Below are 576716 nucleotides of genomic sequence, written 5' to 3'. Positions count from 1 at the left end.
AGGTAAACTGGGATTTCCTCCTCCCCCTCCCAATTCTTAAAGAGATGCTTACAGGATCATGGGTGAAACATCAGGCATAATTAAACAAATTGGCATTGCAAATCTCAGCGGAAATAATGTGCCTTTTGTGAAAAAACTCCCACCAGAAAGGATGTAACTCCTGCCCAAGTTCTTTCTCCATAGGTCTAAAAATATGCCAAACCAGTTAGTTACTCATATGCTTCTCATAATAATGTCATAATTGAACTATCTATAAATGGCATTATGCAAAGGAACATTGAACAAATGCAGCTGAACGCTCTTATATTGGGATCTTTTCTTTCTCACAATTAAATGTCATTATGAGAGATTTTACTCTATTTTATATTTAATCAGGACTTGTAAAGTCTCAATATAAACAACATTTTTATTTGATCAGAGTTCATTATGAGAAACAGCTATGGTATAGAAAATGCCTGAAATTACACCCTGGACTGGAAGTCTGAATACACTGAATGGGAGAGGGGGAAAAATGGCTGCCTTTTCAACCAAGCATACCTTTGCAATCTGGTGCATTTCCTTATGTGGCCTTGCTCAGGCTTATAAACCATTGGAATCAATTTCTTTTAAAAACACGTTTTTCAGAAACTTATTACGCACTTTAGAGATATATTATATACCTTCAGCAGCAAAAGAAGAAAAATTACAGGTGCAAAAGCAGCCCATTTTTCTAGCAGCTGAAAATGATGCTGTGTACTAGTCACAGGGGAACAGTAAAAATTACACTCCGACAGCAACAGGGCAGAAGCCCACAAAGCCACAGCAGCGCGAGTGGCACGGCCAGGCAGTGCTCTAATAAATCAAGATAATTCTCTGCCTGCCTTGAACTTAGACCTGACTACAATTCACTGGTACAGCAGGGGGAAAAAAAGTCTGTTAGTGGAATTCAGCTTTGCTGGGGGGACGTGATTAGTCACTGGCCAGATTGAGCCTCGATTGCATCTAAATGGTCCACTTTATGAACCATTTATCTTCTGCTCAGACCATTTTCATTACACCAAAAACTGATGCTGAGCTACCAGCTGTAAGATACAGCCTGGTGAAAATTAATAACCTTTTTTTTTCTGCAGGACTCCTGCATATGTGAGCAGGAGCATTTATCCCTGTTTTGTTGCTATTTGCATCCCAGCATCCCTGGCAGTCTTTCAATTTTCTCAAGTCTCTTAGCCTTTGCCCCCTGTTTCGCTTTTGCAACACAAACAATCCATCCTGTGCATTTAAAATTCTCTTAGCGCCCTGACACCAGGATATAGCCTTAGAGCAGGGAGCAGTTTACACAGAAAAGGCTCTTATTAATTCCTCTGTCCTGCCTTCCTGCTAAAATATAGGGATCTTGAGATTACTGCTGGGTCCCTTAAAGACCATTTTGAGCAGTGCAATTTTAAAAAGGAGATCTTTATTAATACCTGCTCAGGCTAGTGACTGCGGGGAGGGCAAAGAAGGTCTGGCTGTGATGGAAGATAGTCTCTTAGTGAAACAGAGTCACATGACTGATAATTCATGAACAGCCTATTGAGTTTTCTGTAGCTGCTGAGATATATGCTGATATGATTACAATAACATACAATGAAATTATGGAGTATTAATGGCGCTTAACCACTGTCAGGAATTAAGCAGAATTAACACGAGTCTTTCTCTGAGCAGACAGAGTTTTGATAGGGCTGATTAAGGATTTGGCTATCTGAGGAAACTCATTATAGTATTAATTAGGATACAATGAGCACCAAACTGTGTTGTTTTGGCAGATTTCTGCATGGTGCCACACAATTGGTGAGAGGCTTAAAGCTCATCACATCAGCCCTGAAGTTTTTGGAATCAATACAACTTTTTTCCCCCTCATATGATTGGTTTTTAAGCTTATCTTTTCTTTGTATAATTAAAATTACCCGTATAATCGTTAAGGAAGTAAATATTTTTGATTAGATAGTCTAAGTAGGCAGAATCAGGATTATTAAGTTATGCTGGTAAGATTTGCTTTAAGAATTAAAGTTTTTTTTAAAGAATTATGAGTGGTTTTTATTTCAAGAGAATATCATTATGACATACGAAGACACATCTATTTAAAATATTTTATTTTACTGTGACCATACTGAATATCTTTTTCTTACATATAGGTGGTTCACCTGATATAAGTTTAAAATGTTTTAGATAAAATGAAGAAACAGATTTTTTTTTTTAAATCACACAATAGAAAATGTTTCTATCCTTACTTTCTTTTATATATGGTATAAAAGTATACACTGCATATATTAAGGGGAAACCCTTCTAAATAAAAGAATAAATGGTTAAAAGGCATTAGAGCAAAAGATCCCATTCAGACATTTTCCTTTTTAAAATGTCTTTCTCAAAAGATTGGAGCCTAGCACAGAAAGCAGAGAACATACAGGGGCTGTTTTGTAAAACCAAGCATCCATACGCTGTTAGTGGATGCCTATGTGTTGATCATATTGCTAAAAAGAGAAGTGTATGCACTTAGGTGCCAAAGTCTGAAAGTTGGGCTTCCCAACATTGAGTTACTCTTCAATGTTTACTGTACTGCAGTCTGTGTCTGAAACAGAATCCACAGAGCAGTAAATCTAGATGCCTTTGGAAAGAACTCTCATATAATGATTAACAAGTAAATGAGAAAGACCTCTTGGCTAGGTTCAGTCCTGAGGGCACACACAGGTACATATTACTACCCACTCACACTCAGAAAGGAATTTGTGCCCATTTAGAAGGGGGAGGGGAGATTCACCTAATGGGGGAGGGAAGACAGCAGAGCCACTGCTGCCCTCTTCTGGGGGTTTCCTAGGGGAGAGCAGCCTGAAGTCCCAGCCTGGAGGCTGAGGTTGATTCAAACATGTCTGGGTTCCCCTAGTGTTTTTTCCCCAGCATTAGCCAACATGCTAGCCAATTCCACAACAGAACAGGGGTGCAAGAGGCTTACACTTTGAAGCTCCTCTGACCAGGCCCGTTATCTGTGTCCCACTGACTAGTGCTTTTTACAGCAGCAAGACCAGTGGAAAGATCTTTGCTCCGGGCCTTTTATGCCCTAACAGAACCAGTTTTTATGTCTAAAGCATAGGGACTGGAGTCAGGAGTTTTCAATTCTGTTCTTCATGTCACTTGTCCTGATCATGCAAGGTGCTAAGTGACTTCAAATTTCAAGTTAGTGGGAGGTTGATCAAGCTTTTTAATCTATGATTTAATTTATACATCCATAAAATGTGAACAGCAATCCTTACTTGCCTCCCAGGTACGTTTTGGATCTAATTCATATGTATAGAATACTTTGAAATACTTTGAAATACTTTGGGCTTGTCTACACCAATGATCCCAACCTGTGGTCCGCGAACCTCTGGGGATCCGTGAGGGAACTGCGGCGGGGGGGAGTCTGCGGAAATGTAGAAGTAAGGATCATGCTCACCATGGGGGGCCCAATCCTTACTTTTCTTTTCCTTTTCTTCTCCCCCCTGCAGTCATGCACGCTGGATGCGGCTTACTTTTGATCTCATTCCCCAAATGCTAAGGGAGCGTGGTTAAAGTGCTTGCATGCCGTGCATGCCTCTCACACCTGGCTGATGTGTGAGAGGCATGCACAGCCTGCAAGCACTTTCCCCACGCTCCCTTAGTCTCAGGAGACCAGGATCAAAAGAAAGCTGTGACCCACAGCGCACAGCTGCTGCCCCCCTATGTTTCAGTTCATGGCTTGTTTTTTATCTCATTCCCTGGACTCTATGGGAGCAAGAGGAAAGTGCTTGCAGGCCATGCATGCTGCTTGCACATCACCCAGGCGTGAGAGGCATGCACGGCATGCAAGCACATGCCCCATGCTCCCTAAGCATCTGGAGAACGGGATCAAAAGTAAGCTGTAAGCCTTGTCCCGGCATGCATGGCAGCCACCCTCCTCCCCACTATGCTCCCGAAGTTCTGCCCTTGCCCCTCCCGAAGTTCTGCTCCTGAACATCATGAACTATTATACATTTCAAATGCTTATCAAGTAATGGAATGTTTGAAAACAGCTATATTGTTTGGGGGAGGGGGGGCGGAGGATGTCTGTGAAATTTTAATAGATTTAAAAGGGGTCCATATGCTCAAAAAAGTGGGGAACCCCTTGTCTACATAATGCTTAAGTCTGCATCAATAAAGTGCAAATTCTAGCCTGCAGCCCTCTGGAACCTGCTGTCATGCATGGAAAACTCTCTGACTTATGATAACATAATACTGAGGCTTTGCTAATGTGCACTAAAAAACTTTTACTGCACGCCAGCAGGGTCCACACAGGCATGTTAGTGCATGACAAACTGGTGCGGACTTGAGTTTACATGTCACTAGTGCCCACTAAGGCACCAGGCAGAGAAGCTCTCTGATGAAAAGAGCTATATAAGTGTAAGTTATTATTGGTGATCCTGATCCCATAGGAATGAGGCCAGAATCATTACTGTATTATAGTTACTCAATTATTTTTGGATACCACAATGGTTCACAATTTTTCCAACAGGACGTTTTTTCTGCCAGAAAATGGTGTGCCCTGAAATAGAAACTTTCTGCAGGAATGTGTTGGCTTTGACAATGTTTCATTTTGAAAACCTCCCAACATGAAGCATTTCAACGATGATTTTTATAACACAATATTTTGTTTTTTTTAATTCAAAATGACTTTTGATTTCTAAAAATATTTTTATTATAAATATTAAATGTCATCTTTAAAAAAGTTGCAAACTCAAAAAACCCCAATGGGTTGGGTTTTTTTTTAAAGTGTTGATTTTGCTGGAAATTCTGAAATTCAGAATTTCTTTTGAATTTGCAATGAAAAACAAAGATTGTGGAATTTCTGGAAAAATGGAAGTTCCACATCTTGCACAGATTTACTGAGCATACTTTCTTGCATTGTGGATAGGAGAAAGGTTCTAGCCAAGGCAAGATATTCAGTCATTCACTTCAACATCCAGCCAATACAGGACTTCATAATCTGTTGACACCAAGAAAAAGAAGTAGCATCCTCAGATCAGTGGGAGACAGATGTTGTGTGTGAGTTGAAACAACAGGCTGGACAAAGGCAGCAACCTGGACAAAGGGAGCTGGTGGCAGAAGGAAGGCTGGGCAACAGGCAACCTGATCTCTAGGACTGAAAACTGAGGGCATGTCTTCACTACAGGCTGGATCGATGGGCAGTGATCAATCTAGCCTGGGGTGGAGAGAGGGTCAGATTTGTTGCATCAAGTTTAGACATGATAAATTGACTGCCAAGCGCTCTCCCATTAACTCCTGCTCTTCACCAAAACGAGAAGAGTAAATGGAATCAATGGGAGAGCGCCATCTGTTGATTTACTGCAGTGAAGATACTGCAGTGTGCAGACCTAAGTACATCAACTTTAGCTACATTATTCACATAGCTGAAGTTGCATAACTTAGGTTGACGGTCCATGGTAGTATAGACAAGGTCTGAGTGCTAAACAGCAGGGGGATACTCACAGCAGGAAGAGACAGCAGAGTGGCCTGCAAGCAGAAAGTGTGGCAGAAACTGCAGGTGTGATGGAAGGGCTCCCAGGAGGGTTTTCTTACCTTTATTCCCCTGTACTGGATTGCCCAAAGAAACTGTCTTTTCTTGAAGCTGTTAAAAGGGAGCGAATTTGGTAGGGTATTTTCATCTTTTCTTTCTAGACGCTCCAGTGAAATAATCATCTGCTACGTTCTCAGGATCTGTGAATGTTACTAGTGCCAACGGATGGGGTAGAGACTGTAGAGCTTATTTCTTGGAGGACCTGTGGCACTTGCTTCTGAGGCTAGCGTACATAGAAGATATTGCCCAAATTTGGCCAGGCAGTGGTGTTCAACATTCACAGCATCAACCAATATCAGAGGACCTTGATTTACATTATTTATTTTGAGAAGACTCTGACTTCCCCTCAGTGCTGAGCAGGAAAGATCTGGAATATCCACTATGAAATCCTCCCTCTTTAATTTTCTGTGCCTTTCCTGGGTGCCCCCACTTGTATTCTGAAACCTAACCACTGTGTTGTTTAAAATGATCACTTCAGAACTTTACTGCTAATCTTAACCAGCTCAAAATATGGCTCCTTGTAGCAATGCCTCACATAGGGTATGTCTACACTACCCCGCTAGTTCGAACTAGCGGGGTAATGTATGCATACCGCACTTGCTAATGAAGCCCGGGATTTGAATTTCCCGGGCTTCATTAGCATAAGCGGGGAGCCGCCATTTTTAAATCCCCGCTGCTTCGAACCCCGTGTAGCGCGGCTACACGGGGTTCGAAGCAGCGGGGATTTAAAAATGGCGGCTCCCCGCTTATGCTAATGAAGCCCGGGAAATTCAAATCCCGGGCTTCATTAGCAAGTGCGGTATGCATACATTACCCTCCTAGTTCGAACTAGGAGGGTAGTGTAGACATACCCATACTTAGCAACTTCTCACCATTCCCAAGTTCTGAATGACCCAGAAATGAGCCTCAAACCCAGATTGCTGATGCAAAGCCCACTTTGGGGTTGATTCTGATTAAGATCTGTGAACTTTACCATTCACACTGCAGAAGTAGAGGTGGGAGTGCATAAGTGGGATGACCAGGATTATCCCGCTACAGGAATAGTTAATTCGTGGATATGCAGAATGTTTAAAATAGGATTTCTAAAAGAGAGCTAATTGATTCTATCAATTGTAGGTATTTCTAAGCCACTAGCTGTTGTGATGCCTAAGTGACAGAGTATAAATTGGCTGAGCCTGCGGCACCAGTTAATCTGCTATGCAACAGAAGGCGAAGTGAGTGCACTATTTGAGTACTCTGGAGAGTGTACAGGTTCCCCATCAAATATCCCATGAAATTCAAAAATCTGATCTTGATTTTCAAAGTCTTCAGTGAGATGTGCTTCAGCTCTCTCATGTATTGCTTCTCTCTTCATGATCATGGCCTGCAAACAGCTAGCAAGGGCAAGACTTGCAGAAGCAAGGTACAAACCTTTGACTGGATACCCACGTCCCAGACTACATCTAATCTCTAACTGGATGAACATATTTCTTAGAATCAGGTTGCCAGAGCAAATTCAAATTTGAAATGTGCTCGCTATGAATAGTCACTTCAAATTTGCTTTTTCATCCAATATTCCTGCCAGTAAACTTGCTTACAATGGTATTTGTGGAAAACAACTCCAAAAGGAAGGATTTTCCCCAAGTCATAGACTCATAGGATTAGAAGAGACCTCAGGAGGTCACCAAGTCCAACTCCCTGTCCAAAGCAGGACCAACCCCAACTAAATTATCTCAGCCAGGGCTTTGTCGAGCTGGGACTTAAAAACCTCTAGGGATGGAGAGTCTACCAACTCCCTAGGTAACCCATTTCAGTGCTTCACCACCCTCCTAGTGAAATAGTTTTTCTTAATATACAGCCTAGACCTCCCCCACTGTTAATAATAAATAATAATTAATAATAATTAATAATAAGTGTTAATAATTATTTGCTCTATTCACCCAGCTTCAAGTAAAAGACCAAATAAATTATTCAGAAAAGTGACTTTACAGCCCTCTACCATCTAGTTAAAATGGAGAGGACTGCAATGCAAGTGGAAGGCAGACAAATGGCTCCATGGAATTGAAAGGGTAGATTATGCATCTGGGGGTTTGGGATAAGCCAGGATAAGGGGTTCCATGAGTTTGGTTCAGGTTTGAACAAGCATGTGAACATTTAGATGACTACCCAGAACAACCCTCCAATACCCATTACAAGCTTTCATAAATATCAGTATAAATAAAACCTGTCTCATGCAAAATCTTAAATGTGATGCCATAGTACAATTTTCAGAAATGTAAATACAGCCATATATATAAAGGAAAAAAGCTGATTAAAGAAATATACCTGATAGGTTTTGTCTGAGAGTCAAGTTAAAAGGTATAAATAATTCCCATAGCATGATTGCACAATAAAGTAAAAAAACTCCTCAAGGAGATTGTTATATATTTCATTTATTATACATCACTCCCTCAATGTTTACAACTGAAATACGTCTTTCCTTGGGGATTGTACCATCTTTTATTTCAAATCAATGTTTAAAATTAAATGGGAATCCTCAAGAGAGAGGAAACTCTTCAGTTACCAGTCCTTCCCAATTGGAAATCTTTCTTTCAAGTTTCTATTTAATACTCAATCCAAGGTTTGAAATTAATTAAAAGATATCCTTTCTCTAATCTTTTGATTATTAGCTTCAAAGTTTTTTTTATTCAGAATATTATACTAACTTCATTTTTAAGGAATAAATCCAAATGGTTATTAAATATACAAAATGTATAATCTACTACTGGCCAACAACCAACGGGAAAGCTCTGTTAGGGGGAACTACAACAAATTGTGGGTTCTTGGTGCGTAAGGGTGACTTAAGGGAACATAATTCATGTGTATATATTATTTAATTGTGGTGTATTATTAGTAGTATCATATTTAAATGAATATTGTTAATGGAGCTGGTAATGTAATGTCAATTGATTCATTATTTTGTAGAGTTTTGGGATAATTTTTGTCACCTAAACCCTTTAGTTGGCTCATAAAACACACTTTTGTTGAAGCCTCAGCAAAGAGGCCAAGAATTACATAGGGAAATGGAGACTGAACTACACTCTTAGACCTACAGGTGGTACTTGCAGAATAAATTTGGCCTACACATTGGGCCACTGCTAATATCCATCATCCAACCCTCATGCTGTCTGTCTGTCACAGTATACCATGGTAATTACTATAGGTGTGTCTACACTCCTCTGTTATTTTGAGATAACTAGCATTTTTTCAAAATAACAATGTGAGTGTCTACACAGCCATTCTGTTATTTTGAACTAATTTCGAAATAACGGACATCTTATTCTGAAATCTGTAAACCTTATTCTACGAGGAATGACGCCTATTCCAAAATAGCTATTTTGAAATAAGGAGTGGGTAGACGTCCTCACCGGGGCCATTCTAAGTTATTCCTCCCCAGTGCATCCTGGGGCTCTAAATCGAGATAGTACATCTACATTAGTTTAGCCCGCCTCAGACTAATGTTGAGGCTTCCCTGCAGTGTAGACATGCTATTTCAAAATAAACTATTTTGGAATAACTATTCCAGAACAGTTAATTTCGAAATAAGCGTGCAGTGTAGATGTATTCCATGATATCTTTGCCTGATCCAAGTGCCTATATTGCACCTGTACTATGGAGAAATATAGGACTTCAGAATCCAGTATTGTCTTCTTTTCTATCAGGGCCAGCCAGAACAGCCCCACAGATGGCCAAATCCAATCAGTTTCTCTCAGCTTTGTTTTGATTAATGTATGTTCCAAATTCTGCAATTGGAGGTGTTTTTATGGACCCCTCCACCTCTGTTGATCCTCATTACATTTAATGGAATCCCACGTGAGACTAAAAATGGGTCTGCATAGAACAGAGACTTTCTAAAAAAGTGGTAAGGAAAAAAAAAACCTTTTCAGAAAGGCACTGAAAAACACATTAAAAATAATACACTTGTAAAATCTAAAGCTAGCTGTGTTAGATTTCTCAGTCATTCTGCCTCAGAGTCTCACCTCAGTGTCCACTAGCAGCCATTTCTGATTGGTGATTGGGCAGCCTGGAGGTCTGAAACAGTCCTTAAGCACTCATCCTAGCGATCTATACAGGTCCATTTTTAGGCTCACATGGGTTCTGCTGAAGTGGGTGGGGCTCTACAGTGGTCCACATATCCCCAGTTGCACAGTTAAGAACTTAGTATGTATCTTAATCAAAGCAAAGCTAGGCTATAAGGAGGAGGACCTATTTCTTCTTTTACAAAGGAAAAGGAAGAAGAAGCCACTGCTGTTACAAGATCTGCTAATGAGGTCACCCTTCATTCAGTACGACCAGAAACAGAGTTTTCTGATACTTCATGAAAATTGATAGTATAATTAGACTTTTATCACAGATTAGTTTCAAATGGAATTTGTTAAAAAAGATAAGCTAGAAAGTAACTAGAACAGCAAGACTAACATATTGGATCAGGAATGTGATTACTTTTGTTCTTTCATGTCACATTAGCAACTTTCATATACATTTTTGCAATTTTCATATTGTATTAGTGACATTTGCAACTTATGAGCAACTTTGCATATAAGGAAAGATTTTTGTGCTGTGTTGGAAGCTTTCATATTTTATTTAGGGTTTTAACTTACTGTCAAATATTCTGTTCCCTGAAGATGAAAAGAAAGTCAATGGTACTACACTTTTAAAATTTCTTAATGCAAGTAATGATGGCAACAGCTGCTGTTATTAGAGGAGCAATGTCTGAGCTCTGAAACTTTTAGCTATGCAGATGTAAAAGTTTATTTTATGGTTAACTAACACTTGCCCCAGCACCACCTTGTTAACCAGCTAAAGAAAGTGAATTGAAAAGAACTCAGAAAGTTGGTTGTTGCTTTCCTCTCAGCAAACTATGCTGTACACTAAAAGACTCCAGTGTGAATGAGTGATGGAATATTTGACTGATGTAATTTATGGCACTCCATATGACAGCCTATTTCAGAGTGCTTGAGGTTTTTTACAGTCTATGGTTGTATAGTACCTGCTGCTGAAACAAGAGATTACTCTCTTTGGCCCGACAGTAATTTAATAGTACAACGATGTAGCTAGCCACCTCCTACTGTATTTCACCACCTACTCCAGTCAGCTTTTGACAGATAGACCTCAGTTCTTGGGAAGTGAAGCAGTATGTAGGCAACTCACAGTCTTAAAAATACATACAGGGTGGAAAAAAACCCTGGAAGCTAAATAAATAAATAAATAAATCCATGTGCTCATAAAGTCAAGGAAGCAGCAGCTCTCAGTTTTGTTATTTTTACAGACTAGATAGAATGAAAGGGGCAAATGGACATACTCTGTTTCTGCATGGTGTTAGCCTGGAGGAGCACTGGCAAAGCTGGAAGGCTGTCAGTTGATTTTCATTTTCTCGTGTTTCCTCTACCAATTCGCACAACCCATTCAGTTCTTACTACAGACATATTTAAACAAATAACACAACATTTTCCACTGGAACTTTTTGTAAAATAAATTTAAAAAAGCCAATAGTCTAGTTTATGGGCAGCTCTATATTAAAGTGACTCCCTGATTTTGAACAGGAAACTTTTTTGTTGCTTCCAAGGAACATGTCCTAATTAGAACATCTGAATGTAACAGGAATGACATTTAACTTTCAGAAGTGATTGGATTGGATAAATGGACTATAAAATGGATAGAAAGCTGGCTAGACTGTCGGGCCCAACAAGCAGTGATCAACTGCTTGATGTTAGGTTGGCAGTCGGTTTCTAGTGGAATGCCCCAAGGATCGGTTCTACGACCGGTTTTGTTCAACATTTTTATTAATGACCTAAATGAGGGGATGGATTGCACCCTCAGCAAGTTTGCAGATGACACTAAGTTAGGGGGAGAGGTAGATATGCTGGAAGGCAGGGATAGGGTACAGAATGACCTAGACAGATTAGAGGATTGGGCCAAAAGAAATGTGATGAGGTTCAACAAGAACAAGTATAGAGCCCTGCACTTGGGATGGAAGAATCCCAAGCATTGTTACAGGGTGGGGACCGAATGGCTAAGTAGCAGTTCTGCAGAAAAGGACCTGAGAATTACAGTGGATGAGAAGCTGGATATGAGTCAACAGTGTGCCCTTGTAGCCAGGAAGGCTAATGTCATATTAGGATGCATTAAGAGGAGCATTGCCAGCAGATCTAGAGAAGTGATTATTCCCCTTTATTCAGCTCTGGTGAGGCCACATATGGAGTATTGTGTCCAGTTCTGGGCCTCTCACTACAGAAAGGATGTGGACGCATTGGAGAGGGTCCAGCGGTTGGTGACCAAAATGATTAGGGGGCTGGACCACATGACCTACAAGGAGAGACTGAGGGATTTGGGTTTGTTTAGTCTGCAGAAGAGAAGAGTGAGGGGGGATTTGATAGCAGCCTTCAACTTCCTGAAGTGAGGTTCCAAAGAGGATAGAGGGAGGCTGTTCACAGTAGTGACAGATGGCAGAACAAGGAGCAATAGTCTCAAGTTACAGTGGGAGAGGTCTAGGTCAGATATTAGGAAAAACTATTTCATTAGGAGGGTGGTGAAGCACTGGAATGGGTTACCTAGGGAAGTGGTGGAATCTCCATTCCTGGAGGTTTTTAAGTCTCGGCTTGACAGGACCTTGGCTGGGTTGATTTAGTAGGGATTGGTCCTGCTTTGGGCAGGGGGCTGGACTTGATGACCTCCTGAGGTCTCTTCCAGCTCTATGATTCTATGACTCTAAGTGGACAAGTGACTAAGACACTTTTGAAAATGTTACCCAGGGTGTTGCATCTAATCTACTCTAATCTTCCCATCACAGTAACATGCACACTTTGTGACAGCTGCTTCAGGCCTATGAGGCTTTGTGTGATCACCGTCCCAACCAAGCAAGCTGGTACGTAAAGGTCTACCTGTCCTAACTGGGATGGCAGACTAGAGGCTAATTTAGGCAACCTCCTCTTCTTTTTGTCATGGCAGAGGAAAAGAGACATCATAGCTCTTAAAGGCTATGTCTGCACTACAGGGTTTTTGCACAAAACCGGCCATTTTTTTGTGCAAAAACCCGAGGAACGTCTACACCTCAAGAGCATTTTCGTGCAAGAAAATTTACAGTAGAATGGCAGAACAGAGGGCTTTTTGCAGTGTAGGTATACCTCTTCCTATGAGGAATAACTCCTTTTTGCGCAAAAAGGTGTGTGGAGGCTCAACAGGGCTTTCTTGTGCAAAAAGAGCCTATCAGAAAAAGCACAGGTGCTCTGACAGCCATTCTGTGAATGGCAATCAGAACTTTCTCGTGCAAGAGTGTCCAGGCAGTGTGGATGCTCTCTTGCACAAAAGCACATCGCTTTTGCGATGCACTTTTGAGGTGTGAATGCGCTTTTGCGCAAGAAGTTTTTGCAGAAGATCTCTTCCACCAAAAGCTTCTTGAACAAAAACCCTGCAATGTAGACAAAGCCAAATAGTGTAGGCAGGAAGAGAAACTAAATGGCACCGAGATCTGTCTTTGTCCGTTGAATAGCCTTCTCTGCCATAAGAACAGAGTTAGCTGCCTATCACGATGTAACACCAACTTTTAAATAAAACAAGGAATCCTGTGGCTCTTTAAAGACTAGCAGATTTATTTGGGCATAAGCTTTCATGGATAAATCCTACCTCATCAGATGCATCTGAAAAAGTGTTTTTTAGCCACGAAAGTGTATGTTCAAATCCAGGGGCGGCCCATGGCTATGGGCTGACTTGGCCGTTGCCTAGGGAGCTGCCTTCAATGGCGCCTGATGCTGATGTCACGGGGCGCCCGGGGTGCCTGACGATGACATCACTCCATTGACAGTCCATTGCCGGTCGTGCAGGCGGGGGTGCCGATCGCAAATTCCGCCTGGGGTGCCAGCTGCTGCAGCCCACCTCAGGCCGCTCCTATTCAAATCTGGTAAGTATTTAAGGTGCTACAGGGTTCCGCATTATTTTTGCAGATACAAACTTACATGGCTACCCCCTCCCTCCCCGAGACTTTAAAATGTCATCTTTAGAAGTGGGTTCTGAAGCTGCAGTGGCTATCTCCTTACCAGCTAACTTCAATGCATGCAGCCATTCAGATGTTACATTTCCGCCAGACTACAAAACCATCTGATACCTCTCTTAGTGGTGGTGATGGTAGATACACTCTATCTTCTTGACTGCCGTCGCTCTCTTGAAACACCTTTTCCTCTCTTGCTCTACTGCAACAATAGGGGGGACAAAAGGGGCAACTGTCCTGGGGTCTGCTGATTCAAAAGGGCCTGTGGCTCCCTGCCAGCAGCAGCAGTGGTGGCCAGAACCCAGGGCCCTTTAAATTACCACTGAAGTGCCGTGTGGTGCATTCTGGGCGGCTCTGAGCACTAGCTGGTGGGTGGAAGGTGGCTCTGAGCACTAGCTGCCCCAGCCCTGCCCCTTTTCCCAAAGTCTGTTGGCCCCTCTGATTGCAACAAATCAACACCTTCCCGTACTATGGAAAACATTCAGAATGGCCAGGGAGCACTCCTAGTGAAAATACACAAGTATTTATTTATGCTAGTATTTGCTGTGCTTTGGCTTCCCTGTGTACATTCCTGTGAATAAAATCTAACCCCTATGGATGGCTGTGAGTAAGCACAACCAAAATGAATCAATGGATTTTTATTCACAGGGATTATTTGTTAATGCTTATGTTGCTCTTTTTAACCCAACATTAGAGAGGAAGTGCTGGTGGTCTGATGGATGAATGAGCTTTTTCGCTACCCATGGCAAATAGGTGATTGGTAACAAAAGGGAGAGAAAAGAATCAGACAAGACTCTGACACATGTACAAATGTTGCAAGGAGACAAAGGAACATGCAGAAGAATTTATTCCATACGGACTCCTGCTAGACACTCCTATGAGGTCTTGAAAGCACAACTCCTCTTGAAGTCTGTGATATTTCAGGGTGCTCTCTGCTGCCCAGGAGAACTCAGCACTTTCTAGACTCAGTTACTAATGATGTGTTCACAACTGATTTCTCAACATTAGCTACCTGTGGAGCTGGATGTTTCTTCCTGGGCTACATTTGATTCAATACTTTCATCCTTCAGCAGGTGCCATGCTGGAATGTTCTTTGATGAACTCTTATTTTAGGCAAAACAAGCGTGCACCTCAGTTAGGGACAAATTAGAAGGCTCTGGGCTTATTTCCAGTCTATAGCTTCTCACTAGGAGAAGACTCATTGTCCTGCTGTCAGGTCTCAGGGAGGAGATAAGGCATTAGAAGCATTCTGCCCTAAACTGCAGGTAATAAAGCAACACCTATAAAACCTTGAAGTCAAGTTTCCTGTTACAATAACCTCCCTAAAAATCTTCTGATCCTCCCAGTGGTCTGCTACTATAACTTGACTCTTCCTTTCTAAATTTTCCTATGCTCTTTGCCTTTTCCAGCCAGTTTGTGCTTTTAATGACATTCATTCCATTCTGTGTAAGTCTTTAGATATTCTCTTTGTTTCTATAATCTAGAGATCTTTCCACCTGTCTCTCAGTCTGGCCTCATCCATCTCCCCAAATACCCATTGCTCTGAATTCCAGATTTCTGGTCTGCACATGCCTGTTTAAGCTTATCTTATAACTCTTAAAGGCACATTCCCTCCCCCCAACAGAGCAACTAATCCTGCTAGGAAATTGAAAAAAAAAATGATGAAAAATATATTGACATTGCCTTTTAATAGCAGATTCACTGTCCCTTCAGATGAATAATAAAACTATAGTCTCTATAAATGGTTAGACTTGATCTGTTTAATCACTGTGTGCTGCAAAGCCTTTTAGATTTAGACTGTACCTCCAGAGATATATTCTCTAGGTAGGAGGGATCAAACATGCTTTTCTAGAAGGGTAGTGTCCTTGACAAACTGTTTTTACTTCATGTTTTAGGCAAAACTTTTTCTTTTAAGAAAATGTAGCTACTAATATCCATGATAAAAAGGTGCCAACTTGATAGGCCTTAAAAACGGAAATCCTGTGTTTAATCATGAAGTGCCAGCACAGGCACAGGCAGGGAAAGCATTCCCATGCCCCCCTGCCAATGACTTTGACATCCTGTGACTAGCACTGTGGGAGAGAAGATAGGCTTAAGCATCAGAGATTTGAATTATCTCGGGCCACACAGACGCCATTTGTGAGGGTGGCCAGGGTGGGTGTTTTTGGGTCTGGTTTTTTTTTGTTTCTTTTGTTTTGGGTGACCGTTACTTTTCATTAGGAATTGTGCTGAGACCATGCACCGGTTTCACATCACACAAAATACCTGAGAGAGACTAATGGCATTCAGCCATCACTATACTGGCTCAAATTCAGGACAATGGCCTGCAGGTGAGTATCTAACACATAATTCTAGCCCATAGACGCAGTATCCAAACAGCCCCTGGCTTTTTCATGGTCTTAAACTGACTCAGAAGGCTACAGCTACATGCTACTCTCTGGACTCATCTAAACACCTATAATTACTATGCAAACTCGAGAGGGCCAGTCCTAACTTCAGATTGTGTGTTTGAATTGTGATTCACTGTTGGCTAGTGGAAGGGATATCAGATAGCAGTGAGAAATATATGAATCTGAATGTTTGTGGCATGTCATATTTTGCATGCAGGGAACAGCTATATGAAGTTATGTTGCCGCCAGTTGAGTTCGGAAATGTTGTAATGGACTGTGATGTCATTGGCAATGCATTGGTCATACCAGAAAAATAAACACCCCCACTCAGCCACTTTTGTAAAACATATAACCAAGAGAATCATTTTTCTGCCTATCCCCATATTAGTGCATGAATTGTATTGCCTAACATTTAAAAGTAATGGTAAGGAATCGTGAAGTGATAATGCCAGGTACTCAAATAAGTACACACAGGCAGCAAAGATCACCATTCAGTTTCTCTAAAGGGCTAGGAGGAAGCCAAGATATTTGCTGGCACCTCCTACAGGGGTGGGGAGATAGTAAGGTCCCAGCAATAGATTTATTGGAGGGACATTGAGTGGAAAAGAAAGGTAGCTGGTGGAAGCTGCCCACCACAGGTATGGTAAGGTCCCAGTAATGTATTTTCTGGAGGGACCGGGATAGAAAAAGAGGGGAAGCGGGTAAAAGTTCCCAAATAATTGTGGATTAAATATGGATTTAGCTGTACTTGACACTGTTATTTGCCAGGTAGTCCCAGACAACTAATAATAAAGTTGTGCTCTGATTAACCTATATCAAACGTCTCCTGCTTTTCTTTCAGCATGGCTAGACAATGCCCAATTTTCAAATGAGTACACATGGGCAGTAGAGACCACCATTTAATTTTTCTAAGGGACAAGTTTATATAAACATTAAAAAGAAAATATAAAGCTCTGATAAATAATCTCTATAACTATCTATTACAATTCTGAATCAGACAGCCAATGTTTGTAAAAGCTATGTATTTTGTAAAATCTAACCCCATCCCCCAGTTATCTGTCCATTATCCCTTTTTTTTTCAAATCTGTCCCTGGAGCTCTCCTGCATTTCCTCTGTGCTACCAGTTCAGGGGAGAAAGTCCAATAAAATGCTTTTATGTTATTTGAAGTGATGCACCATTAAACGATTCATGGTACCTGCATACCTTCAGTTCCCAGAGATTTTCTAAATCTTTGCTAGAAAGTCCTAGCCCTCATCCCTGCAAATTTTAAAAATCATTCAAGTATAAAGAGAGAGATATTTTTTCTTTATTATTACAAACACAAAGAAAATGGTACAAGATCCTCAAGGGAGCATCTGCTCTGTAAGGAAGCTCTGAGCATCCATGGTACTGCTGTAGCATGCACATCTGTCTCTCAAGAAAATATCACTCTGGCCAAGCAAATCCTCCATGCAGTCAGAATGGAGAAAGCACTTGTTTAGAAAGGTTTATGGACTCATGTCTGCTTGAATGGGCAACATCTGGACTACCATGAGTAGGGTGTACTCTTGATCAAGCAAATCAGGGCCGTTTTTAACGCTAAAGGGGTGTCTAAACTGGAAAAAATGTATGAAATGAAAATAATTATTCTCACTTTCAGAATCACATTATTTTTATATCCTCAGCCTTAAAGAATTCCACCTTTATGAAAATATGTCAGCAATATATTTAATAATTTAAAATTGATATAATCAATAAATATTCTTTAGTGATCATGATTTAGTACTACTGACACAGCTACATTTGATATTTTAAACAAATGCTAAATTCTTTTTTCTTGGGTTCATAAAGCAAGTAATCTCTTCTGAAAACAAGTGCACAGCCAAACATCATGTACTGTTCACATCTGTTAATACAACCAAGCTCTCCCAGGTATATAGGGATAAAAATTACAAGTGCAAAATTATAAGTTAATATAGGTGTATCATTTTAAAGATGTAAATACTGCTACTCTGATGTAAATACTTCTACTTACATGATATACTACGCAGTATTCCCTTCTTAAAGTGTGAATACTACAGGAGGAAGCTTATTTACTATTAGTCTATAAGTGACTGATGCTACTTTTATTTACCCCAGATCTAAGGGTGCAATTCCATTGACTTTTTGTGTTTACACTGGGACCACCATCAAATTCTAACTCCTTTATGACTAGGAATAAGAGGCTTTAATTACAAAAGTTTACTATTTTACTTCCACTTTTTAAATAATATCTTTTCAACCCTTATTATACCAACTGTAGTTGCTTCATTAACATGCATTACTCTAGGTTAAAAAGTACTCAGCAGAATGATTTGTCTGTTTCATATTTTTGTCTTTGTTGTTGAAAATTCTTCATTCCCTTTGCTTTGAAGTGCGGAGCAGCACATTTTCACTCACCCACCATTTTTTGAAGGCAAAATGTAAATGATGAGAATTTATTTTCTTTGCTAACAAACACTTCCTCTTGGGGATTTCTATCACCTTTGGAGATAACAGTTTTGTTTTGTTTTTTAAAGAAATAAATTAAATCAGACTATTATGAATTTTCCTGGAGGGATAATCCTTCATTTATAAATCACTGCCATGGAAATTCTGAAAATCTTACACTTTTCTCCATTCTTTTACAGAAAAGAAAACAACAAAATAAGAATCACTATCTTACTATCACTAGAAAATAATCTAATAGATCTATAGGTATTTTCTTATCTGAAGATGTCTCAGTGCACATAAATGAGAGTCCTCCTTTCTTTTTTGCCACAAGAAAGCTTTTACGCTAAAATAAGACCCACATTTTTCCCCCCAAAGTTTTTGCAATTGCATGCTAAAGATTATGAGGTACTTTCCCACAGAGCTCTGATCAGCAGATTTGATATATGAATTTAGATCAATTTTTTCTTATGGCAAATCTATATGTTATTCTACTTCTTCATTTGGTACTATTTGCTGAGTGGCTGTTACTTGGGAGCAAAGGTCACCATCTTGCTGTTTGAGCAGCCGAGTAATCTTTTACTCCTCATAAGGGTAGGGAGAGATATTAAATCACACTTGACGTACCTGAAGCACAGCAACTTCATCCATATTTTATCTGCTGTAAATTTAATACCACAGCACTTTTTAGGGTGATGTATTTATTAACTGGCTGGGGAAGAACAGTACAGAAATTCAGTTTGTTCAGGAAAATAAAATGAAGACACTCTGACAAGTTTATGAAGTCAGCTCAATAGCTATTTATTACTTTTTAAACACACAGAGCACCTAAATGTTTTTAACAGTGCTTGCCCAAATAAATGAATAAAGCTTCCCAAATCATCTGGTTTCTTTTCTTTGGGGCTTTAATACAATCTTTCCCCTTTATTTTAAAACCATATCATAGCTTCTTTCAGCATAAAATGTTCTCTTTTTGGTAATAAGTCTTCATATAGGCTACAGAGAGGGATTCTGGGAAGTAAAACAAAATATTTCACTGCCCTGCTGTCTATTCATCCCATCTTTTCCATTTTTGGTTTATTCTTGAGATTTTACCTTCCCCCAAAGAAAGCCAGGAATACAATAACCTTCCAAATACAAGTACACATCCTATTAAATTCTACTGTACTTGAGCAGTCTTTCTCTTAGCATTCCTGACAGTAAATTATTTACACTGTCACCCATTTCTCCTAAGCTACATATAATTACATTTTTATGCAATTTAAAAGAAAAGTCACTAAAGGCCTGCTCATCCACGATACATGTGAGAAGTACCTCTAATATTATGGCATAAAAAATATTTAGATATCATGAATGGATTCCATATCTAAAAAAAGGACCACAACCTCATTTTCTCTTTTGTCTAACTTTTTATGATGGTGTGGGTCATTGTTCAAAAGCTGGTTGCCAACACAGCCTGTGAAAAAAACAACAACACTAAAACATTACCTGTGAAGGCAATCCTGTATATGGATTCAAGAAGCAAAACAGGATGGCATGTTAATGTACATGTCATTTTCCAGAATGTTTTACAGCCACAGATACTTGATAGAAATGACAGTGGCAGAGTTATGAGAGCAAACCTGAAGAGTTTGGGTTTCCTTAACTGTTAGGAAAATATATGTTTTCCCAGTGGCTCCTTAAAGGACACTCCCATGAATAAAATCTCAGTGATCAGCATTCTCTATAAAAACATTTTAAATGCTATTGTTTCAGCACTGAGTAACATTCTGTTTTTCTATGATACAGGTTGGACCTCCTTGGTCCAGTATTCTTGGGACCTGACAGGTCCCAGACAAGGGAGTTTGCCAGACCATGGGAGGTCAGGGCTCTTTCAGGGGCACCAGCCTCCTGGCCTGCTCCCCTTCTGGCTTCTAGCCCCACTCCTGGCCCCCTGTGGCTGCCAGCTGGCCTGTGCTCCTGTCCTATGGCAACCAGGCTGACTGAGCTGTGCTCCTGGCTCCTGGCCCCTAGTGGCTGCTGGGATAGCTGGGCTCTAATCCTGGTTCTGGGGGTGCTGGGCTGGCCGGGTAATGCTCCGCTGCCAGCCCTCCAGCTGGTGCCAGCTGGGTTACACTGCTGGTCCCCGGGCGGCCAGACTCCCAGCTGACAGCTGCTGGGGCTCTCTGGTCCAAGAGCTCAATGGTCTAGCAACATCTGTTGTCTTGCTGGACCACAGATGTTGATGGACCAGAGAGTCCAAACCAGAGAGGTCCAACCTATACTTATTTTTAAAAAAATGGCAAATAGAATGCCTAAACAAGGATACTACAACTGTGTTTTGTCATTCTTTTAACTACATTAGTTACTTGTTTCCTCAAGACATTATACTACATTATATTTTAATATTTTCTTTGTCCACTTTTTCATTAGAATATTCAAATCTATAGGTACCTTAAGAATAATGTATCAAATTGAATAATCAGAATATCAGCTCTGGTTCTAATTATATGCTATTATTTAATATTTAAATTATATATTTATTTCATATTTAATTAGAGGATGCTAATTATATAACAGCTGTTTGTGTCATGGAAGCAAGGTGACAAAAGCAATGGAAATCTACTTCAAGAGAACTCTGAGGTTGAAGCTTGAATTTCCTTTAGAAATCCTAAAAGTCTTTTCAGATACCTGACTCTAGCTGTGTGTGCACAATTAATCTAATGCATATAGTTTCACGGAGATGACACACTTTTCTTATGTCCCTTGCAGGCTAAGCACCTCACCTCAAGGTCCCCTCCCCTCTCTCACCACTCACAATTCTCTACACCTTCCTCTCAAAGAATTTTCCTGTCAACCTTAATATAAAACTCCTTCCTCAGAAGTCTATAAATCTAGCTCTACTACTCTTCTCTTCTTTCCTTCTAAGCTCCCCTATCCTTCCATCCTCCCTAAACTTCTCAAGGTCGTCCCCACTCCCTTGCTTTCTTTCCTTCTTTTTTTTTTTAAAGAGATAATTAGCTGCACATTTCCTTGTTCATGGCTTGATCCCAATTTCATAGAAGTCAATCCATTCATGTCAGGAGGCTTAGGCTCAGCATCTCAGCTCATATGCCCATTTGTCTCTTCTGCTATGATGCCCTACATGGGTACTTAGGTATTCCACTGTATAAAACAGCAGAGGAGCTACAGGACTCCATGAGCTAAAAGAGGAATTGAGTAGCCACCAATCCATCTATTAGCTAAAGAAGAACAACTCCACTGCAGAACATGTAGAAAATAATGCACATTATGTATTTTGTGCAGAGAAGAAGAAAAGCAGGAGAACTTTGGGCTTTGATGTGCTGTGATCTGACATTCCACCAAAGAGTTCTGACATGGACTAATACTAATACTAATAATAAATGATAATTAATTGTACATTATTTATCATTATATAGTACAAACTCAGTTCAGACTTTAGTATTAGGTTACATATTTCTTGCTCTATATCCTCTTCTTGCTATACTCTTTTTATTGGCTTATATTTCCTATGGAAATGAGTTTTATTCTAATTTAGAGCCTATGAGAGAAGACTGAAAAAGCATGTACTACTCCACAGTCATTAAAAACCTCAAATGACAGTATTTCATCCTGCTTTTGAGGCTAAAAAAATTAGACTTTGAAACATGAATCACACAGCTTAGTTGAAGCTGTGAAGAAGCCTAGGATCATAACTTTAGTTAAAAATAATCTCTAATACATAAAGCTGAGGAAGGGGGAACAGAGAGAATACCTCAGAATTACAGTATTAGTACAGCTTCTGAATGACTCTCAGTTGCATGTATTTCTCTGATAGTGACCCAAGAAGTTTCAGTTGCCACAAAGGCTAGGACAGACAAGCAGGGATGAATTTATGGGTGAACAGTGGAGGAAAATAGAAATGAATAGAAATAATGGGTAGGTGCAGAGGAAATCATATTTTTTATCTTCGGAATAGCAAAACATCTTGCACGTGTCTCTCAGAATGTGGAAGAACACAGGAAGTATTGTTTTGTCCCCCAAATTATCTTTCCTTCTGAGAAAAATAGGAAAGGCCTGGTACATCTTAGGGTATGTCTACATAGCACAGTTATTTCAGAATAACGGCCATTATTCCGAAATAACTATGCGAGCATCTACACAGCAATTCCATTATTTTGAAATAATTTCAAAATAACGGATGGCTTATTCTGACTTCTGTAAACCTCATTCTATGAAGAATAACACCTATTCCGAAATAGCTATTTCAAAATGAGGTGTTTGTAGATGCTCCACTTCTGCTATTTCGAACTAGCCCCTCACCAGGGCCTAAGTTATTCCTCCTGGAGCTCGAAATCGAGATAGCACATCTACTTTAGGGAAGCCTGCCTCGGGTTAATTTTGAGGCTTCCCTGCAGTGTAGATGTGCTATTTCAAAATAAGCTATTTCAGAATAACTATTCTGGAATAGCTTATTCCGAAATAACTGTGTGGTGTATATGTAGCCTTAGAGACCACTTATTGCCAGGCGAGAATAAAATACTTTAAAATATCTTTTGAGAGACTTATACTCCAGTAGGCTTTAAATGGTTAGTTAAATACTGATTTCCATTAAGCCAATCTGCTCTAAATACTATCTGAAAATTAGCTCTACAGTGGCTTGTAAGCAGAGTCGGTATTAGAGGCAGTCAAGCTGAGCGGTCACCTGGGGCTGCCATTTTCAAGGGGCCGCCGACAGAGCTGATCTTAGAGGTGGGCCATGACCACATTTCGGCCTGACCTCCCGAATCCTCCCCCCAGGTTTCCCTGGTTACTTCCCCGACTCTTGGCAAATTTTTGTCTGATATTTCTTTTGAAATCCTCTGGCAACCCTACGGGCAAGCCGGGTGGTTGCAGGGGGCTGCCAATTGGTTAGGACCAGCCCTGCTTGTAAGTCTAGACCACAGGAAGAAAGGGGAGATCCCTTCAAAAACCTACATAGGCAGAATTCCATACCACCCAGACTCTGCCTCCTTCTCCTCTGTCTCTGGTGGAGCAGTCTGACGCTCCTGGCATCTTGCATTCTGTTTTTTTGAGCAGGCACATTCAGTGTAACTTTATCTAATTTCTTCAGGCTCATGCTCTGAAAAACTATGGGCTAGAATTTTCCTGGCCCTTGCATGGGTGCACATGGAGGAAACAGATGAGACTGCAAGAAGCCTCCGTGCTCAATTCTCATGTAAGGGCTAAGGGCAGTCTCATTTTCTGTGCACTAGGAAGTGGAAAAATCAAGAGTGCGATTAACCCCCTGGGTGGAGGTAGGGATGTAGCCATGGTCTCATTTCTCTTCCCTGCTTCCCTCCCACCTCTGCCTTTTTCTTTAATCATTGATCTGGCTGATCACTGATCTTGAAAGATCTGACCAGCCATAGAGAAAGGTACTGGAGCAGCTTGCTCATTGCCCCTGCAGCTGGAGCAGATGAGAGTTTGAAGCCCATTGCTTCCTAAATCTCCCTTTGCTTTAATGATGTTCTACCGCACCCCTCAAACCATATGGCCATAATGTTTTATGGTTTCAGTTACAAATGGCAAAATATATATCTTGGTCAAATTTTCTACCTTTTTATGAGTACATGTCATTTATAAATCAATATTTTTGCATAGTTCAAGTGAACCTAATATAATTTAGACAGAAAATCCAAGTCATAAAGCTTGTCACTTCTGTCATACAAGAAACGAAGACAAAACAAACAAGTTTTTAAAACAACTTTGAAGTCCCGGAAAAAAAAAAGAAGAAAAGCTACAAAAGGTCTCTCAAAACTGGGTGCCCGGACAACAAAATGGCAGATAAAATTTAATGTTAATAAATGCAAATGAATGCAAATTAGAAAGCATAATCCCAATGAAACACATAAAATGATGGGGATCTAAATTAGCTATAGCCACTCATGAAGGAGATCTTGGAGTTATTGTGGCTAGTTCTCTGAAAACAGCCACTCAACATGCAGCGGCAGTTAAAAAAAAGTGAAGAGAATCTTGGGGCTCATTTAAAAAAGTGATACATAGTAAGGCAGAAAATATCATATTGCCTCTATATCACCTGTAATACTCCCACATCTTGAATACTGAATTCAAATGTGATTGCCCCATCTCAAAAAAGGTACATTGGAGTTGAAAAAGATTATGGTCACCAAATTCAGTTAATAAGTAGCAGGTTTAAAATAAATAAAAGTAAGTATTTCTTCACACAACACACAGTCAATCTGTGGAAGTCTTTGCCAGAGGATGGTGTGAAGGCTAAGACTACAGCACGGTTCAAAACAGAACTAGGTAAATTCATAGAGGATTTGTCTGTCAATAGCTATTAGCCAGGATGGGCAGGAATGGTGCCCCTCGCCTCAGTTTGTCAGAAGCTGGGAATGAATAACGGAATGAATCACTTTATGAGATGACCTGTTCTGTTCATTGCCTCTGGGGCACCTAGCACTGGCCACTGTCAGAAGACAGGCTACTGGTCTAGATGGATCTTTGCTCTGACCTGGTATGGCCATTTTTATGTTTTTAAAGTTTGCAGAAGGTGCATTTCCTACTTATGTTGCGACATGAATTGCAACTTAGGTTGCAGTACCATACTGAGAGTGCAGCTCTAAAGACATTTTCTGACAAGAGGAGGGGAAAAGCCTTAAAGACATCCTACTCAGACAAGGGTTCTCAGAATGTTTAATTACAGGACAACTCCCCAAAAAACTTAAATAGATTTTGCCCACGATTTTACAGAAGGTATAAACTATTCTCTACCATTTGCCTGACCAAACGCGCATTGCAGTGAAATAGCTTGAGTTTTTGAGCTTTGCAAAACCAGGTTACACATTAATTTAATGATTGTTTTCGATATGTGAAGGCATGACACAAAGATCTCTTAATTTTTTGTGAACATTTTCTTGGATGCTATGGCTTACACTTTTAAATGCCCACATGGAACCCGCCCCCCCCCCCAAAAAATCTCTCCCTATGTCCTCCCCAAAGGAGACAGGAAAAAAAGGCGAATAAAATGGGAGGGGAAATTACAATCTTGATTAACCTACTGAAGATGGTGACTCTGGCCATTTAGGAGATTTGGGTTTATGGCCTTTCATTCAAAGGGGTGATTATAGAGAAGACTACAGGCAGAAATGCTATTCACACCTAGTTTTTTCTTGTTAGAGGTAAATGAGGGACTGTGAAAATTAAGTTTCTGAATATGAAGGCTGAAAGATTTATAATGGAAAAGACCAGGGAGGAAAAAAGAGGACTAGAAAGCTAATAGGTAGAGACATAGTTTATGGAGAGTCAGGACATTTTTAGGAAGGCCAGTGTTACTGAATAAACTATATAGCCTTCATTAAAGAACTGTTAAAGCTATTAAAGAGTTAGAGTGCTGGGATCCAAATGACCATAATCCCTGTTCCAAGTAAAGTAGCAGAGGGATGGATGGTGAAAGTGTGGTGAAGACACTAACATTTTTAAGCTGCAGATACAAGTTTGTGCTTACTTTTTACTTGGTGACTAGCTCCATTAAAGTCATTGAAGTCAATGGACCTACTCACAATGTATAAAATTAAACATGTGCATAAATCTTTGCAGGGGATCTGAAGCAATAGTTTGGATGGGTCCAACAGGGAATGCTGAAGTTCAGTCATTAGCTGTATAATTCAGATACTTAGAATACAGAGATAAGACACTGTTACTTTTTTGTAGTTGTCTAAGGAATTTCATTCTAGATATGCTTTTCTTTAGCACACCAAGTACACAAAAGTGATATATGTAAATAGAACAATTATTTTGGTTAAACAGAGCTTAACTATTTCTGATACAGTCATTTATTTGTCAAGTCTATTTTATGTTAATTTAATTATAAGAAAATTGAAAAGTGTGATACATAGCTAAGCCCTTAAGGCCAGTTAATCTATTTGGATTGTAACAAATATAATTTTTATTAGCTCAGCTATTTGGATGGTAACGAGTCTAACCTTTCAGCAGACATTACAGACTCTGAATTATGGTCTATTTTATGTAAAACCAGCATTTAGTTCAATAAAAGGAAAGTTCTTTTATCTGTCATTGTGTTAGGGAATTGCTGTATTAATGAGCATGCAGTATGCACTATGACCATTATCTAAGAATGAGGGTGCCCTTTTCTCTGGCTATGTTTGGAAAAATGCCCAGGTAAGTCTTTGAGAAAATAGTAAACCGCATCACATGAAGAATTTTCCTGAAAAATGCCTCTGGAGGAAAAAAGTCACAATATGCAGCCTAACATATTGCACATCCCACAATCAATTAAAAATTAAAATAAACACACAACCAAAAACAGGTTGCAGGGGGGTATTTTTTGTTTGTTTTGGATACAAAAAAAAGCACAAACTTTGTGGCATGCTCATGAACAGTTTCCAGGCATTTTTACTTGAAAATAGGCCATTCTCCCTTGAAAATATGTTCATATTCTTAACCAAATGGAAAACACCAGAGATATTTGTTTTTTGTTATTGAAAGTATTGGTGGGGCTGGGGTATTGTAATCAACCCTCTTCAGTGTGACTAGAAAAATTTTCATCCTTGTTGAAGACATTAATCCCTCATCAATAAAGTGCCTGATATTTCTCCACTGGCTTTAATGAGTCACAGTGTCACAGGTCCATCCATTAGCTAACAATTCTGCACAAGTTCAGAAAGCAATATCTGTGCCTCCAAACATACTTTCCTAACAATGCAGCTTCTTCATTTCAGATTATTGGCAGAAACCTACATAAAAGCATCCTCTCATCAGTGGAGCTGGGTCGAGAAAAGTAATTCAATTTTGCAGAGAATTTAAATATTTCAAATTTTGGTTTTTGTTCTAATTAGGAACAAACTCTCCAAATTTCAAAATTCTCTGTGAAAGGGAATGGAGCCATGGCCCTTGGAAGACCCAGATTCCTCCTCTCCAGGGCAATCTGCACGAGGATATGTTGCAGGAACATTGGGGCTGGAATCCCTGGAGTCCGTGATTCTGAACCAGCTGGATGGTTGTTCCAGAGTTCGACCTAGAAACCTGGGCTTTCCAGAAATCCACCAAGCAGGCTATTGAGGAGCCAGGTATTTGAACTGGCAGAAAACAATGGAATGGAACAATGGTTCATCATCAGTTTGACAACCAGTTTTACTCATCAGCTGTCTTCGGTTCAAAATATATACTCCCTGGGATCGCTTCCCAGAAACAATATTCTAAAGAGATCAAGACAGGCACAGATTACAATCCACTATGGAGTTTCATTTGCAGATTTATTTATATAGTGAATAAATGTCAAGATGCATTTAAGTATTTATACATGTAGCAGTTGTATTATCCTTATTGTATGATGACAAGATGCTGACTACAATGAGCAATACATGGTAAATGCAACACTGACCTTTGTACTCATTCCACAAATTGCAAGTCAATCATCACCAGTTAGAAAGAGTCACTGAAAAACCCCAGTGGCTAAACACACAAAACATTCCAAGTCCTTGTTTCTTAACATTAGCTTTAACATCAGCATTGATAATACCTCAGCGCCTTCTTAATGACCTTCATGTGCTATTTACAGTGTACATGTTAATCACTAATAACTGAATATTACACATGGACTTGCAGACCCTTTCATCCACGTCAGTTTCTCTGACTGCCCCATTACCCAAGCAACAATAATTCTCTTTTGGTGAAATACTCTTATAGAATGATTACTGTCTAAACATTCTCCCAGGCAATATAAATAGTCACTCTAAATGTAGAAAAACAGTAATCCTGTAGGTGTTACTTCATATACTTCCTCTATTCTTTCACTCAGTTTAATATCCAGCTTTCCACTCTATTTAGGTAGAGTCCTCCTAAGTAGAATCCCCTTAATTCTATCACTTAAGGTTGGGTACGACTATCACAGCAACTTATAGCTAAAGCTTGGCAATTAAATCTTCCATCTTGTGTAATGAATGGCCTAATCTTCCTTCCTTCAGTCTTAAATGAACAAGGATAGGTCGCGAGCTGCAGTCAGCAAGAATAGCCCAAAGCAGTTTGCAGTAGTTAAAAAAACAAACAACCCTAAGAATATTCTTTTGTATTATAGAATTGAAACATAAAATACAGATGATTGGCATCAAACATCTGACTCCCTTAACCATAAGAGCAAGGACAAATGAGGGGTTATAATCTAAGAATATACATCTGGTGAAAATTTTTCTCAGAAAAGTAATTCTTTTTCTAAATGAACTCTAGCTAGCAGCATAGTTGACCACAAAATGAGAAATTCACTGTTGAATTACTTATTACCAGTAGTTGAGTAATAAAATGTAATATCAGGCAATGGAGCAAAATATTTGCAGGGAAAGGTTTTGTATGACAGAGCTAAGTAGAAGTCATAACATGGAGAGGTCGCAGAGTTTCAACTTAGTTCCTCTGTGAGCACAATTTCAGCCAATGGGATGAAATGGTGACTGCAGTCTCTCTGCACATTAGATGTGCATTTTCTAGCCCTTTCCTCCTTCTATTCCAGCCAATTCAGAGATGGCATAGATGCCTCCATGATGAAGAAAGATTGTAGTCAGTTGTTTCCTAAGAGATCCATTCATAGCTACTGTTGGCTCTAAAAGATGCAGAGTGTCTACCACAGGCTCACTGTCTCAGGGCTGATTTTAATTTAAGAGTCTATATACACCATCACATTTTTTAAATGTCCTTATAGTTACAAAAGAATATAATTCTGTCTAGATATCCAGGAATTTACAAATAAAGACCGAGTAGCACGCATCAAGATGTGAAGAAGCTTGCTTTGCTTAAGGCCAGGCTAGCAGTTCCTCAATTTATGAATACTTAATTCCGGATTATTCTATAAATGACTTTAAATCTGAAAACATTTATCAATATTTGTGTGAAAAATACTGTAACTGTAAAATTTGTTAAATTAAATTCCATCACATACTATTTTGTGCACTGAAAATGCAAACCAGTATAGATGAAATATAATCATCCTGAACCTTTGCCAAAAATCAAACGGAATCTGAATAGAACATTTAGCAGTTCAATAAAGTTTGCTGAATGTTCTTTAAAATTATTTCATTTTCTGCTTCTTGGATCCAGCTGGGATTAGAAGTACAAGTGTCTAACTAGCATGGAAGCCTTTCAAACTGTATTTCCAACTAGATTTGAAGCACTGGAAGTCTCACGAGAAAACCTATTTTTTCAGCATTTCCAGACCAATTGTGCAGACTCAAGAGATTCAGATAGTTTGGAAACAGTTCAGATAAGCATACAAAAGTTAAGGTACTTATCCAAAGTGAACTGAAACTTTTGAGGTTTGCCCATCGGAAATGCAAACCAGACATTTCCTCCATCTCCATTTATAAAATCAGTAATCACTCTCAGATTACTTGCGAATACGATGACCACTATTTATTATCTTTGTAGTGGGAGAGATCACTATCAGTAAGTACATATAAAATGTTAGTATTACAAAATCCTGTTTTTAGTGACTTACAATGTTCCAAAACTTTTATATTTTTGTGTTTTATATTCAATATACAGCAATGGTCCAAAAACAAAAAAACAAACAAACAAACAAAAAAACCAAGCAAAAAGGTTGGAAGCGTATGGAATGAGATGGAAAATATGGAAAAAAGTCCATCATACTTTTATATATAATGATGTTTAGTTCTTTCTATTGTCTTATAAGATACAGGAAGGGAGGAGAAATTGACAGAAATAATCAGAGGCATGAAAAATGCATGTGAAGAGACCCATAAGATTGGGTCTGCTTACTTCAGATGGGAGAGGAAAAGAGAGGACTTGATAGAAGGGCAAAGAACAATGGGCTAGGGAATGCAGACTGGAAACTTCTGTTCACTGTGGGTATGTCTAGACTGCATCCCTCTGTACATAAATGGGAAGGGATACTTCTCGGTCATCCTGCAGGCTGTGTCTGACCACCGGGGCCACTTCCTGGACATTAATATGGGCTGGTTTGGCAAAGCACATGACGCGGAGGTGTACCGTAACTCCTCTGTGTGCCAGAGGCTGAACGTCGGGACTTTCTTCCCCAACCACCACATCAGGGTTGGGGACGTAGACATGCCTGTGTGCCTGGTGGGGGATGCGGCCTACCTACTACAGCCCTGGCTCATAAAGCCTTTCATGGGACACCTCAACCCCTCCCAGCAGGCCTTTCATGCCAGGCTCAGCAAGGCCTGCATCATAGTGGAGGGGGCATTTGGCTGGTTGAAGGCCTGTTTTAGATGCCTCCTCACCTGCCTGGACCTCTCCGAGCAGAATATTCTGCTTGTGGTGGTGGTGGCAGTGTGCTGTATGCTGCACAATTTGTGCAAATGGAAGGGGGAGGCTTTCCTGCCAGCCTGGATGGCAGAGGCCGACCACTTGGCTGGCCTATACATGCAGCCCTGCATGGCTGCCAGCCGGGAGGCCCAATGGGGGGCTGTCGGTAGCTGGGAGGCCCTGCGGGAAAGCTTCCAGATGGAGGAGGAGTGAAGTCTCCCTGGTCTCCACTGGGACCTTGTGCCTTATTCCACCCTCACGTCCCTCCACTTTCTCCTCCCTAACCCCGCTTCCTGATGTAAAATAAACGCACGTGTGTTGCCAAAAAACAAGTTCTGTTTATTGAATATAACTGGGGTGGGGGGAATGAGGGAGAGGGGCAGTGAGAGGGTGGGAAAGGGGAGGGGTAAACCTGGGAGGAGGGAGCTTGAAGAGGGAGGCAAGGGGAGGAAGGGCGAGGAGAAGCTCAGGTTGGGGGTCTTGTTGGTCCACCTGTCTCCCAGCACTGAGGATACAGGGGCCTTGGCATCCCAGGGGGAAGCAGGTGTGGTAGGTGGGGCTGGTGGGGGGGGGGGAGGAGAGGAAGAGGCGGGAGGGGCAGCAGGAGTGCGAGGTGGAGCGATAGGAAGGGCGGCTGCAGGGGCTAAAGCAGCAGGAGGCACCAATCTCTGCACCAGGGTTTGCAGGTGGTCGCAGATGGCATGGCCCTGGGCAAGCAGCTCCTGCCAGCTCTCCCACCACAGCTGCAGGTCTTCATGCACCCAGTGCTCCAGGATGAAGACCTGCCTTCACAGGAGCCCCAGATGCTGCTGCTGGTATCCCTCCTGGTTCCGGGTCAGCCTGCTGAATGCTTGGGTGTGGGAGGATATTCCGGGCGTGGTGGTGCGCCATGCACTTGCAGCTGCTGCGGCTGTAAAGAAACAAGAGAAGTGGTCAGTTCTACCTGGGGGGACAGTGCTTGAAGCCCATCCCCCCTCTGCAAGGAGAAGGTGGCAGGTCTCCACACCATCAGAGCCGATGTGCTTGCACACAGGCCATGTTTGGCATGTCCTGCTATTCCCGGGAGTGTGAGTTGGCCTGGGACTGCACCCATGCCCCTGTGCATTATATAGTGTAGGGGGAGGGGAGATGTGCCCTGCCTCTGCATAGAGGGGGCTTGTGGAGGGGGGCATCGTGCAGTGTCCCTCCCCGGGGCCAGAAGCATGTCATGTACCTTCATACATACACACATGTGGGTAACAGGCCTCTGTGTGACACCCAGCTGGGGACACGTGCCCAGGGTGGCATGGCACATGCACAGGTTGCTGTGGGCTCCATGGTCAGCAAGGCCCACATGCACGGTCCCTGGTCTCCCTCTCCCTCCTCCCTGTGCCCCTTATAAGGGGACAGTGATGGCACTCACATGTTGAGTCATCCCTGGCTCAGATGACACTGGGTGCTGTGACACTTTGGGGGTCCTGGGTGAGGCCCACGCTCCCTCCGGGCTCCTGCAACTCCTGGCTGTTGTCGCCCTCCTCCACCTCCTCTGTGCCCTGCTCAGGGCCCTCTGCCCCAGGGTCGATGACCACCTGGGGTCTGACCCCCCAGGATGCGGTTCAGGGCATCATAAAAGGGGCAAGGATCTGGGTCAACCCCTGCTGCAGCTCTTTGATTTCCATGTGCACCTGCTCCTGGGTGCATATGTGGCCTTTGGTGGCCAGGCTGTCAGCCATCCAGCTGTAGATGGCCACATTCCTGCGTCTAGTGTGGCGATCGTGGACATTGGAGGCCTCCCCCCAAACCTCAATGAGGTCCACGATCTCTGCACTATACCAGGAAGGTGCTCACCTTTTGCAGCCCCTGGCAGGCTCCTGGGAGCTGTCAGCCTGCTCCTGGGGAGTGGTGGAGGGCTGGGAGCCAGTGGGTTGCTGGCTCATGGTGGGCAGGGGCAGCGACTGCAGGCTTTGTGCTGGCAGGCTTGCAGTTGGCACAGGCACTGTGGCCAGAGTCTACCCCTTTAAGGGCTCCGGGGTTGGGGGGGAGCAGAAGAGTTTTCCTGGTTTGGCCCAGAGTGGCCACCAGGGCACCCCGGGAAGGGCTGAAGGCCCCCTATTTCTAAATAAGCATCTACACAGCACTTATTTCGAATTAGCTATTTCGAATTTGGCATTATTTCTCGTGGAATTAGGATTACCAAATTTGAAATAAGCGCTCCCCTATTTCAAATTAATTTTGAAATAGTGGTTTGGCTGTGTAGATGCTAGTAAAGTTATTTTGAAATAATGGCTGTTATTTTGAAATAACTTTGCTGTGTAGACATACCCTAACCCAATTCATAATTAGATCATGGGGCTCATGGTCACAAGGTATCACTGGGGATGAGAGCTTAGTCAGACTCAAACAAGGGTGACTAAGATATCCAGAGTTAGAACAGTAAATATTTAGAACGCCACAAGAGATTTAAGGGGTTTAGATCTCTTAAATTCAGGGAATAAGATCACAGGTAAGAAATGGGGGATAAGAGTTTTTTTTCCTGAAGACAGATTATCCCATAGCGACCTACTGCCGGATATCTTATACCATCTCAGAAGCATCTGGTAATGCCCGCTATTTAACACAAGATGTTGGAATGTATGGACCATTTAGGATCCAGTTTGGTAATTTTGATGATTTTGTGTTTACCCACTGTCTAACTCCAGTCTTGAATTCCACAAAAAAATTTCAAAAAAAGTCTAAGCAAAACTCTATCAGCCATTTTTGAATGGGCTGACAGTAAAACAAACAAAAAAACTCTTACAATATTTTTAGCAGCTCTCTAGCTGAAGTAGAAAGATGGAATTTAGCATGGACAAGGTGCCTTTGAGTATTCTGGTAAAAAAAACTGTTTTGATTTAACTGAGTTATGACTGCTTAAAAATAACATGATACTTGAGCAATACATTGAGCAATACATACTGAATGGCCTTTTTTCACCAAGCGCAAGAAGGCAGATGGGAGTACTAAAGTTTGTATACATACAAATTGGACTTCATTGTACATAGAAAGTGCACGAGTCCATGAACATCTTCTATTGAGGGAAGAGTTTTGCAGATAACCTAATATGCACAGAAATCATGAAAGGGGAAACGTATTAAGGATTACACTGACTTCTGTATTAGTCACAAACATAATTTAAGATAAGATCTATATCATTTCCTGACTTTTGTGTTACTATTCAGCTTTATTGTTTTCCTTTTGTAGATGATTTTATGGAATTTTCTCTGTCTATAAGATATCTTTTATTAGACCAACTTTTGCTTGTTGAACTACATAGTTCTTTAGGTCTTGCTAAAGAAATATTCAAGCTAAATACAGTTTGGAAAAATAGGCAAGCATAAGGGTTTACACACTGTGGGTACGTCTACACTACAGCGCTAGATCGAACTAACTTAGTTCGAATTAGTTAATTCGAACTAAGCTAATTCGAACTAACGCGTCTAGAACTAAAAACTAGTTCGAATTAGCGTTTTGCTAATTCGAACTAGCAAGTCCACATTGAGTGGACTCTGAACAGGGCTTAAGGATGGCCGGAAGCAGTGCCGGCAGGGCATAAGAGGAGGACTTAGAGCATGGAGATGCTGTCTCAGGCTAGCCGAGGGCTGCGCTTAAAGGGTCCCGACCCCCACCTCGGACACACAGTTCTAAGGGGTGCCCCGCTTTCAAAGAAGTTCTGGCTTGGAGTGCCCGGAGTACCCACACTGGGCACATCACACCACTCAGCCATCAGCCCGGCTGCACTTGCCGCAGGCTGCCATCTGGGGAGAGGGGGTAATTGGGGGGCTGCAGGAGAACTTCCACCCCCAGAAGCCCGCAGAGCCAGCCCAGTCCTCCCCATCGGGGGCTCGTACCCCATTCCTCCCTCACCTCCTTCCACTTACCCTTCCCTAGCCCCCCTTCTTATTGATGTACAAAATAAAGATAACGTTTCTTCCAACATTGACTCTGTCTTTATTGAACAAAACTGGGGGAGACTGGGAAAAGGAGGTGGGAGAGGGGAAGAGAAAGGCTGGGAGAGGGGAGGGCAACTAACATGATCAGGGGTTGGGAACAGGTCCCAGATGAAGAAAGGCTACAGAGACTGGGACTGTTCAGTTTAGAAAAGAGGAGATGGAGGGGGGACAGGATAGCGGTCTCTAAAAACAGGGGTTGGGTGGAGAGGGTGCATTCAGAAAAGTTCTTCCTGAGTTCCCATAAAGAAGGACTAGAGGACACCAAAGGAAAGGAATGGGTATCAGGCTTGAAACTAGTAAGAGAAAGTTGTTCTTCTTCACAAAGCAAATAGTTAACCTGTGGAACTCCTTGCTGCAGGAGGCTGTGAAGGCTACAACTAGAACAGAGTTTAAAGGGAAGTGAGATCAAGTCATGGAGGTTGGGTCCATGGAGTGGTCTTAGCCAGGGGGTAGGAGTGGTGTCCCTGCCCAAAGTTTGTGGAAGGCTGGAGAGGGATGGCACGAGACAAATGGCTTGGTCACTGTCTTCGGTCCATCCCCTCCAGGGTTCCTAGGGTTGGCCGCTGTCGGCAGACAGGCTACTGGGCTAGATGGACCTTTGGTCTGACCCAGTACGGCCATTCTAAGCTCAGGGCTCAGGGTCGGGGGTCTCAGTGGACCCCCTTGATTTTCATGCACACCTGCTCCTGGGTGGCCAGGCTGGCAGCTCTCCTGCCCTAGCCGGCCACTTTCCTGTGCCTAGTGCGGAGATCGTGGACAAGGTCCACGATGTCCGCACTAGCCCAGGAAGGTGCCCGCCTCTTGCGGTCCAGGGCAAGCTCCCGGGAGCCGCCAGCCTGGTCCTGGGAAGAGGGGGTGGGCTGGGGGACATCGGGTGGGTGGCTCTGTGCTGTGCCAGGTGCAGGGTCTGCTGGCTGGGTGCTGGCAGGCTTGCACCTGGCACGGGTACCATAGCCAGCCCGTGCCCCTTTAAGGGGTCCGGGGCCGGGAGGGGGGCATAGAGTTTCCCTGGTGTTGGCCACGAGGAGTAACGGTAGTTCGAACTAGGAAGCCTAGTTCGAACTACCTAGTTCGTGCCGGGTGTAGCCACGCGGCACGGGGTTCGAACGAGCGGGGATTTAAAAATGGCGGCGCCCCGCTTATGCAAATGAAGCCCGGGAAATTCAAATCCCGGGCTTCATTTGCAATTGCGGTATGCCTACATTACCCCGCTAGTTCGAACTAGCGGGGTAGTGTAGACATACCCTATGTAAGTCAGAACTGGCGTCCAGATTCAGCCGCTGCTGAAACTGATCAGTTTCAACAGCAGCTGAATCTGGATGCCAGTTCTGACTTACATACAGATTCAACTTAAGAACCCCAGGCATCCCCAAGTCAGCTGCTGCTGAAACTCATTACCGGCTGATTCCAGGAAGCCCAGGGCAGGGGCTTCCTGTAGTCAGCCACTGGTCAGTTTCAGCAGCGGCTGACTTGGGGACGCCTGGGGCAGAGCAGCTGGGGTGTTGCTAGGTTGGTCCAGTAGCGCCGCCGCTCCTCCGCGCTACTGGACCAACCCAGCAGCACCCCAGCTGCTCTGCCCCAGGCATCCTGATTCAGCCGCTGCTGAAACTGACCAGCAGTGGCTGAATCAGGACGCCTGGGGCAGAGCAGCTGGGGTGCTGCCAGGTTGGTCTAGTAGCGCCCAGAGCGGCGCTACGGGACCAACCGGCAGCGCCTCAGCTGCTGTACCACAGGCGTCTGGAGCAAAGCCGTGGAGCACGGGGGCAGCGGGACAGCCCAGACGCGCCATGGCTGTCCTGCTGCCCTCGGGCTCCGCTGCTTTGCTCTGATTTGCTCCCCGTCTCCCTGGTCTGCAGACCAGGGGGACGGGGAGCAAAGCCGCGGAACACGCGGGCAACGGACAGCCCAGACGCGTCTGGGCTGTCCGCTGCCCGCGCTTTGCTTCCTCTCCCTGGTCTGCTGGAGACCAGGGAGACGGGCCCCGTTCGTAACTGCGGATCCGACGTAGGTCAGATCCGCATAACTCGGGGACTGCCTGTATATCTGGGATATATTTTCACCTTTTAGACCGGGGGCTCCAACCTTTTTAAGCACAAGATCACTTTTTTAATTAAAGTCAGTCCAGGATCTACCTCAAACCCAAGTATCCCCACCCCACCCCTTCTCTGAGTCTCTGCCCCTGCCTCACCTCTTTGCTGAGGCCCAGCCCTCCTTACTCTGTGAAGATGGGGTACAGGGAGGGGAGCAGAGTGACATCAGCGCCCCCTGCCTCTGTTTCACTAACCACGCACAACAAGCAGGAGGCAGCTCTGGGCAGGAGCAGCAGAGCAGTGGTGGGGGGAGAGGCAGCTGAAGTACCGGCACTTGATAGCCTCCCAGCCAAACTAGTCAGGATTACCTGTCAGAGGCTCCAAGATCTACTGGTAGATCCCGGTCTACTGGTTGGAGACCATTGCTTTAGACTGAAGACCTAAGCTGATTTCTACCACTATTTCAATTACCGCCATCCATTAGCATACTCTTTCTAAAACATTTCCACATCAGCATCAACTTCCTGAACACCACAATTAGCTTCAACAATGGAACACATCAAGTGATCCATTGAACACTACACTTACCTTCAGAGATCCAACAACCATCCCAGACACACACAAAAATCTGTTTTCTATAGTAAGGCAGAATTTGTTTTCAGAATTTGCTCTGTGTGTTTATGATACACACCTTAACACACAGAAAACTATCTTCACCAAATAAGGACATGCCACTAGATAAGCAAATGACATCCTGGAAAGGACCACCCAAGTACCCTGGGAGAATCTGCTTCTACACAAACATAAAAAATCCTCACTGATGGTACACTGCTTGTTATCTCCTGCCACCCCACACAAGAACACACAAGGGGTATCATCCAACTGTTACAATCATATATTTGAGTGGGACCACATTCTGAAACAAAGCTTTTCTGAATCTCCATTTCTGGCCTTCAAACCACCCCTAACTAGGGATGTTAAAATATGCATATTTGTGAAAGTGTGTAACCACTGAATTTTTTAGCAGTGACACATTTACATGCAAAGAGGCAAGCGGGAGCTGGTGCTCACGGGGAGCCAAATTAAAAGAAGCAGAGGGAGCAGAGTGGGTGGCAGGTGGCTCCGTGGGAGCCATTACACACTGGGAGCTATCCTGAAAGCCAACTCTCCACACGTACTACCTCCCGCTTCTCCCTGCTGCCTCTGATACAGAGGCAGGTGGGGAGGGTGTGTGTACATGTAACTTTGCTGGTTAATCAATAAACTGAGCTTCTCACAGGAACTCTGTAATAGAGGCAGGGAAAGAATTCAGTTCTCCAGGGCAGTATTCAACTGTCTTAACTGTCTCTTTCTGCAGTCCCCTGCCTCACTGTCTACACCAGGGGTGTCCAAACTTTTTTCAACGAGGGCCAGATTTGATGAAGTGAACATGCGTGAGGGCCGACCATTTTGCCTGACATTCTTTGAACCATTAAAATTAAATGCAAATTAACTATTTTATGCAGTTTATTGCAAACGGCATACTTTTCATTTCGTCACATGGATGACAAATCTAAACAGGTGTTAAATCACTCTGCCTTTCATATCTGAAGGCCAGATGAAAAAAAAAATCCAGGAAGCTGAAATATATGTCAGGAACATTGTAAAGTACATTACATATTATTGGTAATAAAGGTTGTCTGTCAACTTTTAAGTTCAAAAAATATGAACAGGAACATAACACCAAGTATACATGTTGTGTCCAAATATATTTATAACTGATTTAGACCAACTGACATTAACTGAGATTTTACAATGTATTCATCTCAATACATATGGATTCGTTGGGGGCCATAAAAGATAGATATTGCCAAATTACCTGGGGGGGCCGTATTAAACCGGAACACGGGCCGCAATTGGCCCGCGGGCCGGACTTTGGACATGCCTGGTCTACACACTTCCTAGCTTCTGCAACAAATAGGGAGATTCATCCCCAGAGCAGATCTATCTTGTCCATGGTATGAGGCAGTAATCCTGTGAAAAAAATTGTATATGATTAAATAATTAAAATCTATATCATAATGCAACAAATTAAGGCTGCACAGGCAACCTTAATTCAGCTATTCCCTAAGGGTATGTCTACACTACAAAGTTAATTCAAACTAACAGATGTTAGTTCTAATTAACTTTGATAGGCGCTACACAGGCAAACCGCTAGTTCGAACTTAATTCGAACTAGCAGAGCGCTTAATTCGAACTAGGTAAACCTCATTCTACGAGGACTAACACCTAGTTCGAATGAAGTAGTTCGAATTAAGGGCTGTGTAGCCACTTAATTCGAACTAGTGGGAGGCTAGCTCTCCCCAGCTTTCCCTGGTGACCACTCTGGGCACCACCAGGGAAACTCTTCTGCCCTCCTCCTGGCCCCCGAGCCCTTAAAGGGGCAAGGGCTGGCTACGGTGCCCGTGCCAGGTGCAAGCCTGCCAGCACCCAGCCAGCAGACCCTGCACCTGGCACGGCACGAACCAGCCACCCGCTACCACCCAGCCCTCCGCCTCTTCCTGGAACCAGGCTGGCGGCTCCCGGGAGCCTGCCCAGGTCCGCAAGAGGTGGGCGCCCACCTGGTCTAGTGCGGAGATCGTGGACCTCATCCACGACCTCCACACTAAGCACAGGAAAGTGGCCATCTAGGGCAGGAGAGCTGCCAGCCTGGCCTCCCAGGAGCAGGTTGGCATGAAAATCAGGGTGGTTTAGTAAGACCCCCCCGACCCTGAGCCCTGAGCTTAGAATGGCCGTACTGGGTCAGACCAAAGGTCCATCTAGCCCAGTAGCCTGTCTGCCGACAGCGGCCAACCCTAGGGACCCTGGAGGGGATGGACCGAAGACAATGACCAAGCCATTTGTCTCGTGCCATCCATCTCCAGCCTTCCACAAACAGAGGCCAGGGACACCATTTCTACCCCCTGGCTAATAGCACTCCATGGACCCAACCTCCATGAATTTATCTAACTTCTCTTTAAACTCTGTTATAGTTCTACCCTTCACAGCCTCCTGCAGCAAGGAGTCCCACAGGTTGACTATTTGCTTTGTGAAGAACAACTTTCTGTTATTAGTTTGAAGCCTGCTACCCATTCATTTCATTTGGTGTCCTCTAGTCCTTCTATTATGGGAACTAATGAAGAACTTTTCTTTATGCACCCTCTCCACACCACTCATGTTTTTATAGACCTCTATCCTATCCCCCCTCAGTCTCCTCTTTTCTAAGCTGAAAAGTCCCAGTCTCTTTAGCCTCTCTTCATATGGGACCTGTTCCAAACCCCTGATCATTTTAGTTGCCCTCCCCTCTCCCACCCGCTCTCCTCCCCTCTTCCACCTCCTTTTCCCAATCTCCCCAGAGGTTAACCCCCCCCACCCCGAGTATTGTTAAATAAAGAGAGTTTCTATTTTTGAACACACGTGTCCTTTATTTTGTACATCAGGAAGGGGGGCTAGGGAGGGGTAAGTGGAAGGAGGTGAGGGAGGAATGGGGTACGAGCCCCCGATGGGGAGGACTGGGGTGGCTCTGCGGGCTCCTCGGGGTGGAAGCTCTCCTGCAGCCCCCCGATTGACCCTCCCCCGGATGGCAGCCTGCGGCAAGTGCAGCCAGGCTGATGGCCGAGTGATGTGATGTGCCGAGTGTGGGCATTCAGGGCAATCCAAGCCAGGACTGCTTTGCTGTCCCTCATTGAGGTAGACAAGCGAGCGGGGAACCCCTGAGAACTGTCTGTCCGGGGTGGGGACAGCCCTCGGCTAGCCTGAGACAGCAGCTCCATGCTCTAAGTTCTAATCTGATGCCCTGCCTCCACTGCTTCCGGCCAGCCTTAACCTCGGTTCAGGGTCCACTCAATGTGGACATGCTAGTTCGAATTAGCAAAATGCTAATTCGAACTAGTTTTTAGGTCTAGATGCACTAGTTCGAATTAGCTTAGTTCGAATTAACTAATTCAAATAAGTTAGTTCGAATTAGTGCTGTAGTGTGGACATACCCTAACTTTTGAGTACTTGATCTTGCAATCTTGGTAATGCTCTTTGAATATCATTTTAGTGTATGTAATTTCCAAGGGTTTATAAAAACAACGTGAAAAAGCAAAACACAGCCCCTATACAAAGGCCACTCTCTTGCCAAATTTCAAGCCTCTGCTCCAGTGCTAGAATTTTTCAAAGTAAAACCTGCCAGTATTTTTTAACATGGGCTAAATAATTTATTTCCCCACAGCCTCAGTACCAGAAACCTATTTTAACTGATTTTTTTAAAAAAATAAAGAGGCAGATGTCTGACAAAGAACATTTCAGACCAACCATCTTCAGTTTGGCAAATTTCTAAGCAACTGAAAACAGAGTCCTGGGCCTATCGGGAAATCTTATTAATAAATGGTGCTACCAGCTCCATTTCTAATATAACTGTACTGGATCAGGTCAAAGTCTTTACTACATCCAGGGTGGGAGTGAGGTCAAGCTGCTAGTTAGTATGTTAGTAGTCTGGCCCAGACTGTAGCTCAGGGTAGGCCAACAGTAAGTCCAGGTGCTCAGGCTTATGCTCAGGCTGAGCAAGACGTCAATATGCCCTAGCCCTGGCTCAGGGGTAACAAACACTTCAAGTGCTCAGGCCTGTGCCCAAACTGAGCAATAGTCAATATGACTAGGCCTTTGTTCAGGGAGGGGCAGCAAACAGTTCGGGGTGCTCAGGCTTAGGGTTAGGCTAAGCAACTGTCAGGTCTCCTAGCTTTGGCGGAGAACAGAGAAGTGCAGGTGGTTTGCCCCAAAACAGTAAAACAGTGATTGATTAGGATGTCGGGGGAATACAGAACCACCCGCTTCAAGCCCAGGGCCCTATCAGTGGCAGAGCTGGCAATCACTGGATCCACGAAGATCCTGACCACAACATGCTGCCCTGATCACACTGCCTCTTTCTGGAGGCGTGTGCCAACCTCCCACCTTGGGAGCTCAGGTAAGGTGTCTGGCTCCTTCAGTAATAGAGAGGTAGCCCTGTTAGTCTGATCTTGCCAAAACAAAAGGAAAAACTATGTAGCACTTTAAAGACTAGCAAGATGGTTTAATAGACGATGAGCTTTCATGGGCCAGAATCACTTCCAGATCATATTCTGGAAGAGAATTGTCATGAGAATTTGGTACATATAGTTGTGCCAATTCTCTTCCAGAATATGATCTGAGGAAGTGGGTCTTTAAAATGCTACACAGTTTTTCCTTTTGTTTTGGCTCATTCAGTGTCTGGGGCTCAAATGAGCTCTTAGCTCCAGCCTCTATACTTCTGGTCCCACCCTTCTGCTTTCTGGGGGCAGGAATAGATTGCTCTGGCTCTGCCCACCAGGGTGTCTTGGGGAGTTCTTCCCCTTCAATGTTAGAGGGAAGCCAAGCTGTCTCACTATAATATAATATAATATAATATAATATAATATAATATAATATAATATAATATAATATAATATAATATAATATAATATAATATAATATAATAGTCCTGTCAGTGTGAGAGAGAATCAAAATTCATATAGTAAAACATGAAGTGACACTTGTCCTCATATTTCAGGAATGGAATTATTATAAACCCTCATATTCTACTCTTTTTTCATGCAAAAAAATTATTAACATTAGTTAATGCTAAAGAATGGGGGAGGGGCCGCCAGTGACACATCCAGGGGATTAAGTACATAGTTCCAAATCTCACTAGCAATATGATTTTGATTACATTTACTTTTTCTATAATGTTTTATATGAGATATGATTGTAAATTAAGCAGTGCAGGAACAATTTCTCTATTTTTTTTTCAAACTCTGAATTTAAATTAGTATAACTGACTCCCAAATCATAGGAGAATCAATCCTGAAAGTCATATGTAGGTAAAATTCCTTTGATGTTTAATGGATGTTTTGCTTTAGCAAGGACTAAGGGTCCAAACCCTAAGTATATAATAGAAAATAGTGAAAAGGGTGCAGAAATATTGTCAATGTCCTACTAAATTTTGCATGCAAGTTGCTAACAATTATTTCCATTCTTTTCAGATAAAAATAGGAACTTTTTTTTAAATTCCCATAGGTGATCTGAAAAACTTCCACCAACAAATTATATAGGGGTCTATTTATGCAATAAAACATAGGTTCATTTTTCAAAAAAGGGAAATATGTATCCCATATAGTGAAGACAATATGAGCTGAATGGAAAGCCATACAATGTTGTCTTCCTAAGTGTAGTGGTCAATTGCAGAAGAACTTTGTACGTGTTAGTTTAGGGGTGGTGAGGCCTGCATTCTCTCCCCTCACCCTTCCCTTTCCCCTATATCTGATGAGCCAGAAGCAAGACTTTGGGAACATACGCCACTTAAGATAAGCATTGTTGCCAGTATAGCAAGAACAAGTATGAGATAAGGGTAAAGGATAAGAATGCATAAACAATTCTGTTTACCCTAACGTACTGATCACGTAAACAGGGCCAAAGAACAAGAAGATCCAGATCAGAACCAGATCGATAACGAACAGCTAAGCCCTACATTAGTATTAATGAGTAAGCCCTGGACATTTCCAAACTGCCAAACAAGGCAGGAAAACTGTATTTAAGGCTGCCTCAGAGCATAGCAAATCGGACTTCACAGATGGGCTTTGAGTATCGGCGCCTCGGAAGCTGAGACAACCTCCCACTTCGTCTGCAGCCTAGCCGGAGTCCCAGGCTTGCAGGAAGGGATGTAAGATATGCCGCTTCTTTATTATATTGTTCTTCCATTTATGGAGCACAGCTGTTAGCTTTCAGGAAATAAACTTACTTGTGTTTGACAGATACCTGTGTGGTGGGTGTCCTTTGTACTTTGAGAGCCCAGTGTCGGACCTGAGACTTATTCTGGCTGTCTACACTAAGTTTGCAGACAGTCTGAACCAATAACTCTGAGACGTATGAGTTGTCCTATTCATCTCAATTATGTGTTTATTCTGCAACCCAGCAAATGACAATACAAATATTCAACACTATTATCTAATTCTTTATTGATCATTTTATCAGCAGCAACTATCTAAGGGTACGTCTACACTACAGCGCTAGTTCGAACTAACTTAGTTCGAATTAGTTAATTCGAACTAAGCTAGTTCGAACTAACGCATCTAGAACTAAAAACTAGTTCGAATTAGCGTTTTGCTAGTTCGAACTAGTAAGTCCACATTAAGTGGACTCTGAACAGGGCTTAAGGATGGCCGGAAGCAGTGCCGGCAGGGCATAAAAGGAGGACTTAGAGCATGGAGATACTGTCTCAGGCTAGCCGAGGGCTGCGCTTAAAGGGTCCCGACCCCCACCCCGGACACACAGTTCTAAGGGGTGCCCCGCTTGCAAAGAAGTTCTGGCTTGGAGTGCCCGGAGTGCCCACACTGGGCACATCACACCACTCGGCCATCAGCCCGGCTGCACTTGCCGCAGGCTGCCATCTGGGGAGAGGGAGTAATTGGGGGGCTGCAGGAGAGCTTCCACCCCCAGAAGCCCGCAGAGCCAGCCCAGTCCTCCCCATCGGGGGCTCGTACCCCATTCCTCCCTCACCTCCTTCCACTTGCCCTTCCCTAGCCCCCCTTCTTCTTGATGTACAAAATAAAGATAACGTTTCTTCCAACATTGACTCTGTCTTTATTGAAAAAAACTGGGGGAGACTGGGAAAAGGAGGTGGGAGAGGGGAAGAGAAAGGCTGGGAGAGGGGAGGGCAACTAACATGATCAGGGGTTGGGAACAGGTCCCAGATGAAGAGAGGCTACAGAGACTGGGACTGTTCAGCTTAGAAAAGAGGAGACGGAGGGGGGACAGGATAGAGGTCTCTAAAAGCAGGGGTTGGGTGGAGAGGGTGCATTCAGAAAAGTTCTTCATGAGTTCCCATAAAGAAGGACTAGAGGACACCAAAGGAAAGGAATGGGTAGCAGGCTTGAAACTAGTAAGAGAAAGTTGTTGTTGTTGACAAAGCAAATAGTTAACCTGTGGAACTCCTTGCTGCAGGAGGCTGTGAAGGCTACAACTAGAACAGAGTTTAAAGGGAAGTGAGATCAAGTCATGGAGGTTGGGTCCATGGAGTCCTATTAGCCAGAGGGTAGGAGTGGTGTCCCTGCCCAAAGTTTGTGGAAGGCTGGAGAGGGATGGCACGAGACAAATGGCTTGGTCATTGTCTTCGGTCCATCCCCTCCAGGGTCCCTAGGGTTGGCCGCTGTGGGCAGACAGGCTACTGGGCTAGATGGACCTTTGGTCTGACCCAGGACGGCCATTGTAAGCTCAGGGCTCAGTGTCGGGGGTCTCAGTGGACCCCCTTGATTTTCATGCACACCTGGTCCTGGGTGGCCAGGCTGGCAGCTCTCCTGCCCTAGACGGCCACTTTCCTGTGCCTAGTGCGGAGATCGTGGACGAGGTCCACGATGTCCGCACTAGCCCAGGAAGGTGCCCGCCTCTTGCGGTCCAGGGCAAGCTCCCGGGAGCCGCCAGCCTGGTCCCGGCAAGAGGGGGTGGGCTGGGGGGCATCGGGTGGGTGGCTCTGTGCCGTGCCAGGTGCAGGGTCTGCTAGCTGGGTGCTGGCAGGCTTGCACCTGGCACGGGCACCGTAGCCAGCCCGTGCCCCTTTAAGGGGTCCGGGGCCGGGAGGGGGGCATAGAGTTTCCCTGGTGTTGGCCAGAGTGGCCACCAGGGAAACCTGGGGAGGGCTAGCCTCCCACTAGTTCGAACTAAAGGGCTACACAGCCCTTAGTTCGAACTAGCTAGTTCGAACTAGGCGTTAGTCCTCGTAAAATGAGGTTTACCTAGTTCGAACTAAGCGCTCCGCTAGTTCGATTCAAATTCGAACTAGCGGAGCGCTAGTGTAGCGCATAGGAAAGTTAGTTCGAACTAACGTCCGTTAGTTCGAACTAACTTTCTAGTGTAGACATACCCTAAAGTATTTACCTCATAATCACAAACTGTCTCCCACTCCTCCACATGAGCCAAAAGTCTCCTCAACTCCTATTCTGCTGCTGAAGCTGCAAGTTTTCTGCAGACATCTTTTAAACTCCTGCGCTCCATGGTCAACACAAAACTTTTGAGACTGTTCAAAACGTAAAATTCAAAAATAGCATAAAATGTCCAACTTCCCTACTCAAAGCAGTGTTCTATTTCAAAAAACGGAGACATGCCAGTGATGCTATTATATTACCATGATTTTATTAGGAAGGTACTTGGGTATTACAGCAATGGGTGGCAGTACAAAATCCTAAAAGAACATAAAGCATACTGAATTTAATATCAAAATAAAGAATGCTCTGCACTGGCTATTCTATTTGTTTGCTTTTTTAATATAACTTCAGAATTTCTGGTCTGTTACCTCAGGGTGTCACAGAATTTACAGAGTTGAAATCCATCTTCCCCACAGTACATGATACCTTAGTAATATAATATAATATAATATAATATAATATAATATAATATAATATAATATAATATAATATAATATAATATATCCATTGTTTATGTTCAAATATGGTACATACATTATGCAAGTTTATTGAATTATGGGTTTGTACATCTGAGCTGAATGTGGGGTAGGGTGATGGAATTCATTTGTGATTATGGGAAAAGATGAGTAAATGAGAGGATCCCTCAGAAAAGTACACATATCTGTCAAGTTAATCTAACATCTTTAGCTTTGGAACCAAAATATAAGGAGAGGCTAGGAGTATCACTTGTTCCCTCTCTTACTCTTCTTGATATACTTCATATACAATCTCACACAACAATCATAGTAGCATAGTTAAAAAGTTTTTCAAATGGAATAAAATATTATCTATAGTATTCTTTCTCTGATATAAAGTAATCCCTAAGTCAGTCAAAAAGCTATGCCCACTATGTATGTGGGCCAGGATTGGCCTTGTTATGACTCAGATCACTTAATTTCTGGATTTCAGAGGTACAAAAATATCTGTCACAGGTATTAATCAGCCCCAATGATGTTTACTATCACATTCAAGATAGTCCACTGTATGCGGAAGATGAGAAGTAGGCATCCTGAATTATTTACAATGCAATTTCTCAACTTCAGCAAGAGCCAGTCCAATAAAATCAGTGCAGTGCAATCCCACATAGCACTAAGACAACCATTCCTTAAATAATAACCACATGATGTCAGCACACAAAATAGGTTCTGGCCTATTTGTATATGGGTCCATTATCCAGGATCACATGGCTTCCTTGAAATACATATGTCTCCCTATTCTTCTGCTTTGTCTGGCAGCATCACCAGGCTCCTGTGAGGCTAGGTGGCATCACTCAGGCTGGCAGCCTATCTGGTGTTGATAGCACAGCAGGCTGTCTGAGGTGGCAGCCCTGCTGGGACACATCTGTCCCTCTCAGTATTCACACTGCTAATGTCTCACTTTCGTGACAAATGCAAATTGGGTTGCTTCGTCCAAACATGTCAGCCTCATTAGCAGGTACACACTGATTGGCACGTGACATTTAGCAGCTCTGTTTTCTATGTTCCCACATCCAGCCACTTTTGATTTTGTCATTGTCCCTGACTGCAACTGGGTAGAAAATATGCAGTGAGGTGAATGTAATCTAATTCTGAAAATGGTGAAAAGCAATATTACCCCCAAGTATTAAATGTGTATTTGTATAAACTACGCTCTGCCTGATTTCCAAAAGCAGGTTCATGTCTGCATTGATCCACCTCAGTCCCTGAGATTTGAAAGATCAACAAGGACACATGGCCTACCTTGAATCATGATACTCTAAAGTACTCAGGAAGTGATTGAAACATAAGTTAGGTAGCGATGATAGGCCTTGATAAAAATCACACTCAAGTATCTAGGAGTCTTTCCATTAACTTTAATGGGCTTTAGATCCATAGACTATATCACACCAATCACAACTTTTCAAAGGAAAACCAGACCACTTACTATACGTTTGTTCCATAAATGGCTGTTTTTTTTTTGGTCTAATAAATACATAGACCTAAACAACTTAGTTTTCTCTCTTTCAAAACAACAAAAACCACAACAAATACAGAAAACTATAATATCCTCCAGTACTCAAATCTGATATAATCCAAGAAAGTATAGGAATGGAAATAAAGAGTTAAAACTATTAAGATAGCTGCTCTATCATTAACTCATGGCCCAGTCTTGTTTGTCACCCAAGGCCACGAATCCCATGACTCTTGTCATTCTATACTATGATCTTAGCGCTATTTAATTTGGTTTGTGTGTGTGTATATCTACATCCACTATACCTATCAATATACATACACACTGAAAACAATTTAAATTGAATATGTGTATATCTATAGATCTAGGTACACACACACAATGCTGACAACAAATATTAAGATCATGGCATAGAAATTAATCCAATTTTTAGCTGACAATTGCCTAACACTTTGAGCTAATTCTGTGCTGATTATTGTACTGATTTATGATCACAAAATATTATCTTATAGGATTATAGCCTGATGAGATGGAGAAAAAAAACAACCTATCCTCTCCTTTAATTCAGAAAAGAATAGAATTCAACAATTAAGGGTTAAATATGAATACTTATTTAATATTCCTTTTCTTCCCTCTTGGGAAATATTTTTACTTTTGTCTGGACTTTTTCAGTCACTATACTTCCCAAAGTTATTTTGGTTACTAAAATAGACATGAAAGAGAGAGAGAGAGAGATGGGAAGACATTAAAAATATAATCCTTATGTTACATGAATAATAATAAAAAAGATCATGCAGCATGGTCTTTTTGATGGACACAATTAAGTAGAGGAGGAAGAAGAAGAGAGCGAGCTGCCAGGGGAGATGGAAAGCATGAGTGCATACATGAGACACACTGCAGGCCCTGCTTGAGTACCTCATCAGTGGCACTGACTAGACAGAAAGGCCATCTTCACTGTTTAATCTTTAGGCCACCTAGAGAGTTCCATTAGAAGCACACTTACCACTCCCTTGATAATATAAGTGACCAATGCTTTATCTTTATTTAGCAGTTATTTTCACAGAGCGATAACTGATGTGACTGGCACCAATTCAGCTATTTCGCCTGATTCTCTGGCTTTACCTTTCAACAACTAATTCCTTCTCTTCACCAGATATATGTTTGTTACGTTATACAGCTGCTTATTTCAATAAAACAAAAACCAAAAAGTCAAGCAAGAAATACATTAATGTATGGATTTATGTGATAATCTAATTAATGTTTGTAGTGCTACTTTAGCCATGTTGGTCCTAAGGTATTAGAGAGACTAGGTGGTGAAGTTATCCTTTTTTATTGAAACATTTTGAAGAACGTTATGAAGAAAAGCTCTGTGAAAGCTTGAAAACTCATGTCTTTCACCAATAGAAAAATTGGACCGATAAAAGATATGATCTTGTTCACCTTTGCCTCTCTAATATAATTAATAAAAGAATTGATTCAATGCATTTTGTCAGCAATTGACAGTGAACAAAACTTTCAGCTAGTGAATTGAATTCAACACTGGTTCTTCAAATATGACTTCTAGTAATAATTAAAAAAAATGAAGTAGGTGTTTTCTTTAAAAATGCTTTAGATTAATGAAAAGCTACAATAAAACATTAACATAATACATCATACATTACTTAGTACTTATTCAGGATCTTATTTTAAAAAATGAGGAGTCCTGTGACTCATAAGTTACCAGAAGTCTCCTCATTGTTTTTGCAGATACTAACACTGCTATCCCTCTGAGACCCTTATTTTAAAATATCATTTACCCTTAAAGACATAAAGAAGGTAGTAAACAAGTAGCTAACATTAGAGCTGAGGGAAATTTAAATTCCAAAGTTGTTTGAATCCCAAATAAGGAGAAAAAGTCTTATGTTCTTATGAATGGAAATTGTGAAAAATTTTAACCCAGAAATGTCAAAACACTTCATTTGGAAGTTTTAATTTAAATGAAACATTTTGACATTCTGAAAATCAAAATCCTTCATAGTGGTTTATTGAAATGACCAGAAAAGCTTTGTTCTAAGTAATTTCAATATTATGCCTCAGTTTTGCATTGCCTTAAGGGATTTATAATTCAGAAACCCGCTGCCCCCATTCTTTTCAATGGATCAGGCTTCCTTGCTGGATTACACCTGCAATAATGCACCCAGACTACCATGAAGACCTAAACACATCAGTCACATAAGCACATGGCTTTTTGGGAGGTGTAGTCATCCAATCAGCCTAGACCATAAGAAAGAGTGGAAGCTGGAATTACAGCTCCCCTAAGGCCTACATGCCACTGAGAAATGATGTTGAATATTTTTCTGAACTGATTCAAAGTGGAATGGTTTGGATCAGTTCAAAAAACAAAATATTCTACTTCAGGTTCAGTACACCCAAAAATGAAATATTTCATTTCAATTTTCCTCGTGGAAAAATCAGATTTTTATGTAAATGCAAAAAATTTTTACAAAATCATTCTGATGGAAAAGTCCTGACCAGTTGTTGCTAACATGTTTGCTAATTGTTCAAATGCTGCATGTATTGAAAAAGAGATTTTAGGGCTAGAGGTTTGTGTGTCACTAAAATTTGCACCATAAAGTTACTGGCCAGAGACATATGTGACCAAGAAGATGGTTTTAAGTGGCAGAGTGCAACTTTATTAAACTAGCTTAATTATGAGGAAAAGAATAACTATGAAAAGAAACAGCCCATTGTGGGGCAACATGGTTTTACCCAGACTCAACAAAACATGGACTCTGAAGGTATGTCTAGACTACAGGGTTTTTTCAAAAAAAGTGGCCTTTTTTTGAACAAACTTCCCCTGCATCTCGACTGCTGCCGCGTTCTTTGAAAAGTAAATCGAAAGAACCCGGCAGTTTTTTCAACCATGGAAAATCTCGTTTTACGAGGAAGAACGCCTTTTTCGAAAGTGCTCTTTCGAATAAAGGGGCTATGTAATACAAACTGTACTTTTTCGAAAGAGAGCATCCAGACTACCTGGGTGGTCTCTTTTGAAAAAGCGGCTTGCTTTTCAAAAGTACTGGTTGTAGTCTAGATGCTATTTTTCGAAAGTCTTTTTTGAAAAAGCCTCTTTTGAAAGAGGCTTGCATTCTAGGCATAGCCTGATAGTTTACCCCAGCTGAGGATCTGGCTCATGGGATCATGCATCTTCTGTCTTGCTTCCCCAAATCACCAGATAGCTACTAAGATCCCTCCCTCCATTCTTCTGAAAAGAAATGTGGGAAGAGAGTGGGTGGCTTCATTTGTGGTAGATCTACAAGTGCTCCTTTTATCCCAGCAATGCCAAACTAATGCTAGGGCTCAGGTTTACCCCAAAAGCTTGCCCGTTAATAAGCATCTTGCCCCACATGGTATACCAGCCAAAAAATGAAACCATACTAACCTACTTCTTACCAAATTAGGCCTCCCAAGTGTTGTAAAGAATCTGAAAATCAACTCTGCATTATCTAGTTACTATAAAGGAAAATTCTTCCTGACACCTATGACAGGTCATTTGACTAGGCTCACAGTATATCAGGAAACTTAATTCTGACATCCACCAAGCCCAGTACTTCACAGGGAAGGTGTCTGGGTGCTTCTTAGGTGCCTACAAAAATGGCCAGCCCAGAGGGAACTGGCTGCTTCCCCTGAACCAGCCAATCATGCACAGAAGAGAATTTTGTATGGTTACCTTCCATGTTGAAAGAGTGAGAGGGATATTTAATATAATAGATTTGTTACTAGAGTTTAGTTTGGACAATTATAAATACACACAAGTATCATGTAATATCTGACACAGAACAAAGAAATACTAGTAATATGTCTTCTATCACAGTTTCTGTGGATATGTACATACATGCAGTGGATAGAACCACACACACACACACACACACACACAAAGATATGACACTATTTTCACAAAAGCAGACGTTAAATACATTTCCTTTCTGAGCATTTTGACAGGTGCCACATGCCACTGCAGTTATTTCTTTTGCTATGATGGCCACCAACATAAAGAAATGCGGAAATATTGTCGGAAGACAGATCTAAAAACACAATGGCCCTGATTACATTATGTTTGTGGGAGAGAAGTTCTCACTTTTGAGACTGAAAGTCTACCTCTTGGGGCATGTCTATGCTAGGAAATTATTTCAAAATAGTAATTCCCTAGCGTAGACCAGGGCATGGAGACAACACTTCCCACCTCACGCATGGTATCATCTCAGCCCTAGGCATCATTTAGATTTCTCAGGCTCTAGCGATGATGAGGCAATACCACATGAATGCAAAATTACTGAGAGCTTCTAAAGAACATCTCCCTAAGGATATGTCTGCACTGCATGTTTATTTCAGAATAAGCAATTTTGGAAAAAATATTCCAAAATGGCTTATTTTGAAATAGCGCATCTACACTACAGGGAAGCCTCAAAATTAGTCTGAGGCAGGCTCCTCTAATGTGGACGTGCTACCTAGATTTAGAGCTCCAGGAAACACTAGGGAGTAATTACTTTCAATGGCCTTTGGGAGGAGCTATTTCAAAATTGCAGAGGTGGAGCATCCACACTCCAGCTAATTCAAAATAGTAGTTTTGGAAGAGACATTATTCCTCGTGGAATTAATTTTACAGAAGTTGGAATAAGCTATCCATTATTTCAAATTCATTTTGAAATAATGGAAATGCTGTGTAGATGCTCACATTGTTATTATTATGGCCATTATTCCGAAATAACACTGCTGTGTACACGCACCTAAGTATATATTAATTATGTCTTTTATTTGTAGTAGGGGGGAGATGCTGGTAGGATAATTTCTCCATTTTCTTTCTGCTTAGAAAGCATCACACATCCAGCAGGATATATTTTTCAAGAGTGTGTGCCTTTCAACTTTAACTTAACTCCTATTTCTTTTTCTAGACTGCCCAATTCAAAAATTGTAACACTTTCCAGCAGACTATGAGAATGCTGAATATGAATTCTCAGTGCACAAAAAGAACTAGTGGAATTCTTTGTCTGCCATCAATAGTGTGCTATAAAAACCAGAACAATTCCCTGGTGGTGGACACTGTAAGAGTATAATGAGAGGAGGATGAAATGGGCGGGGAAGGAAAATCAAGTGGGCAAGAACAAGGGATGATGGCCAAAGCCACAGGAAGCAAATAGATAAGAAGGGTTTCAGATCAAAATATCTTTACTATCTAGGTATTTACTGTTGAAATACTGGACATATGTGTATTTGCTGGAAACAGAATTCATTACAATATAAAAAATTAATACAAAAACTGGATTTAAATAACTAATGCCTGGCCCCAGAATTGATGGGACCCAGGAGGAATGCAGTTTCTCTTCTTAAAATAAATTCATAGTATAATGTGCACAGACTACAAAGAGAAGTCAGGAGGGGGCAAAGAGTTCTATTCACTATTTCATTCTTGAATGACAAAAATGAACAAAAGCTCAGAATGTGAAAGTTCTGGCTGCCACTTTACTCTTGACTCTAGAAAATGATATCCAAAATCTGAGCCTTACCTTTGAATTTCCTGATTTTTTCATCTTGTACCATAAAATTTACATTTCCCCATAGTTATTTCTACAAAGTTTGCTTTCTCATGTAATCAAGAATGGGCCTTATCCTGAATTCCCACTGTTTCCTTACTCGGGTTAAATTTTCCATTCACTTCATTGGCAGTTTAACAGAAGAGAAGACTGCACATTTGGGCTTCTTCTTCATCTGTGCCAGTTGCATATAATAGAATTTGGTCAAGTAATTCTCTATTCATTTTTAAAGGATGAGTGGAGGCTCCTTAATAAGCCTAAGTAACCACAACCTTTATTGTATGTTGGATCTGAAGGTTGAAATGCCTAGCAGTAGACTATTAGACATCTAACAATACTGGGCTTTGGTTCAATAGAGATTTTAAGGGATGTGTGCCAACAACTGAATAACCAATAACCCCCTTCAAGAATACCCGGATATTTTCCACTTGGAAATATCCAATCTAAATACTGATTAGGCTACTCCTTGCCTAGTCTGTGAGAGCTAACAAAAACACCATCAAAAGTGAATGCTGGTTTTACATCACTTGGCGGGAGGGAAAACCATTAGTTACTTAATATACCAATCCCTCAAATGAATATATGATTAAATGATTTGTTAAGATTCAGATTACAATATGAACATCTCATTATTTTGTTTGTTTGTTTTGTGACTAATGTAAAGGGTTCTCCTTAAGGTATTGAGCACAATTCACTCATGTGCAGGGGATGCAAACTGGAGTCCCCTTTCAACCCTAACAGCTCTGCCCATGGGGGAATTTACCTCAGGATGAGGACAGGTAGTGATGCTGCAATTTTAAGCTTTGGCTTGGAGGAGAAGCAGAAGATAGGAGGTTGATGTGTAAAGACCAGCAAGGGCACATACTCAATTCATGCATTTTCCAGCTGCCCTGGTCCCCCTTCATTCATAATTTTGAGCAGCAACAGAAATCTCACAGTCTTCCCCCTAACAAAGGAAGGAGGGATGCAGGTATGTGGTGCCACTATAATCTCACATCCTCCAGGTGGACTATCCATTGCCAGGAGCTGAAGGCTGGTGTATGCTGGCAGAACCTAAAAATGAATGAGACCGTATGCCTTTTAGCAGTGGTGGCCTTTTTAACATTTACTCAATACACTCTTGCAAGACATAAATGAAGCAAGAGGCCTTTCAGCCCTCAGGCTAACTACAGTGAGGGAATTTAATAAAATAAGATTAGCTGAAACAGGATAAAATAGATTTTGAACTGCAAGTGAAGAATAAAAAAACCCCCATGAAAACTGGTCCTATCTGATTAATGACTCATCTTTGTGAGCTTCTACACACATGTTCAGTAAAGGAATAGAGACTGTGGAAGCTTCTAAAATAAACAGAAAACCCTCTTCAGAGCGCAGTTCTAAGCCAGATTTGTCTCCTTTTATGTTGATTCCTTCATAGCTCTGCTGAAGCCCAGCACCTGCCATCTATTTTGGCAGTCTACATCAACATAGCAGTATCCTGGACTGCTGCTTGCAATCCAAAATTTCCCACTATTTGGGAGGTAGTCACCCTTCCAAGGATCAATATAGCTTCCTTTTGAAACTTTGCTACGATTGCTTTTGATTCATAACCTTTTCCAATGAACTCATGTACATTATCTGTGTATGAAATAGTCCACATATAGATGCATGTGTAGCTACTTGCTGTCTGACTCTGTAGCCTCCCAGGGTAGAGCCTGAACTTGTAACCCCATGCTGGTTCCTTAATATAAATTTTTGGGGAATTTCTGAGAGGTTGCTGTTTACAGTGGCAACCAGTTTTGAAACAATCTGAATGATTGGCTCATATAGTCAGTCACTCTACTAAATAAAAATCCCCTTTTTGTTGCTGCCACAAGAAATACCTACATCCTGTTAGAATGAAATTGATGCCATATTAAAGGCACTAAAAATAGCAATCCAGGAGTAGTAATCATTAAAAAGCATTATTCTTAAAAAAACAAAACAAATAACTCTCCAGCCATTCCTACCAAAACTACTTGGTACAAACTATATTATTTATATTAGCAAAAGTGGCGAGGAGTCCTGTGGCACCTTATAGACTAACTGAAGTGTTGGAGCATAAGCTTTCGTGGGCAAAGACCCACTTCATCAGATGCATGTCTGAGTAAATTATTCATAATGTCTGAGTAATTTATTTATATTGGTGATGTCATACATTTGAATATGTCTATAGCACAGAAAGAGATATGGTATCTTTAAATTACTGGGTGAGGTAGATAAAGAATTGGAGTATTGCCAGGGTAAAAGTTGCAAAACTGGATTGATTTTTGCTACGGCTTGCAAAGTGCTCCCTTGAGCTAGGATGCAATGTTCAAATATAATAATTGATAGCCAGAAAATATATTTTGGATAAGTGTGCAAGTGTAACAAAGAGCCCTGCCTGAGCTGAAGCAAGCCTTTGTGTTTCAGCTAACCTGACTACCAAAGTGGCCCAGATCTGCTGTTCACTTTCCTGATTATGGCCATATAGTCTCCCCTCCCCAGCTCCATCTCCACTTCTGCTTCCTCTAGCTGTATAGAATATGGGCCTGGACTTCAAACAGGAACATTTGTTAAATGCTGTTGAAGAAAGTAATTATCCAACAATCAGACCTATACATGCAGGGGGAAATCACATTCATTAATACCACCCTGGCAATCCCAAGAGGTAGAGGGGTTAGTATTAATCTGACCCCTTTTCAGCCTTAACCTTGGTGCGCTGACCACCCCAAGCTGTGCGGGTATATATCTAAATTGTTTAAGAGTCAATTGAACACATTACATTTTTAAAAGGATTTAACTCAAAATTTTCTATAGCTTCTGAAAGGGGATAATTTATTAGCTCTGAGTAAATTAAAATCTCAAGCAGAGGTGAAGACTTTAGAGATTACTTTAATACATTTTATATGCTTTCAACAGAAATGCTCTTTCAAATGCTCTAAAAATCAGCTAATTTTGTCCTATTCATAAATTACCTCCTAGGCTGCAATGTTACAGATGACAATTTATTTAAAAAAATGTTACACCTTATGAAGGAGAGTGGGGGGTTGCATTTTTAAAATATTGCACTCTTGTTTTTCTTAATTCACTAGTCAGAGAAAAAATTGTGTTAAATACTGCCAAGCCACAAACACTTTAGTTTGTTCTGGAAAGGATGGTGTGGAGTATATGGATATTCATATGCTCATACCTTTCTGGATGGCAGTTTTTGTAACTTTAACTGTGTTACTGTGTTACTCTTGCAAATACATAAGATTTTCCTTAGTGTGAATGTTGCAGTTATGCTTATCACAGTTTCCAATAGAACAGGAATTCTAATAATACTTAGCCTGATCTTGGGACAAGACACTTCCAGACCTTAGAGTGTTAACTTGAAATTCTTAAGTAATAGATAATAATTAATACACAGGCAACAGTCCCCATAAGCTTAGAAAGAAAAAATCCTAAAGTTATGTCCAGTTCTGCATAGCAAGGCAAAGCAATAAAATATTAACTAAGGAGATACGTTATTTTAACATAGATATATAGCAATTGTCATAGTGGAACACGACAGTGGCCTGTGACTCTCAGTATCCTATTGTTGACAGTATTTAGTACATGGAATGTCAGAGAATGGTGAAAGAAGCCATGTACTGTAGTGAGTGACTGGGGAATAACTTTCCTGTAGGAAAAGTTTGTCCTGAAGGCTTATAGTCCGTCTTTAAAAATATTTATTCTATCTAATGTAATTGTTATATCGTTTCATCATTTGCATATTGTAAGATTTTCACAGCTATTCTGAAAGCCCCTCTAAACCTGCTATAACTTCAAGATAACCAAAGCGGAACATAGTATTCCAGATGAGGTTCTACTATTGGTTTATATAATGTCAGAATAATATTTTCAATATTATTTTCTACCTTAGTCTTTATACACATTGTTAACACTGTTTGCTTTTTTGAATGCCAATGAACATTCAACAAAGTTTTCATTGAATGGTCCACAATGTATCCAAGGTCTGTTTCCTGAGTTATTACATTTAATTTAATGTAGAACAAAGCAGTACACTGTATTTATAAGTAGTTCAAATTATTCCTCCTACACTGTGTATTAACTTGTATTTGCCACCTATGAAGTTCATCATGTTGCCCATTTACCTGGCTTTAAAAATCCCTATAAAGTTCTTCCCAATCTTCTTTAGCATTGAACTATCTAAATAATTGTGTGTTATCTGTAAGCTTATTTACCTCACTATTAAGCTTTTTCAAATATGACGCTAATATATAAATCACCACTGGTTCATGTATTCATTACGGCATCTCTCTCTCTCTTTTTTTTTTGCTGGCCTTTCATCATACATTTATTGTCTAGATCTATGCATACTTGGATGGGAAAAAAAATCTCTTCTAACTTCTTCTGCCAGTCAGTTTTCCAGATGTTTGGGTAATTTATGACGAATCTAGAATTTAGCTTTATCAGTTTTAGAAAACCATTGGATGACTTAGACTGAAAGATTTGCAAGAGGGTGGCAGTTTATAACCCTACAAGAAAAAAACATTCACATAAGTTAAATACAGATATACTGTGTGTTTTATTCTTCGGTGGATGGGAACCAATTACATTTTTATGGACATTGGCATACTAATTGGAATAATTTGAAGTATTTCTTAGGGAAAGGTTTAATATGGCATAATACTGGTTTACTTAGGTGTGTCAAATCACATTTAATACTAATTGCTTCTAACTTATAGATATGATATCTCACTTCATTAATATTCTAGCTTACCTATTTGATCTGATTTTGAAATTTTGGAACTCGAGTATAAGTACAGGATTTTTCTCAAAGCAAGGCAGAAACAGAAAGAAAATTTAAAAAAGCCCAGTATTTATGTTGAGTTGAAGATAAATACAATATAGTACATATAGAAGTTACTGTACTTGCTGGGTTAGCAAGTTGCAGAGACTGAGATATCCCAACAACAGTATATTCTTTTGCATATATTAGAGGACGAATCTCTCTAATCCAGAAACATCCACTGTCCAGAATGATTTTAGTTAGCCAGATGTCCACTTTTCATGGATGTGGTCAAGTTTCCCATGGTCCCATAAAGTTTGTTTACAGCCACTGGTCCTAACTCTCAGTGTTCTGTGCTGTGATTTAGCTCTAATTTACCCCTAAATGTCCTGTAACAGCCCAGAAATCAGTGTTGGTAATGCTTCTAGACAATATTGACAAATTCTCCGGTTTGGAACTGGTCAGGTCCTGAGAGTTCTAGACTAGAAACGTTCAACCTGCACACCAAGAATACCAAAGATTCCTAGATTTAAAAGTTGTACCAGGCATGGATATCTGGTAGCAGTAAAATTCTCTGATACCTATGCAGACTGGTCCTCAAATCAGTTTCCTGATCCCAAGCAACAAGACTTCTGGTCTCCACATCCTCTTTATGTCACTATAGATCAGGAGTAATTCATTGACTCATTAGCTACATTAAAACAGCAATTCGCACAGGTCAGGAGGAGAGGGTGGTAAAGATGGCTTGACAACAACTTTACGGTCCTGAGTCCTGAGTTCAGCCAGCATCTTGGCGGGTTCATAATATAAGTTAGAGCATCCACTGGGGTGCTCTAACTTATATCCAGCTGCTTTTAGCTTCAAGGGGTCATTCCAGCTGTTAAAAATCACCATATTGTAAAGATATCCTTCTGATAGGACAGCTGTAACCATGGCAAAATAGTAGGGTTCGTCCCACTGAATTCTAAGGAGGTGCATCAGTATAAAACCAGTATAAAGTGATAAGCAAAGCAGGCTTCTTCCTACTAATGAAGAAAAAAACCCTCTCTGTGGTGGATGCATAGAATGGCATTGGTAGTTTCTAAAGGAAGTTGATTTTTTTCCCTCCTCCTGATGACACATTTATTAAAAAAGAATAATCCTTGGATTTGGACAGAAAGATGTAATATGGCAAATGAATAGATTAGGAAGTTGGTCAAATTAGACTTATTCATCATTGCATAGACTAGATTAATTGTGATTATTTTCATATATTAATGAACAGTCCGTCATTTCAAATAAAATGTATTATGGTACCGAGAGACCAATTATTTTCCTTTCCAGAATGTTTCAGATAAAGTAAAGAAAACTATGCTGGGATAGGGGGGGAAAAGTGTCCATATAAGTGTCCATATACAGTAACTGCAATCAGGATATCCTTAGCTTGAAGTGTGCAGAAATAGATTTCTGCAGAAGAGCTGTTTAGCAGTTGTTATTGAAAGAGAACGTCTTGTAGAAGCTGGTTAGATCCTGATTTGATCTCTGCCATGCCCTGGAAGCTTCAGGACTAATTCTAACCATGGAAGTTGCACCAATTTTATATAGATGTAACTATTGATTTCAGTTAGGTTATTCCTGATTTACCCCCATATACACTTGTAGTGAATTGGGTTCCTTGTTTTTGGTTAAAATAAACAACAAGCACTCTTCTATACAAAACAACTAAAGGAAGCATTATTAGCATTCTTCTCTCTAGCAGAATAATGGAAATTCTCTACTTTAAATAGTTCACCTTTGGTGCAGAGAGGCTTAGAAGAAGATTTTTCTGACTGTAAGCATGGTTTTGTTGTTGCCGGTAGGAATGCTTCACATTTTTCTGCTGCCTACTTGCAGCGCTGACAGGTCTGATGTTAATAATGGAGCACCAGTAGGGCTTCAGTGATTTGCAGGAAAAAGCAAGTTATGTAATTTTTCCATGTAATAGCTGCAGTCTGGGAAGAATTGGCCTGAAACTGTCTGAAGCAGAGAGTCTTCCATATTAAATAGTATAATTGCAGGATTATATTTTGTGCCCTGAATTAAAAAAGACCAAAAAAAAAACCCCATCTCATTTCATTTGCTGCATCAACTAGCAATATTTGTTCTCAGATTTTCTTAATTAGATCAATTTGAAATGTTAATGCTTAATTTTACAAGTTCGATTGTAGTGAGAGAAAATTTTAGATTCTATTATGTTTACTTTTTCTTTGGAAAACAAACCAGTCAGATTAAAGTCAAATTTGAAAATTCCATCAAATAAATTAGCCATACATTTAGTTTTGAAATATGAGTCCTATACTTTTTATGGGGAGAACAGTGATGTCAAGTTTTATGCTATTTTAAGTTTTTCTTAAACCCACAGTTTCTGGAGTCATGTTATTAAATGATTTGTAATACTAAATTTTAGTTAATTTATTTTTAAAAGGAAGGATTCTATCCCTCCTGGGTACAGAGAAAAGTTTGAAAATGTGCAACTTAATGGCCCAAAAAACAGAAGGCAAATAGAAGCAAAATAAAAAAGAAAAGATATTATGCTTTTAAGCAAATGTAATGATTTTTGGAGCCATATTAGGCAAGCTATTTAAACCTGTGCCTAATTTTAATTTCCTTCAATGGCATTACTCACATACAATCCTAGGGCACATCTACACTGCAGGGCAAAACTCGAATTAAGCTATGCAACTTCAGTTACGTCAATTGCATAGCTGAAGTTGAAATAGCTCAGTTCAGCTTTTGGCACTGTCTACATAGCAGGAAGTCAAAGGAATAACACTCTTCCTTTGACTTCTCTTACTCCTCATGGGTATGTCTATACTACCCCGCTAGTTCGAACTAGCGGGGTAATGTAGGCATACCGCACTTGCAAATGAAGCCCGGGATTTGAATTTCCCGGGCTTCATTTGCATAAACTGGGCGCCGCCATTTTTGAATCCCTGCTCGTTCGAACCCCGTGCCTCGTGGAATGAGGAGTAACGGTAGTTCGGACTAGGAAGCCTAGTCCGAACTACCTAGTTCGTGCCGCGTGTAGCCACGCGGCACGGGGTTCGAACGAGCAGGGATTTAAAAATGGCGGCGCCATTCAAATCCCGGGCTTCATTTGCAAGTGTGGTATGCCTACATTACCCCGCTAGTTCGAACTAGTGGGGTAGTGTAGACATACCCCATGAAATGAGGGTTACAGAAGTCAGAATAAGAAGTCCTCTAGCTCGAAATTATTTTGAAATAATGGCTTGCTGTGTAGGCGCACACTTTTATTTCGAAATAACCCTGCACTGCAGATGTGCCCATGGGATCATAGAATACTAGAAATGGAAGGGGCCTCAAAAGATCAAGTCCAGTCCTCTGCCCTCACAGCAGGACCAAGCACCATCTAGACCATCCCTGATAGATATCTATCCATGTTTAAACTAAAGCATACATTTAAATATTTTTTCTGAATCAGGGCTTATACCCTTAGATACAGTTAAAATATATATATCCACAATGTGTCTCTAGATCACTAAGGAAGGAGTATGTTAAGTATACCATGGGATAGGTAATTGGGAACCAATATGAAATGAGCTGGCAGTCTCAATCCAGTCCAGCTCTCAGTGGACAAGTTTCCCTCTCTATAAAAAAAAAATTCACCAGCACTATTGATATCCTTTCTGGCAGTCTCAGCAGAGAGTCCAAGAAGTGAATGTGGATTGAGAGTGAGTAGGTCAGGGTTGAGGCATTTTGCAAGACAGTATGGCAAAACCTGCACTGAATGTGCCTGTTGACAGTGAACCTTCCTCGGTGGGGTTGTCAATCTGACACCTTTCAGCAGCATTAAATTCACTTATACGGGGGGGAAGGAGATTGATGTAATCCAGAATAGTATCATGACATTGCTATTTTCTAACACTCAGTTAGACTGAGACTCCCATGCTGGAAAATACCGAAATGAAGCAGCTGTCAAGGGGATGCTGCAAATCTAAATCCTTCCCAGCAGCTGTAATTCTGCATGTGCATTTTTAGGACGTTGGCTGAAGCCTTTCTTTTGTCATAACTCTAAAGCACATGTTGGAGCACATTACTGTACTTTGTTGCTGAGTGGGACAAATATAAATAGTTTATCATCCCAAATCCTTAGTGCTGTAGGCATCATAGGAGCTGTTTTTTCCCCTTGATCAATTATGTTCATTCTTAAACCTATGTGAGCAATTCATGCTAGCATCTCACTCATTATATTCTGCTGTGGTTTCACCACTTAACACTGATCAGCTTGGACTTAAATGGCACTGTAAGAAAAATGGTGTGAAACACAGATTCTTTTGGGTTTCTTAACTGACAGCTGATTTTACACCCGCAGTATTCTTTTGGCTTCAGTGGCATTCATTCCACTTTTCACTGGTAAGTGAAGAATCAGGTGGTTTTACTTCGTGCTGCTTTTATGAAAAGCAGTCCAAAATCCATGTGTATTTTGGAAAAAGAGAATTCAGGATTAATAAAAGGTTTTTACAAATCCATAATCAGTGGGACTTAGTAATGAATAACAGATTATGAAGAATACCATTGTGCGGGGTAGCACAACTGGAGACAGATACACCTAGAAGATGAGACTGGATGGCTGCTAGTAAGGAGAATAGATCTTGCTGTGTGACAAGTATGTGTAAGTTATCCAGGTTTTACACTTTGGAGATTGATCTTCTAGAGTTCGATCTAGTGAGTCTAGCGCAGACTCTCAAATCGAATGTTGAGGGCAGCCGCTGTAAGCGTCCTGAACACTTCATTCAGCAAGGAGTGAGGGAAGGTGATAGGAAGCTGACACAAATGCTGGAGTGGGTCATATTATGATAAGCCAAATTCAGTTACATATTTTGCGTGGCTGGATGGCGTACCTTAAGCCAACCTGCCCAGTCTAGTGTAGGCCTGCAGGCCTGTATGTAAGGAAACTGGATTAAGCTAAAACAGAAAAAGCACTTATTCCACAATAGCTATTTTACTTTAAAGTCACAGGCTACCTTATTTTAGAATAACTTTTATTTGTGGACAAGTCTTTAATGATCAACCTAAATCCCTTGCCAGAAACTGTTTGGTTAACATCCTAATGAATCTTTCCTCAAGATTTTAGTTACTCTCAGTGACAATTTAAAGGAGTGGCCAATAGGCATGCATGAAATGCTTGTGGACAGGAAGGTTACACCTTGTGAAGAAAACTTTGGATGTGTCCATAAGCAAAACTACACTGTTGAACTAAAGGTGTGATTTAAAAGGTTGAATGGAGACTTATCAAAATAAACCTGGTATATATGGCTTTAACTGAAGCTGAATTTAAAGTAAACCCCAAAATAAGCCACTTTTTAACTAAAGTCATGCTTAGTCTAAATTAGAAAATTGGTTTAACTAAATCGAGTGGCATAGTTAAAGTGACCTAAGTCCCATGTAAATAGCACTAGGTTGACAGATGAATTCTTCTGTTGACCTAGCTACAGCCTCTCAGAGAGTTGAAGTATTTACAACAACAGGAGAACCCCTTGTGTCAGCACAAGTAGGGTACATCTAGACTACAGGCTTTTGTCAACAGAGGCTTTGTCGACAGATACTGTCGACAAAGCCTCTGTCGACAAAGACCATCTAGACTACATCAAGATCTGTCGACAAAGCAAGCCGCTTTGTCGACATGAGAGTGTAGACGCAAATGACAGTGTAGATGCAATAACGCCTTCTGTTGACAGAACTCTGTCGACAAAAGGCATTATTCCTCGTAGAAAGAGGTTTACCGGCATCGACAAAACTGCCGAGTTCTGTTGACGTTATGTCAACAGAACTCGGCAGTAGTGTAGACGCAGGCATAGTTTTGCTGACAAAAGTTGACTTTTGTTGACAAAACCCTGGACTCTAGACACATCCGTAGTGTCTACACTGAAGCTCAATAGCAGCATTTCAAACAGACAAACCTTTTTGCACTGCTGAAACTAACCCTATCTAAAAGTTAGTTTAAGCCAAACAGTTGTTAGTTCTGTGTGTAGACAAGACCTTTCCAGAAATGACTGGATCTGGGTGATGTATCAATAGGTGCCAAACTCCAGGGAGAAGGAATGAGGAGTTTGTGGACTGGCAAGGAAATGGTAGCTTTCCGGAAAATTTGTCTAATGTCCACGTATTTATGTAATGGGAGGAACACTTGAATAGCAGGATCTGATATCCAGAATATGATATCTTTTGATGTAATTATTAATAAACAGCAGAGGATACAGAGAAACTTTCTCTTGGGGATGGGAAGTGTCATTCTGACATTGAAATGGGGTCTGTGATGAGAAAGAAACTCAAGTTACCCATTTAACAAAACATTGTGCTAGGCTAGCAAAGCTTTGCAAGAATTCAAATAGATGAGTCTGTTTTTCAGCCATAGCTGAGTATATTATGGCCTCCCTTTTTTAAAAATATGCAAATAGATACTAATTGTGGTGTAACTACATTGAATTTGGTATTTTAACAAGGGCTTAATTGTCTGGTCTATTTGGCAAAAACTGTACTCTGAACTCAGGGGAGGCAGAAACTGGTATCAGAACTCAGGGCAACTACACCAGTATTTCTCCTATTTTCAGGCTTCCAGCTCCTCAGCTGTTATGTTTTGGGGGTACAAACCTAAGCCTTTCTCTCTTCTGACCAGGGTATTCCCAGGCTGCATGGTTCCCGTCCTCACTGTGTTATTCCCAGCAGAGGCAGGCTGCCCAGCACACCTGATTGCTTCCTCTTCAGAGACGATTAACAGGTATAATTGCTACAATTACAGATGCCACAAAATCCTTTCTGTACAAGCCAATTTTATTCTTAAGGTAAAACACCACAGAGAATGCATATTCAAAACAATTATAGAACTTACTCGAATGCTAATTGCAGGATCTAACCTGGGCTCTGGGAGAAGCATCTTTCAACATCCCACCCACAGGATCCACTTTCTGGTCACAAGTCTATCCCAACATCAGTTCAGAGCAAGCACCTGGTCTTCTGGGGCCTCAGTAGACCCAGTCTGTCCAGCCCTAACCTCAGACTGGGACTCTTTATCAACCAGGGATTTTGATATTTTGTTGGATCAGGAATTAGGCCATGGAATTGTTTTAAACTAGGTTATTTATTTAAAAAAAAAAACCTGGTCTGGAGAATCCAGTTTTAATTAGTATAGTTACACCTTTCTGGGAGGAAGCTTCAAAATGCGGATAATGCAGGAAGTAAATTAACACCCCTATTTTAATAACAGAGGTATGTATAATGCTACAATAATACATACATATTGCATTTTTAATACAATCGGCTGTTTATGGCACGAACCCTAATTCAAAAAGGTTTAATTTAATTAAATAAACTTCATTTTAATTCCATATAGTTTATTCAGGGTATTCTAGGCCACAGAAGAGGCTGCAGTCTTCTCCGAAAATGGTGTCATGAATATCTGGTGATGACCATTGGGTTCTCAGAATGGATTCAGACCATAATTCACCAAAGTGCTTAAGAGTCCCTAAATCATGGCCTTGGTGAGTTAAAGAGAATATTTCAGTGTAGAAAGATACCTTTCCTTCTGTGAGGACAAATGCTTAGAGAACAACAACAAATGAAAATACACCACCAAAAATAACCCAAAACAAAACAAAACAACACAACAACAACAACAAAACCAACATATCAGTCCTACTAGTTTTAATGGGGAAAATATGTCAAGATAAATATTATCAGCTCAGGATTTCCACCCCCCCACCTTGATATGTGGTAAGTAGCATTTTAAAAGGGGAAAAAACCAACCAAAATAACCTCCTCTACTATCAAGTCTGAAATTATCTTTTAAAGATGAGCTATTTTACCACCCATCTCCCACAAAAATAAAAGAAAATAAAAAGTTCTAAGCATAATATAAAACGTGTAATGAAAAATATAAATGCTCTTTCAACTGGAGAAGAGAATCACTTCATAATTTACACTATCCATACTTGAAAAGGGAACAACTTCACTACCCATGAGTTATTGGTTTTCCCCTCTTCATTAAACATTCCCTGGCTGTGTTTCTAGCTATTTAGTGCATATTCTTCCCATTCCCTTGTCAGTGCCTCTAGATACAAGGAATATATTTGAGACTCAGTGCATAAAGAATTTTTGTTTCAATACACAGCAAATTAGAGGCACTGCAAATGCCTGTATATGTGGTGTATCAGACTATTAACCTCTAATGTGGATTCGTCTTCCTTGGATAATCTTTTGCCCACATCACATTACTATACTCTAACATTTGCAGACCAATTAATTTATCTCTTCTAGGATGTACTTTGCTGAATTTATCAATGACAATGTATGTAAAATAAAGTATGCAAAAATAAATCAGTTTAAAGTGCTGTAATTGTTGACAGGAAACTGAATGATGTCAACTGTATATAGTGCAAACAGAAATCACTTGCTCTGTAAACTCTTTCATGGATCTAAACAAAGACAAAAATAGGTATAACTTGCCTGATACTGTTTAGTTATGTAACAGATTGAGGGTCTGGGTTTTAGTCACTGAAAATGTGATAAACAACATTGTGCATTAACACAGAAAACAGATTGAGCTTTTTAATGGTACATCAAATAAGACTTTATTAGCATCTATTAGGTTCAACCCAAAGCCGGGGAAATAGCATTAATGAGCATCATATATCAGTCTGTCTGTTATTAGATAACATTATCCCTTAAAACTAGCAAGTCATATAGTACTTTATACTTTTTACCTTTATCTTTAGAATTAGCTGCTGACATTCTATCCTGTTACACTGGCCTTACTATTAGTAATAGTGAACCAATTTATAAACCCATTAGTGACACTTTTTCCCAAAGATAAAAACAGTCAAAATTATCTGGCAGCAATTAATCTTAATGGCTGTATGCAGTAAACAGCAATGGGCTAATTCCAGCTCTGTCAGCCCCATCAAACAATCCCACATTAGGCAGCTTTTCACTGATCCATTAAGCATATTCAGAACAACAACAAATTCAATGCTGAAGGCATATGCACTAAACATTACAACAGTGATCTTCTGAAGCCATCATTATCTCTTAAATAGTACTTCCCCCATGTATTATCATTATGCTGTACATTAGAAATACTTTGATTAAACTCCCTTAATTCATAACAGACAGCTGCAGACCATTTATGCAGTTAATCTCAACACAACAGCTATTGAGGAAATATAACAAATGAAGGCTGTAAACTGGAAGTCATTACTAGGAAAGATACTGGTTTTCTAGCCCTCTTAGAGCAAAGAGCATGGCAAGATTATGCTTTAGGACTTCAGTAAAGCCGACTGAAACCATCATGACCTTCCACTTTTCCTGCGACATCAACACAAAATGCAATTGCTAAGGTGCACAATTGCGATCAAGCAAAGTTTCAATGGAACAAAAGTCACACTGTAGGCAAAATACACAATCTAGTGTCCCCATACTTTGCTGATGATGTCACTCGCAGCTTACAGTAATGTCACTATGGAAGAATTCTTCTTATTTCTCTTTCTTTGTAGCCAGTAACAATGTCACTCTGAAAGACTGCAGATCTTCCAATTTCCTTTCCTCATAGCAACAGCAGTTTTTAGGACTTTATTCTGCTGTTTTCTCTTTCAGGTGTAATGAATGTGAAACAGCAATAAATTTGCATAAAATATTTACATGGTGATGTAAACTGAACAATATCAGGATGAGAAAGAAATCAGTAGCTAAATTAAATTTCCACTCTGACTTTAAATTCACATGAGCTATCCTTATTTAATAACAAGAAAGTGTTAAATAGATAAAAGTTTATGGTGTTTTTTAAGTTTTCATCAACTAGGTTCCACAAAAAAATGTACATATAAAAATCACTCAGAAGCATACTTTCTATACTTCAGGGGAAAAGAGAGCTCAAATTTATGTTGCTAAACTAGATCAGACCTTAACTTAATGTAAAATGTAAGAAATCTGTGGGATTTGAGTACAAAATATACTTTCACAAATTCTTTACTTCGCAAGTGTAAAGAAACCATAAAAGTGTTAGTGAATAGGATCTATGTGTCTAAAAGTTCTTCCCCATTTATAAATAGTTTATTTGATTTTAAAGATATAAACCACAGACACAGCATCTACCTTTGAATGAAATGACCAAATAAATAAAACTTCAATATGGCATCGGCCTACCTGTCAGCGCTGCTCCGAGTTTCAATATGTAAATCTGGTATATAGTAATACAGTATGCAGAACCTCTGCAGCACTTTCAGAGTTGTCAGTGTCGAATATTACATATCAGGAGTAATGCCCTCCTAGGTCAAACAAGGAAACTCATGACACTGAAGGTTAAGTTAATGCGCAGAAGAAAAGATATTTTTATCTCACTTCAGTTGTTTATTTGTCCCAACATTTTCTAAAACTCGTGCTTATAAGGAATTCACTAGAACACAGCTGTATACTAATTTTCACAAATACCATTCAGTATAAAACTGTATATGCTAAGTATTAATACATAATAAAGCAATGCCCCATTTATAGCTAGGGATAGGTCAAACCCACCTTTTTGGTGCTCATTAGGGTGAAATTCAGCCCTCTGCAGAAAATTAGCATAAGATCTATGCAGCACTTTAACTGTATTTTGAGGACTTAAATGGTGCATGGGACTGTACAGAGAGGTGAATTTCACTCTAGAATGTGAAATATTAGCCATTACTATGTAGTGAATTGAAATTACTAGTGAATATCATGATCTTCTACCTTCAGCAGAAAAAGGATTAAACCAGGCACGCCGAGTGCCCTTCTCATCTGTCACTGTTCAGTCATATAATTTTGGTCAAGTCACTTTAATGGTCTGTGCCTCAATGTCCCCTCTTTTAACATGGATAATATGCTTTAAGTACATCACAGGAGTACTGCAATGATTAATGGGTAATGTCCAAAGCACTATGAGATCTTCAGGTGGGAAATGCATTATTCATTTAAACCATGGCATAATGTTTCACTTCAAGGCTCTTTGCCTTCCTCAGCCATAACAAGTTCTGTAATCGTAACAAGCTACAGCTGAGGACATTTAAAAGTCTGCTTACCCAATGGGAAAAGTGACTAACAATGAGGCCCTATAAAACTTTTACACTTCCCTTTCTGAAGACCAAGCAGAGTTCTATGTGCCAAGTACTGACAGGAGACCAGTCTCTTCACCCATAATGTGATGAGGCCATCAATACCCTTGATCAGAAGCGAAGGCACTAACTTCCTGAGTTCCCGGATCTCTGCTTCAGGCCTTCCCCTCACTGCATCCCAATTCCCTACCTTCACTTCATCTCTTTCCACCCTAGTGCATCGCTACCCACTTCTTCCTGCTCCACAGGGCATACTTGTTATTTGCTCTATTACTGTGCAAATCATGAAATGTCTCTAGCAGGTGTTACTCGCATACCTTTCACTTGCTTCTACTTATCCATGCGTCCATCCCCTCCCAAACAATCATTAAGAATTTCCAAACCAATGTTATACCCATACAATTATGGTAGACTATCCCATTAACAATAAACCATCAGAAATTCTTATGGATTTTCAAGGTACCATTCAGTTCAGGTTATTAACCATTGGTGGAGAGCTAGGCAAATTCTTATCTTAAACCATACATTCCCATTTCCTTCAGATTGTTAGTGGATTGAATTTAGCCCGTGGACTTACCTTTAATAACTTCTCGCAGTGGGCTTGATCTTGAGAAGTGCGAAGCAGCTGGAGCATCCCTGGGAACGAGATGCCATTGGAGTACAGGGATGAGTTATTCCTGGCCATTTTTTTTCAATCCTCTGCGAATTTTGCATTTAGTTGGAATCTTGGCAAACCACACTTTTCAGCTCAGTCTTCTAACAACTGATCACAGAGAGCTCAACACAGTCACAAATGGCCACTTGGAAACTTTACCACTTAGAAGATTTAGGACCAGATCTTCTACTGGAGTAAGACAGGTATGCCAATATATACTAATGGAGGATCTATTTTCTCAAAAAATGTAAGTACCCACAAACTGAAACTATGCCATAAACTTTATGCTAGAAAGGTATTATCTTGAGATTATAGAGAATCTTTCACATGTTTTGAGTGTAAAAAGGAGGTTTCATTTTTATATAGCTTGCTACTTCATTTTAAAGTGCTGTTAATAAACCATTTCACAATATTTTTAACATCTGTAGAGTAGCAAACTCCATGAAGGTGGCAACAGACATTTTTCATTTACTAATGTGGTAATGGGTACTTATAGAGCCTAAATTTGTTCATTCAACAATATTATAGCTCTTATTAATAAAAACAAAATGGAAAATGGATTAAGTGTATGATTAAAATGAAATCAAATTATTAGTGTGGCAATATTTTGGTAGTTTGAAAAATGTTAGACATACAAGGATACTCTTTAAGGGGAAAACTACAATTTTACAATCTACAGGAGATCTTATTGTACTTAGATTTCGTTCTAGGGAATTCCTGAACACTGTGACTAAGGAAGTTGGATGCTGAAATCGCAATAAAATTCAGTGGCAGGTAACATTCATAGGACCATTAATATATTCAAAAAACAACAGCCTTTTGTAATTATTTGAACTATCTACTCACTGTCTCTCTTTTTCTTCCTACTCTCCCCTTTTTTCCTTCTCCCTCCTCCTCTCTCCTTCCCTTATTTATTCTTGGATCTGGACTTCCAACACTCCGGTCATCTGAAGAAGTGGGTTTTGCCCACGAAAGCTCATGATACCATCGACATGTTTTGTTAGTCTTTAAGGTGCTACTAGACTATTTGTTGTTTTAAAAGTTTTTTCTGTTACAGACTAACTTGGCTACCCCTCTGAAGCTTTAGTTAACTAAGTTATAGTGAGAATGGAAAATTCTTAAGGATGCCCATAGTATCCTCGTGTTGTTCCAAGCAAAAAACTAATTCTGACACGAAATAAGAATTTTCAAAGAAAGGGAATGTGAGCTACTGAATGGATTTAGGTAAGTTAATAATAATGATGTTGGATAATGATACATTTTATTTTAATTTGTGGACATGTTGCTTCCTAGCTTGATAACATAAACATGTAGCTGTGAAAATAACTGGTTTAGATTTCTTAATCTTTCATAAGGAAACTGCCATACTGCTGAGAACCACCAAATGAGTTAGAATTAACTACACATTTCTTTCCCTTTTAATGTTTTTCATAATTTTTCTTACCATATATCAAAATGGTCAAATATGTTGGTTTCAAAACTAGGACTTTCTCCTGCATTGCTTAGTCTATATTTAGGGCCCTACCAAATTCACAATCCATTTGATCATAGGTTTTAAAAATGGTAAGTCTCATGATTTCAGCTATTTAAATCTGAAATTTCAGTGTTGTAATTATCAAAGTGTGTGTGTGTTGGGGGGTGGGGGGATTATGCTACTGCTACCTTTCCTTCTGTGCTGCTGCAGGTGGGCAGTGCCAGCTTCGGAGCTGGGCAGCTGGAGAGCAGCAGCTGCTGAGCAGGAGTCCAGCTTTGAAAGCAGAGCTGGTATCAACAGCAGCAATAGTGTAGTATGGTGTTGCAACCCTCAATCAGCGGCCCCTCTCCTTTCTGCCTACCTCTGAAGGCAGCAGAAGTAAGGGTGGCAAGATATGGTACTTCTGTGCTGCTGCTGGCGGGGCACTGCTTTCAGAGCTGGACACCTGGACAATAGTTGCTACTCAGGTCTGAAGGCAGCACAGAAGAGAAGGTGGCGAAATGCCCCCCTAAAATAACCTTGTGACTGCCCCCTACCACTCCCTTTTTGGCTCAGGCCCTGTAACTTGAGAAACACTGGTCTCACCATGAAATCAGTTTAGTATAGGATAAAAGCACACAAAAGACCCGATATCACAGAGACACACCATATTTCATAGTCTGTGACGTGTTTTTCATGGCTGTGAATTTGGTAGGGCCCTACCTATAGTCATCCTATAGTGAAGAAAAAATGGGACAATATCAACATTAATTTTACATAAAACTCCCAATGACTTTAAATGGAATTCTGTAAGGAAGGAAAAAAGGCAACATGAGGCCTAAAATATATGGGACTAAACAGTTGCTTTCATGACATACTGCGATGCCATATGCATAGGATTATGATTGCACTACTTTACTAGGTAGCAGAAGAAGCAAAGCTGTGTACTACAGGAACACTTCTGTAGAAAAGGGCATAGAAAAACACTGGCCAATTAGATCTTACCCATGAAAGCTCATTAGTCTAAATATGATTCTATATATTTTTGGTAGTCTCTAAGGTACCACAGGATTACGTGTTGTTTTTACAGATTAACATGGCTATACCTCTGAGACTTTTTAAAATAAAATGAGTTATAATATAATATAATATATTATTATATTGTCATATTATTATTTAATAATTATTATATCAATGTACAATTGGTCAGCAAGTTATAGCCGATTTATCAATGACCATGCAGGTGCAATCATTGTGGATTAACCAAACCAAACCAGATCAAAACAAACAAAAACCCCTCACATAACGTTTACATAGTCTTTGAAAACAGAGCATCTTAGTCAGGGAACAGGAAGCCACTGCAGTAATTAGAAAGGTATATTGTAGTGCATGTAATCATACAAGGATGTTTGTATTATAGTCCAACACATCATTAAGGATACAATTGTTATTTAATGTGGCACAATCATCTTTCTACTCTTCATGAAATCCACTTAAGTAATTACTTTTATTAGCTCATTCGCTCTATGAACTAATAGTTTAGCAAAGTGTTATATCTAAAGAAATATTAAATTTCAGTTTTCATAATGCCCTCACAATTTTTTAAAGTGTGATTGTAACTGTTTATGTAGATTGATCACTTCCTCATCAGGAAAAAAAAAAGAGGCTAGGAGGTTTGGGACTGGAGGAAGAGGCAATTGATTAGAAGCTTAAAAGAAACATTAAAATGTTGTAATATTGATCTGAAAAATTGAAAATGTATTAACAAAGCCCAGCTTCTTTGCATTTCACCATGATTATTTATAAAATATGTTCTAAAATAAGGAATACATGGAACCAGGGATGGGCAAAATATGGTCTGGGGGCCAGATCTGGTCCAGCAAACCACTGGATCCAGCCCACAGACCACCCTGATGGGACCCTCAGGCACGCAGCCGCTTGGTTTAAAGCACAGCCTGCACATCGCTCTGCTCTGCAGAGAGGGGAAGCTTTGTGCGATCTCCCCGCCCCCAGCCCAATCCTCAGCTCCTAGTGGCCAGAAACAACCGGCCAATAAGATCTGAGAAATTGGCCTGGAGGATGGGAGTAGTCTCTTCCCTGTCCTGGAGATGAGAGCCATGTGGAGGGAGCAGCCTGCAGTTTTAAGTGAATTGGGGCTGCAGCAGGCAGGGAGCTCAGCTTGCCTTGGGGGTGCTGCAGGGCTGCTGGCTTAGATAAGGGCTTCCCAGCTGGAGCCTGCCTCTGACACCCCAACACCTCCTACACCCCATCTTCCTCCCCAGGTCATCATCCATACCCTCTGCATCTCCTTACAGGTCACAATTCCCTCCCACATCATGCACCCTTTCCTACACCCCTCCCCCAGGCCAGAATCCTGTCTTGCACCCAAACACCCTCCCAGAGCCTGCACCACACTCTTCTGCCCCTGTAGTGTAGACATAGCCTGAGAGTCTATGGCACCCACTGAGCAGCTGGCAGCAGGGGTACTGTTTGGCCAGAACTCTCCAGGTCACCAAGATTTAGCTGGATGCAGGGGCCATCTTTTGGCTCTATTCCAGCAGCTCCACCCTACCAATGAACAGTAGGAATGAGAATACAGCCAGATGGATGCTGTGGCTCCAGACAAGGAGTGGGCAATAAACAGGAACTGGTTCACCAGAGTTAGCCCCTGGTGTGCAGCTAGCACCTTATTTACCTGTGACTCCACGGGTACGGACACTTGAATCTCCATGTGAATTTGGCCACAGAACACCATTCCTTACCCATGGGAGCTGCAGGAACCAGCGCGGGCCAGGACACCACTTTCCCTTCCAACAAGAACTTCAAGCATCGGTATTTGCGTAGGCGAAGGTAATGAAGGCACAGGTAAATAAACTGGCAGCCCACCCGGGGCTAACTCTAGTCAACTGCATCCAGCCTGTGGGCCTGTTATTGCCCACTGCTGCTTGAGGCGATTGCTCATACGATGTTCTCCCTTGGGCCAGTTGACAGATGATCAGAAAGTTTTTTACTTTCCTCATAGCACCTGCAAGCCACAGTGGGGTAAGTAAGAACAAGCTTTGTAACTAACTGAGGTACTAGGGTTGAGCTATTTAATTCCTCCCAACTTGCAGCTGGTTTCCAGTGAGGTTAAAAAGATAAAATGAACAGTTCCTAGAGGTAAAAGACCTGGGATTTTGGTGAGGGACCCTTGACTCATGGGATAGGTCAAGATCCTATGGTCCTCACGGGCTGAGATTAGACCTTATGGCAGTCCTTTTTCTTTCATTCTCATATATGTAGAAGACAGGTTGAAGAAACAGAGGAGGTCTGGAGCATAGACTAAAGTGAACCTACCCTGCATTGTGATTTATATGGTAAGAAGCCCTATGCATCTCCTGAAACAGAACCAAATACATGTCTGGTATATGCATGTGTGATGGGCGGAAAGTGCCTCTTTTCTGTGTTAAAATTTAATAAAAGTTGCAGTCTGTTGCTTATTTCCATAAATACATCTATCTTCATTTTGCTGCTGAGTCCACATCAAAGAAAATTCTACAAAACAATATTGTTCAAGGTTTATATAGTACAGGCAGTCCCCGGGTTACGTACAAGATAGGGACTGTAGGTTTGTTCTTAAGTTGAATTTGTATGTAAGTTGGAACTGGTACATATTGTAGGGGAAACTCTAGCCAAACATTTCTCCAGAGCTCAGTTTTATTCTCCCACACCTCACTTCCCTCAGTCCTTGATTCTCAAGCTGAGGTGTCTGCTGAGAAAAGCCGCTCCACGTCTCCCTGGTCTGCTGGGGGGGGAGGGGGGGCGCTAGCTTCGCGTCTCCCTGGTCTGCTGGGGGGAAGCAGCTAGTGCGGGGTTGCCTCACCCCATTTGTAAGTAGGGATCCGATGTAAGTCGGATCCATGTAACCCGGGGACTGCCTGTAATAACTTCTGAAGTTACCAAAAACATTAGCTAGCCTATTTTTTCTCATCTCACTGTACTTAGATCAATACATGTTAGAAGAAATACATCTCCTATGGAATCAAAGCTCATTCAGAATAAAGATCCTCACATGCATTTATATTTTAGTATGAAGTACAAACTTTTCTGCAAAGCTTGTCTAGCATGTAACAAAGAAAACAGTGAAAATCAGTGTTTAAATTGCCAGACTTTTTTTTGCATTTTAAACTTTAAGTTTGCTTTCAAAAGATGTTGTGGTTTTCATGTTTACTATCATTACATCAAGGTAAGTCTGAAATACCTTTATCTTATTTGCTGGATTTGTGCTTGATGCTCTTTGTTTGAATAGAAGTGTCAGCTGTATTTTACTTTACTGTATAAAAAAGTTTCAGAATTTAATTAAGGGTCAAGTACCAGCAGTAGATAAATGCAACAGCTAAAGCATATTTCTGATCTCTCTGAAGTCTGCAATCATGAAAATTATTATCATTGAGCAAAACTGGTCTCAATGATGGTGACTAGGAGATGGAATCTGTGCTAGTCAGCCATAATTTACATAATAATGGGTTCCCAGTTTTCATCAGCACCTTTTGTTTGTACAGTGCTTACTGCTACAGTAAATTGTCAAAATGTCATTCCTATCCAATCAGCCAGAAAATATCAACAGTAAACAAGGCACAAGAAGAAATTCTCTGATTAAAAGGATGGTGGAGGTAATAGTAAAACTGAAGACTCAGTAATAGTCTTAGTGACATTTTTCTGGTATTTTCAATAATATAGTTGTACTGCTAATAAAACATTATTTTTAATGAAGAAACAACACAGAGACTGTGATGTCATCCAAAAATCTCAGAATAATGCCAGAACTTATTCACATTTGTATTTGTCATTATCTGTCTGTTTCCCTTTCCAGATTGGCAATCTATTATATCTCACCAAGCACAACAGATTAAAAAAATTACCTTTATACTTATAAAATAATATGGGCTGGTCACCATAGGGCTCTAAGAATAGTAAATAAGATTGCTGCTCCAAATTTCTCTCTGTGTCTCTCTTTCTCTTACACACAGACATGGACACACAGAAAGCTAGATGCTATTTAAGTTAATATGAATTTAGCGCATCTTTGAGCCATTTTCTAAAATCACAGAAGTGCAAGGAGAGGATGAGGATGAATTAGTACAGTATACATTTTATAACCATTATAATTGCAAACTCTATTAAAATTAAAGGCTTCAGATTGTGTTTGAAATAAAAATGAATGAAGTGGCATTCTGCCAAAGAGTACCAGAAACTACTCTTGTGTGGAACTGAAACATTTGGCTCATACAATGCTTAATTTATTTTTATTAAATGACAAGTTACATAAATGTATGTTTAAAACGGAGGAGATTTTTTTTAAAAGTTGCTTTGTATTCTGGTCCATAAAGGTTGACACAGTTACAGCCAGTATATAAACAGAACAAAAAACAATAAACTTCCCTCGAGTGGGTTTTCCAGCAATTCACTCCTAAAATGTTTTTTAAAAATGTGATCATGTAGTTGAGTCACCAAAGAAAAGGCTCACAGTACCTTCTTTAGAAAATAAATAGGAGATTAAAAATCTATTGAAATGAAGTGTTGATATAAGGAAATACTTTGTTGAGCTTTCAGGTTTCTTCACCATTCACTTTATTTTGCTTGGCTACTTTTAATTTTTTTTCTACTTCTTCTCTTTGAAAATCCTACATTGTCCAAACTCTTTCGATTAAGCAGCTTGCCTGAATAAAAGCACTGTGGCGGTGCATCAATAAACAGGATACCTCTCAAAGCTGGGCAGAATACTGAGAAATAGGGTTGATCAGTGGTAATTACTCTGACACTTCATGCAGTACAGGGAATTAACTCCTAGGACTTTGGGCTGAATGAAGAAGTAGTAGTTGATGTTCCACATTGTGAATGCATCAGTGCCTGAACCCATTACGAGTTTAAATGGAGATGGGAATTTACTATACACATTTTTTTTTTTGGTTGGGACTATGGAGCAATGTGCAGAACATGGAAGTAATTGAGAATGCTGAGGGAACTGCATTTGTGTTTTGGCTAAAGATCTTCTATTTGTTTTCTGTAAAACACAAATAATTAAATAAAGGGATGCCCATAGCATCCGTATTTATAGGAAGAAACTCACTGTCATGAAGAAGGCACCCATGTGCCAAGTAAGTAAGTGGAAATACCCTGTGGCAAACCTAAAGTACATGAAAACACATCAGGAGGGGAAATACAGCTAAAAAGGCAACTAGTTAGCAGCTGCCACTATGACCTTTAACTGCATCCATGGTAACTGGGCTAAAGATGGAGTTCCATTTTATTATTCTCACACCCACAATGTTAAGCCTGTGAATCCCATTGCAATTTAATGGCTGAAATCAGAAGGCAGATCTGTGTTCATTGGACCAGTGCCGACATCCTCTTAGCTAATGAGCGCAATAAACATTTTCATGCCAGGAAACCAATGCAAGTGGAAATATTATGCCATACAGAAATATATCCCCCAAACACAAAGAAATGGTCAGTAAAGTCAGTGATCATTTGCATATAGTATAATTTTTTTAGGTTTGAAGCCATGCATCTTTGAAGCAGGAAGATATTTAATTCACATGCTGTTTAATACTGTGGCAGGCAACACAGTTCATTTGACATTAAGAATTTTAAGAATTATGTGTTTCAGTGTTAATGAAGTACATCATGAAATGTTCCTCATTATTTTCCTAAAATAATCTTACTTATGAATGTATTTTTCTTTTATGCACACACAGTATATTTCATCCACTTTTCTTGGCTCTCTACAGTACCTCCGACTGAGCAAAAACAGTAAAACAGCAAACTGTTTCAATGAGAATGAGGACTTTGTTCTAACTTTTGCCTCTATTGTAATTTGACTCAAACAGTTTTCTTAAAAATCAGCAACAACAATGTCATATCTTTCTCATGTGGGCAGAAAGCAAGACATATATCACCCTTACCTGCGCTAAAGAACCAGACAACAGCAGTTAAAGGGTGTGTCTAGACTACAGTCTTTTGTTTGTCGACAAAACTATACCTGCGTCTACACTGCTGCCAAGTTCTGTCAACATAACGTTGACAGAACTCGGCAGTTTTGTCGACGGTGGTAAACTTCATTCTACAAGGAATAACATCTTTTGTCGACAGAGATCTGTCAACAGAAGGCGTTATTGCATCTACACTGTCCTTTGTGTCTATACTCTCATGTCGACAAAGCGGCTTGCTTTGTCAACAGAACTGGATGTAGTCCACGCGCTCTTTGTTGACAGAAGCTTTGTCAACAGTATCTGTCGACAAAATCCTGTAGTCTAGATGTACCCAAAGGGTCCACATTAGATATATCTTTGAATTCACATGCATGTCTGTCTGAGTTCTGTGGTTACCTGTAAAATTGAAAATCAAAGGTATGGAATGTGACAAAAAACTGAGTTTTAAGCCTTTACTTGGAAAATCAGATAAATGAGAACTATAAATAATTATTTAAAATATATAGTGTTTACCTCTACTAATACATTTTATCTGTCATCCTTTTTTTCAGATAAAGGCAAACTGATCTTCTAATAACACAACAGATTGTTGTAAAGTATGACATTTTGACTGTTTAAATGTACAGTTGGTAGATAATGGTCAGCAAAATCTCCTGAATTCTTAGGTAAACCTACCTTATTTGTTTCAATACAATGCAAAGACATAAAACTATGTTAGTACATTCATAGCGAGTAATAAATGAAATATTCCTGTCTCTCATAGTCAATGTCCTCCTCCATCTTAACATATATCTAAATTTTATTTTTGTTAAAATGTTAGCTCTGCATAAAAGAGAGAGCTTAATAACTTCTCCTGACAACCAGGGAGTGAGTGTGTGTGTGTGTGTGTGTGTGTGTGTGTGTGTGTATATAAAATGCCAAAAATCCTTTGTAATAAAAAGCTTGAACTTTTTTGCTAACAGAAGCTGCTTGTTCTGGTACCTGTAAAGGTCACACAGAAAATACTTTTGGTGCTTCTTATCTTTTAAAATAATGTCACTTTTTATTATTATTGTAACATTTTTTGGACAACAAAGAAAAAGAGAAAACAGAAAATGTGATACCCCAAGCCACCTGGTATACTATTTATTAAAAGATATTACGTTTAAAAAAACTGTTAGCCAATTATACTAAAGCCTGAAAATGTCACACAAGCCAACAAAATCTCCCTGGTAACGTTCAGAAATAATATGCTTTGGATCATACTGTATATTAAATGACAACTGCCAATTTAAAAAAGAAGTCCTCCAAAATCTTTGAAGTATGACTATTCTGAAGTTGAAATACACTGTTCTTACTGTTTAACATCCTCGAGATAAAAAGCTTCTGTCACATTGACTAAAGTGAAGAAATATTTATCCCCCCAAAGTAGTACTGGACTGTAGTGTTTGGGCTTTTTAAGGAGAAACTTGGAATGGAGCTATCTGATAGTGTTACTGTTTTACTTGGTGAAAAATACCATACATTTATAGATATTATTTTACTCTGGTAACAACAGTGAAAAATGAGATTTGGTTCTTCTGGTGCAGGGGTGTAGGGGTGGACAATAAGCCAGAAGTGGTGCGCCAGTGTTAGCCCCATGGCAGGCTGCCAGCACTTTATTTACCTGCCCATCTGCATGTACAGCTGCTTGCAGCTCCCATTGGCTGCAGTTTTCCATTCCCAGCCAATGGGAGTTGCAGGAAGTGTATCCCGTTCCTTGCTGTTTCCTGCAGATCCCATAGGTTGGGAATGGTGCTCCACAGCCAATGGGAACTGCAAATGACTGTTCCTGTGGACGCTCAGGAAAATAAAAGCACCGGCAACCCACGGGGGCTAACCCTCACAAACTGTGTCTGCCTACCCCTTTTCTAATGCATATATTATTTGCTACTATATACAGTATTTCTTTCAGTTATTACACTCACCCAGGCTACGTCTACACTGGCCCCTTTTCCGGAAGGGGCACGTAAATTTCAGCAGTCGTCGTAGGGAAATCCGCGGGGGATTTAAATATCCCCCACGGCATTTAAATAAAAATGTCCGCCGCTTTTTTCCGGCTTTTAAAAAAGCCGGAAAAGAGCGTCTAGACTGGCCCCGATCCTCCGGAAAAAGTGCCCTTTTCCGGAGGCTCTTATTCCTACTTCGAAGTAGGAATAAGAGCCTCCGGAAAAGGGCACTTTTTCCGGAGGATCGGGGCCAGTCTAGACGCTCTTTTCCGGCTTTTTTAAAAGCCGGAAAAAAGCGGCGGACATTTTTATTTAAATGCCGTGGGGGATATTTAAATCCCCCGCGGATTTCCCTACGACGACTGCTGAAATTTACGTGCCCCTTCCGGAAAAGGGGCCAGTGTAGACGTAGCCCTATTGTAATAAGGATAGCTTGGGCATACTCGAGTTATATAAAACTGATGGCAAAATCTGTCTATAAATCGTAAGGGATACATTCAGAATTAAGTAAAACAGCATAACTATTCCAGCCTATGGTTCTCTTTCCATGCATGCCTTCAAATATACGTGAAAAGGTTATGTATGGTGGATGGTGTCTGCTGGTGGTGTTGCCTAGTGCTTAGGCATTAGGCCCTTGGTCACCACATCTTTGCTTTCCTGTTACCCCGCCTCTGGACCATTTCCTTGCCTGGTGACAGTCTTCCATTGGGATTCACTTGACTCTCTGGTCTGGTTAAGATTCAAGTTCTATCCCTCCCCAATGTGAAAAGGTTCCTAGGAAGATATGGCATTTCATCATTGATCTCCCCCTGCCTCCACGTGTCAAATCCCAGCCAAGATCTCAAAGGTTGTTAGTCCTTTCCTTCCGTCTCTCCAGGGTGGGATGCTACAAGGTAAGGGCATTCGTAGAATCATGGAATCACAGAATATTAGAAGTGGAAGGGACCTTGAGAGTTCATCAAATCTAGTCTCCTGCCCTCATAGTAGGACCAAGCATCATCTAGGTAATCCCTGACAGATGTCTTTCAACCTGCCCTTAAATATCTCCAGTGATGGAGATTCCACAACCCCCATAGGCAATTTATTCCAGTGTTTAACCACCCTGACAGTTAGGAAGTTTTTCCAAATGTCCAAATTAAACCTCCTTTGCTTCAGTTTTTGTCCTGTCATCAGAGGCCAATAAGAACAATTTTTCACTCTCCATCTTATAACACCCTTTTAGATATTTGAAAACTGCTATCATGTCCTCTCTTTTCCAAACTAAACAAGCCCAGTTCTTTCAGTCTTCCCTCATAGATCATGTTTTCTAGACCTTTAATCATTTTTGTTGCTCTTCTCTGGACCTTCTCCAATGTCTGTACATCCTTCTTGAAATTTGGAGCCCAGAACTGGACACAATACTCTAAGGCTACGTCTACACTGCACGCTTCTTGCAGAAGAACTCTTTTGCGCAAGAGTTCTTGCACAAAAGGTCTTCCACAAGAGAGCGTCCACACTGCCATGTGCTTTTTCACTAGATATGTGCTTTTGCGCAACAGCGTCCATGGCGGCATGGATGCTCTCTTGCACAAGAAAGCTCTGATGGCCATTTTAGCTATAGTGGTTTCTTGCGCAAGAAATCCCTGTTGCCAGTCCACATTGTCTTCTTGTGCAAAAGCTGTTGTGCAAGAGGGCTTATTCCTCGTGGGGAGAGGAATAATTCTTGTGCAAGAATCCCTCTGTTCTGATGCCTTACTGTAAATTTACTTGTGCAAGAACCTGCATGCAGTGTAGACGCTCCGCAAGTTTTAGCGCAAGAACTCTCATCGTATTATCCCACCAAGTCTCTGTGAGACCAACTATGTCATAGTTGTGTGTATTTATTAGCACTTCAAGTTCTTCCTGCTTACTACCCATACTTCTTGCATTTGTATACAGGCATCTAAGATACTGATTTGATTTTGCCCCCCCTCCTCCGCCTTCTGCCTTGTCTCTCCTTTATCTCTGCTATTATAGCCCAGGCTTCCTCCCATTTCTGACCCATCTCTCAGGTCTCCATGGTTTTCATTTACCTGTGGGCTTTGGTCATCTGCCTTTGTTGAACCTAGTTTAAAGCCCTTCTCACTAGGTTAGCCAGTCTATATCCAAATACTCTCTTCCCCTTCCTTGAAAGATGAACCTCGTCCCTGCTTAGCAGTCCTTCGTCTTGGACTCATGGTCAAGGAAACCAAAGCCCTCCTGGTGCACCATCTTTGCAGCAAGGCATTCACCTGCAGGATGCACCTGTCTCTGCCTGGGCCAGAGAGATAGGGCCTCATTACCTTCTAAATGAGGTAGAGTTTGGTAGGGGAGCCTCAGCCCTCCCACTCCACAAGCCTCTACCTAGGGCTTTCACTTAAACTCCAGCACTCAAGAATGCATTAGGGCTGCCTCCCTGGGCCACTTCCTACCACCCTTGCAAATTAGTACAAAGGTACCAATTGAAACTTCAGCCCCTCTGAAGAGGGCTCTTCCTCTCTAGTGCTTTTCGTCAGGAGCTGTCAGAGCAATACCTTCTCCCTATCTTGTCAATCCACTGTGAGTTGTCTGGCTCGATTTTAAGTTCTACCCTCAGGCTTGGCAGGCTCCTAAACTAGTTCAGTTCCAGTGTGGGGTTTATATATCCATCACAGTGTATTGCAAAGGTGTCCAAAATGCATACATGTTCTGATATATGAAAGTCAAAGCAGCTGAAGATTTAGAGAGCAGAACTCTTTATGTCAGTTGAAGTTTCTCACAGGTCTTGTCTACACATAAACAATGTATTGCTTTAACTATACCAGTATTTAATGACAGCAATGTAGTTAAAGAGGTACAACCGCCTAGCATGGACACGTTTATACTGGTAAAATGGTGCTTCCACTGGAATAGCTTATTCTCATTCAGGAGGGGGGAAAGCTGCATGGGATAAGGCTATTTTATACTAGTATGATTATGCCCACAGAATGGGATGTACCAGTATAAATATGTCAGGGAAAAAAAGTCACATCTGTAACTGCTTAAGTCGTATCCCTACTGAATTAGTATAGATCAGGTCACAGATGGCCCACTACTGACACTGACAATATGCAAAGAGGTCAGTGTCTCCTTTCTTAAAGGGGAAAACAAGAGAAAAACCAAAAGAATTCCAAGAGTTAAATCTGAGAACAATCTATTTTTTAAAAAAGTACAAGAACATGGGAACCACTGTACTGGATTTAGTTCATTATCCAGTCTCTGACAGTGGCTAGTACCAAATGCTTCAAAGGAAGGTGCAAGAAACTCTGCAGCAGGCACACATGGCACACATCTGCCCCGAGAGTTAAAGCCAATCAAACTATAGGTGCAAGGAAGAGCAATTTACATTCTTCTGTGCCAGCTGATTCCCATCAGACCCCAGAAGAATTCACTTGGGAGGAGGGATACTACTACATGCCTTCCTTCAAGACTCCTCTCAGGTAACCAGTTTAAGTTGGCTCTCTTAAGAAAAACTGTGACAACCACCAATCATGGAGGAAGATTTAACTGCTTCAATAAGTCTCTTGGGGACATAAAATTGCCAAATAAGTATCCTCAGAAACCACCTTAAGTATTGGGGCAGGAGAATGCATAAAAATATGTACCTAGGAATTCATGCCTATTATCATTATTTCTATATGTTCTGTGTTCAGACACATTTTTGTTGCAGTTGCAGAGGAATTCTAGTTTCATAAAAGAAACCCAAGAAAACAAGAAAATGGTTTCATAATTTGTGGCAGTCTTTAAAAGGCTCACTGAACATTGTGAATTTAATGCTATGTTAAATGACACCCTTGTTGACAAGCTGGTCTGTGGTTTATGCAGTGAAACAATACAGATGAACCTTTTGTCTGAGGCTGCTTTCATCTACCAGTTGACAATGGAAATCAAGTTTGGTTATGTACTTTGCAGTAAGGAAATCCTGAGAGCTGAATGTCTTTTCAAAACCCCATAAGCTAGCAGAAGAATTTTAAGTCAGTATAAGGTATAGAGGCATATCATCTTCGTGGCTAGCTAGGTCATTCAGGAGAGAGATATTGGTATAAAAAGCTGGCATGCTGACGTTGTGATAAAAGAAATCACATTGAGCATTCCTGCAGGTAGGGAAAAAAAGGTAGCTGCAAAAAAGACTGAGCCTGGGAAAAGTAATGAAAGAGGGCATAAGAATGAGTCCATCAGTAACAGGACCAAGATGCACAGAGTAACTCAGAAGAAGACATGAGCCTAAATATCCTCACGTTCTACTGACTTTATTTATTCTTCCATACCCTCACTATGAGGGATTTCTGCACAGATCCTCTGTGATTCCATTAGTGGAAGGTTAACCACTACAGATGGAAATAGATACAGAATCATTTCTATAAGATGCAGTGTATTATAGTTAACATTGGAACTTGACAGAAAATGGAGTTTTCTGTGGAAAATGTTTACATTGTGGCAAAATATCACAGAATTAAAGTATTTCGGTCAAAATGAAAACATGAAATGCCAATGCAGTGCATCAGGTTGGATGCTTCATGCACCCATTCTCTATAGGTCAAAGATACTGACTAGGCTATTTCTTCCATGATATACAAAGATCTTTCTTTGTGGTAAGCCAAAAGAACATAAGAACGGTCATACTGGGTCAGACCAAAGGTCCATCTATCTCAGTATCCTGTCTTTCGACAGTGGCCAATGCCAGGTGTGCCAGGGGGAATGAGCAGAACAGGGAATCTTTAAGCAATCCCTCTCCTGTATCCTATTCTCAGCTTCTGACAGAGGCTAGGGGCACCATTCCTACCCATCCTGGCTAATAGCCATTGATGTACCTAACCTCCATAAATTTATCTAGTTCTTTATGGAACCCTATTAAAGTCCTAGTCTTCATAACCTCATCTGGCAAGGAGTTCCACAGGCCAACTGTGTGCTGTGTGAGGAAAAAAACTTCCTTTTGTTTGTTTAAAACCTGCTCCCTATTAATATCATTTGGTGACCCTAGTTCTTATGTAATGGGAACAAGTAAATAATATTTCCTTATTCACTTTTCCACACCAGTCATGATTTTATAGATCTTTATCATATACCGCCTTAGTCTGCTCTTTTCTAGGCTGAAAATCCCAGTCTTTTTACTCTTTCTTCATATGGGACCCATTCCAAACCCCTAATCATTTTTGTTGCCCTTTTATGAACCTTTTCCAATGACAACATATATTTTTTGACATGAGGCAACCACATCTATACACAGTATTCAAGATGTGGGTGTACCATGGTTGTACGTAAAGGCAATGAGATTTTCTCTGACTTATTCTCTATCTCCTTTTTTAATATTCCTAACATTCTGTTTGCTTTTTTGACTACCACTGCACATTGAGTGTTTTCAGAGAACTATCCAGAATGACTCCAAGATCTCTCTCTTGAGTAGTTGTAGCTCAAGTAAAAAGAGTGGCTTTAGCCTGACTCCTAAACAATGCTAACGTTGGTACCATTCCAATATCCCAGGGAAAAGAATTCCACAGCCTGGGAGCAAAAGTTGAGAAGGCCCTGTTCTGCATAGGTTTTAATCTATCTCCATAACTGGGGGAACACTGAGCAGAGCCTCCCCAGCTGACCTCAATCCCCAGACAGGTTTATTTTGGCTTTTCTTATTATATTTTTACACTTAATTTGACAGAGTTTGGGTTCTTTTCTATTATTCTCACTAGGATTTAACTTCCACTTTTTAAATGATGCCTTCTTCTCTTTTTATCTCTCAGTGTTTTACTTTGGTTGTTAATTAAGCCACGATGGCATTTTCTTGGTTCTCTTGCTGTGTTTTTTTAATTTGGAGTATACATTTACGTTGGGCCTCTATTATAGTGTCTTTGAAAAATTTCCATGCAGCTTGCAGGGATTTCACTTTTGTCACTATACTTTTTAATTTCTGTTTAACTAACCTACTTATTTTTGTGTAGTTCCCTTTTCTGAAATTAAATGCCACAGTGTTGGGCTGCTGAGATGTTTTTCCTACCACAGGGATGTTACATTTTATTATATTATGGTCACTATTTCCAAGCTATATTTACCCCTTGGACCAGATCCAGTGCTCCAGTAAAACTAAATCAAGAATTGCCTTTCCTCTTATGGGTTCCAGAACCAGCTGCTCCAAGAAGCAATCATTTAAGATGTCAAGAAGTTTTATCTCTGCATCCCGTCCTGACATGATGTGTACTCAGTCAGTATGGGGATAGTTGAAATTCCCCACTATTATTGAGATTTTAATTTGGTAGCCTCTCTAATCTCTCTTAGCATTTCATAGTCACTATCACTGTCCTGATCAGGTGGTCGATAATATTTTTATTATTAGAGCATAATACTATCCATAGAGATTCTATGGAATATTTTGGTTCATTTAAGATTTTTACTTCATTTGATTCTACATTTTCTTTCACATATAGTGCCACTCCCTCACCAGCATGACCTGTTCTGTCCTTCCAATATATTTTGTACCCTGTTATGACTGTATCCCATTGATTGTTCTTATTCCAACAAGTTTCTGTGGTGCCTGTTATATCAATATCCTCCTTTAATACAAGGCACTCTAGTTCACCCATCTTATTATTTAGAAGTATAGCATTTGTGTATAAGCACTTTAAAAATGTATCTGTCTGCCATTTCCTGATGTGTTAGATTTTTTTTCATTTGATTGTTTCTCATCTGATCTTGCCCATACTTTATCATCTTCCATCTCTCCTCCTTACTAGAACATAGAGAATCTCTATTAATAGACCCCCCCAAAGAGATGTCTCTGTCCAATCCATGTGCTCCTCCACACCCATCGGCTTTCCCCCCTTAGTTTACAAACTGTTCTACAACCTTTTTAATGTTAAGTGCTAGCAATCTAGTTCCATTTTGGTTTAGGTGGAGCCCATCCTTTCTATATAGGCTCTCCCTTTCCCCAAAAGTTTCACCAGTTCCTAATAAATCTAACCACCTTTTCTCTACACCATCATCTCATCCACACATTGAGACTGAAATTCCGCCTGCCTACCTGTCGCTGCATGTGGAACCAGGCGCATTTCAGAGAATGATACTATAGAGGTTCTGGATTTCAATCTCTTTCCTAATCATCATAAACCCAGCTGAGTATATTTCTAATGATTTAATCCCCCATTACTCACACCTGCCTTTTCCTAATGACTGGCATTCCCTCCTCTGGAGAGGTATCCGCAATGTGAGAGGATGCCACATCATCACCTGGAAGGAGGGTCCAGCTATGGGATGGTTTCCTTTGCTCCAGATGAATGTTATCCTTCCCTGAGCCTTTCACTCTTCTTAACAGCACAGGGGCTGTCTGACTGGAGGTGGAACAGTTCTACAGTGCCCCAGAAAGCCTCATCTATGTACCTCTCTGCCTCACTTAGCTCCTCAACTTCAGCCACTCTGGCCTCCAAAGCCCATACACAGTCTCTCAGGGACAGGAGCTCCTTGCACTGAATGCACACATACTCCACCTGTCCATAGGGCAGGTAAATCATACATGCTACATTGGGTACAATAAACAGGATAACCCCCATTCTGGTCCTGGGCTTCTGCCTGCATTGTCTGCTACAGATAATTAGATTATTGATAGGGTTTTTATTTAAATCAGGTAGTTTTGATTTTAGTTTAAAAGTTTTAAAGAATGTCAAATGTATGTTGTCTGCTTCCAAATCTCCCTCTAAACTCCCTCACAAAACTCTGTTTGCTGCTCCTGTTCGCTAAGATCCCTGATCACTTTCTAGTTGGTTTTATACAGCTCTGGCCTTCCCTTTCTGATAGCCCCACCCCCTGGCTAAGGTTTGACCAATGAACAGAGGGTTCTAGATTTCAAATCTCATTAAGAAGCTCACAACTTCCAACTGCTGGCCTCAGCACACGATCCTTCAAACAAACAGACACATACAAGCTCAGCACACAGTATCTTTCGGGCAACCAGCAAGTAACCCCCAAACACAAAAGCAAATGTGGTGCACAATGGGAGTCCCGTGACCAGGATGCATTAAGGGAGATAAAATCCAATTGGGAGGCCTAGTCCAAAAAGGAAAATGAGAATATAAAGCACCCAAATCACAATTCCCATGAGGCTACACATGAACCTGAACAAGGAGCTGATAGAGGAGGTATCTGAGCCTCCTCCTATCATCTTTGGAAAATCATGGGAGACAGGAGAGATTCCAGAGGACCAGAAAAGGGCAAATATAGTGCCCATCTATAAAAAGGGAAATAAGAACAACCCAGGAAACTACAGACCAGTTAGTTTAACTTCTGTGCCAGGGAAGATAATGGAGCAAGTAATTAAGAAAATCATCTGTAAACACATGGAAAGTGGCAAGATGATAGGGAACAGCCAGTATGGATTTGTAAAGAACAAATCATGTCAAATCAATCTGATAGCTTTCTTTAATAGGATAACGAGTCTTGTGGATAAGGGAGAAGCGGTGGATGTGGTATACCTAGACTTTAATAAGGAGTTTGATACGGTCTCGCATGATATTCTTATCAATAAACTAGGTAAATACAACTTAGATGGGGCGACTATAAGGTGAGTGCATAACTGGCTGGATAACCGTACTCTGAGAGTAGTTATTAATGGTTCACAATCCTGCTGGAAAGGCATAACAAGTGGGGTTCCGCAGGGGTCTGTTTTGGGACCGGCTCTGTTCAATATCTTCATCAATGATTTAGATATTGGTATAGAAAGTACGCTTATTAAGTTTGCAGATGATACCAATCTGGGAGGGGTTGCGACTGATCTGGAGGATAGGGTAATAATTCAAAATGACCTGGACAAATTGGAGAAATGGTCTGAGGTAAATAGGATAAAATTTAATAAAGACAAATGCAAAGTACTCCACTTAGGAAGGAACAACTAGTTTCATACATACAGAATGGGAAATGATGGTCTGGGAAGGAGTACGGCCGAAAGGGATTTAGGGGTTATAGTGGACCACAAGTTGAATATAATCAACAGTGTGATGCTGTTGTAAAGAAAGCAAACATGATTCTGGGATGCATTAACAGGTGTGTTGTGAGCAAGACACGAGAAGTAATTCTTCCACTCTACTCTACGCTGGTTAGGCCTCAATTGGAGTATTGTGTCCAGTTCTGGGCACCGCATTTCAAGAAAGATGTGGAGAAATTGGAGAGGGTCCAGAGAAGAGCAACGAGAATGATTAAAGGTCTAGAGAACATGACCTATGAGGAAAGGCTGGAGGAATTGGGTTTTTTTAGTTTAGAAAAGAGAAGACTGAGGAGGGACATGATAGCAGTTTTCAGCTATCTAAAAGGGTGTCATAAGGAGGAGGGAGAAAACTTGTTCATCTTGGCCTCTGAGGATAGAACAAGAATTAATGGGTTTAAACTGCAGCAAGGGAGGTTTAGGTTGGACATTAGGAAAAAGTTCCTAACTGTCAGGGTGGTCAAACACTGGAATAAATTGCCCAGGGAGGTTGTGGAATGTCCATCTGTGAAGATATTTAAGAGTAGGTTAGATAAATCAGGGATGGTCTAGACAGTACTGGGTCCTGCCATGAGGGCAAGGGACTGGACTTGATGACCTCTCGAGGTCCCTTCCAGTCCAGTATTCTATGATTCTATGAAATGTTGCAGGATGAGGCAGAGAGGATCAAGGAAGTGAGCTGAACACCACCAACCTTGGCTCTGTAGAACCTGCTATATCTGGAGTGGAATTTACATTATTTTAATATATAATTGTCAGTACATTCAAATATAGCATCTGCTATATGGATCACCACGACTCCCATCCCACTGCCCACTGCTCCAGAGTCAATCCTTTGACTCTTCATCCAGCCTCAGTCTCTATCTCCACACCCACTCTGTGAAGTCCATTGGCAAAGTGTGTGTCACATTCTCTGCTAGTACTGGACCATATAGCAGATGCTCTATTTGAATATACTGACAAATAATAAAACAATGTAAACTCCATTACAGATGTAGCAAGTACTCTCTTTGACCAGTCAGTCTTGGTTCTTCCCCCACTTCAGCTCATTGTCAGATCAGTCTCTCCTCTCCGCATTTCCTCTTCCTCTGAGTTACAGACCCAGTCTCTTTGTCCAGCCAATTTCAATCTCTCCCCCCACTCCCATTCCAGCCAGACAATTGGCTCTCGGTACCATACAGCCCTGTTTCCCTCACTGAATCCAGGTTCCAGACCCTTTGTTCAGCCAGTCCCAATCTTCCTCTCAAATTCCTAGTTTCCCCAGATCCTACCAGTTCAACTCCCAGTCTCCACTCCAGTCTCACTACCTCTACGCGATGGTGCCAGTATCTAGAATCCTATGGTTAGAAGGGACTACAAAGATCATCTAAACTAACCCCTTGCCAAAATGCAGGATTTTTTTGTGTATAAGCCAACCAAAGACAGACTGCTATCCAGTCTCCTTTTGAAAATCTCCAGTGAAGGAGCTTCCTCGCCTCCATAGGCAGTTTGTTCCATTGTCCTACTGTTCTTACGGTTAGGAAGTCCCCCCGCCCCTAAGATTTAATTGAAATCTGCTATACTGTATTTTGAACCCACTGCCACTTGCCCTGTTCTCTGTGGCAAGAGAGAACAACTTTGCTCCATATTTTTTTATAGAAGCCTTTCAAGTATTTGAAGACTACTATTGTATCCCCCCACCCCCAATCTCCTCTTTTCCAAAATAAACGCATTCAGTTTCTTCAGCCTTTGTTCATATGGTTTGCATTCCATCTATTTCATCATCTTTATCGCTTGTCTCTGGATTCTTTCCTGATTCTCCATATCCTGTCTATACACGAGCACCTCCTATGACTTGCATGCAATGCCTCTGCTAATGTAACCTCAAATTACATTTGCTTTTTTTGGAACGGAATTGCATTGCTGACTCATCTTGAGGTTGTGATCCAATAACCAGATCCTTTTCAGTGGTGCAACTGCCAAGCCAGTTATTCCTGATTTTGTAGTTGTACTTTTGGTTTTTCTTCCCTAAGTGTAGCCTCGTACATTTGTCTTTGCTGAATTAAATTTTGTTGTCTGTGGTTGAGTTCTCCTATTTATCAAGATATCTCTAATTTTTACCTCTATTTCTAACGTGTCAGCACCTTCCTCCCTGCTTTGTGTCAGCTACAATTTTGATCGGTATTCTCTCTATTCCTACACTCATGGCAGTAATAAAGACGAACAACTCTGGACCAAGAACAGATCCCTGTGAAACCGCGCTTGAGATCTCCTTCCAATCTGACATAATTCCCTTAATAGTTACTCTTCATTTGTGGTTGTTTAACCAATTAGCCACCTAATGGTAGTTCCACTGAGTCTGCATTTCCCCAGTTTACTTATCAAATTGTCACATGGGACTCCACCAAAAGCCTCGCTGAAGTCCACAATGTCCACCACATTCCTCCTATCCACCAAACCAATTACCCTGTCAAAGCTGGTTTGACATGTTTGTTCTTGGTGAATCCATGCTGCCTGCTAGTGTTTACCCCTGCATCCTGTAGGAACTCTCACACTGAATGTTGCTTCAGTAATTTCCTAAGTGTCGAAGTCAGGTTGATTTATGTGACATTCTGTGACATAAATTATATGACCTCCCAAACACTTTATTATTACTAGCAGCACAGCACATGATTTGAATCAGAATAATCTACACTTAATCCAGAATTTGAGGTAGTCAAGCCTCATTTTCTTATTAGAAGAACATATGTTCTATTTTTAATATGTTAGATAACGGCATTTTATGTGAATAATCCACTTTCATCATCTATTTTAAAAAATATTGGATAGCGGTTGCCAACTTACATTTGCATACCCACAAAAAGAGAAGCACTAGAGTTTATTTCTGAGCTGCTGTCAGGAATCAGGGGCTGTAGCAGAGCCTTTCTCCAGGCAATCTAACAAGCACAGCTAGCCTGTAGTGTGCTGCCTAAGTTTGTTATGCCATCTGATTGGGTGGAAGAGCCAGGAGAGTGGCTCATAAACCCAGAAGCAGTGGCAGCTCAGTGACCGCTCAAAGCATTCATTTTCAGCTGAGATAAACCTGGGCTTGTCTTGCCTTGCTTCCTGGTTTTGACCCTCGACTTTGACTCCCGGCTACTGACAGCAGCTGCAACCAGTAGGCTCAACAACCCATGTTCCAGTTTCTGACAGCTACAGCCTGAGTATCTTATTTGAGGCTGTGTCTAGACTGTAGAGTTTTTGAAAGCTCTGTCGCATCCAGAGAATGCGTCCACTTTTTCGGAACAGTTTCCAAAAAAGCGGGTGGTTCTTTCGGTATCCCTGTATTCCTCTCAGTGAGAGGAATAAGAGATGTTCTGAAAAAAAGAGTTTTTTATTTCAGAAAAGCTTCTTCCAAAAAAAAAAAAAAAAGCGGAAAAAGATATGCAAATTGTGGTTCTCAATTTGCGTACCTTTTTCCGATAAAACTCTGCACTCTAGATGTAGCCAGAGCATCAATTTCCTTTTCAAAATATAACACTCTGTGTAAGAACTCCTCATCAGGATATGTCCCACAGAGTATGTAAAAGATGCTACATCTAGAAATGCAAAAAGAAACTTGAGTACAAAATAAAATGTCAAAATGATAAAAAACAGAGAAAATGTTGTCATGCTATGGTGAAACCTGGATTTAACGTGAGGTACAAAAATGTTGATACAACCTGGAATGAAAAGTTTTTAGAAAACATTTGTTGTTCTACAAAAGCATGGTATATTGGGAATGCATTTGTACAATGAAAATAACTACATACAACAGTTTTCCATGGATGAAATGAATTAGTGTTGACAGGAAGAAGACTAACCCAACAAGGTACTTGTTAAGTAATTTTTGAGGGTAATCAGAGATGCAGAGTCTTGATTAAATTGGTAAGTGGCACAGAACATTAACTTTATGTAGGGTCTATCCTTTAGCAATTGAAATAAGGTGCATAATGCAAGCCTAATAACTAAAGTCAACTTTCTCCTTGCACAATCTTTGTAGAAATTGAGGATAGGGTACGCAGTTTGTAAAGTGTCTGCAATGGAGAGAAATATAGTAAAGGAATCTGAGTAATCTATAAACATACAGTGCACACATTGTGAAGTGTGGAAAAAGATGGAGATCTTCATTTTAAAAGGAGACAGAAGAAACTTTTGCAGAGTACCGAAGAGAAGAGGGAAATATGCCTTTGGAAATGTAAGCCTTTTCTGCAACTCTAAGACAGTGACACTACTCTTGCAGTGTGAGTGACAGAGCACCCACCTGCAGAGCACAGAGATCCAGATTTGAGATCCATCACTATTTGAGGTCTCTACATTCCTTAGCCCATGCGTTTGTTTACATAAAAAGGTGAGATGCACAATGGCCTCTTGCTGAATTTGTTTGGGTTGAAATATCAGCATGGCAGGGTGCCTGGCTAACCATACCGATATTTCATTCACACATTGCAACTCACCCTGCTCTAAATTGAAATCCTGTTTCAGGGTCCTGTCCTTCGCACTGGTACCTCATTGGATGCTTCTGCAGGGTCCCCAGCCATCTTTACTGAGCAGACCTCTTAGAGGGAGTTGTGCGGCGGAGGTCAGTGATGGCACCAGCTGCCAGTGTGCAAATGGTCTTTAGAAAGTGCTCAGCGCTGCAGCGATCATTAGCCAGACCACCATTTCCTGAGGCCCAGGTAAAAATATTTCCTTTACCACGATGACCCTACAGGGAAAAAAACAAAACAAAACTGAACTTTCCATTCAGACATTTTATTTTAAACATTCAGTACTATATGGCTGCCAAGCTTACAAGGTGTTTTTGATTATGTAGCTTTCAATTACCATAGATTTAATATAGAAAAACTTGTGCTCTTTAAGGAGTCTTATAAGATCTGCAAAATATGATTCTTTTTATGTACCTATCCATTAATACGGACATTCTTTCACCCACTTAGTTGACAACTTTTGAATATAGTTTCCTTTCATGGCGTAATGGTATTATTTTTATACCAAAGCTGAATAAAATATTTTAAAAAAAGAGAGAGAAACCTATCACTTTTAATGGAGATAGAATGGCATAACCCAGGTTCATTCAAAAATAAACAAACAAAATAAAGTGCTCCTTTGTGTTATGCTTATTGAAGCATTTAAATCTGAATGTGAACCTTCCTGCAATGAGTGGAAGCTTTTATGGAAAATCTTGGGTGGTAAATGAACTTTTAAGTTTTGATTTCAGCAGAGAACTTCCAAATTTCGCAGCGCTTGCTTTCAGTGCTTTCAAAGCTTTCCTGCTGGGACTGGAAACTTTCATGTGTTTAGGACCCTGGTAGCAGCTATAAATATCTTTGTGGTCATTACTGTAGGTCTGTTTGCTGTAAAATCTAAAGCATCTATTACATGACCATCAAGGAGAAAGGAACAAGAAGTTAAAAGTGCATTGCTAATGTGAAACTTTATCAGTGAGTTAAAAGTTATAGGGCAGAAAGGGGCAAACTAATGTTTTTCAGTTACTTGCTTTTCTTGAGTAATATTGACAAATACATGAAGATTAAAATTAACCCTTGATTATACAGTCCTAATACAGGATGTTCCTTTTGTATTTGGTAAAAATGAGGAGTAGAGGGGAATTAAATGTGTAGTTCACATCAGATGGAAAATGTTGTAAAGCACTGTTCAAAATCTCTTCTGAACACCACTCTCTCTCTCTTTTTCAATCACAAGGAAATTTATTTTTCATGAGTTGAAAATATACTAGCAGCTTCACTGTTAAATATATCATAGGCAATAACATTATGTGCCATAAAATTGCTTTAAGCTGAATATTTCATGGTTCATCTTCATGACCTAGGTAACATATGTCTAAGGTGGCAGATATCAGATTTGAATAGGATAGTGATGGTTAACCTTCAGCCTGTGAGCTGCATGTGTTTCATCAGGATAAGTCACTGGTGGGCTGCCACTCAGCTTGTTTATCTTGTGTACAGGCCACCTGCAGCTTCTACTGGTGGTGGTCAGGAAGTCCCAGAAGTCCATGCCACTTCTTGCAGCTCCCATTGGTCAGGAACAGCAAACAGTAGCCAATGGGAAGTTTGGGCAGTCCGCATCTTTGGATGCAAGGTAAACCACTTCTTCTGAAGCCACCAGTGGCTCACCCTGACAAGCCACATGTGGCTGCGGGTCACATATTGTGTACCACTTGGTTGGGACTTGCTGTGGGCATTGTGCTAGTTGCTCCTTTTGAAGAGGGGCTGGGAAGGAATTTTGCCTGCACAACCTGAGTGGCTTTGGCGAAGTGAGGTTTTATTGCCTTCCCCATAGCAGCTGTCAGGGATTACCTTTTCCAGAAAGAAGAAACAAGGGTATTTTATAAGCATGGAATTGATGTTCAGTGCAGGTGGGAAGGCAGCCAGTGACGAGATAAATGTTCTGGTTTTAGGGATTTAATAAGGATTTAAAAGGAAGTGCTGGATAAAAGAACAGAATGGGTGGGGAGGGTTGCCGAGTCCTCTGATTGGTACATCAGTGAGCCAATCCTCTCCCATGTTTCAAAGCTCACCAACCCTCTCCTATGTTTTATAGCTCTCCGACTCTTTTAAACCTTCGATTTGTAACTATTTTCTTGTGAGATTGCAGATGACAGTACATTTTTGCAGGAATGTATAGGAAATCTTAGAACACCTTTACCATAAAAATAGATGTATGACATTTCGAAAAGCTGCAGGAGAAGGAGACTTTTCATGAGTGTTTTCAGTTTGTTGTATTCATACAAATATTTAAATATATGTACTGTAATATTTTGGTTAATACTTTAAAATCTATTAAATGGGTCTAATTTCATGGAAATTTTGTAAATAGAAAATCTGACATTTTTCTCTTCCTCCTCATACCTTCTCCTCCCAACAAAACTCCTTGTAAACGGAAGAAATGCAACATGTTTAATATGAAATATTTTAATATTTTGGTCAGATCTACTTTCCAAGAAAGAGGCCATAGTTTTTTCTAGGAGTACGTGCAAAATATGCTAAGAAAGGTAACTTTGAATTGACATAAGCCACATTCGGTGAAGTACAAGAGATATTGCCCTGAAAAATATGAATATGTTTATGCTGTCACAGAAGATCCTGTCTCAGAAATACGGACATCAACAATTGTCTTACAAGATCTTTACAGGAGACATCCTATCCAGATTTAGGGATTCAGTGAAAGATTGAGTCTGGGCAAATAACAAACTCCCTCATAGATTAATGCTACAATTTTAACAACCTTCACCCGTCCATTGAAATCTCTGGAACATTTCCACACTAGCATCAACTTACTGGATACCACAATCAACTTCAACAATAGAACTCTATACACAGCTATATGCCAGAAATGCTCTGACCATCACACCTACCTTCACAGATCCCGTAACCACCCCAAACACATGAAGATATCTGTTATCTACAGCCAGATCCTCAGAATATGCTCTGATGAGAACGTCTGAGGTTTACATCTTAACACACTCAGAACTGCCTTCACTGTGGGTTAGTGGGTGTAAGAACAGGCTTTGGAAGGATAAGCTTCCTCAAATGGAGCAAGAAATACTGCAGGTGTGCCAGGCTTCTGCAACACCATTACAAGAAGACCCTAGGCCACAGCCTCATCTGCTCCCTGCCTGAGGCCCTACTTGCACACCGTATTATCGCACCCACATTGTCACTTTAATTTCCAGGGATCGACAGAGTGACTGCATACAACATGGGAGATTTATGACTTTCTCAGCTTTATTCATTATCCAAAATTGTTCACCGAATGATTTTTGTTAATGATTCTTGGCAAGTGTCTCATTTATGAACAGTTCATTGCAAGTATTTGATACTCAAGATTGCTGTGTTGGTTAGTCATAACTGGACATTTGCTATGGCATGTATCTCTGACTGGAAAAATATAACTCTTAGAATCAGGTTTTCTGGGGTAAATCATTATTTAAAGAATAGAAAATTCATTTTCTATGAATATTTTCTGATACTGGGTTAACATTTTCCCATGAATATTGGAAAAAAGTGAACACATTTTTGTGGAATTATTTTTGCAGTATCTACAGAGCTGTGCTTGGAAGACTGCTAAACATAAAGCTACCATAATTTTTGTTAAACTAATAGAAATAAGCTTGTCAAACAGAGCAGTAGAATCTTGGGAGTCATCCAAGGCTTCGTGCTGTTTTTTTTATCCACGGTAACATAGTAATGCTAAATAGTGTCCCTGATGAAATGAAAGCACAAGTTATGGTCCTCAACTCTGCCAGAGGTATGACTGAAGGATGAAGAGGTTCATTTATATCCTAATGACCTCCTCTGATACATTTCATGAAACAGTTAGCTATCTTTGAAGACAGCAAATCAAGTGTTTAGAAAAGGAGATATGAGTATTCAAATAATCCTACCTACCTTCTCCAAAACAAAATACTGTGTATGATTATCATGATAGTGTTTTGGATTTAACTCCCACTATGGTTCAGAAGACCCTGGTCCAGGGTCCAGTCCCACACACATGCATGTGAATAGTCCCATTACTATTCACACAAGAAAAGTTATTCACATACATAAACACGTGCAATTTTTCTGTTAGCAGCAATTTAAGCCAGTTCCACACTAGAAACTTTTGCTGTTCCAGCAATGAATGTTTAGAAGTGTGACTTTTATTGCTGACAACATTTTAACAAGTATAGGTGCAGTTATACTAGCATGAAAATATTTTTATCAGTATAGCTTTCCTTTCCTTTTCTTTGAAAGAATCTTGCCCTCTCTGAATAAAGTTTGAAAGTAGGAAGTGAGTTTACCCTAAAAAATCAGAGTCAAATTATAATCAAATTATTTGACTAGGAGTCAAATTATAATTTAATTTATTCATCATGATTTTAAGATGGTCTCCTGATTTTCTGGGGACCTGGTATGATTTTGCAACATTTGTATTGGTAATACTGCCAGCGTTGCTCTTCCAACTCTGTTAGGCCTGGTCTATACTAGAACCACTAAACTGAATGTTAGCAGATTGATCACTGGAGCGTCGATCTTCTTGTAAATGTAGACATGCCCTTAGGGACTAATTCAGGCACATTGTTCAAATCCATGTTAAATATATAACTTTATTAGCTCAGAAACCGTAGAGCACTCACTATCCTGCACTGTTAATAATAAACAGTAATAATATGAATCTCTCACCCAAGAAGCACTTTGCATCAGTTTTGGAATCTATTTTATGGGCAGATAAGCTGAGGAGTGTGCGGCTAAGAATTCAATTCTCCAATGTGTAGAGTTCTCTACTCGCTTGCTTAATTTAAAAAATGTGAGTTGTCTCATTAATTTTATTGGGACTATGGACAAACTTAAAAGTTAAGTGCATGCTTAAGTGCTTTGGTAGATCAGGCCAGAGCGGTGAGCACCTTTCAGGATTGAATCCCAAGTGACTTGTCCAAGATTAAAGAGCAATTCACTGGAAGAACTGAAGTTTTGACTTCTTGTTCCCTTGGTTGGATCACTAGCTTAAATATGCACAAGCTACTCCAAAGCTGGTTTTGTCTGGATATAGTTAAAGACTTTTTTAGAACTCTATAATGTTATTGTTAACAAAATTTCTAGATTCAGGTGTTACATATGAATTCACTGTACTGCTAAGAACAATAGGTTTGTCTACTGAAGGAGTAAATAGTATGCGGCTTTTGTGACAGACCTGTGTCTGTGACCAAAGGTTGGTATTGCTAAAGACAGAAATTCAGTTGTATAGAAAAGAAAAACCTGAAAACAAATAAGGGCAAAGACTTAATGCATGTGTAAATGTGTGATGATGGATGCTCCATGCATCTGATGGAACAGCTTGAAGAAACAATAGTCAAAGAATCAAGAATAAAATATAAATCTACATTTATATTGCTACACTGGGTTGCATTTATATAAATATAATCTACATTTATAATGCTACACTGGGTTGGGTTAATTAGAGTACGGTATGTAACACAAGGGAGATTGTTTTTCTGCTCTATTTGATACTGGCTAGGCCTCATTCACAAGTTCGGCATTCAGTTTGGGCTACCACATTTTTTAAAAGTTATAGACAAATTAGAAGGACTTAAGAGAAGAACATCAAAAATAATCAAAAGTATTGAAAATAAGGCCCAGGAGGAATGATTAAGAGAACTGGACATGTTCAGTCTAGGGAAGAGAGGTCAAAAGGGAGACATCATAACTCTATACAGCAGCGTAAAGGGATGATACAAAGAGGACAGGGACCAATTACTCTCATTAGTCAATGGGGACACAACAAGAAGTAATGGGCTTCAGCTACAACATAGATCATATAGGCTAAATAGTAGGAAAAACTTCATAACTGTAAGAACAGTTGGGTCATGGAGCAAGCTGTCAGGGGATTTTCCAGAATCACTTTCACTGAAGATGTTCAAGGATAGATTTAAAGCCAATCTATCAGGAATGGTTTATGGTTAATGAAATAAATCCTGACAGTGTGTGAGGGAAAGAGGAGCAAGACAGAGCTAAATGACCTAGTAGAGGTCTCTTTTTTGGTAAATGAGTCTATAACCCTGTGTAGTACAATCTGAGGTTTATTTGCTATTCATATTTTGCATTCTATAATAGCTGCACTTGTCTCAAAAATAAAATGTACAGATGTGCTTTCTGGTAGAAAATGAGTATTTAAAGTAATTTACAATTTTAGAGATGGTACCACATTTCTAGTGGTCTGGTTGACTAACCACTCATGGATATTTGAGTATGACCTAGAGTAAACAAACAACTCTGCTCCTACTCTGAGACACAGTAAACAACACTCTGATCTATTCCAGTCTCAGGATGGTTCTTGGGCTAAATGTCTGGCTGGTGCTACCCCATTCCATCTTTTGGTACGTTTCTCTGGGTATAGACATGGTTTTGATCTTTATATACACCCCCTCCCAAATGATTATTTCCCACTTCTAAACAACCTATGAACAATACATTTCCATCCTTACATGTAAGAAAAAGCTGTTAATTGTGTTTCTCTACAATTGTGAATCTTCTGCTTATGGTACGACAGAGCTTAAAGCAATCCTTGCATAACACATTGCCCTATCTCCATATCAGGTAAGAGATATGACCTACTATACATGGTTGGAACAGCTGAAATTCATGACAACAACCTCCATCAATATATCTAAAAATAGCCATTAATACTAGTTTCACTATCCAGTGTGCTAGCAACTGGTATTAATAGTTCAGTTATGTCAGTAATGCCAATCAGATTAGTATTTAGCCAAATTGCAGTACCAATATACAATGAAAGGAATTGTTTTGTGTGTTACCTTCCTGAAATATTAAATGTCCCCAGACCGCTGCTCAATGCTATCTTCTGGAATAGACTGAAAACGAAGTAGCTACATGAGCTCCCTGCATTGCCATCTTCTGCCAACAGCCATTCCAATGCCAGCAATAAATTCCCAGACTAAACAGTTTAAAGTTGGCATTCTCATTTGCGATGCTGTACTTATGTTACACTCACAAGATTGATTCCCTGAATTCAAAGTATTCTAGCAAATCAATTATTAGAAATACATAATTTTGGATGACAACCATATGCCTATGGCAGATTAATTTGATATTTGAACAGAGCGTTCTTTTTATCAAGAGACATTTGTGGTACTCTTTGAACTATTAGATCAACACTAAGTGTTAGTCAGGTATCCATTGTAAACTCTCCATTTCAGGAGTTTAAATCCAGTATTGGCTGGGTCCAGGGAAGCATAACTCAGACAAGGATAAATGCTTTTTTAGCAACGGAGGCAAATATTGGGTTTTTATATTTATGTGATAGGAGGATTTAAAAAAAAAAACGTTTACCTGATTTAAAGCAAATTCTTTCCCTTTTGTAACTAGCATGGCTTTAATTTAAATTGGAATTTGTCCAATGACTAGTTTACGCTGTAGTCTAATGGCTTAAGTATTTTGAAAATGGAAGAGAGAGAAGTACAAAGGTTTCAAAATGGACTGCAAAACAAACCAAACAGAAAAAAGCTTCACAAGCATTTTTTAAATGTGGACTTAATATGCATGTGTAGCAGCTGGATTGACACAATGGACCATAACGGCGCCTTCAGGTTTCTTTCATACTGTATTATTCACTCCGCAGTCAGAGTACTAAAAACAATTGGGAGGGTGAAGGGGGTGGAGAGCCTATATTTTTGCAAACAGCTGCATTTAGACAACAATAGCACAGGAGGGTTTTTTTTTCATGTGAGAGTTCCAGTATAAACATCAGCTTGTTTGATTTAAGTATTGAATGACTAGATGCAAGGGGGTCTATGGGGTTTAAGTCGGAGCAGCATTTGGCCCAACTGCTAGAAAACCCTTTAAACATGGATTCTGTATCCAAAGATAACATAGCGTTGCCTTTTATTTCTGTACCACCCAGCTATTAAATAACATCTGAAGTGCTTTAAAAATGTTGCTTATACATCTGAAATTGTGAATGAAAGATGCGTTGGATTTATTGGGCAATTTTATCTGGTTTATGAAATTTACTTTTGTCCACTCTAACCTGGTCTATTACAAGTAGATGTACTGTAAAAGGAATATCCAGGTACTGACATCAGGAAAGACCATGTGACTTTAATTATTTATGAATTAACATGTCACAAATATGAAGCTTTGAGACAAGCACATTTCCCAGCTGCACAGTTTGGGACTTGTGATTTTTCTAAATGGAACAGATGAAATAATGACTCTCTCTCATTCCCTCTGTTGTATATTGGTTAGTTTATTTGCTATGACTTTGTATATGTAAAGACAGGTAGAAATACTTAGAGAGATGTTTATTATACACAGATAAAGTGTAAATTAAACTTATTAGCTGTGATAATAAACACTTGATGCCAGAATATATTTTCCCACAAATGATACTATCATTGTTTTTTAAATATCTCATTTTGGTTTTAGTGATGCAAAAATAATTGCATGTATAGTATAAAATTACAAAATGCCAATGTACTACTGTAGTAAAATCTTACAAGTGAAGGGTACAGGCAGTCCCCAAGTTACGTACAAGATAGGGACTATAGGTTTGTTCTTAAGTTGAATGTGTATGTAAGTCGGAACTGGCTCCAGATTCAGCTGCTGCCACTGAAACTGACCAGGGGCTGACTACAGGAAGCCGGAGGCAGAGTTGCTCTGCCCCCAGCTTCCTGGAATCAGCCTGATCAGTTTCAACAGCTGCTGAATCTGGAGCCTGGGACAGAACAGCTGGGCGCTGCCCGGTAGGTTCCCACAGGACCAACCCGGCAGCACCCCAGCTGCTCTACCCAAGGCGTCCCGCAACAAAATCCTGGTCTGCTGGGGATGGGGGGCGCACTAGCTGCGGCCCCTCCCTCCCCAGCAGACCAGGGAGACCCGAGCAAAGCCGCACAGGCGGAGGGACCCCGCTGCCCGTGCGGCTTTGCTCCTGTCCCCCTGGTCTGCTGGGGGGGGGGGGGGTCCAGCAAAGCTGCTGGACTCCCCCCCCAGCAGACCAGGGGGACAGGAGCAAAGCTGCTGAGGCGGCGGGGGTCCCGCTGCCTGGGCAGCTTTGCTCCTGGGCAAACGAGCAAAGCCGCCCAGGCAGCGGCTTTGCTTGGGTGTCCTTGGTCTGTTGGGGGGGGGGGGGTCCAGCGGCTTTGCTGGACCCCCTCAGCAGACCAGGGAGATCAGGAGAAGCTTTTCTCGCCCCGGAGGACACGGGCGGCGACCCGCTGCCCGTGAGCTCCGGGGCGAGAAAAGCCCCGTTTGTAAGTGCGGATCCGACATAAGTCGGATCCGCGTAAGTTGGGGACTGCCTGTATTACTTCAAATACCAACACAACAAAAAATGCTTAGTTAAAGCATTAACTTTATTTGTTCTTTTAGGGCTAACCAGCAATTTGGTGGATATTATTAAATGCATACTTGTTCGCTTTGTCCTGCAAACTTAAAAGCCAACTTGAAATTAAGCTCAGATGGCTTAATCGATAGCATAAACATAAGGGCAAGAAATATATGCAGAATACATATGGCTGTACCATCTGATGTAGTGCAGCAGATATATATTTGTATATATCTGCTGTACTATCTATCTATCTATCTGCACATAAATTGAGATTGAGGTCCATTTTCAAATTGACTTGCGATAATCAAATGCGTATAAATAAACAATAAACCAAGATAACACAGAAATAACATGAATTAAACAACTTCTAGCCATCATGAGATATTGTTTTAGTTCCATCTTAAAACAGGAAAAGCTCCCAATTGTTCTTAAACCAACTGGTAACTGATTCCACATTTGTGTAGCCTTGAAACAAAAAGCTGTTTGTCCCTACTTTGTATTCGTTCTAGGACATGCTTGTTCCAGAATACAGTATAATGTTTAAACTATTGTATATGTGAATGTAGCACACAATAGTGAGCACTAACTGACACGGGGCTCTAATTGCTATTTTGTATGTTTTTTTTTAAAAAAACAAACTCCCCGGCAGTTTAGATGAGAATCTTTCGAAAATAAAACCCTTTTTTGAAAGATCTTGTACTCCTCAAAAAATGAGGTTTACAGGATCTTTCAAAAAAGGGTTTTCTTTTCAAAAGATCCCTGTCTAAACTGCCGTTTTCTTTCAAAAAAGCCCAGTTTTGAAAAAAAAGCAGTGGCTGCCATTATGCAAATGAAGCATGGGAAATTCAAATCCCGGCTTCATTTGCAATATCGATGTGCCTAATTTACATCCCTTTATCAAAAAAGGGATGTAGTCTAGAAACACCCTAAGAGCCTAGAGGCCCTAGTCAGGTATTGGAGTCCTGTTATGCTAGACAATGAGAAGTTGTGCACATGTCAATTAGAGGAGCACTAAAGTTTGTTTTAGTTTTGCTGGATTTAACACTGCTTCTCAAGAAGAAACCCAAAGAAGACTCAGCAAAGTCCCTACAATATGTGCCTAGGAAATCATAATTGCATCTTGTGAGTTATTATATAGCTGAATGGTATATAAACTGTAACGATTTGGGCTGTGTCTAGACTGGCATGATTTTTCGCAATTACTTTAATGGAAAAGTTTTTCCGTTAAAAGTATTTGCGCAAGAGAGCATATACACTGGCATGTGCCTTTGTGCAAAAGATTTGCTTTTGCGCAAAAGCATCCATGCCAGTGTAGATGCTCTCTTGTGCAAGAAAGTTCCGATGGCCATTTTAGCCATCGGGCTTTCTTGCACAAGAAATTAACGTGGCTGTCTACACTGGCCCTCTTGTGCAAGAATACTTGCACAAGAAGGCTTATCCCTGAGCGGGAGCATCAGAATATTTGCGCAAGAAGCCCTGATTTTGTACATTACAGATGCTTTTGCACAAAATCATGCCAGTCTAGATGCAGCCAAACTGTAAGCACCATAGAGCTGTCTGCTCTAAGTGTTGTTTTAGTGCAGATTTGATTTTGTAGGCATTAAGCAAGAAAATGTGAGAACTAATGAAGCTATAATTAAGAAAAACTTCATACATGTAGAACTTAGTAAGAAAAGTGAAAAGCAAAGGTGTGTACATACTTTGATGGAGAATACCATTTAGCTAAAGAGAAAGGGTATGTCTACATTACAGTGTTAATTTGAATTAAGCTAATTTGAATGAATGCATATACACACAAAATGCAGTTCGAATTAGCATTTTGCTATTTCGAAATAGCGTGTCCACACTGAGTGGACTCCGAATCGGAGTTAAGGCTGGCAGGAACCAGTTCCGGCAGGGCACCAGGTCAGGACTTAATGTGTGGGGCTGCTGCCTGAGGGTATCTGAGGTCTGTGCTTAAAGGGACCCTACCCCCACCCCGGACAGACTGTTCTCAGGTTTCCCTGCTTGCTTGTCTACTTTGATGAGGGACAGCAAAGCATTTGTGTCTCTGTATGCTCTGCTTGCCCTCACTTGGGACACCACAGCACTCTCCCACAGGGAGCCAGACCTACCCCTGGGCACTCTGTTGCGTCCTGTGGACGCATTGCCATCAGCCTGGCTGCACTTGCTGCAGGCTGCCATCGGGAGGTTCTTCGGGAGGCTGTCAGGATCCAGGGGGCCCTGCAGGAGAGCTCTCACCCCAAGGAGCACTAACAGTCTCCCTGGTCTGCCCCACTGGGGGCTTGTGCCCCATTCCTCCCTCACATACCCTCCACATACCCCTTCCTAGCCCCCCCTTCCTGATGTCAAATAAAATACACTCTTTTTCAAAAATAGAAATTCTGTTTATTTAACAAAATGGCGGGAGGGATGAACCTCTGGGGAGACTGGGGAAAGGAGGTAAGAGACAGGAGGAGAGAGGATGGGAGAGGGGAGAGGAAAAACTGGGAGGAGGGAGCTGGAAGGGGGAAGCAAGGGAAGGAAGGGGGAGGTCTCGTCGGGCCACATGTCTCCCAGCACTGCAGGTGCGGGGGCCTCGGCGTCCTATCCCTGGGAGGATAGAAGGAGGGTGTGGAGGTTGAGGTGGGGTGTGTGGAGATTGAGGAGGAGGGTGAGGAGGTTGAGGAGGGAGAGGCGGGAGGGGGAGAAGAAGTGGGAGGAGGAATGGTAGCTGGGGGGGCAGCAGGCGCTGGAGCGGCACGAGGCAGCATGCTCTGCACCAGGGTCTGCAGATGGGCACAGATGGCACGACCATGGGCAAGCAGCTCCCACCGGAATTCCCATTCTTCCTGTGCCCGTTGCTCCATGATGCGGGTCAGGGCTCGCAGGGCCCCCAGGTGCTGCTTTTGGTACGCCTGCCGTGTTGCAGTCATCCTGTGGACTCTCGGGTGCGGGAGGATGTCCCGGGTGGGGTGGTGTGCCCTGCACGTGCAGCTGGTGCGGCTGTGGAGAAAGAAGAGAAGTGGTCAGTTCTCCCTGGGGTCACAGTGGGTGAAGCCCAGCCCTGCTCTGCGAGGTGAGGATGACCGTGCCCTGCACCGTCAGAGCTGCTGTGCTTGCACAGAGGCCATGGTTGGAATGTCTGGCTATCCCCGGGAGTGGGAGCTGCCCCGAGGCCGCACCCATGCCCCTGTGCTGTGTATAGTATGGGTGAGGATGGGGGAGATGTTAGAGGGGACTTGTGAAGGGAGGGCGTCCTGCTGTGTCCAGTCCGGGGGTCAAGAGCATGTCAGGTCTCTTCACACACGTGTGTGGCTAACAGGCCAAGGCCCCTGTGTGGCAGGCGGCTGGAGCCACCTGCTCAGGAGTGGCATGGCACTTGCTCACCCATGCACAGGTTGCTGCGTGATCCGTGGTAAGCAAGACCCGTGCGCGCGATCCCTGGTCTCCCTGCCCCCCCGGGAAGGAGACAATGATGGCACTTACATTGTGTGGCCTCCCTGGATGACCCTGCTGACTCTGCTGCTGGGACAGATTGGTGGTCCTGGTGGTTTGGTGGCTCCTGCTCCGTGCCTTGGTCAGGGCCCTCTGGTCCCGGTTTGCTCCCCCCCCCCCGGGGTGGCACGGACCGTCCCGCCCCCCGGGATGCAGTCCAGTGCCTCAAAGTAGGGGCAGATGTCCGCCCCTGATGAGGAGCTGCCCCGAGTGGCTCTGACATACCCCTGCCGCAGTTCTTTAATTTTCAGGAGTACCTGCGTGCGCTTCTGGCCTTTCTGGGCCATGGGGGCAGCTATGCAGCCGTAGATGGCCACGTTCCTCCATCTAGTGTGGAGATCATGGACATTGGGGGCCTGCCCCGCCTCAATGAGGTCCATGATCTCCTCACTAGTCCAGGAGGGAGCGCGGCGTCTATGACCCATGGCTGGCTCCTAGGTACTGGGGGACTGGGCGGGGGATGGCTGGCTGGCACTGGCTGCCCGGCTCATCGTGGGGCCACTGGGTCAGGGGCAGAGACTGCTGGCAGGCCTGGATCTGGCATGTGCAGTCTGGCCAGAGTCTACTCCTTTAAGGGCTCCGGGGCTGGGGGAGAGGAGAGGAAGTTTTCCTGGTTGTGCCCAAGGTGGCCACCAGGGCTCCCTGGGAAGGGCTGGAGTCCCCCTATTTCAAATTAAGTGTCTACACAGCACTGAATTCGAAATAGCTATTTCAAATTTGGCGTTCCTCCTCGTAGAATGAGGTTTACCAAATTTGAATTAAGCGCTAAGCTATTTCGAATTAATTTCAAAATAGCGGTTTGCATGTATAGATGCTATTAAAATTAATTTGAAATAATGGCTGTTATTTTGAATTAACTTTGCACTGTAGACATACCCAAAGTGATTTAGCACTTGAGCCTTTTGCCATTGAAATCAGGTGCAAAATTCCCTTGGACATCTGTGGAAGAAGGAGGACCCCCTTTAATACCTTATATAACATAATAGCAATGGAAATTCACATCTCTTTTCTATTTGCATTTGAGTTGTGACTTTAACAAAAGAAAATGTAAATAGCAGTGAAATATTATAACTCAGACAAATGAAAGGTTAGATTTATATTTCTGTCTTTCCTGGGGGGGAACAGGTAATCTGCATTTGATAACAAACTCAGTTCCCATTGTGGGTTATTCCTGTGTATGATGCACAATCCTTGAATTTCAAATAAATTACAAATTTTTCCAGTTCTAGAACTGAAGAGATAATTAGAATTGGAGCTAGCTCCTCTCCACTCTATTATGAATTATAGCAGAGGATCCAGTCATGAAAAAATCCACACATTGAAGAGATTTGCACAAGTTTTGGGATCTGCCTGGGACAAGGAATTTTCAGGGAGTTCCACTACTTTGCTAGCAGTCTCTCTGCTGTGTTTCGGTCTTAGAGACTCCTGCAGAATGTATGCTGCCTGAGCCTCCCTTGACAATAGTAACCCACAGGTTTTGGCACTGGTGAGGGAGCAACAACATTTACTATAGACTCTGTCTCCACATTTTTTGCCTCTCCAGCTCATTCCACATGAGGATATCTAGCTGCATATCCCTGCCACCACCTGCCAGTGCTAGCAATAATAGAGGAAATTATAGACATTAATTTGACTAGTTGCTAGATTTTTCAAATCTTTTAAAAATAATTTGTCACCACTTTACCAGACAAACAGCCAAATTGTGGGACAATATTAAACCAATATCCAAATATTATGCCCCTAATAACAAGTGTACAGTGGTGAAAAAAATGTAACACCAACCAACCAACCCTGGCTTCCTTTATCAAGAAGGCAGTGCACTGGTTAAAAATTACTATAAAAGAAAGGCTCATTTTAAATCACAGCACAATAATCTGAGCACAGCTAGGATAGTGACAGAGATAATGTTTAGTTTGTTTGCTCTTCTTTTCCATCTCATTAATGGTTTTGCTATGAGTTCCTTCTGGATCATCTATTAGCAGAGTATATTACCTTTGTTTAATCCCACTACAGACAATTATACATTTCCTTTAACCAATCTCTCACTCTTGCCTACAGAACTATGTCTAATGAAGTATATCGATATTAAGGATTCAAATGATAGCAGCCCCTGTCTCCATGAAATAATTATAACCAGTAAACATCATACATGTAACATCATAGTGACAACATCCAGAGATTGGGAAAGGCATGGCAATGATATATAAACAGGAATCCAGCCCCCCCTCAGTCCTAGAACTATTAATACCTGCAACTGGAACAATTGACAGAGGGGAAGTGAATCATTGCCATTGATGAGAACAAACCAATATTAAAGTGTAATAGTTTATTAAACAACATAATTTAAGAGTTAAATGAGTAAATTGCATCTCCATGGGTTTTAACAAAGTACTGTCTGGTCACAATAATGGATTGCCTGAAAATTTTCATCTTAGGTATCACCTCTGAAGTTATGCTTATGAATTATTTAATTATGGCATTAATGAAACATGCCATCCTGGTAAAGAAACTACTTTTATCACCAGATATGAAGACATAATATGTAGTATGCACATTAGAAATATTGTATCCACCTTCCAAGAACAAGAGAACATCCCCCTTCTTCCCCTTTCCAGCTGCTCAGTCAATCTGCAGAAGTAATTTGATAGCCACTATTGTTGTTGATTCTGACTTGACTTCAGCAAAATCAAAATAATAGAAACCATTTAAAACATCCTTGTGTTGCATTGGGGTCCACTGTGAATGTCAAAGTACAGCACATTATAATGTGTCACTGAAGCACCAGACTGCATCACATGTGAAGGAAATATGCAAGAATTGAAACTGGATATTCATCTATCTATATTTGACTTTGTAACACACACAGAGGGGCTGAATTTGCACAAGCAAATATATTTCTGGCATTTCCTTTAACTTTTGAGTGCTTGACTTTGTAACCTTAATAATCATGTAATTTGTTTATACATATACAAATTATCTAGGTTTTTTTTTTTTAAATTGATCAAACAGAAATTACATTTTATGGAAACAAACTGACATTCACATGGGTCATTAATATGGTAGAGATTTTTTGAGCCACAGCACAGACCTCTCTGCCACTTGAACTGTCTGATAGATTCCTAGGTTGTTATTCTTCATGTGAACCAACCCTAGATTAGAGAGAATTAAGATATTTTGGTTTCACAGATATTTGCTGATAGCAGAGGAATGCTCGGACCTCTTGAATCCAGATCCATTTCTGGAAGGGAGTATTCTCTGGTGAACTGACACCCACCAGCCCACGTTCTTGCTAAGACTTACCCTTTTATTCAGTCCCCTAACTTGCCCTCCCCTTTTTATTCTCTAATCAGACTTTTCATTTGCAAAATGGGAACAATAGTATTTCAGCTCTGTTGTAAGGCCTAACTCACCAAGGACTGGAAAGTTCTTTATGAACCTATGAGGTATTAGAAAAGCAGAAATTGTTATTATATGAAATTCCTGCACAATCAGCCGAAAACATGCATCACCGATAAACCCAGTTAGTTGTTCAATGCGATATACCTGACCTGGAAAAAGAAATCATGGCCAGCTCCAATTTTTACAATATCAAATAGACAAACTGCACAGGAAGTGAAAACAGGCAGTGGTGAAATTAGACAGGCATGGGGGAAAGATCAATGTCACCCATTTGCCCCTTCCCCAGTTTTTATACTTGCTCAAAGTTCCATAGGCCACCATGCCAGAGTGCCTGACCACTTTTAATTAGTAGTTCATGGTAAATCAACATAGCTGCTGCCTGAACAGTCTGAAGTGTCACCCTGCTGCACAATCACAATGTCACTCAAATTACAAACTCCGAATTTCAGAGACTGGTGTTGCAAATTGGTGCACAGGGCCGCACAATGCCACTGAAATCTGGCCCAGCTGCCCCTCCATCCATCCAAATGGGCAGTCAGACAAAATGAAGTTGTGACCTAGTGCATAAGGAGTTTGTTTATTAATGGTGGAGTGCTGAGGAGTCTGCCAATAACTTGACTCCTACCACCGCTAGATCATGTATTGGGTGGTTAAGAGAGTGGGAGACTCCATTCCTGAGGAAGACTCAGGGTCCTGCTGGGAGTTGTGGACAGGCAGGGGGATGAGCAGAGAACTAGAATAGTTTTCCTATTGGGAAGACTGTAATTTGCTCACCCTCTCAAGAAATAATTGAATTGGAACCACTGCTCATTTGTCTGAGGGCACTAAGAACAAGCCATTTTACATGACGATTGCATTATCCAAAGACAAGTTCAAGATGATTTTCCAGCAGTATTCACCCAGACTCTGACTTTAGTAGCCAATAACCTACAGATGAAAGATTCCAGGTGTTCTAAATCAGAAGAAGTTGAGAAATGAGGTCCTCTCTTCCTCAGAAAATGACATCTCTGCAGTAGTCAAGCCTGTAAGATCAGATCCCCAGGATTATCTTCTCTCCAGTTCCCAAATTCTAAAAAAAAAGCCATCTGGAGGGGAGGCCAAGAGATCAAGATGCTTCTGAGCTGAAACTGAGCTACTGTTCAGAGTCAGAGAGGGCAATAATGTGCAGTTTCTTGGACATAGGTATGGTCTCTGCATGAGTAAGCCAAATGTGAGTGCAACTGGGAAGCAGGTTGTCTCTGAGACTGGGGAAGAAGGTAGTTAGCAGACACCCAAGAAGGTTGCCCAAGAAAGGAGGCCACAGAAACTCAGAGGAGAGTGCTGTGACAGCATGGCTATTGAGAGCACAACAGTGAGCTCTCCTCTGTGAGAGAAATTGAGCAGCAGAGAGTGGAAGGAAACATGCTAAGAGAGGAGTGGAGAGGAGAGATGTACTCCAGACTGAAGTGCTGGCTCCTGTGTTCATGGTTTGGAGAGGAGAGGCAAAGGCTGCAAAGCTAGACAGGAGCATAGGAGGGGCATAGGGCATGGGGTTCCCAGCAGGAGGCTAGACTACTGGGTGCTTTATATTATCAGCCAGGTCCTGGGTTTACATCTCACACACAAAAAGATGTAAGGTACCTATCTTGTCTTGCACTGAGCAAGACTAGGCCAGGGAAGTAATTTCAAATGTGAATCACCTGCTTCATTGTTCCTTTGAGTCTTCAGAGGAAAGATGGGTTTTCTTGGGGGAATCACTGAAGCTGGGGGGGGGCATGGTTTCTCTTTGTATAAGCATAGGGACTTTCTGCTGGATTAGGAAAGAGAAGCTTGGGTGAGGAAGAGGAAGAGACAGAAAAACAATGCTAAAAGTGGGGCTTTAAAAAGGTAGACATAGCAGACAGGCATAGATATACCCCTGAAGAGACAGAGTGGCTGCTGAGCTGTCAAGAAGGCAGGTTGGCAGAGGAGATTGAATGCGTAAAGAAACGGGCACCGTGGGGCAGATCCTTGTTGATTCCACATTGGTGGATTCAACACCTGACCAGACAGACAAGCCCACTCCTCCTATATGGGTGAGATATGAATGGACCCTCCAGTATCAAATATCAGAGAGGTAGAAATACATTTGATCTCCTCCTTAATAAGAACACCCTCGTTTTCAGGTCCTCTTCTTGTTTTGTTCCTGAAAGGACTGCAGGGGAACCAGTTCCTATCTAAGCCACTCCCTCTACAGAGGGCAGTAATTGCCAGATCCACACGAGATGGCATCTCGGGCCTCTCCATAGTATGTGTTCCCTTGCTCTTGTTAGGAAACTCTATGGGTGTGTCTAGACTACATGCCTCCTTCGACGGAGGCATGTAGATTAGCCAGATCGGAAGAGGGAAATGAAGCCGCGATTAAAATAATCGCGGCTTCATTTAAATTTAAATGGCTGCCCCGATCTGCCGATCAGCTGTTTGTCGGCAGATCGGGGCAGTCTGGACGCGACGCGCCGACAAAGAAGCCTTTCTTCATCGGCACAGGTAAGCCTTGTGAAACCAGGTTTACCTGTGCCGATGAAGAAAGGCTTCTTTGTCGGCGCGTCGCGTCCAGACTGCCCCGATCTGCCGACAAACAGCTGATCGGCAGATCGGGGCAGCCATTTAAATTTAAATGAAGCCGCGATTATTTTAATCGCGGCTTCATTTCCCTCTTCCGATCTGGCTAATCTACATGCCTCCGTCGAAGGAGGCATGTAGTCTAGACACACCCTATGAGAGAACATGAAGCCACATCTTTCTCATTGCTGAGTGAGGAAGGGTCTGAAATTCTAGACTTCAACTTTTCCCTTATTTTCTTCCTTAGATGACCTAGAACAAACAGGAGAAACAGGATTCAAAAACACAGAAAAGGAAGGCGTATGACTGATGAAAGGACAAATTGCTTCCACATAGGAGGGAAAGTAAAACAGAATGATGTGGAAGTTTGGTGGAGGCATTTGGGGTGTTGTCCCTTTGGCCTTGGAAGTTTGCCAATATTTGGAGCCTCAAAAGATTGCTTCAGTAAGGAGGAGAAATGAATGATAAAGGAAGGTATGTTCTTTGGTGCAATGTATATATGTATATATATTTGGTATGAAAGAATTCACATTCCAGGTTCCCAGAACACAGTGGAAACAAACATCAACAGACAATTTCCATGCTCACAATTTTCAAGTCTGCCCTTGCAGTCATTCCTGTTCCTCAAGGAGCTCTATTCTGCTTCTGCTCACAGTCAGAGCACATCTACACAGCAGAACTGAAGCCAAAATAAGCTATGCAACTTGAGCTGCATCAATTGCATAGCTTAAGTTGAAATAGCTTATTTCAGCTTTTGGTGCTGTCTACGAAGCAGGAAGTCCGAAAGAGAGCACTTTTCTTCTGACTTTCCTTACTCCTCATAAAATGAGGGTTACAGGAGTCAGAATAAGAAGTCCTCAGGCTCAATATTATGTCGACATTATGTCATAATAACTGCTTGCTGTGTGGATGTGGACTATGTTATTTCAGAATAGCATGAGTTATTCCCAAATAACGCTACTGTGTAGACATAGCCTCAGGCTCATGACTGAGGCCATGTTTACACTTAGAAGCATACAGCAACATGGCTATGTTGGTAAGATAGTTTTTGTACCCATGTTATGCCAATGGGAGAGAGATCTCCTGGCGACATGATAAAATGAGTAATGGTAGCGATGTTGGCAGGACAGCATTTCCTGCTGACATAGCACTGTGCACGTAAGTGCTTATGCTGGCAAAACTTATGTTGCTTAGGGGTGTGGTTTTGCACCCTCCTCCACTGAGCTATAAAAGTGTTGCTGACATAAATGCTAGTGTAGTCATTGCCTGAACCTCTAGCAATCTGCTAGCTTTGGGCCTTTCACACAAACACAGCTTGCCATGTAGCTGCCCAGACATGGACCCCCACATTAGAACGTAGCTGGCTGGACACAGCCCCCCTCTGTTTTCCCCTCCCCCCCCATTGCCCTCTTAGCTACAGTTTGAGGAAGAACCTGTTATGTTAAGCAAATGCAGTTTAGACAGTTCCTGTTAGCTGGACAAATGCATTTTAAGTAGCTTCCTGTTATGTTGAAGCAGAGAAAATACCCGATAAGGTCAGGTGCTTGCTTAGAAACTACATTTCTTTAATAGGATTAGTTATATTAAAGCTTCTGAATACGTACATAACCTACGGAATGTGTGAGGAAGTGTGAATGAGAAATACCCAATCATAAGGTGGTTGCCTTTTATGGTTAAGAAAGAATTCCACAAAGTGTTTAAATGGATGAGACAGATGGCCAGGTGTGGTATTTTGCCTTGGAAAGATGTAACAGCAAGCCACGCTTGGGACTGGACTGGAAGCAGTAGAGCCCTCCCATGGATTTGAAGGAACCCCTGGAAACTCTCGTTGCCTTACTGCCAAATCTCCGGGGGCTGTCACCTGGCCAGTTTCACCCACCTGAGAAATTGAAACTAACTCTCACCATCTACATCCTGCCTCCAAACTGGCAGCATGAATGTGATATGTGTGTGAGTACTGCCATACCATTAAGAATCTGTACCAGTAAACTATATTCAGTGCAGCTCCAGTTCACCCTTTGTCTAAGTTTATTAGTTGGCTGGTGTAAGGACAGGTAACAGCCAAACAATCCTCAACTCTGTATTTGAAACCAGAGAACTTCTCAGTCCTCATGGCTTAGCTTCTCATAGACTCATAGACTTTAAGGTCAGAAGGGACCATTATGATCATCTAGTCTGACCCCCTGCACAGTGCAGGCCACAAAATCTCACCCACCCCTCCTAGAATAATCCTCTCACCTATATCTCAGATATTGAAGCCTTCAAATACTTTGAAGACCCCAAGATGCAGAGAATCCTCTAGCTGTGATCTGTACCCCATGCTACAGAGGAAGGCGAAAAACCTCCAGGGCCTCTGCCAATCTACCCTGGAGGAAAATTCCTTCCCGACCCCAAATATGGCGATCAGCTAAACCCTGAGCATGTGGGCAAGACTCATCAGCAAGACACCCAGAAAGTTCTCTGTAGTAACTCCTATCATCCCTCCATAGACCTATTTCCCACTGATAATGAGTTACCAAGATCATGTTATCTCATCAAACCATCCCCTTCATAAACCCATCTAGTTTAATCTTGAAACCAGATAGCTCTTTTGCCCCCACTACTTCCCTTGGAAGGCCGTTCCAGAACTTCACTCCTCTAATGGTTAGAAACCTTCATCTAATCTCAAGTCTAAACTTCCTACTAGCCAGCTTATATCCATTTGTTCTTGTGTCCACATTGGTATTAAACTTAAATAATTCCTCTCCCTCCCTGGTATTTATCCCTCTAATATATTTAAACAGTGCAATCATGTCCCCCCTCAGCCTTCTTTTGGTTAAAGTAAACAAGCCAAGCTCCTTGAGTCTCCTTTCATAAGACAGGTTTTCCATTCCTCGGATCATCCTAGTGGCCCTTCTTTGTACCTGTTCCAGTTTGAATTCATCCTTCTTAAACATGGGAGACCAGAACTGCACACAGTATTCCAAATGGGGTCTCACCAATGCCTTGTATAATGGCACTAACACCTCCTTATCCCTACTGGAAATACCTCGCCTAATACATCCCAAGATTGTATTAGCCTTTTTCATGGCCATGTCACAATGGCGGCTCATAGTCATTCTATAATCAACCAGGACTCCGAGGTCCTTCTCCTCCTCCGTTACTTACAACTGATATGTCCCCAGCTTATAACTAAAATTCTTGTTATTAATCCCTAAATGCATAACCTTACACTTCTCACTATTAAATTTCATCCTATTGCTATCACTCCAATTTACAAGATCATCCAGATCTTCCTGTATGATATCCCGATCCTTTTCTGAATTGGCAATAGCTCCCAACTTTGTGTCATCTGCAAATTTTATTAGGACACTTCCACTTTTGGTGCCAAGATCAGCAATAAAAAGATTAAATAAAATTGGCCCCAAAACTGATCCCTGAGGAACTCCACTAGTAACCTTCCTCCAACCTGACAGTTCACCTTTCAGTATGACCCGCTGTAGTCTCCCCTTTAACCAGTTGCTTATCCACCTCTCAACTTTCATATTAATCCCTATCTTTTCCAATTTAACCAATAATTCCCCATGTGGTACTGTATCAAATACCTTACTAAACTCGAGGTAGATTAGATCCACTGCATTTCCTTTATCTAAAAAATCTGTTACTTTCTCAAAAAAGGAGATCAGGTTGGTTTGGCACGATCTACCTTTTGTAAAACCATGTTGTAATTTGTCCCAATTGCCATTAGCCTCAATGTCTCTAACTACTTTCTCCTTCAAAATTTTTTCCAGGATCTTACATACTACAGATGTCAAACTAACAGGCCTATAGTTCCCCGGGTCGCTTTTTTTCCCTTTCTTAAAAATCGGAACTATATTAGCAATTCTCCAGTCAACTCCTGATTTAGAGATTTATTAAAAAATTTTGCTAATGGACTTGCAAGTTCATGTGCCAGTTCTTTTAATATTCTTGGATGAAGACCATCTGGGCCCCCCGATTTACTCCCATTAATTTGTTCAAGTTTGGCTTTCACCTCGGATATGGAAATATCTACCTCCTTATCCTCAGTCCCATTTGTTAACTTACCATTATCCCTAAGATCTTCATTAGCCTCATTAAAGACTGAAGCAAAGTATTTGTTCAAATATTGGGTCATTCCTAGATTATCCTTAACCTCCACTCCATCCTTAGATCCTTAGTAATTAGCGGTCCTACTTCTTCTTTTTTTGTTTTTTTCCTATTTATATGGCTATAAAACCTTTTACTATTGGTTTTAATTCCCTTTGCAGGGTCCAACTCTACCTGACTTTTAGCCTTTCTCACTTTATCCCTACATGCTCTAACCTCAATAAGGTAGCTTTCTTTACTGATCCCTCCCATTTTCCACTCCTTATATGCTTTCTGCTTTTTCTTAATCACCTCTCTGAGATGCTTGCTCATCCAGCTTGGTCTAACAAACCTGCCTATAAATTTTTTCCCTTTTCTAAGGATACAGGCTTCTAACAGCTTCTGCAACTTTAACTTAAAATAATTCCAGGCCTCCTCCACTTTAAGATCCATAATTTCTTTAGTCCAATCAACTTCCCTAACGAATTTCCTTAATTTACTAAAGTTAGCCCTTTTGAAATCAAAAACCCTAGTCTCAGATTTATTTTTGTTTATCCTTCCATTTAATTTAAACTGAATTGGCTCATGATCACTCGAGCCAAGGTTGTCTCCTACAACCATTTCATCTATGAGGTCCTCGCTACTCACCAAAACCAAATCTAAAATAGCATCCCCCCTTGTTGGTTCAGCAACTACTTGATGAAGGAATTCATCAGCTATGACATCTAGGAAAATCTGAGCCCTATTACTATTACTAGCACTTGTTCTCCAGTCTATATCTGGAAAGTTGAAATCTCCCATGATTACACAGTTTCCATGAGTATTTACTTCATTAAAAACATTAAAGAGGTCTCTATCCATATCCAAATTGGATCCTGGTGGTCTATAACACACCCCAAGCACTATCCCAGGGGAGGATCTGATAGTTTTCTTCCCCAATGTGATTTTTGCCCAAACGGACTCTGTCTTCTCCATTCCATCACTTTTTATTTCTTTACAATCTACATCATCTTTGATATACAATGCGACTCCACCACCTTTACCCTTATTTCTGTCTTTCCTAAACAGCACATACCCTTCAATACCTGTACTCCAGTCATGCCTAATATTCCACCATGTTTCTGTTATTCCTATAATATCTGGTTTCACTTCCTGGACCAATAGCTCTAGTTCCTCCTTTTTGTTACCTAGGCTCCTCGCATTGGTGTACAAACATCTTAATTTTTGCTGTTTGGCCTCATTCACATTCTTTACCCAATTTGGCACAGATGTTATACCTCCAATATGACCTATTAGACTAGTATCCACCCCATCCTTCCTCATGTTCATTCTCCTACCCCCAGCTATATCCTTTCTTACTTTGTTTTCCTCCCTCTCAGTGTTAAAATCTGGCGTAGAGATTACCTTGGCATCTCCCAACCATCTCCCCCAAATTCCTAGTTTAAAGCTCTCTTAATAAGTTGAGCCAGCCTCCATCCTAGAAGTCTATTTCCCTCCCTACTTAGGTGAAGTCCATCTCCAGAGAACAGTCCTCTGTCTATAAATGCCTCCCAGTGACCATACATCCCAAAGCCCTCCTTATAGCTTCTAGTCAGGTCTTGCCAGGTAACCCCTTTCTTGAGGAGTAGTTTTTATTGTTTTCAGCTATCTCATTATTTAAAGAAGTTAATTGCACCTTCTATATGGCTAGAAAGAAGGGTGCTTAGCGCACATACTGGCTTTCACCAGATCTGTGATTGTCTCAAGATCATAGACTTACTTAATGGCAGCCATTAGTACCCATTAACACAATAATATATTCAGGGGACAGAATTTCAGAAGTTCTTATTATCTTAGCTTCCCAATGGCACCTGCTACCAATCCACTGTTTTAGGAGAGGAGGAGAGAGAAGTATGGACCAGAAAGGTCTGGGGGGTCAGATTAATGACAATTGGTGAGAATACCTGCTGTTTTGATTTGATTAGGGTGTTTTTGGTCACTGAGAGGTATCCATTTCTTTAATTTAAGACAGTCCTTGCACATTAATAATGTCAGTTGGAAGAAGAAAAGTGTGATGTTACAGCTCCACTTTCCCTAGCTACATCTTGTTCTTCAATAGTCATAAAATGATGTAGAAAGGTTAAAATAACAAATTACCGAAGAATTGCAGTCACAGCTAATATCTATTGCTCATTCCTCCCTAAAAAGCACTATTAGTTTCTACACAACACAGTTAATATAGTTAGAAATAAAATTTTTCAAGGTTTGACTGTACTAACAAACTTACAGAATCACAAATCAATCTACATCAAGATACCAAGCAGGACAATTATTCATAAAAATAATTTTCTAAGCTACCAACATAGTATATTATGAGAAAATGTATACAACTCTGATGTACTCAGGGATTATATTCTCTTTAAAATCATGCCATACATTTAATGAGCAATATACTTAGGATACTCAACACCTACATGTACAGCAAGGGGGAACACAACTCCCCTTCCACTGACAGAGCTCCTTCTCCTATCAGTCTCTCACCACTCCTCATATTGTTTCCAATAGCTTCAATTGTAATGGTAAAGCCATGTATTCCAGCTCATATTTTCATTACAAAACAATAGGGCAAAGTTAAGACCGAGGGTGGGATTGGTAGTAAGACACTAGGGGTATGTCTAAACTACATCCCTTTTTCGATAAAGTAATGTAAATTAGACATATCGAAATTGCAAATGAAGCCAGGATTTGAATTTTCCGTGCTTCATTTTCATAATGACGGCCGCAGTTTTTTTTCAAAAAGCCGCTTTTCAAAAAAACCCCACAGTCAAAACAGGGATCTTTCAACAAAATTTCCCCATTTTGAAAGATCCTGTAAACCTCATTTTTCAAAAAGTTGCGGCCACCATTTATCGAAAAAGGGATGTAGTTTAGACATACCCTAATGGTTTTATAGCCATTTCCAAGCACTCAGACATGGTGTTAAAAGCGTGTACAACTTTTGCAAAGAAAATACAACATCGGTTTAGGATATCAGGTAGAGTACGTCTACACTGCACAGCTATTTCAGGATTTCAGAAGCATCCCGAAATAGCTATCCTGCATCTACACATGCCGCTCATTATTTTGAAATATTTTTGAAAATAATGTGCGTGCGATTTTGCCATCCAGGTAAACCTTGTTGCATGAGGGATAAGGGATTGCTCAAAATAGTGCATTATTACAAAATTTGGCACTGTGTAGACATGTGTTTCCATGTCTGAGTGCTTGGAAATGGCTATAAAACCATTAGGGTATGTCTAAACTACATCCCTTTTCCGATAAAGGGATGGCAATTAGACATATCTAAACTGCAAATGAAGCCAGGATTTGAATTTCCCATGCTTCATTTGCACAATGGTGGCCGCGGCTTTTTGAAAAATGAGGTTTACAGCCAAAATAAGGTATTTTGAAAAAGATTTGAGATAAGATATGCATATCTTATTTGAGTTTAGGGTGCTGTGTAGATGCACCCTTAATCTCCACTGAAATGTACACTGTTATATTAAGGATAGATTTTGTTGGCGATGATTATAGTTGTAAATATTTATTTCAAGATAAGTTTGAAAAATGCCAGAATTGGGGTGGAGGGAAAGGAGGAAAGCTAAAAGAGAGGGTTGCTCTGTCTCTGTCTGCAAGGTGTACAATGTTCAGGCTACAGAGACATCGTAAATTCCATTCCATTACTGAATAGCTTATGGCCACTAATCATTTCTTTCAAGGAAACTGGAGAGTTCTTTTGAAACAAAGGTGACTGTTATATGACTATCTAGTTTTGGATTACTTGATGGGAAGATTGGCCTGGGGGAACTATTGAGCTAAATGCTGAGTCTGGCTGAGTATGGAGGTACTTGTAGGGGTACTGTCTACCTTATAAAAAGAGGAATTTCCTACTAAATTCCATTTAACAGGTATTTTGTTTTTCACCTATGTAAAATTTATTTAATAAAAACGGTTGTCATGTGTCTTTAAAACAAGAAGCTGAGTTTCTCTATTTATTTCACGGCATTGAAGTAGTAGAACTATTATGGTCTTTCCATGAAGTGCACTTTACAAAACTGACAATGTTTCTATGTCTTTGGCAATCTCAGAATTCCTACACTTCTGAGCAATCCTCTTTTCCCTTGGATTTTGTAAACACTAACTTCTCCACCTCCCCCACAAAAAATCCATCCCCACATCCCCAAATGAAATCTGTGGACAAAAATCTCCATTAAAATAACATGGCAGACCTAACTGACAAAGCCAGGACATTCAGATTTGAATGAACTCCATCCTTAAGACACCCTGTTGTGCTTTACTGTATTTTAATAAGTGTTCATCTGACCTTTCGCTAGTTAATTATAGGGATCTTCAGAATTTTGTTCTAGGACTCTTGCTCTTCAATACTGAGTGCTTCTTTCACATCTATTTTTAGGCACCTTAAGGTGATTTATCATTGCTAGCCTGATAACACCCAGATCTATTTTGCTCTATTAGCTGATCCTACTGGGGTAGCTTTAATCTTTTCATTTTTCCTCACTAAAGTGCTAATTGGGATCTCAGAATCTTTTAAAAATGAGCACTGTTAGAAATGGGAAAGTCTACAAAATTGGACAGATCCCCTATAACCTGCTAAAAAAGAGAAGCTTCATGGTTTTAGTTCCATTAGTTGGAAATGAGACTGTCACTTACAATACTGCCAGCAATTTGGGTCAGTTAATGGATTTGAGTTAGCCGTGTTCTTGCTCTTTTACTACCTACTAATTTCGAGCTTAATCCTGGTCAGAACTGTTCCCATGGTGAGGGTCCGCAGTAACTAACCAGTCCACTTACATACCAAAACTCTGGAGGCTACTTCTAGATCTTGGGAGGGGAGGGAAACTCTTTCCTGCATGACAGACAGGTTATGAGGCTGTCTAGATCTCACTCAGGGGTTAGAGCCTGTGACTCTGTGGCACTTTTGATACACTGAGATCAGAGACACACAGAACATGTTTGCAGATTTTCCAGGAGCATCCCTGTTATTAAATTACCAACAGAAGGGCATGGCCTACATGTCTGAGATCATAGAACATTTTAATTCCGCATCGGAGGAAACAACCTAAAGGATGGGTCAGATGTTGCCTGTTGATACTGCTGCTGCCACCCTCTCCAGGAGGAAGGAGAGTTCATGCCTTACTTTTGAAACAAACAAGGGGAGAAGGCACTGGCATCTCTAAAGTTCAATGTCACTTGGAAAAGAAGTTACCCTGCTCTTGTGTAATTAAATTAAGGGAACCCCAAAAAGGAGGCAGGGAGGGAAAAAGCATCATAAAAAAAATGAGAGAGCTGGAGTTTTCTGGAGGGTTCCAGGAAGAGATGGGTACTCCTCAGCATATCAAGGAAATAGAGAGTTTTCAAAATGTCTACTGGCATTTTAGGTAAATATCTAGATTTTTATTCTCATTGGAACTGCTTTTCTGAGGTTTCTTCATCATTAGTGGAAACCTAGTGAACAGTATTTTACTAATAGCATTTCCCATGGAATGAAAATTAATCAAAAAAGGTATTTTGAGATGTTTTTCCTTTCTTATCTTTGTTAGGTGAAGGGAACTAGGAGAAGCTAGGAGAAGGAAAGGCATCGAAAAATATATATATATCATGGGTAACTAGTTGCAATACATTCTGAGGGGCTAACTGATCACCATACTGGGGACCAGGAAGGAATTTTCTTGGGTCAGATTGAGGGTTTTTTTTAATCTTCCTCTGCAGATGGGGATAAAGGTCACTTGCAGGCTTAAACTAGTGTAAATGGCGGATTCTTTGTAACCTAAAGTCTTTAAACTATGATTTGATGACTTCAGTAACTCAGCAAGAGGTGATGGGTCTGCTTTATGTTTTAGGAGTGACTAGATGAGGTTCTATGGCTTCCAATGTGCTACAGGTCGGACTAGGCTCTGGTCTACACTAGGACTTTATTTCGAAATAACCCCCCCAGGACTGAATTTATAAGCAGAGCATCCACACTACCAAGCCCGTTATTTTGAAATAATGGGCTGTGGAATTCAAAATCTGTACTCCTGCTTTTCATCAGGAGTAACACTAATTCCAAAATAGTTATTTCAAAATAACAGTACTGAGGGTGTTCCAGTGCCATTATTTCAAGATAATTACTCCCCAGTGCTTCCTGGGGCTCAAAGTAGCACATTCACATTAACGGAGCCTGTCTCAGACTAATTTTGAGGCTTCCCCATAGTATGGACACACTAGTTTGAATTTGTTAAATTGGGAGTTATTAAGTTGAATTTAGTAATTTCAAATTACTTTCCTAGTGTTTTTGTGGCCTGCACTGTGCAGGGGGTCAGACTAGATGCTCATGATGGTCCTATGTGACCTTAAAGTCTGTGAGCAAATATCATAGAATCATAGAACAATAGAACTGGAAGGGACCTCGAGTCCCCTGCCCTAATGGCAGGACCAAGTACTGTCTAGACGATCCCTGATAGATGTCTATCTAACCTGCTCTTAAATATCTCTAGTGATATATTCTCACTCTGATGACATAAAGATGTTATAGTCTAATTCCATCTTCCCTACTGCTACTTAGTGAATGGGAAGGAGGTTTTATGCCAGTATATTCTATTTCTGTACTATATAGACTTTCATTAGTATTTCATAGATCAAAATTGATTTTTTAACAAAAAATACAAAAAAGCTATGATAAGTTATCAGATAAACAAATGTATGTGTGCAAAAATCATTAAAGTATTGACATGTTGCTATGCACTATTTCATTAGACAACTTGCTTTATGTTTGAGCAAAGTCTTTCAAAACTGCAAACCTCCTCTGTTCTTCAAACATCTCATCAACTGTACTTAATAGAAACAGAATCCTGGTGTGTAGCTTTGGTCTGATAGAGTCTTCCTAATGGTGAATTTTCCATAGGAGTGTATGTTACAAATAATAGAATTTTCTAGTCACTGTTTTTCTCCTGTTGATTCCAAGCTTCCTCCTCTGTACAGGAAATATTCAATTTCCAAAGTAGCTGCTGGGCTAAGTTTGTTTGGTTCTACCTCTACTCCTAAACAATGTAATTCCTACCAATTAGCTCTGCTTCATTAGCTCTGGTCCAACGCTGGGTTTCTGTTGACATTCAGCCATTTGATCAGGTACATAGGTAAATTTCTTTAAAGACATTATTTTAAAACTAAGGCCATAGTGGAGGGTAACTAATTTATTTTATAGCAAAGAGTCAACTTTGCCATATCCAAATTAAATGATTAAATTCATTCTAATGGTGGTATAGAAAATTCAGATACCTCAGTAAACCTCAGCAGCTGGTCCATGATGAAGCTGATTATCTTTTAAAAAGCGAATTTTAAAAATATTTGCTCTTGTTTTGTTAGAAGGTTGATTAAAAATAACACCAACCAACCAACTTCCACTCCTGAGCACAGTCAGACTACAAACCCACAAGGTTCCCTTGCATGCTTGCTGACAGAACATGTCACTTTCCTCGAATTCTTATTGAACAGCCTTTGGTATGTAATTTTGCAGCATCTGCTACCAATCAATTTGCTGTGAACTCTTTTACACTGATGTTAGTCAGACCAGAGCTGTAAAACAGGAACATGAGGGTGGGGAATCTGAGCAGAGTGCTAACCAGCAGTGAGGCTATGTCTAGGCTACAGGCTTCTTTCGGAAGAAGTTTTTTTTCGGAAGATCTCTTCTGAAAAAGCTTCTTTTGAAAGACAGCATCCACACTGCAAAAGTGCATTGAAAAAGCAATCTGCTTTTTCAGAAAGAGAGCGTCCAGACTGAATTGACGCTTTCTTGCATGTAAGCTGTGATTGCTATGGATGGAATGGCCACCAGGGCACCTAAGCTTTTTCCTCTTTCCTCTTCTTCCGAAAGAACTCTTTCTCAAAAAGGCTTCTTCCTCATAGAATGAGAATTACCAATGCCAGAAAAACCCCTCTGTTCTTTTGATTTTCTTGTGGAAGAATGCAATTGTAGTGTGGATGTTCCTCAAGATTTGTCGGAAAAAACATCCGTTTTTCTGACAAAACTCTGTAGTGTAGACATGCCCTGAGTGTGTTCTGTTAGCATATTCCACATGTAATGTTGGCATGGAAAAACTTGGTTGACGAGTGTGTGCCCTTGTGAGACTGAGGGCCATGTGCTGCAAGGAAATATGTTTTTTCTGCACATTGAGACCCTGATCCGGCAATTGAATTAGCATGAATGGACTTCCGCACCCATCCAGCATCCCACTGCCAACAATAGAGCTCCATGTGGCTGGCTGTAAGCACCTGTCTATGTGAATTCTATGTCATAATCACTTCAAAGATGCTTCAGCTGGCAAGTTACTGGGGGTTTTCAATGGCTCGTAGCTCAGTAAATATGCAAATTCTGTAGAGTAGGGGCCCCTATTGCTTTCCCAACATGCATTGAGCAGAGTTTGGGGTCCCCTCTGGCCAATAGGACAACAATATACATTCCATACCGTACACTATGGTACTGCTACTATGAATATATACTCTCCATATCACATACACTACAACCACGTCTCTTTCAAAGCATCACACAGCAGGAAAGTATACTCACATATGAGCTACAGCACTGTGTAAATGAAAAAGGGTGTGAGATTTAATACCCACTGAAATTCTGTATCTCATTCCCAGGCTTCTGATTTGTAGCAAGTTCTCTGTCAAAGAACCTTCATATTAGCCCCGGCTAATCCTGTGCACTAGTCTTTGCCTCACCTTAATCAAGTTGCTTCCCAGAACATGCAATGGGTTAGTGAGAGAGTTATAAACAGGGAGAGCCCCCACCTCTTACTGGAAATCTAGTGCTGCTAGAAATAGCTGGTGATGTATTTGGGGCCTGATCCCTCTCTGTTACACTAATGTAAATAAGGAGCAACTCCACTGTAGACAGCTACATGCAACCTTATTAAAGTGACATAGTTGGGAGCAGAATCATGGCCTTTGTTTCTGGCTTTGGGCTAGTGCCTTTACTGTTTCTCATCTTGTTACTGTGATTCCCAGAGAAATAAGTATAAAATGAGCCTCCAACATACAGTACCAGTTCTTTTACCGATCCTCATTCTGTAAGCACAGTTCCTAAGGAAATAAGTGCAAGTTCTCCCTCCAGCATGCAATTTTGAAAAACTGTTTCTGATAGCATCATCTCCTAAGGACATAGGGAAAATACATGCATTCATTTCTAGTTAAATACAAATGGAATGTTGTCAATAAAGAATAGTCAGCTATATTGGATAAGCTGTTTTGCTCCAACACAGTACACGCTACTTTTATATATATATATATATATAAATGCCCCATCTCCCTTGATGTCAACATTTCCGTCATAATTTTTAACATATTTTACATATAAAATGTTGCAGATTTCCAGATGAGCCATCTCTACATGCATATCTTCATTTAATCTGAAATACTATAACTGACATAGTGTAAGATATCCTTAATGCAACAAAAAGCCTCACATGACTGTCAATTCTGACATGAAGGAATTAGCATACACTACAACACAACACATGGAGTTTAGCTTCTTTAAAATTTATATTTAACCATGATATTAAACAATGCTTGATGTAAACATGTAGTTCATTTTTATAAATTGTGATTAGATGCAAAGTTAGCAAGCTGGAAAACGGCACAATGATACTGAGGGGGTGTAGCAGGGGGATTAGAAATAGTGAGAAATCACAAAATAATTCCCATTTTATCAAACTGTCATTCTTCTATAAAAATACCATTTCTGTTATTTTTTTAATACGTCACATTCGTAAAAAAGGAAATGTGGCATTATTATAGATAACTTGACTTCTTTAAAGTATTCCCAAACCTCATTTCACTTTGAAAATATCTCTGAATGACATAGTATATAGGGCCAAATCTTGCTCTCTATTACATTTAGGCAATCCATTTGAGTTCAATAGGATTGTATGGATGCAGCTTAAACTAAAGTGTGTTCTACATTGTATGTACAAAAGTGACCAGAGAGCAAAGACATTTTCATTCAACTCTTCCTCCAAACTATTTTTGGATTAAAAAAAACCCAACTGTTTTATTTTGAAAGAAAAAGAACTGAGAATTTTAGTCAGAAAACTCAGTAGTAAGAAGATATAAAGAGTGATGCCAAGAGCCTTTCTTAATAGCCATGCCAAAAAAGTCAGAAACTGAAACATGAAGTAGGCCATAAGATGAAAGCATTGTATATGCAGTAACATGGGAGTGCTAGAAAGGCAACTTGTAACAAAGTATGTTAGAATCTTACCAAGGGGGTTTCATGGAACGCATTAATTAATATTATTAATTTTACCTATCACAAAGAGATGTGAATTTTAGTAAGTTAATGTTTGAGGAGGTAAAACTCTCTATATTGTCACTGTTAGGTATTATATACTGTACCTTTGTGTTTTTTTGTTAAACTTTACAGACAAAATCCTTCTGTCTCTTTGTTTCCTTCAGTGTTATAACTACGTGTATATTGCTGTAAAAACATACATTAATCAGGGTAAAAAATTGCACCTCAACTGAGATAAATGTCATTCTAAAATTTAAACAAGTGACAAACTTCGCCCCATCCCCCTCTCCCCCAGCATAATATTTACATTTAAGGGAGAGCATTGATTTGTCAGGAGAAATAATGTTCTTGAAAACAGAGTTTTAAAGTACCCTGCCATCAGACGGGGAGCTCCTTCAGAGGGTAAAAGAACTGATTGCCAGTACCTATTCCAAAAGATGGGACAGAGGCAGTAATGGGCATTTTGAACAATTTCTTCTGGAATGTGAGCTGGCTGCAGATGCACACTAATGTTTAGTGAGAAAAATATTTACTGATATTTCTTTCAGCCAAACATCGCAATAAAGTATAAAACATAAGAAGACAGCAAAGCAGTTAGGCACATTCTGGAGAGTGTTTTTATTTTTTCCCCTAACTATAATGGGTGATTGCTTTTCTGCCTAAACAGCTCAAAAGGGCTATGAAAACTAAAGCCCTTAAAAGCTGTTAAATGCTTCTTCAGATTTACAATAAAATTCTGTATTACAAATCTTCTAATAAAATCTCTGGAGCGTTATAAGCAGTACTTACATAATTTTCCGTTAAGTCAGTGTTTGTGTATTCAACACCTAGAATATAAGGAAAGTGAATGTGGGTAATGAAAAAAAACAACCCAACTCCCTGAACCAGTTTCAACTCTCCCTCTAACGCCCCCATCACACCTAAGAGGCAGTGTGTGGGGTGGAGGGAACCCTCAAACAGCCATGCAGCTATTAAACATAAGCCAAAGTAAACAATAGTTTTAGGGCCTGCCATAGCTTTGCCCTGCAGGTAGACGGCAGGCAGCACAGAAGGAAAGAAATTGGAAAGGAAAAGAGAAAGACAGTACAGGATGTGGATGAGATGCCGAGCCCTGAGAGCATGAACGGCCTGATTGTGATCCTCAAGTCACACCATCAGCCATGCAAAACAGGACATACCTTTCTGGCTTGCTGGTTCTGTCGGCTGAAACAAAGCAGTCCCATTCTCAGCGGGAGGCCAAATCAAAATGAAATTTTATTTAGTCTGCACTGTCCCCAGATTGGGTTTCAGAATGACTGCTTTAGGAGATAGCATGGATGTGGCTGATGCATGCTTTGCATATGAAACTGCAGTAGAAAAAAAATCTACATAATCAAAAAAATCTGTGCTGTGTGTATGGCAAAAACCCCTGGACGTTAGTAATTCAGTGACAATGGAGGTTTTCAGAAATGACCTTTGTGAATAAAATACACTTTTCTCTCCAAACAATATTTTCAATAAATACATAATAGGTCATTTTACATATAATTTTTCAGAAGCTGATTTGAATGACTGAAACATGATTAACATTTATCTTAATGTTTTTAAAAAATGCATTAGAGTTATGGTTTGAAAGCAAATACACAGAAAACATGTATCTAAAGAGTATTTTTGTGTTTTGCAGTAATGTGTTGTACCTCAAAATACTTTACAAATTTAATGTTTAGTTTCACTCCCTTCTTCCTACAGCATACAAGGAAAGGCCTAGAAAAGAACATCTGCTTTATCTACCACTAATCTAATGCATGCCACTTTGCACTATTAAGGAAGGACTCATTTATTTAATTACACTCTTAATTTTACAGACTATTAATATATATAAAAATCATCAATTGATCTCAAAATGTTTGCATTGGAAGTTAGAAATAACTTATGAAGAAAAGGAATAGTTTGCAGAATATGCAGGATATACACCATGTAATGCCTTTGTTGTCAGTTATGTAGCAAATGAGATTTTCAAATAGGATTTGTAGATGCAGGGCAGTGATCAACATGGTGCAACATCCAGGAAAGGAAAGCTGAACCCAGTAATCTGTGAAAAAAGGGGTAGAATTGGAGCCTGTTTGTAAATATATATTATTATCCTAAAAAAAATTTATCACTGCTTGATTTTTCTACACCAGTTACTTGGAACTAGATGATATCACTAATTGTATATGGTATGTGTATATGTGTGTGTGCATATATGTGTGCACATGTGTACCTGGATGATACTTTCACGTATATGCCAGTATAAAAACAAAACAAACAGTATATGCATTTCCATTTGCAGATATTTCCATGCTAAATCAAGAGTGCTGGTACTGAGGGGTAAAGAAGAGGACAAAAATATTAAAGGTATCAGAATACAATGATGATAAAGATCCCAAATCAACAAAAGATAAAAACTTCCAAGAATAATGAAATGCAGTACAAATCTTTTGTACAACACTGATGGAAATCACTGACAATAATACCACTTTGTTCATACACCCCTTGCAGAAATGGTCTGACAATTTTAGCATTCAATCTTCGTTGCTTTCTAGACTGAGCTTGAGATTTTCAGTAATAATCACTAGAGTATTTATACTTTAAAATTAATACATGGACTTTCTGGACTGTAACTTCAAATACATAGAGTGTGTTCCTATGGCTCTTTAAAGCCAGAAATGCACAAGGAGTACAGTGAAAAAATACACCCCCCCCCCACACACACTCTTTTGTCTTGTAACAACTGTGTTTGTATTTCTTCTTAGTAATAACAATAGTAGTTGGATTAACTATTGTCTTGAGTAAGATGCTCTTAGCTAGTCTCCAGTTTCATACTGTATCATATTTGTTCTGATACACATCTTATAGGGAAGCTTTGTTTGAACTGAATGAATCTTGATTTTTTATAAATGCTACTTCTTGTCACAGGACCTCCTTCCTTTGTGAAAAAAAAGACGCTAGTATTCCCAAAATTCAATGCACCTGGCATTCACTTTATACCTAATAAGCATCCGTGAATATGCAAATGTTCTGTGTCTCCAGTAACCTCATTAATTTATTCCTCAGGCAATCAAAGAATGTGAACCAGTCCTCTGCCACTAATACTGGAAGAGGTACGCCATTCAGCTCTGCTAGAATCAGCTGAAAGCACATTCTGCATATTGAAAACTGTTTCATCTTCCTTCCTTCCTTTGCCACTTTAATTCAAACAAAGACTTCCTACCTCAATCTGCATAGCTGACAGCAAAAGTTGAAAAATGCCAAGGAATAATTAAGGCTCAATATATATAGAGAGAAGGTAAATAGTTTAAACAAAATCTCCACAGAATTCCAGTTTGAAAACTGCCTGAGTTTTGTTATTTATTTATTTGTGGGGGCTTTGACCTGCCTTCTACTCTGTAGAGCAGCTGAATAATCTTTGCTTCACCCATGTTAAAAGCCCTGAATAATGTTTATAAAATGTTAGGGAATCCCGGTAGGTTTCCTATTTAACAAGCCATGTATGACAAATCACAGTGTAATGTACTGCGTTCTTAATCTTTAATTAGAATGTGAATATCTGCTAGAGAATGCAGTTAACTTTGACACATTAAATCTTCTGGTTAAAGTGCCTTACAGGAAGTGCAAAGATGAAACACTGTAACAATCTACTGCCTCTCTCTCCATTCACCCAGACAGTTGGGGAAGGATGATAACATCTTGTAATACCTGCTCTGTAGTAATTAATCGCTGTGGTATTTAGGACCATTCAAGTAGACAAATATGACAGAGACAGGGACAATTAGGAACCTTGTTCAAGCTACATTAACTTTTCCAGCTATTACAACACAGCAGCTCAAGTTTGCTTGTAAAAGCTGCAGAGGGATTGTTATGCATTAGCCGTGCAATTATTAATGAAAGAAAAGGAGAATTGTGTTTATTGTAGTTTGAAAATTGCAAATAAATTTCAATTATCTGCTATGTCATTTTGTTAAACATGCATTGTGGAAATGCCTTTGTAGTCTAAATCATGAGCCACTTATAGCAAACAAATACTAGAAAGCCTTTGGGAGATATAAAGTCAATATTTTTGTTCAACTGGTCTCCTCTCCTGTTGAAACCGGAGATGGACTGAGCTACCTGAAAATATTTCAGAAAGTTAGCGAACCCTGCAGACACTTGGCATTAACTCTGCCTCCATCAAGCAACAGACCTTTGAATCAGACTCTTGCAGGTGCTGGAACATCTCTGATTGAATCTGCACTCCACTCTACTATAATGAGAAGGCTGAACATCCCCCAGTGATTGCATTCATAATGTTGCATACAGATAAATAAATAATAATTGGAAACAAATCTGCCTTACTTTCCATTAGTTCTACAGTCGGCAACAGAAGGGACTACATGAAACACAAGGGAAAGATTGGGGAATGGTATGGATTATGTCTTCTAAAGGTTACATAGTGCACTTTATTTTTCATTGACAAACAGTTGCAAAGGCTCTTCAGACTGTAAAGTTTGTATTTTAAAATTATATTTTAGACAACCTAAGTTACCATTTTGGTTCCATAATGTATGAAAAAACTATTGTTCTCAAAGTTAAATGAGCATGACAAGAAAAGTGCAGAACTTGGATAAATACTGCAAAGACTTTTCCATAAACATTTACCCGATTTTAAAAAAAGGAATTCACCCATGCTCATTTCACTTCTGTGTTCACTTTAATATTTGAACTATTATTTTTCTGCATCATGGACATACACAGAAAGCTAATTTGAAAGTCCTATATGCATGTATCTGTGAAAACGGAGTTCTAAATTTGCACTCTCAGATATTTTCACTGTATATGCTGTCAAAGTCATCCAATCAGGAACCAGAAAGAGAATCACATGACTTGTCTCAGCAGTCATGACAAAGGAACTCAACCTGAATTTCAAATACTGAGCATCAAATTGGCACACACAACTTGGCCAAATCAAAAAATAAAAGAAAGATAAAGTTTTAAATATGCATCATATAGGTTTCTTAACAATAAATACTTGTGGTGATTTCTGAACTTGGGTATTCCATGAGTAGAAACAAATGGTACATAAAGTAATCTGATACTTAGTGGGTGCTGCAAATTATTCACTCAGTTCCACTAACAACCCCTGGCCTCTACCCTCTTTCCACCTTTCCTCAAAAGAAAAAGGTAGACATACACATCCTGACCTGCCCAGTTGTGTAGCCACTATCAGTCAGAAATATCCTTTCAAATATCTTCAGCAATATACATTTAAAAACATTTTCTGGATAGAAGGAAACCATCTTAACATGCATTTCCAGGTGAGATCTACTGCATATTTCAAACATATATTAAATTGATCCTTAAAGTTAGTTTAGCTGCACACCAAATACCAGCCATTTGTTGTGAATGCGGTTGCCTTGAGACTGACAGACCTATATCAATTGTACTCTGTAAGTAAAAAGAAAAGCCAGCTTAGCACGGCACAAATCTGTATCCCCACCCCAGAATCTGTTGTCACAAAATGGGGGGGGGGGGGGGAAGCTGCTCATTGCACAGGAACAATTCCCCCTCTCAGCTGAGCTGCGATGATGTCAGCTTTCTGATTACAAACTGCTTATTTATGCTTCAACAGCTGCCAAGAGCAGCAAATAAGTGGCTAAAAGAGTGTCTAGACCAGGCATTCAGGCCTCTATTGTTCGCTGGTTGTTACCTGGTTGACAGCGATGGGTACAGCTGCCTAGTGTGAAAGAGAGCAGAGATGGGGAGGCGGTGATTGACAGAAAAGCCCTCAGGGTCAGGCACAGCCAGCCCTGATGGCCCCATGTCTTTATATTCACTGCTCTAAAGGGAAAGTGATGGCCCTGCCTTGAGGTTGGAGGTGAAAGGAAATGTTTGAGGGTAATGAAAAAAAATCCCTTGACCAAATTTGTGATGATGAACAGTTGCTCTGGGGAATTCAAGCCAAGTGTTCTGCAGTCTTCCGTATCTGCCGAAGTAAGTATATGCAACCACTGCTGTCATAAAAATATCATATTTCGTACAGTACATTCTGCATATATAAGTATAGATGTATTTGTGCCAGCTCACATATATGGGAATATATCCTATTTATTTTTATTTTAGCTAAAATTTAGAGACCATCACATGACTCGTTGGAAGAGTATTTCCAACTCTTATAACACTTGTGAGCTTTACTCACAATATTCAGATATGTAGGAGAAAATTGTACTCTGGATAGATGAGCATAAATGACTCAAAAAAAAAATCTCCCCAGTATTGAAGTTGACTTCAATTGACTTTCTTTTCTTTAGCTTCTGGCTAGATAGTCTTCTCTAGCATGTTTCAAAAGAAAAAAAGTTAACCAAAAGCAACCTAAAATGCCCTCCTTCAAAATGCATTCTCACAGATGATATGGAAACCGGATTCTGATCTCACATACACCAGCGCAGTTCAGCGGTAATTCCATTGGAGTCAATGGTGTTACCAGGGCAAATGCAATATCAGAATCAGGCTTACGGAATTTAACTTCTTTTTCTGCATTTAGATACCTCGAGGCTGTTCTGAGGAGACCTACAAGCACTCAGAAGTCTTAAGGAACTGAAGCGAATGAATTATTTGCAACGCCATTTAGTTATAAGAAACATGGTACTATACAAGCACTGGCTACATTCTAAAGAGTTAGAGCACTACATCCACAGATCTCATTATTCTTTCACACTCAGAACTCAACCTACAATAAGGAGTTGGGGATATAATGCTTGGGAGAATTAATTTTACAGCCCTATATGCAATTTTTCTGCCCCAAGAACAAAACCCCAAGCAAAAAGAACAAAAAATGAAAGGAAGACAATTTCCAGAACTTGTTACATAAGATTATAAATTAAACATTCTGTGACTCTGTGGTTTAAAAATGTTTCCAACAATGTTTTTAACTGGTAAGGGTAACATAACTAGGATTAATCTTTCTATAGCAAAAAGGAAAAACCCTACTACCATCCAATTAATATTCAACAACAACTAGATAGATAACAAAAGCAACAGAACACCCAAATAGCAGGCACCTAATTTGAGTATACAGTTGGTTTTTATATATCTGATCCTGAGTGTGTAACTAAAATGAAATCATGTTAAATTAAGTGTAAAAAATAAGTTGATTTAATTAAGCAGAGAAAGACTTATTAGACATAATAAAATGTTAAAAAGTCAAATGATGTGCAGTTACATTTCAGTTAGCACTGCTCAACAAATGCACTAAATTTATTCCTTTCAATAATGATGTGTTTTGAGCATTTAATTAGATAAATAATATTTAATCACTTCAGCAAATTTGAACTAGAAGAATTACTTGTCATCAAAGGTGACTCATACTTGCTAATATCTACCTTTAAAGAAAAGGTAAAGCTAGACAACCTCCTCTTCCTGAGCAAAAAAGAAACATGAACTAGTACAAGTCTGTCTCCTGGCCTCATTAAAAATCAAGGTTTGCTAAACAAACTATTATTTACAGTAAGAAGTGTGCATATTTTAATGGGAAAGAGCTCTCACATGTTTGCCTCTTTTCAGTATCAGGCACTATAAGTAGATGATAAGAAAAGGTATTCAATAGATGTCCTATAATTCATCATAATACTGTTTCATTTAATAACTACTTTGCTGAAGTGATTGGCATGATTACAGGAAAATTACTTCAAATTATTCATCTCTTATCTTGCATCTAAGATGTCCTAAACTTGCATGATAGTTAGCATAATGGGACCCTATTAATTACTGATGCTGTAAGTCCTTCACTACTTAAATATCCTTTTTACTGGGTGTAATGTGTAAACCAAATGATGAAAATGCAGCCAAAAATGCAACCATATATCACCTCTTCCTGAAAACGGTGCCACCCATTGTTTACTAAATATAATGTCAAGCACAGAAGTATATGGCTAATAATCTTTTAGGGGATTCTAGGACAAATGTAAATGATATGTGTTAAAAAAAAAGCCAGACCATATAGACATACTGATGATATGGACATGCAGGGTGAACCATTTTTTGATTCAGAACTAGAGGTATGCACCATGCTTTAAAAGACATATAATACATGGTTTTATTATATTATGAACCTACTCTTTCAAACCCTTAGTCATTCAAGTAGTATTTACTCATCTGAGTAAACTCTAATAGTATATTCATATAGCCAACTTTGTACTCCCCATATTCTGCATTCAACCTCCGTTCTCAATTAGAGCTAATCTAACTTACATCCTTTTTGTGGCCCATAGAGATCCATGGAGCAGAACTCCAGTCACAGTTCTCACAGTCCCTGGCTTGCCCCTGACATGCCCTTGCCTGAGGGCTAAGGAAGAGACTGGCTGAAAAGCACCTTCTCAGTTATACAGTTGAGGTATTCCAGCTGAGGTATATCTAGCTGAGATATATCTAGCTGGCAGGTATTTAATACAAGTTATCTCCAGGGACACCATTTCTGATTTCTTTTGTGGAGGGGGACCACGGCATGCCATGATGGGGTAGGGGGAGAAGAGAGTCAGAGCATGGGGGTGGAGGAGCAGACTGGGGACAGAGGCTTCAGCAATGTTAGGCTATGTCTATACAGCAGCGTTATTTCTTAATAACTGACCTTATTCCGAAATAACAACGTCTGTGTCTATACAACAAGCAGTTATTTTGACATAATATCGAAATAAAGTCGAGTTGGACGACATCTTACTCCAACTCCCATAACCCTCATTTTCTGAGGAGTAAGGGAAGTCGGAGGAAGAGTGCTTTCCTTGGACTTCCTGCTGTGTAGACAGCACCAAAAGCCAAAAGAAGCTCTTTCAACTTAAGCTACGCAACTGACGTAGCTCAAGTTGCATAGCTTATTTCAGCTTTAGCCCTGCTGCGTAGATGTGCCCTTTACTGAGCATTCCCAGAAAAGCCAACCACCAAATTGGTGGTGTGTGAAACCAACCCCATCTGCCCTCCTCTCCCCGCACACATCATCTTTATCCAGGGGCTACTAAGGCACTGGATAACTCTACTTTTTTTTGCCAGACAGCTTCGTCGTTAGCTGACAGGAGCACAGTATCAAATTCCTATATAAAAGAAAGAAAATTAAATAAATATTAGATCCACTCAGCTCTAACACTAACACATTCTCATTTTGTGGCAAGTCACTTAAGGGACACTGTTAGCCTTAAAATGTTAATGTATATTCTTATTTCCTTACTATCTCAGCTCTGGAAGGGGAGTGGGATCTAATGGATTACAGCAAGGGGGCAGATACATGTGGGCTTTATACAAGAATATCAAAATGGCCATATTGGGTCAGACCAAAGGCCCTTCTAGCCCAGTAACCTGTTGTCCAACAGTGGCCAATGCCAGGTGTGTCAGGAGGAATAAACAGAAGAGGCAATCATCATGATCCATCCCCTGTTGCCTTCTCCCAGCGTCTGGCAAACAGAAGCTAGGGACACCACCCTGACTATTCTGGCTAGTAGCCCTTGATGGACTTATCCTCCTTGAACTTATTTTATTTTCATTGGAATCCTGTTATGGTTTGGGCTTTTCCACAATCTCCTGGCAAAGAGTTCCACAAGTTGACCATGAAAAAATAATTTAATTTGCGTTTTTTAAATTCTGTTGCCTAGAAGTTTAATTGGATCAGCTTCTTGCGTTATGTTAGTGAAGGAATAAATATGTTAAGACTTGGTGTGACGTAGTGGGGGTACCTGGCTGGTTTCTATGCTGCTGGCTCTGGGGTAACCCCCACTGGCTGCCGTGGGTACCACGACCCAGCAAAACAGGATGAGTCACTATGCAAACCACTATGGCCAGACACCCCCCATGGAGAGGAACAAAGGAAGGTGGAATGCTGCCCTGGCTGGGGGGCAGGGCTGGAAGAGAGTGAGTTTAGTTGCTGGCTGGAAGCATGGAGGAGACAGCCTAGGGAAAGGGGCTGGAGTTTAGGGGCCCAGTCTCCCCCATCTCAAGGGGGCCTGAGGCAGCCTAGCCCAGCTCTGTGACCAGACTACATCTGTGCTGTGCTGTAACCTGGAGAGGCAATAAACTTCCTCTATTCCACCGGCTGGTGCAGTCTGTTTGTGCCATTTCGGGGTGCAGGAGACGGGGGACCCCCAATGCGCCGTCACACTGGTGTCAGAAGTGGGATGCACTGCACCCCGTGGATGGAGCTTCCAGCGGCGAGCGACAAGGCGCTGTAGAAGCAAGAGCCCTGGAGCCAGGCGTGCTGGAGACAGAGCGAAGCGGTTCCTGGGAATCGTGGGGCGCTGCAGCACTAGACTGGTGAGTCTGCACCGAGGGGACCAGCGGGCAGATGGCCTACGCCCGACTCTTGAAGGCAGAGCTGGTGGGGCTGTGCAGAGAGAGGGGCTTGCCTGTGCAGAAAGCAACCAAGGCCCAGCTGATTGCCCAGCTGGAAGAGAATGAACAGCCACAGGGCCAGGATCTTGTCCCCAGGGGAAGCAGCCAGACCCCCCCTGAGAGTGTGTCAGGCTCAGAGAGGGGGAGGAGCGCTGGAACCCACCGGAGAGATGAGACAGCGTCTCCCGGGAGGCCTGCAAGCCGTAGCCCACCTAGGGCAGGGACCAGCCCAGCGGAGCTGCGGCAGCTGGAGATCCAGCTGCAGATCAAGGAATTGGAAGTAGAGGACCGAGAGAGAAACCAGCCAGGTACCCCCACTACGTCACACTTGGGTAATTGACTAATCATGTACTCGATATCATTTGTATCGACCTTATGATTAGTCAATAAGGAAAGATGCTTTGTCCTGGCTTGCGCCAGTCCAGGAGTTACCTCCACTGCAGCTCTGCAATTTAAATGTAGTAGGAGCTGGGTGCACAGGCAGCTGTAGTAGGGGTAGGTCTCGGACTTGTACAAGCTGGGACAAAGTCAGGACTACTGCAGCTCTGCATTTTAAATGTAGTAAGAGCTGGGTGGCTTTTTACTACATTTAAAAAGCAGCGCTACAGCGGTCCCGGACCCTCCATAGACAGGGACTGCTGCTGGAGCAGCCTCTGCCTGCGGCCAGCCTGTGCCACCGTGAACAGGAGCTGCTTCCTAGCAGTCTCTCCTACCTCCACCCCTCTGTGCTGCCTCTGATAGAGGCAGCAGTGTGTCGGGGGGCAGGTGGCACTGCAGAGATGGTAAGGGAAGGACCATCTTTTGAGCCAGCTCCCCCCAGCACAGGCTTCTGTCCCTCCCCCACTCCTTGCTGCCTCAGTTACAGAGGCAGCAACGGGGTTGGGAAGCAAGTAGTCGAGTACTCAACTACTCACTTACGTCCCTATGAAGGAATGAATAACATTTCCTTATTCTGCTTTTCCACACAATTCATGATTTTCTTTACCTCTAACATGTCTCCCTACCATTAGTTATTTCTTTACCAAGCTGAAAAGCCCCAGTCTTGTTAATATCTCCTCATGTGGAAGCTGGTCCTTATCCCTAATCATTTCTGTTGCCCTTTCTGTACCTTTTCCAAATACAATATATCTTTTTTAGATGGGGTGACCAGAGCTGCATACAGTATTCAAGATGTGGGCATACAGTAACCGTATATAGAAGCGATATGATATTTTGTCTGATTGTCTATTCCTCTCCTAATAATTGCCAATATTATGTTAGCTTTTTAGTTTTTAGACTGCATCTCTACATTGAATAGATGTTTTCAGGGAACTATCCATCATGATTCCAAGATCTCTTTCTTGAGATGTAACAGATAATGTAGACCCCATCATGTTTGTATCTATAGTTAGGATTGTATTTTTCCATGTGCATTACTTTGAATTTATCAGCACTGAATTCCATTTGCCCTTGTGTTGCCCAATCACCAGGTTTTGTGAAATCCCTTTGTAACTCTTTACAGTCAGCTTTGGATTAATCCCTGTTTACCTCCTTTTCAAGATGTTCTAACGATCCTTCAATTACTGGAATGCCCAGCCTTTTGTTAGTCTTAATCACCCTTCCTCCCTCTTTTTATAATAAACTCCCTTCCCCAAAGGCAAAGCTGCAAGCAGCTCAAACTCTGTTGCATTTAAGAGCTACCTCTGGAGTAAGGACATGGGCTTTAAGCATACCTCACGTATGAATTCCTGCAGTTCAAACTTGGGAGAGGGGGCTGCTGCCTTTCTAGGCCCCCATAAATGGAACCCTTGGTTATCTTCTTCTTCTTCACAGTCATTTTATGCTGTTGGAACAAGGTAAAGGAGGTTGGGGAAATAGAAAATCAGCCTCAGTGGGTCAACCCACAGGAGCAAACTATGGCCAGACACAGTTCTGTGCACCATATGCAAAGTGGATATATGTATATCTGATTTGGTAGCATTAACACCAGAGAGGTAAATGGTTAAGCAAGACAATGGAGAATCAGGTCTTTTATATGTAAGGTTGGTAGGATCTGGCCCCAACTCCTCCCTTGCTGCTACCTCAACTCTGGGGTTTTAACATTTGTCTCAAAGACTGTAAAATGAATCCACAGTTTCACAGTGATGGTATTACTCCAAGATTATGTTTTTGAAATCTGGAAAATGTAAAAAGAAATTAAAGACCTTAATAACAAATATATTTTTATTTATAGGCCTAAAGGCAACCTGCTCAAATAAATCCCAGAGTGGGAACTAACACAAAAATTCCAACACCTCATCTACCAGAATGAGATCAACAAAGCAAAACAGCATATTGAAAGAGCGTAAAATTAAACACGAAAACAAATTCTCGAGCCTCATCTTGAAGAATGTTGGAGAAGTTCTCTGCATACTTCATATTGTAGACATAAGTAATTACTTCCAAACATATACAAACCTAAGTGGACCAGGCAATGCTCTATTAACATACATATATTGACAAAACACTGCCTCAAAGAAATATAGGGTGTAATTTACCAAATTCAGAACAATAAACACTAACATTCTGTTCTTAAATATATGCCTGTTGTTCTTAGTGATCTGAACTGGTATGCAATGGCTATAACAAGAATTAAAGATGAAGTACACTAATATTAAATTTCCTTGCTTTTTAAAGCTAAAGTTAAAAATTCTCTAATGTTGTGTTCTGTTTACTATTACTATTTTTATTTTAAGCCTACATTTTTTGACTCATACATTTTAAAGGATTATATAAGACAGTCATTATTGACATGGTGTTGGTTTTCTGGGCTCAATATAATTTCATGGATTTGATAGATTGCTCCTGTTTTATAGCCATTGCTGTCTTAATAGTGCATACAGATACTGCTAAGAAATGTATAGATGAGAACAGTGTGTATGTGATTTTATCAAATCTGTAGTACACGTTCATACATCTTTAAAGATTTAGAGTATGGACTAAAAATTACCAAAATCAGCCAATCTTCACTGTTAATAGATCTTTGATATAATTATAAATAAGGATTCTAGTTTCAGCATTAACAAGTTCTGCCTCCCAAATCCAAATTTCAAAATTAGAATTAGCCCCAAATAAAAAAAAAGAAGTTAACGTTTTCTTTATGTAGGTAATGTTACCTGAGTTGTCTGCTGATGAAGTTGTGCCACAAATTTGTCAAAGGCCAGTAGACCTAATTTTCAACAGTAGCTTACAGGCATATTATAAATAAAAGGTCATCAAACATCCAGTGACACCATAACAACAATATAGCTACTTGAGCTTCGCTACCACCAGAAACTCCTCTCTCCATCATGTACATAAATGCTGCTTTTCAAAAACCTACTGTAGATCCTGAAAAAAGCAACATTCCAAATTATGTACTGAAGATGCAACAAATGCTTTATGTCAGCTCACGGAAAATAGAAAACTATTTTATGTGTTTGTTTTTAAATTCCATGAAGATAGTCAACTTCTGTATAAATTATTAACTCTAACATACTATGTTAAGAAAACAAAGAAAAAAACACCTAACTGTAATATATACAGTTTATACACATTGTATACTAAAAATCTAACATAATATTTACACGAGTAGGAAAGGGGCTTTTTTAAATTAAACATTTCCCTCTGAGATATTATAACATATATGTGATGAATAAGATAAGGTGTTGGCTCATGTAACTCTTTTACTGATGTTGCTTTGAAATGCTGACACACACCACCAAATAAAGATTTCAATTCATTGGAAAAAAAACAGCAAAAATTAAACCATTAGCCCACATGGTGCACTAAAAAAGTATGCAAGATTACAAACCATCAGATATGCTGCTCGGACATTCAATTCCCTAACTTTTATATCCATCCATATACTGCAATCTTCCAATCCCCAATCTCCAGATTTCTGGCAACATCCATCATTCCCAATGACTTAACTTCTCATTTTCCTGTGACCCAATCTCATATTTCTTCTCTCTTTAACATTCAGAAGTCATTCTACTGTAGATGATCATAGAGATTGGCTTATCTTTAGCAGTACATTTGAGCACTCCACTGATAATCTCACGTGCTTCTCAGTTTATCCTGTGAACCACAAACCTGAATGATTGTTCACGAGATATTTGAATGCATTGGTCCTGTCTGGGTTTGCACATACTTATACATACATACTGCCAATGACAGTAGTAATCCTGGTGGGATTATCAAAGCTAATAAGGGGAACATTAATGCAAATGCCCATGGGAATCAGGACCAAATTTACTAGCATTTCTGTAAGCTGTAGATGATTCTGCTGAAGGGTCCCAGTCCAAAAAGTCTGCTAGGAGAAAGCTATCATGGTGCAAGTGTGGCAACTGTCATCTTGGCCAAGCCACAGCTGTTCAAAGATAAAAAGCATGAGTCTTTTCACTGCTCGAGGTAAAGATCCAAGATCAGGAATTGGGGGCTTCAACAGACTCTCATCTTCTGCATCCAGGTGTAGAGAAGACACATCATACACACACACACAGCCACAGAGGATTATATGAGGCTTCTGTAATCTCTACTCTACTGAGGGATATGTAGGGTCCCAATTATATCCCACAGGCCTTGCAGAACGTGAATCCCTGTGCTAGCCTGTACCAGCATAAATCCTATGAACATAATGGTAAATTTATGAGGTGACCCTGATGAGTTATATCTTCTGGATACAACACAAACACTGCCTGCCACCCTCCAGAGGCATAAGCTCTTTTGTGGCCAAGTTTTAAGACCTGTAAACCATGATTCACAATGGAAATGGAGAGGTAACCTAAACTCTGGTGGGTGGTGATACTAATGAGGAAGGGCATTACTATAATATTCAAGTGAGACAGCACCAGTGACAACTTAGTGCTGACTGAGTAACATCAACACAAGCCTTCCTTTCTGGTGTAACTGTCTTAAAGTGTCAGCAGATACGGATCTGAAATTGAAAAGACATTTCTGACAGCATAATGGTTTAAACAGTTTTGAAACATTTAAAGCAACAATAAAAAGCAAATGGGAAAAAGGATAATGGGGTGCGATTCCTCAAAGGACATATGGTTTCATCTCCTTTTGCACATTTTTGTGGCTTTTAAGGCTACTCTACCGCCTTCTGAAATCACAAGTCACAGTTTTTAAGAAAAACCTACCATGTTCACATGAATCTATTGGAAGAGCATTTGGTGTCATATCTTTTGACTTTTACATTTAGCTATTAAATTATGCTTGTCCCTCTTGTACAGTCATAATTTATTTTAAAGATTTTCAGGATGATCATAGCTAAGTTGTACTGCTCCACTTGAAAAAATCAGAAGACATTTCAAAACATACAATAAAGTTAAATTTTAAAAAAATGACCTCTTTTGAATGATAGGTTACATCCCACATCTATCTCAGGGAACACTAAAAGAGCTGTAATCTGTGTCCCTTAAACACAATAACCAACAACGTGAAAGCATTAACTAGAAAAGTTGTAAGCCCCCATTCTGCAACGTGCTTCTGCAATGTGCTTTGTAAGACTCTTTCTCAAAACCACAATCCTTCGTATCTTAAACCTATGTCCTTTCTACAACTTCCCTCTGCTCCAGCAATTTAGGAGAACTGAAAAATATAAAAATGTAGCCAATGCTGTAGCAAATAATGATTTTGTCAAGATTATAGCCCAAAAATCTTTATCTTTGCAATCTCAATATTTACCTTGCGACTTTGTAACTGCAGATTTGCAGTTTGGTTTCTTTTAAATTTTCAGAACACACACACAGAGAAAGAGAGAGGGAGAGGGAGAGAGAGAGAGCTCTTTCAAGCAGATTTTTTCATTTTATGATAACAGAACCTGCATAGTTAAAATACAAAAATACATAAATGGGAAAAAAATAAGTAAAAGACTTTAAAATTCACATGTGAAATTTATTCCAGGTTTGTTGTATTCATTACTTTGATGTGGAGTTCAGAGGCTGCATTAACACTGTACTTGCACACTGAATAGTGATTGGACTTTCTGAATACTATTCAACACAAATTAAGGGGCACTTTAAAAAAACATTTTGCTTTCAAATTTATGCCATTCCATAGGGAACAAAGTAATTAAAACAAATTTAAAAATCATTAAGGAAAACAGATCATGTTTTTTTTTTCCAAAACATTTAAGCTATTTCTTCAGTTTAGGACAACAATACATTTTTTCCCTGTTAAAAATCAAAGCTATAGGCCTAGTTCTGTCATGGCGGTGAGCAGGCAGTTGGATACGGTAATGCATGCCTGAAGCCTTCACCAAGGATGATAAGCCTGCATGAATTTTACGAGTCTCAGTATCAAGGTTGCCCTCGCCCAGGGGATTTAAGAATAAGGGGGGAAAAAAGAGAAGGCAGATGTATGAATAACTGGCATTGTAAATCTTCACCGTGGCAACCTACAGCTAGAAAAAGTCTGTGATGGGTTCATGACTTGAGAAGAAAGCGACACAGCAGAATGTGAATGGATTTTCTTCAGCTACTTAATACACTGCTTAGAGCAGCTTAAGGGTATGCATGTGAGAATATGTGTGTATGTGAATGTGTGTGTGTGTGTGCGCATGTGTGCAAGTGTAGGGGAGGGGGTGACTGTGGAAATTTGTTAGAAGGAATTACTAGTGTTATAGAGCTTGCCAGCTTTTGGGAGGCGGGGGTGGGTGAAGAATCCCATTTAGCCTCAGAATATAAATGACTGGATTTTGCTTGGGAGAAAAAAAAGATGGTGGGGGAAGTGCACAGAATTATGCAAGCAAGTAACAATGAGCAAATTGGACCCTTAACAATACAGCACAAGGTCATAGCGAAAGTCACAAGAATAGGGTGGTGGGGGTGGCTGGTAGTAGGAACAGATCATGATAAATAGCTTCCCATTTTGCAAAATCTGGTAGTTAATGAAAATAAGATGCATTTGAGTTGTCTGCGAACACCTGATTTTCCCCCCTCTTTCTCTCTAGCAGGTCTTGCTGATGTATGAAAGCAAAACACTGACTCTAATTGTGCAATTATAAAACGGAAATGATGCAGGTTTGGCAACACAGAGAAAGAAGGCAGCTCAATAACATTGTTTAATAACAAGCAAATAAAGCTCAAAGGGGAAAGAGGTGACTATTTCTGCTTTAGACTCATTAAGGAGCCTGAAACATATTGTAAAAGAGTGATATTTAATTATGGGCTGAACTGATAACATGGAGCAGGGCCTCACTGGGAGAAAGACCTTATGCTCCTAGGAGCTAGCAGCTCCAAACATCAATTACCATGATTATCTACCCAGTGCTTACAAAATGCACCCGTCTCCATGTTCGTCAGCGACCCGTAAACAGGCATTGCATAGGCAAATTTATGGTTACAGTCAGTTGGGGCCAGGTGGGAAAGCAAGCTTCCCATTGGTGACTTCTGAGCAAAGGAGGAAAAAAGCAAAAGAAAGAAAAATCTGTCTTGTACACTACTGAAAGGGCAATTTATTACAGAGCATTTGCAGGAGACAGCATTTGTTGCCCTGCTGCCTTTTTTGCCTCTGTTGGCTGTCTGAATGAGAAATGGGAGTATATTAACCAACTCATGGGTTACAGAGACGGCTTGGCATGGTCCCATCAAACTTAGCTGTGCTAAGGAAGATCAAAGGTCAAGAGAGCGTCAGCAGCTAAGATTTAGAACGTAGTGCATATCTTTAACCTTAACTGCTGGGAATGGATGGAATCATTTTATTTCTTATGTCAGGAATTTGGTTGCACTGAAAGATATCACAAGGAGAAGGGCAGCATCCAGCTTGAAGCAGATGGAGAAGTGAGTAGTGTAATGAGACATAATATTCTTTAGGGGTCACACAGATAAACATAAGCAACCTCTTTGCTTGCTGCAGCTTTACATCTATTATCAGCCCTAAGGCTTCAGTGTTTGTTTGGGTATCTCTGTCTACGATTTAGAAACTAAAGAAATAGAGTTTAACTTTGAGAAGTAAGGGGTAAATCTGAACTAATCCACATAGAGCTCCTTAACGTATTCACTTATTTGCCCCATTGAATTCTGACTCACAGAAGTCCATGGTAAATGCAAAATACTAACTGCATATGAACTAAGGTTTGCTACTGGCAGAGTGATTTCCCTGGCAGGTGGAAGGCCTGGGGCTAAGGCACCCTCGACTACAATTCAATGACCTAAGTTCCATTCTTGGCTCTGTCACCAATTTGCTGTGTGACATTGGGCAAATCTTGTCATGAACAGGTACTTCTGCTTCTCCTATCACACTTTGTCTGCTTGTCTATGTAGACTGTCAACTTTAGGGCAGGAAATATCTCACTGTGTGTTTGTAAAGTGCCTGATCTCATAATAATGGGGAAGAAAGTAAGTGAGCAAATGATTTGGCCGTCTACTCAATGCTGGTATTCATTCTGACTAATTCCCACTACTCCTTTGCTGTACAATTAAAAGATTCATGGAGAAATATATTTAGACCAGTGTTCCCTCTAAGACAGGGCTACTCAACTTTGGAACCCCAGAGGCCACAATGATACTCACAGCACATGCCGAGGGCCGCAACTTAAGTGTGGTTGCATATACAAGCAGTCCCCGGGTTACATGGATCCGACTTACATCGGATCCCTACTTACAAACGGGGTGAGACAACCCCGCACTAGCTGCTTCCCCCCAGCAGACCAGGGAGACATGAAGCTAGTGCCCTCCCCAGCAGACTAGGGAGACGCGGAGCGGCTTTTCTCAGCAGACACCTCAGCTTGAGAATAAAGGACTGAGGGAAGTGAGGTGTGGGAGAATAAAACCGAGCTCTGGAGAAATGTTTGGCTAGAGTTTCCCCTACAATATGTACCAGTTCTGACTTACATACAAATTCAACTTAAGAACAAACCTACAGTCCCTATCTTGTACGTAACCCAGGGACTGCCTGTACATGCAAATCTATATGCAAATATATACAAATAGCTTCTTTCACACTGATGGACATGAATACAAAGATTAAGGCAAGACTACACAACACACAGTTTAATTCAGTTCTGTTGATATTAATAAAATGCAATATTTACCGATTTCCACCCATATGACAGCACTTTTAATGAGCAATGACAGTCCAGGAATTTAACTACTAAAACACATATCAACAGAAGGCCATTATATTAACTACTTTTTTTGTTTTGGCTCCCACCCACAGGCTGCGTATTGAGCCTCGTGTAAACCCAAACTGCACCTTGGGCCATAAACAAATGGATCACGGGCCTCATGCATCCCACAGACTGCATGTTGAGTAGCCCTGCTATAAGATTTTCCATTTTCCATTCATGAGTGGAGTGAGTTTTGTCTTGTGCACCAATCCTGAAGCCATGTGCACTTATTCAGATGTGGGCCACAGTTGCACCCACCAGTTACTAACAAATATCATATTCACTATATATGCATATATTTAAACATTATGGAAGAAAGAATACTATAACAGCCCTTTCCCAGTCACTGCGTGGCTCTGCTGAGGAGGTGGGAGAGAGGCAAATTCTTGGTGTGCACCCGCCCTGGAGCGCACCTTGGAGGGAACAATGCCCCTGACTACTCTGCCTATAAGTCACTGCCAGAGGGTGTGCCCATCGCTTTTGGGAGCCACCCAAGAGAAGCATCAATTACCACACCCTTCCTGCACCCCGACCGCCTGCTCCAGCCCAGAGCCTGCATGCCCTCCCACACCCAAACTCCCTCTCAGAACCTGCATTCTGCTACCCCACTGCCTCTGGCATCCTAACCCCCTCCTAGACCCTGCACCTCACCCCCCCAATTGCCTACCCCAGCCTGGTGAAAGTGAGTGAGGGGGCAGGAGAGCAAGAATGAAGCGGAAGGAGGATGGAGTGAGTGGAGGCTTCAGAGAAGGGGCAGGACAGGTGAATGGCCTCAGGGAAGGGGCAGGGCAAGTGTCTTTGGATTTGCCCAATTAGACAGTTGGCAACTCTATCAGCTGAACATGTGGAAGCCCTGCCTGTGCCGGAAGAGAAGGCCCAACACCACAGCTGGCAGCTTGGTGGGCACCAGCCAGCCCACCCAAATGTCAAGTGGACCACCTCTATGTGTGTGGCTTGTGTGTGTGGTGGCCCATTGACTGCTCTGCCCTGGGTCTGGAATTGCTGTCAGCAGGCCTGCCTGTGATTGGTACATGTAATGGGGATACCGGGGCTCAATTTTCTTACACTCACCTTCCACCACCTCAGCTGGAATCTTCGATGGCTCACAGGGCAGACTTTCTGTACTCTCAGAGGGATTATGCAGCATCAGGCCCAGGGCCTTTGTATTAAAACCCTGAATTCAGGGCTGGGCCACTAGAGCAGCCACCACCTACCACATGGCTCCAGCCCCTACTGGGGCTGTGGCAGATCAGGGCTGCAGATCTAGCCCTGGGGAAGGGCTGAGGCTAGAACCAGGGCTGCGTGGTGGTTGCCCTGAGGCCCCGCCCCAAGCAGCTGAGCAGCCACTGTGTGGCTCTGCTGAGGAGGTGGGCAGGAGGCAAATTGTTGGACCTCGCCCACGCAGGTACACACCTTAGATGGCACATTGATGTAGACCATCAGATGTCCAATTACTGGGAAGAGAACATCACCTCCTATACGAAACCAGAGTTTCAAAAACTTGTTTGGAAACAAATCTCCATATACATGTAAGCCCACACAGGTTATGTATGCCTAGAGATGGTTGAATGCTTGAAGACTACAGGTGAAATCTTGACCACACTGACAAGCTCTCATTAATTGCAGTAGTGTTAGGATGTGACACCATATTGGATGGTTGTGCTTATTTAAATGTGATAGTGGACATTGGCCTGGTGGAAACCAGTTCTGAATATTTTCAAAAATGCCAATGGAGCATTGAATTAGGTGCCCAATTTTGGCAAAGGCAAGGCAAGAAATGAGAGTGGCAATGAATAGCTCTTCATTGGCTATTGTCGCTACATTCAAGTCCAAAGGAACAGCAGCTATGAAGGGACACATAGGACATTGAGACTGAGGGAGTCAGGATGCTTATAAATAGATATACATGAATTAGAATGCCTGGCATTGGAGAAGGATCAGGATATAAACATTTCTAAAACATAGCAATATGGCAAAAGTCAATGAGATTGCATAGTACCCAGCTATAGACTACATAGGAAAGAAAGGATAGGACACAAAAGATGGATAATAGTTCTCTCCTTAAAGCAGGGTCTACAGATCCTAATGAGACAAAGTTTCTAAATGGAAAGAAAATACGGTGACATCTGAATAGGTAAAAATCTAATTTATCAAGAATGTCAATGTATTGGTGAGGTTATAATATTGGCCTCTGGATTAGGAAAAGAATAGAGTGCACAGTATTAAGGAAGAATAAAAGACACCTAAATCCAGCACAACAGTAATAAATAATGGGCAGTTGCAGCTGGCTGTCAAATTAAGTAATGCAGCTGCAGAGACCAGGTTTTCCTCTTCTCCACCACTGTAAGTTATAGAATCATAGAACACTAGAACTGGAAGGGACTTCGAGAGGTTATCAAGTCCAGTTCCCTGCCTGCACAGCAGGACCAAGCACCATCTACATCATCCCTGATAGATGTCTATCTAGCCTGCTCTTAAATATCTCCAGTGATGGAGATTCCACAACCTCCCTAGGCAATTTATTCTAGTGTTTAACCACCCTGTGAGGAAGATTTTCCTAACGTCCAACCTAAACCACCCTTGCTGAAATTTAAGCCCATTGCTTCTTATCCTATCATCAGAGGCCAAGGAGAACACTTTTTCTCCCTCCTTCTTGTAACACCCTTTTAGGTACCGGAACTTGAAAATTGCTATCATGTCCCCTCTCAGTCTTCTCTTTTCCAAACTAAACAAATCCAATTCCTTTAGTCTTCCCTCGTAGGTCATATTTTCTAGACCTTTAATCATTTTTGTTGCTCTCCTCTACCCTCTCCATTTTCTCCTCATCTTTCTTGAAATATGGGGCCCAGAACTGGACACAATACGCCAGCTGAGGCCTAATCAGCACAGAGCAGAACAGAAGAATCAGTTCTTGTGTCTTGCTTACAACATTGCTGTTGATGCATCCCAGAATCATGTTTGATTTTTTTGCAACAATGTCCTACTGTTGACTCATGTTTAACTTTTTGTCCACTATGACTCCTAAATCCCTTTTGGCAGTACTTTTTCCTAGACAATCACTTCCAATTCTGCACTTGAAAGGGAATCCTCTGAACTGGCATTCATGCTAAAATTCGACACTCTCCGCACTGGACTTAACAAAGACCCCAGCTATCTTACCCATTACAAAGATAGCTTCCCCAATTATCACCTCTAATTCTATTAACTCACAGACATTTCCCCTTCCCCACCTCTAATATCATTAACTCACTGGCATTCACCTTCCTTCCCCCCGCCCCCACATCCCCCTTCTGTTCTGTAATGTGATTTGTCCTTTTCATATGTGTTCATTTTTTAAAAATTGTATCCTTTGGTATATATGGTTGTGACTATTTTCTTCCATTATTTGATCTGAGGAAGTGGGTCTGGCCCACGAAAGCTCATCATCTAATAAACCATCTTGTTAGTCTTTAAAGTGCTACATAGTCCTGTATTTTGTTTCAGCGACACTAGACTAACACGGCTACATCTCTATCACTATTCTACTTCCAATTCTGTATGTGTGAAATGGATTGTTCCTTCCTAAGCGGAGTACTTTGCATTTGTCCTTATTAAACTTCATCCTATTTACCTCAGACCATTTCTCTAGTTCATCCAGAACATTTTGAAATATGACCCTATCCTCCAAAGCACTTGCCCAATTTTCCAATTGAAAAATAAACTGGCTGAGAAGTATATAGGTACAGGAAGTGACAAGAAAGTGTTTGGGAATATAGGGGAAAGTAATGGAAATATAGGAATAATAATAGATGCCTTATTTTACTTCCATCTCCACATCCTTTCAGAAAGAAATCTAGCATGTGAAGGGCAGGAAAAACAGTACAGGCAGTCCCCGGGTTACGTACAAGATAGGGACTGTAGGTTTGTTCTTAAGTTGAATCTGTATGTAAGTCGGAACTGGTACATATTGTAGGGGAAACTCTAGCCAAACATTTCTCCAGAGCTCAGTTTTATTCTCCCACACCTCACTTCCCTCAGTCCTTTATTCTCAAGCTGAGGTGTCTGCTGAGAGAAGCCGCTCCGCGTCTCCCTGGTCTGCTGGAGGGGGTGCTAGCTTCGTGTCTCCCTGGTCTGCTGGGGGGAAGCAGCTAGTGCGGGGTTGTCTCACCCCGTTTGTAAGTAGGGATCCGATGTAAGTCGGATCCATGTAACCCGGGGACTGCCTGTATTTGCCCTCTTTGGTGTTTTACTGCTTTCTTGCATTTCCAAGGTTTTCTCCAGTTCAGTGGTCTCATCCTAACATCTCTCATTACTGTTAGACTCAAATTACTCCCTTCCCACTTTACTCTCAACCTTGCCAATGCATCCATTCCATCTCAGCACCTCTTCAACTTCTTCCAGTGCAAACCTATCCCCACCCATAACCCCCCTCCCACCTGAATCCCACTCACTCAGTCTACCCCTCTCTACTTTTCACCAGGCTGTGAGCTTGTTCCGTCCCTTCCTAGTTTAATCTCTCCATAGCCCCTTAGTTCTGAATCCTCTACCCGACCCCCACAACCAGACAGTCCTCCATCCCCTCCAGTCTCAGAATTCTTCCTCATGCCCTTTCCAAGCCTAAATCCACCCCCTTCTCGGGAACCACGTGCTGAATTTATGAGAAGGAAAAGAAGAAGTAGGAAGTGTCTGTTGAAACATTAATAACAGTGATCATAATATAAGTAAGTACAATATCCTCTAGGGAAGGCGTCATTCCAAAATTAGCAGTGGAACTACACTTTAGAAAGGAGGCCTTAAAAATAAATGAAGAAGCCTGTGAAAAAGGCACAAAAGTCAAAAGTGATGAAGCTGAAATCCTTATACTTTCCATGGAGGTATGTAACCATACCATGACTAAGACTGAGAATTTATACATAGTCCTTTATGAAAAAGGGAGCAAGAAGAAAAGAAAACAAAGTGTAGTTTCATGGAAAGATTCTAGTGTTATTCAAGACAAACAGATCTAGCCCAAGAGAAAACTAACAGAAGGGAGTATAATTTATGCTGGATATGCATGATGCTAGTAAAATCTAAGACGGAAACTGGAAAACAGAAGAGTTAAGAGAGTCTACAAAGAGTGAACAAAGACAAAAATAAAAATGAAAATTCTTTATTTATGTTAAAAGTCTTCAAGAGCATTGATGAGTCTGCTGAACCATGAAGGTGTCTACAATGCACCCTTACCTCGAAATAGCTTATTTCAAATAAAGTGCTATTCCGAAATGTCCCTTAACCCTTATGGAATGAAGGTTACAGTGATGCTCACTTGTTATTTCAAAATCTATTTTGAAATAATGGGCGTGCTCAAAAGATACTTCCAGTATCCTGAAATAGCGCCGCAGTGTAGATGTAGCCGGATTGAATAAAGTGAGGAAGGAAGGCGGAAAAGGACATTACAGAGAAACCATAGGAGAAGACTGAGAGGGGACATGAAACGGTGTCACAAGGAGGAGGGAGAAAAAAATTTCTCATTGGCCTCTGAGGATAGGACAAGAAGAAATTAGCTTAAACTGCAGCAAGGGAAGTTTAGGTTGGACATTAGGAAAAACTTCCTAACTGTCAGAGTGGTTAAACACTGGAATAATTTGTCTAGGGAGGTTGTGGAATCTTCATATTTGGAGATATTTAAGAGCAGGTTATATAGACATCTATCAAGGATGGTACTGGGTCCTGCCATGAGGACAGGGGACTGGACTCGATGACCTCTCAAGGTCCCTTCCAGTTCTGCTTTTCTATGATTCTGTGATAATATCTTTATATCAGTGTTCAAACTAGAGGATACTGATACTCACCCCAGACTTACTCTTTTTCAAACAATAAATATGAGACAGTGATAGAGGTCAAAATGTGAAAAGAAAAGATTTTGGAAAAACTGATAAAGAGCAATGCATCACCAGGACCAGGTAACATTCCTAGATTTATAAACAAACAAGTATTAATTGGCTAAAAAAATACTACCTTCCATTAAAAACCAGCCATTCTACCAGAAGGGTGGGAGGGATCTATCTTTGTAAAAGGCACAAGGGAGATTTTAGGAATTACAGAACAATAAACAATACAAAGTAAGTGTGTTGAAACAGTATGTAAAACAGAATGATAAATATATATCATATCATGAAACATTTAGGACTAAGTCAGCATGGCTTCTTTAAAGGCAAATTGTTCTTCTATAATCTATTAGAATTCTTTGAGCATGTCAGCAAAATAATGTGGAGAGTAGAACCAGGTGATCTAATTTACTTGGATGTTCAAAAATCCATTCCCTAAATAGAGATTATGGAAACTAAAGGCTCATCTACCCCGCAGCTAAGAGGTGTGACTCCAAGCTTGGTAAACAGACTCACTAGCTCCACTCAAACTAGTGTCTAGAAATAGGAATGAGGTTACTAAAGCATGAATAGTAATTTGGGAAAGCCACCCAAGTATATACTCAAGGGATTAGGTGGGACTAAGTGGCTAGCACGAATCAATGTCCATACTTCCATGGCTACACCATTATTTTTAGCATGTTAGCTCAAGCAGAGACCATACCTCCCATTAGCTATGCAGCTAATGCCTGAGACACAAAAGGAGGATCATATAAGCCCCTTGCTAACGGTGCTGTTTACTGCATTCTTGAAGGACAATGCCAGTAAGAGTATTTTGTTCTAGGGATTTAAAAAGCAGTAACATTTGTCATTAATTAAAAAAAGTATAATGAATTTTCCTGTTATTGTTTCTCTGGCAGAAAGAAAGAATTTCTGTAAATCTTTGTCTTGTTTTTGTGTTGGTTTTTTCTGTAGTTGCCTGAGTGGGGACACAGTTGTGCTTGAATTAGGTGGAGGATTTAATGGTGGGGGCTACATGTGCAGCCAGCAGTAAAGTAACCTATAATGGTGTTGCCCAGTTTTGAAGTTTTTGCTTACCAAAAATGTGTGGGTGCCCTGACCTTGTACACATGCTTGTTATTTTACCGGCTTATATCTACAGAGCTACTGAAAACAGGCAGGCTCTTGGGAGTGCAGAAGAGGACATTCCTGCAGGCTCTGCTGTGAGCGCACAGCTGATTCTTTGTAAATTTGGCCCTTATTCCTCCTTGTGAGTCACAAGATGATAAACACTCAAAGAGGCTTCTGGCTGCTCACATCCCTGTCAGCCATGTACCAAAGAACAAAGGGAAGTTGGAATACTTTTTAATTCTACCCTCTCAGCTCATCACCACTCAGTTTACATTAAAATGTAAGAACATTGCACTACACACTCTGCTAATAATCAGAAACTATAGCTTTGAAGTTTCCCTATTTCCCAGCTTCCACTATGACAGATGCTTGCCAGAGAAAAACTCAGGGGGCATTTGCTTGCAAGCATTTTGGCTAAGAATAGTGCCCATTGTGCCATTTAATATTTCAGATATCTCTAGTGTAATCAGGAAGCAGCAGTTACTTATTTATCTCACGTCTTGCTCCTTGATAGCTACCCACTACCGCCGGCATGACCTCTGAAGCACACGCATTAATTTTAACTCAGTATTTCTATAGCATCAATTAATAAAAACTGACTACGTTTTCAACAAACGCACATGTACTGATAAATGAGGGTCCTGACTTAATTGCTCTGTAAATTAAGAGCTCACAGTAGTGACAATAGAGAATAGTTTTAATATTTAAAAACTCATTAAATTTGTGTACATTTTGAATAATTAAAGTCTCAAGACCACTTTAAGGAGCTAATTTAAGTTTAATTCTTCAATGTATATCACAGAAGAAGATGATTTGTTAAAGAAAATATTGGTTAATTTTGTGAACTACTAAATACTGCTGCATTCTTTTTCTCATCATCTACTTTTTGTTTACTCCTTTTTGCCCCTAACAAGCTCTTTGTAACAGAAATGACAGCAGGTGTCCTAAAGATGTTCTGGGACTGTGGGGGCCAAAATATAATTACTGCAGTTAGCTCTTCATGGGGGAAAAAGTAAAAATCCAATATTAATAGCATTAAGCCTTTCTCTTTTCTGCAATGGATCAAAACTCCATATTTTAATCCTTTAGATCTTTATCAGCTCAATGTATTAAATTTAAATAGCTGGTGTTTTGGAGAAAACAACTTTCTTAATTTATGACTATCATCTGTATAAAGACACAATTCTAATGGTTGAGTATGTGTTATTTTGACAGAGTTTGAAAGGGTCTGTGCAAACCATGGATGCTTAGAATTATGTAAGAGTGAATCCAGGAGACAAGGAAAACTAAACCTTTGAACTACTGGTAAATGTTGTTTCCTTTACCACTCTCAGATCACTGACTTTAAAAGCTGATGTAGTATTGTAAAGGACAATAGCTGATTTCCTATCTATGGATACCATCCTGCAAAGTCTGAAGAATATGAACCACTTTACACACTTGACAAGTCCTATTGAATTCCAGGGAGCTACCAAAGGAGCTAAGTGGCTCACATGCTCAGGTGTTTGCAGCACTGGGTTCCAAGTAGGTATGCAATTTCTTTGGATAGAAACAAATCCCACTTATAGCAAATTCACCTTTGTGCAGTTAACTTTGCTTTCTCCTGTGGCTTATATGTCAATCTTCATATTGTTACTAGTATTTAATCAGTGATTAAGCTGCCATGCGGTAAATACAGATACATTATGCTACAACATTTCTATGTTCCTTCAATATTTTGAAGTGTAATATTCAGGTAGGTTCTTAAATATCAAGGTGATAGACACTTAATACCTACAATAAATGACATGATTATTGCTGAATGGTTATACAGCAACTTAAGAGTCTAACTACATGAGAGGATGGTTGATTGTTCATTGACTTTTATCAAATATGAGCAAATACTGCAAAAATTATGTGAATAGCTATGCAATTTTTTTATATTCATTCATTTCTGGCAAAGCAAGTTTCTTTAGTAGATATGTTCTCTAAAAAATCACATCTAAATAAATATTGCAGCATAATCACATAATCAATGTCAGCTCCAGTTAAAAACTTCCTGATTTACCATTGGGATGGAAAGTGGTTTCATCATCATTATTGATAAGACTGTATCATATGGCCTTTTCCCTAATACAGAACAGAAATATTTAGCAAATGCTTATATTTAGGAAATACTGCTGCTCTTTCCTATTTTATTATTCACAATTCTGCCATTTCCATCTGGAAATAGACCAATACGATTGTTAGGATTCGTTTTGTTCATCATGTACTGTAAAAAAGCCTTATTGTCATCATCTCTGTAACCATAGATTTCTCCTGGAGTCCTTCTGCTTCCCGTATCAATTTTCTGTGATATGTAACTTCTGATAATCATTATGATCCCCCCTCTCCCAATTTTTCTACATTGTGTGTTTTTAAAAATGTTAATAATTTTTCTTCCTTTCAAACCCAGACTTTTATTAAAACCAGTGTAGCTTTCTTTCTTGGTTCTGGAAATGAGGCTTTCCAGGAATCTTATAAAAAGGTTTTGGTTGTAAAATGTTATTTAATGACCCAACACAGTCCATTCCAACTCTCCCCTCCCCCCAACACACTTAAAAGCAAGCCCAAACTTGGGCCTTATTTTCTGAAGCAATTATGAAAGGGACATGTGATTGGTTGGACATACTGGGATTTGACCTAAGGTGCTGAAGATACCACTGAGTCCACCCGTTCTGCCAGCCTCAGCACTCTATAATCCTCTTTTGCTGAGCCAAGTGCTTAAGCTTCCTCCAGCCTCTAGCGTACACAAAGGCAGGGCCACACTCGACTGAAGAAGACTGATATCAGCTGTGAGTGGGATTATCTTAAAGGACGTGCCTCAGCACCCAGATGCTCACACCCTTTGGAATGCAAACCCAAAATTATTTGAAATTCACCTCATCCCTCAATGTGGATGAAGGCATGCACAACTTCCCGTCCCTCCCAGTTGGAAAGCGTATAGACTAGGTTACTTTACACACCAGAAATAAGTTAATTAACTACAAAAAGTTTATTTTATATGATCAAAGAAAGAGCAAACAGAACAAAGCAGCTTACTTAGAAAGTAATAAAAAACATACAAACTAAACTAGATTACTATAGAAACTGGTTACAAGTAATAATTTTTCACCCTAAACATTGTTTTAGGTAGAGTCAGTTTCAGCGTGTAAGAAAAGCCAAAAAAGGAGTCTGAAGAACAACTAGCCAAAAACTCAGAGGCTATGTCTATACTGAACCCATTTTGTGCAAAAAATACGCAAATGAGGTGAAGTGTGGAATATTGCTGCGCCTCATTTGCAAATTAATGAGGTTCCATTTTTGTGCAAGAGGGATTTTTTCTGCATTTTTTTCAGGAAGAACGGCTCTTGTGAAAGAGGGGGGTTTTGCACAAAAAGGAGCTGTGTAGAGGGCTCCTTTTTATGCAAAAGCCTCTTGCGCAAAAACGGAGACTCATTAATTATGGAAATGAGGCGTGGCAATATTCCATGCTTCACCTCATTTGCATGTTTTTGCAGAAGAGGCTATTGTGTGGACATAGCCCAAAAGTAATAACAAAATGTTTTTTAAGAAATCAGAAGGAAGAAGCCTGCTAAATAATCCATTGGGCCCCTCGACGGTTGTGATGCAAACGGAAAACACAAAGATGGTAAGGTCATTGCAGAGAAACTAAATGAATTCTTTGTTTCAGTCTTCAAGGCAGAGGATGTTAGGAGATTCCCAAACCTGAGTCATTCCTTATAGGTGACAAATCTGAGGGATTGTCCCAGATTGAGATATCATTAGAGGAAGTTTTGGAACAAATTGATAAACTTAACAGTAACAAGTCACCAGGACCAGATGGCATTCACCCAAAAGTTCTAAAAGAACTCAAATGTGAAATTGTGGAACTATTAACTGCGATTTGTAACCGATCCTTTAAATCAGCTTCTGTACCGAATGACTGGAAGATAGCTAATCTGATGCCAATATTTAAAAAGGGCTCTAGAGGTGATCCTGGCAATTACAGACCAGTGAGTCTAATGTCAGTACCAGGCAAATTAGTTGACATTATAGTAAAACATAAAATTGCCAGACACATAGATGAACATAATTTGCTGGGGAAAAGTCAACATGGTTTCTATAAAGGGAAATGCCTTACTAATCTACTAGAGTTCTTTGAGGGGGTAAACAAACACATGGACAAGGGGGATCCAGTGGATATAGTGTATTTAGATTTCCAGAAAGCCTTTGACAAGGTCCCTGACCAAAGGCTGGTAAGTGAAGTAAGTTGTCATGGGATAAGAGAAAGGTCCTCTATTGGCATTGGAAAAGGTTCAAATAAAGGCCACCAAAATGATTTGCACCTACACAGGTTTGGAGTGGGTCCCATATGACGAGAGATTAAAAAGATTGGGACTTTTAGGGTGTGTCTACACTGTAGGTCTTAACTCAAAATAAGCTACATCAATTGCATAGTTTGTTTTAAAATATCTTATTTCAAAATAGGGAGCATCTACACAGAATTTTTTTCAAAATAGAGCACTCTTCCTCCAACTTCCCTTACTCCTGGTACAATGAGGGTTACAGGAGTCGGAGTAAGAAGTCCTCCAGCTTGACGATATTCTAACACTATTTCGAAATAACTGCCTGCTGTGTAGGTGCAAAGTAAGTTATTTCAGAATAGTGCTAGTTATTTTGAAATAATGTTGCAGTATAGACATATCCTTAGTGTAGAAAAGAGAAGACTAAGGGGGGATATGATAGAGGTCCAACTGGTGTGGAAAAAGTGAATAGGGAACATTTATTTACTTGTTCCCAAAAGGTAAAAACTAGGGGGCACCAAATGAAATGATTAGATAGCAGGTTTAAAACAAACAAAAGGAAGCTTTTCTTCTTGCAGTCAACCTGTGGAACTCTTTGCCAGAGGATATTGTGAAGCCCAGTACTTTAACATGGTTAAAAAAAGAGCTAGATAAATTCATGGAGGTTAGGTCCATCAATGGCTATTAGCCAGGATGGATAGGAATGATGTTCCTAGCCTCTGTTTGCCAGTGGCTGGAAATAGATGACAGGTGAGAGATCATTGATGATTACTCATTGTGTTCCCTCTTTCTGGGGCATCTGGCATTGGCCACTGTCAGCAGACAGGATGCTGGGCTAGATGGACCTTTGGTTCTTATGTTTAGCCCAGAGGTGTCTTTCTAGCATTGGTCCAGCAGTTCTCCCTCATATTTAGTTACAGTCCTTTTGTTTACAGGTGTTTTCAAGTGTCTTTTTGGGGTGGGAAAGCAGAGGTGAAGCTGAAGACAATCATTATTTTCCTCCTCTGCCTTATACAGAATTTCCATAAGGTGAGAATCCTTTGTTTGATTCCACACGTCTCAGCTGAAAAGTACAGGAGATGGTTAGTATCAAGTGACCAGGTCACCTGATTCTGTAGTATCCCAACATCCATGAGTTGGTAGCAGTATGGAAAGGCCAAGTCTTTTCACAGTCCACTGTCTTTGCTAATGGGCCATCAGCCCTCTCTGGCTTTTTTATTGTAATACCTGAAGTGTCAGCAGTGGGAGTCATGCAAAATAGCCTATGAAAGACAGATACAAATGTCAATACTCCTAATTTCAGATATAAAAATAATACACACATACAAACTTCATAATTATATTCAGTAAAGCATAGCCTTTCCAATGCTACCTTACTTGAATTATCTTGCATAAAGCATATCCCAGTTATGCCATATTCCTATCATAAGCATATTTTTATAAAGACTATGGGATATAATGTCACAGGACAACTATAACCTTTCTACCTCATGTGCACTGAAAACAGTCAGCCAAACCCTTGTGGCTTCACTGCATGATGGGCACAATGTAGAAAGCAGATCTTGGATCTCTGCAACCTATGCAACTTTTTCCTGTGGAGGATTCCACCTGCCCTAGTATGTAGTGAGGTTGTGAGGACATGTATGTGGTCCAGTGGACCAATGATTTGGTAAATCCACACGCTAACTTCTTCCCTGTGCAGGGCATGATGCAACAGATTCAAAGGCTATTGTCCTCCACTGCTTTTTCTGCGGCCTTGGGGAGTAACTCCTTGTTTCTCACCCTGATAGTTGCAGATCATCTTTCCCATGAAGAGCCTATTCTTGGTTTGTTTGGATTTGAGGTTACTCTTTCACAACTCATGAACTATTTTAGTCCCTTTTATTACCACAGTGTATCCCCAAATCCCTTTAGAATGACTAAACCATACAGTTCTTAAAAACAATGTTTTTAAGTATTATGGAGCATATTTAGGATGGGAGGGTGGGGAGGTTACTATTCCATGTAAGGAGAATGCACTTATTTTTCTTAGCAAAGTTTCTAGAATGTTTATAAAGGTTGTTAGGCCTGGAGTTGAGGGCAAACGAAGAGAAATGATATCATGAAATAAATGATATTTGAGCTCTGGGGTGATACCAATGTGATAAATTGTGAGGCTATGTGATAGTTAATGATTCCCAGAAATGCACAATAATGTAAGAGATTAAGGACATGTTACACAGTTTCAGCTTCGGGGGAAAGTAGGTGGGCAGAATCTAATGAAGTAGCATCCATAATCCTATGAAAATTGCTTATGATTTGTAATGACAAAAATTGGTGTACTAGTTTGAGTACCATTTGAAATATAGCATCACTTATGTACAATGGCTGTTAAAGTCAGTAAAGAGATTTACTTTTGGTATAGAGGTAGGCCTTGATCCTGTAACTGACAGCAGACTGTAGAGTTCACCTGGAATCCCACTCAAGTCAACAGGGGCTCCATGAGAGGACTGCTGTCCATTCACATGATCTCAATGGTAAGTCTGGGGCATAGAAGGAAGAGAATCACCTACAAAATTACTAACAACATTTTCTGCAGTCTCTCACCAAAGCACTGATGAGACTTAACTCTTTATGGAGTTAATGGAATATGCAAGATCCCATGCAAGGTGAGGAAGCTATATAGTATTACCTTATGTCATCTACTTTTTTCTACTGTACCGTACAAATATGTATTCAATTGTTTTGGAAAAAATGTTTGATTGCATAATATATAGTAGAACATGCCAACACAGATAAATTATACCTTATGGAAAAGTCCAGCAGAATTGACTGGGATGAAATCACAAGGGTTTTGTAGAAATTTAGTTGTTTTTATGGGAATTAGTTTAAAACCCATACAATATAGTAGACATGGATATTTTGTGTATATATGATCTATATCTCATTCCATTCCATGGAATGATTCTGGGGAATACTATAAACTATAATTTTCCCTTAAATAGTAGTACTCAAATATTACAGTGATAGTTATCAATAGAAAAGCCTAGACAGATGAAGATTTTTTTTTATTGCATGTATAGGGCTTTCTCTTAAAGTCAGCAAAATAAATTAGGAGCAAGAGATTCATTAATTTACATATGAAAAAAATCATTGAATAGGCCAAACAAATGTCATTATAGTGGGCTTCCATCTGGTTGTACGTAATCCAGTTTTTGTTCTATTCTGCCCGACTTTTTATTTTTCTTCCTCTGCTCCTATAAATACATCTATAAGAAGCCTGTCAGAATTTTCACACTTTATCACCACTGGTTTCCATGTTTATAGATGATATCATGCCCTTGGTAAATATCTTGGATAATATCTTCTTCCCAAATATTAAATCAGGTAAATGAAAATGTATCTTTCATCACTTTAAACAATAGCAAAATAAAAACATGTGTTTTAAATGTTTTTATCACACATTTTCTAAGTAGGAATGGTCCACTTTCATCATGAACTTCACAATTCAGGTAATGGACCTTGCAGTGCATTAAATTTTCCATTGTGGTCCATTATCCGCCCCTGAAGTGACAGGTCTTTTGCTTAATGAGCTATTGTGATATAAGTGACATTGATTAGAGACACTAGATATACATTAGCTGCACGGCAAAATCCATAGTAAACAAGCCCCCACCCAATAACACTCAGTTAAAATGGACAGGGCAAGCGTAGCCAACAAAGGAGTTCTATCACTCATAGCAATGCTCTGCAGTAAATTAAAAAATTTTAAATCCTTTCTCTCCCCATCTCTTGAAGTCCAGTTACTTTAACACAGGAGAACTGAAGAGGAATGGAACACACCACCCTCTTTCACTGACTTCACCCATAGGTGATATTCTGGGCAGCCAACACACCAGGTTTCTCCACCAACACCTCATTCACCTGGGCTACCACACTTTTGTGATTTTATGTAAGAGTTCATATTAGCAGTTGGGAAGGAAAAGCATCAGGGTTAATGTTCAAAAAAGAGAAGCATAAACAGATATTTTAAAACAACAAAAAGGACTAAAATCAGAAAAAGGATAAAACACAAACCAAAAATAAAATTAAATAAAATAAAATATAGGAAGAAGTAAAGTTTGATTTATTTTGAATATGAGCATAACATTTAAAACAAGAAGTCAGTATAAGGCAGCATTTAAATTGATCAAATTTTAAACTGAGCACAGCAAAAATATATAACCAAAAATGACAGATTAGGAACAGTTAGATTTACTCAGTTTATATTTTTATATTACAAAATTTATCCATGGGAACCTCCCCCCCCCACAAACTCCTCCCCCCCATCCCCTCCTCCCAACAAACAGCAACAGGGGAAGGAGAATCTTTGTGGGTGAGACATTGCTTTTGGGAGATGTGGGCTCTTAGTGCAGGCTTGTAGAAGAGATGGAATAAACTTCTAGTTTCTTTTGTACATCCTTTGTAAGAAGGGTTCATCAGACCTTCTGAGCCCAGTTCATAGCAAAGATACTTCTGAAGGGAAGACCAGGAGTGAAGACAAAATGGAGGACCTTCTAGGGACCTTTTTATAATCTTGCCCATGTAGAGGGCATTCCATGGTTCTCACTGTGTGAGAGTACTTCCCAAAATGGAGTTTGTCACATGAGCAGGTCACCTCTCCAAGTCCTTTTTAGGCAAGCTGCCATCTCCTACCTGCTTGACTGCAGGTTTACAGCAAAAGTGCTCAGATGTGTATTGGCAACACTTAAGGTTGATTGTCAGAGAAGCACTGCTATTCACTTGAGTAGCCATCCTTTCACAATAGGTGGGCTACACCTGTTGAAATCTCTCCGAAACAAATACTTGAAATACAAGTATAGAGCCAATATTTACAACTTCACATACAAAAATCATACAGGCATATGAGCCATTAAACAGAATCAGCAAAGCATAAGCTTTCAATAGACACCCTCACTTGGACCATTTTCTACAAAATTTGAGGCAAACACACAATAGTGGATGCAACAATGCTCTGTATGTTCATATTAAAATCCAACAATGTCTATAAAGTAGCTGGTCTCTGGTGGTCTGTACGTGCTCTTTTTAAAAAAATCACAGGTCCCTTACTAAAAGTGTGACACCTATACTTGTGACACTGCACCATTGCTCTCATCAACTGCCCTGGAGCTTTCCCTTCTGGCTGCCCTGGTACCTTCCAGAGTAGGAAGAAGAAAAACCAAAATTCATCATCACATTTGCAGATTCATCACATTGCTCTCAGCTGCAGACACTTCACCATACCATGCCATGGGAGCTCCTCCCCTCCCCATATGTTGTGTATTCCCCTCATAGCAGCTGCGACCTTCTCCTTTGCTATCATCACAGAGAACAAAATGGTTCTTTTACTCATTCAGGCTCTGGACTCAGACTCAGGAGATCCAGCTCTATTACAGATTTCTTGTGTAAACTCCAGAAAATTGCTTAAGCTCTATGGCTCAGTTCCTCATCTGTAAAATGGGAATAACAGTACTTCTTTGTATTTAGTTTTTAAATTCTCTGAGGCTAGGTCTATCTTGTTGTATCGGTATATGCAGTGACTAATACAATGGAGCCTTTAAGTGCTCTACTATAAACTTTATAAAAAAGCAACTCCAAAATATCTTCCTATTAGTAGTCTACAATCCTATTTTCATTATGTTAATGATCCCAACTTACCTTTGCTTCCTCACACAGTCCATATCTCATATTCTCAACTTCCTCTCACTTGATTCTTTTACTTTTTCCTTTAAGCTTGCATCTGAATTACCTTTCTTAAATCTTTGTCTTTCCTACCGCTTCAGCATCGCGCTCCATGTGACCTTTGCATGGTATGGCTGTAGGTTAAGCTTGTTTATTTCCTGGCCCCAGACACATACCTCATCTCAGTCAGTGTTACAGTAAGTTATACGTCCGTCAGAGTGCACAGATCAGTATCTACTGTCTGCACTGGCTACCTTATCCAAATTCCTTGACCAAACCATCTTCTCTTCAACTTTTTTTCCTTTAGCCTTCTTAAACCTGGATTCTCACTGTTCCATTCCATTGAGGCTGGGCTTTCCTAGTTCTTCGCCAATGAACAGTTCTTAGCTAAGTGCAGAGGGCCAAGGCTTCATTTGCACATATTTAGCCCTACACTTGAAACTATGTCTAATTGGATGTTCAGCTAGAAAGTCAGACTCCACACAGAAAATGCAGAATTCCACATCTCCCTGGACTCAACCTTCCCTTTTTTCTTGACCATTCTGAAGACCTCCATGATTCTTGAGCCACCCAAACTTTAAGCCTTGGTTTTACAGTACAGGCAAACTGCTCCTGTAAGCCCACTCTGATTTCTCAAGGGTCCTTACTCTATGCTCCTGGCTCCTAAGATGACACCCTTTGAGGAGAGACACACATCTCTCTCCCTCTAGAGCAAAGATTTTCCTGTCTCCACTGTGAAATATCCAGCAAGACAGAGCTACCTAATCAGGGACAGCTTCTGTGCATTGCTTCCTCCCCAAAAGCTAAGAACAGCCACAAATGCCAGCAATTATGAGTTACAACAATGTATGCTAATAAACTTCCTCTGCAACTCCACTAAGGGCTCTGTCTCTTGCCAGTTCTTCAAGCCCTACCAAGAGTTTATTCTGGGTCACAAGTTACTAAGGGTGCATCTACACTGCACAGTTATTTCGAGATAACTAGAGTTATTTCAAAATAACAATGTGAGCATCTACACAGCCATTCCGTTATTTTAAAATAATTTCAAAATAGCAGATGGCTTATTCCGGAATATGTAAACCTCATTCTATGAGGAATAATGCTTACTCCGAAATAAGACATATGTAGACACTTCATTGCTGCTATTTTGAAATAGCCCATCATCAGGGCTATTCTAAATTATTCCTCCCCAGTGCCTCCTGGGGCTCTAAATTAAGTTAGTGCATCCACATTAGGGAAGCCTGCCTTGGACTAATTTTGAGGCTTCCCTGTAGTGTAGACATGCTATTTTGACATAAGTTATTTCAGAATAACTATTTTGAAATAGCTTATTTTGAAATAAGTGTACAGTGTAGACGTACCTAAACAGACATGAATAGTTCAGTCATTCCTATATACATCTTGGGTTTTTGGTCTTCTTGGCCCCATGCACTAGGTGTTTAGCAGACAAAAGTACACTCCTTTTGGGTACAGGGTCAAAAGACTAGGGTATAACAAAACTGGAATGGGGAATCTACATTCATCTCCCCCTAGATATTTTCCAGGCTATCCATTTCACACATATTGTCCCAAAATATCATTTTTGACTACTACAGTACAGTCCTTTGATCCATTGATCCTCTCAGCCCACAATAATACATAACTTCTGAAAAGATAATTAAATTTAATTCCATAAGGTTTTTCAAGGATTTTGCAGGAAATTGTTTAATGCTCGTATGTGGTGCCATCTTAGTCTCCCTCTCTCCTTTTACCTTACATCCAGGGTACTGCTAAATATTGGCTCTTCTTGCTTTATATAATTTCCAAATTTCTTCTCATCATGGCCATTTCTGCTGCCAAAAACTTATCCCAGACCCACTCTATATTTTTCAGACACCACCTCCTCAGTGTCCCAGTTCCAACTGCATCCATCAAATCTGTCCAACTAGCTGTCACTGAAGTCATCTTTGTTAGCACAACTCCAGACTGTAATATCTCCTTCCTGAATCCGTGCACTATCTCCCAATCTTCAAGGCTGTATGCACATCTTACCTTTAGGCAGTGCCCAATGTATAAGGAAAGAAGTGCCAGGGCTCAAGCAAGGTTTTTAATTTCATAAGTGACACTGCAAGCCCAGAGGGGCCAGAGCTATGAACTGCCAAACCTACATGTGCCAAGGCTCAGTCCCAGCAAGGCGTGGCACCAATTAAGCAACTGTGTTGAGGTGTTCCTTAATGTCTGCATCTTTCTCCCTGCTAATTCAGCTGGTCAGATGCACTCATCTCTTCTCACAAATGGCTACTTCTCTGGTTTCAGGCTCCCATGGAATGTCCTCCCTGATGTATATCACACAAATTACTGCTCTCCAAATTCCTCCTTAAACATCAGGTTTTCGGAAGGTACTTCAACAGCTACCTCTAACTATTGGCCTAGGCTAATTTGGGACACTTTCCTCATATATTAAAGTAAGTTGAAAAATTTGAAACAAGCAACTAGCAAGCTCTGCATGGAATAAATCTTCCTGTGTTTATTGTCATCTCTTTGTATATTAAGTGTATTTCAGTTTGTGAGGGTCTGGATATGGACTTAGATTTATCAATAAAGCTTCATGTACTGTAACTATTGTACTGAATACAAAATAAGAATAATTAGAAATGGTAGTACATTGAAGTCTGTTTTAAATATAGTTTCACACATACCTCTTAAACAAGGGAGCTGTGTAAAGGCTCATATACCTATGGCTGTGTCTACATTGGCATCCTTTTCCGGAAAAGGGATGCTAATGAGACCAGTCGGAATTGCAAATGCCGCGGGGGATTTAAATATCCCCCACGGCATTTGCATGAACATGGCTGCCGCTTTTTTCCGGCTCGGGGTTTTGCCGGAGAAAAGCGCCAGTCTAGACGGGATCTTGCGGAAAATAAACCCTTTTCCGGAAGATCCCTTATTCCTACTTGAAATGTTCATGCAAATGCCATGTTCATGCAAATGCCGCGGGGGATATTTAAATCCCCCATGGCATTTGCAATTCCGACTGGTCTCATTAGCATCCCTTTTCCGGAAAAGGGTGCCAATGTAGACACACAGATAGGGAATACTTGCAGATTTAAATCACTTTCATTCTGTTTCCAAAGGTTTTGCATTTTTGAAGTGAATTTAGTGTCTCTGAAAGGCTCTCAACCACACTGTCCCCTTCAGATTATGCAGGGTAGTTGTGGCTGTGCCAATTTCAAAATATTAGAGAAACAAGGAGAGTGAAGTAATATCTTTTATTGGACCATCTTCTGTTGGTCTGAGAGACAAGTCTTTGAGCCCCACAGAGCTCTTCTGTATGGATTGAAAGGTAGACCTGAAGAAAAGCTCTGTGTGGCTCAAAAGTCTATCTTTCGCCAACAGAAGCTGGCCTAACAATACCTATTACCTCACCCTCTCTGCCAAAAACAGAGCAGATGTGTCCCAACTCCCATTCACAGGGATCACTTTTAGAAGTTCAGAGAGCTCAGTTCCCATATTTATTCAGTTCCTGGTATCTGCTAAAATAGAGAAGACATGTTCTAATTGTGATGTCTATTTGCCAGCGAGGAAGTGAACTGAGTTCATCACCTTTTCTGATAACCAAAAAAAATTCATCTGGTAACATTGTGATACTCACTTGGGTTTAATTTGAGCCATTGATTTTGGGGTGACAAGTTCCAACCCTCTTCCAGTTTCTAGATCTATTCCATTACTCAGCCCCTGAGAAACCCATTCCCCTTAGGTCCATTTATTTTTCTTTTTACAGAATACCTCTTTTCAAATGCCATTCTGCAATGCATGTTGTTCAGACTCTACCTTAAATTACTTGGCAAGCTGGTGAACTAATAGAAATACATAAACAGTAATTCCTCATTTACCACTATAGATATGTTTCAGAAAATGATCGTGAAAACATGTTATGCGGGGTCAATTTTCCCATTGAAAATAATGGAAAAGGTGGGGGTTGCATTTCAAGCGGTGGTGTCTGTTGGGTCCCGGACATAAGGTTGGGGGAGAAAGGGGACTGGGTTACAGCAGGGAAGGGAGGTGTCTGGCTCTGGGGAAGAGAAGGGGAGGAGAGGGGAGGGGGATTGGATTAGGAGTATGCCTATGTGATGGATCTGCTGGGACCCGCACTGCGTCTAGCGAGGGGGGGTTGCCGGGGAATGGCGCGGTGAGCCACTTTGCAGGGAGGCAGGGGAAGCCCCATGCAGCCGCTGGCAATGGGCTGGCTGGGGAAATCATGTTATTCCGGGGATGGTCGTGTAATTCAAAAAATGTTCCCTAAAAAAAAATTGTGCTATTACGAAAACGTGTTAAGTGGGCATGTGTTAAATGAGGAATTACTGTATTAGTAACTAATATAATAAAAAGCAAAGTTTCCTATGAGTTGTTGGTATCAAGTATTCACAATAACACATCATATAACCACAACACACAGAGTTTCCAAATTGTGATTATTGAAACAAAAGCAGATTTTTCTCTTTCTAGAGTTTTCAACTGAAATACCAAGAGAGAGTCAAGGGAACAATTTTTTAAAAATCTAACAGACTACATGCATGTTTTCCTTTGTTTTAACATTCTACTTGTGTTTATTTTTTGCTAAATAAGAGGGAATTGGAAGATTTAACAATAAAAAGTTTTGAAGACTTTGTTTTGAATGTGTCATTATTGTCAGTCAAAATCATTTTAAGACAAAATTTCTTCCTTAGAACTTTCGTTGCTGGGGTTGTTCACAATCCAAATAATCACGGTTTAATTTCTGAAGCTTCATGCAGTATGTATACAATATATCAAAGGTTCAGGGGTCCTTGTGTGGTTTACTCTCTTAACATATACTGACGCCATGTTGAGACAACAAAATTGCAATTTGCATTGTTTTGTGCACTCCAAAATAAATTACAGGGCATTGATGCTCAAATTAAATGTTAATTTAAAGGTTAGCCCAGAGATTTATAATGGTGCAAGTAAATAGCCCCAGTAACCTCAGAAAATTAACTGTTTTTAATAAAAGAGTAATATTAGAAATATTTAACTATAAGAAGTGGGGGCATTATTGAAATGATGTCATACAATCTGGGAGGCATTGTCATGTTCAGTAAATTAGCATGGCCTAACCACAGCAGAAAATTTCCTTGAGCTGCAATAAAGGCTAAATGCTTTCAGACTCCCATGATCCTTTGTAGTCATCATTTTAAAGCACTGCCTTAGTGAGCTAAACCTGTAAAGTTTTCTTTTGAGCGGCTGTGAGTTGATTAGATCTATTTCAGCCTAGTAGTGGTAATAGGCTCCTCTCTGTGAAACTGCTTAGCCTCTGCTCCCCTGGCAGCTGGAGAAACTGGAATTAATCAGGTCTGCTGGGGACTTCTTCAGCATCTCCGCAGGCCAGCGACTCTGGAATCATTTACTACAGAATCTTACTGTCAACTCTTTGTCATTTAGGCTTTTGATTATGCTTCCTTTCTTCAGAAAAAATGGAAATGGGTGACAGATTATCCTAATGCAGAATTTCACTAGTTGCTTTCATAGACATCTATTATCATCCTTTATACTGCCCATAAAAGAAATAGGTGTGTGCAAAGATTTTGGTGGGAGACATATGAAGGCTAAGATATTAAAATTAACATGTTTCTTCTAATTAGGGTGCATTCCTGGCTTATAAAGTAAGAAAACTATGTACTGGTTTGCCACTGATACAGTAGCTAGATTTTTTCCCCTTGAACATTGATAACATGATTTTTTTCTTGCAGATCACCATTTAAGATGCAACTATAAAAATGATTTTCATCAAAAGTTTTACAGATTTAGCCCAAATGTATCAGTATTTAAAACTGAATAAAATATGCATTTCAAGAAAGAATACATTTTTACAAAGATTGCTAAATATTACAACTTTCTGTAAAAAGAATGAAATTTTTCATTCATTCAAGTTTTTCATTCATAAACAGAATGAAATTAAAAACAAAACATCTAATTTAGCCTTCATTTTAGAATTTTATCTCACTGATATGAATTTCTCTAGGCTGCCTGTCAATGAAGTAAATGGGAATTTTGTTACTGACTTTAACACATCATTGATTTTGAAATTTAAAATTTCTGAACCAGCAAATAATTATGCCCATAAATAACGATTCATTATTCACATCAGAAGTCTTATTGCATGAATGTTTGCAGGTTCAAAATCTTCATATACATAGTTACTCTTGATAAATATTATTTAGATCAAGCAATGAAACTTTCTATAAAAGTCATGATCAAGAATGATATTCTCTGTTATTTAAAATATATTTGATGACTTTGCCCATCAATACTTAATATATTGTCTAAATCTCAGAAATCAGTATGTTTCTTAGTCCATCACTCCCTATAATCAAATAGTAATTGAAATAAATAGCTTTAAAATAACATTGTAAAGAGTATATTTAAAATAATATAGCAAAATACATTGAAATATTTATAGTATGTCTCCATAAAAAAACCAAAATCTGTAACAAATAACTTTTTTTTTTTAATAAACTTGCTTTCAAAAATCAGAATGAAAACGGAGGTAAGTCAAATGTAGGTATGTTGTCTATATTCCAAAAAATACTTCATTATTAAATAACCTGTATGAATCCAAGAATTCAAAAAAGGACAGCAAACTAAATGAATGTATCTTACAACACAGAAAGAAGCCTCTTTCAGGATTTGTCTAGACTGCAGGGTTTTTTTGAAAAAAGTGGCCTTTTTTCGGAAAAAATTCCCCCGCATCTAGACTGATACCGCGTTCTTTCAAAAGTAAATTAAAGAATGGGGCAGTTTTTTCAACTGCGGAAAACCTCATTTTAGGAGGAAGAACGCCTTTTTTCGAAAGTGCTCTTTCGAAACAAGGTGCTATGTAATGCAAACTGCTTTTTTGAAAGCGAGCATCCAGACTGCTTAGGTGCTCTCTTTTGAAAAAGCGGCTTGCTTTTTCGAAAGTACTGGTTGTAGTCTAGACGCTCTTTTTCGAAAGAGGCTTGCAGTCTAGACGTAGCCTCATTTTGCTCTTTTAATAGACTTTGCACACTGCAACAAGGTTGCACTCAAGAGTTATGAGATATGAAGTGTTTGCATACTCTCTATAGAATAATAGTTTTCTCATTTGCCTTAGTCTGTTTATGTCTGGACTGAGCCACAAATGACATAAATACATCAAAGAACTGAGGCCTAGTTTTCATTTTCTGTGGAATAAACATTCTTACAAGACTGTTAATAGAGGCTTTGCTCAAATTCAGTGTACGGTAATTACACAAGTTGATTTACATAAACTGAAGTTTCTTCACCTAGTTTTCTACTGGGAGCAAGTGCTCTGGTTAGAAAGGCTTCACATCCTGGATCTGATTTAAGAAAACCATTTAGTGTTGAAGAGACTGGCACCACTCTCGCTTTCTTGCCCATGTATTCTCTCTCCACATTGTAGCCTGTAGCTGTGGCTGCCATCTAGCCTTCCTCCCCCGTGCTGTGAGGGCACGATGCCCAGGTGATCTCCTGGGAGTTCACCTACACTGCTTGCTAACCAGCCATCTGAATGGCTGTCTTCCTTTCACAATGCACTCTGTTTTCGAACAGCCAGGGTCTGAGAATCCCAATTTCTTCTTCATATTCATATATCCCAGATCTTGGAACAACCATACAGGGGCCATGATGCTAGGCCAGTTTGGAATTGTCACATCCAACAATAAAGTGTGCAGTTGGCAAAAGCAATGCAACTGAAATAGAAAGACACTTCGCTAATTGAGCCATTTAACACAGAGTGGAGTGCCACCTGGAAAGTACCCAATCATTATGCTCTGTCCTCATATGTGCAGAGTCTTCCTCACCCTTCGAGAAAAAAAGGCACTTAAAGTGCAGCTGTTGAGTGTCTGAATAATAAAATAGAGCTGAAAATCTAGTTTTAAGTGCCCCAGAGATTGCTAAAGAATCCAGGACCAAAGAACATAGAGAATTAAAAACACCAAATAGGTCAGATTAGTAAAAATATGTAGTGGCATTTTAGAGAGAATGTTTTCTACTGGGTACTTGCCCTTCCTTTATCCTTATACTGCTATGGCCATTTGTCAATGACAATTTTGTTGAGTTTGGATGTGTTTTTCTCCCTAAGAAAAGGACTTTGATTATATCTATGCAAATACCAATGTGGCTAACCTTAGGAATCATCCACTGACATCATAGTTCTCTGCTAATTGCATATGTTCAGGGCTGAAGTGGCAAACATTTAACCAGGGAAAATTTCTTTCTCTTGGATATGTCTTTTATGTGCCATTTTTGCATTATTTTAAACTAATATAAGTGGGGTTTTTTTTGTTTTGTTTTGTTTTTTTTTTGGCCCGGGACACCTCAGAGTGTTGCAAATACTCAGACAAGATCCCAGATTCTTATAAAACAAATGTGAAAGCAAGTACAATTTACAGTAAAGTTAGTACTTTTTTTTACTGGGGAGGGGTAGAAGATTTATTCCATATTTGTTAAATTGCTCTCCCAAATTGAACTACTCGTCCATAGCTTATTTGATTGCAAAAGTTACACATTAAAGTATTTCATTAGATTCAGAGGGGTAGCCGAATTAGTCTGTACAGGATAAACTTAAAAAACAACAAATAGAATGGTAGCACTTTAAAGACTAACAAAACATGTAGAAGGTATCATGAGCTTTCGTGGACACAATCCACTTCTTCAGATGACTGGTCATCTGAAGAAGTGGGCTGTGCCCACGAAAGCTCATGATACCATCTACATGTTTTGTTAGTCTTTAAAGTGCTACCATAGTATTTTATTAATTATGTTCTGGCATCCAAAGGAATTTAAAAATCATGTAGATAAGAATCTCATTTGCTTTAGCACTACCAGGTGAACAGCTTGTTTATACTGCAGGATGATATTAAAGTTCAAAGTAAAGGTCTGGTAAAGTTTGCAGTAGTTTAGATCTTATCTGAAGGTTACTCAAATTTATTCCAAGCATTTGATGTGCCTCTTCTTCCTTGATCTTTGATCATAGTTCTCTGCCAACTAGTTCTTTCTATTTTACTCGCTCCCATTCCTTCTATGCTGCTGATCTCCAGTTTTCTTTCTCCCACATCCTTCTTTCTACCTCTCAACCTCCAATAGATCTTTTAAATCCCACTTCCCATCTTAGTCCCTAACAGGTCCTTTTTTAAAGTAGCATTTGATGGCAAAACAAACATCTCTCCCTCTAGAGTTTCTCTAGGTTAGAGGTGATGTGGAACACACTGACCTACTCTAGCATAGATATGAGATTTCAAGACAACAGCCCACTCAGCAGAAACTGCTGGAATTTCTGCAACATCAAGATATATGTCAGCAAAGGTTGAGGGAGAGGCACATGTCTTTATGAAACAATATGAATCTATACAAAAATTCAGGCATAAGCTTTTAGGACAATTATTTTTATTATTGGAGATCAAATATCCAAAATCACTTTTTAACTAGTAAAGTACCTCATCTATCATATTGAAAAGAACAGTGGTGGTCACTTCCTTGTAATTAGGGATATCGGGCCAAACACACATCAGACCATGTTACACAATTTTAAAGAGTGTCCTATGATACTTGACTTATATGATAATAGCAATAGTCTTTCATATTTTATGCTACGATTATATAACTCATATAATTCTGGCTTACTTTCCATTTGACATTGTTTAATAACTAGATACATTTGGGACAGAAGAGATAGACAGTACTAACAAATGAAAGAGGGTGATTAAGAAAGGTGAGGTTTTTAAACTCTGCATTGGTCTGTATGCATAGGGAGAGAAACAAATCAGTCATTTAAAAAAATTAAATAATTTTAGGACTTAGGTTAAATTCTGTGAACTGTTTAATGTCATAATTGGCTGCTGCCAGAGTCATCAAACTGAATGAAACTATGCGTTAAAATGTCAAATAGTTAACATAAAGATTTATATAACACAGTTATCTGACCCACCACAATTCCATGCCTGTGGCAGGATGTATTTGTTATGTCTTATTTAACATTTTTTGGGGAAAAAAGAGATCAGGAAAGGAACTGTATATGTTCTGGACAATATCAAAATGTTAAGAACCTATTTGGATATCTTCACAATGTGTTTAGAATATGTGATACACACAGTCGTTTCATATAGAAAAATCAGATTCCAATTCTTTTAGTGGAAATTCTGTGTTTATTATGATGAATGAAGGTGGTTAATGTCAAATTTCAGCAATGTGTACTTAGCAAGCACTTGAATGGAACATTTCATAATCAAAGCAAACTCTTACTCAGGGTTGTGCTGCCATTCAATGGCTTTGACCTATATAGTATTTACCCTTGTAAGAATTACTTTATTGTAATAGCACAAAACACTACAGTAGCTCTCTATAGTAAGCTATAGGACTACATTTCTGCTTCAATCACTGGCCTGAGCTAAGGGCAGGAGAGAGCTGCGCTGTCCTATGGGGAACTCAAGAAGGCACAAGCAGAGTTCTTTTCCCAAGTAGCATGACATGCAGGAGGAATTGCTCCCCTAACTCAGCCAGCCTACTCTGTGAGGAGAGTGTAGCAATACTAAGGGCAGAGACTCCTCCTCCTCCTTACCCCAACAGATTAGTGTTTTTGATTAGGAGGGTCTAGACTAAGAAAGGTCATTTTGCAAGTGCCTGGCAGAAGGAGGGATACAGAACAATTATCCCCTGTTTCTATGGCCACAGCAAGATCCCGTGACAACTGCAGCCTTTGAGCTCTGGGGTTGCTCCCATAGTGCACTCATGGAGAATTCATGAGGCTTCCTAGAGGAGGAAGGGCTATGAGCCTCATGGTCCAGGAGACAGTCACCTCTTCATTTGCAATCACACATCACTCTTGTGGTACCCATAGAAATGTCTTGTGTGAAAACAAATGTTGGAAAAGTACAATTGTTAGAGGAGAGTCTATTGATAGAGATTCTCTACGTTTTAGTCAGGAGGAGAGGATGGAAGAGGATAAAGTATGGGACAGATCAGACGAAAAACATTCACATAAAAAAGAATCAGACACATCAGAAAAGGGCAGATAAATAAACAGTGACAAGTTTTTAAAGTGCTTGTATATAAATGCTAGAAGTCTAAATAATAAGATGGGTGAACTAGAGTGCCTCGTGTTAAAGGAGGATCCTGATATAATAGCCATCACAGGAACCTGGTGGAGTGAGGACAATCACGGGGACACAATCATTCTGGGGTACAAAATATATCCGAAGGACAGAACAAGTCATGCAGGTGGGGGAGTGGCACTATACGTGAAAGAAAATGTAGAATCAAATGAAGTAAAAATCTTAACTGAATCAACATGTTCCATAGAATCTCTATGGATAGTAATTCCATGGTCTAATAAGAATATAACAGTGGGGATCTATTATTGACCACCTGACCAGGACAGTGATAGTGACTATGAAATGCTAAGGGAGATTAGAGAGGCTATCAAAATAAAGAACTCAATAATAGTAGGTGATCCCCATATTGACTGGGTACATGTCACCTTAGGATGAATTGCAGGGACAAAATTTCTTGATACCTTAAATGACTGCTTCTTGGAACAGCTGGTACAGGAAACCAAAAAAGGGAGAGGCAATTCCCAATTTAGTCCTGAGTGGAGCGCAGGACCAGGTCCAAGAGGTTACTATAACAGGACCGCTTGGAAATAGTGACCATAATATAATAACATTTAAGATTCCTATGGTGGGAAGAACACCCCAGCAGCCTAAGACTGTGCATTTAATTTCAGAAAAAGGAACTATGCAAAAATGAGGAGGTTAGTTAACAGAAATTAAAAGGTACAATGACTAAAGTAAAATCCCTGCAAGCTGCATGGACACTTTTCAAAGACACCATAATAGAGGCTCAACTTAAATGTATACCCCAAATTAAAAACAAAATAAAAGAACTAAAAAAGAGCCACCGTGGCTTAACAACCATGTAAAAGAAGCAGTGAAAGATAAAAAGGCATCTTTTAAAAAGTGGAAGTCAAATCCTAGCGAGGTAAATAGAAAGGAGCATAAACACTGCCAAATTAAGTGTAAAAATGTATAAGAAAAGCCAAAAAGGAGTTTGAAGAGCAGCTAGCCAAAAACTCAAAAGGTAATAACAAAATGTTTTTAAAGTACATCAGAAACAGGAAGCCTGCTAAACAGCCAGTGGGGCCCATGGACGATCAGAATACAAAAGGAGCATTTAAAGATGATAAAGCCATTGTGGAGAAGCTAAATGAATTCTTTGCTTCAGTCTTCACGGCTGAGGATGTTAGGGAAGCTGTGTCTAGACTACACCTCTCTGTCCACAGAGAGATGTTGATTAGGCATGTCAAAATTGCTAATGAAGCAGGGATTTAAATATCCCATGCTTCATTAGCATAAACATTGCCACCACTTTTTTTCGAAATGGAGCTTTTTTGAAAAAAAAGGCAGTCTAGATGTAGATCTGTCGAAAATAAACCCTTTTATTTATTATTTATGAGGTTTACAGGATCTGTCAAAAAAGGGTTTATTTTCGACAGATCCGCTTCTAGACTGCCGAGTTTTTTTTTTTCAAAAAAGCTCCATTTTGAAATAAGCAGCAGCCATGTTTATGCTAATGAAGCACGGGATATTTAAATCCCTCCTTCATTAGCAGTTTTGACGTGCTTGATTTGCATCCCTCTGTCGACAGAGGGATGCAGTCTAGACGTAGCCAAAGATTCCCCTACCTGACACGTATTTTGTAGGTGACAAATCTGAGGACTTGTCACAGATTGAAGTGTCATTAGAGGAGGTTTTGGAATTAATTGATAAACTAAACAGTAACAAGTCACCAGGACCAGATGGCATTCACCTAAGAGTTCTGAAAACTCAAATGTGAAATTATGGAACTATTAACTATGGTTTGTAACCTATCCTTTAAATCAGTTTCTGTACCCAATGACTGAAAGATAGTTAATGTAACGCCAATATTTAAAAAGGGCTCTAGAGGCAATCCCAGCAATTGCAGACAGGTAAGTTTAACATCAGTACCGGGCAAATTAGTTGAAACAATAGTAAAGAATAAAATTGTCAGAAACATAGAAGAACATAATTTGTTGGGTAAAAGTCAACATTGTTTCTGTAAAGGGAACTCATGTCTTACTAATCTATTACAGTTCTTTGAAGGAGTCAACAAACATGTGGACAAGGGGGATAGAGTAGATATAGTGTACTTCAGTGATCATCAAGGAGATCGGTATCTACCAGTAGATCTTGGAGCCTCTGACAGGTGAGCCTGACTGGTCTGGCTGGGAAGCTATCAAGTGCTGACACTTCAGTTGCCCCTCCACCTACTGCCATGCTACTCCTGCCCTCTGCCTTGGAGCTGCCCTTTGGGAGCCTCTTGATTGCTGTGCAGGGTGTGGGAGGGAGAAGAGGGGGGCGTTGATGTCATGGTGTCCCTCTCTTCCCACTCCTTTACCATGTCTCCACAGAGAGAGAAAGGGATGGAGGGAGCTTGACAATGCAAATCTCTGTCACTTTCATATAGGATGTGTCCAGACTCAGGGTTTTTTTCGAAAAAAGTAGCCTTTTTTCGAAAAAACTTCACCTGCATCTAGACTGCAGCCGCGTTCTTTCGAAATTAAATCGAAAGAACGCGGCTTTTCTTTCGATGGCGGTAAACCTAATTTCACGAGGAAGAACTCCTTTTTACGAAAGTGCTCTTTCGAAAAAAGGCGTTCTTGAATGCAAACAGGGGTTTTTCGAAAGAGAGCATCCAGACTGACTGGGTGCTCTCTTTCAAAAAAGCGGCTTGCTTTTTTGAAAGTTCCGCTTGCAGTCTAGACGCTCTTTTTCAAAAGAGGCTTTTTTGAAAGTATCTTTCGAAAAAGCCTCTTTCGAAAGAGGCTTGCAGTCTAGACAAAACCATAGTGTGTGTGTCTCTGTCATTCTCACAAATACACACCGTCCTTCCCTCTCATCTCCTGACCCAACACATACATGGGGGGTTGTTACTACTTTTACTGCTTGCAAAGTGGATTAGCTTTAGATTTTGACTGATCAGTGCATTTTATAACTTTCATTTCTCTCTTACGCTTACACTTAATTTTTTGAGTAGTGAGATCTAAAAATGCCTAACCTGTCATGTCTGGATTAATTATCCCTGTGGCAACTGTGCTCCTGGAAGTGGCTGGCATGTCCCTGAGAAAATCAGAGTAGGGAGTCTCCATATGCTGTCCTTGCCTGCAGACACCGCTCCTTCAGCTCCCATTAAATAATAATGGAAAACTGTCCAGTAGAAGCTGTGGGGTCAGAGCCTGTAGAGGAGGGGCAGCACATGGAGCCACTGCTGTACATGCCAATTGCTTTGGGGAGTGGCGCAGGGGCCAGGGCAGGAGTGAGCCTACCTTAGCTCTGCTCTTCCATCCCTGGGGCAGCTGTCTGGCTGCTCATGGGGTGGGTGGGACTTGAGCCCACAATCCTATCCTCCTCCAGGCCACTCCACCAGCCAAGGGTCCCTTATCCTGCTTTCCTAATGTGGGAGCTAGCTCCATGCCTAAGGGAGCCTGTATTGGCTCTCCAGATGCTCCCAGGGTAGGTGGGACTTGAACCCACCATCCTATGCTGCCCAGGTGAATGCTCTATCCCCATGCCTTCAGAACCTTCCTGCTTTCAGAGGGTCCCTTGTCCTGCTTTCCTAAAGCGGGAGCCAGCTCCATCCCTGGGGCAACTGCTCTATCCCCTAGTCTGCTCAAGGACCCACACAGCCTCCCTGCCTTCAGAGGTTCTCTTATCCTATGCTGGCTGTCCTGATGCTTCCAGGGTGGGTGGGACTTGGACCCACCACCCTGTGCTCCCCCACAGGAATGCTGTATCCCCTAGTCTATTCCAGGACCCACCCTATTGTCTTTGGTGGGTCCCTTATCTTGGATTGGCTGTCTGGTCATTCTCATGCTGGACAGAGGCAGGAAGAGGACTTGAACCTGCAAGCCTGTGCTCCTCAAGGGAATGCCCTATTGCCTAGTCCACTCCAGAAACCACCCCCACCTCCAGGGCATCCATTATCCTGCCTTCCTAATGCAGGAGCCAGCTCCATCCTTTTGGAAACTCATGTTGGCTGCCAGGCCCCTGCCTGTATAGGTTCTGGGGGGTACTTGAGTCCACCACCCTGTGGTCTAGAGGCTGATGCCCTATCCCTAAGTTCACTGGAGACCCCAATATTCCTCCCTACTTTCAGCAGGCCCCTTACCCTGCTTTCTAAATGTGGGAGCCAGTTCCTTCCTATATCCTCTAGTCCACTCAAGAACACAACCCACCCCTCTACCTTCAGAGGGACCCTTATGCTGTGTCGGCTGTGTGGTTACTCCCAGGGGGGGAGAGTACTAGAACCCACCACCCTGTGCTGCTCAGGCCAATGCCCTAAACCACTCCAGAACCCACCCTGCTTCCCTACCTTCAAGGTGTCCCTTATTCTGCCTTCCTAATGCAGGAGTCAGCTCCATCTCTGGGGCAACTAATGTTGGCTACCAGGCCACTGCCTGAGAGGGGGCTGTGGTGTACGCCACCCCAATCCCCTACCCCAGCCTGGGGAAAGTGAATGAGATTCGGGGAGGAAGGGGGATGGAGTGAGCGGGGTGAAGCCTTGGAAAAGGGATGGAGCAAGGGTGGGGCCTCAGGGTATGTCTACACTACCACCCTAGTTCGAACTAGGGTGGTTAATGTAGGCAACTGGAGTTGCAAAGGAAGCCCGGGATTTGAATTTCCCGGGCTTCATTTGCCGGGTGCTGCCATTTTTAAATGTCCACTAGTTCGGACTCCGTGCCTGTGGCTACACGCGGCACGAACTAGGTAGTTCAGATTAGGCTTCCTATTCCGAACTACCGTTACTCCTCGTGGAACGAGGTGTACCCGTAGTTCGGAATAGAAAGCCTAATCCAAACTACCTAGTTCTTGCCGCGTGTAGCCGTGGGCACAGAGTCCGAACTAGTGGACATTTAAAAATGGCGGCGCCCGGCAAGATGCAAATGAAGCCTGGGAAATTCAAATCCTGGGCTTCATTTGCAACTCCGGTTGCCTACATTAACCACCCTAGTTCGAACTAGGGTGGTAGTGTAGACATACCCTCAGAGACGGGGGCAGGGAAGGAAGCCGGGCAAGGGTATTTGGATTTGAGGTAGATCTTACATTGCACTTATATTGAAAAAGTGATCTTGTGGTTAAAAAGGTTGGAGACCACTGGTATACTTAGATTTCCAGAAAGCCTTTGACAAGGTCCCTCACCAAATGCTCTTACATAAATTAAGTTGTTATGGGATAAGAGGGAAGATCCTTACATGGATTGAGAACTAGTTAAAAGACAGGAAACAAAAGGTAGAAATAAATGGTAAATTTTCAGAATGGAAAGGGGTAACTAGTGGTGTTCCCCAAGGGTCAGTCCTGGGACCAATCCTATTCAACTTATTCATAAATGATCTGGAGAAAGGGGTAAACAGTCAGGTGGCAAAATTTGCAGACGATACTAAACTGCTCAAGATAATTAAGACCAAAGAAGACTGTGAAGAACTTCCAAAAGATCTCACCAAACTGAGTGACTGGGCAACAAAATGGCAAATGAAATTTAATGTGGATAAATGTAAAGTAATGCACATGAGAAAAAATAACCCCAACTATACATACAATATGATGGGGGCTAATTTAGCTACAACTAATCGGGAAAGAGATTTTGGAGTCATTGTAAGTAATTCTCTGAAAACGTCCACACAGTGTGTAGTGGCAGTCAAAAAAGCAAACAAGATGTTAGGAATAATTAAAAAAGGGATAGAGAATAAGACAGAGAATATCTTATTGCTCTTATATAAATCCATGGTATGCCCACATCTTGACTACTGCACACAGATGTGGTCTCCTCATCTCAAAAAAGTTATATTGGCATTAGAAAAGATTCAGAGAAGGGCAACTAAAATGATTAGGGGTTTGGAATGGGTCCCATATGATGAGAGATTAAAGAGACTAGGACTTTTCAGCTTGGAAAAGAGGATCTTAAAGGGGGATATGATAGAGGTCTATAAAATCATGAGTGGTGTGGAGAAAGTGAATAAGGAAAAGTTATTTACTTGTTCCCACAATATAAGAACTAGGGGCCACCAAATGAAATTAATGGGCAGCAAGTTTAAAACAAATAAAAGGAAGTTCTTCACACAGCACATAGTCAATCTGTGGAACTCCTTGCATGAGGAGGTTGTGAAGGCTAGGAATATAATAAGGTTTAAAATAGAACTAGATAAATTAATGGAGGTTAAGTCCATTAATGGCTATTAGCCAGCTGGGTAAGGAATGGTGTCCTAGCTTCTGTTTGTCAGAGGGGGGGATGGATGGCAGGAGAGAGATCGCTTGATCATTACCTTTTCGGTTCACTCCCTCTGGGACACCTGGCACTGGCCACTGTCAGCAGACAGGATACTAGGCTGGATGGACTTTTGTTCTGATCCAGTATGGGTATTCTTATGTTCTCATGTACATATTTCAAGTGGTTTTGAAGGTGCTAAATTATCCATTCCCAAACTGTGGTCCCTGGAACTCATGCAGATGTGTCATATAGAGATCATGGGCCTTATTTCCAGCTATTTCTACAAGTGTCCAGGACTGGCATTGAAAAGAAAAGCCTGAAGATCTGTACAAAGCAATGCACACATCCTGCTTCTGCAGTACTTTTCCTTTCAAAGGCTATGTCTGCACAGCAGCATTATTTCAGAATAACTAATGTTATCCTGAAATAACAAGGAGCGCATCTACACAGCAAGCCGTTATTTTGAAATAATGGCGAGCTGGAGGACTTCTTACTCTAACTCATGGTAACCCTCACTTCACAAGGAGTAAGGGAAGTCAAAGGAAGAGTGTTCTTTCTTCGACTTCCTGCTGTGCAGACAGAGCCAACATGTCAAGTTAAGCTATTTCGACTTCAGCTACACAATTGATGTAGCTTTGAAGTTTCATAGTTTAATTCGACCTTTGCCCTGCTGCGTGGACATGCCCAAAGTTATCTTTAATACAGTAGTGTTACTTCAAAATATACAAAGTCTTCCATACTATTGCTTAGCTAGACACATAATTATTATAATTGACACAACAACATTATTTAGTGGTAAGTAGGAAGATGGAAGGATCATCTAATAGGAAACAATAAAAAAAGAGGTGGTCACAAGACACACTCTCTTCTAAAGAGATAATCCACATAGAAACACTTACAAAAATCTCATTCATTCTGTCTACGTTGGTCCATCTTTTCCTTTCTGCTGCCCCTCTACAGCTGCATGTAATTCTCACCTGGTCCCCTTTACCTGTGGGTGTATGACCGTGAGGTGCTGAATGATCTTAGCTCCCACTGAGGTCAATGCTAAGTGGCTTTCCTAACCATGAGCCCAGAATTCCCTATTTGGTCCCCCATTTTCTCCTACACATACTTCCTGGTTCCCTTTACAGCCCTGAACAGACTGTTCACCAACTTGATTCTCTCCTCCCATAGACATTCTGGAGGAGAGTTGCCCAGTTGCTCATTCCTTTCTTCTCTAGATAAAAATATACATAGGAAAAATATCAAGGTATTAAAATATTAGGATACAGTTAAATATATTGAAAACACTATATTCCTTTGTGGTGAGTTTTTTCATTTTTACTTTAAAAAAAAGTTACATTAGTCACTAAGCTTCACAGAGCCAGCCAAATAAAGAAAATATTTAAGTCCAAATACTTTAACCGGAAAGTCCAACATTCATCATAAAAATAATTATGTGCTCAGGTGGAATGACTGCATTTATTCTCATGGTTTTTCTCATGTCCCCTGTTCAACTTAATTTCCCTGCATAAATAAAACACAAAGCTGTAGTGCATGTCACAATAATGGCAAAGCAATGGCAAGTATGTATCCACTGTGTGATTTTTGTAAGACTTAGATTCATTATCAATTCTGGGTGGCTGAAAATGTTTAGTCTCACTATAAAAAGCTTATTGCTTTTCTAACACTCTGCCTCTGAAGTAGGTCAAATCTAACGAAAAACAAACGTACATTTCTTTCTTTCATCCAGTTCAGATATGGGGAGAGTAAGTGTGGAGAAAACCATCTACCATTCTAGCTGAAAAAGCACACACAAAATAACATTCTGCACAAACATGCTGAAACCTCTCCATTTGTTTCACCAAAACTCCTTTGAAATGACTGAGAGCTGGAGGAGCATTCTGAACACTGGCATGCAAATGAGCATATCAATTGTCCCACTTTGCTCCAGTTCCTGTTTATTACTTCATATTCTTTACAGTATCAGTAAATCCCTTCCAGGCTGCTACTGTTATTGAAGAGAGGCCCACCTGGGAATGTTTAGGTCCTTCAGTGATAGCCTCCAGCCTAGATCTAATGTCTGCTGAAATGGAATTCACTGTAAAAGGAAATACTGATGACAATTCTTTAGGCCATCATTAAAAAAAAATCTGTTTCTGAGCTGAAACAGGCTGCTAAATATGTGAACAAATATTGCATGTTAGTCACTTACTGTACAAAACTGTAGTTCGCTTCACTGTCCTGCAGTCCACTCTTCTTCTAAACGGCTTACCAATGCCCTACTGTAAAAAGTTCATAATGTTTTAATTTATAACATCAATCTACTGATCTGCTATTAATACAATTCCTGTTGCTGTCTGAGACACACATGTGCAATTCTTCAGTGGCATTCAGTATTTTATCAGAACGGTCTCTCTCAGCTTCTGCATCAATGCAAACCAGACTACACCCTGGTGAACAAAGGAAATTTAACTTTCATAAGTTGGTTTTAAAAACGCATTTACTTTGACTGCATTGAAATAATCTAAAAAAAGATGAAAAGCATCTTTAGCATGCCAAAAACATCTGGTTTCATATTTTCAGACCAAACGGAAATTGCATGAAGACTAAAATCTTATGTTTTGATTTATATTATTATTGGAGGGCTGTGGAGCTGCCAGTCATAAAATAAAATTTTATGATGATAAATAAATAAGGAAAACAATCTGACAAAACATGTTGTGAAACAAAGCTGCATTTCAAGTTTAATTAACTGATAACAATGTTTATGATAGAAGAACTGTGCCACCAATTATCCAGCTAGTAAATGCATGCTACCAATGCAAAGACTGGCCTATAAAACGTGGCTAAAAAGGTTTCTCCTCCTTAAAATATTTCTAAACACAAAAGAGAAGATATTCTACATGCAGTAAATCATGCAGCAATTAAGACCCTCTCTGAAGACATTTATGAGTAGGTCTTTTATAGATTGTACGACAATTGCTCTGCTTCAATTGCGCATTGTAAATTGCACAATAGTAGTAGCTTCTGCTTTCTAATATGCTTACTGATAGTGTCTGCAGTAACTGACAGGTTAGGAATTGTTACAGTATAGACATAACTCAGAAGGGAAAAAAACAAAAAAATGTTTTAATCTCTGCAGCACTTTTCTTTGTTCCAAAATCTTATATACAATTGTAACAAAATGTTCCAGAAACATTATTTTAGAAACATGAAGATCAGCTGCATGCTACAAGGAGAAGTGATCCTTAATCATATATGTAAGAATACAGCCTCTTTTCTGGTAACACAGGCTTGCATTTAAAATTGCTACATACTTCCAGTCCTTGTGGTGTGAAGATACTGGGATCTCAGCCATGATATACAGTACAAATAGTTTACATTCAGTTTGTACTGTACCATAATTTATCACTTACTATAGAAAATATAATATACAGGACTTTGTATTACAGATATTATGTTTCAATTGCTAACATGATAGTGACATTCTATGGGTACGTTAAAAATTAGTTGGATCATATCATGGGACTATTATTTTTCAGCTTTTGGAATAATAGAATACTACATTTAGAACTTCTGAATTACTAGTTCTGGGAACAGTGTATTAACTATTCAGCTCACACATCCTTTAAGTAGCTTTTCACCCTTTTACTGGCACTGAGCTGTTGGTTGGATTGATGGTTATTGTGGTTCTCACTAATACAAGTCCTGCTGGTTCCACCCCTCCCTTCGCCAAAGCCTAAACCTTTCAAGCCATAAAAAGTTCAGACAGTATGCTCAACAATACATAATATAAATATTTCATTTTTTTCCAAAGCATATATTAGGATTTTAAATTTTTGCTATAAGGGGTTTCTTCTTAATCAAATGCCTCTTTCTAAAATTCAGTGTTTTGTAGACACGTAAAAGGCCAGCAGAATGTGAAGAAGGTGTTGTGGAAAATTGCTGGAATGTTAAACTGAGTACTGTGTGCATAGTAACAGTGCCATCCAAAGCACTCTGAAGCATGTTTGTTGATTCAGGATAATGTACAAAATATTTGAATCTGGATTTTCATATATTCCATGTAGATTTATACAAAGTAATTCCTTTTTTTTCTTTGATAGTGTTCTTTCATCCATTAATTCTGTGTTGCCTTTCTTTCTGTGATAGAATTGTTGGCATCATTTCAATTGTTTGGTCTGGAGTGTGGGTTCCCTCCCCCTTCTTCTTTTTCTAGATATATGTGAAATTGTCACCTTTTCCATTAATGAAATGAACTCATCCATATGCTGGAAGGCTGAGTTTCATTTGGTGTCTGCCTATATGCATGCATGTATGTGTAGAAGTTAACATCCTGTCTTCTGTGCTGTTGGGAATTACTACTGGCATGTTTTGACTCATTATCTTGAATCTTAATCAGCTGGTGAACAAAAAAATTAGTTCCATCAGCTGATGAAGGCTCAAGGTAATGAGTCAAAACATTCTGATAGAAATTCCCAGCTGCACTGAATGGGGCTTTACCTGCTGTGAATATCCCCCCAGTGTGCTTCTACATATATCTGGTCAATCTCCCTAGCTTTCATTCATACAGTGAACAACAATGACCCCGTGGCAGGGCACTGGCATGAGCTGATGTGAGGATGTTGTGCTTCTCAGACTTAGATGTTTGGTGTTCACCACCTGGTATGAATGGGAATAGGTTATGGGATTGGTTTGATTACTACAAATGCTCATTGAATCAAATTTTGGAGGGAAACTGTCATCTTTGAAATTCAGTCAAATATCAAAAAATTATTTGAAAGCAGTTTCACCTGATCCCTGAGTCTCCCTGATTTCTTTTAAGATTTTGTGATCACATTTAAAGAAATGCTTTTTTTCCTGCCATATGACTTTGTGTGAAAGCTCCATGCAATTGAAATGAGAAAAGAAACCAGCTAACAAAAATCTGGAGGAGAAAAGCAAAATTAAATTACAAAGTTCTGTCAAGGAAAATAAACTAAAAAATAGAGAAAAATAATCACATATCATTATAATAGCCTTAGGAGTTACTTGTAATAATAGTAGGTAAAACATTTTCAGACAGTAGCATTATTTTTAAATTGACTGCTCCTTTAAGCCTACATGTGGAAATACTGCTGGGAAAATGAATTTTTAATTCATTTACTGCTAGCTGATCCACAGCCTTGGGGTCCTTTTGGATTCCTCCATGCTACTGGATACCTAAATAGCTAGGGATTCAGAAAGTGTTCATTCCTACATGTGACTGCAGAAGAAGATTGCACTAAGCCAGCCACATGGCAAATATACCAGGTAGTTATCCATGCATTAGTGACCTCTAGGCTTCATTATTGCAACTTACATTTGGAAATTAAGCAACATGCCCAGAAAAAGCACCATGAGGTACAAAATATAGCAGATTTTCTGTTAGCAACATAAATTGCCATAGCTATCTACTTCAAGGTTTCTATCCCAATAGTTAAAGCTCTCTATGTGAGAAGATATTTCTGCCAATAAGATTCTCTCTTCGTAAACGACTATGGCTTTTCAAGATAGCTACATTACACTGAAACAATGAAACTACTGGCCACAAGGAGGAAGCTGGTGAGTGCAGGAGACAGTACTTTCATAGGAGCTGGACCTAAACTTTGGGAATCATTGCTGCATACCAAGAGAGAGCAAAAACAACAGCTCGCACAGCAGTCATATTTTAACCGAATACAAAACTCATCTCTGACTTGGCCTCCTCTAACAAAGATCTTCACCCCACACAAATGTGATTCAAACTATTTCTCCAAGAAACTGGCAAGGAAGACATATGGTTACTGTCAGATACTATGAATAAGAAAAGATGTGTAGATGATACTGGATAAAGGAAGAGAACTAGGCTGGCTGGGTTTTGCAACTAGAACTACATGATCTCACAGCCTCCAGAGCCTGTGTTGCAGATATTATCTTTGCTCACTATCATCTGCAAGTGGTACCACCATACCTCATTCTGTGATCTCTTCCCTGAACCAACCTTCCTTCATTGATCTGACCAATACTGTGTACAAAGAGAAAGAGAAAAATAAATCAAAATTCATAGCATACAGATACTCCATTTAAACAGATTAGCATATCTTAAGAATAGGTGCTTAAAAAAATACCACAGCACACTGTTGGCAGGGTGAAAGTAAAAATATGTGCCCAAGGGAATCAGGATGTTTGAACTTATGGGATATAATGCTGATGATTGCTGACTAAGAATGTCATAATCTAAAATGTAATATTAACTCCTCGCAGTGTCACTATGCCAGGATCAGGGAGTGAGAAATGTAGTAACATAACCAAGATTTACTATATTTATCAAAGTAGCCAGGATAGTTAAATTGCTGCTTTTGGAGCCCTAAAATAAATTAAATATACTCAAAGGCGGTGTCTACACTGGCACGATCTTGCGCAAAAGCAACTGCTCTTGCGCAAAAACTTGCTGCCTGTCTACACTGGCCGTGTGTTCTTGCGCAAGTAAACCAACATTCTAATGTATAAAATCAGGGCTTCTTGCACCAGGACTCTGACGCTCCTGCTCACGAAGAAGCCCTCTTGCACAAGAGCTCTTCCAGAAAAGGCCAGTATAGACAGGCAACATGAATTTCTTGCGCAAGAAAATCCTATGGTTAAAATGGCCATCAGAGCTTTCTTGTGCAAGAGAGCGTCTACACTGGCATGGATGCTCTTGCACAAAAGCACATCTCTTGCGCAAAAGCACATGCCAGTGTAGACGCTCTCTTCTGGAAGAGTTTTTGCGTGAGAACACGTCAGTGTAGACGTAGCCAAAATGTGTTTTAAAATAGTAAATGGTATTTTCAAAGGAAACACAATTTAAGGCCACCACTCTTTGATAAACTTTGCCCTGATTTACACTATCATTTCACTAACTTCAGTAGTATCTCATGATGAGTCAGAACAGAAATTAGCATGCTGGCCTAAATTTTGATCTCAGATTGATATCTGAGACTATTGATAACAAACACTACTGACTTCAGTGGACTTTTTCTAGATTTAATATGGTTTAACAAAGATCATCATCTGACTCTTAGATCCTAGTTTCTCCCCTTTGTTTCGATTGCCTTAAATGATTGCCTGGGCATTTCCCCAGATGGCTTAAAGCTGCCTCAGTACCTCTATGACAGAGGAATTATAGCTGGGAAAGAGGATATGTGGCTAGAGAACTCAAGCTCCAGCTACCCAACAGTTCTTTGGAGTTGCAGGCAGCTACAGGTACTTTAAACCAAAGGTGCCCTAAATTCCCTGGGGCTGACTGCATGATCAGGGAGTCACAAAAGCCATGTAAAGCCATCCTTGTCCTCTCCCTACTTCCTGGTATTGGGCTGTCTCTAACTTGCCTTCTTGGACTAAGTCAGACACAGTATAAGTAGGCCCAATGTTATTTAAGTCAAACTCCATGATTTCAAGACGTTAGGCCAAATTCTTGCAAGGTTCAAGGAAACACATTGTGCCTAAATATTGCTGAGATTTTCCCTCCACTCTGTCTGAGACATTTCTATTCTGATATACCAGGCCACTCTTGCTCAGTACTCTCTATTATTTTCTTATTACCCTTAAAAAGGAGGGTGAAGAGAAAGAAAAGAATCTACACACTGAGCTTTAAATTCACACCTCTCTTTAATATATAGCACTTAAACATTTACATAACACTCGACCGACAGATAGACAGACAGGTAGATAGATACGTTAATAAAACACTCATGATTTCACAGCTAGCCTTAAAACCAGATAGTTATAGCAGTTAAATAAATAATATTTGCACTAAACACAGCATCTTTCTTGGGAGCATCTAAGTGCATTTAGAACTTAATAATTAGACATGTATGCATCTAATGGCACAAAAAAGAGCAGAAATCAATTTAGGGTTGTTTGTCCCCTTGATCCGTTTATCTTGTCTGTGATGGCATCAGTCATTACAGTAGGGACTACTAAATGGATAATACCCTTTCACACACGGGACTGTGACAGCAGATAGAACAGAAAGCATGCCTCATGGAAGATGCTCTTTTCAGTTTAAAATAAAAGCAAAAACGACCTAATACAATTCTCAGAAAGGGTGGGGGAGCTGGGAAACAAAGGTAAATAATTGTCCCTTTGGGTTTTCACACAAAAAGGGCCTCAAATGTGCAGCAATGCCTGGAGCTAATCTCTCAGTACTTTTTATAGCTCCAGTTAGAAAGATGTGTGTCAGTTGCTGATGAATGCTGGTGTGGCTGTTGCCAAATGTATGTAATGCTTGTGTGTGGTAATGGCTGTCTTCACCATAATGCAGACAGGGCACAAATATTTATTGTGTTCCCTGCTTTTTCTGCCCCCTCAGTCTCCAAAAAAACATATAGCCGGTCCCCGACCAAAGCTGTCGTAAATGGCGGACCCCGATTTATGAACGCGATCTGCACTTACGAACAGCACGGTCATGTGTAACTCTATGGTGTCCGACTTACGAACGGACCGAGTTATAACCAATTGCTTGGTCCATAACTGGTTTGTTAAGTTGGGAAGAGGCTGTACTTACATTTTAAACAATTTTTAAATGTCAAAGATTTTGACTTGCTTCTAATAAGATAGTGTGAGGTAGGCATGGATGGATAAGTGGCTGAAGCAATACTTTGCCACACCAGTAAAGTCTAACTTGTTGGGTAAGTCTAGCTGGTTAAGTCTGGTTTGGTGATGTGGGTTAAATAAGTTTAAGGGTTTCAAGGTACATCATTTGGCAGATCAAACATCATGCTGTTGCTAGCATCCCCCCACCCAATATTTCTTTGAATTTTCCAGCAGGATGCATGACTATTCATTTACAGAGATATCTGTACTTTCAGATTTTGAGTTCAAGGTAATAAATTAATATGTAAAAGCAAACAAGCAAGTAAACTGCGGAAAAACTGGCATTTACAATGAAGGTTTACACTGTAGTTTGGCCAGTGGATGAGCCATTTTATATTCTCTCAACTTACGTCACAGAGGGCATGGCCAAAGAAATAGGAGGGCAACCAGTGTACCACAGGACTTTGGCATTACCCAGTAGGTGTTATGGCCCCTACTGGCTATAACCAGCTGGCGTCGATCTAGCATAGAGCTAGCCCTTAAGTTTTTACAGGTCCACCCATCAAATACTGGTCACAGTTGAGAATAAAGTCCTCAACAATTGTCTTAAAAGGAAAAAAAGCCCCTGATATTCCATCCAGGAATCATTTCAATAGGACCCACCAAAAAACCTGATCTCCTTCCCCCTGCTTTTTTTGTTGCAGATGTCCAATAAAACAGTTCTCAGAAATGCCCAGCCCTCACTGATCATACTGATGCAAAGACAAAGCAATTCTGACATAAGGAACTGTACACAGTACAGTGAAGATGCTATTAAAAACTATGAACTTAATTAGAATTCAGCTTAAAATATGGTGAACAAAATGTATGTTTGCCAAATAGAAAGAAACAAGCTGAAGGGGGAAATGCTTGTGATCTTTTTCAAGGACATAATGAAAAATAGGCATGATCCTGCTTGGGCTCAGCCCTTCCAGGAAGGAGCTGAGCCCCCTAAGCGCCCACTGAAGTCATGAAGTCGTGGGTCCTCAACAGTCTGCCCCAGGAAAGAAAACTAGCAACAAAATTTAAAGTTTTTGGCAACCTCTTTTAATCACCTAAAAGAGCCTTATATGAACGTTTATTAATGATTGTAGGCAGAACATTTGGCTCTACCAGGCTCTTTTTATTCCAGTGTTTCTACTTAAGGGCTTTGAAAGCAAGAGTACCTAGTCATTTTCACAATAAGAATTCCAAACAAGGACTCTCACAGGAGTAAATCGTCTGGTAGCATTTTATAGATTAAAAAAATATAGAGATGGTATCATGATACTATCTATATTTTTTTTAGTCTATAAAGTGCTACCAGACCATTTGTTGTTGTTGTTGAAGTTTATCCTGTACAGACTAACTCGGCTCCCCCCTGAAGCTTCTCACAAGAGTGTCCATATTGTAGGGCCTAGCAAGAGACATCTGAATCTAACTCGTTTCAAAGAGCTTAGGATACTATTGTAGTTAGGGAATGAAATTTCAAAACAAAAACAAACAAAAAACAAAACAAAAAAAGAGAGGAGAGAGAAATACCCAAAACAACTTTGTTCTCCCCTCTTTCCACACCTTTGTTGTTGTTTTTTTAACTTGATAAGATTCTTCATTTTACTCAAGATTTTGAGTCACTATAGCACACAGCAGAGACAATACTCCCACATTGGTTACTCTCTTCAATGACTCCATACTGAGTAACATTGTTCTTTCAATTTCTATAGCACCTGCCAAAGTATCTAAAATATTAAATAATTCACCCTCACTGTGCCCATTTTGCAGACGGGTATTCTGAGTCAGACACACACACACACACACAGTGAAATTCCCCCAGAAGACTCAGACCCAGGAATAAGACAAAGGAAGCCTAACTTCCACCCCTCCACTTTCACAAATTATCATACTTCTTGTCATGATAAAACACCAAGAAGAAAGAGAAACAACTTTTTTTTTAGTTTGTATGCATCTTTGGCTGAGAAAACACATGTTCAGATAAAATAAACGGAGGCTTGAGAAGCCTTAGCAGCTGCAATTCCATTCCCAGCATGTGACTATGTAAGAGGCTTACTGGGATGTGAGAGCTTTATAGAATGATAAGATAGCACCTTTGTGGTTTTGAGTGCACATGTGCACGCACACACACACACACACACTGGCACACACACACACACACACACACACACACGAACATAATGAAAATAACAGAGGGTATGTCTACACTACTAGTTCGAACTAGGAGGGTAATGTATGCATACCGCACTTGCTAATGAAGCCCGGGATTTGAATTTCCCGGGCTTCATTAGCATAAGCGGGGAGCCGCCATTTTTAAATCCCCGCTGCTTCGAACCCCGTGTAGGACGAGGAGTAACGGTAGTTCGGAATAGGACCCTAGTCCGAACTACCTAGTTCGAGCCCCGTGTAGCCGCGCTAACGGGGTTCGAAGCAGCGGGGATTTAAAAATGGCGGCTCCCCGCTTGTGCTAATGAAGCCCGGGAAATTCAAATCCCGGGCTTCATTAGCAAGTGCGGTATGCATACATTACCCCGCTAGTTCGAACTAGCGGGGTAGTGTAGACATACCCAGATATACCAAAGGAAAGTGAAGAAATTATCTGCTAAAGACTCTGTCTTCCTATATGGAATATGTCACTGCTCCACTTTATCCAGAAATTTTGTCTAGGAGTTAGCCTTTTTCCATTTGATTTTGAAATATCACTATATACATAGATATATACTTATGTGTACTAGTTAGTCCATACTATTACAATTGCAGAGCAAACTGTGTGCCTACAGAAATATTCACTGTTTTGAAAAATTGGATGATTATACAATTCAGGTTGTATTTGTGTAAAGCCTGCCCAATCGCCAACTCTCAACCCTGTGAATTAACTCACAGGAGAAAGAAAAGGAATAGGAAGACCCAGAGGTTCTCATGGAGTTATTCTGTTGGGGGCATGGGAAATAGGCCATTGGAATTGACCACTAACTTCATGGATCCTGGAGAATCAGGTAGTGGCCAGAAGCATCCATAGGAAGCTGTTGTAACCAGAATATCCCTCTTCAGCTAAAGTGAAAGAGGTCCTACAGTTGGTCACTTCCTTGAGAAACCTATGAAAGGGGATTGCATCCCCAGAATGGAGTCCGAGAGCAAAGAAAATGTAATATGAGTTATACTATCTTACTGCAGGGAACTCTATGTCAGTATTGTATTTGTATAAATGCATCTGCTTGGCTCTGCTCACCCTCTTTCTTAAATCCCCAGACTCAAAAGTATGTGTGTCTATGATAGGGGATGAGTTACCTGTCCATACAGAAAGAGTTAATATGTGCTAGGACTGTTGACTCTATGTGCATAGTTCCTGTGCACAATGTGGTCCTTAGTAATTTCTAAAATCATTCATTTAACAGAATTTTAACAGTAATGGGGGTGAACCCCATTTACAGATGTGGGTAATTTGGTAAGGACTAAGGCTGATTGATTTACATAAAGCATGTTGTATGTGTCTGCATTAAAGAATTGCAGGATATGAAAAGAGAACATTACATTACATTGGGATTTCATTTCATTTTTTAATTTGTACCTATATTTTCTTTTGGATTATTTTAGTTTCTGATTATCTGTAGCAATAAAATTGGTTCAGAGAGCTGTTATTCCAGTATTGGGCAACAAAAATGATTAGAATGTTTGGAATGGGTCCCATATGAAGAGAGATTAAAGACTGGGACTTTTCATTTTAGAAAAGAGGAGATTAAGGGGGGATATGATAGAGGTCTATAAAATCATGACTGGTGTGGAAAAAGTGAATAAGGAAAAGTTATTTACTTGTTCCCATAACTAGGGGTTACCAAATGAAATGAATAGGTAGCAGATTGAAAGCAAACAAAAAGAAGTGTTTTGTTACACAGCACATGGTTAGCCTGTGGAACTCCTTGCCAGAGGAGGTTGTGAAGACCAGGACTTTAACAGGATTCAAGAAAGAACTAAATAAATTCATGGAGGTTAGGAGCATCAATGGCTATTAGCCAGGATGGGTAGGAAAGGAGTCCCTAGCCTCTGTCAGTGTCTGGGAATGGGTGATGGGAGAGGGATTGCATGAAGATTCCCTGGTCTTGTTCCCTCCCTCTGGGGAATCTGGCATTGGCCATTTTCAGAAGACAGGATACTGGGCGAGATGGATCTTTGGTCTGACCCAGTATGGCTGTTCTTATGTTCTTTTTTCTCCTAACTTCTTTTCCTAATTCCACTTAAGATTTGACATATTTCTAGCTTGGTTTGCTTTCTGATTGTCATATACAGTATTTATTTGTTTAGAGATTGAACATTTTATTTAAGTCATGTGTTGCCAATGTGTAAATAGTGGATTTAAGTTACAGGCAGTTACTTTGGTCTTGTGTAGACTAATTTTTAAACATGTCAGTGCACTTTAAATATTATGAATTTTAGTTATATTATTTCCATTCCCAAATATTAGAGTACTGAGTGCCTGATTTCCTAAACATTGAGCCCTATAAATATGTCTCACATAGGGCACCCCCAAAATTAAACAACTTTACTAGTCAGTTATGAAAATGTAGGACAATACTTTTTTCTAGATTACTGTCCTTAAATCACTGCTATTTTTTCAATCAGGTTGAAAAAAACAAAACAATTCAAGATAATTAAGTCATCAGGTTTAAAGTTATAGTGTAATGATCTGAAAGAAATATGTGGCTAGTATCAATAATTCTGCCCCTAATGGAAATCTACAGCTAGTTACTGATGCTGGTTTTTTCCTTCTAGTCCTTGAATTGAATTATAACTCTCTTTCTTTGCTCTCCACTTCCTTGTTCAAAACAAACAAACAAATAATAAAAAATCTGGCATTAACATTGAACACTCTATCCTGAACTGGGTTGTTTCTTGATACAACCAAAAAACTAAAAACATGCAATCATATAAAGATTGTATTAGCAGCCATATATAAAAAATGAAGTTAGTGTCTTTTCAGAATCCAGGGCCACAGTCTCACTGTTTTGAAGCAATATGTGTCACTGAGCATTAGCGTCAGTAAACAAGTCCATGGTGAGAAGCATGATCATGTTGAGATGACATGGCAGCTGTAGAAATCTGAAGATTTATGTATGAAAATCTTGAAGAAAATCAAAAAGAAACACAAGAACCCCACACTGAAAATCTGTTACTATATTTAATGCTCATGGTGCTTTTCATCTTCCATGTACTTTATTAGTTAATGCATAAAAATTCTCACTACATAACTATGAAGTAGTATTATGCCTATTTTGCACGTGGAAAAGGTTATAGAAGCATCTGAATGACTTTGCTGATTTCACATAAGGAGCAAGTGTCTAAACTACCACAGGAACTCAGCTATCCCTCATATGAAAGAGCTGTCTTGAATTCTGCAGTAATCACGTGATATCAGTAGGGGGGGAGTGCTGAGTTTCCAGCTCTTTGGAATCCCACTTCATACATCCCAAGAGCCAAGCTATGTAAGCGATCACAATCATTTCATGATGGCTTTGTTTAATAAGAAACATGATGGTCTTATTATGTCTTTTCTGGGAAAGGGTGGAGTTATGGATACACCCACAAGAAATGGAGTTGTATAATGAAACCTATCTGCAGTATGTGTGTTGCAAAAGATATGTTTTCTAGTCAACCATAGAGAAACAGCAAGCGCTCACTGCAACCTTGAATGAAAAAGCTATGCTTTCCTATGGGTGTAACTTAATTTATTTCTGACCTGAAAAAAGTTTAGTAGAAACACAAGAGCAAAATTAGAGAAGATGCTACAGACTTTCAAGGGAAAGCAATAGTAACTGATGAATTGAAACTGTAAAGGGGAAAGATCTATGAAAGCAAAGTAAATTCATGCTTAGCAAACACACATTACAATAGTTGCTGTAGTGCAAGATGTTAACAAACAACCTAACCAATGGCATTCAAAACTGGAAGGAAGTACTAAATTAATTGAATTTATACTGGAAAAGGGGCCAAGAAGGGCTATTAGGGGAATGGAAATCTTTGAAAAAGAAACTAAAAGAAATTGGCTTGTTTAGCCTAGCACTATGAAGGTTGAGAAAAGTGTATAACTGTTCTCTATAAATATATAAGGAGGTAAATACCAAGGAGGGAGAAGAGTTATTTAAATATTATGGGAGTCAGGGAAGAAACCCCCTAGAACAGTGTTTCTTAAACTTTTTAAGACCGAGGAACACAAAACAATATTTTTTTTTCTGAGGAACACCGCGGATTTTTTGTTGAGCAAAAACAGGAAAAAAAAAAGGGTCAGAGGAAAAAAAAGGGTCTTAGAAAAAGAAAAAAGTCGCCTGCCTCTTTTTAAAAGGCCGTCCATTTTAAACTCTGTTGTTCTCCGTGGCACAGCTCCGACTGCCTCGCAGCACACCAGTGTGCTACGGAACACAGCTTAAGAAACACTGCCCTAGAACTTGGATTCTTTCATGAAAACATTACAGAAATCCTGTAAATTGTATCCAGTTCTACAGCATATTATAGATTTTAGACTAGATTTCACTTTGGAGGAAAAGTTTTAATAGGACAAGATAGCCAGATCCCACAGAGGTATGCATAGGAACATGAAATAACAGACAGAGTGGGCCTAAGAGGAACCCAGGCTACTGTTGTTTCTATATAGTCATGCCATCATGCTGCAGAAGTCAAACTTTTGCGAGCAACTAAAACTTCATTCTAAACCTATAACCCATGATTTGCCTGATAAGACATGCTCTTGAGTGGTAGGGCTAACCCAGATCATTAGGGTATTTTGTGATCATAAAATGACAAGGACTGAGGACTGATGAAGTCAAGTTATTCAAGTGATGTTTCTATTGCACAGTTCTATGTTTGAGCAGAAACAAATGTTCCTTTTTTACTTATCGGTGGGAAAGGGAACTAGGTATGATTCTGCTCTCACTGACACTGATGAAAAGCAGAAATAAATCCACTGACGTCAGTGGACATATAGTGTCCATTAACTTGATTCTTTTTCCAATGTATTTATGCATTAATTCCCACATAACTTAATGGAGTTAAAGCTGAGAATAGCTATCAGTAACTTCAGAGTAAGGAAAACATTATGGGGATGTTGTAATTATCCCCGAACCAAGCATTGGAAAACCATGTGTTAGAGATGACCTGTGATCTTCTTGTGCTAATACTGGGTGATACAGCAACTGAACCTCAATTCTCCTCTTTTAATGGAATTTATCATCATCAACCATGTTTGTCAGTTCTTTGTCACAACATGAGCTCTGGCTAGGTCCATGGAATGGTAAACAGTCCAATACGTCAGGAGGCCAATCACTTAGAAAGAGAACATATGGTCCCTGGTCTCTCTTAGTATGATTAATTTGTTCAAGGGTCACAGATCATTCTATACAGCCGTCCTCCCTTGACTGATCAGCCTATTCCATTCCCTGTGCATCAACAAGGTATTCGGGTGGTTGTTCTTCACCCATGAGGACAACTTCCCTTGTAGCTTGTTCAAGGCTATGTCTTTGATGCAGGGATCAGATACTTGAGCTACCTCTATCTTCTCACAATTTCTCAGAGCCAGTGATGTCAATTCTAGGTTCTAGAGAGGCAGACTTCAGAAATGGTTGCTCCCAAAACATGAACAGCTCTCTCCATATTAACAGTAGTCAAGTTGGGTTTTGCCTTGGCAATCTAACACATCACTCTCATGGCAGATACCAGTATCTCTATCCATTCCTCATCTGGGGGCAGGATGATCATGAGGTTGGTGAGGCTAGTGTCAATATTAGCTTTTCCACCATGAAGCTGTGGAATATTTAGTGAAAATTTGTTCTGGGGAACGCTGAAATGTTGTATTTAGGGTAAACAAGGAGAAGTCCAGTGGCACCTTATAGACTAACAGATTTATTGGAGCATAAGCTTTCGTGGGCAAAGACCCACTTCGTCAGATGCATGTCAACTAAATTAAAACTTTTAACTATTGTCTTTAGGGTGTCATTTTTAAAATCTGCATTCAACAATATGTTGAGTCGCTATTTGGAAAATTCGTGGAGTTTATGAGGGAGTGCACAAATTAGATTTTTTCATATTGCATATGTTCAGATTAAAAAAATTCAAATGGTGAGATTTGTATTTTTTTGTGTGGCAAATTTCAGTGTGGGATTGATTTCCTTCACTTTGCTCAAGTTTGCTACATTTTATATGATTGCTCCCATTACATTTGCAAAGCAATACTGTTGGTGTGATCTCCTCAGGTACTACTGGAAAAGTTGTGAGAGCATTTAAATTTAGGCTGTGTACTTGTGATATCTGAGTTAACCCATCCTCTGACAGGGTGGCATGCACAACTAGAGCCCTGCAAATTATCTTGTCTCTCTGAGTTTGGTGCCATTGGTTAATCACTGGAGCCAGTGACCCAGATTTGGAAAAGTCTTAACTTTCCAACTGACTTAAAAAAGGTCAATAGCTAGTACTGTACTGATCTTATGTACCGCATTGCAAAGAGCAGAAGGTGATGAATGCATCGCTTTTATTACTGCCCCACTCACCCACTGAGCACTGGAGAGAACAATTCCTCTGTTACAACCAGAAAAGAGCATGAATCCACCTGCAAAATAGGAGCAAAGAGGGTGCAGTACTGCCATCTTCTTGCTCCTGCAATTCCCTGTGGGTTGGCAACCTTATTAAGCAGGCCCCCAGTGACTTAGCCCTCTTGTCAAATCACAGTAAAAAATGGACCCCTTTTTTTCTGGGGCAGCAGAGTTCACCAAACTCTGCTCTCACCAGGATCTTCAGCCCCATCTGTGGGCCCTTTACATTTCTCCCTTCACTCATACTGCTAAAGGAGCTTTGTCCCCATCTTGGGGCTTTGTTAGTGGCCAGTGCGGGAACTCAGATCCAGCCACAACTTGTGGTTCCAAGGCAGGGATCCTGTTCACAGCAGCCATGTAGTGTTCCCTTTAATTAGTTACTGCTGCATTTCTTGGGTCTCTTCCCACTAGGTTCCTTCACTTTCATCTGCTTCCTTAGTGTTACAATTCTCAGGTCCCTTTTCTCTCAGATTTAGAAATGCAGCCTATCACGTTTCCTTTGCCAGAGAAGCTCCCTCCCTCACCGCTCTGGTTCCAGCCAGGATCTGACATTCTAAGACCCTGAAGCTTCTTTTGCCTAAGCCTGCTTGGCTCCGACTGGCTGCTTCTGTGCAGCCTTTTTATGCAGTCCTGGATCCACCTTTGCTGTTCTTTCTTAGGTCAGAGTGTGGTATGGCCAAAGGCCCTCCGGTAGGTGGTCATGAAGTGTTAGGTGCACCCAGTCACAAAGCCTCAGACACTCAGTATAAGAGCTGGATGCTTGTACAATCAGCAAAACCTTTTACCTTGTCATCAGCCAACCCGACTCCTTGGTGCTTACATAAATTACAAATATGTAATGCATAGTTGCAGGCAGAGCTCCTTTCTCTCTGACATCTCCATCGCTTTCTCATTTTGATCCTCAGTTCTTATTCATTTGTGCATGAACAATAATAAAATAAAGTGAGACCAGTGTATCAAACTAATTCCCTGTGGCAAATTAGAAAAACAGCTGTTCTGTCTTTTTTTCCCAACATATAACAGAAAACTTCTTACATCAGTAGTGTTTCAATACACTCAGACAGTATGGGTGCATAGGTGCATGCTGGAAAAGGAATGGGAACTGAACTGAATTCCTTGCCTCTATAGGTACTACAGACAACATGCCCCACGGGCCCTTAAAACAGCCAGGGACAAGGACAGACATTCCAAATATTTAGGTTAAGTATGGGCTCTGACTTCATCATAGGCAATGCCATTCTCCAGGATTAAAACTGCATTTGAAGCAGGGCATGGGGAAGTGGAGGTGCATGTGGTCACAAACACAGATGTCTGAAATATCCAGTCTGATTTGCACCTCAAATTTTGAACAAAATAATTTCATTAGAAATTTTTCCATGAAAAATTACAATATTTTTTGCAAAAATATTCTGACTGAAACAAACATATTTATTTCATGTTGAAGTAAAATAATTTGGTTTTCAAGTACTAAAATAAAAATGTTGTATTTTTATTTTTTGTGAAAGTTAAACTATGTTTGTAAAACATTCAAAAAAAATCTTTCAGTGAAAGAAAATGTGGTTAAAAAATGTTCAACCAACTTCCATCAAGACTGACCTGAATATCAGCACAGAATAATACAGCATTTTCAGCACCCAAATCCATCTGTTTTTTTGATAAGACACAGAGGCTGTGTTTAGACTGCATTCCTCTGTCGACAGAGGGATGCAAATCAAGCACTTCGGAAGTGCAAATGAGCTGGGATTTAAATATCCCTGGCTTCATTTGCATACTCACATTCTGACGATCAGACTGAGTGTCGAAAGTGAAAGTAAAGTGTAGCCGCGGCTCTGTTGACAGCGGGGAGCTTTTTCGGCAGATCCTGTACTCCTCATTTTCTGATTGGCACAGCGGCAGCACGTGAATATGCAAATGAGCCCGGGATATTTAAATCCCGGGCTCATTTGCATTTCTGAAGTTCTTGAATTGCATCCTTCTTTCGGCAGAGGAAGACGTAGCCAGAGTGAGAGAACTTGCCTTCTTAGCCACCAAATCACCTGCTGAAATTTTATGGGACTAACTTTCATACTAAGATCCTAAAAGCAGCTAAGCCCCCAAAACATCTCTCTCTCTCTCTCTCTCTCACTCTCTCTTCAAAGGAGCTGCTGACATAATAGCATGACACACCATTTGTGTGTATACATTTGTATGCTCATGCACATTGTGCTTGATTTGGCTTCATAAAACATCTGATAATAATGTTAGTACTTTGCGTTAGGCTGACAATCACCCCAGAAGGAAAGTGAGATGTTTTGGGTTCTTCAGAGAGCTGAATAATCCTCATTAACTTGACATTGATATTTATGTTTTTCACTGGCTCTTCCTCTCCATCTCTGGGACTATGATAGGTGAATGACAATTTTTTGACCATATAGACTCTGAATTATAGTGAAAACATCACTGTCTTATAATTTCAGCCCTATAAATTATTCCCTGGTGCACTAAGAAAGACTGTGAAAAATGTAAACCTACATAAATAAAAGAACTCATAGGCACAAAGGAAATGGTATACTAGGGTCGGAGTAGCCTGTCAAGTCCAGTATCCTGTCTCCAACACTATCGGATGCCTCAGATGGGTCAAGAATCCTCATGAAAGACAACTATGAGTAACTTGCACACAGGAGATGTTCCTTCCTAAGCCCAGACAGCAAGTGGACAGCTATGCCTTGGAGAATGAGGGTTTATATCCCTTATGATTTTTTTTAATCCTAACTTATATAGTAGTAGGTTTACACATATCAATTTCTATTTTTAATTGTACTCAGCTTTTGACCTCAATGAATTCTATATACATGTATTGTATATAAAAGTATTATTTTGATCAGAAGTAATATGCACTGGATTTCCCTTGCTCTACTTGTATGAGAATGGGGAAGAATGAGTACCAGGTTGACCATCTCTAAATCGTTTATTAATTTGTAAGCCTTATTTTTACCTCCCTTGTCTTGGGAGCTTAGGCTGCTGGTGAACTGCTATGGACGTGGGATCCAGCACTCTCATGACTTCCAGCTGCTTGTTACCCCTGGAAGTCCTGGGAACCCCATTCAGGGTATGTCTACACTACAGAGTTTTTTTGAAAAACATCTGTTTTTCTGAAAAAACTTCAATTACATCCATACTGCAATCATGTTCTTTCAAAAGAAAATCGAAAGAACAGAGGGGTTTTCCCGGCACTGGTAATTCTCTTTCTACTAGCCAATTAGCCCATCATAAGATGGGATTTTCAGGTCTTCTCTCCTGAGCTCTCTCGCTCTGTCTCTCTCTCTCGCTCTTCCTATTGCCTCCCCCCCTCAGCTCTCCTTCGCCTCCTGCCTCTCTCTCCGTCTCTTTCTTTCACTTCTCCTCCTCCTCCTACCTCTTTCCCCGCCCCTCTTCCTCTTCCCCTTCCCTCCCACCGTAGCGCTTGGCTGAGTGCTGCCCGCTCAGCCAGGCTGCCGCAAGGGCGGGAGGGGGGCGGGGCGGTGACGTACACGGCTGGGGCTGGGGCCGGGGCCATGTACATCACTGCCTTCCCTTCCCCTCCCACCCCAGAGGAGCCCAAACAGCCCCTTGTGTTGCTGGCTCCCCCAATGGCCTGGCTGAGGGGCACAGCTCTCAGCTGAGTGCCACAGCGGGAGAGGAAGGGGGGCAGTGACATATATGGCCCTGCCCCCTGGCCGTGTACGTCACTGCCCCGCCCCCTTCCCCTCCCTCCGTGGCAGCTTGGCTGAGCGTTGCATGCTCAGCTGTGCCACTGCGGGGGAGGAGGGGTGGAGCAGTGACGTACGTGACCAGGGGGTGGGGCTGTCTACGTCACCGCCCCCCTTCCTCTCCCACAGTGGCCTGGCTGAGGGGTGCACCACTCAGTGCCACAGCGGGAGGAGGAAGGGGGGTCAGTGACAAACACGGCCCTGCCCCCTGGCCACATACGTCACTGTCCTGTCCCCCTTCCTGTCCCAGCGGGCCCACCTGAGCAGCACTCAGCTGGGCCTCGGCAGGGGAGCAAGTGGAGGCAAGCGGCCCGTGGCTGCACCCTGCACCTGCCAGGTCTGCTTCCTGCCCCCCTCCTCCTGTCCAGCCCCACAGCCCCCAATCCCTCCCCAGCTCTGCTTCCCACCCGCTCTTCCTGCCAGCCAGCCCCACGGCCCCCCGCCAGCACTGCTTCCCTCCCCCCTTCCTACGGCCCCCCCTATATCCTCCCCTCCAGCCCCAAAGCCCCCAATCTCCCCCCAGCTCTGCTTTCCTCCCCCCTTCTGGACAGCCCCACCCCCTTCCCCTCCCTGCCTGGCACGCTGCGCTGCTCCCAGCTGAGGGTGGGGAGTGCGGACCCCAAACGGCTGTTTGCTGCCCCGGGCCCACCTGAGCGGCACTCAGCTGGGCCCCAGCAGGGGAGCAAGTGGCAGCAAGCGGCGCAGCATGCCAGGCAGGGAGGGGAAAGGGGAAGGGCTGGCCGGAAGGGGGGTGGAAAGCAGAGCTGGGGGAAGATTGGGGGCTTTGGGGCTGGAGGGGAGGCTGGGGGGGGGCGGAGGAAGGGGGGAGGGAAGCAGTACTGGCGGGGGAGGGTGTCCGGGGGGCCATGTGGCCCTAACCGCCACGGAGCGAGGGGAAGGGGAGCGGGGTGCTGACGTACACAGCCAGGGGGCGTGGCATGTACGTCAGCGTTACAGATGAACAGACACTGGGCTACTATTTATATGATGAGGAAGAATCTTTTTTTTTGGAAAGAGCTCTTTCGGAAAAAGGTATGTGTGGATGGGGAAGAGGGAGTTCTTTCGGAAGAGGAGGAAAGAGGAAAAAGTACAAGTGGCGACTCCATCCATAGTAATCACAGTTTAAATGCAAGTTAGCGTCCGTTCAGTGTGGACGCTATCTTTCAAAAAAGCAGATCACTTTTTCAATGTGCTTTGGCAGTGTGGATGCGCTCTTTTGGAAGAAGTTTTTTGGAAGATCTCTTCCGGAAAAGCTTCTTCCGAAAGAAGCCTGCAGTCTAGCCTCTGTAGCATCAGGAGATCTATCCATCGGGAGAGCTAAGCTTAAGAGACAAAGCTCTCAATCCTTCAATTCCTGGTCAGTCTACCAGTTGAGCTACTGAGAAGCTAGGAATCAGGAAACCAAATAGGTGAGCTGGATGGCAACCAAGTTTTCATCACAACTGAAGCAAAACTGAACCTTCTTTGTGTAATGTTTCAAATTCCATAAAATGTTCTGTTTCCAATCAGACCTGAACAGAGGGTGTGCATGTACCTTTGATTTACTTACCAGCATTATAATATCTCCAGAGTTATCCTCTATCTCATTTCTGTCTTATGAAACCTAATATTTCATATTTCATTTGCCTTTTTGACTCAGCTGTTCAAAGTGATGCACAGATCTTTTTAAAATCACTACAGTTAATTTTGAACTCAGCAATATACACACAAAGTTATTGCTTTCAATTCCACAATTGTACATTTATCTTAATTTAATTTCAATTACTATCATGTTGTCTATTCACTTGATTTTGTTAGATTCCTCATAGTTTCATATTCAAACCTACTGGAAATATGGGGGAATTGTTTATTCTAATTACCCTGATGTAATTAGTATTAATTATTTTCTTACAGTAGTTCCCACACGACCTGATCAGAATAAGGGCCATGCTCTGTTTGGTGCTGTAGAAATATTGAGGAACACTGAGTCTCTGAATGGAATAACCAACCATCTAAAAATTAGAATGCCATAATACTTGCCAGTCAGCTGATCTAGCTTCAGTCTTTACATTAAACTCCTTTGCATTTGTGGGTTTTAATGCCTGGATCATCCCTTCCTCAAAAAACCTAACACGAACACAAAAATAATAAAAAAACTCCCAAAAAATCCCAAACAAAAAATCCCACCATACTCTTGGGAGAGTCTTGGGGGATAACATCTGCACACAGATTCCCTCATAGGATTTTCTAGTAGTCTTAAAAGATGGGAAGAGAGTTGTTTGTTCTTCCCGAAAACGATCAGTGGTTCCATTCCCAAGTCTTATAGATCCCTGAGGCTCTGTAGACCAGGGCATTCTACACTGGCTCTGGGATTTCTTTTATACTTCACCCCCATTTCGTCTTCTCAGGCACAAATCACACTCCCATCTCAGAAAAATTAGAGTAGCTGGAGAAAGTCAGAATGTATGTTTGTGACTGGGGGGAGTCATTGGATAGGTGGCTGGGAAGGTAGAAGGGTTTGCATGAAGAGGCTGAGAGAGCCAGGAGTAAATCTGATTGGTGGTGTCGATCTGGGAATGGGGTAAGGTGGGATAGGAAATTCTGGAACAGTGTCTTCCATTCAACCCATGTTTCCTTTGGTTCCCCCTTTTCAGCTCATATCCCCCAGTCTGCTTCATATACTGCCCCTATTATCCATCCCGTTCTCTCCCCTTTATCTTTGCTCTTTTTCCTGGCTGGTAAGATGCACCTACTACTGCTACCTTCTGGCTGCTCCATGCTCCAGCAGCAGAAGCATTGACAGAAATCAGAGTGCCATCTTAATGGTTTCACAAGGCATAAAGGATCTGCCAAAGAAGGGTTCTGGGGTCAGCAGATCCCCGTCTAGACTGTCGCGCTGTGCCGACAAACAGCTGATCGGCACAGTGTGGCGGCCATTTTGATGTAAATGAAGTGGTGATTATTTAAATCACCGCTTCGTTTCTTTTTGCTGAGTAAACTCATCTACATGGTTCCATGGACGGAACATTGTAGTCTAGACACACCCTAAGGGTGTTCACCCTATTACACAGCCCATACTTACTACTGTCTTCAATATAATTTACTTGTGAATTAAGGAGGCTAACATGCTTTGATTAGTGTATTGCCCCAGCACAGGTGATTTCCAGACATAATATTAAACAAAGGACTAGATTCCTGTGTTGGCTGTATAAGGGTAATCCCCTATCTCTTAGGCATGCATACATGTATCCAAAATATGTTACAATATGCTCAGCTTCTGTAGTTAACACTTGTTATTTCTTATGCTTGGGCCATTTATCAATGCTGCACATACTCTTCCTGTAGTTTTTCACTGTATCATTTTGTGGCTGTTTCATTTCTGTTTAATATTTGCTTATTTTAGTTCAAATCCCTAGAGCTGAACCCACAAACCAAACAAATACTCTCAGAAAACATAGAGCAGCTCAAATGTCCTTGGAGACACTCAATTTTTAGTTTGCCACCATTTGTCATCCTGTGCTCAGAGAGATCAACAGTTTTTAGCACACAGATCAATATTCTCTTAACCCAGACCTAATCTAAGGAGAGTTTCCCCGTGTTTCACCTTGGCCTACTCCTGTGTGCCAGAGTTGCCCTTTTTTCAGCAATAATTTTGTCTGTGTAAGACAGCAATTTTTCATCCTTTGGTCAAAACTGGTGACAAAAGAGGGAATAATGGTTCCTGACATATCAAATGATAGATTTGACACATGGCATGCTGAGCTGGGAGCTTTCACGTGCCAAAGTAGAAAGACAGATAAGCAGCTTAATGGCCCTCCTGACATTGCTGCCTCTTTTTCTTTCCTGTTATACCAAAACAGTCTCTGCTTTTTTTTGTCTTGAAGAAGTTTTTCTATAACTCTGGGCAGGAAGCAAGGAAATGCACGGCACACCAGCCCAAAATAAACGTTTCCCTGTCCTGTAAAATGATCAATCTATGCCCTTTTCCTCCAGCACAGTAAGGGCAATACAACATGCTGCTTGAGGAAATACTAACAAATATAGCCAGTGAGAGGGAAACAGATGGGACTAAGAAATTAAACCAGCAGATTTCTGGAAGGTATTCAAAGAGTAGAGTTTATAATACTGAAACAGAACTGCTCTTTAATTTTTTTTAAAGCAATGATACTCAAGATTTACCTACAGTAAGACTCAAATTCTTCCCATTAAATCCCTGGGCAGAATGACACAAAAGTATTCATTTTGTAATCACTCTGGTAAAAGCAAATTTCATGTTACACAAGCCAGTGCCAGTTTGGAGCTACACAGCATACAAGTTTCTCTAGCTCTGGTACTCTGGGACAGACATAGTGGTCTGTGTACCACAGGGCATGGCTCCAGGCACGGAATCGTGTTACATCTTTACACACAAAAGCTTCTTTCAGAATCTAAACTAACAAAACAGGAACAATTTTTATTCCTGTATGGTTTCCTCTGAAGCATGTGTTCACATTTAAAATCCTGACCTATGTGTCATTTGCCTGCATTCAAAGTTATTTGTATTGCTTTGGTATTACAAAGCAACAGCCAGACCTAACCTCACTTGCTTACCAATAGCCTCTGAACTTTGGCAAAATGCTATTTATCTTCTCCAGTATTTTTTTCCAGTTTTTTGTCTTTTCTATATTTTACAGCCAGACAGTCGTGTTAGCAACTAGATTATTTTTTTCCACTGTAATAGTTCTACAGACATTATAAATTTGATCCAATAAAGAAATAAAAAGAAATTATTCCAAGGAGAATGTTGCACTCACAAGGTCATCAAACATCTGAATCTGATGTTTGTCAACGTGCATTTAAAAGTACCTCAGTGTTCAAAATGCTGTAGGTTATTTTTTCACAATTTCACACATGCTTAAATATACATGTCATACATAAGGGAAACATTATACATATAGATCAAATACATTTTTGGTTCCCTCCAAGCTAGTTTGTTTTCTTTCTTTCTTTTTTCCCCCGTCCTTAATGAAAACCATTTTTCTTACATGTATATGCTTGAGCACATTCTATGGTATTTTTCAAAACAGCTTCTACGTTTTTGACATTTCAACCAAACTTGCAAATAGTAGGAAAGCAGAATGAAGATGGTAAAACTACAAAATTTAACTTTCTTCAGACCGTACTACTCGAAACTAAGAAAAAGTCATATAGCCACTCTCTTCAAACTCACCAGCATTTTAAAAAAATCTCCACCAGAAATAAAAATGCTATTTAAAATCATGGTAATTCAATGAGTTATGAAAAATTGAATCATTGTAGATTTGTTCATTTCTTTTTCTTTCAAAATAGCCCCCTAAAAATAAGCATTTGGAAGGAATAACTAAGGCAACAATAAAGTCCTTTATTGGAAAGTCTTTTTCAGTGAACATGGAGACTCATTACAGATATTGTATGTCACAGAGTATTGAAACAACTTGTGACTTGCATTCTGCTCTGTTAAAAAGAAAGTTTAACTACAGCCAAATTCACCTTAAGAATGCTCCCCTATAATAAAAAGATTTTACATTACAGGGCAAATGTAAAATATCCTTCATGCACCAACCATATTGTTCATACTGCCTTGAGCTCACCTTACAATAATCTTCCTGCAAATTACTACTTTGTGATTTTGCTTGCTTCTACCAACATATGTTATTTGTCAAAGTATTCTGATGTATCGATTTGGTTTGAGCAGCATAGCACATAAGAGAATATAAAGAGTTAATATGATGTTTCTTGTTGTAGAATTAATCAGATTCATATTAGCAGTAGTAAATGTCATGTTGGCACCTTTTCTTTCTCACACATTACAGTTTCAAGTCTTTGCTATGAGGAAATAATGAAGTAAAGATATGCAGTGCCATATACCATGCATCTTTTTTGTCAGTCTGCATAAGAAATGAATTGTATCTGCTACTAAGGGGGTCATGGGGGCAGCAAGTTAAGAAGAATGCTTAAAGAAAGGACATGTCAAAGGAAACAAGAACTTATTTTTTTCAATACTTTCTAACTACTGCAGTTTTGGAAATGAAATGTTCATAATAAATACCCACCTATACTGAAACAGTTTATTGCTTTTCATTGCTGCAACGTTAACCCTGGTGACTAAATAACCTTGAAGTCCCCACTGCAAACTCATGAAGATCAATAAAAAAGGTCTAATGTTACAAGCCCTAAAATTCACGCTCCAGTAGGAGGGTGATCAGTGGGGAAAATGATACTTTATTGGGAAGATAAAAAAACCTGAGGATTGGAAAAAGCTCATGCCAAATGAGACCTGTATCTCATAAGGATATCTCAGATGTGTTTCTTTTTTTTAATGCCTTTCTTCATGGTTAAGCACAAAAGATGGAAAAGGGGCAAAAAATCCTCCAGTGGCAGTAGTAAAGAAAACCATGTGTTAGATAGGTGAATGAAGAGGAAAATGTTTCACTGTTGTGTGTTAAAATTTTAGCTTGTCTCCGAAACAAGTGCCTTTTGTCTCACGAAATACTACTCCATAAGTGTGGAGGGAGGTTTCCCTTAGTTAGGGCAGAAGCAGGCTATCATTCTGCAAAAAATGCATTGACTGACAATGAATTGAAGCCCAGAATACTGTAAATATGCATTACTACCTCCCTCTAATCTCAGTGACATGAAATGAATGTTTAGGAGACAGCAACTTCGGGTGACTTCTATCTGTAGGTGACCCTTCAGCCAAGGGGTGTGAATAATCCTTTCCTTGGAGCTATGTAAGTTATACTGGCCTAAGTGCCGATGTTGTTGGGAGAGCTTCTCCCACTAACGTAGCTATTGTGTCTCGAGGAGGAAGGTTTAGTAAGCTGTTGGGAGAGAATTCTCTCAGCTTAGAGTGTCTTAACCAGGAACACTACAGTGGCAGAGAGCTTTGTCTTTTCTTCATGGTGGATCAACACTGAAGCAATTGATCCATTGGTGATTGATTTATTGTGTCTACTTACATGTGAGAAATCAATCTCTGAGTACTCTCCCATTGACTCTGGTACTCCACCAGGATGACAAGAGTAGCCAAAGAGAGCAGCTCCCACTGATCTTACCATGTGGATGACACTGTGGTAAGTACATCGACTTCCACTATGCTATTTGTGTAGCTGAAATTGTGTTCATTAGATCGACGGATCAGTGCAGCAGGGCAGATATAACTTAACTCTCCATGTAGATAAACTCCTTAGATCACTTTACACCACTATAGCACTGTTAAGGAGCCTGTAATTTATGCCAATATTAAGGCAACTTTTCACCTCATGAGCACTGTAAAGACTCTGGTATAAATAAAAGTTAACCCATAGAGTTAATTTTAGAGGTTACAGAGAAAACAGAACAAAGAAAAAAATCCCCCATGTAATATATTGGAACAGACGTTGATGAAGGTATCTCAGGCAATGTCTAGATTACAAGCCACTTTTGAAAGAGGCTGTTTTGAAAAAATCCTTCGAAAAAGCCTCTTTCAAAAGAGAGCATCTAGACTACAAGCAGATTTTTTGAAAAAGTGAACCGCTTTTTTGAAAGAGTATAGACGCTCTCTTTCGGAACAGCACAGTTTGCATTCAATAGCGTCTTTTTTTGAAAGAGTACTTTTGAAAAAAGGAGTTATTTCTCCTAATATGAGGTTTACCCCAATCAAAAAACCTGCTGCATTCTTTCAATTTACTTTCAAAAGAATGTGGTTGCAGCCTAGACGCAGGTGAAGTTTTTTTTGAAAAAAGGCAATTTTTTTTCCAAAAAACCCCGTAGTCTAAACACACCCTTAGGGATGAATATGACCTCAGATAACTTGACATGTTTATCTGAGCAGAGTATAGGCAAAAGCTAGATCCAGTCCTTATGCTGAAGTAATGGCCTCTTTACTTTGCTGCTTCTTCATGACCTGAATGGCAAAATTTCTCTCTTTCTTCTCAGATTCAAATCTCCAAATCCTCACTGAGCTACACAGGCTATGAAGAGGCGTTTGGCCTTATTTAAATTACAGCTCTACAGTATGTTTATTGCCAATAGACAATGGGTACTCTATCTGCAATAGAACAGTGTTTGGTAAGGATGTTTCGGTTTCCTGGGACCTTTTATGTCTTCACTATCCTCGGTGACTACCCTGCACCTTTAAGTGGGAGGGTTGGGGATACGGACAGATGCTTTATGGTTGGGAGATGGGGGTTTGGGAAAAATGAAAACTGCTGCAAAATGGGCAGTGAGTTGCTGACTCATCACCTGGGAATGCAGGGTTTAAAAAAGGACACAGCATGGGGTTGGGGTCCTCCCTTTTACACATACCAAAGTTAAGCCAGGAGGATTCCCATGTTCAGCTATCCACTCAAGTCCAAGTGGAGACAAGGTGATGAACAGGTAGTAGTAAAAGGGGAAAAAACCCTTCCCCTAGTTTCAGTACCAGGATACAGGCAGAAGCTTGCATCACCTATCTGACTTTGGTGATGCCATGTTTTAACTGATATAAAAGATGGTATTAGAAGACATCTGGGAACCCGACTGGGCGTGGAGAGGAGGCAGTCAAGCTAATTGCTGTTGCCTTCTCGTGGAGGGTGTCCAGTGCAGATACTCCACAGGAAAATTACACAGTGACCATATATATATCTTGGGAAATGATTTAACAAGAGCTATTCATTAAAGGAACAAATGGGGTGGTTGGAGACCTCTATGTTTGTACACTAGGGAGACAACGTCCCATTATTACAGTCCACCTTAACCCATCCTATGAGGTAGGGGTGAAAGGCAAAGTCCTACCAATGGATTTTCTGGAGGGACAGAGATGGAGAAAAGGGGAAGTCAGTAAAAGTCCATCGAGTAATTATGGAATAAACATGGGGTTAGCTGCACAGTATGCTGCTATCTGTCAGGTAGTCCTGGACATCGAATGATAAAGGTGCAACCTGATTAAACCTCTGTCAAATGTCTCCTGACCTTTCACTTTAGCCAGATAATGGCTCCACATCACAGTGGCCATCCTCACATTAAAGAAACAGTGGATTTCTTCAGCTGCTTCAGGTACTGGCTAGAGAGATTTGCTTGTGAATATCACAAGGTATGTTTCCTATCCCCCAAAGGTGCAAGTTTTGAACTCACATATAGAACTCCCCATATACAGTATAATGCATGGCCACTCCAACATCTCAGCAGTTATGTATGTTCCTTTACTGTGTGAAGAAACCAACACATAAAGCTACCATCTTTATTGTAAAAGCTGACTTTTTACAGCTCACTAACAAAAAAGTTAAAAGAAATGCGTAGAGAAGGGAAACTCTTGTGGTGGTGACATTGCAAACAAAGCAGAATACTTTCAATGACTTACCCTCTCTCAATCTGTGCTTTTATCTGAGTAAATCAATTTGTCTCCCTGCTGTTTATTTCTAAAAACAACCCAAATACAATTGCCTATTTCTAATTACTGATACTGGGCCAGTTTTTAGCACCTCTACACATAAAGAGCAGCATGTTACTCTATGCAGGAGCAACCATGGAGAGTGCAGGGAGGGCCACTCAGAGGGGGCATGTGGGGCACTCCCATTTAGCAATTAAAATTTTGGTGAGGCATGGAGGGCAGTGCACCTCCTGGGTGCTATTACAGGTCACCTATAATTCTGTGTAAAGCAGCAGAATCCAGCCTACTATTAGCAGAGTAAAAAACCCTTCCAGCATGGCTACTCCTAAGATAAAAAGTGAAGAATCTCAGCAGACTCAAAGGCTATGTGTACACAGCATTATTTCAGAATATGTGGCATTATTCCAAAATAACAAAGACTGTGTCTATACTGCAAGCCATGATTTCGAAATAATGGCTAGCTGGAGAACTTCTTACTCTGACTCCGGTAACCCTTATTTCACAAGGAGTAAGGGAAGTTGGAGGAAGTGTGTTCTTCCTTCAACTTCCTGCTGTATAGACAGTGCCAAAAGCCTAATTAAGCTATTTGGACTTCAGCTACGCAATTGACGTAGCTCAAATTGTGTAGCTTAATTCGATTTTAGTCCTGCTGTTTAGATGTACCCAAAGGAATTTGCTCCAAATCCACTTCTACTTTCACTCTGTTTGCAATCTCCTCAACCAAGAGCCCTTACAAAGTATCCATTAAATGGGTGTTTTAGCATGTCTTACAACAGTAAAAGGCCAGATTGCACTCATTAGATCCTGCCTTGTAAATGCCTCCTCTTTGTACCTATTAGGATGATTTGACATGCTAGCATAGAGTAGTTTGTATATTCTTCTTTTGATAGGGCCAGAAACTGTGCTGGTTTCTACATAGGAGTATAAGATGTGGCACCTTTCCTCCCCATCCCATCTCGAAAGAGGCTAGCCAAAAATCAAGATTTTTGAAAATTTGAGTATCAGAATCTCTAGCCAAGAGATGTTTCTTTGTTTTGAAAAGTGGCAAAAGATTTGGCTCTACAATTAGAAATAAGAGGCATTCACTCAACATTCATGGAACAGTTATTTAATAGCCTCATTTTCAAAGATTGTGAGAAGCCAGTTGGGTCTATGTCTAGACTACGGGGTTTTTCCAAGAAACTGGAGGTATTCTGGAAAAACTCTGCCACCTCCAGGGAACGCATCTTCTCTTCCACTTTTTTTGTGTGGAAGAGCAGATGCGCTCTTTCGGAAGCCCTATCTTCCTCCTCCCACAAGGAAGAAGGACTCTTCTGACAGAGGTTTTTTTTTCCTGAAATTTGGCCCAATGTAGATGGACTAAATTTCGGAAAAGCCTCTTCCGAAAATCCTATCAGAAAAAGGTATGCAAAATGCCTTATTGCAAAATAAGAACCTTCCAACCCTTCCCACAGGTGCCCTGCTGGCTGCTCTGTCCACACTCATCAAAACTCTGTAGTTGCCCTTCCCCTGAAGCCGTTAGAGCTGCAGCCACAGGGGAAAGGGCTTTTAGCACACAGGAGACCCTGATAGCCCTGACCCACACAGCAGCACCAATCCAGGCACACAACCCCAGGAGGCATCCACAGAGGACTCTTGTGCTCTTGCTCACAGGGTGCCATATTCCTGACACTGGCATGGGACACCCTCCCACCACAAGCCACAGTTAGAAGGAGGCTGGGGACATGGAGACACCCCCAAGCAGTGTTGCACATGGCACATGGGCATGCTTGGGGCAGCACCTGCTCCCAGGAACAGTGCGGCAAATTGCAGGAGCATCTGCTTCTCAAATACACCTCCCCTCAACACCCTGCCCCCCTCTCCTCCAGTGGGCAGGGATACAAGTCCTCTCCCTGTGGGACATCACCACTGCCAGACCCGGCATGTGCGCGGCACAAAGGGAAGCCAAGCCACCCTGTGACCCCCCTCCCTCCCACAGACTCCTAGTCTGGCTGGCACCTTTCCATGCCTGCTTGACCCTGGGACTTGGGAGTACTGAGGCTCCCCCTTGGATGTCTGTGCCTCTGCAGGAAAGGGCCCACTGTCTATGCCTCAGGTTGCCTTGCTGGAAGCACATCACCTTAATCTGACCCATGGCCTTTCGGCCTCTGCTCAGAGATGAGGGCTTGGTACAATGTCTCCAAGGATGACTGACCTTCTCTTTGTTCTACACAGCTGGGCCAGCTGAAAAAGGGGAGTGGTTGACACCACCCGTGCCATCCTCCTGACCCTGTGTGATTTGCAGGCAGAGGAGAGCCCACAAGGACCTCCAGAGGGAGCATATCACCATCCTGCAAGCCCTGCAGTGCTCCATTGACCGGCAGGACTGGAGACTCAAGGAAGACTTCCAGCTGTACCATGACACCTGTCACGAGTTGCTGCAGCAGAGCCAGACGATTTGTGCAGCCTTCACTACAGTCATCAACCACCTGGTGGCCACTCCCACACCAGCTCCTGTCCCTCCATCTTCTCTACTTATCCCGCTCCCAATGGCTTCCTATGGCCACTGAGTGCCCTCACACAAGGTGATGGAACCACCCAAGGCATCCCCAGCCATGAGCCTCTCCTCCCGCACACTCTTTCAACTCCCTCTTCCCCCCTTCAAGGTTCTTTTCTCCAGTCCCTCCCCAGTGATATTTACCCCAAAGAACAAAACAGAGGTTATTGTTTTGAAACAAAAAGTATGGTTTATTGTCTCTTCAGGGGATGGGAGGGGCAGGGAGAGGGGGGAAGAGAGGGCAGGAGAAGGAAGGGGTGTGGGAGAAAGGCAAAGAGGGGCAAGGCAGAGGCCCAAGCAGGGATTGTCACTTGGGTCCTTGTGTAAAACTCTCCCTCAGGGCCTAACGGATACACACAGCCCCCTGATAGATTTGCCGGTTAGCAGCCTTGCTGATCTAGCCAGCCTCTACCCCTCACCCTGGCAGGAACTTCTCCCCCTTGCTTTCACAAATATTGTGAAGGACACAACAGGCCACCACCACTTGGGGGACGTTCTGCTTGCTGAGGTTCAGCCGGGTGAGGAGGCAACAGAACCTACCTTTCAGATGCTCAAAGGCACCCCAACAACAATACGGACCCTGCTGAACCTGACATAGAAGCTTCTTTTGCTTTGGTCTAAGTGTCCAGTGTAGGGCTTCATTAGCCAGGGGAGTAGAGGAGAGGCTGCATCCCCTACAATACAGATTGGCATGTCCAAGTTCCCAACCCTGATAGTGCAGTTGGGGAAAAAAGTGCTGGCATACAGCTTCTGGAAGAGGATGGAGTTTCGAAAAACACGTGTGTTGTGTGCCTTCCCCGACCATCGGATATAGATGTATGTGAACTGGCTGCTGTGGTCAATGAGGGCCTACAGAACCATTGAAAAGTACCCCTTGATGTATTCAGATGCCCAGTGATCAGGAACCCGGACAGGAATCATAGAATCATAGAATCATAGGACTGGAAGGGACCTCGAGAGGTCATCGAGTCCAGCCCCCCGCCCTCAAGGCAGGACCAAGCTCCATCTACACCATCCCTGACAGATGTCTATCTAACCTGTTCTTAAATATCTCCAGAGAGGGAGATTCCACCACCTCCCTTGGCAATTTATTCCAATATTTGACCACCCTGACAGTTAGGAATTTTTTCCTAATGTCCAATCTAAACCTCCCCTGCTGCACTTTAAGCCCATTACTCCTTGTCCTGTCCTCAGAAACCAAGAGGAACAAATTTTCTTCTTCCTCCTTGTGACACCCTTTCAGATATTTGAAAAACTTTCAAATTTCTCCACATCTTTCTTGAAATGTGGCGCCCAGAACTGGACACAGTACTCCAGCTGAGGCCTAACTAGTACAGAGTAGAGCGGCAGAATGACTTCACGAGTTTTGCTTACAACACACCTGTTGATACAACCTAGAATCATATTTGCTTTTTTTGCAACAGCATCACACTGTTGACTCATATTCAACTTGTGGTCCACTATAACCCCTAGATCCCTTTCTGCCATGCTCCTTCCTAGACAGTCGCTTCCCATCTTGTATGTATGGAACTGATTGTTCCTTCCTAAGTGGAGCACTTTGCATTTCTCTTTATTAAACCTCATCCTGTTTACCTCTGAACATTTCTCTAACTTGCTAAGGTCATTTTGAATTATGTCCCTATCCTCCAAAGAAGTCGCAACCCCACCCAGTTTGGTATCATCTGCAAACTTAATGTGGGTGCCATCAATAGTCCCACCCCCCCATGGCATTTGGGGAAACCCATGGCAGCACATCCAGCGACGATGGGATCCACGTCACAGCAGGACAGTATTGATGGCTCTCATCACCTGTAGAAGGAGACAAACAGAATCACAGAGTTGCCAAGACCACTCTTCCTCCCCCCCCACACCAGGAGCAACACCAACTTGCCCTATCACCAGCAGAGCTTTGTGCAAGGAGGACCGAGAAACCTCTCAGGGAGGCTTACACCCTCTCCTCCCCTCCCCCCCGCCTCATCCCCACCATCCTCTTGCCTAGGGAACCCCATTCCAGAAGTTCAGTTCACCACCCTCCTGGAACCATACCATGAAAGCACCGTACCCCGCCGGTCAATCTCCCCACGCCGAACTGGCTCCCGACAGATCGGTAGCTGTGGCGAGCTTCCAGAGGGTGAAGGCGACCCACTTCTGGAGAAGGATGGTGGGTCTCATCTGGGTGTCCTGTTCCTAGAGGCAGGGGCGAGCCTTTTATACAGTTCCATGAAGCTTCATCCTTGGCAAATCTGTCAGGGATGGTACTTGGTCCTGCCATGAGGGCAGGGGACTGGACTCAATGACCTTTCAAAGTCCCTGACAGTTCTATGAGATAGGTATATCCATATATATAAGGTGTCTTTCTACATACAAAAATTCTGGGGCCACTGCTGGTCATCCTATCTCTTCAGGATGATTTGGCCCCACCAGTTGGCACTGGTGTCCAGTCGCCACTGGTGTCCAGTCGCCAAAAGCGGCAGTGCATGAGGTGCATGGGAGGGTGAGTAGGGTTGAGCTGCATGAGCAGCACCTGGAGAGAAGTGAGGCATTGCCCCACAATGAGCTGTGGGTCCTGTTCTTGCAGAGCCAGGAAGGTAGGCCGCAGAAACTGCAGCAGGAGGTGCAGCAAGACATAAGAGCTGTTGATTGCTTGGAGGCAGGCCCAGCTCCATGACTAGAGAGCTGAGGTGTCCGCAAGGGCAACCACAGTAGTCAGAGAAAAGGCTTTGCTGTCCCTCAGGGTATGTCTACACTACAGAGTTAGTTCGAACTAACTTAGTTCGAATTAGTTAATTCGAACTAAGCTAATTCGAACTAACGCATCTAGAACTAAAAACTAGTTCGAATTAGCATTTTGCTAATTCGAACTAGCATGTCCACATTAAGTGGACCCTGAACAGGGCTTAAGGATGGCCGGAAGCAGTGCCGGCAGGGCATCAGAGGAGGACTTAGAGCGTGGAGCTGCTGTCTCAGGCTAGCCGAGGGCTGTGCTTAAAGGGACCCGACCCCTACCCCGGACAGACAGTTCTCAGGGGCGCCCCGCTTGAAAACCAGTCCTGGCTTGGAGTGCCCGGAGTGCCCACACTGGGCACATCACACCACTCGGCCATCAGCCCGGCTGAACTTGCCGCAGGCTGCCATCTGGGGAGAGGGGGCAATTGGGGGGCTGCAGGAGAGCTTCCACTCCTAGAAGCCCGCAGAGCCATCCCAGTCCTCCCCATCGGGGGCTCGTACCCCATTCCTCCCTCACCTCCTTCCACTTACCCTTCCCTAGCCCCTTTTCTTGATGTACAAAATAAAGGACAATTGTGTTCAAAAATGGAATCTGTCTTTATTGAAGAAAACTGGGGGAGACTGGGAAAAGGAGGTGGGAGAGGGGAAGAGAGAGGCTGGGAGAGGGGAGGGCAACTAAAATGATCAGGGGTTGGGAACAGGTCCCATATGAAGAGAGGCTAAAGAGACTGGGACTTCTCAGCTTAGAAAAGAGGAGACGGAGGGGGGACAGGATAGAGGTCTCTAAAAGCAGGAGTTGGGTGGAGAGGGTGCATACAGAAAAGTTCTTCATTAGTTCCCATAATAGAAGGACTAGAGGACACCAAAGGAAAGGAATGGGTAGCAGGCTTCAAACTAGTAAGAGAAAGTTGTTCTTCACAAAGCAAAGAGTCAACCTGTGGAACTCCTTGCTGCAGGAGGCTGTGAAGGCTACAACTAGAACAGAGTTTAAAGGGAAGTGAGATCAAGTCATGGAGGTTGGGTCCATGGAGTGGTATCCCTGCCCAAAGTTTGTGGAAGGCTGGAGAGGGATGGCACGAGACAAATGGCTTGGTCACTGTCTCCGGTCCATCCCCTCCAGGGTCCCTAGGGTTGTCCTCTGTCGGCAGACAGGCTACTGGGCTAGATGGACCTTTGGTCTGACCCAGGACAGCCATTGTAAGCTCAGGGCTCAGGGTCGGGGGTCTCAGTGGACCCCCTTGATTCTCTTGCACACCTGCTCCTGGGTGGCCAGGCTGGCAGCTCTCCTGCCCAAGCTGGCCACTTTCCTGTGCCTAGTGCGGAGATCGTGGACCAGGTCCACGATGTCCGCACTAGCCCAGGCGGGTGCCCATCTCTTGCGGTCCCGGGCAAGCTCCCGGGAGCCGCCAGCCTGGTCCCGGGAAGAGGGGGAAGGCTGGGGGTCATTGGGTGGCTGGCTCGAGCCGTGCCAGGTGCAGGGTCTGCTGGCTGGGTGCTGGCAGGCTTGCACCTGGCACGGGCACCGTAGCCAGCCCGTGCCCCTTTAAGGGGTCCGGGGCCGGGAGGTGGGCATAGAGTTTCCCTGGTGTTGGCCAGAGTGGCCACCAGGGAAACCTGGGGAGGGCCAGCCTCCCACTAGTTCGAATTAAGGGTCTACACAGCCCTTAATTTGAACTAGTAAGTTTGAACTAGGCTTAATCCTCGTAAAATGAGGTTTACCTAGTTCGCACTAAGCGCTCCGCTAGTTCGAATTAAATTCGAACTAGCGGAGCGCTAGTGTAGCGCCTATTAAAGTTAGTTCGAACTAACGTCCGTTAGTTCGAACTAACTTTGTAGTGTAGGCATACCCTCAGTGAGGTAGGCAAAGGAGAAGAGTCTGAGACATGGCTGTACAGGGGGGTCCCTTTAAGCACAAGCCTCAGATAGCCTCAGGTAGCAGCAATGGGAAGTGACTGCTTTTATCATGCCCTGCCTGAAGTGCTTCAGAGTGGCTTTACATGCGATTCAGCATCCAATGAGTGTTGACACTCTGTTTCGAAATAGCTCTGCACTATTTCGATGGGCATTTTCTGTGTAGACGCTCTATTTCGAAATAAGCTATTTCTGAGTATTTTCTCAGAAAAAGCTTATTCTGAAATAAGGGTGCAGTGTAGATGTGCCCCAAGAAAATAAATAAGAGGGGAAGCGTCTTGCCTAGGATCACAGAACTGCAGAGTTGTGAGGAAAACCAGCTCTTTTGAATTCCAAGCCATTGCCCTATTCATAAGATCACACCATCCCCCCCATAGACATAAACAGCTCTATGAGTTAACCAATTTTTTTAAAATTGTTATTACATGTTCAAATTCCCTCTTCACTCTCTTAATGTAGAAGTTAAATTTCACCTGCCATAGAGTTCAATTTACATTTTCTGAAGGATACCTATTTAGCTCAAATAACCTTGACACTCTTAGTATTCACCCCTTCTCTATGTCTTCCTGACTTCCTTTTTTTTCGCTTTTCAAAAAGATGTTAAATACATTCTGTGTTTGGGATTCATAAGTAGCTTCCACGCTGAGTCTAAGGATTTTAATTTATTCACTTTTGACCTTAGATTTTGTTTACTTTACTTTTAATAGATTACATAGATCTCAGTTGAAAATTACTTCTTCTCTTTTATGTTCTAGAACCAGTTCTTCCATGTTCCAGATATTAAATGCTTCTCTAAACCTTCTCCCACTCTGACATCTGATCAACTAGTAAATCACCTGTGAAAAATCAGGACTTTAGGTCTCTCAGCTCCTATAACTGAACCATACAAAATCAGTGGTCACTATTGAAAAATGTTACTGTGGTTTCCTCCCATTTGATCTCTGAATATTATGCACTTTATATCTTTTGAGGGTGATGGAAGAAGAAAGAGTCTGGTAGTATAAACCTATAGTACTAACTATATATATTAATTTTATAATAAGGGGTTTCCTATCCATGTTGATTATACTGTAGGGACTGTTATACTCAGAAATTTTATTGTATACAGTTCTATGGAATCATTCAGGCATAGTGCTACACACCTCTTTTTACAACCTAATCATTATTCCCATATAGTTTAGCACTATGCATTACATTATCCCTTTTTATTGCCATACCACCATGGTTTAGGGAGGGAAAAGACTATATATGAAGTTTTTCTTCCACTGTCAGACATTTAAATAGATCTTTTACTTTACACTTCCTGCAAAATGATCAACTTTCTCTATTCATTTGGAGCATGAGTGCCACCTAAATATATTTTCTTCCCTTTCTGTTTTGTTTCCCTCCAGCCATGACACCTCCTTTCTTGGCAGGTGGATTGGACAACCAGTTCTGAAGAGAGCCCATTCAATGATGTCCAAATATGGGCATAAAAGAATTCTTTCAAAACAATGATCCTACCAATAATCATAATAAAAAAGAATAATCTGAACACCCAAGAGTGGACAAAACCTCAGTCTTGACCATCACATTGAAAAAAAGTTGACCACAAAATTCTTAGCAAATATCATCTCTACTGTAATCTCTCTTCCTCACTGAGGGCATTCCTACACAGCAGTTTTATTTAAGAATAATGTCAGTTATTCCAAAATAACATAGTGCATATCTACACAGCAAGCCCGTTATTTCAAAATAAATTCAAAATAACGGGCTTCTTACTCTGGCTTCTGTAAACTTCATTGTAAGAGGACTAAGGGAAGTCAGGGGAGAAGTGCTCTATTTTGAAATAAGTGCTGTGTAGACCTGCCAAAAGTCCAGATCAATTGCACAGCTTAAGTTGCATAGTTTATTTCGAGTTTAGCCGTGTTGGGTAGACATGTCCTGAGAGGACAGCCATATAGTTCCTGAAATCTAACTCCCAGATAGTGATCATTCCAGTAATCAAAGGTGACACTGTAGCCCTCAACCACAATGATGATATTAACGAGGACAACTGATTACTGTCTTGTATGACCTACTATAAAGAAATTAAAGAAGACCTCATACCACAATTTACCCAGGAATGTAACGTATATGATCAAATCCTTCCCTTAACAACTGCAAGAGAAACTTCCAATTCATTCCCCATGAACCCACTTCTAGGACCTTCTACATGAATCCCAAGAGATGCAGACAAGGGAAACCAAGCAAAATCATCATATCTGACTGTATCATTCTTACTGAAGGAATATTGGGACTCACAGAACTCATCCTCAAGTCATTCAACACAAATAGCCAACTTCCTCCAGGACACATGTGACTTTCTCCACAAACTCAATAGTATTATTAATAACATCCTTCAGAAAGGCAAATTTACTCAGAATACCCTGGATATCAATTCCCAATACACAGTGCTGGCCCGAGCCATTCATGCGCCCTGGGCCCTGGGAGCGTGGCGCATGCGCAGCCCCACCTCTGGGCGCTCTGCGCATGCGTGGCCCCACCCCAGGCGCCCAGTGCATGTGAGACCCCGCCCCCACCTGGTCCAGCAGCCCCGCATGGTGCCCCCTACAATGGGGCACCCCAGGCGGTAGCCCAGTCAGCCCATAGCTTGGGCCAGCTCTGCCAATATACCAACATCCCTCACAGGGATGGTATAGCTGCCTGCCTCAGCTATTTATAAGAGAATGGACAACCCCCAGATATCCATCCCAAACACATCACCAGATTCATCCATTTCATCCTCACCCATTAACAATTTTACATTTAACAACAATTTTTCTAAACTATGGGAACTGCCATGGGTACTTGAATGGCTTCCCAGTATGCTAACCTCTTTATGGGCCATCTTGAGGAAGAATTTCTCATATGCATCATGAAACCAAGGACCACCACTCATTCTTTAAACTCCCTCTGGAACACTCTCACACTAGCACCAACTTCCTGGGCACCATAATCATCTTCAACAATGGAACACAACAGACACAGGAAACCCAAAAATTATCTCTTACCTACATAGATCCAGTATTCACCCCAAACACACCAAGAAGTCTTACCTACAACAAGACATGAAGAGCCCATAGAAATGCTCTGAGGAGACAGTCTGCGATATACACCTTAACACACTTAAAAGTGCTTCACCAAACAAGGACCCTACACAAGAGAAGAAGATCAAATAATGGAATGAGTCACTTAAATAACCTGAGAATCTGCCCTGTGTGGCTTAAAAGCTTATGTGTTTCACCCACAGAAGCTGGCCCAAAAGATATTACCTTCATATCCACTCTGTCTGTCTGTCTCGCTCTCTCTCTCTCTCTCCACACACATACTCCAATTACTTCATTGGGATTTGGAAAACTGAATCTAAGTTCAGAAAAAGTCATGGTGTGCTGATAGGCTAAAACTACTGGAATAGAAAAATGAGGGAATACTGAACATAAGAACAGCTATACTGGGTCAGACCAAAAGCCCAGTATTCTGTCTTCTGACAGTGACCCAGAGGGAATGAACAAAACAGTTAATCATCAAGTGACCCATCCCCTGTTGCCATGATTCCTGCTCATCCTGGCTAATAGCCTCCATTAATTTATCTAGCTCTTTTTTGAGCCCTGTTATAATCTTGGCCTTCATAACATCCTTTGACAAGGAGTTCCACACATTGACTGTGTGTTGTGTGAAGAAATTCTTCCTTTTGTTTGTTTTAAACTTGCTACCTATTAATTTCATTGGGTGACTCCTAGTTCTTGTGTTATGGGAAGAAGTAAATGACTCTTGTTTATTCACTTTTTCCGCACCAATCCTGATTTTATAGACCACTATCATATCCCCGTTTAGTCCTCTCTTTTCCAAGCTGAAAAGTCTCAGACTTATTAATCTCTTTTCAGATGGCAGCCATTCCACCCCCCTAATCATTTTGTTGCCCTTTTCTGAACTTTTTTTCAAATGCCAAGATACCTTTTTAAGATGATGTGCCCACATTGGCATGCAATATTCAAGATGCGGGCATACCATGGATTTATGCATAGGCCATATATTCTCTGCCTTATTCTCTGTCCCTTTCCCAATGATTCCTAACATTCTGCTTTTTTGATTGCCACTAGAAATTGAGTGGATCTTTTCAGAGAACTCTCCACAATGACTCCAAGATCTCTCTCGAGTGGTAATAGCTAATTTAGTTCCTATCATTTTATACATCTAGTTGAGATTCAGTTTCCCAATAGGCATTACTTTGCATTTATCAACATTAACATTCATCTGCCATTTTGTGATCTGATCACCTAATTTTGTGAGATCTTTTTGAAGCTCTTCACAGTTTGCGTGGGGACTGAACCATTTTGAGCAGTTTAGTATCAGCTGCAAATTCTGCCACCTCACTGTTTCCCCCTTTCTCCAGATCATTTATGAATATGTTGAATAGGATTGGTCCCAGTATGGATCTCTGAGGAACACCACTACTTACTTTCCTCAAGTCTGAAAACTGACCATTTATTCCTACCCTTTGTTTCCTATATTTTAATCAGTTATCAGTCCATGAAAGGACTGTTCCTCTTATCCCATGACAGCTTACTCTACTTAAAAGCCTGCATTTTTTATGCAAGAAAAACAGTAAATTGTCTTATCTTTTCATGAAAATAAAGATAAATGTTCTTTAGTCTGAGACAAAATGAGGACACACTGCTACATATTGTTTAAAAAAAACCCATAAAATACCGAGAGCACTAGACAGAGAAAAGATGAGGAAATAGTCCTATAGCACCTAACCAGGGACACAGTGGTTATATCAACCCAAATGACATGTTGTGATTGGTGCTCTCTCTGTGAGGGCTGATGGACCGATCAATCCTAGTGACCAAATCTAGAAGGACTTATGATGTAGTCAGAGTCAGATGCAAGAATTAGTGATTCTAACATTGTAGATCCATAACAAGTAGAGCAATTTAAATGTCCTTATTTATTTATTTTTTTACAACACTGGCATTCAGTTGCTTATCTACTGTATATAAATGAGAAAGAAATCTGTTTGAGAGGTTAAATGATATTATATTTTATACCATGAAGAATTAGGAAATACCTGGTTTTATTTTATATTTTATTTGATGGCATCCATGGTCCAATTACCTAATTCCAAATGTATGTGGAAGGAATTTCTGAGAATTCATAGGAAAATGCTCTAGCTCTAAGAATACTAATAGAGTGTAAAACAAATGAACAGAGATAAAAATTTTACAGTGTACATGATAATGCACTTTAGTTCCTGACAAAATACTAACTAAAGGTCTTGTTAGGTCTAGTAAAAAGGGACTTTTTTCTTTCAGTTTGATTTAAAGTGTGCCTGGTTTGTCTATTGTCTTCATGTAAACTTTTAATCTGCAGTGCCTCCAGCAAATTAAGTCTATAGGATGTTTTCCAAACTGAATAATTCTAGAGGGATTCTGATTGTCTTTATCCAAATAATACATGGGGAAAAAATCTGTTACTTGAGAAAGATTCAAATAGAGATGTAAAAACATTACACAAACTTTTTAAGTAAAAAAGCCCTTTGGAAAAAAAATGGAGTTTTAAAAAAAGATCAAGTAATTTAAATCATTGCTAACTTTATAAAGCATGTGTACAGAGGGGGTGATGGAACATGAAGGATGAGGAATATCTAAAAAAAACAAATTAAAACAAAATACTAGAAATGATTAAACCTAAGGCCAGACTTTAAAAAAATGTACCCACTCCTCAGTAAAACAATATATATGTATTTTAGATACTTTATTATGTTCAGTGCAATTTCTTAATTTAGGATCTCAGAGGAAAAATAAAAGAATCTAAAAGTTCTAAGCCCACTTGTGATGAGCACCCCTGAAATGTTGCATGTTCTAGATACTTGAAGGAGCAAAAGTTTATTTCTTTCTTCTTACCCATCCCCATTCTCCAGTTCACTTTCTAATTTGAGAGTGAGCTGCACATGGGTTCTCACTTTCCCAGCATTTTCCATCATTCTTTCCATCCCTTTCTCAGTTCTTTCTTTTTTTCTGAATGTAAGCACCTCTGGCTGCTTCCCCCATCAGGATTCAAGTTTGCTTTGAAAAATAATGTAAATTACAGGCTATGCTCAGAATTATGTTAAAAAATGTTAAAAGAGCTTTACTAAAGTTGGGAAGTCAAGTATTTAGAAGTTAATAACTGTCAGATTTATGGTTGTCCATGTCCCCTTGTGTGTCCATCTGATGAAAAAAGTAGTATGTGATTAGAGATAAGCAAACAATGTATTTTTCAGTTCAGTGTCTGAACGGAAACTAAAATAAAAATGTTTTGGGTCAGCCAAAGCATTTTGTTTAACCTGATTTTTTGGGGGAAAGGGGAAGGACAGGACTGTTTTGTTTCATTGCATTTTCAGTTACTTTTCATCCTTAAAAAAAATTGTACTTAAATTTGTGGCTCCATTGGGGTAGATCTTTGTGCCAGGAAGAGATCTATTCTAGGCAATAGGATTCCATGTTGGTGCAGGAATCTGCCTGCATGAACTAAATTGCTGGTTTGGGGCCTTATTAGGCAAGTCTATTAGCCAAGTCTACAGACAAATACTGATATTAGTTGGTTTTTCTATGTAATAACAGCAGAGGGTCTTAAGTATGATATCAGAAATTCACTACTGCTTATATATAGGGAAGTATTTAATGAATGATAAGTCTTTTGATTGCAAGTACTGCCTTTTATGATTTGTTTGCACAGTGATTAACACACTTGCACCTTGATCCTTGATTTGAGACTCTAGTTGCCACCACAGTACAAATAATAGCTAATAGTATTCTTCGGGTGTGTCTAGACTACAGAGATTTGTCGGCAAAAGAGGACTTTTGTCGACAAAACTATACTGCGTCTACACTACCGCTGAGTTCTGTCGACATAACGTCGACAGAACTCAGCAGTTTTGTCGACGCTGGTAAACCTCATTTTACGAGGCATAACGCCTTCTGTCGACAGAGTTCTGTTGACAGAAAGGGCAGTCTGGACGCGGGGGTTTCTTTTGTTGACAGAAAAAGTCCTCCAGTCAAGCCCCCTGCTGGACAGTCCTTCTTCAGGAAAAACCTCTTCTTGGTCCTGTCTGTAGCCATGTTTTAAAGGCACAGACATCCCTGGCAGGCATTGTGACAGGAAGCTGGCCACAGACAGAGCCTGTCAGCCCAGAGCTCTCCCAGCGTCACCTGCACGTGGCCATGTGTGCAGCTCCAGCACCACGAGGCCCCCAAGAACGTTTGAGGGAGCCAGCCCTGGTGCCCACAGGCGACAAAAAGAGAGCCCCAGCCTGGTCAGGGACAGAGGTCCTGACCCTGCTTGAACTGTGGGAGGAGGAGGAAGCAGTCCAGGCCCTGCACACCCAGCGCAGGAACGCTAGACTCTATGGCCGCATGGCTCAGGGGCTGGCCGATAAAGGGCACCACCCCAGGACACTCCAACAGGTCCGGGCCAAAGTGAAGGAACTTCGCCAGGGATACATGAAGGCCCGAGAGCAGAGCTCGGCTTCAGGTGTAGCCCCAGTGCACTGCACCTACTATCAGGAACTGGACCGCATCCTGGGAGGCCAGGAACCTATGTCTGCACCAGTGCTCGTGCAGACAGGGTTGCACACACCAGTGCAGCAGAGCCAGCAGGAGGTCCCCAGGGAAGATGTGGAGGAAGAGGAGGAGGAGGAGGAGGAGGAGGAGTAGACAGAGGACACCCTGACCCTGATTCTGCAGCCTGTCCCAGAGACACAGGAAGCCTCGCAGGCACCCTCCGACGCAGGAGAAGGAACATCAGGTGAGTGCAGGCAGGGTCACAGACACAGCACAGGGGAGGTGGGAGAAGAGAGAATGCAGAGCAGTGTTCACATTTTGGTCCTCCCTCCTGGACAGCTTGCATCTCTCTGAATGTACAAGCAGGCGGGCAGATGGTGGGTATGTGGGTGGGGGGCATCGGAGACCCAAGGTGCAGCAGGCCCCTGTCCTACTGTGGCTGCACACTGATCTGGCCTGGGCGGCCACAGTGGAGGGCGGGAGGATCTAGGGGGTGGAGGTGGACATTGTCCTAGCCACAACGGGTCCCCTGAGCAGCCGAGGCGGCTGGCAAGGCCAGACGTGGCCTACCAGTAACAACATTCCCATCCCTTGTTGTATGGACTTGTGTGTGAATTGCTAACACTGATCGGTTCTCCCTCTTCTTCTCCACAGCTAGACCTGCTGCTGCTGTCCGCCGAGTAACTCCTGTGCCACCACCCACCCGGTCCCACAGCACCCGCAGGCATTGGAGGACCTACAATGACCTCCTGAGTAGGCATGTGGAGGCCATGGAAAAAATGGAGGGGACCATGGCCAAAATGCAAGAGACCATGGCTAAAAGAGCGAGGGAGGAGGCTCGGTGGCATACTCGCCTGCTGCAGGACTTCCTCCCAGAATGGAGCACAATGTGTGCCACCGTCTGGGAGTCCCTGGCTGTGCCAGGCCCTCTCCCCCTGGGGACTCCTCCTGCCCCTCCAGCTCCAGCCCCCTCTGGCCCCCCTTCTTCTCCCTCAGCCCCTGCCACCCCTCCAGCCCTGCCCCTCCCTCCCTGCTAGAGCAGAGTCATTGTCAACCCCCACTCGAGCCCGAGGACGGGTGGGTCCATGGACCAGGGGTGGCAAAGCCTTGCAGCCCAGGCAGGCCGCCATTACCCTTAAGTTGTCTGCCCTCCCTCCCTACCTCCCTTCCTCCAGGTTGAAATCCCCCCTCCTACCACAGTTATAAACACAGGTTATTAGTTAAAAAAAAAAACTTTATTTTTCACAGTTGTTGAACAATTATATTTTGTATAACAGATCTAATTTCTTACATTACTCCTTGATAAACATATTTTTACTGTTTAACATGGTATGTGCGCCTTAACTGTTCAAAGGCTGATGCAGGGATGGATTGTGGGAGGGAAGGTTTTGGGATGGGGGGGGAAGGCCCACAGATCCCATTGGGGATACCTTGGGGAGTCATAGGCCTCCAGCTGAGAAGCGCTCACGCAGAGCCTCCCGGATGCAAACCCCCGCCTGATGGGCTTGGTGCACAGCAGCTGTCCGAGGCTGCGCAAACCGCCTGCCCTCCACTTCAGCCATTGGCCCCCAACCTGGGAGGAAGGCCTCCCCTTTGCTCTCCACCAGGTTGTGGAGGATGCAACATGCTGCCACCACCTCTGGGATATTGTGCTCCCCCATGTCAAGGCGAGTTAGCAGGCACCTAAACCTTCCCTTCAACCGACCAAATGCGCATTCTACCTGTAAACGGGTGCGTGTCAGGTGCGCATTAAACACTTCCTTGCTCGGGGTCAGATGCCCTGTGTATGGCTTCATAAGCCAGGGCATGAGGGGGTACGCCGCATCGGCCACAATGCAGACCAGCATCTCTACGTCCCCAATAGCAGAGGTTCGCTGGGGGAAGAAGGTTCCTGTCTGCAGCCTTTCGTACAGGTGTGAATTGCAGAAGATCCGAGCATCATGTGCCCGGCCCGTCCACCCCACACACAGGTCCGTAAATAGTCCACGGTGGTCCACCAGGGCCTGCAGCACAATGGAAAAGTACCCTTTTCTGTTGATATACCGGGCGGTTTGATGGGGTGGTGCACGGATGGGAATGTGCGTGCCATCAAGCGCTCCTCCGCAGTTTGGGAATCCCAGCCCTGCAAAACCAGCCATGATCATGTCTAGGTCTCCGAGGTGGACAATCCGATTCAGCAGCTGTGAGTTGATGGCCTTCACCACCTACAAAAATAGACACATACAAACACACACAGATTATGAAGTCAGAGGGGTTGCCCAAGTCCTTTGGCGACCATCCGCCCCCCCAAGAACCCAGAACCTCCCCCCACCCCAGTGATTGCTCCCAGTAGTATCATGGTGTAAGACACAGGAGCCCTCTACCACCTCCCTTCCATTAACCCCCACCCACCCTTTTTCGGTTACAGTCCCCTTACGGGCTGCCCTCCCCCCGTCCCCAAGGGACTTACCTCCATCAACACAGCACCTACAGTAGATCTCCCCACATCAAACTGCTGTCCCACTGACCGGTAGCTATCAGGAGTGGCCAGCTTCCAGAGGGCAATAGCTACCCTTTTCTCCAGAGGGATGGCAGGGCGCAGGTGGGTGTCCTGTCATTGCAGGGTGTGGGCAAGCCAGTTGCAAAGCTCCAGGAAGGTGGACTTCCACATCCTGAAGTTTTGGAGCCAAGCCTGATCATCCCACTGCTCCATTACGAGCCGGTTCCACCAGTCCGTACTTGTTTCCATCCTCCAACATTGCCGGTCCGGGAAAAAGTTCGGAGGCAGGAACAGTGCTGCTGCATCCTGAAGGAGGGGCTCCAGTCTGGGCTCAGGTTCCGGACCAGGCATTAACAGCATGATAGTCTCATGCAGTTGCAGCAGCATTTGAAGCACCGTGGAGTGGGGCCAGCACCTGGCCAGGGGAAGCTCTCTCTCCATGGTACAGAAAGGTTTGGAAAAACCTTCAAAAAACAAACAAACAAACAAACAAACAAACAAACAAACAAACAAACAAACAAACCACACTGCTGTGCTGAGCCAGGAAGCAGGGCACTCCAAACAGGCACTGCAGAACCTTTGCTATCTCTCTAGGCAGCTGCAGCAGCAGAGCAATGGCTAGTCGGGGGGTGGCCTTTTTAGCATGCGTCTCTGCAAAGTGCAGGCAGCAGCACCAGGAAGTACATGCTGCCCCTGAGACCTGGCAAAGCAGTTCCGGGTACTTTCTTCTGTCGACAGAGTGCCTTGCAGTCTGGACGCTCTCTGTCGACAAAGCAAATAGTTTTGTCTATGGCTTGATGTAGTCTAGACGCGCTTTGTCAACAGACATTTTGTCAACAGAATCTGTCGACAAAACGTCTGTCGACAAAACCCTGTAGTCTAGACGTACCCTTCCTCTATCTCCAAAAGAATATCCATTACAAAAATAAACACACTTATAAGTAATTGTTACAGTGCTAAAAGAATGAAAACTCCCAAAACAATAGTATTATGTGTAGGGTAAAAAGTATCTTTGGCAATATTTTATAAAGCAATGCTTTCCTAAAAATCTCCACATTATGACTATAGGTTATTAAAATTGCTTTTGATTAGAAATCAACTTGAAGCAAAACTCTACCTTCAAACATTATTTTGTTTGGATGAAATTTGTGTCTAAATCTTAATTTTTTAGATCAATTATTTTAAATGCCTCTTTTGGTCTGTGCTCAAAATTGCTGAAACTATTGTTTATAAAACACTAATCTAATTATTGTCTTATCTGAATTCTGATTAGCCTGTACAAAAACTGATGGTTTCATATTTACCTCTTTCTGGAATCCACCTTGAATGCAGTGTATGTAATCTAAGTAGAGGTGCACAACATAAGTACAGTATATCTACCTACACGATTTCAATCTTTTATTTCTAGGCCTGGTAGATTGTTCTTGCAAAGTTTAGAAGACTAGACCTTCGAAATATAAATGTTAAATGATGTGGAATTGTTGGCAAACTAAGGGGATTTCCAGTACCACACAACCCTCCACCCAAAAACCTAACCAGACTCACCATTTAGTCACTTTTTTCATATCTACTCACCAATGTTTGCAAAATAGAAAAACATGGTTATCTATCTCTCATAGTATTGTTCTTCAAGTTGTGTTGCTGATGGCCATTTCAAATGGGTTAAAGTAAAGATTTTCACAACATAGTATTTTGTACAAGAACTCCAATGGCTACTCTGGTCAACTTCTCCCTTAAACACTTTTTGGCAAGAACTGTGATGAGTCCAAGAGCGGTGTTTTGAGTAGTAGAAACTTCTTTAGAACCCATCATTATATATGTGTGGTTGGCATTATTTTTTACAATGTGCATTTCTTTGCACTTCTCACCACTGAATTCATCTGCCACTTCATTGCCCAAACACCTAGTTTTGAGAGCTCACCTGTAACCCTTGCAGTCAGCTCTGAACTTAATTATCTTGAAGAATTATGCATCATCTGAAGACTTTGCCATTTCACTATTCACTCTTTTGTCCAGCTGATTAATGAATATGTTGAACAGCAAAAGTGTCAGTACAGGTTCTTGGGTGACCTTGTTGTTTGCTTCTCTCCACTGTGAATCTGATCATTTATTCCTATCCTTTGCTTCCTATCTTCTAACTTGCACTGATCCATGAAAGCATCTATCCTGTTATCCCATGACTCCTTAGTTTCCTTAAGAGCCTTTGGTGAGGGACTTTGTCAAAGGCTGTCTGAAAAATCTAAGTATACTATATCCTCTGGGTCATCCTGATTCTGATATAACTAAAATATTCTGTTAGCTTTTGATCTTTAGCAAGTTGCTTCTCAAATTCTTTCTTGGCCTGTCTTATTGTACTTTTACACAACCTGTGTGAGTTTGTACTCCCTACTATTATACTCACGACTAGGTTTTGACTTCCAGATTTTAAAGAATGCCTTTTTTCCTCTAATGCCCCCCAGGATTTTGCTTGTTTAGCCATGACGACATTCTTTTAGTCAGATACATTTAGGCTGAGCCTCTTTATGGTGCTTTTAAAAAGTTCCAGACATTTAACCCTTGAACCAGTTCCTTTTAATTTCTATTTAACAAGCATCTTCATTTGTCTGTAGTTCTCCCTGTCTAAAGTTAAGTGTTACTGTGGGCTATTTTATATTATCCCCTCCTACAAGGAAGTTCAATTTAATTATATTATGGCCACTATTATTAAGTGGTTCAGCTATGTTCTCCTCCGGGACCAGGTCCTGTGCTCCATTAACCACTAAACTAAGAATTGTCTCTCCCCTTGTTGGATCCAGGGTGAGCTGCTCCAGGAAGCAGTTATTAATGGTGTCTAGAAATGTTCTCTCTGCATTCCATCCTGAGGTGACACTTACCCAGTTAATAAGAGCATGGTTGAAATCAACTATTATGGTTGTGCTTTCAGTCTTGCCTCCCTTAGCATTTCAAAATGGTTAGATGGTTGGCAGTATATTTCTACAGCTGTACTCCTTTTGTTCATGGAATTTCTATCCACAGAGTTTATGTGGTATAGCAGGATGTGGTACTGCTTTATGTCTCTAAAAGTCTCCTCTATGCACCTCTTTGTCTCCCTTTGCTCCTGCAGGTCAGCTTAGGGTACATCTAGACTGAAAGGCTATTTCAGGATACCGGAGGTATCCCAAAATAGCTACCCCATGTCCAAGGAATGTGTCCGCTATTTTAAAATAATTTTCAAAATAATAGATGTGCTATTTTGGTATCCCTATAAACCTCATTCTTCGAGGAATATGGGATGTCCCAAAATAGTGCTTTATTTTGAAATTTGGCACCATGTAGACACGCCAAATTTTGAAATAGACTATTTCAAAATAAAACTGAAATCAGATACGCAATTTGCGTATCTTATTTCGATTTTAGAGTTCTGTCTAGACGTATCCATAGGGCCTTTTTATTTTGCCTAGTTTTATAACAATTTTTATTAAAATGAAATGAGTCTTCTTTATTCTGGTAGTTTTCTGGGGGACTTGGTGCCTTTCAAAGTATTAAATCCATTGGACTTCTACCACTTCAGTCAAACTTTCCTTACCTTGCCAATTCACTCAGTGGGTATGCTCCCTCTCACTCTGGAATAGGCTTTCTCTTCTTGAAAAAGAGCTCTTGCGGGAGGCTTCTAAATATATAGCTGTGGCTAGACCACACACCGCTCTTACCTACTACTGACTGCTTGCATTCTAATCTTTGCAGGATGTCTTTCTGACCAAGTAGTATTACTAACGAGTGATTTACTCAGGTGCCAGAGTGCCTATCACCTCCATTTGGCTTTGAGTCACCAGTGCAGTCTCTCTGAACAAGCTCTGAAGGTTTTGATCTGGGAAAGCTTTTAGATTTTAAACAAAGACTTTAAAATGCTTAGCCTGTAAAATGTTAGGCCTGCTTCAGAGAACACAGAGATCTAGATTTTGAACATTTCATCGAGCAGAAGCATTCAAATGTATAGTTCTATTAAGTTGGGGATCAAGATAGAAAAGTCAAATTTGGATCCATTCATAAGATTGATTTACAAACGCCCATAAAATTTGGGAGTATTCCAATCGGAAGTTTGAACTCAGGCCCATATCTAGTAGTGCCTTATCATAGAATCATAGAACCATAGAGCTGGAAGAGACCTCAGAAGGTCATCAAGTCCAGCCCCCTTATTAAACAAACAGTTTCCACATATTGTATCAGGACAGAGAGGAAAAGAAGCAGTGTTAATGATTGATAAGTGTTGACTATCCTGTCGATTATCCAATAAACATTTGCTTATCTGATAGTCAACTATCAGTGTTGATGCAACTTCGATCAGTCAAAGGTTTTGATACTGGACTCATTATTGAAAAGGTCTAAGAAGGCATGTTATGATAATAGGGAAAAGTCCTGGGTTTTTCAGGTCCCTTCTTGCCAGAAAAAAAGCTATCAGGTCCCATGCAATGCCCCCCACCCACATCTATGACTTGGACCCTTCATGTTTCTGTAGTCTTCTCAGATTGTGGCAAATCCATTCCCCATCCTGTTGGTAAGCCTCTATGGGGTCTGTTGATGTCACCTATAAAGTCGGTGAAGCCAGTAAGTAAAAATAAAGCACAATTCTAGCAAGTAGACAGTGCAGGATAGTGTAGCCCACTGACACTAGTTCCATGGGCCCACAGTAATGAAATCTGGTATTCTAATCTAGATGCAGTCTAGTTTTGTGCAGGGGTATACTATTCTTCCCACTGATAGCCTGGTCAGCAGGTGGCAAAAGGACTGACTAGAACTAGGGATGTTAAGGACTAGTTGACTATCAGATAAGCAAATGTTTATTGGATAGTCGACAGGATAGTCAACTAGTTGCTTCCCCTTCCCCTTGCTGCCTCTATCAGATAGAGACAGCAAGGGGGGGGGGAGAAAAGGGGGTACTTCAAAGTGGCAGCACTGCACAGAGCCCAGGGTCAGCTGCTCCATGCAGCGCTGAAGCTTTAAAATGATGATACTTAACATCCTTAACTAGAACACCACAAATGGTGTGTTGTAATATGCACTCTCACTGGGGGGTGGGGGAGAGCTGATGGACTGATTGATCATGGCGATATAATGCTCTCTGGAAGAGTGGTCTTTTATAGCCACAAGCACTAAGTAGGTCTAAGTCACCAATGGTAAAAAAAAAAGTCTGTACAGACTATTGATTATACAACCTTTTAATATTGGAATCTATCACACATTAACCTGCCTTTATTTGGGTAATAGACTGGAAAACCAAGTGTTCCAGGATGAAAAACAAAACAAAACAAAACCCCTTCTCAATTATTAGTCCTCGTGGAGTGGCAATAGGGAAAAAATATGTCCCAATATTATTGGGACCATCCCAGTATTGGGGGGTTTGTATATACAACTATACCACCCCCCAAAAAAGTGTCCCTTTTTTTACACTTGCTATCTGGACACCCTAAGTGGCAGCATATTTAAGTTTTCCCACTGGCCAACTAAATATGTAATAAAGCTATTTATCTGCTCAGCCTAGGTTCATCAGAAGCTAATATTCACAAGTTAGAAAAATAAACTTTATGCAATCATAGGCTATCAAAATTCTGGCAAGTGTGATATTAAAACTTTCACTTGCAATGATACCTGTGATGTTAGTGTATAATGAATTTCTAACAGGATTGTGCAGTGAGCTGGGAAAAAAAGTACTAGTAAGGCTAACCAGTCCATAGGAGGTTTACATGAAAGTCTGTTTTGTGTGTGGTGTTTCATTTTTGTTTAAAAAGAATTACAAAGGGCCTAATCCAAAACCCACTGTAGCCAACAGAAAGACTCTAAGGGTATGTCTACACTGCCACCCTAGTTCGAACTAGGGTGGCTAATGTAGGCATTCGAAATTGCAAATGAAGCCCGGGATTTAAATATCCCGGGCTTCATTTGCATCTTGCCGGGTGCCGCCATTTTTAAATCCCCCTTAGTGCGGACTCCATGCCCACGGCTACACGCGGCACGGAGTAGGTAGTTCGAATTAGGCTCTCTAATTCGAACTACCGGTACACCTCATTCGAACTAGGGTGGCAGTGTAGACATACCCTCAGGGTATGTCTACACTACCCTCCTAGTTCGAACTAGGAGGGTAATGTAGGCATACCGCACTTGCAAATGAAGCCCGGGATTTGAATTTCCCGGGCTTCATTTGCATAAGTGGGGAGCCGCCATTTTTAAAACCCCGCTGGTTCGAACCCCGTGCAGCGTGGCTACACGGGGCATGAACTAGGTAGTTCGAACTAGGCTTTCTAGTTTGAACTACCGTTACTCCTCATTTCACGAGGAGTAACGGTAGTTTGAACTAGGAAGCCTAGTTCAAACTACCTAGTTCGTGCCCCGTGTAGCCGCGCTGCACGGGGTTCGAACCAGCGGGGTTTTAAATATGGCGGCTCCCCGCTTATGCAAATGAAGCCCGGGAAATTCAAATCCCGGGCTTCATTTGCAAGTGCGGTATGCCTATATTACCCTCCTAGTTCGAACTAGGAGGGTAGTGTAGACATACCCTCCGAGAGTTAAGTGGGCTTCAGATCAGGTCCAAAAGGAGGAGGTTCATTCTAGATCAGGGGTTCCCAACCTTTTTCGGTCCTTGAACCCCCTTGGCTTTTAGTAAACCTTCTTATACCCCCTATTCAATATGAAAGGAAATAAATTCTAGACTCTAGAATCCACAACTTTTTTCACTAACACTACTACTTTTGGAATATTTCAATTTGGATAATCTAGTTATTTACCAAATATTTCCCATACCCCCTTGACAAGCTTCTCATACCCCTTGGGGATATGTGTACCCCAGGTTGGGAGCCCTGTTCTAGATGGTGTCATTTATATTGCTTATGTTACAGTATATCAGACTATAGTGACATCATTCAAATAAGAATATCCCTGAAGCAGTGAAAAGGCTCAGAATCATTCTTGTCTTTAATGTTCAGAGCAAATATCTTGACCAGATTGATCAAGTAATCTAAACACTTGTGTGAATAGTCCAAGGAAAAAATCCATATTTTCACAACTTTATTTATCTAGTCACTATAATGTAGTTTCAAAACTTTTTTTTTTAACTGTAGCTATTTGCATCACAGTAATGGTTGCACAGCACACTATTGGGGAAATAGAGAGTGGTAGAGAAAGGTTTAAAGTAAGATTATATTGTAATTAATATATTACTCTCTCTCTTTCTCTGCAGGTGAAGGGGGAGTTTATTTGGAAAACATGTTCCAAACAGAAATATATGAGACCTTAATCAAATGTAGCTCTTTGAACAAAGAATTACCAATATATCCTTTGATTAAGTCAGTGCCAGAGTCTGGCCCCAAATGAGTTTGACTATCTATCAAAACTATGTTAAAATAATGCTAGGAGCCATAATGAAACGATCATGCAGACTTTGACTTCAGTGGGAACAGGATCAGACCATCAAAAAGAAAGGAATTTAAGAGAAGTAAAACCATGGATTTTTCCAGTCTTAAATTCATACTGTTCTGTACAACTTTGAAAATGAAATAGGGTTTGACCAAATCCCATTTAAATCAACAGGAATATTTCCATTCAGTTCAATGGAATTTGGAGCAGGCCCTTAGTGAGGGGAGAGGTGGCAGTCCAGCCTTTACTTTACATCTCTGTGCTCTGGGGGCAATTATTTTAATGTTCTTCAGAGGTTAAATTTATCTTACTGATTCAGAGTTTTACATTAAAAATGCTTGAAAGATTGAGAATTTAACTTATTTTGATTACCATGGCAAAAGTGGTAATATGTCATCAGGAACTGAGAAGATGAAGTGCTACATTCCCAGAAACAGGTGTGTCATGACTATCAAAGTCAAGACAGATTGTCTACTAATCATCACTCTTCCACAACACAGTCTGAAGCACAGGTGTCAAAGAAAACTAGAGATATGAAATAATAAGATTCACATAAATTACAAATTTTATATTTTAAGGTATATTGGCTTACCTTGAAACTGATTAGTATAATGTGTGTGTGGGTGTTTTAGGGTGCTCCGTATTTTGGTGCAATATACATTGACTTATAACCTCTTTCCTCCTGTCTGAATTTCCTGACTACAACAAAAGGCTTAGAAATCTATAGTATAATATGCCTTTTTTCCCAGTAAGGTATCTGACTAGTAATTCACCCATCTATGACTTCCAAATATCTGACATTCTTGCTTTGGATACGTATTTGTATGCAGGCCCCCTCTGCATAAACGGTACCTAACACACATTTATTTTGCTTTTGTGGGAGTTTGATAAAGGTTATAATTTCAATCAACCCCATCTTTAGTATACTTCATAACTACCCTCAACACTAAATGATTTTCATCCACAGAACAGCTAATACTGACTGAAATAAAATCCTATCATGCTATAAGGCAGAGCCCTGAGTAGAGGGCAGTATAAAACTAATACTGTCTGACAGAAGGGCTCTGGCTTAAGGAAGCAGATCATCTCTCAGAGCTTTCAGGTACAAATAGTGTGCCAGCTGCTATTTCCCTCATGAGTTCAGCTTATTTCCTTGTGATAGCCAGGACAGGGAGGAGGGCAAAGTCTACCTAACCAATCTATATGGCCTCTATTGACATAGTTGTAATGGAAAGCTAAGATGTTTTATACCATTCACATACTAGGTGACTCTAGATGTAACATAACTTAATTAAAACTCTTAATGCCTGGTAGTGCATTAAAGACTCTTGTAGTGAACACATCTGCTCTTTCTCTTTTTCTGTAAAGGAAGCTCTGTAGTCAGACCATATTTGGTATGAGAGTCAGATGTGCTAGAACAAGCTATATATGACATGGTGTCCAAAGTAAACTAGTGCCAGAGGAGAACAGAAATGGAAGGACTATAAAGGCTGTAGACAGAAGAAAAAAAGTCAGAAAGGTCGCCAGATCTCATCAATGCCCCAGAGAACACTAGCTTTAACAAGCCTTCGGAATGGACAGAGTGGAAACAGATTAGAAGCAGTATTTTGCAAAATACACATTGTTGCAATCAAACTCCATGAGGAAAATGGATATACACAGATTTCTCTAACTTATGAAATGGGGAAGCAGACAAAGCATATTTTTAAAACTTTGACTTTACTCAATTAAGTCACAAAGATGGCTATGAAGGGATTCTGGCTATGTCTGATGTATACTTTATACCTGTGAAAAATGTGGTTTTTCAAAGAGAAAGTTTTCATTAGAGAATACAGGAGCCAAGAGTACAAATTTTGGATTTCTTATACGATCTTTGCATGCACTGACCGAAAATTATGATTTGGGGATTGCAAACATGAAAATCAGAGACAGATTGGTTATTGGGTAAACAGGCCCAAACCTCCCATAGCAATTACAATTAAAGACCGAATGAAAGCTATCCAGAGTTATACAGATAGAAAAGCAAACTAAACTAATTGAATCAGAAGATCAAAAGACTAGAGCAACCTGAAAAACTTGAAACAAGCTCAGAAGCTAAAAATAGATATAACATGAGTGCTTTCTGTATGACCAAGAGTCATTACCTTGAGACCAGGAGGAACAAATTCCAGGCAACCTAAAAAGCCTTTGAGACTAAATGTACAAGATGTAGAAAAATTCATAGCCCAATAGGTGTATGTTAGCTAATGGTTTAAGGTGTAATGAATGCATAAAATATAGACATTCTGAAGATGTTTTTCTTACCAATTCAGTCAAGGAGTTGACTAATATTACAGATAATCAAGAAGCGTTGTTTCTGGGGTCTTTCAGATGTGATGACAGGGAGCTTGCCTACAGAGCAAAACTGAATATTCATGAGAAGACTATTACCTTTAAAAGTGACTGAGAAGCAGACATGACAATAATCACAGTGGGAATTTAACAATCACCTTTAATGCTTCCCAGGGCTGGTGACAGATTTCACCGGGCCCTGGAAAATGTAGGGGGGGGGAGGGGGAAATCAGCTCCAAGTCCCCCCACCAGAAGAGGCAGAACCTCAAGAGGAAAGGGCAGGGCTAGGGGCAAGCAGCCCTCAGTGCTGCCCTGACTGCATCACGCTGGATTCCAGTGCAATTAAAAGCATTTGGTGCTTTGGCTGCCTGCAGCAGCATCATCCTGGAGTCCCAGACCCTTTCAAATCACTGGGCCCTGGGGTAACAGCCCCATTTTCTCCACCCCTGTCAGGCCCCCTAATGCCACCCCCCCAAACTGAAATCACCTGACACAGCTCTGACTAGCCCTGGAGATATTCTAAACTACATGGAACAGCTCATCACAGAATCATCTTATAGACCCAAAAGCTGTGCATTCAGAGTGCTGGTGGTCAAATGAACAATGACCTGCTCAGCTACAACATGGCAGGTATGATGGGTCCAATAAGAAAGATGGAAGAACTCAATGAAATATGATGATATTGGACTTTTAAAAGGAAACTCAGTATAAATAAACTTGAGACAATAATGAACTGTGCACTATACAAACACCTCTACTACACAGGCCCTGGAAGAGACTAGCTGCAGATTTATGTGAATTTATGATTACATGCTCATGGTGGATGATTTTTCCAGGTACACGGAAATAATGTACTTGAAAGACCTGTTGCAGTGTTACTGAGAAATTGAAGTGTACTGTGGCTGATGTTGGCATTTCAGATCAAGTAGTGATGGACAACAGACCACAAACCACACAGCGGAATTTAAATCATACCAAATCAAATATGCTTTTGATCATATTACTATTAGCATACGTTATCCATAAGTGAACAGAGAGGCTGAAAGAGCTGGACAGACAGCCAAGGAAATCCTACAGCAAGAAGAAAGAATTTTCAAAGTTATAGATTAACACCAATAACAACTATTGGATATAATCCAGCACAATTCTTAATGGGAATGCAACTCAGAACTCCAGAGTTGAAGAGAAGAGTCAAATCAGATTAAAAATGAGACCCCAAAAAATCTCTTGGCCACAGAGAGTTAAGTCAGGATTTTACAGGAAAGTAACAGCTCCCAATGAGTTCCTCTGGAAGGTCATTTATCTATCTAGGTTTAGGTCAGTAAAGAAAAGCAGGCAATGCTGTAAGAGGGAAGTCTTTATATAGTCTAGCCATACACATTTAAAAGAGATTGCCTCTGATTTTAGAATGGCACCCATTAGCCAGAAGGTTTCTGACCAATGGAGAGTGACAGCTTTTTAAAAGAATGTAGATCAGTTGTGCCTGATCTTCCCACTCAGTTATGTTAATGCAAATCAGGAACTTGTCTGCAGAAATCTGTGGAGTTCAAATGGTATAACACCACATTTTTAGTTAAATTAACTGTTTAAATTCATATCACAAACAAGCTTTCCCTATTTCCACTAAATACCATCATTCAACATTTAAACATTATATATTGTAAGAGTTGGGCAAAATTTTTTAGACAACACATTTTTCCCCTTCCCTAAAATATTTATTTGGATTAACTGAAATATTCTGCAGATTCAAGAAACAGCACCAAATTATTTTAGTGACAAAATAAAAAAATACCCCAAATAAAAATATTTAATGTTGATATTTTGGAAATTTTAATATTCTGATTATTTTAAAAAGTAAAACCAGATTGTCTCCACATAATAGACTAAATGGACACAAATCAGACAGCAAGAATGGTAACATACAAAAACCAGTGGGAGAACATTTTAACCTCCCTGGATGTACATTTGCAGACTTGAAAGTTGACATCTTCAAGCCAAAAATAAAATAAAATAAAATAAAATAAAATAAAATAACCAAAACAGGCTGCAGCATGAAAGTGCTGATCTGGAATTTATATGTAAATTTGACACTATCAGAATGGGTCTGAATAGGGGCTCGGAATGGCTTGCTCATTATCATAAGTAATTTTCCATTTTAGGAATTTTAATCATCTTATCCATATCCATCCTGACAGAATTAGCTTGGATATAACACTCACTTCTCTATATTCATACTATGTTTTTCTTTTTCTTCATTCACCTGATAAAGTTAGTTGCAACTCACAAAAACTTATGCCATAATAAAATTGTTAGGCTTTAAGGTGCTACTGGACTCCTCCTTGTTTTTGCTGAAACATACTAACACAGCTACTTCTGAAACCTGTACAAAGAGGGTATGTCTACACTTGCTCCCTATCTAGAGATAGGGGTGCAAATGTAGCGTACCAAAATTGCTAATGAAGCACGGAATTTAAATATCCCTTGCTTAATTAGCATAATCGCATCTGGACGCCATTTTGAAATCGCATTACTGCGAAATAAAATGCCCCACGTAGCAGCATTATTTCGAGAGAAAACCCTTCTCTCGAAATAACTGTTAAACCTCATTGTATGAGGAGTAACAGTTATTTCGAGCCAAGGGTTTTCTCTCAAAATAACGCTGCTACATGGGGCATTTTATTTTGCAAGAATGCGACTTCAAAATGGCGGCTGGACGCGATTTTGCTAATTAAGTGTGCGATATTTAAATCCCGCGCTTCATTAGCAATTTCGGTACGCTACATTTGCATCCCTATCTTGAGATAGGGAGCAACTGTAGACAAACCCGGCATGTGCATTTTGATGTAGATATAAACATTTCTGGAAACCCATCTTCATCCTTATTTTTTCACCTATGCTTACACTTAGCACTAATAATGTAAGGGCTCAATCATCTGCATTTTTGTGTTCTCATGTGGGGGACATAAGGAAGGGAAGGCTCTTATTCCTCTGCATCAATAGAGGCTGTGCATGGAGAAGGATTGTGATTGGCAAGTTTCCCCTCCCATGCATATGTTCAGGGAGTTGGGGCAGCCTTAGTTCTTCCTTGCGGTTTGTCATTCTGATCCATGCAGAGGGGGAAGTAATCTGTACTAGATTCCTTCAAAGTAAGGAGAATAAAGAAATTCAACAAAAGCTGCCATGGTCCAAAGAGGAATCTTATCTTCTAGCCCTGGTCTACACTAGTACTTTATTTCAAAATAATCCCACCAAGATTGAATTTATAAGCGGAGCATCCACATTCAAAATAACGAGACTGTAGAATTAAAAATCTGTACTCCTTTTTTTCCCCACCAGGAGTAATGCTAATTCTGAAATAGTTATTCCAAAATAATAATAGTGTGGACACGCTGGTGCTGCTACTGTCCACAACTGCAGTCCACACAGCCTCTTCTTCTTTCCATCCTCCTCTTCAAGGGTAATCAATTTTTTTTTGTCAAGGTCCCAATTTCTTGGTCAAAGTAAAATCAAAGTCCAGACTCCAGAGAAAATAATAAAACAATAATAATGAGTAAACTACATGTTCAAAAGCATCTGGCAATCTGGATTGGGACTGCAGACTGCCTATGGTCTACCCCTGCTCCAGGCCTAGGAGAGTTTACAGCAGAAAGTGGGGCAAAGTTCTTGCCAGTTCCCTAACCAATCAGGGCTCTATGGGGGTAGAGACAGAGAGGCCAGAGACCATACTGCCAATCCCCAGCCAATCAGGGCTTACGGTTGGCGCTAACAGCAATACTGTTGGTCTGTTAAGTGAAAGATTCACACACTTCATAGTACATGTGAAAATTTGCCCACTAATATATTTGTTTTAGGTTTCATTAATCATGGTAAAAGCATTTTAAAATGGTGGGGAATGAAAACTTATAAATTCACACTGGAAACAGAAAAAATAAAATTCACCATGCAATTAGACATGATTGGCTGTCTCCATGGAACAGTGGGTCTGTCACGCATCTGAATTATATTTCATTAGCAGAACTGTATGGGGAAGTTTGAAAAACACATTGCCTGCATTTTGCCTGCCTCAAGCTGTTAGGCAGTTTTCACTGAAAGGAGCATTGACTTCACTCATTTTTCTCTAAAAGAAAATTGCAAGAACACCTTCAACCATACAATATAGTCATTCATACCAAAGTATCATAAGAATTTTACACATGTAGAATTAGATGTAATCTGTAACATAAAGGTGGAATTCCTTCCTCTGAACGGTGAATTGAACAAACTACCTTCCATAGTCTGACTCCTCTATGTATGCTCTTGTTGGTGAAAGTGATATTTTCTCCACTTAATTGAAGGAAACAAAAACTATCAGGAAGAGATACTGTCATACAAATACAAATAGAGCTTATGTGGTCTTAGCAGAGGAATTTGCAATGGTCACATCATGCTATGCATCTGGAGCAAAGGAACTTGAGAAACAGATAAGACACAATGGCCTACCATAATCTATGACACATTCAGACAACTTGTGGATCTGAAGTAGTGATATTTGATGTAGGCAATCCCTAAAGAGAAGCCAGAAAGTCCTATACTATAAATAAGTGACTCGGGGTATGTCTACATTTGTGTAAGCTAACTCAAGCTCAGGTTCTGAGGCTGCAAAACTGTGGTGTAGACATTTGAGTTTGAGCTGGAGTCTGATCTCTGGGACCCAAGGAGTCCAGCCCGAGCCTAAATGTCTACACTGCAGCCCGAGTCTGAGTTAGCTGACATGAGCCAGATATGGTGTTTAATTGAAGCGTATCCGTACCTCTTGCGTCCTTTACCACAACGTAGGCTATAGAAAGGAGAAGAGGATAAGAACTTAAGCACCAAACAGTGGTGAAACAAAGTAGAGACATAACAAAGAAATGAAAGTATCTATGTTGTCGATGTTGTAAGGATTACAAGGATTCCTACACTGTAAAGGCAGGTGAAAATCGATACATCAAAGAAGTGCAAGTCTGAGATGAAAATAGTGTGGGCATTTTATTGCAGAAAGAGCTCTGATGACTCTACCCTAACTCGTGCCTAAGACAGGATGCTACACATGAATTCTAACTACAGTGTGACATACTCAAAAGGTGAAATACACTCGCTGTATAAACACAAGGCATAACTTTGGTCATAGGCAGTTCAGGGATTAAAATGGAAATAGCTTTTGAACCTGCTATTAAAGAACTCTAAAGGTTACTGGAATGTATTTTCTGCCATCAGCATTGTCATGGGAAATCCCAAAGGAATGTAGTCTCCTTGCAGATCAAGCACCACCCATAGCAATCTCTAGCTAGGCTCTTAAACTGAATGGCCAGATATTGACTTGATGCCCATTGTTGTCAATCATATCCAGCAGGGCTGACAGCCTCATTGGGCCCTGGGCAAGGAGGGGGGGCTCTGCTCCATGATTCCAAAAGGGGTAGGATCTCAGTTGGAAGGGGCCAGCCTGGAGTTAGGCAGTCCTCACTGGCATGCCTGCCTCATCAGCAAGCCTGATTGTATCACGCCATTTCGGGATAGACTAGAACTTCCACTTCAGCACACATGTTCACACTGGGGCTATGTCTAGACTGCAAGCTTCTTTTGAAAGAAGCTTTTCCAGAAGAGATCTTCCAGAAAAACTTCTGAAAGAGAGCATCTACATAGCAAAAGCACATCGAAAAAGCAATCCACTTTTTTGAAAGATAGTGTCCACATTAAATGGACGCTATCTTACATTCAAGCTGTGATTACTATGTGATTCTTTCGAAAGAACTCCCTCTTCCCAGGCCACACACGCGCTTTTCTGAAAGAGGTCTTTTCAGAAAAAGAGCTCTTTCAGAAAAAGGCTCATAGAAAGAGGTTTACCAATGTCGGAAAACCCCCTCTGTTCTTTCAATTTTTTTTGAAAGAATTTGACTGCAATGTGGATGTAACTGGAGTGTTTTAGGAAAAAAGGCCATTTTTCTGAAAAAACTCTCAGCGTAGACCCTGACAGAGGTGGTTGGGAGAGAGGGGGTGGAAGAAAGAAGGGAAAAAATGTTACAAATGAACATTTTAAAAGTTATTTATGGGGACAGAAAAGAAGCGTTTCCCCCCCTCTTATAAAGAATAAACTAGGTCCCCTGCTGATCAGAGGAAACCCCTCTCAACCTCCTTCCTAACAGCAGTTGACTCAGATACAGCCCCTTACTTCTGTGCACTATGGCAGGTCACATATGTTGACCCTCACTTTCCGAAAAAAAATGAATACCCAATGAAAAACTGAGCCCATGTTTTAAAAGGGGCATGCAGGTGGGATATTGCCACATGAACAACTGTATGTAAAGCCATCCTTTGGAGGCTTTTGATATATGAAAATATGAGCATTCATCAGGAGCTCACAGGAGACCAAGTGTATGAACAAGGGACACACAGTCTCTATATTTGCACTTATTTTAGAGATTACTGTGCTTAAAGGTGTAGAGCTGTTCTTCAGTAGAGCTGCTCTGTTAAATGGATAAACAAAATTTGCTCTGTGAAGCTGGCAAAAGTCCTTGAAGACCACTTTAGATGCAGCGCTAGCCTAGTGTAAAGAGTGAGCTGAAGCCTTGAGCACTGTGCTGAAGGAGTGGCTGAATTATACTTCACACATACAAATTTAAGTAAGCTGTGTGGATTCTTGATCTTAGTTTGGCAAGGGTAAGGAAGGTGTAATAGACATATTTCAGCAATAACAATGGGCCCTGGGAAATAGAGAGTCTCAGGGACCTGGATTTGTTTCTTTAATTATAGCAAAAATGAATTAGAATTCCTAGGCTGAGGAAGAGACAGGTCTTGAGATGGGATTTGGAAATAGTCAAGAGTAATTACCGAGGGGTTGGCATCAAAAAGGAACTACAGAGGAAAAGGTAACGTTTCTATTTTGAGTGTGCATTTAACATAACCTTTTATTCTGTTTGCAGCCCACATGATGACGCAACATCCCTCCATTTATATTCCCAGATTTTGAATCATAAAAACATTAATTCACCTCTTAATTATTCATTTAGGAGTTTCTTTGTTGGGCTCTCAGGAGTACTATATTAGGCATTTCTTTTGAAGAATGAAGATTTAGATTGTAAAAAGAATGAAGATTCAGATTCTTTTGTAAAACTGCAGATTTAAAGTGAAAGCCACATAGAAATAGACCGACCTGTAACTTGTAACCCAAATGTGAGTGTCCAAAGTACAGACTGAAATTTCTTAGTAATTGCACCTATGTCTTAAAGCTTACATATAATCTTTTTAGATTAACATTGAAATACTACTACTACAAATAGAATTAGAAGCATTAAAAATGCAGGTCTCTCACATGATTCTCATATGCAAATGGCTAAATTGTTTTCTTTACTTAACTTAGAAATTTGCAAGGAGCTGTGTCAGGCTTTGAAGTAGCTGACTTGACTCCCCCTTCCAGAGAAGAGCCAAATACTGTAAGTGAAGAGTTTTCTTGATGTTTTTTAAAAAAAGGGGAATTACAATACAGCATAATGCTCATGAACCAAGATGAAGGCAGCTTGAATTGGAGGGACATGTTATAATGAAAAGCCAGATGCAGAAAATGATCTCTTACCTCAGAATTACAAATGATAATGTAGATATGTCCCAAATCATATCCCTTTGCATAACCCCTCAGTCTTTTTCTTGTCTGCTCTGAAAAAGAAAATTATTAATTCTGTTCTCTGCTTAAGAGGCCTGGCTGGCATTGGACTGCAGTGAGGTGTGCAGAAGGAAAGAGCTGGGCAACATTTTTAAAGTAGTTTATTCACTAAAAAAAAAAAAAAAAAAAAAAAGGTACAACATTGATGCAGTAGTTTTGGATGGGAAAAGTTGGTCAGTGCCAGAACACTATTTGTGTCTCTCTCTGTATCCCCATTTTTATCTTTTTACTTGGTGGTTAGGATGTTCACCTCAGACATGGGAAACCCCAGTTTGAATCCACACTCTGAAGCAGGGCCTTGAACTCAGGTTTCTCCTCTCCCTGTATCATGACCAGTGGAACTGGAGTGAGAGGGCCCACGTTCCCTGGAGAGATTAGTGAAGGGGTAGTGGGGAGTTAGTTTGGAAGCAACTCAGGCCTGGTCTGTGCTAGGAGTTTAGTATTTAGCCACATTAGGCTGATTTTCTAAACAAGTCCACACCATCAAGCCTGACCTTATGGGCTGTTAAAGTAGATTTCTGTACTCCTGCTTTCATGAGGAGTAACTGCTAATTTTGACCTTGCATGGTCAACTTTTTGGTAGTGCAGATGCAGTGCTGTGAAAATTGATGTTCCTGGCCTCCAGGAGTTATTCCACAGTGCCTCACAGTGCCAGGTATGGTCAGTAGACTTTCAACTCTACCGCTCTCCAGATACACAGGAAAAATCCCTGGGAAAATTTGAATTTCATTTCCTGTGGGCCAGCGTGGTGAACACACCTCAGAACACGCATCACATCTGAGCAGCACACCTGGCCATGAGTTCCATGAGTTCAAGCTCCATGAGTTCTCAGGGTTGCAGACATGCACCAGCATAAGGCATGCAGGAGATCCTGGACCTCTCTGCTGTGTGGGGAGAAGAATCTGTTCTCACAGAATTACAAACCGGCAAAAGAAACACATATATCTATGCCAAGATTGCATAGGCCATGGAGGAGGTAGCATATGCCAGGAACCCCTAGCAGTGCCAAGTGAAAGGCTCTGAGGCAGTCGTACCAAAGACAAAGGAGGCAAATGGACAGTTTGGAACATTTCCACAAAAATGCCACTTCTATGAACAGTTGCATGCAGTCCTTGAAGGAGACCTGACCAGCTTCCCTAGACAGTCCATGGATTCCTCCCAAGGCACTCGGGCGGCAGTGTGGAGGAGGAGGAGGAGAAGAATGGTCAACAGGTGAATGGGGGAACTGATGTCCCTGGGAACCAAGAACTTTTTATAATCTGGGAGACAGTCCCCTCCTCTGGGACATTTCATAGTTGGGCAATGATCCCGGGGTGGGCCCTTCTGGTGAGTTCACATTTTTTTTATCTTGCTCAAAGTGGGCTAAGGCAATTGGGTGTGATCTGTGGTGGCCACTGTGCTTGCACAGCGGGGTTTCCCCAGAACAGCTTGTTATCATGTCTGGAGATGGAGCAGGAATCTCCATAAAGCTCTCAGAGTGAAACACTTTCATCCTTCTCACAAGGTGTCTGGAGAGGCCTGTCTTATTCTGTAGGACACCTTCCCATGCCAAGCCAGCGGTAAGTGGTCTGGCAGCATTGCAGCACAAAGCATCTGCTCCCTATCACTCTGTGATTCAGAGAAGATGGATATCTCGCATGGCAACCTGGATGAAGCAGGGGAAGCTATCAGCTGATGCCTCTAGAATAAACCTCTGTTTGCTCATCCTCAAGGAAGCAAGGCTTGAGCCCCTGCCTTGCCGCCATGCCTAGACATCCTTACCATTCCTGACCACCTACCAGCTCCTGCAGTAAGGGAAAGTTGCACTCTCTTAGTAGATGGGGGTGGTGGTGCTGAACACAGGGGTGCCTGCCCTGCTGTGCCACCACATCTGGATCCTCTCCCCTCTTCCTGCCCACCCACTCCTGTGGGAAGAGAAAGTTGCCCTTTCCTGACAAATGGAGGTGCCGAACACATGGGCATTATGTGAGCTTTGACTCTGCTCTGCCATCATGCCTGGACTTGTCCACCTCCTACCTGAAGGCTCATGCCTCAGCCTGTTCCCTACCATGCTTGCCACCAAATCAAGTCCAGCTGCTCCCCAAAGAACTCTGTAGTGTTCCTGCTGCGTAGTGGCTACTTGAAAACATAACTGTGGCCTTGTACATAACACATCTCTATTGTCTCTAGACAGATCTTCATTTTATTCAAAGATATTTGGTGTTACACTCTGCAACTAATCTCCTGTAAACTCTGCCCTTCACTTTTCATTATAGCAGAAACAGCAATGAGCTTGCTGCGCATTCCCCCAGCTCTGCCAGCTGATCACCAGGCACAAATCTGTAGGCAAAAATGGGGTAGGGAAGAGATATTCCAGGAGCAAATGCAATCCGCCAACTTGGACAGGGAGCACATAAGTGAGTGGAGCAATACACTGCTAGAGGAGATGCAAGTGGAGTGTGAGGAAAGGCAACTGGAAGTGAAGCACCAAGGGAAAGTCTTTTCATCCAGGGCAGCTGTAATAGACATGAACAGGCATCCCCTCCAGCTCTTGCAGACCACCGTTCCCTCCTCACCAAGTTCCCTAGGAGGCACAGCAGTCCCTGCACTACATGCTGTGAGACAACCGCAAGGTCTCTCTGGTGGGTGTCCAGGGTTCCACAGCCACAGTGAGATGAATTTACTGTGGGAGGCAGCATGAGCAGGTAAAGGAGCAGAGCCTCGCACTAGCATAGCAATACAAGCGGTGTGGCAAGTCAAGCCATTTTAGCAGCATGTGCAGGAACAGAAGGTTTCAGAAATATTCAGTCAGATTTGTGAAAGAGGCGGGTTACACATTCCCAAAAGCAAGCATTTGTTACACTGAAACAAAGGATAATGTACAACCAGTCAGGATAGGTCCTGAACACTCCATTGCAATGCACTGATCAAAGAACTGGGAGTAGCTATTTTCCAGGCACAACCAGTCACTCATACCAGCAAAATCCTGTCAGAACCCAAGGAGGGGGGGTTGTGGTATTCGGAGTAGAGTGTTTCCATCAGTACATTTATGGCCACCCAGTAGTAGTGGAATCAGACCACAAACCCTTTCAGCTAGTGGAAAACCCTTCTAAGTGCTCCAGAAAATTTGGAGTATTTGTTGATAAGCCTCCAGCAGTGCTAGGCACAGATCAGGCACTGAGGGGGATGATTACTGCCTTTCCAGCAGGCCTCAAATACAACACCCTCTTCCCAAGGAATGACTGCCCTTCCTCTACTGCTGTCCAGTCAATAGCCTGCTACCTGGATATATAGACCCCACCTGTGCAGCGTGTTCCTAATCAATCTCCTGGTTCCTGCTCTGGGTGCAGCCCGTGGGGTTAATTGGTGTTCCTCCACAGGAATAAGTATGGTTAAGGTGGCCAGGGTGTACATGCATCAGAGGCAGTAGGACATAGAACTGCATGTTAATGGAGGCAATCTTCAAGTTTCAGAAGTGAAGCTAATGGAAATCAAGGAGGCTTCAGAAAAGGACATCCAATCACAGCCAGTCAAGGGAATGATACTACTGCAGCATGGTTAGAAGACAAAAGCCTGTAGGAGTAAACTTACATTTTCAAATTGAAGATGAGCTGAGTGTGCAGGATGGAATTGTATTTCAAAGATAGAATCCAGTTGTTCCTGCCTTATTATGTAAAACTATCATGCCAAAAATACATCTTCCACATCTGGGTATGTACAGTTGTCTTAGATTATCTCAGTTGTGCATTTATTGGACAGGAATGAATATAGAACACTCCTTGATAGAAGCATGTATGAGCTGCCAGTCATTGGTAACTATCAGCAAAAAGAGACTGTTACCAGAAAAGATGTGCATCTGACCATGGGGAAAGGTGGGAGCAGATATATTTACATTTAAGGAAAGGCAGGACTTGATTTCAGTGGATAACTATTTAATTTTTGGGGGGAATTTGATGCTGGATACAAGATACAAGAAGCAAGTTAGTGAATTACAAACTAAAAGTCCAATTTGTGAGCTATGGCATTCTGGAAACTGTACGTGCCCACAACAGACCCCAACTTGCCTCAGAATAATTCAAGGAATTTTCCAGCAAATAGGAGTTTGATTACTGCACCTCCTCCCCTGCATAACCACAGAGTAATGATAAGGCAAAATCCACCGTGAAAACAATTAAGAGATTGTTAAGGCTGGTTTCTTGTAATTCTGACTTCTTGTTAGCATTTGACACACCAAAATACTGCATCATGGGGATACCAAAACAGTTCATGGAAGACAAAAATGGGATGAAGGACCCAAACCTGGCTACCAATCAGAGGAGACTTGTTGCACTCAGAAGGATGAAAATACTGCTGAGAAGAGATGGCCAACAAACAGAGAAAGCAGGCACTACAGCCGGGGGTCTCAAACATCACTGCGCTATAACCCCCCTCTGACATAAAAAATGTCTACATGATCACTAGGTCAGGGGAAGCCAAACCCCCAAGGCTCCATCTCTAGACAGGGGGGCCTCACCTCCCAGCGCTGAAGCCCTCAGGCTTTGGCTTCAGCCCTGAAAGGGTGGGGTTTGGGCTTTGACTTTAGCCCCAGCCAGTGGGGCTTGGCCCCCCAACAAGAATCACACCACCCCAGAGAGCCCATTATAAAGGGTTTGTGCCCTACTTTGGGGTCCCAGCCCACAGTTTGGGAACAAGTGCACAAGAGGCTACATCAGCCAATGACATACCAGGCCTGGAGACCCCTCCCATGAAGATCCAGCCATTAGAGACACGAGAAGGAGTGGGCTAGAGGAATTGTAAGCTGTGCAGTGACACCCGGGTCATGAGAAGGGACTGCTCAAGAAGGTGAAATAATCGGAAGACTACAGACACAACATCCGGAGAACGCCTACAGAGGTAAGGACATTCAAGATCAGAGAAACAGAGAACCATTTGGAGGGCAACCCCACAGGGAGGGAGGAGACTCCACAGAGAAAGTTTACCAGAGATGCAGGAAGTAGAAGTGTGTGTGAGGGATGCTGTAGCAGCCCCCAGATTTTGCACCCTGTGCCAGGATTGTAACCACCAGAACATGCCTAGGGGCCCCACTGACACCTGGAATCTTGGCCACCAGCTCTTGTGGGGGTCATGAGAAAAAAGTTGAAAACCACTGCCCTAATCACTGGGCTAACAGTTACATAAGGATAAACACCTGCATATACATGTATTTGCTGGCCCAAAATGGACTTCTTCAATATATTGGCAAGTTACAAATCTAATTAAATATTTCCTCTGCCTTTTCAGTTTGTTGGCCAACCCAAAAAATCAATTGTTCTCAAAGCTTTAGAAGGGAATGAATCAAAGGGTTCTGGGCAGGGAGACTACTTCACAGCAGAAAGACCATTATAATAAAGTTTAAGGTTTGATTTTTAAGTTTCTCCCTTACAAAGTATCCTCAGTAATTAACTGCATCCCATCTTCTGAGATCAAGTTAAACATCTAGACACCGGCTATCTGAAAAGTATTGGTATAATTGGCTCCTTCAAGCCATCCATCTCATTATGTGCTTAAAAGCTCATACAATCTGAGCTGCCGCTACACCTCTGTAAAACGTTTGGTAAGTCTGGATGTGATTAAGGATATATTTCCATTTTAAAATAAACACACTGCAAAATCTGGAAGTCCCATTTAAAGATCAAGAGATCTTCAGTTACAAAATAATAATAATAAAAAAATATTCACTTAGATCATCAATCGGCCCCTTGGATGCCTTAAAGAGTACTTACTTACAAGGATACATAAACATTAACATCTTTCTGTTTTACTTCCTGCCTACATTTTTGCATGGTCTTGCAGTTTAGTTACATAGGTTTAATATTATGGTCTGATGAGGTGAGTGTTAAACCTTTTATTAAATGTAAGAATACATGTTTCTTTTGTAGTATGGAAACAGATCCAGGTGATAAGGTCAAGTATCTCTTATGTGACATCATAATATGGCTATAGTTATAATTCCTTCTTTCCCTGAGGCTAGAGAATTTTGCCAATCCATTTTAACAAAGAAAGCACCTTCATTAAAGAGAAAATTATAGACCAGGCTGAAAGCTCTACTTTATACCATTCTTCTAGCAGACCTAGGTGACCAACTTTTGGTTTTATCACTAATAAAACAGAGAAAATTACATAGTGCAATATATACTCTGTCAGACACCAGAGAACAGGCATCTACAAAGTAAAGTATATCAGCTATACATACAGTACTCACAAGCATGTCTGTATATACATATAATAGACAGATATTAAGAGCGAGAGAAAGAAAGATCCACTGCATTAATTTTTTTTCAGGAAACAATAGTAATATAAAAAGGGAGGGAGAGAGATGGCCTTCTAGTGGTAGTGGTTAAAGAAAGAGAAGTGAATAAAGTTGGAAATGCTGTGCTTACCAGCTCCCACTGTTCCGGCCACAGAGGGTCACTGAACTGCAGTTCATTTCCTATTTCACTCTCTGACTCCAAGGCTTTGAAGACTGCTGTAGGGATGTAATCTTTCTTCTTGCGCTCTAGTGAAAACCACACAGAAAGATCAGTCACTCGCCTACTCTGTAATTCGCCATCTTCCTCTTTTCACTTGCGCGTGTCTTTTAATGTGATTGTACAGATCATTATTTCTTTGAAATAATTTGCTGTTCAGACGTATTTAATAAAAGGGGTACTACTGTTGAATTAGCTGAACATTCTCTGCATTCTGTGAGTTACATGTTTCAAGGAAGAAAGTTCCTCCATTTTTCAGTTGCATATCCAGCAGCTTCTTTTTGGGGAGTTCAGTTCCCTGGAAAGGCTGTTTTCTAAAAAGTTACATGTTAATTTGAACAGTAAATATTATTTAGCACTAAATCAAGAACAGTATCATCTACCAATGAAGCATAGCTCCAAGATTCTAAGAACAAGTAAGACTAAGGGTCTCTAATATGGTGAGTACCAGATAGTCCTTTCTTTTCACTGTTGCCTCCAAAGCTTACTTGCACTGAAACTCCAGTTCTCCTTAAACTAAATGAGTTGCAGATCTATTTAGAAACAGAGTAGGTAAGAACCTAACTCCTGTTAGAGTACTCTGAAGTTGGTCTTCTGAAAAAACAAAGATAATAAAATGGTGGAACCAAAGGAAGCCAGAAAAAGAAGTACATTTATGAATCACCCCCTTTCTCTATTAGCCTCTCACTAAATGCTGAAATAAATGGTGACATCATGCACTTCCGTGGGCAAATATTGCATTCTATAATGTTTATCAAAACCAGGGGAAACATATTTTAAAGTATAAATTGTACACAGTGAAAAATGACATTTCACCTACTAAAGAAATACACAAATTAGATGCTGAAGGAATTATTTGCCTCCTCACTTAGGTACATTGCTTTTACACAGATATTCCACTTTAAAATCTTTGATAATATGCATTGTCTTCTCAGTGGAATTTGATCTGGCTAGTTTAAACAAGAATTGTAGTGATTTTTAGCAGCTAGTGATATAGAGCAGCTATATATATATATATATATATATATATAGGGTTTGGGTGTAATTCATATCAGTGCAGAGGGCACACTGAAGTTAAGGCTTTAAGGAGAGCATAGGGCTGTGAGCAGACCATCTGCACTAGGAACCTCTCCCAGTGCCCAGTGAAGTCAATGAGAGTCTTCACATCAACTTCAATGGGCTTTGAATTTCATTATATATGTTTCCAGATTATTTTCAAAATATAAGTGTAACCTACACACCTGGTGAGTGTGGTTCACTGGCCCATGTAGTGGCACTTAGACCACTTACAGAGAGAAAGAATGAATGGGTCCTACAGTCTTAGTGGACAAGCAGCTGGCTTTTGGCTCATGCAGAAGAGTCTCATGCACTGATCTCCAGAGGTCCCAGATTAGATTCTGCCCACAGATGACTGGGATCTGCTGGCCTTATATAAGGAAAACATAAAGTAATAGAATAATAAGAAAAGTGGCACTGCTGCTGAAAAATATTCTCAAATAATAGCAAAAGGGTGGCACCCCTTTTCTATTTACTCTGAAATCTTCTCTTGTGCAGCTTTAATTCACTTAGTTACATTAGGAAATCATCTCTGAAACCTCTGGAACACCTGAAATATTCACTCCTGTGGCACAGCAACAGGCTCTTAAGACAGGTTTAGTAGATATTCTTAAAGTTTTTACCACCCCTTGTCAAAATAAATCAAATTGTGCTAATCTCCACAAGCACTTTAAAAGGATTAAAATTACAGGGAATCATTTTATATACCAAAATTACTTTGTATATTTCTATTCTTTTGAATGAGAGGGGGGAAATGAATTGAAAATCAAAAGAGGGAATTGCTCTTTTGATACAAGCCTTTTCTTTTCTACAGGCATAATTAAATAGATCTTAAAACACAAGAGTGAGGCAGAATGGGGAGGGGGAGAGGAAGAATGGCAATGAGGAAAATGGGGAAAACAGAGAGAGGTCAAAGGCCAGAAATTAAATGTTTGCATCTCACTCTTCCAGGGGTGCTGGAGCAATTTGTATAGTACGGGTGCAGACAGCCACTGAACCAAATTGTAAACCTTGTGTACAATGGAAACCACTTCAAACTAGCAACTATGTACTCTTCTCTGTTAAAGACACATCAGATCAGATACTCACCCCATCTGAGGATTGCCCTAATCTGGAGGAGTGTCCCAATGATGTAGATTTCTTCTATTTAGCTCCCGCTAGCTGGCTACTCTTTCTCCAAGTCCCTAGTGCAACTGAAGTCCTTGACATTGAGGGGGAGGAGGATATGCAACTAGAGCATTGCGACAGTCTAGCAGTTCTTAACAGATGCACCAGCTTCTGAGGGACAAAGCCAGAGGGTGTACTTTTGAGACACCATAAAGGTGGTCTAGCCATGACTAGGCTGTGCCAAGACTGCAAGATTAGAGAGCCTCAATTGGCTCCACAGCTCAGCTCTACTTAGCACATACTTGGTGCAGCTGAGAATTCAGTCAATATCTCTTCCACTTGTGCTTTAGGATAGCATATTTTTAATAGTAAGATCACCCCTATAAATAGCTGCTAAGTAAAAGACTGTTCCTTTTTTTCCCTCATTTTTCTATCAATGGATCTTTCCTAGTGGTTCCAAGTAAGAGGATTTCCTCAGCTCATCGTAATATGCACTGATTACTTGTCATGCCCCCAAACCTCCAATGTTTGTGCATATACCCCATCATCCTTTGCAGCTGTAAGCTACTGTAGGAATGAGTTAGTGGATAGGCATCATGTCTGATTTTGGGGTGTTGGTTGCTGGGTGGATGGTTGGGTAGTTTAGGTGCTGCTGTCTCTTAGTACAGGTAGATTGGATGTAACTTCTTCCAGGAGCAGGAAAAATGTGGAAATGCCTGTCCTTTCTTTCTGTCTTCCTGTCCTTTTCCAGGAAGAATTGGCTAAGCTTACAAGAGAGGCCACAGGAACCAAATAGCTGTCCCTTTACTCCAATCAGAAAGGAGAAACAGAGGAAAAGGCATGAGAAAAATAGGAAGAGTATGAGGTACTACTAGTCATAGCCTGAGCAAACAACAGAGTAAAGTATCATTTAAACAATGAGAGGCCCGGGAGTCTCTCTGCCCATTATTTATTGCAAAATGGAGATGGAAGAGCTGTCCAAACCCCACATAATCAGTTTATGTAGAATCCAGAAGAGATAGTGAATTCAAGGGACTGGAGATGAAAATTTTGAGCAATCATTGCAGTCCTTGAGGAGCTGAAGGTAGCTAAAACAACATATATGAACCCGTAATTCAGTTCATTCTTTGCATCATAGCTTCAGCAACATTCACATTTTCTCCATATAGAGATAACTCTGTGGAGGTCCAGACTTAAAGAAGGACCTTAGATGTTCAGAAAGAAATATTCATTATGGCCCTGTGAAATAGGGTCCTGAAACTTCACTAGTGATCCATAGATAGTGATATAGATTCATTTTAGGGATTTCTTTTTAAGGGTTCCACTCTTAAGAATTTTCTATGCTTCTTCCTGCTGAAAAACACCTTCGAGGTGGAATGATAAATAGAAGTGGAGAGCACTGAGCAAATAGTCCATGCTTCCAGGAAAGGAGGAAAAAAATCAAATAAAATTTAAGAAGACCAAGGGGAAATGGGAGGAGCTGGTCATTTATACCGCATGTGACTAAAAATCCTTTCCTCCTGCTTCTCGGAAGGTAGGACTATGGAGTTCTTGCTGTACTGGAATTTTTATTCTGGCACAGAAGAGGTGATTCATGAGAAATGACCAGTTTCTTTTCTTATACAGAAAAATCTTTTCATTTCAGCCTTTTTGAAGAACAGAAAATAGCAACAGTGATACAGAAATCATAGCATTTTTAATGAAGCACTATATCTGATTAAAACTGCATTACTTCTCCCAATAGAGGGGAAAAAAGACATCCTAAACAAGAATCTTAAGCATGTACATACTCTACAAATGATTGAAATATGAAAAATCTGCTAAGAGATATTAACAAATAACAAAAAAAAGGCTCTTGCACCCACTATTTTAAATTAAAACATGCGTGCACACATACACTGAGGAAAAATAAGCAAGGAAATTCTTTCCAATAGCCAGTTTCAGGAATACAACTGTTCTCCTGTGCTAGCAGCTATTGCCAGCCAAATAAAATATCACTGTTCCATTAGGAAATGGCTAGCTAAACAGAAAGTGCAATGAATCTGCAGCTGATGAATATAAGGATTTCTCCATGAAGTCCCCTGTGTCAAAAATTATTATAGAGGCTTTCTGTAGTTTAGGACATTCCCAAGACTGGTTACTCAGTGTTATGTAAATGACAAATGGCTAGAAAGAAATAACTTGGAACAGATGAATAAACCATTTGGTTCATAGGGAAAGAGATCAATATAGGTTTGATTGGAAGGGTTGAAGTAGCATCTTGTGTTGAAAATTATGACACTTCAGTAACCTTCAGTTGGACATTATTTTAATTAGCAAACACTAAAAAGATACTTTAAAAAATTTAAAAAGAAAGCAATTCATTTGATCCCTTAGCCTTTAGATAAATGGTTAAGAAATTGATAGCCAGGTGTGTCTACATAGCCATGGACTGGTAGTGTCATTCTTTTCCATTTACATGGTATACTATGCTAAGAAAGAGAAAACTAGAATGTGGTATTTCAAAACTGACTCAGAAATGTTTCAGAGCACCAAACCTTGGATAGTTTTCTGGGATTTTTTTTTCCAGAAATGGAGGACTTAGGCCTCATCTATACTTACCAGGAGAGTGGCAATGTGGGGATATATCTCCTGGGGGATTGATTTAGCGGGTCTAGTAAAGACTCACTAAATTGACAGCTAATCACACTCCTGTTGACTCTGGTACTCCCTTCTCCCCTCCAGAGTGGAGATGCCTAGGTCATTTGAACTAAGGTACATTGATTCTACCTATGCTATTCACTTAGCTGGAGTTGTGTACCTTCATTTGACATTTTCCCCTAGTGTCGACTTGATATCTGTGTAATACACATAGCCAAATTTGGCCCCAATAGATGTATACAGGCTTTCCTCCTCCTCAACACATCCCCTGAGCAAGGGTCAAACAACAATGATTTGGAGACGAGTGAAGATGTAAAAGCAGAATTTTGTGTTGTAGGAGGAGGCAGCAGCCATGTGTGCCGGGATGTAGCTTGCTTTTCATCCCTTTCCTCAGATGCTAAGGGAGTGAGGGGAAAGTACTTGCATTCCATGCATGTTTCTCACACCTGACTGGTGAGCTCTCTTCACTAGCCACTTGTGAGAGGCATGCTCAGAATGCAAGTACTTTCCCCGACTCCCTTAGCATCCGGGGAAATAGATGAAAAGCAAGCCACGTCTTGGAGTACACAGCTGCTGCCTCCCCACCCACCTGAACTTCAGCCTTTGTGAGAAGAAGGCAGGAACACTACGGAATGGTGCATGTGTGCACTCCCACTGTATGCTGGGAGGGAATTACAGGTGTGATTATGGATTTAGGGGGAAATAAGCCAACTACAGGTTCTCATGAGTGAGAATGGAGGTTTGGAAATGGCTCTCTCCGTCTTCTACATAGAGTAGGAAAAAATCTCTGCAGGGCTGGTCCCAGATGTGTATGGATCTCAAAGGCCTTATTTGACCTGTGTGGTTGTAGCCATGTTGGGCTCAGGATATTAGAGACAAAGTGGGAGGGTTTCCCTGATCTGAAGAAGAGCTATGTGTAAACTCAAAAAAGCTTCTCTCTCTCACCACAGGTGGTTGCTGCACGATGCTATAGTACCCCACCCACCTTGTGCCTTTTGACTTGATTTGACTATTTTTTTCCATTCCTTGCTCAAACAAATGCCCACTGAAATCAGTGGGAACCAGAATAAAGAGTGAATACCAAGAGAGAAAGAATTTGGCCCTGTGAAAGGAAATTCCCTTTACATATGTTCAGAATCTTAATTTCCCTGAGCTTTATTTGTTAAATTTGTTTACTTAGCTCACTCACCACTGGAACGTCCATCTTTATTTCCTTCAAAATATATTATGCATACTACCTGGGTGAGATCCTATCTCAATAACAGAAATTTATTTTTTTATTCTTATTTCACACATTTCGATATATCTGTACCTCTGGTCACTCTGTAATCTTCCTACTGTCTTTTATGATACTTGAGCCATTTGTATAAAATCCCTTTAATATAAGTTGGCTCGAGCAACACATGTTATTCCAAATGTGGCTTCACAAGCTTTTCTCATAGTGCTGGGATATTTTCTGACTTAGTTTCAATACCTCCATTTATACATACCTCAGTTTTGTTTGCTTTATTTTTAAAAAACTGCTGTTAAGCACCAGTTCAAATGCTTTAGAATTTTATCCACATCCACCCCTTTCCCTTTCTACTGCGTGTACAGCCACAGATAGTCCCTTTTTTTGGATTTTGGGTCCAGCACAGATCTAAAGGTGTCTCATTACCTCTAGCTACTATCTTGTGGACTAGATTATCAATAGAGCTAAGTGAACCAATATTTATCAAATAATACTCTGATCCCTTGAATTATACTAAACTTTCTTGGAAGTTTCAAAATGTTCACTCATTTTTCGTTCACCTGCTGTTCACTTCCTGGGGTTGGTGAGGAATGGAATGCTGCAGTGTTAGAAGAAATTATGTTCCTTTGGCATTTTCAACTGAAAGGGAAATAGGAAATTGGAGATGAAGGATGGCCCTGTGGTTAAGACATTGGATTGGGATTGCAGAGATGTGAGCGTCATGCCTGGCTATGCCACACACTTCTGTGATTCTAGGAAAGTCACGGGAACAGAGAAATCACCATAATGGATCCATCCTGTCAGTGGTGTAGTGAGGCTAATACTTTACATCTATATTGCCCAGTCCCAGCTGCTTCAAAAGAAAATGCAAGAAATCCCACATAAAGTGGTTATAATGAACCCACATTCAAAGATTCTTTTTTCCTCCACTATTCAGAAGGTGGTTTTTGTGCTATAGCATGAGGTATTGCATTCATTCCGAAAACAAAACCCGGTGTGGTTATTTATCCAATCCAAACACATATTGCTTACATCCTTGGCTGCTACCAACATTGAGAAAAGGTCTTCACTGAGCTATGTTTTCCACCCCAGAATTGTTACAGCTGTTGTCTCCTTTTCCGACAACTTGATCAGTGGGGACTTTCTTTACACTGCCATTTTCTCTGGCCATTGCCCAGGACTGAATGTTTTTACACTGTCCCAAAACTCTGCAACTCCATGAGTCATAGCATGCCATTGTGATGATGGCAGCCAATTCTCATAGTCCTTTGTCTTTCTACACTGGTCACATTACCAGTGACTAAATGATTTGCTCAAATGATTTGCTCAAATGCTATCTGAAAGAAACATTCAGCCCATTTCTGTTCATCACACAAAATATAGCTCTGTGGTCAGGGAATGGTTTCATTGCCTATAAAGCACCTTCAGACCATGGCCACTATTATCCATGCTGCTGCAAACTGAAGATTAGATGATTGCATGTACCTAACAAGTCCTGGAAAAGTTTCCAGCTGCTACAAACAGTTGTTCCTAGAGATCTCATGTTCAGATTGACATCATCCTCCCCTTGATCTTTCCCCAAAATCTCTGTTGTTAACAAGGGAAGATCTGTACATGGATCAAAGGGAGAACATGGCCCTTATTACTGCATAAGCTGCCAATAAACTCTCACAGAGCATGCTGAGGAATTTCCATGCAATTTACAATGCTCTAAAGAAATATGCCCCATTTCATCTTGGTGATTTGTCCAGAGAAGCAGAATTATGGATAACCATCACCAAACGTGTAACTGATTAGAGGCCTGGCAATCACTTTGGGCCACATTTTAATGCCTTGATTCATGATGAATGGCACCTTCTGCACAAACAGTCCCCAGGTAGACAAAGCTGGCTATGGAATACAGTGCTATTTACTCTATGATAAAATATCCAAAAATTGCTCCTTTACACTATATTTCTTTCCAGCCCTCTTCATCCATCTTTATTTTTAAAATGATGGCCGAGATCCCCATTCCCAGTCTGAGTAATATGCAATTTTCAGGTGTCAAAAAGTGGCGGGATCCTGTCCTTCCCCAACCTTTGGAGAATTTCCTTGATGAAGAAGAAATCACTGCAGACATAAAACTGATAGCAGCAACTCCAATTCCAGTCTTTTGCCCCACTTTTGGACAAAGGGGAATGTTAGAGAGGGAGACAACAGGGAAGGTTCCCTAGCACAGTTGGGGTGCACTACATAGATCCTCAGCTGGCATAAGGTCCATTAAGGTGCATCTACACAGCACCCTTACCTCGAAATAAGCTACACAATTTGTGCTATGCAAATTGCATAGCTTATTTCAAGGTTATTTCAGAATAGCTTATTTCAAAATTTGGCGCTGTCTACACAGAGACAAATTTCAAAATAAACTGCTATTCTGAAAAATCCCTTAATCCTCATGGAAGGAGGGTTATAGGAACACCAGAATAGCGTACCCGTTATTTTGAAATATATTTCAAAATAATGGGTGTGTTTAAAGATGTGAAATTGCTATTTTGGGATACTTCTGGTATCCTGAAATAGCCCCACATCTAGATGTACCTTAGAGTCTTGGGCATAAATCTGAACAGCCAATGGACTGCTCTAACTACTGCCCAGGATGAGTAATACAGAACTGAGTCCTCATGTGTTGGGAGCAGAGCGTGTGTATACTTCTCTCTTTGAAAAGCACATAGAATGCTATGGACATGACACCAGTGTAAGCAAACATTATTATAGATAGCAATATTTTAGCACCATTGTTATGCTTTAGTTACAAATGCACATGAAGAGTGATTTAACAACTGGGAAAGGAGAAGCTGTAGCTGGAATCCCATGTACTCTGGGCCGGGCCAGATTAAGAAGGGGGCTAGCCAGCGCCAACCTATGGGGGACGCCCTGATGGCAGCTGGTGCACGGTGCCCCTTAGAGCCGCCATTAGGTGCCGCGTTCCTGGGGCTGGGGGCCATGCGGCACCTGATGGCAGCTCTAAGGGATACAGTGCACGGGAGGGCAGGGCCGCACATGCGCCATGCGCCCGGGGCTGGAGCCGTGCATGTGTCACGCGCCAGCTGCCCGGGGCGCAGGAATGGCTCGAGCCGGCCCTGACTCTGGGGTAAGAGAGGAACTCCCCAGAAAAGTTTTAAATTCAGACATGCCAAGGCTCGGAAGACAGGAGTGTTTAATTCCCTGTAGGATTCAATAGCAAAGGAGAGTGAAAATATTTGGGAGGTTCACATTAAAGAGTAGCCTGAAATCTGAAAATCGACTCAGCTCCCTACATTCATATTCCTTACAAAGTGAGCTTACTAATCAGTAACATTGTTCATCAAATCTCTCCAACAACAGTAAACTCTAGCTGTAGCCCTGTTAAAATCCACAGGTCACACAAGAGTAACTCGTTCAAAACTGCATCTCTCTTCTGGCCCCTTAAAATTACTGTATTTTAGAAATCTCAGCCAGCACACTAAAATAAGACATATAGTAACAAACAAAGAGAAATAAATATGATAGATAAACCAACATTCCTAATTTTTAGACACCACACTTTAGAGATGGCTTCTCCCTTCCACATTTACAAACAGAAATACAGATTCATAAAAGTGCTTTACAGATATCTCCAAACCAGCCTCTGGATACTCTTTGAGGGAAAGACCAACAACATTGCTATGGCCTCTCTCCTCCTCCTTTCTCTGCATCTCTTCTATTTTCCCTGCCCAGCCCTAAACTTTTCTCCCTTTTCCTTCTTACAAATTTTCAGGTCTTGTATCTTTAATCTGTCCATCTGCCATTCAGTATCACACTCTCTCAAAGCTTATGTACTTTATCCCTCTATCCTCCCTTTCCTCTGGCTTCTTCCCTCACAAATTAGAATCATGTCCTGTTTTTCCTCATCCTCAAAAAACTGGCACATGTTCTTATTGCCTCTTTATCTACTGCTCAGTTTCCCTTTTAAATTTCACTTCTAACCTCACTGCGGATAAGAATGGCAGGATCTTGCTTTTCTTTCACCTAACACCGAACAATCTTTGACTCAAAAAGTTACTAAAAGGGCAGCTGATTGATATCAGACAAAGAATATGAGGATTCAGGAATTTTTGAAGTGTAGATGGGCTAAAAGAACAACCAGATTATCATCTCTTCTATTGGAATAGAGAGGCAGATGCTGAAATGTTAGTAACTGAACAGCTTTTTAAAGACAGCGGGGAAAAAAAAATCCGTGGAATGAGTTAATTAGATAATGAAGGGGATAGATTTAGTAATTAATTCAGGTTATATAAAGCTGTTGAGAATACGATGTAGATAAGTCATTGAGAAAGGCCCATCAGGGGCTTAAATGCTTCCCCCACTGCCCCGCCCCAGTATGAAATCTTTTCTGAAAAATACTACTAGAAATTTTGAAAGAAAGTCTATTCTGACATAGTAATTGGTGTGCACAAAGATTTTTTTCTTGTTTATGAACCTCTTTAGCCATTTGTTTTGACAAGAAAGGATGAACTATCTTTCTTAGAACTGCTCAAAACTCAGTACTTCATCAGAACCATGCCAGTGGGACAAAGAAGGGAGTGGAGAAGAGTAAACTCACAAAGGCTGTGTCCAGACTCAGGGGGTTTTTCGAAAAAAGTAGCCTTTTTTCGAAAAAACCTCACCTGCGTCTAGACTGCAGCCGTGTTCTTTCGAAATTAAATCGAAAGAACGCGGCTTTTCTTTCGATGGCGGTAAACCTCAATTTACGAGGAAGAACGCCTTCTTTCGAAAGTTCCTCTTTCGAAAGAAGGCGTTCTTGAATGTAAATAGGGCTTCTTCGAAAGAGAGCATCCAGACTCACTGGATGCTTTCTTTCGAAAAAGCAAGCCGCTTTTTCGAAAGTTCAACGTGCAGTCTAGACGCTCTCTTTCGAAAGAGGCTCTTTTGAAAGTATCTTTCGAAAGAGCCTCTTTCGAAAGAGACTTGCAGTTTAGACATAGCCAAACTGAAGAGGTGCTCTTACTTTCACTCTGCAATAGCACATTGGTGCAGGCTTACCCTTTTGGTCATCATACACCTATGTAATAAGCTGCGGGGTGACCTGGATTGGCTGGTACATGAAGGCCACAACTTCCCCAAAAGTAACTTCCATTTGATATGGGTCTCAACCAACCCCCTGGATACTGAATATTCTTTTAGAGATCACCACCACCATGCTAGTCATACCTGCCATCAGGTACGTCCACTGAAGACATTATGGACATAAACAAACCTGCTGCCTCACATTGCAACAATAACTTCTTTAAATGTAGGAGAGCTGCACAGAATGTAACTTTCCCCAGGGAGAGAAAAAGGCTACTAAACATCATGCAGGGATTCAATGTGCTAGGCACCAAAGTAGAATCCCAATGATATATATTATTTTGGTAGAATTTTAAATTAAGGTAATCCATATAAAATAAAAAATAACGGAACTAGTTTTTAATAAATAATAAAATATGTGTTAAGACAGGGGATTATGTATACACTCAATACATTATTTTAATATTGCATATATTATATTACAAATGTAAGAACAGATCCAAAAATTGATTGCATGCAGATGTAACCACACATCTAGTGTTGTTCTTTGTCCTATGCAGTGGCACCTAGACCACAGCAACAAATATGGCCAAGAGAACTTTATAGCATGGGTTGAGAAGCAGCTAGCTTTTTAGCTCTGAGAGTAGAGGCTCCTATACTAAGCTCCAGCGATCCAGGGTTCAAATCTTCCTGGTGGTGGTTACACAGTTAGTGTTGAGCCTATGAAAAATTCTATTCTGAAATTACGGTTGTACCCTCATAAAGCATTACAAGTAATGAGAAAGAAATAGGACACTTATAATGTTATAACTGTTTAAAATAAACCAAAAGGTTTTTCCTAATAAATTAGTATAAGGTACTTAGTAAGGTTATTGTCATTTAAAGTGTTACCACTGAAGTGTAAAGATCTTTGTTGTTCTGAAATACCTGGTTAGGAAACAAAGTTCCTTTCATGCGATAAATCAGCACTTCCAAACCCACATTGTTTTGTATTAATCTCAAAGAAGCACACACTTTAAAATTCAGATCCCAAACGAATGCCAAGAAACCTAGGAAGGTCATTTTTCATGGGATTCCACCATGATAATGACCACAGCAATGGCAGAGAAACTATTACAGATGAACCACACTGAATGTGATACGAGTTAAATATCTAAAGTACAATTCATCATCAGTGCATAAATAAATTGCAAAGGGGGAGAGGGAAAGGGGGAAAAAAGGTATTTTATTCTATTGATATGTTTAGTAAGTCTCCATAACCCATTTCAATTTTCCAGTGATTTTTCTGAGCCAAACATTCAAGACTTAGTTGAAACTGAAGATAATGTTAACACTTTGTCAAGCATTTGAATCGCTTCCAGCATATTGTAGTATAATCCGCTGTCCACAAACATCCCCTTCATTATTGCCTAATTACATGCAAATTTCATAAAATGAATGAGTTTTAAGTACTTGTCAATCTGTCATCCTAGGAACCACTGAAACATTTTGACTGCTAGATAAATAATCAGCAATAATCACACTATGCAAATTTGATATTTTCTGTACAATTATCTGAAACCATAAATAACTGGACACAAAGACATTTGGCATTCTCTCAGAAAGACTTGACCTACAGGGTTTTTTATTCCTAACAAACATGCTAGCAGAATTTTTAAAATTCTGATTAGATAAATATGACCAATAGAAACATTATCAGCACTTAGTGTATTCATATTTTGTTTTAATTTTATTGAGGGTGGGGTCCCTTTCTTTAAAATTAACTGCATTAACTCATTATTTCATTTGTGTTCAGGCTTCTAGTTCTCCCTTTCTAACATTTCTTCTGTTTTTTAATCTTTATCTTTGTTCTTTAATTTTTCTTCTCAAATCATCAGAAAGTGAGGTGGGAGAGGCTGTTGCCTGTTAATATTTCTTTTCCATTGTAGGGCTTTTCTGGTGGTTTTTTTTATTATGATTCATTTTTTGACATTTCTACCACACTCCAGGCACTTCAGCAAAACCAATACCAGGAGGCTAATTATAAGCATTACAGACAATCTTGAAAATGTACAAATAGTCCAGGAAGGTGAACTTGCAGACTCCAGAGCTACTTTTATTTTCTATTTACTCTGTGCATGTGTATGTGTGTTTTGAATTCTTAAATGTTGGCTCAGAAACTGATGTTTTCCTATAAACAGTAATAAAGCTCTCCGAAACAAAACCACATCACCTAAAGAAATTATCTGAAAAATGAAACGTGACTAAGATGTTACCATTCATGTATAAACCACTGGAAAAATACTGAAGCCAAGAATTTGGTGAATACTGTAACAATTCTTGATGAATATTTCCTTGATTTTCTTTTATTTTGACTGCAGTTACACAAATTTTATACAAATATTCTAGGCCTGATCCAGCTTCCACTGAAGTCAATGGGAATCTTAAAGGTTGTTCGGTCGGTGAATCAACTTTGCTAACAAAAATATCTGCAAAAATCAAGTTTTAAAATCAAATGCCTGAATATTTGCTGAAAATGTTATTTTCTTATATTATTTGAGATTCAATGTGATTTTAAAAAAATTTGAATGGTTATTTTATATTTGACCATGCAAAATGTAAGTCATACTGTTGCTGGTTGCATACAGAAATCATCCAGCTGAGTGCCAGATCCAGTGCTACATTACTTGTGTAACAAGCAATACAATGCTAATTTTGAATTGCTAGTATTCTCTTTTAATCATTATTCATTAAAAATTTTGATTATTTTTAATAAATAAATTTGAGAATTTTATAGTTTGTTCGTGGATAGCTCATGATCTGTAAAAGGTGAAATTCATCAAATGAGCGAAAAGTCCTATGGAACCTTAGCCCTAGTCTAAACGAGGGAGTATTTCAAAAATAACACCCCTTATATTAAAACAACAAGCAGAGTGTCCACATTACCGTGCTCATTAATAAACTGCTTAATTAATTAAGCAAATAAGGGGCTGGTTATTTTGAAATAACTCCTGCTTTCCACGAGGAATAATGCTTATTTTGAAATAACTATTTCAAAATAGCAGTAGTGTGGACGCTCCAGTGCCACTATTTCAAAATAACTACTCCCTAGAGTAATTCAAACTAATTACTCCCCCCGTGTTTCCTGGGGCTCTAAGTCACGGTAGCGCATCCACATTAATGGAGTCTGCCTCGGATTAATTTGAGGCTTCCCTATAGTGTGGACACACAATTTTGAAATTATTATTTCAAAATAACTTATTTTGAAATAATTTCCTCATGTAGACATATCCTTAGAGATTAACAAATGTATTACTGGAGACCCCCAACTTACGACTACCCAATCTGCAACCCCCGCATTTACAGACGGCCTGCTCCATGAGCCGCAGGGCAGCTTACCACCCGGCACAGCCCCCAGCCAGCTCAGGGCACCGTTTGCGCCTGCCCCAGGGCTGCCTACTGCCTAGCACTGCCCCCAGCCAGCTCTAGGTGATGTTCATGCTACTGGCTCCAGGAGACAACAACTCCCAGGAGGCAAAGCAGGCAAGGAATGGAACCGCCGTTCATAACATTGCCCCTATGAGCAATAAGGGTTTGACTTACAACGACCCAATATACATTTCTCCATGAACCAGTTAGGACTGCTTGTCATTTTTAAAATTGCAGACTAAAAAGAGCTACTCCTCTGAGTCTTTTATGAAATATTCACTTAGCTTTACAGTATGCCATAGAAACATTTCAACAGCCCAATAAGTTCCCCTCTTATATCTCTAATCTAAAAATGTGTTTGTTATATTAATTATTTGCTTCTTACAAACAAGAACCTAATATTAAAGGTCGCTGAACACAACACTAGACTCATCAACCTCTCTTTTCTGGGTAGATCAGCTTCTAGCAGGATGAATGGGTAATAATAGTCTTTTATTTACACCATGCACAAAATTCTGGCAAATATGTGGCAGCTTTGTGAGGTAAAGTCTAGTGCACTTGAAATGTAGCTTCTAAGTTCAAAATCATCTCATTGAAGTCCCTTTTTATCAGGAATCTTAATGGAATTATTTTCTATCATCTTAGCTATTTGGTATTCAAATATTTGAATTCAATAGAGGCATGTGGAAATGTGCATCTGCAAATTGTTTCAAGATATGCAGTGGCAGCAACCAACACACGAATAGATGTACACCTGCTGGAAAAGAAAAACAAAATACACATCTGAGCTGAATTTCCCCAAAATCTACCAGTGGCAATGAACCATTGAATGGTAATTATTTTATAGAATGTACAAAGGCACTATTTATAGTGGTGGATGTTTTGGGGTTACCACAATTGAATACATACTGAGAATTCTAAATCTAGAAATATCCTTATAATAAAGAACTCTTCTGTGCCTTGTGCATATTCCCTATATCAGGAGTTGTCAAGCTTCCTCCAGCCTTCACTCCAAGACTTCATCTGTTTTCTAGTTATGAGCCCCATTCCACAGTTCCAGGTCTAGTTACATATTTTGTAAGTCTAAAATAATTAGGGTCAGGGCATTCCAAAAGTGGGGCATGATATGGAAATCAGCAAGGGGTTGGTTAGGGGACTGTGAGTCTTGCATCATTGGTTAAGCAACTGGGATGGAAGGGTATAAGAACCAAAAGCATATAAGTAGGGTGAGTGAGTTGCGATGAGTCAGTTAAGTTTGAAGAGTTGTGCTGTTTAAAAAAAAAAACCAAACAAAAAAACCCACACATGATCAACCTGAAAAGAGGGAGCTCTCTAGTTTGAGTCCTGTGTCATCAAGGAGGATACTTTTGGGGGGAGAAGAAGGTGGCAGCTTTTTGGGTAGAGGCATCCTTTAGCAATGCTTTGTTGCAAATCAGTTCCCAGCTCTTAGTGCTCTAGATCATCAACAATAAGAAAAAAAAAAATCACAAGATCCACTGTGAAATGCTATGCTATTTCAACTTTCACTTACTGTTATGACATCAGAAAAAAAAATCAATTGTGTATAAAACCAAGGGAATTGTATAATTCATGTTATCATAGAATTTAAACTATGCTTGGATCACTGGTTGCATGAATGAGTGCTGCTTTTCAGTACTCTTTCCTAGTCACCTGGCTTCACTTCAGTATCTAGTCAGAGTGTTAGCATGCCACCTGCAAACTATCTTTGCCTTTTCAGTTTCACCAGAAGTAATTATATGGGGAAGATCTCATCCACCAAGAACATGATCTTTGGCCTGTCCATTTCTTTGTGACAAGTGAGAAATAATGTTAAATGAGAGGTTTAGTCTGACATTCTTTTGAATACCTTCATTATAACAGCATTGCTCTGTGACTCCATAAATCCCCAATTCAAAAGGGATTGATAACTCTGAAGAATAATCCTCTTGATTCTGATTCATACATCATTCAGCAACATGGCAGCTGAATCACATGCTACAGTTCATATGTGAATCACATGCTACAGTTAAATGCAGTTAACACACACCACCTTGTTTTCAATCACGTAAGTGTAAGGCTGGCTCACTGTGAACTCATACATGTTGACTCTTCTTCTTCCTGTACTCCATTGCTGTAGTTTAGCACCACTCACACTAGTCATGATAGTGCAACAGAAAGCAATAGCAGTAGAAATCTGCTCATACTAGCAGTGTCACTGTATTAGCAAAAGCTTCAGAGAGGTAGCCAAGTTAGTCTGTAACAGGAAAAACTTAAATAACTAACTAATAGTCTAGTAGCACTGTAAAGGCTAACAAAATATGTAGATGGTATCATGAATTGGTATCAAAAGCTCATGATACCATCTACATATTTTGTTAGCCTTTAAAATGCTATCAGATTATTTGTTGTCTTTTAAGTATTTACTGTATTAGTAGTTCATTGGGATGATGTGGGTTCCTCTGACCTTGATTTATGTGTAACTATGTTATAACGGACACACCCATGATGATTGTTTTATCTGTCCAGTTGTAGAAGTTGTTAGTAGTGAAATATTCTCTTTTTCTGAGAAACCACTTCAAAATATTAAATCTTAGCCAATCAAGGCTAGAGAAGAGTACCATGTTGCCTACATGATGACCTCTGAGACCGAATCTAGCTGTAAGAGCAATTAACAAATAATCAGACAGGAATAATTCAGTAAGGGTACATTTACACAGCAGGGCAAATAGTGAATTAAACTACACAACTTCAGCCATGTCAGTAGCGTGGCTGAAGTTGAAAAAGCTTAATTTTACTTATGGTGCTGTCTACACAGCAGGAAGTCAAAGAAAGAACACTCTTCCTTTGACTTCCTTTGCTCCTTGTGAAATGAGGGTTACAGGAGTCAGAGTAAGAAGTCCTCCATCTTGACATTATGTATACTGTGTAGACACACACAATGTTATTTCAAAATAACATCTGTAATTCTGAAATAATGCTGCTGTGTAGACATACCCTAATGATTGAACATTCATTTCTTTCCATCTTTAATTGGTGATTCTGGACTAGACAGTCTGTTTTTTCTCTCTCCAGTGGTGAGTTCAAGGAGTATTCACACTGTTTGTCATAGGGCAGAGCTTCTTCCCAGCTGCCAAATAGCTACTGCCACAACCAGAAGGTTCATTTTCTTAAAGCAGGCAAATAACCAAACAGAACAACAGTTCTGAACTTACTCTTTTCTCTAAGGTTTCAGGGGCACCCAGATCTAATCAGCTCTGCTCCCTTGCCTCTCCTGCATGAGTTTGAGAAACCCAAAGCATCTCTCACCTGATTTTTAATCGGCCAAGGCAGACTCTTGACTACCTATCCTGTCACACAATTGGGTTCTTCAGCCTTTAATCTCTCATCTTATTTCTGCTGTTAGATAAATGTGGGTTTCCCCATGGGAACACAAGGCAAGTACAGGGAGATGTTTGCCTAGGTCAGTGTTTACCAATTGTATTTGGCCACAGAACCCTTTTAAACTCAGAAGAATTTTGAGTAACCCCTACAGCTGGGCGGGGGGAGGGGAGGGAAAGAGAAATTTGGTAAGCAAAAACCAACCAACCATAACCCACCAAGGAGTGGACCAGGGTGCCAAAATGCAGTCAAAATGGAAATCAGAGAAGGAGCTGGCTCCTCTCTCTCTTTAAGGGTGGGGTGGAATGATTGAGTTCTTGTGGAACCCTTACTTTCACTTCACAGAACCTTGGGGTTCCGCAAAGCACCATTTGGGAAACACGGGCTTAGGTTATTCACCTCTGTCTGATTTTCCTAGACAAAATTACATGCACAATCAAAGTGTCTGAGTCCCTTAACTGGTACTTCCTAAGACCTACAATCCCCACCTTACATGTGAATCCCTGCTGCCTAGTCCCATTGCAGTAACATGCCATACCTGTGGAATTCCATTTACTGTGCTTGGACTGGTGATAACACCTGAAGAATACCATAGAGCTTTCTGATCTACCTCCCTGAGTGATTCTGCTAAATTGTGGGATGATGTCGGATCTTTGTAGCTCTCATGTGCCCCCCAAGTTTTGGCCATTCAAGATCTCTCCTCCCCACACACAAGAATTTCTCAGAGTCATCCCTTAAGCTCATTCAATTACTGACCCTGTGCCTCATCTCCTCAAAGAAAGGCTTCAGCTCACTTCACTGCTTTTTTCAACTGAGGTTGCTTGAAAACACCATACTGAACTCTGTGCTCCCATGGGCAGAACCTTTAGTCGGTGCTCCAAGACAATCTGATCTATGAATTCTCCTTCAAGACTCTGGACAGAGCTCTTCTGTTTCAAGATTTTGTGATTTCTGGGCCACTATGTGGACACTACTCTACCCCAAACCAGTATCTGCATGTTTGGAAGTCAGCCCTAATTGACCAAAATGGCTGCCTTTCCTACCTAGTAGGAGTTTGCCTGGCCACTGTTTACTGCCCAAAAAGCAGATATGCCTTACACTTAGGAACAGCTAAGCAGGCTATCCACTTTGAATCCACCCAGGTTCCTGCCTTTGACACCTTTTCAAACATTCTGAGGGTGTTCATCTGGTCCAAACTACATCAGGCCCCCGGCCAGCCAATGCAGGGCCCGATACCTACTCTTTTGCCTGGTGCCCAATGGCCTAGTTGTTTCTGCAGCTACTCCTGCTGTTGGAACTGGATTTCTTGGAACCTCTGTTATGCTGTGAACTGCAATCTCCTGCTGCTACTCCATATGGCACAGAGTAGGGCTTCTACCTAGCTTCCAAACACTTTCATCCAAATTCAGTCTCTTTTGAGAAGGATTAGTTACTTAAAACAGGCAAATAAGCAAGTAGAAAAATAGTCTGTGAACTGACTCTTTCTCACATGCTTCAGGGCCACCCCATCTAAAGGTCTCAGGGCACTTAGTTTCTTCCTTCCTTCCTTCCATTATGAGTGTGTTTTTAAATTTGTGTTACATCCCTCTTCCTTCTGGCAACTATGTAATTATTATGATCTGGTCAAAACTCAGAATTTCTGTTTCTGCTGTCAGTTCAACAGTGCACTGCATACCCTGGCTGTAGGGAGGTAAAATTGCTGGGGAAATACTACTTGACCCATGCAACTCCAGTCTAGAGCATGCTCAACCACTCTGCAGGCATAAAACATGTCCAGTTTAGTTGTACTTTGGAGCTCTGAGGTATGCTGAATGCAGAAAGAATCTTCAGAAAAATTAAGCTGCCACACTCTAAAATGTCTCTGTTTAGATAGTTCTAAGGAGGATATAAATTGGCCAAATTCTGATCGATTTTCTAAAGACACATCCCTGACCCCAGACTGATGCTCTTGCCAAATTTCAAATCCCTACTGCAAAACATGGAGGTGACAGAGCTTCACAAAATGGCTATCCGATTTTTTAAAACAATTTATTTGTATTTGTAAGAACAATGTATTTGTGCCTAACCTTGTTATGAGAAACAGTGTATCTGTTTTAGCTGAAACTTGTGAAAAATTCAGCCTGAGGCAGACATCTGGCATGGAAAATTTCTGCCCAAATGTTTTAAGCCTGGCACAGAAGTAAGTAAGTAAAAACAGAATCTTATACTGGAAAGCTACAGGCAACCAAATAGTAGGTGTCTCTACCTGGTTCACCTATAATAGACATCTTTTGCAAAATGCGCCAAGCATTCAGGCCTCTTGCCATAATTTTCTTAATACTCCCAATATATATTTATAATCCTGATCTCCAGACTCTCATAGTATAACATTTTATTGATATGCTACTTTAAATAAGTGGAATTAAATTTTGGTAGGAGATATTAGGTATGTGCCAACTTAACATGAATTGTCTTTTGCTTGAAAAGGGTTTGATGTTGTTTTCTTTTAGTATTCTTTGCTACATTTAAAGATTCATAGAGATGCACATGATAATTATTTAAAATGTTGTCTTCTGTTCCTTTTGTACTGTATGTGTTTTTATGAAGCTTTTGTAGTTAAATCTCTGTTCCCCAATTTCTTATGTCCAGTCTTTTCTTGCCACCAGTTAGCCTATGGAGGCAAGTAATATGCATGGAATAATTTTGTCCATCAAGTTTTCTAATAGTCAATATCCTGACAAGGATCGCTGAATTTTTATCAGTGGGGATACAAATAGTCCCATTATGTTAGCTCATGGTTATATTATTAAGAATTTGTTTCCATGACTTCTATCTCTCTAGCCACGTGACAATGTATTTATGAATGCTGTTTACTTTCATGAAAAATGTTTTGGATATGATACTTGTTGCACACCATACATATATCATGTGAACTGTGTCTCACACTGTGTTACTTATTAATGTTTGAGTCTGCAAGAATGAGGTTTATCCTGTAGGTGCTGTAATTGTGCACTATATGTATCATGGAGTAAGATAATGTAAGACATTATGCATGCTTTCTATAAAATTTAAGTCAGTCAGGTGCAGCTATTTGGATTTTCCTGTGGAGGAGGATCTGGACCAATAATCACTTAGGGCATATCTGCACTAGGAAATTATTCCAAAATAACTAAGTTCAAAATAATAACTCCTAAAATAAGTATTTCAAAATATGCTTATTCCGTGAGGAAAGCAGGAGTACAGATGAAATAACCAGCCTGTTATTTCGAAATAATGGGGCTTGACAGTGTTGATGTTCTGCTCAAGTGTTGATGTTGTGCTCATTATTTAGAAATAAAGAGGGTTATTTCGAAATAACTCCCTACTGTAGACTAGGGCTTAGACTGAAGTATGGATTTCACAGCAAATAACTGGACTTTCTTCTCTTTGATTTCAGTTCCTTTTCAGTTGATTTGACATGACTTTTAAAGGCATACACTGTAATAGACAAAATGAATTTAGAAACCATTTATTTGCTCCAGTGTGTATAGCCCCAAGAAAATCAAGCAGTTCCTTGCTTTCGATGGAAAAATTCGCAGTGATTCAGCACTTACTGAATGCATTAGGTGATTGTGCTAGAGTAAGAGAATGCTGGTTGTGATAGATAGCCCCCTTTGCTTTAAGTTTTGATGAAAAAAATTCATCAAAATTCAAGTTTTGATTAACCACCTCCTCCCCACCATTTTTTTCTGCCTACCTCTAGTCCTGATATATTAGATAGACTGGTTTTGCTGCCAGTGATGAGGAATATGTAAGGGCCTACAATATAAGTCTTTACTAAATCATTGCTGTAGTAATTGGGAGGTGATGAATGCGACCTCCCTCTTGTCTGGTGCTGATAGATATTGAAATAAGAGATTGGGTTGAAGTGTCTGATGCTGCTTTGAAGTCAATGGAAACTTTACTCTTGACTGTAATGAACACAGATTCAAGCTCTAAATGAGCAACATGATACTTGAATTTTCTATGGATGCAACATTTTAGTCACAAGTTCTATGATTTTTAAATTTGGCTGTGTATTTTTAATTCAACCACTAAGAATGATCAAGTGGATAAGAAATACCATTTCACAAAATATGTATCTCTAGATATTATCCACTGAAGAAAGGGACAGATTATTAACTTCTCACATTTTATCCATTTTTTCCTAAGGAGAAAAAGAATATTGGTGGCATGACAAAAATGCATTGTCATTTAATTCTAAAATCAATAATAATATATAAAAGAAAATCTTACTATTTCTTCAGAGGTACACACAAAAAAATTGATGTGCTGTAAGCATGGAAACAGGTTAAAATTGAAATTTTTTTCTATGTAATGCCTCATTTTACATTAACAACATTTGTTTCTTGTAAAATCAAAATTTATTTCCTAAGTGGTTTCATTTGTAGTACATTTTTATCAAAATTATATGACCTGCTGTCCATGAGATCTGTGGTATGGCAGCTGTAAGCAGCATCTATCCTTTTTTTTTTTCAATGACATTTTCATTTTTGATTCATACTACAATAAACCAATTACATGATTAAAGTCACAGTGGCCTCAATATTACAGCTTTCTTTTTAGTCACAAAAAAATTATTGCAACTTATTAATCAATAGAAAATAACCTGAGTGCTAGTTTAAGGTATATAATATTTATATCTACGTCTAATTTTCTTTCATTGATGAATCCTGGTATGAGAAACATCCCACCTCTTTTTACTCCCTCCGGGTATGTCTACACTACCCCGCTAGTTCGAACTAGCGGGGTAATGTATGCATACCGCACTTGCTAATGAAGCCCGGGATTTGAATTTCCCGGGCTTCATTAGCATAAGCGGGGAGCCGCCATTTTTAAATCCCCGCTGCTTCGAACCCCGTGTAGCGCGGCTACACGGGGCTCGAACTAGGTAGTTCGGACTAGGGTCCTATTCCGAACTACCGGTACTCCTCGTGAAACGAGGTGTACCGGTAGTTCGGAATAGGCACCCTAGTCCGAACTACCTAGTTCGAGCCCCGTGTAGCCGCGCTACACGGGGTTCGAAGCAGCGGGGATTTAAAAATGGCGGCTCCCCGCTTATGCTAATGAAGCCCGGGAAATTCAAATCCCGGGCTTCATTAGCAAGTGCGGTATGCATACATTACCCCGCTAGTTCGAACTAGCGGGGTAGTGTAGACATACCCTCCCTCTCCCTGCTTGCCTGACATAGAACCACTTTTTTTAGACTATAACTGAAAACAAAAACAAAAAAAATCTATTTCAGGAGGTCTGCCTTTGTTATCATTCACTCACATTGGAGTGGCCATGGAGGGTGGCCGGCTGTCAGATAAATCAACTAAATTCACCTTCCACAGTTACTAATAAAAATAGGTTTTTTTGGAAGCTAATTAAAGTCCATCTTTCAAACAGCTTCCTTTCAAAACTGATCTAAATGTAGTTTCTAGCTGCTAAACCTGTGGGACTTTTGCACTAGAATGGCAGATGAGCTGGGTTATCAATCACATAAACTTCTATTAATGTTATCACAATTCTGATGGCTGTTGACATTAAATGGCACAAATTTGGCCATTGTAGTCCCCGTGGTAGTGCATCTCCACATCTTATCAAATGCTAATTATATTTTTGACTTTAAAAACTAGACAAAACAAACATTCCCTTATGCAGCCCCCATTCCCTTTCTCCCCATAGCAAAAGCATTTTTACACAGGCCATTTCTCTGACCGCACTGCTTTGCTGGTGGGGTTATTTAAAAAAAAAAAAAAAAAGTATTGTAGCATCCTTACAAGATTTCAATAGCTGTTCTAGCGAAAGGGTTGATACACAGTAGTGCTGACATTAGCTTTTGCTGAGATGAAGAGAAGAGACTGCTTGATGATAAAGACATTTCAAGGACACCACTGGTATGGAATAGCTTTCTTTCTGAGTCAGTCAGTGTTTCAGATTGCTTAATTACAGCAAATTCATGCAGGTAGCTGTGATGAACACATGGAAAGCCATTAGGAGGTCTCATCTATTGTTTATTATTTCAGAGAGAAAAAAGATAATTGTTGAAATGGTGAGAGTACAGTGCAAGCTTTTCATAGGCTATCGCTACTTGTCAGTCACTGAGGAAATCATAATTTCCATATTAATATTAGACACTGTTATTAAATAAAATGGATTGGGCATATCTGTTCCAAAGTCAGCAGGAGAATAATTTTGGATGTTTTTGGAATTCAGTAGGATATTGTAGGACTTATTTATTTGGAATTGTTGCTGTTCTGCCCTTTCTGCCATTGTTGGTATTTGAGTTTCTTTAGTATAGTTTCATATTTGACAATTAAGCTCTCAGATATGAAGTGTATCCATTACTAGTTAATATGACAGGTGTTTATTGCATTCAGCTATTGCTTCTTGTTGATAAAAAGAGTGTGACTATACTGGGTTTGTGTGCCAATTTTCCCCTGCAGACAGTCAGACTAAGCTTCCATTGAGGTGAATGGAAGGCAGGTATGGACCTAATGGAAAAAAAAATGGCCCTGATTTATCAGTCAGGAGGAGATTGGTATAAGTCACAAAATTAGAATGCTGATCTAAATTAAGTAAAGCACCCTTTTGTGGAGGGAATGTGTTGGGGCCTACACAGAATATGTCAAATGAGTACCAGTTTAGCTGTAAGTGTAAAGGAAAAAGGCAGCATTGTTGAGATACAGGACACGCAAGCTAAAAAACCAAAATTTGATTGGATGACCAACAATAACCCCGTTTTTAGGGAAGTAAAGTAACACAGACTGCAATATGCAACAAAGTGCTGATAACCCCAAATGGAGCAGACGAAAGTTTTGAAAGGGCAGAATGAGACAACAACAACCCCCCCCCCCCAAAAAAAAAAACATGTCAGCATAGTCAGGAAAGGGGAAGATACCTAAACGGGGTGTATAAGGTTGAACAGAACAGACCAAGAGTGGATGGGTTGCGAATCCAAAAAGTCAGGTCTGATCAACCAAGTGGCTCCCTCCCAGGCGCTGAATCTCGCTGCCGCACATAAGCTCCGAAAGGGGAACGCCGGTCGTAAGTTGCAACGAAAAAAATCCAAAAGGAAAGACATAAAGAAAAGAGTATCTCCTGAATCTAAACAATGCTTCTATCTGTCTTAATGTGAGTATTATAGATTTGATTTAATTATAGAGTTGATAACTCCACTAACTGTTCAAAGGTAAATCTGGAGGGTATAGCTGTAGAAGGAGTTATTATTTCTTGTTTTTTAACTGTACTGTTTTTCTACTTTTTATTTGTATGTTACACTGTCTTAAAAGAATCAAAGATAGTGAATTGATTTAAATGAAAAATTAATTATAAAGTAAATAGAAAATAAAAATCTTTGTTTAACCCTAAAAAGGAATATTCCTCCGTCTGTGGTTTCAAATCCTTTAAAGAACCAAACCTGGTTACCGAAACCTTCAGCTATCCGGCATGCTGGATCTAAGGATTTGTTTATTAATAAAATTTGGATCCAGATTTGTAACAGCTTCAGATTTGAAGATCTGAACATGAGAATGGCTATACTGGGTCAGAACAATGATCTGTCCAGTGCCAGATTATTCAAAAGAAGTGACCAGAACAGGGTAATTTATCACGTGAAATATAACCTGTCATCCAGTCCCAGCTTCCAGCAGTCAGAGGTTTAAGGGCACCCTGAGCATGGGACTGCAACCCTGACCATCTTAGCTAATTTTCATTGATGAAGCTTAACTCCATGAACTATTTTTTTTTCAACCTACTTATTCTTTTGGCTTTCACCAAAAGGATGACTGTGCTTTGTGTGAAGAAGTACTGCCTTACATTTGTTTTAAAGCTGCTGCCTATGAACTTCATACAATTACAGCTAGTCCTGTGTTATGTGAAACTTACTTTCTCTATACCATCCATGATTTTATGGACCTCTCTCATATTTCCCCTCACTTTTCTCTTTACCAAGGTGAAGAGTCCCAGTCTTTTAAATCTCTTCTCACATGGATTTTATTCCAAGTCTTTAATCATTTCTCTTGCTCTTCTCTCTACTTTTTAACTCTGAATTATCTTTTTTGAGATAGTGCAACCAGAATTGCACACGCTTTTCCATGTATGGGCATCCCATGGATTTGTACAGTGACATTATGATAAGTTCTTATATTACCTATCTCTAGCCTAGTGGTTCCTAACGTTATTAGTTTTTTTTATTGCTCCTGCAAATTGAGCAGACATTTTCATAGACTGATCCATAATGACTCCATTGAGGCCCCATTATTTTATAGTTGGGATTATGTTTTCAGTCATATATCAACATTGAATTTCATCTTCCATTTTGTTGCCCCATCACCTAGTTGCAACATCCCTCCCTCCACCCCCTATGGCTGGATTTGCTACCCCAAACTTTGCTACCCCATTGCTTGCCACTTTTTCAGATCATTTGTGAATACATTGAACAGCACTGTTCCCAGTACAAATCCTTAGAAGACCTTCCTTTTTTTAAACCTCTCTCCACCGCAAAAAACTGATGATTTTTTCATACTCTTTGTTTCCTATGTTTAACTGATTACTGATCCATAAGAGGACCTTTCTTCTTATTGTGTGAATTATTGCTCCTTACCTTGCCAAAGAGCCTGTGCTGAGGGACCTTGTTTATATATGTGTCTAATAATTCTGTACTTTGTAGTTCCAATTCGCCTGGGGTAGAAGTTAGGTTTACTGGCCTGTAATTACCATGATCACCTCTAGAACTTTCTTTTTAAATGTTCACAATGTTAGAAGTCCACCAGTCTGATTTAAGTGATGGGTAATATACAACAATTTACAGTTCTGTAATTTTATATTTAAGTTTCTTCAGAACTCTCGGGTGAGTAACATTTGGTCCAAGTGACTTCTTATTATTTAATTTATCAATTTGTTCCAAAACCTCTTCTGACATCTGAACCTGTGACAGTTCCTCACATTTGTCATTTAAAAACTATGGCTCATGTGTGGGAATCTCCTTCACATACTGTGTAGCGAAAACAGATGCCAAAAATTTCTCCAAAATGACCTTATCTTCTTCAAGAGCTCCTTTAGCACTTCACTCCCTGATGCTTGGTAAGCTTCCTTCTTCTGATGTACTTACATTTTTTTTGCTGTTAGTTTTGCTCAGTGCTCGTCACATACTTTTTTTGGCCTAGCTAATTACACTTTTACACTTGACCTGCCAGACATTATGTTCCTTTCTATTTTCCTCAGTAGGATTTGACTTTCCATTTTTAAAATGTCTCTCTCTCTAACCACCCCTTAGTCCGTCTGATGACTTTTTTTTTTAAAAGCAAAAGTTAGGGACTTGATGAAGGAATCACTGGCTAAGATTCTGTGGCCTATGTTATGCAGGAGGTTGGACTAGAGCCTCTTGTGGCTTTACGATCTATGACTGTGTATGATCTTAGGGAAAAAATGATACACTTTTTTTTTAAATCAGCTCCAGAGGGATCTTTTACCAGAAGTAACTGTGTAAAACTAGCAGAAGGTTGTAACAATTTTGGACATAGTCATCACCATTACAAAGTCATCATTTACCACAGTTGCTACACCTAGCATCTGAGACACACAGTATTTTCTGTTATAAACATGAAAATTAATTCAGAAATTATTGAATGCTAACTGCTGGTATCTCATGAAATTGCAACTGTGACCTCTGTACACACACATTATATATAAGAGAGATCACAAAGAAAAGTCCAAAGGGGTAAGTCATAGAGGAAATTATTGTTGCCATAATAAAATGGTCATTTTTTTAGCCATTGACCTAGTGGGGTGATATTCAGAGACATCAGAAGAGAATGGGTGCACTTAGAATGATTTTACCTTTTTAAAATATATTAGTGAATCAATATACATATGAGCATGGGGTTACGTTTAGACTCAGTAAAGCTTCCCAGTCAATAACAACTATAAATTATGTGATTCATATACTAAAAATTCTTGGGGAATATGTGAACACAGGGCCCATATTATTCAGTCTGAATTTTCATCAGTGTAACTCCATTGACTTCAGTGGAGGCACTAGAGACTCTAAGACCTGGCTGGTAAAGTACAAGCCTGAGACTCAGAAGAGCTAGGTTCTAGTCTCAGCTGTTCCCGGGGGCTACTGGGGCAGTCACTTCACTGTGCCTCAGTTTCCCCATCTGTTCAATGGTGGTAATGATCTTATCACTTTCCTGCAGTGCTTTGAGATCTATGACTGAAAAGCTCTATGAGCTACATTTTGTGGTTAGATTTAGTGGTGTGACTCAGCATGATTTGGCCTATAAACTTATAAAAATCTGTCTCTCAAATGTATAAGTTATATCTTAACATTAAAATTCTTATAATGTAATGAGAAAAAGTGTCACTTACAGTAAACAGAGCCTGCAGAGGAACAATATTCAACCATAATTAAATAAGGAGAACCAAGAGGCAGTTCATTTCTGGGGAATTATTATGACATGTCTCCTAAGCAAATTATAAGAGACACAAGTCTGAAGAACTTCAACATTCAGGAGAGGGTTTAGGAAATTGCCATATCATTTTTAAAAAGAAAAATATACTACATTGACAGCAGATTATTGACACAAGTTACAAGGATGCCGTGAGCAACCAGTCAATAAGCCGGGTATAACACCATAAACGTACAGTGTCATTATATTCTATCAAATGCATTTACATTTTGGCACTTATTTCCAGGTAATATATTGTAATACTGTCTTTGGAATGTAAATATTAGTTTGGCATAAGCTATACATGCAGAGACATAGACAATAGAATACTTTATGATTTTTTAAAAGATATTATTTGTACCCACAAAACATTAAATAGCTCAGTTGCTTTTTTTTTCCCCTCCAAACTTCTAACACTGATTAGTCCATGTTAAGAACTAATTGCTTGCCAAAGCCTATTAATTTGATTTTAAACCAACAGATGAATTATATGAAGGCAAACAAGCATTCAAAACAGGTAAACTTCTTGTTATTCATATAATTTAGAAAAACAAAAACAAATTATTTTTTCTTTAAATTGTCAAATTTTAGCCCCAAGCATAATTTTTATTACTAGCTCACAATCCCATAAAAATAGGGCTTTATAAATGAAAACATTGACAGACCCTTAGCTATAGTGGCACTACAGGGAATAGCTATAAACAACATTTTTATTCCTCAAGCATACCTTACCCTTGAAAGTTTACACTAATTACCTGTAGTTTTGTTAATTTTTTAAGCTGCCCTTCATCTCTCCCATCCAGACATACCACTCAGATTCTTCAACAGATATATTCAACAGCTTCTGTTCACACCTGACATCAATTTCCTTTGATGTTCACAGTCTAAATGAGAATGCTAGAGCAAGCTGTATTTGTGAAGTATACAGGATGCCTTTAAAATGATGGCAGGTATTTTCCTCATTAAAGCAGCCATAACAGATAGTCAGATATGATGCTGTCCCTCACCTTCTTGCTAATTAATGACTATGATTACAACCCAAATAAGATCAGGCAATTATATGTGATAACATTTCAGAAGCAAAGAAAATGTACAATAATCTTGGAATATCTTCCTGTAGATAAATACAGTTGATCTTAGCAAAATTAACATATAAATGCACTATTCTATCACAAAATTGCATGAACTAAATCTAATAATTTTACTTTTAATTGAAACATGAATTAGTATACAGGCTCAAACCATAATCAAGTTGCACATCTGTTTTATTGTCTATGTAGCTAAAGTTTGGATTCTTCAAAACACAGCTCTAAGAAACATTTGTAAATATGTGATCTCTACTACTAAAGAAATAAAACAAACATAATATTTTTCCTCTAGAAGACTTGTGAGTCACATTTTGTTGCCTTGAATTGTGCTCTCCCTCAGCATCCCTTGGGAGTAACAAAATGCTCCACTGCATTCTGCTTCAGTATCTGCCAGTACATCTAACTGCAATAATTAAGCACTATAGTCATTTAATTCTTTTTACAAATATTTAGAAAAGAAAGCATCCATATTGTATTTTAATGTACCATCGTTAAGCTTCAGAGTTAATGGGTATTATGATCAATGGCACCATTCAAAATTCTTCATGCTGTCTGTAGACTCAAACAGACACCACTGGATCAATTTACATTCAGATCCTATTTTGAATGCTTTCTTTATAACAGTGATTTATTCTTTTTTTAAAAACTGAAAACTTAGGTTTTGGGGCATAAAGCTGCAGTCTAAAAATAGCCTGCAATTCTGCCTCCATGTACCTGCTTACATAGCCATACAATAAAGTGGGCCCTTATGATAAGAATCAGATAGACAGGGCCAGGTTACCACAGTTTTGCAACTTAGTGTGTCCTTTACGTGAATACTCTTGACCTGTGCAATGTGTGGTGGAATCAGGTACTTCTGTGCACTGTCTCTCTTCATCCTGGCCTCATAGGGTATGTCTACACAGCAAAGTTATTTGAAATAATAACCAGGAGCAGGTGGTGCGCATGAAAATTAAGGAGCTGCGGCAGGTCTATGCCAGGGCACAGGGTGTAGCTCCCAAACAGGGGCAAAAGACACCTGTCCCCTATTTGGACACCCTGGACCACATCTTGGGGGGCAGGATGGTCCGTGCCATCGATCCGGGAGCACAGGGACCTGACCAGGGCATGGAGGAGGAGCGCCAGGAGCTGCAGGAGCCCAAAGGGAGCATGCCACGCAGCCAGGACCCCTGAGCCATCCCAGCTGATCCGTCACCAGTGTCATCCAGAGAGGCAGCAACATGTGAGTGCCATCACTGTCCCCTTATGCGGGGCCAGGAGGGGAGGGAGACCAGGGACCGCGCCTATGGGTTTTGCTTACTATGGATCACACAGCAACCTGTGCACATGTGAGCATGTGACATGCCACCCCTGGGTATGTGGCCCCAGCTGGCTGCCACACAGGAGCCTTGGCCTGTTAGCCACACGCATGTGTAAAGAGACATGACATGCTCCTGACCCCGGGGTGGGACATAGCTGGACACCCTCCCTTCACAAGGCCATTCTACACAGAGGCAGGGGACATCTCCCCCTCCACTTCACCACACTATACACAGCACAAGGCCATGGGTGCAGTCTCGGGGCAGCTCCCACTCCCGGGGATAGGAGGATATTCCGAACGTGGCCTGTGTGCAAGTACATCGGCTCTGATGGTGCAGGGCATGGTCATCCTCACCTTGCACATGGGGGCTGGGCTTCACCCACTGTGTCCCCAGGGAGAACTGACCACTTCTCTTGTTTCTCCACAGCCGCACTAGCTGCGCATGCAGAGCACACCACCCTGCCCAGGACATGCTCCCGCACCCAAGGGCTCAGCAAGACCACCCGTTCAGTAGAGGGATACCAGCAGCAGCCCTTGGGGGCACTGCGAGCCCTGCACCTCACCCTCCAGAACTGGGTGCAAGAAGACCTGGAGCTCTGGCAGGGGCAGGTTGCCCAGGGCCGTGCCATCTGCCAACACCTGCAGATCCTGCTACTCCAGCAACTGCTGCCTCCCCAACTCCCACTCTTCCTCCCACTCCTTCTCCCCCTCCCACTTCTCCCTCCACACCCTCCTCACCCTCCATCCCCTCCCCATCCCCCTGGGGATGCCAAGGCCCCCACATCCACGGTGCTGGGAGGCAGTTGGCCCAGTGAGACCGCCACCTCTGAGCTTCCCCTTCCGCTTGCTTCCCTCTTCCAGCTCCCTCCTCCCAGGTTTCCCCCTCCCCTCTCCCACCCTCTCTCCTCCCTTCTCCCACCTCCTTTCCCCAGTCTCACCAGAGTTTCATCCCCCCACCCCTAGTTTTGTTAAAGACAGTTCGTGTTTATGAAAAACATGTATTTTATTTTACATCAGGAAGGGAGACTGGGGGGCTAAGTGGAAGAACATGAGTGAGGAATGAGGCACAAGCCCCCAGTGGGGCAGACCAGGGAGACTGTTAGTGCTCCTCAGGATGGAAGCTCTCCCACAGAAACAAAATGCTTCGCTGTCCCTCATCGAGGTAGACAAGCAAGCAGGGAAACCTGAGAATCAGCTGCCCGAGAGGGGTGGGGTGGTGGTGTCCCTTTAAGCACAAGCCTCAGATAGCCTAAGGCAGCAGCCACACAAAGACACTCCTGACTTGATGCCCTGCCTGACCTGGTTCCGGCCGGCCTTAAATGCGATTCAGCATCCACTCAGTGTGGATGCGCTATTTCAAAATAGCAAAACATTATTTTGAAATGCATTTTCTGTGTAGATGCGCTATTTCGAAATAACGTATTTTGAATTAACTATTTTTAAATAAGATATTTTGAAATAACGCTGTAGTGTAGTCATACTCATAGAATTCTGTCCATATCAAAGAGACTGTGGAAGATGCAACCTCTCAGGATAAAGAATAGGAACAGGAATGAAAGAACAATGTCAGTTATTTCCTTCCAAGCCCGATGTAAAAACCAGCAGAAGATTAATTGCATTTGAAGCTGCATTAACTCTTTCCCAGGCTTTTAAAAGAGTCCTTCCATTATCCTTCCTCTCCTTTGCCTACTATTCTTTTCCGCTATCACCCTTATGCTCCTGAGCAGAAAGCTCCACAACATGTACCGCAATGAACAAAGTGTGGTTTGTCATCATCATCGAGTCTTCTTTCAGAAAAGAAAATACCTGACACATCTAATAACGATGACGACTCTTCTTCTGGCACACTGGCCTCATCTGCATTACCTTCCAATTAGACTATATCAGGCCTATAGTCTCTGACTCTAATAGGGTTCTACAACTTTTCAATTAGGCCAATGGATGTAAATGTGTGATGGGTCACCAATTTGAGGGACCCGTAAAGCTAAAAGGCAAGATTCTACAGCTGTGTCTGTATAGTTCATATCCTCTGTAATCATTCTAGAGAGGAACCTGTAGTGTCCACTCACCAGTGGGTCACACACGCATCCCGCTGTTTCTCCCTCAAAGTAGCAAATCATGCTAGATGCCATAGAACGGAAGACTAGTACATTCAGTAAACATACTGGGTAGACTGGTGAAATATTTTGCTGTACAATGATGGATAATAACATAGCACTATGGAGCAGGGCTATATTCTGAATAATCTTGGCCAAAGCCCTGGCATGAACACAGTAATTCATGGTTGAGAAGGAGATGTGACGAAACTTTTCACAGCTAGGAATGTGTGAAGATGCTGGACAGAGTCTTAGAATAGAAACAAATATACCAGTAAAGAATTTAGTCAATTTTCCTGTCTGTAATTAACACCCACTTCAAGACCCCAGCTGTGTGTGAAGGACTCTTAGCTTAAATGAGAATTGGGCCCATATTTTTTCACACCTCTCAGGTATATTTAAGATTGTGTTGGAATTAGGTGGGTAAATGGCAATGGATTAGAATCAATCAGAAAATCTAAAACAGTATGCATAGCAAAGAAAAATTCACAGGGACCTGGAGAGGCAGGCATAGGAAAGAATTGGAGTCATGGTGAAGGATTTTGCATGATCAAGGAGTTGCAGTATCACAGAAGCCCTGCAAATCTTGGTCTACATGCTTGTTCCCAATTCACCATTAAGTTGTATGTGAGGGTGAAAGGGTGAAAGGAGGATTTTCATGAACTATTCATATCTTGCACATTAGGTTAAGTTGCTAGTGGTGGTTTAACATTCCTTGCAAGTTTTGCTTTAAAACTGTGGCTTAAGGACATGTTTATAAGGCAATTATATGAAAAGACAGCTTTGCCACCCTCTCTGACCCCCCAAGTGAACAGGTTACTGCAAAATAGAAGGTTCAGTTTAATAATGTAGTACACTGGTACACTTCCATATTCATGATCTCTAAGAGAAATATTTCTGTGAAAATAAAGCAAATATTCTTGAAAGTCTAATTATTCAAGTTTAGCTTCAAAGTAAAAAAAAAGAACAAAATATTTTACTGTAATATATGGCTTGATTTTATGTAAGTATTTTTTCCCTTTCTAGTGTGTGTTGATATGGAAAATAACCATTAAGAAGGCAGAGCCACATATCAAGGGCCTGGACTTCCAGTGTCCTTTTTTTAGAAGGACACAAGGTATATATGATGTCACAAATCAAACTCATATTGTCACCAGCCATAGTGGATATGACAAAATGATGAAAAAGTTTGCAACGTGAAAAGCAAGATGTCCCAAGAAAGTCTAGGAAACTTTGCACACAGAATGCTACCCTAAAGCTAAGAAGCCAATTAGAAAGTATTTTTGTCTAAGTGAAAGGAGGATTATTCTCTTGGAAGACAAAGACAAGTTGATCTCATGGATATCACCCAAGTGCCATCAGTTCATATAAACATTTTCCGTGTTATTCTCAATATTAACAGCACTCAATAATGTATCACTGGTTGCTCACACTGGCTTAGAGTGTGTCTAAACTACATGGCTCCATCGATGGAGCCAGGTAGATTAGGCTGACCGGCATAGGGAAATGAAGCTGTGATTTAAATAATTGTGGCTTCATTTAAATTTAAATGGCTGCCACGCTGAGCCGACAAACAGCTGATCAGCTGTTTGTCGGCTCAGCACGCTAGACTGGATGCTCCCGCGCCGACCTGAAAGCCCTTTATCGACCTCCCCGTTATGCTTCGTATGATGAGGTTTACCGGGGAGGTCGATAAGGGCTTTCATATCGGCGCCGGAGCATCCAGACTAGCGTGCTGAGCCGACAAACAGCTGATCAGCTGTTTGTCAGCTCAGTGTGGCAGCCATTTAAATGTAAATGAAGCCGCGCTTATTTAAATCGCGGCTTCATTTCCCTTTGCCGAATAAACAAATCTACATGGCTCCATCGACGGAGCCATGTAGTTTAGACATATCCTTATTGTCCAGGACTGGTTTCTCTTATGTTACCAAGTCTCAGTGGTGTAGCTAGGAATGGAAATTTGCATGGATCCCACCTTTTTTCAGTGGATGGGCAATGACAGACTGTGCTAGCTCAGCTTCTTCCCCAACACTATGCCCAATTCCTAGTCCTGGTGCCCCCAGACACAGGGCTTCACTTACCAAGCTGGGCACACACATATGGTGGCTCAGAAAATGGCAACACAGAGCTGCCGGAGAGGAGCTTTTGAAGAGCAGGCACAGAGCTCTCTCCAAATGTCAGGTGCCCAAGTGGTGTCCCAAGCTTCTGTGGCAGTGCTACACCCCACAGTGCTGATCACATTTGGGTGAACCTAAGGTCCAAGGAGGCCCATTACCTGCCCAAGCCCTACTCATGGCTATGTCCCAGCCCAGGAGATTATTGAGAACTAGAGCAACATAGTATAAGCCATTTGACCAGAAATGTTGGCAAAACAGTTGATTAAAAATTCCTGAGAATGTTGGATTAGTGAGTTCTTCTGGTTATTTTATATTGCTATGGAAAGACAAATCATCTAGAAAGCTGCCTCTAAAGAGGCACTTGGTGATTCCCTCCTACCATATGGTTCATGAGATAAATGGATCAGGAGTGACAAAGAGTGTGGCAAGAGCACAATGAGCTCCAGTGATCACTAGAGGCTGAACTGGTCCTTAAAGAGCAGTTACTGCTGATATAACTAAGAACGGCCCTTCAGATGTTCTGTGTCACACTAGGGATAGCAACCCTCTTGGCAGTCACAAAGTGGGGAGCACAGAAGGATGATCTAGAACCACAATCTTTTTCTTCTTGGTCCTACAATGAGACACCATGGCAGAAAGGTTGTTCCTTTCTACAAGTGTAATTTGTGCTCGAATTCTGATTTTTAGAGGCTAGATTTAGCCCTAACTCACTTCTTCACATTGCCATTTAACCGGGGTGGTTTTAATCTTTCCTTTTTGTTTCTTGTGCTTTGGCAGACAGCCCCTCTGTGACTTTAGTACTTTGTTTTCAGTTGAAAAATAGATCTGAGGACAAGCATGGCTCAACTATGTGCTTGGAATTCAAAATAAATCATTTAAAGATTTGACACAGCCGCAGAGAATTATTTCTTCCCAGAAGCAAAACTGAAATGGCAAGTGAGATTTAGTGATTCCATGGAAAAGTAACCTCCAACCCTTGCTGTTCACATGTAAAAAGAATTCTACATTATTCTACAGGAATAGTCCTAAAAAATTAGAAACTGCAGTGTTTGGGGCCATAATCACAGATTAGTAGTTCTTTGCAAGGCTTGTATGTTTAAAGCATTGATTATGAGTTTGATTCTGATCTCACTTAGGATGCGTCTACACTGCACCCTTAGGTCAAAATAAGCTACACAATTTGAGCTATGCAAATTGCATAGCTTATTTGGAGTTAATTTAAAATTAACTTATTTAATAATTTGGCGCTGTCCACACAATGCCAAATTTTGAAATAAACCGCTATTCTGAAACATCCTTAAGTCCTTATGGAACAAGGTTTACAGGGATGTCAGAGCAGCGAGCCCATTATATTTTGAAATAATAGGCTTGTTTCAAATATGTGGAATGGCTATTTTGGGATACTGGAAATATCCCAAAATAGTGTTGCAGTGTAGACATACACTTACTTAAGTGTTTATTAGGAGCAACTGGAATAAAGTTAATGGTAGATATTCTCAAATTCAATGAGAATATCCCAGAGCACCAGAATTCAAACAACGTATATCAGCTATATACTAATCTGTTTGACACTTGGATCAATTACCTCTGAAGTTTCATAAGGTCTCCAAATCAATTTTAGGAACAAAGAAGATGAAGTTGTTTTAGTGCTAGGTTTTCTGCTCTTTATTCAAGTGTTATCTGTTTATCAGATTATTGTCTCCAGGCTGGTAGGACTCTAAAGAGTAGGATCCCATTTACATTCATCCTTAGTTGCCGTATTGAAGTTAGTATATTTACACCAAGGATTTAGCCTTAGGTCTTCTGTAAGGGAACTCACCTGAGCCAGTTTTCTGCCCTTCTTTCTGTGTTAGTGCATTTATGTTTAGTTGTGTGTTATATGAATTTTTAAAGTCTTTATTGTTGATATAAATACTACAGAATAAATACAAAGAGTGTTTCTGATAGCTTTATATATGTACATTGTTTTCAACAAGAAGGGGTCAGTTGTTACAGATTAGCAAATGTTTTGATCTATTGCATCCTAAACCACATCTGCAAGATGCATCCAGGAAAAAGACAGACAAAAATTCTCCAAAAAAAAGTTAACTAAACATTTGTAAACCTCAAAAAAGTTTTAAGTGAACATTCACGGGGAGGGAAAGCTTGGGTTGGTTCTGATTCATTTAGATTGGTTTCTCTATTGCCACTTCAAGCATAAAAGGCCAGATTCTGGCCCATGTTCTGAGCCCTTCTTGCCACTCTAAGGGCCATAAATTTAGGTATGAAGAGGCATTACATCTTCCCTTAAGAAAAGAGGATTCCTCAGCTAACAGAGGGCCAGTGCTGCCATCGCTGTTCTACTGTCTTCTGGATCCTCCACCAGGATGGGATTGTACTGTGCAGATGTGGTGTGTACTCTGGTGATCCTGGGCCACATACAAGGTGGTGCACTTTACAATATCCTTGTTCTCTTTCCTAAGTTACACCAGATACTAAACCAGCGTGTACAGTGACAACCTTAATTCATTTTCCTCTTCACTTGGCCCAAGTAATGATCTGGCAGAGGTGAGGATCTAGTCCACACTTCTTAGCACTGCAGCAGACTGACAATTATTCAGGGTTCTTCATTACTATATCATTAGCCAATAGGCTAATTCAACAAAGTAGCAAGGGTATGTCTACACTACCCCGCTAGTTCGAACTAGCGGGGTAATGTAGGCATACCGCACTTGCAAATGAAGCCCGGGATTTGAATTTCCCAGGCTTCATTTGCATAAGCGGGGAGCCGCCATTTTTAAAACCCCGCTGGTTCGAGCCCCGTGTAGCCGCGCTGCACGGGGTTCGAACCAGCGGGGTTTTAAAAATGGCGGCTCCCCGCTTATGCAAATGAAGCCCGGGAAATTCAAATCACGGGCTTCATTTGCAAGTGCGGTATGCCTACATTACCCTCCTAGTTCGAACTAGGAGGGTAGTGTAGACATACCCCAATTGCCTACTTCAGCATACTGAGAGCCTTTTAATTTTCAGGAATCAGGATTTTCAGTATATTTCTTTAGTGGATTTATTGATCTAATTCCTAAAATACATTCTTCTGCTGGACAAGGTATGTTTTTGTTCCCAAGATATTTGGGCTTTCAAAAAATTCTGAATGTGGAACCAACTTAGATATCAAAAGTTTTGATTAAGGCCAGTAGTCTGGCTACTCCATACAATAGGATCCCATACCATACTTTTGGTAAGATTTCCATCTTACTTAGGGTTTGGTAGTTTTATTTTATATCATTGATAGATGACACTGATGTTTATTTTTAAGCACTTTTTCATTGTTATTGATTTAAATTATCATAATAATAGAAAATAATAAGGGAGGCTCATACTAATTATTTAATGATAGCAGAACCTGAGGTTGAAAGGGTTAACACTTTTTAACAGTAAAATACAAATTGTAAACATCAAATGTCAAAATATACAAAGTAAATATCCTAAAATCAAATTCTAAAAAGTTCTCAGAGAGCATTTTTCTTACTTGGTGCATCTGTAAATTTCAGTTAGCAATGGATATGCATTTGCGTCGCTCTGTGTACAGTGAAATCAATGCTTACCGACATTTATCAATAAAAATCTAATCTGTCCAAGCCTAATCTTGTTTAACAGTATAATGGCAATTTGCTAACATTGGACTGCTAATTTTCCTCTTGGCCTTGCCAAATCCCTACATAACCCTTTTAACCAATATGATTTTGGAGGGTGGGAGGGTTTTCAGGTCTATGCTTGGATTCTCAAACTGCCATGATCAGAGATGGAGCCTACATCTGCTAGTATGTTAGTTCAGATTCCTATTTCCTAATTATTTAATAAGAGTATGCAGCCTACCCAAAAGCTTTCTAATGAACATTCGCAAAATCCCTTTTTATAGCTATTCATTGAACTGGGTGTCATAGCTTGCTTACAATTAACCATTTCTTTTTCATCACCCCAAACCCACTGGCAATAAAGATAAAGTCTTCTTGACCATAGTGCTGATAAACAGAGAGTATTTTAAACTGCAGAAGAGAATGGAAACTGATTATCTGATTAATTTTGCCAAGCACATATCTAGCTTGGAAAAGTATTCTGTGCCTCAAGCAGTGTAGTGAAAATATCCCAATTAGACGCATGGCTGATTTTGATGTGGCTCATTATTTATTCAAAATGTTGGCTACTGGCTTATTGTCTTGTGATCTGACACCTCCCCCCACCTTCATTACTTATTGTGGCTAATATTAGTAATTCTATTTCCTCTTTTTAAAATTGCATTTCTTTTTATTCTCAGCTATTTCCACTGATGGGGTGGATGCCCTGGGTAAGAGGAAACCAGGAAATGAACTCAAAAACTTTACCCTACTTTACCAAGTAGGTCTGACACCTCAGGTGATGGGTCACAACTCTGAAACATCATGTCTGCATATGGAAGGAAAATCCTTTCAAATAGACTTTAAGACCATTTATATGAAATGGTGCAGCAAGAGCTGCAAACAGAAGAGATTTCCATCAGCTATTTAAAGAATGTTTTCCCTGGTGGAAGCACTTTATAAGCAAAATCTAAAATCTGACTGTAAATTATATGTGTCTGTTTCACAGCATTACTTTATCCTTTTGCTATTCGCCTTGGATAACCTCACCAACTGATATGGAGTCAGGATTTCTCTCTGTAGAATTCTCTGTCTAGAATTTCCCTCAGATCTGATTTGGTCCCTCCTTTCTCATCTGTTCTGTTGGAATGTCAATTTTTTGTCACTGTACTCCCTTGAAACTTCATAATAAGTCTCCCATATCCTTCAGTTAGACCTGCTAAAAAGAGAGGTTAATGTAACCTCTGTGTAATTAGCTTCATTCTGTATGTTTATTTCAGTAATGCCAAGTACTAAAAACCATCCATGTGAAATACGATTTCAAGGTAAAGTTTTCCACTGGAAGTAAGAACTTTGTAGGAGGGTTAAATAAGTTCTTAATTCTCCTTCTCTTCATAAGAAACACATGTGTTTGGCCAGCAAAGTTGTAGGAATTTTAAAGAATAATATCAAAGCAGGGTGAAAACTGCAAAATAAAATCCATGACTTTTGTTGGAAATATACAGGAATCTGACTGAGTTCATGACTCCTTTGTGTTCAGTTTCTGCAGATGAGTTGATTGTTGGGAATGTGATTATTCCTCTTTATTCGGCTCTGGTGAGGCCACATCTGGAATATTATGTCCAGTTCTGGGCCCCTCACTATAGAAAGGATGTAGACGCATTGGAGAGAGTCCAGCGGAGGGCGACGAACATGATTAAGGGGCAGGAGTGCAATACCTATGAGGAGAGACTGAGGGATTTGGGTTTGTTTAGTCTGCAGAAGAGAAGAGTGACGGGGGATTTGATAGCAGCCTTCAGCTTCCTGAAGGGAGGTTTCAAGGAGGATGGAGAAAGGCTGCTCTCAGTAGTGACGGATGGCAGAACAAGTTACAGTGGGGAAGTCTAGGTTGGATATTAGGAAAAACTATTTCACTAGGAGGGTGGTGAAGCGCTGGAATGGGTTACCTAGGGAGGTGGTGGAATCTCCATCCCTAGAAGTGTTTAAGTCTTGGTTTGACAAAGCCCTGGCTGGGTTGATTTAGTTGGGATTGGTCCTGCCTTGGGCAGGGGGCTGGACTTTATGCCCTCCTGAGATCTCTTCCAGCTCTATGGTTCTATGATTAATGCACATGGAAATAACATTTTAAGTGTCTATTGAAGAATATTCTCATCTGGCAAGCTTTAAGAATTTGCAACTGTCAGTGTTCACAGCCTGACTTTAAGAGTTACACTCACCAAACAAGGAAGAGGAATAATGTTCTGTGACCTACATATCTAGTTTCAGCTATACAACCTATTTCAAGTTTTGAAAACAAATTGCTTGCAGCTAAGTGCTTGTGCCCAGTCTAGAGGTCAATGATTATCAAAATTATTTGCTGGATAATTTCATATAATGAAAAAATGTAAGATAATTGTGAACTGCCTGCACACAATTTGTGATTATAGAAAATGAGGCAAAAATCATCACAAATTATTTGCTCAATCCTCCATAAAGGTCACTTTATCAGCATGGAACCACTCATCGTAGGGGAGAAATGCATCCTCAGACTTTAGTGGAAGTTGTGGGCACTCGGCACTTTGGAAGATCTATTCTATGATTCCATGAAAGATTATGAAACAGCCCCACAAAAAAATTATTAAAAGAGGTCCCTAAACCCTGGTCTACGACAGGGTGTTATTTTTAAATAACCCTCCTGATTTGCAAATAGCAAATGGAGTGTCCACATGACCAAGCCCATTAGTTCAAAATAAAGGGCTGGTTATTTTGAAATTTGCCCTCCTGCTTTCCTCAGGAAATAAGGCTTACTTAGAAATGGTTATTTCAAAATAGCATTAGTATGATTACTCTGCTGCTGCTATTTTGAAATAACTATTCCCTAGAGCCAAGGGAGCACATCCACAATAATGGAGCCTGCCTTGGACTAATTTCGAGTCTCCCCCGTAGTGGGGACACACTATTTCAATGTTATTATTTTGGGAGTTATTATTTCAAATGTAGTTTGAATGTAGTTATTTTAAAATAATTTACTTGTGTAGACATGCCCTAATAGTGAACTTCACACACACATACAAATGCATATCTGATCCTTAAAATAAATAGACTAAAAAACCTAAAATAGTTCTCTGTCATGAAATAAACCCACAAATACTTTGGAGTTTCCATAAAATTAACAGTACATATTGTATACAAAATAAAGAACTTGCAGAAGAAAATTAAAATCAATCAGTTTTCAGTTACAGTACAATCATTCCATTTTAAGGAAATACCTTTAAATACATCCTGCAGCACTTTTTTCTTGAATTAGCATTAACCAATTTAAAAAAAATACCTTTTAGAAGTAATCTATGATGAATGTTCCTTTTATAGAAAAGGTTATCAAGTAGCTAATAACCATGTTTCAAAAAATAATGAGCTGGTGTTTCATACAGTACATATCCTCTGGTATCTGGTACCTCCAGCCCTTGTCCATGTCATATATTCAAAGACATTCTAAGCTACTGGTTGTCAGGAAATTATAACTGTCAAAACAAGTTCTCCCTCCTCAATATGAAATTCCTTCTCAAGTTCACTTTTTATTTACCCTAACTTGAACCATTCAAAAATAGAAGAGCTTTTGCCATGATAGGGTTCATTCTTGTTCCTGATTACATCGATAGTAGAAGAACAAGACTGGAAATACATACAAAGCAGGATCCTTACTGGCATACCGCTTTCTAGGAAAAATAATCTCATATTCTATTATTACTTAAGAAGAACTGCTGTTGATCAAGTTTTACACCATTTGTTTCTAACATGAAATTGCTTACTAAATATCTTGAAAGTTCTGATCCTGAAAGAGAAGGACCCACATTCTGTGTGAACTCTGATGCCTTTCAACTTCCATGATCATGCTTTAGATGAGGGATTTGGGAAGAAAACTATCATTAGCTTCTTTAATGACTTTAAAGATCACATGCCACTTCTTTTCCAAACCTCAGAGATGAAGGCTATTGTGATGAACAGAAGGGGGAAAAAAGCAAAGATTGAAGTTTTTCAGTCAAATTTTCCCCCTCACCATAGCAGCTTCTTATATCTACCTATCCCCCAGTCTCCTCCAATGCATCCCAGCCATCATTATTTTGGAATTCACCAGAAAATATATGGGAAGTTTGTGTTATGTGGCAGATGCTCCAGATTGCTCTATAGTACCTCTTGAACGTAATATTCTATTAATAGAAGTAAAGGTGTTAATAGAGAATGGAAGAATGAATTAAGCAGGCAACATCTGTAAATAATTCCAAGTGTGTTAATGGGACATTCCATATCTCAGATATTATAACTAGATTGTCTTCCTTTTTTGCATTAAAAATAATGGGCAAATCCTGAAAAATGCCAAGTACTACAGCTGAAGAGGAAATAAACAGTCTTTGTGGTCTGGATCAGGATCTAAACAATTGATAATATATTTTAATTAACATAATTTCTATGCCATGCTTTGGTTTTACATAGATTTTCAGATGCAGGTATTCTTCAGTCAAGATATACAAGTATGGATTTGAGCCTATTGACTGGTTATATGAACTATTGCAAGATTACAATTTTTCAGGCATTCATACTAGTTTTAAATGGTCATACAAAATAAAACATTGAACAATTTAACCTATTACATGTTATTACGGGCACGCTGAATGCAGCAGATGATGTGAATTTTGAGACAATATAACCTTTTTTTCATTAAATAAGTTACAATAGGCAGAACACAGTTTTCTGTTTTATAATGAAGTGTTCCATGCTTCTCATTTTAAAAATAAAACATTAATTACTGCAAAGGAAGCATTTCATATAATATTCCCAAATAAGATTTGGTTGTAAAGGAGCAATGTAACAATTGTATGATACTAATTATAATTTGGGGCAAAATTATTCATCTTAAGTTAAATGCAGCAGCCTACACACTAGACAGATTTTTTTTAAAATGCATGTTTTAGATAAGAATTGAATGCCCATCAAATTTTAAACTGATAGTCGATAAAATTTTAACTGCATCTATTATCTGATACAAATTAATCTCTACACAATTATCTATTTAGAATATTAATAATATGACCTTCACTATCATATCTGAGCCCAGCCAAAATTATTAAAAGTGAGCAGAATGTCTATAATTTGTATGTTCTTGCCACCCTAATGCTATTGTCAGGCCCACTGAGGAAAATGTAGGGTATTGGTACATCATGTTCACTGAAACCCACTATCCTCCCATTTCACCCAAGTTAGACATTTTGGGGAAACCCCTAGCTCAGGCCCATGGTACAATTCTTCCCTTCTTCCATCCACTCTCATCAGTTCTGCTTGGGTGAGTGGAGCTGGTTGGACTTTTTTCTTGCAAACATTTTGAATTTTCAGTGAAACAAATATTTTAAATTGGAAATGTGGCCATAGTACCTAATGGGAGCTGTTTGGATGCCTCCAGCTGCTATTCCCCTCTATAGACTGGATTCACTGATCAACTCTCCATACTCCCATTGTGACCTATAGTCTCCTCCCTTCTGCTTTGTCTACACTGGCAGTTGGGCAACATTCAAAAGTGCTTAACCTCCTCTCCCCCAAACAAAAGCTTTGCTATGGCAAGTATTAGTGTAAGCCGTGCTTTTCTGGCAACTCCATCCAATAAAGCAAATGCCAGCGGTAGGGAGTGGAAGCTTCTTGCCTACAAAAATGCCAACAAAGAGAATTTATACTGCCTGACTTTTTGCAACAGAGCTGTGACGACACAGCTGTGTCAATAAAAGCCATGTAGCACAGACATACCTGAAGAGGGAAGTACAAAGTCTCTGAAGAGCACATTGTCCTAGTCAGGCCTATCGAGGGGGGGACAAACATGTCAATTATTCCAGGGCCCAGCGATTCAAAATGGCCTGGGGTTCGCAGCCACCACTGCTGCTACTGCAGCAGTAGGGATGGCCAGACCCCTAGATGCTTTAAATCACTGATGGAACTCCACACCGCATACTCCAGGTGGCACGAAGGTTTGGAGTGCGTGTGTGATGAAGTCCAGGTGGCTCTGAGGGCTGGCTGTCCCCAACCCCACCCCATCCACCTGAGGTCCCTCCCCTTCTGGAAGTACAGAGCTGACCCCTAACACATACACTGGCCAGTGGCCTGGCAATGCTGTTCACTCCCCTGGTCATAGTATGTCATTTCCAAAGTGTTAGACAGCCTGGTCCTGCATTCTTGGTGCACCTAACATTCCCTCTGAAGTTATTAGGAATTCAGATATGCAAGGACAGGACCCCAGATTTGGCCTCAATAGTTGAGGATATGATAAATATAATACATGAATCTGTGAGATTATGGTGCATGTAATAACATGAAATAAATAGGTATGTCGTGTCACATTCTGCGTGCACTCTGTAATACATCACATTAGAAACAGAAATGGTTTAGTCACAGTTACAATAAAATTTTATTTGGTGAAACCCTCAGCTAGCACATAATAGCCTACAAAGCAAAAAATTAAAGATGAAATTCTGGCTCTAGACAAGCCAATGAGAGTTTTGCCATGGACTATATTCGGCTAGGAGTTCATGTTATATACACTGTGTTCCAAAACTGTAAAATTACAATATGTCATACAGCAACAATACAAAACTAACCACCAACAAACTAATGAATGTAAAATATGTGCAAATGTGGTGCATTTCTTCACATCTTTTATCAAACCATTGGAATTTTAGATATCATGAATATGTAGTAAACATAGCTGGAAATTTGAGATCTCTTTTTTCATTAAATGCAATATTTTTCCCAGAAAAAAATCCTCCAAACCAGGATGAACAAGAAAAAAATGAGATATTATTTTTCAGGGAAGGAATTTTCATATTTTCTTTTGGGCAAACAAATAGGGATTATTTTTGTTTGCAGGCTATCCCCCTGGAAAGCTTTCAATTTCATTTTCACCCTACAGGCAGAAAGTAAAATTAATGAAACAGTCCAGATGGACAGCCCTCTTTTTAATTCTCCCTACAGAGAAATAAACAAATAAATAAATTCCTGGCATAATGTGGAAAATTTCAATTTTGCAAAGAAGTCAATTTTCATCACAAAATCATTCCGATGGAAAATTCCCAACCAGTTTTCAAATGTGTATCTGTGTGGTCATCACACGTGCCTTTTTGAAAGGAAATTGGCTTTTGAAACTCCATTGGCTTGTCATCAGCATTAATGATACTCCAGGTCACAGTGCTGCTGCCTCACTCTCTATGCAGAGGTTTCCCTGCACAAGCCCCTCTTAAGCCTATTTTCAGGTTCTCAGGGCCAGCCCACAAAATTTTAGCACCTGAGGCGGGGAGCCCCCATGCCACCTTTTCTCCTGCCTGCCTGTAATGTCTCTTGTGCCTTCCTTCCTCCAGCACAGCACTCCACCATCTCTGTGCATCTAGAGCAGAGAGAATACATATGCACCAGCAGAAGACACAATTTTCTACACTCTGGGTCCTAGTGGCACCCTCCCACTGTCTGGCACCTGAAGCAGCCGCCTCAGTTCGCCTCATGGTAAGGCCAGCCCTGCAGGCTCAAGTGATGAAAAGGTCTTGTGTGGAATAAAATTCTCTGTCTTTGAACATAAAACAGTAGGGCCACTAGCTGGATCAAGACCACAATCTACAAAGCACATTGGGATCCATCCGGAAATAATGTTCAGTTATTCAGTGCAAAGGTACTGTCTTGTCATGATTGTGATGAGGACTTTTTTTTGTCCCACAGTCAAAATGTTGTTACTAGATAATTTTTCTCCTGCTTGGAAGGGCATTTTATTGAAATGAGGATTTTTTTCTCTCCAAAGTGTGCATGGACCCTATCTCTCATGTATTGAATCAGACAAATGGGGGAGGGGGGAAAGGAGACATGCACAGGTCTGTGTGTTATGAGAGAAAGAAAATCCAGCAAATGGAGATGGTCACATTACATGTATGCTCAACCCCTTTCAGGCCATATGCAGGAGTATGCAAAGGGTGTGAAAGCACTCCCCATGATCCTCGAAGTAAGCATGCTCTGGCCGGCTGGGGAAGGCAGGAGAGGCAGCTGCCTGAGCCTCCCTCCCCCATGCTCTGACCAGCTGGGCGGACGGCTGGGGCTGATTTCCCTGCTTACTTGGGGGACCATGGGAGGTTCATTCACACCCTTGCAGTCCACATTTACAAAAAAAGCACCCCCACACAGAAATTCCTGTGTGAAGGTCTGCCTTTTACCTTGCCTTTGTCTCTTGACTATTTAGATTGCAACCTTGTTAGGCCAGAGACCTTCTGTTAATCTGTATTGCTTTTGGCACAATGAGCCCTGTTATTGGTTGGTCCTTAATTACTGCCATAACAATGACTCTTTTTAAGAAAAGTAAGATACAAGTGGGATTCTCAAAGGAGATACTTCATGATTCCCATTGTATTTCATTGAGAACTGAGCACCTAACCGCTTTGGGCTCCTGTCAGAATTCTAGTCACCTCAATTATTTTTTCTGATGGTCTGTATTATTGTAAATACATCTCTCATTTCTATGCTGATCTCTTTTTACATTCATTTCCTTATTTCAAAATTTGCTTGGCCACCCATTTCTATCTCATTAGGCAAATTTAGAACCGAGAATATTATTCTGCGTATTTTCCACTGATTTTTGGTATGTTTGAAAATACATAAACTATTCTGAAAGTCAACATTCTCATAATATCCCTTATAGACATAAGCAGTATCTGAAGAAATGCTTCCAATACAGCTAGCTGGAATGGGAGAGAAACCCTGGGTACGTCTATTTAAATACAGTTTGCTCCCATTTTGCTTAGACTTGATAGATATTCAGCAGATGGAGTAGTATTTTGCTCCTTGTAATCAACTTCATTTGTGACCCAACACCAACTATGTTTGTTTTAAATGCAGGGATAGTGAAAATGTGGTTACCAATGTTTGTAATTTTGTGGAAATTCAGAAAAGTAGGACTGTGCTAAATTGTTCTTATGATGAGGGCTCACAGTCAGCAGAAAAAAACTTTCTAAGCAGAGGCTCAACTTTCAGAGCTCTATGAAAGAAAGAGAGTGAGGGAAGGTTATTTTGGTAAGAAGACTGCATAGCCTGCTTTGACCTGTTCTCTCCCTTCACTGCCTCCCCACATAGGGTATGTCTACACAGTAAAGTTATTTTGAAATAACAGCCGTTATTTCAAAATAACTTTCCTAGCATCTACACAAGCCAACCGCTATTTCGAAATTATTTTGAAATAGTGGAGGGCTTATTTTGAAATTGGTAAACCTCATTCTTTGAGGAATAGTGCCTATTTTGAAATAGTGATTTCGAAATAGGCGCTGTGTAGACAGGGAATAGGGGCTATTTTGAAATAGGGGGCCTCCAGCCCTTCCCAGGGTGCCCTGGTGGCCACTCTGGGCACAAACAGGAAAACTCCTCTCCTCCTCCCCCTCCTGGAGCCCTTAAAGGGGTAGAGTCCAGCCACAGTCTTTAGTGGCTAGCACCAGGCCTGCCAGCCCAGAGCCACTCTGCTGCTGCCCCTGACCCAGGCCGCAGCATGAGCCAGCCAGCCACTGGCAGCCCAGCCCTCCACTGCTCCCCAGGGCTAGTCTGCCAGCTCTCAGGAGCCTGACATGGGCCGGAAAAGGCAGGTGCCTTCCTGGTCCAGTGTGGAGATCATGGACCTGATTGAGGTTTGGGAAGATGCCCCCAGCGTCCATGATCTCCGCATTAAATGGAGGAACATGGCCATCTACAACCAGAGGGCTGCCAGCCTGGCCACCAAAGGCCACATCCGAACCCAGGAGCAGGTTCGGATGAAAATTAAGGAGCTGCAGCAGGCGTATGCCAGGGCCACAGGGGGCAGCTCCCAACTGAGGCAGGCCCAGAGAGCTGCCCCTATTTGGACACCCTGGACTGCATCCTGGGGGGCGGGACAGTCCTTGCCCCCCAGGTGGTCATTGACCCTGGGGCAGAGGGCCCTGACCAGGGCACGGAGGAGGAGGAGGAGGGCCAGGAGCCACAGGAGCCCGGAAGGAGCATGCTGTGCAGCCAGGACCCGCGAGCTGTCCCAGTGGATCTGTCACTGGTGTCGTCCGAGGCTGATGAGGCAACAACATGTGAGTGCCATCACTGTCCCCTTATGCGGGGCCGGGAGGGGAGGGAGACCAGGGACTGCGTGCGTGGGCCTGGCTGACCACGGATCATGTAGCAACCTGTGCACGTGCGAGCACATGCTGTGCCACCTCTGGGTACATGGCCCAGCTGGCTGCCACACAGGCCTTGGCCTGTTAGCCATACGCAATTGTCAAGAGACATGACATGCTCCTGAACCCGGTGTGGGACACAGCAGGATGCCCTCCCTCCACAAGCCACCTCTACACAGAGGCAGGGGACATCTCCCCCCACACACACAGCCACACTGATGCAGAACAGGGGCATGGTTGCACTCTCGGGGCAGCTCCCACTCCCGGGGATAGCAGGATGTTCCGAACTTGGCCAATGTGCAAGCACATAGGCTCTAATGGTGCGGAGAACTGTCATCCTCACTTGCAAAGGGGGGCTGGGCTTCACCCACTGTGTCCCCAGGGATAACTGACCATTTCTCTTGTTTTTCCATAGCTGCACCAGCTGCGAGTGCAGGACTCACCGCTCTGCTCAGGACATCCTCCTGCACCCGAGCACTCTGCAGGCTGAACCATGCACAAAAGGACTACCAGCAGCAGCACTTGGGGGCACTACACCACACCCTTGACCACTGGCTGCAAGAAGACCTACAGTTCCGGCAGGAGAGCTGGCAGGAGCAGTTTGCCCAGGGACATGCCATCTGTGAGCACCTGCAGACCCTGGTGCAGAGATTGCTGCCTCCTGCCACTCCAGGCCCTGCAGTCTCCCCAGGTACCACTCCTCCTCCCACTTCTTATCCCCCTCCCACTTCTCCCTCCACACCCTCCCCACACCCCTGGAGATGCCGAGGCACCCACACCCGTGGTGCTGGGAGACAGTTGGGCCAGCGAGACTCCCTACCCTGAGCCCTGAGCTTCTCCTCCCCCTTCCTCTTCTTGCCTCCCCCTTCCAGCTCCCTCCTCCTAGGTTTCTCCCTCCTCTCTCTCACCCTCTCTCTTCCCCTCTCCTACCTTCTTTCCCCAGTTTCACTTGAGTTTCATTCCCTTCCCCACACCAGTTTTGTTCAATAAAGAGACTTTGTTTTTATGAACATGTGTCTTTTATTTTACATTAGCAAGGGGGCTTAGGGAGGGGTAAATGGAAGGACATGAGGGAGGAATGAGGCACAAGCTCCCACTGGGGCAGACCAGGGAGACTGTTACTGCTTCTCCATGTGGACGTTCTCCCGCAGGGCCTCCTGGATACGGACAGCCTCCCAGTGGACCTCCAGGATGGCAGCCATGTGGGGCTGTGTGTACAGGCTAGCCAAGTGGTCGGCCTCTGCCATCCAGCCTGACAGGAAAGCCTCCCCCTTCTGCTCACATAGTACGCTGCCATCATTTGCGGAATATTCCACTCTGAGAGGTCCAGGAGGTTGAGGAGGCATCTGAAACAGGTCTTCAGCTAGCTGAAGGCACCCTGAACTACGATGTGGGATGTGTGTCCCATTGATAACCCCCCCACCCAGGGCGCCAAACACCTCGATGACTGCGTTGATATTGGCGAGGCGGATGACTCTGTGGAGCAGTGCTCTGTTGATGGCCTTGAGCACCTGCAGAGGGATACACAAAACCGGGAGTCACTGGGGTGCTAGGGTGGCTGAGAGTGCTCCCTCCCCACCACTGCCCCACACCCCCACTCCACAGGAGCAACCCCCCCTGCAATCCTTGCCACCGTGGGCAGTCCTTAGTGCGGGCAGGACAGAACAAACCCCCCTGGGGAGGGGACTTTCATCACCTCCTCCACTTTTCCATATGGCAGCCCATTCCATCCTTGCACCCACTCTCCTGGCACAGTGGCCAGAGATTGCCATACCTGCATGAGCACTGTTCTGATGGTGGATCTCCCCATGCTGAACTGTTCTCCACGGATCGGTAGCTATTCAGCATGGAGAGCTTCCATAGAGCGATGGCCATATGCTTCTGGAGGGGAATGGCGGGCTTCATGTGCATGTCCTGTCACCGCAGAGCAGGGGTGAGCCACTCACAGAGCTCCAGGAAGGTGTCCTTCTTCTTCCTGAAGTTCTGGGTCCATTGTTGGTCTCCCCAGTGCTCCAGGACGATGTGGTCCCACCAGTCACTGCTGGTGTCCAGATGCCACATGTGGCGGGGCATGCTGGCACCCAGAAGCTGCAGATACTCCTACACATACCCCAGGAGGCTCTGGAAGGCAGCCTGTGGGTTGGGTTGCTGCAGATTCTGCGAGGCAGCCTGCAGAAAGTTCTGCCAGGCTTGCAGCAACAAGTCCAGGAGAAGCACCAGAGTGCCCAGGGGCAGCTCCGGCTCCATGCTGCAGAGTGCTGTGTTGTCCTGAGTAAGGGCAACCAGAGCACGCAAAGCAAAAAAAATGCTTTGCTGTCCTTCATTGAGGTAGGCAAGCAAGCAGGGAACCTTGAGAACTGGCTGTCCAGGGGGGTTCCTTTAAGCACAGGCCTCAGATAGCCTCAGGAAGCAGCCACACAAAGTAACTCTGACCTGATGCCCTGCCAGAACCGGTTCTGGCCAGCATGAAATGGGGATTCAACATCCAATCAGTGTGGATGCTATTTCGAAATGCATTTTGTGTCCAGACGCATTATTTCGAAATAACATATTTTGAAATAACTATTTCAAAATGAGATGAGATATTTCGAAATAACGCTGTAGTGTAGACACACCCATACACTCTGTTCCAAGAACAGAGCTAAATAGGCATCACCAAGAATCTTTCTTATGTTAATTGTGTTGGAGTTGTGTTTCTTCTACTCTGCTTGCTAAGAGCTGAAATCACTGGGAGCTGAAATCACCTGTGACTGATGGGCAGAAGTCACAGCCAAGAAGTGGATGGCAGTGGATGGGAACTGAGAGCCACAAGGGTGGAAGCAGCAGAGAAAGGTGATGAGTGGCCAGTCAGATGGTGGTGGAGAGATGCGATGAGCAGCCAGCAAGGCAGCAGAGGCAGAGAGGTGAGACGAGTGGCCAGATGGGCAGTGGCAGAGAGCAGTGAGCAGTGAGCAAGCAGATGGCAAGTGACCAGCAAAGTGAGTAAAATACTTCTTTACCTCCTCCCCACTCAGGATGGGAGGTGAACTCTGTAGGCGCACCTCTGAACTCTGGGTCTGCCCTGACCAAGGGCAGCAACTGTGAGTGGGGTACAAAGAAGGGTTGGGAATTTGAAGGGGACATTTAGGTTGCTGGACTTAGGAACCTGAGAGGAAAAGGACATCTCCCAACCTACTGGGGGTGGGACTGTTACTCATGATTTATATTTATGAACCCCGTTTGTGGTGTTTTCTCAAATTAATGCCAAATTACTTCCCTCCTTTTTACTAGATGTTTCTTTTCTACACTCAGACTCTGTGCTTGTAAATGGGGAAGCATTGCCTCTCAGAGGCAAGGGGAGTGATGTGAGAATTTCCTAGGTTACTGGGTGGGGACTCAAGCCAGTTCTGTGTTGGATGGATAGAGAGGAACCCCTAGATATTGAACCTGGCTCTGGCTGCTACTGACTTCACCTAGCAGAAGGGTTACCTCGAAATATTAATTTTATGGACATTAACACTTGCTTAAGCAGTAATTTGAGGATAGTGAGAACTACAGTGAAATACAAATGTGACTGCCACCATTGTGATCAGAATACCAGGGACTGACCTGGGGACTGCCAGAAGTAAAAATGTAAGGAGCTAAAGTTTCAACTAAAACTTTGAAGCTGGGGTAAAAATTCCTTGTCTTGCACAATAGAAGACCTGTGATATACTGCCAGCGGGTTAGAGCAGTGGCTTTCTACCTTTCCTGACTTCTGTACCCTTTTCAGGAATCTGATTTGTCTTGTGTACTCCCTGCTTTCATCTCACTTAGTCTCTAGAAGACTTCTCCATACCTCTTATCTTTGATTGAGAACCACTGAGTTGTACAACATTTAAAGAAAAAAAGGCATAGAAGTGCTGGCTTTTGCACACCTCTACTTATGACAACACAAACTGCCTTCACATTTATTCTGTGACAATGTTCCCTGCTCGTATACAACTCCTCATTACACTTCAGAGCCACTAGGAAACTACCTTAAGCAGCCACTCCTACTGAGGAAACCAGTAACGACTCAGAATCCTTTTTTCTTTCAGTTGCTGTTATGGACTGTTTGATAAATATCAGGCTGCACTTTAGCATAATACTTCACAGCTGAATAAAACGTACAGATAGAAAATACCAGCTAATAGGATTGTTAATGTCTGCAATCCATTGAAAATACTGCACACACAATAGACTTTTGGTAGGAGGAGAAGAGGATGACTTCACGAGAGCCATTTGCCAGCTGCTCAGTGAATAGGTCACACGCATAAGAAAGATAGCTTTCCTTTTGAATGTGCTGGTTGCATTGCTCATTCATCATTCACAGTCCCTGTATTCTGTAATAGGACAGATAGGTGAGGCAGTCAAAGGAAGTCAAGTCTGACTCCTGCTTTCCAGTGAAGTCATAATCCAGTTTGAATTACATCAGTCACTGCAATGTTACTGATTATGATGTTCCATGTCAGCACTGTTATTTCATTTCAGGACTAACTAAGCTCTGTTGTGTTGATACACTATAAATGGGATAGGCATTCAGTTTACAGTTACACTGCTGAGTATTATAACCCTTCTTTCCTCTCTGGGCTACTTGAGAGCAGGCAACGCTCATCTGTGTGCCAGGACGCCTGATGTTGTTGACATTAAAGGAGATCCTGAGTACCCCAGTGGTGATATTGGATAGACGGGAATCCTCTATCCACCCCTCTGCAGCAATCCCTTTACACTGAAAGGGGTTTAAAATGAGCACTGCTTCCACCAGGCTGGCCCTGTACACACACAACGGTGTGCCTAGGGAACTTCCAGGACTACACCCATTCTAATAATAAGATGAAGCTGAGTCTAACTTATACATACCAGTTATAAATAATATACGCCCATTGTACTTAGACTTAATACACCTTTACTTAGCAACGTCAAGAAACAGTGTTTGATAGATTTAAGATTAAAAATCACTACTAATTTAAATCCGCAGTGTACAGTTGTATAAAATAAATTAACATATATAGTACACAGCAATAAATGAAACGTATCTAACTGGCAATTACAATGCCACCATTTATTCCACCCTGGAGTGCACACTCCTGTGGAGTTCAGAGTCCTAGACGCTTGTGTGGGAGCCTAATGTGCATGGCTGCACAGCTGCACAGCCTCCTATTAAGCCCCGCAGGCTGTCTATTAAGTGCTGTGGAGGGGCTTAAGACTGCAGTAGGGAGAAATGCCTTTCCCCATTGGCCTCAAATCAGACCTGCCATGGCCAGAGAGGAGCACTTATCCCTGCTGGCCTCTAATCAAAGCATCTATTCCTGCTGGCCCTAGCCCAGAGCTGTCATGGCCAGGGGAGAGGCACTTCTCCCTGTCAGTCCCAACATGGAGCTGTCACAGTTGGGGGGAGAGGCGCCTCTTCCTGACAGCCCTACAGGAGCTGCTGTCCAATGGTCGTGCCCAGGGAACAGGAGCCCCATCCCTGGTCCCCCCATTTTAGCCCAGACCCATCCTGGCTGGGGCATAGGTCCCCTCCTCCAAACACATCCCCTGGAGTTGGCTTGGCCATGGAGAGGAAGCTCTCCCCTGGCCTTAAGCTGCTGCAGTGAAACAGAGCTAGAGGGAGTTCTTTCTCCCCCGGGCATCGTACACCGCAAACCATCCTCAGCCCCATCCCAGAACCTGCACCCCCAGCCAGAACCCTCGTCCCCCTCCTCAACCTTCTTCCTGAGTCCCGAGTCCCTTCTAACACTCTGAATTCTTTATCCTGGCCCCACCCCAGAGTCTGCACCTTCATCCAGAGCCCTGAACTTCCCACACCGCCAACCCCCAGTTTCACCCCCACCACACACTGTCCAGGTATGACATGGGTTTTGTTAGGTGATACATTATCTCCATATTGGTGCACATAACAAAAATCATTCCACACATGGGCATACACATTACAGGGAACACTGCTGGGTGCTGGTGAAGATCTAGAGGCAGCACTCTGAGGGTTCTGTTTATCAGTTTAGCTAAGGCCACAAGCTGCACAACCCCTCTGAAGATTGGATCTGGCCGCATCAAATGCCAGCAACTGTGCTTCTTAGTTCAATTGGAAGATCACTTTGCCTCTCCTCAGACTTAGACTCTGTGGTGCGTCTTCCCTTGTAAGTATTTTTATAAACATGAATGGGAGTTACTCAGAGTTCCTTCACTGCAGGCCCACCTCTGTCAGCACTGGGCACAGGAATAATATTTCCCCAAGCTCCAGGGAAGCCACTGAAGCTCCCTACTCAATCAAAACCCCAATAGGCTCTCAGGAACAGCTTGTGGCTTGTTAGGTGCAGCTCTTCAGAGAGACAGAACTCCCACCATCAGTCTGACTCCTGTTCCCAAATAGAGACCTTCACAAGCTCACCTTGTATTCCCTGGAAAAGACGAAGTCTCACACCTTTTCTTCCAAGGCATCATGGAAGTTGTAGTCTCTCAGGCTAGACTGCAGAACATAGGATCTACCGAATAGAAACACTCGCACTAAAGGTCAGAGGCCCATCTAGTAAAGGGAGCTGAGGTATCATAAGATATCATGAACATATGTTGTTGAATGTCTGGCTATGTCTAAGCAAAATGCAGGACAATGTAGAACTACCCCAGACTAACACGGCTACATTTCTATGGCTATGTCTAGACTGCATTGCTTTTTTGGGATACAGGAAGTATCCTGGGAAAACAACACTGCGTCCAAGGAATGCGTCTGTTTTTTCAAAAACATTTTCCCCGTAAACTTTGTTCTATGAGGAATAAGAGGTGGCGTGAAAGACCACTTTTTTTTCCAAAATTTGGCACCGTGTAGAAACGCCAAATTTCAAAAGAGCCTTTTTCTAAAGTAATTCAAAAAGAAGGTAAGCTATTTACATACCTCAAATTTTGTATCTTTTTCTGATTTAACAGTGCAGTCTAGACATAGCCTCACAGGCTGTGTCTAGACTGGCCAGTTTTTCCAGAAAATCAGCCACTTTTCCGGAAAAACTTGCTAGCTGTCTACACTGGCCGCTTGAATTTCCACAAAAGCACTGCTGATCTCATGTAAGATTGTCAGTGTTCTTGCGGAAATACTATGCTGCCCCCATTCAGGCAAAAGTCCTTTTACGCAAAACTTCTGTGCAAAAGGGCCAGTGTAGACAGCTCAGATTTGTTTTCTGCAAAAAAGCCCCGATCGCGAAAATGGCGATCGGGGCTTTTTTGTGGAAAAGCGCATCTAGATTGGTACGGATGCTTTTTCCCAAAAAGTGCTTTTGCGGAAAAGCATCTGTGCCAATCTAGACGCTCTTTTCCGAAAATGCTTTTAACGGAAAACTTTTCCGTTAAAAGCATTTGCGGAAAATCATGCCAGTCTAGACGTAGCCACAGAGTATACTGTATAGGAAAAAAAAAGCCAATGTCAAGAGAAGGAAAGGGATTTGCTCAGCACTCTGCCTGTCCTCTCACAAGAAGAGGAAAAGGATCTCATGTCAGATCCGTAGGGCTTCCAAAAAAGTCACATGCAACTCTAGGATCACAAGATGGATAGCTCAGATTTAGACAGTTCTTTCTTCTGCAAGGATCCCCAAATATTTCACAAACTTTACAGGAATCATTACTTCCACCCCTGATGTGCAGCTGTCTATGGAGTGAAACCTGGTAGCTGCTTAGCAGTAGAATGGAAATATATAAACCAGACTCACACATTAGAGAGATGCAGATGATCCCAAACAGATGCCAATAAAAGCTTTTTCAGCATGCCAAATCCACCTAGAGCCATCTCAAGGATTAGGTCTCTTAGTAAGCATGCCCCTCTTAGTGATGTCTCTCCTGCTGCCTTCTCTGCCTTAAGGGGTCATCTCAGCCCCAGAACCACAGTGTCCTTTTTATGACTTGGCCACCAGCCATATCACCAATTGTGGTTTCCCCTTTTAGGGAGGAAGGAGGAGGTGAACTGGGCCCACCCATCACTCCAGGTCCCAGTCTAGACATCTTGTGGATAGCAGCCTCCTGTTACCTCTTCTTAACTTCTCTGCCAATACTGCTTCAGTTTCCCAAGCCAGTTCCCCATGGCTCCAAAATCATCTCCACTCTCTTTTCAGGGCCTCCAGCCTATTGTCCCAGTAGCCAGCAAGAAGCTCTCTCTTTCTCCCTGAGGCCACATCTCCACTTGTGGCACCAGAGATCGATCTTCTGGTGTTCAGTTTTGCAGGTCTAGTTAAGATCCACTATATCGAATGCCAACGGAGGCTCCGGTCTGCAATGGTACTCCTGGCAGACATGAGGAGTTAGGGAAGCCAATGGGAGAGTTTGCTTCTGTCAGCATCCCTCTGCGAAGATGGCACCAAGCTCAGTTTAAGGTAATCCGACTCCAGCTATGTATTTTACATAGCTGGCGTTGTGTTCCTTAACCTGATCTTCCAGGTCTAGTATAGACCTGCCTTGAGCCCCTCACAACAACTGCTGTCAAAATTCTACCATCCAGCATCCGGCTAGGAACACAGTCCTTTTCTTCTTGGGCTCCCTGAAGCATGTCTCTGTCTCTTGGTCTGCAGCCCACAGGACCTTTTATGTAAGCCCACAGGACCCTGTTTAGCACAGTCTCTGCAGGATGCTTTTTAACACCTTCCTTTCAAGTTTGGGTGACCATATATGTTTTAGAGAAAAATCATTTTATAAATCAATTGGAGGCTTTTGTTTGTGTTATTAGCCGCGGGCACAGAGTCCGCACTAACGGGGATTTAAAAATGGCGGCGCCCGGCAAAATGCAAATGAAGCCCGGGATATTTAAACGGGTGCACCCCTCCCTATGTGCAGCAAGTTACAGCTCAGTAAAGCACCAGTGTGAAGCAGGCTATTGCAGGGGAGCTGTGCTCGCAGTGCTGTTAGCTACTCCCCTTGTGGAGGTAGTTTACATGGAGCGCTGGGAGAGATCTCTCCCAGTGCTCATGCAGTTGTAACAAAGCTGGTGCTGATATTGTTGGACCATAATATTTTCCTTTTGTTCGGTTTTATTTACAAATATTTCAATGCGACTTAACATTGCACTAACTTGGCTTCCTGCATTTAGTATTTTATTACAGTATATAGATCTTTTTTTCCAAATAGACCACAAGTACACAATTGCTAACGTTCTACAGTGCACAATGTGGTGTATGAAACTTGTGTTTATTATTATTTGCTTTAGCAAAGCTTTTGGTACAGTCTCCCACAGTATTCTTGCCAGCAAGTTAAGGAAGTCTGGATTGGATAAACAGACTGTAAGGTGGATAGAAAGCTGGCTAGACTGTCAGGCTCAATAGGTAGTGATCCACGGCTCAATGTCAGTATCAAGCGGAGTGCCCCGAGGGTCGGTTCTAGGGTCAGTTTTGTTCAACATCTTTATTAATGACCTGGACAAGGGGATGGATTGCACCCTCAACAAGTTTGCAGGAGACACTAAGCTCAGGGTAGAGGTAGATACATTAGAGGGCAGGGATAGGGTCCAGAGTGACCTAGACCAGTATTTCTCAACCTTTTTTTTTATAAAGTACCCCCTTTAAAAAAAAAAGTTATATGTACCACGTGTACCTATGGTTTTCAGACACACATTTTTTTTCTACCATTGCAACACATATGTTTAAACAACTTAATTGTAGCTGGGCGGGCAATGTAATTTTTTTAGTACTTTTTACTCCCAAAAATTTAGCACTGTAAAACTTAAAACTAAAATTGCATGGCATATTACGGTGCATGAGGAGAAGCATTTCCAGCAGATCTAGAGAAGTTATTAGTCTCCTTTATTCAGCACTGGTGAGGCTGCATCTTTTGTGTCCAACTTCGGGCCCCCCATTACAGAAAGGATGTGAATGCATTCGATAGGGTTCAGCGGAGGGAAAAAAAGAAGATTAAGGGACTGGAGCACATGACCTATGAGAAGAGGATGAGGGATTTGGACTTGTTTAGTCTGCAGAAGAGAAGAGTGAGGGGGGATTTGATAGTAGCCTTTAACTACCTGAAGGGAGGTTCCTAAGAGGATGGAGAAAGGCTGTTCGCAGTGGTGACAGATGGCAGAACGAGGGGCAATGGTCTCAAGTTGCAGTGGGGGAGGTCTAGACTGGATATTAGGAAATACTATTTCACTAGGAAGGTGGTGAAGCACTGGTATGGATTACCTAGGGAGGTGGTAGAATCTCCATCCCTAGAAGTTTTTAAGTGGGATAGAGAGTACGCTTATTAAATTTGCAGATGATACCAAACTGGGTGGGGTTGCGACTTCTTTGGAGGATAGGGACATAATTCAAAATGACCTTAGCAAGTTAGAGAAATGGTCAGAGGTAAACAGGATGAGGTTTAATAAAGAGAAATGCAAAGTGCTCCACTTAGGAAGGAACAATCAGTTCCATACATACAAGATGGGAAGCGACTGTCTAGGAAGGAGCATGGCGGAAAGGGATCTAGGGGTCATAGTGGACCACAAGTTGAATAAGAGTCAACAGTGTGATGCTGTTGCAAAAAAAGCAAATATGATTCTAGGTTGTATCAACAGGTGTGTTGTAAGCAAAACTTGTGAAGTCATTCTGCCGCTCTACTCTGCACTAGTTAGGCCTCAGCTGGAGTACTGTGTCCAGTTCTGGGTGCCACATTTCAAGAAAGATGTGGAGAAATTGGAAAGGGTACAGAGAAGAGCGACAAGAATGATTAAAGATCTAGAGAACATGACCTATGAAGCCAGGCTTCATGAACTGGGCTTGTTTAGTTTGGAAAAAAGAAGATTAAGGGGGGACATGATAGCGGTTTTCAAATATCTAAAAGGGTGTCACAAGGAGGAAGGAGAAAATTTGTTCCTCTTGGTTTCTGAGGACAGGACAAGGAGTAATGGGCTTAAAGTGCAGCAGGGGAGGTTTAGATTGGACATTAGGAAAAAATTCCTAACTGTCAGGGTGGTCAAATATTGGAATAAATTGCCAAGGGAGGTGGTGGAATCTCCCTCTCTGGAGATATTTAAGAACAGGTTAGATAGACATCTGTCAGGGATGGTGTAGACGGAGCTTGGTCCTGCCTTGAGGGCGGGGGACTGGACTTGATGACCTCTTGAGGTCCCTTCCAGTCCTATGATTCTATGATTCTATGATTCTAAGTCCCAGCTTGACAAAGCTCTGACTGGAATGGTTTAGCTGGGATTGGTCCTGCTTTTGGAAGGGGCTTGGACTTGATGGCCTCCTGAGGTCTCTTCTAGCCTTATGAGTCTATGATTATGAATTTGTATTGTTAAAGGAAGTGACATGATGGATCTTTGATGTTCAACTAATAACTTATATAGGTAAATTATATTGACACACTTATTCCTACTCTACAGAACCCCCCCCCCAGAAAACTCCCCCCCAACAACAACAAAACCACCATGATTTGGGATTTACTGGTGCCTTTTTATGAACTGTTGAATTTAACGTTAATAAAATAATAGTTTCTGGTTGGCAAATTATGTAGTTGTATTGCCTGATGAACCAAAGGAATAGGTGCTAACGTGTGTTTTGTTTTTCTTTGATAAAGTGGTTACTATACACTGAATATTTGACCTTTGTTTTGAAGTTTTTGTTCATAGTATAATATTGTTAGTGTAGACTGAGAAGATTTTCCTGGGCCTATGAAAGAAAATGACAAATCCTTAAAAAGAAAAAAGAAACGAATACAAAAAAGAGAGATGCCCACTCCTTTTTATTTTAAAGGTTATAAACATTGGGCTGCTCTCCCTTACACAAGCACACACACACACACAACACACACACACACACACACACACACACAAGTTTACTCACAGGCAGCAAGGCATTATGCACAGCCATCCATCCACAAATTAGGCTTTGTCATGACCTGCATACAGTAGAGTACCATGAGCAGCCTGTTGCTCTGATTATATGGTCTGCTGAGAACAAGGGTTTTAAAAGAAATGAAGCCAACATTAGCTGTTGGTTTAAGTAGAACTGGTTGGCTATTCCCATAATTTACAATACAAAGGAATGTCTAGTGCCAGCATTTGAAACGTAATGGGATCTTGCCAAAAAGCATGATTGGTTTGAATCAGTGCTCCTTTGTACTATTTTTGGAAAAGGCACTTTTCAAAGGCGGGACTGGGTTTTTTGTACACAATGTAATTATAACGTGTGGCTAAGTACTAAATCCTTCGTTCCGCAAAAAGCCACTAACAGAGGAGGCTGAATGGCCGCTATCTACTCTTCTGTCTGACTTGTAAAAGGTGAATAGACCTTTCCAAGCTTGACACTAATCACGGTATTCCATCCTTCTCAGTACCTTGAAGAGTCATGGGAAATGGAAAGGACGCAATACTACATGATGCTTCTTTATACAAAAGTATGATAGGGACTCCATCACAGAAGTATAAAACACTTGTTCTGATCAGCCTTGATTATTGACTCCTCTGATTCCCAAAGGTGTTCTTCCCACTTGAAATATGTGATCTTCTTCCAGAGAAAAATGTTTTGAGAAGGGGACTAAAGGAGCAGAATTTGTGGAAGATTTGGCCCATCCTTTATGATGCATAATATTAAAGTAAATAAATAATAATTATAATCATTATATATCTACATTTTGCACTGTCTGTCTCAAGACCCACATGTTCTAGAAAGCTGAACTGCCAAGTGTGATGACTTACAACAACAACAGCAACAAAAGTAAACAATGTGCAAATAAAAAGAGAGTGTGAACATTTTGTCAAAATTCTTTTCACATTTTTTTCATTGAAATTGAAATATTTAACTATCAACATTTTGAAATGTGAAAATATTCAACCAGCTCTGTAGTATTAGGAAAACACATCACAAAGGTGTGAAAATGTCATCAAAACTTTCTAGGTGGTCTTAAGAAATTAAAAATATGAATACAAATTGTTGAAAATTTGAATTTCTGAAAATTTTTATCAGCTGTGGTCGTGACATTCACATATTTATTCCCCTTCACATATTTCAGCAGCTGTGCCATCATCTTAGGCATCCAGCTGCAGTGGGAGGGGCAAGTGAATTCCTTTGCTATTTCTTCTCCTGGGCACTTAGGACCAGTGTGATGTTTGTTAGCAGGCAGCCACTTTCTTTTCTTCCTCTCTCAGAGTACGTCTACACCACATGCTTATTTCAAAATAAGCTATTCCAGAATAATTATTCCAAAATAGCTTATTTCGAAATAGCTCGTCTACACTGCAGGGAAGCCTCAAAATTAGTCCCAGGCAGGCTTCCCTAAAGTAGATGTGCTATCTTGATTGAGAGCCCCAGTAGGCACTGGGGAGGAATAACATAGAATGGCCCTGGTGAGGGGCTATTTTGAAAGAGCAGCAGTGGAGCATCTACACATGCCTTATTTCAAAATAGCTATTTTGGAATAGTAATAGAGATGTAGCCGTGTTAGTCTGGTCTTGCTGGTCTGGCCCACAAAAGATCATCACCTAATAAACCATCTTGTTAGTCTTTAAAGTGCTGCATAGTCCTGTCTTTTATTTTGGAATAGGCATTATTCCTCCTAGAATGAGGTTTACAGATTTTGGAATAAGCCACATGTTATTTTGAAATGATTTTGAAATAACGGAATGCCTGTGTAGATGCTCACATTGTTATTTCACAATAATGCTAATTATCTTGAAATAATGGTGCAATATAGATGCACCATCAGTGGCACAGCTTCTCCTGCAGCAGCTGGAAGAATGATATAAAAGGGAAGCATAGGCAGTGATGGAGAGAATGAGGAAGAGAAGAAGGTTGCCAGTGAGACTCACGATGAAGGCCTAATATCACCCTTCCTCTCTTGTTGTAAGTACACAGTCAGATTGTAATCACCCTCCTGAGGGACAGTGGAGGAGAAATCTAGTTAAGAGCTTTGCAAATATGAATTAATCAACAAAGACAGTACTTAAATAGACACTATCATTTTTGAACTAGAGCTCAAATGCATTAGCTCCACATTTTGCTACATCTCACCATACCAGTCTAGTAAGTGGGAATCACAAAGACTACTTCCAAGTCTGCATCTCCCAGTCACTGGAACAACTTAGACATTTTTTTATAATCATAATTATAGTCTGAAAATTCCATTTTAGGTAGACAAAGTCCTAATAGGATCAGAACATGTTGAACATTCCAGACAAAAATAAAATTAAAACAGGGTTCTGTACCACAAATACAAATTAAAGCCATCTGCCAATTTTGTAAAATACTTCACCTAAAGAACTTGTAATTTTTCTTGTAATATGAGCATAAAAGACAACCTACCCCTTAAACAACATTTCTTTGATGTGTTTAGTAGGTATCGTATTTTCTAGTAACTCCTAACCATCTGAGAACTATCTCCTAGCTGATGTTTTGCTTCAAAGAGAACATTGGTAACACGTTTGCAGAGAAGGGCCACAATTTTTATATTATTTATTAGTTTGTTTTAGGTCACTGGAGAGCTTCTGAAAGACACCTTTTACTTTTTATCTTATAAGCACTTAGAGAGTTCTCAGGTAAGCACAATTTACAGTATGCCATCCTAAAATAAAATCATGATGCATTCCTAAATTGATAGCAATTGCATAAAACCAAATTAAAAAATAGAGATTTTTTATTCCTTCCTTTATACATGCCTGCCTCTCTATCTATAAACATATGTTTGTACATGCTGTTTATTGATTGATTAGCATATAAAATTACAATATTACATTTGCAACACTGTACTTAACAGTGTGTCTTCATTTTTATTTCAGGGGTTTATATTACAGCCATAAAAGTTATCTGTTGCCTGAAACTTGGCATAGATTGATAAAGTTAGGATTTCTTTATTCCTTTAGTTTTGCAAAAGTAGAAGAAAATTTCCAGGAAAGAGTCTCTCTCCTCATCATTTCCTCACTTCCCTACAGAGCAAAAGGAGTTTGGGAGAAGATCTTGAATGGAGTCAATTTGGCATAGCTAAAAAGAATTCCATGACACTATGGTAATTTTAACCAACCTTCTGCTTTGTCTATTTTTGATAATTTAAAGAACACCTTATTTCCTTTAAATAAGCTTCATTGTGCACATATGGACAGCCTTGCTTACCAAAAAATCCATACTGAATTTTAGCATAAAATATTAGGATAAATTGAGTAAGGAGCAAAACTCATCTCTGACACCCAGTAGTTGCTTTTGGTGTTTGGAAGCCATGCAAGGGGTTGAGGAGAAGGGATCATAACCCCAGACTCTGTGGATGCAGAACCCTTCTGTGGAAGTGAGTACAGCCAATGGCATAATAAGCTCCATGGAGACATTACACGTATTCTTTCATTGCTAGGAGAGTTGGGAAGCTTATAAAGTGTTAGGTTTCTGTGACTCCACTGAACCAGCCCATGCCTCCTCTCCTGCCTCTTGTGCATGATCTTTCTTCCCCCTGTTTCCATGGAAGAAGGGTGGTTTGCCCCCTTTACTGCATATTAGTGAAAAGAATACCAGCCTCAAACTGGCATGATTGCTCAGATCAGTGATTTGTATAGTTCAACTGCTACCTTCAATCTGATAAGTTTACATGTTAGCATTTATACTAATGGTGCTTAGTGGTTTAAAAAGAAACAGTGAGGCCTATTGGGTGAAACAGTGATTTTGAAAACATCACAAAGTACAATGTAGATGTACTAAGAAGTGCATATTAAAAAAGCTGCTGAGGATAGTTAGGCACAGAGCACTTATTTCTAACACAGCTGTTTTTGTACACATATGTCATCAGCCATTCTTTCTGGTAAACAATAAATGCGCATAAGCATTTTGTATGGTATGTATGTACACAGTATATCTGAATGATAAATTCTGCCCTCTGCTAATGGATGTCGATACAGGGAGTGAGTCTCCCCCGACACCAGGTGTGAGGCAGAATCCTACCATAGCGCAGAAGAGTGGGACAGAGATGAGACATGTCCGCTGATACGTGGTAGACAGAATGAGGGCAGCAAGCTTTAGCATTGGTACTGAGCATGCTCAGTCCATTGAGCATGCTCAGTGCAAGCCACACAGCATGTGTTGCCTCTGGAGCAGGAGGTAGCTTGGACATGTTATTCTTTCCTATAAAGCGTGATTTGATGGAAAAGGTGCTGAGTCTAGCAGCTTCTTATATGCTGTAAGATGCACTTTGTTCCTGCTCAGAGGCAAAGCACAGTGTGCTTCCCCCATCATGTCTTCAGCCTGTCTTGAGGTACCTTGCCCTGCCGCAGCAGGATGCTTGTTACCAGTATGTGTGATCAGACTCCTTGTGCCAACTGCTTCCAGCAATAGTCATTATTAGCCTTTATCATGTAACATATGTGCACTCAATAGAATATGCACTCAACTAACTAGGTGCAAGCACGTGCTTTAATATAAGCCTAAGTATTGGTAGAACAGAATTGCTTATTGAGATAAAGTAACATGTTGCATAACTTTCCATAAAGCGCTTTGTCTTCATTTAACATCAAAGTCTCAAATAAATATCAAACGTATTTTAATTAAGCAAGAGGTGGATAAAGAGTTTTCCTTTCAGCATCCCCAATTGCACTCTGCTGCTCTAGTCAATAGAAGAAAACTAAGGAACCTCCTTCACAGTTAATAGTAATTTTAACTTAATTTTAATTTCCATTTACAGAAAGTTGAACATGGCACTATAAATACTGTGTGACATGCTGGGGGTGTGTGTGGAGAAAGTGTGTTAATCCTGTGAGGTGGGCTCATCTGTGCAAAGTATCTGACGTATAGCTCTAGCACTCATAATGACAATGAGCTGACACAAGGGGTTCTCAGACTTTGACAGTGTGAGTAATTAATTTCTCAATAGAAGACACCTCTCTTTCCATTTAATCCATTCCCCCCTCCCCCTCCCATTTTCACTGGCACACTCTTCTATAGCAACTGTGACAATTGGTTGCTTGGAAGAGTAACATTAGGAAAGTATTTCATGAAGCTACAGTGTATGATAAAAGGAGAACTGCACTATGTTTCCAGCCAGCTCTTCATTGACTGTGAGCAAGTAGTCAGTGGAAGGGCTATACTTTGAAGAGACTAGAGACTTTTATCTCAAAGAATGTCTAAGTACTTTACAAATTTAGGCCTCAGTATAAAAGTCTTCTGTGTGGTGCTTTGTTTTTGCTTGTGCAAAATCTTACTTGTGCAGCTCTGCAAAGGCACAGGAGTCCATCTATCTGGGTCAAATGGCTATATCAAGATCTTAAACTCATGTATAGCTAACAAAATATTCACCTTCCCATAGGTAGTTGGTTAAACATTTTTCCTAGAGAAGAAAAACAAACAGCATCCTTCACCCCCCATCAGCAAAATCTCTTTGCTTACATTGCGTTTGTTCACTGTAGAGGCAAAGCTACTCCATACCCTAAAGTTAGAAACTGAGCTTACATAATGAGTAAAATAGTTATAGTTGTACTACTGGCTCTACTGTCTGCTTTTTTTTTTAGGGTATGTCTACACTGCAACACTATTTTGAAATAACTAGCGCTATTCTGAAATAACTTAGTCCACGTCTACACAGCAGGCAGTTATTTTGAAATAGTGTTAAACTACTGTCAAGCTGGAGGACTTCTTACTCTGACTCCTGTAGTCTCATTGTACGAGGAATAGGGGAAGTCAGAGGAAGAGTGCTCTATTTTGAAATAAGTGTTGTACAGATGCTCCCTATTTCGAAATAAGCTTTTTTGAAATAAGATACGCAATTGACGTAGCTCAATTTGCATAGCTTATTTAGAGGTAAGCCCTGCAGTGTAGACACATGCTATGTCTTCAAATGGAGCCAGTATACTTTTAAGGACAATATAAATTAAAAGTCCAAGCAAAGCACTGACCCCAAAGTCATTGGAAAGTCACTCTCAGTCATAGTCTACTTACATCTTGGTCATGTACTGGATGAAAGTCAGTTTTCCTACAATGATGTTGATCAACTCCTTGAAGCATCATCCAAAATGTCTCCATTATCTCCTTTTACTAGGGCAAGCTCATCTGCGAGTGATTGACATTACAGAATTAATTCACTTGTCAGTTTAGGACAATTAACTTTAAGAGGTTAATCTCTATACATGAATTCCCCTCCCCTCAATAAGTGCTGTTAGTCAGAAAGCAAAGAGACATGCTAAGAACAAGGAAAGCATATAGAACACTGTTTTGGAGAAGGCTGTCAAAGATACAAGACATAGTTATGCAACTAACTGCCACTGAAAGTCATTGGTAGTAGGGCACCTCACAATAATTTGTCTTTTTGAAAACCTTCCCCTACAATATTTTTTTTTTTTGCTTGATTTAAATAAGGTCACTGCTCAGATACCACAGTGTTAGGTGTCTAAAGGAAAGAAACAGATGGATACACAGATAATCCAAGCATTTCCTTAGAACTGTAAATTGTTCTATGCTAATTATACCGAATTAGATATTCCCGTAACACACTCATGAAGAGCCCCTCCTGAATAGCTACCAAAAATACTTTGAAATTGATCTGGTAAAGAGGTGTTTGGCTGGGGGGAGGGGGGGGGGAGGTGAGTTAAAGATAGCTAGGGATAAAGGCTGCTAGTACCTCTAGATGTAATAGTACTATTTCACTAAATGATATTCTGCTGGACTAGTCTGACAATCAATCAATACAATTAAAGCTCTATTTCACTCCACCTTATAAAAAGCAACTTATTTAGCACTGTCAAACAATTTAGGACACCATTACAACCTTGTAGTTAGCTTCAAGTTATGTGAAATAACCAAAGGCTGGTTATAATATGAAACAGCGCTTGTTTTTGTGTTAATAAAACAGTAACAATGTGAATGTTAACTGTATAGGTTTTGCCCCCAGTTCAGATAGATACTTAAGCATGTGCCTAGGCACGTGAATTATACTGATTTCAAAAGGACTATTCACATGCTTTAAATTAGGCACATTGTAAAGTACCATTTGGAATGAGACCTGAAAGAGTTATATAAGAAAACATAGGAAATTGCTAGTAGGTGGTGCTTTGATTTTTTTAAATTGTGTGTGTGTGTGTGTGTGTGTGTGTGTGTGTGTGTGTGTGTGTATAAATGGACTCTCTAGGACATAAACCAAAAGAATATTCAGTACAGAGAAATTGTTGAAAACAGTAACTAGCAGCAGTCTGCGTCCACCATAATAACATACAATAATAATAAACTTTGTTATGGCAGGGACACTGTAGATAAAGTCACATTGAAAGTTCCCTTATAAAGTTTATTTCCATCACTTCCCCTAACTTGCATTTAGCAACTTTAACTTTAAATGCAGCACTTTTTGGGTTTATATAGCACTGTATAGATACAGTGGACTATAAAGTTTCTAATGTAAAAGCCAAGGCCTGCTCCTATTGGAAATGATGACAAAATTCCCATTGACACCAATAGAAGCATGATGGGTCTTTAAAAGTACACAGTTAACTCAGACACAAGCAGACACCAGTCAATAATTAAAGTGTAGGACAGCACACAGGTATCACCGGTGAGCAGGTAAAAAAAAAAAGGCACCATGAACAAAATGTGTTTTAATTTGAGTTTCATAGGAGAAAAAGGATTTAAATAGCTTATAAGTTTTTAAGTAGGATATGAAGGAAAGTGTGTGGCCACAAAGAGGAAGGCTATTTGAAGTCTAGAGCAAGTTTGGAAGGTGAAAGTGGGAAAAGGAGACAAAGGGAGAATTAAAAGAGAGAAACCATGCAGCTTATAAGGAGAAGGAAATGAGAGCATATAGTCAAAGGCAGGACTGTGTAGTCTGAGTAGACTGAATTGTTTATGGTAAAATACAGGGAGCCAGTGAAAGCACTTGGGCTATGTCTATACTACGATCCTCTTCCACAAGAGGAAATGCAAATGGAGCACTCATTTGCATTTCCTCCTCAGATTCCTTTTGTGCAAGAGGTTTTTGTGCAAAAAAGTGCTGTGTAGACGGTTCCTTTTTGTGCAAAAAAACCCTTTTGCGCAAGAGTCATTTTTCTCAAAAAATGCAACATATGCAAATGAGTGCTCCATTTGCATTTCCTCTTGTGGAAGAGGCTCGTAGTATAGATGTGGACTTAGTTGGGAGGAGTTGGGTTCAAAAAGCCAAGAACCAGAGCTCTCTAAACTCAAGCTGTCATCTGTTATAGTAATTTAGCCTAAGAAAGTCTCACATAATGCACCTGTAGTAAATATTCAATGCATGCAGGCAAATGTTTCTCTGACCCACTTTGTGCAGAGCCGGATTAACTTTTTGAGGGACCCAGAACCTGGTCCATGGCTTTGTCCCATCCACCCTTTCCCACTCCTCTGTGCTCTGGCCCAAGGCCCCACCAACAACTTGGGAGGAAGGGGCCAGAGAGGAGCAAAGAGCAGTGGAGCCTGGGTTGGGGGGAGGCTGAGCGGGAACAGTGTCCCACTGAAGATAGCGGAGGATAAGAGCCACTGTCTGGGCACCAGTTCCCTTTTGAATATGGGCCTGGTGCCATTGTAAATCCACGACTGCACTTGGTGATCAGTGTGGCTAGAAATGTGATGACTGATAGCATAACCCAGCGGCACCAGGGAAGAATGTGCACTGAGTGTGTAGGAACAGTACACTTCTACATACTACACTGAGCTTTCTGAAAATCTACAGAGACTAAAATTAAAAAATCTCCCATGGATCCAACAGGACCCTCTAGCCCTTGTGGAGTCCCAGAAGGGTGACCAGATGTTTCAATAATTCAAAGATTGTCTCAATAGTCAACTATACAATCCCTCCCCACTAAAAATAAGGTCCTGATTTTTCACATTATCTGGTCACCCTAAGTCCCACTGACCCCAAGGGAATTTTGCAAAGGCTTAAGGATGCACACCAGTGCTGCCTAGTGCAGGATCATGGCAATAATGAAGTCAGCCTCTTGTTTTAGAGAGCAGAGAGTTAGTTTGCTAGTGTAAACCAAAACAATGATTGGTTTTGCAAAGAACATTAGATGCTTTACAATAAATCTGGATGTGCTTCAAAATCCCATAAGACTTTAAAAAAAATCTGGATGTGTTTTCTCAAGTAACTATTTAAAGCATATTAAAGTTTATTTAATTGCGCTGGGATTTTTCAAAGCATATCAGGGCAAAACAGCAGACTGTAGGCCCCAATATGCTAATTAATAGCTAGCTAGACCCCTGAAATAAACCTGTAACACTTCATTAATCAGACAGTAATTGAATTGGCACAGTACTTTTGTGCATACTATATGTAGATTGAAATACCATCCCTGACAAGGGTGAAGGTAACTTTTTCCACAACAGAATGTTTTTGGACATGGAATTTTGCATTGTTCATTGGGCAGTTGACCTTCATATTTCATAGCTTTCTGCATGGAAAACCCCACATGACTGAACCCAGTGAAATATTCCACATTCTTCTATGGTCTTTGAGGTAAGTACCCTTCAATGACCACAGATTCACTTCAGTGGAAAAAGAACAAATCAGGATGGATACATTTACCTTGTCAACTAAAGACATCAGTCGATTAACGTTATTATAAAATAATAGTGTTGAACAGATGTTTCATTTGCTAAGTTTATATTTGGCTATTTGAAAGGTAACTACCTGGGGATTTAACTGATAAATACTTACTGCTTTGCTTATGAAAAATGAAACAATACGTTTTCCTGCAAGAATTCATGAAGTATAATTCTGAATATTGATTGCACATAGTAAGAGCTCAGTGAGGAGCTGATTGCCTCTAGAGGAAGAGAACAACAACAACAAAAAAAAGTATGTTAAGCTGTTTGCCACGAAGTGATCATTAAGTACATACCCATGCTGTTGTGGGAGCTTGGAGGAGTCGCTTGGCCTCTGCATCTCTGTTTTCTCTCCCATGGAGGTCAGAGGGATTGTTCGCAATCTTAAAGTTAAGTACATGCTTAAGTGTTTTACTGAACTGAGTCCTGAGTGCCTGCCAGTTTTCAAGTCTCCATCGTCTTCTGCTGAGGTGCTAGAATGGGTCTAACAAGGTTGCAATTTGTGGTTTGTCTTAGCTGCATTTTATTCACTCCTATGCTCACAGCCATTTTGTCAGAGTTCTCAGAAGAAAACAAATCCACTGCCTGACTGCAAGCAAGCAGATCAAATTTCAGCTGTAAATGTAAGAGAAAGAAATTTATAAGCAATAGAAAATGACCCATGATACTGAAAGTACTTGGGCATTCTTAATTAACTGGAAGCATCAACACTTATGCCAGCTATAATGTCTCTGCATCCACTGTACTTCACAACCCCAATAAGCTGTATTCCCATGCCAAGATGAAACTAATAAGCTATACTAAAAAGAAACAAGTAAATCATAATGTATAGTATATTCCTGAGAAGGATCCAGTAATGAATTGATTTTGGGTTAGCAGAAACTAGGAAAGCAAACAGCTGTGATACTCACATCATTTATCAGAGCAAGCTACAGCTCTTTGATCTAAAAAATAAAGAAAACTACCTAGTGTTTTTTCAACAAACAGTTTAAACCGATTAGGTAGTTTGAACTTCCATGCCTGTTCAGAGAAACACTATCCTTAGAGCTGGCTTGTTAACAAAAACTACTGTAACACATTGGGGAATATATTCTCTAGCTATCTGATTTCTTCTAATCATTGTCCTCTTTCACTGGAGAATTTCCCATTATTCAGGAACATATGGACTAAACATTTCTTCAGTAATCATGTCTGAACAAAGTAATCATTCCCTCATTAACCAATTATTCCTCAGAATCAAATGAAACAGACATATTTGCTAAGACAATTTTCATTAATAAACTCTACAGAACCATACCTAACATACCTCCCATTCAAATGGTATAATTCAAAGACCTCACCATAGATAACAAAGAAGGATTCTTCTTTTACACTAACAATGAATGATCTCAGGAGCAAGGTTAGTGATGGAATGAATACCAGATTAAAGAAAAAAAGAGATGTTAAAAGAGTGGTAATTACAGGTTAAGTTATTTAACCTTTTGTATGCTGCGGGCCTCTCCAGCATGCTCACAACTTTTAGCATAAATTCAAAGATTTCAAAGATACTGTAAGAGCAAGTGGGAACACAGGCTGACCAAAAATGTCCTTGTGTGATAGCTGGAAAGGAGGTGTGTGTGGTGGGGGGAGGGGAGGGGAAATGGAGGAGGAACCAACCATGGATGCACATACACAACTAAACCAAACAAAAAACTAAGTTACTTTTTCTAACCACCTAGGAGAAATACAAACTGCTACTGCAGTAGCACTCAGTAAGGTATTTCAGAAAACACTCACGCAAAGTACATCCAAATGGATCTTGGAAAACTACATGCTATTTGGATTTTTAAATGGCTGATGAAAAATCTGACATTGAGGAGTTAAGGGAAGAGTGTATCTTGCACATGTTTTTAATTACTTGTTGCACATTGTAGTTTGATATACCATTCAATTCTATGACAGGGCAGAAACTTCTTTATAACAGTAGAAAACAATGTAATTTTATCCCAACCTCTTTCCTTTGACTACTGAAACAGAGAGTACTGAAAAACAATGCACTCTCTCTTCAAGACATTACAGTGGACTCTACATTCTTCAGTTCATTTCTCTTTTCTCAGCCAGAAGTAAGCATGTACCTATCTGAGAGTTATGTTGTAAGGTTAATTAGTTAAAGAGCCAAATTCTTCAGTCCTTACTTGGTTTAAATTCCCAAGGGCTCAAGGTGATGGCCCATAACTTGAGAAGCACTTTGAAAATGTAAAGCTCTACTTGAGTGCTACATATTATCATCAGCATCTATTTCTGATTTACAATCTGTAGTCTTCCTGATGCCCAAACAAATGTTAATATCTCGTTACAGTGGAAAAAAATAAGTATAGTTGAATGTTTCCCCATCAGAATCTTCATTCTCTCTCCAGTATTCTCTCTTACAGTGCAATATCCCCAACCTCAAACCTTTCTTTCTATAGTTTTGCTGTCTTCATTGGGAACAACAAAGGTGTTATTGGGTATGTCTAGACTTGCTCCCTAGTTCGAACTACGGAGGCAAATGAAGCATACCGAATTTGCTAATGAAGCATGGGATTTAAATATCCCACACTTGAGTAGCATATTCGCGGCTGGTCACTATTTTAAAAAGCCGGTAGCCTGAATAATCTTGCCACGTGTAGTCGTGGTAGTCCGATCCAAAACCCTTCCCTCAAATTAACTGTTACTCCTTGTGCAAATACCTTACTGAGTGCTACACACGGCGAGTTAATTCAGGCTACCGGCTTTTTAAAATGGCGACTGGCTGTGAATATGCTAATCAAGTGCAGGATATTTAAATCCCGTGCTTCATTAGCAACTTCGGTATGCTTCCTTTGCCTCCCTAATTCGAACTAGGGGGCAAATGTAGACATATACATTTAGTGTTGTAACTTCTGGCCCAAATGGCACCAGACTTCAGATTGCAATCTTGAGAACAGGCAAAATACATGCACTAAAATAACTTCAAAATTATTCAGAATTTGTTAGTGCAAGGGTGCTAATTTCAAAATCCCTGCATTAATTTAATTTTACCACCTAATAGTGGTGGAGAGGCTTGCGTGCTCCAATGACCCCGAGAGCAATGCTGCCCAGAGTCATGTATTCCCTTAGGGTCACTCAGGGCAGAATGCTCAAGGGCAAAGTTCCTGACAAAGTGTGATCCAAGAAGTCCTCAATGACAGAGCAGAAGGAGGATACCTGCATAATGGAGGTGAAACTATTGTGTAATGTTACAATGGCTGTGAAGGTGGATGTAGCTGCAGCAGATAAAGGATTTCCGATCGCTGTGGTGTCCATGCCATTGGTTTCAAGCCCTTTGTCAAGGACAGTCCGATGACTGTGGTGCACCAGTCTCCCCACTTTAAAAGAAATCCCGCACAGGCATTTTCCAGTTTTGGGAAAACACTCGCACAAGTCAAAAGTCTGGTGGTGATTGGCAAGTGGTGATGGGAACAGGGAAGTTCCTAGTCACAGACCAACACACAGAAAGTGGGTGTGTGAGTCAGTCGTCTTGCTCGAGGATTGAGGCAGCTGAAGGATCTCAGCAGCTGCACCGAGGACTGAACTGTCCTCTCTAGGATCCACTCTGCTCACCCCATCTGGGGAAGGGTCTAGAAAAGGTGCTCTAAAAATAGTCTTGACTCTTTTCCTCTTGGATGCTGTGACATGGCTAGGGAGAAAAACCTGCCCAGGGTGGGGTGAGGGCACCCAGCTCATTTCTAGGCCTTTCATCAATTCTTGGCTTTTGCTCCCCAGTCCGGGTCTATAGCTCCACCCACCGTACTGTGACCAATTGAACTATCCACTATAGTCAGTAAAGCCCACTAAGTTCATGGAGCAGGGTGGCCCAATGACCCGCTTCTGTAACTGTCCCCTACTCATGGGTTAGTGGGGGCAATGGTCACAGTCCATAACCTCTACTCATGTGGCAATGCAGTTCAGGGGTTAGAGTCAAGAACTTGCCCCTTCATGTGAGGTAGTGTGACCTAGGGGCCTTAGTCTATAACTTGCCCCTATTTGCAGGGTGGTACAGTTCAATAGTTTGAGCTCAATAATTCACCTCTATCCATGGGACAGTGCAGTCCCATCTCAAGGGATGGGAGGTAGGGTAAAGGGTTTCATCCCTCATCAGAGGGATCCAGGCCCACCCACTCCACTGGACCCCAGCCCAGGGCCCTGTTAGTGGCTTTCTTTAGCCACTGAGTCAGTGTAGAAAACTCCATCTGAAACTCCTCGATGGCGGCTCACTCACCATGTAACCGTCACCTTTCCTGGGCTGCTTCCTGCTGTTGTTGCCTCAGCTCCATCATGAATCTCTGTCTCCCCTCCTTTATCTGGAATCTGTCTGTTCCTGCTTGCCTCTGGAACCTGTGAGGTCTCCGGGAGCATCTGACCTGCAGCCTGGGTGGTAGTGCCTTAGCATCTGGGTAGTCACTGCTATTTGCCTGGAACTGGCAATTCGCATTCTCTCCCTCCAGCTTCTAGCCCCAACTGAGATGAGCTGCTCTCTTTTATAGGTGTGCAGCTTGAGCATGCCCAGTAAGGCAGAGGGGGTGTGGCTTTCTCAGCCCTCAGGACTGGGTTAACTCCTGCCTGCTCAGTGTGCTCTGTCACAGCTGGATAGCTGCATGAAGCAGGATCACTACCCTGACAATCAAAAATGTAAGGATTTTTTCAACTTAGGAACCTGGAACATACACACCCTGATGGACAACTCAGATAATGACTGACCAGAGCAACATACAGCAACATCATTGCTTGTGAAGTGAATCAGTTTAACATCAATATTGCTGCCTTGTCTAACACTAGGGGTGCCTCTAGACTGGCAAGATTTTGCGCAAAAGCGGTGCTTTTGCGCAAAAACTTGCCAGCTGTCTACACTGGCCGCTTGAATTTGTGCAAGAGCACTGACTTTCTAATGTACAAAATCAGTACTTCTTGTGCAAATACTCTCACTCTCCCACTTGGGAAAAAGCCCTCTTGCGCAAGAATACTTGCGCAAGAGGGCCAGTGTAGACAGGGAAAAACTGTTTTGTGCAAAAAAGCCCAGATGGGTAAAATGGCGATTGGGGCTTTCTTGCGCAAAATCACATCTAGACTAGCCACAGATGCTTTTGTGCAAAAGTACTTTTTGTGCAAAAGCATCCATGCCAATCTAGATGCGCTTTTGCGGAAATACTTTTAATGGAAAATTTTTTCCGTTAAAAGTATTTCCCCAAAATCATGCAAGACTAGATGCAGCCTAGAAGAATGGATGAAGGATAGGTGAGGGAGGAGAAAGGAGGATACACCTACTTCTGGAAGGGAAAATCTTTGTATGAGCCTTGATTGTATGGAGTGTGCTTTGCTATAAAAAGCAAGCTCGTAGGATGCCTCTCCACTTAGCCAGCTGGCATCAATGAGCTGCAATGACACTCATGACACTCCAATTAAAGCTCACCAAAAATCAAAAGCTAACTATTGTGAGTGCCTATGCGCCAACAATGGATGCCGATGAAGATATAAAGGAAGTTTTCTACTCTCAGCTGGACACCATTTTATCTGAGACCCTTAAGGAAGACAAGATTGCTCTTCTGGGAGATTTCAATGCATATGTTGGATGAGACTTAGACCTGTGGAAAGGAACAATTGGGAAAGAAGGAGTTGGCAAAAGCAACTTAAATGGAATCCTGCTCCTGACCAAGTGTGCTGAACATGAATTTATCACAAACACCCTATTTAAACAAAAGAAAAAGTTCAAAACATCTTGGAGACACCCGCGTTCAAAGGACTGGCATCTTCTCAACTATATCATAGTTTGTGCTCGAGATCATAGTGACGTACTTCTCACAAAAGCAATGAGAAGTGCCAATGACTGCTGGACTGATCATCACCTCATTCAATCCACAATAAAAATTAAGATTGTCCCTAATTGGAGGGTGCAAAAGAAGCTGATTGGGCGCAAGCTGAAGGTTCAAGATCTGAATAACCCCATTAAGTGTAACCACTTCCAAGCAGTCTTAGGGTATGTCTACACTACCCTGCTAGTTCGAACTAGCGGGGGTAATGTAGTCATCCGCAGTTGCAAATGAAGCCCGGGATTTGAATTGCCCGGGCTTCATTTGCATGAAGCCGGCCGGCGCCATTTTTAAATGCCGGCTAGTTTGAACCCCGTGCCGCGCGGCTACACACGGCATGGAGTAGCTAGTTCCACGAGGAGTACAGTTAGTTCGGATTAGGAGCCTAATCCGAACTAGCTACTCCGTGCCGCGTGTAGCCGCACGGCACAGGGTTCGAACTAGCCGGTATTTAAAAATGGCGCCGGCCGGCTTCATGCAAATGAAGCCCGGGAAATTCAAATCCCGGGTTTCATTTGCAACTGCGGATAACTACATTACCCCTGCTAGTTCGAACTAGTGGGGTAGTGTAAACATACCCTTAGAAGAAAAGCTTCCATCAGAGTTTTCAGAAGAAATTGAGGAGCACTGAAGCCAGCTGAAAGCAATAGTCATCAATTCCTATGAGGAAACTATAGGTTACCAAACCAGAAGACATCAGGACTGGTTTGATGAGAATGATGTTGAAATTGAGCAACTCATCAATGAGAAGAGAACAGTATTTCATGCTTGGCAGAGAGATATAAATTGTAATACAAAGAGAGAAACCCATGTTAAGGTGAGCGTGGAAGTCCAATGTAAAACCAAAGAACTCAAGAACAAATAGTGGACTAAAAAAGTGCAAGAACTCCAACATTTCATGGACATCCATAATACACGTGATTTCTTTAGTGCCATTAAGGCTGTTTAAGGACCAGCTTGTCATGGTATGAACCCCATTCACTCTAAGGATGGAACCACACTTTTGAGGGACAATGAATCCATTAATTTTTGCTGGAAAGAACATTTTGAAGATCTTCTTAACTGTAACTCCATGGTTGCAGATGAAGTCCTTGAGCAGTCTCCCAAACAACCTCCTAGGGATAAGTTTGGAGATCCTCCCAATTTGCATAAGGTATACAATGCCATCAAGCAGATGAAGAACAAGGCAGCAGGTCCAGATGGGCTCCCTGCTGAAATGCTCACTGAACTGGGCCAGGATTCAGGTGGAGTGTGCCTTTGGCCGCCTCAAGGCATGTTTCCAGTGCCTGCTGACTCGCTTCGATGTGGAGGAGCACAACATCCCTGAGGTGGTCATGGCATGTTGTGTCTTCCACAACTTTGTGGAGAGGAAGGGGGAGGCCTTCCTCCCAGAGTGGGGGTAGATGCCTGCTACGAGAGGCAAGCGTTTCAACAGCCGAGGACAGCTGCCATCCGACAAGCCCATCAAGCCAGGGTGCACATCTGGAAGGCCCTGAGGGAGAGGTTCTCTCAAGGACCCTAGTAACTATCCCCAGCGCCTCCCTCTTTGGGGCATCTGGCTTGTGGCCCTATCTCTTCCCCCACTACACCCCTTCCCTTCGCTCCTTCCCTGACCTATCAATAAACACACTTGTTTGGTTTTCAGCAAAATTAAGTCTGTATTTATGAAACATTCAGAAAAAGTGGGGAGGGGGCTCATAACTGTGAGAGGGAGGGGGGCTCAGGGCTGGAAGGAGCGTGGGAGGCATCTTGATGTGCCACCTTGGGTGCGGAGACCTTGTTGGAGTTGGGGTTGGGTGGGTCTGGGGAGCACAGAAGGGTGGACAGGAGCAGGGATAAGGGGGGTCAGGGTTAGCAGGAAGGGCAGGGAGAGGGCATGGGCATTGCTAGGGGAGGGAGCAGAGGCATAGCAGGGGGGCAGGCAGAGGGGGAATGTGCATAGCAGGGGGGCAGGAGAGTAGAAGTGAGGAGCAGTGGCATCAAATGGGTGTGCCATCATGCACGACCTGGTGGCACACATGTTGTCATAACAGTGCATCAACTGGTTCTATGCACAGTTCCACCACTACAAGTCCTCATGGACCTTGTGTGCCAGGGACTGTTGGATAGCTCACAGGACACTGATGTACTGGCACGTAAGGTCTCCTTGGACCCTGGCACGCTTTCAGTTCCCCCAGGATCTGGCTGGGGGTGTGGCTCGACTTTCAGTCCCGGCTGATCTAGATGTGGAGAACACAGAGAGGGAGAGGCAGTCAGTCATCTCTGCAGACAATGTCCCTGAGGTCATGCCCTCCTCTGTGAGCAGTGACCAACAGTCCAGAGGAGGGGGATGTCCGGCGATCAAGGTCATATGTGGCCGTCACAACAGGCCCAGCCTCACAGGGGCCCTGATATGCGCAGAGGACCATGCTGCCCACTTTGCCCCCTCTCCAAACCACAGACAGGCAGGCAAGGGAAGTGTCTGGCCACAGTGGGAATCCCTCATGGGTAGCAGAGGAGCCTGGCCCTCCCTGAGGTCCACACACAGAGGTGCAGCTCACAGTGCTATCTGTGGGAGCAGCTGCTGCCTTGCACGTGCAGGCATGCCCATGTGCTGTGTGTGGAACTCCTCGGTCTCTGTGGGGTCGTCCCTGGTGCCCTTGTGGCAAGCCTGCTTCCAGGCATGGCAGGGAGCCGCCCCCTCCATGACAGGATATGTGTGGCCTCCCCTGAGCCTGGCAGCAGGATCCCATCATGCTCAGGGATGCCTGCTGGTTGCACATGCATGGACTGCAGCACAATATCCAGCCCAAGCAGTCTGAGCGACACACACCCACCGCCCCCTGTGCACCCACCTCCCCTGCCCTGTGTGTGTGACAAAGTGAGACCACTCACCTGAAGATCCCTCCCAGGCATCCAAGGAGGCCTGAGAGACATCCTGGGTCACTGGCATTGGCTCCAGGGAGAGGGTCACGGTCTCCCTCTCCTCCTCCTCCTCTTCTGCCTCCAGCTGGCCCTGGCCCTCCTGCTCCTCCTCTGTGGAGACCTCCGGCTGAGCAGAGACGGGGGTCTCCAAACCAGAGTCTACCAGGATGGGTGGGGAAGATGTTTCCCCACCTCCCAGGATCTGGTCCAGCTCCTGGTGATAGGGACAGGTGTGGGGTCCTGCCCCTGAGTGCAAGCTGCGCTCTGTGGCCGAGACATATCCCTGGAAATGCTCCTTAACTTTACTCAGCACCTGTTCTAAGGTCCAGGGTGGTTGTCCACACTCCACCAGGGAGTCGGCCATCCGGCCTTAAATATCCACGTTACGGCACTTGGACCAGATATCCTGCAAGGTCTCCTCCTCACTCCACAGTTCAAGGATGGACAGGATCTCTAGTCTGAACCAGGATGGTGTGTGCCTCTTCCTCCCCCTGGGTGGGTCTTGGTACCCTTGGGGCTGCTCCCTTCAAGGTCTCAGCAGGCTTGAGGCTTGGACATGGCTGGCTCCCTGCCACAAGGCTTGTCTGGGGTGCCTGCAGCTTTAAGAGGGGCCAGGAGACAGGAACTATAGAGTTGAGATTACTTTTTATGGAGTGGCCCCCAGGGCACCTGTGCTATTTCCTAGAGGCCTCTTCTTTAAAAAAAAAAAAAAAAAAAAAAACCCTCATCCTCCCCATCCACACATGCCATTTTCCGAAAGAGTTCTTTCAGAAAAAGGATTCTTCCTCATAGAATCAGAATTACCAATGTCGGAAAAACCTCTCTGTTCTTTCTATTTACTTTCAAAAGAACATGATTGCAGTGTGGAAGTTTTGTTGGAAAAATGGCCGTTTTTCCACCATAACACTGTAGTGTAGACATATCCTCAGTGTTCTGTGCTGTTATTTAGCTCTAATTTACCCCTAAATGTCTTCAAAAAGACCAGCAAGCAGTGGAAGTGCAGGCAATGTTGCTAAGTATAAGAATGTTTTTAAAAAAAATTTGATCTGCTTGTTTCCTTGTGCCAATACAGCAAAATTGTGTAATAACACTAACTCTTTGTGATGGAGAGATGATAAAACCTTGGCTTGGGATAGGCTTTTATAGGGTATATCAGTACAGTTGTATATTATTAAGCAGCATTATAAGCATTGTTCCATTTATTCCCTTCAGTTAAATAAAAATAAGGAGACCCACTCACCACAATATTGACCTTTCATGGTTCGGCATATTCTTTGGTTAGGTCCTTAGGGAGCCAGGCTAGGGAGGTTCAACCTGTATTATTATTGTATTGTTTACCAGAATCATCATAATTCAGGTTCAGCCATCATTACTACAAAAAACAAATAAAAACCCCCTCAGGTATCAAGTTTAGCATGAAAACAAAACAAAAACTTTGTTTAAGACAACTGACTATTAAATCAGGGCAAGGAAAAAATGTTTTTGTCGTTTCAGAGATACATATTTTAACACTCCAAAGTCGTCTTTTATTATACATATTTGGACAGATGCTTACTCCATAATCATTTTAATATGTGAATTTTCAGAAGAGATCAAATGTCATGAGATGGGATAATAATGAAACTTCTAGTGATGCTTCTAGGAACTGAGTTGCTAAATCTTTGCATGGTAATTTTTAAATTTAAGATTATTTTAAAGTATATCTTGATATGTTGGGAATTTATAATGACCTGTTTGGTATACTGGGCAGATAGCAAATCCTTTTTCAAAATACTTTTATGACATGTCCTAGCTATGAATGCTATTGTATTACATATTTTATACATAAATTATGCAGCTACTACTTTAAAATTAATTTTCCACTCACGTATTGTACCATAATTGTTCCAGAGATATTATGACAAACTGAGATCCATAATCTACACATTAATTATCCTTAATGGTGTTCCTTGATATGACAGACTTTAATGATTTGGAAGGCACACATGCCAATGGTCTGGGGATTAAAGATACTCTGTTTACTGTGACAGGGTCAAAGCAGAAGACTATAAAAACTTAGTGGAGGGGAGACCTATAAGCCTCAGACTGAGGAGATCTCTGTTCCCAGAGTAACAGGGAGGGGCTGGTTTAGGACCAGCAGAGGCAATCGAGGCAGTGGAACACTTGGGGCTAATTGAGCAGGCCTGCAGAATCTAGCCAGCCTAGGCTAATTAGGACACCTGGGGATAATAAAGAAAACCAGTTCAGACTGGCTATAAAAGAAGCTTGCCTACAGTTGGGGCATGTTAGTAGTTGAAAGGACAGAGGAGGGTGCTGCTGGAAGTAGGAGAAAGGAGACAACAACTGAACACTATCAGGATGAACTGGAGGGAAGGAAGGTGCTGGGGAAGGTCTGGGGAAGTAGCCCAGGAGCTGTCTTGGAGCTGTCTTATAGCAAGTGTCAGGGATTCACCTAGGCAGCTACTATTACAGGGCCCTGGTCTGGAACCCAGAGTAGAGGGTGGGCCTGGGTTCCCCCCAACACTCACCTTCCCATTTCCACTCAGGGGAAAAGGACTGTGAAGTTTATTCTCCATTTTACCATATGCTAGCCAATGATGAAAAGAACTCGACAAACAGCAAACTAAAGCCCTGGGCACAGTGCCTAAAACTGTGGGCTGCTGTGATCCTTTGAGGCAAGCAAAATCTGCCAGGAAGCATAGGACCCACTGAGTTTTCATAGGAGCTTTGTCACAATACTGATTCATATGATAGATTGTTACAGTCCTAGAAGCCTCCTTACGGTCTGTCTTGACAAAACTTGACAAATCAATACAGATATTAGAAAGAACCCATTGCAATTCATGGTGGCAAACACTTAATTATGTCTTCATACTATGGATTCAGGCTCAGATGCACTATATGCTATGTATGACACAATCTTGGAAAGGATTACTAACATACACTAGTATGCATATATCCACATGTGTGCTTTAGAATAGCTGTGCCTGCATGAGTATATAGTGCAATTCTCTTTAATTATGAAAAGTCTAGGAAATTACACAGAGCAGTGTCTTCTCTTCCCACAATGTCTTCTTATTTAAAACATGTATATATTGCCACTTTAAAAATGTGAAGCTTGCACTAGTTACTCGTTACTCCTTTTTTTCTCTATGCACTGAATACTCTATTGTATATGTGATTGATTGTACACTTTGTTTTATATGCTGTACTCAGGATAGATATTTTTCTAGTTTCTTTTTTTTCTGGCCTTTTTCTAGCTTATGTTGATAGTACCCGTTCCTTTTATTTGGAACAAAATGTCATTTAATTCCCCTAATAAGGTCCCAATCCAGCAAAATACTTAAGGATGAGGTTAAATTTAAGTACATCAGTAGCCACTTGACTTAATAGCATTATTATAGTCACCAAGAAAAGTCAGCTACCCAGTAATGACTTTGTTATGGTGACCATTAAGCCTCAGTGGGGTCCCCTTTAAGATAATCTTTTTCCCCCAAATGGCACAGGTGTAGAGTTCCTAACAATCTTAATAAATTAGGAATCTTGAGCCCAAGCATGATAGTCCTTTACTGCAACTTTTCCTATTTTATTTTAAATTGATACAGGCATAAAGTGTGTTAAAAGTGCTATAAAATACAGCTGCTACAAGACTCAGACAAATTAAAAACTCATAACTAATCATAGGTTACCAACCTAAGAGAGTGAAATACATATCAATAACTTAGAGGGCAGCATAAAAATAACCCACAAATCCCTTTGCTTAGTCTCTAAGTCCTCTCATTGCTTCTGCAGGAAATTCTAAGAACAGCTGCCAAACTAGTCTAAAGACTAATGAGAGTTGAGTCAGGTGTCTGTAAGCAGCAGTTACTCTCATTTCACAGTGTAGGTTTCAGGTGACAGTGTAATAACCTTAGGAGAGGCTGCCGCCTGAAGTTTCTTATGGATACATACAATATATTGTTGACATTTTTCCAAATAGATTTTGAATGCTTCAGTATCAGAGCAGAGTTCAGTCACACATCATCCAGTTTTTGATGATCATAGTTAGTAAGGTGTCTTTCCCTGAACTATATTTAATAGCAGGCTGGTAGCCAAGGTCAAAACAGAACATGCCCTCTCTATTCTTGCTGCAGACACATGCTTCAGCTCCAGGTCTTTACTGAGGAGGCCTCCCTACTCTCTTCGTATTATTTTGAAGGGAAAACAGTATTATTTGGAGATAACATGCATCTTTAAAGCAAAAGCCCTGACAAAACATGGAATCCCACAACATTCTCTACCATTCTTTAGGGTCAGAATCTTGCTAGTGCTTAGGAGAATAGGCAGCCAATCACAGTCATGGTTACAGTACTCAGGAGTGTACTCTTCTCGTGCACCCCTTATAGTCAGGGTCTCACCTTTATCGTTTTTTTGGGGGGGGAGGAGGATGGAGGAGGAGAATATGTATTGATATTTTGGATCTTTTATATTGACATTACAGTTACATTGTCTTGACACATATAAGGACACAGCTTACTTCAGAATTAACAATGTTAAACAATATGGCTACGTCTACACTGCAGGCTTCTTGTGCAAGAACTGTTTTGCGCAAGAGCGAGTCCACATTGCCATGTGCTTTTGTACAAGAGATGTGCTTTTGTGCAAGAGCATCCATGGCGGTGTCGACACTCTCTTGCACAAGAAAGCTCTGATGGCCATTTTAGCCCTGTTGCCCGTACACACTGCCTTCTTGCGCAAGAGCTCTTGTGCAAGAGAGCTTATTCCTCATGGGGAGAGGAATAATTCTTGCCCAAGAAGCCCTCTGTTCTGATGCTTTACTGTAAATTTACTTGCGCAAGAACGCGCGTGCAGTATAGACGCTCTGCAAGTTTTTGAGCAAGAATGGCCGTTCTTGCGCAAAAACCCTGCAGTGTATACATAGCCTGCATGTATAATGAATCAATACTTTTATATTATATTTCTCCCTCCTTGTCCCATTATTATTTAAGTATAACCTTAACCTGATACCATTCAAAAATTTGGAGAGAAAGCTGAATGTTTTTCAGGACGGAAGAGTCTCAGGAAAAGAAAAAGAAAGACAATTTAGAAGAGGAGGAGGGATGTCCTCTATGTATATCCTTCTTGACTAGTAACTAAGCATAGGGCTGGTGGTTCTGCATCAAGGCATCTCCTTCATAAGTTCATTGTTGTAGATAGTGCTTTTGTAGCTGTGTGAAATCCAAATTATTAGCAGATAGTATGGGTGAGATAGCGTCTTCAGAGTGATCAACACCTGGTCTCCGACAATATCCATGAGTCCTACACAGGTCTATGACAACTTGTTGTTTACCTCATCTCATACACTAAATACCCTGGTAACAGCTATGTGGGTGAAGCCAGAGACTTGCTATGCTCTCTAATGAACTCACACCAAAAAATGATAACAGAGAAAACACCACATCACCTGTGAGTGAGCACTTTTCACAGTGCAATCAATCTATATCTGACCTCTTAATCCTCCCTCTCTCAGGAAACCTGCATGACACCTTCGAAAGATGATGTTAGGATCTTAGTTTAATTCATAACTTCACTATATACTAAAATCATGTTGTGGATAAAGACACTGGATTTACTGCTTATTACAATGTTATGTATCACGTTAGCTCCCCTTTTTGTCTTATGACTGCAGAGGTATAATGGTCCCCCCCTTCCTTTCATGGTCCCTTAGACCAGTGATGAGCAACCAAGGCTAGTGAGTGTGCTGCATGAGTGGCCTTCCTTCATCAAATTGGGCCACAAGATTAAAATCAGTCATGTGACCTAACCATGACCCCTAGAGTAAGGTTAAACACATTAATAATTGGCATACTCAATATTACAAAACAAGCAGCAATGCTTTTGTCATTCATATATTAATAGAACTATCATCAGCTTCTAATAATAAAAAAAGAAAAAATTGCACTTACTTTACAGTATCAAATCCCTGCCCAGCCTCTTCCCTGCTTCCTCTCCCAAGCACTTCCCGTCCTTGCTCTTCCCCCACCCTCCCAGCACTTTTGGAGCCCCATGAATTGGCTGATTCATGCTCTGTGCCTGCTCCTCCCCCACCCTCTCTGAGCTTGAATAGGGAGAATCAGCTGATACACAGCATTCAAACTCTGGGAGGGAGAGGAAGGAGAAGGCATGAGGCACAAATCAGCCTATTCATGGTGCTCTGGAAGTGCCGGGTGGGAGGGGGAAGAGTAAATAAGTAAGTGCAGGGTCCTCAGTGCATGAGAGGTGTGGGCAAAGGGGGAAGTGAGGGATTGTACAGTCCTCACATGGAACCTTAATGGGCTGCATGTGGCTTATGTGCTAACTTCTTATGCTAAAGTATCTGTTTGAACTTGATTAAGCTCTGATACTCAGTATTTTTCCCAGACCTGTAGAAGAGATTGGTATCACTCAAAAGTTTCTCTCGCACCAGCAGAAATTGATCCAATAAAGGATTTGATCTCACCCACTTTGTCCCTTAGTGATTTCTGCATTTCTATGGTGTTGTTCTCCTTTGCAAGATCTACTGTGTCTTCTTTTTTTTCTTCTACTTCTTTTTTTCTTCTTTTTTTTTGGTGGGGGGCAGAAGTTTGCCTGGCACTGTTTTCAGAAAATATTGTAAGTTGTCCACTATGAGATATTCTATTATTTTTCTCAGTGATCTATACAAGAAATTGTTCCTTGGTCCACAAAAATAAGATTTTTTTTTTCTTCTGAAGAGTAAGCCCAGGAGTAGCTTTCCTGTTTCTGGTTTGAATCTTTTAAATAGGCTAATTCTCAATAGATATCTTTGGGCATGTCTACACAGCAAGCCCATTATTTTGAAATAATTTCAAAATAATGGGAAGCTTATCCCTGATTCTGTAACCCTCATTGTATGAGGAATAATGTCTATTGTGAAATAGCTATTTCAGAATAGTGCCTGTGTAGATAGGGCAGCTGGAGTTATTTCAAAATAAGGAGCCTCCAGGAAATCCCACAGGTGACCTGCTGGCCACTCTGGTCACACTCATCACAACTCTATTGCTTCCCTTCCCCTGCAGCCCTTAAAGATGCAGGCAGAAGGGAAAGGGCTTGTGGCAGGAAGCAGGCCCTGCTTGTATCATGCCACACAGCAGAACCCTGCACAGCCTTCCCTGCTGCCATGGCCAAACCCACAGCTGCCAGCACTGCCTCAAACAGCTCTCAGGACCCTGAGAGGGTCCTAAAGAGGTGTGCGCCTTCCTGGTTTGGTGTGGAGATTCTGGACCTCACTGAGGTCTGGGGTGAGGAGAAAAACCTCCAGAATCTCTGTACCAGAAGCAGGAATGCCACCAAGGGCCAAGGCTGCACCCAGAAACAGATGTGGATGAAGGTAAAGAAGCTGAGGCAGGTCTATTCCAGGCCAGGGAGTGCAGCTCCCACTATGGGGTCGCACCCAGCTATTATGCATCCTGGGGGAGGCGGGTCAGTCCCTTCTCCCCCCCTGTAGTGGACTCAGGTCTGCAGATGCCCATCTTCGCCCACCTGGGGGGCACAGCCAGTGAAGAGGAGGAGGAGAAGGAGGAGGAGGAGGAGGAGGAAGTCAGCACCATCTCTGTGCCCACAAGCCAGGGCCTCATGTTCACCCTGGAGCTGGTACCACATGCCCTGAATGTCTCCCAGTCTCTCTCAGGAGATGGGGAAGGCCCATCAGGTGAGTCATTTCTTTCCCTACACACGCACACGCGTGGAGATGGCAGGTAGCGGGAGGCTGAGGCATGCTCCTCACTCGGCCTTCTCAGGCTGTTGTTGCACAGCAACCTGTGCATATGGGTGCATGAGGATCACCAATCTCGGATGTACTGCCCCAGGAGGCTGCTACAGAGGATTCTGTGCTATTGCTTACAGGGTTTTGGGGGGGGGGGCTGCAATACTCCTAACATCGGGGTGGGACACAGTGGGACACTCTCCCACCACAACCCAGCACCAGGAGGAGGCTGGGGACTTGGAGACAAACGCACACAATTAGGGTACACCCCACACAATCGGGGCAGCACCCGCTCCCGGGGGCAGCACACTGAGGTGCAGGAGTGTCTGTCATTCACACACACCTCCCCCTCAACACCCTTCCCCCATGTGCTCCAGTGGGCAGGGATACAAGTCTTCTCCCTGTGGAACAGCATCATTGCCAGACCTGGTGTGTGCATGGCACAGTGGGAAGCCCAGATGCCCCATGGCCTCCCACCCACCCACAGGTTCCTGGTCTGACTGGCACCTTCCAATGTCTGTTTTTCCCAGGACATGGGGGGTAGTGAGGCTCCCTCTGGGGACATCTGGGCCCATGTAGAAAAGGGCCCACTGTCTAGGCCACAGATGGCCTTTCTCCAAGCACATCGCCTTTGTCTGAGCCGAGAACTGTCAGTCTCAGCTCAGAGATGAAGGCAAGTGTCTCCAGGACTGACTGACCTTATTGTTTTACACAACTGGACTGGCTGCAAGAGGAGCGCAGTTGACACCTCCCTTGGCTGCCTCCCAACTCTGCGTGACCTGCAGGCACTGGAGACAACATAAGGACCATCATATTGTAGCACAACCTGTAAGAGCAGTAGACTGCTTCCTGGCTAGAGGGCTGAGCTGTCCACAAGTACAACCACAGCAGGCAGAGAAAAGGCTTTGCTGTCCCTTGAAGAGGTAGGCAAAGGAGAAGAGCCTGAGACTTGACTGTACAGAAGGGGCCTTTAAGCTCGAGCCTCAGATAGCCTCAAGCAGCAACTCCAGGAAGTAACTGCTGTCCTGATGCCCTGCCTGAAGTGCTTCCAGGTGGCCTTAAATGCGATTCAGCATCCAATGAGTGTGAATGCTCTGTTTCAAAATAAGCTATTTTGGAGTATTTCTTCTTGAATAGCTTAGTCCAAAACAAAGATACAGCATAGACATGCCCTTTAAATCCTGTGGAGGTTATATGAAAGAAAGCTTGATTGTTTTGTATTCCATGCAGATATGGACTAGATAAATTCATGGAGGTTAGATCCATCAATACTTATAAGCCAGAATGAGTAGGAATGGTGTCCCTAGCCTCTCTTTGTCAGGAGCTGAAAATGAATGATAGGAGAAGGATTATTTGATGATTACCTGTTTCTGATCACTCCCTCTGGGGCATCTGGCACTGGCCACTGTCAGAAGACAGGATACTGGGCTAGATGGACCTTTGGTCTGGCCCAATATGGCCACTCTTATGTTCTTATATCTGAGACAATATTATGTATTTTAGTATATACAAATGCAGAAACATACATTTGGTAAACTATATTGTACTGAACTTGCACTTTTTTAATTAAGAACCAATATTTGTCGTCTTCGTTATGGTGTCCCTTTCTTTTGCTCTTATTTCATATTTACAATCTGTACTTAATAGCTGTACATGTTTTATCCTTTTAAAAACACAATCAAGAGATGTGTTTTAAACATAGTCTTGATTGCTGAAAGTGGAAGTGGAAGTGTTTTGCCTAGATTTGGGAGAGGGAAAGGCAAATAGTTTATTTTCTGAAAAATAAAAATTTGAGAGGACCCCCAAACTATTTGAGTGACCTGAATAGTTTTGAATGAATAAAAAACCCCCGAAATGTTCATATGAAATATTGAATTTCAACTTGATTCTAATTTTTCCCTTTTAATTTCTAAATTCACATAGTGCCAGAGTGTTGAGGACTATTTGTCCTATAAAAGTTAGCCTAGAGATTAGGGTTTTCTCCTGCCAATGCAAGGAAACCCAGGGTCAAATCTTGCCTCCCTATCAGGCAGAGGGAGGAACTAAACATCCCAGAAGCATACACCAATCACTAGCTAATGATTATAAGGGAGTTCTGACTTTCTGATCAGCTGAAAAAATATTTTTGGTTTGACCCAACACAAAACTTTATTTTTGATTTTTTGGAATTGCCAACCAACCAAAACATCCATTACTCACCCAGCTCTAGTTCCTTGCATGCAGTTTCTGCAAAATGAGAGCAAAAGGCTATCGAAGTGCTAGCCTTTTGAGTAGCTTTGTATGAAAGAAGACAACCATGGGATGTGCATGATAGGATTTGGGCCAGGCAAGAAAGAGAAAGTTCTGCTTCGCTTATCAGCAAACCGCACCAGCACCAGGACTGAAGGCAGAACAAGCAGACAAGTATATTCCCAATTGCACACAGAGTACAGTAGCAGCAAATATTTTACACTGTTTCCCCAGCAGGATCCCAAGTTCTATCCAGATTGTTACTGATTCTTATGATCTGTAGACAGTGCATAGATAGTCTCAGGAGTTATGATGATGATCCATAAAATGTACAATAAAATGGTAAATTTGCACAGGAACAGCATCACATAGACGGAACTTCTGACCTACTTCCACACCAGCCTCCTTTTTCACTATGTATAGCCAAAGCATTACTTAGTCATACTCTGTGCTGAAAAAACACTGAAAAATACAAACTGGAAGGAAACCAAATTTCACACTCCATGCAAGCACACGTGTTAATATTGTCCAGAATTTCCTTTTCTTATTTGTGAATCTGAAATAGTAGCTTCTTTTCTCATTAAAATATTTTGCCCTATTTCACAGTTATAAATTATACTCTGATATAGAACAAAAGTTATGAAAATCTAGTATAGAATGACCCCAAGGTACATGTAAGAGCATTCAGTAAACCAGTTCAGTGATAGAAACACTACTTGTAAAAGCATGCAATAACTAGCCTCCACATGGTCCAACCACATGTAAATGTAGTGATAGGGACAATCTCAATATTAAACATATGGACGCTTAGCCATACTAATCCAAACGAACCTGGAGTGTTAGGATAAATCCTGCTTGACACAGAGGCCTAGGCCTAAGCCAAAGCAAATTAAGATGGCAATGGAACCATGCATCATCCGTTGAAGGTCTTGCCTTGTTCAGACATGACCCCGACAGTCTTCAGTACTTGGCTATTTCTGGAATCTGTCTTCCATCATTTTTATGAAGAAAAAATCAAAGAGAACATTCATTTAACACCTTTACAAGTGTCAGTCTCCTCTGTCAATAACCTCACCTATCATTTTCTTTGAGGTGTTTGTTTTCCTTATACTATGTTTACATTAAAGTTGATTCTCTAATATTTTTAGGTCTGCTCTCTACCTGGATGTTTTATACCTCACATATGCCTCTTTCTCCACCCTGATTCCTTTTTCACAACTTCATTTATCCACACTGACTTTTTTCCTCCCACTTCTAATGTATTTGTTGCTGGATGGGACATGTCACTCTTGGCCATACATTAATTTAGTACTGAACACTTTCTACTTCCCCTCTGTGCTCTTTGTATTCCACCACCTCTAGAATTACTCACCTTCGACTAGTTGATGTACAGGAACATGGATCTGTAGCCATTGTGTTTGCATTGTTTCATACTTAGCAAAGATCGTTGGTGCACAGAAAGCATGCTAAAACAAGGATTATACATTAGTATAAAAATCTGTTTGATATGGCATCATACGGACATACTCCTATCCTCATAGCTCTGATAATGAAAATAGAAAATATTTTATATACTGAGAAACAGATATGACCTGAAATATCCATGATACACAGATTTTGAAATCGAGTTCCAAATATGATGTTATTTGTGCATTTCAGTGTTTGTTATTCATATTCATTCACATTCCCAGCAGGCATATGGGGAGAGTCTATACAGAAGCCAGCAGAGAGGAAGAAGCAACTAAAATAAACAGATGGGTGGACAGTAAGGAAATAATATTAAGTAGTTAAACCCATAATATAGTATCTAGAAAGAAAAATAAAAGGGCTAAGAGCAAAGAAAAAAAAAGTCAAGCAATAGCCCTCCCTGCTTTTCTCTCAACACACACACACACACACACACACACACAGAGAAAGTCATAAGGCCACTCAGAGAAAATTATAGGGTTGTCTATAAATAAATACAAAGATAATAAAAATTAATATAGGAGGCAAAAAAATATATACGGGGTCAAACTCCACTTTCTGTTACACTGGTATAAGTGGAAAGGAACTCCACTGACTCGTTAATGGAGTTCTTCCAGATTTACACAGATACAACTGAGAGCAGAAGCTGGCCCCAAGAGGATTTGATTTTAACCAAAACATTATGATGAAATGAAAATTCAGCGGAGGCTAAAAGAGTGATTGATATAAACTCCAGCTGGTCAAATAATGAAAGACAGACTCATGAATAAGTGACTCAGATTTGATTTGTTGTTATTGGTACAATCATACAATTTATTATGCTCCCAATCTTGGTTTAAAAGTTTCAGTCATCTAGATAGGGGACAGAAATAATGCTAGAATAGGGAAATATTTTTCAGATGAAACTTGCACATTCTGCTTAACAGAAATATTTTTCAAATTTGAATTGAATAGGCCCAATTGTGGTTCAATACAAATCACAATAAAACTGCTACATTTCCAAACATCAAATATTTCAATTTGATATTTTAAATTAAACCTCTAGTTTGAGCCAAAATGAAGTATTTGGAATTTTCCTGTATATTTGCAATAACCACAACCACCATCACAACAACAATCCAAAAACAACATCTTTGGATTGACCCAAAATTGATTTTATTTTGGATTTTTTGGTTTGGCCACTGAGCCAAAAAATCAGTTATTAACATAGTTCTAAACAATGCCATCTGAATAATCATACCACAAATTGCAAACAACAAATAGATCTAGTAAATGTTCACTATCTCAGCCATCTAAACTGCTCAGCAAATACTGATACATATTACACTTTATCATCAGCAATCTGGTCTGAATTAATGGAAATGATTCACAAACAAAACAAAAAAGTCCTAGTGTTGTCACATCTCTGGTTCAACCAGTTCTAAGTTTATTATTTATTTTATTACCTTTATTTTCATTTCATTGGTTTTCACTGTGTTTGCAGATATCTGGAAACCCTAGTTATGGACAGGATCTCACAGGTTAGGTGCCATACCAAAATAGTACTAAAAGACATTTTTTGCCCCATTAGCTTAACATTGAAATATAAAGCAAGAAATAACAGATGGATACAGACTAGTAGGAGCATACAAGGAAACAACAAGACCAGATTAGTTAGCATGATGGTCAGTGGTCTCAGCACCCCCAGGACATAAGTGTTGTCAAGTTTTATGCAGGTAACAGATCAAAGGGAAGTAAGAGTTTTAAGAAGGGTTCTGAAGGAGAAACATGCGTGTTCATGCCAAGCATGAAGGACAGCACGAAAGCATGAAAGTGCTCTCTGAGAATTTGAGGGGTGATGTAGGCTGGCATTATTTTCCTGTTGGAGGCAAGAGTCAACAACTAGATAATGAATGAAACAGGATAGGAAAGATAAAGAACACAAAGTAAAGGGCCTTGAAAGTGAATATGGGTATCTTATGACTGATATGAAAGAATAAGTGGAGCCACCAGACGGGTGCAAAGAGAAGGGTGAAATGGTCAAAGTGACAGGCAAGGAAAATTATTTCTGCAGCAGTATTCTGAATGAATGTAAGTGGGGGCAAGACAAGGCCAGAGAGAAGGATGTTACAGTAATGGAGATGTGAGATGTAAAGAAAGGTCAGAGTCAAAGATGGTGTCTAGGTTACAGGCTTGGGTAAGAGGCAGGATAGTGGTATTGTCCACAATGATCAAGAAAGAGGGTAGCAAGGAGGGTTGAGGAAGATTTAGAACATATTTTTAGCCTTATAGAGATTGAGCTGATGGCTAGATACCCATGAGATGTCAGAAAGACAGATTGAAATTTCAGTTTGGACAGAACACAGGCTTGGAATAGGGATAGGTAGATCAATATAGAGAAGATCATTGAATTTGAGTTTGCAGATTAAATTACCCACAGATGAGCATTTAGAGAGGAAGGCGGAGAACCAGGAGTGGACAAGATTTTAAGAAAAGGGGCTTGGTCAGTGTTGTCCAAGGCAGCTAATAGGTCAAGGAGGATGAGATTAGAGGAACGATTTTAAACTTCAGTTAGGAAGAAATCATTAGAGACTTTTGTAAGGGCTCTTTCAGTGGAGTGCAAGGGGCAGCAAGTGAACTGGAGAGGTTCCAGGATGAAACAGAAGGAGTGCAACTCCAAACGGTGAAGGTAGACAGGATTTAGATTATGAGCACTACAAATATGCACAGTGCTTAACAGAGAAACCAAAAAAACAAGAAGAGAAAAATCTAATTGATATCGAACACATATAGGGACAACCATTTCATGGTTGTGCTAGGAGCCCAAATCATTTTGATGGCAGCAGTACATGAGAGGAGGGATTTTCTGAAGTGCTTGTCATGAGCTTTGTCACCCCATTTTAGTAAAACTCCCATTGACATCAGTGAAACAGAAAAACGCTCAAGTTGAGCATTCTGAAAATCCCACTCAACTATTTGTTTATGGTACAATGGTACTAGGCCAGAGGGACACTAATAACATGACAGTGTACATAATTATGAAGCATTGGTAACTTTAGGGCAGAAATGTCAAACATGTGGCCTATGAATTAATTCTTACCTGCCTGGAATAGTTAAGTTGAGGAGATTTTCTAGTTATATTACAAAAAATTATATACATATCTAGCCTTTCTGGTTGAAATATAAACTTGAAAATGTGCTTCACAAAGAAATTGATACAATGTTGTCTTCGCAGAATCTATCCAGAGGAGAGTGAAAAACAACAGTGGAAAGCAGACAAGGATCTAATCTGACATAAAGTAGAAACTAAAAAGGATGAAAAGTAAAGAGAAAAAGACTACAGCAGCAGATGGGACCCGTATGTTAGAAATTATCTGCTGAAATTTCCATTATCTTTGAATGGTATAACCAATGATAAATGTTTGGCATCTATGAAGGAAATAAATCTGTAATTTTTAAAGATGGTTAAGATTGCCCATGACAAATTATTTGGGAAGGAATCAGGAAGCCAGCCTCCAATCTCTCAAATATAAGTATGGCTATTAAAATACCCCATAGGACCTCAAGTAGAGAGAGAGAGTGTGTCTGTGCTAATGTATGTGTACGCGTACACAGAACGGCTGTGTCTACATTGGCCCCTATTCTGTAATAGGGATGCTAATGTAGCACTTTGGAATAGGCAAATCCGCGGGGGATTTAAATATCCCCCGCGGGATTTGCATTTTCATGGCTGCCGCTTTTTTCCGGCTTGTAGATAAGCCGGAGAAAAGCGCCAGTCTGGACGCGATCCTCCGGAAAATAAGCTCTTGAAAGTGGGAATAAGAGATCCTCCGGAAAAGAGCTTATTTTCCGGAGGATCGCGTCCAGACTGGCGCTTTTCTCCGGCTTATCTACAAGCCGGAAAAAAGCGGCAGCCATGAAAATGCAAATCCCGCGGAGGATATTTAAATCCCCCGCGGATTTGCCTATTCCAAAGTGCTACATTAGCATCCCTATTACGGAATAGGGGCCAATGTAGACGTAGCCAACATGTACACACATTGCATTCCTCCTTGCATAAACCCCTCTTTTCTATCTTCTGAAGAGGAGCAAAAGTCAAAACTCTTTTTTAAATAATGTAAGATATATTTGGGCCCCTGTATCTCACATATATTCTGTCTTTTATTTTTTGAATGTGGGGTCAGGAGAGACCATAAACCTATATGTCAGTGAAAACTGGGAATGCTGATGTTTTAATAGAGTTTTACTATGAAATATGCAAAGCTCTCCTTCCTTCCAAGAATGACTTGGGAGAATTTTGTAGAGATCTTCTCCCTTTTAGCCATTCACTTATCTCATCCTATGGGAAAGGGTGATCTATCTCATTGATATTATTGTTCTTGTTAATCCAGCAGTTACCTGTATTGGAGACATTGGGAATACAGTGATATTTTTGAAAAAATAAAATAAATGGAAAAGGAGGAGCAGGTAAGCTTAATTATCGTCCTTCAGCGGCTAAGAAGAGGCCTCAGGGACTTGTATTTACTGATAGGTATCATTTTTACTTCATTGTAGTTTGTGAGGGTAGAGCACACGGAGCTCTGTAAATAAAAACAAAAATGTAAGTACTCACATTGCTTGACTGGGAATTGACTTTGAGCTGCTGCTGGGGGGGGGGGAGAAATAGCTATGGCGGAGAAAGGGAAAAGAAGGAGAAAGAGAGGAGAAGAAAAGAGAGAAGGGAAAAAGAGACGAGGAGGGGAAAGAGAGCACTGAAGCAATAACCATGTTGTGTTCCTTGGGCAGGGCTGTACTAGTGTTCCATTAACCCACTAATTACCTGTTTCTATGCACTAAAATCTGAGCTCAGACTTTATGTATACTGTGGAAAATGACTTTTCTCAGCCCCAGGGTTAGTTTAGCAGCAATTAAAGCCTAGCACTGCACTTGTTCCATGGTCTTGTTTCTTTAAACACAAAAGCAAACCAACCAAAGATGAAAACAGAGTTCTGGTTCTGAATAGAAAACAAGACCAATATAAATGTCAGAACTGTACAAAATACTGGATCCATGCATTATCCCTAATATGTTACATATCTCAGTCTCTTTTTTATGTAGGATTTTAAATGTTTACAGTCAAATCTTTTTATCCATTTGACAAACACACTGATTGGTTTGTTTTCTATTCAGAAGAAGCTTAATACCACCAAAAGAGGCCTTACTTCTTCTAAAGACAATGCAATGCCCTACTGATTCAAAATCTTAACATTTTTCAGCATTATATTCAGATTTTTAAATATATTGGAAACTGTGCCAAATTACCAATATTATTCCTTGGAAGAGGCAAACACTTGTTAATTGATATAATGGGTATTTTTAGAAATAACCCATCTTTTCCTTTCACAATATATACAGTTGGTTATTGTTCATTTTTTACATTTTACTGTGCACATGAAACTCCGTGATTTTCTGTTTCCTTTGGGGAGTGGCTATTATATGTGTATGCTACTGTGCCCTCCAATTTTGAATGAAATGCTTTTCTTATTCTACTCCTGGGCAAGACAAGAGCAGGTTTGGATAAATATATCCTTTTAGAGTCATGTGTTCTTCATCTAAAGATGAGGAGAGAGACTGGGAAACATAAATTTTATTTTGATGTAGTTTTACTGTGATATTTGAAAAGTTGTACCTATATTTATAAACAAATAAAACATTATACATTGTGGGGAATATTCCTCCTTTGATGTGCATGCATTACTGCCACTTGTAAAAATTACATGTGAATGTCAGTGGGAAAACACAGCACTTCATTTCAGTTCAGAAAACATGAGGATAGGTCTTCTTTATTTTCTTTATTATGATTTGGTCTAAAGAGCATTGATATTGTGTTACAGATGGTCACCTATGTTGGAAGCTAGTGAAAGAATCCTAAATTGTGGAATGATTATTCTAAATTTACGGAAGCATCAACTCCCTAATGCTAAAGGTGGAGACATGCTGATAAACATATTAGTATTTCTTAATTCAAACACCTGTTCTGCCCAAAAGATACATAAAAAAGCTCTTATTTATTGCTTGCATCTCCATTTCAGATTTAATCTCACTATAAATTCATCTCATGTTAATTTATGTGCAAACAAAGACACACACATTTTAAATATCTGAAATGCTGGAAATAAACTTATTTTTAATTTTGTGCTTGTTTTCCATTTGTCAACCAGCAAATGAAAGGACTGAATAAATCATGCACTAATTGCCAGCGGTGCTAAATTTAGTGTGAGATCTGGAATCCTTTTGATCAAAACCGCTGAATATGAAATTGTCCTCAGCTCTCTAGGCAACTTTATCCGCCTTTCTATTCTCCATCTGTCAGTCACCTGGGAATTTGTGAACTATTCCATATGTCAGGCTTGTCAATCACAATGGAATGTGGGAACTATCTGCCTACTGCATAGGAATTCTTGTTAAAAATTAATCTACATTAAACTGGAAGTTCTATATTTTGAATACCATATTGTTTAGTGTTTCTAAATATTTTTACCTGTATAAAGCTAATGAGAAATTACAAATGACATGGTTATTCACATATCTTTATAGGTTATTGTATATGTATATAATATCTATTTCATTGGTTGTGAAGTTTACATTGGTTTTTATCATTCATTTTTAGTTTCTCGTAGTTTTCTCAATCAATTCCTTAGGGGCTGAAATTTTAGATTCTTTATCTTAGCCCAAAGGTGACTTTTTTTTAAGTATGAGCAAGATTGGTTTAGCCAGTTTTGAGTAGGTGAACATAAAAAAAATCCATTTTCCCCCATGTGTTCTGAATGAACTTTTCTTCAAAATTGGAGCCAGGAACTTAAAACTTGGCTTGTTTTGTAGTCTGCACTAAAGAAATCACAAGTATGAAGAACATTATTTTAGGAGTTTAAAACTTTAGGTTAGTTTCAAGTAGGTATTTTTTATATACTTCATATTAGAATTTTCTGTTAGTTTCCTCCGGGGACAGATGACCATTTTGCGGGGCCCCGGGCAGCATAATTTCACGGGGCCCCCCTTTGCCACGGCGCATGCGCGGTGGCGCCACGGCGCATGCGCAGGGCTTTTTCAAGTGCGGGGCCCGGGGCGGCCGCCCCGTTGCCCTGCCCTATATCCGCCCCTGGTTTCCTCTATGCCTTCATAAGTGATACTTCAGTTTAGAACAGCTTTCATCACATTTGGATCAGTTCAGGACATATTAACTTAGTCTTCCTCAGTTAATCATGTATTCATTACTCTATTTAAGAATCATCATTTATTGTGTTGAAATATGAAAAGCTAAAGTTTTTATTGAAACATTTTTCAGCTATTTTGTATTAATTTTATTGTTAAATTAAACCTCGTGAGTTATTGGTTTTTTTACTTTAAACTACAAAGTATATAGGATCCATATATAAAACACTAAAGGTGAAATCTTGGGTGAAATCTGGCCCTGTTCAAATGTATAAGAACACTCACACTGACTACAATAGGGCCACAATTTAACCTCTTAAATTTTGTAATGTCCTGACTTACAAGTGCTTGATTTCTCAACCATATATGTTTGTCTGTTACATATAAAAAATTAAAACACAGGTGAACCATTAAGGCCCAATCCTTCAGTCATGTGTGAGTAAATGTATTTATAGATGTCAGTGGTATTACAAATGAGTAACGTTTCTTGTGTGCCTAAGCATTTGCACTGTTGAAAAGAGAAAGCAAAATTTGGACAAGAATCTACAATGTTAGCTCAGCCACACTGAAAACACACCATAGTTTCTGTTCATGTTGATATGCAGTTTAGAACATGATATTCTTCTTACTTTAGTCAAATGTAATATATAAAATAAGAAAGACTTCACTGAGATAACACCTACTAGCCTAGAGGAAAGAGTGTACTCAAGTGTCAACACTGTACTCAAGTGTTGTCAACAATTCTTTCACTGGCTCCTCCTTTGCTACTAGCAGGTGTAAGAGTTGGGAGGCTGCAGAGAGGGAGGCAAGAGAAATGTCTACAATCTTTTAGATGGTAGCATAGATTTCCTTTTGCACTCACATAATTCCATGAGGTGACACACTCAAAGTACCACCCATTCCCTACCCTTACCTGATCTCTTGCAAACAATGAGTAGCAGCATACCCACAGAGTATTGAGGCAAGTCATAGAGGACCAAAGTGATGACTGTGTCTCAAGGTAAATAATTTTGTCAGAAGCATCCAAATTATCATTGGTGTAGGGATCTTAATCTGCTTTCTGGCTTTCTTTACACTAAAGACATAGAATTACAGAACATAACAGTATTGCATTTAATTTGTACATTTGAAGAAAGAATCCAGTATTTTATATTTAATAAATATAGGTTTGAATCTGCCTGCAGGTGGTTTCACTACCAAGTTTCAGGTTCAAGTTTTTCCTCCTACATTATCAAAGTTTTTCAATTAAATTTATTATTATTTTTGTGGTTTATTAGTCTCTATCAAAACCCATGAGTTCCACATTTTTTTCTTTATCTGTTGCTTTTTTTCCAACTTTTCCTTCTATTTTTGAAGCTTCAGGTGTTTGCCCACATAATTCTATTTCATTATTAAGATTGCATATTTACATGTAACTACTTAAATGTAAAAACTCCCCAGAGATTTCCTGGAAATACTTGGCTGCTTTGGATAATAGCATACATTTGTCTATCAGTCCAAGTCCTTTCTATCATTTCAGATTTTGAGAAAAGGCATTGTATTAAAACAAAACAGTATGCAGTAAATAAGTATACCGTATGTGTACACAATACACACATAGGGCCAGATTACGGGCACTCAGCGCTGGAGAACACGGCCCACAAACGTGGAGTGTCAGGAACTAGTCTGTTACCAAAACACAACATATAGCATCCTTCTTCATTATGGAAATTGACCAATTATTCCTACTCCTTATTTTCTCCCTCCTAGTCAGATTGAAACCATGAAAGAGTTCTCCCTCTAAATTTATGATATTTAATTTTCATCTCAACCTTTTATTAAGGAGATTATTAAAAGGCTTTTTGGAAGTCCAGTTATATTATGCTGACTGGTTCTCTTTTGTCTAATAATGTGGTGAATACCGCTAAAAATCCTAATATGTTGAAAGACGGTTTTCCTTTTCATAAGTCCAAGATGTTCTGTGCCTAACAAATCCCATCTAAGCATTTTATAACTTATTCTCACCCACTTAATAACTTATTCTTTGGTGGCTTCATGTTAACTAGTGTTTGACATGCCACAGAGTGCCCTGACCTGGTGTTTCCCTGGCTACTCCATTAACAGCAGCACTAGCGGCTTTTACTGCCCAATCACTGTTGGATAGGTGTGGAAAAGCAGCCTGACAAACCAGTGAGGAAAAATGGGACTCTTGAAGTTATGTCAGTGATGCAGGCCTTTAGTTAATGTATGTTTCTGGCCTGCTTTGTCCCTGCTGGCTGGTCTAGGCAGGCAACATTGGTTAGCATTCCTAGGTGCAGCCAGCTGCTGTGAACATTGTCGAGAATAGAAACAGAGAGATTGGAATTTGAATATCCATGATCTGATGGATGCACAAATATTTACCTTACCTAGCAAATCTGTTATACAATTCACACATCCTTAGCCTTACAAATGTTACTCTGACTGTACACAATTTTTAGTGGCATTTAAGTGGTTTTTTTTTAAAATTCCATCTCATAAATTTACAATAAGTTACTAATATTACAACTCCTAAGAGGTCATTCTAAGTTTGGATTGCATTATTGTTTAATGAACATTTTTACAATAAAGCACATTTTTAAAAATAATAAAATGAAAATTAACAAAAGGCGCTTTTACACTAGTTACATTTTCTGTTTTAGAAAGAGAATACCAAATTGTCACAGCATCTTCCATGTCAACTAGAATCCAATTATAGATTTCTTCTCTACTGTTGTATTGTACTTGTGGTAGTAATGCCTTTCACACTTGACACTCAGGTTATCACAAAGTGTTTTCTAAAGGCATGCATTATTATAGGCACTGTAGCGGCAGAGCAGTAACTATGTGGGCAAATTAGATAGCTTAATGCTGTGAATATAATTGTTCACTCAGAACTAGATTCATAAAATACTTAAGCACCTACTGCTACTTTAGGCACCTAAATTCCAGTATTAGTTTCCACTGTGTTTCACAAAACCCTTGCCCAGCTGCTCCTATCTATGTAGATGCTTAAGAATTACGCAGTGCTTACATTTTTGCAGCAAACTTCCCTGAGTGCTTATATTTCTTCATCTGTGCATACACACAGCAGCCTATGCCTGGTGTCCCTATACTTACCCTCTGTGTGATGAACAAACCAAGAGAAGAGAGGCCTTCCTCTATGAAACACACCCTAACTTGGATAAGAGTCTCCCACAACCCAAGTGAACCCTGGGCTAAAAGTTATGAGGAAACCTACCCCTGTTTCTTGCTAAAATAGAGTAGCATAGGTGTAGGGATCTAATGTCCAGAGAGTGTCTGCAGCTGAGAATCCCAAGTCAACAGAACCATCTCCATGCAGTGCCAGAACTAAGGGTATGTCTACACTACCCTCCTATTTCGAACTAGGAGGGTAATGTAGGCATACCGCACTTGCAAATGAAGCCCGGGATTTGAATTTCCCGGGCTTCATTTGCATAAGCGGGGCGCCGCCATTTTTAAATCCCCGCTCGTTCGAACCCCGTGCCGCGCGGCTACACGCGGCACGAACTAGGTAGTTCGAATTAGGCTTCCTAGTTCGAACTACCGTTACTCCTCATTCCACTAGGAAGCCTAGTTTGAACTACCTAGTTCGTGCCACGTGTAGCCACGCGGCACGGGGTTCGAACGAGCGGGGATTTAAAAATGGCGGCGCCCGGCTTATGCAAATGAAGCCCGGGAAATTCAAATCCCGGGCTTCATTTGCAAGTGCGGTATGCCTACATTACCCTCCTAGTTCGAACTAGCGGGGTAGTGTAGACATACCCTAAGTGACTATCTCCAAGAGGGGGTAGAACTTTGTGATGCCCCTTCTCTCCCTCCCTCCCTTCACCTCCCCCCGCTGAACTTGGCATCTCCCATTGGTTAACTTAGGAACCTCCCAGCATGGTGGCTTTTGTAAATTCCATTGTGAAGTGCCTTGCTCTCTCCATTCATTATATAGGGAACCTGTGCCAAACGCAGCCTTTGCAAATCCCAGTGCTTGTCTCAGCGCTAATTTCCTTTCCTCCCTCCCAACATGGGTATAAATAGAAGTGTAGAGAGTGAGGAACTGCTTAGGGGAATAAAGATCTGCTTGAATCCTGTGGGCATGTGCTTGACTATGTACCATACACTGTTCTTATCTCGCCCAAGCAGAGCCGCCCCCATCTACATTACTATTTTTAGCAGTGTAGAGTCTTGCTATTTGCTTGCTGCTGGAGCCTTTTCCTGTCACACATAAAGGGTCCAGCACCAGGGAAAAGGGTCTAGCACTATGGAAGCACCTGAGTTTTCCCCCACCACGGAGACCTACTGGAGGCTTTACCTATTACAGGAAAAGGCTCCTGCAGCAGCAAGCTACTGGCAACTTTTCTCATCACAGTGACAGGCTCTGGCAGTGAGGAAAGGCTCTGGCAGCTCCCTGCCTTGCTTCCAGAGTCTTTCCCCATTGCATCCACCTTGCCAGAGCCTTTCACTGACATGTGCAGTCGTGCACCACGGCATGAATGAAGCCTGTTTTTCCCTGAAGCATGTACCTACAGATAACTGACACACCAGCGCAAGAATCGCTTTTGCAGATTCAGACTAACATGGCTACCCCTCTGATACTCAGCGCAAGTAGTCTTGGATATAAGCCTCCATTTGTACTGAGAAGGTATCTCCAACTGAGAAACAGGAGATATTCCTTACTTCTTTAAAATATTAGTATGGACACTAAAACATCTTTAAGACATCTATCAGAGATAGAGAGAAATTTAAGGGAGCTCTATATGTTTTAAGCTAAAGACTGCAGCTTTAACAACACACAGAAAGATACTGGTAGTATAGCCAGTGTGTTTTGTTTGTAGTAGAAATATATTATCAACTAAACATATGATTTCTTTTGAAACAAAAGAATAATAGGTCTATGACACCACAACTGTCAACATTTGTTTTTACTGATACTACTAGCAGCAACTGTTATTCGAAAAGGGAGCAGCAGAAATTTCCTATAGATGGGAATGAAACAGATGGTACACAAATAGAGGATTTTTTTTAAGATTAGACACCCATTTTGCCTGAACCCAAAAATATAAGCAACTCAGGGCTGAAGTTGATTTCTCCTTGGATTCTGAATCTGTATATATGCTCAAATTAATTTGTTCCCCCAATGTGATTGTCGGAGGCTGTGCCACTTTTGACAAGCAATCAGAATAGTCAATGTGTTTTTCCATCATTGCTGACCCCTCATGCCTTGAAGAAATTAGCTGATGATACATAAACTCATTCCAGTAATAACTCTAACTATAAAAAATCATTTTTTCTATTAAATGAAGTTTTAAAAACATTATACAGAATTTATTGGCCTTGGTTTTCCTGATGTTTAAACAGTGTTATGTGCACATTAATAGCGATCATCATTACAAGTCAACATTTCACAACAACAATCACATTTCTTTTCTGACACATCATAGCATTTTCATAAATATAAGGAAAAACAGGTGGTAACTGCTGACTTATTATGACAACCACTATATATCCAAAATACGCTATATTTGAAATAATCTTTTTCTTTTTTATTTGTTAAGGGTAACTTAATTCTTCTGATGCTGCCTAGCACATACTCTTTGTACTTAAAAAACATCGAACAGTCCTGCAACACCTTAGAAATTAACAAAAAAAGTTGATGGTATCATGAGCTTTCGTGGGCACAACCCACTTCTTCAGATGAATGGAGCAAGACATCAGACATCAGGAATGGCAACACACATAAACCTGTAGGAGAACATTTTAACCTACTTGGAAACAGAATCTTGAATTTAAAAGTAGCCATTCTTCCACAAAGGAATTTCACCACCCTGCTACACAGAGAGACTGCAGAACTGGAATTCATCTACAAATTTGACGTTACCCTGTGCTTGAATAAAGACATTAACAAGTTAACACACTACAAAGTTAATTTGCCCTGCCTTTTCACATCAAATGCTATGAATGGGACACATCCAGTCCACTCTATTAGCTTCATTAACACGGGTCCTACAATTGACAGGTACATCTTTTGCTATTACATTTATCTTAGATTCTGTCATTTCCAGTCCAATTCATCTGATGAAGTGGGTCTTACCCACAAAAGCTCATGATACTGTATATTTACTTAGTCTCTAAGGGCATGTCTACATAGCAGTGCTAAAGCCAAAATAAGCTATTCAACTTGAGTTCTGTCAGTTGTGTAGCTTAAGTCAAAAAAGCTTATTTTGGCTTTTGGTGTTGTCTTTACAGCACTTCCATCGACTTTCCTTACTCCTCATAAAATGAGGATTACAGGAGTCAGAGAAAGCAGTCCTCCAGTTATTCTGAAATAATGCTGCTGTGTAGATGTTCCCTACAGTTCCACAGGACTACTCATTGTTTAAAAAAATATAGTATTGCTTAGCCCCCGCCCCCACCTCCACTGAGGAATTCAGCGCATTGCCTGCATTCTTTTTTCATACTCTGCTGGAGATCTTCAGAAAGTATCCTCTCATGGTCTGAGTTTATGCCCATGCCCTGGTCCACTCCTCACTGTACACTGTGGCTATTAGGCTCACACAAATTCTTGAGCAGTTTTGTTTTCTTCTACCGTAAGTGATGGACACTGGACCTTATAACACCACCTGCAAGATATTGCATTTTGTTTGGAAACTGACTTGCATTAACTCAGAATAAGATCCTTTTATTTTCAATAAACTTCACATTTTTGTTACTGCTTTCTGTTTCAAAATGTTTTGCTTGGATTCTGCTAATAACTACTGCTGCATTTATTTTATAGTTTTATTTTGATAGAGGCCATCATGTCTTTTTATAGACAGTAGAAGTACACCAAAGTAATACTTTGAAAAACATTACAATGTATAAATAACATTTCTGAGAACGTAAAGTAAGCTTTGTTGTGTTATCACACAGCAGATCCAACAATATATTACAGATCTGTACTGTCAACAGGAAGAAGAAGAAAAAAACACCCACAACAGTTTAACAAGAATGCTTCTTAGGAAAACTAGTCAATTTACTTATGTCTCTCTCAAGGCCAAAGCATCTCATCTTTGCACAAATCTTTTTTTTTCCATGAGTAACAGCAATACTTTTTTAAAGCTCTTTTCTGTTTTCTGTCATAACAGACTTTGTATTGTCATTTCCATAGAAGTCTCTTCTATGATTTTAGAAAATCCCACACAGGGCATATGTAAGTGTTGAGCACAGAGTAAAAATATGTTTCTGTATTAGTAATTATTGATTTTCTTGTTTAACTAGGCTGCAAAACTGACCCTTCTATTACACAAAGTCTTGAGACTCTTCCCTCTCCCCCCAAAAAGAAGCCAGTTCACACAATGACAACTACTTTTCATTGTGTAGCCAATTTCTCAGTTACTCTAGCCAATGCACAGTCTCTGGCTTCGGTATACAAGACCAATTAAAACAGGAACACTGGCAAGAAAACATAATAATGCTTCCTTCAATTTATTACTTACGGTAAATGGGTTACAACAAAACAAAAGCCTCTAACGGATTCTGGGACTGATGCATTGCTTCTGTACTGTAGATAATTAAGTGTTTTAGTGGGAAATTGTTCATAGGACTGATATACAATTAGACAAATTTGTTCACATATCATGTTTCACTGAAGTCTGTATGAGCTTTCTATACTTGGCAATGGGTCCTGATCCTAGATACTTTTATGCTTGATTAATTGTCAATATTAGGCAGGAGTTTGCTCATTAGCTCCTTGCAGGGCACATCTCAAATTGCAGCAAGCAAGATCCATTTAGAGATGATAAGCTCACTGGTAATAACCTACATTGTGGTTCACCAAAGGAAAAAAAAATCCACAACATTTAGTTGGATGCACCATACCAGTACATTTTCTATGAGAACTGAAAAAACAAAACAAAACAAATTATTCTCTTGTATAGAAGTTGTGGCTGCTAGTACTGTTAACTTATTAATTTATTCGGTACTCCCTAGTGAATAAAAGAATCCCAACATCAATTTACTGTGTATTATTCATGCTACATTTTAAAGTTTTCAATCTGTCATGTCAATGACTTTAAATCATATCTACACCGTTGTGCTACACCGACGTCATTTTTAAACACAAGGAAGTAAATTAGAGAATATCTTACTACAGACAGACGTTTATTTTGTATATTCCTTTCCAAGGATTCTCTTGATAGAGAGTTTGAAGGATTACAGAAAAGTGGATATGGATTTGCATCTGATAACTCATACTTTTTTTACATTACCTTTCCTTTTAATCTAGTAAAGTTATTGTTCACGCAACAGTTCACTTTCATTGTCAGAAACCTGATCTTCCCCTTTGAGAAGTTTTTACATATCTAAAATGTAAGCATACTGTATTGGCATAATTGGCACCATTTCTGTGGTAGAAGATGATAGATGCAAATAGAAGTCATGTATTACATGTCCAGCAAACCAACAGGAATAAACAAGTGAGGCAGCAGACCACCTACACCATCAGATTATTTTATGTGCTGAGCACAAAACAAAAAACACTGTAAAGCAGAAAGACACCTCTTATTAGAACTTCATAAAGGTATCAAGCAGCATTAAGGGCTATTTTTTGAAAACAATACACTTATGTGGTGACCTTGCTGCTGTCCTTATTTAATGAGATAATGTAGCCTCCATATTCTTGGATGCTGTTACTACAGTTCAAGGATGCTGACAGTGAGGGTGCGTCTAGACAGTGAGGGTGCGTCTAGACCTCTTTCGAAAGAGGAATGTAAATGAGGGAAATCGAAAAGGCAAATGAAGCACTGATTTACAAATCTTGCCCTTCATTTGCACAATCTCTTCTGATCGCTTTTTCGGAAAAGATTTTTTTGAAAAAAAAAAGCAGTCTAGATGGGGTTCTTTCAAAAAATATCACTTTTTTGAAAGAACCCTGTAAATCTCATTTTTTCAGGAATAAGGGTTCTTTCGAAAATGAGGGTTTTTTTTGAAAGAACCCTCATCTAGATTGCTTTTTTTTCCCAAAAAATATCTCTTCCAAAAAAGCGATTAGAAGAGATTATGCAAATGAAGCACAAGATTTGTTAATCAGTGCTTCATTTGCATTTTCGATTTCCTTCATTTGCATTCCCCTTTTGTAAGAGGAATGTAGTCTAGACGCACCCTGAGATACTAACATCCTGAGGTCTTTTATAGCAGAGAGAGTAAAGAGATTATACCAAAAGTCTTCAGACGCGAGAAAGGTTTTTCACGGAATTCTGCTTAAAAAGCAAAATTTATGGGGTTGGCTCATTCGGTACTTGAATCCTAGATTAATGTAAACAGAATACGCTGCACAACGGTGATGAAGATCGCTGTAAAGGAAAAGCTGGAGGTAGGGGAAGGGAAACTTCTCTTCAAGTATTTAGAGTTGTTACCATTTTGCTTTATAACTTTCAAAGTATTTATTATGTATGGGCTTCTAGAATCACAAATAATGCACAAACTCATTTACACTTATCCAAAGAAAAAAGAGAACAAGAGGACAGCTTTAGTTGCTAATTGCACAATCAAAATTCCTACAGCTTTCAAAGGCAAAGCAAGTGAAAGAGCACTTATGATATGTAAGTGCCAAAGGAGTGGACATTGCTACATATTGCTTATTACTAAATCTATCTTCTAAACCAAACAGATATTGCAGGACTGATTAGTGGATGGGGCTTGGGTGATCAGAAATGGCTGAAGCAGTTCCAAGATGGATGTATTTGTGCTGAACATGAAGCCCCATGAACCTCCTGTAATTCATAACTGCAATACCTCTCTCCAAGTCTCCAGCATTCTGATTTAATAGGTTTTGCAGTTAATTCTGGAGTGAAGCTGGAAAATCTGGTGCCATGGGAAAAAATAACTTATTGCCCTTGTACTGCAGATTGACCTGGATCCCTTTTTGCCAGAACTTTGTAAGGACTATCAAGAGGAAGACATTCCTAGATGAGGCATAAAGAAAGTATGCCTGGATAGGAGGCTCATAAATCCTCAGTGTTCCATGGCTGAAACAGATTACAACTCAAGATTCAGCTGAGATGCTAGCTAGGTACTTGTGGCATGAACCTTATTTATTGGGACTCTTCCAGGCAGTTAAATACCTGGAATTTAAAAGACTGCTACAGGCCTCAAGTGATCAAAACATATTGAAAATTGTGGTGGATACATGTTTTGGTGTTTCGACTCACTTATAAAGTACTAAATTGTAATTGGCATGCATGAGAATCACTGAGAAAACCGAATGGATTAATTATGGGAAATTAATATGAGATATTATTTATGGGAGATGCTGATCTCTTAATGGGAAAATGCTTCCTTCTCTGTTGAAACTTATTGATGCAATCTCCCCCTACAAATTATTTAAAAAGTTCCACATTCCAGTGAAACTGATAGAATTAGTCATGGATGTTGTAGTGATCTTTTCCACCAAAATTCTGCAGTACATTTTCCACCATTTTGAAAAGTTAAATATTTCATAACCAACCGATATATCTGGGGAATAAAAAAGAAAATGACTAAATTTTCAGATTCCCAAATGAAAATATTTTTAAGGGCTCTCATTTTCAGAAAGTACTGAATGTCTCTGACAATAAGTTCCCGTTAAAGTGTTTCATATTGGGCATTGAAAATCCAGGTAAATCTCTATCAATTCTGAAAACCATCGCTGGTAACTTTATACTTCCCTAGATATTTTCTAAAGATTTATTCTGGGAAACTCTTTTCCTTTAATGATGGGTCTCTACGGGTGTGTCTAGACTACATGCCTCCGTCGATGGAGGCATGTAGATTAGACAGATCGGCAAAGGGAAATGAAGCCGCGATTTAAATAATCGCAGCTTCATTTAAATTTACATGGCTGCCGCACTGAGCCGACAAACAGCTGATCAGCTGTTTGTCAGCTCAGCGCGCTAGACTGGACGCTCCCTGCCGACCTGAAAGCCTTTTATCGACATCCCCGTTATGCCTCGTAGGATGAGGTTTACCGGGGATATCGATAAAAGGCTTTCATTTCGACAGGGGAGCATCCAGACTAGCACGCTGAGCTGACAAACAGCTGATCAGCTGTTTGTCGGCTCATCGCAGCAGCCATGTAAATTTAAATGAAGCTGCGATTATTTAAATCGCGGCTTCATTTCCCTTTGCCAAACAAACAAATCTACATGGCTCCATCGATGGAGCCATGTAGTTTAGATGTACCCTAGGTGATACTATTCAAGATAATGTTATAAATATCTGTTTTTGTCAAGAATACAAAGCTTATTTTTTAAGATGGACCTTCTCTCTATCAGCACAAACTAATGCTGCTTTTATATTTCAAATAAATTCTAAGAAACAGGCAATAGAAGTGTTTCAACATTTTTAAATTAGTCTATTTTTTAAACAGTGTCGCACTAGATTTGGAGACTTCTTCACTAGACTTCAGTTTTGCACATTTTTCATGCAGGATGAAAATAATTAAAATAGCACAATGTCTTCCTTCATTATAAAACAGATTCATCCCTTTTACAAATTGTTTGACAGAGCAAAAGATCGGATAATGGAGAATCAGCCTTTTTTCTAATCACTCAAATGTTTTCACACTCCATGGGTTGCTATAAAGTAGAATTTGCTTCTACATTAATGGAACCACCTTAAATATTCTGGAAGTAAATTATTCATGCATCATCTTCTTCTTTAGTGACACCTTCGATACTGAGGTTGTCAACCACCATCTTCCATCTTTCACAGAAGTAACAAAGTTAGAAAACTTCCACTTGTCTTTGGATACCAGCCCGTCAAACAGTGTTTGTGACACAGTTGATTCTCTTACTTCCTCTTCCTAGTTTGCCTTTGATCGTGCCCGACAGCATAAATACTGGAATGAAATTCCTATGGGAATGGTGAGCAATGTGTCTGCAAAGGTTACTATTCTCTTACGCTAGGTCTCAAGCAATTGTGTTCTTTTAAAATTCATTTTTCTCATCACCTCATCATTTATTGATTTGATTATTAGCTAATTTTTTAAAAATTTCTGTAATACAAAAACTCTTAATTGTCCTTTTTTAAAATGTTGAGTTCTCATATTGGTAGAGCAGAGTTGATTTTATTACACTTCCAGAATCTCCTGTGGAAGTGTAGCTTTAGTTTTTCACAGCTTAGAAGTCTTTGGAAGTAACTGAAAGCATTTTCACAAGCTGTGTCTTTCCCCTCTCTTGAGTTCTTCACATCTTTCACCTGATGCTAGCAGAATCTCTAAATAGGGGAAACTAGATACTTGTTTCATCCTTTGATTGTCAATATAGAAGTTAACTACCTTGTACATTTTTAAAACTTTATTTACTTATTTTATGTCCTATTTCAGAACAAAATCTCCTTTGGGTACATTTCTGCATTGCATAGAATTGTTCCTCTTTTGGGCAGCAACTGTGAAGCTATGTGTATTCACCGATGGTGGATATCTTCGAGTCATTGTGGATAGTTCTCTGAAAAAGTCCATAAAGTGTGCAGTGGCAGTCAAAAAAGCAAACAGAATGTTAGGAATCATTAAAAAAGGGATAGAGAATAAGACAGAGAATATCCTATTGCCTCTATATAAAACCATGGTATGCCCACATCTTGAATACTGCATACAGATGTGGTCACCTCATCTCAAAAAAAGATATATTAGCATTGGAAACGGTTCAGAGAAGGGCAACAAAAATGATTAGGGGTTTCGAACAGGTCCCATAGGAAGAGAGAGAACTTAATAGTGTTCAAGTGCTGCCTTCCTTTAAGTGGAATTACCATTCCAGCATGTAGGGGAAGTGAATTAAAGGTCAGTGCCCCACTGCATAGCCCACTACACAGGGAACTAGGATTCTCCTTTGGCTGTACCAGAGTTCTGGCATGATACGCAACTTGCGAGATACCTTATAAATGTATGGCTAGCCCTTCAGCTTTAAGCATCTGATTTGTTCCTATTGAAGTCTCACCACTCATTCTGGTTTCAGAACCATTGGCCTTAGACTTGGGATCTACCAGAAGTCATCTCTATGTCCACTTTGATGTTTGCTTTTGATAAGGGTTAATAGTAAGAATTAACCCATATTGGTAAAGGGGATCCACATAGACAGAGAACCTTCTTACTACAAGGTGTCAGGAAGGACAGAATGAAAGAGAGGGAAAGAGTGGAAGTATGAAACAAATCAATACAAAACAAAATGAAACGAAACGAAATGAAAAGAAAAGAAAAGAAAAGAAACTAAAAGGAAGGCTATTAGCCTTTTGAAATGAGGAAGAGTTATTTTCACTTTAGCTGGTGGGAAGAAAGGGAGGGAAATTGGTTCTCCAACTGTCCCAATCTAAGAGCCATCGGCTTCTCATGAGAATGGTCAGCTACCCATGGGAGTGCTCAATCCATGCTCAGCTCTTGGAATATTGAAATGAGGTGAATTTGTAATACTAAGAGAAGGCATATTGGTGTAATCAACAACTTTTGAAACCTTTTAGTTTGCAAATTAGGAGCTAACTGCTAAATGACTGGCAATTTTACTGCTTCATCCAGGGTATCTTCCAATTATCTACTTGAAAAATTAATATAATTGTTACTTCATAGATACTAAAGCTGGTTCTCTGAGAAAAAAATTAAAGATTCTTGGTGGGAAAGCTCAGTAGGGTTTTGCATGAACTCCATCAACCAAAAGTCTCCACTAGTATCAGACTCATATCAGGATTATACATGATGTTTACTATTTAGGATCACTTCAGATAAATTATTTTTAGGGCTTGCTTAGACTGTGTTCTACATGAGTTTGATTTCTAAAGTGTAATAATATGCTGGGAGCTAACTGGTCCATGTAGGCCTTGTTGGCATCCTTTTACATTGTACTTTTTCAAACAGCACTATGTTAAGCACGCCAGCAAGATCTACACAGACCAATTAATATGCAACTCACTACACTTTAGAAATCATAACCCCATAGAGTTTACTACCCCATCATGTAGGCAGCCTTTAGGCTTAATTAAAACAAACAAAGAACCAAACAAATGAAGAAATAAACAACCAGAATTATTTTCTATAACGGCACTGGAAGCTCTGATGGTAATATTTTCATAATTTATTAGATTTATATGGTGATGGATGCTGATTCAGGGACAGGTTGTATAATCAAAATATTCCTGAGTTTCTGAAGTTTCCAACTTGCATTTGCTTGTTTTGATGACTTTTGTGTAATGTCTCACTTCCCAATTGTCAAATAGCTCTTATATCATATTCAGGTATGTGTATCTAGTTCCTTAGTTAATATCTGGGATTCCTCTATATGCAGGACAAAGGCTCTCTCTCGTGCGTGTGCACACACTCTCTCTCTTTCTCTTTCTCTCTGACACACACATAAACCACAAATACTAAAGTCTGGTCTTTATTTTTTATTACTGTTTTCACACTGAGATTTAATACATGACTAGAGGTGAAAATGTGAGAGAAAAGTATTAAACCCAGGAAGTACTAGAAGTCTTATCAGAAAATCTGTTATTATGAGATCCCTTTGCTGTCTTTTCCACCAAACAGGTCACAATTAGTTAGTCAACTTCTGAATAAGAATCCATTCATATAAGCTAATCCTCACAACTTGTCTAAATTGTTTAAATGTACTCCATAGTACTCGGATTTATTTCATGTCACTGTCTCATTTGTTAGATACCTAGATTCATGTTTTTGAAACTCAAAAACAATGAAAATACTTGTACAGGCAGGTACTTTTCACTGAGAGACAGAGTGTTATAAAGGAGCAAAATTCTCCTAATTATAAAGCCTATAAGTGACAGCAGAATCCCCAGGTTTACACATTATAACTCCATTGACTTCAATGAAATTAGTCCCAATTAACACCAACTTTAGTTACAGAAGAATCAAGCTTCTCTTCTTTTTCAATTACACATGCTTCATTGTCTAACTTGTCTAGTTAAGGTGTTTACTCTGGGATGAACTGTCCTTTGCATTGTTCTTCTTGTGTGATATATAGGCTCTTTTGAAAAGTTTACACACTTTTCCTGGATTTGGTCGAATGATCTCCATAAATCTGCACAGGCAGTGAAAACTTATCCCTGAGATCACAAAGAGATATCCTTTCCAAATCTACTTGGTAGCAAAGTATGTTTTGTTTTGTATTTTATTTTGAAGGAATAAAAGAATCAAGAAAGAGGCAATCAGAAATTGGGCCATCTCTGTTACATTAAAAAAACTACAGCAAGATGAAAATGATGTGATAATCTGCCCTAGTTGAAAGGCTTGGCCTGACTTTGCTTAAATCCTATAAAATTAAAGGCAGAATCATTGCTCATCTCTGTACATCTCTGGTGCAGAATGTGACAAAATCGCCAACATCTGTGACAACAAGAAAACTTCTGGATTTTAACTTTGTCACTGATTTTAACCCATTAGGTAACACGTGCAAAAGTTTGCTTCTCAAATTCTCACTCTTTTTCTTCCTACACAGTTCACCAGAGGACAGTCTTTATGTGTTCATTGTAGACAAGATCCCTGGCTCAAGTACATCACCAGAGCTCTATGGAAGTCAATAGAGTTACACTGGTTTGTACTAGGTGAGAAGGTGCCCTAGTATATCTCACTTGTATTAAAGAGGTAAACAACAAAGGCTTTGCTCTGCCCTCCAAAATCATCAGTTACCCCAATAACTCCAGTGAAACATGTAAAATAAAGTAAGATTGTAGAACTGTAGAATGGATTGTTCAGGTAAGTTTATTACATTTCTAAGCACAGATATAGAACAGTTTTATCTGTTACAGTGCCTGGCATGGTCTTGTAAGAGATTTTTCTTGCTTCATGCTGCATGATGCATTTGCTGACAACAGGCCTCATAGAATTTGGAAAGATGAAAACTTTTACTCTGAGACCACGTCTTTACTACATGGAAGATCGATGCTGCTGCGGTCGATATTTTAGGGTTTGATTTAGCGGGTCTAGTGAAGACCCACTAAATCAAACTCAGAAGGGGCCCTCATTGATGCTGGTACTCCTGCTCTTCACAAGGAGCAAGGGAAGCTAATGGGAAGATTTGTTCCCATCGGCTTCTTGGTGTATATGGAGCAGAAACGTGATTTAAGATATTTTAACATAGCTCGAGTTGTATATCTTAATTTGACTTTTCACTGTTGTGTAGACCAGTCCTAAGAAATGTAATATGACAAATGACTCTCAACATAATAGTCAAATTGTATGAGGAAAGCAGAACTGAAAAATCAAATCATCCCAGGACATCCTATCTCAATTTAGTGAAGTGAAAGAGAATATACTACAACCCGTCATAAGTTGTTCCAGTGGTTAATCACTCTCATTCTTTTTTTAAAAAAAACCCTGCATTTTATTTCCATTCTGAATTTGTCTAGCTTCAACATCCAGACAGCTAGATTGAAGAGCCCATTTTCAAACATTTTCTCCCCTTGTTGGTACTTACAGACTGTGATCAAATCTCCTCTTAACCTTCTCTTTGTTAAACTAAATAATTTGAGCTCCCTGAACCAATCATTATAAGGAATATTTCCTAACCCTTTAATCAGTCTCATGAGTTTTCTGTGAATCCATGTCTTCACTCTTTTTTACCCTCTCCTTTTATTGTCTGTTAAATGCCTTCATGACTACTCTAATCAGCTTGTCCTAGAAGAGATTGATTGCCTTTCTGCTGAGGTGGAGGCCATCCAGACTGTATTCTCCCCAGGCAAGATGACCAATGTTCCACAGAACAAAACTCTTCCACTCTACATCACATATATAGCTAATGGTTCACTTCCAGAGTCTTCTGATTTTTGTCCTCCTTTTCCTGCAGAATAGGAAGACTCTCAGAGAAGAGCCTTGGACATTCTTCCTCAACAAACTTTTGAGCTCCCTGAAGTCATCTATTACCTTGGAAATACGTTGCAACACAGTATAGTTAGTGCTGATATTAATTACTACAAATGGATACTTGCCTATCAACTTAAGCAGTTGATCCAATCAGAGTGATAACTTGTGTGAGGGTTCCAGGAAGACAGCATGTATCCCTGTTGCCCATCTGTCCCATGGAGATTTTTTTAAATTCTTCTGAATATGGAGACATCAAGAAATATCATCTGTCTTCCTTTGATGGTTGGAGAACTCTTTCTGAACAAATCTGACTTTTTTTACAGGTTGATCTGTGCTGCTAACCATAGGTTTGTCCTATATCTCTCTCCATTCCCTTCGACTGGCTGAATCTTGAGGGATATATTCCACAGTTTCCACATTGAGGACCTTGCATGAATTGGAAAATTCGGGTTGTGTGGAATTCCTCCTGATCACCTTCTCTCTGGTGGTCATAGTGTGACCATCCTCATCTATCTTCAGCCATCTACAATGCTACCATCACTGATGGCCTCTAGTTGTTATGAGATACCAGGAGGCTTCCTCTCTGACATTCTCTGTTCTTTCTTCCTTGAACCTGGGATTCTGAAATTTCCTGAATCTTGTTATTCAGGATTTTTTATAGTGCACTGATTCTTCATAGCATCTTTTCATCAAACACAGCCACCAACTAGCACTTAATGTACAGGAAATCCCCTCTAGCTTCAGGCAAGAAAGAAAACAGAGCACCTTCATTGTGGGTCCCCATCACTACTGTATTGCTGAGCATCACGAAACTGCACATCTTGTGGAAGGCTTCTCATAGTCCCTCTTTATATTTCCTCCAAAATTCTGCTGCTATCTGCCTTTATTTGCAGTAGCATCCTATTTTTTTATCCCATAGTGAAGTCAAATATTTTCCATGTAAGAAAATGACTTAAGTCTGAATCATGCTTTGAGAGCCATGCAGAACCTCCCTAGGAGAAACCCCCTAAAGGAACATGCTACAATTCCTCCTCAATCATCTTGATTTACACAAGTATCTTGTTCTTCTTGGGACAAACCATGGGCTGATGTTAGGAGTTGGGCATAATATATGAACATAATATATGCAGCTTCCTTGCTGCAACCACATCATCACTTCTGGGATACATTTCTCCTCCTGGAATCTGGCTCTATCTCCTAGAGACTATTGAAACCAGTCTGGAAGATTTTATAGCATTAAACATCCAGTGCTGCAGCAGGGCTCCCTGCCTGCCCCAATTCTGTGTGGCCCCTAGAAGTGACCAGCGCATCCCTCTGTCCCCTTGTGGTGGCAGTTTAAGGAGTCTCTGAACACTGATCCCCATCCCAAGCACTGACTCCACAGCTCCCATTGGCCAGGAACTAGGGCCAATGGGAGCTGTGGAGGTGGCAGCTGCAGGCTGGGGCAATGTGTGAAGTCACCTGGCTCCTTGCCGTAAGGGCTGCAGGGATTTGCCGGCCACTTCCAGGAGCTGCATGGAGCCAGGTCAGGCAGGGAGCCTCCCTTAGCTCTGCTGCCCCACAGACTGGGAGCCACCTGAGGGAAGTGCTAACTAGCCAGAGCCCACAGCTCTCACCTCCTCCCAAATCCCAACACTCTGCTCTATCCCTGAGCTCCTAGAGCCCACATCCTGTACCCCCTCCTGCAGCTCACTTTCTACCCAGCCCTGAACCCCCTCTTTCTACAAAACTCCCTCCCAGAGCCCCAGGCTCAGCCCAAAGTCCTCTCTCACATTCCAAACCCCTAGGCCCTGGCCCAGAGCCCACACTCCAAACCCTTGCCTCATTCTGGTGAAAATGAGTGAGGGTGGGGGAAAGCAAACAAAGGAGGCAGAAGGGATGGAGTGAGTGGGGTCTCAGAGAAGGGGTGGGGTAAGGGTGTGGCTTCCGAAAAGGGCTAAGGCAGTATGGGGCAAGAGTGTTTGGGTTTGTGTGATTGGACAGCTGGCAAGCCTCGAATCCTTATCAGCAACATCTTCACAGAAGTCAAAGTCTGAAGGGGTATATCGAATTAGCTTATTAAGGTTACGGTGCATTTCCACGTTGGTACAAGAAACATGCGCTGTAAAGACCCATCTTGTTCTATAAAGGACTTCAGGCTCCAGAACTGCAAATATGTGACCTTTCACGCACACTAAATTAACTAAAATAGTTTTTTTAAAACATAAAATCACACAGAGTACACAGGAGATCTGTTATGACTATAAGAGTCAGGAGCAATAGCAGAAACACATACATGAATGTCTAGAGTTATGTCATAATTTTCAGAAATGAAAAGCTAATTTCTTTGACACAGTATTCTACCTTGGGTTTTATAGGCCCCTTCACTGTCCCATCTAATTGCCTTTCCCTATAGTACTTAATTCCCCATTTAGATTCTGAGGTCTCATCTTCCACAGCAACACCTAATAGTAGTAATGTGCCATTTGACCTTACACACTAAATATTCACGCAACGAGCTTTACTAATGCTCATTATTGACCCATTGTTTTGCACCAGGTTATTTGTAAGTAAGTTCAGGAACTCAATTCCTTTTAAAAGGAACTCTCTTAATCCCCAATAGCCCCCATCACCTGAGTTATATATTCCCATTGGGTTCTTTCATAATTTCTCTGTAATGCAGCTTGTTACTGCTACTAATGTGGATGACACACTCTACAAAACAGAATTTGAAGACAAAGTAACATTAAATTTCCTTATTTTGTCCATAAGAATAAAACAGAGATATTGCAAAAAGCCAGTGCTTTTAATAATGCCTCAGAGTTCTACATATTTGGGATTTCAAAGTAGATTGTACATCTCCACTACTGAAAAAAACACCAGCAGTTATACTTTTAAACCTAATGACCACACCGTTACACTGTACTTAATTTAAAGAATTAATGAGACACTTGTCTATCATCTAGTTATTCCTTGAGTGTCATGTTTTGTTTGCTGGAACAAATTTTCTTGTTTACCTCTTGCACATTCAGGAAAACCTTTGCTACAATTCACTGAGTGCCAACTCCAGGCTTGTGTGAAGATTGTTTTAAAGTCAGTCTCCAGACAAATAAGAAGTATTAATTTCTCTTTCCATTTTGAAATTTAATGGTGCTATGGCTGTACTTTTTAAAATTTGGAGTTTAATGATTTGCAAATATTTTGTAAGATTGAGAATAAATTCTGCCCTTATCTGTAAAAAGGAGAAAATATTGAAGAAAACAAAATAGGTCTCCTGACAAAGACTTTCTCAAATAAGCTGTAGCTTTGTGCATTTACTTTTGGTCACGAACAATAGTAAACGTAAGATAATTCAGCCTTTACAACCAATGTAGAAAGCTGTATCTGTCTCATTTTCAACTAGGCAATACACGAAACCCACCTGGGGATCCTGGGAAAGCCCATTCAACACTTGCTTTATGTTTCGTTTTGTTTTTCTCCTCCCACAGTCAGGCCTACATGAACTCTGAAGGACATACAATCCTTCTAGTTTTCCCTCCTGTAATGAAATATACAAGAGCAAAAGCCCCATTAATAGAACTCAGTTACAATTCCTCTTAACCCATTATGGGCATATCAGTCATAAAAAGTGGTTGCATGTTCTGTACTGTACATCATTAAGTGTATCACAAATGTGTACGCACATTGCTTTCTAAGCTACAGTCTGTTGTCCCTAGATTGAATAGCCACATATGAATTAGAAAAAAGCAATTGATAGGGACAACTTGTGCCCCAATGAGCATATTTAACAGTATTTACATATGTTGAGATATTCAGCTCTCCTTTTTATAAACACAGCACTGCTATTACATGCACACAGACCCCTACATTGGCTCCTGGTATATAAAGTGCATATTCCACATGATTGAAAACTTTCTTATTTCCTATTATAAAATAAGGAGTAAACCAATCATGTATTGCATAAATTAGTCTGTGCTCAAGTGAACTTTGCTAAATACAAAGTTTCAGGAGCAGGTCTGTTTGAATCATTAACTTTTCAAAAGGTACCAGTTCCCTTCTGTCACTAATGACATGCGTAACAGTTTAATGTAATGCTACTTTTAATTATCAGAGCCCTTTCTTTTAAATATCAAATTTCCCTCTCTAAATTGTCCTGAGTTCTCTTTACAGTCTCATCTGTCACTGTAAATGTCATCACTTTATTCCTCCTTTGGATGCAGTGACAGGCCCACTCTTATCCCCAGCTTTATCTCTTTTTCCATCCTTTATGGTACTACAAAGATCCCTTTTTCATAGTTTACAGCTGTATCCGCTTTCCACACGTGGCAAATGATTGCCTCGGTAAAGGTATTTTCTGTTTCAATCTTGCATTTTCCCAAGGGAGAACAAAAGGGACAAGCTTTCTGGAGTTGGTTTCACTGAGAAAATTGTTTAGAATTGCCTCATTCCTCAACAGATTAACGAATGCATACAATCCCAGCTTAAGTGCTATTGTACAGCACAATTTGTCCATTATACTTTGTCCTTTCCATTTAGAAAACCCCCTCACCAATTAAAGTAATACAGCCTTCCAATACCTGCTCCCAATTAAATCTGAGCTGTATTACCTGCATTGATGCAGCTGGTCACAGATTCCTACCACTTACTAGCATTCATTAGGCCTATTCATTATAAAGGGGCTGGTGGCAGGAATTCAAGCTACTGGCTTTATTCAGGGCCCACCAAAATTATCAGCTTTCAGCACAAGGCCCCAATAAGAACAGGATTAAGTGCAGAGAGAGGGAATTCATACAGTAGCAAAATATTGTTTCCACTTTGCTCATGTCCCTTAAACCTCAATGCATCAAGGGCATGCAATAAATGTGCAAGAGACAGCCAGTCATGAGTTAAACATATTTTTTCCCTTATTTCCTTTTTTAAATACCTCCCATTTTTTTCTTGTATTTCTAACCTCCCCCCGCCCATCTCCTTACTCTGAGAGGAAGCCATAGGAATTGAACAAAATGATCAGAAGCCTATTTATAAATGTGGCTTGGCCTTTAACCACTAAAGTTTCACTCCGTAGACTAGCTCAAAACTGTTTAGGAACTCTGTTTTACTTATCAAGACTTACTGTCTGACCAACATCGAGCCTAGAAGTCTAGTACAGGATGTAAACTGTTATAGGCATATTTAATTTACAGTGTATGGTATTAGGCGCACAGTGGGATAGCGTGGGGTGATTTTCACTCTATGCAGAACTCATTTTACTATTTAGAAGAATTTTTAATGCAGGGTTTGAATCAAAACACACATTGTAATCAGAACTTCTAAGTTTTTCTAGACTGTGGCCATGTGGGCAAAGGGGTCGTTCCAAAAGCTGTTTGGTTGCATTAAGCAGGGAGGTAAGACTTTAAGAGTAAAATTAAGGTAACTTTGTCTGTGGAAGTGGCACAAAATTGTTAGGCTAACGCTGACCATTAGTTGAGATCACTATAGTGACATGCTGGCTCTGGTTGCTGGATATTTCTAAGGACACAGTGACAAGAAAAATTACAAAGACACAAAAGAAAGCAATAATATTAGTGGTAACTAGGGGTGTGCAGACCCTGAAAACTCAATCTTAGCCACTTGTAGGATTACTATAGACATCCAGCTCTCATAAAAATCTGTGACATATGCATATCCATAGCATTTTTAAGGTGGGGGAGGATGTATATTAGTGTTTTCCTCTCAATTAACTTCTAGGCAATTTTCCCAGCTAAATACATAACATCTTTGGCAATGTGCCAAACAAAACCTTAAGATCCAATGGTAAATTCTGCACTTATCCAGGCAGCTTAGATTTTCATGCAGTGAACTGGATGAGTGCCAGTAACTCCCACCATAAACCTAGCAGTAGAAATGCTATGTATTTGTTATCAAGAAACTCTACATTTCCAAGATCACTTGAAAATTGCACTATTTTAAAAGTTCCCGTAACACAAAATAAAAGAAAGATTTAACCTGCTATTAAATTAACCCAATTAGCCATCTATTTGATGCTACCTTGCACTTCTGATGGCATTAAATGAAACACCTATATGGCAGATATTTGTGTGATAAATTATGGAAATACATACTGTATGCTGGACAATATTTTTTCTAAAGCTTTTGCCCTATTCTTTCTCTCTGGAAGATTATTAGAATAAAGATTTTAGAAGGGCCCCTATTCATTTAATAGAATCATAGAATCATAGAATAATAGGACTGAAAGGGACCTCGAGAGGTCATCGAGTCCAGACCCCCGCCCTCAAGGCAGGACCAAGCGCCGTCTACACCATCCCTGACAGATGTCTATCTAACCTGTTCTTAAATATATCCAGAGAGGGAGATTCCACCACCTCCCTTGGCAATTTATTCCAATATTTGACCACCCTGACAGTTAGGAATTTTTTCCTAATGTCTAATCTAAACCTCCCCTGCTGCACTTTAAGCCCATTACTCCTTGTCCTGTCCTCAGAAACCAAGAGGAACAAATTTTCTCCTTCCTCCTTGTGACACCCTTTTAGATATTTGAAAACCGCTATCATGCCTCCCCTTAATCTTCTTTTTTCCAAACTAAACAAGCCCAGTTCATGAAGCCTGGCTTCATAGGTCATGTTCACTAAACCTTTAATCATTCTTGTCGCTCTTCTCTGTACCCTTTCCAATTTCTCCACATCTTTCTTGAAATGTGACACCCAGAACTGGACACAGTACTCCAGCTGAGGCCTAACTAGTGCAGAGTAGAGCGGCAGAATGACTTCACGAGTTTTGCTTACAACACACCTGTTGATACAACCTAGAATCATATTTGCTTTTTTTGCAACAGCATCACACTGTTGACTCATATTCAACTTGTGGTCCACTATGACCCCTAGATCTCTTTCCGCCATGCTCCTTCCTAGACAGTCGCTTCCCATCTTGTATGTATGGAACTGATTGTTCCTTCCTAAGTGGAGCACTTTGCATTTCTCTTTATTAAACCTCATCCTGTTTACCTCTGACCATTTCTCTAACTTGCTAAGGTCATTTTGAATTATGTCCCTATCCTCCAAAGAAGTTGCAACTCCACCCAGTTTGGTATCATCTGCAAACTTAATAAGCGTGCTCTCTATCCCAATATCTACATCATTGATGAAGATATTGAACAGTACGGGTCCCAAAACAGACCCTTGCGGAACTCCACTTGTTATCCCTTTCCAGCAGGATTTAGCACCGTTAACAACAACTCTCTGACTACGGTTTTATCCAGCCAATTATGCACCCACCTTATCGTGGCCCTATCTAAGTTATATTTGCCTAGTTTATCAATAAGAATATCATGCGAGACCGTATCAAATGCCTTACTAAAGTCTAGGTATATGAAATCCACCGCTTCTCCCTTATCCACGAGGCTCGTTATCCTATCAAAGAAAGCTATCAGATTAGTTTGGCATGACTTGTTCTTCACAAACCCATGCTGGTTATTCCCTATCACTTTATTACCTTCCAGGTGTTTGCATAGGATTTCCTTAATTACCTGCTCCATTATCTTCCCTGGGACAGACGTTAAACTGACCGGTCTGTAGTTTCCTGGGTTGTTCTTATTCCCCTTTTTATAGATGGGCACAATATTTGCTCTTTTCCAGTCTTCTGGAATCTCCCGTCTGCCATGATTTTTTCAAAAATCATAGCTAAAGGCTCAGATACCTCCTCTATCAGCTCCTTGAGTATCCTGGGATGCATTTCATCAGGACCTGGTGACTTGCTGACATCTAACTTTCCTAAGTGATTTTTAACTTGTTCTTTTTATATCCTATCTTCTAAACTTACCCTCTCTCTGCTTGTATTCACTACGTTAGGCACACCTCCAGACTTCTCAGTGAAGACCGAAACAAAGAAGTCATTGAGCATCTCCTCACTGAGCAGTGGGCCTACCCTGTCCTTGGTCTTCCTCTTGCTTCTAATGTATTTATAAAAGGTCTTCTTGTTTCCCTTTATGCCTGTAGCTAGTTTGATCTCATTTTGTGCCTTTGCCTTTCTAATCTTGCCCCTGCATTCCCGTGTTGCTTGCCTATATTCATCCTTTGTTATTTGTCGTAGTTTCCATTTTTTATATGACTCCTTTTTTTATTTTGAGATCATGCAAGATCTCCTTGTTAAGCCAAGTTGGTCTTTTGCCATATTTTCTATCTTTCCTACACAGCGGAATTGTTTGCTTTTGGGCCCTTAACAACGTCCCTTTGAAATACTTCCAACTCTCCTCAGTTGTTTTTCCCTTGGCTACGTCTACACTGGCCCCTTTTCCGGAAGGGGCATGTAAATTTCAGCAGTCGTCGTAGGGAAATCCACGGGGGATTTAAATATCCCCCGCGGCATTTAAATAAAAATGTCCGCCGCTTTTTTCCGGCTTTTAAAAAAGCCGGAAAAGAGCGTCTAGACTGGCCCCGATCCTCCGGAAAAAGTGCCCTTTTCCGGAGGCTCTTATTCCTACTTTGAAGTAGGGCACTTTTTCCGGAGGATCGGGGCCAGTCTAGACGCTCTTTTCCGGCTTTTTTAAAAGCCGGAAAAAAGCGGCGGACATTTTTATTTAAATGCCGCGGGGGATATTTAAATCCCCCGCGGATTTCCCTACGACGACTAGTGAAATTTACATGCCCCTTCCGGAAAAGGGGCCAGTGTAGACGTAGCCCTTCAGTCTTGCTTTACCATCATGTTGGGACAAGCCATTGCATTTACATTATAAAAATCAATAAGTAACAAAGATGTTATCAATAACAAAGCTATGGAGGAATACTGTTAAGACTTATTTCTATATATTGGTCCCAGTCATATGATACAGGTCACATGACATACACCAGTGTCTATGTATTCCAGTGGCTACTGTTACAGCCCCTCCCTCTTTCATTTTCTTTTTGAAAATCAAATATAGCTAAGAAAGAGCACCACAAACCAATGTAACCAATTAATAATATGCATAAATAAAAAAAACGTAGAAGCAAGGAGGTAGGGTACTGGACATCTGCCAGTAATTGCTATCTCTGAATCTCAATGACTTTCTGGTCACATGGCAGTTTCTTCTTCTCGAGACAATTTCTTCTGCTGTAGACTGGTCACTGCAGTGTATCTGATCATTTGGGCACAGTATGTGCTGCTGCGGTTGGTGTTTCTTCCTTTTCCATGTCTTCAGAAAGGGCATAAGCACTATTAATAGTATACTGGATGTCCTCAGGAAATTGTCGGTGTCCTCCTTGGTTTTGCATAGCTGTCTTCTGTGGGTAGAAGTTACTTTCAGAGATGGTTATGACATACGACCATCAGATGGCATACCTGCTGCTTTGGCAGGTTGCCAGCCACTCTTTTGCATTCAGTCTAACATTCTCTCCCACTTGTAGTGTGGGTAACTCTGTACCCCACTTGTAGTACTTCCTCTGTTCTAATTCCTTGACACATACACAGTTCTTTTGTTTGTATCAAGACTATGTTTAGCTCAAGAAAATTGTGATATGTTAGTGCCAAAGGTTTTGTCCTGCTCATAAGTCTCTGAACTAAAGACCCTAAGAATCTCAAGGGATGTTCTTACATTCTGACAAAAGATGGTCAAAAAAAGGAAAAGCTTTCCAGGCAAAGTTATTGCATTTTGCATATTTTTGCATGTCCCACCCAACTCCAATTCTAAGTATTGATCCTTTGAAATCATTGTGGGGCTTTCTTTCTTTTCTAAATCTAGTTATTTACTATTTGCATATACTTTTTAAAATAGACTATTGGACAATGCATGGTAAAGAGCTTGACATAGTGTGCTTGAAGTGATATGTCAAAAATAATTGCCAAAATGAATCACTTGTGAGCTATTATGTGTTATTAACTTTTCAGGAATCACAGAAAACTGAACAAAGTGACATCTAAGCAGAATACTTCATAATAGGTAATCATTCCTTTTAATTCAGAGATCTGCTCCAAACAGAGAGCAAGGTTGATCTGGAATCTCATGTGGTTTCAGTGTCTCTTTCACATTCTGTTTCCTATAGATTCATTTCAGATTTTACCCTTTGTCTTGGATGGCAATATTCATGCTTGGTCATCACAGGACATCACAGGCTCTGTATTTACATCTGTCCGTACTCAGACATGATGGATTATAGTTTGCATATTTTATGTCACACCTAGCGGTAGTGGAGCACGGTGTCCTTTATACACAATCCCATCACATGAAGCAACTGCATCTGTATAATCCCAATATGTTTATAAATTATAAGGCTCAAGTCCCTCAAATGTCTGTAATTTAAACCAAAGGACCAGATTCTAGCACACCCTGTGGCTTCTTTATGTAGTGGGGCTGCCCAAAGAGCCTTGTGCGCCATTCCCTCTGGGCTGTGGAACAGTCCATGGGTAGCTGGGTCATGCTGCTGTATATCACTGCAGCCCCCAGAGAAGGTGCTGATGCCAGGAATAATGCTTGCAACATAAGCAAATGGTAAAAGTGGTCTGAAAATCCTCTGACTCCAGACAAAATCAAACTGTTGAGAATATTTTTTTAAACACCAGAAAACCAGAGGGAAGATAGTAACATTACAGAGCTGATAACTCTGACATCCATATGTAATACTGAAAATATAAAGGATTCCTGAATTAGAGACGTGACTGTTTGTCAGACATCTGATTCCATTTTACAGAAGAAATTTTTGAGAACAGATCTAACCTTATAGAAATGCTTCCAAACAGCAAGCACTGTTGAACTATTCAGGGAAAGGCTCAAGACAATGATAACTGCAGTACAGAACAAGTACAGAGGCTTAACATAAAGGAGCCAAGGAAACAGGCCAGAAAGAGACTGACTGAGAATGTAGGCATCATGGTCTAGTTTACCTACTATAGAAAGCAACACAAAAAGCATAAGGTAAAACACCCAACCTCTCAGCAGCAGTACAACCACCTATGTTCCAATGCCATAATTATTTCAGGGATTTAAATAAGAAACATAACATGTAATGATTGAGAACACAGACACATTCAAGGGAAAGATTCTCTTGCATGACTTTAGCAAATCCAAATACTTTCAATGTACATACATTGCAGAAGAAGGACATCAGCTACTCCATTGCCATATTTGCAACTATGTTATTAGCTCAGTTATCAGTTTATTCAGCTGGAATATGGAGCTAACTGCAAGGTAATTTCAATAACAATGGTAAGCAGTTAATAGCCCATTGGAGAAATGTGACCAAAGCAGGTCTTGGCTAAAATAATATTGTGTCGAACAAACTCAATTAGGGTATGTCTACACTAGCCCCCTAGATCAACCTAGGGAGGCTATGAGGGAGACCAAAATTGCAAATGAAGCACAGGATTTAAATATCCCGCGCTTGATTTGCATGTTCCCAGCCGTTCGCCATTTTAGAAATTGACTAGCCCGAAGTAATTGCCCACGTCTACATGCAGCAGTGAAATGGGATTCCGAAATAAAGTTCTATCTCGAATTAGCTGGTATTCCTCCTTCAATGAGAATAATGAACGTTATTCTGAAATAATGCTGTTGTATAGACTTACCCTTTGTGTGTAACATGGTAGTATGGACTCAAATTTATACCTCTCTAGTGCAGTTTAAAGCATTCTTAGGCAAGTCCTCATGTGTTTCAAGGTCAAATGTTCTAAATTTTTGTGGGACATTCATCATCTTTTCATTAAGCACCATCTAAGATCAATGCCAACAGTAGTTTAAGGCAACACACTGCATATATGGTAATATATTAAATAAAATGAAGTGTAAATAAAATAACAAATAAATGGTGTTACAGTAGGAGTGGATGGGGCAAAATATTCCAACCCCCTTTACCAGTAATTATTGCTATTGTTATCTCTCCTTGAATCTAGAGTAAAAGGAACAAGAATGAGTAAGTGCCCAGGTTCAGATGCTCAGTGTCACAGCTGCAAAAAAATAAATAAAAAGATTAAAGCACACACATGGTATTACGGAAAAGAAGACTCCAAGGCCCCTTCCTTAATGAATCCTATTGAATATATTTTATTTGAATGCAGGCTATTTCAGTGTGTGACAGCAACATTTTTCAGGTAAATCATCTATGATTTTGAACCCAAAAATATTGAGATGGGTAATGGTGTCTTCCCCTTCATTGTTTATTCCTGATTAGTCTCTGTGATGATAAGGAGAGTTTTATTTCAATTCTTATTTTGAAAGTTTCTGAAGTGAAACAGGAGTGATGCCTTATATTAAGAGTCACAGAAACTGATCAAGAATTTTAGATACAAAATCACTCGATTAATAAAACATTATCAGATTCGTGATGCCTTTAATAATTCTTTCACAAGTGTGGACTCAGGTGTCATGAAAATTACAATCAATAATGGTTCTATCCTCTTTGAAATTGATTATCATGGCTCTCTCCATAGTTACTGAAAGACGGCTACAGCTATTTAGGTTTGCACCTGAAAATTTTTCATTCCTTAGAAAGTCTCTTTAAATTAGACGGACATCAGGAGTGCCGTTTTATTTCACAGAAAAATTCACCAAAATAACAGCCTTTCTTTAGCTCTCTTCCAGCCTATTTTCTGGGGTAATGTTTACACGGTGGAGGATTTTAGACAGTGGATCTTCATAAGTATGAATAATATGGAATATTTCAATCCCAACGGCACTACTCCATGGCATGCAGAGAGAAAAAGGCTCCAGTGTATAACTGTTTTGTCCACATTCCTCATTTTTTCACTCTCTCCCCCCAGCCACCATAGTCTGGAAGAGGTGCTTTCCCACCCTGGATTTGGATCAATGGCCACCAGAGTCGTATTAGTATTAAAGCCCTATTTTCTTACGTCACTGCAACTAACATAAGCACATTAACCCATTGCAATCAGTGACCAACTAACATATAGTAATTAAATACAAATCATGAGAGGTAGTCAAACTTTCACAACTAAAAAATTTTGTAGCCAAATATGGGATTTAATCGAAATCAAAATTATTTGTGGGAAATGTAAAATTTAACCACATTTTCCCAATTTTTATAGGAAAAATCAAATGGAAATGCTTTGTTTCAAGCATCAATATTTCAAATGTTGAACCATTTTGATTAAAAGTGTTGATTTTTTTTCATTCCAATATTTCCAAACAGAATTTTTTTCAGAACTTTTCCTTCTGTGAAAGTTTTCAATGTTTAGACTTTTCATCCTATTTTGGAGAGAAAACAAATGTCGAAAATCAGAATTTACAGAATGATAGGAATTCTGTTTTCTGAACAGCTCTGTAAGTCATACTGTTTGTTAGTATGGAAAAGAAGCCCATACATGATATCAAATTTCAGTAATGTGTCACTTGTTATGACAGAGTTAATAACAGTGGATCATTTGCCAGAACAGTGAAGTTCAGCTCTTGCTTCTCTGCAACATTTTTGGAGGCCAATGGTTTTGAGTGTTACTGTAAGTTTAATATTAAATAAATAGCTTATAGTCACAATGCACTCGTAAAATAGAATATTAAATTGACAGGCATTAATCACCAAGTAATGAGGAAGCATTGTAATATATGTGGGCACAGCAAGACAAAGGCTGCCACATGCTGTTAAAACATTTAGATTTTTTAATATATTGACACCACCCACTTGATAATAATAATATTTAATACTTAAATAACACAACTTCAGTGTAAGGATGGTCATTCATGTCTTCAGTAAAAGGATGAGTTAACATTATAAAGAACTTTGTGTGCACCACCATGTCACTAAGTAAATGTTTCTACTGCTTTTGAACCTGATAAAACGGAGGGATAGAGCCCTATTGATTTGCTGAAGCCCACACAGCATTGCAGTACCAGCAACAGAACTAGAATTCAGAAATTCTTGAAACCCCACTCGTGTACCCCGCTCTGAATCAGCAGTCCTGAACCATTTCCTCAGTCAGGTGCTAGAAAGGGCTACACTGCTAGTATTGCCATTTAATGGCATTATTACATCCCAAAGAACCCCACTGCTAAGCAACTGCTACCTACAGTTGTTTATGATCATTAAGAGGGTGAATGATGCATTTTGCAAGAGGAGAGGGTTTGGAGTTTGTCTAGAATAAACGGTGCTCTTTCTAACCTGAAAGCAGCATGGTATTGCTATGCATGGTTAGTTTCCACATTCTCCATCATAACTGGCTACATTTTAGGTGATGGATGAAGGGATTTCAGTACCCTTTGCCAAAGCCAGACTCTGGTTTATTACTTAAATTGGCTGTGCAGCAGGCTTGTTGAAAGTTAACTCACCGCTTGGGAGAAGATAGAAAAGGGGGTCTGCTACAGAAATGAAGATTTGTAAGTAAATTATGCAAATGAGCTAATTTCCTCCCGGAAGCTCTCAACATATACTGAACTATTATGTCTTCTACTGTACGGGTGGGGTGACTGGAACTGTTCAGAAAACTGATATTCTGTTCCCCCCCGCCAAAAAATAAAACCCACCTGAGCTAACAGAACAAAACAAATAAAAACACCAAGCCATCCTGAATCTTGACAAAAAGCTAAAAATTCTAAATATTTATGGAATTAAACTGTCCTAAAATTATTTTGGTTTAATCAAAACATATTGTACTGAGCAAATCAAAATTTTTCATTTTAATTTTTATGATTATTTTGAAAACAAGAGATTGGATATAGTTTAAAAATGAAAGCAAATTTCATGATTTTAAAATGAAAAATTGAATCTTTGAATATTCCATGCTTGATTTGCATGTTCCTGGCTGGGCGCCATTTTAGAAATTCACTAGCCCCGAGTAACTGCCCGCATCTACACGCGGCAGTGAAACGGGAGTCCAATTTAAAGCCCCTAATTCGAATTAGCTGGTAAACCTCATTGCAGGAGGAATACCAGCTAATTCAAGTTAGGGCTTTAAATCGGACTCCCATTTCACTGCTGAGTGTAGACGCAGGCAGTTACTCGGGGCTAGTGAATTTCTAAAATGGCAACCGGCCAGGAACATGCAAATCAAGCACGGATATTTAAATCCCGGGCTTGATTTGCAACTTCAGTATGCTTCTTTTGTCTCCCTACTTTGAAGTAGGGGGCTAGTGTAGACATACCCTAACAGAACTGTTGGAGCATAAGCTTTGGTGAGCAAAGACCCACTTTGTCAGATGCATGTAGTGGAGATTTCCAGAGGCAGGTATAAATATGCAGGCCAGAATCAGGCTAGAGATAACGAGGTGAATCCAATCAGAGTGGATTAGGCCCACTTCTAGTAGCTGATCTGGAGGTGTGAATACCAAGAGAGAAGAAGCTGCTTTTGTAGTTAGCTAGCCATTTACAGTCTTTGTTTAATCCTGAGTTGATGGAGTCAAACTTGAAGATGAACTGTAGCTCAGCGGTTTCTCTTTGAAGTCTGGTCTTGAAGCTTTTTTGCTGCAGGATGGCTAACTTTAGATCTGCAATTGTGTGTCCAGGGAGATTGAAGTGTTCTCCTACAGGTTTTTGTATACCTGTTCCTAATATCTGATTTGTGTCCATTTATTCTTTTACGTAGGGTCTGTCCAGTTTGGCAGATGTATATAGCAGAGGGGCATTGTTGGCACTTGATGGCATATATTACGTTAGTAGATGTGCAGGAGAATGAACCAGTGATGGTATGGCTGATCTGATTAGGTCCTGTGATGGTGTTGCTGGTGTATATACGTGGGCAGAGTCGGCATCAAGGTTTGTTGCATGGATTGGTTCCTGAGTTAGAGTTATTATGGTGCGGTGTTTAGTTGCTGGTGAGAATATGCTTCAGGTTTGCAGGTTGTCTGTGGACGAGGACTGGCCTGCCTCCCAAGTCCTGTGAAAGTGAGGGATCATTGACCAGAATGGGTTATAGATCACTGATGATGCGTTGGAGAGGTTTTAGCTGAGGACTGCAGGGCTGCAAGTAGCCTTTTCCCGAAAAAACTTCCCCTGCGTCCAGACTCAAGCCACGTTCTTTCGAAATTATTTCGAAAGAACGCGGCTTTTCTTTCGATGGCGGTAAACCTCGTTTCACGAGGAAGAACGCCTTCTTTCGAAAGTTCCTCTTTCGAAAGAAGGTGTTCTTCAATGTAAATAGGGCTTCCTCGAAAGAGAGCATCCAGACTTGCTGGGTGCTCTCTTTCGAAAAAGCGGATTGCAGTCTAGACGCGATCTTTCGAAAGAGCCTCTTTCGAAAGATGCTTTCGAAAGAGCCTCTTTCGAAACAAGCCTGCAGTCTAGACATAGCCCAGGTGATGACCAGTAGTGTTCTGTTGGTTTCTTTCTTGGGCTTGTCCCGTAGCAGGAAGCTTCTGGGTACACGTCTGGCTCTGTTAATCTGTCTCCTCATGATGCCATTATATGGACCTAGTTCACTCCAGGCCATTAGGCTTATTTAAGGAACAAGTTGTTGGTTAAGATGAGGAAGAGTTTTCCTACTTGTATCCTTTGTGATGAAAGTTGTCCACTACCTATAAGACATTGTTAAGAACTATTTTTGTTGTTAAGAACTGTTGTTAAGATATTGTTATAACCAGGGCTTGCCGAGCCGTGGCGAGCCCTGCTCGCCAGCCGCACTGTCCGGCGTTCTGCGCATGCACAGATCGTTCTGCGCATGCGCAGATCGCCCGAACCCGGCTCTTCCGGGATGTAATCTACTCACATTACATAGATTGTCAAGCTCTGGTTATAACATAAGAACTAAAGAACTAGGGGTCACCAATTGGTAGCAGGTTTAAAATAAGCAAAAGGAAGTTTTTCTTCATGCTGTACTCACTCAACCTGTGGAACTCCTTACCAGAGGATGTTGTAAAGACAAGGACTTTAATAGGATTCAAAAAAGAACTAGATAAATTCATGGAGTTTGGTTCATCAGTGGCTATTAGCCAGGATGGGCAGGAATGGTGTCCCTAGCCTCTTTTTGTCAGGGGCTGGAAATGGATCACAGGAGAGGGATCACTAGATGATTACTTGTTTCTGTTCACTCCCTCAGGGGCATCTGGCATTGGCCACTGTCGGCAGACAGGATACTGGGCTAGATTAACTTTTGGTCTGACCCAGTATGGCCGTTCTTGTGTTCTTATGTTAAGATAGTCTCTCTCTCTCTCTCTCTCTTTCTCTTTCTGTGATTGGAACTGATGCATCTGAAAGCAGAAGCAGGATGAATGTGATCCAATTTACATTTTAAATATATCAAAATTTTAAAATGTAAAACAATGCACATTAAGGAAAATGTCAAAGCAATTCATAATATAAAATCTGTTTACACATTGCAATATACACCGATCATATCAAGTTGTTATTCTTTCAACATTGCAGATTTTATAAATTCTCATTTTATATTAATATTCAGTGTTCGTATTGCATGTGGACACTATGTGAACATGAATGTTCACATTGTCATATTGTTATGACAATAGGGTTCATTTTTTATAACGTCCATAAATTTTCTATGAAGCTATAAACGAGCTTTATCACTGGCATCGTAGTTTTCCAAAATGCATTAAATATGTTGTATAAAGTGTATCAACATAAAAGAACAAAGGGACTAGCTAATCGAATTTGTTTATTTTACGATATATCTATCTATATAGATATTTAGTATGGTATGTTTTATGATTTCTGAGGAGCATTCATAAGAGAATGCTTTAAAATAATGTAAGTATTTATATTGGTTAAAGAATTTAAAGAGGTGAGAAATTGCAAACAACAATCATATGAACAGGATTCCATGTTAATATACAAGAACTGACACCAGAATTAATGAACTATTAGTCTTTTGCATTTGGTTTAGTAGTCATGAGAATATTTGATTACAGAATACTATAGAAAAGGTTGTCTTGTTTTATAGGATGAGAAAATCACTTTCAGCCTTTTTGAACAATATACCATAATTCGTGCTTATACCATAGATACTGACTGATCATCAAAATAGTCATATTCTTTCAAAATTTTACTTTTAATTGTAAGCAGTTGGAAGTGCCAATGGGATAAGTCCATTGCATTAAAATTCCTGCCCAATAAATGCCTTGAGAGAAAGATGCTAGTGGGTCCTTTCTTAAGATAAATGAAAGAAGCCTTGAGGGATTTGAGCAAGAAGGCATGCTTTCTAGCAACCAGCATGGATAGTTCAGACATCTGTATACTGGAAGTTCAGACTCCACAAAAGAACTGCAAATCACTAGACAACAATTTTCCTTGTGATCAATGGAATGCTACCTAGGACATCAGTTCAGTAAAGTTAGGGCATTATACATGGTCCTTCAGATTGTGTTGGTGACATAATTTTCTTGGTTGTGTTTAAACATCTCTCCAGTCATCAACTGGATTATGGCTTGTCATTTTTTTCAGTGGCAGTCACAAAGAGAAGCTATAGCATATTTATTCACAATAAGTAAAGATTATACAGAGAAAACAAATTAAATTAGTTTGGTTGACTACCAAGCAACCCTAATAGTGGTTTTCACTGATCTTTTGGCAGTAAATAATTTAGTTAGCCAACAGTGATCACTCCGTACAATATATGGTCATCTCTGCAGGTAGTTACAGAAATTTTGTACTCTCCAATAGCGTGCCAATTTTTTTCTCTCTGTGACTCCTTTCTTTCAGTATCATTTAAGATACATGAGGCAAATGAAAGTGTAATTCCTTCACTATTATTACATATCCGACTAAGTACTCAATCCATTTTCATTCACATCTGTACCATATGCGATTTTCCTGTCAGGATTGAATTGACATAGGGTTCAAATTTGCCTGATATCCTGTCTGGCTAATGGAAAACTTGTGGCAAATGAAGACCCATTTTTACTAGTGATTTGTTTTACAATTTCTTCTTAAAAATGCTTTGTTTGGGGCAATATGACCTACAGCTTTCCAGTACTATTCACAGATGCTCATGTATGAGTATAGTTCATCTTTTCAATCTACAATAGATACTTTCCCAAACTCAGGTTTTGATTTGGTTAATTGCTCTGTAACGAGTCATCTAAAGTATGTGACAGATAGAACTTCAGATTGGTATTTTCCACCTATCACAATGAGGGCATGATGCTTTATCATCTGTAGTATCTTACTTAAAGTTGCATTACAATATTCTTGAGTTGTTTCCTCACCTTGAAAATTCTGCGTTTCATTATTTGGAATAGTGAAGTAGATGAAATATGGTAATTACAAAGGGCATACATATGCATCTGGAAAATTCTTCAGTTGTTATAAATGCTGTGCAATTTCAATACTTCATAGTTATTTGAGGATATATAGATGACAGTCCAATATGGTGAACAAGTCAGTAGCTTTCAGACTGGTCAATGTTGCATGTATTTGTGGAGGTCAGGGGACTATTCCAGCAATAATTTATTACACTGATGGCAGCAGCCAAGGTGCATTGGCCATTAGTGAGAGAGGAGATGGGGGAATGTGGATTCAACAGTTCTTTCATTTCCTCCCTGCTCTGCTTCAAGTTCTGATGATGCTCTGTTTTCTCCTGTGTACCTGAGCCCAATATCCAAGAAGCCTACAGGCCTACAGTAGGTCCCCTTTACTATAAGAGTCTCTGACCTTTACTGGGAAGATCTTGTGTGCTGAAATCTAGCTTTAGAGACTACAAATCCCATGATGCCTTGAAAAAGAAGGGAAGACTGATTATCTTCCAGGAAGAGCAGGTGGTGGGTTTCTTTTTTTTTCTTTTTTTTTCTTCCTTTTTTTTTAAAGCAGAGAGGAGCCAGATTACTGATGCAGAATTCTATCAAGACCAGGAGCTGCTGCTGGAAGGGAGAACCTGCTGCTGAGAACCTGTGGGGCGTTGTTCAGGCAGGAAGCATCAGAGGCTTTTGGTGGTTTTCCATGAAGGGGAGAGTCTATTGCTGTTCCTGGAGCTGACTGAGAAGGAACTGTGAAAAACTGGGTCTGTTATTTGGAAAAGTGCTTGCAAAGGAAGGACACAGGAAGAGGGGTGACTGAATCTGAGTGTGAGGCCAGGCAGAGTGATCTGCCCAGTGAACCAGGACCCAGAGCTTCTGGCATTCATGGGGGGGCAAGCTCCAGTTTCAGAGGGGTTGTGCAGCTTGTGGGCTTGGTTGGACTGATATACAGAACCTGCAGAGTACTGCCTTCATCCCAGTTGCAGATCTTAATGCATGCCCATGCAAGTGTTTGGGACTCTGAAATCCAGAGGAGTGTACACTCTAGTGGGGTAAGTGATGGCAGTAAATGCCAGTTAGAAAAGTTTCATTTATTACTGTATATTTTGTTAATTGACTTTATTCAGTTGCACATGGTGAATTTAATTTAGGAGTGATATTTAAGCTTAGTGTGTTAAACCCTATTTCCTTAAATTGTTAAGTAAAGGTGTGTAAATTATAATTTAAGTACATTAGGGTATGTCTACACAGCAGAGCTATTTTGGGATACTGAAAGTATCTCAAAATAGCAACCTCGTGTGTTTTGAATGCACCCGCTATTTCGAGATAGGTCTTGAAACAGTGGATGCGCTATTTTGGCATCCCTGTAACCCTTGTTCCACGAGTGTTAAGGGATGTCTCGAATTAGCATGTTATTCTGAAATTTAGTGCTGAGTAGACGCACCAGATTTTTAAATACACTATTTTGAAATTCAATCGAAATAAGATATGCAATTTTTTTTGAGTTTAGGGTGCTGTGTAGATGTACCCTTAGACACATATTATTTTTAATTATTATTTTTGAGTTAGAACGGGGCCACAGATTATTATTGGAATGGGTTTATTCCTGCAGTTTTCCCCAGTCACGCTAGTGAGTGTGTACAAGGGTCAGCTAGGTGGAGGCACCACCAATTCTGAATTCCTTTTGAAGTAAGAGACTGTAGCAGAGGATTGAGTAGAGGATCCCCACCTATCAACATCCCCATTTGAATACTCAGGATCTCTTTTAATATCAAGAACATCAAGTGCCCAGGCACACAGGTGAGTTTTACCAGCTGCCGGTTAATCCAAGGAGGAAAGGGCGGGGGTTACATAACATAGGTGTGAAAATGAGATGTTTGTTCCTTCTTTGTTATCGTATACAGTTCAAGCCACAATCTAGCCTTCGTTTTGTAATGTTTTTGTCACCTTGTGCATTTGGAATTTATTACTTAACATAATTCCTATCAAAGCTGTAGGAGATACTAATGTTATATCTTTAATGGACATTCCAGTTCTTTTAAATAATTCAACAGTGTAAGCAAGGATTAAATCAATCTCTGTTATTGAGCATTCTCTACTTTGGGAATTATTTGGGTTTTAGATTGTGATCTGATCACAAATCATTTTTTCGGATAGCCTACCCAAGTTACCTGCAGACATGAATTCACACAAAACAGTTCTCCAGAAATGTTGACTTTTCAGTGTAGATAGCAACATTGTGCCACAGCATAACATTGAAATGTTCATGAAGAATACAAAATGCTTTATCAAGGCTGGTAAAAAACAGGTGACACATGTGGCACGGCAGGTGGATTGTAAAATGCCATACAGTGCAGGAGAAGTGCTTTTGTCCAGCTGAAATTAAATCACTTTTGATCATCACTGCAAGTGATTTCAACTCTTCCTCAATAACACACATGTCACTCCCACATCCTCTTCCTTGGTAATATCAGTTTCCATTCTCATGTGTGCCTGCTCTAGGGGCACATCACCTTTCTTTCACCTCTTCTTCCTCCTTCACTGTTAGATCCATTCTTGCCACTTACCAAAATGGCCAGTTATTTCATCTCCTCTTCATCAAAGACTCTCTACTCTCTCCATTGCAGAATTCACCTCCTCTGACCACATCACTGCCCACCTGTTCTGTGTTCTTCCAGATTGTAGGCTCTTTGGGACTTAGCCTGTGCCTTCTGCCTTTGTAGAGCTTCCTGTTTAATGGGGCCCCAGTCTTGCTTAGGGTCTTTGGAAGCTGCCGTAATATAAACATTGAATAGCAACTCACACAGTTTAACTTTCACTGCTCATGGACTAGCTGGCTCTTTAGGGTGGAAGCAGAGAAAAAATTCAGGTAAAGTATGGGTCGCTGAGCTGATTTTCTGTAGAAGATGTCAAGGCAGTCAAAAAAAGCAGGAGATGTTGTCAGTGCTAGAAAGGTTGTACTGGCAAAGTGAATAAGTAACTATAGTTAATGAGATTAGACTGCAGTCTCTATTCAAGGAAACTCACAAGAATATATCCCTCCAATTTCTGGTTATTTTCTTTTTCCTTTTTCTGAACTCACTCCCCAAGCACTCTTTGATGTTCTCCATTACTATATGACATTATGGACCATTTTGGCTGCATGACTGAGAAAGGAATGCACCATGATTTTGGCAAAAGGAGGGATGAGTGTGCACAAGGCTGGAGACCTCAAAGGGGTATCAAAGTATCAATAGTGTATCAAGACTGATCAGTGCAATGGGTTGGTGCAGAAATCCAAACAAGTGCTCTTGCCAAGCCTTTTAGCAACTTCTGTAACTAAAAGTTTTTTTGATTGATAGATTATAAAACTAGAAGTGAGCATCGGGGTCTATTATGAAACTCCTGAGTAACACAGACCATACAATTTCACCCAGTCCCCCTACTTAAAACCACTAATGCCTGTCTGAGTCCATCAAGTGTTCATGCCTTTGTTTTACAGACATAAAGACTTTTTGCCCAGGCTCCAAAATTATAGTTTAATTTCAGGCCTACAGTGATTTTCTGTAAAGAGTCCACGTATCAGGCTCTGAGATGGCATCCTATGGAGAAATGGGCTGAAATGTATTACTATCGCAAAGGACCTTGTTTTAGTTAAGAAACTTAGGGAGTGGGTTACCTAGGGAGGTGGTGGAATCTCTGTCCCTGGAGGTTTTGATAGAGTCCTGGCTGGGATGATTTAGCTGGGGTTGGTCCTGCTTTGGGCAGAGGGCTGGACCCAATGACCTCCTGAGGTCTCTTCCAATCCTAGGATTCTTTAAACTGGAGCCTGAAACTTCTGTGTCTTTGTCATTCCCCTCTACTAGATGGTATTTTTTCCTCCTCTACCCCCACGCAAATAAGCTACAGTTAGAACCTTACAGAAGAGGAACCTGAGGAAAGAGGCACATATATTGCCTTATTTAAGAGTGTATTTTCAGGCATTTTCTCCCAAACTAACCAAACAAGTATATTAGGCCAGAAAGGGCAGAAAAGAAAACACTAGGGACTGAGGGAATGTTCGGAGAACAGATGGTCTCATTGGATGGAACAAACTACAGATTAAACCTCCTAAATCTGGGATTTCCTGTTTTAGCAACATGGTCTAAAAGGACCATGAATGTTGCTGGACCAGAGAGCCCTGGCACTGGAGAGTGCAAGCCAGCCGGGAGTCCAGGCAGGGAGCCCAGACAGGGAGCCCCAGCAGTGGGGCCAGCAGTGGCTGGGGACACTATCCCATGGAGTCCCGGAGAGGTGGGGCAGCAGGAGAACCAACAAGTCCAGTCCCTCAGCTGCCTAGGCCAGGTGGTGCAGTAGCAGGGCTTGGAAGCCCTATCCCTGGGAAACCTTGGTAGGAAATGGCAGCAGCAAGACTGGAGCATCTGGGCAGCTCCATATTCAGAGAGCTCCAGCCAGCCTGCTGCATCTGAGTCCAGCAGGGCCTCAGGCTAGTGGCCGTTGAGCTGGAGTGGAGCCTGCCACAGGGAGAGGCAGAGGGCTGGGAGGCTGCTGGCAGGGGCCGTTCCCTAATCTGTCAAATTCCCTCATTTGGGACAGGTCAGATCCCAAGGGTGCCTGACCAGGGAGGTTCAACCTGTATAAGTGTCTAAAATATTATATCTGAATGGTGGTGAAGATGAGAAACAAAATATGGAGGATGGTGGCAAGATTTGCCACCTCATTTGGATGAGGAGCTTGATAGAAGTGTCTCTACAGATCGTCAACCATCAGCTACTACTCAGTTCCAAAATCAAAGTACAAAAAAGTTGGTTTCTGATGCAGCACATCACTTTTACCCAAGGGCTCTGTGCTCTGACCTCCAACTCAGTGTGCAATGTGGTATTGAGCTAATCCCTTGCCTTAGCCACATGAATTGCCACTGACATTAGTGAGTACTCACTCAGTGACATCATTATTGTTAGTGCTAATTCCTGGCATTGTATCCAAGCTCCAGTTTGCAACAATGGTTTTTAGTACCAAAACCATAGGGCCTGGAGCTCTTTTTTTCAGGTCTGAAACAAGGAAATCCAAATTACTCTTCAAAACTTTGATTACAGAGGCCATAGCATCTAAGTGCCTTCTTGAGACTGGTCATTAGCACCAAGTAGGAAGATAAAATATAAAAAGGTATCTACTCAGAGGATGGTATTTTAAAGATTTGTCAGTGGTCCCTTCCCATACTGTCCCTTCCCAGTCCCAGAAACTCAAGGATATAAGGCAGTGTCCTTATTTGTTAATTTGGTCAGGGTGTTCTAGTAGTGAGGTGGGCCTAGGGCTAGCTGCTCTCAACAGTTCCATTTGCATGTGATATAGCATGTAGAAGCCAAAAGAAGGGACCATTTTTGCCTTCTTTACATTATAAGTGGGCAATTCAATTCAGGAAACAATTTCTAGTTACAACAGAGAGGCAAGCATGCTTTGTGCCAGTAACCAAAAAGAGAGCATCTGTGGGTGAGATTATTCTGTCTTTAGTCAGAGTAGGAATCACTTTATGGGCAGCTCCACTGAAAACAGTGGGGTTATATGTGCAGTCAGTGACTCCATATGAGTGAACCTGGCAGACTCTGGTCCTTTATTAACCCAGACTAGCATAGCAGCATGAGTAATGTAATATGTACCTCTATTTTAATCAAGCAGAAGACTATGATTGTATATGGTGATATTTGTCCTTCTGTATAATACATCTTGAAATATTCTTTGCAGAGTCAACATTTATCCACATGCTATTTACTCTATTTTGTAAAGTGTTCAACATAAGAATGAATGAAGTACAAATAACTGAAAAGTACAATGAGATATGAATTTCTGAAAATAATTTTGGACCATTCAGTCCAGCTGTGCTTTCTTTCACTGGTTCCTGCACACAAGTAGTCAATTATGTAAGCAGACATGATTCCGGGAACCATTTAAACAAGAGAAGTTTTCTTCAAAACGCTCAATATTATTTTCACTCAGTGCTGTGCCTTTGTATTAGCTTGTCATACTTTTGAGAATTGAAATGAGTAATTTTACTACAGCTGTATATCTGTAGCTGGTAAAAGGGTGCTGAGTTGAGAAAATGGACAGAAATTATGTATGTACATTCTAATTGCATACACATGGCAACTATACATTATGGTTCTAACTGACATGGTAGTAAACAGCCGAAATACCAGCTTTAACTCAAATGCCTTGCAATGGTTTACAGATCTTTCTCCCCTTCCCCCCCCTTAAAGTTTTCCCAGTGTGTGTCCGTTTTTTCCAGTGTGTTTCCTTAAATCTTTGCCTCCCCCTGCTGGTTGTGCAAAATGAAATATATATATATAAAACGAGTAAAAACACTTCATAAAATATAGATGGCACCTGAGAAGCTCCCATGCCAGGAAATCAAGGTTACAATCCTGCAACTGGAGCAGAGTGGTCAGATTTCTGCACAGAAACCCTTTGACTTTAGTGGAACTCCACATTCATACAGAGTCTGTCTACACAGATCCAGTTGCCAGAGCAGGGCGTAGAAAACCATACATATACATCAAAGTCTCATTTGAAAGTGAACACACCTAAACTGATTTGTCTTTCTTCCTTTATTTCAAAAGTATGGTGTGATGAAATCTGAACAGCAAACATATTCGACATTCAGAGAGTCTACACATATCTTGGTAATATTACAAATGCACATTGGAAGAGCATTGTGCTAGTTTCCACATCTTACAAATCATTACTGAATGACTCAATGCAGAGTAAAAAACATGCGTGCAGTATAAGTTAATATATTCAGTAAGTTATAAAAAATATACTAAAGAACCATCATTTTATTCTTGAAAAATCTTAATTGTCCTTAACTATGATAGTTGTATTTATATCCCATTTTCACCTCTTTATTTTGAGTCCTTTATGTTTACAGAAGGATGATATTAATGCTGAAAATGTTTTGCTAAATCAAACATATATGAACCACAGGATCTATAATTTTCAGAACTATGTCTACATGGGCTGCAATTTACATTAAATTGCTATGTTTTGGTTAAATGGCACCTTAGTTCTCAAGCAAGTCTTTGAATAGTTGTTTCTTTAATTATTATTTAATTTTGTGGTTATGACTGGTTTTCACTTAAAGAGGGTACTACTGACAAATTCAATTAAATGAAAATAGAGGACTTAATGGTCCATGCTAATGATTCATTTCATACATAATATTTTATCATTTTCTGTGCAAATTTGTAAAGAGTGCTTTGCTTGTATTAATAAATGCTTATATTTAGGCTACATAAAGTATAGTGATTAAAATACTTTGCTAATATTTGTTTATATATGCTTTTAAAATAAGTAACTGTTTATTATCAAATAGTTTTATTGCCGTATTTCTTTTAAAAAAACTGATACTTTGCCAGTGAGTAATAATAATAGGTAGAAAGATTTAATGAAAAATATCGGAGAAGGTTTTTATTATATTTTAATAGACTATGATATGCCTCTGCTATGTCTAGGAAAGTAACCTTTAAATTATTATAACAATTATTTCAACAAATAATCTGAGTTTGGAACTTTGAATAAAGAAAATTATATATGGAATATTGCCTTTTGAGCTATTTAAATTGACCAAATGATCTCTCTGTTGCACTGTGGAAGCTAAAATTCTGGTTTCTTTTGTTATAAAAAAAATTTAGGTCCTTTTAAACACACCTGTCACATTTGATTGGGATTTTCTGTCATTGTTAATGAAGATCTACCGTCTTCCAAAGTGAATGACAATTGTGCCTTTAAGTGATTTATGTTCTTTTGAAAGGCTCATCCGGACTCTTCCCTACTTGAGTTTCAGGTCCAAGCAGCTTTCTGATATTCTGGTGGTGTTTCAACCTCGTGATTAGAGGTAGGCCACTGAAATTCAGCTGGGAAAGAGTAGGGCTATCATTGGAGATTATTGTCAATGCCTTCTTATGGAGAACAATAAAATGTCAGCTTTCTTTAAAAAGGATGCTTATTCAGGAAAACAGCTCTTGATGGTTCCTCTAAAAATCACCCAGTTTAAAAATGTGAATTTGGGAGGACTTTCTACTGGTAAGGTTGTTACAAAAGGACGTTAGCATAAACTTTCCAAGGACGTTAAACTTTCCATGTCTCTTTAACCTTGGTGAATCTGGGTATAAATTTGATTATAGTATGGAACTGCATTGATAATACTGGTTGATTTTCTTCTAGTGACATATGAACTTCCTTCAATTTTTTATTAACTGAGTCCTGCATCAGCATCAGCTGCTCCATTATCTTACTCAGGATCCATATCAGTTATAAGTGTATAACTACCCAGGTCATTCCATTTGCTCCTTTTAAATATAAGCAGTACATTATCTTTCATCCATTTTTCTGGAAATAACCCCGTGCTTGAAAAGATACTGAAAATCAACATTAATGATCCAACATAGTCCTCAGACTATTCTTTTAAAACTCTTGCATGCAAAGCATTTGGACCTACTGTTTTTAAAATGCTTAAGTTTAGCAGCTGATGTTTAACATCCTCCTGATATACTAATGGAATGTTAATAATAGTAACATCATATGTTATGGAATGCAACATCTATTTTTCCCCCAGATACAAAACAGAAATATTTATTGAACATCTGTAGCTTTTCTGCATTATTATTGATAATTCTGTCATTTTCATTTAGTAATGCACCATTATTATTGTTAGAATTATTTTGCTACTTACTATATGTAATCTCTTTCTTAGTATGTTTCTAGACAGTGGGGCTATTTTGGGATACTTCCAGTATCCAAAATAGCTATTCTGTGTCTTTTAAATAAGCCCCTTATTTCAAAACACCTTTCAAAATAACAGGCTCACTATTCCAACATCCCTATAAACCTCATTCCACAAGGATTAAGGGATGTTTTGGAATAGCTCTGTATTTTGAAATTTGGCTCTGTGTAGACAGCACCAAATTTTGAAATAAGCTATTTCAAAATACACTCAAATTGTGTAGCTTATTTCTAACTACCGGTGCAGTGTAGACTCACCCTTATTGCCTTAACTCTATTTGCCATATATTTCTCCTTGTATCCCTTTGTTTCCCTTATTGTTTACAATTCTTAGCTTCTGATTTATTCATTACTATCAATCTTCCTTCCTTTTATTTATATACTTATATAGATATAGATATAGATATAGATATAGATATAGATATAGATATAGATATAGATATAGATATAGATAGCTACTTTCACTCCCTCTTTAATCATTTTTTTAATTAATAAATCTTTTTCCTCAATTCTGGGATCGTGGCTTTTTGGGTATCTAGTAAAGTGATTTTAAACAATTCCCAAATATCATTCACATTTTTCTGATTAAATTTTTCCTCTCAGTTGATTTGGCTCATAATTCTTCTGAGCTTTATGAAAGTGTCCCTTTTAAAGCACTAAGAGTGTGTGTGTGTGTGTGTGTGTGTGTATGCGTGTATACACTATATATAGTTTGTATATTATAAATGTGATTAAGAAATGTGATTAAGTGACAGTCACTTATACCTACATTACCATTAATCAATTCCTTTTTATCTATGAAGACAAAGTCTAATATAGAATTCCTCAGTGTTGGATGAAATGCTTTTTGAATTAGGAAATTCTCATCTATAATATTTAAAAATTCCAAGTACGTTTTAGTACTGGCAACATGAGACCTCCAGCATATGTCTCTCCAACTCAAGTCCCCTGTGATCACGCAGCTCTTTTCTCTGCACATTATAAATAAGTGCATAAGGAGCTGGTCATCCTGTTCCCTAACCTGATTGGGTGGTCTGTAACATACAACAACTAATACTCCATCATATGCTTTATCTGTTATGATGTTCAAGATCTTTTTCCTCTGAGTGACTTGGAAACAGGTAAAGCCTTTTTTAACATAGAGTTCTGTCCCCACTCTCCCTTGCCCACTCAATCCTTTCTAAATAGATTATATAGCATTGATTTTAAAATTCCAGTCATGGGAATTATCCTTCTAGATTTTAGTAATATAAACTAGATGAAATGTGTGCTCATAAATAAACAATTACAATTCTTTATACTTGTTGACCAGGTTTCTAGCATTGGTGAATAGGCAATTAAAGAATGTCTTTTCTTCATGTCCTCTATTTCTTAGATTAGTTTTGTTTTCAGTATTTGTTCTGAGTACTCTTATATGACTCACCTCACTTGTGAAGGGTCTCAGTGGGAGGGTCTCAGAGTTCAGGCTGCAGCTTAAACCTGAAGGTCTACAACATCAAATTAAACAGCTCCTTCGGCTAAGTCCCCTCAGCTGGCATGGCCAATCAGCACAGGTCAGCCATGAGTATTCAGCTGCTATGTAGACGTAGCCATAATGGGCTACAGAAAGTTGATCCAGTCAGCTTTGTATACCTATCTGAATATTCTATCACACTGAGTCATTCTTTTATTCCAGAAAACTTTACTAATGATTTTAATTTTTAAAATGTACAATAAAAGACCATTTCAATTATTTTAAGTAGAAAAGAGTTGTTAGTGAATATGCGTGGGCTAATTAACGTTCTATGAATACCTCACTGCAAGTTCAGAAAGCGTCAGTTACAAAAAATTAAGCAAATCAAAAGAAGAGATTAAAACATCCAACATCGTGTAGAACAGACTGAAGTGTGAGAAACATATCAATGGTTAGTCAGAAATGATATGATTCCTTGGTGAATTGTGTGTCAGCTGCATAAAAAAACAACTAAACCAAAAAAGAGAGCCACACTTTAAAATCGAATTAAGCACAACATTAATAAAAAAAACACCCATTACCTTGCTGGTTGTATAATTGCAAAAGGACTAGAGTCAAATCCTGGCCATAGTGTCAGATAGAGCCCTGGCTGGAACAGCCTAAATATATACAGAGTGCCAGGGCCGCCTATGTGGGGGGGCAGGATGGAGCAAAAGGGGTAGCTGCCTCAGGCCCTGGAGGTTCAAAAGGGCCTGGGACTCCCAGCTTCTGCCTCTACACAAATGGAGGCAATGGTGGAGCTCCAGGCCCTTTTAAGCTATGTCCAGAGTCCCTGGCCTCATGTACCAGACAGCACAGAAGGGCTGGCAGAGGAATTAGGGAGAGAGGCTAGCCCCCCGCCAAACCTCTCTGCCTGGGACCCTGCTCTACTGGGAGAACCCAGAGCCAATCACCAGTGGCAAATGCTGGGGAAGGTAAAAAAAGGGGCATGTCTATATGATTGTGCCCCCACATACTACCCTTAGCTCAGGGAAAGAGCTGTCCATAGGAGAGTGTGAGACCCGGGACAATCCTGTCCTCTATTCCAGGCACCTCCTCTTCCCACCTCTGCTTCCACCCCCACCCCATCCTCACTACCCTTCACTCAAGCCTTTGCCCCTGCCAACGTGGACAGTCAATCATGGATTTAAAAATAGCCATTCTTCTACAAAAGGAATTTTATTACTCAATTACAGAAAGAGGTTGTTGACACTATTACCCTGGGCTTGAATAAAAATATTAACTGGTTAACACACTTACACAGCCAATTTCCCCTGCCTTTGACATTCAGATTTTCACATCAAAAGCTATGAATGGGAAACATCCAATTCGCTTAATTAGCTTCATTAACATGGGTCCTACAATTGACAAGAAACTGCTTTTGCTGTTATATATATCTTGGATTCTCTTATTTCCAGTACAACTCATCTGCTAAAGTATGTTTTACCCACAAAAGCTCATGATCCTTTATATTTTTGTTACTACTCATTGTTTTTCCAGGTACTATGAGCAGTCTGACTAAAGACATAAAGCCACGGATAAAAAAAAGAAAGAAGATGGGAGGCAAGAACTTTCTTGCTTGCTTTTCTTAACCAAGAGGGGAGCTGAGGCTAAAATATAAGCATGAGAATTCTCCCAGGAAAGCGAAATCGGGCTGGGAAACAACCATAAAATTCACTACTCCCCCAGAGCTTTGAATGTGGTGAAAGAAGGAAGACAAGACTTCTAGTCTTCTGGAAGAGTCAATTTCAACATTGGAGAGGGTCGCTGCTACTGGGATTGAAGTGGTTCTTTGCAATTCTGAACCAGACCTTGAGATAATTAAAGTAACTAGATCATTATGATGACAAAACTCAGTGTAAGCATACAGCAACAAAAATATACAAAAAGTTGCTAAACAAAAGAGAGCAAAGGAATGTACATATGATATTAAAATATATTAAGTGATGTCCAGTATGCAAATATATATTTCAATGCCTTATTGTAAGGCATATGCACAAAGTGGCAGGATTATGGTGTTGCTAAGAAGCTTACTTTTCCTGCGTTTTGAGTATTTAACCATGAAGCCTTAACATTCTGTTATAGTTTTTAATAGAATATGTAACTCCTAGTACTTATAAATAGACGTCCTAAAAAAAAAGTATAAAAAAATATTTTAGGCTGATGCTGACGTGTTGTTTGCCAAGTTTTAACCATAGCAATGTTTTTATGGCTTAGTTATAAACAGCATTCACACCAGTGCATCTTTAGCCAGAATGACATGAGCAATGCTATATATGTTTTAATCTGTAATAAATCAGGGTATGTCTACACTACCCTCCTAGTTCGAACTAGGAGGGTAATGTAGGCATACCGCACTTGCAAATGAAGCCCGGGATTTGAATTTCCCGGGCTTCATTTGCATAAGCGGTGAGCCGCCATTTTTAAATCCCCGCTGCTTCGAACCCCGTGCAGCGCGGCTACATGGGGCTCGAACTAGGTAGTTCAGACTAGGGTGCCTATTCCGAACTACCGGTACACCTCATTTCACGAGGAGTAACGGTAGTTCGGAATAGGAACCTAGTCCGAACTACCTAGTTCAAGCCCCGTGTAGCCGCGCTGCACGGGGTTCGAAGCAGCGGGGATTTAAAAATGGCGGCTCCCCGCTTATGCAAATGAAGCCCGGGAAATTCAAATCCCGGGCTTCATTTGCAAGTGCGGTATGCCTACATTACTTCGCTAGTTCGAACTAGCAGGGTAGTGTAGACATACCCTCATATAGTAATATGCTTCTATACCTTATTTAGAAGAATGGCCAAGGTTTTTTCCCCAAAAAGGATGCCTATATTTAAGATTCTAAACCCTAATTTAGGTGTTTAAATGATTTTCAGAACTGGTAAGCAATGCCAGCACCCACAAAAGTTGGCCCATTTTTTGGCACCAGCTCTGGAAAATCCTGGTTCAGTATGTTACATGTATTTTAGTTCACTTGTATGTATGGAAACATACTCAATATTTTCAATGTATACAATGTGCAACTCCTAATTTTAGAAACTAAGAGATGCTAACATTTGTACCAATCAAGATTGAAGGCATTCTTAACCAGCCTCATTCATGTCCCCACATAGTACACAGTCAAAGTCAATTTTAAATTAAGGATCTGGACTTCTTCTCACCTTCACTGGTGAAATTCCATTAGTGTCAAGTAGAGTTACTCTTCCTTTATTCTTGTATAAGTGAGAGCCAGATTCTTCAGCACTAGACTATTTGAATGAACGAAAATGGATTAACATGAGCCATTCAAGACCCCTCTACTAAAATAGTAACTAGCTGTCATTTTTTATTTTCTCTCAGAACTGTTATCACAGAAAAGAAAGATATTGATATGATTTATCCAAATGGCACTTGATGCTATCCATCATTAACATGGTTTTAACACTCAACCAATCTGGCACCCTTTCTTCAGTCAAAAACCCTTTTTACTGTAGTGAGAGCTTTGCCTGAGCAGGACTGATCTGCTATCAAGCACTGGTACAGAATAGGCATGGGCTTTATTTCTTAAAGCAATAACGTTTGCTTAAGTAGCATAAAGAGCACAAAACATGAGATATGATAAAACTCATCTGATCTTTTGCCTTTTCCCATCCAAGCTTCACATCCTGCAGCATTTCTACTCCAGTGAATCCGTAGCCCAATACATACACAATAACATTTATCAAAAACTCTGCCTTTGTGCTGACCACCTATAAAGATATGTTCTTTTCAGTGAGCCCTGGCTCTGCACACAGCCAGTCAAGTTTCTGCATGGTTTGTGCTGGACAATGTTGTACAATCAGTTTCCAAATGTGGAACCGCTCAGCATGGCCGCACATGTGCAACCTCAAAGAGTGAAATAAAATGGGACAAGGCAAGGGTCAGTGACAAGTGGCCATGCACGGTTGGTGTACGGGTGAAGTGGGGTGGAACAAGGGCAATAGAAATGATGGGATTTTGTTTTCCCATGCTCTGACAGCAACTCATAGAAGGCACTCCCTTGCTCACACATACTGCAGTGTGCACTGCCTCTTAGTGAAAAAGAAAGCAGCTCCATAAAGAGCAAAGTGCAGCTCAGTTACAGACCTGAGGGCAACATGTGTTCAGGACCAAGGGTGCAGGAAACACTGACTATCCAAGTTAATAATTCAGACAATATTTTCCTACCATAGGTTTTCCTTTAATCCTTCACATTTACTGTATCCAAAATGATTTTGCTAGATCACCAGTAAAAATTTAGAGGAGCACATAATGCTGTTCACCATGTCGGGGTAATTTTTTTTATTAAATCATGAAGTTGAGACTGGAAAAGCATAGGCTAAACAACATACATTTTGTATTTTTGATACAATATATTTGTATTAAAATCAATACGTTCTTTAAACAAAAATGTGCCCCTTTTCTTTTTTCTTTTGTATGAACTAACGTCATGGAACAGATTGCAAGCAAGGCAAATTACATGTCTGTTTACAGTTGTGTTCCACATATTCTATATATCATTTGCAAACTATTCCCCAAAGAAATATGCATCAAACTTTTGAAAAAAAATCTGATGACAATCTGTTTTTATTTCATTTCTTTCAGATGCTGCATATTTCATCTACTTAGATTCATTTATACTATAGCTATATATTGCTTCCCCATCACTATCCATTTGTTTTCTTTTGTTCCTATCTGCTTTCATGTTCATTAGCTATATTACTTGATTTGATGATACAATCACAATGAAGAAAAAACAATCTAAATGTGTTTGAAGAGGATTTTACATTTCCTTTGTAAGCATTCTAGTTCTGACGAAACAAAGCCAAATATATTTTCTCACTGTAGTTTAAAAATCATGTCTGACTCCAAATTCCTTTACTTACACATACATTTGATTTGAAAGTTTTAGTTCTCAAATAAATCTGTCTGAATGACTTTTAAATAGTTTTGCTTGCATCCTTTACTTTTAAGATATACATTCTAACCCTGCAGGACTTTTACAAATGTAGGTTTTCCATCTCTGTTCTAGCAGTACTATGGAAGTGGATCAGGTAATGAATTACTGGGACTTTTAGACTAAAAGATAAACCGAACTTTAACATTTTGGTCAGGAGACCAACCCATTGCCTATGCTCAAGGGATTGTATGCTACTCCTATGAAATGCTTGCAAAAGGTTAAAACCATTAACCATATTGTGAGACAGAGCCTTGCCTAAATTGGCATAGCTGAGGTGACTGTAATGGTGCTATATTGCATACAGCAGCTGAAAATCTGGCCATCCATGAACAGAAATACCACCCTTATTTTAACTACTTGCATTGCTATGAATAACAGAAATATTTTTTGTTCACTAGTAGCATTTTGCAAGTAAAAAACAAAGCCTTCTTTTCTCCATTGCAGACCATTCTGGGCATGATTCTTCTCTCACACCAGTTTAAATTAGAAGTAACTCCACTTCCATCACTAGTGCTACACAAAACCAACTTAGAGCAGAATCAGACCATTGACAACAGACATGCGGCATATAGTTGGAAACATTCTCTCTCAAATATTTAAATACCGGTCTAGAGAAATTCATATAATTGAACATCCTCTTTTAACTTGTTACAGTTCTACTCTTGAAAACAGAATGGTGTATTTGTAATGCATATGCTAAACACAAGTCTCCGGTGAAACTCCTTTGTAGTCAATAGGATGTATTTCAGCAGGCATGCATTGGCTAAAAGTGTAAAAGGAAGAAACCAATAATATTACTATGTAAGCTTGGTGTATTAGCATGTAATATGTACTTACACAGCTAATTAATCATCATGATTAATTATACTAAACAGTAAACAAAATATTTCAGGAAACCAAGATTATTTGCCTATAGTATAAAGAGCAAGTAAATGCACACATATGCAGCTTCTAATAAATGATAAGGATCACTGGTGAGGCAGGTTGCAGAGCTTGAGAAAAGTAGTCATTTGCTCAGTGAAAATGCTTTTGGCAACTATTGACCTTTGAGTTCCTAACCTAAAGGATATACAAACACCGCAATGTTCTCTGGCAAATTTTCCCTGATATAACCCGCTGGAAAGGGGACAAAATATCCTGAAGCCATTTTACATGCACAATTTAACAATTATGTAGTCAGAGGAGGGATGATTCCATTAAGCTGTTGGGAACTTGTAGATGGTTGCGGGCTTTATGCAGTTACAAAGGAATCTAAAAATCTAACAGCATAATCAATATCAGGACCAATTCTCCTGTGCTGAGATAAATATATCTAGTGTTGTTCTGTGGACACAAAATTAGAAGGAAAAGGGGAATTCAGGCACCTGATAAAACTAAACTAAATAAATGCAAACCTCAGAATCAGCAGGTCAGCATTAAAAGTTAAAATGTTAAGCAGATGTTAATTCCCACATTTCAACTTTACTAAGAGCAGAGTCAGAGGATTTTTTTTTTAGTTTCAAAAAATAAATTAAATTATTGGAATTGAGAAAAACAAATAATTTCAAGCTTATTTCATACTCTAACAGAAACTTTTCTAATCCATACCAAAAGTTAATTTGGGAACATGATTATAATCAAGGAATATAAAATTCAATCATATCTTATAATTTTTGGTTTTATTATTAAAGAGATTTCTCAATTTAAAGTGAATTCTTAAATGAAAAAATTTGCAGTGCATTAATTTAAATTTTCCACTCGTCTATCTCCCTCTGTAACCGAGTTTGTATTTCCTCCCCTTTTTATAAATGCCTGATTCAGTTTGGAAATATTTGCTTCCTTCCCTAACAGCCCCCCAATTTCCAAGTACTAGTTAAGTGGTAGATGTAAAAAACACCACAAACCTTCCACTGTTACAGCTTTACTTCCAACTGGTTGTTTCCACACTTTGCATAAATTCATCAATCAAATGTAAACTACAGTATACCCCTGATTGTGTCCCCCTCACTCTTACTGTTCCCTGATGACTGACACTGCTTGCCAATTGCTGCAGGAAGATAGACACGCAGCAGTAGCATCTCTACAGTTTTGGTAGGCCATCGCTGCCAGGGATGAAACAGCTGCTCTCTCAGCACCTCCTGAGTGTCCTGAGCCCAGTTACCCCATTGAAGAATGCAACTGTCACAGTAGATCAAATGAAAGATGTCACAAACATAAATAACACATGTGTGTTGTTGGTCCATAAATCGGTATATTACTTCATAATCACATGCAAATCCTGCACATTTCTTTGGAAATATACTCAGAAGAGTCTGAAAAAAGTACACAAAATAAAGTGAAGAAAATCAGCCCCTTTAATCCTATTACACACCCAGGGTATGTCTAGACTGAATCCCGCTGTCAGCAGAGGGATGCAGATTAGGCAGATCGACATTGCAAATGAGGTAGGGATTTAAATATCCCATGTCTAATTTGTGTAAAAATGTCTGCTGCGTTTTGCCGACTCAGCACTTTGTCCAGACTCAGGGGTTTTTTCGAAAAAAGTATCCTTTTTTCGAAAAAACTTCATCTGCGTCTAGCCTGCAGCCGCGTTCTTTCGAAATTAAATCGAAAGAACGCGGCTTTTCTTTCGACGGCGGTAAACCTCATTTCATGAGGAAGAACGCCTTCTTTCGAAAGTGCTTCTTTCGAAAGAAGGCGTTCTTGAATGTAAATAGGGCTTCTTCGAAAGAGAGCATCCAGACTCACTGGGTGCTTTCTTTCGAAAAAGCGGCTTGCTCTTTCGAAAGTTTCGCGTGCAGTCTAGACGCTCTCTTTCGAAAGAGCCTCTTTCGAAAGAGGCTTGCAGTCTAGACATAGCCTAGAGGGGGATCTGTTGAGAAATAAAGCCTTTTTCGACAGATTCTGTAAACCTCCTTGCAGGAGGCATAAGGGATCTGTTGAAAAAGGCTTTCTTTCTCTACAGATCCCCCTCTAGACTGCCTCTTTTTGCTGACAAAGTGCTGAGTTGGCAAAACGTGGTGGCCATTTTTATGCAAATTAGGTGTGGGATATTTAAATCCCTGCCTCATTTGCGATGTCGACCTGCCTAATCTGCATCCCTCTGCCGACAGAGGGATGCAGTCTAGGCATACCCTCTGGGGAAATGATATGATAATATGGAGACATTAATCTGAATAGATCAGGAGGATGTGCTGTACATCACTGAACGGGGTTAATAAGGATGCGTGATGAAACTCTTAGTCACCCTATGTATTTCATACCCAGTTTTTATCCTATGGTTCCTATTCAGCAAAGACATACTCCTCATACTATGTAAGCATAGTTTTAGTATATTTTAAGAAGGAATGGCATCTAAAATTGCACCAAACTGGCAATCACCCAATAGGATTTCTCAATATGCACCATGCTATTGGGCTGCTACTGTGATGAAAGAATACACAGTTCCAAAAGGGGGCTGAGAAGGCACAAAGGGGGAGGGAAGGTCTTGTTCAAATGACCAAGTTGCAGCAAAATTCACAAAAATGTGAAGCCTAGAAAATATTAAAATGTGGACATGTAAATAAACCCTCCTGGTACAATGGAAGATAACTGAGCATTTCATTGACCTTGGCCATGCTGCTGGAGGTGGGGGAAGGGATGGTTATTTGTGGAGAAGTATGAACTGTTTTTGAACAATTTCTCCATTGTGTTAGGCAGAAACAGGCTTCCCTTCAGATTCACAGATAGATGTCCTTTTGTTTCATGTTTTTCTTGAACGAGCATATTGAACCTAACCTTCTGTTTTGCAGAGATGAAGACTGATGTTCCTTGTCTTAGCATGTGAAAATCAAAAGTGAGCTTATTGTTTCATTGTCCAAAATTCATCAGTGGCACCAATAGTCCAATATGTGAAAGCTAAAAGTTGAGAGGACTCAGGTGCAGTAGCACTACCAGCAGTATTTGGAGCAGCAGCCTGAGCAGCATGCATGAGAGGCAATTGTCCCACCCTGGGCAATGAAATCAAGTTCTGCCTTAGTATTTTATATGGATGGAGGCTGAATCTATTGATCAATGCTACGTAAAGTGTACCTATATGTAAATGCAATGAGTTATTCTACTACTTTCAGGTGCTCTGCTTTCAGATTTCTTCACTGTTATTTTTTGTATAGTGCCCAAAGTGTTCTAGGTATTTCACAGAGTAAGGAAAGATGTTTCTTCCCATAAGGCACATATAATCCAACAGGGAGCAAAAGAGAGATCTGGAATGGAATGCAATAAATTGAACAATTGACTTAGTGGTAATATTCAGCTTAGATGCCAGAAGGGAACACGGAGTCTGACCTTCTGCATAGCATAGGCCAGGCATAGGCATTACATTTTAATGGGGAGCCATTCCAAGATTTTAGTAAGTGGTCAAGGGCCACTCTTCTGTGGAGGGGATGTTGGGTCTGGGACGGTGAATGGGGTGTAGAAGGGAGCTTGGGATAGAGGATTTGGGTGCAGGAAGGAGTGTGGGGTCTCAGAAAGGAGAGGATGCAAGGTCTGAGCGGGAGCTGTGACCTAGAGTAGGTGGGGAGAGAGGATACAGTGGGTTTGGGTGATGTCCTGTGATAGGTAGTTGGTGGGGGGAGAAATGGTGGGGTGCTAGAGGCAGGCTCTGGCTGGGAGGTGCTTATCCAGGTGGCCCCCAGCCAGCAGCCCTGCAGGAACCTGAGACCGGCTCCTTGTCTGTGTCCTGGGTGGGCTGCTACACATGGCTCTGCTCCAGAACAGGGAGGAGAGAGGGAGGGAGTGAGGAGGCTTCATTTGCTGCCCCTGCCTTCAGCAAAATTTCGCAGCTCCTAGTGGCCAGAAACTGGCAAATGGGAGCTGAGGGATTTTGCCAAGGGTGGAAACAGCATGCAAAGCTTTCTCCTCCCTGCCCAGACTGCATAGCAATTAGCAGCCTGCTGTTTAAAGTGGCTGCAGCTGCTCCGTAGTAAGGGTGCCAGTGAGGTGGTCATGGGTTGGATCTGGCCTGTGGGCCAGATTCATCCTGCTAACTGACTCTTGCCCACCCTGGTCTAGGTTCACAAAAGGTTGGAGAAGGCTGAAAATATAGAAGTTCTGTATTTGGCTTCAAATGAGATAATTGGTGATTTTGATTGGGGCAGTATCAGTGGTATGGAGAACATGGAAGCCATGTTACAGGAATTACGAGGAATTCATTGCTATATAGGCAATATATCTAGCTTTCCAATTAAAAGATAAAGGTGCAGAAATAAGCAGTGGATTTCAGCAAAGGCTCCTAAAGGTCATTTAAAAAAAAACATTTTTTCTCACAAACTCTCACACTTAAATATGAAGAATGCATTATTAGAAATAAATTGACTTCCCAGTATGAAATGTGCTTTTAAAAAAATTAAGTAAAATGCCTTCTGTGTTGTTTTTTCTAAAGTCCTAAATATGAGAGAAAAACAAAATAAAATGTTTTTTTTTTCATATTCTCAGTGAAAGCAGAAACTTAGTAACACATCTGTAATTGCCAACGGGCCTATTCATAAAAAATTTATACACTCAGGATGCCCAAGTCATCCCTGTAACAAGCAAGTACTTTGCTCTTCTGCAAAACACCTGCATCAATATACAACATAAGTGGCTGTATTAATGTACTTATCTCTGAATATTGGAGAGGGCTTCTTTCTGGCTATGTAAATACTTCCTTAAATGGGAATACAATGGCAAAGTAACAAAGTATATCCTCTAAGGATCAAACTAAGAAATGCAGCAGTGCCTTTAAAAGGTATTTTCCTTGTTTCCTGCTTTGTAGCCTGCCCTTGCACAAGGAGTCAAAGGAGAAATACGTTGGAACTCAATTACCTATGGTAGCGAACCACCCACAGGTGTTTAAAAATAGATGCCTCTTACAGATACCCAGTATGAAACCTGTGCTTTTTTATGTGCATCTCTTAGGCCCCAATAACATAATAAAATGCAGTATGCACCTTTTCAAATTTTTGGAAAAAGCCCAAGATAGCCAATAAAATACTAACTATAATTTAATGGACAGTTCTTGTCACCAAACCCTAAAATACTGTATCCACTTTGCTCTGTTTTATTTCTGCTTATCAAGCAACTAAATGATATTCAAGCAAAACACATCTCCATCAGGTCCACCTGAGATTCCACACATGAGGGAGAAATGGGGCTAAACCTTCACATTTCTGTGGTTCCGCTGTGATAAGCACCCAAAAATGTGCATGCTTATTTAAGCATAATCAGTCTTCAAAAGTTAGTTGGAAATCTTGGAAGAGTCACTCTTGTGAGTATATTGGTAATTCGTGTTGCCACTTAGTCTAGAATCACAATAGATGAGCATTTTCAAACCACAGCATTAACTTAACTAGGTTCCAGTTAACAACTAAATACTGTATATGGCTTTACCAAGTAGTGTGAACTCCTTTCTTGGTTTGTTGACCTCGGACTGAAGATGGTGACCTACTTGTCAAAGCAATAAGGAAAATGGTATGCTAAATGAAAGATAAATTTTCATTTTAGGAGATCCTGCCCTACAATATCATAACAATAGCAGAAAAATCACACATCTGATTACAAAGGGTTTTTTCCAAATTTTTGTTTTCCTTGACAGTTCCAATTGACAATATATCATGAGAGTTTAAAACATTTGCTGCCCCCATGGAAGTCAATAGGAGTTTTAAACAGTGATAGAGTTATACTGAGTGCTTTTGACAAAAATCCTAAATGTATATTGTCTTTGATTGCCACTCCAGAATTGGATTTGTTATAAAATATTTATCATGTTGAATCTTTATCTAGACCAGTGTTCTTAATCTGGGGTGCATGCACCCCATGGGAGTGTGAGATGCCCTTTCCGGGGGTGCAAGACATGCCAGATTTGTATGATATATCTTAGGTTTAAAACTGACCTACTTCAACTATTTTTAATTAGGGGTGCAAGAACATATTTTGAGAACCAAAGGGGTACAGGCTGCAGTAAGGTTAAGAACCACTGATCTAGACTCTTGTTAGTCACAATTTGAGTTTTTCATTTGTAATGAAACTGTATTTTGTTAAACCTTAGATATGGTATCCTTCTCTCTTTAAAGCTTGCTTTATTGAAAGCTCCTTTCCTTGTGTATTCATTAACCTATTTTTTTATTAGTAATGTCACTTGAAGTAACACATTGTTCCTATCAATAATTTTCTGAATTACCCTTAGGTACTCACTCGTTTCTTCCCTGTTAGAACGTAGATTCAAGATGGTTTATCCTCTACTTTTACTTGCTATTACTGCTTCTTGGATAATGAAAAATTCCACTACAGAAGCTAAAAAAATCTCTTTCACGATCCATATGCTATTCTATTTGTGGCTATGAATATCTTTGCTGATCCATATTTACTGTAGTTTTATTTGTAATTCACCAAATCTTTGGACACCATCACCTTCTGGACAGTTAGATCCGTTTAAGATGAAATATTCTACCACATTTGAAAGTCTGTTTGAAAAGGAGTTCTTGGGTGACCCTAAAAACAAAGGTCTTTTTCAGGTTTTTTTGCTGGTGAATTTGAAGCAAGTTTCTTAGGTGCTTAAGAAAATAAACTAACAACAAATTATAAAAATTGACACATCCTAATAAATTATTGTCCTTTCAAAATTATATATCAAAACCAATAGAATCTTCTTTTAACACACACAAAAAACCTCTTATCACCATCACGAAAATTAAAAATGGAAACAGGGTCAAAATTGGAATGTCAGTGCTGTATATACAGGAAAATATGGTTTGTGACACAAGAAGCCATGTGACACAAATAAGATACATATAATACAGCGTGGACACATATAATATTTACAGATTCATGTGTGCTTATGGTGAGATGGATCTTTTGCAGAACACACCCTGTTTCCTCTCCTCTCAAAAAATATGCCTCAAGATAATCAGAAGTTCCATCTCACCCATGTACCAGGATTGAATTGATTATAATGGATGAGCCCTCAGGTATTATGCTACTACTCTTTAATGGCCAGATTTACAAAAGGACACAGCACACTGGGTGCTAAGCATTTCTGAAAATCTAGTTCTAAGACCTAAAAGCACTTTCAACAGCAAGTCATTTTGTGACCTGTAAATGCTACTGAACCTCACAGATGAAAACATTGTGTTATGCAGTACTTCCTTTGCTCTTGGTGCATTGTATATAATCTGAAGCTATTCAGGAGTGACCATCTTCCTGCTTTAGAGATAACTGAAACTTTTCACAAACAATATCAATAACATGAGCTCAGGTTGTGCTCCATTTTAGACTTCAGTTGAAACAGGAGGCAAACACTATTTTGATAAAATAGCAAATATTCCAATGCCAGAATTTAGGACTCTAATGGAGAATGAAGAGGCAGACAATGCTATCTATTTATAGTACATTTGCCTGAATCTCCTCTTTTGTACACAACAGCCATGGTCTTTCATGCAGAACCACTGTAGATGGACAGCTGTGTGTCTAAACATCTGTGATGAACAGAACTCAGATGGGAGCTTAAAAAAAGAGAAAACGGCATCAACATATTCATAAGTTGGTTTGGGAACAATGAAAGCACATATTGTAGGTCTGAAGGAGAAAGGCAGAATCAGCTTGTAAAAAATAATTCTCTATGAAATTCTTTTTGCAGATGTCAGCATAAGCTTGCTGCCTGACTTAGTGCAGCAATAAACTCAGAAAGGAAACAAAAGTAGCAGCCTTGACCAAGAAGGAAAGAATGGTCTGAGAAGAGCATGTATTCCTGAGACTCAAAGTCTAAGCTTAGCTTGATCCAGGACAACACATATTGGGGGGTGAAGAGGGAGCAAAGCAAAGCAATTGCATTAAAACAACCTGTAATAAAATAACAAGATTGGAATGATAAATCTACTGCAAATAATAATCTCAGACTTTTGAACTTTCATCTTGTCCATCTATATCTCAGTCTCAATCTGACTTCCCCTAGTGAGACAGACATTATGATAGATTATATAGATAAATAACAACAAAACTCCCCCTCCCGCAAAATCTTCCATGCACTTATTGGCACTACAGATAGCTCAGACACCATTTTTTTTCTTTCTTAAATGATAAAATCTAACATCCCTATTTAGGCTGAAAACTACGGTGTACTCTGTTGTTGATACCAACATGTAGGGAATGCCAATCAAGAAAAGTAAATAGTATTCATCTTTCTCTGGATGATATCATTACTATTTTTACTGATTGAAAATTACTTCTAGTGCTATGAACTTTTCACTTTTATTATGATACCTGAGTCATATAGAAGCTCTATCCCTCTATCATTAATCCACTGTCTCCCAAGATGACATATGATGTGTCTGTTTAAAAAAATGGTGATCCATTTCTTTCATATTTCTCTTTCCCCATTGATGAATAATTTTCTGAAGAACTCACTGGAGCCTTTATAGACACTGAGGGCCCTATTATGCTATCATTTTTGTGCACATGCAGTTTTAATTGTCTTCAATGGGAGTGGCATGCATATAGCTGATGAGATAAATTGGGCTCTAGTACATTAATATGTTTTCAAGGAGAGTTTGTGGAATACAAATGTGTGTTTGAGCACACAATATACATTACACAAAGAAGCAAAGAGGATAATGGTCTACCTCCTGTTACTTGATCAAAACACAAATTTAACACAAGTTCCGGTGCCAAAAAAAGGAAATTAAAAAGATGCACAGTGAAGGACAATCCAAAAGCTTGAAAGCTAATATATTATAATGGATGTGTTATTCCATTATTTAATTTAATATACTTCCTTTCAATGAGCAACAAACATTTTCTAAGCAATATACACACATGCTTTCTTATTGAAACTGAGCAACTACTTCATAATAAATAATGTCGTTAACAATTTGTACCTCTTTCTTTTTGTGAATTATTTGTGACCAGTCTTATTTACTCAAGTGTATTTGTAATCCAAAATTAGTGCCTAACTTCTGTGAAAATTCCTTGTACTGTAGCTAGTTTGAGAGTATGCGCTTGTATTCAAAATATTGGTATTCAGGTGTTGAGTGGCCTTCACTGGATAGATATTTAACATGGTATGTTTATACTCCCTGAATAATATTCCTAAGTCTCAGGAACAAATTTATCATGCAAACATACATTACACATTTACTACTCCCTTCCTGCCAATAGTCTGCAACATTCTTTTGGAACCAGATTGGATTCTTGTCATACTTAGAATTTTAGTTGGAGTAAGTCCCCCAGGAATACCTACTTAGCTTGCTTCGACTCATGACTTGGTGTGGAGCACAACTCTGGCTCTTAAGATATTCCCTACTGTGAGCGCATGAGTGGGCGACATCTTGCCTCCACCTCCTCAGCTGCAACTGTCCAGGTGCAAAGCTGACTGATAGTTGCATTCTTTCAATGGTAACAGGCACTTCCCCATGTAGAGCACAAAGGGGAAGAACTGTTACTTTGAGTCATGCTTCCTTCCTGGCGGGAACTTATGGGCACCACCACTGACTAAAAGGTAAACTCTATATAGTCCTTAAATCCAGTATTTCCCGAAGATTCCTTAGCTAGACGATTCAGTCAAAATGAATTTAAAAAGGATATGAAGATGTTCAAAACAAATTAACAAACCAATATTCTTGGTAATTCCCCTTGCCCCAAACTCCTATGATTTTTCAATTTGTTCATAAATAAAAGTGATTGGAATACATGTTATGGACAGTTGCTCATTCATCTTATGACTTTATTCTCCAAGGACATAATGCACACCATTTTACTGAAAACATATTTGAAAATTAAAAAGAGAGGAGGAAGAGGATAGAGGATAAGAATGAGATAAATTAATGGGAAAGAATTTGGCCTGACAGCACATATGGAAAAAACTCAATACAAATGATTTTGGAGATGCAATTTCCCATCCATCTATAACTGGCTGAAAAAAACCCACAATTTGGAACTATGTAAATCTCTTACTTCATTATACTGCACTCCTCAAATATGAAAGAAGTTCCAATTTTTAAAAGATGGTGGTGAAGTTCATATTTGGACTTGAACTTCCTCAAAGTGAAGGATGTTTGGATATGGGTTTGGGTTTGGTTTGGTTTGGGCTCTTCTCTAGTTAAAATTAAGGTGACCATCAAGGTACAGGAAAATTTGTGGTAACATTTATTTTAAGGTAGTAAAATAGGCAAAATCACAAGAGTACACTTTATATTCTGAAATTCATCACTCTAAGTTTCTGACTCCATGGAAATATGTACATATTTTTAGAGTGGAGAATTTCTTCCTGTACTGTAGTGTTTTGTGTGAGTTTTTCTTGAAACATTAAGCAAGTCCTGTTAACATGTACAGTGAGCAAAAGAACAGCTTTGACAGTGTCTACACGCATTCAGCATTCCTCTGCACTCCAAACACTGTCGATCACATTGAACTCTCATCCCACAAGACTGCTTGCTCCTGGTGAACACATAACACATTTTTTTTAAGGAGCTGATATACATTTTTGTAGTTACATAACTATAGTTGTAATTTACACATGTTTTGATTGATGAAGGACAAAAAGGGATCCACTTGAGGTATCACTAAAGACATTCCTCAGGTAGCATACTATGGCCCAAGATAGGTGACCCCTTTATGGATTTTTAGTGAATGAAGACTACAGATGTAATATGGACAAATACATACTATTAAAGCAATCTATAATTTTATATATGAAAAAGTACAATGAATAAATGAAAAAAATAGGGTTCCATTAATTATTATCCAGGGCTTGATTCAATAAATGAAGCTTTTGACATACAGATAGGCTACAAATACCAGTTTAGTGGAGACACCAAATTCACGTACCAGCTATTGCTGTGTGGGCACTTATTGTAACCAAAATTAAATAATAGGAAAAAACTCATTATTTATAAAATGAGCTTTATTGGGGCAAAATAACATTTTTACAACAAATGGCCCCATAAATAGTCAAATTACTGTAAACAATACTTCAAAAATCTGATTGAACAAAATGGTTTATTCAGTTTTCACATTCACTTTCCTTAGTCATTGATTAAAGGATGCAACAGCTGCAAAGAGAATTCACCTTGTTTTCCCATAATATAAAACTTCAAAACAACAAAAAAAAGGTCTTTCATTTTTTAGATTTAATATGCTACTTCTATACTTATTATACAAAAATTCAGGGCATTTTATGATTATACTTTTCGTTACACAATAAACAGATGTAGCATGTTACTTTTATTCGATGGAATGTTTTTCCTTACGCATACGTTCAGTCCAGTTTCCGTATAGCTACTTGGAGAAACAAGCAGGATGTACCATGAAGTACCCTAAATCTTTTCCAGCTCTCTGAGGCTTTAATTATACTTCAGGGTTTTTGCACAGGAAACTTTTTGTGGAAGAGATCTTCCACAAAAACTTCTTGCACAAAAGCGCATCCACACCTTAAAAGTGCATCGCAAAAGTGATGTGCTTTTGAACAAGAGAGCATCCACACTGCATGGACGCTCTTGCGCAAGAAAGCTCTGATGGCCATTCACGGAATGGCCATCAGAGCACCTGTGCTTTTACTGATAGGCTCTCTTTGCTCAAGAAACCCCTGCGGAGTGTCCACACTTGCTTTTCGGCACAAGAGCTGTAGCGCAAATAGGAGTTATTCTCGTCAGGAGAGGAATACCAGCAAAAGCCCTCTGTTCTGTCGATTTACTGTATTTTTTTTTTTTTTTGGTGTAAAAAAATTCATTTGAGGTGTGGGCACTCAGCCGGTTTTTGCACCAAAACAAATGTTTTGGTGCAAAAATCTTGTAGTGTAGACATAGCCTGAAAGTCTTAAACTTGTATAATTGATTAATTCTTTTGAACTGTAACAATGTTTGTGGTATTACAATCTACTTTGAGCTAAAATTCATTGTTATTTTTTCAAAAAGGTATAATAAATTTTTTGGCAAATCAAGTTATTTTGTATAAAATAAGCTGAGAGCACAAACACAAGGAAAATGGAGATTTCTATTGGATATGTTATAGAATTTTGCTGCGTATCTTGCTTTCATGTTTTACCATAAAAAATAAAAAATGTCAGCGTGATTAACTGTAGACAACTAATTCATTCATATATTTTGTCATGTATGGACAAAATTTACCTGCCCTAAAGCAAAAGAAGATAGTTCTTAATTGCCTAGCAGCAATGTCTTTTTTTGTGTACTCTTGTTTTCATATTTTTTAAAATAGATGACAAAACTGCTATTGAATTTGACAGGAGTTCTGTGGGAGTAAGGATTGCAGGATTTGGCCCAAATATTGATAGACAGCCTGACTTCTAACACTCACTTAAAGAAACATCAGTCTTCCAGAGAAGTTGAAACATGCAATTTACCAAAGACATCTCTGCAATAAACTTAGACTTCTCTCTAAATATCACTCAGTTTGGAGCCAGACTTGCTAACTCTGCATTTCCAGATCTCTTTTATGTGTCTGATTGGCTGCAAAAAGGAGCACAACCTTTCATTAAACTGTTTTCTGTAATATGAATTAGAATCATGGTTTATTCCATTTCTACTATTGACACGTGTGTGACTGTGTGTCTTGTCACCTTCTGTCACATTCTTTTAATGCTTGTAAAATACTTTAGAATCTTTGAATTAAAAGCACTTTATTTAAGTACTGTTTGTTATTTCTTCATGTACATTTTGTTATGGAGCATGGTTTTGCCAATGCAGAATTAAGTAGTATTACATTAGATAGTCCCACTTAATTCTGCATTGGCAAAACTAGTGTGTTTTCCTGAAGCTCATATGTAAAAAGCTATTTCTCATCTCACATCAGTAATGTGCTTAATAAAAAGGTTATCTTTCATTTACTGAGTGATAGATAACCTGGCAAAAGCTTTACAGAAATAATATATTAAAAAATCATAACATCTAATGTCTCATTAGATGAGATTTCTAATTTTATGTCTTTTCAGTCTCATTTTAAATCTCTACATAGATGCCAGTGTAAAACTTGCGAGGAATTGTATATTTTTTTTCAAAAACTTCAAAGTTTTTCAGTGGCAGAAAAATATTCCTGAAATATTGAAATTAGTAACTAATACCCATAGACTGTAGCTCATTTCTTACAAATGCAAACTCTTTATACAGAGAGCAAATAATTGTTTTTCTTTAAAGCATTAAATATCTATTTTTTATTATCTAATAATAATAATTAAATATTTGTAATAATAGATATTTGTAATATTAATATTACAAAATCGTGTTTCCAGTACAGATATTACTGTTATTATGTTTTCATTCTGGTAATGCTCATAGTGTGGTAGGTATTATCTATGCACAAACACAGGAAAACACAGATGCACACTCTAAATAGCTTGTGCTGTTAAGAACTTGTTTGTGAGACTTATCTCTGACCCACTCCAGATAATCTGCAGACAGTGAAGCTATGCTGATGCACATCAGATGAAGTTCTCTCACTGTACTTGGGACAAATTGTGTATGATAGGAAGTGAGCCTGGCCTGACAGAAAATAAGCCTGGGCTGGCCCCTTCACCACCAATGAGGTATGCAATTGGGAAACTGCCTAAAACAAGTTGTGTCTAGACTACAGGGATTTTTTCGAAAAAAGTGGCTTTTTTTTAAAAAAAAAACTTCACCTGCATCTAGACTACTGCCGCGTTCTTTCAAAATTAAATTGAAAGAACGCGGCAGTTTTTTCGACCACGGAAAACTTCATTTTACGAGGAATAACTCCTTTTTTCAAAAGTGCTCTTTCGAAAAAAGGAGTTATTGAACGCAAATAGTGCTTTTTTGAAAGAGAGCATCCAGACTGCCTGAGTACTCTCTTTTGGAAAAGCCGCTCTCTTTTTTGAAAATACTGGTTGCTGTCTAGACAATCTCTTTTGAAAGAAGCTTTTTCAAAAGATTCTTTCTAAAAAACCTCTTATGAAAGAGGCTTGTAGTCTAGACGTAGCCAAGGGGATCTTGCCAGCTAACAGGGAGTCCAGCACTTGGCCAGGAGCACACATCCACACCTTCCTTTTATCATCCACCCAGGAATCTCTCCACGTATCTTTATTTATGTAGTATCTCTAAGATATGGCCTTTTCTATCCATGCACACAGCTGAGGCTCTTGACCAGGCTCGCAGCTCACATCTCAATTTGTGCAACATTTTTTCCTCTGGCTTTCACAAACACATTTTGCCCTTCTTGTATCCCCATAGAAGATTGCAGCAAAGATGGTGCTCCTACTCTACCACATCACCCCCCCCTTTGCATCCCTTCACAGGCTCCATATTCACTATCATTTCAACGATAAGTTGTGTATCTTCACTTGGAAGACCCTTAGTGGTCCATCCCCACCTTCCCTATCATCTCTCATTCACTACGAAGATGTCAGCTCCTGCCCCTCCATTGCACAAGACTGAGTCATGCACTTGTTATATTTTCAAACAAACACATTTGTGCTTTTGTTCATTCTTGAGAGAAACTCCCTGCAGCATTTGCAACACTATCTCAACAATACTTTGCCATGATGCCCATATATAAAAAAAATTGACAGTACCTGGGCTGCTGATGTTCTGAGTCCACTGCTTACCATGATGACCAATACTGTGTCTTTGTTTCTTTGTCAGCCTGATTGTTGCCTTTTGTCTTAAACTTAGATTATAAACTCTTTGGGGCTGGGACAATTTATCTTTGCAGTTTGCACAGTGGTTAGCACAATGGGGTCCTTGCATATCAATAGCCTGCTAGGCACTATGGTAATGCAAGCATGGAACCATTATTCTGAGTAGTATTACTGAAGAACTATTGAGTTAACAATGAGTTTTGTATTATGAAATTTGAAAACTTGAATGGAATCAAAATAAATGACGGTGCTATTGAACACAAATTAGTCACTGAAATATCTCTATCAAACAGATCACAATACAAAGGTTATGTATGTATTTAAAAGCGAGGACTAAATTCACTCACTAATTTACAGACTTACAAATAAAAAGAAAACAAAATATATTAAGTGGATAATGATGAGCATCCTGTTTCCTCAGGATACAAATTTTTACCTCTGTGAATGTGCATAAGCATTATCTGATACTCTCTTCTAAGACATCAAGGCTACATCCATATTACATGCTATTTGCAGTGGCATGTAGTGGATATGTAGGTACATGCCAGTGGGACGCATGCTGCATCTACATCTCAGTGTGTAGCTACGTGTGTCTGCAAAAAGCACTGGCAAAGGAGAAGTGGCTAGAATAGATCCTCACTGCCAGAGCCTTTCTCTTCTGCCAGAATCTTTCCCTGCAGTGAGGATGAGCTCCAGGAGCAAGGAGCTGGCAGCCTTTTCCCACTGCCTCCCACTGCCAAAGACCTTACTTGAGTAGTATTGGCACCTGTCCAGGCTCTACGCTACACTTACCTATCTTTCCTATTCACATGGCATCACTCCATCAAGCAGTCTGAACAGCTTAAGGACCAGAAATGCGTTCCGCTACAGCATGCAGCATAGCATTAGTTGATTTAGTCATACAAGGAAACATTGAAGCGAGGAGATGCTTTTCAAGTTTCAGGACCAGATTTCTCTTTCGGTTCCCGAGTTCAAATCAAGAGTAATACAATGACAGCATGTAAAACCAATGTGAGATCAGAATCAGGTCCACAGTAGGAATGTGTAATAGCATTTAAAATGTTAACCGGTTAAAATATATGTGTAACCAGTGAACCGCCCACCCATGGTTCCATGCAGTGGGCCCGGACAAGCTGCAGCAGCTCCCCACCACACCATGGGTGGGGAGCTGTTCTGGTTGTGCCTGGTTCCAGTTAACCTCCCCATCATCTCTTTTAATCCCCCAGTCTTCCACCATAATCTTTGGTATTAGGGCCTTCCCTTCAGCCAAAATAAGGTAGGCATATTTCATTCACAGGTCATTCTGCAGCCATCTCCCACATGCTCTTTCCTTGCAGAAGGGATGAGTGAGCTGTTGGTACAAAACTCCAAGACCTTTGAGGGGAGTGAAACTCCAATTCCAGGGGCTTGGGACTCCAACATAGACAGTCTGAGGTATGTAATGCCAAGCATAGGACCCTAACTTTGGTCTCCCATGTAACAGAATGACAACATGACCCTAGAGTGCTGGAATGACTATATGCCATTTTAATCTTCTAGAATTTATTTTTGATGGACTGTTCAAGGGAGAGTAGATGAGAAAGGATTAACTCTTCACAACCTTTAGGACTGAAATACACAAAATGAAGCTGAGAAAAGCCAGCTGAGATCATATTCTATATCTGCCAGCAGGCAAGAAAAAGTCTATTGAGACAGAATTAATCAGTTTTAAAAACAAACTCAGTGCTACATTTTATAGTTTCTAAATAAGTTTGTAATTAGCATGGCTCTACCCTGATCACTCCTTGTGGACTGATATCATATGGTGCTTGTGCATATGGCAAAATGAAAGGAAAACGCCACCTATTTCTTAGATTAAAATAAAGAAATGAGCATTAATTATGTATTAGAGCTGTGTGAACTCTCCCAGTTCTGTGTCTGACAATATTCTGAAACTTTTCCTTCAATCTGGTTCACATTCTAATTTCATGCTCACTTTTCATTTAAACAACATCAATGGCCAGGCTTGCACTCACAGGAAAACAGACTCCTTCCTTCCCATTTGTGGAGTGAGATCCTAGAAATTACATAACAGCCAGGGACTAAAGTGAGGCTGTTTGTGGTGACTCATGAGCTGGTACCTATTTGTTATGTTTATTATTTTATTATTATTATTTTATTTTAAATATAGGTGCTGTCTTCCTGTGAGCCAGGATTCAAAACTTGTATTTCACAAAAATGCGGGCCCAGAACCTAGACTGTACTCCATTCATTTTGCAAAATTTCCAGTGAAAGGCATCATGAACTAAAAAGTACAGGCTCCCCTCCTGTAATAGAGTTCGCTTTTCACTTGAATCATACTGCATTATGGCATTCTCACTGCCATAGTAGTATCCTGAGTAAAGGTTTACAGATTCTTTTCCTCATTTTAGTTCCATTCCCAGACAGCCAGCACCATTCCCAATTAGTCATCAGAGAGGCTTACACACATTAGCTAGGGCTATATCCAGACTGCAGGTTTCTTTCAGAAGAAGCTTTTCTGGAAGAGATCTTCCGAAAAAACTTCTTCTGAAGAAGAGCGTCCACACTGCCCAAGTGCATCAAAAAATTGATCTGCTTTTTTGAAAGATAGTGTCCACACTGAATGGACACTATGGGTAGGTCTACACTAGCCCCATAGTTCGAACTAGGGAGGCTAATGTAGGCATTCGAAGTTGCAAATGAAGCCCAGGATTTAAATATCCCGGGCTTCATTTGCATCTTCCCGTGCGCCGCCATTTTTAAATGTCCCTTAGTCCGAACTCCGTGCCTGCGGCTACACGCGGCATGGAATAGGTAGTTTGAATTAGGATCTCTAATTCGAACTACTGTTACTCCTCATGGAATGAGATGTACCGGTAGTTCGAATTAGAGATCCTAATTCGAACTACCTACTCTGTGCTGCGTGTAGCCGCAGGCACGGAGTTCGGACTAAGGGACATTTAAAAATGGCGGCACCCGGGAAGATGCAAATGAAGCCCGGGATATTTAAATTCCGGGCTTCATTTGCAACTTCGAATGCCTACATTAGCCTCCCTAGTTCGAACTAGGGGGCTAGTGTAGACATACCCTATCTCACATAAGCCGTGATTACTATGGATGGTGGCCACCAGGGCACCTGTGCTTTTTCCTCTTTCCTCTTCTTACGAAAGAACTTCCTCTTCCCCATCCACACACACCTTCTGAAAGAGCTCTTTCGGAAAAAAGTCTTCTTCCTCATAGAAAGAGGTTTACCAATGTCGGAAAACCCCCGCTGTTCTTTCGATTTTTTTTGAAAGAATGCGATTTCAGTATGGACTTAAGTGAAGGGTTTTTTTTGGAAAAACGGCATACCCTAGAAGAGTAAAGATTTTGGTAAAATAATTCACCAAGCATTACTTCTTTTGCCAGTTGTGTGGTTTAGTCATAGTCAAAATTGCTAAGATTTTCTCTAGGTTTGGATGCATTCTTTTAATGAAAAAAAGATGTCCAGTGTTATATGAGGAACAATTGATGGTCAATCTATTTCTTTTCATTCTACTTGAAATTGTTCTTTCTTGCTGTCACTACCAGTGCAAAATTTGGATTGTGCTTAGTAGTAGATTCATTCATTCCTTCATCACTACAGGTATAAAAAAAGTCATCTGCATTGCTATCCACACCAGACAAACCTCTCAGGGCTTTAGGCTATCCCTGCTGATACCTTCTTTGCATTTCTGTTTAGCATCATGAGCCACTGATATCACCCAAACAGGGTCCAGGAAGTTGTCAAGTAACTAACTGCTTTCTGTGTCCAATTTCCCTTGCCAGAAGCCATCTTTGGGGCATGTGACTGAAGAGACTTCTGTGTTTGTTGGATTTGGCACTATTTCAGTGATTGTTGGCAGGGAGCAGTATAATCATTTTAGTGTGTTGGTGAGATCTTTAGGGCTGATGCAGCTCTCAGCTTGTCTGGCTTTCTAACTCTCACTGTACTACTGATCCAGTCAATTGGCCTTGTGACTTTTTTCAAACGCACCTAGTTTAGTTCAAACAAAAATCACGTAAAGGAAAACTTAAGGCCTGCATTATAAAGGAGGTCAGATTACACGACTGCAGTTGTCTCTTCTTTCCTTAAAAGCTATGGCTGGATTCACAAGAAGACTGAAGCACCGAACAACCACTTTAGACCCCTAAAACTTAAAGTCAGGCCCCAGTAGGATTCCAAGAACCCCTGTTCAGATGTACCCCTAAAGCCATTCAAACCTACATTTTTGCAGTAATTAAATAATTCACTGGAGCCAGAGGGATAGAATGCTGGATCTCTTAGCTCCCGGGTGAGTGCTCTATCCACCAGCTTAAAGCATTATTTTCACATTGTGTCTCATGTAGGCACACTTAATGATCCTTTCATTATTTATCCATGGCAGAACAGCTTCAACAGGACAAACTGAGTGAGCCTCACATGGGACTATCCCATTGTCCAGTGATTAGGGCCCTCAAATGTCCTCCTCCTATATTCCAACCACTGGGTAAATGTTAGGAGAAGACTTGCAGCTGAGAATCTTAAGCATATAGAGCTGCTGCTCTGTAGCCCAGATGTGGGCTTAGAATACACCTCAGCCTTGCACCTCCCATTGTCTAGTTTAGGCAAGGAACCCCCTAATGGTGTTGTGTTTTGTCAGGTGCCTATTCCCCCTTATTCATATAATATAATATAATATAATATAATATAATATAATATAATATAATATAATATAATATAATATAATATAATATAATATAATATAATATAATATAATATAATATAATGAGCCTACTTGCAAATCTTAGGCTTAATGGGTTCCACTGATTTTCTATTGTCTAAAGGTTAGGTTCAGTGATGCTCATCATTACTACATAAGTTTCTTTTTAAATCTAGTCTCTTAAACCTATAGATCATGTTCCATGAGATTTTCAGTTTTATGGTGAGCTCTGTTTGGAAGGGTGCTGGTACCAGTACTTTATATGGCTGATGTTATATTTCTTTAGCCTTGCACATATAGAAAGCACTCATGTTCAAGAACTAACTCCCTGTCATCTTATAAAAATGAGAGGGCAAATCTTCGATTGTTCATTTTTACTGACTCACTCTGAGCTATGTTGGCTTCTTCCATGATCCCTGCAAATAGACCCATGTCTCAGCTCAGAAACATGATTTTTGCATCACTTCAGCTACTTGAAAATTTAGGCCACAAAATCCTTATTTTCAGATATCTAGGCGCACCTAAGGGCTTTGAGGATGAATAACTTTAATATGATTAATAATCTGCAAAAATTATTTTATTTTGCAATAATCTGTACCATTCACCACATTGCATGATGAAACACAGTCCATTTGGCAGCCAGCCCAGCCAGCCCCAAGGAGCTACTGCCCCTCCAGCTTGGTAGCAGCCCCCAACCCAATACCCTTTCCTGAGCTTGCTCCCCTTCTCTCCCCCACACCTTCCAACATCCTGCCCTGACTCCTGCACCACCCACCCTCTGCCTGAGCTCCCACAAGGATCTGAGCGATGCTGGGTAAATCCTCTAGTATGTAATACAGTACATTATTATCTTAGAGTCTCTCTTTTCCATTCAGATGCTTCTCTGATACTTCTCACTATGACAAAATACTTATTAATAAAAATAATAATATAAATCCTCCCCCTCAGAAGCCAAATCTCCCTTGTATTCTGTGGCGGATAAGAATGGACATTCAGAAACAGCCACTTCTTTCTTTCTGACCAAAATTTCTTAGTGCAAAACCGGACTCTTAACATCTCCATTAGATGTTCAGGGTTGAGAATGAGGAATATATATAATATGTATGTTATTTTATGGTTTAAAATGTGAAAATTCACACACTTCTTATAGCATATTTCAGCAGAGGTTTGCAAATGCTAACAACTGTATTGAGCACATTGTGCCCTGCTAACAAACAATGCCACCTGTAATGCTCTCTGGTTATCTTACAAACTTAGTAAGATAGTAGGATAAAAGCTTTTAAAAATATAACTAGTATGAATCTGGGGGAAAAAAGTGACAAAATCTAGTGTATATTTGCACACATGGATTGATTATTTTTCTTTTTTTTTTCAAAAATTGTGCAAGCATGCTGAAATTGAAATGCCATTTCTGCAAAGGCATATTTTTTACCTAAAGATGAGGCATGGTTATTTATCTCCCAAAGGCAATATAATCTAGTGGATGAAGCAGAGGCCCAGAAACCAAAGCCCCTGCCCTATCGATCATTGGCAACCTTAATACTTTGCACTTTTAGTATATAATGCTTTACAACTACCTATTATGCCTTAACAAATATTTTGTGACTAAATATTTCTTATGTGGCATACAAAATTTGATTGAGTGTTTTAGCAGAGATTGAAGATGGTCCATGATGATCCATTGCAGAGTTAGATTACTTGAAGTTTAACACAGAATTTCTTTAATTTAGATGAAGTGTAAATCAGCATGTTGGCCAAAGGACTAGAATTGTCTGTAATCTGACATTGGAAGGGTGATCTCACAGGTCTCTTCTGTGTCTAACTTGTTTGAAAATAAGATGCATTCAAGAGTATAATAAAAATGAACAGCGTTTTAGAGAGTCTTGGCTCAATTCTAGATTGTGGCAGAAACAAGAACTAGGAGCCTTTTAAGGCTGCTCTAACTTGCGATACATACACACTCATGTATCCATTCCAGAGGATAAGGAATTTCTCTGTCTTCCTCCAAACAAATCATAAACAATAACTGAGAAGCAAGGAAGCAAAAAAGAAGATACATGGCCTGCAAGCCTGGGGACCTCAGCAGGATACATGCCGTAACACAGTCTACAGCATGACACCTATGAATGTGTACAGAAACTGATTAATGGGCTGTCACTTTATTTGTTGACTGGTGAATTATTTATACTTATAAACTGTTTAATAATTTACAGCTGATATCTTAACAAATTACAGCTGAAAGTGACAAGGGGAAGGTGGCATAAAAGTCTAACTTGAGATCAATTCCCCCTTTTTCAGGGCACTTTTGAACAGAATTTCTGCTGACTCTTCTCAGGGGGGAAAAAGAGAAAGTATGTTGATTTGGTATTACGTGTTAAACAGAAAGAACTGCATATTTCAGTAATTAAAGGGAAACGTTGCTTTAAACCAAAAAGAACATAAAATTACTCTGAAGATATCTACATTTCCATATGAAATGAAAATCATTGTCTTTTTTTAAAAAAAGACTAAATAAAAGCTAATTACAGTGTTTGTTTTTAAAATTTTGTCTCAAAGCATTTTATCCATCTTTTCTTGCCACAAAAGATTTGGATATGTATTGATTTTGACCTGAATGACACATTTTTTACAAAAAAGCACAGTCATCTTAATATGAAGAGGTTATTTTGTACCATGTCAGGAAAACAAGATTCCCATAACATTTTCTGTGTAGATAAATAGCATTTCATTCAAGATGGCCCCTCCTTTCACAAATATTTATATAAAGACTAGTTTAATTTAAAATCCAAAATAGTAAATTCCATTCTTTAAGCAGGAATTTCCTGGATATTAACCACCACCATTTCTCTTAAATATTACAAGAATGCTGTGTCTGGTAGTATCATAGTATGGTGAAACAAAAAAGCTTCACATACAACACCCCCTTACTCCTAGTTCCAGAGATTATTCTACCAGAATAGCAATATACATGTTCCAAAGTAGCCTCTGCATTGATAAGGATATTTCACATGGGATTTTATTCTGCTACACTCAGGAATTTGGTAAGAACAAATGAAATCAAAATATAAATATAAATATAAATATAAATATAAATATAAATATAAATATAAATATAAACTAAAGAAGAAAAAAAATTTAAAAACAGCGAATAGTCCTGCACCACCTTAGAGACAAAAATGTAGATGGTATCATGAGCTTTTGTGGGCATATCCCACTTCTTCAGATGAATGGCATTAAGGGGGTCCAAGGCATCCCCTCTCTTTCTCTGCTATTTATTGGTACCCTGGACTCCTTAGCTCCATTCATCTGAAGAAGTGGGTTGTGCCCTCGAAAGCTACATATTTTGTTAGTCTCTAAGGGTATGTCTACACTACAAAGTTAATTTGAACTAACAGACATTAGTTCGAATTAACTTTGATAGGCGCTACACATACAAACCGCTAGTTTGAACTTAATTCGAACTAGCGGAGCGCTTAATTCGAACTGGGTAAACCTCATTCTACGAGGACTAATGCCTAGTACGAATTAACTAGTTCGAATTAAGGGCCGTGTAGCCACTTAATTCGAACTAGTGGGAGGCTAGCCCTCCTCAGCTTTCCCTGGTGGCCACTCTGGGCAACACCAGGGAAACTCTTCCGCCCCCCTCCTGGCCCCGGAGCCCTTAAAGGGGCACGGGCTGGGGTGCCCGTGCCAGGTGCAAACCTGCCAGCACCCAGCCAGCAGACCCTGCACCTGGCACGGTTCAAGCCAGCCACCCGCTGCCACCCAGCCCTCTGCCTCTTCCCGGGACCAGGCTGGCAGGTCCCGGGAGCCTGCCCAGGTCCGCAAGAGGTGGGCGCCCACCTGGTCTTGTGCAGACATCGTGGACCTCATCCACGACCTCTGCACTAGCCACAGGAAAGTGGCTGTCTAGGGCAGGAGAGCTGCCAGCCTGGCCACCCAGGAGCAGGTTGGCATGAAAATCAAGGTGGTCCACTGAGACCCCCGACCCTGAGCCCTGAGCTTAGAATGGCCGTCCTGGGTCAGACCAAAGGCCCATCTAGCCCAGTAGCCTGTCTGCCAACAGCGGCCAACACTAGGGACCCTGGAGGGGATGGACCGAAGACAATGACCAAGCCATTTGTCTCGTGCCATCCATCTCCTGCCTCTGACAAACAGAGGCCAGGGACACCATTCCTACCCCCTGGCTAATACCACTCCATGGACTGAACCTCCATGACTTTATCTCACTTCTCTTTAAACTCTGTTCTAGTTGTAGCCTTCACAGCCTCCTGCAGCAAGGAGTTCCACAGGTTGACTATTTGCTTTGTGAAGAAGAACTTTCTGTTGTTAGTTTGAAGCCTGCTACCCATTCATTTCATTTGGTGTCCTTTAGTCCTTCTATTATGGGAACTAATGAAGAACTTTTCTTTATGCACCCTCTCCACACCACTCATGCTTTTATTGACCTCTATCATATCCCCCCTCGGTCTCCTCTTTTTTAAGCTGAAAAGTCCCAGTCTCTTTAGCTTCTCTTCATATGGGACCTGTTCCAAACCCCTGACCATTTTAGTTGCCCTCCCCTCTCCCACCCTCTCTCTTCCCCTCTCCACCTCCTTTTCCCAGTCTCCCCGAGTTTTGTTCAATAAAGAGAGTTTCTATTTTGAACACACATGTCCTTTATTTTGTACATCAGGAAGGGGGACTAGGGAGGGGTAAGTGGAAGGAGGTGAGGGAGGAATAGGGTACGAGCGCCCGATGGGGAGGACTGGGCTGGCTCTGTGGGCTCCTCGGGGTGGAAACTGTCCTGAAGTCCCTTGATTGACCCCCCCTCCGGATGGCAGCCTGCAGCAAGTGCAGTCGGGCTGATGGCCGTATGCTGTAATGTGCCGAGTGTGGGCACTCAGGGCACTCCAAGCCAGGACTGCTTTGCAAGCGGGGAACCCCTGAGAACTGTCTGTCCATGGTGGGGGTCTGGTCCCTTTAAGCACAGCCCTTGGCTAGTCTGAGGCAGCAGCTCCACACTGTAAGTCCTAATCTGATGCCCTGCCGGCACTGCTTCCGGCCATCCTTAACCTCAGTTCAGGGTCCACTCAGTGTGGACATGCTAGTTCGAATTAGCAAAATGCTAATTTGAACTAGTTTTTAAGTCTAGATGTGCTAATTCAAATGAGCTTAGTTCGAATTAACTAATTCGAACTAAGTTAGTTCGAATTAGTGCTGTAGTGTAGACATACCCTAAGGTGCTGCAAGACTATTCTCTGCTTTTAAGTTTTTTCACTTAGGCTGCGTCTAGACTGACATGATTTTGTGGAAATACTTTTAATGGAAAAGTTTTTCCGTTAAAATTATTTCCGCAAAAGCGTGTCTAGATTGGCACAGATGCTTTTGCGTAAAAAGTGCTTTTGCGCAAAAGCATCCATGGCCAGGCTAGACACGATTTTGCACAAGAAAGCCCCGATCTCTATTTTAGCCATTGGGGCTTTTTTGCGCAAAACAGTTCTTCCCTGTCTACACTGACCCTCTTGCGCAAGTATTCTTGTGCAAGAGGACTTTTTCCCGAGTGGGAGCATGAAAGTATTTGCGCAAGAAGCACTGATTTTGTACATTACAAAGTCACTGCTCTTGCGCAAATTCAAGCGGCCAGTGTAGACAGCTGGCAAGTTTTTGCGCAAAAGTGGTAGCTTTTGCACAAAATCTTGCCAGTCTAGATGCACCCTTAGGGTACATTTATACTGCAGGGCTATTTCAAAATAAGCTGCTCTGGAAATAACTTATTCCGAAATACCTTGTCTACACTGCAGGGAAGCCTCAAAAGTAGTCCAAGGCAGGCTTCCCTAATGTAGATGCGCTATCTTGATTTAGAGCCGCAGAAGGCACTGGGAAGGAATAACTTACAATGGCTCTGGTGAGGGGCTATTTTGAAATAGCATCAGTGGAGGATCCACACATGTCTTATTTCAAAATAACGGTGCAGTGTAGATGCACCCTTACAGACTAACATGGCTATCCCTCTGAAACTAAAGAAGAAAGATGTTTGATGGGCTAGTCATGGTTTAGTTCTCCTTGAATGCCAACAGCACCACAGATAAGACTGCATTCATCAGGATATGGTGATGAGATTTGGATTAGACTTTCCTAGAAGCATCTATTATGTATTCTTGCATCAGAGCTGCATGAGCATAGTGGCCCAAAGAGTGCTATGTCTCCCTTCCAGGTCACTGTCAAGGCAGCCTGGTCTACTTTGCGGACTGTCAGGACTCACGGACTAGAACCCATGCCTGAGCTAGTGAGTTACTCCAGAAAGCTGTCCAGGCAGCCATATAGACTTTGGCCTGCTGTGCTGCTAGACTTTGCCTCTTTTTCTGAACTCCATTCTCTGATTCCAGCCTGAAGCTCACTCTGATTCCTGCATCTCTAGTCTAATCTGGTACTGCTTCTGATCTACTGTATTTGATCCTGACTCTGGTTTAAAGGACCTGGCCTTGTAATTCTTCCAACTGTAGCCTGGCAACTCCCATCTCTGGTGAGCAGATCTCATCCAGCTGTCACCATGAGACTAGGTTACCTACACCTGATCTTACTGGTCTCTTATACTAGGATTCAAATTACCTGCACTGATATCACTGCATATGCTGTGGAATCCTCTGGCATGGGATTTCCCAGTAATTGACTCTTTTCTGATACAATCACACCACGTCTCAGAGGAGAGCTTTCTATGAACATGCTGCCAGATGAGCTGGGACCAACAAGTGGGCACTGCTGGTCCTCTGGAATAACTGACAAGATTCCAGACATCTGAATCCCATCAGATATTTTCATTGTGCACTCAGATGGGGCTATTACTAATATCACTGCCTCATTTGTGGCCTTTTTCTACAAAAGAGGTGTTTACAGAGGCCTTAGCGGCAGCAACTACCCTCAGGGAGAACAAGAACTAGGTTATCCCATACCTTAATGGTTGGCTAGTAAAAGGGTCATTGCAGTATCCCATGTAGTTCTGTATCTCTTCCATCTGGGTGGGATGAAAGGAAAAGAACTCTCTGTCCTCCTTTCAATACACCCTGGAATGCCTCAAGCTGACCCAAAGGAAAGGCTCACCTAAATCAAGTGCACAAGTGTATTTCCCAAAGTCACAGCTATTCAGATGTCTGTGTAAGACATCCTCCTTACGCTGATGTTACCAGTGTTCATACTGGTTTCACAGGTGACATACCATTCCAGATAAATTATTAATTCCTTCATCTGTCATACCAATCCATCCCCTCAAAGCCAGCGAATCATTACAGGAATGAGAAGACTCCAACATTTATGGGCAGTGCCCTAGTTGGCCCATAGTGGATCTCTATCAATGCAGGTGCCCAGGGATGCAGACAAAGGATTATATGCAATAGGTGCAGTTTAGTGACAATAACAAATAAAGTCTAATGTTATTTTCTAGAATGATCAGAAATATATACCATGACCTGGAAATGTAGGTGCTTGTGTGATGGTTTTCATATTGTATTTCACATGCACTGTATGACACAGGTGCATTCTTTCTTTATATTCTGTTAGAGAAACATGACTTCTCTGGCTAGAATTGAAACAGAAATAATATATCTGCCCATTTTGCCTAGACTGGTCATTTAAGCAAAAACAATATCACACAACAGCTCTTTTTTTAAAACAGTAATTCATTATATTGTGTTTATATCACATTATCCCTCCTCTTCTTCACCTTGCATTAACATGGTATAATTTCTTTGCTATCAGAGAAGGTTGTGTTGTGATACGGAAAGGAAAATGAAAGTTATGCTCCTAGTAGCTAATATGCTTTGACAGGTACAGCAGTGGGTGCTCAGGTATATATTCTCCATGTAATGCCCACAGTTGGGTCTACTTAGAAAAGTTTGTTATCCATTCATGCACAGATATGAAAAGCAAATTCAGCATTATGAAGAAACTAAGTCATTTCATCATAAAGTAATCACTAGTCTTTCCTGATTATTCATTCATTCGTTCGTTCGTTTATTTATAGTATGGGAAATTAGGTCAACTCTGTAGCCACATAAAAATCAGAGATAATGCACCTTAGTAAAATAGGAAACAAAACATTTTTTGGAACATTGCCTCTGCATATTATTTAGACTTGTGTAGTCTATACTTTCTAACCCTACCTTGAGAGCAGGGTAGTGAAAGCAAGACTGCTGTGCATGAGGGCTGGTTGGGGAGGACTTCAGGGGCCCATACCCTTGCTGGGCAATTACAGTGGAGTACTGTCGTCGGCCACCTGATTCCTTCCACCAAAAATCAAGTAATGCCCTGACACTAGTTCCTTTGATAATAGCATTTGGAAATACCCAATTTAATACATACCAAAATCATTACTAATACAATTAAAAACACTAATGGAGAATTATAAGGAACTATGAAAAATACAGTTTTTCTGGTTGTTGCGCTGTGTGATACTGGAAATTAAATTTCCAATATATATGTTCATTAATAAATTGCTAGGATTAGTGGTGGTCTATTAGAAATGAGGTCAAGTCAGACGATTCAGAAAATGGATGAGTTAAGTAACTCTTCCCTTCCATTTCTGTCCTGGAGAAATCTGCACCTCATTTCCAAATATTGTGGCACTGGTGCACAACTAGGATTAGAGTCACAAAAGGACTTTTGTGTCTAACTGCCTAAATCTCATAATTAGACCCTACTGGGATTCACAAAGCCCTGTAGGTGCCTTGACTCATTCAGTACATTAAATTTTGCAGCAGAAGTTCCCTAGGTGCCTATATTTCTGTCTTTCAGTACGTGTTGTGCAATTCCTCGCTCCCTTTCCCCCTTTCTCCTCCTCCCCCGAGACATCTGAACACCTACACCCTAGAGTAGTGCACAAATCAAGATAAAATAGGTGTCCCTCTGCCTATCTCATATGTAGGGTGTAATCTGTGTTCAGATCTCACTTACAAGATCATGTTTTGATATATGAGTTTAAAGAAAACAGCTGCACATTCAATAAATGGTCTCAAACTTTCCTCCCAAACCCTGCTCAATGGTTAACGTGACTGCAAAAAGAGTCAACCCTCCAAATTCAGTATTCTCTCATATGTTAGTTGACTCTTTTCCCCTAAGCACTTTTTTTTTCCATTACAAAGATTTTGTTTCTTGAGCCAGTGTTTCCAGAGAGCAACAACCATCACAAAAGATTGGACTGGACAAAGCAATTAAGGCTATAATTTGAGTAACAATATTCCCTGGCAGAAGGGAGGAGTAGGTCTTTCCTAATAGGTTTTTCCCAAATTTAATCTCTATGAGCCTGTGATTTTCCAGGTCCTTGTGTAATGCTTGGCATTCTGTGGTATACAGAACAATTACAATGGAGACAGAATGAGCAAATCATCTACATCATATTGGTCCAGGTGCTAGGAGAGTAATACTCCCTTTTACTTTAGCTCTCAAGCAACTTGTGTTTAGTTCGATTCAGTGTAACAGTGCCGAGGGCAAAGTGTTGAAGGACAGTTTGATAACTGCTATTTTGGGAATGATATTCCCTCAGCCTATTTAGATTTTGAAGTGAAGAGAATAAGATTCTGGTACTCCCTTTGCTTCAGTGAGGGCACGTCTACACAGCAGGGCAAAATTCGAATTAAGATATGTAACTTTAGCTTCGTCAGTTGTGTAGCTGAAGTCAAAATAGCTTAATTTGGCATTACACACTGTCTACATAGCAGGAAGTCAAAGGAAGAACACTCTTCCTTCGACTTCCCTTACTCGTCATGAAGTGAGGGTTTCAGGAATCGGAGTAAGTTCTCCATCTCAACATTATTTCAAAATAATGACTTGCTGTGGAGATGTGCACTATGTTATTTTGAAATAATGTCTGTTGTATAGATATACCCTCGGTAAGGAAAGTCAAGTATGGGGTGGAATAGAGGCAGATGGCTCAAACAGACCCCTTTTTGGGTCTGGCAAAAGGTAATCCAACCATCCCCAGACAGTCTTTTAGTAATGGGGGAAAAAAGGCATCTGAGGCTGAGGAGGAGTAAGGGGAGGAAAATGGATAATGGATCTCTCATCGAAAATATCCAAATGAAATGTACAAAAGAGCAAGCACGTGTTTATTTTTGAGGGTCCATACACTTAAACCTTCACTCTGTTTTAATTACATTCCCACCCAAGTAAAATTCCTGTGTAATTCAGGGGAGCTGAGTGGAGTAAAAATTGAAGTCCCAGTTGCTCCCATCTTTATAATTACCCACAGGGGGGAGCCTAGTGACAGGAAAAATCATTGAGTTTTCTTTCATAGTTTCCCTATACATATTTTTATTTGTGGAGGTTTTAATTCCCTCCGCTCTACAATAGAAAAAAAATCAATCTAGGTACCAAAACCTATAGAACTCTGTGACCCACTGATGGGGTAGAGCTTTGTGCCTCCCAACCAAAGGCTGCAAGTGTTTCATGATAGCTCGCCTTTAAGATTCCAGGCTGCCTGGATTTTTCCAGCCAGTGGCTCTTTCCACTTCCAAAGGAGACTTCCCATCATAAAAGAGGTGTCACTAGTAGGTTAGTACAGCTTGAGAAAGGGCAATCAGACTCCCACTTTCCATGTCACAAGGACATGAGCCCCATACACAAAGGGTGGGGCTGCTCGAGACCTGAGTAAGATATTTTGAATTTGGCCCCAATTTGTAAACAGAAAGCTCAGTTATGAAAGCTTGACAAATGAATTAGTGATCCATCACATCCTCCTAAAACAGATTATCACTACAGTTAAAAATTATGTAGTAAGCATGACAGCTCATTTCTCCTTTCTTAACTGTCCAGAGTCTATAGACAGACAGACCCTCTAATAGCGGAAGTCACTATTGCAATCTACTGTATTAAAATACTATAATAAACCATTTCAGAAACAAATTAAATACATAACCATGACTGGTCTAAAACCCACCTGTTCCAAAGAGGGCCAATGTGCACACCAGCTGCTCTTGTAAAATATTCCATTTCCTTTAATTGGCTCAGGTTGCTTTTTGCCAATCTGCATAGGACTCTTAAGGTATGTCTAGACTACAGGCTTTTGTCGACAAAGGCTTTGTCGACAGATACTGTCAACAAAGCCTCTGTCGACAAAGAGTGTCTAGACTACATCCAGTTCTGTCGACAAAGCAAACCGCTTTGTCGACATGACAGTGTAGATGCAAAGGACAGTGTAGCTGCAATAACGCCTTTTGTCGACAGAACAAAATTAGGTTTACCGCCGTTGACAAAACTGCTGCATTCTGTTGACATTATGTTGACAGAACACAGCGATTGCCTAGATGCAGGTATAGTTTTGTTGAGAAAAGTCCACTTTTGTCGACAAAACCCTGTAGTCTAGACACACCCTTAGAAATATTGCATGGTGTTTTCTTCTCTCACATTGTCTGAGCATTAAATGTACATAAAATTTCCTCCATCTCCTATTTCTTATAATACTATCTGGACAATACAGTTCTATGGTTAATAAATCAGTTGAATAAACATCCAGAAGAAGGGATAAAGCAGGGTACTTAAAAGTCTGCTAGATTATTTCAAGATCCTTTCAACTGCAGACTGGATAAAACTAAATTATTTTCAAGAGTAAAGACTTTCTCAATAAGAAAATAAACAACAGATACTTCATGGAGCTCTGACTATGCACAAACATGGTTGGTAAAAAATTATAGTAGGATGATTAAAATGTGGAATTACTTTAAAAATTCCAAAGATTTCACCATGATTGATGATATTACAAAGAAACATCAAAAGAAGTAGGAAAGGTCATTATAAAGCCTCATTCCAATTTCAGTCTTTTTCATCCCCAAAACATTTTGGAATTAGTCTGTAAGGGTATGTTTACACTACCACCCTAGTTCGAACTACACGCGGCACGGACTAGGTAGTTCAGACTAGGCTTCCTAGTCTGAACTACCGTTACTCCTCATTTCACAAGTCTGCACTAGCGGACATTTAAAAATGGTGGCGCCCGGCTTTATGCAAATGAAGCCCGGGAAATTCAAATCCCAGACTTCATTTGCAACTCCGGTTGCCTACATTACCACCCTAGTTCGAAGTAGGGTGGTAGTGTAGACATACCCTAATAGACTATGCAGCAGTGTGTTGTGAAGACTGCAGCAGACCTGCACTTTCTAATCACTCCCTCTCCTTCCATAGGAAATAATGTGAGAAGAGTAACATCAAATTTACATTCTAGAATTTAAGTAATTAAAAATCAGTATCTGAAATCAAAACAATGGCTAGTCCCATGGCTTTCCGTCATCTTTGCAAGCTCCACCCAGCAGGCCAAAGCTTGAGAGCATCTTCCTGTCTCCGAGTCCCTGGAGCTGGGCGTTAAAATAACCTAATTGTGTTCCGAGTCTCTGACTGTTTCCTTCCAGCCATCTGTGGAGTGGATTGGCATCAGTCTCTGAGGAGACCAATCTCTTACCCTCCTGCCAGCTGGAGAATAAGTGCTGCATTTGAGGCCATTGGAGGGGCAGGCAGTTAAAGGAGAAAAAAGCAACATTGCTAAGAAGGTGTGAGAGGTGCTTCCGTACAAAAATAGGCTGACTTTTCATTGTGGTAAATTAAGCAATGAAGAATATATCATCAGATTGCTGGTGGGCATATTGACACAAAGGAAAACAAGGAAACAACCCCATACTTTATTTATTATTTAAATAAATAGTGTTGTACTGGCTGCATTTTCTTTTCAGTTTTCTGACAACAATGAGTCCATTTCCCTATCATTCCTTAATATCTATATTGTTTAGGACTTTAGATAGTGTATGATTAGTTGGCATTGGTACTGTTCAATCTGTACTAATCTGTATGCATTTATATTGTGTGAGCAGTTCTCTAATTGGGTTTCATCCAAGTAATCCCACAGAGAATAAGGTTACATGCTGAAAAGGCCGAGGTGAGAGAGTGGTTAAAAGGGGAGCACAAACTCTTTCCCCATCCTTATTAAGAATGCTCTGCACATCTGCATTTTCTAAAACCATTTCTAAACTCTCTCTGTGAATAAGCATAAAGTCGACATGACAGCAGGAGTGTGGGGGAGGAGAATGAATGAATAATATTTGGACAGACCCACCCATATCTGCTTTATTCCTTTGGAGGAATAAAGCAGTCTAGAGTTGTGAAAAAAACATATTTAAAATAAAGAAAACTATATAATAAAGAAGAAAATCTGATTTACAGTAAATGGGTTGAAAGGTTCAGGAATTCAGACCAAAGAGTTCCTCTCAAATGATAACTGAAGTATAATTGTAATAAAAAGTAAATCTGGGTGATCTTGTTTGGACCAACTTCTGACGTTGAGAAACACAAGCTTTTGAAATAACATAAAATACGGGGTCACAACCAATACAAGGTGGAACAGATTGTTTAGCATAAGTAGCTAGCACATGTTTCAAGGGACCATTAAAGATGAAGAGGCCTGTTAACACCTCTTCAGTCATAGGGCAGGAAGAGTGAAAAAAGACCTAGGCAGGGGAGAATGTTAACTGGGTTACAGATTATTGTTATAAGTAATAAATCCAGTGTCACTATGCAGATTTTTAGTATATAATTAAGTTAGAATTTAACATCCCAGAATCATCTTTTGAAGGTACTGCACACATTTTCTTTGAGGCTGAGGACTGAGAGGTAACACATAGAGTGATTGCTTTTGGAAAAGTATTCATCCACAGGTGACATGGTGTTTTTTTTTTCTTTTAACATTTTTCTGTACGGGTTTATTCAAGACTGTAGTTGCTATGGGACATTTAGGGCTCTGGATGAGGTATATCACATATTATGATAGGTATGTTGGCATATCAGGGATCCTGAAAAGTGTGTTATGGAAGGTGATCATCATAGCAGTGGAGATAAGTATACAGGTTTTGCATCTGTTATTCTAGAAGGATCTGGTACAGCTTTGAGATGGTGTGTCCTTGTCTGTGAGGAGTTTAGTTCTAATGATGAGTTTTGTGAGGCTGGGAGGTTATTTGAAGGCCAGATGTGGGTATTTTACTGGATATGCACACTCCATCCCTCTTTGGAGCAGATCATAGGGGAAAGAGGAGGGGATGATCCTATGGTCAAAGTCCACTAGACTGTCCTTGGGCGCAAGACAGTATTGCCTATTGGCCATAATCAATTTAGCAATATTTTGGTTCAGGGTTGTTTAGGTGAACGGTCTGAGTCAATATAGCTGTGCTTAGGTTCAAGGCTCTGCAACATAATGGCCAGAATCAGGACCATTGCCCAGAAAATGGAGCTAATGGCCAGGGTAAAGGTGTCAGAGTCCTGCTCCACTGGATCCTAGCCCAGGGCCCTGCCTGTGGCAATTGTGTGAGTCAGCAGGGATCCAGCCTCAACATGTTGACCTTTGCTGGGGGTTGTGCTAGCCCCTCTCCCTGGGTCACTCACTAGCCAGTTTCTTAAAACAGCAATCCATATGTCATTAGGATCTCTGCGGTCCATGGTGTAGCTACCTCCCGGGAACTCAGACTCCAATCAGATGGTCATAGGCAACTGGGCTCCTGTATGGTTCTCGGGATGTATGGGTTCCATGGTCAGGAGCTGCAGTGACTCCTGAGCTAATTTAATAGTCCTTCCTCTTCAGTGGTCACCCAGACTAAGTTGGACTTTTATACTGAAGCAGCATTTGGATCATGCCCACCACAGCCTGAGAGGCAGGACCTCCTCTGTCCATAGTGTGAGATTAACTCCTTTTTCTTAGTGTGGGGTACACCATCTCATTGCAAAGTGTGTCAGGAAAGATTTCTTTCATCATGGGGTCTAAGTAGATATGGGTCAAAGCTATTTGGTAATACCCTACAGAGGTTTCAGTGTGGGGCAGTAGATGACAACTATAGCTGTGCTGTGAGAGAGTAGTTTATTTCTGTTTTTTTCTAGGATTTATGTCTGTATTCTCAAGATATTTGAGTGGCCCATTCCATGATACAACTTACTTCTCTGTTTGGTGAAGGCAGTTTTAAATTTGTTAAGTTGTATATCCCAGACTTTTCCCTGAACATATTCTGTTGTATCGGAGACCCTTGCTGTACATAAAAGATTTCTTGGTATGTTTGAGGTAGCTACTAGATCTAGAAAGGTAGGTATGATGATCCAGATGTATTTTTGTATCTAGTTATCTGTAGGGTTCCGTTGCTGAAGCTGGTTCTATTGTGGGAGTATTGGAGAAATAGTTTAATGGATTTGTGTTGGATGTTAATGTTGTGGTAGAAAACTGTGAAGGAGTTTAGGTCATCTGTCCAGAGGGCAAAAATATCATAACCTATGCGAAATAATCTGTTTCACCTTTTATTTAGTTGCGATGATCTAAATTTTCCAGCTATAAAGCAAAGCTTTGTGTAAGAATGAAAAACTGTCTCTCTCAGGAGAAGCAGCCAGTCCAATAAGAGATATTTCTGCACCTACCTTATCTTGCTAATATCCTGGGACCAACACAGCTGCAACATGACTGCATATAAAAAGCAAAGGCAGCCAACCTTTTCAAAGCTGAGTGCTTACCTCCATATTTAGGCACCTTGCCCAAAAGTAGCCTGAATTTCTTGAGTGCTGCTGGACACCCCAGACTCCTATTGACATAGCTGCATATACTCAGTATTTTTTAAAATGTGAATTATGGAGGTTGAATTTTAATAGAAATTGACTCACTATCTTAATTGCTTACCATAATGTCAGACATTTATTTGTAAATGTACATATTTGTCTGTATAGGATAAATTAATGAGCATTTTATAGTGTTGCATTTCTTTAAAAAATATTTCACATTACCTTAGTCACATAATTACTGAAAAATGGTGAGAGGGCAATTGGATTTTTCCCCCTGAAAAAACATAACTGTGAACCTTACCTCTCTGAAGGAAATATTGCATTTCAGTTTGCAAGCACACATATATAGTATCTTTTAGATTTGCATATACTAGATTTTTCATTTGCTATCTTGAGGTTATGATGCAGCCTTGCTTAGATGTATTTTCCCCTCTTCGAAAGCTTAAGTCAACACATTGAAAATTGAAGATATAAAACACATATTATATACATTCCCACCCACATGCTGCGAGAGTTAGAATATTTACTTTAAAAACACAAGGTTTGTTTACAAAATTCACAACTTTTAATGACAGCATTCTGTATGAGTCTTTTTGAAAGCAAAGCCTACAGCTATTCCATTCCTACTAGTCAGGTAATATGACTATAATCCAGGAGGCTGCAGAAACTTCTTTCAAAAAAATTACTGAATCAGTATAGTATTTTTAGAAAATGTTCTGGATTCAGAACTAATTACCATAAGGCCGAGGATCTGTCTTATTCAACACCATTTAGAAATCCTTACAGACAGTTTCTCTTTGTATTGGGCTTCTACTTTGATTAGCCGTTTTAAAATCTATATAACCAAAGATTCTTTGGATCTTCTAAAATTGTGGAAGAACCTAAACCTAATGATGTTTTCTCAGATCAACAGCATCAAGAGGATGTTTACCCTTGTTAAACTCTTTTAAAAAGTACAAGATTATGTATTACAATGTGGACATATGACAAATACAAAGGTCAGGTTTATCCTCTTTTAACTTTACCTACTCTAAAATATTGAATCCGTTAGTTCAAACAGCAATCATATAGGCAAGAGTTGCCAAAATTCCTCATAACTTCCCATTCCCATCTCCCTCTTGAAAAAAATCCATACCTCCTCCTACCTTCAGAACTTGTCTGACTTTGTATTGCAACTGGGTTTTTGTGGTTTTACTAAACATAGCTAGTTTCTTGATAAGAATGGAAAATTATATTCCTTTGATCCATTAAGATCTTACTTTAATTTCATTGACATACCATACACATTAATATTTTTGCAGGGCAGACAGTAGTGCTTCCGTGATCAGATTCTTATCAGACTTAGAAGAGATAATATTGAATGTTTTTGAATACAGGGAGATTATCTTAAATCTGTAAAGTATTTTTGAAAAATCAGGATCTGCCACATAGATATCTGGGAGATGGATATTAAAATCTCTGCTGATACACTACATTTGGGGGTTATAGATTCATAGAGATGATTTGGAAGTTTGATTACCCAACATCAACATCTGTACATATGACATTACAGAGATTATACAAAACACACAGAAAAAAATAGGGTTTAATTTATGTTTAAGATGCTTTCAAACATATCTAGTGGTGATGTAGACTTAAACATTTAAAAAAATGGTCAAAATGCATGCTTGTAGGATGTTGAGACTTTCCATGAAACTATTAATAGCAATATAGATTTATTCTTTCCTCAATTTTCTTTTGATGCCTGGCAGATTTTCTATTGATGCCCAGTGCGATAATCCACATATTCTTTCTGTATTTATTAAAATATGGAACATCTTTTACCTAATTTTTAAATTAATATTATCTTGCTAGCTGGACACAGCTTATTACTTTCACTGAGTCAACTACGTAGTACAAAATCAGAAACTTGTCCTTTGACTCGTATGAAAAATAGATGGGAGTTTGTTAAAAGTTTGGTTTCACTTGGAAGTTATTGCATACCCTTTACCATGTATTTTGGTATTTGTGTATTAATTTTACATTTCTGCTATATGGTTTTATAGTTTTAATTGCTTTTGTTTGCTATTTCCTAAGTAAATAATATTTTTTTTCCTATAAATTAATATAGGTTTCCAGTTTATACCAAATAAAAGAATGTACAGAGTATATTTAGAAGTGTTAAATTATCATGTGAATTGCATTTTTAATACTCAGAGTATTACTACACACATTGAAGTTACAAACATCAAGGGTAACCTTTACTGTACATCTAAATATTTTTGAATATAAAACTTTTTGTTCTTTTATCTGTCTGTTTGTATATCAAACTACTTTAAGCAAGGCTTAAGTAGAGTTGGCATACAAAAAAGGAATCTGTTTCTGCCCAAAGATGCATAGACTCAAGGGCCCTTTAACTTAGCTTAGTCACTTAGTTTATTTTGCATTAGAGGAACTTCTCATTTAATTTACCAGTCGATAATAGGTAACTTTTACAATATGGAGCTAAAGGTCACTATTATATATAAGGAAAATTAAGCCGATGTTCTTGGTTGCCTTACAGTTCTCCTAGTTCAACTACTCCAATAAATGAACATGTACAACAAGCCGAAGGGCTTTTTATTACAAATTTAATTCATTTCTCTAGACAACTGTGAAATTTGCCATTGACATTAGTCATTACCCCAAGGCGAACTAAAAGATGATCTCAGTTAATAAATGATCCTTAACAAGGAACGCTCCTATCTACTGTGATATTGGCACAGGCACATTTTATTAATGCAGGACTAGCTTCCTGCCAGAACACTAGCGTTCACGACTATTTGGTGTGCTTGTTTCCTCTTCCTGCTCCTGATATTAATAATTATGCAACGGCATAATTAGCAACACAAAGAGACAGTACTATGAGCTTGCAGCTAGATTTTCAGCACGTTAACCTTCTGGGAAATAAAGAACAGAAGCAAAGAGTCTAGCCAAATAACCAATGCAGGTTGATTTCACAGTGTGTAAAAGGCTAATTATCTGTGAAAAGTCTGACCTCAAGTAACAAAATTACACAAATGTGCAGGCATTTTATTTTAAATAAAACTCAGATCCGCTAGTTCATAATGTGAAGAATCATTGTTAACTGTCTCACAGAACTATTGGTGTATATATATGTATGTATACATATAAAATGTCAAATAAGGAAATAACGGTTTCCTACAATAAATGTTAACTAGTTATCCAAACACCTGCATAGGTATGGTAAAATAAACTTTTGTTTCCACAGCTATTACAATGTAAAATAAAATATATCCAGTATGTGACAGAAGTAGGTTAAGTGCATTTTGTTTACTGGAGACAGGCTACAGTAAAAAGAAAAAAACCCTACTTCTTTACAGATACCATGTGTAATTCATTCCGATATAAGAATATTTATCCACTAGCAGTAATAACAAACCACAATTTTTGTCATAAAAAAATAAATTGTATTTGCAAAAAGCAAACACATTACGGAGTGTGTAAAAATGCAATATTCCCATTTTCTAGTCAGAGTTCCAATTTATTGAAGTAACAGAGCAGAAAATGCACTGACAGCTGTTACATTTTATTGCGAATTAGTATATACGTTTTATATCCAGTGAGCAAATGCATGATACATTGTATTCCAGTAATTGCCACTGGCTTTCCAAATGGAAACTGAATGATCTTAGTGCAATTACACTCAGGAGAGTAAATGTAACAAGCTACAGTTCTACATTATAGCTCTTTAACAATACCAAGAATTTTACTCTTTAAAATAAAATAAAAAGGTCAAACAATATATCAATCTATCCATCCCCACAGAAATAGATAATATATTCATATATCTATATCTACGGACTGTAAGAAGAGTGTTGTTACTATTCTGGTTTAAATGAAGTTATGTATGTCACAGCCTACAAGGTTTAGAAACTTCCTAAGAAAGATGTTTAAGTTTTCAATCACTCAAGTTATTTCCTCAGCATCAGTACTTTCCCCCTCTCTCTGTAGGTGGGGGGAGGTGGGAAGAATAGTTGAATACTCTGAGTACATACCATCAAAACATCTCATTTCATATCTGAACCAAAATGTTGGCTATTCCTTCACCACATACTTTCATTTGATACTCTCTTTTCATAGACAATAAAACATTTGTTTCATAAAGGTTTAATACATTTCCTGGAAAGATAATCTTTCTGTTTGCCACTGTAGGTTTTCTCTTCAGAGACTTTCACCTGTGGTAGTCATAATCCTAAGAGAGCCTGTATGCTGAGAAATAAATATTTGAAATGCATTAAGAAATTTTTTTACACTAACCTTCATAACATATTTTAAACCTTTTCGTTGGGCAACCAGTCTTGTGACAGCTCCTGCACCTTCAAGCTCTACGGTGAAACATTCAGTAAATCCGGCAGTCTCCTCCCCTCTAGTGGTTACCAGCTCTCTTTGCAGCAAACACAGAAAGAGAAAGACCTATAGAGGACCACCTCAGGGCCATTTGTGTAATTTTTCTAAGCTTACAGGGGGGAGAAAAAATAAACCGGGCTGCCTATCACTGAAGCAAATAAAATTTATCAGTCATTTAAAACAATATGCTAGTGGTGACTAAAACTTAATCAACACCAACCTGCTGACATAGATGTGCAATTTGAGCAGGTTATTAGTGATCGAATTAACAACATGTCACAACTTGTATCTGATTTATTAGAATAAACTGACTAATGCAACAGGACTACAAAACAATGAGCAAGAAGACATATTTCAGGCTGATGACTGTAATATGATACAACTCTTGAAAAAGTAGCATTAGAAACTATGCCTCTCTGTTTTCATCTGATTGCAGGTGCTTACTGATTCTTCCTGCAATTACTTACCAAACAACACAAGCCATTATTCAGCACAGGCTGAGAGTATCATAAAATGGCTAGCAAAATATTCCTAATAACATGCCTCATCCACTTCTGCATATCTATTACAAGACAAAGAAATAAAGTAAGCAGTTGTCTCTATTCAACAAAAAAATGGTCTAATGGGTATTTTCTATTTGGAGTAAGGAACTTTTGGCAGGCTGCTTCACAGTACAGCAAGACAACCTTTTTAAATGTGTAAGAATCACTTGCCCATGCTACTGTGGTACCTGTGGGTAAATTCTCCACATACAGAATTTTAGTTCAAAGCCTATACATCACTCAAGTCCCATTTGAGCCCTCTAAAGTGGTCTTAAATATCTCGCAGGCCTTGTGCTGTCCCTCTGTTCAGGGGAGAACACTCTGTTTGCACAAATATGGCCATAAATGGTATATATTTATGCATGCAAGATAACCTTTAATTTTTTTAACACCCCAAATAGGGTCTCTTCCAAAGCTCACCAAAGTCAATGGAAAAACTCCTGTTGGCTTCAACAGCTCTAGGATCAGGCCAATGTACAGTAGCCAAATGGATATTAACTTGTTTTTCAACATCAGACAAAATACATTATATTAGTGGGAACACTAGAAACAGAGATGAGCATGAACAGCACAATTCAGACCTAGATTAATGTTAATGTTCAGGAGACTTGGATCAGGATTTTGGATCAGGCCCATCGCTCATTTTGAATGATTTGTTACAGCTCTACCAAAAACCCCGAGAATATTTTTTCATTAAACCCTCCCCCCACAATTGAACATACATATACACAACCAAGGAAATTCACAATTAAATCATTAATTCTTGGGCCCAATAGAACACAGAAAGAGGCTTGTTAATGCTGCACTAATTGGTATACTTGGCTTGGCAGACACAGCAGGGAGGCCAAGGAGGGAAGGAACATGGAAACTCAACTAGCCTCTCACCCGCAGAGCGGTCTGTCACTCCAGGTTGTGACAGAGACATATTTGGACAAGAAGAAGTGAAGAGAAAGCCATATACCACATGTGCTGTTTTGGTTCACAGGCAAACGTCTTCAACTTCCAAAGCACCATTTCCTCAAGCGACAAATTCATAGTAATATGTGGTTTATTGGCAGTGCCACATTTGCCTATATATGGTTACAAATTTGGATTTCCTTTATGTCCTTTTCCTTTTCTTAGTAGCAGTGTTTTATAGTTAAGGTTCTGCATGGAGAATGTACAAGCTCCTTCACCACCAATTCAGTCTCCTTAGAAATTCATGAAAGAAACCCAATCAAATGAGCTCTGCAGACAAGACACTACAACTGTATTATATATACAAACTGCTCCCCCTAAACATTTCTGGGGTGCTCAGCATGCCAAATGGGACAGGGAAAATCTGTGTCCATGGGTCTGTCTCCCCTATTTATTTTACTGGATCTCAGAGAAAGACCAGGTTCTGCACCCTAGAATAGGTTTTTTTTCTTCCTCTAAATCAGACACATAATATATAATTTTTTTTTCATGTAGACTGGATTCTTTGGGTGCTGATCAGATTTTCTGTAGAACCCTATAAAAAGAAAGGTTTGTAAAAAGGATACATTGAAAATGTGCTGGATTAGAACAGTGTCATGAGAAATAAGAAGCAAAATGTTAACAGTTATGTAATTAATCATTGGAACAGATCACCAAGTAACAGGGTGGATTCTCTGCCTCTGGGAGTTCTTGCATCAAGATTGGTTCTCTCTTGAAAAGACAAGCTCTAGCTCAACCACAAGTTTTGGCTCAATTTTGGAATGACTGGGCGAAATTCTCTGGCCTATGTAATGCTGGAGGTCATACTAAATAGTTACAATATTCCCTTCCAGTCTTCAATCTGATAATCTAGCTAGAATGAAGAAGAAACAAATCCATCTTGAACAAAGCTACCCAATTCAACCCAGAATGTTTTTTGGTTGATGCAATATCGATGGAGATTCATGTGGAATTCCCGAACCTGCAAGTCTAATGAAGTGTGATTCTACTCTAAAAAGGGACCATTTAAAAATGGCACTTCCATATTCAACAGATCAGTCTCCTTGCCAGATTCTCCATTCCTTTCTGTTTTCTACTCAGTGCAGGAATAGTGTCTGTTGGCAAACAGGGGGGCCAACAGCCTTGCTGGGCCCCTGATCGAGGTGGGGGAAGGGCAGCTCCTTGCTTCTGGAAGGGGTGATGCCTCAGACAGAAGGGGCAGGGCTGGGGACAGCCAGCCCTCAGGGCCACTGGAGTGCACTGTGTCACATCCTCTCTGCCCCTCAGGCAGCCCTCGGAACTGTGCAGTATGCACAGAGTGCTCCAGTGGCAATATAAAGGGTTTGGGACTCCGGCCACCACCACCTGCTGCAGAAGTAGCAGTGCAGCCTGAGAGCCCTAGGCCTTTTGAATTGCTCAGCCCTGTGACAATTGCTCCCTCTGTCCCACCCCTGTTGGTGGGCCTGGCAAAGGTAGTCCCATATTCTGTAACCATCTTGGAACTGGTTCAGTCCCAACTTAAAATAGCCTCAGTTTGGCTTTAAATTGTGCTAGTTTTCAATTATCCTTCTTGGATATTATACCAATGAAATAATAGCCAGGGCATAGCACATTTCAAGGCATACCTTCACCTTCTCCTATTATGTCCCATTAGCATGTTATCTAAACTGGGAATGAAGTGACCAAAAAAAGTCACAGCAGAAAATAAAATCTACCTCCCATTCTCCATTCAGGGTTATGGCTACTCACTGAGTCCATAATAATTGGTTACTGCTTATACTCCTGCAAAACACTATAGAACTAATACAGCTAGGAGAGAGCGAGGTTGTTCCCCCTTGTACATCAGCAGAATTCTTTACTAAATTCAAATAAGTTACAGTTGGTGCTAGATATTCAGTCGCTGACAATATTTTAATCAAGATTGGATGGATGGGTTTTTTTCTAAAAGACAAGCTCTAGGAATTATTGTGGGAAAAATCCTATGGCCTGTGTTATGAAGGAGCTCCGACTAGGTGATCACAATGGTCCCTTCTGGCCTTGCAACCTATGAATAAATGAATGTATGAATCTATTCCTGTGCAAACTCTTTGAAGGTAATGGAGATTCACGGCGCGTTGAAGGTCTTATTTGGCCTACAGTGCAAAATCTTTTACCTTACAGGTGTTGATATGAGAAGGAATGAACCAAACTAACTTTTATTCTCCAGATAAAGTTTGAAGACAAATGGAAAAAACGAAGAGGCTGGACATCATTGATACACAAAAAACAGATTTCCCACAATTTTATTTTATAGTTACTTTTGAAAGTAGAACCACTTTTTTGGATATTAGAAACAACAAGATATAATAGACAAATATTATGCAATGAAATGGACGTAGTCACTGTACCTAAAAATTTTATGATGCTATCAGAAGTTCAGGGGAAGAGGGAAAAACACTGAATAATGTAAACTGAATATGATAAGAAATGTGAATTTAAAAGATTAACCTTTTCAAGCACAAACCATTTGCCTGAAAAAGACTTCTCTCAGAAATTAATTTCCCCAGCACACAAATAAAAAAAAAATCTACATAGTTTTGCATCATTAAACTTTTAAAATAACATTTCTAAAATATACATTCTAAGATTTACAGACTGCAAAGATTGAAATGCATACATACATTTCCTCACACAAGTAGTCCCTTTCAGACTACTTGAGCTAGGTCTACACCACACTACATGCATCTGACGAAGTGGGTCTTTGCCCACAAAAGCTTATGATCCAGCACTTCGGTTAGTCTTTAAGGTGCCACAGGACTCCTCGCTGCTTTTGCAGATTCAGACTAACACGGCTACCCCTCTGATACTTGACTAGAAACTTATTTCAGTATTACTGCTGCTCAAAAATATGAAAAATCCACGCCCTTGGGTGAAAGAGTTATACCAAGCTAATGCCTTCTGTAGGCAGCAGTATGTTGATGAGAGAGTTTCTGTCATAAACACGGTTGGGCTATGTCTACACTTGTGGCTTCTTGCACAAGAAATATGCAAATGAGGCTAAGCATGGAATTTCGCAGAGCCTCATTTGCAGAAGAGGCTCTTGAGCCAGAAGGAGCTTAGATTCTTGAGCCAGATTCCACGCTTAGCCTCATTTGCATATTTCTTGCGCAAGAAGCTGTGAGTGTAGACATAGCCTTGCTGTCTTTCTGGAAGGTGAATTAGCTACAGCTATGCCACTGCAGCACTGTATGGGAAGACAAGCCCTCAGATAAGTTAAGTTGTACAGAAGTGGAAGTCATTGAAGTAGTAGGATGCAAATTAATTATGCATCTGTTTTGTTGGACAAAGTCGTAATGACTTGAATATAAAAGATATTGGTGTAAGCATTGATGCATCTTAAATGGAAATGCTGCAGACATGACCAGGTAAGATTTATACGGGCTTTCTGGCCTAAGATTTATATGGGCTTTCTGGCTTTCTTATGTTTCAAAAGAAAAACATTTAAAAATAGAAATTGAATTTACTATAAATGTCCTTTCCAAACAGCAAACCATTTAAGTTTCCACAATAATTACACAGAATATACAATTTGTATGAACTAAAGGAGGCACCCAAGTTACAACAGTAAAGAATTGGGCAACACTTTTTGACTTTGGAAAAAATTCAGACAATACTTTTACTTAGCAAAAATATCAGCAGCGTAATATATGATATAGTATTTTGCAATATTTCCCATCTCATTTGTAGTTCAGTCATTACAGAAAGTCGGACGACTGTACTGACAGACCGAAAATTCTCCTTGTACTGACGCTATTTGTAATTCCGGCATAAAGCTAACACGATTCTGATAGTCAAGTCCCTAATCCCACATTTTTATTTGTCCACATGGAGCCCTATCAGAATTAATGGAGCTTTATGGGGATTCAGGAGGTCTGTCTGTCTGTATGTTTTCACAGGCTCAGGAACCAAATTTACTTTGTATGAAAATTAGACATATTACCCTTGCTTCATTTACTTTTTTTTTTAACATAGATGATACTTTTGCATATGTGCTAAATATCTTTTAAATAATTCTGTCTAAATCATTTTAGGCCAGCATTTTCTTATTTTCAGAAACTCCAGAAATTATCCAGATATATAAACAGTACAGAAGAGCTTTCTACACCTAATCTAGAGTGGCCATCTTGCAACAGGTAAGACAATCTTACAGGTTAGACCAGTGGTCACCAACCAGTAGATTGGAATCTACCGGTAGTCCTTGGAGCCTCTGACAGGTGATCCTCACTGGTTTGGCTAGGAGGCTATCAAGTGCCTGCACTTCAAGTGTCCCTCCCCCAACTGCCCTGCTGCTCCTGCTCAGAGTCTCAGAGCTGCCCGCTGGGAGCCTCCTGTTTGTTGTGCAGAGTGGGGGAGACAGAGGCAGGGAGATGTTGATGTCACTCTGTCCCCTTCCCTGTAACCTATTGTCACAGTGAGAAGGGAGGGGCTTCGGCGAAGGGGCGGGGCAGGGGTATTTGGGTTTGAGGTAGATCCTGGACTGACAAATTAAAAAAGTGATCTTGTGCTTAAAAAGTTTGGAGACCCCTGTTAGACAGACTTCTAACAGGAATGATATAGACCATGCTTGGTTCTGTCATGAGGGCAGGGCACTGGACTCAATGACTTCTCGAGGTCCCTTCCATTTCTCGTGTTCTATGATTCTATGATGTAATAGCAAGTCACCATACCACCTCCAAATCCTTACTGCATCTGATTACCATATTCCTGGTATGGACCAAACTTTAGTTCTATTGAAGCCAACAGAAAATATCCCATTGACTTTAATCCAGGATTTGTGGCAATCAATAGCTGCTATGTCCTTCTAAAGTTAGGAACACCGACACAAATTCAGGCTGCTATCTCATTAATGATTGTTATCTTACCCCTAACAGTAGCTCACTCTTCTGAATTATACCTGCCTTATAGTCCAACCCTACAGGATGCTGAGCATTTTCTGGCAAATTCTCTCAACAGTCAGTGAAGTCCACAGGAATTGAGGCTGCTTAGAGTCATATGGGATTAGCTCTAAAACATACAGTGGAGGAAATCATGTTCATTGCAAGAAATGAAAGCCCCTCAAAACTTGAAATTTGATTACACTTATCCTTCTCTGTGTGGTCACAGATTTAATGATCATTACATTATCCAGCCATTCGTAAAACCAGTGCCAATATTTAATCTAACTAAATGGTGAGGTCAATATGAACTCTTCAGGTAGATTGCAAACTATGAGAAGTATTATTTCTTTTAATTAGTTTTAAATGTACTGTCCATTATGGGCATGTGTTATTAAATTATATAATCACTCAGTAAACACAGGGCACTGTTGCTTTAGAGATTTAATGAGGCAAAAAGGATCAAATCCATTGATATCATTTCCTTCTAGAGGGGGATTTGAGATACATAACTGACCAAAGGAAGCATGAATTCATAAGAGTAAGTATGGCAGCAATAGTAGCAGAAAAGAGCAGTTTTGTTTGTCAGCTGTTCAGTATGCCACATTGCCACACACTTGAAAATCTGACTTCACCCTGCTACTGCTGTGGCCTGACGAGAGACATTTCCCCAGGTTTTATATTTCTACCAGCCTGAACATGGAAACAAATGAGATCTAAATTATGTGTGACGGGGAAAGAGGAACATGTTTAATGTAGTTTTCACAGATGAATGAGGGAGGAGGCCAAGAAAATGATTATAATATAGTGCTACAGAAGCATCCTAAGTACTTTGTTCCCAAGTTGAACTATCATATGTAAAAGGGCACATTTGCATCAGCATTGCCAGAGCACAGAACAACCCACAGGTCTTCATGTGAACTGGCCAAGTCCTTGAATTCAAGGCAGGTGGGGGGGGAAAAAGTACATTATGAGGATTTATATAGTGCCGTAATTGTATGAGCTATATAGATTAGATGGTCAGTGCCAAAAGATAGCAGGCCCTTGCCCTGACAATCTAAAGGCCTGAACAAGTGACTACAAACAGCACAAGGCAGAACACAGAGTGCAGTGTGGGCGTTAGAGTTAGAATGCTGTAAATTAGAAAGGCACACATTTGTAATTGGCATTGCTGACAAAGAAGTGGCACTAAAGTTACAGATGGAGTCAGAGCTGATGCTGGAACAAGCAGCCTAAATAGCTTGTCACTCTGAGCTCATTAAGAAGTAAAATGCAGATCAGGGAACAGCTAAGCAGCTGGGTCAGGTTGTTCATTGGCTAATTTAGTCTAAACAAGAGAAAGGGAAGGAATGAAACATGTTCCAGAAGAGTAAAAGAAAGGCAAGGCATTAGCAGAAGTGTAGGGATGCCATCCACTTGCTGCAGTCAGAAGCACAGCTTGGAAGAAAAATGCCGAGCACACAGTAAAAAAGTACAGGAAATGCAATAAATTGAGTTTTGACAGTCTTAGTCTTTGTGGAGCCCAAGAGCCAAATCTTGTGTACATGCCAGAGTTAGACACACAAATCTCCTGAAGATGCAGAACGGCACAGAAGTACTTCCATGCCCAAATTGAGCATGTGCCAATGTGTGCACTGAGCTTGGGAAGTTTGGCACAAATTGTCATTTTCTCAGGAACTGAAATCCAAACCACCACTACCACTGTCAGAATATCTCAAAAGGAAACAAAGTAGAGCTTGCGTCTCAAAGAATTACAAGCTACTTGCCCATGCTGTAGAAACACAATGCCAATACAGTTTTACTGCCAGGATCCTCCCTTAGATTCACAGCTCCCCAGACTCAACTAGCTCTGTATCTCCATGGAAGCACAATGGTAATTATATGATCCACCCCAGTCTTACCTTAAGCCTATCTCATCCATTCAGTCCCCACCCCTGTACTTGCAGGTATCTAGATCCTAAACATGGACCTCACTGTGGGCTCATGCAGATAAGTGAGCACCATGAAGGAATCTGATCTTCCTTTCTCACTCAAAGGATGAAATCTAGTTTTTACTCAATTTTGAGTCAAGCAAACTTCATGAGAGGGAGTAGGATTTAGTCTAAATGAGGACTATGAGGTGAAAAAAAAAGCAGAGGGAAGCTCAGGATTACCTGTACCTAGATGAGACTGTGGATCAATTTTAAGATTTTTTTTGTAGACCAAACAGGTCTCACTTGTCCGTATATAATTTTTAAAACATTTTTGCAGAATTTTAACGAGGAGCATTATTTTTAAGGCAGAATATACATGTGAAAGGCTCGTTGATCATTTTGACATGGTATGATAATGTAGAACAATATCTGTGTAGAAAGCCAGGTGAGGGGAGCCACCAGAACCTTTACACAGACTATCACAGCCTCTTCAAGAACCACTTGGGATCCTGAGGGATTGTGTGAAAATTTTCAGAATTGGGGCCAAATTTTGCAACTCCATAGGAAATCTCAATGGGCCTCTTAACAGGATGCTATGAAAACGTCTTTATACAGGTTTAGTATTAGTATGTAGTTGTATTATAGTGCCCAGGAGTCCCAGTAAAAGACAAGAACCACACAGTTAGGTATTGTACAAGCACACAACAAAAAGACAACCCCCAAAAGACGCAGTCGGCAATTCAAGCATAAGATGAGAGACAATGGACAATGAGAGACCAATATGGGAGAATAAGTCAATAATGGGACAATATTGGTCAGTTTGATGTCAGCACTGCAGAAACCTGGCTGCCTCGAGCCTGATTCTTACTTCAAAGTGCCCTAGTTTCCCAGTACTTTTCCATACGTTTCATACAGCTTTTATATATTGAATAAATGTGCCAAGGCTTCTAGAAAGGCAAAATGATATTTAGATTTGACAGAAAGGGAGTTAAAAGTTGAGAGCTTTCTCCTGTGTGTCAGCTGTTATAATGTTCTATTATCCCTGCAGGGATGGAAAGAAATTCTTGTAAATATTACTTATTTAACAGAATATTCTTAAGCAACCTATCAAACTACTTAGTGAAATCATAGGAACAAATCATGAGAGAATTGTGAATTAAAATGATTAAGGCTGGTTTAATTCCACTAAATCGGGACATTTTCCCAACATCATAATAAGGATTCGGGTTATATATTCTTGAAATAACTCCTAGATCAATTTTCTGACATCATACCATAGTTCTTTCAATGAAGGATATAGTCAGCAGATATGAATGTAACTGTGTATACCAAGACATTCTTTCTATTATTCTGTCATTAATTTTATGATTGCTTCTTTTTTAAACCGTCACATTAAAATATGTAATCAATGTTTTCAATGCAAATATGTTCCATAAAAGAGGAAGTTGTACCACATTACCTGCATTTTTGTAGAAGAAAATACACTGTACATACAAGGAATTCTGTGAACAGACTTGAGTAAAATTATATATTCTTGTAATGGAACACTTAAGAAAATGATTGGGTCATCTTGGCATTTTGATTTCCGGAGGCACACTGAGGACTGACTTGTTTTGTGGTAACCAAAAACTTATATCTGGTTTACACCCAACATAACACAGAGAAAATAATGTTAAGTCACTGGCTGGGTCTATATTAGGGCAATGTTTCTCAAAGTAGTCCGTGGACCCACTCTGAGACAGCTGCTAACGGGCTGCTCCAATTTGCTTACTTACCAGCTCTGCAGCCACAGAGACGTGTGACTCCCATTGGCTCCGGTTCAACATTTGCAGCCAAGAAGTGGCAGGGCCTGGGCTGCTGTTTCCCATTGCTCTCTGTGGCTGCAAATGGCAAACCAGAGCCAATGGGAGCTGTGAGGCTCATGGCTGCGGAGTTGGTAAGTAAACAAATCGGAGCGGCCCATTAGCTTTGTCAGAGTGGGTCCGTGGACTGCTTTGAGAAATACTGTGCTAGTGGATACATTTGAATTAAGATACACAACTCCAGCTACATTAATTGCATAGCTTGAGTCAAAGTATCTTAAATCGAATTTTGGTGCCGTCCACAGTGCGGGAGGTCAACGGGAGTACTGTCTCCCTTCAACTTCCCTTACTCCTTGTAGGAGCAGGACTACCAGCATTGAGAGGAGTGTCCCCTCCATTTGAATTAGTGTGTCTTCACTACACCAGATAATTCAAACCCCAGAAGATGGACTGCTGCAGCTTCAATCTCCTCTCTAATCTAGACATGGCCACTGAAATTACATGAGGAGTAAGACGCTATGCAGCACAAGTAAGGATATTAGAACATGGTTCTAGGTGGGTCAGCAATGGTGCATAGTGAGTAAACAATGGTTTTCAGTTCAGATAGCATGTATATCAAAGGAGCGGGTGGCCTTGGGGGTAAGGCACACAAAAGATTCTAGGCCTGCCTTGACTTCAGATTTGCCATGGAATCCTAGCCATGCAAAAGTAATTTGCTTTAACAACCTTGGCAGTTCACCCTTATCTGTTAAACTTGGTAGGCCAGTGAGGCCAACTTTCCACAATTGCTGGGTGCATCCATTTTCAGGTGCCCAGAGCAAAAGTGTCTCAAGCTGGGCACCCAAATAAGCCGACACTTTCCAATTCTCACCTTCCTGTATGTTAAACAGGGATTATAATGCTTATCCATCTCACAGAGGGTATGTCTACACTACTACCCTAGTTCGAACTAGGGTGGTTAATGTAGTCATTCGAAGTTGCAAATGAAGACCGGGATTTAAATATCCCGGGCTTCATTTGCATCTTGCCGGGCGCTGCCATTTTTAAATCCCCGTTAGTGCAGACTCCGTGCCCGCGGCTACACGCAGCACAGAGTAGGTAGTTCGAATTAGGCTTTCTAATTCGAACTACCGTTACTCCTCGTTCCACGAAAGCCTAATTCGAACTACCTATTCCGTGCCACGTGTAGCCGCGGGCACAGAGACCGCACTAACGGGGATTTAAAAATGGCGGCGCCCGGCAAGATGCAAATGAAGCCCAGGCTTCATTTGCAACTTCGAATGACTACATTAACCACCCTAGTTCGAACTAGGGTGGTAGTGTAGACATACCCAGAAGGAGTTGAAAATCATTAATATTTGCAAGGTACTTTGAAGTTACTCTGTTGAAAGTGTGCTACACGTGAACTATTGTCCGCTTTATAAATTAATACAATATTTGCATGTGTTTCAAGAACAGTCTCCTTTTTGTACTAATTGTTTATATTGGCCACTTGTGTATTTATGTACATTGAAAGTTAATACAAAAAAAGAGATTTATTAAATAACAATTCTCTAATTGTTCCATTAGGAAAATCAGTACTTAGTGGATGGTCCAGTAATATATTAAAATTACGAAAAATACTTGCTATACAGGCAGTCCCCGAGTTACGCGGATCCGACTTATGTCGGATCCGCAGTTACGAACGGGACTTTTCTCGCCCCGGAGGACGGGAGCGGCGGGACGCCCAGATGAGCCGCGGTCCCGCCACCCGCATACTCCAGGGTGAGAAAAGCTGCTCCCCGTCTCCCTGGTCTGCTGGTCAGACCAGGGAGACGTGGAGCAAAGCCGCAGAGGACGCCCGCAGCGGGACAGCCCAGGTGCGCCATGGCTGTCAGTTTCAACAGCGGCTGAATCAGGACGCCTGGGGCAGAGCAGATGGGGTGCTGCTGGATTGCTCCAGTAGCGCCAAGGAGCGGCGCTACTGGAGCAACCCAGCAGCACCCCAGCTGCTCTGCCCCAGGCGTCCCCAAGTCAGTCGCTGCTGAAACTGAGCAGCGGCTGACTACAGGAAGCCCGAGGCAGAGTTGCTCTGCCCCCGGCTTCCTGGAATCAGCCGCTGATCAGTTTCAGCAGCAGCTGACTTGGGGACACCTGGGGTTCTTAAATTGAATCTGTATGTAAGTCAGAACTGGCATCCAGATTCAGCCGCTGTTGAAACTGATCAGTTTCAGCAGCGGCTGAATCTGGACGCCAGTTCCGACTTACATACAGATTCAACTTAAGATCAAACCTACAGTCCCTATCTTGTACGTAACCCGGGGACTGCCTGTAATTGTAATATACTGCAAATATTTGAAGCATTTAAATGTGACCATGGAAGTTCATTAGCTTTATTAAATAAAGTCATCCTATGAGTAGCACTTACTGAGCTATATATGTTTTATATGCCAGCTCAGTTTAAAGCAATACATTTCTCAGAGGAAATTCAGCCCCAAATCTCTCACAAGTTGTGGAAATAGTATAAAAATTATGGCTCAGGCTCCAGTCTTTAATAGACACTTTCACATGCTTAGAGTTAAATCTAGTCCACACTTTATACTGCTACAGCTAATGTCATTTGCGGGTGTCAGTTTTTATCATTACCTTTAAAGCAGTACAACTCCCTTACTTTCGACAGTTATATCCATATTAGTATTATTTATACTAGTTTAGTTATACCCCTTCCAATTTGGGGAGTCACTTGTTTAAACCCCATGCTGAAATGGAGCTCTAGCCTTCAGAATATTTTTTCATACCTCTCAAATGTCTGAATGCACTCCATATGGGTGGTCTGCAAAACTTTCTGGCATTCTTTCCACTTTTTTTAGAAATGGCTTGCCTCAGTGTGATGAACAACATAATTTGGGGGAAAACAGATTTAAAGTAGAGCTGGATGGAAACTGGATTTTCCATGTTGCAGGGTATTCTACTTCAAAAAATTTCTGTTCTAAGGTGAAATAAAAACACGACAAAAACCAGAACCAAACCCCCACCCTCCAAGCCCAACAAATCAAAATTTCACATGAAATAAAATTCCAATAATATTTCTTTTTGGTTAAAAATGGTTTATTTAGATAAAATTGAAAAACTGTGTTCTGATTTTGACCTTTTAAAACTTTTTTACATTTTTAATATAATCAGAATTCATTTCCTTTTGAAACTTCATTTTGAAAAGAAGAATGGAAATTTTCCTTTCCACACGGTGTTCAAATAATACATTAAGACATTATCAAAAGGTTTGCTTTTGCTCACCCTAACTCTGGAGGATGTTTTATCAAATCCCATTTTTCTAAACTTTTCAGTTTCATTTAAAATGATATTTTTAATAAAAAAAATGCTTCAGCCACAAAATAATTTCAAACAGCTCTCCAAAAAAGTCACTTGCAATGGGGAGTTGTAACTGCACTGTGGAGTTGAATGTTCAGCCCCAGGAGAGGAAAAATAGTCTTACTCTATTGCCTTTCTTGCAGTCTCTGGAACAGGGCATCTTGTCCATTCTCCATAAACAATTTCGATGCTGCCATGTTAGTTCCATGTCTTTTGGCTGAGCTGTGATCATAGCTGATTTGTGCTACTGCAAGGTCTGTCTAGTCAGACTTCTCCTCTAAGAACCCTGAACCCTGGGATATGCTAGTAAAATTCAATGTATCCAAGGCATGAATGAAGCCCAGGGCTACCCCATTTATTACTTCATAACTATGACAAAAACATTGTTTCGATGAAATTAATCTTTCACGGAATTAAGTATTGGTGAATTGCCCAGCTTCATTTTGCACAACAAAATGAAAGGAAATCTATCACACGAGATCATATAAATCCAAAAATCTATGATGCTGGAGTTATTCTAAACTAGAAAACCAAACTGAAGTCTGTATGTTCCTAATCAGAGAAATTATATCTGGCAGTTCAATTATATCTGCAATTACTGATATTTCAGGCAGAGCAGATGTAAGAATTCACAGTGTTTCTCACTAATTCTGTGAAACTGTACTGTATAGTTATGGATCCAAAATTAATTATTTTTACCCTTTCAATTTCATCATAAAGGAGTTACTCTCCTTTTATGGTCCTTTCCACTCTGCAAAATCCCATACTCCAGCATAAGGACAGGCTTCTGTAGCACTTCCCTTTCTGAAGAAAGCTCTCCCATTACTCTGCACAATAGTTATGCTAAATGGCATTTTATTATTATGTTCTTAGTGTTGCAGTAGCAGCTAGGGGTGCCAGTCGTAGAACAGGAAGGCTTTGTATCAAGTGCTGTTCTAACACATAAGAAAAAGATGATCCTTTTTTCCAGGGATTTTACACTCAGATTAAGCCTACAAACTGGTTTTCAAATATTTTCAATATCCTCTTCAGTTGAATAATATCAGTTGTGAAGAAGAGATGCAATTAACTTTCTCTCTCAAAAACTGACTGGAACTCATCATAGTTTGCTTTTCATTATACTATGTTATTTGTTTACTTCAACTTTGCTTTGTCTCATTAGCCAGCATTGGTCATGTAAACCCATAGAACATGTTCAATTGGGACTAGTTTTACAAGTGGGAGGGACAGGCCTGGCATTTTTTGTTTGAAATATCTTGACTTTAGTAATGCTTTTGATACTGTCTTGCATGATCTCATCAGAAACTTACTAAGGAAATACAACTTAGATGGAGCTACTATAAGTTGGGTGCATAACTGATTTGAAAATTGTTCTTAGAGGCTACATCTAGACCTCATCCCTTTGTCAGCAGAGGGATGTAAATGAAGCACTTTGAAAGTGCAAATGAAGCTGGGATTTAAATATTTAAATAATCATGTAATGGCGCTCTTTCGAAAAAGCGCTATTTCAAAATTGAAACCGCAGTCTAAATACAGTTCTTTTGAAAATGGGACACTTTTTTGAAAGATACTGGTAAACCACAGGATATTTAAATCTGGCTTCATTTGCACTTTTGAAGTGCTTCATTTACATCCCTCTGCCAACAGAGGGATGTAGTCTAGACTCAGCCAGAGAGAGGTTATTAGTGGTGCATAGTGATGTTGAAAGGACATATTTACTGGGGTCCTGCAGGGTTAGTTTTGGTTTTAGTTTTGTTCACTATCTTCTATAGAATGGTATAGAAAGTATGCTTATAAAGCTTGATATCAAGCTGGGAGGTGTTAGAAATACTTGAAAGATAGGATTAAAATTCAAAATGATCTTGATAAACTGGAGAAATTATATGAAGTAAACAGGATGAAATTCAATAAGAACAGATGTGATGTACTCCACTTAGGAAGGAACAATCAGTTTTATACATACCACATGGGAAATGATTACCTCGAAGGAGTGCTGAGGAAAGGGATTTGGGGGTCATTATGAATTACAAGCTAAATTTGAGTTAAAAAAACCCCTAACAAATATAATTCTGGGATGTATTAGCGGGAGAATTGTGAGTGAGACATGAGAAGTAGTTCTTCCTCTTTTCTGCAGACCCCAACTGGAGTATTGTGTCCAGTTCTGGGTGCCACATTTTAGGAAAGATGTGGAAAAATTGGAGAAAGTCCATAGAAGAGCATCAGAAAATGATGAAAGGTCTTGAAAACATGTCGGCTACGTCTAGACTGGCCCCTTCTCCGGAAGAGGCATGCTAATTTCTAACTTTGGAATAGGGAAATGCGCGGGGGTAGGAATAAGAGATCCTCCGGAAAAGGGCTTTATTCCGGAGGATCGCACCAGTCTAGACGCTTTTTTCCGGCTTTTCCCCAAGCCGGAAAAAAAGCGGCGGACATGTTTATTTAAATCCCGCGGGGGATATTTAAATCCCCCGCGGATTTCCCTATTCCAAAGTTACCGTATATTCCGTAGCTGTCCTGTGAGGACATATTGAAAAAAATAGGTTTGTTTAGTCTGGAGAAGAGAAAATGAAGGGGGGCATACTAATAATTTTCAACTAAATAATATACTGTTACAAGAAGGAGGGAGGTAAATCGTTTTGGTTCACCTTTGTTGATATGATAAGAAGCAATGGGCTTCCACTGCAGGAAGGGTTGTTTAGGCTGAACATCAGTAAAAACTTTGATTAATTAAGTGTAATTAAGCGCTGGAATAGATTTCCTACAGGGGTTAAGGTATCACTGTCATTGTCGGTTTCTAAGAGCAGTCTAGACAAACACCTGGCAGGGATGGTCCAGATAATACTTAGTTCTGCCCTGGGTGCAGGGGACTGGACTAGATGACCTCTTGAGGTTCCTTCCAGGTCTATGATTCTGTGAAATCAGAGTCTTACTTCATCATTCCTGAACAATATTATTTGTGTGCTCATTTTTAATTTATAGTAAATATGTATTATTTAATTCCCATTAGTACCCACAAGGTACTACATATTGCCCAAGTACACAGGACAAAACATTCTTTGTTTTAAAGAGATGCCAATCAAGAAAGAAAAATAACATTTGGAAGGGGAGGAAAGTTATATAAATACAGCCTCTTCCTGACTTACGAACCGGTTACAGACCAAGCAATTGGTCGTAACTCAGTTTGTTCGTAAGTTGGACCCCATAGAGTTAAAAGTAACCACGCTGTTCATAAGCGCGGATCGCGTTCGTAACTCGGGGTCCACCATTTACGATAGCTTCGGTCATAACTGCAAACTGTCATAAGTCAACCGATCGCAACTCAGGGACCGACTGTAAAGTAAGTCAAATCTCATACTATGTAAAATGTTACACATAGTTACTCCATCACAATAACATAAATTGTCAATGTGTGTGTCTGAGCAGATTTTAGGGAAACAGGAAACAATACCTATAAAAGCGTCGAGGAGTCCTGTGGCACCTTATAGACAAACTGAAGTGTTGGAGCATAAGCTTACGTGGGCAAAAACCCACTTCGTCAGATGCATGTAGTGGAAATTCCCAGAGGCAGGTATAAATATGCAGGCCAGAATCAGGCTGGAGATGAGGAGGATGAGGATCAGGGAGGATGAGGCCCACTTCTAGTAGCTGATCTGGAGGTGTGAATTCCAAGAGAGGAGAAGCTGCTTATGTAGTTAGCGAGCCATTCACAGTCTTTGTTTAATCCAGAGTTGATTGTGTCAAACTTGAAGATGAACTGTAGCTCAGCAGATTCAGACTAATGCGGCCTCCCTTCTGATACTTAACACCTATAAGAAGGTTACCTATTATTTTCTTTTCTAAAACACTTTATTTTGTGACTTTTTTTTGAGGATCTAACATCTCTAATGTTTACAGTAGAATTTGGCAGGAGGCAAACCCTGTGGCTGGAGATGTGGCTTTTCTTTATCCCTTGTGATTCTTTTTTAAATTTTACTAAGGTGAAACTAATGAAAAGCATCATTTCCCTTCCACCATTTACATTACTATAAAAATGCGATATCCTGCCAATATAATAAGAGAACATGAACATTTAATACTGCACCCAAGTAACCATGAAAGCTACAACAGATACTGCACTAGAAACACCTGGGAGACACTGGAACAGCTCTGGTGGAGAGGAAGCTCCCACCAACCACTCCTTGATCATGCGACTCATCTCCCTATTTTGGGGACCAATGGGACAACAGTTCCTACAGCTCATGGGGAACGTGGATGGGGAAAGAGAGAGGTCAAGAAGGCTGGTCATGATTCCCACTGAACCTGAGCAAATCTTGGATCTAGCACCTGGCCCACCAGTCCTTTCCTCTCTGAGAAAGCAACTGTTTTCAGCTTAAAGCCCTATGGCTTGGGAGGGCTGTAAATCTAGGCTTCAGTCTTTAAGATGCATGATTCAAGCACTGATGATGATCATGATTATGATACACAATGGAGGGCTTTTACAGTTGCACACAATAGAAATAAATTTTATGTTTTTCCTTTACAAAATAAGCATAAAAATACATTAAACCACAAAAAGTTATTTAGAATGCAAAGTTGAGCTCTCAAAAATTAAGAAATGCCAGAATTAAGGTTGCCTGGCATATGTGGAATGTGAAGTCTTTACATATTATGTGTTACAGAGGTCCCTTTCCCCATCTCATAGGCTAGGTCTACACTACAGAGTTTTTGCGCAAAAACTCGTGGAGCGTCCACACCTCAAGCTCATTTTTGCACAAGTCAAAAGAAAGAACAGAGGGATTTTTGTGGTGTAGGTATTCCTCCTTCTATGAGGAATAGCTCCTTTTTGCGTGAGAGCTCTTGAGCAAAAAGGTGTGTGTGGACGGGGAAGAGGGTTTTTGTGCACAAAAAGAGGCAATCAAAAAAAGCACAGGTGCCCTGGTGACCACTCTGTAAATAGAAATCAGAGTTTCCTTTTGAGAGAGCATCCATGCAGTGCGGATGCGCTCTTGCTCAAGAAGTTTTTGTGGAAGATCTCTTCCACAAAAAGCTTCTTGCACAAGAAGTCTGTAGTGTCTCCTTCTGCAAAGGAAGATGACTCTCCCATAGTCCCTTCTTTCTGGGTCCCACATGTGGCAATCAGTTAGACCCTGATCAATGTCTTTAGTACTAATAAAGCACTTCCAGGTCAGATGGCATGTAGAGAAACAATATCCTTTTGGAACTTTCTTTTCTTTCTAGAAGGCTGTGTGGAGGAAATAAGAAGGAAAAGAACTCACATTGGAGAATACCTAAAGGGGCTATCTAGTTGTAAACAGAAAGACTATTGCCTGCATTGTTATGTATGCTTAATTGAATTCAGTCAGGTGCAAATCTCTGAATCAGAGAAGTTTTATTGCAACAAAACTGTAACATGCACAGCATACAAATACAGAAATTAGATAAAAACATAAAATACCTTTTGGAAGACTGCAGTATAATGCTATTATTATTCTAAGAATTCAAAATGATAATACATGGTAACTAAAACCAGGGAGAGACAAAGCAGGATGCTTCCTAAGACAGAAAAACATTACTTATCCCCGCCTTGTTCTAGGCTAATTTTTTCTATATTGACTCTAATTGAATGGCTCCCTACAGAGCTCCCTCATCTGCAAATAGGACCAGGAAATCCCCATCAAATTGAAGTGATAGCTTACAATTCCTATACAATTGGATATACTTTTTATACATTATACTTCATCTCTTATGTATCAATGTAAATGAAGACCAATGAAAGCGGGCTCTATACATTTGTAATTATTTTATTAAAATAGCTCTGATAATTTACCAAGTTCTTAAACAAGCGGTTAAACCTTGCCCTCAGAACTTATAAAGAAAGAGACAGATGGAGAGGAAGGAAAAGAATACACAGAAATTCTTCTCTTACCCAACGTGAACAATTAGAATAATCAAACTATCTTAGATTTGTCTGGACCATCCAGAGCAAAAAAGGCAAAAGCATATATGTTTTACCCATTAAAGAGAACACATTGATTGATGCCTTTGCTTTGTCTTCTGCTGACTAAAACAAGGCCTACAAATAAGTTGCCACTTCTTACCTTATCTACCACTAAGAAGATCTGCTAATAGTCTCCTTTCCTGAGAAGAAATAGCTATCGACGTGAACTTCTCTACCAGCCCATTAATTTGTTCCTAGTTTTGTTAATATTGTTACATTTTGTCTAGAACAGTTACCTACTAATCTTGTGTTTACATGCAAAGTTAGCTTTTTTTAAAAAAATGTAGCTTCCTTTAACTAAAACCCAGATATGATTTAAATGAATTTCTGCAGGTGGGAATTTATGCATGTTTCAGCCCAGTTAATTTAAATATAAGCTCTCTCCCAAGGGAAACTAATACTAGCTCATCTATACAAATGTGATTAGTTTTACACAGATACAGGCATTCACAAGAATTTAAAATAAACCACTTTCGGAGGTGCATTTTAAACACACACATATTGCACATTACAGAAAGGCGCACACAAACAAATTTACCTGGCAACCACAAGACGATGCAATGACTTGTCACTTACTTTACTAGAAATTCTAAAAGATTTCATTACAAACTTTCAGCTAGTCCCTCTTGACTGCCAAAAGTTTGAACTGGAGTATAAGCAGACCTAGAAACCTGTAGATCATAACTCATTGTCCATTTTCAAAACCCAGTGAGCCTATTGGAGCCATAAGGCATTTTTTCAATAGGAATTTCCGTTATGCATCAGATTTGTTGCTTTTACTGTCTTGGTTACTTTATTCTTTTTTTTTCTTTGTATGAGAGCAAAAAATATTTTGATAAAATACTTTTTATGTTATATAAGTTATTCTACTTATGTGGGGTGAGCACCATTCCCTGGATAGTTTTATTGCTTCCAAAATTAATCCCTCATTTTGCAGCCAGTTAAAGAACTGGAATTGACCATGTAAAATAGCTCAAATAACACCTGGAGAGAGTTCAAGTCCTGAATAAGTACAGATGCAAACTCACTCATAGTATATTACTTTCTTATGTTGTTGACCACAAAATAAAAATTTGTTCAAACCTTTGATTATTACTGGAACCAAATCAAAATTTGAATCATCTAGGAGAAGAGGTTGTTTACACATAACTAGATGTCTCTCTTGCTTCCTCATCCAATAGCTTTTGAATGTAAACAAATGTCAATAACCCCATGACAGTTGCATAGAAGTCAAGGGGCTCATAGTACCACTTTTGCTCTGACATGTGCACAATGTTCAGTGATTTGCTGAGCAACTAGACCCCATTAGACATCATAGCAAACATACATTTAGGATGAGATTCCAATCACTAAAACTAGGAAGAGTCAAAGTACTAAAATACTGTTGCCTAGGAAGCAGAAGGACTGTTACCTCTCAATATTTCTGCAAGTAGGGAAATGCTTCAGAACTGTGATGGAGCAAACAGCTACCAGGCAATAAGAATATCCATTCTGTAGGGCTATTAATGGGTTAAAATGAAAGATAATTTAGATTCATTGTATTAATCTACTCATAAACCTTCAAACACAAACACACACACACACACACACAGAGGGATAAAGATAAAGAAGAATCCAAGTGCAAAGTTCACACTGCTCAGCTAGTACTTCCTATCTTCAACTCTATTTTTGCAAAACTAAAGAGCTAGGCACTTTTACCTCAAGGGAGTATTTTTTTCCCCATGGTTGAACTTTTCCATATAGTCCCAAACCCACACATTCAAAAATCATGAGATTGACTTAAAAATTTATAAAAACACTGTGTTTTGTGTTCTTTTATTTACCTTCTGGCTTCTGAAACTCTCAGGTTCACTTCGGTCATGTATTTGAATGTATTGCTTCTCTCTGCAACCGTGAAGTCTTGAAACTAACTTTTTTATTTTAAATGAGAGTGGAGAGTCTCATGGTTCCGTGTGACTCCAGCAGCTAAGATTTTAAGAAGACCACCAAAAATGATACTCACAATAAAATTATTAGAGTTAGCAAGATGGATTTTCTCCCAAACCTGTACTTACTTACTGAAGGACACCATTTTGGATCAATGTGGTGTAGAGGCAGGAAAAAGGGAATGAGGGAATTTGTGTGCAGCCATTTTAATCTTGTCAGTAGCAGAGCAAGAGTCAGGCTAAGTTTGTGGCCTGACAACGCGAGAGCTGTAATAAGATGCTGCCTTCGCCTCTCGCCTCCATATGGAGATAAGGATAGAATGCTGACTCTGGCAGGGACCTTGAGATAAGGAGCATGTGGGTGGAACTAAAATAACTGTTAGCCATTGGTGTTTATAATGGGAAGAAACTAATTGTCATTGTTATTATATCTAATGGACAGTATATAAACTGCTTCATAATTGCCTGTATTCGAAGATCTGCCTGGGAAGGGGGCTTCCCCTCTAGAACCAGTTTTTCCCTTGCTGCAGCTCATAATAAAACTGCCTCTGGCTACTTGTTGCTTACAAACACAGAGTGAGGACAATGTTTTCTTCCACAGTGGGAAAGGGTTTATGAGTGTTGCTATTTATACCCTCACACAGCACTATCTGGTACTAAAAATACAATCCTCTCAGTCAAGAGAGGAAAATAAAGTTAGTCAAAAATAGAACTTTTAGAATGTCATGACTTTTTCAATAGAAATTTCAAAATACGGAAGCATTAATTACTCACTAAATTGGTTGAGAAATAATAGTAAAAATAGTTTTTCAAAAAATGTTTACCAAAAATGTTATTTTTTTCCACAGTTTCAGTGAGAAAGTTGCCAACTAGTACAGGTTGAACCTCTAAAATCTGGGACTCTCTGGTCCCACAGCATCCATGGTCTGACAGGGCTGGGCTGGCAGTGGGAAGTGCAACCCCAGCGGGGCAGCACGGTGGGGAGCACAGCCATGGTCAGGGCTGAGGGCAAGGAACACAGCCCCAGCTGGGGCTGGAGGCAGCGGGGCCAGAGGCCAGGAGCACAGCCCCATCTGGGGCTGGCAAGGTGGGAAGCATAACCCTGGCCAGGGGGATGCAGTCCTGGTTGGGAGCTGGAGGCAACAGGGCCAGCATCTGGGAGCTCAATCCTGGCTCGGGCTGGCAGCGGGGAGCACAGCCCCATCCAGGGATGCAGACAATGGGGCCAGCACCTGAGAGCACAGCCAAGGCCGGTGTTGTGGGGACTGCAGCCCCTACTGGAAGCACAACCCTACACCCAGGTAGGGAGCCTTGACCTCCACTTGTCCAGCAAATTCTGTAGTTCAAGACCACTCAGGTTCTGAGGGTGCCAGACCAGGGAGGTTCAACCAGTAGTTTGTTGCTGTTGTTTGAGTGTTCTGTTTTCTTGATTGCCAGTTTGTTTCATTATGCATACTACATTACCTTCGTTTTTGTTTCTGCTTAGCTAGAGCAAAGTAAGAAGACAATGAGTAGTCCTGTAGCACCTTAGAGACTAACAAATATATATATATATATATATATATATTGTGACAGACTACTGGCTAAGCCAGAGCTCTGCCACTATAGCCTGCCTGATAAGGCTGATGGCAAACAGCCTTGCAAGCCCAGGCCTGAAGGGCTAATGGAAGCAGCTGTGGGCCTAATTAGCCAGCTGGCTATTTAAGCAACCAGAGGGGAAGTGAAGAGTGAGGAGCCAGGGTGCGGTTGAATGCGCATGTCAGGTAGAATGTGAGGCTGGCTGAGTTTGTTGTAATCTAAAAAGCTTGGTATAGAGAAGGTGGGTGGGAAGCTGATAATAAAAGGCACAGGTGACTGCAACAGAAGGGGTCTCTGGCTGATTTGTGCACCAGAGATATCCCAGGGCAAGGGGCTTGAGCGAGGATCTTGCCACAACATATATATGTGTATATATATATATATATATAGTATCATGAGCTTTTGCTGGTAAAACTGAAAAAGTGGATTTTGCCCCCTAAGCTCAGGATAATATATATATTTTTGTTAGTTCCTAAGGTGCTACTCATTGGTTTTTAAAGTTACAGACTAACACTGCTACACTTCTGAGACTTTTTTCAGATGACAAAGTATTCTTTAAACTTAAATATCCACCTGGGGAAGGGAAAAAACAGCTTGACGGAGCCCAGGCATCTGCTTCTTCAAAATAGGCCTTACAAGGAAAATAACAGAACACCAGTAGTCGTCACCTACAGCCCCCGCTTAAACCCCTCCAGCGCATCATTAATAATCTACAAACTATCCTAGAAAATGATCCCTCATTTTTGCAGGTCTTGGAAGACTGGCTAATCCTTACCTACAAACAATACCCACAACCTGAAGCAAATTCTTTCCAGCAACCACACATCACACCTTGAACATACTCACCCAGGAACCAACTCCTGCAATAAACCCCATTGCCAGTTGTGTCCACACATTTATACAAGTGACACCATCACAAGACCTAACCACATAAGCCACAACATCAGAGGCTGATATAACTGCACATCCTCTAATGTGATATATGCCAGCAACACTCATTTACCATGTATATTGTTCAAACTGGACAGTCTCGGTGACTAAGGATCAATGGATACAGGTCGGATATTGCAAACTGTAATACACAAAAACCTGTAGGAGCATATTTTAATATACCTGGGCACTCATCAATGGATTTAAAAGTAGCTATTCCTCTACAAAGTAATTTCTGGAATCAACTTCAGAGAGAGAATTCAGAACTGGCCTTCATATGCAAATTTAACACAATCACTCAGGGATGGAACAAAGACATGACCTAAATGGGCCATTATGTTCACAAAATGACTTAAAACTAAGTATGGGACAATTACAGCCCATATTATTATCCTTATTTAACATGGGCACTAAATTGACAGGGTTTTCTTCCTCCCTCTCCGCCTTCTTTTTCTGTTATAATTTGGGAGGTTTTTCCTTTTTTCTCCACTGTCATCTGAGGAAGTGGGTTGTGCCCACAAAAGCTCATGAGATATATATATTTGCTAGTGTCTAAGGTGCTATAGGACTGCTCATTTTAAAGTATTTTCAATAATCAAAATAAAATAAAAACACAAACACAGGGAAGATTATGGGAAGAGATAGAGTGGCTGTATAGTTGGCAGAAGCAAAGGAGAGGTGAAGCCAAGGGAGTAAAAAACTAAATCTGGGATTCTGAAAAATTAATTAATGTTAGGATTCAATGCTAGTTACACCTTCATTCCAGCAAGGATAGAGGCAGGCACTCACATTCAATAAAATAGGGCTTTTGGAAGACATGACTCTATATAAAGAAATTACCTTACTGATTTTTTGTTAGTGGAAATTTGTCAAAGTATTTTACTTTCTGTAGAATTTTAAATTACAATACCCTACTTTTGACACATACAACCCATTCTGCCCTTTCTTTCATGACTCATTTTGTGAGTCTACTTCTTAAGAATATTCTCTAATCATATTCACCTTAAGTACTCAGTGCTCTGGGAGTTACTTTTCAGCATTCTGAGTACTTCTCATATGTTAATTTACCAGTAAATATGAAAATTTACTACAATTATCACATACAATATTTGTACAATTGCTATTACTCATTTTTATAAAAGAAATTTTTGATGCACAGCATGTCTATCATTATGTGATCATGAAACAAGTGATCTTATTCATACTATATATATCTGTATCCTTCTCATCTCTATTGTGGTGATCTGTGGAGGGCTCTGGTACCCTTATTCTACATTTTCTGGGATTTGTGAATTCAAAATTGATTCTGAGAAATTATTACTATAGTGTTTCTTCCTTTTGCCCGTATCTTGGAATTAATGTAATACTAATATTAATATATATTTTATATTCAATATTTCAGAAAATTCCCCATAGTATTTTTCATTCACTTTGACCTAGCGTAAGGGTGTGTCTACACTGCACCATTATTCTGGAAAAAACAGTACTAGTGTCCACACAGCAATTACGTTATTTGAAAAGAAAATTGAAATAATGGAGGGCTTTTTCCAATGTTGGTAGACCTCATTCCATGAGGAATAATGCCTCTTGTAAAAAAGCTGCCTCGGAAGAGGGTGTGTGTGGATGCTCCACTGCTCCTATGTCGAAATAGCCCCTCACCAGGGCCATGCTAAGGGTACTTCTAGACTACTGGGTTTTGTCGACAGAAGTTTTGTCGACAAATACTGTTGACAAAGCTTCTGTCGACAAAGAGCGTCTACACTACATTCAGTTCTGTCGACAAAGCAAGCTGCTTTGTCAACATGGCAGTGTAGACACAAGGACAGTTTACATGCAATAACGCTTTCTGTTGACAGAACTCTGTCGACAGAAGGCGTTATGCCTCGTGAAATGAGGTTTACCAGCGTCGACAAAACTGCTGAGTTCTGTCGACGTTATGTCGACAGAACTCAGTGGTAGTGTGGACGCAGGTATAGTTTTGTTGACAAAAGTCCACTTTTGTCGACAAAACCCTGTAGTCTAGACACACCCTAAGTTATTCCTCCCCTGTGCCTCCTATGGCTCTAAATCAAGATAGCACGTCCACATTAGGGGAGCCTGCTTCAGACTAATTTTGAGACTTCCCTGTAGTGTGGACACACTATTTTGAAATAAGCTATTCCAGAAGATATCTTCTGGAATCGTTTTTTCTGAAATAAGCTTGCAGTGTAGATGTACCCTAAATGTGTGTCTAGACTACATGGCTCCATTGATGGAGCCATGTAGTCTAGACACACCCTAAATCACTTCACAACTAAAATGAAAGCCATGGAGAATCAGACTTTGATCTGTGTTTCTGTGTTTCATTCTGAATAAGCAGCCTATTATTTATGGACAGGAAAAAAAAATCAAAGACTGCCATATTTTGTTATATCCCAAAGAAAAGCAGCAAGTCTTCATGGTGCTCTTGACACAAATACAGTCTGAGAAAGTTAGTTTAGCTATCATTTTAAAAGGCTGCTACCATGCATATTTCAATGTCATTTCATAGCAAGCAGTACATATGTTTGTAGATGCTAGGTGGTAAATCTTGTGCAGCATCTGTTACATAACCTTAAAAAAACACTGCTACAAATATAAAATCTCTGTGACTAAACAATGGATTTATAGAGGGATGCAGATGTTATTATGAAAGAGTATGTTTTGATATTTTATTATATGAAGAACACATTTTCTATGCCAATATTTGTGATTCTTAATCATGAGCACTGATCCCTCTTTTGGAACATTTATATGAACAAAATCTTGTCCTCAAGAATGACTGATGAAAGAGAAATGTCAGGAACACTAGAGTATGAAGTATAGTTGTAGCTGTGACAGTCCCAGGATATTTGAGAGACAATGTGAATCAGGTAATATCTTTTATTAGACCAAATCTGATAACAAGAGAGACAAGATGGAAGATCTCTTCCCAGACCTGAAGAAGAGCTCTGTGTGTGACCTGAAAGTTTGCTTTTCTCATCAACAGAAGCTGGTCCAATAAAAATATTAGCTCACTTAACTTGTCTCAGGAATACTAGTGCAAATTTTTATTATCTAGAGTATGCACTGGAAGTTTACATACATCTGTCTGGAAAGTTCTATGTCGAGTGGCAGTTTGAAAGGAAAGGAGAAAGGTTTTGGCAGAGGAACTGATTGAATGAATAAAATAAATACCTATGCAGTAGCTGCAATGACAGAGGAGAAATGTACATGTGGTGCAAACATTTCACATAAAAAACCATAAATACACTGAAGATCATGAGATTACCATGGTAATGGGACCAGTTATTCACCATAAATACATAAATCATAAACAATGGTACTTATTTTACAGAGATTTTTAAAAAGTCCAAAAATGATTAATATTTTTCAAAATTTGTTTTGAAAACTTAAAATATTTTTTAAAATTGTTCAAAAGAGAGGCTTTTGGCAGTCCATCCTTTGCAAAGTGGACTTTGTAGTGCATGCAAACATGATTACTTTATGGGAATGAGATGAGTCTATTTAATGTAATCTGTAAGTAAACCTGGTTGACAGGAACATGAAGATTTTAAAAAATCTTTGATTTATATACTAGATAGAGTGACTTCTAAATATAATGCTCTTTTTTGAGGAATATATTTATGGGGAAAAAGGTTTAAAATGTGCTTTAACTCCTGAAGTCTGATTATCTCTTCCCCGTCCCCCAGAGTAACTCTATACCATCTCCCAGAGACGATCAAATCAATGTCAGTTAATCAGACCCCTTGTCTCTTGATAAAGATCGACCAATCAAGGAACAGGAAAAAATATCTTATGACCAGTTCCACACAGTGAATATTGAATCACAAAAATGAAATAAACCCACAATGGTTCCTGTAAGCATTTCCCAAAAAGCTGTAATGCTTTGGAGCAGGGATATGGATAGAACTTGGCATGATGAGCACCTGATCTCTGATTTGGGCCTGTGAACACTATTACAAAATATTTAATACTAAATAAATATGGTCATACCAATATTTGTCAAACACTTTGTAAAATTGGGTCTGCTCAGTTCTTTCCAAATTAGGAAGAAAGCACTTTGTTTTCCATGGTGCATTGTGAATTTTTCATTTAGTTTGACTGATGGTCATAAAGATACAGAGAATAAGAGGAAAGGTCTCTTGTGGTAAATGCACAGGATGAGACATCAGGGAACTGAGGTTTTTCCTAGTGTCCAACCTAAATCTTCCTTGCTGCAATTTAAGCCCATTGTTTATTGTTCAATCATCAGAAGTCAAGGAGAATAATTTTTCTGCCTCCTCCTTGTAACACCCTTTTAGATACTTGAACACTGCTATCATTTCTCCTCTCAGTATTCTCTTTTGTAAGCTAAACAAGCCCAGTTCTTTCAGTCTTCCCTCATAGTTCATGTTTTCTCAACCTTTATTCATTTTTGTTGCTCTTCTTTGTACCTTCTCCAATTTCTTTACATATTTCTTGAAAGGTGGTGCCCAGAACAGGACACAATACTTCAACTGAGGCCTAATCAGTGCAGAGTAGAGGGGAAGAATTACTTCTTGTTCACCACACTCCTGTTAATACATTTCACCATCATTTGCCTTTTTTAAAAAAAAACCCATCTGCTTATTCTGAGTGGGTTGTTCTCATTCTCTCATATTGAAGTTATTCCACTTTGTACAGCACTTAAATATTCTTTGACATAAAGTGAGAGTGACACTATAAAATGATGATTAAGGTACTCCACTGGGAAGTGGGACAGGTGCCTTCATCCCTTCCAGGAGAGTGTCTTAGTCACCAAGCAATGGAGTCATTCTTACTCTTTGGTATTATGAATTTGTAAATATTTATACAATGTTGAACAGCTTCAATGGTTGAGAAGGAGAGCAGAAGAGATTATAGTCTGTTGGCTAGGCACCTGGTGAGGGGTAAGGGAATGCTGAGGCCGCTGAGTTGGCAACGCTACAGTGTCATGTCCCTACACAAAAGGAATAAATATTCGGCACAAAGTCCCTGACAGAACTCTGGACCAAAGAGCTCACATTCTAATAGAACAAATTTCTGTAATAAAGTGTTTGGGAGAAGAGTGGAGAGAAAGTCAGGATTAAGAAGGACTACTTCCCAACTCAGTTTTATTATACCACTGTTACTCAACAGAATTACATGCCATGCTCTACTGACCTTAACATTTGTTTAGTTCTCTTTTTATTCTTGTTTGTCCAATAAACATCAACATTTCATCATACCACCTACATAAACTTCATTATGTGTAAATCTTATGTCAAATCTAATTGAAAGCAGTTAATTCTGGCAAAAATACATTTTGATTGCAAAGCCTAATCTGAGCAGAGCACAAGAATATAATCAAATGGCTTCATCAAATAAAGGTTGTTTATTCATTGGTGAGGAATTTGTTTTCCCAACAGGAAGGAAAAACAACACCATCTTCAAAACTGATACTGGGACCACTGCATATTACAGAAGTGTGACTGGATCTAAGATACTGTGTAAAATAGTTTTTACTATCCCTTGCAATACCACTGATAACTCTCCATCACTCTTCATACTGGAGTTTTGTGTGACTCCCATTGCTTCTTTAAAAAAAGGATGCTTGTACATCTTATATATTGTCATTTAATTTTCCTACCCTTAATGCAAGCACATACAAGCTGAGCCAAGTAACGGTTCACCAAACCCCCAGTGAACTGAAGCTGCCAAGTTTTGCACAGTTCTACTTAAGACTCACATATGTGATCACTCACTTTGAACAAGCTACAATCACAGCAACCAAGGAATTTGCACCAGTTTAGAACAAAGCTTGCTTCTTTCACTTGCGCCAAAGCTATTGGCAAGGAATACAAAGTGTTGCATTGGCAACTAAGTGATGGATTTAATCCAGAATTCAATTTGAAGCTCCATTACCTACAAGCCTTAGCCTTCCTACCACTTGAGGAAATGCCTACTGCTTTTGATAATAGAAAGGACCATGTCCCAGTGGAAACTCATAAAGTTATGTGGTGGTTCACGTAGAGCCATTTTAATAGTGAAATCTCACATACGTTCAGTCCTGGAACAACAAATACTTTTCTCCTTAAACCTCTGATCAGTAAGCTCCAAGGATGATTCCCATGTACAGAAATCTGGCAGCAATGCACAGATAAAGGACTCAGTTAGGGCCCAGATCTAATTTGATTTTTTTAACAACTTTGAAATGGTAATAACATGAGTCAGAGTTGGATATAGGAGCTATCTTAGCAAAGTTAACTCCACATTCTACAAGACATTCATCTCCACTTTTCAGAGTTTTGGTTGCAGGCCACCTTGGTAGATCAGCATAGCTCTACTCTTTCACTGGATATTTTATTATCTCTTACATACATATTTATATTTTCAGCTTATTATAGTGAATTTAAATTTTTAATTTAATTGCTCTGGTGGTACTTTGTTGTTATCTTAGGTAAAAAATATTGGTCAAATCATGCTCTCTGCCTCTACATACAGAGGAGATGAAACCTGAGTAGCAGGGGCTGAATTGTACTATGCCATGTCTAACTGACACAAATTAGCAGCTTCCTAAAATGACAGGAGGATGAGAAAAGAGGAACATTTGTACCAACTCACCCTAAGCACCTAGAAATAATTGTCTCCACTCACCAATACAGATGGCAAAGCTGCCTGAGACTTGGGGAAGAATCCTACTACAAATGAAGAAGGTGTTGGTTATGTAGCTAGCTACCTCTACAGAACCATGTGTGCTGCCAACTGCCTCTAACTCCCTTTGAACTGTTGCTAGGCAGTGAATATTTGCTCTGCTCCCCTCCTTTTGTCTCTCTCTCCCCCTCAGGGTGGGAGGCATTGAAACCATCATTATACTTTTCTGAAAAAAGTGCCATGAATACACATAACACCTTTTTCATTTTCACTCCAATAACCTGTAATCCCATACAATGTAAATGCACCTGCCTGTTGAGGTTTTTTTCAGGGTTGGATAGGATGAGGTGGGTCCCATGTGCTGATCTCATGAATATGTGAGTGTCCCAGCTATCACAAACTTACTGGGATTTTCTCTTTCTTAGGTTCCTGATTGGAGCTTTTTTTACTGCTCATGTTTGCCAGTCTCATTTTGATGTCTCCTTGAAACTTTCGTATGTGTAATGACCCAGGTGGTCATTACATACACTCTCCATCTAAGTATAATTGCCAAGCTAATATTACTTTGCAGGAAAAGAGTGAGTTGACTATGCCCTCCTTGCTGAAGGAAGCAGGGGAAGGTCTTTCTCACCTTTTTCAGGAACTACATAACTCATTTAACATTACCAGAAAGCAACTAGATGTCTTCGGGTCACCTGTAGAATTTTCACCTTTGATTTACTACCAACCTATTTTAGCTTAGTTTAAACACATAATTTTAATATATTATTCTATGCTCTTGTATCTACCAATAAATCTATGCTTGATCTTAACCATTAATGTTAAGAGAGAGCAGCCTGTCCTTACTGGCATTTTTGTTGTTCCACAGATGGGAATGGGGTGAATATTGATGCCACCATAGGCTCTTCCTTTGGTGTTGAGAGCGACTAAGTCCTGGTAGCATATTCAAGTGAGTAATATGACTTTATGTATCATGTAGATGCTATACTAATTGCTTACTCTCAATATATGTGTGCATGTTGCATAATCAAGCACTCAAAAATTAGAAAATGCCAGAGTTAAAGTTGTCTTTGAAGTCTTAATTCACTGTCCTTGGGCCTATGCATTCTTAGACAGTCTTTCACTAAGGACTTTTTGGAACCTTAATAATGTTTCTTTAACAATTTCCTAGGTTTCAAAAAAAGCAAAAGGAAAAAATATAAATTTCACCATGAGGCATCATTTCAGCTCCCACACAGATAGACCTCTGCCACTTGAGGTAAGAGAGTAACCAATATCAATAGTAAGTTGCCATCTTTCCACATGAGCCTGCACTAAAAGGAAGATAAGACACTTTGCCAATGGATTTTGAAGATATTTGCTGACTGAAGAGGGATGATGAGACTCAGAAATCTTTGGTTCCATTCTATGCTCTGGGGGAAGTGTGCTCCAGGGGTCACAAAATTTTCTGCCTGTCCCCCACTTCTCACCCTGTCTACCCTGTCCCTTCTAACCCATCCCTGTCTCTCTCCTGTCTTGTACCTATCCCTGGTGCCTTGTTCCAGGCTCACTGCCCTCATTTAGCTGATCCCAGTTTTTGATAATTGGACTTCATTTCCCAATACTAGTGTCCTTACCCAGCCAGCCTTAATCTTTCCCTCTCCCCCAGCCTCATTTTACAGCCATTGATAATTGTTCCCTTTGCCCCAGCTCTTTGTCCCCCTACTCCTAGTTGGGGAACACCCAGCCCCAGGGCTTTACATGGTTTTTCAGGGTTAACCATTGACAGGCTGCCAGACAGTGTTTTTAACTGAAGCTACATCTATACTGCAGGCTTTTTGTGCAAGAACAAAAGTTCTTGCGCAAAAACTTGCAGAGTGTCTAAATTGCATGCACATTCTTGCGCAAGTAAATTTACAGTAAGGCATCAGAACAGAGGGCTTCTTGCTCAAGAGTTATTCCTTTCCCCACAAGGAATAAGCCCTCTTGCACAAGAGCTCTTGCACAAGAAGGCAGTGTGGATGGGCAACAGGGGTTTCTTGTGCAAGAAATCCCTATGGCTAAAATGGCCATCAGAGCTTTCTTGTGCAAGAGAGCATCCACACTGCCATGGAGGCTCTTGCGCAAAAGCACATCTCTTGTGCAAAAGCACATGGCAGTGTGGACACACTCTTGTGCAAGAACTCTTGCACAAAACAGTTCTTGTGCAAAAAACCTGCAGTGTAGACGTAGCCAGAGTGTCCACTGGCCTGGCCACTTGCAGCTCCCAGTGGCTGCAGTACACAGTTCACAGTTCACAGCTAATGGGAGCCGTGGGAAGCAGTGTGGGCAACTCTCTGCGGGTATGTATACACTACAAAGTTAATTCGAACTAACGGACGTTAGTTAATTCGAATTAACTTTGATAGGCGCTACACTAGCGCTTAGTTCGAACTAGGTAAACCTCATTGTTCGAGGACTAAGCATAGTTCGAACTTACTAGTGGTGCGTAACTAGTGGGAGGCTAGCCCTCCCCAGCTTTCCCTGGTGGCCACTCTGGCCAACACCAGGGAAACCCTATTGCCCCCCAGCCGGCCCCGGACCCCTTAAAGGGGCACGGGCTGGCTACGATGCCCGTGCCAGGTGCAAGCCTGCCAGCACCCAGCCAGCAGACCCTGCACCTGGCACGGATCGAGCCAGCCACCCGATGCCCCCCAGCCCTCCCCCTCTTCCCGAGACCAGGCTGGTGGCTCCCGGGAGCTTGCCCAGGACCGCAAGAGGTGGGCACCCGTCTGGCCCAGTGCAGACATCGTGGACCTCGTCCACGACCTCCGCACTAGGCACAGGATAGAGGCTGTCTAGGGCAGGAGAGCTGCCAGCCTGGCCACCCAGGAGCAGGTTGGCATGAAAATCAAGGTGGTCCACTGAGACCCCCGACCCTGAGCCCTGAGCTTACAATGGCCGGACTGGGTCAGACCAAAGGTCCATCTAGCCCAGTAGCCTGTCTGCCGACAGCGGCCAACCCTAGGGACCCTGGAGGGGATGGACCGAAGACAGTGACCAAGCCATTTGTCTCATGCCATCCCTCTCCAGCCTTCCACAAACTTCGGGCAGGGACACCACACCTACCCCCTGGTTAATACCACTCCATGGACCCAACCTCCATGAATTGATCTCACTTCTCTTTAAACTCTGTTCTAGTTCTAGCCTTCACAGCCTCCTGCAGCAAGGAGTTCCACAGGTTGACTATTTGCTTTGTGAAGAAGAACTTTCTGTTATTAGTCTGAAGCCTGCTACCCATTCCTTTCCTTTGGTATCCTCTAGTCCTTCTATTATGGGAACTAATGAAGAACTTTTCTGTATGCACCCTCTCCACCCCACTCATGATTTTATAGACCTCTATCATATCCCCCCTCCGTCTCCTCTTTTCTAAGCTGAAAAGTCCCAGTCTCTTTAGCCTCTCTTCATATGGGACCTGTTCCAAACCCCTCATCATTGTAGTTGCCCTCCCCTCTTCCACCCTCTCTCTTCCCCTCTCCCACCTCCTTTTCCCAGTCTCCCCCTGTTTTGTTCAATAAAGAGAGATTCTATTTTTGAACACAATTGTCCTTTATTTTGTACATCAGGAAGGGGGGCTAGGGAAGGGTAAGTGGAAGGAGGTGAGGGAGGAATGGGGTACAAGCCCCCGATGGGGAGGACTGGGCTGGCTCTGCGGGCTTCTCGGGGTGGAACCTCTCCTGCAGCCCCCCAATTACCCCCTCTCCCCAGATGGCAGCCTGCGGCAAGTGCAGCCGGTCTGATGTCCAAGTGCTGTGATGTGCCCAGTGTGGGTACTCCGGGCAATCCAAGCCAGGACTGCTTTGCAAGCAAGCGGGGCACCTCTGAGAACTGTCTGTCCGGGGTGGGGGTCGGGTCCCTTTAAGCACAGCCCTCGGCTAGCCTGAGACAGCAGCTCCACGCTCTAAGTCCTCATCTGATGCCCTGCCGGCACTGCTTCCGGCCATCCTTAACCTCTGTTCAGGGTCCACTCTGTGTGGACATGCTAGTTCGAATTAGCAAAACGCTAATTCGAACTAGTTTTTTAGTCTGGATGCGTTAACTAATTCGAACTAAGTTAGTTCGAATTAGCGCTGTAGTGTAGACATACCCTGCAACTCTTGAGTCCTTTATGAATAGAGTCACTGTGCTTAACCATCTCCTTTGCTGAGCCTATTTTCTTTACTTTCTTGGCATGTTGTCACTGAGCCCAGAGTACACTCAGCAAATGGAGAACTCAAAGAGAGTACATGTAAATAAATGGGGAATCAGACTTAGGTGGTCTCATGCACCAATCGCAGGGTCTAGAGAAGGAGCCCTACAGAGCTAGAGCTCAAACCAGTCATTAGATTCTATCCAAGACCAATTGGCTTAGAAGCAATATCATACCTAGTATTTCAGTTCACCTGCAACAGGCTGGCCATCATGCAATGGGGTAACAGTCCAATATGTAAAAGTCAGAAAACAGTTTGAAAAATTATTTTATAATACCTGTTAATTTTATCACATTGTTTAATTTTTTGATCAGATGTAAGGCCATACTGCAGTTCCAACCATGTGTGTATTAGTGTGAAAAGAACTGTTCCAAAGGAGACTAGAGTGCAGGGAAAAGAGAAATCATATTGGATGTACAGCACTGATTAGACACGGTACTGTACACTCGTATCTGAGTCAGCTGAGCATTTTTTTTCCAAGTTACTTTAGATATTATGGATTATTATCTGTCCTGGTCTTCATTCCTATCATCTACCTATCATCCCCACTTCTACTGTCTGTCAACCTGCTTCACTTGATAGCATCTGCTGTCACTGCTTATGAGCCATACAAGAGAGATATTGCACAACTGAGCTGGTTGCTATGGTTACAGAAAGTCTACAGCATTCTGCATCTCTATGGCTGTAAATGAAGGTGCTTTTGCGACATTTGGGTAACTATGATCTCTTCCTGAAATGAAAAATAAAACACCTTCACAGAAAACAGTTACTCTTTGCTTCTCACATTGCATATCTGGATGAATTTGATGGGATCAAATGAATGTGTCTTACTATATACATCACTGATGTCTTGGAGCCTTTTTGGGGGTCAGCTTACAACTATCATCACAAAATATCAGTGATGTGGTCTTGGATGTTTCCCATGAAAGCTCATGATACTATATATTTTTGTTAGTCTCTAAGGTGCCATAGGACTACTCGTTCCCAAAATAAAAAAATTTAACATTTTTCCCTTGGATATTGTTTCCTTATTTTTACCCTGAAGAGGTAGATTTGGCTCAGATGTGTGCTTAAATGTGCAAGGAAAATAATGTACTGCGCATGCTGATTAAAATTTCATTAAAAATCCTTATAAATATACTTCTAAACGAATGACTCAGAAATTAGTACAGCACGCATTCCTCATTGGGTATTATGTGTGTACCTATGCCACCCTTTTTTCTCTATCAAGTTCAAAACAGTTCTGATTGAAATAAAAAGTAAAACATAACAATAATGTTCACCCACACTTGGATCACTGAAAATGTTTTCTTTTTCAAATTCTCCACAACAAATCCTCTCTAAAATAAGAATAAAAGTGAAAATGGTTCCAAAAGAGATCACTTTTCTGAAAAGTTAAAGATGCCTGAGATCAGAAGTTTAGAATAAAAACTTAGACCACATCTTAACTGCAGTGTTGATACTGAGGGTATGTAATACATATCCATAGGAAAAGAGTATATGCATAGTATATATGAAATGTAATACATAACATAAATGTGAAGCAATCTTAGTCCCACTGTTGCAACAAAGATTTCATGGCAAAAAAGTTCCTTTGTTGACTCATGCTTGGAAAACTAAAACATGTTCTGCATCTATTCAGTTAGCAGTTGAGTTTACATTTTAACTACATGTATACCACCAAAAGATGGGTTCTGGGCCCACATCTTACACATATGAATAAATAATGTTAAAGCTAATAAGATCTCTGAGAGAAAATGATGATTGTCTTTAATCACTAACCTTAAGCAGCAGCAAACCATATTATCAAACACCTTCATTTCTTATAAAACTATCTATCACACACAATATAGACCTGATGAAAAGGAAGGTGGAAGTAATCAGGACAGAATGCCAATTACCTCATTACTTGTCATAGCACATTGTAACTGGAAATTGCTTCTTTCAGGTTCTGTTTGCTCAGGCAATTACAATAAACTCTCTGCTTGACATGTTGTTTGCACAGATGTAGTGCATTAATAAACATGAGGGCTAATCTGAATTATTGAACCAGCCGCAATAATTCCAACAAAGGATTTATAATAAGTCCAAGAAAGCTGAGGTATCACTGGAATTCCCTGTAAGCAACACTGACATACTTTATCACATGTAAAATCCTCAAATTTAATGTACAGTACTGGAATACGTCCCATAGGTATTTTATATTTTCTAGTACTCTAAGCCCTCCGCAACTTCTATTATAAAGGAGACTCAAGAATGTTTAAGGAAATTGCAATATCACAGACTTGCAGGAAAATTACTTTATTTGACGTATGTTTAACACACCTTTCCGACCCTTATTATCGAGATTTGTTTCTTCCCCTTAATTTTACTGAAAAGAAAAATGTATCAAAACATAAATAATTCCACATTACATGTTCAATGGTTTCAAAACAAAGGAACGGTTAGTACAAACACCTATGAAATGAGTGAAGGCTGTATATTCATTTCTTTTAAACTTTGGCCTCAGAAAATTACCTTGATATGCACTGTGAATAGAATGGAAAGCAGAGTACACTAAGGGAACTTCATCAGGGACTGGTTTTTCCATTGAGCTCAGTGGAGCTCAGGTTCAATTTAATAAAACACTATAAACAGTGGAAACAGTACATCAGGCCATTTCCAAGTGTAGGCCACCTAGTTACTATTTAACCAAAGCAACTGAATTCTCAATGCATCCTAGTTCCTTTCCCACAGACATGAAATGTTATGACTGCAGCATCATATTGACACCCACATTGTTTTTAAGCAGAGCTGGAACTTTTACATCCACTATACAGACCTCTACCACTTGATCTAATGGAGTAATGAAGTACTACAGGTTGAACCTCTGTAGTTCAAAACCCTCTGGTCCCAAAACATCCGTCGTCTGGAATTATTTTAGTTAGTCAGAAGTCCACTTTTTATGGGAATGGCCAAGTTTCCTGTGGTCCCATAACGTTTTTTACAGCCACCAGTCCTAGGTCTTAGTGTTCCATGCTGTTATTTAGCTCTAATTTTTTACCTCTAAATGTCTTCTAAGAGCCCAGTAAGCAGTGGAAGTGTTGGTAATGCTGCTACACAATATTGAGCTCCTGTGGTCCTGTAAATTCTCTGGTTCGGAACAGGTCAGGACCCGAGGGTGCCAAGCTAGGGAGGTTCAACCTGTAATAAATTGTTACATGGACCAGCACCAGAAAGGAATGAAACTAGAGCTGACTGGGAGGACTATAATTCTGTTTTGTGGCAACTCTTGAGGTTTTAAAATGTATTCCAGTCCCACATTATAACAACATCAAAACCTTTTGAAAGTTGTCAAAATGTTTTTTTCTGGGTCAAAACCTGAGCTTTTTGATTCTGTAAGTAACAAAGTATTTTTGTCTCCCTCTCTTTCCTGCTCCATGATAGAGCCCATTGGCTTTGGATATGGGAGACTCAGGCTCAGGTCCTTATTTTGCTTGATACAGAGAAGATTTTTCTCATCCCAGTTCACTTTCATTTGGGCAGAGTCGAGACTTATACTTAGATATCCTACATCTGAGACCTATGCCCTAACTAACCTTCCCAATGAAAACTTGTTGAAAACAATACATCTCCATAGTGTTTCAGCTTATTACAAAATGGCAGCTCATTAAAAAAGTTCTCATCAGCTGTAGGTTAGATACTTTGTTGGTGAGTTTCATAGCTACCCACATACATTTCACATACTGTCAGGAAAGCCTATGAGCAGAAATAACAATGGTGGGGCTATGGAAGTGAGGGTGAAGGACTTGAGGCACTGGTTGTGTTCTTTTCCATTCTCCTAGTTGAAGATAAGAGCCCAGGAAGGAACAGATATACCCTGGGGATGAAGGCATGATGTTGACAGCAAAAGATCTGTGGCTTTCTTAATCATGGGACACTGTTCTGGGAACAAGGACTGCTGGGAAGAGATGTAGTCTCTCTAGTGAGGAAGGGGATATGGCTATCTTCAGACACTGAGGGTGTATCTACCTTGAACCCTTAACTCGAAATAAGATGCGCAATTTGCGCTGCACAAATTGTGTATCTTATTTCTATTCTTTTTGAAAATAGGCCATTTTGAAATTTGGCATGTCTACACAGCACCAAATTTTGAAATAAAACACTATTTCAAGACATCCCTTATCCTTCATGAAACAAGGTTTACAGAGATGCTGAAATAGCACGTCCGCTATATTTTGCAATAGCAGACGCATTCAAAAGATGTGGGGTAGCTATTTCAGGATACCAATATCATTGCAATAGACATACCCTAACTTACCAATTTCAAGAGAAGGGATTTAAACCAACTTCAAGAGGAGGGATTTAAACAAGGTTCAAAGAGAACAGGTGACAAAAGCCTACATGTAAGTATAAAAAAACCTGGGGAGCTTGACAGAGGGATGGATGTAGCAGGGAAATGGAAGCAGTGCGGGATGCAGTGATCTTGAAATGGAAGAAAGAAAAGCAACAAAATACACACCCTGGACTTCAGAAAAGCAGACTTTGATTCCCTCAGGGAACTGATGGGCAGGATCCCTGGGATTCTAACATAAAGGGGAAAGGGATTCATGAGAGCTGGCAATATTTTAAAGAAGCACAGAACAAACCATCCCAATGAACAGTAAGAAAAGCAAATATTGTAGGCAACCAGCTTAGCTTACCAGGGAAATCCTTGGTCAGTTTAAACACAAAAAGGAAGCTTAAAAGAAGTGAAAACTTGGACAGAAGACAAGTAATCAGGAAGGCCAAAGCACAAATGGAATTGCAGCCAGCAAGAGATGTGAGGGGAAACAAAAAAGGTTTCTACAGGCATGTTAGCAATAAGAGGGTGGTCAAGGAAGGTGTGAGAGCCTTTCTGGATGAGGCAGGTAACCTAGTGACAGATAATGTGGGAAAATCTGAAGTACTCAATGCTTTTTTTGCCTCTGTCTTCACAGACAAGGTCAGCTCCCAGACTGCTGCACTAGGCAATACAGTATGGGAAGGAGGTGGGTAGCCCTTGGTGGAGAAAGAACAGGTTAAAAACTATTTAGAAAAGTTGGACATGCACAAATCCATGGGGCTGGATTTAATGCATCCATGGCTGCTGAAGGAATTGGCAGATGTCATTGCAGAGCCATTGGCCATTATCTTTGAAAACTCATGGAGATCAAGGGAGGTCCCAGACTATTGGAAAAGGGCAAATGTATTGCCTATATTTAAAATAAAAGGGAAGAAGGACAATCCAGGAAACTACAAACCCGTCAGCCTCATTTCAGTCCCCAGAAAAATCATGGAGGGGATCCTCAAGGAATCTATTTTGAAGGACTTGGAAGAGAGGAAAGTGATCAGGAATAGTCAACATGGATTTATGAAGGGCAAGTCATGCCTGATCAACCTGATTGTCTTCTATGGTGAGGTAACTGGCTTTGTGGATTTCTAGAAGTCAATTAATGTGATATACCTTGACTTTAGCAAAGCTTTTAATACAGTCTCCCTCATAATTATTGCCAGCAATTTAAGGAAGTCTGAATTGGATAAATGGACTGTAAGGTGGTTAGAAAGTTGGCTAGATTGTCAGGCTCAATGGGTAGTGATCAACAGCTCAATGTCTGGTCAGCAGTTGATTTCAAGAGGAGTGCTCCAAGGATCTGTTTTAGGAACAGTTTTATTCAACATCTTTATTAATGACCGGGATGAGGAGATGGATTCCACCCTTAGTTCACAGATGATACTAAGCTAGGGGGAGAGCTAGATGCATTGAAGGGTAGATATAGGGTCCAGGGTGACCTAGACAAATTGGAGGATTGGACCAAAAGAAATCCGATGAGGTTCAACAAGGACAAGTGCAATCCTGCACATGGGACGGAAGAATCCCAAGCACTTTTATAGGCTGGGGACCAACTGGCTAAGCAGCAGTTTGGCAGAAAAGGACCTGGAGATTACAGTGGATGAGAAGCTGGATATAAGTCAACAGTGTGCCCTTGCAGCCAAGAAGGCTAATGGCATATTAGGGTGCATTAGGAGGAGTACTGCCAGCAAATCTAGAGAAGTGATTATTCCCCTTTATTTGGCACTGGTGAGGTCACATCTGGAGTATTGTATCTAATTCTGGGGCCCCCATTACAGAAAGGATGTGAATGCATTGGCGAGGGTCCAGCAGAGGGCAATGAAAATGATTAGGGAGCTGGAACACATGATTTATGAGGAGAGGCTGAGGGATTTGTGCTTATTTAATCTGCAAAAGAGAAGCGTGAGGGGGGATTTGATATCAGCCTTTAACTACATGAAGGAAGGTTCCAAAGAGGATGAAGAGAGACTGTTCTCAGTAGTGATGGATGGCAGAACAAGAAGCAATGGTATCAAGTTACAGTGGGGGAGGTCTAGGTTGGATACAGCTAATCCCCGAGTTACAAACAAGTTACGGACCAACATTTGGTCCGTAACTCGAAGTGTTTGTAACTTGGATCCCATAGAGTTACATGGTGTCCGCGCTGTTCGTAAGCGCAGATCGCCGTTCATAATTTGAATCCATATTTACGACCGCTTTGGTCATAAGTGCAGATGGTCATAAGTGGAGGTGGTCATAACTCGGGAAGCAGCTGTATTAGGAAAAACTATTTCACTAGGAGGGTGGTGAAGCACCAGAATGGGTTACCTAAGAAGGTGGTAGAATCTCCATCCCTAGAGGTTTTTAAGGACTGGCTTGACAAAGCCCTGGCTGGGATGATTAGATGATTTGGTCTTGCTTTGGGCCAGGGATTAGACTCGATGACCTCCTGAGGTCTCTTCCAGCCCTATGATTATATGAATCTACCATATCCCTCCAAATGCAGAAGAGGAGGTGGATGAGGCATTTCTAGAACAAACACCACAAGACCTGGTAGTGATGGGGATCGTAACTACATGCTGGGAAAATAATGTATTAATACTCAAAATATCCAGTCAGTTCTTAGAACATGTTGTGGATGCCCTGCACCTTCTCACATCTTCTTTCCCAGAAGGTAGAGGAAGTAAATGGCGGGAAACCATTTTAGACTTTATTCTATCAGGGAAAAATTGATTGTGACTCTGAAGATGAAAGGCATCTTGGGTGGAAGTGATTACAAAATGACAGCTTTCCTAAGGAAAGGAAGGAGTGAGCAACAAAATAAGGAAAATGGATTTTAAAAAAGCAGACTTCAACAGATTCAGAGAACTGGTAGGGTAGAGTCTTATGAGAAAAATATCTAAGAGATAAAAGTTTTCAGGAGGACTGGCAGTTTCTCAGAGACATAATAAATGCACAAGAGCAAATTATCTCAATGTGACCAAAAGATAGGAAAACTAGTAAGATGCCAATATGGCTGCATTAGGAAGTGTTTAATTGCCTGAAAAAAAATAAAAAAAAATCCTGCAAGAAGTGGAAACATGGAGAAATTACTAAGGATGATTAGAAAAGACGTAGGGGCGAATCAAAGAGGCTAAGACACAAAATGAATTATATTTAACAAAAGATGTAAAAGGCAATAGGAAAAGGTTCTTTAAATACATTAGGAGCAAGAGAAAGATGATGGAAGTGTAGGTCCACCACTTAGTGGGGAAGGGAAGCCAAAAACAGACAGCACCAAGAAGGCTGAGGTAGGTTCTCAGGTTCATAACACAATTAATATCAGCAACAAGGAAGAATTAACACTAGTCAGAATAGAAGCAGTAAAACAATATTGAAATGATTTAGATTTTTTCAAGTCAGCAGAGACTCACCACATTCACCCTAGGTTGCTTACAGAATTAGCTCAAGCAATATAAGAACTTTTAGTGATTATCTTTTGGAACTGATGAAGGAGGGATGAGATCCCAGACAACTGGTGAAGGGCAAACATAATATCTGTCTTCAAAAAGGGGAATAAAGAATGCTGTGGGAATTATAGACGACTCAGCCCAACTGGAATATACTGGAACAAGTTATTGAACAATCAATTTGTGAGCATTTATAGACATCATGGATTTTTCAAGAACAAATCATACCAAACCAACTCTAATAGATTATTAGCTTAGTGGATGGGGGAAAGGGGAGCAGATGTGATACATCTTGATTTCAGTAAGCTTCTGACAAAGTCTCATATGACATTCTTATAGTCAAACTATAAGAATACTTTAGATTAGATTACAATAAAGTGTGTGCATAACTGGTTGAAAAAATATACTCAAAGGATAGTTATCAATAGTTCCATATTTAACTTGGAGGACATATCTAGTGGAGTCTCATAGGGATATGTCCTGCACCTGATACTCTTCAATATTTTCATTAATATGGAAGGAAAATATGTGCATAATATTTCTCGATGATACCAAGGTAGGAAAAGTTACAAGCACTTTGGAGGACAGGATAAGAACTCAAAACACTTTTGGCAAATTAGACAATTGGTTCAAAATCAACAAGATGAAATTCAATAAAGACAAATGTAAAGTATTTTATTTAGGAAGGAGAAAAATCAATGCACACACACAAAAAGGATAACAGCTGACTAGATAATAGCACGGTTGAACAGAATCTGGAGGTTATAGTGGATCACAAACTGAATATGATACAACAAAGTGATGTAGCTATGAAACAGGCTAATATTCTGTGTTGCATTAACAGTTCTGTTGTTTGTAAGGCACAAGGGATAATAGTTCCTGAGGCCTCAGCTGTAGTATAATGTCCAGTTTGAGGTGCTATTGTTTTAAAAAAAATGCAGAAAAATTGAACAGAGTTCAGAGGAGAACAATACAAATAATAAAGGGTTTAGAAAACCCCAATCTATGGCTATGTCTAGACTGCAAGCCTCTTTCGAAAGAGAGCGTCTAGACTGCACGCGGAATTTCGAAAAAGCAAGCCGCTTTTTCGAAAGAAAGCACCCAGTGAGTCTGGATGCTCTCTTGCTAAAAAGCCTGTTTGCTTTCAAAAACGCCTTCTTTCGAAAGAGCACTTTCGAAAGAAGGCATTCTTCCTCGTGGAATTAGGTTTACCACTGTCGAAAGAAAAGCCGCATTCTTTCAATTTAATTTCGAAAGAACGCGGCTGCAGTCTAGACGCAGGTGAAGTTTTTTCGGAAAAAGGCTACTTTTCCCGAAAAAACCCCTGAGTCTGGACACAGCCTATAAGAAAAGGCTAACACCTGGGTGTGTTTAGTTTTGAGAAAAAAGGGCTAACAGTAGACTGAATAAAAGTCTTCCAATATGTTAAGGCCTGTTTTAAAGAAGATGGTGATCAGCAGTTCTCAACATTCATTGAAGACAGAACAAGAAGGGCATGTCTACACTAGGAAATTATTTCAAAATAAATTACTATGAAATAATAATTCCCAAAATAATAATTTTGAAATAGCAAGTCCGCACTATGGGGAAGCCTTGAAATTAGTTTGAGGCAGGCTCCCTTAATGTGAATATGCTACCTCAACTTAGAGAACCAGAAAGCACCTGGGGGGAAGGGAGGGAGAGATATCCCTCTAGACTACACGTTCTTTTCGAAAAAAGCAGCCTTTTTTTGAAAAAACTTTACCTGTGTCTAGACTACTGCCATGTTCTTTCGAAAGTAAATTGAAAGAACACGGTGGTATTGTCGACAGCGGAAAACCTCATTTTACAAGGAAGAATGCCTTTTTCGACACAAAAAAAGGTGTGTGTGGACGCGGGGAGCCTGTTCTTTTGAAAAGAAGGGCCTCCAAGAAGCCCTGATGGACAGACCTTCCTTACCATGCTAAGCAGCTCTATTGTTTCTGTCTGCAGTCTCTTAAAGGCATAGGCACCCAGACAGTCATTGCTTTATGAAAGCCAGCCACAGCACCCGTGCCAGCCATGCTAGCCATGTCCCAGACTCAAGGCCCCCCCGGCTCATCTTGGGACAATGAAGAGGACCCACCTAGGGGCTCCAAACGGCGCACACCAGCCTGGTCAGGGCCTGAAATAAAAAACCTCCTGGAGGTCTGGTCTCAGGAAGGATCCCTGCAGACTCTGAAGTCGCACCGCAGGAATGCGGACATATATGGGCGGATGGTCCAGGGACTGGCCAAGAAAAAGCATCACCCCCGCACCCTGGACCAAGTGAGGGCCAAGGTGAAAGAACTGTAGCAGGGGTATGCAAAGGCCGGAGACCAGAGCTCCTGCTCCAGGGCAACTCCACAGAGCTCCCCATATTATACGGACCTGGAGCAGATTCTGGGCGGTGGGGAAGCCCAGACCCTGCTGCATGTTGTGGAGTCTGGGTTACCCCACCATATTGTGGACCAACCCCTGAGGGAGGACGAGCAGGAAGGAGGGAGAGGAGAGCTGCACCAGGAGGAAGAACAGACAGCAGTGGCCCTATCCCAGGAGCCAGTCCTCCAGACACCTCCCAGGCATCCTCAGACATGGGGGAGGAAACATCAGGTGAGTGCTTTGAGGAGTCAGCACACATGGGCGGGTTGGCAGTGCAGGGGGACATCTTGTCCCATCGCCACTGTGGGGCCCTGTGATGCTCAGGGTGCTGCCCAACTCACACAACAGTGTCATGTGTAAAACCTCTGAGAGTCTCCTGTCTGAAGGAGGGCTCCCTACAGTGATGGCATACCCTCGGGGACAGCAGGTGCACACATGCATGATTGTCTCCTCCGCTTTTCCTCTACAACTGGATCCCCCCCATGCAAGAGGGAAGCACTGCACCTGTCCCACCCACATGGCACGCGCAGGCACTGGCGTGTCTACATGGACCTGCTGAAAGAGCACACAGTGCTCTCATCCAGGTGGCCAGAGTATGGCTTCATGAGCCACGGCATGAGGGAGTAGGCCACATTGGCCACGAGGCACACCAGCATCTGCACGTACCCAAGCGCGAGGTCCTGCTGTGGGAAAAATGTCTCCGCCTGCAACCTGCAGTACAGGTACAAGTTGCAGAAGATGTAGGCATCATGCGCCCGCCCTGACCACTGGACACAAATCTCCATAAACTGTCCCCGGTTGTAGACCAGGGCCTGCAGCACCATAGAAAAGTAGCCCTTGCGATTAATAAATTGGGCTGCTCGATGGGATGGTGCACAGATTGGAATGTGTGTCCCATCAAGGGCGCCTCCACAGTTCGGGAAGCCAAGCCCAGCAAAGCCGGCAATGATGGTATCCAGGTCTTCCAGACGCATGAGCCTCTTCAGCAGCTCTGCATTGATTGCCCTCACCACCTGCAGCAAGACACAAATAGACAGAAACAGGTAGTTAGACAGGGCACCTAAGAACTTGGGAGGAGAACCCACCTCCCCATCACCCCACCCCCGCATCAGTGCAGGGCTGACCGAGGAGCCACCTCCAAGTGCCACTCCATCCCCCACTCCCCGTGGCCCTTGTCTGGCAGCCCCCCCTTTTCAGTCTCTCCACTCAGCAGGGCCTGTCCCCTGAAAGTGACTTACCTCCATCAAAATGGCCCCGACGGCAGACCTCCCCATGCCAAACTGGTGTCCCACAGAGCGGTAGCTGTTGGGAGTGGCAGCTTATAGACTAACAGATTTATTGGAGCATAAGATTTCGTGGGCAAAGATGAAGTGGATCTTTGTCCATGAAGGCTTACGCTTCAATAAATCTGTTAGTCTATAAGCTGCCACAAGACTTCTTGTTGTTTATACAAATTTAGATTAACAGAGCTACCCCTCTGATAAAAAAAAAAAATTACCTGAGTAACTAATAACATTTTATAGTTATATGAAGGATTTGAATATCTACTTTTCACTGTTTATATGGTTTGATCATATTTTATCTTTATTTGTTTGCATTACTGTAGTGCCTCTCAACCCTGGTCATGGAGCAAGTCTCCATTGTGCTAGGCACTATGCAAACAGAAGAGAAGGTGGTCTCTGTTGCAACCAAGGAGTTCATTCAGCCTGAGGCTATGTCTAGACTACTGGCTTCTTTTGGAGGAAGTGTTTTTCGGAAGAGATCTTCCGAAAAAACTTCTTCCGAAAAAGAACATCCACGCTGCAAAAGTTCATTGAAAAAGCAATCTGCTTTTTTGAGAGTGTGTAGACTGAATAGATGATCTTTCGCATGTAAGCTGTGATTGCTATGGAATGGCCACCAGGGCACCTGTGCTTTTTCCTCTTCTTCCAAAAGAACTCCCTTTTCCCCGCCCACACACACATTTTTGTGAAAGAGCTCTTTTGGAAAAAGGCTTCTTCCTCGTAGAATGAGGATTACCAATGATGGGAAAAACCCTCTGTTCTTTCAATTTTCTTGTGGAAGAATGCAATTACAGTGTGGACATTCCTCAAGTTTTGTTGGAAAAACAGCCGTTTTTCCGACAAAACTCTGTTGTGTAGAAGAAAGAAAGAAAGAAAGAAAGAAAGAAAGAAAGAAAGAAAGAAAGAAAGAAAGAAAGAAAGAAAGAAAGAAAGAAAGAAAGAAAGAAAGAAAGAAAGAAAGAAAGGTTTATATTTCTAATCAATTTCACATTTTGTTTCTCATGGCTAAGAGTATATGTATACTGCACACTCTTTACAGCAGTGCGTATGGTACATCCACTACATCAATATAAATAACTATCTAGTCAGTGAGGCACAGTTTAGGGTAAATAGAATAAAGACACCCCTGGCCTCCATGGATATGTATCCTCCATGGCTCTCTACACAGCTTCCTGCCATAGGGAGCTGCCAGAGCCCCTCACCACTGAAGTGGAAGACTCTAGCATTGGGGAAAGGCTCTGTCAGTGGAGGAGCTGTTGTAGCCTTTTCCTACTGCCACCACCTTGCCAGAGCTTTACACTGATGTTTGTAGCTTGCACACCACAGTGTGGATGCAGCCTGCTTTTCACTTGGCATGTAGCTACACATACACCACACAATGCTGCCAGTCAGACAGACATAGCCTTCGAGATTTATGCACTGGAACAGGACTCAGGACCCATGCATTCAGATCTGGCCTCTGCCACAGACTTCATGTATTACTTGGGCAAGTCACTTAATATATCTTGACCTCCACTTCAACAAAGTTGGTCTATTTCCCCTATTCACACCATTGTGAATATATACCAGTTAATATCTGTGAGGGTACCAGATGCTAAAAGATGGGTGCCTTATAAATACATAAGGCATAAGTGGGAGTTGAGAGTTCTATTGCGAAGGGAAGGTGCGTGGAACAGTAAGATTGACAGGGAGCTCAGAATGAAAAGATTTGTAAATGTCCATCAGACCAGCTGAACAGTTCTTGTTTTGGGGACATAAGTACTTTAATTATATCAATAAATTCCCCCTAAAAATGGCTCAGCTATTCTACTTGTTCTTGATTCCTCCTTTCCTGCAGTGAAGAGAGAAACTGTAATGAAAAATGCTGCCATTTAAAGGAAAAGAGCTTGTCAATATTTTATACTGGTACCAAATTATTCACTGGAATAGTCTCTTTACAGTCAATAGAACTACTCTATTGTAACTGCTCAGCCATGTGAGACAGGTATCACAATCTAGTCTTTAGAGAACAAGGCCAAATTTGTCTTTTTAATTACGGGTAGAACCATGGGTAAGTTCTTTGGGGGCCCGATACTGCTTTCTCTGAAATCAATGACCAAGATCCCATTGATTTGAGTGGTTCAGGAGCAGGACTGAACTCTTCAGGCACATTTTATTAGACTCTCATTAGCACATCCCTTGAAATTGTATAAATATCAGAATATATTTGAGAACTATTTTATATTGCTTTCAAAAACCAGTGTCATCGTGAAACTGTACACACAGGCTAAGTACTTACACTTAAAAGGTACTAAAAATCTGGCAGAGTTGAACCACTAGCTCAGAATCAGATATGACTAGAAACTCTCACAATGCTCTCTGATAATCATTCCTTCCTTGGAACCAGCCAAAAAGGAGACAACCGAAGTTAGAATTTTCCTCTTTTTATTTGAAGTGACACGCTATTCTCTTTGGGCATGTCTACACTAGGGAGTTATTTTGAAATAATAACTCCTGAAATAACAATTTTCAAATAGAGCTATTCCTCTTCACAAGCAGGAGTTGTTATTTCAAAACAACAAGCCCTTTATTTGAAATAATGGGTTTGGTAGTGTGGACGCTCCACTTGTTATTTTAGAATAAGGGGAGTTACTTCGAAATAACTCCCTAGTGTAGACATGCCCATTTTTATCAGTTCCAGTGTGTCAAAAATGTTTATTTTTCTACACAGAAACACAAGAAGGAAGGTTAATGGTAATAAGTGAAAGATACAGTAAACAGAAGTACATAATATTTTAGAAAAATCTGCGTCATCTTGGATAACCGCTAAATCTTTTCCAATAAGGAAAAAGCTCAACTATAATGACAGTTATCTTATCTTTTGTTCTTATTTTGTAGCTCCTAAAGTGTTGAGATGCTAAAGATGATTTCTGAGAAGCAGATATGGTCACACAATGTAACCAAAGAAGAAAGCAGAAATAGGACATAAACAAAAAGAAAAAAAGATTGGGAGAAATCATAAAATTAAGTGCCATCACTTCTGTTAGTTGAAAAGACAGTCTATTACCTGTAATGCTGGAGGTGATTCTGTGCATATTTCTTTATCAATGTTTTGAAGTTCACTTAACCATAAAAAGGAAATGTGACAACAAAAAGTATAAGGGAGATCACTGAAGCATAGGTATGTTGATAATAGGCTTTCTTCATGTTAGCCAAGATTAACTGGTGAAAATTTTCTACAATCATATTATTCTTTTCCTTTTGTACCTTACTGTAGGACTGTTTTCAAATATTTCACATATCCTGTGGGGTTATTCACACAGAGATGGACTTTATGTGGTTGAGTCTATAAAATGTTACAGCAGAAAAATGGTAGCAGCACATATCACATGTCCACTTCTCAAGTGTATCTGTTTTCCTTTATTTGTTAAAGATTTGACTCAGATTTATTCATTCTTGTTCCAGGGTTCCAGATACTTATGGATGATGACTATCATCTTCTCCATCAAATTAAGGTGATTAGCAAATTAAAATAGTGGAATCCTATTTTGCATTGTGACATATATTGGGAAGGATTAGTACATGCAGTTAATTGTGCAGGCAGAATAGGAGCTTCCAAGTATTTGTCAAAGCATTTGGGCAGTTAATAGTTAAAAGCAGATTATCTGAACTTTTTTGTCTCCCTCAATGAAGTGTTTTCATAAGACAGTCAATTTCAAAACCTGAGGAAAATTATGTCCCTATAGGGTTTCTTAAGACATTGTAGGAATTCACATAATATAAGCAAATATGAGCAAAAATGACTACTGCACTTCCACTTATTACAGTTAGCAATATTAATCATGACTTTACAGCCTCTGCATTCCATGTTCCATAAAATGAAATGTCGGTGGCATTATAAAAGGTCTAAGCCTATTTAAAAACATTAATACCATCAATAAATATCACTATTTGCTCATAAGGCTAGACACTGCAAGTGCTAAGTTCAACTCATCACTTGATTATGGTAAGCTTCTTCAGTTTTACTTGGTAATTGAGGAATAAGAAGAACCTGTTTCACAGTTTGTTTTCTCGGCTTAATCTTCAGTTTAATACTCATTGCAGCATTAACCCTGATTAGTTTTATTGATGTTTAGAACATTTGGGCCCCAGTGACCCATTTGTGTGAAAGAAACGCATTTTTAAAACAGCTGTGCTACTAGCCAAATGCCTTTAATACAATATAAAATACATATCCAATCCTACAGGATGTGATTCATAAATGTACTTGAAAGTATTTCACAGCATCGTAATTAGGTATAAATAATCGAGTAGGCTGGCTCTGCAAAGCTACTTCAGTGCAGTCACTGATCTTGTTGAATTCTGAAAAGAAGTGTTTCAGATCTGTCAGGCTATGTCTACACTGCACAGTTATTCTGGAATAGTTATTCTGAAATAACTTATTTTGAAATAGCACCTCTGCACTGAAGGGAAGCCTCAAAATTAGTCCAAGGCAGGCTTCCCTAATGTAGATGTGCTATCTCGATTTAGAGCTCCAGGAGAAATAACATAGAATGGCTCTGGTGAGGGGCTATTTCAAAATAGCAGTAGTAGAGCATCTACACATGCCTTATTTTCAAATAGCTATTTCGGAATAGGCGTTATTCTTCGCAGAATTAGGTTTACGGAAGTTGGAATAAACTGTCCATTATTTCAAAATTATTTTGAAATAGTGGAATTGCTGTGTAGATGCTCGCATAGTTATTTCAGAATAATGGCCGTTATTCCAAAATAACTATACAGTTTAGATGTAGCCTCAGTGTCCTGGTCAACACTAGGGAGTTATTTTGAAATCACTCCTCTTATTTCAAAATAACAAGAGGAGCTTCTACACTACCAAGCCCATTATTTTGAAATAAGGGGCTGGTTATTTTGAAATAATAACTCCTGCTTTCCATGAGGAATAATGCTTATTTTGAATTAATTATTTCAAAATACCAGTAGTGTGGACTCTCTGGTGCAGCTATATCAAAATAACAACTCCCCACAGTCATTCAAAGTAATTACTCCTTAGTGCTTCCTGAGGCTCTAAGTCGAGGTACTATGTCTACATTAATGGAGCCTGCCTCAGACTAATTTTGAGGCTTCCCCATAGTGTGGGCACACTATTTTGAAATTATTATTTCAGGAGTTATTATTTTGAAATAAGTTATTTAAAAATCATGTCCTTGTATAGAGATGCCCAGTGCTTCAGGCAAACATGCAGCCTTCCCACCTTTTCAGAGCCAGACTTTTGTAACTGCACTTCACAGCTCTGTTGCTGACCACCAGGGAGAGGACATATAAAGATATGAACCTGAATAAGTAGTCTGTAGACAATTCCTTTACACTCTTATAAACAAGCAATTCAAAAATCAATACATTGACTTACAGATAACTAATGCAGTTGTCTGCATGCTAAATTGATCTGAAGCACATTCCTTTAGCTTCAGCAAATACAGGGACTGGTAAATGCCACACTAAAGTTTTTAAAGCATTCTAAAAGCAGCCAACATTTGTGATAAGTTAGGAGTTACAGAAATAGAGTTCGAACTAGAGTGGCTAATGTAGGCATTCGAACTTGCAAATGAAGCCCAGGATTTAAATATTGTTAATCAACCAGCACTACATGAAATGTGTTGCATTCAATAGCATGCCAAGGAGGAACATAAAGATTAGTACCTCAGGCACTGAGGTACTAATAGTACCAATAGAGGCACCAATAGTATCTCTATTGGTATGTCTACACTAGCCACCCTATTTCAAACTAGGGTGGCTAATGTAGTCATTTGAACGTGCAAATGAAGCCCTGGATTTAAATATCCCAGGCTTTATTTGCATGTTCCCGGGCACCGCCATTTTTAAATGCCCCATAGTTCGAACTACCTGCCTGCGGCTACACGCGCCATGGGCTAGGTAGTTCGAATTAAAGCTCCTAATTCAAACTACCATTAATCCTCCTGCAATGAGAAGTAATGGTAGTTTGAATTAGGAGTTTTAATTCGAACTACCTAGCCCATGCCGTGTGTAGCCGCAGGCAGGTAGTTCGAACTATGGGGCATTTAAAAATGGCGGTGCCCGGGAACATGCAAATAAAGCCTGGGATATTTAAATCCCGGGCTTCATTTGCAAGTTCGAATGACTACATTAGCCACCCTAGTTTGAACTAGGGTGGCTAGTGTAGACATACATAGAGATCCCTGCCTGAAGAACTAATCTTTATGGGTATGTCTACACTACCCCGCTAGTTCGAACTAGCGGGGTAATGTATGCATACCGAACTTGCTAATGAAGCCCGGGATTTGAATTTCCCGGGCTTCATTAGCATAAAGCCGGTGCCGCCATTTTTAAAAGCCGGCTAGTGCAAACCCCGTGCCGCACGGCTACACGCGGCACGGGCTAGATAGTTCGAACTAGCTAGCTATTCCGAACTATCTGTACACCTCGTTCCTCGGGCTCCCGGAGGAAATCTTGACGGATCAAGAGACCAACTTTACCTCCAAACTAATGAACGAGCTCTGTAAGTTGTTACGAATTGGGAGGTTGAAAACAGCAGTGTACCACCCGCAAACAGACGGGTTGGTGGAACGTTTTAATAGGATGTTAAAGGAAATGCTGAGTAAATGGGGCAAGAGCCAAAAGATTGGGATACATTATTACCCGCCCTGCTGTTCGCAGTTCAGGAGGTACCTCAGGCATCCACCGGGTTTCCCCCCTTTGAATTATTGTTTGGGAGGCACCCCCGGGGGATATTGGACATCATTCGGGAGAACTGGGAGGAGCAGGGAACCAGAGTAAAGGGGTCTATACAGTATATATTAGAGCTCCGGGAAAAGTTACACAGGTTGGGGGAATTCGCGAGGGCGAATCTGGAACATGAGCAGGCGACACAAACCCATTATTATAATCGGGGGTCCCAGTTGCGAGTTTGAGCCAGGACAGCAAGTGTTGGTATTACTCCCCACCCCAGGCTCGAAGTTAGTGGCCAAATGGCAGGGACCCTTTGAAATCCTAAAGCGAGTAGGGGAAGTGGATTATGAAGTAAAATTGTCCAGCAGGCGAAGGGATACCAAAGTATACCACGTTAATCTACTGAAAGCCTGGAAGCAACGCGAGGCCTTCCTAATAAACCCCATATCCCCCGACCCAGAACTAGGCCCAGGGGAAGTAGCAAAGAGTCCCCTTAGGGCCTTTGCAACTGGAGGCGAGCTCAACGAAGGCCAACGGAGAGGCCTGGAGGTGGTGCTCCAAGCCTTTACGGATGTTCTAACAGAGGAACCAGGACAAACCACCCTTATCCACCATCACATCGAGACAGAACCCCAGAGAAGGATATGCAACCAGGTATGACCCGTGCCCCCCGGAGAATGTGGGATATCGTGTGGGAGGAATTACAGAAGATGCTTCACTGGGGGGGGGGGGTGGAGGAATCCTTCAGTGAATGGGCAAGTCCCATAGTGCTAGTCCCGAAACCCGATGGGTCAACGCGGTTTTGTATTGACTTTTGCAAAGTCAATGCCCTCTCGAGATTTGACACGTACCCCATGCCACGGGTGGATGAGTTATTAGACCGGCTGGGGGGAGCTCATTATTTATCCACGCTAGATCTAACCCGCGGGAATTGGCAAATCCCCTTATCACCGGCTTCCTGGGAGAAGACAGCCTTTTCGACCCCATTCGGGCTATATCACTTTACTCGGATGCTCTTCAGGTTACATGGAGCGGCAGCTACATTCCAGCGCCTCATGGACCGAGTAGTGAGAGACCAAGGACAATGGGCAGCAGCCTATACAGTCAGGCCTGGGAAGAGCATCTGCAGCATGTGGAAGCTGTCCTGCAAGCCTTGCGAGAAGCCGGTCTCACCGCGAATCCTCGAAAATGCCGCTTCGGCGAAAAGGAGGTAACATACCTGGGTTATGTAGTGGGCCGGGGCAGCTACGCCCCATGGTAGAAAAAGTAGAAGCCCTGAGAAGTTACCAGCCCCCGAGGACCAAAAAACAAGTGCGACAGTTCCTCGGGCTAGCAGGGTACTACCGCTGATTCGTTCCGAACTTCGCAGCAATAGCTACACTGCTAATGGACCTAACGCGAGCCGCGATGCCCCAGAAGGTGGACTGGTCTTTGGAATGTGTGGAAGCGTTCCAACGGTTAAAAGAAAGTCTTAGCTGGGACCCTGTATTAGCCCAACCTGATTTTAATCGCCCTTTTACTGTCCAAACAGATGCCTCAGACAGGAATCGGAGTGGTCCTATCGCAAGGAGAAGGAGAAGAAGAACATCCGGTGGTTTACATCAGCCGTAAGCTGTTCCTGCGAGAACACTGATATTTGACAATCGAAAAAGAGGCGCTAGCCATAAAATGGGCATTGGACATTCTAAGGTACTACTTTTTAGGGAACTGGTTTATGGTAATCACCGATCATGCTCCCCTCCATTGGATACAAACAATGAAGGACTCTAACTCCTGGGTGATGCGGTGGTATTTGGCCCTACAGCCCTACGCCTTTGAGGTGGCCCATAGGCCTGGCTCGCACCATCAAAATGCAGACTTCTTCTCAAGACGGTACGAGGAGGAGTTGGGGGAAGAGGGAGACAAGTTAAATGGGGGGCGGGGGTGTGACGGAGCGTGCCCGCCCTGCACGGGAGGGGCAGTCTGGGACGCGCTCTGCAGCCGGCAGCCCGGGGTGATTTCTCCCTGCCCGGGCTGTTCGGCTGCCGCGTGCCCGGCCCGACTGAGGAACACGGCGCCCGGCGTCAGCGCGAAGCTGCCGGGGCATCCAAAATGTTGCCGCGGCAACGCCAAGCGCCGCAGATGTGGGGGGAGGGGCCTCCGGGGGCAGACGGGGTCACGGCCCTGGCGGGACTTTTAAAACGGCTCCCGCACTAGAGAAGGGGAGAAGGAGGAAGAGAGCCTCCTCCTCCACAGGTCCTGGCAACAGGGACGAAAAACAGGTCCGCAAACAAGGAACCATCCTATCCAACAGACCGAACGCACCTCCGGCCCCCGGGCTTGCGGTAAGGAAACCGTCCGGGGCCTCGGCCACGGGGTAGCCCCGGGAAGGGCGGGGAAGGAATCGGCCCAGGGCAGAGCCTAGATAGGCTGGTGGGCTGACGAGCTCCGGTCTTGAACCCCGTCAACCGGGCGGGGTCTCTTTAGATCCTAGCCCTTAGGGTCCTGGGCTGGGGCCCGGGCCCCCCTACCCCTCCCTTCATACCAAGGGTGCGGAAAACGAAGACGGACCACACAACGAGAAATAAGTGGATTTAATTAACTGCTCGGGGGAGTGACATGCGGGACACGTCACACTATTCAATTAACAAGGGACACTTCAAACCCTCATAGACCAGCAGAGTGAGACTAGCTCATGTGATTGCCTCTTTGCAATGTAGCCATAAGAAGTGTGGACACCATGCAAAGACCAATGGGTATGTCTACACTACCCCGCTAGTTCGAACTAGGAGGGTAATGTAGGCATACCGCACTTGCAAATGAAGCCCGGGATTTGAATTTCCCGGGCTTCATTTGCATAAACTGGGTGCCACCATTTTTAAATCCCTGCTCGTTCGAACCCCGTGCCGCGCGGCACGAACTAGGTAGTTCGGACTAGGCTTCCTAGTCCGAACTACCGTTACTCCTCATTCCACGAGGAGTAATGGTAGTTCAGACTAGGAAGCTTAGTCCGAACTACCTAGTTCGTGCCGCGTGTAGCCGCGCGGCACGGGGTTCGAACGAGCAGGGATTTAAAAATGGCGGCGCCCAGTTTATGCAAATGGAGCCCGGGAAATTCAAATCCCGGGTTTCATTTGCAAGTGCGGTATGCCTACATTACCCTCCTAGTTCGAACTAGCGGGGTAGTGTAGACATACCCTAAGATGGGCACCACCTAGGTGGTTACAGGTCATGTCCCAAATCCTCCAACCAACACCTTCTTCATGGGAACAATTCTAAACAAATGGCAGGTGCCTCCAATCTGTGCATGGTATACAAGAACTTCCCTAACAGCTTATGAATCACTGGATTCTATGGTTCACTGTCAGGGTGCAAGCCCCCTACCGTGCCTCAGTGCCCCCTGACTGTCCTCATCTAGCCCATCTCAGGGCAAGTTACAGTCTGTATGGGTTGCTCATCATTGGCATTGGGGTTGTCTCAACTGCCCTGCTTACCTAGTCTGCCTTGTGATCCGCCTACGAACCCTGGGCCTTGCCTCCGGCCCCTAGCCAGGGGGAGTATTGGCTGGCCCTCTCCCAGCCCTTGCTGGCTATCCCCAGCTCATTTCTCTCCTAGGAGCTCCTGCTTTCTCCGCAGTGAGCCCTTCACTGGCTCTCCCATAAGCAAACTGTGCTTCCCTATTTATAGCTGGCAGCTGGGCTCTCACTCGCCCTAATGGCTTCAGCTGGGCTTTTCCAAGCCAACCGGGCTTTTCTGTGTAGCTGACAGCTGGTCTCTCATTAGCCCAACAGCTTCAGCTGGTCCCTCTATTCCCGCCCTGGCTCAGGGTCTGAGTCCTGGTCTTAAAGGCGCCCTATCACACTCGCTCACTACATAAACTGATTTCCATACTATCATATAGAGGACTTTTGCCATAGAAAATGTCAGCTGAATGGTTTAACCATTCACCCCACCCAGATAAGTAACTAAAATCTATTTTAGATGTCAATCAGGAACATATCTGAACTTATATCAGATATATAAATTACATTCCAAAACACTTCTTCATGTTTATCTAGGGAAGATATACCCACATGCTTCATCATAGTACTGTCCATCCTTCAAACTTTTGCAACCTTCTATTTCTCTTTTATTCTAGATGATTCAGGCACTGTGCCCATATCCCTCTCAGGAATGAAACCTTATTAATATTGAGAAAGAAAACAAACACACAAAAAAACAACCAACAAACTGACCAACCCTGCCCCCAAAAACAAGTAAACAAAAACAGCAGCAACAACTCACTAAGGCTGAAGAAGTCCCGGTTCATAGAATCATAGAACCATAGAGCTGGATGAGACCTCGGGAGGTCATCAAGTCCAGCCCCCTGCTCTAGGCAGGACCAATCCCAACTAAATCAACACAGCCAGGGCTATGTCAAGCTGAGACTTAAAAACTTCTAGAGATGGAGATTCCACCACCTCCCTAGGTAACCCATTCCAGTGCTTCACCACCCGCCTACAGAAATAGTTTTTTCCTAATATCCAACCTGGACCTTTCCCACTGTAACTTGAGACCATTGCTCCTTGTTCTGCCATCCATCACTTCTGTGAACAGCCTCTCCCCATCCTCTTTGAAACCTCCCTTCAGAAAATTGAAGGCTGCTATCAAATCCCCCCTCACTCTTCTCTTCTGAAGACTAAACAAACCCAAATCCCTCAGTCTCTCATAGGTCATGCACTCCAGTCCCCTAATCATTTTGGTCACCCTCAGCTAGACTCTCACCAATGCGTCCACATCCTTTCTATAGTGATGGGCCCAGAACTGGACACAATACTCCAGGTATGGCCTCACCAGAGCTGAATAAATGGGAATAATCATTTCTCTAGATCTGCTGGCAATGCTCCTCCTAATGCACCCTAATATGCCATTAGCCTTCTTGGCTATAAGCTTGACTCATATCCAGCTTCTCATCCACTGTAATTCCCAGGTCCGTTTCTGAAGAACTGCTACTTAGCCATTCAGTCTCCAGCCTGTAACAATGCTTGGGATTCTTCCGTCCCAAGTGCAGGACTCTACACTTGTCCTTGTTGAACCTCATCAGATTTCTTTGGACCAATACTCTAATCTGTCTAGGTCACTCTGGACCCTATCCCTGCCCTCTAGAGTATCTCCCTCTCCCTCTATCTGCAAACTTGCTGATTGTGCAATCCATCCCATCGTCCAGGTCATTAATAAAAATGTTGAACAAAACTGGTCCTAGAACAAATCCTCATATGCAGGTAGCTAAAATGAGATTATTTCCCCTGTGAAATTAAGAAAAGACCAAGGGCAAAGGGCAAGGAGCACAGAGACAGCTGAAGATGGGCTGCAGCTGGCTTAACCAATTCAAGTATATCCCAATTCGTAATGTCATGAAAACAATTTGATAAGTATCACTGAAAAGCTCAAGACTCTCTGGTTATTAATATAATCACAGAATGTTGGTGCAAGCAAAGTTATGGACATAAACTGAAATTATAATTCTTAAAATGTGCTTCACAGTCAAATGAGAGTTACTCTACCCTACACAAAGAGATGCAGTTTTTCCACCTGGGAATTACTGCCAAAATACTTTGAAAAACAGTGAGGATATTTTTAAATAACATGTAAATGGACCCATTAAGCTAACTAGGATGGAGGCAAACTTCACATTATTACACTGAGAGAGAAGATTGGAAGTCACATATTTAATGTTCATAGAATTACTCTGTAGAAGGCAGGACGTAAATCATTTTCATCTTAGCAGACAGCCCTAGCAGAATACATCCTTCACCAGGAAACTTCATATTTCCTTCCTTATGGCTTGGATTTACTTTCTATAGGGGTGTCTCTGAGAAGAATCCATTTAAAAGGTTCATTGGGCTATAAAAGAGAGAGACAAAGAAATCCCAGTTATCTATATTTCATTTAAGAAAACAAAAGTACTAACCCTTTGACTTTGAGGGATCGATCTGACTTAGGACTTCAAGATGTTATTTTGACAGAAATATGTGTATTTTACCTTGAATCATGCTTAACTTACCTCAGAGGAGGTAGCCATGTTAGTCTGTAACTTTAAAAACAGCAAGTAGTCCTGTGGCACCTGTCTCTAATGTGCCACAGGACTGCTCATTGTTTTTCATGTTTAACTTATGTTTTAGTTAGTAGAAAGTGTTTTATCTTTTTTTCTCTTTTAACTATTTCTAACTTCAATTCTGTTACTCATACCCACTTGAAATCTGTTTGGAAATAAATACAATTGTTTTATTTTTAATCTAAATCAATCCAGTATTTTGTTTGAACTGAGCTGTTTGATATTCCAGCTAAAGTAACAAACTATTACTTGAATTGTCACAAAGACAATGAACTTTACTTATTCCAGGGCAGGGGCTGGATATTTCAAAACACATAATTTTGTGTGAAATTTGGGACTGTGTAGCACATGGAGTCACCTTATTGGTTACTAACTAAAGCTGGAGGAAACCAGTAGAAGTCTCTGGTGCTGCGGGTAAATTCCTAGATCCAAAGCATTGGACCAGTACTGCCCAATAAACATAAAGGCTGCGTCTAGACTGGCAAGTTTTTCTGCAATGGAAAAACTTGCCAGCTGTCTACACTGGCCGCTTTGAATTTGCACAAGAACACTGACAATCTAACGTAAGATTGTCGGTGTTCTTCCGCAAATACAATGACTCTCCTGTTCGGGAAAAAGCCCTCTTGCACAAATGCTTTTGCGCAAAAGCGTCCATCCAATCTAGATGCTCTTTTCCACAAATGCTTTTAATGGAAAAACGTTTTCGTTAAAAGCATTTGCAAAAAATCATGCCAGTCTTGACGTAGCCGAAGTGTATACTTGTTGCTGACTATGGCCATCCCAGGCAAAGAGCTACAGTAGCACTTAAGGATTGGGAGTAAAAGATGACACAACTCTTCACCATTCTGGATTGCACCTCTGAACAAAACATCCACTCTGGACTTCATGAAATGGTGTTGTTAACAGATAGTCAGACAGAATTTAGTGGATACCATATTAGTCAAGTCATACTTGTTGCGTAGTGAATCGTAGTTATTATGCAGTCCTCCCATAATTAGCCTGTTTGTATGCCCAGTGTGTGATGCTGTGGCCATAGACCCAGATTCTACAGGAAAGAAAGCTGGTAACTATGCACAGATGAAAGATACTGTTAAAATGGGATTGTAACGGCTAATTACATGAACCTATACCTACTCTTATTTTTCTGAAGGAATGCATGCATTGGAGAATATTATTCATTTAAGGGAGCTTCCAATGACAAGTGACCTGGACTTGTTAAGAGCCAAATTCAACAAAGCCTTGTATATAGCTATTCTATTTTTAAAGTCCATTCCCCTTAGTAAAACCTGGAAAGTAGTTAATTCAGAACCATCCCTGTACACACATAATGACTTGTGTGTGAAAAAAGGGTCTACATTTGTAGACGAATATTATACATAATGAAGAGTGCAGACAGCTCTAATTTTATGTCCTTTTCTCTAGAATTACCTCATGCTGCTGCCAAAATTGTTTTATTATTTGCTTATACGAAATGTTATACAAACACACGTTTTTCAATGGAAAATAATGTTTACAAAGAATGAGTTAATGTCTCAACATGATAGAACAACTCCCCTCCACACAAATTTCTGCCAAAATCTCCAGGTTCAAAATTCTTCATTTTACTTGAATTGTCATACATTTTTGTGCTCGTGGTCCTGTTCATGCAGCCTGAGGGCCTGATTCAAAACCCACTGAAGTCAATAGGAGTTTTTCAACTGACTTCAGAGGGCTCTGTGTCAGGTCCTAATGCTGTGATTGAGTGCACTGCAGTTATTGATCTGTAATTTTTCCATTGTCACTATCATATCATCACTGACACAAACTAATTTCATAACATTCCCTGCCCTAGTTTTGGGGGAGTTGCTCAGATTCTTTCCTGGGTGATTTAATTGCCCTTTTGACAGACCTCTACAGCAGTGGCTCTCAGAATTCTCCAGAATACTGCCTTCCATTAAGGAGTCTGATCTGGCCTGTGGACCCTAAGTTTCTCCTCACTTAAAAACTACTTGTTTACAAAATCAGACAATCAAATACAGAAGTGTCCCAGTGCACTGCTTTTGAAAAATTGTTTATTTTCTCATTTTTACCATGTAATTATAAAATAAAACAATTGGAATAAAAATATTGTACTTACATGTCAGTGCACGTCAGTGATGAACAAGCTGTGGCCCAGCAGAGTATTCCACTGGTGGGCTGTGACACATTTTGCTGACACTGACTATCCCATTGGCCATGGTTCACTGTTCCCAGCCAGTAAGAGCTGTGGGAAGTGGTGGGCAACACATGCTTTCTGCACTTCCCATTGGCCAGGAATGGCGGATCAGAGCCAATGAGGGTTCAGGGTGCCTGTGGACAGCCAATGTCAGCAAAATGTCTCACGGCTCACCAGTGGATTATCCTGATGGGCAGTGGGCCCACAGGTTGCCAGCCACTTGTGTATAGTATGGAGAGCAGTATAAATATTTCATTGTATGAAATTTTAGTTTATATTGACTTTGCTAGTGCTTTTCATGTTGTCTCTTGTAAAACTAAGCAAATATATAGATCAGTTGATGAACCCTCTGGAAGACCTTTGTGTACCTCCAGGACTACCTGTATCCCTGGTTGAAAACTACTATTCTAAGTTTGAGTATCTTGTCTCCCTGCCATGTGATTCAGGCCCTCCTAGGGCCTGTAAGGCAGGTTATCTTCCATGTGACTATTCACCTTCATGAGTTTAAAATCCACTGTCTACAATTATTGAGCATTCAAGTTTAAAATCTCTTATCCAGTAGCACTGGTGTAAGACCTCAAATGCACCCAAGAACTTGGCTAAATCAAATTCATTTATAAATATGATTAAACATTATTAAGATTTTTGCTCTTTTTCCACAGATGCATTTATAAATTGTCAGCACTCCCTCCCATTTTAGAAAAAGTGCATATGTAATAGGCAGTCTGTTTAGTGGGTAGTGTAATAGACTAGGACTTGAAAGGGACACCAGGGCTTAATTCCTACCTTTGCTACTGGCTTGCTGAGTGGCCTTGGGCAAGTCTCTTACGCTGCGCCTTAGTTTTTGCATCTGTGAAATGAGGATAATGATACTATTTATCTCCTTTGGAAAAGTGTTTTGATATCTACTGATGAGAAGTACAGTGACAGAAAGCAGACATTATTTATAATTACTAAAAAAACCTTTTTTCTGCTGAATGGTTTTTAAATAGATTGTGTTTATTCACTGATAGTCCCATCTTCTGCAATGCAAGCATTCATATGATTATTAAATATATAATAATTTAGTGAATTTTGTGATTGCTATGAGAAGGCATGCTCCATTCTGCTTATTTCATAAAGTTAGTATGCAGAGTTAGTGTGTACATTTTAGCAGCTGCAGTGACACGATAGAGTGTCAGCCTCTTTATTAATGAACCACATAGAAAAATATCTCTGCCTTGGCCTTGACAATTGAAATACCATCGTAGTCTATTGCTTCCATAATCCATACATTCAAATGCCCCCATTCCTCTAAGTAAGCCTTGGCATACAATAGTCTATAATTGCTACTCACAATATGTGAACAGGCAGCTTTGATATTAGAACATGATGACTCCAAAGGAGCTGATATGGGCTAGTGTAATGCATAATAAACACACTGATCCTCAGGGTTCTTTAACCCTCATACAATTTCAAGGAAAATTATTTACTTTTTTAAAAAGATTCTTATATTTAATATTTTAAAACAAAGCTTTTCTTTAAAACAAAATTCACAGTGGGCACCAGTGGTTAAAAGTGACAGCTGCCATGCCCATCTTGTTCTATTCTGAAAAGTGATTACATTAAAATAGCACCTTCTGTACCCAGTGGCAGAGCTGTGTGTGTTTGGAGTAACATCTATTAATTTTAATGGCAAAATACGACCTCACTACTTCAATATCTTGGGGCTGATCAGCTGTGACTGAATGAGCTGGTGAGTCTGTTCTATCAGTTAAATTGTTTACTAAGGGTGTGTCTACACAGCAGCATTATCATATATATAGTAGCCCAGTGTCTGTGAGCGTATGTCTACACTACCCTCCTAGTTCGAACTAGGAAGGTAATGTATGCATACCGCACTTGCTAATGAAGCCCGGGATTTGAATTTCCCGGGCTTCATTAGCATAAGCGGGGAGCCGCCATTTTTAAATCCCCGCTGCTTCGAACCCCGTGTAGCGCGGCTACACGGGGCTCGAACTAGGTAGTTCGGACTAGGGTCCTATTCCGAACTACCGGTACTCCTCGTTTTTGTGCAAAAGGGTCAGTGTAGACAGCTCAGGACTGTTTTGTGCAAAAAAGCCCCAATGGCGAAAATGGCGATTGGGGCTTTCTTGCGCAAAACTGCGTCTAGATTGGCACGGACACTTTTCTGCAAAAAGTGCTTTTGTGCAAAAGCATCCGTGCCAATCTAGATGCTCTTTTCTGCAAATGCTTTTAACGGAAAAACTTTTCCGTTAAAAGCATTTACGCAAAATCATGCCAGTCTAGACGTAGCCTATGAGTTTAATAAAATTGTGGCCTTCCATCAATATTTCCAGTATTGCACAGATCAAACATTCAGAAACATCCAAACCCTAAGACCCTGAGATTGAAAAGGAGGAAGGGGATTCTTTTTTATTTGCTCTGTAGGTTTTCAGTCTTTAGAGTGCATATTCAAGCTCTTCTCTATGACCATAAGGGCTAGAAACTTACTTTTAAAATAACTGAATGCCAAATGTCTCTTGTAATTACTGGTCCCAGGAGCCAGTTTTAAATAAGATACCAAATACAGCAAGACTTAAGATAAAATGTCTCTCACAAAGTTGGTTCTGTTCATATGAGCAGGTCCTTTTCAGCTGACTCAAACCTTATTGATGAGCAGTCTTGAAAGGACTCAGTGCGCCGACTGAGTGGGCTCCTCTTCCCCACAGTTCCTGCTGTAGTACCTGGAAGTGTCTGTCATGGATCAGGACCTCACAATCCTACACACAGTACAGACACAGAATACAAAGATGATGTCTGTCCCATCATGTTTGTAAGTGTAAAACAAAAGAACAGCAAAGGGATATAGACAGACAGATGGGGAAGTACATTGACAGAATGAGACAATGTTGTTAGAATGTATCATGTTACATTGCTATAATTATTCTGCTACAGTATTTGACATGGAGAGAATAATCCATTTAAGGTTCTAAGTCCTCTGTTCTTGCATGGAAATAAATAGTTAATTATCCAGGCACAAATCTGAATGAAGTCAAAGCAATCAACTCCTTGAGGGCAAGGTAAGGATCCTAATCATAAAGTGCTGTTGAGCGGGGTCGTTTCTGGGGAAGCCAGTACCCAATCACATATTAAGGGACAGCTAGAACGATGGTGAACAGTCCGAAGTCAGTAGACCTTAACTTTGCTTGTGTGGTTCAGGATAGGATCTGAGAAAGTTTTAAATGGCAAGTCTTATTTGATGTGTTTCAACACAAAGAATATTATAATCTGTTTACATATTTAGCTATTGGTTTAATAAAGTTGCGGCTTTCTGCCAATTTTTCTCACAATGTGTGTGTGTTGTGTGCTTATTCGTGCATGTCCTTTGCAATCTGAGTAGTTAACAGCTGGAATCAAGCCATTTTTTAAAGACATTTTATTTATTCTCTTCCACCCCCTTTCATCCAAGATGGGCTCTTTGCCCATTTATTCTCCAAAGCAGGGACATTCCTGTCACATTGCCTAGACTGGAAGAAGATTAGGGAGCTTCTCTGTCCATTAATCCTTCAAATGTTTCTTTTTATTTCCAAGTCACTCCTCTGTAACAATTGCACTGAAACATGGGCCCCTTTCTTAAGCTGCTATTGTAAGCTATTGTGCCTACCTCCTAAAAAGGGAAAACTATGAAAGTGTAAGGCCTGCACCTTACTCTTGGAGGCTCAACACAAAGCAGTGCTGGCTGTTGCAGAACTGAGGATAAGTAGTCTAAGAATCTGACTCTTTATTGGTTTGCATGTCCACTACCTCTTCATCCAGTAGAAGGTGGATAATGTCTGACCATTCTGATTTACACAGGTGTACATGACTGCATTAGCTTCAGAGCAGTGGAAAACCAGGTCCTGAGCCTTCATCTGAGCTTGGGTCCCCCAAGTCACTGGTTGCTCTAACTTCACAGAGATTTCTGGCTAATATTTTGTCTGAAATTACCTGTTACTTTTAAAGAGACAGTTGCACTCATTCAAATTGAGCTAGAAATCACTGTGAACATCACAGGATTATATAACAATTGTCAATAACAAAAGCAAACAGCAAAATTTCACATAATTTTATGTACATTTCATATTTCCCCCCACTAGCTATGGATGATCCCTCCCAGGTCCAGATACATTAGGAGAACTAGGCTGAGGTCAGGTATGGCAATGTCTACCATATGCTCAAGCCTTTACTACACTGTATTACAAAACTTTCATTGCCTCTGTGACTTTCCTACCAGTTTGCTATTAGAAGGCTATCTGAGGCATGGATTTTTTTATATCTCTTAATAAATTTCCATGACTGCTAATTCTTCCTCACATTTGCTATTACAAAATTGTAGCCCTCATTGTATTCTTTGTATGTATGTATGTATAATAGATAGATAGATATAGTAGTGCTGAATGGCCCCCTTCACAGATTAGATCCACTTCATTCTAGGTGCTGCACAGAGAAGAAGTAAAATCTGAGTAGAAGTAAAATCATGGTAGTGTAACCCTCGTGGGTGTGGAGTTTTGTCCCTCTTTGGTAACTGGTCTGCAACAACAATTAGGAGTCCTGTGGCACCTTAAAGACTAACAAATTTATATGGGCATAAGCTTTCATGGGCTGGAGCCCACTTCGTCATGTGCAAGATTTAATCTCTGCAACAGATTTAAGAGTACCATTGCTTTACTCAAGCAGTAAATGTGCCTCATTCACCAAAGAACTTCATGTTAGTCATCTCCTGTAGTACACAATTGAATAGGATAAGGTTTAAGGCGCTACGTAAAGTGCAGAATTTGCTAAAGTGCTTTGTTGCTGAAGTGCTAGGTTCAAATCTCATCATTGTTCTGAACAGCAACAGTAACACCAATCATAGTTTTGGTGAAAAAAAAAAGCTTTCTAGAGGACAAAAGCAGAATATAAAAGAAGGCAAGCCTAAGAAAGACACATTATCAAAATAATCATTATTTTGTTCTGATATTTTCCTCTTTACATATATTATTTCCATGTAAACAATGGCATTAATGCCATCTTTAAGGTTGAGATTATAATTGCACAGAGTCAGCAATTTATAATTAAGGTTCCCACTGCACTGTGAGTGAGCAGTGAACCTCAAGTGACAAAACTCCCTATGATTGTTGATCCTGTTCTAGATGACATTATCAGCTGAATATTTTAAAATGTGAGAGCCACTAAGCCAATGCATTCAGTGTTAGTAGACCGGCTTGTTATCTGTATAAAACAGTTGAGAGTGCTTCCTAGGTCAGCTAAATCTCAAGAGAACTGGCCCTTTGACTGGAATTCTATCAGTAGAATATAAACAGAGACTGATCTGGGAATGGAAATAATAGAAAGCACAGTAGCAAAAATCCAACCAAACATGGAGTGGAAAAGAAGACTTTTTAGTGCATCCTTTTAATGGCTTTTACTAATTTATCCTACAATGTGAGTAGCAAATGTCTGTGACATAATATTATGCCAAGATGTTTATTAAATAAAGCATAACAACAAACCAACATTAAAAAAATGCACTATTATACAGCTGAAAGCTAGGAAAACGAAAACTAAACGTGACAAAACATAATAAATGCTAAGATGAACTTGATTTGGCCCCCTATACAGTATGTTTGCAATTTCTTTTTGTTTTACATTTTCTGGGTAATTTAATGCCGATGGGAATGAAGAAATGATAAGACTCATGTTTGCAGAGCCAGGTGCTGTGCAAACTGCAGGGCATCATACAGCTCTTCATTGCACCTAACTGCATACCTATGAGAGCATCACAAACATTGCAGCATCACAGGCACAGATGTGGGTATCTGTTCAATTGCCTGGCATTTGGCAGAGGAATGCAGGATAACAGTGGAGAGAGATCTGGTTCATGCCTTCATGCTGTTTAATGGGAGGTCTATGGTTAGTTCTATCGTTACCATCTATGCTTTGACAAAAAGCTGATGCCGCTGGCTTTGCATGTATAACACAACTTGGGTCGGGTAAACGTGCAGAGTCTTTGGTGACTTACTTACCTCTGGCTTGATACAAAGTTCAGAAAGAAGTAAAAGAGGATAAAGGAAGTAATGCAGCAGCATTATATGTATTTAACACCAAATTTTCCTAAGGTGAATTTGATCATTTTTCATTGGCAAGCCCTGCAATGAGGGTAAGGTGGGGGCTGATAACTGAGCACAGGAAACCTCTCTGTGCATAGAACCTTCACAGGTTCTCATTGAGACACAGGACACACTGAAGTAGTCCTACGACTGCGGATGAGACAGCATTAATGTGTTCTGCACTGGGGCTCGATAGAGTGAGATGATTTGGAAACTGAAGGAAGAGCAGAATGTAGAGGCCCACTAATTCTGAATAGAATTATATTCTAATTAATACCTCCTCCAAAGGGAGCTGTGCAGACATTATCACATTATCTGGTACCCACTGGGATCAAGGAAATAGACTCTCAACGTCTTAATTGGGCTTTTACTCAAGTCAATAGTGAGGGGATGGGGAGGAATATGGAGTCACTTCATGAGAGTCTTTACATTTGTGGGGTCCCTCCCAAGTAGTGAGGGATCATAGTTAGACATCAGCTACCACACAAAATAGGGAACCAGAACTAAATCTTCCCAAAGTTCAGTTGTGTTAGGATTTGAAATTTTGCTCTGGGACAATTTGTAATGAAGCGTTGAGACATGTTTAGTAGTCCAGTGTCAAACATTATGGCAAATATTTGAAATTGAACCACAGTTGTCAGAATAAATGAGCAAGGTACATTTTATGATGCGCTGTCTTTTGAGCATCGTACTGCTCCCTTCATGCATTCATTTGCAAAATTCAATCATTCTAAATGGGTCTCCCAGGCATTAGCGTGAAGTAGTGAGGTTCTATAGTCTCTCGCTAGGCAACATGTGATATGCCAGCAGTTTAAATAAGAATCACACTGGAAGTTCCTTTTTTAAAGTATTTTGAAAAATAAAGGCATTATACTTAAAAGTTCATTGCCAGATTTAATTCTATTTATTATAATTCTTTTTTCATATATTTTGGCTTCTACAAAGTCCACATCCAAACTGAAGGATCTTGGGGAAGTTCTCTGGCCTGTGTAATACAGGAAGTCAGAACAGATGATCACTATCCTCCCTTCTGGGCACAGAATAAATGAATGACTATATGAAAGGACTGGATGTGTTGGACCATCCATCCATTTCAAAACACAAGAACATAGGAAACAGAGCTTGAACTCTGACAAAAAAGAGCAGCATTTCTTCTTCCTACCCAGTCATACATTATTTGATCACCAAACATCTGACCAAGACAGCTTAAAACCACCCCTATATTTTTTCCACAGAAATATTCCATTTTCTGCTTCCTTAGCTCTCCATCAATGCCTGCTCAGGCAGATATGCTTCACAGCATTGCTACTCTTAATGACATTATTATTGTTAAGTTCATTAATTGACACATACTTGTTATCCAATTCTAGAAATACATCTCCTAGGGTATGTCTACACTACCACCCTAGTTCGAACTAGGAGGGTAATGTAGGCATACCGCACTTGCAAATGAAGCCCGGGATTTGAATTTCCCGGGCTTCATTTGCATAAGCGGGGTGCCACCATTTTTAAAACCCCGCTCGTTCGAACCCCGTGCAGCGCAGCTACACGGGGCACGAACTAGGTAGTTCGAACTAGGCTTCCTAGTTCGAACTACCGTTACTCCTCATGGAATGGAATGAGGAGTAACGGTAGTTTGAACTAGGAAGCCTAGTTCGAACTACCTAGTTCGTGCCCCGTGTAGCCGCGCTGCACGGGGTTCGAACGAGCGGGGTTTTAAAAATGGCGGCGCCCCGCTTATGGAAATGAAGCCCTATGAGGAAGAAGGGGTGTTCGGAAAGAAGCTTTTTTTCTGACATTTGACCCAGTGCAGATGGGGAAAATTGTCAGAAAAGCCTCTTTTGGAAGAACAGTAGAAAAAGATACTCAAATTGTGGTTCGCAATTTGCATATCTTTTTCTGATAGAACTTTGTAATTTAGACACAGCCTCAGAACATCAACTCACAGTTATAATGGAATCTCTTTACAACACAGTGTAAGTTGGATAAACTTTATCTCATTTCATTTTGTGTAAAACATGCGATTTAATTTTATTTGTGTTATAATGTACTCTTTCAAATGGTTTATACTGTGATTGTGAAGTCAAAGAGGCCATAGTGAAGTGAATGTTTGAAGTCTGCAGAATTAAGCAGAGAATGTGGCTAAAAAGTGATGGAGCCAAATGAAAATATAAGAAATGCATAACCTTAACAAAAGTATCAACAGAGTTCAGAGTAACAAATGCTGTTAAACAAATCTGTGTAATCAAAGTGGTTGGCACATTCACAACAAATTTTCTTCAGGATAGCTGAGACTGGTTCTTTGACAATTGTTTACTAGCAGCTTTTAAGACACAAACAGATGTGAGTGACAACAGTACATCTCAAAATGCATCCAGGTTCATGGCAGAGAGCTGCAAACTCTGACACCTTCTGAGAAAGGTATCCTGCTTGCAAGCAGTCAAAACTGATTTGAAAACCAGCTGAATCTGTGAGAATACCTTGTGCCATTGAACACATGAAGATTAGCAAAGGTTATTCATAATCTACAGTCTATTATTTGCTATCACTGATGCTCTAAGGTAGCAGTAGTAAGTGTTATTAATATGCAGATATCTATGTTGAAATAATAATTCATACTCTATAGTCAATTAAATTCAGAGGACTGACCAGCACCAGTACAGGTGAAACACTTAGCATTCCCTCTCTTCTGTGTCACAGCATTTTATTTGCTTTCTGACAAAACTCAGAAAAATCCTAACTAGATTGCACAGCAGTGGCGATACATTATCTAATCTACCCACATCACTATTGAAGAATTACGGTTGGACAGCCACACTTGTAATTACTTTACATGGTCAGGCACTGTGATTGCAAACCATGATGGGTAGCACAAAGTTGGGGTATTGTTTCTGTTCTCTAATGATTGCTGTCGGCCTAGAAATTTTCTGCCTTTTATACTTAGCTTCATCAAATATGGCTCAAGCATCTTGATCTGGTACGGGCACTACTGTAACCTTTTGTGATGACCAGACAGTGAAAAACTTCTTTCATTCTTTTTATCTTAAATTTGGCAATTTCTCGAAACACCAAGGACAACTGTCGGGAATGCCCAAGCTATCTGAACTCTTTTAATGAGCAATATCATGAGTAGAATTGCAGGGTTTGTCTAGAAGAGGGATATTTGTGTCAGTGTAATTAAGTACACAGATGTTGTTATGCTGGTGTGAATTTCCATCCCGTTTGCTATGATTTGGAAAGCTTTGGGGATTCAACAGCATTTTCCATAAATAAATCATACAACAGTCCAGGGTTGGGTTTTTTTCATACATTGCCTGATATCCCAGGAACTACTTTCAGGACACCTGTTATGTCTTCTTTTTCATATGGCATTCAGTCTATAGTCAGAGAATTATGACATTTGGTTTATATATAATTGCAGAATGTTTGTTAAAGATATATTACACAAAAGTTGCTTGGTGGTTACCAGAAATAAATGGAGTGAGCATTCTTTACGAAGAAAAATGTTTGAAGTGAAGAGAAAAATCTTATGAACATAGACGCGGTCAGAGCTGTTCTTTGGCTCAGAACATTAAGGCCACTTGTTCAGTATTTCATTATAGCATTGGCATGTATGAAGGTCTTAGAAGTTGTCCTCTACTCCAAGAAACATGTGCATCTGGCTCTTAGTTGCAACGTGGGAATAGAATTCCCAGCACAGTTTGTTTTTGTTATATTTTTTGAAATCCATTAGCTTTTTGTATAACTATTTTGCCACTTTCATTTTCTCACTATAGTCATCTCTTTTGTATTCTTAAAATATGCCTCCTTTACCCAAATGCCCAGCTGACAAATTGTACAGTTCCAATAAGCAACATTTTAAATTTGAAAACGTGATTGTATTTTAACAATTTCTACTTCCAGACTAGGTAAGCCAATCTCTAAAGATATTTTTGTGGCATCCACAGTAACAGCACCAAGGTAGATTTCAAGAAACAGCTCTTCTAAGGGTGAATGACCTCCTTGATTTATGATCAGTTTCTGGGATGTAATATTTCAGAGTTTTGAAGAAGCTTTATAAACCACAGCCGTTCTTTTGCAACTCTGTGCCTCTATGTATTGTGGCTCTACAATGATGCTAAGAACTGGTTGCTGAAACTGCTGCAAAGACAGAAATGAGTATTCATAATAGATTAAACTGTTATTGGAGAAAACAGCTATATAAAATTAGGCTTCTGTCTTTGAGTCTTTAGGAATTATTAAAGTGAGGCTCCCAGCTATTTAATTTAATTTGTAGAAGCACTGGCCTGACTACTTCATTGCCCTTAAGCAGTTATCTATTTTTGGCTTCCTCATCAATGCCTATCTACTTGCTATGTCTACAGATCAAACTCAGTTGCACTGCAGAGTGAATGCTTCAAAGGCTAAATGATTGACTCCTAAGCCCCTGATTTTTTCATAAGAAAGGCTTTATTCACTAATATTTCACTTGCACACACATCTTCCTTTATACTGCAAGAGCTCTGCACTGTTGGAAAGATTTAGCAACTGCACAATATTAGTCAGAAAGAATAAAAAGTTGTGAACCAGCACTGATTCAGGGATTATCCCACTTCATCTTTCAAATAAAACCATAGGGGTGCGATATTTTTGACTGCATAGGGCTACTGCAAAATTATTTTATGGGCTCATTTTTATAAACCAGATATTTTTATTAAGATATCATCATGGAATTAGTGAAAAGGCATTTTGATGCCCAATCACTTACAGATTTCCTTGTGGGCTGCAATTACTGCTATTTGATTTCATCTTATTATTTTTTGTTTCCTTTTAAAGTTTGTGAAAACTTTAAAGTTTGTGTTTATTTGTCAATTACATTAACATCATTATTTATGTGTGCTATTAATTGACAGTTCTGCAATAGCTGGTCATCCCAATCAAGAGCAGGCCCCACACTGTACTGCAATATAAAACCTATAAGAAGACATAGTCCCTGCCTCAGAGAGTTTATAGCTTATAAAAAGGGATTAAAGAGCACTTTTCAGGTAAGACAATTTTACTATGTTTTTAAATGTATTAGATACCTTTGGAGATATATCAAGATGCTTTTAAATAAATAAATATTGCCTATCTCCTAGAACTGGAAGGGACCTTAAAAGGTCATTGAGTCCAGTCCCCTGCCTTCATAGCAGGACCAAGTATTATCCCTGACAAATTTTTGCCCCAAATGGCCTCCACAAGGATTAAACTCACAACTCTGGGTTTAGCAGGCCGATGCTCAAACCACTGAGATATCCCTCCTCCTGATTTTAAATCCTTAGACTTACATGTAGATAGGGTTTTCAGAAATTTGGATTTAAATAATTAAAACGGGGGATTCTGAAATCAACCAGAAGAAAAACTCTGCTAAAGATTGAACCTTTCTATCCCAGCATCCTTGGGACCTGACCAGTGCCGAACCAGAGAATTTTCCAGGCCACTGCAGGTCAGTATTGCCTAGCAGTATTACCAACACTTCAGCTGCTTGGTGGGCCCTTAGAAGACATTTATAAGTAAATTAAAGAATAATGAGAACCAGGACTGGTGACTATAAACAAATTTTTTAGGACTGCGGGAAACTTGGCCATTCTCATGATAAGTGGACATCCGGCTACCTAAAACTGTGCCAGACCTGTGAGTGCTGGACTAGAAATGTTTAAGCAGCCCTGCATTAGAGAGGTTGAGGATTAGAATCCATGGTACTGTTCACACAATCAGATTTAGGCAGACTCATATACTATCGGGCTCTGCACCAGCTCAGGGAATCTACCTATGTGTTTCTGATTGCAGACATGGGGTCAGATCTGGACATGAATTTCATACCTTGTCCTTTTCTCTAAAATCAGGCAAAACTGTGCCCAGTCCAGAAACATTCCTAATACTTTAAGTATTTGAAAATCAATCTGAATGTTGCTATGCCCTTCAAAAATAATACTCTGAGCAGATGCAGAATGTGATTCCTTTATCTTTGGAGTCTTATGGTTTGAGCAATGACCATCTGCAGCCCTGCTTGTTTGTCCTAAGAGTTGACCCTCCAAATAATAATAAATTGTACTAAGCTCATGGTGAATGCATCCCAATAGTCTTTTCCTGCGACAATAATCTTCCTTTGCTTAATAAACTTGACACCTGCACAGCAGTTTATAAAATGTTTGATCTAATGCTGCAGTATAACATACTCAAATAATGATATTGCAAATGCATAAAGATAAGTACATTTTGGTATGAATAAATTATGGGAGTCATGGGGTGCTCCAAATGAAGGCCATGTGTAAAGAAAATGACCTAATCTTATCTGAGCTAAGAAGACTCGTATCTTGTTAATACTTGGGTAAGTGACCATATGAACATACACTGTTGATACCCTATGATAGCAACAGTGGCCCCTAATATTATAGGGCCAGACTGTGATGGCCTTACCTACACTGAACACACCACAACAAATCCCATTTAAGTCTATGTAACATTCAGTGTGAGTAATGACATGATAATCTGGCCTTACTACAGTACATCGAATGCTTGCTTCTAACCTCTTGCAGATCGGTTAAATGACTAAGAGCAGGTTCTTCTTCAGGTCTACTTAGTCTAATTTCTTTTGGATGGAAAGCTCTCATTTACAATTCTTTGTCAGAATGGATACCTCATACATACTCATAACTCCTCGTCCCTTAAAATTATGAATCTTCTCTGCATTTGCTCTTTGTCCACTTCCCTGCATGTATATAGCAGCGCACTCACCACAGAGCAATTATTGGGAACGACTTCAATGTCAGTCAATTGCTGAAGTAAGGGTCACCTGCCTCAGGAGCAGAAGTGACTTGAGAGTCATTGTTCCCTCTCAGGGGCCATCCTAGTGCAGGGGGGAAATAATCTGTGAGGGTATGTCTACACTACCACCCTAGTTTGAACTAGGGTGGTAATGTAGGCAACCGGAGTTGCAAATGAAGCCCGGGATTTGAATTTCCCGGGCTTCATTTGCATATTGCCAGGCACTGCCATTTTTAAATGTCCGCTAATGCGTACTCCATGCCCCGCGGCTACACGCGGCATGGACTAGGTAGTTCGGATTAGGCTTCCTATTCCATGGAATGAGGAGTAACGGTAGTTCGGAATAGGAAGCCTAATCTGAACTACCTAGTCCATGCCGCGTGTAGCCGCGGGGCACGGAGTCCGCACTAGCGGACATTTAAAAATGGCGGCGCCCGGCAATATGCAAATGAAGCCCAGGAAATTCAAATCCCGGGCTTCATTTGCAACTCCGGTTGCCTACATTACCTCCCTAGTTCGAACTAAGGTGGTAGTGTAGACATACCCTAAATGATCTTAGCTTCACGGTTTGGCATACTGGAAGGTTTTCCCACAAATGCACAGGATGAGAGTAGTGACTCAGTGAAGGCTACTTCCTCTCATCCTGGGCAATTGCCCATAGTGCTGTAACACTTTCATAAGCATGGAGGACAGGAAACAATCCGTTTTTCTTGCCTTCACGTTTGTTTTTAATTCTCCACAACTTTTAACTGCAGCTAATATTTTGATATGTATTAAGAAATTAAAAGCAGGGTCTAAATCATCATTATGTTTCACACATGGGTCACCATCATTCCCCTTAGGTGAGAGGAGCTACAGCCTATGCCTCGAAGAAACCCCTGGTGATACTTTGCTCTTCTGCGATATTTTTTCCTATGACTGCCTGTCTGGAGGATGGGGACATATCACAGTCCTTCTGGACAAGCTAGAAGTCCCTTTAGATTAGAGCCCATCAGAGCCCTTCTTTAATTGGCATGAGGGGTAACAGTTAAACATTATGATCCCTCGGCGTTAATTGTGCTTGGACTTCAGTGCCCTAGATGGGTTTTTCCTTTAATTCCCCCCTCTAAAAATAAATTTTAATTGTACAAGCTGGAATTAATACCTCCTTGAAAAACTCAGCATACTCTAAATTTTCTAGCCTTTCTAGCATTTCTAGAATTTCCAAGCTTATAAATAAACTCTGAAACTTTTTCACAGTTATACACAACCAGTGAACTGAGCAGTAGGAAATGAAAAAGACATCATGAAAATTATTCAGCTCCTTGGTATGAAAAGGGGCCAGCACTAATCACTGTCCAGTTAGTTTACACACGTTTCTTGCTACGTTGTTATTACTTCTGTCCTTTTTTAATGAAGCAAACATTAAAGTAATATTATTTCAGTTGAGGGTTGGTATCTATAGCTTATACCTTGTGATGTTAATTAAAAACATAATTTTTATGTGCTTATCACAAAGGAAATATCATTTCATTAAAATCCAATTAGATTCAGACAATATCTGTAAAGACTACTGAATAACTGCTGTTTGAACATAGTCTGCTTTGTTCTATTTTCATCACCCGAATAAAAGCAACCACAACAAACAAACCAAAAGAAAGGGTTTTTTTTTTTTATTAATCTCTGAGGTTACAGATCCACTCGCATTTAAAATAGTGTTTTATGTGAAAAACATACCAAAGATTTCATGTTTCCAAGACTGCAATTTGAGTGACCTTATTTCAGATAATTCTTATTTTTCCCTCTCATTTTTATATAATAAAAAATAACACCTTTATTTTAATAGGGCATAATCTTTTGTATGGACAATTTGTCTCTGCTACAACAATTCAACACAGTGGCTGATAAAACAGGAATATTGTGAAGTTTAACAAGTTAATGGATATAACATAGTGAAATCCCTGGCTGAAAGATGCTCTGTAAGTGGAAAGGATCATAATATCTTTAACCTCTCTTCCACTTTGTCTCATTATAATTAGCCTCCTTCTAAATGCCACTTTGATCATGTTACTTGCTTGTAGAATTTCCATGGAAATCAGTGTGAGTTTTGATTGTAAGTTGATGTAGGAGATGGTGTAGGTTATTATTTCTGTGTAGAAAGGATATAGATCTTGATTATAGAAGAGTAACAATGCACAGATGGGGTCCGTCACACATCCCTTGAATGGGACAGAATGACTAAGAAACATCTAGAGGGAACTCACTAGTAGCCCTTAAAACTGGTGTGTGGACCTTATGGGTTGGTCTTATGAAAAATTAAGTTCCCTAGCTTTAGCCTAGATTCTGTTTCTATGTGTAAAGATTATCCTGCTTTTAGTATTAAAATAAGCGGTCTTAAGGGAGGGCAAAAGCATAGTGATGAGATCAGAACTGACTATGTCAAAAGGCTATTTCCTCTGATTCAGCACTCAGGAATGAGTGGCACAGGAAATAAGATGCCCATATAGGAATAGCAGTCACAGCATTTCCTATCAAGACGATCTGTAATCACTGAGGCAGGAATGCTGATTCAAGAGGTTTGCAAAGAGAGGCACTGATGTTGATAAGAACTAAAACAAAATGGTTTTGTTTGTGCTAAATAACTGAAATTACATCCAAATAAAATTGGAAGAAAGTCTACAGAGATCAATATTGATGTCTTAGGGTTTGCAGACAACTAATAAAATATTTGTTTGATTCCTACCTTATCTGCACTCTAGAAAAATATAGTAATTTGGTTAGAGAATGAATTGTATTTCTATGATCACAGTCATTGGGGAGAAGGAAAAAGATTGTGTCTAACTTGTCACAGTAGCACTGTATACTATAAAATGAGACTGCCAGGTTTCAAAGGCCCCAGTTTAAGTTGGTGAGGAATAAATTAACATGGCGGTAGACTATGGCCCAGTGGACAGTGACCATTCATTCTAGGCCAAGGATTACATGCTGGATTTGCAAGTTTTTGAGACAATGGTTGAGGGAAAAGAAGTAATGAAAATAATATAAATAAGAGTTCATGAAACCTCAGCGTCCATCCAGACAAATAGAAAAAGGGGATGATAAAGACCATATGATTTAATTCACAGAGTGTCTGTTAAGTCAAAAGGGGAAAAATCAGACTATAAATCTTGCTTTATTTGTGCCTGGATGATATTACAATGCATGAAGGCAAAAGTAAGGCCTGCTATGCTGTGACAGTTACTGTGTGAAAGGAGTAACTAGTATAAAAGTTTGAGAACCACTGCCATTGTCGGATTTGTTGCCACCACCGGTCGGTTTGAAATAAGACAATATTTGTTGAACCAACTGTTGTTGCTGGTCTTACTGTGATGCCATTATTCTCCTTAGCAGCTGTTGTTGCCTCTTGTTTCTGCTGGCTTACTGTCAGCCATTTCAGCAGGCTGGCCAAGTCCATCATGTATCGACAGCCTGAGAGTGTGAATAACAATTCTTCACTCCCTCTTCCAGATCCTCTTATCTCATGGGTGAGCTCTTCTGCTGATGATAGAACAAGAAGCAATGGGCTTAAACTGCAGCAAGGGAGTTTTAGGTTGGACATTAGGAAAAAGTTCCTAACTGTCAGGGTGGTTAAACACTGGAATAAGTTGCCCAGGGATTCTGTGAAATCTCCATCTCTGGAGATACTTAAGAGCAGGTTAGATAGACATTTATCATGGATGGTCTAGACCAGTAGTCCCCAACCTTTTGGGGCTGCCAGGCACCCAGGAGCGGGGCCACTTACGTGCCACGTGCCCGGGGGCAGGGCCACACACACGCCGCGCACCTGGGGGCAGGGCCGCCCATGCACCACACGCCTGGGCCCAGCACCGCACATGTGCCATGTGCCCGGGGCAGGGGCCACCCATGCGCTGCATGCCCAGGGCCAGCACCGCGCATGTGCCACATGCCTGGGGGTGGGGCTGGCCCAGATCATTCTGTGGGCACACATAAATGCCCCGGCGGGCACTATGGTGCCCGTGGGCACCACATTGGGGACCACTGGTCTAGACGGTGCTTGGTCCTGACATGAGGGCAGGGGACTGGACTCAGTGACCTCTCAAGGTCCCTTCCAGTTCTAGTATCCTATGATTCTATGATTCTTCACCATTTACCATAGTTTTGAGGGGCTTATCCCGGGCACCTCCTGCTGCCAGGACACTGAAAACTCCTTTGGATACCCCATCTACCTAAACTAGGGAGTCTATGATACAAAATTGAGTCAAACATCCCTGAAGGTGCTGGGCTTCCTGTCTCCTACTCTCCTAGTCCCATTAGTGTAGTCACAGATTCCGTAACCTCAGAAGGGTAGATGGTAGTGGAAGCAGCTGCCTAACAGCTCACCTTGGGGATTACTGAAGTTATTCTAAATGAATGGCATACAAGAATGTGTTGTTTTCTTCTACACCTAGGGGACTGTGGCAGGAAGGGACTATTGGAGGAACATCCTGAAGGCTTTCTGGAGTCTCTCTTGAGAGCTTTAGTGCCATTGTCTGCTGTCTCCCAGAGCTGCACATCAGCTGTCTGTAACTTCCTTCTTTTAAGCCCTTAGGGTATGTCTACACTAGCCCGCTAGTTTGAAATAGGGAGGCTAATGTAGGCATTCGAAGTTGCAAATGAAGCCCGGGATTTCATTATCCTGGGCTTTATTTGCATCTTCCCATCCGGACGCCATTTTTAAATCCCCCTAGTCCGAACTAACTGCCCGCGGCTACATGCAGCAGTCAAATGTTAACTTGAACTAAGTCCTTAGTTCAAGTTAACTGTTACTGTTACACCTCGAACTACGGGGCTAGTGTAGACATACCCCTAGAGAGTAACAATCAACATCCATTCCTAAAAATATATTTTTGCTTCTGTGAATTATTTGTCGTCTTTGCATTGGAGAGGTACACAATGAGGCTGCGTCTAGACTGGCATGATTTTGCACAAATACTTTTAACAGAAAAGTTTTTCCATTAAAAGTATTTGTGCAAGAGAGCATCTATACTGGCATGTGCCTTTGCGCAGCCTAAGTCTTTTCTGGCAAGTCGTTCGAAGATTCCTTTAAAAATAAATAGGCACATTTTTATCTATAAATATTGCGCAGTAGCATCTGGCCAAAAGGATCAGATCAAGGGCAGAGACTCTGCACAAGTAGAGAAAAATAAACTTTATCAGATTATTGACCTCTGCATCACATCAAAATAGTGAATGTACCATACAGCCTAATATCTGTCTGGTATTGAACTCAACTCTTTAAAACAATTTCTCTGGGAGCTTTTCTTTCCATAACTGAGGGAAGAGAAGGCAAGCTCAAGGAAAATGAAACTATATTTGAAAACTTGACAGCTGGTATATCATTGTGTCAGTAAAGGCAAAGACTAGATGACATGGAAGATGGCTTATTAGGGTGTGTCTAGACTACAGGGTTTTGTCGACAAAAGTGGACTTTTGTCAACAAAACTAAACCTGCGTCTACACTATCGCTGAGTTCTGTCGACATAACGTCGACAGAACTCAGAATTTTTGTCGATGCTGGTAAACCTCATTTTACGAGGAATAACGCCTTTTGTCGACAGAGTTCTGTCGACAGAAGGCGTTATTGCATCTAAACTGTCCTTTGCGTCTACACTGCCATGTCGACAAAGCAGCTTGCTTTGTCGACAGAACTGAATGTAGTCTAGATGCTCTTTGTCGACAGAAGCTTTGTTGACAGTATCTGTCAACAAAACTTCTGTCGACAAAAGCCTGTAGTCTAGACGTACCCTTAAATGCTTCGACAAGACAGCACTTGTTGTGTCATGGGGAAATACACTGTTAAATAATACAAATGGCTTGGAAAGGAGGGAGATGGGATTTCAAAATGCTGTCCTGGGAGATAATTTTAGTGAAATATAATTCCATATTGAGCTATCTTTCAGCTTGTGATTGAGCATGCTTCCAGGACCTCCACCAGAAAATGCAAATCAGTTGTTGGACCAGACCATTTTTAATAAAGGCCCACATCATGCATGCCTCCACTTTGACCAGAAAGAGAGGAGTTCATTAGCTGCCTCATTGGAAGTGTTTTCCCTTTCCTAACACCTGAAGGAAATCTGCAAGGTAAGAAGGATGGAAAATAGAGTTGGCTGTCCTATATTGGGTATGGCAGAGAGACATATGTCCTCTTCCTACTAACTCCACAGGGCAAACCTGGGGAAAGGAATACAGTCTACTGAACTGCTGCATTAGAACCCCTCCCCAGTAGGGAAGTCTTGCTTCTTTAAGACAATACTGGATGTACCAATGGCCACAGAGCAGGGGTTTCTGGGAACTAAAAGCTGCCATGGAAGCCCAGGGACTCCAGAAGAATGGCTATTACCTCATGTTAATTATCTAGGTCCATGCAGCTTGGAGTCAGGGCCTGTGACTAATTCTATGAAAGGCAAACTCCATATCCAGTCTGATGGATTTTACTGTGGTCAGGGCAATTCCAATATAGCCAACATCAAGCTTTTAAAAATTACAAGGAAGCCCTAAGATTACAATATTACACAAAATGATAAATGTTGAGTTATTTTTATTTGCCTTTTGATTACAGGCTTTAGGCTTCATGTTTCCACAGCTAAGAGGGCTAGAAACTCCTTTTGGAGAGAAAGTGAACACAGGGGATGGAGAGTCTAACGTAACTAAAGAACTATAGAAGCTGTGTCTTTCAGAAAAACACCAAATAGTGAGAGAATAGTTATAAAATCATAAAAATTGGCAAAAATGCTTGAATTTGGCACAAAATTCCTAAGGGAAAAAGAAAAAAGAATTCCTAAGACAAAGAGTAACCCACGGAGCTTTCCCTGCAGCCTTAAGGTTTAGGAGCTGGGAGAAAGGGCAAAGAGTAACATTCTTCCATTTTAGTGCTTCAGAGTAGAATCCGTGTGACACAACCAAGAGTCCTGTCAACACAGAAGCTGCTTTCTGTTCAAAGAATGCAGTTTTCTAATCACTTCTACTAAAAGAAAGGGACCCTCAGAGGAACTGCCTTTTTACCAGGTGCCCCAGAGAGGGTGGACCGAAGACAATGATAAAGCGATTTGTCTCCTGCCATCCCTCTCCAGCCTTGGACAAACAGAGACCAAGGACACCATTTTATCCCCTGGCTAATAGCCTTTTATGGACCTAAGCTCCATGAAATTATCTAGCTTCTCTTTAAACTCTATTATAGTTCTAGCCTTCACAGCCTCCTCTGGCAAGGAGTTCCACAGGTTGACTACACGCTGTGTGAAGAAGAACTTTCTTTTATTAGTTTTAAACCTGCTACCCATTAATTTCATTTGGGGTGTGTCTAGACTACTGAGTTTTGTCGACAAAAGTGGACTTTTGTCGACAAAACTATACCTGCGTCTACACTACTGCTGAGTTCTGTCGACATAACGTCGACAGAACTCAGCAGTTTTGTCGACGCTGGTAAACCTCATCTTACGAGGCATAACACCTTCTGTCGACAGAGTTCTGTCGACAGAAGGTGTTATTGCCTGTAGGGTTGCTTGCTTTGTCGACAAAGCTGAATGTGTCTAGACGCTCTAAGTCGACAGAACAAAACCCTGTAGTCTAGACGTGCCTTTGGTGTCCTCTAGTTCTTCTATTATGGAACTAATAAATAACTTTTCTTTATCGGCCCTCTCCACACCACTCATGATTTTATATACCTCTATTATATCCCCCCTCAGTCTCCTCTTTTCTAAACTGAAAAGTCCTACTCTCTTTAACCTCTCCTCATATGAGACCCGTTCCAAACCCCTAATCATTTTAGTTGCCCTTTTCTGAACCCTTTCCAAGGCCAAAATATCTTTTTTGAGGTGAGGAGACCACATCTGTACACAGTATTCAAGATGTGGGCATACCATAGTTTTATAGTGGCAGTAAGATATTCTGGGTCTTATTTTCTATCCCGTTCTTAATAATTCCTAGCATCCTATTTGCCTTTTTGACCGCCACTGCACACTGTGTGGAAGTTTTCAGAGAACGATAACTCCAAGATCTCTTTCCTGATTTGTCATAGCCAAATTAGCCCCCATCATATTGTACGTATAGTTGGGGTTATTTTTCCCGATGTGCATTACTTTACACTTATCCACATTAAATTTCATTTGACATTTTGTTGCCCAATCACTCAGTTTGGTGAGATCTTCTTGGAGTCCCTCACAGTCTGCTTCTGTCTTGACTATCCTAAACAGTGTGGTATCATCTGCAAACTTTACCACCTCACTGCTTACCCCTTTCTCCAGATCATTTATGAATAAGTTGAAAAGTATTGGTCCCAGGACTGACCCTTGGGGGACACCACTAGTTACCCCTCTCCAATCTGAAAATTTACCATATATTCCTACCCTTTGTTTCCTGTCTTTTAACCAGATCTCAATCAAAGAAAGGACCTTCCCTCTTATCCCATGGCCATGTAATTTACACAAGAACCACATATTGACTGGCTATCTAGAAAGAAGGACAAGGAGGCATTTGACAGAGGTTTAATCAGGCTCCAACTTTAATAACAGATGTTTGGGACTACCCAGCAGATAACAGTGTACAGTGCAGGTAACCCCACATTTATTCCATAATTACCCAGGAGGATTTTACTAACACCCCTCTTTTTTCCATTCAGGTCCCTATAGTAAATCCATTGCCAGAACCTCAACATCCCTTGCAGATCAGTTAAGGTCTTGACCAAAGATGGTAGTTTGCCACCTAAAGGGAGGGAGGGTGGGTCCTGTTTTAGCCTGCTGGATGTAAAAGGGAGGTGCAGAGCTGCCCCTTTTAAACTCTGTATTCCTAGGGGAGGAGTCAGTGAACATACTTACCCAGTGTTCTCTTCTCTCTCTCCTCACGCCATCTCTCCTCTGTACACTTCATTTGGCCAGCCAGTCAAATCCTCCTCTAACCTCCCCCCCCACCACACACACTCATCTGCTTAAAGGTGCAGAGCAGTCATTGTCTGCAAACTCCTTAACTGCACAGGCACAATAGGATAGAATAAATTGGAGTCTCAATCTTAGCTCGGACTGTCCTGCTTTCCTAGATTTCAATCACAGCATTTACTATTTAAACTTCTTTTCTGATTTTCTAACTGCAATTTGGGAATGTCTGAATCAACACATCGGGTTGCTAACAACTCATGTTCCTCTCTGTTAAGATAATTTTTGAAATATATATTCTCTCTGCTGTAATGGCTTCAAAGAAGCTTGGATAATTTACCTGAATAAATACGTTTTCAGTGTTTAAAACACGCACTGTCTGTGTAATGGAGCCAAATAGCATGAAATCAATATTTAGGCATCTTTTTTAATAAAATCAATGCTTTAGTCAAGTGGTTTCTTTCGTATCATAACACAAAGGAGATAGTTGACACTAATGCTTTTGGAGACTTTCCGCATTAGCATATTGATATGTAGTATTGAGATGTACTGTAGAAATGTTAGTATGGATTAGCAAATTAAGGCCCCAGCTGTGCTTATTAGGAAAAACTCCTCACTGGGAAGTGAAAAGGAGCTAGCTGCATCACACTAGAGTAGACACAGGGAGGAAGAATTCCTGTTGAATTTCCAGACACACAGAGGTCGGGCATGTACTATGGCATCCCCCCTTTTTATTGAAACTTATTATTCCCTGTTCAGCAGGTCAGCTCCTCTGGCCAGGGCAGAGGGGAACAGAGCCATGGCCTTGCCTTTGCCATCAGAGCCACATGCATTATTATTATTTATACATTGTGGGTATTGTAGGAGTGCCTAGAACTCTCCTCGGGATTCAAAAGGGATAGTCCTTGCACTCACAGAGCATAAAAGCTATGATCCCGTCTGGTTGCTCTTATATCCTTCCTGCACTGCAAGTCTGTTGGCCTGGCCTTTGTAATCAGGCCCTCACACAATTAGATCAAGAGTTTCTCTGCATGTGTACTAATCTTCGTGTACAACATTAAAGAATATTGACCTGATTTTTGGAGAGGCTGAACTACCACTGCTTCCAAAGATGGGAGCCTATATCAAGATCACTCTGGCTGCAAACAAACAAGGTGTTCACTTCACACTATGGACTAATGGCCTGCAAAATGTCAAGTTAAATAATGATTGTGTGTTTGAGTTACAGCAATACAAAAGGAAGCATCTAAAAGTAGGGAAAACTGCTACTTTTTGCGCTCATAAATTTAAAACGTCCAAGCCAATTTGTGTGTGTAAAGATTTATAGATCGTTTGTTTACAGTCTGAGACCTGCTATGCTAAAGTTTCAGCCCAGCATGAATTTTTATGACCAAGTTTTAAGCCCAGAAAAATAAGAAGATGCAATAGAAATGCTGACAGTCCTCTTATCACAGAGGCAGTAGCAGGTGCCACTATAATAATCCATACTCCTATAGACAGAGTCTACTTTTTTTTATACCCTATAGAAGTGGTAAATAATATTGGGACAAAATGAGTTGGGATACTTAGGATTCACTGTAGCAAAGAGAATCAGAACAACAAAAGCACTCTCACTGATGAAATTGGAAATGTTTTTTTTTAATTAACACTTCTAATTAGAATTTAACATCTCACTAGCTTCGTATGGGATTTTTCGCTTCCTTAACCTCACGGAAACCTATCTATTGGCTCTAAATAGGCAGTCACTTACCATGCACCACTTGAGGATTTCAATTAATCCCAAATCCTCTAACTTTGGTGTGTGAACTTGCATTTTTCTTTTCATGCCATTCCTTAGTGCTTCAATTTTCTTACCAAGAACCTTCTCAACAGGTTTTTTTCTTTCTTCTTTTCTTCCTGACACACTCTATTTAAAATAAAATCCAGTGGTATTTTTATTTTAAAGTTATGCGACAATGCAGCATACATACAGTAGCTGATAAAATCTGCTTAGCATATCTCTGGGGAGGAAGCAATATGACTACAGACACTTCTCAAAGTCCCAACCAGCCCTGTGTTAATCTGCAGCTACTATTGGAAGAAGACAAATTCAAAATGGTTGAAGGTGGATTCATTAGATTAATTAAAAAGAACCATTTTAAAACAAAATTATGTTTTCTCCTGTCAGTATGTTAAACCATTCAAAATGCAATGTTTGGTTAAAGTCATCCTTACCAGATTTTAGAGACCCAGAACAATTAGGAAGAATGTAGTGCTAAACAAAATTTCTTTTCTGATTCCTGTACTGGTTTATTCAGAGCTTCAATCCATGTTAATACGTAGCATAGAGCAATCAAACTTTTTCCCACTGAAATGGGGACTTAAAATAGTTCTGAACTTTTTTGAATAACCATAAATTTGAAAATTTAAGTTATTCAAGGTAGAATTTCCTGAATATTGACAGCTGAATCCAGGGTGAAAAAAAAGGTCTTGTAGATGTGGGGTAGGTAGTAACTCTGGAGGTCCTGGATGGAGTGGAAATTTTTTAGTCTTTAACTGTTGGGGAAATAATAATACACTAACATTAAAAATTTACCAATAAGTTCATTCTTTGTGTTCAAATCTCCCATTAGTCCTTCCCGTATCTGAGTTGCTGTTAGATTTTCCACTGCTTTTTACAGTTGTAATCAAAGCAATCTCTTGTGGAGGGCTCAGACTAGAAAGCGCTGTGATGATGCTGTATACTTAAGTTGGGAAGAATTAGATATCTTTAGCTCTATTAGGGAATGTCAATAAATATCAGTTTCATTATACATGCCCAAAACAACAACAAATATTTCAACTGATAATAAGCTAAAAGTACACAGGTAGGCAAAGTAAGAAAAATGTTGCTCAAGAACATGTTAGGAATTGATTTAAGGATATTTATTTTGTATATTTTGACAGGTGAGGTTCACATTTGTTGTTTTAATAGTTATAACATTTAACTTTTTGTATCTCAATGTATCTTGTCATTAAATAAATATTTTCTAACTCTCCCATCATCTGACCTCCCCATAAATTCCCACAACTGTGAAAATTTAAAATCAATATCAATTAAAAAAAGCTTATAACTTGTAATTTTACACAATTGTGATAATGTGAATCAATAAAAATGAAAAATGCTTACAAATAAATATCACTATTTTCTATCCAAATTATACACACACACACTCACTCAAAGTGTGTGTGTGTTGTGTGTGGCAGATTTTCTATATATAAAATCAAATTCTTCCAAGCCTATGGGTACTATGAATTCTACAGGTCTTCTTGGTACAACAATAGTTTTGAACATGGATTTACAGTTTATTCAGTTGACAAAGAGTGAGCCCATGGTGGTAGTAAATAATACAATTGCTAGTTTTATTAGGTTGACAACTGTGGTTCTTCTGCATGTATACTTTCGAACCCAAAATGTGCCTTGAGTTATTTCCTATATCTTTATTTGCAAACCAATCTGAAAAACATCTTCAGCAAATAATAGGCATTTGGATTGCAATCTACAGGTTAAAGTTATTCTCCAAAATATTTACAAGACAGTACAGGGTGAATTACACTTATTTTGCAAGGTTTTTTGCAGAATATATTCTGAAAATTCAGGTGGGAAATAAATTGTAAGTATTTTGCACACATATTGTAAATTACCTAAGTAAATGGATTGCAAGCATGTTGTTCTGGATGAAATTTTCCCACTGGTGTGCTGTTATCTCAGACACATTGCAAACGTTGTGTTCAGCAAGGCTATGTGAAAGAGTTTCTGCAATTAGGTCTGACCAGAAAAGATTTTGAGGATTCCAAAACTGGATTTGTTCTACGTCAGAATGAAAATGAGACATTGTGAATGTTTTAATGGAAGAGCAAACTACTCCATTAAAAACAACCCATGGCACCATGTCTCAGAGCTTTCATCAATTGACTCTTGCTTGGGTTGCAAGGATAAAAATTGCAGTGTAGATTTTTAGGCTGAGGCAGGCTGGATCTCAGTCTTTAAGATCCTCCCTATTTGCTTGATTTTACAGCCTGGCCTCCAGCACAAGCCTGGCCATCTATACTGCAATTAGCCCTGCCCTGCCAGCCATGGCCATGAGGTTGGCTTTTTATATATAGAAATTTACCCATAGATCCTCAGAATAGCTAATAACACCGTGGTTAAAGCACTCAGCTGGGCTGTAGGAGAACCAGGAGAATTCCCTACTTATTTGCATCACTCAGTGTCTCCCTTTGGAGCCATTCTACTTTGTATCAATAATTAAATATTCATTGGAACAGAGAGTAAGACTGACTTGAGCAGTAATCCAGTACTTATACTATTCACTATTAGGTGGGGGGAGAACCCAGTTCCTGTTCTTGATCACCGAGTAGGTCTCCCATGTGAATGTCCTAAGTACCAAGTTCTTCTGGGGGATTCTCGTTCCATAAATTCCATCCTGGTCTTGAGAAGCTTCTTGATGAATTGGTATTTTCCAACAATAAAACATTTTATCAGGAAACTCCCAACCAGATACAGCTGCCACTAATTTAAGGTGAGTCTGGCTTGCATAAATGTCAGGAACAATTGTTAATGGCATACTCAGCAGAGGACAATTTTGCCCTTTTCCTACCCTGAGAAAACCCATCATCCTGAAAAATGGCAAGGAGGAGGTGAGACCTTTGCCCAATGTGCCTAGGCATTCTCTCACTTCTCTTACCTGTGGGACCTGATCTAGTAGGCAGATTTCGAAGAGTCCTCAGAACATCATCAGCCACATCAAGCCCCATACAAGAGGAAGTGGTGGTGGTGGTTATGTTCCCCTCCCCCTTGAGTGAATAGAGCACTCATCCCAGGAGTAAAGAACATCTTTTAACTTCCTCTTTTTGCTCACACAAGGACTTAACCTGGGTCTCCAATAAGCTATGTTAGTATCCCAACAAATGGACAATGAAATATTCTGAGCTACAGTTCTTAATCTCTTCTCTTGAAGTTGTTCCACTTTGTTTGCATAAAGTACTTACCTATCCAATTGTTCAGGAGGATCACAAGTCTGACCCTGTAGTCTGGTGGTTACAGTAAGGCTATGTCTAGACTGCATCCCTCTGTCGACAGAGGGATGCAAATCAAGTACATTGAAAGTGCTAATAAAGCAGGGATTTAAATATCCCGTGCCTCATTAGCATAAACATGGCCACTGCTTTTTTTTTTAAATGGAGTTTTTTCAGAAAAAAAGGCAGTCTAGACGTGGATCTGTTGAAAATAAATCCTTTTTCGACAGATCCTGTTTTCCTCAAAAAAACCCCTTCCGTTTTGAAAAAAAGCTGTGGCTATGCTTATGCATGAGGGGTGGGATATTTAAATCCCTGCTTCATTAGCAATTTCAATGTGCCTAATCTGCATCTCTCTGTCAACAGAGAGGTGTAGTCTAGACATACCCTAAGAAACAAGTGCAAACCTGTTTGATTTTGACCTTTTTTATTTATTAACATTTTTGCTATAAATAAACTTAAATTTGGAAATGTAAAGGCATTTGAGACTGAAAAAACAGAACATTTTGTTTAAAAAATGTCAAAACAGTCTGTTTTGATGGTTTTGCAACTTTTTTCTGCTTCAATTTTTTAAATGGTTAATTTCGCAAAACAAATATCTCAAGGTACAGTTTCATTTCTGGAGAATTGGCGCATTCCACTGAAAAAAATATTTTGTCAAAATACTTCTGCAGCATTTACTTTTGATACCTAGCTTAGGACTCACAAAAATCATATGGTCCTTACAGCTAGGTTACCTGTATAAAAAAAATGCTGAAACTTAAACACTTTAAAAGTTCTGTGTCGTGTTTATATTAAGTTCACTAAAGTTTTTCATTAGTTCCTTGTGGGTCCAGATACAATAATAAATTACACTTTGAACCTTTTATGGCAGCAAGTTCTGTCATTCAGTTCTTGTACACGTTCCCCTCACAACTTCCTACTGACTCCAAGTCAAGAGGGAACATCTACCCAGTCTGCAGCAGTGAGCTTCTCAGTGTGGGTCAACAGAACATGTACCAAAAGGCTACTTTGCCCAAGTGGTTCCCAAAGACGTAATTACAACTGTATATTCCAGTTTCTTATGTAAGTACACAGACTTGGGTATAAAAAGCTGTGCATATAATTTTAGAAGCCAGATTGAGACCTTTGAAAATTAGACCCACCTACTCTGAGGGTCACTTTGTTTCTTCTACCAATCTCCTCTGTACCATACCTCCTTGATGCAGTGTTGCCAACCCCAACCCTTTTCAACTTGTGAAATCAACTTAAACATCATGAGATTTTGAAAAAATAAGAAGTGGTAGGGGCTATTTCAGGTCATGTTGTCAAGCTTTTTTTACAACACTGAGCGCTCAAAACTTTTCTTTTTCTTTTTTTTTTAAGTGAAAGCTGAGATTCTCATGTATTCATGACTGCAGGAAGAGAAAAGCTTCAGATATGTGGAGGCTTGAAAACACTTTTGGAAACACTTTTTAATAGTGCCTCTGCTATTTTCACCCCAACGCAGGCTCTATGGGGTCTTCTCTCCCTCTCACACATTTATTATGTTTATCTAATCCCTATTCTTTCTTTCTGCTGCTTCCTTGCTTGTTCACGTGAATAGCTCTTCCTGCTGGAGGACACCCTGATTGCTTTCCTATCATTTCATTGATATAGACTGCCTGCTCCACATACTCTATCCCTGAGCTGTTTAGCTCCCATTCTTTCTGCTACCTTTTCTTATTGAAGATGCATTTCAAGGGGGCTGAAGTCCCTTTAGTTATTACGTACTACACTGAGGAAGTCATTGGTTGGGCACAGTTCCCTCTAAACTGCACAGCAGGACAGCTCCATGGGTGATTAATCAGCCCCGCCCAGTCAGAGGCTCAGGGTTCTGTGCAGGTTTTGTCTGACCGAGTAGGTCTGATTAATCATCCATGGAGCTGTGCTGCCATGCACCTTAGAGGGAACACTGACAGCAACAACAACTTTCTTGGACTTACAATTTATGAACAATGCTAGATATTCTCTGCCTGGGTGAAGCTCTTTGAGTTAACCATCTACATGCACACATGGATATAGAGAAACATAATTATCTGTTGTATGCAACACTTCTAACAACAAGTACTTACACCCCTAACAGTCTCTTTATCAAGACCAGACTTTATTTTAATCTGCTAGAGGCTGGACTGTGAACCCAAAAGGTGGGTATGCAAAGAGTGACAAATTGGGAGAGAAGACTGCAAGCCACAGTTGACTCAGAATCAAAGACTACAAAATAACAGTTGGTGGGGCAGAATTACGTTTAATGTGAAGATGTGTGTTCTGTTTTCTAGTTCAACATTTCAAGCTAAATTCAGCCCTGTGGCGAGTGGATGCATCTCCACTGGCTTTTGCACAAAGGCTGAGTCTGGGTTTAGTTGTTTGAACAGTGCCAATAATGTCTGCTTTTTGGTGAATTATTTTAAAATAACTTCATGTTCTCGAGAGAAGGGGAAGATCAACAGGGAGAGCTGTCAAAGGTCACTGTATATAAGTAGCATGCAGGGAGAACATATTAAAAAAAGACTTTGTTGCACAATTAGATACACGGAACTAAGACATAATACTGAATGTGAGTGCCCACTGCTGGGCCACACAGAAGAGTGGGGGTGCATAAAAACCTCTCCCAAGTGCAGTACACATCCTTATGTTCTGGGAATAGCACAGGGATTGTTGTGACTGGAAACCCCTTCAAGAAACAGGGAGGAAATGTATCATGGCCCCATACTCTGACTCATCACACTGTATGGCAGTGGTGGACAACTTGTTGCTTTTGGGACAAATGCAGACCATCAGGGTTCCAGGTGTAGCCCATGAGACATTTTGTTAACCGTTGCCCATGTGCAAGGTTGCCATATTCCACTGGTTTCCGTCCATGTATGGTTTTATTTTTCTTATCGGTATTATTAAAGTGATGTTTATGTAACGCAAGGGCACGTGAATTGAGGTACGTGCTGATTGCACACATTGATTGTGAGAGCCATGTGATCCCTCTGCATCCAAAGTGTTGCCACAGATCAATCAAAATACCCTGAAAATTCTAGGTATGCAAGTGCAATTAGCAAAACTACTGTCTCCTGGGAGACCATTTCAGTTATGACAATCTTGCGGCCCACTGAGATGAAGGAGAGCCACTCATATGGCCCACTCACTAGCCTCGGTTGCCCATCACTGCTGAATGGATACTAGAGAGTGCTTTCCCAAGAAAAGAGATAAGTGTCAACCCTAACAGAAATATCCTACTTAGGTTCTGTCCAGCTCTAACATCCATTCTGCTAAAAACCTAATGAAGAAATGTAGAGCCCAACTACTCCTGGAGTACAGTAAGTTCTGGTTACACCTCTGCAATAGCTTTTTGATGAAGGTTCCTTTCCTTTGCTCTCTTCAGAGCTGGCTTAGCACATTATACTATATCCCTTAGCTCCTGCCTATGTGTGAATGCTTTTAGTAAAGCACTGTTTGCGTTTCTACAAATATTTCAAATTGCTATTTTTGTTCCACATCCTCTGCTTTGTTATCTGCTGCCACGAGAACAGACTAGACATATTAAAATCATATTCACAGTAAACACAGGACACAAGCGAGCTTCTTTTGAATACTGCTTTGTGCCTATGTCAGCAGCTACTTTGACTCATGACTCCTGTACTAGATAGGCTGGATTAGCTCAGTGAGTTACTGAACTGTCCCTCGTTCCCCATCTTGATTCCCTCTACATGCGGCCACCCATGCCCCTCCACATATGCTTCCACATTCACATGAGGTCCGTTTTTGAGGTTACCTTTACATCAAGAGAGCCAAATGAGCTTGGAGCTGGGTATGTCTCATGTGCTTTGGTGCTCTAGTTTCCTAGAGTTCATAACTCCAGAGAACAATTTGCTGCAGCACTAGTTAGCAAGTGATTTACAGAACTGCAGTTTTCTCAGTGACTGCTGAAACACCCAGGGCAAAGTGCTATTTATCACAAACAGTGATGCATAATAGCAGGGACTGACCAAGCTGTAATTATGTCACAAAAAAATCTCACAAATTTATCAGACCTTTAGTGAAGGGACACATTTGTCTGTTGTGTATATTCTGCTGCCACCAGAGTTATATTTATAGGATTGCTCTTTAAAAGGGAACATAAAGAATGTCCCTGTAACCTACACTTGGATGAAAAACAGCATGCTTGCTTGCATTGGAGCCAGATTCCAAACAGTGGACGTTAGAGGTTTTCACTTACATCTTAGCTTGTAGCAAAGACAGGGTTTCAAGGAAGGGTAGAGGATGGGACATAAAGTAAAATTCTTCCTTTAGGAGCAAGTGAGCAACATTTTTATATGGCACAACTTTCTCACTAGCATGCCCATACCCTTGTATTTGCCCCATTGAGTATGCCTGTACTTAGCCTCTTTTACAAAGAAGTATGCATTGTTCCTCTTTGCCCTGATCTCATCAACAGATTAAATGCTACCTGTCAGGTAAGGAGATATGCATTAGGGGAGACTTAGTCTGATCACTCTTAATTAGATCTTAGATGTTTCAACTCTAATGTGCTCCCAGATGCCACAACAATTGGGCAAAAATAACCTATGAGCTTCTAAGAAATGTTATTGATACTTATTAATTGGTACTTCTTAATCAATCGCTATCAGCACTATAAACAAAATGCACATATGAATGTAAAAAACAAGGCAATGGACTGACACTTCAGTATACCACTTCCAGCATATTGCATGTGTTCAGGAACCCATTACAAAGCTACACTTTTTCAAGTTTAGTAATGCTGAATCAACAAGGAACAAAACATCTGCAAAACAAAAACAGTCTTTCCTGAGTCTACTCTCTGAGGTTAATAGTATTTTTAGATTGGATGGTCTGGGTTATATTTTCTGTATCATGCTGAAATGTGCTAAAGAAACAAATATGTGGTATACAAATTCTAGTATGTGTATTATGAGGCCAATCCAGTGCACAAAGTGTAGCAAATATAAAATATACACTTAGCATTTGACATACATATGATTATCTCAATATGCAACCAGATAGGTTAGCTGGCATTTCCTTTCATATGTACTGGGAATGTGGCTCAATGGAAAAAAAGACATCTAATATGTGCATAAGATTATAATAGGTTCCTATTTCCAGAGAAAGGTTTGAATATAATGTACTTGTCCACATTTGCATTATTTTTCTTTTTTATGATTTCTTTTGAATGTTGCTTTTACATCTCAACTTCTCTCCAGCTAGAGAGAAGCCACTGGTTCAGTTATAGCCACTGGTTCTTATTTTCCACTATTTATGGGTCTAAGAAAAAAAATCAGTGCTAACAATGGGCTTTCAGTGAAACAGAACGTATATTACAGAAGAAACTTTCCAAGGAAGATAAAAAGATAAACAGAAGTGACCTTAATACTAACAATGAGAGACTGAATCTAATCTGATACTGTATGAATGAATTTAGACTTCAAGTACAGTATGTTATATTGAGAAAATTAACAATTTTAATGTACAATGATTCTGTATTATACCAATCTGTTAGGATGCATCGACAGAGCCATTATTCCAAAATAACAATGTGAGCATCTACACAGCAATACTGTTATTTTGAAATACATTTGAAATAATGGATGGCTTATTCCAACTTCTGTAAACCTAATTCCATGAGGAATAATGTCTATTCCAACACAGCTATTTTGGAATAGCTGTAGTGTAGATGCTCCACTGCTGCTATTTCGAAATAGCTCCTCCCCAGGGCCATTCAGAGTAATTACTCCCCAGTGCCTCCTGGGCCTCTAAATCAAGGTAGAGTGTCCACATTAGGGAAGCCTGCTTCAGACTAATTTTGAGGCTTTCCTGTAGTGCAGACATGCTATTTCGAAATAAGATATTTCAGAGTATTTCTTCTGAAATAGCTTATTTCAAAATAAGCATGCTGTGTAGATATACCCTATGTTTCATTTGGAAAGGGATCTTTACAATGCTGTGCATGGTAATGACAAAACTGTGTTTCCTCATCTGACATAAAATCAGTTTTTCAGAGAGGATAAAATGATGTAACATTGAAAGAGTTTTCCAAACATATCCCCATGTATTGTGGTTTTATGTGAAATTCTCATGGTAGCCCAGAATTACAACATACAGAAATAAATTCTGAAAAGGTGCAAGTTTAAAAAACACATAAGAAAACAGAATAGAAATTCCTTAACACTTGCAAATTCAGAAAACAAATCACAAGTTCCAAAATATGTACCACGGAGTCTCCTTAGTACAGAAGGTTCTGCTGATCATGTGACTAAGATTAAGACATAGATTGACTGATGGAGCAAATTGATTCTGAGCTTTGACCTCCTGCATCTCTATAGTAATGCATTAATTGTATCACTCTCTGTTTCACTATGCAGAAACTGCTCCTCTCTCCCCTCCCCACAAACAGTTTGTACAGTTCCATGCCATGATTTTTTGCTGTTCCTTAAAACTTGATGAAATAGTAGATGTAATCAGTTTTACTGTAGAAATTGGATAGTTTCAGTAAGGGTGTGTCTAGACTACAGGGTTTTTTTGAAAAAACTTCACCTACGTCTAGACTTCTGCCACGTTCTTTCGAAAGTAAATCGAAAGAATGCAGCAGTTTTTTCAACCATGGAAAACCTCTTTTTCTAAGGAATAATGCCTTTTTTTTCAAAAAAAGGCGCAATATAATTCAAACTGTGATTTTTCGAAAGAGAGCATCCAGACTGCCTGGGTGCTTTCTTTCAAAAAAGCAGCTTTCTTTTTCAAAAGTACTGGTTGTAGTCTAGATGATCTTTTTTAAAAGAGGCTTTTTCAAAAGTATCTTTTGAAAAAGCCTCTTTCGAAAGAGGCTTGCAGTCTAGATGTAGCTTAAGGGTTTGTGGTCTGATGATGCAACTCCTTCTGAAGTCAGTGGAACTCCTTTCATGAGTTTTGCCTTGTAAGCATAGTTTCAACATGTTTGCACACCGGTCATTGGGTAGCTGATCCCTGTGAATAAACCAGACCAGATTCCCACTGGCACAACGGGTAAGTCCAACTGAATCATTTAAAGGGGCAGGAGTACACCTGGAGCTGAAAGTGTCTGTCAGAGGGCAGGAAAATGAGAGGTTTTGGGACAGGCTATGCCTGTTGAAAGGAACTAAAGAGGAGTGGAGTTAACTTTGGTCACTGGAACAAAGGGGCTAGGTGCTCCAAAGTGGGATCAGAGCTGCTTGAATGAGAACGGGCTGTGAGAAAAAAGCTGAGAGGGTAAGATGGCTGGGTCTGGACAGCCACCGAAGCAGGATTGCCAGAGGGCCTCAAAAAGTAGGACATGAAATCCTAGGGCAAAGGATGAGCTGATAAAGTTGAATTGTGTGCTTATGTTTAAACAAATAAACCAATTTAAAGGAGACTGACCATGACAGTGAGGGCTTGCTAAGCTGGCGAGAAGTGCTGCTGAGTTACTATATACATACAAAACATATCAGACTGTGATATGATATAAATTTTCCTGCTTCCAAAATACCAGAATTTTCTGAGTCTGAGAGCAACTGCTATGAAAAGTTCTAAGAAGGCCTAGCTATGTGTCAAGAGCCGAAAAGAGATTTTCTTCATTGTGATCCCTGAAAATGATCTAAAGATGTTTGGAATAACAAATAGATGGTCAAACTGGAGTCACTGAACTCACCAAAGTTTTAGGTTTCTTCACAGGTCCAGAAAATTGCTTCCAAGTTAGAAGTGAGATGCAAAATAATTTGGTCCACATTTTCAAAAAAAGAAAAGTGATTTGGATGCCTCAGAGTCCTGGTATTCAAGGTACGTTAAAATAACTTTAGCATTCAGCCTCTAATAATCACACTCCATTAGGCTTCTTAATTCAGGTGCTTACTTAAAAATTATTAGGCCGATTTATTTAATGATACCATATTTGTGTTGGACTTAAATTATTTTGAGTAATTTTGTGTCATCTGCAAATTTTGTCATCTTACTGTTTAGGTATAAGAACATAAGAACAGCCATATTGGGTCCAAAAGTCCATTTGGCCTAGTCTTCTGATAGTAGTCAATGTGCATCAGAGGGAATGAACAGAACAGACACTCACCAAGTGATCCATCCCCTGCTGTTCTTTCCCAGCTTCTGGCAGAGAGAGAGTCTAGGGACAGCATCCCTGTCCATACTGGCTAATAGCCATTAATGGACCTATACTCCATTAATTTATCCAGGTTTTTTTTAACTCTGTTATAGTCTTGGCCTTCACAACATTCTGTGGCAAAGATTTCCACAAGTTGACTCTGTTTTGCATGAAAAAATACTTCGTTTAGTTCAAACTTGCTGCCTATTAATTTCATTTAGTGATCCCTAGTTCTTGTTTTAAGAGGAGAAAATAGCACTTCCTTATTTACTTTTTCTACACCAGTCAAGATTTTATAGACCTCAATCATATCTCTCCTTAGTTGTCTCTTTTCCAAGCTGAAAAGTCCCAGTCTTATTAATCTCTCCTCCTACGAAAGCCATTCTATATGCCTAATCATTTTTGTTTTCCTTTTCTGAACCTTTTCCAATCCCAATATGTCTTTTTTGAGATGGGGAAACCACAATCTGCATGCAATATTCAAGATGTGGCGTTCCATGGATTTATATCGAGGCAATATGATATTTTTCATCTAATTATCTATCCTTTTCTTAATGATTCTCAACATTCTGTTCTCTCTTTTCATGGCTGTTGAACATTGAGTGGATGTTTTCAGAGAAGTACCCACATTGACTCCAAGATTTCCTTTGAGCAGTAAGAGCTAATTTATATCCCATTGTTTTATATGTATCATCTGCCAATTTGTTGCCCTGTCACCCTGTTCTGAGAGATCCCTCTGTAGCTATTCACAGTCTGCATGGGACTTAACTATCTTAAGTAGTTTTGTATTGTCTGCAAATTTTGCCACCTCTCTGTTTACCCTTTTTTCCAGATCACGTATGAATATGTTGGCTAGGACTTGTCACAAAACGGATCCTGAGGGACACCACGATTTACCACTTTCTATTTCCAAAACTAACCATTTATACTTACCTCTTGTTTCCTATTTTTTAACCAATCTATGAGAGAACCTTCCCTCTTGTCCCATGGCAGCTTACTTTGCGTAAGAGCCTTTGGTGAGGGACTGTGTCAAAGCCCTTTTTTGCCTCTTTTATTTATGAATATATTGAATAGCAAGGTCCTAGTACAGATCCTTGGGGGACACCACTATTTACTTCTCCGTTCTGAAAACTGACCATTTATTCCCACCCTTTACTTTTTGTCTTTTAACTAGTTGCTGATACCCAAGAGGACCTTCCCATTTAAGCATAACTAATTTGCCCAGAGATATGGAGTGAGTCTGCACAGGTACTTGATATTTTAAATGGCATGCTGCAAATACTCTGTCTGTGTTTAGGAGGAAGCAACATCCACTGTGTTCTTGGCCAGACTCTTTGAATCAGAACCCCCTGTCATCCGTTGTGGGCAGTTTGTATAGAGTTACAGTTCCTCCTTGGACCATTTCTCCCCATATGAGAAACTGACACAGTGAGCTCCCCAGCCTGCCAAATTGGCAGACTCTATTCTGGAGAGGAGCCAGAAATCACTACAGCATTCTGAACTGCCACTCTCAGTCAGTCATCAGCTTGGATCAGCACTCTTGCATAGGAACTTCTTGATCATAATTAGGATTAGCCAAAATCTCTCTGCCTTCATGCCCAGAAACTGCTGATCAGGGCCTATTAAAAAAGATTTGGATTGACCCACATAGTAGATCTAGCCTTTTGATTGATTTCTTAGGGTATGTCTACACTACAGCATTAATTCAAGTTATCTTAATTCAAAATAGTTAATCCAAATTAAGCTAATTCGAATTAATGCATCTACACACAAAATGCAGTTCGAATTAGCGTTTTGCTAATTCAAAATACCATGTCCACACTAAGTGGACACTGATTTGGATTTAAGGCCAGCCGGAACCAGGTCAGGGTAGGGCATCAGGTCAGGAGTGTCTTTATGTGGCTGTTGCCTGAGGCTATCTGAAGCTTGTGCTTAAAGGGACACACACACACATACACACAAACACACACACACACACGGGCAGCGGGTTCCCAGGTGCCACTGCTTGCTTGCCTGCCTCGATGAGGGACAGCAAAGCATTTGTGTCTCAGAGTGCTCTGGTTGCCCTCACTCAGGACACCACAGTACTCTGCAACATGGAGCCAGAGCTGCCCCTGGGCACTCTGGTGCTTCTTGTGAATGTGTTGCTGCGAGCCTGGCTGCACTTTCTGCAGGCTGCCATCTGGGAGGTCCCTCGGGGGGCCATCAGTATCCAGGAGGCCCTGTGGGAGAGCTTCCACCCTGAGGTGCACTAAGAGCCTCCCTGGTCTGCCTCACTGGGGGCTTGTGCCTCATTCCTCCCTCATGTCCTTCCACTTACCCCTCCCTAATCCCCCTTCATGATGTCAAACAAAATACACGTATTTTCATGAACACAAACTGTATTTAACAAAACTGTGGGGAGGGGGAGAATGAAACTCTGGTGAGTGGGGAAAGGAGGTGGGAGAGGGGATAATACAGGGAATGTATAGCCCTGATGCCTCATTTGAGAGGTGGCATGTATACAAGTGTGGTTTTGATTGGCATGGCATTATTCCCTGTGCTTTTTTTCTTGTTCTGGCACAAAGCAGATTTTGTCTCAGACAATATGACTATTTTCACAGTGGTTTCATAGTTTCAATGGGAAGAAAAATGAAATATTTATCTCTCTTTCCCTCCCTCCCCCCGGAAGACTCATTTGCTTTAACTTCCATTCTCTAACCTCTGCCATCAGGCTCAAGTCAGAGCAGATTAGAATTGTCCCACCTTTAAAACCTTGATTCTCAAACCCACTTTCATGATCTCATGCTATATATTAGTTACATTTAAAATGTCATCCCCAAGGTTGGTTCATTTTTACCTGGTCTCCTAGATCTCATATTTACTAGAGTTTGGCAAAGTTGCCAAAAATGTTATGCAGATTTGATACGTTCAGTTGGAATTTCTCTGCTATGGTTATATATGCATTTGCACTCATAAAGGATATGTCATCTAGTGCTCTCAAAGGGTATGTCTAGACTACGTGGCTCCATTGATGGAGCCCTGTAGATGAGTTTACTAGACATAGGAAAATGAAGTGTCGATTCAAATAATCGCCACTTCATTTACATCAAAATGGCCGCCGCGCTGTGCCTTTCAGCTGTTTGGCGGCACAGCGGGACAGTCTGGACATTCCGCTGTTAAAAATGGAAGTCTTTGTCGACTGCTCCGTTATGCCTCTAGACATACCCAAAGTACCTTACCAAAATTAGGAAATTAAGGCCCACAGCTGTGATGAATAAGCCAAAGTTATAGATTTGGAAAGATATGTGAGCAGAGCTTTAGTGTCTTGTCCAAAAGCTGGAAGTCTATGGCAGAGCGCAGAATAGAAGATGTCTTGCTGGCTGGTTTTGCTCCAGATCTAACTGATTACCATATGTGAATTCAGGAAGGAATTTTCCTGAAGTCAGGTTGCCAGTAAAGCTTTGTGGATTTTCACCTTCTTCCCAGCAAGGAGTGTGGATATTAATTGTATTAACTACTTCCATAGTTTTCAAGCATATCTGCTGTTGTTTTAGCATTCCTTACCTTTTTTTCCACATGACTCTAACCACTTGTCCTGCCCATGGTTTGTTTAATTTTACCCAAGAAATATTGTTTTTTCTTCTTCTAGGGCAGACGTGTTTTGGCATTGTTCACTTCATGGTAAGATTTCCTATATCATGTCTTTGACATTTCCATCTGCATTTGGGAGACAGCCAAGTCCATGCCAGTTGTGTTTATTGCACAAGGTTCTTGGCATCGGGGGCATTGATGATACATATTGAACTTTGGAGGTAAAATATCCAGATTCTCAATATGCTATTTTTCTTATTTCCAGCTTTGTCTGTCATCCCATAATATCATCAATGTAGCTAGGTCTGTTGAGGGTCAAGAAAAGAGAGAGTGGAGCTTTGTGGGAAGGGTAAAATAGCACAGATAAGTCGGAGAATAGCAATCAGGACCAAGAGACTTACCTAGATGTCTGGAGAGCAGAAAGCTAGTTCTAACCACAGGGAAAAGAGAGAAGAGGGTCATGTGGTAGGAGATGGGGGTAAACAGATGACAGAAGAGAAAGATCTTGCTGCCTCAGTTTTTCTATAATGCATCCAGATCCTAGGGTTTATATATTCAAAATCTTCAAATAATGTGGGTTGAACTATTTGCTGTGAATATTTCATGCATCACATTTGCTTCGTGTGCCTGAAACTGTCCACATTCCACACACTTGGGAATGTTCTCACACATTTTTGCGTAACAAAATACAGGACTAACACGGCTACATTTCTATCACTATTTTTGCGTAAGTACTTGACAAATAATTTTTACAAATGTATTTGGGTTTCTGGGTTTCTGGGTTTTTGTATTTTATTCCAAATGAATACACCTTGGTGTAGTCATTACACGCCTATGCAGAGCCTAACCTACCTTTGGGGCTCAATCAATTATAACAGAGTGACAACATGAAACAAACACCCAGCTTCCAGTCAAATGGTCAGATCATCATTTGCTGATACAGTAAGCTGATACAGTAAGCTGATACAGTGCATTGACTTCAAGACACATTGATTTACACCAGCTCAGGGTCTGGCCTAGAGAGTGGGCTTTTACACAGATTTTAAATCTAGGGTTCTCTCTTTAGTTAGATAGGAATCTGCCAGATGAGAAGGGAATGGAGTTGGCATTAAGTCCTACTGTTGGCAGTACTTAGAGTCAGGGACAGGGAAATGCCCAACTGTATCTTAAAGTCCCAAAGAATCAGCCTATCGTCTAGGCCCTGTGCTTAACCCTTTCCTTGGGGTTCATTTCCTTGCCTTGGCTCTGGTATTGAGTAATGTCCTGTCTAGCCTATGTCTCCCTGAGGCCTCTTGCCTCCTATTCACCTGCCTGCCATCCTTCCTAAATTTGCTCAGACAATCCAGAAGGTACATGAGTCTGCGGTGACACTGGATCGGTTTTTGGATTGGAGATACTGAGATGCTCCCTCCTTACCTCTCCACTGTGTCCCTAACTGCTCCCTAGAGCTGGGGCTGGTGGCCAGGACCCCCACATGTGGGACCAATGGTTGGGACCCTTGGGCCAGCAGTGGAGCTCTGGACATGGGATCCCGAAGCTGGCAATCGAGCCCAAGTGTCAGCGGTTGAGTGGGTCCCCAGGCAAGGGGCTGGTGGCCGAGCGGGACCTGGGGCTGGCAGTGGAGCCCTCAGGCATCAACAAGCCCAGTGATCAGGATCCTTAGCAGCAAGGGCTCAGGGCTGGCAGACAGGAGCAAAACAAGGGGTTCTACAGCACCTCCTGCATCATTACTTCCCATGCTTATGGGTGTCTGAGTTATCAGCTGCTTTTGCTTTCATCTCATATTCTCTGGCTGGCAAGTCACTGCCTCATGACTACCCAGGTAAAGTGAAGGTAGCTAACTGGGCCTATCACTCTTTTTTCCTTTGATGGGGTCACCATCCCACCACAGCTACATGGACTCATGTTATGTCAATGGGGTCAGTAAACAAAACATAGTTTCTTATCAGCAGTTCTACTAGCTGGACTATGGAAGCACCGTGTCAACTGACAATAGTCAAAGAACTCCCCAGACAATAAAACCCTCAACGTTCCTCCCAAGCCACCCTCCTAGGCCATGTCCAGACTCAGGGGTTTTTTCGGGAAAAGTAGCCTTTTCCCGAAAAAACTCCCCTGCGTCCAGACTCAAGCCGCGTTCTTTCGAAATTATTTCGAAAGAACGCGGCTTTTCTTTCGATGGCGGAAACCTCAATTTACGAGGAAGAACGCCTTCTTTCGAAAGTTCCTCTTTCGAAAGAAGGCGTTCTTCAATGTAAAGAGGCCGTCTTCGAAAGAAGCATCCAGACTCGCTGGGTGCTCTCTTTCGAAAAAGCGGATTTCTCTTTCGAAAGATCCGCCTGCAGTCTAGACGCTTTCGAAAGAGGCTCTTTCGAAAGATGCTTTCGAAAGAGCCTCTTTCGAAAGAAGCCTGCAGTCTAGACATAGCCCTAATGAAAAGTCCTCATAAACTGAGATTTTCTGAATATACTGCTAGGTTTATAAAGCTGGGCTTTGTACACAGCTACCCCTCTGATAAAAGCACCTGTAAGTAGGGGCTGAACTGCTGCTTGCTATCAGCCAGCTAAAAGGAGGGGTGGGTGTGCCCACTACAATTGTTTAGCTAGGCAAGGTAATTAACTGTTAACTGTTGACATGTAAATACTGCTCAGGAGAGAATCCAAGGTGTGACTATGTAAATGCCATTCAGCCAGGGCTGATGGAGGGTCAGTGCTGGAATGGAATGTGGAGAATTTTATATAATTTGGGACTGTTGTGGGGTAACTAATTATGCTACCCCTAAATGTGGGAACTGTAAAACATGCCACCAGTGCTTGCAGGAGAGACACCACCATCATGGTAAGAGGTCTCGGAAGAACAAGCCTCCCCCCTTCCAGAGTTTAGTAGACAGAGCTGGGGGAAAGGGTTAAAGGACTTGAGTCAGCCTACTTCACACCTGCCAGACTGGCCCAGCCTGCACCTTTCCTCCTTTGTTTTAAGGACAGACCTAAAGTAGACTCCCTGAGGAGTCTTTTTATTTGCTAGTCCAGTGAAAGCTGGATTCATTTGGCAGCCCAGCTGGTAGCTAAAGAGTTGAAGTCACTGGGAGCTGAAATCACTGGTTTGGCTGAGAGTTGAAATCACTGAGCTGAAATCACTGGTTTGGCTGAGAGCCAGACCTATTGCAGCCAGTGAAGTGGGGGTGACCAGCAGCGTGGCGTGGAGCGGCCATCAGTGGTGTGGTGTGGAGCGGCGGCGGACAAGGAGCAACCATCAGTGGCGTGGCGTGGAGCGGCGGCAGGCGAGGAGCAGCGACCAGCGGCGTGGCGTGGAGCGGTGGCAGGCGAGAAGCGGCGACCAGTGGTGGCAGCAGGCGAGAAGCGGCGACAGGTGCCCAGTGGAGCGTCCAGAGGTGTGGGACGAGACAGCTGGTGAAGCGTGGCGGAGTTTCATATAAGGTGCCCCTTATCTATCCCCCACCCCCATTTCTACCCAGGTTGGGAAGTGAAACCCTGCAGGTGAACTTTGGGACTTTGGGTGGCACAGAGACTTTTGAGGACAGATACTTTTGGGGAGTCAGATTCTGTGGATTTCGGGTGATTCTTGGCTGGGGTGGGGACTTGGCTCATGTTTGGGTTATGAACTCTGTTTGTGGTGTTTTCCCCAAGCTAATGCCGTATGAATTCTCTCTCTGTTTCATTAAATGTTCTTTTCCTACACTCAGCGTCAGTGCTTGCGAGTGGGGAAGCATTGCCTCTCAGAGGCGCCCAGGGGTGCCTGAATTTCCCAGATCACTGGGTGGGGGCTCAAGCCGGTTCTTTGTGAAATTGACCCCAAGATATTGAACCCAGCCCTGGTTACTGCCAGGCCTACCTGGCAGAAGGGTTACACACCTAAATAATATAAGAACCAGTCTCCCACAGAAAGTTAATTTTTAGGTACCCAATCCATGAATGAATTTATAAATGAAAACCAGAATGAATTACAGAATCTAAGAAAAGCCAGTCTAATCTATGGACCAATGAGGTAATAAGCTCCAAGCTGAATATTACTAAGCAAGTGAAGAGTAATATCCTATATTTATTTATTATTTTATTGATTTTGCATCTAAGGGGCTCAGTCAGGGATCAAATCTCTGGGGGTTAGGATTACTTGTCTAGCCACTGCATACACACACACAACAAAAATGAGGTCCCTGCCTAAGGATCTTAGGGTATGTCTACACTACCCCCCTAGCTCAAACTAGGGGGGTAGTGTAGACATACCCTTACATTCTAAGTATAAGGTAAGAGAGATCAGGTGTATGCAACCAACGGGGAGACCTCAAGATAAGAATGAGAAATTTAAGAATAGCATAAGAAGTGGCCAGAGTAGACCAGATGTCTGACCATTGCTGAACTTTTTGTATTAGCTGTAGCAAAAGGTAACCCATGTAAAGTGTTTTGTAGCAATACAATGGAGAAAGAACCGTTAAGGATCACATATGAAAGCAAAGTCCAAAAGGAAAAGTACTCATTGAATACCACTACTACTTTGGACATCCAGAAGCACCTAAGGATACAGTAGGACATATAGATTATGAAATGTTTCCATAAATGACATGCATGTTTTTTCAGTCAAAGGAGCAGGAATTTTCTCCAGTTACTTCTCCTGGTCAACCAGTATTATCAGTGTCTCATATGGACTTTCTCTTCTCATCGTGGGATAAGTCTCAGCCAAGCCCCAGTCACAAAGCGATACAGGAAACATAGATTCAGGGTAAAAGAGCCATAAAACTGAGTGACATAATACTGGTGATGGTACAGCATCCGTCAAGCCACACTGAGGGTAGCTCAGTCCTTTCAGTGCAAAAGGCAGACAGCTTTTCCACCTGCTGCCATGGGGTCTGTTGAAGGCAACACTCAACATGTGCAGATCGGAAAAGGAATGTGTTGCAGCTGTGTTATAATTTGAATCTATCACATAACAGGGCAAAAATGGTATGTGCCATCAAGGATGGGGATTTGCACACTGCATTAATTCAACTAATTGAATGTTCTGAGTTTTCTTAAGCTAACAGAAGAATGTGGAAAGTGCATTGCCTAATGAACAGAAAGACTGCACACATTTTACCAACTCATTTACTTTTACTATTCCTATCAAATGCATTACAGATTTTAAATAAAAATGATTTTAAGTAGTTGTAATTTTTATTAAAGCAATTTCAACAATGGTAGCAAAGTTAATGCTAGTTTCTAAGATTGGATGCTTATATATTTTATCACAGAAAACTAGTTGAGGTAAATGAATGCCCTAGATAACTAAATCATGTTTAGTCATTACAGAACAAATAACAAAGGAAAAGAGGGTGCAAAGAAAAGAAGGAATGAAAAAAAGGAAAAAGAGTGTAAAACAAATGAAGGAATGAATGGAGGACCAACATGTTATGTTCAATATATCAAATATGCTATCCTTTTCATACTTGACATCTGATATTTTTATCTGATTTGCTAGTGACTGAGTCACTAAAGTCTATTGTTTTCATATGTTCCTAACTTTGTCTGTCAATTGTCCTGAAATCTGAATGCTAGCATGTCACATGAAGTCGATTCTGTTTGTGTGACAGTCTAGTCTTTGGCTGTGGGCAGTTTTTGTCCTTCAAAATTCAAAAAGTACTATTTCTTTTCTCTGCATCATGAAACATTCTACTGTTAACTGTTGTTAAGGATACAGTTGAGATTCACCAGCAAATCAGATGATCAGTGAGAAAACAAAACATTTCCTGCTTTGACATCAGGACTAAACAGAAGAAGGGATGATAGCAGGCAAGGGTAACAAAATAATAATCACTGAGAGTTAACATTCATGTAGATAGCTGTCATAAAATATCTTTATATAGCTGAAAAGGAAAAAAGCAGGACCTCCAGTAGAGTTGGCTGAATAATTCATTATGATTAAATTATGCATCAAATGTAACCCACACACTTTTTTTTGTTTGCAAAAGGAATCTTATTTCTGCTTATGTGTTCCTTATTTATAAGTGCATGCCACAAAGTCTGTGCACACAGAGGATAGCCTGTGGGCCTGGGTTTGGTGAGTTAAATTACCAGGTACTGTTCATATTACATGACTGAAATATGCTGTTGGCCTGGGATATGGTTATGTCTCCCTCTAGTGGCTAACCTCAACTGAGGTCAGGTACTTTTGCACAGTTTGAGTTCCCCTTTGGCTCAGGTAGTGGAGACCTGCACTTTTGGTGCTCGGGACCTGAAATTCAGCTCTCCCATATGTTGTCATGTTGTCATAATTTGTTGCAATATTAAAATGGAGAATAATTAATGACAAACAGATACCAGCTACCAATGAACATTTTTGCCAACAAATATAGACCTTCAAATATTCTCTAAATATGTATTGTTCAGAACAGTGAGGAATGGTTCATTACAGGGATGGTACTCATGGTCAAAGTAAGTGCCCATTTGGGAATTAGTAAATATTTGCAGACTCTGCAGTTCTGACCTGCAGCTACTATGTTCAGGTTGGACCTCTCTGATCCAGTACTGTTGGGACCTAACTGGTCCTGAATGAGAGAATTTGCTGGACCTGCGGAGGTGTCCTCTGCCACCTGCCTGAAGCCAGCTGGTCTCCTGCCTCTGGTCCCCTCTACTGGTCCCCTCTACTGTCTATCATGCTGCCCTTGCCTCCCGATTCCAGGAATCCATGGGTGGCCGGGGTTCTCTGCCCCCAGCACTGGCCTCGCATAGTCGTGGATGGACAGTCTTTTCCAGCTCCGCACTTCCATGGGTGGCTAGGGCTCTCCAGTCCCCGGCTCCACACTGCTGCAAGTGGCCTGGCTTCTTCAGCCCCACACTGCATGGGTGGCTAATGTTCCCCGGCCCTGCACTGCTGAAGGCTGCCGGGCTTCCCCGGCCCCCATCACCATGTTGCCATGGGTGGTCAGGTTTACCTGGCTCGGTGCTGCCCCATTCTGACGGGCTTCTCTGGCACCCAGCTCCATGCTGCCACAGGTGGCTGAGGTTCTCTAGCCCCCAGCTCCATGCTGCTGCAGGAGGCCAAGATTCCCCGGCCCCACCTTGTCTCAGGCTTCTGGGGTTCTATGACCCTGGCCCCAGCACTGTTGTGGGGCTCCTCCAGCCATGCTGCCCCCAGCCCTGGCCAGGCTGCTGGCCCTCCTACCATTAAGCTCCCGGGCTCTCTGTTCCAGGAGCATCCGTGGTCCGATTGGGACCAGAGAATGCCGGATTTCAGAGGTGCAACTTGTATAAGTAGAAATATGTATGAGAAGGGAGGCCAAGGTTTATCCCTAAATACATTTAAATTACATATTGTAAATAATTTCTGCTATCAAATATACATCGTAACTTAATGTAGATATAACACAGTGTTCTATATATCTCATATAAAATAATATTTTATATATAAACTCCTGAGAGAATATTCATGAACTACACTGCAGAGAGAAAATATTCACAAAATATTTTCAAACTGTAAATAAGAAAAACTGTAAAGTTGTCTGACAGAAAAGCTGTATAATTGTTCATCATCTAAGGTTGAACTGCAATGTTGTGAGCAGTCTGTGATGTGTAACTAAGATGTACAATAGACAGTTAACTTGGTATGGAATCGTGTAAAAAGTATGTGTACAATAACTTTTTCAACCATTCGACATACAACCATTTTTTGAATCTTTTATCTTTTGCTCCAATAAGCTGCAGAGTAAAGAACCTTAGAAACTTTTCTACAGCTTGAGTGAGTGGGTGTATAACTTATTTTACAGCTAATAGCAAGTTTAAAATTAGAGACACAGGGTAAAAATGTTATGTTCCAACAACAAGCTGTTAAGAAGGCTTTTTTCCCTCTTCTTCCATCTCCTTTTTTCAATGCCTTAATCTCTTCCCTCATAATTTTTTATAAACTGTACATGGGGAAACCAATACACACCATTTATTGTCAAAGCAGTGAGTTCACTTTTACCCTTAGTAAATGTTAGAGAAGCGCTCTGTGTGGTATAAAGTTTACTATTCTGCTTGCATCCTAATTTCTGCAAGTATGGAGCCAGTGGATTTAATTTCCTATGATCGTTCTTAGATTCTTTCCATGGTTATTGACTTGTAGCCATTGATCTACTCTGCCCATGTTAAATTGTAGAATATCTGGTGAGCCTGTCTGTATTTTCTTCCACTTCCTGTGGATCTCTCTGTCCTAAATGGTTTTGACTGATCATCCCACTTTCACATCTACAGATAAAAGGCCTGATTCTGCCATCCTCACATTCATTAATGCTTTGGGGCTCTGTTCAGGAAAGAATCCTTATTCAAGGTAAAACATAACCCAATGCTAAGTCCCTTTGAAGTCAATGTTTAAATCACACACTTCAAAGTTAAGCATGGGTTGAAATGTTGTCCTGGAGTAGGATTTTACTCTGTAGGTAGTATTCAGAGGCTTCTACTTACCAAATAAGGTAAGTGAACAAGTGTGACTTAGGGAAGCATAACATTAGCTGTTGGATACAATGTAGAAATCTGGAGTTCCTCATTAGAATGGGCTGTACAGTCTTGCTTTTTAACCAACAAGATAGCAGAAGTGAAAATGATAATATCGGAAATTGTGTATTAAATATTAGTTAATTTCAGGAACTGAGTTCAAAGTGTAAACATCAGGAAAAAAAAGCATATAAAGATCAAGAAAGCCTTGGTGTAAAACACACTCAAGCAATCTTGAAGTTGGTCTCATGTCTAACTAAATTATATCAACACACCTTTATTGATTTACAAAGGAAAGTTTATTAGGTGTAGAAGATGTTATATCGGGAGTTATCCACATTTATTACTTGTAGGTAGACTAATTTTATTTTAGAAAATAAATGTAATGATTGTATTCTGCCTTATTTATGTACATCTTATTTGTAATGATTCCTATGTCATGTGACTCCATATATTTCATTAAGTTAAATCGGAGCATTTGCCTGTGCCTAATAATCCACAGGAGTCCCCAAACAATAAGTGGTTTCAATTTAAATATGATCTTATTAAAATCATAATTGTTATTGCCTTTTAACGAAAGTGTAAATGTAAAAACTGGAAGAATGCTTATTGAACTCTAGCAGTAACATAGTGCATTTACATCAAGAGATTCCACCCCCCTCTTCCCAGCTACTTCTCATACAAGGCTATTGTACAACATCTTCTCACTTCATTGACATTGGTTATAAATGTCCTCTGTATGAGAAACACCTTGCAATAACATTTTAAATCAGAGCACTTCAAGAGCTATTGATTACAATTGCACCTGGTAATGAAGCTCTAGTTAACTATTTGCCAGAATTTCCATTACAAAACATTGCTTTCAAGGGTTCACAACTTGGCAGTACACGTTTGAAAATAATTTGGCCTTTTTTAGCAAAAAAAATCAAAATCAATTTGGAGTCAGTGGTTGTAGGTGCTTTTTGTACTCCTGTGATTCAAGATCATTCATGGTTGTCCTTCCTTCCCTGCATTCAGCTACCTTTACATTGAGTAGAAACTTACCCTTTGAGTTAGTCGCATTAATTAATGGGACTGATTGCAGAGTAAGATATTGTTCAAGGTGCATAACAGACACCTAATTTTTCTGGTCATTGTCCAAGAGGTAAACTAGCTGACCTGGAAAAATTAAAAAACTGTTTTTTATATTAAACTTATTTTTAAGAACAGCAAGTATAATAAGAGTCTGATTCTATTCTTGTTGAAAGAAATTGGCATCTTAACATTAATTTTAATGGGAGCAGGCCCCATTTTTCTTCACTGAAACTTCCAGAGCTATTAAGGATTATCATACCAATAGACATCTTTTTTAGTGTCCCATCTGTATGTATGGTGTTGATAGACTTGACAGAGCCTAAAAGCTCAAAAGTTTTTATTATATTCCCAACCTTCAATGGAACTACATAATGGACTTGTCTCATCCAGCAACCTCACGACCTGACCGGTGCTGAACCTGAGAATTTGCCAAACCATAGAACATCGATATTGTCCAGCAGCAATACCAACATTTCCTCTGCTTACTAGGCTCTTATAATACATGTAGGGGTAAATTAGAGCTAAATAACAGCACAGAATACTGAGAGCCAGGAATGGTGGCTGAAAACAAACTTTATGGGACTGTGGAAAACTTTTTGAGGTGTATTAGTACGTGTAGATACAGATAAGTGCCTATTGCCATTTCCAAAAGTGACTAGGCCACTAATACCCATTTATAGCATGTCTGTCTGCATCTGTAGGTACCTAATATCTTTAAAAATCTGGTGCCTTGTATACATGATCCTATACCTATGCATAATAATATAAGCCAACGATGCTCTCAGCTTTCAATTTTAATTTTTATGCTTTATTGGTTATAAAGCTACCCATAGTTTCTATGTGTTATCTATATATTCATTTACATAAATAGATACAAACACAGCTCTTAAGCTACAGTGTGAAGAGGGAACTACATATTGGTGAATAAAACAGACAATTTAAATCAGATTTCTCCTCTTGCCATGGAAGCGATTGTGATGTCATCAACAATAAATTGGGACATCAAGGAATAAGTGAAGCTGACTAGGAGATTATTTTAAAACATCAATTTTCACAAAACCACCCTAGTAATCAACCATGATGGGAAATCCATTATAAAGATTTTAGGTTATCTGTGTGTGGAAGGGAGTGTTTTAAATATTAAAAATCTAACTCAAGGAACAAAATAGATAATAAATCAAATCCAAGTTTGTTTATCTTAAAATGTGACATCTTCACTTTAGAAAAGTAAAGATTCTCTGGTACACTCCTATAAACTACAAATAATATATGTTGGCACAACATGTAATCTCAATGGTAACATGTTTGTTTACTTTTCCCATTTAGTAGAAAATCCCCAAATGGAAACAAATTTCTGACATTATCCAGTTGATGTAGATGAAAAATCTTCCTACACTGTCATATTCCATGCGGCTCTGGTATTATAACCACTCTGCTTTCTGCAGCTTTATGTAAATGCTGTATAGCTGGTTTTCAGAGCATCACTAAACTATATTTTACTTTTAATCTTAAATATCATTGTGTAAATATATTAACAGGAATGTTTTGTAATTGATAATTGAGCAATCAGAAAATTGAAAAAATGGTGTGTCCAGCTAGGCATATTATTTCTTTGTTTTCTAATCCTTTTTGTTGTGGTTTATTTTGTGAGTCCCTTGTATAGCTGAATAGAAAATGTTATCAATAAAGGCAAGCCATTAATCCACCCATGACAAAAATTAAGATATATTTGTCCTTTAAGGCTGACTGCCTCAGTTCTGTTCAGCTATAGAGGTCAATAACCTGTAAGTGTTTAATTAATATTGCTATAATGTTGCTTTCATTATTGAATTAGTGAAGACTTTGAGGAAGACTAAATGGTTTTATGTTTTTTGTTTTATATGTATTAAACATCACAAAATGTATATGCATTATTACCCCCAGTTAATATTTTCAAAGAAGATGAACATTTACGTAAGATATATTTAAGAAAAAGTCATTTTAAATTAGTAACAAATAATAGGCTTATAATTTACTAATGCCATTTTCCAATTTTGTGAATTCTTAGCAAATCTGAAATACATGTATTATTCTGGGTTATTTCACAGTTTCTGGGGTTAACTTACTATAATATAATTTTCTATGAATATTATACAAATTTATTATTCAATGCTTATTATTCTTTTTATTATTAGTGGAAATTTTGAAAATAGCAGGACCAAGCAAACACACCAAGGTAGAAATTGGTACCAGAATAAAGAAAAGAGCAGCTTTGTATTTAAGGTACCAGTTGAGCTAAACATGTAAGCACATGCTTCAATCCATCCCTACTCTAAGAATCACATAAGTTCTGACTTCTATGGAATTTCAGCAAATATTTAAGTTAAAACATATGTGTACATCTATGCTTGAATTAGGGTCCAAGCAAATAGCTTCTGAATATATTAAGAAGAACTTGATTCTCCGCTCACTCTGGTTTTGCACTGGTGTAATATCATGAAATTTAGTTAAATTATCCTGGTTTGCATCTTTGCCTGAGCAGATAATCAGTATATATTATTCCATGTGAGTATGTTTTTTGGAATATCTTTTCTTTATAGATAATTAAATTAAGACTTATTGAAGAATTTTGATATGAACCAAAGTAGGACAAAGGAAATACTCTTTCTTTTACCTTTCTTTGAACAAGTAAGAATCAAAGGATCGACCACTATTGATGCTACAGGAGAGCTGTCTTTTTTCCACTCTACTTAGTAAAGATGGAGCTCTCATCAAATTTCTTGCTGTTATACAATTCAACCCTCTCAAAAGCCTTCTCATCTACTGAAAGACCTACATGAACCAATGGACAATATTTAAACTAATAAATAGAGAGGGTTGGAAAGTTTTGGATGAAACTTTTTAATGGAAATGTGTCATCTGTATAAATAGCTAAATATGTATTGAAATGGGCAGCTGAATCAGGGTTGTTCATATCCCAGCTAAATAGTCTAGCCACCATACTATAGTCGAGTGGATCACTCACTCTCTTGTATGGAACTGGGATATGATTATCCAACCAGCTGTACTCACAACTGAGACAAATGGAAATTACCCGTACTTTAATTATTGTATTATGATAGTGCCTAGAAGTAAGGGCTGCATTGTGCTATGCACAACACAGATATGTAATACAAAAAGATGCTCCAAAGAACTCTCTTTCTCTGTTTTACTGCTGTATGTTGCCCCTCATTTATTGTTACCTGGGGCCTTGATCCATGTGGACCATAGGAAATACATTGATCCACATCCTCCTCTTTGTTCCCAAAGCCTATCTTTTTTTTTCTTTTCCCCACTGTGTTCCCTATCATGTTTGTGCTGCTGCATAGAAATGGACAAACATATCTCCAAGGGATCTTTTAGAAACATCATTGTTTTCTGCACATACACATTCACATCTGCTTTCTGTATTACCAATTTCCTTGTCATTTCTATTGTTTAATCTTTGTCTTTGCACATGCTCCTGTACCAGCACACAAACTATCCTAATGTAAGCATGCACTAAAATAATATTCATTAAATATTTTAAATAATGTTTAGTTATTAAATAAGACTGTGTCTGGGGCACCAGGTAGCCTGCAATTTCTTTGTCATGGAATTTGCCTCAGAAATTACCCACCAGAATTGTCCTTCAGAATGTAATATTTTATTTATTAAAATGTTTCCTAGGCCTGATTGTCGCGAAGAAAATCTTGAAAATGTGAACATAGTATGAAGTGATGCAGTTTCCAAATCCAAGATGACATGAAACAGTAGTTTTCAGTGAACTTAACTGTCCCATTCATTTAAGTAGGATACAACTTTAAGGTATGTCTACACTGCAAATGAAGGTGTTGTAACACAGAGGCATAGCCAAGCTAGTTATAACCTAACATAAGAACATACATAAGAACATAAGAACGGCCGTTCTGGGTCAGACCAAAGATCCATCTAGCCCAGTAGCCTGTCTGCCAACAGTGGCCAGCACCAGGTGCCCCAGAGAGGGTGGACCAAAGACAATGATCAAGTGATTTGTCTCCTGCCATCCTTCTCCAGCCTCTGACAAACAGAGGCCAAGGACACCATTTTATCCCCTGACTAATAGCCTTTTATGGATCTAACCTCCATGAAATTATCTAGCTTCTCTTTAAACTCTATTATAGTTCTAGCCTTCACAATCTCCTCTGGCAAGGAGTTCCACAGGTTGACTACACGCTGTGTGAAGAAGAACTTTCTTTTATTAGTTTTAAACCTGCTACCCATTAATTTCATTTGGTGTCCTCTAGTTCTTCTATTATGGGAACTAATAAATAACTTTTATTTATCCTCCCTCTCTGCACCACTCATGATTTTATATATCTCTATCATATCCCCCCTCAGTCTCCTCTTTTCTAAAGTCCCAGTCGCTTTAACCTCTCTTCATATGGGACCCGTTCCAAACCCTTAATCATTTTATTTGCCCTTTTCTGAACCCTTTCCAAGGCCAAAATATCTTTTTTGAGGTGAACATGGATAACAATAATAACACTGATGGATTAGTAAAGGTATCTGCATAGGCTAGAAAGCTGAACACATACTCAAGCTCCAAGTGAAGGTTATCACTTGGGTAGCTAGCAGATGCTGAAGCCCATGCTTCTATGTCTTCGCTAATGCTGTTACTCATGATTAAAACTAGCCTACCAATGCTACACTCCCACAGCTTCACTTGCAGTTTAGACATACCCTAAATATCAATGCTGTTGCCTTTCTCACTGAGGATTATTTTAGTGGAGACATGTAACTGATGTGTTTTTCACACAGTCTCAGACTGACACCCACATCGCCCAGGATGACAACTTCAGTAATTCTGAAATGTGTTGTGAATACCTAAATCTTAGATACACGAAAACATGGAACACACTAAAATAAATTGAAATTGATATCAAGATAAACAAATTACTGACTTCTGTACTTACATTGACATTACTGCTCATATTGATATTATTATTTGCTTTCATAGTTGATTAAGCAAAATCCTCCATTTTTCATTTAATCAGTGTTGCCAAAGAATTTTCAGTTTGTCGCTCTGGAGTGCCACAGAATCAGGAACCTTCCAGAATTTAGGCTGAGATTACAACAGTACATATGGGACTTGGATATACTTACCCATGCAATGGATTTACATCTTGTGAGACTAAATTTGGTTCTATCTTAACATAGTTGCCTGTATCCTTAGCAATATATTTCTCTGCTGCCTTATCTTCAGGTAAATTTCTCATCAATGCCAGTCTGTTTCCCACTTGCTTCTTCCACTTACTTCTGATCAGCTTCTTGCCTTTCCCTTCCTCATGCTGTCTAATTCATGCTTTCTATTTTGGTCTGATTTTCAGTGTAATTCTTTTCCTCTGACCCTTTTTATAAAGGCCTATCCCCACCCTCTCAAATGCTACCTTTTAATCCCATTGGAATGGTTTCCCACCCTCACATGTCTTTATCCAGGACTATTGGTTCTCTATCACTTCCAACTAACATTTTCACTCCCTTCCCACCTTCCATCCATGTCATTTATTTCTTCACTAAGAGGTCATTAGCCTCACTCTGTGAACCTCTTCAATACCATTTTTCCTTTTTCCCACCATTCATTCATCTATTTGATTGAATTGGGTCTGTCTTCACTCACAGCCATTCCTTTCAGTTTAGTTTGATTTTATCACCACTACCTCTCCTTGACTATGTGCAAACACTTTGTCTGAACGCTGTGAGCAGAAATAGATTACCACTACACATTTGGTGATCTAACATTGTTCAAATGAGTTGGGCCTAAAGATTTTTTTTTAATAGAAAAATTCTTGAACCTATTTTGTATGGAATTTTGGAAGCTCCTAAAGAAGCGGAGGTTGCTATTGTTGAATATCATGTAGGAAAATTTGCGCAATTTATTCAGTGCCCATGAAATTATACTGAAAAAAAACAGAGCAAAGGAAAATCTCTCTCTCTTATTGGATTCTATAAAACTGTGTGCAATACATTTCTAATTTATTCTAACATTATACTAATCAATCAATAATATGTCCACCAGTAGTTTACTTTTATACACAGAACTCCTAGTCTTGATTTAGTATTACATTCCTTTTGTACCTACATGAATATTACTATAATATTTTATTTTAAATTGTGATTTTGAAAAATCATTGTAGGTTGCGTGTGTGTGTGTTGTTGTTGTTGTTGTTTGCTTTGGCATTTTGGAGATCAGAGCAGAAAGCTCATTCATCCTCCTTAAACTTGCCACTTTGCTGCCAATATTTGATCTCCAATCTTACATCTTGTTTATTTTGTTTGCAGCAAATTATCATTATGGCAATGTGCCTTTGAAACAGACTAACACTGAAATAAAAATGTGTTGTGATCTGGCCAAGTGAAAAAAATGTATAATCCTTTCTAACAATGGCTCCGGGGAGAGTTCTTTAAAAGATCCTTGGTTAAACTATGAAATGGTTATAACACTCACACCAATGCATATACAGTAGTTTTATTAGTTTTCAGTGCAAAATAGATTAAAAGTTAGTAAGGATGAAAACCAGAACTTCAATCAGGTTCTGGGCAGAAATTTCTAGAATGGTGCAAGCAACCCAAATGTGAGATGTAGCTTATGGTTTGCATACTGACCATACATTGATTGACTCACACTGGAGAGACTCACATTGACTTCAGTGAGACTTGCATAGGGCAGTATGGAGTCAGAGAGGAACTGGGTATTTGTATGGATGCCAAGATGATCCAGTTATAATAGCTAATGAAAAATGTATAAGAAATATAAAATCTTATGCTTTGGGAGGAGGGTACACAACTACATACGATATGGTTTCTTGTGATTTCATCTGAAGCATGCAATGTTGGCCACTTTCAGAAGGTTAGATACTGGACCAGATGGACTATGGCTCTGATCCAGTATGACATTCTCTATTTTTCTATGAAATGATGAGCTAGTGACAACCAAGTTGCCATGAGCATGCTGGCATATAATAACTGAGCTGAACTTTCAAATTAGCTTCAAGTCTAAGAAGGAGGTTGAACTGATAGCCACATAGCATGAGAGACTTCTTTATCTTGCAGGATTAGATATAGATAAAGATATTTAATAGTGTTATACAGAGTATTTTTACAAATATTTGTATTATTCGCCTTAACCCATTAAATACAGGTTATTAATACAATTCTCCTCTGCCCACTAAGAAAAAAGGAGGATATCCTGTTAGTTGCATGAGCCTTGGTCTTAGCCATAGTATCTTTCAGTGTCTTGCTCCTGGGTCTCCTTCATGAGCCCAACCCACCCCTGGGCAATCTCACTACAGTAGAATCCCTATCATCTGACCTAAACAGGACCGACACATGGTCGGATTACCAAATATGTCGGATGATACAGACTCTATTGTAGAGAGCAACGGAACAGCTGATGTCGTTCCTGTCAGGGACGAAGTCCCCGCAGAGCAGCATCAGCTGTTCCGTTGCTCTCTAGGAGTAGCTGCTGCCGCTCCTGCCTGGACACTTCCAGGCAGGAGTGGCATCAGCTGTTCCCTTGCTCTCTAGGAGAAGCTGCTGCTGCTGCTGCTGCTGCCGCTCCTGCCTGGAAGCGTCCAGGCAGCAGCGTCAGCAGCAGCTTCTCCTAGAGAGCAATGGGGCAGCAAGTGGGGCAGTTCTCTCAGCCCGGCCCACACTGTATCAGACCCTGCAGCTCCCGGGGACAAAGTCCCAGGAACTGCAGGGTCGCATAAAGTGGAGTGTCTGATTACCAGGTGTCGGTTAATCTGGACTCCACTGTATTCCCTGCAGGAGTTCAGTTTCACTCCAGTGGTTCCTTCTAAGTCCAATTACCTGTAGTCCTGATCAGTGGTCCCCAGGTCTTGCCATCAGTGGTTGGCTGAGAGCAGCCTTCCAAGCCTGTTTGCCTATATCAGGCTTTCATTGTCAATCTGGCCTTATATTGGGGGTGGGAAGGAAGACTAGCCACTATGTTGGTTTTGCCTAAATAAAAACAGCAGGATTGAGCCCTATATCATGTAGACCAAATACAAGTCTAACGTTCATTTGGTAATAAAATAGGTGTCACAAGACTAAATATGACTAATGTAAGAATTTGTTATCATTTGAAACAATGTTATGTTAAACAGAAAAAGCAATACCATGGAGGTTCCATGTTTAAATATATAGAGTCCTTAATTTTATAGCTGTCAGGATAAGATTAGTGATACAAATGGCCTTCTATTACATAGATTATGTAGATATTATTCACAGAAATGCTGCAACTTCTGAATCATACTATTTGGACGGTGCTTTATTTAAGAGACTATACACACCCTAAAAGTGGCAGTTTTGGAAAAATGCCGTTCACATTACTTTTTGTTCCACTCAAAGAGACCACGGAATCATGAACACATTCATGGTGGGCCCGGCCTGTGGAAAGAGATGGAAGATAGATAATTCTGCATATAGTGGCACCTATGCTCCTTCACTGGTGCTGAAACACACAAGGAAGTGGTCAAAGTAATTAAATGGGGCAGGGAACTTGTATGCTGCTTACCACTGACTCCTGTCTTGGTAAGATTTTTTTTAAATTAATTATAATTTCTAAAAACTTCCTATCGTGCAGATTTTGTTATTGTCCAGCTCTATCTCTGAACAGCACCTGACCTCTGATTCATAAGAAATGCATGCTGCTGCTACAGACTTTCTGTGTGCACAGGTCCTGCAACTAGGGATGCTGGGGGTACTGTCGTACCCCTTGGCTTGAAGTGGTTTACATCATATTCAGTCTTTACAATTTGGTTCAATGTCTTTCAGCACCCTCGCTATACAAATTGTTCCAGCACCCCTGTCTATATATGTCTCAATGATGTGGTTCTGAACTTTTCACCTCTCAGCCATGCAATAAGAGACTGAGGCTGTAAATGCTAACTTCAACTTGCAGACAGCTGCATGTGGTGCATGCCAGATAAAGTCTGAGTTTGAATAACAGATTTGATACTTTCTATCTCTGAGTGAAATGCTTAATATCTATAGACTGCAGATTTTCAATTTAAAAAGCTACACTGGGACTATTTTTGCAAAAATGTAATTTTTATCCATAATACACAATAGTCCAGATGCACGTGCTAAAAAATCTATTTTATGAAATGTTGGAATTGACTATTAATTTCAAGTTGCCAGTTTGCCAGACACACATTAGAAATAAAGACAGATGCCCACATTTACAGACATGACTTAATCAATTTTGGTATTTCAGTTTTTGGTGCCCAACCTAAGACACCTTGATGCCTGTGCTGTTCCTTGACCAAAAAGGCTGAAAATTCGATTGACTATTTTTATACTATGCAAGGGCATAGAATAAATAGATACTTGCACAAATACCTTTCTGCCAGGCCTGGAGGTTTGAAATCCTGAGTTTCTCCTTAGATTTCTTTTGATACAAGGTTATATTTCCAATAAATCAAAACCTACTAGGATCTGAGAAATGCACTGAATTCAAACAGAGGAATTGATATTTTCCTCAAACAAGTGGTAAACACTGTGACTACGTCTAGATTGGAATGATTTTGTGGAAATACTTTTAATGGAAAAGGTTTTCCGTTACAAGTATTTCCACAAAAGAGCGTCTAGATTGGTCCCGGAGTTATCGTAACAACAATGCGCTTTTGCGCAAAAGCGCGTCTACATTGAAGAGACGCTTTTGCGCAAAAGCAGAAGCCTGGAACCATTTTGAAGAGCGCAAAAGGGCACCAGACCTTTCCAGGGGTGGGGGCGGGGGTGGGGGCTGGAGCTCCTTTGAGACACCTGCTTAAAGGGATCTCCCCAGACAGCGGTTTCTCTCCTGCTGTGGGCTATAGGACCTCTTGCAGGGACTGACAGCCGTAGCAGTTTTGGTGGTTGCCCTCTGCCTTTTTGGTCACCACTGCCTTCTGCCTTTTAGTGCCTTTGCCTGTTTTTTTTTTCATCTTGCTTGTTTTGTCTGCCATGGAGCCAGGGGTGGCCATGTGCCTGCTCTGGCCCCTTCCGGCCATTTTGGAGTGCCTGCAGCTGATGCTCCAGGCTGCTGCCCTCCTGTTCCAGGACGTGGAGGTTCAGGTCACCTTGGACTCCCTCACCATGGAGGCCATGGCGTCCCTGTGGCATCCCCACCCCAGCGTGGAGAGGCCACTGTGGAGACTGGACACCAATACGGACTGGTGGGACCGGCTGGTCCTGAGGCAATGGGACGACCAGCAATGGCTCCGGAACTTCTGCATGCGAAAGCAGACATTCCTGCAGCTATGTGCCTGGCTCGCCCCTGCGCTGCAGAGAACCACCACCCAGCTGCAGGCACCAATCCCCGTCAACAAGAGGGCCGCCATTGCAGTATGGAAGCTGGCCACCCCGGACAGTTACAGATCGGTGGCACACCAGTTCGGGAAGGGCAGATCAACCATCGGTGTCGTCATGATAGAGGTAAGTCCCAGGGGGAGTGCAGTGGGGGAATGGTGCTGCATTCCATGCCCAGGGGCAGCCAAGACTCCAGGCTGGGTCACCCAGGGGTTTGGGCCGTCCCTCCCTTGCACAGGCCTGCTGTTGGGGTGGGACCGTGGGGCAAGGGGGCCCTGGTGTGTGTGTGTGTGTGTGTGTGTGTGTGTGTGTGTGTGTGTGTGTATGAACACAGAGGGCATCACGGGGGGGCCCCAAGGGAGTGCACACTCACCCTGCCTTATGTGATGTGTTCCCCTGTGTTTCTCTGAACCCTTCAGCAGGTTGTCCATGCCATCAACGACGTCCTGCTCCCAAGAGTCATCCGCCTCCGCAACGTGGACACTACGGTGGCCGGCTTTGCTGCCCTTGGGTTCCCCAACTGTTCCCCAACATCCCCGTCCGGGCCCCAGAGCATTGAGCAGCCCATTTTATGAACAGGAAGGGGTACTGCTCAATTGTACTCCAGGCCCTCCATGGACCACCGTGGCTGCTTCCTGGACGTTTATGCAGGCTGGTCCGGCAGGGCCCACGACTCCCGCATCTTCCGGAACTCTGGCCTGTTTCGCAGGCTGGAGGCAGGCACTTACTTCTCCCGGTGAGAGTTTACTGTCGGGAATGTGCCTATGCCCATCTGTGTCGTGAGGGACGTAACCTACCCCCTGCTGCCCTGGCTAATGCGGCCCTACACGGGGCAGCCAGACCAGAACTGGGTCTGGTTCAACGACCGCCTCAACCGGGCCCGGACCCAAGTGGAGTGCGCTTTCGGCCACTTGAAAGCCCGCTTCTGTTGTTTGTTCACCCGTCTTGAGATGGGTGAATGGAATGTCATGGAAGTAGTGGTTGCGTGCTGCATGCTCCACAATCTTGTGGAGCGGATGGGGGAGGCCTTCCTCCCCGCATGGATGGCAGGCGAGGGCCAGGCCTACGAACAGCCCAGCACAGCTGCCATCCACCAGGTGCACCAGGATGGGGTGTGCATCTGGGAGGCCCTGACAAACATGTTCTCCCAGGCCCCATAGTAGGGTCGCCTCTGTCTCCCTTTACAACTCCTTCCCATCCCTTACTCTTCACCCTCCCCTCCCCATCCCTTACCTCCCAATAAACCACAAACAGTTTTTTTTTTAACACAAAAACTTGTAACTTTTTATTTACAATGGGAAGAGGGGAGATCTAGGATGGGAGGGAGAGGAGACCTTGAACTGGGAAGGGGAGGCGCTACTCCTGGGAGGGGTGGCCCCTGCAACTGCTCCTGCAGGGGCAGGCCACGGGGAGGTAGGCAGGAGGAGCAGGAGCAGGAGGAGCCATTACAGGAGAGGGCAGGGGTAGTACTAGGGGAGGGATGGCGGATGCATGGGGCAAGGCCAATGGATGGCATGGGCAATGTGTGCAGTAAGGGTGGTTATTGAATCCACCATGCAGACGCACTGGGCCTGGAAGGAGCCCCAGGCCTCCTGGTGCCACTGAAGGTCCGCCTCCACACGCCGAATGATGGCTGCCTCGACGCGCTCGACGGTCTGCACATGGCGCCGAAGGAACTGGTCCCGGTGGCGGAGCCACCACCGTGGTGGTTGGGTGGCTGGGGGTGCTGCTGCTACCACTGCTGCAGGTTTAGAGGGTCCCTGGCTTCTGCTTGGTGCTGCTGCAGGGAAGAGAAGAAAGGATTGGTGAGTCAGGCAGCCTGGCCACTGTCCGCACACCTCATGCCTTCCACCCCTGAGCCCAGGTGGCACCACAGTAGTGTGGCTTGGGCCCACTCGGTTACCCCCCTCCCCCCTGTGTTGTATGTTTGCATACAGGACTGCCCCTGGAGTAGGGTCTTCCTCCATGTATTGTAACCACCGGTCTGTGTCCTGGCCCCGTGGAGGGTGGGAGGGTGCTTGTGTTGTGTTTACCTGTGGAACTCCCTGCCGGTGGTGGCTGTGAGGCTTTGGGCTAATCAATGGTGTTTGACAGGAAGCGAGATGAATCCCCACAAAGTGCCTAGGAGCACATCTGGCAGACGTGGTCTGGGCTCTCAAATCCCCATCATGTGGGATGTCTCCTAGATGGAACCAGGGGTGACTGGGGAGTGTACCATCCTTGCAGCAAAACTCAGGAGGCCCTAGGGCCGGCCCAAGCGCTTCCCCCTGCCCCCACCCGCTAGCCCTCACACACATAGCCCAGGAACATGTGTGGCCGCAGTGGGGACTTCCCTCGGGGAGCCAGCCAAGGCACCGGGAGCAGGCGAGGGGCTCAGTGGGGGCCACGCTCACAGGGCTGTGATGCTGCGGTTTCCCCAGAAGCAGCTGGCTGTGCCTCACAGCCAGGCATGGGACAGTGTGCCGTTCTGCGTGCTGCAGCCTTCAAGAGGTGTGGGCTCTGGCCTGAGCCCCTAGGACCCTGGCTGGTTCCAGCCGGCATCCACCCTTCGCTGGATGTGTGTGAGCAGCACGGTCCCAGGCGTGCCCTGGAGCTGCCTGCTGCAGTCACATGGTTGCACATGAAGCTTACGTGGCCTGAGTGACGTGCTCTCCCCCTCCCCGCTCCGGGCGCCTGGCTCCCTCCCACCGCCCTTGTGAGTGCAAAGTGCAACACTCACCGGTGGATCCTTCCCCGGCCTCCGAGAAAGCACGGGACACGTCGGGGCTTCTGGAGGGGGCCTGCAAGGTGGCAGTGCTGGCCTCATCCTCCGATCTGCTGCTGCTGTCTCCTTCCCCTGCCTCGGTGGTCCTGGTGACAGGGGGGGCGCATGCAAGTGTCCACAGGGACGTCCAGTCCCTGGGGTGCTGGCTGGCCCAGGATGGCATGGAGCCGTCAGTAGTGGGGGTAGGGGTCGGCACCTGCCCCCTGGCCCTCGCTGGCCCACACATAGCCCAGGCGCAGTTCTTTCACTTTAGCCCGGACTTGATCCAGGGTCCGGGCTGGATGACCCTGCTGGGTGAGCTCCTGGGTTATGCAGTGAAAGATGTCTGCTTTCCGGTGCTGGGAGCGGGTGTCATGCAGGGCCTCCTCCTCCTGCCAGAGGTCCAGCAGTGCTCCAGATCCCCCGAGGACCAGGATGGGGCCCTTCTTTTTCGGCCCTTTGGGGCCTCCTGTGCTGGGGTGTGGGTGCTTGATCCCCCCTGGAGCTGCCATCGTGGTCTGGGTGTCATTGGGGACAACAGGGGCCGCATGACAGAGCTGTGGCCAGAGGTCCCAGAAGGGCTTCTGTCTGGAGGCCTCAGCAGTCTGGTCTGCCTTTAAGGGGTCTCGGGTTACCAGGAAGTCAGGAGCTGGCTTGCAGCTACGAAGCGTCCAAATGGCCACTAGGGCTTTTTTCCGTTTAGCCTGCTTTTCCACAAAATGTCTTAGCTGCCTATCTACACTGGCCCTCTTGCGCAAATTCATTTCTGCAAGAGGGCTTTTTCCTGAACGGGAGCATAAAAGTATTTGCACAAGAAGCACTGATTTCGAACAGTAGAACGTCAATGTTCTTGCACAAAATCAAGCTGCCAGTGTAAACAGCTGGCAAGTTTTTTGCGCAAAATCTTGCCAGTCTAGATGTACCCTGTGACTACGTCTATACTACAGAGGAAGATTGAAGTTGCCACAGTCGATCTTCCAGGGTTTGAATTATTGGTCTAGTTAAGACGATCAATTCGAAGTGAGAGGGGCACTCAGGTCGACGCCAGTAACCCTGCTTTCACGAGGAGTAAGGGAAATCAAAGGAAGAGTGTTCTTAAACTCCCTGCAGTGTAGACAGCGCCAAAAGCCAAGTTAAGCTATTTCGACTTCAGCTACGTAGATGAAGTTGCGTATCTTAATTCGACTTTGTCCTGTAGTGTAGACATACCCTCATAGATGTGGGATGACTAAGGAACATGGACCTGATTCTGCAAGCTGCTCAGTGCTTGCAAACTCTTTTGCTCCCAGAGAGTTCTGTTGAACTCTAGATCTCCTTCTGCATAGAGGAGTCTGCCCAAGAGGAGAAGCTGGTAGGATCAGAGCCTTTTATACAAACTCCTACTTGCAAAGATATGTGCTATGTTTTAAAGATGCTGAATAAGACAATACTTAAGCAGAAAATTGTTTTGCTTAGTACATGTGAGTAAGCTTGCTGACTAACATCACATTAGTTACCACAGCTATTAAATAATTTGTTGAGAGTTATTTATTTGACAGATTTAGAATTTCTGATTGTAAATTTTCTGTAGGCGGCTTACAATTTTTTTCTTAAATTTGTTATTTACAATTATTTACCAAATCATTTCTGCAATTCATTATTAGTCTGAAAGTTGTGAATGAGTAGTTCGTAGTACTGACCATGTGCACACTCCGAAGTTTGAATTGTGTTGCTTGACTTTCACTTGAATTCTCGGATCATCTTGTATTGTGTGAAATGCTTGCAGTCAAATTTCTGAAATTAATAGTACCATTTGCAAATTAAAAATTGACTTTTTATGCTTGTCTAATATTTCATTTTTTCTGTAAACTCCTTCCACTAGAACTTATGGAAATACAATGCAAAATAAGTGGGAAAAGAACCAAAGTAGATTTATTCATTTGTTTTTAACTGCAGAATTATAGGAACTTTTTGAAGATACTGACCAAGCTCTATGATAAGAATGAAAAATTCAGCACCAGGCACTTTTTCTTGGCAAACTCTTACGTTTTATGTTTAGCTCTTACATTCACTCATCCTCTGCTTCCCTCATTGCTGGTGCTGAAATAGTTTTGAATGAGTAAAATAAACCTCTAAAAAGTTTCTACCAGATTTTCTTGATTTAAAAAATGATGATTTATGATTATGCGAACTAGGTTTAATATGCATTAAGAATTCAAATACTGTTGCAATAATTTTTTAGTAAAAGCTGCTTTTTAGAACTACCTTTCCACATTCTCTCCACAAGCAATAATTCTTCATCTATAGAGTAATTTATTTCTTCTGGTTTTAATATGTTACAGATGAATGGTTGTATGTCTTTCCTGTTAGAGCATTACAAGACAGGCCACTTTTGCATTAGGCTGGTACTACAACAGATACCTGTGGTGCTCTTCATGGTTCATGTGGTACTAATTTAAATGGGAAGTTGCACATATTTCATTGAAACACTTGGTAAAGCCAGCTTTCACAGAAGGGTGCAAATGATGGACTGTTCTCTGTGTGCAGCTGAACTGCTCTAAATGTGTCAGCGAGGGTTATGGATCATTTCATTCACCCATCAGCTCTGGTCCGCTGTGTGTACAAATCACAGTATAGTGTCATCCAACAGAACATTCCTGACAATACTAGAACATTTATAGTACTGCCATTTTTAATAGGAGTTCTGCAACCCTGTTTAAACAGTATTACTTCTTTAACTCTTTAAATTCTGAATTTGAAGACATTTTTGCTTGTGCAATCTGTGAGTTGTAGTGCCTCTGTTTTGGCTCTTGGGCTTTTTCCTAGTAGCACGGCCACAGGAAGAGTAATCCAGATAAATCCAAGGTTAAAAATAACAAGTTGCAACTTGGGACCTAATTCATGAAACATTTACACTCTATTTATATTGTGTTCTCTTCTGTTTTCTCTTAGAAAGCATGAGCATGGAACTTTGTACAGTACAATATGCCCTGGGCACTTACTCCCTTTAAATATCAAACCTTCACTCTCTGTCAGAAATTGATTGAATTGGCGATAAATGTTGTGTGATTACTGAACCCTTTGTCTTCCCTTTTGCTTTCCCTTATGGCCAAGAGAACAAAGTATTTGGCAGTTGCAGTACAATATTTTCCTATTGCTGTGTTTTTACTGCTGTGAAAAAAGCTTTAGTGAAGTTGAAAAAGGACTGCATTGTCGGCTCCAAGATACATTTTGGATTATTTTCTACATGTATTGTTATGATAGTTATGTATGCCTTTTTATATATTTTAGTGGTGTTCTTCCCTGATCACATTTGGGTCTCCATTGTAGGAGGCAATGTCCAAACACAGAAATTGAGATGATTCCAGTACTGAAAAAGTATTAATAGAATTTTCGGCATGGATATTTCCTAAAGTCAGACACATAAATGAATACCTGGGCAGCTGTGTTTCTCAGGAGCTGAGCACCTATGTAAAGGTGAATATTCAGCACATCTTACACATGAGCCACTTATCTAGGGTTCTAAAGATGATTTTGAAACTTGAGTTTGAAAATTCTGACCTGCATCCTTATGGTAGAGATGAGCCTGAATCAGAATGCCTAATTTCGCCACATCAGAAATTAGAACATGCTTAGTTAGAGATTTGAACTTCTACAAGTAGGTTTGTCTCTTGTTTTTGAATATGTATTAAGGTTTTGTCATCCTAGCACAGCTGGCTATCTCCATCATGCATAGGAAGTGTTCCAAGTACAATATTCAATAACATGTAGAGTCAAATTCAAAAGAAATCCCATAATGCTCAATTTGAAAAGTACATTTTTTCCAAATGAACAATTAGTATGCAAATTAACCCTGCCCAAAGTTTTTGCACCTTTTCATGGGCTGAATGCAAAAATCTTGGATAATTGCTAATAATTGAGGCACACATACTAACATTAGCCACTGAACATGTGTTACATAGTCCAGGCTAATTCTGTATAAGGGAGCACCTCTCAGTGGACAACAATAAGAGCTAATTTAACATTTGTATTTTGTCAGTGTTGGAAAAATTCTCCAATGTATTTGATAAGCACACAAATTTCCACCAACCCTATTTTTCACAAGACAGTTTGGCTTCACATGTATTTTTATTATTGTTATTTTTACTTTATCGTGGAGAGCCTCTTCAGAATTTAGCAAAGCCAGTTTTCGTGATTACTCTAAATTTTTATGGCACTGACTATAACATTTTTGATAGCTTTAATATTGCCATTTTTAATATTGCATTTTAAAATATCACAACAAAAGAACAAAATTTGACACACGGATAGATTTTTATCATTTATTCTTATGAGAAAGATTTTAAAATAAAGTAACAAGGTGAGTGAGCTGATATCTTTTATTGGAGTAACTTCTGTTGATGGGAAAGACAGGCTTTTGAATCTGACAGAGCTCTCAAAAGCTTGTCTCTTTCACCATAAGAAGTTGCTCCAATAAAATATATTCGCTCATCCAGCTTGTGTCTCTAACAGCCATGTACTGCATGAGGTAAAGTAACACATTCAAGAATTTGCCATTAGTTAAAAAGTAGACATGATTCTCTGTCAATAAATCAGACAGAGAAAAAATGGTGACAGAGAATGTTCTTTAATCTGCTTTTGAATGGGCCTGGGATATTTTTAAGAAACAAATGAAAATTCCAGGTGCTGATAAAATGACTATGCCTCCTGAATTTTCTAACCAAAAACCCATCTCCCAGAGGGCAAACTGGCAAAGGCACATAGGTCCATTATGCAAACCAAGTAGCTGGTTGAGAAGAGAGTTTAAATTACTTGATAAAGGCTACATAGAATTCCCTCTTGTCTACATCTCTGAGAAGGAAGGATTATGGATTAATCACTAGATTTCACTATCTTAAGTCATGCTTTGATGGCATAACCCAAAACCCTGGTCTGCATGAGGGAGTTATTTCAAAATAACTCCCCTTATTTTGAAATAACAAGTGGAGCATCCACACTACCAATCCCAAGATTTCAAAATAAGGGGCTGGTTATTGCTAAATACATCAGAATAACTCCCGATTTCCACAAGGAATAACACTTCTTTCAAAATAATTATTTTGAAATAGTGATAGTGTGGACTCTCCACTGCTGCTATTTCAAAACAACAACTCCCCATAGTCATTCCAACTAACTGCTCTCCAGTGCTTTTTCGGGCTCTAAGTCAAGATAGCGGGTCCACATCAATCGAGTCTACCTTGGACTAGTTTCGAGGATTCCCTGAAATGTGTACATGTTATTTCGAAACAGCTATTTTGGGAGTTTTATTTCAAAATAAGTTATCATATATATAGTAGCCCAATGTCTGTGACTCTGTAACAATGAAATGCTGGCTGTTCTCTCTGGGTGGCACTGTTGCCTCCCTGACTGTTCCCTCTGGGTGGCACTGTTGCCTGAGTCACATCCTTTGCCTCCTGCCATGGCACTCGGCTGACTTCTGTGCCACTCAGCTGGGCCACCACGGGGAAGCAAGTGGCTCAAGCAGCCGTTTGAGCCGCTTGCTCCCCCGTGGCGGCCCAGCTGAGCAGTGCAGAAGTCAGCCGAGCACCACGGCGGGAGGCGAAGGGGGGCGGGGTGGTGACGGACACGGCCAGGGGGCAGGGCCTGGACGACCATGCATCCCCAACGGAGACAGAGGAGAGCGGAGAGAGAGTGAGAGGCAGGAGGGAGAGAAGAGAAAGAGAAAGACAGTGAGAGAGGCAGAAGGCAGAGGAGATCTGAGAAGGGGGGGAGGCAGTAGGAGAAGGAGAGAGAGAGAAAGAGACATAGAGTGAGAGACCGGAGGCTCAGGAGAGAAGACCGACGTGGAGGAGAGACCTGAAAATCCTATCTTATGACAGGCTAACTGGCTAGTTTTAAAATAATTTCCTAGTGTAGACTTACCCAAAGTCAGAAAGGCAGTAGATGTGCCAGATGAAAAGGCACACTGCTGCTGCAGAGTGATTTCAGTGCTGCTCCTTGTATTGGCAGAGAGGAGGTAGACTACTCACTGCTGTTCCACTGAGCACCCATCCCCATTCCATTTAGGGCATTATCCACCCTGGGAAAAGTAGTATTGGAGCAGAGGAGTAGTAATTATGTCCGTCTCCTACACAGTGGTTCCCTTCTCCCCACTTGTACCCATATAATGGCCAAACATGGTCTGGCCTTAGATGATCTATAAAGTAATATGACTACCACTTCTGCATAATGCTAGGGAGTATGGCTTTTCCTGGAATGTGCTTCAATGAGCACTGGCCTTATCAGCAATGCATCTTCTTAGCAAGTTATGGTTATATTATTAAAATTACAGGTATTAAAAACATTATTAAAAATGTAGAACAGAGATTTCATAATTTGTTGGTGCTTAACTCTTGCTTATCTACATATGTATGTTAAAAGGCAAAGATTTTTTTAAAATTACCATTGTATGTTCTAAATTTTATATCATTAAATAAGTTTAGCATTTTAAAAGAAATGTTCATTTTGAGTCCCAGTACATTGTAGTCATATAGTCCACACAGTTATGCAATGTGCAGGTTAGAATTAGTGGAATTCCTAAGCAATGAGGAAATCGCAAACTCTTTTCCCATTGATATGCCACAAAGGAACTAAACTGGGAAACCAATGTGGTTCTTAGGGGAAACCTGAATAGAACCCTTAGTGGTGTTCAGTTTTCAGAAGTTGGCATGTTGTTCAGTTTTGTCCAATTATCAATAAATAAGAGGGATTAGCTGTTGGTAATGGTGTAGTGGACAAAAGGTGCAGGTCACATGCGGTGAATTCAGAAAAGTGAGAGTGTACTTAGGGGGAAAAGCTTTTCTAAATTAGCAATAAAAAGAGATGATTAGGTTAACTGTTTAGTTTCTAAAGTAGATAAATCCTGATGATATGAATTCACTACTGAATGATATGTCAAGGTTCATCTAACTTTCATCTTCTTTCTGCAAAATAATCATTTAGTCCTTCATCTAACTTGCTGCAGAAAAACCTAGATATAAATAGCTAAGTCTTTGGAGACAGTTCAAAATGACCTTGAGAGCTGAAACCCAAAAAGACAACAAAGAGGGGACAAAAGTGGAACTGCAACTGGTTAAAATTTAGATTCTGACTAATCATTTCAGTTCTTTATCGGTTTGGCTAGTCATCTGAAATCATCCTGAAAAGAATGTTAGCCATGCGTCTGTCTTTAAACATGGGATCAGTGAAGGTATAGTGTACAGAAGACATGTTGATTTATATTGTGAACAGATTATATCAGTTCTTTTTAAATACCAACTAAAACAGTGAAGTATACAAAGTTAATTAGGAAAAGTTTGATATGTAAAGTTTAGAGAGGCAGATAGGAACAATGTACCTGGTTATTTGCACCATTAGGAATCAGAAAAACAATAGATAATAACTTACGTACATTCAAAGATTAATTTGGAGACTCCAAGTTGGGGTTGGAAAAGCACTTCCTACTGTGTACACAGAAACTAGATAACTAATAAATCTTTGCCACTCTAGTTCTCTGAGTGTATAGCAGAAAAGGACACAGTAAGACACATAAGTGCTTAGCAACAGAAACTTCAGCAAGTGGAACATTATCTGAAATCTGACATCACACATTATACAATTAACTGATAAAGCCCTCTAGACAACCTGTTCTTTATAGTATGTTAGGTGTAATAGTAGCTACAATCTAATTCACTATATGTCTGAATGAATAATTTGTGGGAGGAGTAAGAAGAGAGATGATAGTATTGTAATACGCTTTCATTTCAAAATGCCAAGTTTTCTGCAAGCTGGCCTCTTGGACATCCACAGCTTCACTTCAGGACTTGAAAATTGATAATTCAACTTAGTTTAAAGTTCTAGATAACACGACAGGCACAGAAATGTTCAACAGTCATTTGGTTGTTAAAAGTAACTGTCTTAGCCAGCGGTGCCTTAAATATCTTTTCATTGGGGTTATACTGAGGTACCAGAAATGGAGCTACCTCTGCCTGCTTTGTCTATTAGGGTATGTCTCGTGGAACCGGTAGTTCGGAATAGGAAGCCTAGTCCGAACTACCTAGTTCGAGCCCCGTGTAGCCGCGCTGCACGGGGTTTGAACCAGCGGGGTTTTAAAAATGGCGGCTCCCCACTTATGCAAATGAAGCCCGGGAAATTCAAATCCCGGGCTTCATTTGCAAGTGCGGTATGCCTACATTACCCTCCTAGTTCGAACTAGGAGGATAGTATAGACATACCCTTAGTTCTTGTCAATAAGGAAAAAACACGGCTATGGCAGATTGGAAATATTGTTTTGAGCAAAAAAAAAAAAAAAAAAAAGGCTCCAGCATGAGAGAGAGAGAGTGAGAGAGAGAGAGAGATTCTTTCTTTATACAATGTCTGTTTTCTAGGATAGACAGATGAAGTATTATGAGTACTACGGCATATCCAACACATTCCTTCCTCATGAAACTGACTAGAACCCTTTCCATGTAGTGATCATTCTGCTGAAGTTACGTGACTTTGCCACTTTACGATTCGCTGCCACATGGTAACAAAGCTTGCTTGTATAGCAAGCAAGAAGTGCGATTCATTTTTGATTAGGGGAGGTTGGAGACACATATTCCATTTTATGAACTGAAATACCTGAGCAGTTGGCTTGTAAATTGACCTTTTCTCAAGGATATGGCCTAGAAAATGGCTGAACTGTGCCAAGTAAGTGATGTTTATCAACCTGCAGCCCTTTATGAACACAAGGGAGAAAAATGCTTATAACAGGATTATAAAGATTTGAACTGAATCCAGAAGAGCTGTTCTTATTTTGCCTCCTACTCTGCAAATGTTTAAATACAGTTTTAATTCTGAAAGCAGAAAAAAGCCTTTTTCACAAAAAGCTTTTTTAACATCTGTAGAAAGAATTAATGTAATAAATAGTTTTGTGCTAAGCAAGATGGCAAACCAAACACCTTTTCATTTTTTTCCTGGGTATGCAGCCATGAATGTAAGCGTTCAGCTATATGCACCATGCTCACTTCAATACTGTCATCCAAAGTCAAGTGGTTGAACATTGTAGAGTGGGGTATAGTAAACAAAAATGATTATATTTGACCTCATGAAATTATGAGCTGAGATTTTTTTTATTTTAGTTTTGCAACTGTAGATAGTATAACATTCTTATTACGAGTCACTAATGTTTGACATGGCATTTCATGTTTATTTTATGAGAGGCTATTATTGTTTGATAAACATGTAAACAGAATATTTGACTAACTCACATAAGATAACAACACAAAATCAGAGAACTCTCATGTTCTACAAAATGGGTTAAACCATGTCTTGTAAGCACCTCTAACCTTATTATGCTATTATAATACTCTTTAGTCTTCTATCGCTAATTTATCTAGTGGGTTTCCCATAAGTTAAATCTTTTATATGTTATGACTTGAAATGAAACTTTCTAATTTTTAATTGAGTGCCACATAATTTGGAGAACAAGTGTCATCCATTTCCTGATACCGCTTAGTAGAACCATTTTTTTTTTTTTGTCAAGCATCAGGTTTTAGACTACTTGGCCAAGAATGGCTAGAACAATACTTTCGCTTTCCTTTTTGAACTATAGGTGACTAGCTTCTTGTATTTCTTTGAAATTAAAGTAATAATCATTATAATCACCTCCACTATAATCCAATATTCTCATTCACACTGTATAACGCATTTTCCTCTAAGCCAATGAGACTACTGTACAGCAAATACCTATTCTGTATGATATGGTAATCACACTCTGGGCCTGTGATGCTGCCTATTGCCAAGGACTCTGGATTTCTTTCTCATTGGTTGGCTTATATGAGGATCCATAAATGTAAGTAAATGTTGGGAGGGAGGAGGATCAGGCAGTTATGAAATGATCAGGACTTTGGAGCCCTGGCAGAAAGCAGTGTGCGAAAGCCTCTTATTTATATTGTTTAAAATTTCAGTTTTGAGCCCATCAGCTTGCAAGATCCACCACTGAAGGTTCTGGACAATTTTTGAAAGGCATTTTGGGTGGTTGGGAGCGGAGAAAGTATACCTCATATCCAAAGTGATCCTTAACTGTCCCTCTTTCCTGAATACCATGCACATCATGACCAATATTCATTTCTAGAAGGTTATCTAAAGTATCATGAAAGGAATCTGGCAAGCATTCTGAGTTAGTTCCTCTTCCAAGGCCTAGATTGTCCAAAGCAACATGATGCCCTTTGTGTCTTATTATCCTGCCTCCTTTTTGTCACAGTTTCAAGGAGTTGTTTTAGTTGCTCCGTTCTTTTAAAAGTCGTCCTTTCCTAGATTTGATTAAATGTTTCCGGTTCCACCTCAATCAATAAAACTAAAATTTAGCTCAATATTAATTAACTGAGGCTGTGTCCAGACTCAGGGTTTTTTTCGAAAAAAGTAGCCTTTTTTCGAAAAAACTTCCCCTGCGTCCAGACTCAAGCCGCGTTCTTTTGAAATTAATTCGAAAGAACGCGGCTTTTCTTTCGATGGCGGTAAACCTCAATTTACGAGGAAGAACGCCTTCTTTCGAAAGTTCCTCTTTCGAAAGAAGGCGTTCTTCAATGTAAATAGGGCTTCTTCGAAAGAGAGCATCCAGACTCACTGGATGCTTTCTTTCGAAAAAGCAAGCCGCTTTTTCGAAATTTCTCCGTGCAGTCTAGACGCTCTCTTTCGAAAGAGCCTCTTTTGAAAGAGGCTTGCAGTCTAGACATAGCCTAAGACATAGTTAATGTTTCATTACGTTTGAAACATTTTGTTAGCCATAAGATAAGCCATTTCAAAAATTCATGACTAAATTAAAACTGATTCTCAGTAAGAAGCACTGATGGGAAAAGTAGAGGCACGAGAGGCGGTGCAGCATGCCCAGGTTTATTCCCAGTGTTGCCCCACACCAGGGGTCCAGCCATGCCAGGGGTCCATGCCAGAGGTCCAGCCCTGCTGTCACCCAAGGTCCCAGACAGATTCTGTCTGTCTGTCCTGCTACTACTGCTTGCAGTCTCATCTGCCATCATCCTGATACAGCCCGGAGTTCCGGCAGCTGGCTCCAAGGTCCCAGATGCCTGCCCAGCTGTCGACACCCAGGATCCTGACTGCCAGCCACCAAGCTCCTGTTTCTGGCCATAGACTGGGACTCTGCAGCTGCCCTCAGCTGTGGCCTCAGCTGGAGGTGGTGAGGGGTACAGATAATGGTATGGGGTGGGGGGGGGGGAGAGTGCAGCACAGAACCTCCCACCCTAAAAATTGTTCCATTACCACTGGTAGAGAGTGTTGTAAAAACCTCTTGATTGGAAGGAAGGCTCTGTATTCCTTGGCCTCAGTTACCCACCCCCCATTTAATTTGAAAAGAAGAGGAAAGGAATAGGAACACAGTCTCTTCCTTTGTGTTCATAGCATTGTGTCTGAGAAGGTATTCTAGATATTTTATTCTCTTTTTATTATATTGTTTTGCATCCCAATGTTTTTCTTGAGAAAATAACACTAGTAATTGACGTTGTGTTGGGACCTGCAGTTATAGGACTGAAGATTTGCAGTCCATAAATCCTGCAGTGGCACAGCAAGGTGACTAAAGAGAAAAATCTAGTGGGAAGCTCTAAAAAGCATTCCAGCGGTGTGGAACAAAGAACCTGCAAGTCTGTTTAAGTGTGGAAGGAAATTCAGCTCTGCTGTCAAGTGGCATATTGCAGTAATGTTTGAGCTATGGTATAGCTAGAATTTAATTTGTTTTATGTGTTGTATATTTACACTGGGCTTTTTTATATTGCTTGTTATTCTTCTGACTTTGTTGCTCGTGTGTGTGTGTGTGTGTGTGTGTTTGTTTCTGAAAATTACTTGTAATTTTCTTTTTGTTTTACATTATACCAGTGTCTCAGCAGGGATGTAAGTAGGAGCAACTCTGAAGTCAATAATCATGAGGACAAATTCAGAGTAGAAATGGTCTGTAATTTTTTTCTGACAGTAATTTTTGACAAATACAAAACAAAAAATGCTTTTGGTTTCCACAGAAATCTTGGTGTTTTCAATAGAAAACTTGAAAACAAAAGAGAAAATTTTCTGTGAAAAGTAGAAAAAGTGGGGAGAAGTTTCCCGTCACTAAGTAAACATGACCAAAAAAAATGTTTGGCCAACTCTACTGATTGTGTAAGGTTACATCAATAACATTGAATGTGTCTGAGTCTGAGAGATCATCTAAGTTGAGTCATAAGTCTCAGGCAGGACTACTCAACTTTGGAAGCCCCAGGAGCCACAAAGGTACTCAGAGCACATGTCGAGGGCCACAACTTAAGTGTGGTTGTATTTACATCCAAATATATATGCAAATATATGCAAATAGCTTATTTCACACAATGCACTGGTGCTCCCGGCAACTCCTCTCTGGGGGCTAGAAACGCCGACACCCGTCTGTTCCAGCCAGCCCACTCGCTTGCGTCTTTCAATGCTCACCCTGCCTGGGAGATGCCTCGCCGTTGTGGAGCAAGTTCCCAGTGGATGCCATTTTCAAAGGATTCCACCCGCGGCCTGAATGTCAGGCCTGAATGTCAAGCCTGCATAAACCCAAACTGCCCCACGGGCCACAAACAAACGGGCTGTGGGCTGCATGTGGCCCATGGGCCACATGTTGAATAGCCCTGGTCTAAGATAATATCATTTATAGAGTAAGAGGCCAAAAGAAAGTGTATGGTAAGGGACGTGTGTGTGTGTGTGTGTGTGTGTGTGTGTGTGTGTGTATACTGGTATTACTTTAAATGTTCTTACATCTTCTTGACAATTACTTTTCCTCAATATCTCTTTTCTCGCTCTCTGGTGTGTAAGTAACATCAGCTGAGACTTCCTCATTTAGCTACCTCAATATCCATTCTCAGTGTATAACTTACACCGCTTTAATTTCTCTGAATTAGCCTCAAACATTAAGAAAAAAGGAATGATTAGCCAAACTGATTTGTCTAAGAAGCTTTCTCATTCTAAACTCTAAATAAAAAAGTGTGATCAAGATGCTATAGTCAAACCTGAAAAGAGTTTTAGTTGAAGATGAGTAATGAGAGTCTAAATATTACAAAACCATTCAGAAAAGCCCACTGTTATGAATGGATCTGCACCTGTGGGAAACATCAAAGATAGCATGCCCTTCTCTTTGAACTGTATTCTCTTTTATCCTTAATTTTTCTTCTAAAAAAATCCATACTATTAACTTCCTGGTGCCTTTCCTCCAATATCTGCCTTTAGCCCAAGTTAGAGCTGCAACCTATGTGGCTACAGGCTGTAACAGTATTTCTAGTTCCATAGATTCAAGGGCCAGAAGGGACCACTATGATCATCCAATTTCTATAACACCGGTCAGCGAACTTCCCCAGAGTAATTCCTTAAGCTTACCTTTTAGAAATGACTCCAATCTTGATTTAAAAACAGATAGTGAAAGAAAATTCATCATAACCCTTGGTTAAATGGCTCCAAGGATCAATTATCTCACTGTTAAAATGCACACCTTGTTTCCAGTCTGAATTTGTCTAGTTCCAACTTCCACCCATGAAGATCATGTTATACCTTCTTCTGTAAGACTGAAGAGCTCATTGCTTAATAAATACTTGCTCCCCATGTAGATACAGACTGTAACTTTCTTTTGTTAAGCTAAGTAGACTCAGTCGCTATGACCATGTTTCCTAACCCATTAATCATTCTTGTGTTTCTTCTCTGAACCCTCTCCAATTTATCCACATCCTTCTTGAATAGTGGCCCTCAGAACTAGAT

The sequence above is a fragment of the Pelodiscus sinensis genome, chromosome 1, assembly GCF_052426305.1.
Source record: "Pelodiscus sinensis isolate ZL-2025 chromosome 1, ASM5242630v1, whole genome shotgun sequence".
NCBI classification, from domain to species: Eukaryota; Metazoa; Chordata; order Testudines; family Trionychidae; genus Pelodiscus; species Pelodiscus sinensis.
This window is presented reverse-complemented; position numbering follows the sequence as displayed.